Raw genomic sequence first — 522,684 nt, 5'->3', positions numbered from 1 at the left:
CTCTCCTCTTATGTGTCACGGCAACCAGTACTTTCCACTCATCAGTTTCTTAGTTGTGCAATCTAAATGCTAATGATCCCTGCCTAACCTACCCCTTCATCCCCCTCTGTGGATACACTGAACACGCCTCTGTACACACACTGTACAGAGGCAAACAGGTCTACTCTCCCTACTCCCACCCCTTGTCCAGGTTGTGGGCTCAAAACCGTGCCATCTTGGAGACCTCTACTGGTCCAGAAAAGGTGGGGGGAGCCCTTCATCCAGAGTCCCCCAGAGCTTCTTCCCTCCCTGCAGGACCCTATCTACTGAGCTGGCCGATGCCCACGCTGATGTCCTCATTCCCTTTCATGCACTGGTGGTTTTCAGTCTGATATTGAAAGCGCAATATGCTTGCCAGTAATGATGTCTTATTGGAGTGTAAAGATTTTCCCATTTCATTGCTTTATCCTGAATTTAAAGTATTTTGAAATTCACTTACACTGGAGAAGACCAGCAGCCGGACGTCAGCTGTAAATAAACCTGTGCCTTCTAAGGTGTTATCTCTGAAATGTGAGACGGGGTAGGTTACTGCTCTCGTGCAGGCTGGGCAGAACCAGAGCTTTTCCATCACGAGGACCAGGCAGCCTCTTTTCTTCCTAGTGCTTGTCCTGGGCATGAGGGCACTCTGACCTTGTGTTTTGAATCCATTCAATTGAAGTCTGTCCAAGGTGTTGAGATGGAAGATGGCTTAGCTCTCAAGTAGCTGCTTGAAAAATCAGAAAATCTTAAAGCTAATGCAGAGACTGACAATAGAAGGGATACAAGCAGGGCATGGCGGAGGTGACTTATATTATTGTTATTGTTATTAATGTTAGCGACTATTTGTTGAATGGCCACTGTGCATTGGGTGCTCTGCTAAGTGCTTTGCGTGAGTTACGATCTTCATTAAGCCTCTTAACAACCCTGTGAGATTGTCGGGAGGCCGCCCAATCTCGCCAGACAGATCTGATGCTTCTGAGAACCTTCTTACTACCCGGTATCAAAGCCATTGCCACAGGTGTCCATGGAAAATCAACCAGGGAGACTTCTCATGTAGATTGCAGCAGGTGCTTAGGTTTACTCATGGATGACACTGGCCCACTAGTGACCAGAGTGGCAAAGAAGGATGCCTGAGACTCTCTGGACCCAAAGGCAGTGTTCCGGCAGCCACTGTAGCTTAAAGCATACACACTGGAATGAATCCTAGCTCAGCTACTTTCTGCCTGTGTGCCCCAGGGCCTTGTCATTTCCTCTCTCTGGGCCTCGGTTCCCTCATCTGTAAAATGCGGACAATAACGGTACCAGCCTCAAGGGTTGGGAGAGGACCACGTGAGTCAATAGGTGAAGCACTTAGAACAGTGCCTGGCACGTTGTAAAGGCTGTATAAGTATTCCATACCTAAAACCTTCAAAAACCGCCCCAGCTTCTCAGCACAGACGATACTCTGTGCCGTCTCCCACAGGTCTGGGTCGATGGTATGTCCTGGATGACAAGCAGTAGAAAATGGGGGCTCTCAGGCCATTTTTTCCTCTTCTGTTTCTTGTCCCTTCTCAAGGACTGGATGTGGGAAGGTTGTGGTAGGATAGGGTGACCAACTCGTCCCAGCTTGTCCGGGACTTTCCAGGTGTTAGCAAGTCTCAAGTTCTGGGAACCCCCTCAGTCTCAGGCGAACCAACAGGAACAAGACACCCCAATGTTTGGGTTTTGTGGGGATAAGTGCAGGATTGGAGACTACTAGTTTGCTAGGTCTGCCGTAACAAAATACCAGACTAGGTGGCTGAAACAACAGAAATTTATTTCTCTTAGTTCTGGAGGCTGGAAGTCCTACATCAAGTTGCTGGTGCGGTCGGTTTCTCCTGAGGCCTCTCTCCTTGTGTGTTGTAAATAGAAGAGTAAGTCCTTATTGTGGAGTCTTTAAGGATTACTTCAACCCAGGCACAGAAATTACACACAGAGAGGCATATGAAATGAAAGGGTTTATTATATTTACAGGTCCCAGAAGAAGGAGGCAAGCACACCACACAGGCGGCCATGCGGGAGGAAGGCCAGGGAGCAGGCGCACTCCACACCGAAGTGGTGGGGAGCTGAGAGAGAGAGAGACAGAGAATGAGAACCCACAGGAAGTGCCCTTATCGGGTGTCAGGGTGGAACATACAAGTAAAAGGCTCATTGGTTACTGGGTCACAGTCAGGGGAGAGCAAGAAGAGGACTTGTGGCAGGGACCAGCCTTACCACCCTGGGGTACCTCGTATTCTGGGCGGGTGCTCATAGCCTGTTTGCGGGGATGCCGAGCCATCAGGAAAATAAGAAGTTTTAATGACGTACAATACCCTCTGCCTGCAGGTGGTCCATCTTCTTGCCGTCTCCTCACATGGCCTTTTTCTCTGTGTGGGTGCATCCTTGGGGTCTCTTCCCTCTTCTTATAAGGACACCAATCATTAGATTAGGGCTCCACCCTTATGAACTCATTGAATCGTAATTACCTCTTTAAAGTTTCTCTCTCCTAATACAGTCGCACTGGGCGTTAGGCCTTCAACATGTGAAATTAGGGGAAACACAATTCAGCCCGTAACAGACACTAGGGGTTTTAATGCAAAGGGTTTTCAGTGCAGCCTTTCCGCCCCCTGGAACTTAAAGCAACTGAGAGTTCTCTCTGTACATTGTTACTCTGTCACTTCCCTGTTAGTGGCATTTATAGCACACACAGTCATCTTTAATTGGAAGACATAGCTCAGTACTAAACTGAATTTTGGTACTAAATTTTGGCCACACAGAATTTTGATAACAAGTTCAAATTAACTGGCTCTAATGTTCCTAAAGCAGTCTTTGGGCACCAGCCGGGGGTCCTACAATTCAACTCAATTCTGACACTATCTACCAGATATAGAGTCAGATTCCACAGATGAGGGGTTCGGTCCTATGAGACTGACCCCTCCCGCTCAGAGACCAGTTGCAAGCCCAGGTTGTTACCTGTACTTCTGACCGACTGGCTATAAATCAGAGGTTCCCATGACGCCCTCCTTGGGTTCAATTAATTTGCTAGAGCAGCTCACAGAACTCAGAGGAACATTTTACTTACGAGATTGCTAGTTTATTGCAAAGGCTATGACTCAGAAACAGCCAGATGGAAGAGATGCATAGGGCAATGTACGGGGAAAGGGCATGGAGTGTCCGTGCTCTCTCTGAGTACGCTACTCTCCCCAGATCTCTATGTGTACACCTACCCTGAAGCTCTCCAAACCCAGTTCTTTTGGATTTTCATGGAGGCTTCATTACCTAGGCATAATTGATTAAACCATTGGCCATTGGCAATTGATTCAACCTCTAACCCCTCTTCCCTCCCAGGAGGTTGAGGGCCGGGGTGGGAGAGGGGAGGTCTGACAGTTCCAAACCTCTAATCACCTGGTTGGTTCCCCTGGCAACAAGCCTCCAACCTTAGGTGTGGTCCAAAAGTCACCTCATTAATGTACCAAAAGACATGTTTATCACTCTCAACGCTTAGGAACTTTCAAGAGTTTTGGGAGCTGTGAGCCAGGAACCATGGACAAAGACCAAATATATATTTGTTTTACAAGTCACAATATCATACCACCCAAATGCCACCTCCTCTAAGAGGCCTCCCATCAGTATCTTAGCCATATTACTCACCACGTTTAACTTCTTCTGTCTCTTCTAGGCGGTGGGAGAGATTAGGTGGGTCCATTTGTCAGTCAACTATTTACTGGAATCCTCACTAGGTACCAGGCAGTGGGGCTTCAGTGATAAACAAGACAGATCCCATCTTCCCAAAGGAACTTATATTTTGGAGTGAGGAAGCAGATAATAAATATATAAACATCTAAATACAGTAATTTCTGGTTTAGTACAATGCTTTGAAAAAGTAGCCATGTAAAACTATTAGTCCTTCTGGAAAATTGTTGGACTATCCCACATGACCTAAAAGTTCATTTGCAAAATTCCACTTGAGTGCCTGGCTGGAGTATTATTCTTGGGTTGGGTTTCAAACTAGGGTAGCTGGACAGAACGCTTCCTCTCTTTCTGGAGGTCTCAAGTTGCTTTAATTTAGGAGTGGCCTTGAGCTGTCAGGCCATTTCTTGGTCTAATGTTCAAGCACCGTGTTATTGGTGGTGGGGGGAGCGGGAATGACCTATTAAATCTCTCTTTCCTCAGCTTTCTTGGATCCAGGCAAGGAACATACTTAAAATAGCCATCAAAAGAAGATCTGGTCTCAGCGAAGGAGAGAGAGTAAAAGGAACAAGGTATTTTGCAGAGAAACAGTGAAAATCCCAGAACCCAGCAGTAGGGAAGCAGGTTTATACCTATGAAGGCTTGCATCCAAGACTAATATCAACCTCTTCAATCCACATAGAGCTTTTTGTATGCACTCTTGACTCCGGCTCCATATTTGTGTGCTTGTTTCTTTGGATCTTGTATAGTTATATTTTATAACGATCTTGAGAAGAGTCAAGGCAGGAGAGTTTGTGTGTGTACAAGAAAAGAGAGCTCTAGTTTTGATAACAATCTGCTTATCCCATATCCAACATTGAGGATGGATCCCTCTACAGATGAAGAAAATTTTATAATTTTAAAAGACAGAGCCGTCTTTTCCAAAGGCCTCCTGGCTCTCAGATATGAGCTTGCTATAGACTAAAGGCCTCTGTCCACTTCCCCGTCAATTCCTATGTTGAAACCCTAACCCACAATGTGATGGTATTTGGAGGTGGGGCCTTTGGGAGTAATTGGGTTCAGATGAGGGTGGGTTGCTCATGATAGTGTCCTTGCAAAAAGATCCACCAGGGAGCTAGATCTTACTCTCTCTCTCCCTTCACCACGTGAGAAGGCAGCCGTCTGCAAGCCAAGAAGAGAGCTCGCCCCAGAACGCAACCATGCTGGCCCCATGATAGGAGATTTCCAGCCTCCATAACCTTGAGAAAATAAATTTCTGCTGTTTAAACCCCCTGTCTCTGGTATTTTGTCATGACAGCCCGAGCTGACTGATACTGAGTGTCGTCAGGCAATATGCCAAGTCCTGGGGACATGAGAAAAGAAGATTTGGTCTATGCCTTCAAGGAACTCGTAGTTTAGTAGTGGAGACTGAAAACTAGATCACGTTGTCACACAGAAGAGTCTCTCAAGTGACCTCCACTTAACCTTTTCCAGGGATTCCCAACACTGTCCATTCTTTCTGGAAAACAGTGTAGTGGGCTGAACTGTCTTCCCCGGTTCCTATGAACGTGAACTGATTTAGAAATAGGGACTTTGTAGATGTAATTAAGTTAAGGATCTTAAAATGAGATCATGCTAGGGGCCGGCCCAGTGGCATAGCGGTTAAGCACACATGTTCTGCTTCGGTGGCCCAGGGTTCGCCGGTTCGGATCCCGGGTGTGGACATGGCACCGCTTGGCAAGCCATGCTGTGGTAGGGGTCCCACATATAAAGTAGAGGAAGATGGGCACGATGTTAGCTCAGGGCCAGTCTTCCTCAGCAAAAAGAGGAGGATTGGCAGCAGTTAGCTCAGGGCTAATCTTCCTCAAAAAAAAAAAAAAAAAGAGATCATACTAGATTTAGGGTGGAGCCTAAATCCAGAGACTAGCTCCTTAAGAGAGAAAGGAGAGGGAGAATTCAGACACGTACGGAGGGAAAAGCCATGAAAAAATGGAGGTAGAGATCGGAGCGAGGCATCTACAAGCCAAGGAACCAAGGCTATCTGGAGCCACAGAAAGTAAAGAGAGAGGCATGGAACATTCTTCCTCAGAGCCTCCAGAAGGAACCAATCTTGCCAACACCTTGATTTTGAACTTCTGGCCTCCAGAACTGTGAGAGAATAAATTTCTGGCGTTTTAAGCCACCAACTTGGTGCAACTTTGTTCTGGCAACCTTACCAAACTAATTCATATGGTGAGCACTGTTCAGATTCAGTGGCCTCACTGAGCTCTACTGGTCAGTGTGTGACCCCCTGGTACGCTCCATATGCTTCTCTCAACTAGTTGGCTTATGTGTTTAGTAACAGGCATTACATTTATTCTCACACATAATTAGGCCAGTTGTAATAATTTCTTTTGTAATTAACCAATTTCATTAGTATGCAAACCAACAAAATATAAATATAAAAAAGGAAAAGTTACTGAATCTTGAAATCAAATTTAAATGCTCAAATAAAGGTGAATGACTAAAACCAATTTCTTGAATTATGGTGGCCAAACTTTTTAAAAATCCAGTTCTATAAGGTTTTGCTTTTAGATTGTTTTTGAAATGTCTGTAAGTTCCCACTCCACCTTATAGCAACCCAAGCTGGAAATCATTGATGATGCCTTATGGGTGTGGTTTACGTCAGAAGACGAGAGAGTTCCAGTCTGTGGCTCCACACAGAAGGAAAAGGCTTTCTGACCTACATCAAAATATTGGTGATTGAATATACATTTTCTGGTTAAGTGAAAATAAAACATTTAAGGAGAGTGCATTATTTTAGTGATTTTAATGGATTTTTTCAATTAATCTATTATTCATCCCAATTGTGTCAACTGGGAGGACTCGTACTGTAATAATGATTGTAATAATAGTAACAATAATAGGTAAATCATATGGAATGCTCATTACGTGCCAGGCATGGTTCTAAGCATATTTTATGTTTTCACTCATTTAATACTTATAGCAGTCCTGTAAAGTAGGTAGTATAGCGTCCACCATTTTACTACCTAACAGTAGGACACAGGGACCGGGTGGGACCTCCTCCGAGAACATGGGTGGACCCAGTCGGGGTGTGAGGAATCTTAAGTGTGCTACCAGGAAGCCAGTTTCTTGGAGTTTATGGGCTAAGAGTTTCTTTCATGTGACCCTGGAACAAACCTGAGAGTGACCTAAACAGAATGGATACCTTGTGTTCCCAAAAATTTGAGGAAAAGTAAGACATTTACCAATTACCGCCTTGTAGCCTTGCTTTAGTGAAGATTAGAGCCAAGGTGGGGTTAACCAAAGAATCGCTTGTCACCATTTCTACAATTGTGTTAGAGACAAATTCTGCGAACCTTGTTATGGCTGTGTATGTTGCCGAGCTGTGTAAGTTCTTGAGGAGAGGGAAAGAACATTGGCCCCAGAGCCAACCACCTGGGTTTGAGTTCTGAATCCTGACTCTGCCACGTTGTGACCTTGGTCAACTTGCTTCACCTCTTTGCATCTGCGTTTTCTCATTCGCAAAATGGGGAAAGTAATAGCACTTATCTCTTGCTTGTTGGAAGACTAAATGAGTTAATATTTATAAAGATCCTAGGACAGTGCCACGCAAATGGTGAGTGCTACATAAGTACTAACTGTTAGCATTGAATGATTCACTCATTTGACAATTATTTACTGTGCATGACTTTATAACCAGCCCTGTGCATCTACCTGAACTTTACATTGAGAGATTGCAATGGACTGAATGTTTGTGTTCCCCCAAAATTCATATGTTGAAATTCTAACCCCTGATGTGATGGTGGGGCCTTTGGGAGGAAATGAGGTCACGAGAGTGGAGCCCTCATGAATGGGATTAATGCCCATATAAAAAGCACCCCAGAGAGCTCCCTCACTCTCTTTTCACCATGTGAAGATACAACGAGGAGTCTGCAACCCACAGGAGGGTTCTCACCAGAACCCAACCATGCTGGCACCTGATCTCGAACATCCAGCCTCCAGAACTGTGAGGAATAAATTTCTTTTGTGTATAAAACACCCAGTCTATGGGACTTTGTCAGAGCAGCCCGCAGTAAGACACAGGTTTGATGTTAGATGTCTTACTGGATATTACCTTGTGTGTGAACCATGCTGTGAAGCCCTCCAAAGGTGCCTTTTGCTCATATTATTGGAGGTGCATTAAAGGTGCATTTTTTTGCTCATATTATTGGAAAAAATAGAAAATTCCTTAAAAGCAGAAGAGAAAATAAAAAATCATCCATAATTTTATCATCCATGCATAACCACTATTTACATTTTAAAGTCTTTTCTTCAGGGCTTTTTTTATGCATAGTTTTTTTTTGACATAATTATATCCATTCTCTACAGGCAATTTTTATCTTTTTTTTCAGTGACTATTATATCATAAGCATTTTCCACATTATACAGTCTTTGTGAACATTGCATTTTATGACTCCATAATGTTCCAGGCTAGGATTATGGCACAGATTATTTAACCAAACACTTAAATTAAAAATTTTTTATCTCACTATTACTTATGTTGTTGTGATGATGATCTTATTGCATAAAATCACCCCCCCGCCCAACTCCAGCCCACCACCAGAATTTTGGGTTACTTCATTAAGCTATGTAGTCCAATGTGTAATTACTGGATCAAAGGATGTGACCATTATACGGCATTCAATACACGTTTACAAATTACTCTTTTAAAAAGGCTGTGCCAATTTACACTCTGATTGGCAATGTAAGAAAATACCCATTTTTCTACGCTTGTAGTAATATGCCTGTTATCATTTTAAAAGACCAGCTAATTTGAAAGGCATGAAATATTGTCGTTTTTATTTGCATGGGTTTGATTAGTAGTAATACTGAAAAATTTTTCCACGTTTGTTACAGTGACATTTCTTCTTTTGGGAAATGTCTGTTATATCTTTACTCCATTCATCCATTGGCATCTTTGTTTTTCTTAAAGATTTATATTAATTCAAATATATAAATACATGGTTCCTTTCTGATGGATTTGCTTCACATGTGTTTGTCACTTTCCTTTTAAGTTTGATTATGCTTTTTATGTACAGAAGACTTGTATTTTTTGTAATCACATCTGCTCATCTTTTCCTTTGTGATTTTTTAATCTTTTCTAAATCTAGACACTCCTCTCTCTAGAAGCTTGATAAATGTTCATTTCTATTTTCTTGTAGCTTATTTATGCTTTGATTAAAAAAATAACTCTTTGATCTATCTGGAATTTGTTTCAGTGCATAACATTGAAGAGACTTTTCGCATGGCTAACTATTTATCCCCCAAGAATTTATTTAATAATCTCATTTTTTCTTTCTTTATCATGTTAAATTTTCACATGTATTGGAGTATAATCTAAGCTATCTGTTGTGTTTAGTTGGACCAATGTACCACATCGTTTAAATAACTGTATTTTCAAAGTCTGTTTAAATATCTGTTCATGCTAGTCCTTGGGTGGTTCAAGTTTAAGGAGAGACAACTGGAATGAATTACCCTCTTTCCTCTTGCCTTGGAGCAATAAATCAGTTTAAAAGTAAGAAATGGTGACAGTGAGAGACAAGCATAAAGACAAAGAATAATGCCAATCCCAGTGCAATCCCATCCTCCTAAAATGACCTCTGGCTCACTTCATTAATTTATTTCAGCTTTATTGAGGTATAATTAATATAGAAAATTATAAGATATTTAAAGTGTAAATCATGATGATCCGATATACATATTCATTGTGAAATGATCCCCCTCATCTAGTTAATTAACACATCCATCACTTCACGTATTTATCTGTTTTTTGGGGGTTTTTTTTTGGTAAGAACATTTAAGTTCTGGTTTCTTAGCAAATTTCAATTACACAATACAGTGTTATCAATTCTAGTCACCATATTTTATATTAGATCCTCCAACTTTATTCATCTTATACCTAAAGTTACCCTGTTTCCTCCAGCCCCCCAGTCTTTGGAAAACACTTTTCTAATCTCTGTTTCTATGAGTTAGACCTTTTTTGGTTTTAGATTCCACATATAAGTGATACCACTCAGTATTTGTCTTTGTCTGGCTTATTTCACTTAGCATAAGGTCTTCAAAGTCCATCCAAGTTGTTGCAAATGGCAGAATTTCCTACTTTCTCTTGGAGGAATAATATTCCATTGTATATATATATACACACACACATCACATCTTTATCCATTCATCCATTGACAGGCACTTAGGTTGTTTCTATGTCTTGGCTATTATGAATAATACTGCAATGAACATAGGAGTGCAGATATCTCTTCGACAGTGATTTCATTTCCTTTGGATAAATACAAAGCAGTGAAATAGCTGGATCATATGGTAGTTCTATTTTTAATTTTTTGAGGAACCTCCATACTGTTTTCCATAGTGGCTGCCCAATTTACATTCCCACCAACAGTGCACAAGCGTTTCCTTATCTCCACATCCTCTCCCACGTTTCTCTCTTCTTTTTTTGATGACAGCCATTCTAACAGGTGTGAGGTGATACCTTGTGGCTTTGATTTGCATTTCCCTGATGATCAGTGATGTTGAATACCTTTTCCTGTATCTGTTGGCAATTTGTATGTCTGATCTCTGACTCTTGATGAGGATTTTGTGTCTAGTTTTTCTTCCGTAGTTCTGCTCCTATTGCTTGTTACCCAGCTTGGAGTAACAGGAGGACAACCTTCCCAGAGGGGAGTTTTATTCTCACCCTCCCTCTATGCAGTCATTGTGGATCCCTTGGGCAACCAGAGCCTGCCCCTTCACTAGCTTTTCCTCCACTTACCTCCGCCTGAATTTCCTCCTTCCCCTCCAGCCTGACAAACACCTTGCCCTGGGGGTACTCACCGATTTGCTTTCTTTCTCAGAGGATTTCATTTCTTCCTGGTATGAGGCAGATGCCCCTCAAGGTCAAAACCTTATACTTAAATCCTTGGAATATATATACTTTTAATCTACTTCCTTCTAGATTTGATGATTTTCAGATTTTTGTTACTTGTAATTTTTCTTCTATAATCTCAGGTCCTTTGCTACACGCAGTGGGGGATGGGAAGGGCTAAATTAGAGGGATCTAGAATTCATGATAGGAAAGGGGGATCTGGGAGCTGTTCCATAAGAAAAACCCTCAGTGCAGCTCTGCTTGTCCCAGAAGTTAAAGGATCAATGTTCAATACACGCTGCCTTATGTACGGTGATGGATGGCAACTAAGCTTTTGGTGGTGAACACGATGCAGTCTGTATAGAAGTCAAAATATAATGATATACACTTGAAATTTACACAATGTTGTAAACCAGTGTAACCTCAATAAAATAATTTAAAATATATATATACATGCTGCCCACAGCGCTCAGGCAGGAACCTCTTGCCCACGGAGCAAACAGACCACACGAAATTAATCTTCCGCAATATCTGCAGGCCGGCTCAGACATGTCAGCCTCTCATCCGGCTCTGGAAGCTGCTATTCTCCATTTAGCAGTTTGAAAATGAATTCAGATTCTAAAACAGCACGCTTTCCTAATCCATCAGAACAAAGTCCATGAAAGATCTGAGCAGATCACATCACTACAGATCAAGTAGCAAACATGTCCAGAGCAGAATTTGTTCATTCGCTTATTTACTCATTCATTTGTTCATGTGACAGATACTTTAGTTACGACTCTATGAGAGGCATCATTCTCCTTCTAGGAACTTGGGAGCCACTAGTGAAATCAACCTAGTCTGATGGAGAAGGCATTCTAGCCAAATGAAATGGAGATAAGTAATGTCATACTCTTTTTCTCCTTCTATCTTTTATTTTTCAACCATCTGCATTAACGCTTATAAGTGAAACGTGGAAATCAATTCTCCTTGCGGTTTATGGATAATCAGTGGAGAGACCTTCCACACAGGCAACATTGCTGGGAGCTATATGGTGAATATGTATTGCGGTTCTTTTATAAATCTGTTTCTGCTCATCACTGCCTTCAGAAGGAATGGTTTCACACCCACTGGGAATCTGGATCTGAGGTATTTTGCTAATAAAATAACCAAATGACAGATGACTGTCAGTTTTCCCCACGTGGGATCAGAGAAGCTAGAGGCTTCCAAGAGGGTGGCAGAGTCTTTGCCTGTAGATCCACCCAGTATGTCAGCTTGTTTGAAGCAGAGAAAGATTTTTTTCTTTCCTCTAAAGGATTAAAAAAGAGAGGAAAAAGGGAAGCATTTAAACAAAGAAGGCTTGAGATTAGTTACATATACTTTATGGGCTTAACAGACAGTTGGAAAATTCTTAATTATAAGTTAGTCTCTTGACTTTGTTATTTGATTCAACAAATCCATACTTAGCCACAGCCTATTATTGGCCTTGCACACTGTTTAGCATAAAGTGGACCCTAAATGATTTTTTTTTTTTTATTGAGACACTGTGACAGATTTTGGAGATACAAGATACTGCCTTTCGCCTTAAGGAAATCATAATTTAGGATGGAAGACAGTTTTGTGAACAGCTAACTCTGATGCAACAATGACCGACAGTTCTTGAGGTCTTGCTATATTCCAGGCATCAGGCTGAACACTTTATGCATATGACCTCATTTAATTTTCACAGCCATCCTGCAGAGTAAGCACTAGCGTCTTCTCTGGTTAAGGATGAGGACACAGATGCAGAGAGAGGTTCACCAAGCTGTGAGGGAGCTGTGATCTGAACCCAGATCTTTGTGATTCAAATGTCCCCATGCTTGAGTACCCAGCTGTGTGGCCTCTCTGGGTGTCTCTGCTGCCTTGCAGGCAGGAATGATGTATCTAGAAAGCAGGAGAGGGAAGTTAGTTGGTTCTCTTGGAGAAGGGTTTGGAAAATGTTCCCAGGCAAAGTGTTATTTCATTTAGCACTTTGAAGATTTCTGGAGTGGGAGAACTGGGTTTGGCAGCATGCCATTAAATGAGATTAAAAAAAATATGGAAAACTGGACACTCTATCACACCATTTTGCTGCTAATCTAGTTTTGACTTGGTGACCATGCTGGTAACTGTAGGCTCATCCAGCTCATTGGGCCACTTCAATCTCTGGGTTGGGGGGAGAACTTGACCCCACCCCCCCGGCTCCTCTTCCCTGATCAACAGCTCAGGCTGTCTGCATGACTGTCAGACTTTCCTCCCTCTCTGGACACTGGGGTGCCCCTGCCTTGGCCCTCCCTCTCTCCATTTCTCTTATTACTCCACGCTGGACAGTACTGACTTGGGGCTGAGGCACCCCTTCTCGTACTGACACACCCATACTGGGAAACATACCCAGTCAGCTAGGGTCTCTCTTATGGTCCACAGCCAACCCTCCCCCTACAATCCGGCCAGGTGGATGCCAGTTCAGTGGCTCCATCAGGTCCTAGCGATTGGCCTTTTCATTTCCCTTCTGTCATGCAGATTACCCACTTCAGGCACTAGGAAAATGGCTACAGCACTGTTCTGGAACCTGGGCAAGAAGGACCCCTGTGCTTTGGAGGTCCCTTCTGTACACACCCCCCAAACATATTATGAAAAGTTGTAACGCCAAGGGAACACTCATATCTGGAGACAGTGCCCTCCTAGACCTAACTCTGCTCACCAGAATCCTGCAATCCGCTGTTCAAACAGCCCACGCTCACTTTCAGGGCCTGTTCAGAGGTCTTCCTGTGTCTGTCTTTCTGAGAGTAGACTACACTGGTGTGTGCCTTCCTAGGGCCAATCAAGGCACAACTGTTTGAGGGGGAGTGTGGACAGAGCTTGGACCTGCAGGCTAGGGCATCCACGTGCTTGTACACAATGCTGTTGTGGTGTGAAATAGAGCTGAGAGTGGGCCGAGGGCTGAGGGACAGGAATCTCAGTTCTACAACCACAAGGAACTGAATTCTGCCAATAGCAAGAATGACTTGGAAGTGGGTTTTCCCCCAGCGTCTTGTAGACAAGGACTCAGCCTGGCTGAAACGTTGATATCAGATTGGTGATACTTTGAGCAGAGAACCCAAGTAACCTATCCCCAGCCTCCTGGCCCATAGAAAGAGTGAGATAATAAATTTGTGCTGTTTTAAGCTTCTGTGTGTGGTAACTTGTTACTCAGTGTTATAGACTGAATTGTGTTTCCCTTGACCCCTAAATTCACATGTTAAAGCCCTAACCCTCAATGTGACTGTATTTGGAGATAAGGCCAATAAGGAGGCAATTAAGGTTAAACGGAGTCATAAGGGTGGGGCCCTGATCCGGCAGGATTACTGTCCTTATAATAAGATACACCAGAGAGCTCCCTTGCTCTCTCCGTGTACACTCACCAAGAAGGGTCATGTAAGGACACAGGAGAAGGTGGCCATCTGCAAGCCAGGAAGAGAGCTCTCACCAGAAACCAAATTGATCTGGGATTTCTAGGCTCCAGAAGTGTGGAAAAACTAATTTCTGTTGTTTAAGCTACCCACATGTGGTATTTTGTTACGGCAGCTGGAGCTGACTAATACATGCAACAATATAAAACAGAGAGTGACACCCCCGCACTTAGCTGTATTCTGTTGATTAAAGCTAAGTCACTGGATCCAGCCTATACTGAAGGGAGGGACTACACAGGGCATGACACCAGGAGACAGGGATCATTGGGGGCCATCTTAGAAGTCGGCCTGCCCACAGATAGAGTTAACAAGAATACCATTTAGCACGTATGCCAAACATTAAGTAGGTGCACTGCTCATGGATGCTGAGAAGTTTGGGGTAATTCCAGTCTGCAAAACCATTTACTCCTTGTGCCTTTCTATTCCCCAGGTAACATGGGAAACCTTCAGGCAACTTGCTTCTTTGTTCACTTGGGTGGCAATGTGGCACAGTGATGCTTGGCACATGGTAGGTTCAAGTCCCAACTCTGCCCCCTTACTAGGTGTGTGATCTTGAGCAAATTACTCACATCTCGGCGCCTTTGTTTCCTGGCATATAAAATGAGCATAAGAACACTTTACTCACAGCATCAAGAAGAGGATTAAATACGCTCATGCACGCAAGACCAGAGCATAGTGCCTAACATATAGTAAATGCTTCATAAATATTATTCACGTTAAACGATGGAATTCAACGGGATAAATTTTCAAGATCTTTTTGCTTTTATTCAACGATTCATGAATCAGGCAGCATCCAATCTAGTGGCTAGAAAGAAGCCTTGAAGAGCTGTACAAGGCAAGAGGAAGAAGGAAGTTGTACTAGGCAAAAAGCAGATTGATTACTGTACTATTTCTTTCCTTACAGGGGTTTGTCTGGCAGATTACCTAATGATTGCTGATTAGGCGATTCCTGATTGGCTGGTTTAAGATTCCGTTTCTGGCAGAGCTGAAACTGTAGCTAAATCAAGACTCTGGTGATGTGGGGCGTAGCATAAACAACTTCATTTGGGGCCTGTTGTCTTTTCTGTAACATCTATTATTGTTATCATTATCAGGAAGCTCTCCTGGACTACCTAGAATGCCACAGACATGTGACAACGTCTGCATTTCACTGGAGTAAATAGTTCATCTCATTCGTATATTTGATTTTATTTCATTTAATTTTCACAGCCCACCCTATGAGATAGGTATTTATTATCCCCAACTTACAAATAACAAAACTTACTAAAACCCAGGGAGGCTACAGGATTTGTATGTCATACAGCTATTCATCAACGAAGTCAGGATTCAAACTCAGGCTGCTGACTCGGAACCCCATTGCTCTCCACTAAACTAAGATCAGGCACCAGGCTGCCTTCGCCGATGTCCCGGATTTCATGTGGCTAGGACTTCCGCACCCCAGCGTGCCTTCAGTTTATATCAAAAGAACTCATTTTCTTTACATGGAGAATACTTTTGGCCCAAGCAGAGGTTCTTCTTCATCCAGGATTCCCAAGTCACCAGGACAGCTTAAATGATTTTAAATTTTTACTATTCCTCACTTTTCCTTTTTAAATTCCAACACCTCAGACTGAAAAAGCCAGGCCTGCCGTGAGGATTCCAGACAACTCTCTGGGAGTGCGTGTGACAGGTTGGAAGGTGTCTCCCAGCCTCGCCTGTGTTTCATACCTACAGCCCTGGGACTCTGCCTGAGGCCGTGGGAATGGGAGAGGGCCGGGTGTCAATTCCCCGGCCCCGCGTCAGCGCCACCGGCCGCTGGGGGCGCTGTAGAGCTGAGGCCGTTAAGGGATTACCTCCGTGCCAGTGCTTTCTATCAAGAAGAACTAGTCTGCTGGGGCCTCCCCAGGGGTAGCTGAAAGTGTTTCATTTCTATTCGTTCTGTTCTCTGCATCCCTCGATTTAATGAAGTCTTTACTTTTGCCTTTAAAGAGTGCTCTCACCCCTGTGGAGTTTAGCTGTTTTCTGGAATTTGAATACCCAAAGGAGCAGGGAAAAAGCAGGAGGAGAGGGGCCAGAAGGTTAACTGCCCCCCACACTGAGAAGGAGCTGGCTATCTTTGGCTCCCCACCTCTGCCTTTCCTGAAGTTCCAAATTTGGTGTCTCAGAGACCGCCCAACTGCTGGCTGAACCTGCCCCAGTTGCAGAGCAGACTTCCTCAGGGTCTCAGAGGTTATTAACAGTCTCTACCCAAGACCAGTGGGGATTGAAATAAATGCACATTCTCAGAAAACAGAGCCAACACAATAGCTGGGCCTCTGGCTGCCTCCCCCATCCCTCCTCCTTCCCAGGCTCTGTTGCTTGTAATCAGACACCAGCCATTGGACTCAGCGTTCCAGGAGATCCCTGGGTGCCCACACAGTGTTGAAGGTAGTCCTTCTGGAATATGGAACTCCACTCAACGTTTATTCCATTGAAGAGACTGGGTTTCCAGCTTGATCAGCCAGGCAGTGGCCCTCCCAGTAACACTGCTTAATGCTCTGGACCCACGTTCAGCCTCAAGCTCAAACTCAGCAGAACTGTTTACTTCTGCTACTCTTCAGCCGTGATGGGCAGATCTCCCCCTATAATCACAATGTATCAAACTCCTAAGTGTTCCCCTGCTCACTAGATTTACTGCCACCACGGCCTAAGAGATTGTTTGCCCACCCTTTACACACTAGCTTCCGGAAGAACTCAGTGCAAAAAGCCACTGTAGAAAACTGCCTTGACGTAAGTTGCTGATAATGAGACACCAGGCATTGGATTCAGAGTTCCAAGTGATCTTGCCATGCCCACATGGTCTGAAAGGCAGCACTTCTGGCAGGCAGAGCTCCCACCAATGTTTATTTCCTTCAAGAGACTGGGCCTCTGGCTCAATTGGCCCAGTGACCCTACTTAATGCTATAGACTCAGCTTTGGCCTCAAGCTGAACCCCAGCCTAACTGTCTGGAGCCCTCAGACACACTTAGATCCTCAGAAACTGGGTCAGCAGGGAGAAGGAAACTAAGATCAGGCATGATGGAAGACTGAGGCACTACCGTGAAGTCAGGCTAACCCCCTGTCCATCTACAAGAGAGTGACAGACTCAGACTTGGCCTTGCCTATCAGCTAATGCTCTACGTCAGGCAGGTGTTGGCAATGGACTTACTGGAGAACAATTCCTTCCTAATATCACTTGCCATCATCTGAGGCTAAACATGGTCCTCCACTCCGGCTGCACATTGGAGTCACTAAGGAGCTTTTAAATGTTCAGATGTCTGGTCTCCACACCAAGAGATTATGACTTAACTGGTCTTGCATCAGGCCTGGGCAGTAGCACTTTTGAAAAACTCCCTAGGTAATTCTCATGGGCAAGTACTGACAGTAATGAGGACTACTGGCCTAAAAAGAAGAGAATTTAGGGCTTGATGGAGGCAACTAAGTTGAGGGCTCTAGCTCTGGCGTGGAACTGGATTATGAGGTAGGAAAAGAAAACAAACCTAATTGTAGAGACCAGGCCAACCTAGATAAGTTTGGTGATTTCTTCCAGATCCACCAGTTGCAGTCTATTCCAGATCGTTCTCCCTCACCAACTGGTAAAGCTGAGGTTTCTCGTAGACCTCCAGGGGAGGGCCCTGGTGAATTTCAGTTGGGACTGGACTGAACTGAGTTGAGGAGTGAAGGGCCCCACTGACCACACCTGGATGAGTCAGGGGCCACCATTTTGGTAACATCACTCTTCTCAGTAAAATTACCCACATAAAACTCTTCCAGGAGTCTCTTTTAAATTGTTACAATAAGAGGAGGCTATAGACCTGGGATTCAGAGAAGATAAAATGAGCCATTTAAGAGCCTTCCTTTTTGAGTGAAATGGGCCAAGTACATTCTTTTTACAAAGTTAACCAGGAAAGAAAACCATCTGAAAACAAACCCTGTGGACAATGCCGATGTGCAGGGAGGGGTTTGAGCCTGGAACGTGGTGTAGGAGGCAAGCAATGCTAATGGCCAAACATTGATCAATTAGCTTGCGGAGTTGAGCAACTGTTGGGTTGGCTACCAACCGTATCCAAGTGAGAGCTCTTCAGGGACACCCAATGGCTGTCGGTCCTCGGAATAAAGCTGTGAGGCTGCTGACGTTTTTTGGCTGCTTTCATTGAGCAGATGTCGTCTAACGCAGCTCAGCCTCATTTCCATACAAGTAGCCTGTACCCTGCCCCAGGCAACCTCTGAGCAAGGGCCTTTGCTTCCCCAGAATTTACTGTGCCCTCGTTTTAGGTGAGAACGGATGGAGGCTGCAGGGGTTGCTTCCAAAACTGATTTTTGGGTAGAGAATGTGTAAACCACTTAATCTTACACTTTTCTCATTGCGGACATGTTGATCCTCACAGTCTTGCTTTTTGCTGGGAGAGTATAAAGAATCTTATACTCATTCATGTAAAATATTTAGAAAGTGTCTACTTTGGGTAAAGGACTTTTTTTGGCACTGAGGACAGAGCAGTGAGCATGACAGACAACCTTCTGCCTTCAGGGTGCTTGCAATCTAGTGCGAGACAGAAAATAAGCAGGTATTCTAATACATAAATACAATTTCAATAAGCATAAAAGCTATGAGGAAAACAGTACAACGTGGCCTGAGTACCAAGAAGAAGTCAGCAAAAGTAACAATAGGAAAAATAGATAAGTTGGATTTTTTCAAAATTAAAAAATTTTGTGCTGCCGTGGAAGTGGCGCAGTGAAAAAGACAAATAACTCAATTTTGTTTTTAAAGTCCAAGGATCTGAATAGATATTTTCCCAAAGAAAATATACAAGTGACCAATAAGCACATGAAAAAATGTTTAACATTATTAGTCATCAGTCAAGTACCATTCAAAACTACAATAAGATACCACTGTACACCCACTAGGATGGCTATAATAAAACAGACAGATAATAACAAGTGTAGGCAAGGATGTAGAGAAATTGAGCCCTCATATGCTACTGGTGAAAATGTAAAATGATGTGGCTACTTTGGAAAATAATCTAGCAGTTCCCAAAAAGTTTTAAACATAGAGTTACCGTATGACCCAGCAGATCCACTCCTATGGATATTCTCAGGAGAAATGAAAACATATGCCCCTACAAAAGCTTGTATGTGAATGTTCACAGCAGAGTTATTCATAGCAGTAAAAAAGTGGAAACAACCCAGATGTTCGTCAACTGATTGAATGGATAAATAAAGTATGGTATATCCAGGTAATGAGATATTACTTGACAATAAAAAGTAATGAAGTGCTGACACATGCTACAACATGGATGAACCTTAAAAACATTATTTCAAGTGAAAGAAGCAGCTCACAAAGGCCACATGTATGATTTCATTTATATGAAATGCTCAGAAGAGGCAAATCTGCTGAGACAGAAAGTAGAATAGTGGCTGCCTAGGGACAGTGGGAGGAGGCTGGGGGGAGGGGGAGTGATTGCCAATGGGGATGGGCTTTTTGGGAGGGAGTTATAAAAATGTTCTAAAATTGGTGATGGTGATGCTTGCACAATTTTGCAAATATACTAAAAAATATTGAATTGTATACTTTAAGTAGGTGAGTTGTGTGGTGTGTGAATTACAGCTCAATAGAGATTTCATTAAAAGAAGAGGAGGAAGAGGAAGAGGCAAAGGAGGAAAAGGAGAAAGAGAAGAAGAAGAAAGCAGCAGCATCTGCCACCAGCCACAGAAGGATCAAGGATTTGGGGGAAGCATTCTGTGCAGAGAGAACAGGTAATGTAAGTGCTATAGGTTTTCTGTTTGCTATTTTATGGTATCATACAAAGAGCCTAGGTTTTGGGCCAGACACATCAGAGTCTGAATCGCGTCTTCACCATTTATCACAACCAGCTTATCATTAACCAGCTTCCTTTTAAAAACTGTTTAGGCTTCCTTTTTTGAGAACTTACTATGTACTAGATATTGTGCTAATAGATTTACGTGCGTTGATGTAGTGTCATCCTTGTCAACACCTCTGAGGGAGGTGACAGTATCTTCTTTTCACAGGAAGTTGAGATTCAAAGTGCCTTAACGACCACACTACACTGAAGGAATGACCTGGGATAAGCACACCACCTCCTTGGCTCTCGTGTATCTCGTTTATGAAATGGGGATAATATCGCCACATGATGGTCCTGTAGGTTGAGAACCCATGTGTACCTAGCACTGTGCCTAGAATTACTTTAAAAGTTTTTTACTTAAGTTTTTATATGTAAAAATTTTTATATGATTATTGCGTATGTCTTATTTCCACATTAGATCGTGAGCATTTTTTGTTAAGCAGCAATAATTTCCATGCCCTTTTAATTTTAGCCTCACGGCGTACAAAACCATGTTTGGTACTTGTAGCGGGTTGAATGATGGCTCCCCCTAAAAAGATATGTCCAAGTTCCAATATCCAGGCCCTGTGAGTGTTACTTTATCTGGAAAAAGTCTCTTTGCAGATGTAGTTAAGTTAAAGATCTTAAGATGAGATCATTCTGGATTATTCAAGTGGGACCTAAATCCAATGGCATATCTCTATTAAAGACAGAAGAGAAGATACAGACCCTGAGGAGAAGGCCATGTGAAATTAAGGCAGAGGTTGGAGTTATGCATTCACAATTCAAGGAACACCTGGCGCCACTAGAAACTGAAAGTGGCGAGGAAGCATCATTCTCTAGTGCCAACCAACACCTAGACTTCAGACTTCTGGGCTCCAGGACTGTGAGGATGTGTTTGTGTTGTTTTAAGCCCATCCAGCACGTGGTAATTTGTTATGGAAGCCACAGGAAATTAATAGGGTACTTAGATTACGTATAAATAAATATTGATGAATTGAAGATATTAACAACAAAGCCCACCAGAAAACAGAAGGAAGAAAAGAAGGATTGTAATTAGTAATTTTTGAGCTCCTACTCTACACAAGGCACTGTCTTAAGTCCCTTCACAACTATTAACTTCCTGCACTACGAGAGCAAATCAGGGTGGTTAACTGTGTAGACTTTGAAGTTAGAGCCGGATTTAAGTCCTGCTTTTCCTACCTGTTTTATATACGATGTCAGGCCATCAGTGTAATCTGTGTGCATCTCAGTTCCTCCATTTGTAAAATGGGGAAAATCATAGCATCTTAGGTGGTTGTGAAGAGTAATGAGAAATAGAGTTAATATTCGAGATAAGCTATTTCTCTGATAACAGACGGTAGGGTCCTGAAGAGCTAACTCTTAAAGAGAGAGATGAGCTCTAGACAGACATTGCTCTCAGGATTTATAGATTTTTTAGCAGTTGATTATGATATGCCTAGGCATGGCCTTCTTCATATTTGTTTTGTTTGCTAAGCTTCTTGATTCTGTAAACATGTCTTTCACCAAATCTGGGAAGTTTTCAGCCCCTATTTCTTCAAGTCATTTTTCCTACCCCTATGGTCTCTCCTCTTTGCTTTAGCCACTCTAATTATGCATAAATTAAATCTTTTCATTTTCCCACAGAGATCCCTGTATATTTTTTTCCGATATTTTTTCTTTTTCTTGTTCAGCTTGGATAATCTCTATTGATCTCTCTTCAGGTTTACTTTTACTGACTCTTTCCTATGTCATCTCCATTCTTTTTTAACCCCATCTAATAAACTTTAAAGTTCAGAAACAATATTTTTTTAGTTCTAAAATTTCCAGTTGGTCCTTTGTCATATTTTCTATTTCTTTACTGAAATGTCTTATCCTTGCATTCATTATACGCATATCGTCCTTTATCTCATAGAGCATAGTTACACTGTTTTAAATTCTTTGTCGATAATTTTAGCATTTGAGACATCTCAGGGCTGGCCTTTGTTGATTACCTTTTTTCTTAAGAATGAGCCACAGTTTGCTTATTCTTCATCTGTTGAATAGTTTGGAGTTGTATCCTAGGCGTTGTGAATGTTATGTTGTGAATTCTGTTATAATTCTCCCAAGAGTGTTGATACTTATAACCTGTGTTAACTTGATTAGTGGGTGGCAACTCAAATCTCAATTTCAATACTTTATATTTAGATGGGCTGCTTGCTGGCCATGCACATGTGGTCCAGGTATCAGCCAGAGACTTGAGCAGAACTTGTACACAGAATTTAGGATACTCTCTCTCTGATTTTCTCCTTTTTTTTGAGATTTTCTCCTCATTCTTCAGCAGCCATGGTTGCTCCAGACGCCACCCCCTCATTCCTTATACCAGAGAATCAGTGGGTTTTCTATAGTTTTAGATTCCCTAAATTGTGACAGGAATCTGACATCAGGGCAAAGCCTTCCTTAAAGGGGAAACTCATTTCATGATGATAGCTTCTTCCAAGTTTTGTCTCCCCTCCAAAATCTCTTGCCTTTATTCACATTCCAGAGCTCTCAGGTGGTTCTCTTGGGGGTATTTTATCCAGAGTTCATGGCTGTTATCTGTAAGAGTCTCAGTCTACTGAAAGCTTACTCTTCCACCTGGAAGTAGAATCTTGCATTTAGCTATAGGTTCAAAATGTTTGAAGCACTTAGATAATGTCTGGCCCAGTGTAATCCTCAACGATAATCATTGTTGATTATTCTCATCCTAACAGTGTGTGAGATAAGCATTACTATTCCCATTGTACAGATTAAGGATGAGGGCTCAGAGAAGTTTAACTTATCCAGCATCTTATAGCTAGTAATTGGAGCTTTATCAAATGGAGTGAGTTTCAATTTGGAGTTTTGGCTAGATGTTTTCCTTCCTGTTCTCCTTGAAGTTTGAATGACCCTGAATGACCCTAAATATCTAAGCTTCATTGATTTCCGTCCCTAAATGGAGATTCATAATTATGCTGCTGAACCCCTGGTGCTAATTTCTATTGGGAGAAATGGGCTTGAAGAAGTTATTGACGAGTGTCAGGCTCAGGTTCAGCTTGGGGACAGTTACAGCAGTCAACAACAATTACTCTTTAAATGGGAATGAGAAAAGGACCAGTGAAATCCCAAAAGCCTCTATTAGGCTACGACAAAGACACTTAGCTCCACCCCTTTACTAAGTATGTGGCATTGAACAGTTATCTCTCCTTTGACTCTCGATTTCTTCATCTGTAAATTGGGTATCATAATTCTTAATCTCCAAACTGGGAGAGAATTCGGCGAGAAAGCTCACTCTCATATGCCTGACTTTGTACTTCTCAAAAGGCAGGGAATTGATTTAAGTTAGTAGAATTGGAATAATGGGCTGCATATGCAGTCTGAAGAGAGAAGAAACAAAAGTCAGTGGCACAGAGGAAACCAACAGTTTCTCTTTGTTTTTCAGTGATACAGTTTTCCTTTTCAGACGGCTAGGAGTGAGGCTTCCAGTGGCTGGGGAGGCCAGTCCCCAGACAATAGGCCATTGTGCATTCCACCCTCCTTGCTGCCACACACCACTGCTTTCTCCTAGAGGGGCCTCGGGCTTTGGGAAACGATTAGGCAGCTGACAAGACTGCACACAGTTTCTGAGGAAGTAGCTTCTTCTTATTACTTGATGCTTCATTTTTATTTTTAATTTTCTTATCCTTGTCCTGCCCCAGGGAATGGAGAATCCTCATATGCTGTGGTACTAAATTCTTGCAATGGAACAAGCCATAAAAAGTAGAATTTGTAATTCCTTAGTCTCTCTCTATATGGGCTGGAATAAACAGAACTATTTGTTTATAATCCTTTGGACTTACATTTGGAAATATTGCTCATCTAAGGTTTATCACATAGGTTTTATTATTCCCATTTAACACAAAAAGAAACTGAGAGTCAGGGACGTTGCGACTTGGGCCGAGTCCCACAGCTTCTTAGTGCAGAGCTAGTGTTCAATGACATCAAGATCTGTGGGAAGGTGGACTGTAGCTGGATGAACATCATTTCTTTAGACTCTGTCTCTGGCTTTTACCTATAATTTCGTAGCCACAATCCAGATTAGGGACTTAATGTTATATTTTCTCAGAGATTTTGCTTTGGGGTTTTTTGTATGGGAACTCGGAGGGCAAGGACCAGGTGCACGCATCCCTTTCGATTTGGAGATCACATTTTATCTATCTATTTATTTATTTATTTTTAATTGAAAGTTTACTTTTTTGTTGTTTTTTTTTCCGGAAAGATTCACCCTGAGCTAACATCTGTTGCCAGTCTTCCTCTTTTTATTTATTCTTTTCCTCCCCAGGGCCCCAGTACATAGTTGTATATTCTAGTTGTAAGTCCTTCTAGTTTTTCTATGTGAGTGGCCGCCACAGCATGAGTACTGACAGACGAGCTGGGTGGTTCCGTAACCAGGAACCGAACCCAGGCTGCTGAAGCAGAGGGTGCTGAACTTTAACCCCTAGGCCGTCAGGGCTGGCTTTGGAGATCACATTTTAAATGTCTGTGGAACTCTACGAGACTAGACTTATACTACACTGTAAGTTTCGGGTCTGTTTACGCTTACCATTTTATCTCTGGCACCGCGCTCTTTATTCTACAGTATCACGGATGCCTCCTCCCAGCACAACTGATTCCCGTCTCCTATATGCCCAGGAAGCACATAACAAATAAAGACACAGAGCAGCACAAGCAGTCAATACCTTTTGAAAGTTTACGTGAACGCCCCCAAGCTGAAAACCTCAGCTCTCCAAACAGGCCCACCTCCTCCCCTACACGGCTGTGCTGAGAAAGCTTTTGCTGGGAAAGTCTCTCGGTCCGTGTCTGTTTGGTGACAGCTGTCCAAATGTAAGAGGTGTTATGCATTTGGAGAATGAAGTTATTTGGCTGAATTGATGACGTGTGACCATGAGTGGCAGATGTCTACTTTTGTGCTGGGCATTATACCCTCACTTCTCTTGGTTTGCAAAGCAGATATGTTGGAGAGAGATGAATTTGAGGCAAACATCATTTCCTTTTGTAGGAAAGAATAACATTATTCTGAATGTGTTAAGTCCTGCCATGAGGATATCTCCACCTCTAAAGCTAGTTCTCACCTTCTGCCTTTCTGAAGCCTAAACGATTTTTCTCCTTGATCTCTTCATTGGTGGGAAGTCCACGGGGCCAGTGGGCACTAAAGAATTTCCCTTGCAAGCTGCATCTCCTCTGGGTCTTTCATGCTGCATCTGTCCGAAGTAGAAACTTCACTTCAAGGCTGCAGCATCTGCCCCAGCCTGATGCAGGCAGAATGGGTTGTCTGATGAGTTCTTCTGGATGGAGTTATATATACAAGAGACAGATGCCAATGGGAATCGAATGCCCTTTCAATCTTATCATCAGGGTACGTATTCTACACCCGGCACACATCTTTCCAACAAGTTGGGTTCCAGTAGATGGTCAATACTATTGCCTAGAGGGTCTCTCCTTGTCCTATAAAGCCCAAAGCTCACGTCTTACGTTTTCTGACCAATGAGATGAAAATGCCCAAACATGCTGAGGTGAGAAGAGAGAGTGAAGCAAATGCTGCAGAAGGTCAGAGATGCCCAGAGTAAACTTGCTGCCTTGACCTCACAGAAGCATAAAGAAGGCAGAAGGCTGTAAACACATGTATGACCTTCATCATGCATGGCCTCTGCTCATTAGAAAACATGACCCAGTCAGTATCCTTGACTTTGACCATGTGTGATTAGTTGGGGGCAGAAGAGAGTGTTTGCCTTCACTTCCCTACTGAACAAGCATAGAAGCTTCACACTTTGCCCTCTTTTCCCAGGACCTCACTGACATCATCAAAGGAATATAAAAACAAGACAAAAATCTGCAGTAGTGGTAGAACTAGGAGAGAGTAGCATCCATGGTGAGACATTCAAAGAATTTCTCCTGGATAGAGTACAAAAGGAATCCAAGTGAAAGGGCACAGTAAGAGCTAGTCCAACTCTTATTCCTAAATTACAGTAGAAAATAAGTAAAAGGGACCCTTCCAGAACTTGACCATCATCAACTGGTTTGGAAGGGCAATGGCTGGAGGCTGGAAGACATCTGAGAAACACTGGCCTCTGAGTCTCTTTTCATTGCTTTTGCATTTTACAGAGCTGGAAGGCCCCAGAGAGTGGGAAGAGATCCAGCAACGGGAAAGGGGTCAGCTGTTACCATGTTGTGTGTGTGAGATGAAGACAGGCCGAATAGAAGATGTCAAATTCTAAGTGACTGCTAGGAAAGTTGGGAAATTGTAGAGCGTATCAGTATGATGGATGGGTGATTGGACTACATAGCTCTTAGCATGTCTTCCTAACCTGAGAATATTTGATTGCATGAATTAAACCCACGTTAATTCACTCTATATTTAAGTTCTAGACTCTCTTGCTCTGTAGATCTTAATCGACTGCCCCAAGGGAATGACACGGAATATACACCAGCAATATGCTTTCAGAGAAGGTGAAAGATTAATATCAGTTATAATCCAACAAATTACATATATTTGAACACTCACTGTATACTAGGTCACGGGACTCCAAGATAAAGAATAGATCACCATATTTTAGAGGAGCAAAAGGTCAGATAGACAAGAAAGACATTGAATGTAGGATATGGTGTGATTAAATGCTGTAATAGACTACTGCTTAAAGTGCTTAGAAGCACAGATAAAGGGTAATTAATCTGCCTCATGGAAATCTACAGAGAAGGGATGATTTTTTAACTGGGCCTTGAGTATTAACTCATGGTATTAACTCATCAGACATTATGAGAAGAGAGCAAATAACCTAGTATAATTGAAAATTGGGGTGAGCGAAGGGAATGGTCACTCATCAGAGTGGAAAGATTGGATGAAGCCAAGTTTGTTTGTCATGCTAACGAATTTGTACTTCATTCTGCAGGAATTCGGGAGCCATTAAATCCATTTCATAGAAACATCTTTCTAGCAACAGAGTCAAAATGGATTGAAGACTTCTAAGCAAGATAGTATAGTGAACACATCAGAGGTCTCCACCCTCCAGTCCAAACAATGAAATGATTTGAAAATATAAAAATATATATAGATGTACTACAAATAAGCAAAAATAAACAGCAAAAATCCCTCCTCCCGTAATCCCCCTCCAAAATACTTCCATGGACCAAAAAGTACAGGGGAAGCCCACGGTATTAAGCAGAAGCCATACCATACACCTGGGAAGGGACAAGAATACAATTTCAATAGGAAATGGAGACTGAATGGTAGCCATGTGGTGGGAGTGGCGATCCCGTCTCCCTGCACCAAACCAGGAGCTGGAATTATGGACCTGCCCCAGGCAATGCAGCACAACAGAGGGGGTAAGTGCACGGCCCTTGGGTCAGCCTTCCTGGGATTCCTGACTTCGGGGCTTTGGATAAATTACCTATCCTCTCTGTGCTCTCCGTTTCCTTATCTGTAAAATGGGGACAGTGATAGCATCTTCTTTGTAATTCTGTTACAGAGATTAAACCAATTAAGTATATAAGGTATTTACACCTTATTAGAACTTAGTAAGTGTTGGCTATTATTAGGGAAAATGTTGGTAAAGCTCTGCCAGCCTGTCCAGGGCTGTGTCAAGAAATGATTTGCCTTTGGCGGAGGGAGGCAGTAGAGACCAGAGACCCAGGACTACATTGCATGCTGTTGGTGGTGGATCTATTCTGGTTCCTAGTGATCACCATCCAAGATTTCAAAGAGCTCAAAAGATATTCAAAATGAGGAGGAATAGATCTCTAGAACCTATTCATCTTGCATAACTGAAACCGTGTACCCATTGAGTAACATCTCCCCATTTAATGTACAGCAATGTGACTATAGGTAACACTACTGTATTGTTTACTTGAAGTTTGCAAAAAGGGTAGATCTAAAGTGTTCTCACCACAAAAAAAAAGAGAGAGAGAAAATGGTACCTGTTTGAGGTGATGGATATGTTAATTAGCTTGATTGTGATAATTATTGTATATCAAAACATCAAGATGTACATCTTAAATATGTATATACAATTTTTATCTGTCAGTTATACCCCAATAAAGCTGGAAAAGAAACTAATAGTAATAATAATTATTGACCATTCTCTATTCCATGCAGATCTAATGAGGATTAGTGGGTCCTTTCACGTTCGGTGCTTTGAGATTCTTAAGCTCAAATGTTATATGATTCTAAAGCAGAGATTCTTAATCATTTTTTGTGTCATGGGCCCCTTTAGGAGTTTGATGAAACCTGTAGACTTCTTCTCAAAATAATGTTTTTAAGTGCACGAAGTAAAATATATGAAGGAAACTAATTATATTGAAATACTGCTATCAAGATACATAAAAACCCCCAAGTCTGTAATACGGTCGTATATGTGCTTTTAATTAACACATTAAATAAAAAAGATCCAGCAGTGGGTCTACCAACTACTTTAATTTCAAAATGAGGAAAAGCATAAATAATATTTTTATATATCTGCAACAACAGTAAAATGATATGAAAAGATGTGTGATTTTTATTAGTGACAAAGTCATGGATACAAGTAAGGGTCATATTCAGAATTCAGATGTTCACTTTTAGCTTAAGAATCAAGCCCCGCATAAGGCTGCTAAGAAATCATTTCCAGTATTCACCCAGCAGATTCTGTACACCTGGTAGTGTTTGGGGGTGTCCAGTGGGTCTATGAGTACCTGGCACAGAGAAGGTGCCCAATAAATATTTATCAGTGAATGAGTGAATGGAGCTAAGCTACCCAAGAAACAAGCAGAGGAAAGTATTCTTCTCCCCTGCCCGTGCATTCCCTACCTGTCCTCCTCCTTATTCCTTTTCATCCTCCACACATTGAACTAACATTTAACGGGCAGCTACTACCTGAAAGACGCTGTGCTAGGATTGGTGGGTGACACCAAGATAAATGAATAAGACATGAATCTGGCCCTAAAAGAAGACATAGACTGGGAGGATATGATGGGAATCCAGAAAAAAACTCACTTGTGTTCAGCACGTGGCCATTTTATATTGATTGCCTCTTTTTTCTGGAAGAGTTTCTATAAAACCTAGGAAATCATCAAGGCGAATTTCAAAGTTGGCAATAATGAAATAGCAGCCAGGTTGCAGTATCTGAAAAAGAAACTTGTCACACACGGGGTTTGTTTGAACCATGCAATTTGCAAAGCTGAGTTTGGAAGAAGTAGGTCAGTTTGCAGAGCTGGCTGCCATAAGATTCTGCAAACAGCTGTCTTAGCTGGAGCCTAGGTTTACTAGGGAAAAATCACAGATGGGACCTCCTTAAAACATTGCAGAAAGTGGTGCTCGCTATTGAACTTTTTAAAGATTGTTTTATGACAGGTTTCCATACTGACTTATTGAGAAATAGGTCATTTCTCCCACAAAATTTGGTGGCATCTGATTGGATGTGCAAACTTTCTTTCAATGTTACCAGTAGACTTTCAATAAACTCTACTCTGCTATTAGCTGAAGAAGACTGCTACTCAAACACAGATGTGGCGCTGAGTGGTTGTAGGGAAGACCTCTGCTCCTTCCACAGTGTTCAGCTGGCCTGTCAAGGGTAGGTCCACAGCTGAACAGAGAATCCTGCCTATTTTCCATTTTCCTGGTAGAGAAGTCCATGATCTAGAATAGGGATTGGTAAACTATGGTCTGAGGGCCACTGCCTGTTTTTGTCAATAAAGTTTTATTAGAATACAGCCACATTCATTCATTTACAGATTGTCTGTGGCTGTTTTCATGCTACAGCAGCAGGCTTGAGTAGTTGTGAGAGACTCTAAGGCCCACAAAGCCTAAAATATTTACTATCTGACCTTTTATAGAAGAAGCTTGCCAACCCTTGAATTAGAACAGTTCAGATATGTTCTCTTGCTCATGGGATGGCTGGGATTTCCAGGACATGCGTAGGAATGGTGGAAAGTAATACTGTGGGCTGACTGAATTCAAACTTGCCTCTCCTTTTTCAGTCTTCAACCCTATAAAGATGCTAGAGGGTATCAAAGTCTGCTCTCTCTAAAGAGAAAGCATTTTTATCTTGTTGAAGTATAGGTAAAATAAGACAAATCCATAAATAACTATAATATAAAGATCGAAGTAGTAAGAGAAAAACTGAGAAAAGTACTTTGGGAGCTCAGTGTGGGAAAAACTACTTTAGACTTAGAGGAACAGAAAAAGCTTTACAGAAAAAAAAAGGGTGTTTAATCCAGGCTTTGAAGCATGCATAGAATCTGAACAAGAACTTTATAAAAAGGGATTAGAATCACAGATCTGTGAGGACTTGGGAAAATCACCCAATGTCTTGGTCTTCTGCATCCACCTGTCTGTGTATCCAATGGAAGTTTATTGATTTTCTACTAGGTCACAGGCATGGCATTATGGAGATTCAAAAACAATGGTCCAACTCCTCCCTGCCCTCTTCTCTTAATTTCTAAGGTCCTGCCTAAAATGACCCAAGGACTATACAAAGACATCTGTAGGGGAAAGTAAGGAAGATTGCATACATATGCTACAACTTCAAGAAATTTCTCTTAGAGTTAGAGAAACTAGGAGTAGATTAAAGGAAGTGTGATGGTTAATTTATGTGTCAACTTGACTGAGCTAAATGATGCCCAGATAGCTGGTAAAGCATTATTTCTGGGTGTCTCTGGAGGAGGATAACATTTGGATCAGTAGACTGAGTAAAGAAGATCTACCCTCACCAATGTGAGTGGGTATCATCCAATCCATTGAGAGCCTAAAGAGAGAAAAAAGGTGGAGGAAGGGAAAATTCTTTCTTGAGCTAGGACATCCATCTTCTCCTGCCCTTGGCCATTGTAGCTCTTGGCTGTTGGGATTTCAGGCTCTGGGACATACACCAGCAGCCCCCTTTCTCAGGCCTTAGGACTATGACTGAATTACACCACCAGCTTTCCTGATTCTCCAACCTGCAGATGGTATATAATGGAAGTTTTCAACCTTCATAATTGCTTGAGCCAATTCCCATAATAAATCTCCTCATATATCTATGTATATATCCTACTGGTTCTGCTTCTTGGAGAACCCTGGCTAATATCAGAAGGCAGCAAAGGCTACGAAAAGAGAGGTGTAAAGTTAGAAGAGCATTGTGTTGCTCTTCAAACATGGAGAGGTGATATCTAGAGGGAAGTGTATGTCAGGGTACACAGGGGAAGTACCACGTGTGAATTTCATTCATGCGTCAAGAAGCAGCTGCTTCCATGGTTGAAGATGCTAACATCCAACAGGAAGCTGGAAAGCAACAGCTCTTTTTCGTGACATAGTATGTTTTTCTCTGATAGAGTGGATGGTATCACTGGGAAGGTCAGTAGAGTCATAGTGTCTACTTGAAGCTGAGATTAAGAATTCTATGAATTGTATTATGTTGAATTATATTCATGGAATATAAAATAAAAAAAACTGGTGCCTAGCTCAGTAGCTTGACCAAACACAAAGGAAAAACAAGACGGAGACCTCGTATAGCGCCTGGATTCCTGTCCAACCCAATCCAATCCGTACAGTCTGTTAGATCCTGTAACTGATAATGGAAAAATCATGGTAACATAGAAGCATCCAGGTGGACAGTAGCGGACTTAAGGAGATCCCTCATACTGTCTTTCACAAATATTGAGCAAGGACAGAAGCAACTTCAACCAAAGCTAAAAAATAAAAAGAAGGAAACAGAAACAACTTGAGTCCCATGGAAGATATTTCAACATGAAAGAGGCAAGGAAACAAAGAATTCAAAAGAAGATATCTTAGAAAAGAATAGAAGTACATTTTAGATAGCGTGTATTGTCTGTTCTCTATGAAGTGAAAGTAGAAAGATAGGATAATATCACAACAGTCTATGATGAAAAGTTGTGGCCTGAGATAAAGGGAAACGAATAATGGCAGGGGAAGAATGTTAAATTACATTAGAAAATTAAATCAGTGGTATATGACTCGTAAACTTGAAAAGCTCTAGAATGCAGAATACAAGAAAAAGAAAACAAGGAGAGAGAATGTTATAACTTAAGTCTAGAGGCCAGAGAATGGAGATTCATGATATAGAGAATTGGTCATTGGGAGAAAGAGGAATAAATCAAAGACAAAATTGAATATAGCATCCTGAACTGAAGAAAGAACCAAATCTACTGATGTACAGGATTCAGCTAGGTGTGGGCAAATTTAACAGAAGGAAATGAGCTCTGAGCTGTCTTTATATATACAACTTTTAAAATTTAAGGATAAAGAAAGAATTCTGGGAGCATAAAGTTTGTATGAAAATGGTTACCTACAAAAGCAGTTCCTTAGGTTGGCAGCTTTTTAAATATGTTCCTCATGTTCTCTTTCTTGAAAAAGAAGAAATCTTTCCAGGCTCAGGAGTTCATAAAAATACCACATGAAAACTCTTTTTTCTGTTTACTCTTATGGTTTCTAAATCCCATCCAATTATCCATTCATCCATTCATCCATTCATCCCCCTATCCATCCATCTATCCAACCATCCATCCATCTATCCAACCATCCATCCATTCATCCACCCATCCATCCAACAAATACTTATGGAGTTCTTACTCTGTGCCAGATGGTGTTCTAGACTCTGCAGATATATCAATAAACAAAAGAGACCAAGTTCCTACTCATATGGAACTTATATCCTAGTGGGGGAGGAAAACTAACAAATATGACAGATTATGTGTCATAAGTGTTATGGAAGAAGAACAACGCAGACTGAAGGAATAAAGAGTAGAGGAGGGGGCAAAGAACTCTTCTCAAATAAGTCAGCATTTGCAAGAAACCCAAAGGAACTGAGGAAACAACCCTGGCAGCCATCTTGGGGAAGAAGGAATTGTAAGTACTAGTGACTTGAACTGGAAATGTGCTTGTTTAGAGTGTTTGAAGAAGAGCAAGAGGCCTGTCTGGCTCAAGCAGAGTGAGTGAGGCGAGAGTGGTGAAGATAGGAGCTCAGACACATAGGTAGGTAGAGGTTAGACTGAGCCACCATGGCTTTGAGACAATAGTAAGGGGTTTGAATTTTATATCTGAGTGAGATGGGAATCAGCTGGAGCATTTTGAGCAGAACGACAAGATCTGACTTAATGTTCTAAAGGAATCTCTGTGGCTGCTGTGTGAAAAGTAGACTACGGGGAAGCAGGCAATGGGATAAGCAGGGAGACCATTAGGGAGCTATTGCAAAGGTTCAGGAGGGAGATAATGGTGGGTTGGAGCTGACGAGACCTTCTCAAACCTCCAACTAAAGGGCAGTGTGCAGAGCCCCAGCAGATCCTCAGTTTCTATCAGCTCCTTCCTCATGGACCCCTGTCCTCTGAAGTGACATCTTCTTGTCGCCACTGCCGGGTTCCGCACATCCCTGAACTGAAATTCTGCATGTAAAACAGTGATCACCGTCAAGTGTTGCTACCAGATTCTTACTGTCTTCACCCCTGGTGCTTTTCTCATGGAGACGACACCTCCACAAGTTCAATCCACTTCAATTCTCTGCTTGGATTTACCTTCTCTGTCTGAACGTGGACATGTGTCAAGCAGTCCTTGAAGCATGGCTGAGCAGTTCTCTGATTGTTACGGCCCCCACGTCTCTGAACCAAAGGAAACACTGGACTGATGAAAAGTCATTTTACCCTTTGTAATGTTCATATTTTCATGAATCAACAGAAACAGAATCCCAAACAAGTCTTATTTTTTATTAATCCAGATCCATTTACTCTATAGTTGAATTAAATTCTCCCCAGATTTGGGCATAAGAAATTTTGTCAGTTTTCTTTTTTTGCTATAAATCTTCATCTTCAGTATCTTTGCAGCTTTTAGAGAGAAGAAAGGAGAGCCTATACCTGATGCTGTTAGACAGTCATCATGTTAAAACAGATATTACCAAGATGGTACTCAACAGCGCAAAGTAAGCCAGTGGAGGCTATCCCGCTGCATTCAGAGACAAGAATGGCAGCAATTATCACCGTTACAAGCATTTCCACAACAGAATGAGTTTTCAAAACAAGAATTAGATATATATGATTCATTAATAAGGGAACAGACTTTGTACCATGCGGTCCAGTAGAGTTATAGCAGAATCTCAATTTCTTGCAAACTCACAGGGAAAAAAGCTCTTGTGCAGACCAGAGACATGCAATTGCTTGGCTTTAGAGGTTGGTCATGCTTTATATGCCACATTATTTTGTTTATGTTTGGTCGTTACATGTCAATCAAAACTTCAAACCCAAGGGCATGGATGAGAGAGGAGCCCAAGCTGAGCAGAATGGGCAATAAATAAGGAAGTACTTACGTCTGTTTTTCTCAATTTTGATTTGGCATTTTTAGCTTGTAATAACAAAAATACACTCAAATCCTTATTCTTTAAATCTCTGCAGGACAAAAAATGTTATCGTAGATCTAAAACTCTCTAGCTCCATAATTATTTTTCCCAATGGAATTTATGTTTGCAATGTATTTTTGAAATGTACAACGTGTTTAAAACAAAATAATTCAGTTACAGCAAAACATACTGTACATTGTTCTAGAGCTTCTTGCCAACATAATAAAATAAGAAAGGGCAAATTATCAGTATATATATTGGGAAAGCAGAGACCAAATTATTATTTTGAAGTAATAGGAGAGTCTATCTTGAAAACCCATGAAGATCTACTTAATAATTATTAGGATTAATATGAAAGTTCAAGAATGTGGCCAAACACAAGAGAAATATTAAAAACTTAACTACTTTTGTAAATGCTTGAAAAAAAACAGTGGGAAAATTGAATGGATTAAAAACATGCCATTCATATAATGATCTACAAATAAAGTGTCCAGGAATAAACATAACAAATAAGAATGGAATTCTTATGAAGAAAAATATAAACTTGGCAGGAGGACATAAAGGAAGAATTAAAAGTAAACAGAGTCAAACAGTGAAGAGACCTGTCGAGTCCGTGGATAGAAAGATGGAATTTCATAAAGATTTCTGTCTAATTTCCTGAAATTAATCTGAAGTTTAGGGATAGCCCAATACAAATACCAAAATAGTTTTCAGAAGGTAGGAGGATGACAAAATAATTTAAAAGCTCATTTATAAGACATAGGATTATAGCCAAGAATATTTTTAAAAAGAAATATAACGTGATCCATTCTAGGTGTTAAAACATATTATGAAGGCATACACTACTGAAACTGTGTCATGCATATAGTGACCAAAAGATTTTTGGAACAGAACAGGAAGCATAGAAATATATATAAATAAAAATAAGTATTTGCTGCTCAAAGATGTTAACATTTTAAGTAAGTAAAAAGATGGTAGATTATTCAATAAGTGCCCCCGAGGCAAATGGTGAGCTATTTGGGAACAAAGTTTGAATTCCTATTTAAGACTGTGCACCAAAATAAATCCAAGATAGATCAAGGAATCAAATGGGAAAAGTTAAAACATAAAACTCTATGAAGAAAATGTTGGCAAAGATGTAGTATAAAATTTAGCTAGGCTTGGACTTTCTGAGTATAGCACTATATCAGTATACTCCATGCCAGCCGTTAGATATTTTAACTATCCCCTTTAATGGAGATTCACACATATCTGAGGTGGTCAGTGATCTGTTTAGCCTAGGTTTCAGAAAATTATTTATGAAAAACCGAGAAGCTTGCCAGGAAGTGATCCAATCGTTAGAAAGAGAAGTCAAGTATGATAAACTTGACTCAGGATCTAGGCATCGTGACTGTAGTTAAGGATTGCTTGGGGAATCCAGCATGACGGTTACTATCAGATTTTGCTGCTATCTAGCCTTGTGGACTAATTACTAGGGTCTGGGTAGGGACACCTGTACATGAAAGCTGGCAGAAATGTTTCAACGAAACCTACAAAACAATGTGGCACCAGCAGCCCTGCTTTGGTGCCATTTATAACAGAATGAAACCCAAAGTAGATGAGTGTGGAGGAGATGGATGGATATGTTTTCAGTCAGGCTAGACTAGAGGAAGCTACAATATTAAATGACCCCAAATCTCAGTGACTTACGACAACAAATGTTTGTTTCTCACTGGTATTATACGTCCATCATTGCTCAGCTTCAGCTCTGCAATGCTGCAGGAGTCAGGCTAACAGAGCAGCCTTTATTGGGGTCGCTACAGTTCTCATGGCAAAGGGATAAGAACCATGGTAAACCACATACTGTCTCTTGAAGCTTCCATTTGGAAGTGACGCTTCTGCTTGCATTTCACCGGCCAGAGTAAGCCATATGACAAGACCTGTTGTCAATGGAATGAAGACCACTTTCCTAAGACGACCTTGTTGTTCTGGAACCTACAGGCCCCTAGACACTCCTGGTCTTTTTGGGAAATTGTCCTATGACCCCAGACCCAGCCAGACCCAGAGTTTTTCTAGAAGCTGTCTGCTTGCTCTTCTCTTTCTGAGGTGAATGCTCAGCCAGTGGAGCAGATGTTGGCTGCCAAGGTGGTGCCAGATCCCACTGTGATGGACAGCTCCTCTGTTTTGTTTACTCTTCCAGGCAGAGTGATAAATTCTCCTTCTAATCAGGTTCAGTGTTTCTCACTCTCAGATGCACCAACCCTGCTAATGAATGATTCACCGAAGGTAGCGGCTGAGACACAGCATGCTGCACCCTGCTCTGCCTTTGTTATGCAAAGTCATGCCCTCACTATCTCCCAAACACAAAATCGAGTTCCTGAGTATGGCGTGGATAGATGATGGAGTGTACAACAGCCTCGGGTAATTTGTTCACAGTAATTCAGGCCAGTATATTCTGTCAAGTCCGCTACCGAATACATTTGGTTTAACTTGCTGAAGAGAATCATGCTTGGAGGGAGCCCTCTGAGGTTGATCACTGCAAAGTCCTGAGAGTTCCCAAGCTGCCAGTCCAAGAGACCTGAGAGAGCTAGTGCTCCCAGCCTCTCTATTTGGTCCAGAGGAAGCTTCAACTGTAGGGAGCGTCCCAGGAGCCAGCAAGGAACCCTATCGCCTACTTGTCACTGTCACCATGGCTTGGGAGAAATTACACTGAACAAAGAATGGAGATTTTCCTTTCTTTTTCAATCCGGGCCATGTATTTTTTCAGGATTCATTTTAAACCAAAACCAGTCAAAAAAAGATAAAGGAAGAGGATCTCAAACCATAGGACTTTTCACTAGACCGGTACTTGAAGTTACTTCCCAAGCAGTTGGATATTAAAAACGGAGAAGGCTGGGGGCAAGACATTCCAGGACCTTAGTCATAGGGGCAGAAAAATGCATCTAGCTCTGTGGCTGATTTTCTTGTGGGTAACAGAGTAGTCCAATGTTGTGATATCCAAGAGGTGTGAGGATGCTGTTTGGGGAGGCGTTCGTACCACGGAAGATGAGAGGGCTCAGCAGTGAAAGTACTGAGAGAAGGTAGAGCTCAAAGTCAATTGGGTGGAAGAGTTGTGGTCACACAACTGATTCTTTTACAACCTATAACGTGAGAGTTAAATCACAGCCCATCTCACCTGACAGCGGGCTAAGTCAGAGCTCCCATCCCAGCACTCACCTGGAGTCCAGCCATGGCCTTGAACGGCCAGGGGGATAAGTCACTGGGGATAACTGGGACGGGGAAGACGGGGACTCAGTGGACATTGGCTGCCCAGTCTGCACTACATTCAAGATGCGTTCTTGGGAGAAAATTGGCTTACACTTGGTCTTGGTGATGTAAAACACACTGAAGTTAACTAACCTGTACCGTCAAGGAACCTGCCTTTCTATAACTTTGCCATAAGCACCTAATGAGCCAGAGAGATAAGAAGAGAATATTGATATAGGTGTGCTTGGCTATGACTGAGTTACTTTCCATATGGACTATCTTCATCAAGCATGGCTTGTCAGGACCAGAGACCCACTTGAGCCACCTCAAGTAAAGAGAATAGTTATTTTAAGTGCAGTGGGTACAGATACCAGCCTAAAAACTTGAAAATGCAAGAAATATCTTGCTTTGTTTTCCAAAACAATTAATCTCTCATCCTCCAATGGCGTCAGAAAACTTAACTAACTCCAATTCTTCCTGTAATGGCCCCTCTCCTGGGGGATGGTTTTGATGTATACTGCATGAAGGTATCATTGGGATGGCTTTTTGGCTTTCAGTTTCTGGTCTTCAGAGAGTGTTGCTGAGATGTCCATCATGTCTGCCCACATGGCCGTTTGAATTCAGGGCTCTTTACTACTTTGTTTTCACGCTCAGTGTGAGGTTGCCCCTTGTCTCACCTACCTATTCACACCATGAGGCCTGAATCAGTCAGAGTTCTCCAGAGAAACAGAACCAACAGGATATATATAGAAAGATATTTGTAATGAAGGATTGGCTGACGTGGCTATGGAGGCTAAAAAGTAACATGATCTGCCGACTGCAAGCTGGAGGCCCAGGGAAGCCAGCAGTGTAGTTCTAGAAAGCCTGAGGACCAGGGGAGCCAATGGTGCAAAGTCTCAGTCTGAATCCACAGGCCCAAAACCAGGAGCATGGATGTCTGAGGGCAGGGGGAGATGGATGTCTCAGCTCAAGCAGAGAACAAATTCAGTTTTCTTCTCCCTTTTTGCTCTATTCAGGCCCTAAACATATTGGAAGACGCCCACCCACATCAGTGAGGGCAGTTGCTCTTTCCTCAGTTTACTGATTCAAATGCTCATCTCTTCCGGAAACACCCTCACAGACACATCCAGAAATAATGTGTTACCAGCTCTCTGGGCACCCTTAGCCCAGTCAAGTTGACACATAAAATTAACCATCACAGAGCCATTTCCTCCTGGGAGTCTAGCTGCTTTCTTGCAGGTGTGACTGAGAAGGAGAGAAGAGGGTCCCTCTTTTGGGGCCCTAGGCAATGCAGTCTTATTCTCCCCCTCCCCCTGCCCGCAGACCACGGAAGTGTTTTGAGTTAAATATTTGCTCTTCTTTGCTAAACTTGAGAGCCCCTGGGACACTGGTTTCTGAAAAGGAAACTCAGGACAAGAAGAGATATTTGATAACTTTTGGTTTTTCTGCTCAGATGCTTCCCTCCCTTGAGCCAATGAGCATAGAACCAATCTCTATGAATAAAGGGAAGGGAGGAGGAAGATGGAGGAATATGTCTACATACGGTCAGAATATAATAGACCAGGCACGTAGGGAAACAGGACATTTCAGGGATCCCGAAGAACAGATATACAACTGAACATCATGGTGAGCTGGAAAGTGTGGAAGAACCAAGGAAGCTACACTTCGTTTTTCTCTGGTTAGGGTCACATGGTTTTTATCTCCAGGTACTCTGAGGATCATTTGATCTCACGTGTGACTTACAGGTCTCGAGAATATCCTTTACTTGTTTACAAGCCTCTAATGATTTCTTCCTATCTCAAGGATAAAATCAAGACTTCATCACTTTCATACAAATCCCTTCAAATCTGGTCGTTCCATCTTCTTTTCTCTCCTTGCCTTCCTTCCTTCATTCCCTCCCTCCCTTCCTCCTTTCTTCTTCTCTTCCACTCTTCTTTCTAGTTGCAGAGTATCTAATACTTTCTTATCGTAATTACCCACGTGCATGTGTGTATATTTAATGCAGATATATACAAAATATAAAGCAAGACTTCTCCTTCTCATCCTTCTACCCCCAAGCCCACATTCCCATCCCTGAGGTAGACCTTGATATCAGTTTGATGTGCATCCTTCCAATTATTCCCCATATATCATGTATATATCTACCTGTATCTGTATCTCTAGCCATAGCTATACCTGCACCTGTGTTTACATACATCTACATCTAAATTTGCATCTATATATCTACCTAGTGCTTGTGTATTCTTTCAGAGATTATTTGCCTTTGCATTTGTGTGACTTTTTTTCTTTTAACAGAAATAGCATCATACTATATACATTACTGCAACTTAATTTTTCACTTAACAATACGTATTGAAGATATTCCCAGATAAACACAAGTAAATCTACTTCATTTGTTTAGCAGCTGCATGAAATTCTATTGCATGGGTAGTCCATCACTTATTTAACTGTTCTGCTGCTGCTGGATAGTCTGTTTATCTCCATTTGTATGTACCACTTTGTGCCCACATAATTCTCTAAGATGTCTACCTAGGTTTCCTGATAGAGAGTCAGATGCATTTCTTAAAAAAAAAATTAAGATACCTTTGAATTGTTTTCTAAAAAAGTTTTACAAGATTGATTCCAACAATGTATGGAAAGGCTTGTCAACACGCACTTAATATTGCCTAAACTTTACTTTTCTATTGGAAAAAAGCCCCATGAACTATCTTTGTTGTTTTATTTCACATTTTCTTGGTTACTAATAAGATTTACTTTTTGTGTGCTTTGCCTGTTTATATTGTCTACCCAATATTCTATTACGTTTTACTGTTTATACCTTATTGATTTTTGAGAAATCTTGATATATTTGAATATTGATCCTTTGGTTATTTTTTCAGCTTTATTGAGGAATGATTGACATATAACACTGGGTGAGTTTAAGATGTACAACATGTTGATTTGATACACTTGTATACAGATATGTTGCAAAATGATGACCACCATGGTGTTAGCTAACACCTCCATCGCATATTTTCATGTAACTAATTAGCATCCTTTCGTTTCAACTCAAAGAGCTCCTTTCAGAATTACTTGTAAGGCAGCTCTAGTAGCGATGAATTCCCTCAGCTTTTGTTTGTCTGGGAAAATCTTTATCTTGTCTTCATTTCTGGAGGATAGCTTTGCCAGGTACATCTAGCTTTTTTATTCATCTAGAATTTACCTTTTGAGTACGGGGAAAGGTAAGTATCTAATTCTTTTCTTTCCAAATGGCTAAATACTGTTTGTTGAATAACTCATTCCTTCTCCACCATTTTGAAAATGCTGCTTTGATAATATACTAAACCCCACACTTACATGAGCCTTTTCTGGGTTCTCTATTAGACTCCATTGATCTATTTGGCTATTTCAACACCAGAACCACGTTGTGATATGTTGTAGCTTTTAAGAGGGCTTTCCTGGAGCTCTGAGGTAATGGAAAGGAATATAGCTGGGAAAGTGACTTCCATCTCTCACACATGCTCAGGTCTTCCCACGGGAACTCTGATTCAACCCCTTTTCCACTTCCTGAGGAGAGAGGAAGCCTGTGCTCGCCACTGGAAGTACTGCAGGCATTTTCATAGCTCAGTGATTGGCCTAAATGTACCAATAATCACAGAAAGAAGAGTAAAATTCCCCCGTCATCTAATGTTCTCATTCCTATTGTAGGGTTCAGCTCTTCGCAGGACGACTGATGATAGGAGGCACTGTACACTTCTGAGCTGCCTCCACCCTAAGTGTGCGAGTATATGGCCTTCTGGGTGGCCTCGACAGGGCAATCACACAACGGTCCAATATCTGTTACTTTAGAGTGTCTGAGAATCTGGCGTTAAATTATATCATGTGTGATATCACAGCCCAGGGAGATTTAGGATGTGCCCAACCAATCTTGTTACCATTTAATTTCCTATCAAGAGTTGAAAAAAATGAACATGGAGTCCAGGTCTCTCCCAGCACCACACTGCTGTCCACTGATCACTGGACTTTATATTACAGGTTTTTGTTTCTGAGTCTGCCTCTCACTCTAGACTGCGAGCTCCTTTAAGGCAGGGAGGGCATTTTATGTGCCTTTGAATTTCCTTCTCCTACTTTCCAGTGCTTAGCAGAGTCTGGCACGAAGTAAGTATACCATTACAGTAACATTTGTCTCAATGGATTGAATAATTAGCATTGTCACACATTCCCCCCAACATCATCCTAGTTACATAAAGCTTTTTAACCCCCATCACTCATCCAACAATTTCCACTTGCTCCTTCGCCTCCCCAGGATGCCATCGTATAATTGTTCTATCTCAATATTTACTCAGTTGTCTGTGTGACCCTCGTGTCTGTCTCCAATGGTGTCTTTTACATTCAATCAGATAGCTGCACCAGTGCAAGAAGCTCTTTGCAGCTTGATCAGTGAGCAATGGATCAGACAGCTGAATGGTTGATTTAATTGGCATGAAATAACTAAGCCATCTGTTCCATGGAGTTGATCTTGTAAGTATCACTCTCTTGTCTGCTTTGAAATGTCTTGGCCACTTGGGAAGACCATGCATGTCAGATGGCAGGTCACGAAAAATGTTTGCTTTAAGACAAAGAGCAAGGGTTTAAGGGAAGTTGAAGAATTTTATGGGGCTCTCTATCTTTTATCCTGCTTGAACTTTCTTTGTCGCAGTTATTACCTGCTGTATTACATATGCACTTGTTTACCTGTCTCGCCCAGTAGAGGCTAACTGCCAAGAGGGCAGGGACTTTATCCTTTACTCTCCCTGCTAGATGCCAGGGTCTACAGTACATGACCTCCCTTGATTTGGGCACCAGTGAGGTCTGCTCAGCTCCTTCTTGGGTTTAACTCTGCTGTGACTTTGTGTTGCGAAGGTCCATTGGGAATGCCAGGTGGATGGAAAGAGAGTGAAGAGACCGGCAGAGGAAGGAGTCTAAAGTCCAATTTGGCGTGTTCAATCCCTACAGAAAACTTGGTTTTTATGTAGCATGGCCTTGGGGTTCAAAGAATCTAATCTAGAGAAAAGGGGAGGGGTGGCATAGCTGTGGTGGGTTGGGGCAGCTTGGTGAGTTGGACCTGGGGACTCTTGGTCTTTCTGAACCTAGGTATCCTCATTTGTAGAATGGGGACAGTGTACTTTCCACCTTTAAATCATGAGGATTAAATGAGATAATGACATGAAATAATTGCCAGCACTTATAGCACTTTTGCATGGCAGGTAATACTTGAAGGACGTTACGTATACTCTCTCACAGCAAGCCTCTGGGTTAGGAACCAGGAATGTGGGGTTTAGTACGAGATGGGATGGAGGGAGGCAGCTCATAAACAGCCTTGCAGAGCACATTAAGGAGTGGCCAGTGGTTTAGTTCCCATTTTTCCATCTTGACAGTGTGGGTTACTAGCCTCCTCTAGAAAAAGAGTGTAGGGTTGTCCAGTCTCTAAATATTACATTCTAGCAGCTGAAAGTCTTACTTTCCCTTTCCAAACTTGGCTTATCCGGTCCAGCTTTAAATAGTGAAGGACAATGCCTCTCACTTGGTTATAGGCACCAATTTTTCCCAGGAGGACTCTAAGTCTGGAAACCTCCAACAGCTCATCCAAGTTTTCACAGAAACCTCTTTAAACACAGCAATTTAATTACTCTGCTTAGAAATGAGAATGGAGTCTTGTCAAGGCCTTTTTCAAGAAAGAATGCTAAGAAGGCCTCTTGCGTTTGGGCTAGGTTGCTGTAAGCCCCAATAAGTAGGCTGACTACCAGATATTGTGACTGTTGTCATTATGTGGCTAATATTCCAGCCATGGAATAAACTTATAAATGATGGATGTCATCAACCCTGTGGTTTTCACTCTCCAGATGTCTCTCCCCATTAGAACCTACCCATCCTTCAGCCTTCCCAGATCCATCAACACAACCATAGAGAATCAGATTTCTATGGGAACCCAAGTTGTGGTATGTGTTAAGGGAGATGCTGGATCCAATTCCATTATTCTAGTAGACAAATGCATACAAAGAACACACAAATAGAAGTTGCATACAGTTCAACCACTCTAGTATACAAATATGTAGAGAACACACACTAAGGACATCCTAGATTCAATTCAATCATTTTAGTAGACAGATATATATAAAATACATAAAACATTATCTAAATGTAATTTACATTATATTTATATAAGTATTATCTATATCAATATCTATCTGAAAGAGCACACTAAGGATACAACTCAACCATTCTAGTAGACAAATACAGTCATGTGCAGCATCACAACATTTCAGTCAACAATTGACTGCATATGCCACGGTGTTCCCCTAAGATTAGTACCATGTAGCCTGGATGTGTAGTAGCCTATACAATCTAGGTTTATGCAAGTGCACTCTATGATGTTCTTGTAATGATGAAATCACCTAATGATGCATTTCTCAGCACATATCCCCATCATTAAGTGACGCATGGCTATTTAGAGAGAAATCATCATGAGATGATGGGTCCAATACAATCACTCTAGTACACATATGTATATAAAGAGAGCACACTAAGGAGATCTCGGGTCACTTTAACCACTGTAACGTACAAATACAGAGAGCACACCGCCGTGCATTTGCTCTGGAGCCTCTGATCCGTTCTGCACACAGTAGCTGACTATGCCACTGTCAAACCAGGAGCTCAGGTCAACCCAGCAGTGTCACTTGAGCTGTATCTCTTGGGCAGGAAGATCAGAAGGTACACGGGCCCTACAAACATTTGGGATCATATCTAAGAAATCTGAATTTAGCTGCCGGCTAGGGGTGCTGCTGGGAAATGACAGCTTCCATCACCTGGACATCTTGAGAACTCCTGATCTGGTGGGAATTAGAGTTCAGGCAAAACTCCATTTATCAAGGGTGACTGGGACATCACCACAGTCTGACAATCTGAAGAATGTGTCCAGCCTCACTCATCAGGCTGTCCTGATTCCTTAAAGCTTTAAATGGCATCTCCTTCCTCTCGGATCCAAGCCAAAGTCCCTTGCATCACACACTAGGCTTGGCAAGAGCTGGCTCCTTCTCCTTGTTCACTAGGTTCCAGCCGTACCAGCCTCATTTCCATTTCTTGAAAACGTCAGGACCCTTCCTGCCTCCAGGCCTTTGCACACTCTGTGCCCTCTGCCAGGGGCTCAGAACGGCTTTGGCTAACTTAACCCCTCTTTGCCCTTCAGATAGCAACTCAGATGTCACTTCTTCTGGGAAATGTCTCCACACACCTAAAGGAAAAGTTTTCTCGTTAGTACCTATCGCTGGTCTCCACAGCACTGAAGTATCTTTATCGGTGTCGTTCTCTTGCTTGTCTATGATCTGCCTCCACCGCTAGCCTGTAATCTCCAAGAGGGAAGCAGCTGTCCAGGATGCTTCCTCTGCTGTGGTATCCCTAGTGTTACAGTACTCGGAATACAAAAGTACTCAACAAACATTTGCAAAATGTCTGAATGAACCTTCAGAACACACTTGCTCACGTTAAAACTAGTCATCAATGAAACCGGAGCAGCTCAGTCCAACTCCACCCATTGCTGGCCCATAGCCAGGGCTCAATGAATATTTGTTGACCAACTGGCCAATGTGGAAGGAAGTAATGGGAGATGTTGTCCAGACAGGCTTATTGCCCTTGGTATCTCCTTTCCAGTCCACCTCCTCAGCCACAAGCATCCCATAAACGTCTGCATCCACCTGCATCCTATGGTCCTCTGGGATGCTTTCGAAATTCTGCCTCCAGGACGCACCAGCTTTGTTTGGCTTTCTCCATGTTGCTGATTGTCTACTTTAGTTCCCCTTCCTTCTCTTTGTATGCTTGGTGGACCTGACGATTCTATTGCTCTGTTCCTTCGCTCTGCACTCTGCCACTGGAAACAAGTCCACCATCCTCTGGGACTCTGATATCAGTTCTTTTTTCTGTGTCCTGAAGCCCTGGACTAGTCCTGATTTCTTGCTTGACTGGTCTTTAGAGACCACAGTCCAGACCAGAGAGTTCAAACATCGCTCAGGAGGGGAAGTCAGATGGTCATTATCTGCTGTGATTAATAATGCTCTTTTGCACATTTAACTGGACATGAATTAACTTATAATACCAGAAAATAGAGCGACCTGCTTTATAAGTGTGCATCCAGGCAGAGAACTAAAAGCCAGGCCTCTTCGCCTGGCCAGATGGGCTATCTGTGGATCAGTTACTGTGGCCGTTCGCTGCTGCAGGCATTGGCTGGTTATCATCCTCCAAGTGGCCAAGTGTGGTGTTGGCTTCATTTCCCGACAGGGTCTTGGCTGTGGGAAGAATTGTGAAGTGCCAGGGAAACCAATGGTCGTGGCTTCCTGGGACCCGGGAAAGAGTTAGGGCTTCTGCCCCAATCGCCTCTCGGCATTTCCTCCTGGGCACGTGAGCTGCTGTGCAGGCACGGTGGCTTCAGGCATATGCAACCCCCACTCCCAGGTATTAGCTGAAAACACCTCTTTGTTTTCAAAAAGCACATTCCTATTTCTCCAGTTTGGACAAAATACACAGAAGAACCTGACATGAACTTCTAGGGCAACGGGCTTCAACCTTCACTGCATATTAGAGCCGGCCGAGAAGACTGAAAAATTCCGGAGCTCAGCCCCATTTAGGCCAATGAAAAGAAACTCCAGGCCTCAGTGTCTGGACGGCTCCTCAAGTGATTCCAGTGCCCACCAAGGTGGAGCCCCGCTGACCCAGGCAGCGCCTCTCCCAGTCGCTTGTGCATAAGAATCGTCCACGGGATGCATTACAACACAGCTTCTGAAGCCCCAGCCCCAGAATGTGGAGTCAGTGTTTCTAGGGCTGGGCCTGAGAGGAGGCATTGTTAACGAGCCCCAGGTGATGCTGCTGCTGCCTGTCCACGGACCACGCACTGAGCAGCTCTGTTCCAGAGCTTTGCTACTCAGTGGGCAGTCCGTGGAGCAGGAGCCCGGGCATCACCCAGGAACTCATTAGAAATTAAAAATCCTGAGCTGTCCCAGACCTGTTACATCAGCATCCCTGTTTTAAAAAGGGCTCTAGGAAATCTATTTGCACACTAAGAATTGAAAAGCATTAACATGTAGGGTGCAGACGTGCAGCCCCTGGGCCAAAGTTAGCTGGCAGATGTATACCACCTGGCTTGCACGGTATTATTTTAAAATTTGGAATTAATTTACACTTAAAAATTGGAATTTTTTACTTCTCTTGAAAATCTAGAAGATCTAGCAATACTGGGCGTCCGTTCTCACGTGGTGACAACTGGAGACAGAATGGACGTGCTCCAAGCTGCTGCAGAATGACTTTGTTCACTAAGGGTGTCTGCAGGGCCTCTGCTGGCCCTCACATCTGCAGCTCCTGGTTCATGCCCTCCCCTCCCCGGGCCCTCCCCAGCCGGATGACTGTTCCCAAGCATTTTTTCTTGAGCCCACCTACTTTATCTCTTTGTACTTCCCTCTATTCATCTGTAAAATGGATCTATAGCACCTATTCAGGGTTCTGATCTGAAAGAAATAGAGATGGAGGTCACGCTTTAAGGTCCATACCTCTGTTTTACACACGAGTTGTTCCTATACCCAGAGTTTCCCCAAGCACCATCCCTGGACCAGCAACACTAACATCAGTGGGAAACCTGTTAGAAATACAAACTTTCAGGCCCCACTCTAGACCCAAACGCTCGATGAATTACCAGGCATTTCAGGAGAGAGTGGAATTCTGCGTGGATTTCACCAGGATCAAAATCCCACCGTGAGCTCCGTAATTTATGTGGAGAAATTTCAACCAAGACTCACGGGTGACTGATGTTTTGCAGGTGAGAGAGACCAAGGGAAAAGGCTAGCATGTGTGGGATGGAGCCTCCACAGCTTGCTTCCTCCGGCAGCCCGACACCTCCCAGCTGTGGGCTCACCTCTGCACCCATCCTGAGCCAACGAGCTGGGCTGAGACTTGGTGTCTGGATAACCCACCCTGAGCCTGGGCGTTCACAGGCTCATAAGACAGACTGCTGCTACTTTCACCACATCGGCCCAATCCACATAAAGCATCCTCTGCCTCAGTTTCCCTAGCAGGCACTTGAGATCTCAATGGACAGATCCACAGCCAATGCCATTGCCATCTGCCTGTGCTGACTTTGGGTCCTGCCTGCTGCCTGGGCTCCCATGATCTCACCCTCTCCATTGGATTGGGCTCCTCAGGTCACGCTATTTCCTCAGCCGAGCCTGAAACTGCCGCCCCCCCTTGAGACACTGTACATTTGGGACTGGGCCAGCTCTAGAGTGAGGTCAGGTTCCTTGACCCCTGCCTCTCTCCCTGTCTACACTGGCTGAATTCCTGGAGTCCCAAGATGCCTATGACCAGAGCCTGCCCGAGTAATAGCAGAGAATTGGGGACATATGGCCTTTGGGGGGGAAACTATGATGTGACCACACACTATTCTTATGGTAAGAGACGTGGCTGCACAGAAAGGTCACACCAAGATCTTCTTTTTCTTGATCGGGAGCAGAACATGCATAGAAACAGCAGTGAAAGCGAGGCTGGGAGAGAAACTGTTTTCCTAAAGGTGACGATAGATCCGTGTTGGGCTGGATTGCAGAAGGATTCCTCAGGAACTGTTGCTGTGGCAGTTTTTAAAGAGTGAGTCAGCCAGAATGACTCTGCCTTCTGGGATTCATTAGGTTTAATACTGATGAAAACAGGGTTGGACTATGTAATTTTTCAGAATTACTTCTAAGCAGAGGAGTCAGGCAATAATGATATTAATAATAATAGCAGGATCATTTTTTGAGTGACAGACACTCTTCTAGGTTGTTTCTATACATTCTCAGGGCTCAGCAAACTTCTGCCATAAAGGGCCAGAGAGTAAATATTTTAGGTTTTGTGGGCTACATGGGCTCAGTTGCAATGACTCAAGTCTGCCCTCAAGGCACAAAAGCAGCCACAGATAATAAGTAAACAGATGTACGTGCCTGTGTTCCAATAAAACTTTATTAACAAAAACATTTGGCACACGAGCTATATTTGCTAACTCCTGCATTATCTATTGACCCCATGATACTGTGAAGTAGGTACTTTTACTATTCCCCATTTTACACCTGAAGGAACTGAGTCTCAGAGAGATGAGGTAACTCGCATGAGATCCCAGAGCAATAAGTGGTTTCCAACTCAGTATTCCAACTCAGGATTTCCTACACTATCATGGCTGGGTGAACACTTTCATGCCCAGAGGAGTTTCATCATTCTGGCTCCTCATGTCCCAAGTTCAGTTCTTCAATTATTTCACAATTATCGGGCAGCCTCGACACAACTCTCATGGTCTATCATTTCATTTAACTATCAGGATGGCTGCAGGAGGTAGTTCCCGTTTCCCCATTTCGAGCCTGTGGTCCCCAGAGGATAAGGCAGGATTGTCAAGGTCCACCCTAAGAGAGCAGCTGAGCTTGGAGTCAGACTCGGGGCTGTCTGAGCCTAAGTTCAGTGATCTTCCCTCCAGACCTGTTGTCTCCAGATTTTTAAAATCTTTCACAGTTTTTGAATTATCAAATTGTAAATGCCTTTTGTACAGGAATTGGAGTGATCATAAAGTTAATAACAAAAAATCACTCATGATCCACCACCCCAAAAATAACCTCTGCTACTAATCTGATGCTTTTTCCCCATCTTGATCCATGCTCATTCTCCCACACAATGACATACTAAATGAAATATTTCATATAGTTGTTACTTACCACATAAGAGTGGGAGCATTTTCTTGTGTTATGAAATTTTAATAAAAACATCATTTTAATGATTGCATATTTTCCACCATGGGATATAACAATTTTTAATAATTTAGATACTTCCCACTTTTTTAAATCATAAATGTTTTGATTACATTCTTGTACATAAGTCTCCAATTTCTTCCCCAGGATAAACTCCTGGAAGGAGAATTATTGCTCAAAAGGGTATTAATTATTTTTAGAGTTCTTTATACATTATTGCAGATTGGATTTTTTAGAAATTTGTGCTAATTTTCATTCCCCTCAGCAGGTCAGATATACCTAACCCCAAATCAACAATAATTTTTTTATTTAGATAATTTTGTGGATTAAAATGTTACAGTTCTACTTTGATTTTTTTAATAGGTAGTGAGGCTTTGGGGTTTCCTATTGATTTGTCAGAGTTCTTTATATATTAAGGACTTTAGTAGTTCTTTTTCTGGCAAATATTACTCCCAGGTTTTTATTTGCCCTTAAAAGGAAAATAAACTCATCTCTATTAACTTGTCATCTTATTCACTGCAAAGCATATCAGATCATTAGCATTCAACACATTGAGCAGCAAGAGGAGTAGCAACAGCAAAGGCTTCTTCTGTGAGTAGAATTTGCCAGGTGGCTGGGAATCACAAGCAGAGGCTTAGCCGCAACCCTGGTCTCTCTGGTACAGACCGCAGACTTGCTGGGCTGTGCTTCCACACGTGTGACTCCAGGGTAGGAATCAGCCAGGACAGGAGGCAGCTTGGAGACACAGAGAGGACCTTTGAGGCTCATTATAAGCACTGAGCAAGGAGCTGCCTTTGTTCTAAGAACAGCCGCAAGCACTGAGCACCTCACCATTCTTTCAAATAAGGACAAGGAGGAGAAGAACAATGTCATGAAAACCTCTTTTAGAAGACTATGAGATTGAAGGCTGGCAAGAACCTCATTTTCATACTTGTTGGCAAATTTAGAGGAAAGAAAAATGCTTCGAGGCCTGAGCTTTTCTCCCCTCAATCCTCAAGAATATTTTGAGGAAAAATAATCCTTCACATCAGGTAAATCCCTTCTTTGGGAACAATAACATTTCTTTCTCTCTATTAGATTGGGCTAGGGTGGCATTTCTCAGTCACGGCACTAATGACATTTGGGGCCAGGTAATTATTTGTTCTTGGAAACTAATAATGAATGCATAAATGACTGATTCAATAGTTTGAATTTAAATATTTGAAGAATTGTGATATGAGAAATTCACCTTTTGTCCCCCTTGTCGGTCCCTACAGCTGAGTTAATTACAGGGAGAAAGATAGCGGGATCCGTGTGAGGAGTCTCTGCCATAATGACAACTAGGCAACAACGGAATGGTCTCGCTCCAGGATGAATAAGCTCATGCTCACTGGAGGCAGTCAAGGAGAGGCTGGATTGTTCTCAGGCAGCATGCTGTGCAAGACACTCACACAAAAGATGGGGAGTTCAAAGTTTAAGGGCATGTCCTATGCCTGAAAACCTATAAGTCTGTGTTTCCTGCTGTCTTTCTTTTTTAATATTTCATATTCAGGTAGTATTTCCCCCAGAGGAACTTATTTCTTTTAAAACAGAAGATAAGCTTTTCTAGAGTGCTCAAACATCATCATTCATACTGGCTTCTTGGGGGCTCCAAAGAGAAAACACACTTAAAGATGAGTGAGGGATTTTCTGCAAAAAGTGACTCGATTTCCACTAGCTGAGGACGGGAAGATTTTCACGGTCCCTCTCGGATACCGTGGGGTTGACAATGGGCAATGGAGCCCGTTCACTAGGGGGAAGGTCGCAGCAAGTGTGTGTGGGGGGATACTGCCCTCCTAGACAGCGTCCATAATCAGTGCCGCAGATCTTTGTTGACATTCCAGGCCTACCCCGAACTGAGGTCTAGCTTCCTGGAGCCTTGCATCTTCTGAGGGCTGGCTCCTTTTCCTCTTCCCTCCAGAAGCCATGGAGACCAGAAGGCATGGCTTAGCAGGAGCTATGTTTCAGCAAAGGACATGGGTCAGCAGAAGATGTAAGTCAGCAGGACCCATGGATGAGCAGGAGCAAAGGGTCAGAAAGAACCGTAGATCTCTAGAAACCATGAGTCAGCACGAGCCATGAGTCAGCAGAGGCCACAGGTCAAAAGGAGACATGTTTCAGTGAGAGCTTCTGTACATCAGGAGCCATGGGTCTGTAGGAACTATTGTCAGCAGGAACCATACATCAGCCAGAGACAGTCAGCTGTTGGTGGTGGGGCAGAGGATTGAGACAAAGTATAAAGGATTATTTTTTTAAGGTTCTTAATATATATTGCTAAATGGCTTTTCAAGGATTTGTATACATTTGCTCTCTCCCACCTTCTAATTAAAATACTTATAAAAATGTATTCCAAAAGGTATGAAATTTTAAGACAGGCTGAAAGCTGTTAGTATAGCTGTCTATCAGGAGAAATTTCGAGTACAAAAAGTTCAGGTAGATGCTTGACGTAGAGCGAGAGGGCAAAGGAGACTGATATTTGCCATTGTGACTGTGCCTCTCTACCATGTGAGTCAGAACTCTTTGGAGTTTCAAGGGAGAGAAGCCAATTCAATTAAGACTGGCTTAATTCAATAAAATAATTTCTAAGGGCTTGTAGCTTGCACATCTAGACAGTAGTGGGGTAGATTTCAGGTGCAGCTGGATCCAGGAGCTTGAAGATGTCAATCACAACAAACACATCAACTCTTTGTGATCTGCCCCAGCTCTGATGGTTGAAAGCCCTGATTGGCCAGGTCAGGCCCCTGTCATGTGCCCACTCTTGGAGCCAGATATATGTTGAGGGAATTCCTGACCCCCCATCCCACTCCAAGCTACATGACTTGGAAGAGATGGTTTTTAAATTGAGATCAATTAGGCGAATCAAAACAGATGCCCACAGGCCCGTCTTGTGGCCATGGGGTCTTCAGGACACCCTTCAACTGGGGAGAAGCTGCATTTGAAAATGTTTAGAATGGTTTGAACATTCCCATCAGCTATTCCCATTTCATGTACCTTCTAGAATCTAGGCTATCATTTTCAATGTTACAATGTTACAGGCTGGGGAAGGAGGGGATGTACTTGCCTGTTACATCCAAGATGTGGAGTCCACAGAGATAATAGCCTGTGCCTGGAACAGCCATAGGAACAATGCGTGGAAACTTCTTTGAAGCATCATTTTAAGTAACAGCATAATAGTCTGTTACTTTTGTGGGTTGTGAAGGTGGATGGCACGCCTTCTATGGTGCAACATCCAGGATCATTCTGTTGAGAGCACCCTGGGTCCACTTGGGCAGAGCAAGGTCCTCTCCCCACCACTCCCCTGTGGCATACCGGGTGAAGGGGCGCCAGTTTTGATTGAATTCAGGTCCTTCTAATATCTTACATAGCAGAAACAACTGTCCCCGGATGCTCAGGAAATTTGAAGGCACCCTCCTCCTGACTTGTGCTTCTCCTGTATAAAACCATTTCCAGAATATCACATGATCCTAAAAATGTACTTCCTTCTTTGTGAAACCGGCTAACAGTTCCCCCGAGAAGTGTCTGAATGTAACGCGTGCCCAGGCTTCTGGCATCAGAGCCATGGTGGAGAGGATTCTCTCCCCAAGGTGGCATTCTCTCCAAGAACTCCCACCAGGTGGCCCTGGGGAGCAGTTGGCGTTGCCTCCAGGCTGCCATGGTTGGGAAACCACTTTCCATCAAATCTCAGTCCTCCAATTCCTCATGGCCCCACCGCTGGGTCTCAGCATTGGGTCTCCCACGGGCTGCTCTGCATCCCCCTCCCTTCCCCTCCCAGAGGACCTGTCTCTGGGGCATCTGGATCCATCCTCCTGGGCCACACCATTTGGGGGCGGATGCAGAGGTGTAATGAAGCCATGATGACACCGTTCGAAAAGTGCCAATTATAGGAATAATCAAAATGCTAGAGGACCTTTGGAGTGGGAGGAAGGAAATTTGCCCAGGAGACCTAGAAACTTAACAAAAGAGGAGGCATTCAAATTCAGTCTTGAAAAAACAGGAGTTTGCCAAGTGGAGATGGGAATGGATAATAAAAATAGCTAACATTTACTGGGCATTCACTGTGTGCCCATCACTGTTCTAGGAACTTTACATGTATGACGGGTATTACGTGTGTCACTCATACGCTATTTACATGTACTGACTCATTTAGTCCGCACAACAACCATATGAAGTGGGTGTGAACGTCATCCCCACTTTGCAGATAAGGAGACTGAGGCCCGAGAGGTGAAGTTATTTGCCGACGGTCCCACTGAAAGTATGTGGTAGACCTGAGATTCTACCCTGGCGTTTTGACTCTAGAGCCTGTGTTCTTAGCCTCTTCGCCATACTACCTGAACGAGCACAGGATCCATATGATCAAGGCATGGAGGGTTGGGGGTGATTTAACAATGTGTCCAAATTCTTTGATATTTCTTCCTACAAGAGGTGGAGTCTGCTTTCCCTCTCGCTGAGTATGAGCTGGACTTAGTAACTTGCTTCTAATGAATACAGTAGAGTGGAAGGAACAGTCTGTGGCTTTGAAGACTAGGTTATAAAAGCACTGTGGCTTCATCCTTGCTGTCTCTCAGATCACTCGCTGTGGGAATGGCCACCTGACGCGTTGTAGGGACACTCAAGAAGCCCTTTGGAGGGGTTCACATGGTGAGGATCCGAAATATCTGGCTGATAGTCAGCGAGGAACTGGGGCCTCCCGCCAGCAGCCATATAAGTGAGGCTGGGAACAGATTCTCCAGTCCCCATCACGGCTTCAGAGACCTCAGCTGATGTCTTGACTGCGTCCTTCTGAGAGACCCTGAATCAGGACCTCTCAACGAAGCTGCTCTGAACTCCTGACCCACAAACACTGTGAGAAAATCAATGTGTCGTGTAAGCCACTGAGTATTTGCGCTAATTTGTTACACAGCCACAGAGAACTGATACGGTGTGAGAATATTTTGTGTCTTCAATGTACATAGGCACTCAATATTTGGGGACTGAAGCTCAGAGTTTACAGAGAACTAGCAAGGAGGAGTGAGGCTATAATTTAGGATAAATTATGAAACACCACAGCCATTCTGCAAGCTCAGGTTCACATGGCCTACTTACCAAAAGCAACGCTCTACTTCTCCCATCCTGACCCCCCAAACCAGCTGGAAAGTGCTTCCATGTCTGTAACTCCCTGTCCATGTTAATATATTGCATGCATGCTCTTATTGCATGAGTCCTCGTCGCACAGCCATTTGTGGACGTGCCTTTCTTCCCACCTAGAGGGCGCGCTCCTGGAAGGCTGGGATCACCTTCTGTTCATCTTCCTCCTTGTGTACAATCCTGTGGTCACTGCAGGAGCCCCGTGAACATCTAGGGGATGAAGGCTGCCCACTCTGACACCACAGCGCTGATGGATGGACTTTTACTCAATTTGGCCAACATGTTCTTCTCTCATCTTTGGCTTCGAGTGTAATGCCCATGAGCAGGATAGACTGAGACCCCAGGGGCAAATTAGTTTACAGTACCAGTAGGTGTGCTGGACTCTTTCACTACAGTGGTATGAGATGACTCACACCTGTGTGGACTCAGGAATGATGATACGAGGACTTTGGTGGGCCACTGGAGACAAGGCAGTAAGCCAAGAATGGGTCTATGCTTGGGCATCAGTAAGGCTGCCACCAAGGGCGATGCACATCAATACAAACCATAGTTCCAGTGTAACATTTGAAGGAATCCCTCTTTTCTGCCTCGTTCTCCTCTATGTGCTCAATTCCTGCACGTAGAACATGTTGGATGCATATTTCCGCAATGAAAGAATGCTGATGCAGACAATAATTAATATTCACAACACCCAAGTTCTCTAGGCTATCCCTACAGATAACGAGTTGGGGCTCATCTTAGAGGATGTTTTTGGATAAAGACGGACTCCATCCAGTCACAGAAGGCCAAGGACAGGCACATCCTAGGAACATCTCAGCATGAGCAGACAGCAAGAGTTTTCAGAGCCCCAGGACACCGGGGAGGAGTTCAGGGAAATACAGTAGTCTCCCCTTATCCACAGGGCATATGTGCCAAGACCCCCAGTGGATGCCTGAAATCATGGATAGTACCAAACTGTACATATACTCTGTTTCTTCCTATTCATGCATATTTGAGGTGCAACAGCAAAACTAGAATGAATTTCTATTTCCTTATTCATAATTTCAGGCATAGAAGATTCATTCTTATCGTAAATCTTAGCAACTGTACCATATGATTTCTTTTCTTTCCTTAAGTCAAGAACTTTCAACTTTTCACTTAAAAGAAGCACTTTACAGCTTCTTTTTGGCATATCTGAATTGCCAGCATCACTACTGTTGCACTTTGGGGCCATTATTAAGTAAAATAAGGGTTACTTGAACACTAGCACTGTGATACCACACAGTGGATCTGATAACTGAAATGGCTACTGAGTGACTAACAGGTGGGTAGCGTATACAGCACGGATCTGCTAGACAAAGGGGTGGTTCACATCCCGGGCGGGTTGGAGTGTCCAGGTATGAGATTTCATCATGCTACTCAGAATGGCACAATTTCAAACTTATGAATTGTTTATTTCTGGAATTTCGCATTTAATATTTTCAGACCATGGTTGACTGTAGGTAAGTGAAACCATGGAAAGCAAAACCGTGGATAAAGGGGGACCACTGTAAAACACAAATACCAGGAGAATCCCAACCATATCAGTTTATCTAGGAGACATCTGCTGTTATTATTACTACTATTTTTAAGCTGTCTACTAGTTTCTCCTTCTTGGAGGAATAGCTCCCGGAGTTCCACTGGAGAACCACCCTTCTGCTGATTCTTGGTACTCGTGATTTCAATGGAGTTAATGCTCTACTCTTGGATCCTGGGAAGGACACATGGCCTGGACCTGGCCAACAGAAACTCCGTATTCTCCTGGTAACAGTGGTTCAGGGATGGGCATGTGACCCAGCCGGAGCCCGTGTGAGTCAGCAAGACTTTTGCTGCTGCTGCTGGAAGAGAATTTGCCCTCCTTTCCGCTACCCTTCAGCCTAGGAGGAGTCGGCTTCAGAAACGCTGGCCTCCATCTCGCCACCAGGTGGTAGAACCTGAGAATGAAGCCAACAGAGTGGAAGTCAGAGACTGGAAAGAATATGAAACAGGTCTAATGACACAATTTCAGACTCTTGATGAGCCATATCCCAACATGTCTTTGGGCTTTTAGGTGGCATATGTCAACTTCCCTCTTTGTCTTAAGCCAGTTTGAGTTTAGTTTTCCATCACTTGCAACCTTAAGAGTCTTGACAAAAGGGACTGCCTTTGGACAGTATACCAGTAGCCAAAGGCCCACGCAGGGTAAAAAAATATCAGGCTCAAGCAGCAAGACTGAGTCAGTTTCCACTGATTACTAACCCTGCTTTTGTAGCTTACGAACATTTGCTTCCTTTATGTATTCGCCTATGTAAGTCCAATAGTTTTTTCCAAATGGTTAAGCAATTATCTCCAAATTATTCTCCCCACAAATGTGAAATGCCACTTTTATCATATTCTAAATTTCCATGTCATTTTCTTTGATCTAATTCCAGACTCTCCAGTCTGTTCCATTGATCTGTGTATTCCTATGTCACCGGTTTGCTGTTGTATAATACATAGTAGTATCTATTCAAAGCTCCTTCCCCTCCATTCCCCCCTCAAAATTCTACTCTTTGTTTCTGACATAATATTCGTACAGGTGAGAATTAGGAACTTATCATCAAGGTCTAGAAAGTCCTATTGGGATTAAGATCGGAGATGACTGAGACTTTCCATTCAGGATTTTGGTGTATATATATATTGGTGTATATGTATATTTAAAGATTTATTTTTCCTTTTTCTCCCCAAAGCCCCCTGGTACATAGTCATGTATTTTTAGTTGTGGGTCCTTCTAGTTGTGGCATGTGGGATGCTGCCTCAGCATGGCCTGATGAGCGGTGCCATGTCCATGCCCAGGACTCCAATTGGCAAAAGCCTGGACCACCGTAGCAGAGCACGTGAACTGAACCACTTGGCCACGGGGCCAGCCTCTGGTGTATATTTTTTATTTATTCACATTTTTGCACACCTCTCAGGAAAATTTTGTAAGCTCATGTCATTAAAAGACAAACTATTCTTCTGAAGTTCAGGTCATTCAACTCTGACCACCTATTCTTTGCATATCCCTTTCATCGGATGACATTCTAGACTTTGCCTGGTTATTTATTTAATTCTTGGCACACATTTCTCCTCTCCATCCCAGCCCCGTCGTCATCTGGGCTGGTTTCACTGGCCATGCCATGCATCTCAGGCCTGGGACTCCCTCATGTCTAGTAACCTGACCCCCCACTCCATCTCAGCCATCCGCTGACCAGAGCAGCCTCCAGCTGGTCATCACGCTCACACTCTTCCACTCTAAGTTACTAATTCAAGCACACAAACCTCCTAAGCTTCCAATTTACTGCCTCAAATATTTTTATTACTATTTCTCTTTCACTTCTTAGGTACCACCAGTTCAGTGTTTCCTGGAGCCCTCAGGGCCCATTCAAGAGAAAGAAATCAAACAAATTATTTGAACAGAAAGAATTTAATATTAAAAAGTGTTAACTGGTATTGAGAACCGAACAGGCAAAATTCTAACCTTAAGGGAGGGAGCAACCGCAGGAAGCAGCTAGTACCACTAGAAAGGGGAAAACAAAGGGAAGAAGTTGGGCGTGTTGAATCATGGAAGCTTGGAGGAGGGCCCATGGGCCCAGGGCCCAGATCTCAGAGGAGGGGCACTGCTGGCTGCTGCGGCTGCCTTGGAGAGGGTGCCATGAAGCTGGTTCTGAGAGGCTGGAAGAGCTGCAAACTGGACTCAACTGCAGCTTCCAGAAGGAAGCGTCACTGACAACACGGTGAAGCATTGCAAGGGGGATGGTCGCAGCAGCAACGGGCGGACGGGAATGAGCAAGTCCCTTCTCCTACCTTCAGCCTTGCAATCATCCTCTAGTGTTCTCTGTCTCTCTCTCTCCCTCTTTCTCCCTCTCTCTCTCTCTATTGGGAGAATCTAATAGGAAGCCAGCTGGCCATGCAGAAATGTCGTTTACAGAGTATCAATCCCAACTCCACATGAGTTTGAAGCTGGGAGAATAGCTTAATAATTGAACTAACTCTTTGACTTTCTATCCATCATCCCTGCCTGCCTTCACTTTCTTGTCTGTCCAGCCTGGGACCAACCGTCCAGCACTTCAGTTACTCTCTGGCTGGTATCATAAACTCATTTGCTTCCAGCGAGCAGACTGGTATCACCGATCACCAGCCCAACACTGCCCGACATCTTACCACATTTCTCCAGGCAGCTCGTTTCCCCACACTCTGCAGACTGCTTTAAATCTCCGCTCTTCTCAAACTTCCACCTCCCCTTTTCTCTTTTGCTAGTTTCTGTTTCAAAGATGGAAACTTCCTCTCAACTTCCTGCTAACAAGCCAATAACTGCACCCACCCCCACCCACCTTGTCTCCTCTCCCAGTGAGAAAGGTGGTGTTTCTCTGTGTGAGGCCAGCACCTGCTCCTCTTCACTGCATCCCATTCACTTCTTTCTGGAATTTTTTTTTATTGAGTTCATAATAGTTTACAACATTGTGAAGTTTCAGTTGTACATTATTACTTGTCCGTCATCATACAAGCACTCCCCTTCACCCCCTGTGCCCACGCCCCAGCCCCCTTCCCAGAGTAACCCCTGAACTGTTCTCATTGTCTGTGTGTTTGTTTATCTTCCACTCATGAGTGAAATCATACGTGTTTGTCTTTCTCTGTCTGGCTTATTTCACTTAACATAATACCGCCCATGTCCATCCACGCTGCTGCAAATGGGATGATTTTGCTTTTTTATGGCTGAGTAGTATTCCATCATACATATATACTACATCTTCTTTATCCAATCTTCGGTCGATGGGCACTTGGGTTGCTTCCACGTCTTGGCTATTGTGAATAATGCTGCAATGAGCATATGGGTGCATAAGTCACTTGGAATTGTTGATTTCAAGTTCTTTGGATAGATACCCAGTAGTGGGATGGCTGGGTCATATGGTATTTCTAATGTTAGTTTTTTGAGAAATCTCCATAGTGTTTTCCATAGTGGCTGCACCAGTTTGCATTCCCACCAGCAGTGTATGAGGGTTCCCTTTTCTCTACAATCTCTCCAACATTTGTTATTTTTTTGCCTTAGTGATTATAGCCATTTTCATCTGTGTTAGGTGATATCTTAGTGTAGTTCTGATTTGCATTTCCCTGATGATTAGTGATGTTGAACATCTGGTCATGTACCTACTGGCCATCTGTATATCTTCTTTGGAGAAATGTTTGTTCATATCCTCTGCCTATTTATGATCAAGTTGTTTGTATTTTTGTTGCTGAGTCATGTGAGTTCTTTATATATTATGGAGATTAACTTCTTGTCCAATATATGATTTGCAAATATTTTCTCCCAATTGGTGTGTTGTCTTTTTGTTTTGATCCTGGTTTCCTTTGCCTTGCAGGAAAGTTTTGATGAAGTCCCACTTGTTTATTTTATCTTTTGTTTCCCTTGTCTGAGAAGACATGGTATTCAAAAGATCCTTTTATGATCAATGTCAAGGAGTGTACTATCTATATTTTCTTCCAGAAGTTTTATGGTTTCAGGTCTTACCTTCAAGTCTTTGATCCATTTGTATTTTATTTTTGTATATGGCATAAGATATTGGTCTACTTTCATTCTTTTGCATGTGGCTGTCCAGTTTTCCCAACACCATTTATTGAAGAGATTGTCTTTTCTCCGTTGTATGTTCTTAGCCCTTCGTTAAAGGTTAGCTGTCTGTAAACGTGTGGTTTTATTTCTGGGCTTTCAGTTCTGTTCCATTGATCTTTGTGCCTGTGTTTATACCAGTACCATGCTGTTTTGATTACTATGGCTTTGCAGTATGTTTTGAAGTCAGGGATTGTGATCCCTCCAGCTTTGCTGTTTTTTCTCAGGATTACCTTAGCAATTCGGGGTCTTTTGTTGCCCCAAATGAATTTTAAGTTTCTTTGTTCTATTTCTGTGAAGAATGTCATTGGAATTCTGACTGGGATTGCAGTGAATTTGTGGATTGCTTTGGGTGCTATGGACATTTTAACTATCTTTATTCTTCTGATCTATGTGCATGGAATATTTATTTCTTTATGTCATTATCGATTTCTTTCAGTAATATCTTATAGTTTCCATTGTATAAGACTTTCACCTCCTTGATTAAATTTATTCCTAGATATTTTATTCTTTTTGTTGCAATTATAAATGGGGTTGTATTCTTGAGTTATCTTTCTATTAGTTCATTATTAGAGTATAGAAATGCAACTAATTTTCCTAAGTTGATTTTGTACCCTGCAACTTTACTGTAGTTGTTGATTGTTTCTAATAGTTTTCCAATGGATTCTTTAGGGTTTTCTATATATAAAATCATGTCATCTGCAAACAGTGAGAATTTTGCTTTTTCATTTCCTATTTGAATTCCTTTTATTCCTTTTGCTTGCCTGATAGCTCTGGACAAAAACTGCAGTACAATGCTGAATAAGAGTGGTGAGAGTGGGCACCCTTGTCTTGTTCTTGTTCTCAGAAGGATGGCGTTCAGTTTTGGGGTTTGTCATATATGACCCTTATTATGTTGAGGTAATTTCCTTCTATCCCCATTTTGTTAAGAGTTTTTATCATCAGTGGCTGTTGATCTTGTCAAATGCTTTTCTCTGCATCTGTTGAGATGATCATGGGGTTTTTATTCCTCCTTTTGTTAATGTGGTGCATCACATTGATTGACTTGCAGTTGTTGAACCATCCCTGTGTCCCTGGTATAAATGCCGCTTGATCATGGTGTATGATCTTTTTGATATATTGCTGTATTTGGGTTGCCAATATTTTGTTGAGGATTTTTGCATCTATGTTAATCAGCAATATTGGCCTGTAGTTTTCCTTTTTGGTGTTGTCCTTGTCAGGCTTTGGTATCAGGGTGATATTGGCCTCATAGAATGTATTAGGAAGTATTCTGTCTGCCCTAATTTTTTAGCATAGTTTGAGAAGGATATGTATTAAAATCCTCTTTGAATGTTTGGTAGAATTCTCCAGGGAAGCCGTCTGGTCCTGGACTTTTATTTTTTGGGATGTTTTTGATTACTGTTTCAATTTCTTTACCTGTGATTTGTCTATTCAGATTACCTTTTTCTTCCTGATTCAGCTTTGGGAGGTTGTAAGAGTCTAAGAATTTATCCATTTCTTCTAGATTGTCCAATTTGTTGACATATAGCTTTTCCTAGTATTCTCATAATATTTTGTATTTGTCATATCCATTGTAATTTCTCCTCTTTCATTTCTAATGTTATTTATGTGAGCTTTCTCTCTTTTTTTCTTTGTAAGTCTGGCTAGGGGTTTGTCAGTTTTCTTTATCTTCTCAAAGAACCAGCTTTGTTTTGTTGATCCTTTCTATTGTTGTTTTTCTTTTAATTGCATTTATTGCTGCTCTGATTTTTATTATTTACCTCCTTCTTCTGACTTTGGGCTTTGATGTTCTTCTTTTTCTAATTCAGTTAGGTGTAGTTTGAGATTGCTTATTTGGGATTTTTCTTGTTTGTTAAGGTGAGCCTGTATTGCAATGAATTTCCCTCTTAGTACTGCTTTTGCTGCATCCCCTAAGAGTCGGTATGGTATGTTTTCATTTTCATGTGTCTCCAGATATTTTTGGATTTCTCCTTTAATTTCTGCAATGATCCATTTGTTGTTCAGTAGCATGTTGTTTAGTCTCCAGATCTTGGTCCCTTTCTCAGCTTTTTTCTTGTAGTTAATTTCTAGTTTCATAGCATTGTGGTCAGAAAAGATGCTTGTCATTATTTCAATCTTCTTAAATTTATTGAGGCTTGTCTTGTTTCCCAACATGTGGTCTATCCTTGAGACTGTTCCATGCAAACTTGAGAAGAATGTGTATTCTGCTGTTTTTGGATGGAGTGTTCTATATATACCTATTAAATCCATCTCGTCTAGTTTTTCATTTAATTCCCCTGTTTCCTTGCTGACTTTCTGTCTATATGATCTATCCATTGATGTGTCTGGAGTGTTGAGGTCGTCTGCTATTATTGTGTTGTTGCTAATGTCTCCTTTTAGGTTTGTTAATAGCTGCTTTATGTACTTTGGTGCTCCTGTGTTGGGTACATAGATATTTATAAGTGTTATGTCTTCTTGGTGGAGTGTTCCTTTGATCATTATATACTGCCCCTCTTTGTCTCTCTTTACCTGTCTTATCTTGAAGTCTACTTAGTCTGATATAAATATTGCAACACCTGCTTTCTTTTGTTTCCCATTAGCTTGGAGTATCATCTTCCATCCCTTCACTCTGAGCTTTTGTTTGTCACTGCAGCTGAGATGTGTTTCTTGGAGGCAGCATATTGTTGGGTCTTTTCTTTAATCCATCTCACCACTCTGTATCTTTCTATCGGAGACTTCAATCCATTTACATTTAGAGTGGTTATCGATACAAGAAGGATTAATACTGCTTTTTTTTTTTTTTTTTTTTTTGCTCATTTTCCAGTTCTCCGGCATTTCCTTTTTTTCTTATCCTATGTATTTTGGACTACCAATTCAGTTAGATAGTTTTTTTATACTGGTTTTCTTAATTTTCTCCTTATTTATTATTTGTGTCTGTGTTCTACTTTTTTGTTTAGTGGTTACTATGAGGTTTGTATGCAAAATCTCATAGATAAGATACTCCATTTTCTGATGGCCTCTTATTTCCTTAGACTAAGCCAATTCAGTCCCTTTCTACTCCCCCTCCTAAGTTGTTTTTGTCACATCTTATTCCATCTTGTGTTGTGAGTTTGTGGTTAAAGTGACAAGATTATCTTTGCTTTTGGTGTTTTCCTTCCCTTTTTCTTTAATGTTTTACTTGAGTATTCGCTAACCTGTTCTGATGGATAACTACAATTTTCTGATTTTGTCTATCTATTTATCTTCTTATTCAGGGCTTTGTAACTCCTTTCTTCTTGTTTTCCAGGTATGAGGGGCTTCTTGAGGATTTCTTGGGGGGGGGGGCTTGTGGTGATAAACTCCCTTAGCTGTTGTGTATCTGGGAAAATTTTTATTTATCCATCATATCTGAAGGATATTTTCATGGGATAGTGTATTCTTGGCTGAGAGTTTTTGTCTTTCATAAATTTTAATATATCATTCCACTCTTTCCTAGGCTATAAGTTTTCTGCTGAGAAATCCACTGAAAGCCTGATAGAGGTTCCTTTGTAAGTTATTTTCTTCTGCCTTGCTGCCCTTCATATTTTTTCCTTGTCATTGACTTTTACCACCTTCACTACTATATGCCTTGCAGTAGGTCTTTTTACATTGATATAGTTAGGAGATCTGTTGGCTTCTTTCACTTGGATTTTCATCTCCTTCCCAAGGTTTGGAAAATTCTCTGCTATTATTTCTTTAAAAAGCTTTCTTCTCCATTCTCCTTCTCCTCTCCCTCTGGAATACCTATAATCCTTATGTTGTATTTCCTAATTGAGTCAGATATTTCTCGGAGACTTTCTCCATTTCTTTTTAGTCTTTGTTCTCTCTCTTCCTCCATCTGAAGCATTTCTATATTTCTGTCCTCAATGTTGCTGACTCGTTCCTCTATGATATCAGCTCTATTGTTCAGTGAATCCATATTCTGCTTTATCTCACACATTGTGTTTTTCATTCCCAATATTTCTAATTGGTTCTTCCTTATAGTTTTAATCTCTCTTGTGAAGTAGCTCCTGAACTTGTTTAACTGTCTATCTGCATTCCCTTTTAACTCATTGAGTTTTTTAGTGATAGCTATTTTGAATTCTCAGTCATTTAGGTTACAGATTTCTGTGTCTTCAGGATTGACTTCTGGGTACTTGTCATTTTCCTTCTGGTCTGGAGATTTAATATATTTTTTCATACTGATAGATGGCATGGATTTGTGCTTTCACATTGTGGTAGCATTTGATTGCCACTTCCACCCGTTGCAACTGGATGGGGGTCAAGAGCTGCATATTTTTAGCACACTGTGATCCATAGGACAGCTCCCAGGTGCTGGGCTGGGACACTGGATGGGGCGTGCTTTCTTTCTTCTGCGTGATCTCAGGGGCTTCTTGCTCTGCTCACAGCATCTACTCTCCAGGGGTGTTGGCTTGATGCAGACACTCCCATGATAGTTAGTCACCTCTCAGGGGGGGCTTTCCCCAGTGCTGTAAGGGAACTTGATCTATGGTGTTCCCATGGAGGGCTGCTGCTCCCTCCCCTCTTTCTTCTTGGAGGCTGCTGGCTCCTGGGGTGCTGCCCTTGGGGGAGGAAGACAAGCTTTCTTTTACCTCATTCCACTTCCTCTGTTGGGGGGGGTGTCTAGCACCTCCATCTTCTGACATATGGCTACGTGGGTCTCTCAGATGTCTTTTGTGTTGTGTGGGTGTCCTCTGTTGGGGTATGAATGTCCTTTTCATTGTATCTTAGAGGGGAGAGTTTAGAGGGAGAGCTAACTCTGCCATGATGCTGATGTCACTCTCTGGAAATTTTAAGATTCACCTTTCCCCCCTCAATTCTGTATCTTTGACCTCTCCCTCTTTACCAGATCCTTGCCTTTGGCTTTTCATAAATTTTAACTTTATTCACTAACTTTTGAACTAATTACACACAGCAAAATGGTACAGCCACTTTAGAAAATAATTCAGCAGTTTATTGTAAAAATAAACATACAATTATCATATAATTCAGCAATCCCACTCCTGGGTCTTTACCCAAGACAAAGGAGAACATGTAGACACAAAAACCTGCGTGTGAATGTTTATTGCAGCTCTCTCTTCACAATCGTCAAAAGCTAGAAATGATGCAAATGTCCTTTGGTGAACGGATAAAGAAACTGTGGTAGGTCCATACAGAGGGATACTGCTCAGCAATAAAAAGGAATGAATCGTTGAGACACACAACAATGTGGAGGAATCTGAAATGCATTTTGCCAAGGGAAAGAAGAGAGACTCAGAAAGGGATTTACTGTATGATTCCATTTACATGACATTTTCAAAAGGATGACATTATAAGGACAGAAAAAATCAACAATTGCCATCAGGAATTCTTTTGAAATTAGGTACATAAGCTTCTTCCACTAAAAAAATGCTCACAAAAGGTTCTTTGGGATCTTACCCTCCCCTGCACACTACTGCCAATGTGACTCTGACTTTCATAGCAAATTTTATTAAAACAGTTTGTCTACACCCATCCTTTCCACTCCCTCTCTTTTCATTCACTCCTCAAGCAACCTCCCGCTTGCTCCAGCATTGTCAAACTCACTGAGAATTTCTCTGTACTCATCTCTCTCATCCTTGCTCAGTAGCAGCCCCAAAGGGTTGACTATCCCCTCTTCACTCAGTTTAGGGAAGAGTCTTCCTGCCTAGACGGGGCAAAGGCAGACTCTACACTTGAGTCGGCTCTGTCACTGCCCCAGCATCTGCCACAGTTCATGCCACAGGCTAGGAATGAACCAGTAAACATTTCTGGAAAGGAGCTTTGGGACAGATAGCTAGAAAAGGTGGCACTATCCCAAGTTTTCAGAAAAACTCAGCAGCTCACCTACTTTGCACTTTATTATGTTTTCTCATAAAGACCTTTCTACCATGTATCCTCAACCATTGAAGAACAAGACAAAAATGAATTGTAATTGCACAAAAACTAACAAGAACCTCTTATTTATTTAAATTTTGCCCCTCTAAATACATTTCTCAGGAGGATGGATTTCTTTTATTGAACCTTGAAGGAGATGCCTTTTCCACCCTGGAATGGGTTCAGACTCTGGATTTATTGCATGTTCTGTGTATCTTCTTTGATTGATTGGTGCTGAAGAGCTGAGCAGCAACATTACTAATTATCCTCAGGATGTAATGCAGTTGAAGAGTCGTTAAGAACTCTCTCAATTTGGAAAGCAGCCACTGCCAAACAAAGGGATTCTTCTCGCCTCAACCAGAAGATGCACAGTCAGGTCTCTGGGGCCCTCTCTGACTCAACCCGGGCTTCATTTATGTTCAAGCAACTCCACTAACGCAGGGCATACCCCTAATTTCGCCCAGTGACAAAGATGAAGCAGAATTCTGCTGAAATGCCAACAGTTTATTTTTATCTTTTCTTTAGTAAGAACTTGGTAGGCTTTTGTTTCTTGTAGGGCATGGGGCTGCTATAGGGCAAGAAGATGGAATTAGCTTAATCATGAAGCAGTGCCAATGAGACTTGAGCGACTCAAATATTTTCCCCATCAACCTGTCTTTGATGCCTAAAATTCTCGTGTTGAGTATTTAGTAATTACCTTATGACATTAAGGAGTTGTGACCGAATAAAAAACTGAATGGGAGGGAAAACAGCATTGAACCTGATATACTAACTAGATCATACATGCAAAGTGCTCAGTACAGTGTCTGAAGGATAAAAAGGACTCATAAATAGTAGCTGTTATTTCTATTACTAATAATTGCTCAAGCATTTGCTAAGCCAATGTTTCTTGACCATCTACTTCGTGTCAGGATACCATGCTAGATGTTGATAAATTGCCAGAATCTCTGTCTCAAAAGGCTCCTGTGATCAGGGCAAGAAACCCCTCAGATAAACAATTAGACTTCACCCTCATAAGTGCTCTCTCTAATAGGACACTGAGTACCAGGTGGGAGCAGGAAGGAGCAGCCTGTGGGCTTGTGCGGACGGGACACTGTGCAGGAGAGACGGGTCAGGAGGAACATTTAGGGCGCTGCCAGGTGAGAATGAGGGGAAGGGTGTACTGGGCTAAGACTGCATGCAAAAGGCAAGATGACATGAAAAAAAGAAGGCAGGAAAACAGAGGAACAATAATGAGTTCAATGTGTTCAGAGCACAGATTTCATCAAGGGCTAGAGAAGAAAATGGGATTGGAAAAATATCCTAAAGGAGGAAGTGCTATGCCTGGTGAATGGACTTAACCCAGTAAGAAACATGGGTCCAAGTGCAGATTTCAAGCAAGAACACAATAAAATTTACTGTTTGGAAAGACACATTCATTGATATCAAAGGACGAGGGTCAGCAAACTATGGCCTTTGGGCCAAATCCAGTCCCTTGTCTTTTTATTTTATGGCTCAGGAGCTAAGGATGAGTTTTGCATTTTCAGATGGTTAAAAAACAATCAAAATAAGAAGAATATTTTATAGCACATGAAAATTGTAGGAAATTTAAATTTTAGTGTCATAATTAAAGTTTTAGTGGAACACGGCCATGCTCATTTGTTTACGCCTTGTCTCTGGCCACTTTTGTGCTAAACAGCAGAGATCATCAAAAATATTTACTATCTACCCTGCACAGAAGATGTCTGCCAGCCCTGGGTTAAAGGATATAGCTTAGAGCAGAGAGAGAACAGAAGGCAGGGAAGCCAGCGTGAAGGGCAGAGGGAGAAGCTTCAGCCATGTTTCTCCAACCTGAGTCATGTACAAATCCCCCTCCGAAACTGCTCCAGGAGCTCTAGTGTCACTTGAATTACTTTTATTCAAACATAAATTAAATATTTACAAACAGACATCCTGGTAAAACTTCCTTATTCTTTTAGCTCTTACACAACTCTAAAACCAAAACAAACTTAAAAATCAAGTACAAACAAAACTACAAGACCAGTCAATTTCACGTTAACGTCCTTAACTTAAGGTGAGGGACGATGTCTTTCAGCTGCAACCAGATGTCTGTGTCAACGTCCCAGGCCAGCCCCAGATTCATCTGAGTGCGAGTGCAGGTGTCTGCTACCACGTCTGGGTGATGACAACGATCTCACAACCTTCTCTGGGTGCAAGCACTCCAGACACCTTCATTCACGTAGAATGGCGTTGGCAACATTTCTGTAAAGGGTCAGATGATAAACATTTTAGGCTTTGCAGGCCCCTGCTACAACCACTCAATTCCGCCATCCTAGCTCAAAAGCCCTCACAGACAGTCCATAAACGGGCGGGCGTGTGCTCCAGTCAAACTTTACTGACAGAACAAGCAGTGGCCAGAATTAGCTCAGAGGCTCTGGGTCAACCTTTGTTCCAGGGCAAAGTGGAAAACTGGTGGGATTTCTGTTCAGCTGTGGACACACCCTCGACAGGCCAGGAGACCGCTGTGGAAGGAGGAGTCACTGCCACAGCCGCCCATCGGATGTATTCACAGCGACAGGCTGCAGGCTGGACTGGGGCCACAAGCCTGGACAGCAGACAGCGTCACAGCACTATCACCTCTTCACTTCACATCTGTATTCAAACCAGCTCACAGCAACAATGACCATCTTGCCACTTCCCTTGGCCCAGAATGGGGTTTCCACCCTCCGGCCCTCAACCTCAGGAGGCTCAGAGATGCCTGCAGGTCCTCACCACTTGTTCCTGCTGGGACATCCAGAAGGGCTGGGTAATTATGGACTTTGCACATTAGCCACCAGAGTCCAATGCATACTGACAGAGTCTGAGCGCCATGCCGTTATAGTTCTGAATCTCAAAACACAGTAAGAAAGGAAACTTGGCAACAGTCTTTTTAATTTGGTACCTTTTTACCCACACTGCGAGGCATTTGGGATCAGAGTTCTGATTCTCTTTATGAAGCTCTTCTATATACAGAATCACAGACTACCTTTAACTTGGAGCCTGACACTCTAGAGAATTTTATTATTATTATTACGCTTCAATTTTAGACAAAAAGCACATTTTGAAAGGAAAAAGGGCCAAGAAATGCTATAATTTGGATAAGAAACAATGTCTTTTATTAGAGTCTTTCTTGTAGGGGAGAAAACTTTGCCATACATGTCCCCATGCTGGCTAATCTTCTCTTCCCTAGACAGTCAATTCAGGGAAAAAAGAGGGATAACAGCCAATTCGGTGTGTGTGTGAAAACTCATCATCCTGGTGAACGGATGGATGGGTGGCTATTTACCAACCAGACGAGGAGGCTGAGTCCTCCAGTGAGGCTTCGGGTGTGTTCTCCTGGGTGTTCCTGGACAAACTGCACTCCATTGCTCACGACCATCCTTACACGGGCCAGGCTCTATGCCAGGCACTGGTCAACTAGAATGGAAGACAAGAGGGGCCTTGCCCTCAAGGAGATGGCACTGGAGTGGGCACCACCAGAGTCTTAGTTTTAGTTACGTGCTTACTGTGTGCCAAGCACCATGCCAAGCGCTATACACACAATTTCTCTGGGAATACTAATGACACCCCCATTGAAGAGACATGATCATCTTGTCTTTACAGATAAGGAAACTGAGACTCACAGAGGTTAAATGACCTGATGAAGGACAGACAGCCAGTCAGCGGCAGAAGCAGGTTTCGACCCTGTGTGGCCTAATCTCGGAGCTTCTGTACTTCCTCCTGCAGAAGGTGGACGCCTAAACAGACAATTCCACGACATCCATTATCCTACAACAGGGAGAGCCGAAGCAGGGGCTCTGGGAGCAGGGGACTTGTGAGGGTGGTGGGCTATTTAGAGTACTCTAGAACAAATTGATTAGGACACACGACTCATGAGTGGGACCTGAGCAAAGCCCAGCTTCTGAACCCAGTGGAGCACTTTGCTAAACATCCCACTTTAGAGCACTCGGGACTGTCTTGGAGGGAAATAAAACCACCAGCCAGGCTTTCCTCCCAGAGAGCCCCGTGGCTAACTGCCTCACCTCTTTCAAATCTGCTTTCAAACATCATCTTCACAAGGAGCTACTCAACCACCTTATTTAAGCTGCACCCTGCCTCCTCACCATCGCTCTGATTTCTTTCCCTGCCCTCCTATTTCTCTGTTTCACTGTTTTGACCTTCCAACCTATGGTACTATGTAACTTACTTATTCACTATGTTTACCGCTTATTCTTATTGTTTACTACTCGAATCCTTTCTTTAGAACATAACGTCAACGACAGGAGGAACTGGTGTCTGTTTTGTTCACCACCAGATCCCAAGTCCCTAGAAGAGAGCCGTGTATACAGCAGGTGCCAATAATATTTGTTAAATTAATAAACGAGTGAAGGAGTGTTGAAAAACAGACTGCGGATGTAAGACTGGGCTGAATGATTCTGGCAGCCCTTCCCAGCCCTGGCGTTCGGCTCCCACATACAGGAAAAGCATCCTTCCATTTGGGATTCAGGGGCACTGGAAGCAAGTTCTCACCCGTCTACATACACGACTGAGGTCTCACCGGGATTGTGCTTTCAAATGTGGATGAGACCTTCATGTTCAATAAACTCTCAACCTTGGTCTCCCGTGCTCGTCTTCATTCTAGTCCTGTGCTCTCGTGACATGGGCAGTCAAAGAAGTAAATTTAGTGCACACAGCAAATATTCCCCACATCCCAAAGGCAGGCAGAACAAATTCTGTGATCTGAGTTGGAAATATTTTTTATAAAATTCATGGGAGTGTCTTTAAGTTTGAATTAACGTAATTATAAAATTTAGAAGCATCCACTGTGCTTTTTGTAAGTTTTCTATAACAGATGTGTCAAATGTTTGGTTTTGAAAGGACTTCATAATTCAGTCACAATTTCCTCTGGGTTAATTACGGGAGTCTAAGGGTTGGTCGGGGGACAAGAGTAACACAGTTCTTGACATGCCATCTGAATGCAGGATGAATGTGGTCTGTAACAAAGGCTTCCTGTTTTCCTTTTTCTTATTATGTTGAGTAATATTCCCTTATCAGGGTGAGGAACACTCCACTTCTTTAAAGGTTGAAACTGAATTCCAATTCTGTCTGGAGCACGTTTGGGTTTCTACCAGGCCCACTTTCTGTTTCAATCCCAGGGATGGGAGAGATGGAGGGTACCACAATTTATTCCCGTGTGCTCAAATGTGATCAAACCTCGAGCTCTCACTTGACAGCTGATGTCAAAGAAATTTAGTGTCTTTTGTTTGCATATTAATTCTTTTTTTATGCATATCCTTCTAGGTTCCAAAGCCAGAAAATCTGCAGTTCATTCCTGATTATTCCCCCTGCCCTACCTACTTCCCTGGCTATCATTTTGTCCTCAAGTGCTATCAATTTACATCTAAATATTTCTTGAATCCATCCATTTCTGTCCATCCTCACTATGGCTGCCTTGATTATGGCTGCCACATTGTTCTGCTGCTAAGGTCCAAAATCTTGAATGAGACCTGTAAATAGGGTGACCAATTCATCCAGGTTTGCCTGGGACTGTCCCAGTTTTAAATCTGAAAGTCTCACATGCCAGGACCCTCCCCCTAGTCCTGGCCAAACTGACACTGTTGGCACCCTCCCTGCAAGTCTTGGAAACTCTCTGCTTCCTCTGTTCACTGCAGCCCCACTCACCTTCTTCCAGTGACTTGGACTTTCCTACCTCAAGACCTTCACACGGGCTGGTTTTCTCCCTGGATTGCTTCTGCAGTCACTCTTTGCCTAGTTAACTCATCCTCCTCTCCCAGATGCTGGCTGAAACGCCACATCTTCAGATAGCCTTTCACGATCCAGCACCCAGCCCCAAGTTCATTTCTGACCTTGCTACAACCTCTCAGTGTATTCTTTAATTTGCCTTCACAACCCTATCAATTAGTGGGTAATATTTTGTCTGTATAGTTATGTGTTTAAAGAAGCACTTTCTTCATTAAAATTCAGCTCCTCAGAGGCAGACAACGTGTCTGTCTATACAGCTGTTTGTCCCCAACACCTTGCCCAGGACCTGGGAAGTATCGAGTCCTCTATAAATACACTTTCAATACGTTTACTTTGTACGTGTTTTCCTTTTCCCCTGATTAAACTTACAAGACCTCTTTCTATCCTCCCTCCTTCCCTTCTTCCTGCCTTTCCTATCTCTTGCTGTCTCTCCTCTCTTGTTCTTTCTTTCTATTGAAGAAAGAATTATTGGAATTATCTGTTAATGCTGTTTTATGAGTTTTAAACCAGTATTTTCTGCTTTTATCAGCATTATTTCCTTCATCTAATTTTCTTAGGTATATTCTTTATTTTAGTTTGTTAGCTCTCAGGCCCATTTGCCAGCTCTCTCTTCCTCCCACCTGCTTTAGCTAGACTGAGCCTGCACTTTTCCTGAAGAGACAGAGCTGTGTCACTTCATCACTCTTTTGGCACCCGTTGTTTTCTCTGTGGGATATGCCCTTCGTTTACTAATCTAACAAATATTTAATGGCTACCTCCCCACCTTGTCCACTGAACTACTAATTATTTAAGATCCAGCTCAGCTGTTCCTTGACTGTAACGCTTTCCTGCCTCCACCCCACTGAGTTCATCCGCTGCTCTGTGCCACACCCGTACCTGGAGTGGACATCCGTTATAGTACTTACGTTGCATTGTAACACTTTATTCATACTCCATCCTCCCCACTGACCTCTGAGCTCCACGATGACAGTGTCTGACCTCTGTGTCTATTTTGGGGGAGTTTGAGATTCTGGAGGAAAGGGACACACATAATTAGTATGGCTCTCTCTGCAGCCTCATCCTCTTAATAACTAAAGAGACCTTCCAGAAAAAAATAAGTAGATTAAGTCAACAGGAAAATAGGCAAGGAGATGAATAGACAGAAAAAAATACTGGGTCATGGATCACGTACATTTTCAGCTTGATTATAATACCGACGGAAATTTTTTTATTGGAGACAAGAAGAAAAACCAGGGAGGGACAACTACAAATATAAATTTGATGTAGATAAGAGCGATTTTGAGAAAATTCACACTGGAGGGACTTGGTCCTCATAGAATACGATTTTGCCAAGTTTGGCAGTTGGGGTGGAATATGGACCTCGATCAGAGTGGAACAGGTTTGGAGTACTTTAAGCATATGTTGTGGTCAACCAGTGAAGGATTGAGGATGTTAGAACCATCAAAGGGCCAACTAGATAAAGAGCAAATAACTCTTGTGATTTTACTCAGTGTGGCCTGACATGCTAGATATTGAGGCGGGTATTGAGGGGATAATTCAGACACATTTTCCCCTTCCTTACTGCCTATCTCTAGCCTTTCTGGGAGGAAACACACATCTTGGTGTTGCTTTCTTTAAAACAAGAGAAAAGAGTCAAAACAGTTAATCTCACACGCTTCCTGTGAAAGGGAAAAGGCAGCACGAGCTGGTGTAGGAGGAGACCTTGGGAGCAGAGCCAAAGTAGAGGATTTTCCCAGTGGGTCCCCATAATGATGCTCTTGGAGGAGGAGAGACTCAGAGTCACCCAAACGTCCAAGGCAAGGCCAGGCCCATGAAGGACTCAAGTGGATGGAAGTGATGGTCGCATCCCGTGAGGAGCCCAAGGAAGGACAGCCAGAAGATAAGGGGTGGAGGTGGCCCTGAGGTTAATGACAGGAGAAGACATAAGAAGGACAAAGGTACAGGGGCCAACGGTCAAGGTTGGAAACTTCAGCAACTAAGATGGTGGTGTCATAAACAGAAAAGAAAGACGCAGAGAGAAAAGCAAACCTGCACTGGGAATAAGGAATCGGCGGAACTAGTCTGCCTGAGACTATCAGGACACGGCTTCTTCAACTGCGGGTGCGAGAAGCTGGGAAAATCAGAGAGGGGATAGCAACCCTGACCACCTTCAAATTCCAATTTAACAGACACCCAAGCTCCATCTTCTTCCTAAGACAGCACATCAGTGCCTCTGTATCCTTAACTGTGCATCTGGAAAATCAGATTCTAAGGCAGCCATCACGGTGGCCGACGTGGATCGTCTATAGTAATCACTCAACAGCTTTGGTCTTGGGTATTCTCAAATACTTGCCGTTTCTTTCCTCCACCTCTGCACTTCTGTTAGCAACATTAACAGTTGGAAAGATTTTATTTTATTTTATTTTATTTTTTGAGGAAGATTGGCCCTGAGCTAACACCTATGTCCGTCTTCCTCTACTTTATATGTGGGATGCGTGCCTCAGCATGGCTTGATGAGAGCTGGGTAGGTCTGTGCCCAGGGTCCAAACTGGCAAACCCCAGGCCACCGAAGTGGTGTGTGAGAACTTAAACGCTGCATCATTGGGCGGGCCCTGAGATTTAAATCCTTCCCTGTGAGTTACTGCACACGTGCCAAGTAGATGCTCAATGGTCACCTCGTTCACTCACCATCTGCCAACTTTGTAGGATGTGTGAGTTGAGTTCATGCCTCAAGAAAATGTCACAATTGTTGAATCTCAAGAGTCACCTCCAGATAATCTAAATTTTAAGTATTGAATGTGTAAATGACAAGGGACTGGTGTTTAAAAACATTTGCATAGGAACTCAATTCAAAACCATCCTGTGGGGCTCAGGCCATTTAGTCAATGTCTCCAGAGGCTCTGGCTCTTCAAACATGAATTCCTCCTGTTTCATTAGTTTGTGCTATTGCTGTGGCTCCCAAGGGCTTAGATTTGGGAGAAGAGACTTAACCATGGTATTGAGCTTTCAACTGTGTAGGAAATAAACTCAGAAACACCCATCCTTAACCAAATTTGTTTCACTTCAGGGAAAGAACAGATATGGGGTTCTTAAAAATTAACGAGTGGCATTTATATTGAATTTTAGATTAAATGATTTTACTAAAGCCTCTAAAAAATACCCCTTTTTAGCAGGTCAAAGAGCTCTGCTTCAGAAATGACAGCACAGCCTCCCGGTGAACTGCTTGTGTGCAGTGTCTCTTTTTCTTCTTCCCCTTCCACCTCCTAGAGAAGCTCTTCAGGAGCCTCAGACGGGGGGCTGCTGTGTGGCCAGTTCCAGGGGGACTATTCACATCCGAGTCCACTCATGTGACTCTCCATCACTGTTAGAGGTGCAGGGGTCACAGAGAAAACTTGTCCTCGCTGTGTAAATACACAGACAGACCTCTTAAAGAAAGCTTTCTCAGTGTCTTAGGTCAGGCTTCCGAGAAGCAGGGCCTGAGACAGTGATTCTGGTGAAAAGGATTCATTGGAGGAGCGCTCTCTGGAGGGGGTGCAGTGTGAGGGAAGCAGCAGACAGGACAAGAAAACTAAGCAAAGGGGCGGTCTCAGCTGGAGACTAACTTCTCCCTCGTATCCTGGAAAACTGGTCCATCTCAAGGCCAGGCAGTTGGCCTTTTTACCCCAGTCGACTGTTGGCCACTGACTGTCCCCTGTGGCCAGGAGTAACTCTTAGGCAAGGCAGCTCCATTTTAGCAATGAACATTCACAGCAACTGAGGAACAAGTGTGTCACCAGTGAAGGGGACCCGGGTAGGGCACCAGGAGCATGCACTACACTTGGGGAGGGAAAAAAAGATCAGAAAAGCAGAGAAGGCCTCTCCAAGCAAGCAGCTTACAAGCTCATAAGAACAATAAGAAAGAACAAGGATAAATAAGAGACTTAGAGGAGAAGCAGGGAGAATGGTGTCTCAGGCAAAGGGAACAGCATAGGCAATGGCCCTTGGGTAGAGAAGAGAATGTTGGCCTCCTTTTCTCGTCATTCAAGGTGCTCTGGCCTCCTGATTCTGGGTTTGAGGGAAAGAGTGTAGTGGCTTTTCCATAAGGCAAATACAGGGCAGGCAAACAGTTTTGTACTTTGGGCTTCTGCAAAGGACCCAACAGATTTGTGGAAGAAAATATTATGAGTAAGCAGTGGGCCCTGAAGATTGCTAGTCTCACCTTTCATGTGCTCTAATCTCTGTACTAAAGTATATTTATCTGCTTTAGGGAGATGAGTGAAGGTTCTTGTGTCTGGAAACTTTACAAATGCCCAGCAAGGCCAAGCTCTTGGTCTGCAAGGGTATAGGGTCTTCTCATTGGGGTAACATGGTCCATCCTTCCCAGGTATGTCATCCTATGTGTCATATCCTAATGATTTACAGCACCCAAAACTCAATGAAGATAGACAGATGATAGATAGATAGATAAACAGAGAGAGAGATAAAAAGAAGACCAGGGGGTTAAAATACACTTTTTTGGCACATAAATTCTGAGATATCAAAACCTTCCTATGAAATGAAACACGAAGTGTCCAGTGAAATGAAAACATTGGAAAGAATGAACCCTCGTGTCTCCTCAATGTCCCAGCATGAGGTGTTTTGATGTTCTGTACTCAACTCGGCAGGAACTGAGCAAGGCAAATGGCTGCAAAGGGCAACTGGTAGGAGAGAAGGGCCTCAATTTTGCTTGCAGATAAAAGGTCTTCAGTGCATATTTATTGGCTAGTGAATGAAGATCCCATTGAGGGCTCGCCTCTCACCAGCCACTCTAAAGACAAGCTGAAAAGAGAAAAAACAAGGAAAAAGATAGGATAACAAAGGAGGATAGGAGGTTAAGATGAGCTTAGAGCTCCAAATTTAAACATGAGATAAGAGAATTTCAATTAAAGATGGTGAGTTGAGGGGCTGTCCTGGTGGTATAGTGGTTAAGTTCGTGTGCTCTGCTTCGGTGGCATGGGGATCCCCGGTTCAGATCCCCAGTGCAGACCTACACACTGCTCACCAAGCCATGCTGTGGTGGCATCCCGTACAAAATAAAATAGAGGAAGCTTGGCAAAGATGTTAGCTCAGTGACAATCTTCCTCAAACAAAAAGAAGAAGATTGGCAATAGATGTTAGTTCAGGGACAATCTTCTTCACCAAAAATTAAAAAAAAGAAGATGGCGAATTGAGAACTGACATATACTAAGGTCCTTAAAAATGTCAACCCCCATCCACCATATTTTAGAAAGAATTAATCCATAATAATACTCGAAAACTAGAAAGGCAGACAGCTGGAGGACATTTTGAAGAAATTCTAGAAGACAGAAAGCAAATGGATCTGATTGATGAAAACAGATCACAGAAAGATGTAGCCCAAAATGCTGGAGAAAAGAGGGACCCTTCCCACAGGGGTCCTTTGAGAGCTCCAAGCTCCTAGTCCACAAACATACAGGACAGAGATGAGACAGGGTACAAGCATGAAGGTAACTGGTAAATTAATCACAGGCCAAGTCCTCCCCCAAGGTCTGTTTCCTGACTGTACATCTTTCCCCTCTCTCTCTCCTTTGCTCACCAACTCCAGCTTCATTGACCTTCTTTATGTCCTTTTAACACGTGAAGTACGTCCCCAGCTCACTGTCTGTGCACTTGCTGTTTCCTGTCTGGAACAATCTACCTCTAGACTTTCACATGCTTGGCTCTTCCTTGTCATTCAGGTCTTGGCTCAAACTTCAGCTGCTCAAAGCATTCTTCTCTGGTCACAGTATCTAAATTAGATCCCAACCCCAGCCAGTCACATCACCCTGCTTGCTTTCCTTCAGAGCATGTGTGAATCTCTGAAGTTGTCTGACTCATTTATTTCTTTGTTTCTCATCACCTGAGGACAGAGGCCTTATCTACTTTGTTTATCAGAGTATCGACAGTAGCTGGAACATCAATACAATGAGGTGTTTGTATCAGTTAGCTCTCGCTGGGTGATAAAGTACCCCAAAACTTAGTGGTCTCAAACAACAACTCCTTATTTTGTCCATGATTTGGATCAGCTAGGCAGTTCTTTTTATCTGCGTGGACCCAGCACATCTCTCCCGGGTTCTGTATCCCACACATCCATGGTCAGCTGTAGGCTGGCTGCTGGTTGGATAATCTAGGGAAGTCTTTGTCACATGCTGTGTGTCTGGCAGGCTGTTGGTCAGGGCAACAGAAGCAAATGGGCCACATGCCTCTTGTCATCCTCTTGGGCTTCTTCACAGGACTGCTACTTTTGATAGCTCAGAATGCATATGCAAAAAAACGGATTTTTAACTTTCTGGTCTTTTATCTATCTTCTTTACAAGGGCAGCAAGAGACAGCATGTCCAGCCTGCAAGTGATTTTCAAGTCTCTCTCTCAGGTCAATTTTCTAGGATCCCAATGAACAAACTAAGCCACAGGGCCAAGGCCAGATTCAAGGCGATAGAGAAACAGACTCTGCCTCTTGCTGGGAGGAGCTCCAAAGTCACATTGCAGAGGGGCATGGACACAGGATAGACAGAATTTGCAGCCATTTTGGCACTCTTATTGTACTGTTCAATATATATATACACATAAGTTGAATATATCTCATTGAAATAACTGCATCTGGGAAGGCTGGGCTAATTGGACCACATCTCTCTTCCCTGCCCTCCTCCCAAATATATGCAGCAGACAACAGAGGCTTTTGGCCCCCACATAGAAATCCAAGCTGTGCACGCTAAAGAAAGTGAGCTGCTTACATGCAGAGGCCTCCTCATTTGAGTGTAGGACCATGAATGGGAAACAAAGCAGAGTTTGAGGAAACTCTGGAACATCCAGCAGGCACCTTAATGAAAAAGGAGAGGAAACACAGCTTTTCTCAAGAAGGAACATATCAAGATAATTCACTGCTCAAGTCAAGTCCTCCCTTTTTTGACTTGGTCTCCACGGCCGGCCAACCCCCACAACTCTGAAATGTAGTTTTCCAGTTATGACACCAGACCCACCAGTACAGGCTCATCCAGGGAGCAGTTTCTTGGCAAAGAGATCTATGCAAATCCAAATGGAACTCCCACTGCTTAACAGCCTAGATCTTTATTCACAAACAAGAACTAACAGCCAAGGGTCAACAAACACGTGAAGAAAAGAAATCGCATACATGAGTCACATTAAGATTAACAAGTAAAATAATTGTGTTTTTAGGAAATAAAGATCATTCAAGAAACAAAACAATTTTAAAAAATAAATGACTCTAGTGAGATTGGAAAGATGGCACATACAAAAGTAAGAACAGACTGCGGCTGCAAAAAAGGAGCAATCAGAGGACAAAAATGAGTACCTGGGAATTAAAAATATGTTTGGCACTAAAAAAATTCAGTGGACAGACTGAAGAAGAGAATGGGGTTGGTTAAGAACCATGTCAGAATCTTGCAGAACTTAACCAAAGGTGAAATAAGGGAATATATAAGAGAGAAATATGAAGCAGCACAGATGTCTGCCCTTTCTTTTATCGGGGTTCTGGAGGCAGAGAACAGAGGTAATAAAAGGGAGGAAAATTCAGTGATCTCCTAGAAGATAATTTCCCTGAGACAAATGCTAGCTGGGTCTCTGAAGCCCCTTTTATAAGGGCACTAATCCCATTCTGGAGGGCTCTGCCCTCATGACCTAATCACCTCCCAAAGGCCCCACCTCCTAATATCATCACATTGGCCGTTAGGATTTAACATAGGAATTGTGGGGAGACACAACATTCAGACCACAGCAATGGATCCACAGAGAATGGTGTCATGAATTTTGCTTGATCATCTGGGAATACTGCAAAAAGGAGGTGCTATTTCTGTTCCACTGTGAAGGATGAATATGAATTCCCACTGCAAGGCAAGGCATTTCAGGCAGAAGGAAGAGTATATGAGCAGAAGTAGAAAGGTCTGAAATTTCCTGACAGGTTTGGAGAAAGAGATCAACAGTCCAGTGTGGTGAGAGTTTGAGATCTATGGTAGGAAGTGAATACACATGAATCTGAATAGATAGGATGGTGCCAGATTGTAAAGAGCTCACATGCTATTCTGAGAGGCTTTTCTACCTGACACTACATATAGTTGGGCACCCTTGGAGAATTTTATGCAGCAGAGCAACATATTCACAATCTGCTTAGCTCAGGGTCATGAGGATAGAAAGCTTTTGCCTTCTGATGAACCACTCACCTAGATGTGAAAACACGAGAGGAGATGCAGAATTTCAATAGCACTAGGAACCAGGAATATTCCACCATTACCTGCTAGAAAACCGGAAGAACTTCCATGAGTTAAACCTTTAAAGCCTGCAGGTAGAATGGTGGAACCATTCGTGGAAAAATATTTCAAGAAATCTTACAAGCTTAGACTAAAGCGGAGAAATTCAAATCTCCCTCAGTATGGAAACTATTTAGTAGAGGATTCAGAGTCTTTAACACCCTCATCCAGCATCAGTCGTGAGCTGAAATGTGCACGTGGAAGGAAAGGAGCTGTGGGGCGGCTATGGCGAAGTTGTAGCTTTTAGCCATGAATGCAGAAACAGCCCATCCAGAAATAAAGTTTGCAATACTGTAGAAAGACAGTAAGGTAGTGGTATCTCAATATCTCTTCTTAGACACCAGGCTATTATTTTAAAGAATAAGTCACTTTTTAAACTAGAAATTTCAATGATAATTGGCTATTTTAAACTGGAAATCTGGCTCAAGGCTGTGCACATCGAGAGTTCTCCAAATTCAGAGCAGGAAGAAGGAATAGATCACAAAACAATCTGATGGGAACTAAGTAGAAATTACATATAACAATTAGGAAAAGCCTGTATATTTCTTCTTCGTTGATGAATACACCGAAGTGGAAATCAGAGCAACATATATCTCAGGCATGTATCTTAGTCCTATTTTTTTTTCAAGACTGTACAACATGAAGACAGAAATTGTAAGCTTAAGAGTCAGGAGACGAGTCTTTGAAAGAGTTCTATTAGAGGAAAGAGAAGCATACTTTAGAAAGCTTCTGTTGTGTCCATGTTCTCAATAAAATTCAGGAAACTGCCCTATGAAACAAGAAATTAAAACTTATATGATAAGTTGAGAGATTGAGCTGTAAAAGGTGAGGTTGGCAGGATAGAAATAGATAAATAGATAAAGAGGAAATATCTTGAAAAGAATAAAATTTCCCTTGAGATTAAATGTAGCTTAGAAAAAATAAAGATCAGAATTTATACTACGGGGAATTAAACCAATAATGTGGAAGCCATTCTTGAGAAACTCTTTCAGAAAGAAGGGGATAAAGGAAAAGAGATAAAATAATGACTGACTAGATTCCAGATGTGGAAAAAGATTTTCAATATAAGAATGATTGGCATGTCTGATGGAGAGAACAGAGCAGATGGCAAAAACAGTATTTAAAGACGTAAGAAAAAACTTTCCAGAATTCAAGGAAGGCTCCAATCATCAAAAGGAACACATCATATACAAGGCAAAATTAATGAGAAAAAAATGTTACCATAACACATATTGAGAAAGCCTTTGAATTTAAAGAATAAATAAAACTTTCTAGGCATCTAGGAAGAAAAAGAAAAAAAGGTCATATTGGAACTAGACTGCTCATCTGCAATTCTAGAGGACAATGGAGCAATGTGTGTGGACAGAGATGAGGGGCAAAATTGTGTGAGATAAGCATTCGATACCCAGACAATCTCTCATCCATGAGTGAAGACAAAAGAACAAAATATTTACACTAATGTGCAAAGACTCAGAAAATACACTATTCCATTTAGCAACGTTATAAACACAGTTAAAAGATGGGTCGGACTCAGAAAAAATATTAGTAACCCATAAAATAGACAAATGATTAATATCAATAGTAAAGAAGGACTCCATAAACCCAATTAATAAACTGGTAAACAGTATGAATAAACAATTTACTGAGAAATACATACAGATGACCAATATGCAGCCATAACAGAATTCATTCATTAAAAATGAAATTGGCAATGGAATACCATCTTCAACCATCAAATTGAGAAAACAAATAATGCTAATAATATTATATGTTGGAAAGGATCTGAAAACAGATACTTGTAAAAACTCTGGGAGAGCCTTCAGGGTCTGGAAGATAAAGACAGCTCCCTGAATCCAAAACTCTCCACAATCCTGCAATTGACCTCCTACAAATCATGCAGTCAACAAGGAGAACCAAAGAAGCCACATATAAGCAAGCCTGTAGCATCACAAGAAGATGAAGACGACCATAACCTTCAAGTTAGCTGGAGGTTCAGAAAGAAACGCCAACTTCCAGCCTAGCTCCGACTGCTACTGAGAGCCTTTGGCAGAGTGGAGGATTAGAAGGTTTAAGAGACTCCATGGAAAGGACAGGTTCATGGAGGAATCAGATAAAACACATCAAATCACCCTCAAAAGAGGAAGTCCAACACTACCTGTTGAAATATGGAACACAGGCAAAGGACTCAGTAGTCCTTGGCACTGGCCACAAACATGCTGCTGCAAGGGGAAACGCTCTGGATGTGTCAGCCTTGGAGGAGCACTGCTTCCAAGGGAGAATCAGAAATTTGGAAGATGTGGTACTCCTTAAAGATGTGGCAATAAGGAAAAAGGAAGGAAGGAAATAAAGAAATATTAAGGATTTTGCATAAAGGAAGCAGAAACAAAATATATCTCTCACTTCCCAACAACTACTGACAGAAGTAGGCTCTCTCAAACTGGGAACCCTATGCATAAAACATCTAGGAATAGGGGTAAGAAAACAAAGTTACAATAAGAAGAAAAGAGAATAAGTGAATCATAACGTTTCAGCTAATAAAAATTTTCTCTTCTGCTCCTCCAAAAACATGAAGGAGAATAACTATACCATAGCACTCCACATTTAATTATTTCTAACAAGCATTTGAGGATGTTAAAAAAAAAAAAACACCTGGAAATAAAAATCCCAATATTAAGAACAGAATTTGACATAGCACAGAAAGAAATACTTCGAGATTTCATCAAATTTAAGTAAAAAACTAGAAGAAAAAGACAAAACCACTTCAGAAATGAACACTAAAATAGAAGATGCCTCAGTAAGAATGCATTTAAATGTGAAAATTTAACAAAAACATTGAAGAAAGGCATTAAACCACCAAATAGTTGAGATAGAAGATAGGCAAAAGAAGGTCCAACATACATATAATTGGAGATTCTGGGAGTTGGGGTGAGTGGACGATGGAATAGCACTAGTGTTTAAAACTATAACCCAAGAAATAAAAGAAAGCTTAAATCTGAATTTTAAAATATGCATTTGTTTCTGGGGAAAATAGACCTGATAAATTTTAAGCCATATCCTATTAAAATGACTAAAATTCGAAGACAAAAAAAAAAAATCCTCTGGGCTTCCAGGCAGAAAATAAAAATCAAATTTATTTATAAGAATAGGAAAATCAGGCTGGCATTAGACTTTGAAAGCAGAAAACCATTCAAGAGAACAAGGGACCTCAGGGGAAAAAAGTCCTAGCCAAAGATTTTATATTCAGCAAGCTGTCCTTCATGTATCTTGGCTGTAGAACAGTGGTTCTTAACTGAGGCCATCACTCTCCCGCCCCCACAGGACATCTGGCAATGTCTGAAGATGTTTTGTGTTGTCATGATGGGGTGATGGGGTGCTACTGGCATCTAGTGGCTAGTGGTCAGGAAAACGGCTAATCATCCTACTACGTACAGAACAGCCTTACGTAACAAAGACTTACCCAGCCCAGAATGACAGCAGTTTTGTGGTTGAGAAACCCTGCTATGAAAGAAGAGTTTTAAACATGTAACAATTCAGGGAATATTGTACACTGGTGGTCATCCTGAAGAATTTACTTGTGGATAAACTTCAGCCAACCAAGAGATAACTGGGAAAATTTTGGTAAAAGGGTCAATAGTGAGTATTTAATATAGTTAATTGTGGAGGTAAGACTAATACAAGATTGGAGATGTGTGAAAGGATAGTATACAAATGTTGTATGTCCTGATAAAGTAGAAAAATGCAACTAAGAATGCTAATGTCCTACATATTCAAAAACAAAATTTAATCATCATAATGGGAAAAAAAGAAAGCCTAAAGTGAATGCAGACAGAGACAAATGAACCCATGTGTTTTGCAAATTTAAGACAATCAGCTGCAGGGGAAAATACTGGTGAACACAGTACCTGTAGTATATAGCATCAGTCTAGGGAATAACAGAACTACAAATTAATCTTGAACTTTTCTTAGTAGATATGTTTTTCATAGTATATGGGTGTAACAATCCTGACACAATTTTCTGTGTGACACAGGATTGTGCAAACGAGTAAGTGTGTTGATGTTTTGGGAGCCAGGGTTCTCAGTGGGGAGTTGGGGAAGGCAAGGAAGAACCTTGTGGGGTTAGATTGGAATTTAAGGGGGTGTCAGTATAAATTTATGATTTCTGACATACAAATTTAAACATTTCATAGCTCTGTCCACTGAAAGAACCTAGAAGCAATGCTGTCTCAGTGACAATGAACAAACCCAAGGTCCAGATCTTAGTTTCCAATTCCCACCAAAGAGAACCAGGAATCCTTGGACAAAGTACTAATTCCAGGGCTGGGACGGGCAAGGTTCAAGAACTCGGAACATCTTGTGACAAAAGGTAAATAAGTACCAAAAAAAACTTGTGGGGACTTATCCAAAGGACACATAAGCCTGCTTAAAAGAGATTCCACTGGCCAGAACGAGGGAAAACTGAGTATTGAAATAAGTAAGGACAGTAATATAACCCATTGAATCAAATAGTAATCCATTAGTCTGTACTGATAGCAAATAGACAAGTGAATGGATAGATGGACGGATGGGTAGACAGACAGAAAAATAGACAGCAAAGTAGTTAGCTAGTTAGTTACCTAGATAAATAGATGGATGACAAGAAAATGTTCTTTGTTCAAAAAAATGCCAACTGAAATGTAGAGGGAGTGGTAGAATTGCAAACTCACCATTTTGAAACCATTAGAATAAAGATTTGTTCAGATGATAATCGTCAGCGGATAGTATATCTAGTAGATGATATTCTGAGGAGGAATAGGATATTTATATGATCTGAAAGTGTCTCTCTTCAGAGAATTTATTAGTTACAAGTGGATAATAATAATTACGTAGAGAAACTAGATGACAATTTTATCAGATGAGAAAAATTAAAATCACCAGTGAGTGGGCAGATGACCTTCGTGTGCCTCTGGGTGTAAGTTTCTGAGTGCACACATCACTTTTACAGTATTCTAGCCAGGCATATATACCATGAATCTAACCGTGAAGAAACATCAGACCAACCCAAATTGAGGGACATTTTACAAAATAACCTGCCATGTTTTACAAAGTTGCCTAAGTCATGAAAAACAGTGAAAGGCTAAGTACTGTTTCCAGATTAAAGGAGACTAAAGAGCCACAACAATTAAATGCAAAACACGATTCTGGACTGGATCCTGTATTGGAGGGAGAAAGATCCTGTGAAAGACGTTACTGGGACACTTGACAAAATCGGAATCGAAACTGTGGAGTAGATAAAAGTGTTAGATCAATGTTAGGATTCCTGAACTTGATGAGTGGGCTGTGGTGACATAAAGGAATATCCTCGTTTTTACACAATGATATGTTGGAGGATAAATTGGTATTATATAATCAAACAACTCTGAAATCAGAAAGAACGAGAAAAGAGAGAGGAGAGAACGATAAAACAAATGTGGCATGGCAAAAATGTTAGCAATTGGTAAATCTTTTTAAAAAGTATTTGGGAATTCTATGTATTCATCTTGTAACTGCTATGTAATTTTAGTATTTAAAACAATTAAAAATAACTGGTGCAAATATAAATTTCCACAGAATTTTAGTTCTTCCAATTATGAAATACATGTATCAGTTGACACAGCAATTTTACTGCTAAGATATATGTGCATATATACAGGCAATCTGTATTTGTGTGTGTGTATATGCAATAGATATGTTTGTGTGTATGTATATACATACCCATCCACACATATATATATACACATACATACTCTCAAATTGGAAATAGACTAAAGGTCCAGCAGACTTGTTTGTTTAATATCTTACAGTAAGTAAATTTCTATGTAATGCTCTGTGATCGTCAAAAGGAGTGGCGTAGATCTATATGTACTGATAAGAAAAGTCTCCTAAATCTTTGTGACAAAATGAATTTGGTAAATAATACTTTTTTATTGTATAATCCAATTTTTATTTATAACAGAGAAAAAAGGACCAGTGCCTATCAAACTGTTAACAATCGTTACTTAGGGCAGGTGTATACTTTGGGATAGATTAGGTTCTGAAAGGATGTTTGTAAATCCATATGTTTTCAAGTCCAAAGTAACTCAGATTTAAACTTGTGATCCCCATTGCATTTCTGCTTAACGACAATGTGAATCGATTTCTTTGAAGCTTGAAAAACCGGCATATTCTTCTCCCTCTTACGGATATATTTTCTAGCAGATTTCTTTTCCTGAATAGATAAATTTTGTCTTCCTTGGAAATCTGTTAAGGCAGGTATTTGTCTCTTCCTGCATAATTTGCTAGCGTCACACATTATTCTTAAGCAGTTAGAAGTCCACATGTGCTGGTTTGCCACTCACATCAGTGGTGTGCTGATTCAGACACACCCGCAACCCTGGTGGGAATAATCTGTGAGACAAAAGAGTCATCAGCAGCCCCTTATGACCGACCTAATTAGTCCTTCAATTCCCCATATCAAGTCTTGTCAACAATTAACGCCAGGCAGACGGACTTCTGACTTCTTTTCCTCACTCAAACAGCTTTTCTCACTTCCTCATGAACACGGTTGATTTCATAGGCACAATTCTCTTCTCATCTTGCACAATTCGTTCTTACTTCAAAATCACTCACACTCTCACATAATTCATGCAGAGCACGTGTGCCACTTTCTTCCTTTTATTGACTCTCATTTCCAGAAATCTCTTTTTTTCCTTTTTAATCATGTGCCCTTTCTTAGTCACTTTTTCAATATCCTTGCTGCTTTTTCACTTATCAGATATGACGGTTTCAATAATATTTGTAAAATATCTAAACCCTAACCATAGGCCTGGCAGACACACTGTAGACTGAGCAGCAGTGTGAAGACCAGGGTCAACCTGATCACAATGTCTGTCATGGCAGCCTCGGCGCACTTCGAATGCGAAAGGTAGCTTTCACTATGGCTAGAAGAAATTGTCAGTTCGATATTTATTAACAGAGGAGCTTCCAATTACATCTGTATTCTTGGATTGATATTTTGCTAAATTTGCTACTATGTGTTCATATTTTATTTTGTAATTACAAACCCAGAAAACAATAGAAAAGGAAGATACCTTATAATCATGTTATCTACTGGCAGGCGGAATTGTATTTCTGTACATTTTTATCACCTCACAAAAAATGTTTTTTGTTTGTTTGTTTTGATCTCACCATGGTTTGAGAGTCCCTTGTGTGAAGAAAAACAACTGACTCTTGCCTTTTATGTAAAAGCACACTACTTAATTGGGGGCCTTGCCAAGCCCCGGCCCCAGTTGGGAGCTCAAACCCTGTGGAAAGATATATTCCAAAAAACCAAGAGTCAAATCAAAATATCTCGAGTATAAGGATTGTAAAAGCACTGGGATGAAGAATTGAAGGAGTTTAACACCGCATGTATTAAGGATAACTCAGTGTGTAAATATAGGTTGAAAACACATAGAAATATAAAGGAAGATATATAAGTTTAAAATATTGATTCAGCAATGATAAGAAGTCTAAAATTCCAAAGTTGACGCCAGGGGTTAGGTGAGGGAAAGGTTGAGAGGAGCTGAGAGTAGAAGCTGGATCGTGTATTTTACATGGAGGTGTGACAGTTTACTTTATGTTTCAACTTGACTGGGCCACAGGGTGCCCAGACATTTGGTCAAACGTTATTCTGAGTGTGTCCATGAGAGTGTTTCTGGATGACATTTACATTTGAATCGGTAGACTGAGTAAAGCAGACTGCCTTTCTGATTGTGGGCCTCGTCCAATCAGTTGAAGGCCTGAATAGAAAAGAAGGCTGAGCCTCCCTCGAGTGAGGGGAATTTTTCCTGCCTTTGGACTCGAACTGAAACAGTGGCTCTGCTGGTTCTCAGGCCTTTGGACTTGGGCTGGAACTACACTATCATCTCTCCTGACTCTCCCTGCAGACTGTACGTGAGGAAGAAATATTCCTCTGTCCTCTAGGTTGTTCTGGCGGGTCTGAGAACTAAATTGACATGAGACAGAGTAACAGGAGAAAATCAAACAACTTTAGTAACATGCACACATGAGAGAAACCCAGGAACTGAGTAACTTATCCAAATGGCTGAAGCCACCACCTTAAATACCATCTTCACCTAAAGACAAAGGGGGGGGTGGGGGTCATGGTTTGGGACTTCAAAGAGGAGGAAGCCAATTCACAAGGAGACAGAAAATCAAATGTTTGCTGGGCCATCTCTAAGCAAATGAGAGAGAACTTGTGTAAAATGGGCCCGGCTAGGTACCTTCTTCTCTACCACATCTAGAGTTCCCTATGGTGACAGCTCCTTCCTGGGACAGGCCTTCCGTCTTAAATTCTTTTAGGCAGTTAGGGGCGAGGTCAAAGTTTCTTCCTAAATCTTTTGTTCTTAAAAATAATCATGCCAAAGAGACACATTTTGGGGTGGTAAATTCTGATCCCCCACAAGATCTTGAGAATTCTCAGTCTCTGTAATTGAGTGAGCCAATTCCTTATAATAAATCTCTCTGTCTGCATATGCATATACATATGCATATACATTATATATGCATATAATTTTATATATATAAATTTTATGTGTATATATAATTTATAGAAATAAGTAAATGAATTTAAATATATATAATATATTATATATTATTTTATATATTAATATATATTATTATATATAATATATAATATTATATTAATATTAATACATAATAATTATTATGTATTATTATTATTAATTAATATTAATACATAATATATAATATATTTTATATATATATATATATATAATCTCCTTGGTTCTCCAGAGAACCCTGACTAATACATGAGGAGTTAATATTCTTTTATCGATGGCATTTAAATTTAATAATTCAAAATTCTTAGTTATGACATTGTGGGTGGGACTACTGGCTGTTTGTCCACATCCTTGTCCTGGGTGCCCAGGAAGGCAGTCACCCAGCAAGTTGCGGTGAGGTGTGGCGTGTGGCTATGTTTCAGCCAATGCAATGGGAGTGGAAGTGGCGTGTGCCATTTCCAGGCTGGAACTTTTGAAAGCAGCTGTGTCTTCTCCGTGTTCCTTCTTTCTCCTTGTGCAGATTGCTTGCAGACAATGATACGGGCGTCAGGGATGGCGGAGCCAAGAGACGGGAAGTCATGGGTGACTGACACACCCGGTGGAAGAGAACCACCTGCCCAGCACGAAACCCACCTTGGCCTGTAAGGTAATCACACATAAATTTCTACTCTCTGGTTATTCTTTTGCGGGATCTGCTTGTTATTTCCTTAACTATTATGGAAATATTTCAAATATGCAGAAGAGTACATAGTATGACCTCTATCTCCGGCCCCAATATCCAGAAAGAACAGACGTTCAATTCTGCCCTATTTGCTTCCGATGTTGCATTCATTTGCTGGGGCTGCCACGACAAAATACCACACGTAGGGTGGCTTAAACAATAGAAATTTATTTTCTCACAGTTCTGGAGGCTGAAGTTCAAGATCAAGGCGTTGGTAGGTTTAGTCTCTTCTTAGGCCTCTCTCCCTGGCCGCTTCTCCCTGTGTCCTCACACGGTCTTCCCTCTGTGTGTGTCTGAGTTCTAATCTTCTCTTCTTACGTGACTATCAGTCACATTGGATTGGAGCCTACCCATGTGACCTCACTTTACCTTAATTACCTCTTTAGAGGCCCTCTCTCCAAATACAGCCCTATTTTGAGGTCCTGGAGTTAGGACTTCAACATATGAATTTTCAGGACACAACAATATCTTTGTTTTTAGAAGCAAAATGTTGCAGTCACACCTAAAATTCACATTTCCATCCCATTCTCCTCCCTCCCTCATCATAGGTATCAACATCCTAAAATTAATTGCATTATTTATGATTCCAAGAATATACATGTGTATGGCCCCATAAACAAAATATTACATTTTTATGCATTTAAAAATTTACATAAATGGCATCACAGTACACATGTCCTTATTTGACTGGCTTTTATTAATCAACAATAGCTTTTTGAGTTGTGTCCCTGCTAACATGTGTATAATTAGTTGGTTCTCTTTTCCTGCAGTATATTATTCCAGTGCATAAATAAACCACAGTAATCCATTCTCTTACTGATGGAAAGTTGAGCTATTCCTTCTTTTATACTGTGTCAAACAAAACTGTACACATCTCCTGTGTGTATAAACAACCATTTTCTAGTGTACACACCAGGGAGTGGTATTAGGTCATATAATGACACAAATTTACTTTTACCTGACATTATTATTTTGCTCCAATGCAGTTGTACTAATCTGCACTGCTACATGCGATAAAATGATATCCTTCCCCCCGACATCCTTGCTAAAGTTTGGAGCTGCAAGACATTAATTTTTGCCAATCTCACAGGTGTGACGTGGAATTTTACCTGTTTCAATTTTCACTATCCTGATTGCTAGTGAGGTGGAATATAATCTCTTACGATTATTTGCCATACAGATTTTCTCCTCTGTAAATTCCTTATTTGTATCTTTTTCATTTTTTTGTAGTGATTTTCAAATTATTTGTGGGAGTTTCTTTACATATATTCTGAATTTTAAGTCATTTTCCTAGGCTACTTTGTTTTTCATTCTCTTTACGGAATCTTTTTTTTTTTTTTTTTTTTTTGGTGCAGGGGATTCTTCCTCAGCTAACATCTGTGCCAATCTTGCTCTATTTTTTATATGGGATGCCACCTTAATGAGCCGTGTGTAGGTCCACACACAGGATCCAAACCTGAGAACCCCGGGCCACGAAAGAAGAGGGCACAAACTAAACATTACACCAGCAGGCTGGCCCCTATGACACCTTTTGATTAAAAGAAATTTAAAATATAGGCAAATGTCTCAATCTTTTCCTTTATGATGTGTGCCTTTTGCATTTTGTTTATGACATGCTTTCCTACCTAGATGTTGTAGAGACAACCTCCCATGTTTTCTTATAAAATTTAAAAAGTTCTTCTTTTCATACTTAGGTCTTTAATCTGCCTACACTTTGTTTTCTGTATGCTGGTGAGAGGGGTCTAGTTCTTTCTTTTTGCCTATGGATAGCCAATGATTTGTTAAATAGCCCACTCTTTCTCCCACTGATTTGTAATGCCTTCTTTGTTAGAACGCAATTTTCCATACATGTGCTTCTGTTTGCGGGCGTTCTCTTCTCTTCCATCGATTTGTTTACAATCTCTGGGCCGGTAGAATATTGTTCTGATTACTACAGCTTTATAATACTGTTCTTTTGCTATTTGATAGTGTGAATGCTCATTTTTTATTTGTGTTCTTTAAAATTATCTTGGGTACTCTTGGCCCTTTTCCATTACGTAGAAGAATAAACAGTGTGCTCTGTTGTGTTTTAAATTGAGAAACTGTCAGAGGGATTTTAATGTTAATTGTTACGGAAGTGAGACAACAGACTAAGCTGCTATTTAAACACCCCAAATACCGGTAAGGTCTTTGTAATATATGTGGAACAAAGAATTCAGTTGAAGGGATGAAACAAACAGTGAGTTACTTAGAGGTACGGGCCAGCAATTCTGATACCACTTTATATGTATCTAGGATTGAAAAAATAAATAAATAAATTGTGTGTAATGGAGATCAGGCTTTTCACCGTTAGAAAAATAAGTTGCAAATAAGCAAGAAGAGAGGCTAGCGTGAATCCTCTACTGCTGAATTAGAGCTGGAGATGTCAGTTTGAACTCTCGTTTACTTGAACATCTATACAGATAGATACAGAATTAAATTTGTGTTAATATTTCCTAGATCTGTCCACTGAGAGAGCCTCAAAGCAGAGATGCACCAGTAGCAAGGAGCACACTTAGCACCCACTTCTTGGTTTCTAAATATTTTTCTTCAGTGAAAGGAACCAGGACTTTTTGGAGAAATGGCTGGTTTAGGGTGAGGGTAGGGAAAATATAAAATGAGCTTGGAGCATCTCGAAGTGGCCAGAATGAAGTAAGGAAGTACAAAAAAAGGCAGCGAGCAAGTTGAAAGGCTATAGGTGCCAATATGAAAGAACTCCCAATGACCAAAGTTGGAACATTTTCAGCAACAAAATAAATTACAATAGGATAGGATTATACTGATTTATGTGGATCAAAGAATAAAATGAATATCCATGAGTCCATACTCATGTAAATAAGCAACTAACTGGGGCCGGCCCAGTGGCACAGCAGTTAAGTGCGCATGTTCTGCTTCTCAGCGCCCGGGGTTTGCCGATTGGGATCCGGGGTGCAGACATGGCACTGCTTGGCACGCCATGCTGTGGTAGGCATCCCACATATAAAGTAGAGGAAGATGGGCACGGATGTTAGCTCAGAGCTGCCTTCCTCAGCAAAAAGAGGAGGACTGGGAGTAATTAGCTCAGGGCTAATCTTCCTCAAAAAAAAAAAAAAAAAAGCAACTGACTAACCAAACAAATAGGAGAAAGGGATAAATTTTCCTTACATGAAAATTCCAATAAATAAACGCAAAAAAATGAGAGAAATAGAAATTTACCATTAGACTACACAGTAATAGTTGCTGCACTTAAGATCCACTGATGAATGCTAAAATTAGTGGATGAAACTTTAAAGAGAAACAGGATATTTGCATAACCTCAAATATCTTGCTTCAAATACTTATTAGTTATTGTACTAGTTTTAACACATGTTCCCATAATCTCTGATAGTCCTCCCTCCGGGGGATGGAACTTAATTGCCCTTCTTTTGAGTACAACCTGGACTTAGTCACTCACTTCTAAAACATAGAGTATGGAGACAGAAAGAAAATCACTTTAACATGGAGCAACCTGGAAGACACCCCCTTCATCTTGTCTTCAAAGTTAATGTCACCAATAAGTCATGTTGATGTCACATGTCCCTGATAGGAGGTGAAGAGAAGAGCGCTTCTCCTCTGTGATATTCTTCCCCGAAACCTATAACCCCAGTCGAATCGTGAGCATAACATCAGACAAATCCAAATTGGAGGGACATTCTGCACAATACTTGTTCACTGCTCTTCGAAAGTGTCAAGGTTGTGAAAAGCAAGGAAAGATTGAGACATTGCCACAGTGTTGGTTTGGTTAGTCAACTCGAGAGTTCCCTGGGTGAAACTCGAAACTGGCCCCTAGACAGGGAGGGCAAGGAGAGACCGAAGAAAGAGGCAGACCACTCCAGATTGGTGGGAGGCAGGTTTAATCAGCAAGGGAACTTACAGACAAAGCTTGTCCTGGGCAGCTACAAGACAAGTAGATCTCTGCACCCACCTGCCAGAATCTTAAAAGTTTTTATAGACACCTTAATGGGGTTCAGTCACATGTACCATCCAGATGGTCTCAACAGCACCTTACTCTCTCAAGGCTGCGTCCTTGGAACAGCTCCTACTATGGGGAGAGTGGGCAGGACTACATTCCAAGGACAGGGGAGGGAAGTAAGGAGCCTCTGATTGCCTGGGTCCCGCTTAAGGATCAACTGGTGATCACATCCTGTTGATGACCTCCCCCAACACACAGACCAGAAGAGATTAAGAAGACATGACCACAAAGCACAACACGATTGGATACTGGAATAGAAAAAGGATACTAATGGAAAAACCAGTGAAATACGAATAAAGTGTGTAGTTTAGTTGATAGTAGTGTAGCAAGGTTAATTTCTTGGTTTTGACACGTGTACCATGCTTATAGAAGACATTAGCATGAGGGGAAGCTGGATGAAGAGCACAAAGGGACTCTCTGTGCTATCTTGGCAATCATCTATCATTCTAAATTATGTTAAAATAAAAAGGTTTTTAAAAACCCAATGAGCTAATTATAAAGGAGTTCACTGAAATAAATAACAATAATGAACAATCACTCTCTCTTCCTACATTAGTCACGTTTTATGACTTCTCATAATTATGGAAAATATATTTCGCACATTTTAAAATTGATGCACATATAAATATTTACATTTCAGATCAGTAAAGACATACTTTGCTATAAAAATAACTCCACAACAGGAGACTTCTTTTCTTTTTACATGGAAGGGCAGGGAAATACAGTGGGTCAAACCTGTCACTTATGATGGAGATGAGATTACATAGTTACTTTTGTTCCTGCTTGCAATATTCCTACTTGGGAACTTCATTTTAGTTTAATATCAACAAACCTGAGCTCCTGGATTAGTTCATAAGGTTGTCAACCCAGCTTTCTTAACAGAGCATGGAAAGAATTTCCATCATAGGACCTGAATCAACAAAGTAATTTTGGGGCTAAGAAATTTACTTTAATCTTTCCCTTTAATTAAAATCCCTTTCCCTTCTTAAAGGGAGGTGAGTTTTTTCTGATTATACGTTTTCTTTTCCCAAAGAGGGGTTGATATCACTTGGTTTCCACACCTCCATGTGAAGTTCAGAATTAACTTATCAAAATATGCATAATTCATCCCTACACATGACCCTATTGGGATTTTGTTTAAAATTACTCAGAATTCATTAATTAATGGTGAGGATTTTATCCTTACAGTACTGAGTTTAATTTATAAATATGATAAATGTGTAGGTTTTATTTGTTTATTCATATATTTTTATGCCTGTTATGAGTTGAATAGTGTATCCCAAAAAGACATGATGAAGTCCTTAAGTCTGGAACCCATGACTGGGAATTTGTTTGGAAATAGGGACTTGTAGATTTAATCAAACAAAGATGAGGTCATTTGGGTGGGCCCTAAGCCAATGTGACCAGTGTTCTTCTAAGAAGAGGAAAGCGCCACGTGGAGGCAGAGACACACAGGGAGAACGCATATGACAACAGAGGCAGAGACTGGAGGCATGCGGCTGCCCAGTCAAGGAAGACCAAGGATTCCTGCCACCCCCAGAGGCTCAGAAGAGGCAAGCACGGATTCCACCCAGAGTCTCGGACAGAGCATGGCCCTGCTGACACCCTGAGTTCAGACTTCTAGCCTCCAGCACTGTGAGAGAACAAATTTCTGTTGTAAGCCACACAGTTTGTGGTCCTTTGTTATGGCAGTCCTTGGAAACTAATACAATATCCTTCCAAAAAGTTGCATAATTTCATCTACAAAGGACTGACTTAATGGACTTTATTGTAGTTCTAAACAGGATCTTATTTAGAAATTATATTTTCTAGTTGTATCCTGATTGTATATAAGAATGCTATTGTCCTTTGTATTTTTTGAATTTTGTTCAGCAATCTTGCCAAACTCTTTTGTTTTCGTAGATTTTCTTTTGCCAACAAACATATAGTTTGCAAACAATAATCATCTGTTTCTTTCTGCCCAACTTTTATGTCCTTTATTATTCTTTCTTGTCTGATTGCACTAACTGGGAACCCCAGTGTAATGCTGAATAGAAGTTGTGGGAAGGCACATTTGTCTTGTTCCTGTCTTTAAAGCGTTCACTTCTAATATTTCATCATGTTTCACTGTAATGTTTGCTGAGGGTTTTTGGCAGATACCCCTTTTCTCTTGGAGAAGTTACCTTCAATTTAGTTTGCTAAGTGTATTTATAATGAATGAAGTGGATGAGATGTTGCACAGACTAAGTATAATGTTCTTGCTTTACCTGGCTTAATCCAATTTTCCCTTTATATATGGACTTAAATGTCACTTCCTCTGGGAAGCTTCTCTCTTGCCCGTAGGCTAGTTAAGATGCTCCAACAGCATGGTCCGCAGCTCTCTGTATTATCTCTCTTTAAAATGCCTCACTTTATTAAACTTGCTTGTGTGATTGTTTCTGCCTTCACAAGGCAGGGATCTTGCTTTCTGTCTCACTGCTTAATCCTCTATGTCTAATCCATGGCCCAGAATATGCTCAAAATGACAACTGAAAGACTGAATAAATGGATGAAGCAAAAAGAGAGCAAGAAACTTTGTGAAATTGAAAACAAAGCACGATTAGATGTCAAAACACTCATCTAGACAAAGATTTGTGCAGAGTTTATGCCAATAAAATTGCAGAAGTCCAATAAGATATAAAAGAAGATGGAATTAATGGAGACTTGCTTTCTGTATTTCTGGGTGGGAAAACACCAATGTTACGGGTTTATTATATAACACTTGCGTTTCAAACTGCTGAGAAATAACTAGTGCTAGGAAAATGAAGAAAAATATAAAGTTAGATCCTTGTGTAAAACCATATAATGAAATAAATTTTAGATGGTTTAAACATTTAAGTGTAGAAAATTAACCAAAAATAGTCTAGAAGAAAACGTATACTTACATAATTTGGGAACACCATTTTCCACCAAAGGTAAAAACCATAAAGGAAATAATTGACAGATTGAGTATATAAAAATGAAAAACATATGTAATCAAAAATGCTAAAAGCAATTTACTGGTCAAAGCAAACTCTTAACTCAATAATTGGAAGATATATGATAGAGAAAATATCTGATATCCTTAATACATTAGAGGCTCTTGTGGATCAGAAAGAAGTAGCAACTAAGTAATAGGAACCTGATGAAGACAAACGCCTTCACAAGTGTGTGCTCACACTTAGCATGAACATCGTGGGGCTAAAGGAGTGCCCCCACCAGATAGATCTGTTTTTCTGGTGTATCTGGGGAAGTAGGGGTGGGAAGGACGCTGGGATGATCAGGCAATTCTTGCCAAGGGAGGACACTGGTATATGACTATACCTTTTTTCTCTCTTTCCCCTTCATTGAAGCTGGGTACCTGAGGGTTACTGTAAATATTCAATAAGATTACCTTTGACCTTCTGCCCAACACAGACATAGATGCAACGAAGTTAATCTTGTCAATTTGCTGTTTTCTTGTTTGACTTGAGGGGTGACTCAAGGGTCACAAGGATTTATGAGTTTGTTTCACAGAAGAAAAAGAATGCCTTCAAGGAAGTTCCAATCACCAGATAAGCAGCCCCCAGGTGTTGCTGACCCTAGAAGTCAGACTGCCCAGGGGCTTATTGAGAGTGAAAGAAACACAGGTTGTCTCTTTGTTTCTCTGGAACTCCTGCCAAGTCCCCTAGCTCTATAAAACCCTCTGCTTTCTGCTCTTGTTAAGGCAGATTTGAGAGAAACTATCCTCCTGCTTTCTTGTTTTGGCCAATTCGAATAAAACTTTTTTCATCTCCAAGCGCCAGTGTCTCAGTGATTGGCTTACTGCCCGTTGGGCACACGAACTTGAAATAAGAGGTTCAGAATCAACATGATCTCAACTTTTCATTTTTTCCTCCCACTTGATGTGGTGGTCATAGGACCAGGGCTGCAACTACAAGGGCTGGAAACAGGGATGATTCCTAAGCAAGAAACTGTAATTCTGTTGCTTAACCTTTATGTCATGGTTTCCAAGGGCTGGATGGAGCAGGATGTGCTTTCACCCATTTGGCAAAATTGGGGTTAAGAGTGAACGTTACTATATTACCTGGTGCTAACGATAGGCCACTAATTCTGCACCTGTAACTTCACCCTATGTGAACAGGAGTGGACTGAGGGGAGACGCTTACTAAACTAGTGTTGCTTCCTGCAATCTAGACCTGCACAGCAGCTGAACCTCACGTCCCTTCCAAAGCTGGGAACGTTTGGGCTATAAATAGGGAAGGAAAAACAGCAGCTCAGGGTAAGAGAATAAATAAACGGGTTATGCGATGAGGGAAATCCAATATTACATGAACAGCTTGAAAGAAGCTCAGAGTAAGAGCCGATGTCTCTTAGCTGGATTATACCAGACGTCTGAAAGGGTGAACTCATATATTACTGAGATGACTCCCGCTTTCGGAATGTGACAAGATTGAATGGAAGCTGTAAACCCAAAGGGCCTCGCCCTGGGAGACATTTTCATATGATATGATGATGGACTGGATAATCATTAGTGACTGAATGAGATTCTAGTAATGTGCCAGTCTCTTTTGACCTTTATGATTGTTTGGCTATAATGGATCTGAGTTAGAGGACCAGGGGGTGGACTGTGACATTGTGATTTCTAATAAGAAATATATATTTGGTCTTTGACCCTGTTCCTGGCACAAAGCTTTTAAAACCCTTGGAATTTCCTGTGATAAGAGCCATAAAGGTGTCTTTTGTTATATTAATGAAGAGGCTTTTGGAAAGCCCCTAGGTAACCGAAAGATGGGGGCCTGGTTGCCAGGGAAACCAACAAGGTGATTAGAGGGTTGGAACTTTCGATTCCACTCCCTGACCCTCTGGGAGGGGAGAAACGCTGGAGCTTGAATTGATTGCCAATAGTCAATGATTTAATCAACCATGACTGTGTAACGAAGGCTGCATAAAAACCCAAAAGGACAGATTTCCAAGAGCGTCCAGGTTGGTGACCATGTGCAGGTTCTGGGAGAGTGGTTACCTGGAGAGGGCGTGGAAGCTCAGTGCCCTTTCCCCATGTCTTGCCCTATGTGTCTGTTCCATCGAGCTATTCCCGAGTCATATCCTTTTATAATAAACAGGTAATCTAGTAAGTAAGAGGTTTCTCTGAGTTCTGTGAGCCGCTCTAGCAAATTCGTTGAACCGGAGTAGAGAGTCTTGAGAACCTCCTACTGACAGCCAGTTGCTCAGAAGCATAGGCGACAACCTAGACTTGCTCTTGGCACCTGCAGTGGGGGCAGTCTTGTGGGGCTGAACCCTTAGCCTGTGGGATGTGATGCTGTCTCTGGGTACATAGTGTCAGAATCGGGTTGAATTGTAGGACACCCAGCTGGTGTCCCAAGAATTGCTTGTTGGTGTGGGGGACTCCCCCGACCCCCAACCCCACACACATTGAAATTGGTACCAGAACCTAGGAACAAACTGTGAAAGATAAGCGTCTTAGCTTGGGTTCCCATAACAAAATGCCATAGCGTGGGTGACTTAAACAACAGAAATTTATTTTCCCACAATTCTGGGGGCTGGAAGCCTGAGAGCAGGATGCCAGCATGGTCAGGTTCTGGCGAGGGCTCTCTCCTCAGCTTGCATAAGGTCCCCTTCTCACTGAGTCCTCAGATGGCGGGGTGTGTGTATGTGTGTGAAGAAACAGAAAGAGACATCTCTTCCACTTCTGATGAGGCCACAGTCCTATCTGATTTGGGTTCCACCATTATGACTTCATTTTCACCATAATTACTTCCTAAAGACCTTGTGTCTGGACATGGTCACAATGGGGGTCAGGGCTTCCATATATGAGTGGTGGGGAGACACAATTCAGTCCATAGCAATAAATAAAGAGCAAATAAATAGAAACAAAGGTTTGGCATTTATCTTTATCATTTCCTTTCTTTCTAACTTTACTGTCTTGCTCTTTGTCTAGTTTCTTGAACAAGTAGCTCATTTGTTTCTAATTTTTCTTCTTTTCAGATACGTATATGGAAGATATAATCTTTCTTATAAGTATTGCTTAATTCCATCCACCAGATTTTGTCATGTAGTGCTTTCAGCTATAAATATTTCCTGAGTTCCATGTGAGATCCCTTTCAATGCAAGGTTCTATAAGTTCCCGGTCATTATTATTATTTTCTTATCTGTTGCTCCTCTTACAAGTATGTAATGTTCCTCCTTGTCACCATGTTGGTTTTGTCTGGAGCTTTACCTCCAGATTTCTATAGAGATACTTTTTTATTGACAGGTAAAGGACAAAATGAGGAAATATTTTTGCTATATATGAGACAAGGTGTCTGTCTACACTACTGGGACAGTGTAGACTTCTAATCTTTCACTTATCCACTTTTGTGAAAAGCAATTCTAATATGGGTTCACTGAAGTCATTTTGGTCAACAGCAGAGGAAATTGATAATATGTATGTTTTCATCAGTCAGATAGTCCATGTTGTGTTGTACTCACAACAAACTCCCAAGTCTCAGCTAAAAATAACCAGGGTTTATTTCTCGATCATACTCCATGTCATCAGGGGCTGGCCTTGCTCAGTCTGGAGGATTGAGTAGATGGCAGCTAAAAGAGGCTCGATCCAACTTCTTGCACAACTGCCAGGCAGGAAAAACACACTCCCACTGTTTGCCGAAGGTTCTGTCTGGAAGAGACAACCTCATTTTTGCTCAAGTTTCATTCGCCAAAGGCTCACAGAGTCACATCTGACTTTAAGGGGCCAAGAAGATACATCCCTTCTGTGTGCCAGAGAAGAGCCGACAATATTTGGTGAACGGCAGTAATAGTAACTATACACTATGCTATATTGTGACTTCCAAAGCTTATTTTTGCTTTTTGTTTGTTGATTTCTCAAAAATTCCCTTCAGTTATGTGAGTTACCATAAATCCTTCTAGTCAATTTCTTTAATAAGAAAACTGAAGTTAGCCAGAGTTAGCTTCTATTGCTTAAAAAAAAGGATCTAAGGCATTAGACTTGGCGTTATAAATGTTACTGAGTGGCTTAGGAAAGTGAACTTCAGTTTACACCTTGGGTTGGTTTTGAAGAAAGGGTACACACCGATTTTTGAAGGATAAGGTTTTAATAGGAAAAGAAGCAGGGCATGGCATGAGCCAATATTTAGATCCGAATAATTATTGGTGGCTGCAGCATGTCAGGCAGGGAGCCAGCTGTTTTTGCATATGCTCTCTAAGTCAATTTAATTCTTTATAAAAACAATATGAGGTGAGTCTTACTATTCATCACTTACATATGCAGAAACTGAGGGTCAGGGAGGTGAAATGACCTGTCCGAAAGTCGCTTAACTAGCAAATGATGGCTTTGTTTTAACTCTATCATCTGATCAGGCAGAGGTGAAAGAGAAGAATGCAATGTGTGTTTTTGGGTAGTGGGTACTGTTCGGTTTGGCAGGACTGTGGGATACACGAAAGGCGGAGGGACCCTTGAGTGCTAAAGCAGAGAGTTAGAGTCTATCAGGTAGGCAGTGAGAGGAAGGTTTCTGCATCAGAGAGGGCACTGGTGGAGCCATGCCTCAGAGACATTGATCTGCTATTGTCCTCTACGATGAAGATGAAGAGAAATGAGGCACGCTGGAGGCCTGGAGACCAGTTGGAGGAGCATTGTAAAAACGCTCATAGGCCTGAATGGGCATGGGTGTTGGCAATGGAAAAAGAAAAAAGTATTCTACCCAGTCTCCAGACCCCCAGGGAATTGCTGAATGAAGTCTGAGTTCTCCCTATGTAGATAGCTCCTACTTTTCATTATAGGTTTCTCAAGAGCTTGCTCCCAGAAAAAACCTGGATGGAGAACAAAACAGGTAAGTGCCCAAGTGAGAAATCTACAAGGCTCCTCTCCCCCAAAATCACCTCTTCCCCATCAGTTGTGGGGCCTAACATTTCACCAACGGGGTTCCGTTCTTTCAAGAGTCTCTTATTTAAGTAGGACTATTTGTGGACAAGAGGGAGAAGGGACACTGCGAAGTGTCCTCATTAGCAGCATCCAGGCAAGTAACATAAATGTATGAGGGCACTCTGGGGGGGCACCGTGAAGAACAGGGCACATGCTCCATGTCAGGGGGGCCTCTCGGTTCTGGCTGAGGGGCCCAAAGTTGCTGGATCTACTATTTCAGCAGAAACCTCATAGCCAAATATTTTGGGCAAGTCCTCAATTTTGCAACATTGCAACCAGTTTAAACTTCTTAATATCACTGCGCTGGCCACATTTAGCTCTTAATTTGTTACCAGTTTGCCACCTCTAGGTTAAATGTTAGTACCATTTTATCAAAACCTTTCCAAATTTGAAAGCACATCTTTAGTAAAACTAGCTACAGAGCAGGTTTATTTGGATTGCCGAGAGCGGGGATAGAGGAGTCTGGGAGCCAGGCAGGGACTGTAGGGAGGTCCCTGGACCACGTGCTGGGCATCCTGGTGCCTGAGCTTCAAAAGGGAGATGGACCACGGCAGTGACAATATTTGCTGCAACCGGGCCCTCCTGGGCGACCACCCAGAGCTGGGCTTGGAGCCGAAGGAGGGAGGGCAAGCTGTGCTGCTCCCAGCTCCAGTTGGCCCCTTCCCATTAACATTACAGGAGTGCAGTCGCGTGGTGTTTGAAAAAGCATCCCTAGTTCCAAGAAATGATTTACAGGACACCAGACTCTGCATTTCAGAGGTCTCCGGTGTACCATAAAAAATATATTCTAAAGGAATAATCTTTATCTGAGCTGAAGCTGCAGTGAAGGAAGCTCACGTCCAGCTGAGAGCAGCAGTGAGCTTCTGTTCACTCAGGGAAAAGTCTGTGTTCTTCGTCTTATTGGATTAACATTTTTTTTCTCTCTTTGGCACTAGGTATCTAGTTAATATTTAGACATTATATACATTTTCTTTCAACTGTTGTCCGTTATGCGATCAAACAAAACCGGAGATGCCAACCACATCAGCCCTCTAGGCGAAAGGAGACCCTCCAAGCACCCAGCTGTGGCTAGCAGGGTAAACAGGACTCACTGGAGCCAGCCTCTGGGAAAGACTGGCGCCAGGTGCGTGCAGGGCCAGCCCCTGCCCCCAGGAAGCAGAGTTCGCTGGAGTGCCTCAGTTGATCGCTCTGCCTCTTCCTGCTATGCCAGCCTCGCGTTTCCTCTACCTCCCTGAGCAAAAGGAAACAGGAAGCAAAGTCTAGTTTTGAATGTTTCAAAGCCTTCTGATGTTTACCATTCCCCCCAGAAGAGGGAGGTGAGGGACGGAAATCTCTCTGCAAAGAAGATACTTTCTTTTTTTTTAAAATTCAATGAAGCGATGCACACACACACACACAGCTTCTCCAACTTCTCTCTGCTTATAACTTCTCTCTGCTTATTAGGGCGATGATAGTCTCAGTCTATTTTAGTCCAGGGAAATGTGAACTCCTTTAGCGGCAATGGCCCCCAAGGGGCGCATGTGCATCTGTGGTTCAGGGTGTCGAGGAGGAGACAGCCTCTCCTTTTGGAGCAGAAAGCACAGTCAACCGGTGGCGGGACAGAGGCAAAAGCTCCAGGACAAGGAAATCTGTGGGTTTGTGTCGAAGCTCCACCAATCAGGAGCTTCAAGCTAAGATGGGGAGGCTGGAAAGATGGAAGTTGGGATGGGAATCCTGGTACGGACAAGAAATTCCTCCTGTGTCAACGGCAGGAGGATGTCCAGGAAGGGAGAAGGGCGGGTCACGGATGGACCGAGTTTGCTTGGAGTCCCATGAGAAAAGGGGAAGCGAGAGCTCACCATCTTGTGGCCCCCAGTTTCCTGGTGCGCGGCACTGGCGGCGGGCGGCGGGCTCTACATCTCTGAAAGTATCGGCAGAGGGAAGGAGAAACTGGCGTCCCAGGCTCCCAGGGGAGGGGAAGCACCCGGGATTGGGCGGGGAACCCCTCCAGCATGAATGTGGTGCGGGGCGGGGTGCGGGGCGGGGTGCGGGGGGGGGGGAGGGCACGATCTCCGCTTTGCTGGGTGCCCCAGCCCTAGCGCACGCCTCCATTCCGTGTCCCACTCCGCAGGCGCGCGCGAGGCGCACTCCCCCTTCCCTCGGCGGCGCGGGGCGCGCGCCCGGGCCCCTCCGCCTCCCCTCCGCGCCTCTCCTCTCTCCCGGCAGAAAGTTAGCAGCGGGGAAGGAACTCGGGGCTGCAACAGCGCGCGGCGGCGGCGGCAGAGGCTGAAGCAGGAGCCGCGGCGGAGCCGGGGAAACGGGGGCGCTGCAGACGGAGCAGGTGCAGCCGGCGGGTCCGCGCGCCCCCCTCGGTCCCCTTGCCAGAGGCTGAGGGGGGGTGGTGGGGGGCCACCCGGACTCCGCGGGAAGAGTGGGGAGGGGGGCCATGCAGCCGGGCTCTCCCCCGGCGCAGCGGGACAGCGGCCAGGGCCGGGGGTGCAGCGGCGTCGCTTCATGCAGCCGGGGCGGCTGGGCGGCGGCGGTGGCGGCGGCGGCGGTGGCGGCGGCTGAAACCATGTCCGGGCAGCGCCGGGGGCTGCCGCCGCCGCCGCCGCCGCGAGCCGGGAGCCACGATGGCCCCGTGGCCCGCACCTCCTCCGCCTCCGCCTCCGCCTCCACCTCTCGCCGCGCCGCCGCCGCCCGGCGCCTCTGCTAAGGGGCCGCCGGCGCGCAAGCTGCTTTTTATGTGCACCTTGTCCCTGTCCGTCACCTACCTGTGCTACAGCCTCCTGGGCGGCTCGGGCTCCCTGCAATTCCCCCTGGCGCTGCAGGAGCCGCCGGGCGCCGCCGCTGAGCCCCCGCCGAGCCCGCCGCCACCCTCTCTGCTGCCGCCCCCCGTGCGCCTCGGCACCCCCTCGCAGCCACCCGCGCCGCCGCCGGACAACGCGAGCCGCGGGGAGCCCCCGGAGCCCTCCGAGCAGCCCGCTGCCCCCGGGGCCGACGGCTGGGGGCTGGCGAGTGGCGGCGGGGGCGCTCGGGACACCTGGCTCCGGACCCCGCTGGCCCCTGGCGAGATGATCACGGCGCAGAGCGCGCTGCTGGAGAGCGAAGCGCAGGAGTCCAGCACCACAGACGAGGAGCTCGCAGGCCGGAGAGCGGCCAACGGGAGCAGCGAGAGGGGCGGCGCCCTCAGCACCCCCGACTATGGGGAGAAGAAGCTGCCACAGGCGCTCATCATCGGGGTCAAGAAAGGAGGCACCCGCGCGCTGCTGGAGGCGATCCGAGTCCACCCGGACGTGCGGGCCGTGGGCGTAGAGCCACACTTCTTCGACAGGAACTACGAAAAGGGGCTGGAGTGGTACAGGTAGGACCCTGGGCTCGGCGCGGGGGATAGATGCGTGGGGAAGACCCAGAGGGAAAGCTGCGGCTTCCCACGCCCTTCGACATCCAGGCACCTCCCCGAGAGCCCTTCGCCCCACGAGGGCTCTGCGGACCCTGGCAGGGCTGCTCGGGGGAGCGTGGAGAGGGCTGGAGGCTGGCCAGGGATCACTGTATTTTAGGGCGAGGGGAGCTGGTGTCCCACTGCCCTGCCTGCCTCAGGCTCCTCACCCAGGGAGGTGCTTTCTGAAGCTGCCTAGCTCCACGCCTGGGAATCCCCAGCCCAGGTGCCCGCGGGGTGTTTCCCAGCCCAGGCTCTTGTGGGGCTCTACGCTGTTGCGTTGGGGACGCTAAGTCATGAAGCACGACAGCTAGATTGACTGAAGGGCTTTGAGATCTCCTGGAATCTCTCAAAATCGCCCTCAAACGTATTTGCGTGTCTGGAATACTTTAGTATTTTCAGCTTAGAGCAAAATGAACAGGGAACAGTTAAAAAGATGATGTTGGTGAGTTTTGGCTTGCCAGAAAAGACTGAGGATGTTCCCCATCTCCAGGACTTTCTATCCCCAGGTGGCTGCATGAACCCTGGGTTGATTTTGCATCAGGAGCATCAAGGTCTGCACGACAGTCGGTGCCCTAAGAGTTTTTACATCCTGCACCCCTGCCCTTTCTAACTGGCACCTCCTTGGCAACAGATTAGAGCTTATGTCTTGTGAGATGTTCATCTCCCTTCTCTTCCACCGTCTCCCAGCGGTGAGGGAAAGGAGAGGAAAGTAGAAAGTTAAGTGCAGGTAAAATAAATTAGTAATCTGGCTTTCTTGCCAACCATAACATTTAAAAAACACTGGAGCAGAAGCCCAAAAGGCAAAGCTCCTTTGCTTTTTTTTTTTTTTTTCCTTCTCTCTTTCCCCTTTGCTCTCTCCCTGGAAAACAGATCTGGATGGCTGGCCCCATCTCTGTTGCATCTCAGTAATTAATTGCAATTGTCAGACAGAAACAGGGGCTTTGTCAGCTAAAGTGATGTTATCATCTTAACAGAGCCAGTAGGTAAAATAAGGATTGTTTGCTGACAAGTTGCCTTGCTGTTGAAGAGATGTGCTTTCTAAGTTTAAATTACAGCCTGTGAAAGTTTTAGAAATAACCTAACTTCAGAAATATATAATAAATGTGTGTATTGTGATTGATTTCTTCCACTTTTAAAAATATGCCTATGCTTTCAAAGCTTGAGAGAAGTACACTTAGGCATGAACATTCCAGCACATTAAACGGGAAACAGCAAATGTGTCTGTTAATGTCTTGTCTGTTTCAACAGAGAGAACTAATTGCAACATTTTAGGAGGCTGCAAACAGCCCCTTCCTATCAAAACAGAAAACAGCAAATGCCTAATTGAACTGGAAAATCAGTATTTATAACATCGCAAGCCATGGCTTCCAGTTTGCGATTATAATTAAAAAGGTGTTAGGATGATTAATGCAACAACAGCAAACCAGAGAAAGAAGGGGATGTTTGGGAAGGTTTCGGTTGTTTAATTGTTGGTTGTAGGAATGTTCTGATTTCTGCTGTGGGGTAGCTTCAGCCCTATGAGGGTCAGTGTGGTGTTTTCCAGTTCTAATTTTAAAGCTGTGTATCTTGTGAGAAGTGTCAGATGCCCTTTGGGGGAGAGGAAGGCCTGAGGATCAGACCTTTCCAACGTGTGTTGTGTTGCTTTGTGGCAGCTGGATATAGAGATGGGGTGTTTGATTCAGGTGACTTGAAATAACGTTGATGACGTGTGCGTGGTGGAGTGGGTGTCAGGAGGTCCCATCGTAGGGTCTGGAGAATTTTCTGAATGAAAGGATAGAAGATGCCAGATTTTCTCACGTTGTTTTACACTGTGGCTGGGAAAGGAAGGTATGAACTGGCCTCACTGTCATGACATGGCTACTGAAGATGTCATTACAGCTCTGTGGTACTCTCACCATCACTTGTGGTATTTGGGCCTTGTGGTATTGGGTGTCAGTATTTGGTAGCCACCTGTAGAACTGTTCCACTGAAGAGGTGTGGACAGAACTGGATCCTCTTGATCCTCACTTCAGAGGACCATGCGGTGTCTCTGTGTCCTCGATCTGCTACCCCAGTGACTTGCCTGTGGGAGACCCTTAGGCTCAGTGGTGCCGATTGGAAGTGCGGGAGGAGAATCTGTCTAACATAGAGGGAATCATCAGCCACCCAAACCTGGCTGTTGAGAAGACTCCCAGAAACCCCTTGGACCTGCAGGAGCCGAGTGGGCTGGCACTGGCCTTGGACCGCTCTCCAGCCTTATGAAGGACAGCAGTGCTTTGAGGACATTTGTGGGATTTTTACTTGCTGCACCTCTTCAGGCTCCTCTTTCTCCCATGAAGGAAGAGGGGATGACAACCTCACTCTATTGTAGAAAAGGAAACAGTGGCATTGATTCAAACCATTAACAGAAACCCTTCCTCTTGGTTCCTTGGTGCAACTCCATCTTTTCAGTGGTGGCATCGGTACTTAAATGGTTATACCACGTATTCTGCCTGAAATCTTACTCTACTATTTAACTGGTTAGAGATCCACAGGTTAATTAAAGCCTTTGATTTGCCCCCATATATTTATTTTGTTTTTGTTTTTCTTTTCAGTGTGTTTTCCAATAGCCTACTAATTCTGCTAGTGTTTCTGTTCTGGTTGTGTTTTCAGCAAGAGGGAGAGCGAGAAGAAATTGGGGCTGCTCTCAGCACAGCTGGCTTGGGGTTTCCTCATATCCACCTAGGCAGCCCGAACAGATTTATTTCTAGTGTCACTCCAGTTATATCTAAATCTGGGTTTTGCTTTCTCCTGTGCAGTTGATCTAACGTGAGTCAAAGACACATCTGAGATGAGAACATGTGCATTGGATTTTCAGGGCAGGATGGACTGATGGATTAGGATGTGTGTGTTAAAGCTATGGAGAAGCAAGCCTCACTTGGTGGATGGACAGAGGCCAGTGATTAATAAGTGGGAGTAGATTAAACCCTCCACTCCTTCCTCTGTCCACCCCCCAAATAAAAGGGTAAAGCCAGAACACACCTTTCAGTATGAGCCGATACACTCTGGCTGTGCAGAGACCTGAACTCTCCTAAGGGATGGGACCTTGTGGCAGGCCAACTGGCTGCCACAGCAGAACTCATCAAAGTGACAGAGACGACTCGAGCTGTGGCCTCCCTCGTGGCTTACAGACTGAACAGTAACCACGACCACTTTGCTCTGGGAGCCACTCAGCTCCAGGGTGATGAGAAGTGACCTTCCACGGTTTCCAGTTGTCTGCAGTGGTAGCAGTTAGTACGCAGGTCCCATTGGCTGGGGGAAAATAACTCAGGAAAACAGCTTCAGTCATGCTCATGCCACACAGAGGAAAGTGGTCAGCAGCGTTATTCGCATGTGGTATTTGGAGAGAATGAAAGAGGACAATGGAAAGGCGCTAGCATTGATTGAATGCCTGTGATTGTGGTGGTTGGTGCTTCACAGGCATGTTATCACATCGGGGCGTCATGATGAGGCTGTGAGTTAAACAGCAACTTTCCTGGTTGACACTCCAGGTGGCTCCCGGAGGGTGAACCACTTGCTGAAGGTTGCTCAGCTGGTCAGTGGTTGAGTTGACCACATCTGTCCAATTTCAGAGTGCTGGTTTCTTTCCCTGTACCACACTGCCGCACAGAAAGTACTAGAATATCTTTTCCTTCTTTCATTCAACAAACACTTAATAACGTTTACCATGTGCCCAGTACTGTTTTAGGTACTGGGGATAAAGTGGAGAACAAGACAGAGGGAGGACCTGTTCTTGTGGAAATGACATCTTTTAGTAGGGCGGTAGGGGAGACAGCAAACAAATGGTCTTTCTTTTAACCTTTTTAATGTGGCTGTAGAAAACTTAAAATGACACTTGTGACTCCCATTGCATTTCCACTGGGCAGGGCTCCTGTAGAGCAGTGCTTTTTAAACTTGAAATGCACGTGGATCACCTGGGGTGTTGTTAACATGCAGATTCTGATTCAGCAGGTCTGGGGAGGGGCCTCAGACTCTGCATTTCTAACTTCCCAGTTGATGCTGATGCTGCTGATCCCTGAACCTCACTTTGAGAAGCAGGCGTCTAGAGAGTAATTGGGGTGTGTGTGTGTGTGCATGCACAGATATTATTTTAAGTCAAATGGTTAGGGGAAACCTCTCTGTGGAGGAGATGTAAATGAAGTGAAAGAGTAAGATCCTGCCATGTGAAGATCTAGGTGGAGAGGTTTCCAATAGAGGGAACAGCAGGTACAAAGGCCCTGAGGTGGAAACAGGCCTTATGGCCTTACAGAGTGTTCTTTCATTATTTCAAAAGCAAGGTGTTTGTAGCTGGACAAAATTGGGTTTTGCAACTTACTAGTTAGATGATCTTGGTTGGATAACTGATTTAACATCACTCATTTTCAACTTGTTTATCTGAGAATATTTCCTTCCTTGCAGGATTCTTGAGAGGAATAAATTAAATACTAAAAGTGAATGTATTTTCTAAGCAAAAAGTGAGTATCATAGACCAAAAATCCAAATGGACTCAACTACTGGGTTTTTCCATTTCTCAAATCCTTTTGGTCTCATATGCCTTACCTTCTGTCACAGCTGTCTTAATAGTGAGAGAAGAGTCTCTTATTGGGGGTGTTTTTAGGAAAAGTCTAATAATGATTGGCTTTGCAGTCTACATCTGCTTATCCTCTTAAACCAAGGGTCACCAACTCACATGCCTTCTGGGCCCACAGCGATTGTATAAATGAGTTCAATAGACCAGGTGGGGAGAAACTGGGACGCACATGCTCTGTCTAAAGGGGCAGCTACTCTTTTCCACGTGCAAACGTGGCATCAGGGTTATCAGATCTTCCACTTGGTGAGAGAAACTGGAAATCCAGTTTTTGATGTGAAATTATCTGGTTTTGAATGTTGGCAACAGATGGAAATTTCTTCCGAGTGCAGTGTGGGCCAGCACTGCGGACAAACAAAACCCACCTGTGGGCTGGATACAGCCAGCCGGCTACCAGTCTGTGGCTCTGGCTTAAACTCATTTCGGAAAGTAACTGGCACACCCGTACCCTTTGTGGTTGTCAGAATTGTGGCTTCTGTGTGCTATTTTAGGTTAGAGTTTTCCCCCTTTGCAGATGTTGCAAGAGCGTGGGGCAAATACCTGCCAGATACATTGCAACAACAGCAAAAGGAGCTGGGTAGAAAGAGGAACATTGAGGCAGAAAAGGACAATTCCCCCCAAAATTTCCCATTTGTTCCCAATGAACATTTTCCAGAAGTTGAGAAAATTTTCAGCTTTTCACTCATTAACGAGACATTCCCCTATTTGATCTATATAGATAAACTATACTTATATAACAGGTTCTGGTCAGGTGGATTGAGTAAGACCTGAGAGTTAGAAAATTGGGCTCTGGCTCTGCCTTGCCCCATCCTAGTTCTGTTGGGTGTCGGGTTACTTATATTAAACTGTTTCTTTCTCTCTTTTTCTTTTCTTTCTTTCTTTTAGAAATTCCTGTTTCTTTTCTGATGAGGTTATATTGTCTCCGTAGGGCCCATTCGCCCACTAAAATGCTTTGGTTCTGGAGCAGACGTCTGTGTTAGACCCTTCAGAGGAAGCACGAGAGCACTGTAGGAGCAACATTGTTTGGAGCCTGTTTTTGTATCTCTGAGTCAGAATCCACTGCATCCTCCTTGTGTGACCTTAGACAAGTTACTTAATATCACCAAGCCTCCATTTTTTTTGTCTGCAGAATGGGCTCAATGTTGCTTACTTGCAAGTGATTCTGTGAGGATGAAATGATATGGCCCTTAAAAAGTGACCCCACGCAGAGTGTGTGACATGATAAATTTCTTCTTCTCCTTCTCTCTCTCTCTCCTCATTTTCCTTTTCCTTTGCTTTTCTCCTTCATTTTCCTTCAATTCCTTCCTTTTATCCTGCCTATCGGTATGGAAGGCCCTACAGAGAAAGCTGTAATGCATTTTTCATTAGCATATCGTCTTTTATTTCAAGATTATGTCTGAATGAGGGATTTCAAACACTGAAGCGGTTCTTAAGTAGCTCTCCAGAGAATAATCCAAACCAATTCCAGAATTTGGTCTACTGTGACTTGAGCTGAAGGAGGAGAAGAGTCTGATTTCCTGGGGTACCTGCAGCCAGCCTTCTCCACTAAGGGGACGGGGTATGGAAGGGGGCAGGCTCTCGGGGCTTTCCTGCTCACATTTTCTTGAGCCCACAGTAGGAATGGAGGCCGCTTGCAGTGGAGAGGGACTGAGATATTTAGAATGCCGAGGGCATGCTTTGCCTTCCATTCTTCTGCAGAGCTGAAGGCACTGGAGAAGGCAGGACTGTTCTAGAAGACCCTGCCAAACTCCCTACCTTGCGATTTGGCCACTTTCCCTGGTGTTCTCCGGCCATCATAACATGATTTAATTATTTTTACTTTTGTAAATCATACCAGGCATTTTTAGTTTTAAATTGAGTCAGGAGAGGGGCCTTGAGACTTTTAGGTGAACGAGAGATTGCTAGGGTTGTACGTTAGAAAGTTTTAAAGGTTTTGGGTTTGCATAATGGATGCTATTTCTGAAACTGATTGAACCACCGATCTTTCAAGTAATCTCTTGATTCCATTGGTTTCTGCGGTTTGACAAGCTCCTCTATAACTGTCTTGGGAATTTCAGTCTGAAATTATAATTCACTAAGGGAGCTTTTCAGCCCATCTTGCCATTAATTAAAAGCAAGTGGTTGATTTTTTTTTTTTCTTAACACTCACTAGTTAGGGTTGCCTGCCTTTAAGTTTTTATTTTTCCCCCAATCTTTTTTTAAGAATGTGTAAAGCATATTTACAGGGAAACAAAGCAACACATCAATTAGGCAATACAAAAAATTGAGCTTAAATTATTATAAACAAAAAAAGATGCTTTACTGGCTTATGTAATTAGGAAGTCTGTGGGGTAAGTGGCTTCAGGAAAAGCTGAATCCAGGGGCTTGAATGGTTTGACAAGGTCTCTGTCTCTTTCCATTCTTTGTCGGGTTTGTCTCTACCTTGCCTCATTCTCAGGTTATCTCACTACATTTTAGGCAAGATGGTAAGCAGCAACCCCAGACAAACATTATATGTTTATTTAATTCTTTTGGAAATAATATATTTTTTTTAAATTGAGAGGTTTTTACTTTCCCCCAAATTACAGAATTGTTAAACCCCATTATGGAAGTCTCTAGTGTATTGTTTTCCTCTGCATTGTGTTGAATTCTAAATGCTATTGAAAATTCCAGAAATATAAAATTTTCTAAATTTTATAGTCTCTTTTCTTGTCTCTTGAAAATTTTCAGCTAGCTCTATTCACGTAAAAATACCCTCAACCAAAGGCAATAGTAAACCATAGAGAAGGAAATAACTTCTCCATTAAAATACATAAGGCTCCACCACAAAGACCTGTATGAAATAATTGCACATTCAAGCAAAGCTGAGTTCCCGAAGGCCAAGAAGATTCTGTGATGGATTGCCTCCAAATGAGAAGCGTAGACCCATATTTTCATGAGTACAGTTTTGCTGATCTAAAGATGTATGGGCATACTGAACAAAGTACTTTACTTATAAATGTTAAGTTCACATTTGTGACGTCTGATAACTGGGATAATTAATAATGAGGCTACACGAAACTTAGAGTAGATAGTGATTTGGAAATAATTTTTCTTAAGAGCTTCTGCAGGAAATTCCTGGAGATGCCTTTGGTCCAGGTTGGGTCATGTGCTCATTCCTAAAGCTGTCGTTGTGTAGTACCCTGATTGGGCCTGGCTCAAGTAGCCACCCCTTTGGCCTGGAGTGGTGGGGGGAGTAAGCAACCAGGGCTAGTCCCATTGAGACCATAGGGAATAGTTTCTCCATGAAGATGAGGTGTTCAAGGGTTCTATTGCTAGAAGAAGTGGGGACCAGTCTAGCCACATGTTTATTAAACCTATAAGATCCACTATGGGACAGGTGTATGATCTCTCTGAGTATTTTAACCCAGAAAGAGGGACAAAGGGTTAATTTTGGGAGGTTCCACGCACTTGTTATTTTAGTTATTCATTCATTTATTTATTCATTAAACACATATTGACTGTCAACTTTGTGCTGGGGCAGACATGAATCAGTCATGGCCAGTGATCTGAAAGAGCCTGCAGAGTGGAGAAACAGACAAGTGAATGGTTACATCACAAACTAATAAAAGTCCTGACACAGTGGGGTTTATTCCAGGAATGGAAGGATGGTTCAATCTTATGAAATCTAATAATTTGACTTATTCTTAATATGGGTAAATGAGAAAAATTCTATGATTTATTTGATGGACGCTAAAAGGCATGTGATTAAATTAGCATCTATTTCTAATTTTTAGAAAACCTCCTAATAAAATGGGATCTTACCCAAAGCCAGCATCATCTTTAATGGTGTAGTACTAGAAACATTCCCATTAAATCCAGAACAAGACTAGAATGCCCATTATCGTCACTATCATTTACCATTGCTCAGTAATTCGTAGATAATGCAGTTGGATACAAGAAAGAATAAGAAAGGGTGAGGCAGAATTATCACCATTTGCCAGTAATTTCATCTCTTTTGGAAAATCTAAGATAGCCAATCCCCCCATGAATCTATTAGAAACAATAATAGGGTTCATTAAGGGCACTGATGAGGAAATTACTATGCAAAATCTGTAGTTTTCCTACATGCCTACCCCAACCGTTTTGGAAATATAATGAGAGAAAATATCCTATTTATAGAACCAACCAAACAAACAAAATAATTTGAAATATATTTAGCAAAAGTTGCAAGGGACTTGTAAGAACAAAATTTTAATACTTTATGGAGGGGCATCAAAGAAAGAGGAGTAAATGGAAAGTGACCTCTTTCTCTTCGATGGCATGTCTTTTTTTCCACCCCTCCCCCCCCTCCCTCCTTCTCTCCCTCTCATCTTGTCCCTGGCTCTTCCCTCCTCCCTCCCCCCTCCCCCCTCCCTCCTCCTTTTATTAGAGTTCTTTGCTGCTAAGTTGAGGGTGTGTTTGAGAGTGGTCTGAAAGTATTGGTTATATGAACGTGGCGAAAATGTTGTACTTCATGTATGAAATTCCCTTACTTGCTACATGACGGAGAGGATGGTAAGACAGCCGTTACTGTTCAGATTCATAAACAGTGTCATCATTCTTTGGGGGATGGGTGCTGATTGTTTTCTATCCCAAATTCAAGGGTGGTAGGACTGTGCCAAGGTGTGGATTAATAGTTGAATTGGTGTAAATTAGTAAATTTAGATGCACTCCTGTTGCTGCAAAGCAAAAGTCCAGTCAGGGACAAGTGATGGTTATTTTCAGTGGGACAGGGAGATGACGGTGTGGATGGGAAAGAATAATGGTGGCGGTGGTGGTGGTAACAGTAGTGGTGATAGGCACACGTTCTATTCCTGTGCGTGCGCCAGGCTCTGCTCCAAGCAGTGGGGTCATTCAGTCTTCAGAGGACCTGGCGAGAGAGGCACTGTGATTTTACAGGCCAGGGAGCTGAGGCACAGAGAGGTCAAGTAACTTGCTCAAAATGTGGAGTTGGGATTCAGACCCAGGTGTTTGGCCACAAACATGCAGCATTTCCTTTTCTTTGCCTCAAATTTCTTTCCCACTGGAGGTGGTGTCTTACAGCATCATGGGAGTGAATAGTAACTGCTGGCTTTCCCTGCCAGGAGCTTGTGATTTTCCGCATGCAGATGGACTGCCTGCCTACTGGATGGGCTAATTGAGGGAGTCTCGACCCAACAGCAGACTGTGGCAGTGGCTTCCATTCTGGGACCAGGCTCATTCCCACTGTTCCCTTCTCCTGGAGTACTCGGCCCCAGATCCTTAAACTACCCTGTCTCCTTATCTGTCCTTCAGGTGTTGGCTCAAATTTCAGCTCCTCGAAAATACCTCTCCGAGTTACCTAATTTAAAGACCCTTTTCCACGTCTGAGCTTGTGACGCTGTTTTATTTTCTTCAGAGCATGTACTACTCTCCAAAATCGTGCTGATTCCTTCCTTCTTCCTCACCAGAAGGCAGATTACATGAGAGTGGGGGTCTTGTCCATCTCGTTTCTTGCCGGTGCCCAGAACAATGCTTGGCACCCAGCAGGCACGCCGTCATGGTAGTTTATTAATCACTAATTCTGAATCAATGAATTAATGAATGGAAGGAGGGCCTGCTGTGTGCTAACTTTTCTTGCAAAACTCCAGGCTTCTGAAAAGAAATGACACTCACATTTCTTGGGAACTCTGGCTAAGAATTGTTGTCAGCTCTTTCACGTCCTATTTTTGCAAGACTATTTTGGGTACAAGAAAGAGAAACCCACTCAAACAAACCATGTGGGCTCAACAGTCTCCCACAAGCTGCCTACCGCACAGGACGTCACCTTCTTTATTCCTCACAGCAGCCTCGTGAAGTCGAGACTTTCTTATCCCAGTGTAACACAGAAAGTGAATGCGACCTGGAAGGGCGGGCAGGAGTCCCAGGGTCACACAGCAGGCTGGCACAAGCCAGGTGTCTTCACTGTAACACGTGGCTTTTGGTTCCTGGCCTTTGTTGCTGGTGCTGCCGAAGTTTTAGAAGAGTTCGATTACTCCCGATAGACCATTATGCTCTAAGAGTGGATTATGTTTCTCTAAATGCGTTACCGAAATTACATAGTTGGCATTTAACAATCAAAACATTATGCTGAGGCCCGTGTTTGATATGTCACTCACTGTAGGTATAGGGGCACCCTTCCCGGTGCCTCCTGGCTGAGCCTTCTGCAGGGGGCTGGAGGGTTGGGTGTCGCTGGAGCTGAGGAAGTATTTGAGCCTAACTGCCTGAGCGCCTCTGTCACAGGGCAGTTGGACTGTTTGGAGCTATGTTGTGTTTTGAAAGAAAAAGCTGAACCTGAAATCAGAATTAAGGTTTTGAGTCTGAGTTCTGTGTCTACCTTGACTTGTGCACATAGATAAGTATTCAGCCTTTGAGCCTTTGTTTTCTCATCTCTCAAATGGGAGTACCAGCCTCTAATAATTACATGGTACTTTTGCAAGGATAGAATGATGATGCTGTGCTGGGATCTGCTTTGTCTACGTCTGTTAGTTGTTATTAATCCATGCACGTTTTCGTGAATTCCCCCAGATAATTGGTTTTCTGGAATATTGAACTCCAGGGAGTACCTGAAATACAGGACAAGTATTCTTATCATAAAGTTAGATTAAGAAGTTTAATTTACAGAAACTATTATACACCATGGATATCAAACATTGTGAGGGCAGACTGCATAAAGATCCTGGAATTCTGGAGAACCTCTGTCTGCATCACTCTTTCACCCAGCTCAGGACCACTGATGCGTCATTCTTTTGTGCTGAAAACGTACAGAGCGGTGGGGTACACTTGCTTCTTAGGATTGCGCTGCGGCTCATGACCTTTGGGAGTGACCAGGAGATTCTTTCATTTTGCTCTCAAATGACCTATCATTTCTTTTTCCTCTGTACCCTGTCTCTTTTCCAGGTTGGCATATTAACTTCTTACCTTCTGGCTGCCTGAGTAACCTACTTTCTAACCTACAGAAGGCAGAATAATGCCCCTGCCCCCCCATAACCACGTCCTAATTCCCGGAAACTGTGAATATGCTAGATTATGTGGCAAAGGGGAATTAAGGTTGCACATGAAATTATGAGTGCTAAACAGCTAACCTTGAGATTGGAGATAATCCTGGATTATCTGGATGGGCCCTGTGATCACAAGGGTCCTTTTAAGTGGAAGAGGGAGGCAGGGAGCGAGAGTCAGAGGGATGGCAGCATGAGAGGGGCTCAACGTGCTGTTGCTGGCTTTGAAGATAGAGGAAGGGGTCATGAGCCAAGGAATTCAGGAAGCTTCTGGAAGCTAGGGAACAGGGAAGGAAATCCATCCTTGCTTAGAACCTCCAGAGGAACGCAGCCTGTGGACACTTTGATTTTAGCCCATGGAGACCCGTGTCAGAGTTCTGGCGTCCAGGACAGTTAAGCCATCCGTGAATGGTCATTTGTTACAGCAGCAGTACACTCTCCTCAGATAGCTCGAGCGGTCTCCGTCTCATTCCATGTCTTCCCTTTGCTTTGTCTCCCTTTCTGGAAAATACCTCCTCTGGGGCTCTTTAGTTCTCTTGCCAAACAGCAAAAAAGATGTACCCATCCAATATTTGCAGATGGTAACTTTACGAGTTAGGGTGAAAACAGAGACCCCAACACAGTGGCTTCCATAAGACAGACAATGATTTTCTACTACACAACGAAAGTTGATATTCAAGGTTTGTAGCAGTCAGGGCTGCATGGTGACCAGCCACTCCGAGAGACCCAAGCTGACCACAGTGAGTGCAGGCGTGTGTGTTTGAACGGCAGCCGTGCATGAGCACTCCAGCCAGTCCTGCGGGGGCAGCTGTGCTCCAGGAGACCGTTCAGAGACCCAAGTTCTGTTCTTCCCATCTGGTTGCTCTGCCGTCCCCCAGGGAGCTTGTTAGAAAAGCAGAATCTCAGATCCCATCCCAAACTTTCTGAAGCAGAATTTACATTTTAAGATGATACTTGGGTAATTATTATGCATGAAGTTTGAGAAACATGGCCTAATGGCACGGTGGTTCAACTTCGGCATCATTGACACCTTGGGACAGGAAAGTCTTTGTTGTGGGGGGCTGTCCTGTGTATTGTAGGATGTTTAGCAGTCTCTCTGGCCTATATCCCCCCAGATGCTAGTAGTTAGGCCCTCCCCCAGTTTTAATAACCAAAAATGCCTCCGGACATTGCCAAATGTCCCCTGGGGTCCAAAACTGCCTCTGGTTGAGAACCCCTGCCTTAGAGGGTTTCCTCTGCTGCGTGATGGGAGCTGGGACTGCACCCCATCTGCATTCCAGCCACCATGAAGCAGCGAGGGCAGAAGGCCGGGAGCGGGTTCCTCTGAAGCAGGTGAGGCAGTAATGTCGCTCATAACTTCCGCTCTCCTTCTGCTGGGGAGATTTCGTTGCATGGCCACCTCCAGCTGCAGAGGAATCTGGGGAACTTACTGAGTGTCTCTGTGCCCAGGAAGGAGGAAAGAACGAGTCTGGGGACAGTCAGCTGTCTGCTACAGTAACTCACGCAAGGATGTGGTCGTACTATATCTCTATTCTCTTCTATCAGAAGTCACTCCAATGGAAGGGTGAATAAATTGACGAGGCATAATATTTTTTGCAGTTGGAACACAGAACTATTTTAGGAGGTCACAGGATATTTTAGGAGCATACATAAAATTTACCTGAAGCTCTAATAGTGTATTTTGATATCAAGAGTTTGGTATCTTCTAAACTTCAGTCGTGAGTATTATTCCTGCAAGTTTCTTTATTTTTTCTTTTTCCATTTAGATGTATTTGCCTATATTGATTTTTTATGTGAAAAATAATTTTCTTCAATCATTGTAAAGACTATATCATACTACAAGTGTGTTGTTGTGGTGGAGATAGACGTGCGTGTCCATACATGTCTATGTATATGTGTATGTGTCGGTAGCTATCAGTAGACATCTCTTTCTCTGTGTATCTATTTACTTGGCACCACCTGCCTTGGTACCCCCTCACCCCTTGCCCAGGCTGCTGCAGCCGACTTCTGTTCTTGTTCCTGCTGACTTTCTTGCCCTCTGTAATCTGCTCTCCACACAGTGGCTGGGGGAAATGATCCTTTTAGAACATAAAGCAGACTGCATCACTCTCCTAATTTAAATTTTCCAGTGGCTTGTTGTCAACCTAGAGAAAACTTCTAAGTCCTGGCCATGATCTACAAGGCCCTACAGGATCTGACCCTGCCAACCTCTTCAGCCACATTCACTTGTCATCTTCTCTTTGCTCCTCTCCTTGAGCCACATTAGCTTCCTTGCTGTATCTGAGAAGCCAAACATGGCCCTACCTCAGGACCTTTGCACTTGTTGCCCCCTCTGCCTTTAATGCTTTTTCCTTAGATAATTGCTTGGCTTGCATCCCTCCTGCATTCGAGCCTCTGCTTGGCTATTCCTCCTCAGTATGGCTTTTTCTTGTACTGTCTGGACTCCCCTTGTACATTCTTAGTGATAAGAGCTCCACTCATTGGAAAATGCTGGTGAACACAATATTGCCATTAATATTTGCCTACGTTCCCTAGTTACACTACCCCCACCCAACTTTCTGGTGTCTTAATTTCTTGGTTCTTAATCCCCCCGTTCTTGACAGAAGATCTTGCTTTGATCTGGTGGCACAAAATGACCTCGATGTTGCTGTGGTCAATTGAAAATATGCTTAGGTAACTCTTAGCTGTTCCTGTCATTTAAGTAGACTGCCGCTAGGGGGTGGTGATGCGATACAGGCTGAGTCCAGAGTGAGGCGTTTTCCTGAGAGGTGGGATGTGCGTGGCTCCTTGCTCCTTCCAACCTAGGTTAACCCTCCACATTTGCCCCTGAAAATAAGACGCTTTAGGAAAGGCTCACTTTCAGTAAATAATAAACAAACACCAAAGCCAGTGTTTAGAGGTTTAAAGCAAACTCAAATATGGTTGAGTATCTTTTGTTCTCTACCCACTTTCTAGCTAGTTTTTCATTTGTGTTCAGATACAGAGAGAATATTCCTGTTACTGTCTGAATATGGACATACAATAAATGTACTATGTTACCATAAATATATGTTAAGACTTTTAATATTAGAAATTATTATTATAACATATATGCCCAATATTAAATAGGTATACTACCCATTTAGACTCTGAGAATCGCATGACACTTTCAACCAACAAACTGCGTGACCTCACGCAGAACCACTGATTTCCTTATTTAGAGTGAGACAGAGAGTTTGTTCTGTCCATCCGTTCTGATTTTCATTCACTTATGAATTGCTGGGTTGAAAGTCTGGTCTTTTGGTTTACCTTCAACTCTTGGCCTTGATGTTCCTAGATTTTCTTGGCTTGGTGTCTCTTTTCAGTCCCTTTACCTCTCATCCTCCAGGAGGAAGAAATTGCCCCAAATCATGATATGTTAGAGCACTTTTAAAGAAAATCTTTCCCAGTGTTTTCAAACTTAGCTTTAGCTGCAGAAATCTATTGGGTAGGATTCTTCTGGTTATAACACAAGGAAATTCCAGGTGAAATCTGAAATAAGCATGAATCGAAAAAGAATTTAGGGGTCGGCCTGGTGGTGTGGTGGTTAAGCTGGCGTGCTCCACTTCTGTGGCCTGGGGTTTGTAGTTTCGGATCCTAGGCGCGGACCTACACACCGCTCATCAAGCCATACTGTAGCTGCGTCTGCATACAAACAATAGAGGAAGATTGGCATAGATGTTAGCTCAGGGACAGTCTTCCTCCAGTAAAAAGAGGAAGATTGGCAACAGATGTTAACTCAGGGCCAATCTTCCTCACCAAAAAAAACAAAAATAAAAAGAATTTAATGGCTTATGTACCTGAGAAGTCTTGGGAAGGGGTGGCCTCATTAGGGCTTAAACAGTGTCACTGGATCTCCCACTTCTGGATTCTGCTGCCCTCTGAGGTGGTTGGCCGCTTTCTTAAAATCTGTCCCCTTGTGGTCATAAGTGGGTGCCAGCCCAATTTTCTTGCCCCAAATGGAGTAGGAAAAGCGTACCTTCTTTGTCCCAGAAGTCTCTGCTAATGCCTCAGGGTAGCTCATTGCTTTCTTAGGGGTCTCGTGCACATCCAGCAAGCAGTCCTTGGTGCCAGAGGGGGTGTGGGGTTTGAGGCACTGCCTCCCTGGAGCAGAGGTGGGAGGCAGTTCTCCTGGGGTCACAGAGGATGAAATGCAGGCATTTTCCCAAAGCAAAGCCAGCAGACGGTTATCAAAGAAGGGAAATGCACGCTGGTGCCAAAACAACAGATGTCTGTTTCGAGACTCTTCTGTTCAAACGTCATCTTTCACCGAAGTACCAACGAATAAACCAGACATCCTGAGAGTTCTGCTGGCTCGTGTGGAGATGGGGGACCCGGATCCTCTTCTGTGTCTCTCCTGAGGTGGGCACAAGTAGAATGGCTCCAGATCTCCCTCTGCCAGCTCACTGCTTGGAGACTCTGCATCTCTTCTTTAACACAGAAAGAAAGGAAGGAAGGGAAGGGGAGAGAGAGCGAGGGAAAGCAAGAAAGGAAACTTGTCTAGTCTCTGTGCCTAAGAGCTGTTCAATTCTGAGAAAAATATCTAAAGAACCTGCCCCTCAGAAATCACTAATTATTTACTTAGAATATTTTCTATTTCCATCACTTCTTTAGCAACCCCTAGCAGCTGCCTGGGAAAATGTAAAGGGATTGTACATTTTACAAGAGAATTCCTCAAACAGCAAGTGAAATGGTTTTGTACGTTCATCTTCCTGCCCAGATTCACTTCAAGTGGAGAGGGAGAAATGATTTGGTGTTTGATCAGTCTTAATACAACAACTAGATTGCCCGGAATTTCTAGAACATCCTGCTTCTGTGTCATTTTCCTCCTTTCATTTGTGGTAAGGCCTACGATATAGATTTAAGTGTGATTGAATTTTTTATGCTTTTGTAAGAGTTTTTATGGAAATAAATCCACATTTTGGGGGAAAAAATTCCTCTATTAAATCTAGTGTCTTGATGTTTTGTTTAAAAATAGGTTTTGTTTAAAAATACTTTGTGTACTTTTTGGGTTTCTCATTAGCACATAATGACGTTATCTTCCTCTGTGTGTATGTTTGTGTGTGTGCGTGTGTTTGTGTTAAAGGTGTCTCATGAAGGTGCTCTCTGCAGGTTCCTCAGCAGGGAAGCCTTGGGAACTCGTGGACCTTGGGCTTGTGAAGCCCCAGGGTCGGTTGTCAGGCCCAGGCCACTTTCCCGTGTGGTTCTTGAACTTTCTATGGCTCCAGCCTCCAGCGTTCCCTGACACCGTACCCCTGGCCGTAGGGTCCCACCCGTGTCCTGGCTGTGGAGGAGGAGTCTGGCTCTTTCCTCATTCCCCTGAGAGGAAGACCACAGACCTTTCCCTTTAAGGGTTTGCCGGGTGGAGGTGAAGGAGCTGGAGGAACGAGGAGGAGTAACACAATACCATTTATTGCTGGTCCTCCAGTCTCTGTTGGGCCCAGTTATTTGAACGCTGGTTTTCAGAAAGAGAGTGCTCATCCAGATTTCTTGTGACTTATTTGATGAGTCTGAAGACTTCCTCAAAATTCTCTTTTATTTCAGGAAAAGGCAAAATTTAAAAACCAGTAGATTATGCAGGAAGTTAATTTTTGTGATTTTTACTTTCCAGTAATTGTGCTTTTGCATGTTAGGCATTCTTAGGAAAGGTAGCTAACTTCCTTTGACTGCTTATGTGACTAAAACAAAACCCCAGTGTGTCCCTGCCCCTCCTTTGTCTGAGCTAATCCTCAGGGCAAGCCCTATTGAGTAAGAGGTCCTGTATGTTATGTGGAAACTGAGGCACAGAGTGGGGAAGAATGATACCCAAAGATTCACAGGTCATTAGTGACGGGACCTAGATTTGAAGATAAGCATTTAGGGTGTTCTGTTAGCCACAGTGCTGTGCTCTTCTTTGAGAGAGGAGATGCTCAGGTGTAGGTCCATCCACAGTCACCCAGAGTCAGCTGTCCCTTGTGCCTGTCTGCAGACAGAGCTGGGATTCTCTGGAAAGCACTTCTGCAGCCGAATTCCAGATGTCTGCATCTTAGAGGATAGCTCCCGTTGCTGCCTTTCGAGGCTGTTTGGGAAGGAAACCCACATCTTTGAAGGCTGTGAAAGACTCTTGCTAACTTCTGCCTACTGCCGTTTGGGGTAAAGGTCTCAGCACTTCGGATCACTTCAGAGACAGATATTGATTTTCCAAGCCCTGCTGTGAGCCAGCAGCTTCCGAGACCCCGTGACTCAGCCTCCCCTCTCCGCATGGGGCAGCCGAGGCATGAGAATTGCCCTGGGCTGTGTATTTTTTAAAAATAAGGGGAGAAAAAAAAATCCCTTCAACCCAGGCTATTTGAAGGCAGTGTGAGGGATGGAAGGCAACCCTTCTCCATCATCTTGCTTAGGGATGCTTCTGACCCTCTGCCTCGGTTGTGCAGCATCTGTGCAGAGAGGGGCTGCTCATAGAGACAGTGGTTTATTCGGTGACATCACGGCCACCCTTTTGTTCCTAGCGAAGAATGTTTTTTTGCCCCCTGAGGTTAACAACTACCTTTGGAAAAGTGTTTTCGTGAAGAGAACTTTGGCTAAAATTGTAGTGATAACATTACTGCCTTGTTGCAAAGCTCTGACACCAGCACTCCTGGTGCAGAGTTACCTGGCACGGAGTAGAGGAGCATAACAAGCATGCTCATCATGCCCGCCAGGAACTTTTATATGCGTTATCTCCCCAAATAACAGTCCTCGTGACCACCCCGTGAGAGAGAGGATGCTTTTTTAAAGTAGTTTAATTTGTTTCTCTTTTATTGTGTTAAAAAACCCCCATGTTATAAAATGTACCGTCTTAAGCATTTTGAAGTATACAGTTCAGTAAAGTAGATTCACATTGTTGTGAAATGGATCTCCAGAACTTTTTCATCTTCTAGATGTGAAACTCTACACCCATTAAATTTTATTTTACTCAATAAATCATAAACATCTTTCCGTAATAACAAGAGCGAGACCGTTCTTATCCCCATTTTACACAGGAGGAAACTGAGGTAGGGAAAGGTAAGTCACTTGCCCCGGGTCACCCTGATCCTAACACGAGTTGGTCTGGATGCCAGTCTCACTATCAAGTCCTGCATTTTGGTCCCAGTCGGGTCCTAGTCGTCCTAACTGCCCTGCGCTTGGTAGGGCACCTGGGACACAGTAGGAGTTCACTTAAATTGTTATTATTTACGCAATACATACTCAGTGAAGACAATGAGAAAATGCTGACAGCACAAAAAAGTCCTCTCACCCAAAGATAACTCTTACTAATAGTTTAGCGTATGTTCTTCCCTAAATTTGTCAGTACAGTCGTGTGCCGCATAACATCGTTTCGGTCAATGATCCACCGTGTATCTGATGCTGGTGCCGTATAGCTGAGGTGTGCGGCGGGCTATTCCATCTAGGTTTGTGTAAGTGCACTCTATGATGTTTGCACAACGACAAAATCGCCTTACGACACATTTCTCAGAATGTATCCCCGTCGTTACGCGATGCATGACCATACTTACAAAGTATATATAAATCACTTTCTTACAAAAATGTGTACTTTAAAAAATAATACTTAGCTTTTTTTCACCTAAAATTGTATCATGAACATCTTCCTGTGTCTAAAATATACTTCTATAATATAATTTTAACATTTTTATGAGTATAAAGGTAATATACACATGGGCTAGCCCAAAAAGTTAAGGCCTGACCACGCCCAATTGCAGAAATAAATTGCATATAAAGAATGAAACAAAGGGCCGGCCTGGTGGTGCAGCGATTAAGTGCGCATGTTCCGCTTCTGCGCCCCGGGGTTCGCCGGTTCAGATCCCGGGTGCGGACATGGCACCACTTGGCAAGCCATGCTGTGGCAGGCGTCGCACATATAAAGTAGAGGAAGATGGGCATGGATGTTAGCTCAGGGCCAGTCTTCCCTCAGTGAAAAGAGGAGGATTGGCAGCAGTTAGCTCTGGGCTAATCTTCCTCAAAAAAAAAAAAAAAAGAATGAAACAAAAGAGGTACCACAATATAGCAATAGTAACAACAACAAAATGAAGAAGAATATTAGAAGGTGTTATGGATATATCTTAATAATATTGAGATGGCAAAGTCCTTTCAAATCAAGATTAAAGAAACCTGACAACCTAGAATCCATCCATAAAGGGAAAGATGGATGGACTTGCACATAGAAAATATAAAATTCCTGTATGGCAAAAGAATCTGCACCAGACTGTGTTAGTTTGCTGGGGCTGTCATAGCAAAGTACCACACACTGAGGGGCTCAAACGATGAAAATTTATCTTCTCACACTTCCAGAGGCTGAAGTCCCAGATCAAAGTGTTCGCTGGGTTGATTTCTTCTCAGGCCTCTCTCTTTGGCTTGTGGATGGTGCCTTCTCCCTGTGCCTTCACATGGTCTTCCCTCTGTGTGTCTGTGTCATGAAGGACATCAGTCATGTTGGGTGAGGGCTCACCCTAATGACCTCATTTTACCATAATTACCTCTTAAAAGGCCCTATCCGCAAATAGAGTCCCCTTCTGAGGTACTAGGGGTTAAGAATTCAACACAAGAATTTTGCGGGAACACAATTCAGCCCATAACATAGAACAAAACCAAATGAGGAGCCTGGAGGACACATTTACAAATAGGAGCCTAAGGGCCAAAGTTTCCTCTCTCTTGTGAGCTGCATTGACGCCTCCGCCACCTCTGCTGTCACTGTTCTTCCTAAGCTGCTGGGACTCGGTGACATCCCCACCCCCAGCCCTTGGGTGATCACATCCTTTCTTTGGATATGTTACTGCTTCCAGTCAAGTAACCTCAAGTCTCGAGGCTCCGAGGCTCCTTTTGGGGACTCTGCTCCAATCCATTAAGAGATGCAATTAAAGTTTCATTCTTACAGGCCAATCTTGAAAAAAAACACTTTATGATAAAAGTTGCATGAGCTGGTATGAGAAGGAAAAAACACTAACAAATAAATGAGAATGAAATGAAAGACTTGCCTCTCTCCACGCTCACATCCTGCTTCCCACACTGCCCGCTCCGTTCCCAGGAGGAGCCACTGCTTCCAGTGGGCTGTTTCCTTCCCTTTGAGTGATTAACACAGTAGTGTAAGTTGTGGTCATTGCTGTGGTCCAGTGACACTGGCGAGATGTTATTGATGCTGCTAACACCTCCACGATGCTGTAGCTAGTTCACACTCACCCCGTGGCAGCTCACTGTCTGCTGGCTGAGTGCTGTGTCTAATCCTTACAGGACCCCATGAGGTAGTCCTGCTGTTACCCCATTTTTCAGATGAACAAACTCCAGCTTATCGATGTTGAGGAACTTACTCACAGTCGCAGAGCTGGGAAACACGGAAGTCAGAGCTGTTGACTTCAGAGCCTGCATTTGCTCTGGTTACTCGTCATTAGATCGTGAACACTTTGCCGTGACACTGCCTAAGGTCAAGTTCATTATTTTGCCATCTAGACACTGTATTTCCCTGTAGGGCTGGATCATGATGTACTTAACTACTCCCCTCTTGAGGAGCTTCTCTCTGGTTTCCGTCCTTTGCTTTTACAAACAAGGTTGCGGGGTTATCTGTGTGCTCTTGAATGCGTATGTCTGTAGGGAAAATGGAAGGAATATGCACTTTAAAAATTTTGGCCCACTTTGATATATTTTGATCAGTTGTTGGAAGCCAATCTCCTTTCCAAGTTCTTGGGGAAGCCCTCCATGTAGTCCCCAAGTAATGCTATAGATTTAGGGAAATTCAGCTCTTTTTATGCCCCCAGGCACCTGCTGGCCCTTGATAAAAGCTTCTAATGATCAAGCTGGTGATTCTGTGTACAATTACCATGAGATGAGAGAAAATAGCCAGTTTGAGTGTGGTTATCGCTCTTGGATGCTCTTATTTAGAGTTTAGTTTCTATTATCAAAATAATACTCACTGCTCCTTTTTCTTCTGCTTGAAAGGGGGAGAAAAAGTAAATACTTCCTTTCTCTCTTTGAACTGCTGCAGAATCATTTTTCTATAAGACGAGAATTCACAGTGAGGCCAAAGATTCCTTTTTTAACTTTTCCCAAGGGAACTTAAGTGGAGTGACAGGATTGCTATAGCTCTGAAGCAAGATTAGATTTCTGAGGTGTAGTTAGTGACAGAGCGGGGAGCCCTCAGTGTGTCAGGTACAGCCAAGCCGGAGTCCTCCTGCCCGTGATCTTCCCTATGCGGGATTTTGCCCCGGGGCCCCCTGAGAAGTCCAGCCTGGCCTCTGGTAGCATCTTGGCATCATTCAGAGAGCAAATCCCAAGACAGGCACGTGTGAGTGACAGTGGGAAGGACTTCCAAAGGCTTCTGTCCCACCATGACAAGGGAAGAGATGAGGGGGACTCCGGCAAGACCAGAGTTGAACAGTTTCACGGGGGACCTGTGAAGCATGGGCCCATGGGTTGAGAAGCTCACATATGGTATGCTGGCGGTAGTGTTCTTTAAAATTCAACAAATACGTTTTATGTGTCTGATACTGTGACAAGATGAGTTGCTGTGGATGGTACTTCCGCAGTCTCATTAGTGCCCACGGAATCTTTTATGGAGGCACTCCTTGACGTAAAATGCCCAATTTCCACAGAAGAATTTTCCTTTCACTGTCTTGCTGTGGAAGAGGCTGCTGTTGGTCTCTCAATTTTTGTTGGGCTCATGGCAATCTGAAATAAAGACTGCGTTTCTCGGCCTTCCTTCTGCTTGGTGTGGCTGATGAAGTTATGTTTGGGCCAGTGGGATAAGAGAGTAGATGCTGGGTGTGACTTCTGAGAAGTATCCTTACGAGGACACTCTTTTCTTTGCTGTTGAGGAGAGTGCAAATACGATAGTTTAAGCTTGGACAGTAATTTGGTGCTATGTGGAAAAAGTGCCATCTTGAGGGTGGTGGAGCAGCATGGTAGAGGTTGCTTAATGGAAGCCCTCTGGATAAGAGAGAAATTTCTTTATTGCTTATGCCATGTTATTTTGGATTTTCAGTTGCTCTTGGCTAAACTTAATTGTAGTGGGTACATATGCCTTCTGTGTTCCAGGCATGGTGTTCAGTGCTTGAGGTGGATCATCTTAGGAATTTTTATTATTTTCTGTATTTTACAGATGTGGAAACTGAGACTTAAAGAGGGAAATTACAAGTGACTTGTCCAAGGTGACACACCTTGTATTTCAGCTGACCCAAGATTTTAACCTGTTTGACTCCAGAACCTGTAATTTTAATCTCTGTACTTTCCAGAAATTATTCAGACATTTCTTTCTCAATCCATATTGATTGTCTCCCAATGTGCCAGGCAGTGTGCTTGGTGCTGGGGATACAAAGGTGACCCAAAGCAGTTGATTCTTGTGGCACTTGCTTTCCAGTGCAGAAGAAGGATGTGATCACTCAACGTAAATAAAGTTAGAATTAGGAGCATAATGAATACTATGAAGGAACAGTAGCGGTACTGTGAGAGAATATAACAGAGGGTGCAGTTTGATCACACAGCAAGAGATCTACCCTATCAGAGGTTTGGAGCATCTGGGGAGGCTCCTCTAAGTAAGTGACATTTGAGATGAGATCTGAAGGATGAGTAGGAGGTGAAGGGGTGTGTGTGTGTGTGTGTGTGTTGGAGGGGGAACAATCTAATAAGAGGAAATGGCACGTGCAAAGATCTCATGACAGGAAGGCGGATGACATGTTGGAAGAATGAAAAGCCCAGAGTGCTGGAGCTCAGTTAGAGAGGGAGGCATGGCTTAGAGTGAAGCCGGAGAGGATAGCTATGCAGGGACGTGTTGGACCTTTTAAAGATTTGGAGCTTTATCCTCAGAGAGATGGAGGGCTGTTTATGGGCTTTAGCAGAGAGGTGACACGGTCAGGTTCGTACTTTGAAATGGTCTGTCGGGTTGCTATGTGGGGGATGGACTGGAAGGACAAGAATAAGTGCATGTAGCAGGTTCTTACAGCAGTCCAGGAAGAAAGTTTCTGGGAACTTACACTAGGGAGATGGCAGTGAAGATGGCAAGAACTGGATGACGTTGAGGGAGGCAAAAGTAAAAGGATATGGTGTTGGCTTGCCTTTGGGAGATGAGAGAGGGAAGTCAGCAGGAACTTCTAGGTTTCTGGCTTGTGTGACTGGATGGGAGAATGATGACTTTTCACCAAGACAGTGATCACAAGGAGAAGGGCAGGCTTGAGGTAGATAGAAGACATCTGCTCAGTTAGCTTGCCCAGCACACCCTGCGCCCTCTTCCTTTGAAGAACTGTTAATCCACTTATGAGAGTTTTGGTTAGATTTCCCTTCAGAAAAACCCAGCTCCCCTGACCGAGCATGCTATGCTCCAGTGTGGCAGTATGCTTGGGGCAGGCAATGGCTTAGTGACCAAGGCTGGCACAACGAGATTCCTTTTCATGGGACGTTGGAGGTGAAGGTGAAGGGGACGTGTCTTTGGAGTCTCGGAGCAGGAACAATGGAGTGCTGCTCCTGGTTCTGTTTCCCACCTACGGAGAGCGCTGGTGGGAGAGAAAAGACTTGGGTGGAGATAAACAGAGATGAGAAATGGAGAGAGAGACCTTGTCTTGTTGTTTAAATTCCTGAGTCCAGGCATGCTTGAGACCAGCTCTGTCCAAGAGCTTTCTAGTTACTTGAGCCAGTACATTCCCTTCACTGTCTTAAACCAGCTTGAGGTAGGTTTCTGTTACTCCCATCTGGACCCTGGTTAGGGGGGGATGATGAGACTAGTTTCAAAAATGTTGAATTTCACGTAGTTTTGAGACATCTGCATATTAATGTCAAATAGGTAGTTGGACATATGTATTTGAGCTCACGGGAGAGGACAGGGCTAGGCAATCTAAATTTGGGAGTTATCAACATAAAGATGATTATTGAAGCCATGGTCAATGATGGTTTTTCACAGGGAGCGAGTATACGGTGGGAAGAGAAGAAGCTTCGAATTTGGTTTTGAAATTGAATGGACAATATGTAAAGATGAGCTTGTAAAAGAAACAAAGATGTAAGAGAGCAGTAATAAGACACAATGCAATTTTGTGGCACTAAGGGTTTTAAAAAGGAAGGAGTGATCAACCATGTCGAATGTCACCAAAGGATCTTCTAAAGTGAAGTCTGAAAAATGTCCATTTTATTTAGATAAAGCTTGAGAAAGAGTTGACTTTTTAAGATGTGTCATAGCATTCTGAGAGCTGGGAGATGTCAGATCCAACATCAAAGATATCTCTACAGGCTCAGAAAGATAGAAATGGGTCAGGATTGAGTTGTAGTTCTTAGGGACTTGGGGAGGTGGCAGTGAGGGAAGTGAGTCTCTCATTTAACAGATGTTTAAGGCATCCCATTCTTTGCCAGGTGCCGTAGATGCCAGGGAGATGGTAAATAACAAGGCACATTTATCCAGTGGAACTCACAGTCCAGGGCGGAAGACAGACAAGCAAATGCCAATCACAGTTTGGGTTATTAAGTGCAGAATGTGTCAGTTTGGATGCTTTTGGCTGCAAGCAAGAGAAAACCTAATGAACAGTGACTTAGGATATTTAGATTTCACTTAGCAAGAAATCCAGATTGGTGGTCCTGGGGTAGATTAAGCAGTTTACAGGTTTATGAAGGGTTCAGGCTGTTTACATCCTTCCGTTCTGCCTTGTTAGCCTGTTGGATTTTGAGCTATGGCCTGCTGCATCATGATCTGAAGATGGCAGCTACAGCTGTAGGCATCATCTTCTTGCATGAAAGTATGCAAAGAAGGAAGGGAGGAAAAGTGACAGAAACCCTTGTTCTTCAGGCAGCTCTGCCTTTTATTGGGGAGAAAATTCCTTCCAGGAGACCCCAGTATATTTCCTTTGCACCCCACTGGCCACAAATGGGTTCTATTCATTTGTTATATTATCCATTTATTTAAAAAAATCTGTTCAGTAACTACTGTCTGTCAGGCACTGTTGTAGATATAGAGTAAACACAGTGAGTAAAACAAGAGAAGTCCCGAGGGAAGTGACACTTAAACTGAGAAGTAAGGGACCTGTAGGGGTTAGTCATTTAGGCTAAGAGCCGGTGGTGAGGGGAGCGTGTTGGGGCATAAGGAACAGGGCATATGAAGGCTTGGCAGACAGAGAAGTTGCTGTTAGTGCTCTTGAGTTGATTCCAGCTCCTAGCGGCCCTGTGTACAGCAAAGCAGAGTCCTTCTCGGTCTTTTCACGCCATCCTCTCTCCTTCTGGTGCTATATCAGCCAGTGTTTCGCTGCTGTTCATAGGGTTTTCGTGGCTAATTTTGAAAGTGGGTGGCCAGGTCCTTCTTCCTACTCTGTCAGCTCCACTGAAACCTGTCCACCATGGCTGACTCTCCTAGTATTTGAAATAGCAGAGGCATAGCTTTCAGCATCACCGCAACACATAGTTGCCACCCAATAGATGAGTGTTGTGGTTCCCTGATCAGGAAATGAACCTGGACCGTGGTGGTGAGAGTGCCAAATCTTAACCACTAGACAACCAGGGCTGGCTGGAGACAGAAGACATGGTACCTAAACATGCTATGGTGAAATGACGTGATTCTTCCCTTTAAACGTGTCATCAGTGTGGATTATTACTGATAGAAGGTTGGAGGCTGTAACCACAGTCTAACCTTGGGGATCCCTGGGGCACATTCATGTATTCTGGATTGGAGTTCCCTTGAAGAACTGCCTTATATGGGCTGGCCTTAGTCTTTTATGCTTTTCTTTTTCCTGATGGCACACGCCTGCTTGGCAATGAGATACCCTTCTTTCACCCAAAGCAATATTTTTCACAAATCTCATCCAAATGAATTACCATTCCCAGCTCACTTGCTTTCCACGGCAGGAACAACTTCCTATGCCCACATGTGGACCATTGCACAGAAAACCAAAGCCTGTCAGTGTATTTTTGTGCAGGCAACCCTTGAGAGGCTGTTGTCTGGCCATTTTCCCCTCCATTTTCCCGGTGACATCTGTTGAATTATGTCTGACATTCTGTGTATCGTGTACATGCAGGATACTGCCCAGTGTGAGAGTAGAATGGAAGAGGAGGTGAAGGGCTTCATGAGGAGAGGAGAGGGGCAAAGACACTTGATATTTTCTGCCTAGATATTTCTCCTGGAACCTCTTTTCGTTGCTGTCTTTTTCTGAAAAATCCTAGGTGGATTTGTTTTATGATTCAAATGCATGTTTATACTGAAAGTTTCCTTCTCTTGTCAAGAAGCATCAAGCTGGAAAGAAGGCATGGAAGATGTGGGGAAGCTTTTATATGTCCCCTTGTTCATTTACCAGATTTCTTTAATGTACCCAGTTTTATTCAATTCTAAAAGAAGATTCCGACCCTTTGTTGTCAGCATTATGTTGTGGCAGTGTGTGGCCCGTTCAGGAAACTCCAGTTTATTAGATAATGCCTGGGGTATTCTATTGGGAGTAGATAGACAGAATCCGACTTTTTTTGAGAATAAAGCTGCTCAACTAATTCTCCCCTGAAATTAACCTGCTACCTTGTGCACCTCACAATGCAAATTGTTTTCATTAAAACCCGCGGGCCTCTATCAGATCTCAGAGAGTACAAAACCCAGAACCTAGGGCACATCTTTCTTCATGTCTCTGAGACTCCCCGAGGAGGGTTATCTGATCTACCAAAGGTACCAGGTAACTGATATACGTTCTCACTTGCTGTTCCTTTATTAAAACCATTTCGTTTGTTCATGTCCAATGTGCAGAGTGCCCAAAGAACGCCTCATGTTCCTTCTCTTGTGTTTCATTTTGCTTTGCTTTTCAGCTAGTGAGGCATGAAGCTGGCCTTGTGGGAAATTACCTTGGTCTCTCAGTACCCTGCAAGGGCATATGGATATGGGATGACTTGGGGTAGGTCACAGTATTTTAACTAGCTATTTCAAGTGGCTTTTGGGAGAAAGAATAAGGTGCTATCTGCCAAACATTTAGACTGCCTTGGAAATAGGGGGCAATAACATGGGCTCTGGAGCCAGCTGCTTGGCTATGAGTATTGGCAGTATGACCTGCTGCCTTTGTGGCCTTGAATGAGTTACTGAACTCATTCTGTGACTCAGTTTCCTCATCTGTAAAATGGGAGTATCGATAGTACATATTTCATAGAATAATTATAAGTATTAAATGAGGTACACATGCAAAGCTCTGGAAATAAGTACTAATAAAGCAAAGTAGAGGATGTAGACATTTTAAAAATGACAAGTCAGTATCATGAGTATGGATGAGTTGATCCAGGTGCCTTTGGTAGTTTTTTTTTTTTAATCACCACTTGTGTTTTTTAAGGATGTGTGTTTCTTTTCTTAAATCTTCATTGGAGTCTACTAAAAAACCAAGCAACTATATTTATTTAATATTGGATAACTATAACTGTCTCCAGTACTTTGCAAGGTGCTGGGAATACACAAACAAATCACGAGACTCGATAGAGTGGTATAAATTTCACCAGTGTACTCTGGAAATCATATGGGATCAATGAAACCACCTTAGTCTGGCCCCAAAGTTTTACAGTAACATCCAAAATGATGAGTTTGTCCACCTGTCTGACAATTTTGTAGCTCGCGTTCCCAAAATCTAACTGGTGAAGGTTTTCTTCTTCAGCCTGGAAGGGAGTTTCCACATTGGCGCACTCTTTTCCCATTGTTCTTCATAGTTTTCCATTTTTGTCTTGTCTGAGTGGCAATAGAAAGGGTGGTTTTACCTCATCACCAATCATTTCCATCAGCAAGTATTCTCTTCCAATCCAACTCAACCTCTAAGTCACCTATTGAGTAGAAATCCTGCAGCTACCATTTCTCCCCAACAGAATATAAACGTTTTGAGGACAGGGTCACATGTATACTTGAGAAAGATTTGGAAAATAAAGGAATGGAATTCATACAGAAAAGCTGCCATTTCCTTGTGTTAACGCTGAGCAGGTTCATCAGCCACCAGCTACCCTGGGGTACCACTGGGGTGAAGCAGAAGATTAAACAAAGTCACTAATGATCATGCTTCCACACTAAAGCTCCCTCCACACTTTTTTTCCTTTTTAATGTAACTGTGTTTTCCTAACAGTGAAGTCATCACCTGGGCCCGAAGTAGAACTGACTCATAAAATTCCTCATCCAATTTGACAAGAGGTCAGGTCATTGGCCACTTCATTAACTCATTATGAATTAAAACAACGAGTTTATTGAGTTCTTGGGCATTTTAAAATTTAATAACCTCAGAAGGATACTTGGTTTCTGAAACCTTTAGTCATAACATGAAGACTTTGTCAGTTATTTCGCTGCTGTAGTTTGAAGACAAGCTTTATTTTTTTTTCGATATCACATATTTTGGGTACTTTCTTTCCTTTTTACTCTTCCCCTCCTTTTATTTCTTTTTCTTTCTTTCTTCCTTTCTTATTTATAGAAACCACAGTCGCTTGTGTATGTTATTATGCCATGATACCAAATACTTCTAATTCTGAACTACTGCTATGTTACTTTTCATGTGTAGCTTCTTATAGGAGCAAGCTGCTTGCCTCATGTGTTGCTATGCAACATTTCTGAAAGATGATTTTTTGTGGGAATGTATATCATAGGATGGAATGATTGCCTGTTCATCTCATTCATTTATTCTGTCACCATTGACTCACTCTTAGGAGCCGTCTTTGGGTTGTAGTTTACTTAACCACAACCACACTTGAAAAATAGCCTTTGTTTTTTATGTCTGGTTATTAACATAATACCTGTTCATTTTAGGAAATTTAGAAAATACCAAAAGCACATAGGGAAAAATTACATTCTCCCATAACGCTACTAGCCAGAGGATGTTTCTTTTCTGTGCACATACATGCATATATATTTGATTATTGATATTATCTCATATTTTGGATTATACTATATAATTTTTAACCTATTTTTGTCCACTTAAACACAGAACATTGACATATTACCATGCTACTCTTTTATTACCGCAGTGGCTTTCAATTTATTTTCTTTCTATATCCTGCAGTAAAAAAATACATTTTATATAATGACCTAGTATAAATGTACATGCATTTTACAGTTTCATGAAACCATACTTATACTTACTATTTGTAATATACTCTGATATTTTCTCTTCTTCTGTTTAAAAAGCTGGCCATGACCCACTAAAATTGGTGTCATGATTCCTTAATGATTTGTGACCCACAGTTTGAAAACTACTCCTTTACCACATGAATATGATTGGTTGTGGAGTGTTCATTGTATGGTGTGGGTGTGTTATAATGTATTTAACTGATGCCGTGCAGGTGTACATTTACATGACTATCAGTGTTTCCCTAGTCGTAAAAGATTGCAGTGAACAAATGGGTACAGAAAACACACACACACACACACATGCACACACACACATGCACACACTTTTTAGGATAAGTTCCTGGGCATACATTGGCATGTAATTACTGGGTCAAAAGGTGAGCGGTGAGCATGATTTTAAAGCTTTTGGTACACTTTGCTCAATTTCCCTCCAGGAAGCTTATAGAAATATTTACACTTTCGCCAGCTGTGTCTGGGGATGGCTGGTTCTCCCTGCACTCACACATAAAAGACCGCATTCTTTGAGTTCCCTTAGAATCTCAATCACAGGTGAAATTCACGGCCTCACTCAACAGGGAGGGGAGAAATGTCTCGGCAGAGGTTGGTCGGATCTACGACTGGAGATTGCTATTGTGTCTAAATTGTATTATGTTAATGTCCCGTGCAACATGCTGTGCAGGTGAGGTTTAACATTTCTATTTCTCATGTATGCCTCCAAAAAGAAATTCTTATTTTAAACAGTGCACGATGTATTTTAGATCCCATCTATCTTTCCATTGTCTGTGGCCGTGGGTCCTCTGATTCTCTCAGAAGGAGGACGGATGCAGGAACCGTGCATTGCACAATTTTCAGGACAGACTTCATTTCCACTGCTCACGTTCTCTCTAGGTCCACTTAGATTTCTTATTGGTACCTTTACTTTTGAGTTGGAGGGTACCATCTATGTAAGAACACGTACATACCATGGTTAGAACAATCCTACCTTCCGTTCAGTTTGCAGAAATCTCAGTTGTTTAGCAAAAAGGCATATGCAAATTGTGTTTTATTTTTCAATGGCTAAAGATTGGAAACTGCCTCAGTATATATCAGTATGAGACTGGTTAAATAAATTATGGCATGTCCACAGAAGGGCTGCAATGCACTGTTCCAAAGAATGGGACAGCACTGTGCTTATAGGCATGAAGCGATCTCCGGGGTCTATTGTGGATGACAAAACCAGGGCGCAGAGCAGAGAGTGGTGTAAATCCTTTACACCGTGAACTTCTCTTTTTAAAAAATCGTATGAGTGTATTACTTCAATTGAAAATAGGTAATGGAGGGGCCGGCTCCGTGGCCGACTGGTTAAATTCCTGTGCTCTGCTTCAGCAGCCCGGGTTTTCACCAGTGTGGATCCCGGGCGCAGACACGGCACCGTTGATCAAGCCATGCTGAGACGGTGTCGCACGTAGCAGGACTAGAGGGACCTACAGCTAGAGTATACAACTATGTACTGGGGGTCTTTGGGGAGAGGAAGAAGGGAAAAAACAAGATTGGCAAGAGATGTCAGCTCAGGTGCCAATATTTAAAAAAAAAGTAAAAAAAATAAAAAATAGGTAATGGAAAAGAGTGAGGATTTGTAAGCGTCTAAGATTTTTAGCAAAAACGTCCACCAGAAAAACTCAATTGTCTAATGTTGATACTGTGTTGGTTTTGCTTGAGAATTGTGTGCTGAGCTCTCCCAGGGTGGAGGGAATCCTTGGGGATCAAATAGGCACTTGGAAAGAGTTCACCTCTGAGAATGTCCACTTCCGCCCTGTCTACACCTAGGGAGAACCTGCGTCATTCAATCAGACTTAATCCATTTAGAGGCAGCCTCTTCAAAGCTGAGTTATGCCAGTCGGTACATCTCATGACTAGAATTATGATCGGCTTCTAGGGTTGCTGATCATTCAAGTGTTTTATGGAAGACTAAAACTGGGGAAAAACACATGCACGCACACACACACCCATGCACACACTTTAAAACGATAAAGTCAGTATTTATGACTTCAGCATTATGGACCTCGTGGAAGAGCTGGGGTGGGCTTGAAGAGAGAGGGTTTGGCTCAGCGTGGAGACCCTGGAAATGTGTATTAGATGCTTCACACCACTTGTCACCTGTGTTTAATCCTACTCTTCTATTCTGATTGGATTTTGAGTAGGTTTATGTTCAGGTTTTAGCGTCATTCTGACCCAGGCTCAAATCTCAGATCTGCTAAATCCTAACTCTGTGACCTTGGGCTAATTGCTTGGCTTCTCTGAACTTTATTTTTTGATCTTGCAAAGTGGAAAGTGTAATACCTTTGCTATAAGGCTGTTGGTTGGGTTAAGGGAGATAAATTATATAAAGTGCCTAGCCTGATGGCAGCCCCTTGGTAGATACTGATTAATTGATAACTGTGTCTCGTTATGATGATGTTCTGGGAAGAGAGGCCTTCTGTTAGGAAGGTGTTAGTGGGAATTAAAGAAGATCTCTGCAAGGCTGGGAGGGCGAGAGCAACAACACTTTCAGGAACAAAGAATCAGAGACCCAGTGGGGAAAGCAGCTGTACAAACCAAGATTCCAGAAGAATTTCTCACATCTCTTTCTCAGTAATGATAATTAAATTTAAAATCCTTAAAATGTCCTATGGAGTTTGGGGGGGCATCAAGGAAGAATCTGGAGAGATGGGGCCCCACTGAGGAGCCAGGCTGGGAGCAGCAAATCAAGGAATTCAGCGGGGACAATAGGAGTTCATTTCTGGGACCTCCCTGAAAAAGTATCGGGAAACAGTGCTTGGAAAATGACCCCAGACATCTAATGGTTTGAAAATTCTGTGGTTTCTTTTATTGGCCACAACTTCTGTACGTATGCATATCAGCCCTCCCAAATCCCAGGCTTCCTATACACTTCATAGCACTCCTGCCTCATTCTGATCCAGGAGATGCAGAAGGCATGGAACACATTCAGCTTCCCTCGTGGTGCCAGGAGTCCCATCCCATCCTCGTTTGATGAAGTGTAGTTCGGTTTAACAACACTGCCCGGGCAGACAGGGAGGCAATAGAAAGGAAGTTCCTTTCTGGGATTTCAAACCCAGAGACAGATTTCCAAGTACAAATTAGGGATGCCTCGTATTGTAAGAGACTTGAAGCCTCAGATTCTCACTCATTTCCTTTCCCTTCCTGTTGTCATGGGGACTTCTTTTCCCTGAGTTATTACATCTTGCACTTCAGCAGAAATTGTATTGCTTCGGGACCATCGAGTCTCACGTGGGACATTTTTCACCGCTCGTGGTGTAATACACAGAGGTGATTTCTTTCAAATGATTTTTGCTTGAAGTGGTTTTCAATGAATTGAGAAGGGTAAGAGTATGAATGGAGGACCGAGTTTCGAGCCTCGGGTCCAGGCATGGAGCATCTCCCCTCAGCCTTGCCAGAGTGTTAAATGTGGGCTGTTCAGTTGCACTGATGGCACATAAATAGATAGCTATCCATTTTATTCTCTTGTTTGACCATGAAAGAAAAAAAACGAAAACATTATGTAATGCTATAATCTGTTTAAGTCTCTTCCAGATCACTTCTGAAAGTTTTATTTTATTTCTGAAATGGAATGTTGGAATGTTTTCATCAGAAGGGAATAGCTATTATTTCTCAAAGGTGGAGGTTAGTTGTTGCACTGGGGAAACGGTTAGACAAAGCAATCTCGAGGACAGCGTGGTGGAGTCTAAAATTACGCCCTGGGTGTTGCACAGGCAGCCTCTAATAGTTATCTATTTTCAGTGTCTTTCAAGGCTCTTGCATACATGGTGTTTTCTTTCCTCTTGTTACTTTGAGCTCAAACAGTGAGAAATTTGACACTAGAACACTTTCTTGGGTTCTTTGCTTCTTGTTTCATTTTATTCCTGTTCTTTCCTTTCCCTCTCTTCCTCTTTCCTTCTTCCTGTCCCCCCTTCATCCATCCCTCCCTCCCTTTCCCCTCCTCCCTTCCTCTCAGGATGGGGCCTCCAAAACCAGCTTCAGGTTCAATAATTCACTAGAAGGACTCAGAACTCAGAAAGGCTGTTATAGTTGCGGTTTATTACAGTGAAAGGATACACACTAAATTCAGCAAAGGAAAAGGACACGCTGGGCAGAGGCCAGGAGAAACCAGACCCGAGCTTCTGGTTGTGCCATCCCAGTGGAGCGGCACGGACAGTGCTAATTCTCCCAGCAGTGGTGTGTGACAAACGTGCTGAGTGTTGCCGATCAGGGAAGCTCTCTGAGGCTTGGAGTCCAGGAATTGTGTTGAAGGTCACTTGTGTAGGCCTGGAGTGCCCACATGACTGACCTTAGCCACTCGGTCTCCAGGTCCTCCACCCTCCAGAGGTCAAGCTGATATGGGCTGGCCCAGGGTCCCAGGAAAACAGAAACAGCTGCTCATTGTCGATCACATTGTTCGCATAAACTATTTGGTGTGGTCCAGTGTCTCAGTATACAGAGACACTCTCATCAGGCAGCATATTCCAAGGGCTCAGAGGTTATCTTCCAGCACATGGTCAAGGCCCAGTCCTTTCTTTGGAATGTGCACGGTTTGGGCACCCCACGCCTGCGGAGCAGACCCTTTAACGTGCGCTGCCATCCCAACACGACTCGAGGTCAGGCAAGTCCAAGCTGCTGGGAACGTAAAGATGCTTCCTTGTATTATATGCAAATCTGAGAACTTCCTTGGGACTAATAGAAGATTTACACTTCTCTCTTGGCCGTCCCACAGTGAGTAAACAATGTTTTTAGGACCTGCTTTGGAGGGAGAAACCTTTTCATAATGTTTCAAAGGAGCAGGGAGTGTAATCATTTTGCTGCACTTCCAATTGGCCTCTCCTGATCCAAGATTGGGATAGAGAAAGGTCACAGAATCCTTAAGCGATGTGACTAGAGATGGCCTGCCTTCTCTTGGAATCCAGGGAACATTTCAGTCACAGCAACTGGATCAGGCTTTCTGTTTTTCAAACTTATGTCTTTAAAACAAATATTGTAGTTTTGCCCCTCCTTTCGTCTTCCTCTCACTCCTCTCCCTGCCCTCCCAAACCCTAGGGACCAGGTGAGCATCAGGAAAAATTGCCAAGTGGGCCGTGCTTTTTGGAGGCACTTTACTTCGGCTACCTTTTTACATTGTATGAGTTCTTTCGACACACGTCTGCTCAAATCAATTGATATTCTCATCCTCACCGACTCATTTGATGAGCCACCTTGATATGTCATCTCTTAGGCTGACCCTTGTAACTCTGCAACCAAACCGTAGGAAATGCATGATTATTTTCATGCTAAGAAGCCCCGGAGAGCAACAGGTGTTTCCTTTTCTAGCTTTTCACAGTGACACCCATTGACCTTCAGCTGACATTCTGGGTGTCACAAAGGATGGTCAGAACCTGGGTGATCCCATGGAGCTCTTGACACCCTGAAGAAGCCTCAAGAAATGGCTTTGCCAATAGTCTTGTGCAGTCTCGACCGATCTAACAATAACAACAACAAAACCTCAAAGGCACCCCACTGCTTGAGTGGGATCAGTTAGATTTCTGGAGGGAGGCAGTGCAGCTGGGTTATCAGAAGCCGTGTGTTTTAATTGTTGGTCTTGCTCCTGCTCCTTTCTAGCTGTGAGACCTTGGGCCTGTCACCTACCCTCTCAGGCTTTCTGTTTTCTCATCAGTGACACGAGGGTAGCAATAGTAGCTACTTTCTGGCATAGTGATGCTGATTAGGAGGATAGAGCACAGAAGGCTTTTAGCAAGGTGGTTAGCACACGGTAAACAGCCGTACAATGGCAGTGTTATTATTGGCAACATTTGTAGTAATAATAAAAGTAATACATCCTGATGCAGCTGTGGATCACGACACCTACCTTGTAAATTTATGGGTGAAAGGTGCCTTCCCAATAGATGGTCTCTGAGATCCATCCCATGTAGGGAATTTCTAGAACCTTCTACCTAGGCTTCCTCTTCCTCTAGGATATGGGGAAATGGAGACAATGGATGACGTATTTTAGAGTTTATCAAGATGGAAGCACTGCATCTTATTGTTTAAAAAAAAATGGTGATGTGAGATACACTTTAATTATCTTTGGTTATTGTTATTATTAATTTTGAGGAAGATTAGCCCTGAGCAAACATCTGCCACCAATCTTCCTCTTTTTATTTTTGCAGAGGAAAACTGGCCCTGAGCTAACATCCATGTCCACCTTCCTCTACTTTATACATGGGACGCCTGCCACAGCAGGGCCTGGCAAGTGGTGTGTAGGTCTGTGCCTGGGATCCGAACTGGTGAACCCCAGGCCACTGAAGCAGAATGTGCGAACTTAACCACTGCACCACCGGGCTGGCCCCTCTTTGGTTATTATTTAACTGAGTAATCTTGACTCTCTCCATCCTGAACCTGAGTTCGGATAACTGGACTTGTTGGATAGTCTCCTCATCAAGCATCTTGGTGCAGGGTGACAGGGGAGTCACCTGTTTGCCAGTGGATGCTTTGTATGAGCTGACGCTGGACATCCCTCTGTATTTGGGGCTGTTTCCCCGTGTCCCCGAGTATCACGCCTGGTCACGGGCATCGCATGTTACAAAGCAGTGAGTGAAACTCTCTCAAATGGCTCAATTCTCTTGGTGCAGAAAGAAGCTATATGAGATTTTGACTTCATTCTAGGGTCCAGGGTTAAACATCATGGTGTTGAAAAAAGAGCAGTGGGCTGGAAGTCAGTTGGCTTGGATTCTGGTTCCTGTCTTGTCTCAAGTTTTTTGTATGAATTTTGGGAAAAAAATCACTTCCCACCTCTGGGTGTCAGCATCCCCCTCTGAGAAAGGGTGGGGAAGCGGGGGAGACCAGATTAGTGAACAGGTGAGTGCAGCAGTGTGCGTGTGAGTTAGGCTGGGTTCTTTGAGCTCAGAAGCACTGGGCAGTGGTGTGTAATGGGTTCTTGCAGGTTGCCTAAGTTCTAATCCTAGCTTGGCTGCTTACTGTCTGTGTGACCTTGGACAAATTACTTAACCTTTCTGTGCCTCAGTTTCCTCTTTTTTGAAATCTAGATACTCATAGTACCTATCTCATAGGGTTACTCTGAAGATTGAATGGGTTAAACAAATGTACTGTGCTTAGAATGGTAGCTGGCATGTATAATAAGTGCTACATGGATGATAGATTGTATTATTAAGTGTGTGAAGATTAAGTTCACTCCTACAAGGAAATGTGCTCTCTCTCAAAATTTTTTAAACCGTGCCTCTCTTGGTATGTCTTTATAGATGTTTATTTACTAAAAGAAAAGACACAGGGCCATGTAATCATAAATGGCAGCTGATGTATGGTGCTGCTGCAGGACTGCAATGGGACTGTGGCTGCTGGGAGATTTGGGGCCTCACCCAAAGACACAGCCCTGATTCCTTTCTGGCCCGTTGCTGCCCTTTGCACTGTGGGCTCAGTGTTGTCAGAGCTTATGTTTTGCAAGAAAAACCAGAGATATGAATTTTTATAGGAAATCTCCCGGGTCTTTTTTTTTTTTTTTGGTGAGGAAGATTAGCCCTGAGCTACCAGCTGTGCCAGTCTTCCTCTATTTTGTACGTGATTCGCTGCCTCAGCATGGCTGATGATTGGTGTAGGTCTGTGCCCAGGATCTGAACCTGTGAACCTGGGCCACTGAAGTGGAGTGCGTGGAACTTTAATCACTGTGCTGCGGGACTGGTCCCCTCCCCGTTTTTTAGATTGTTACAAATGTATAAAATCAGAGGATAGGCCAAACAAACCCATCTCTGCAGGATTCCCAGCCAGGTCTCAGAGACCTCCCTCCTCGTTTGTTGGAATGTGGACCCAGGCCCTCAGAGGGGCACAGCATGACTGTGAGCGTGTAGGCTTGGGGGAGAGCGAGGACTGGAAACCAGGCCCCTAACTCCCAAGCCCAGGGCTGCTTGCCATACAACCATTTACTCAACACATGTGGATTGTGTGCTTCTGTTCCTGGCACTGTATGAGGTGCCGGGGTACAGCGGGGCCCAGGAAGGGTGCAACTCTGCTCTCTGAAGGAATTTACAGTATGGTGGAGCACTCAGCCACAAGCAAGCGAACAATCCCAGGCCTTTCTGGTTTCCCTAGGAGGCCACAGCGAGTGTCACGAGCAGACCTGCATGATCAGGACAGGTGAGGTAGTGAGTTCAGATGGCCTTTCCCGTGTGACACAGATGTATACCAACAGAAGTCTTTGAGAGAGAGAGAGAGAGAGTGCTAGAAGCTGAAGGGGTCACCTGATGGTGGGGATTTCAGGCTTTGTTAAGGTGAGGTGAGGGGGCCAATGGCTACTTTGGCCCAGTGAAATTTTCTTGTGCGTCTTATGTCATTGCCCCTGGGACACCCATGCCAGGCTATGGAGGGCTGACCCTACCAAGAGCCTGTCTACAATGCAGTGTGCTTTGCGGATTCTGAACGAGCCGTTGGTTTAGAAAACCCCTAGCAGTGTAACTGATTCCCTAAGGTATTGCAATGAGTGCACTCCCGACATGCATGCACTGAAGAACTTGGCCACCAGCCCCTTGAGCTCTTGCAGAAGAAGTCTCATTCCAAGCCTAGGTAAGAAGCCAGCATGCTCCACCTGCCCCAACATTTAGGCCATCAGCACTACAGGACATAGTAGTCTACAGTGTTTGGATAAGTCGGGACTCTGTTGCAAGTGACATCCCCTTTACCCACAAAGGAATTTATTTCCTCAACTAACTGAAAAACCAACATTGTCCAGAGGTTTCAGGCCAAGCTGCACCCAGAGACTCAAAACCATCAGTGTTCTGTCTCTCTCCAGTTCTTTGCTGTGCTCTGTGCTGGCTTCCTTCTCAGGCAGGTGTCCCTTACGTGTGGCTGCCAATAGTTCCAGGCTTACTTGGAAATGGCCTGCTCACGGCAGAGGAAAGGGAATGCTGCTTTCTCAGTAGATTCAGTGGACGTTCCAAGACTGATTCTCATTGGCCCCAGTTGGGCTGCATCCCATAGCCCTGGGTCTCCTGCCACCCCTGGAGCTAGGGTGAAGGCGGCCTGCCCCAAACAACACAGACTAAGAAGAGGGAGGGATGTCCCCAAAGGAAAACTGGGGTACTGATTACTACAACATGGAAGAATAAAAGTTAGGCAGAGAGGCTCTGATGGGTCAAAGTCTTTGCCTAAGATCTTGGACCAGTTTAATTTCCTTAGTCACTAAGTTCAACTTCGCAGTGCTTCTCACAAAGGCCCCTCCGTCTCTCCTAGTCTAGGCTTTCATCCCTTCATGCCTCAGAGCTGTCTCCAAATAGGCCTCCTCATGGTGTCTGAGCAGAAATCAAAAGATATTTTCCAAGGCTGTCATCGTCGCGGTTCTCCGGAGAAACAGAAACAATAGGAGACAGAGAGAGAAAGCTAATGACTGATTATAAAGAATTGGCTCATGTGATTATGGAGGCCAGGAAGTCCCACAGGCTGCCACCTGCAAGCTGGAGAACCAGGAAAGCTGATGGTGTAGTTCATTCTGAGCTTGAAGGCCCAAGAACTGGGAGTGCTGTGGTCCGAGGGCAGGAGAAGATGGATGTCCCAGCTCAAGCAGAGAGAGTAAATTTGCCCTTCCTCCATCTTTTTGTTCTATTCAAGCCTTCAACGGATTGGATGACGCCCACCCACACTGGTGAGGGCAGATCTTCTCTACTCACTCTACTGATTCAAATGCTCCTCTCTTCTGGAAACACCATCACAGACTCACCCAGCACTGTTGTACCAGCTATCTGGGCATCCCTTAGCCCAGTCGAGTTGACCCCTAAAATTAACCATCACAAAGGCATAGTAAGGGAGCTAACTGGAGCGGTGGCCCAGAACAGTGTTAGAAGAGCATGTCATTGAGGATGTGACCACTCTTGGTCATAATGTCCTTACAGAATGACCTTGGCTCTTTAACTGTTGGATATGATTCATTTGAAGGGAGAAAAGAAACTGTGCTATATGAAGTCGCTTATTAACATCTATGAGGTGGAATTCATCATATGAATTTTGAGGATGTTGCTGTGAGATTACGTCCTGTACTGCACAAATGAGATTCCTAGCACTCACTGGATACTCAGTAAGTGTTCTCAGATTACCTCGAATCTAGACAGTGCACTCTTGTTTGTGTGATCACTAGGAATAAAGCATTGCCAATTAAACCATAACAATCCTTTTGCGTTTAGAATTTTCACATTTTGTATTTATTGAAAGAACATGCTTTATGCTTGGACATTATCTTCTATCACTCTTGTGATTCATGTATTGGAAAAAGTAAATGCACTGAGTTGGTTCATGTATTCCTCAAGTTTCCTTTTCGGCGTTCGACTCTAAGTCACCCCCAGGTTGCAGTGTCCTTCCCTGGCATGCTCTTCATAGTACTGTTCATAGTTCCATCAAGGCCATTGCTCTTGCAGCATTTTTTGCAGAGTGCTCATTATGGTCCCTGGAATCTTCTTCCAGGCTGCTACTGGTTTTGGTGCACAGGCCCAGGCAGTAATAATATGTCATGACGACTATGAGACACATTTTTATTTCAGACAGGTTGAAATGTGAATAAAAATATCCATTTGAGATTGATGAAATATGGTATCTTGCTCACTTTTCTCTGCTTCTCCCATCTTTACTAATAGCAGCACCAGGGCAGCAAACCTTATATTGCTCACTGAATTGTATGCCCTTTCCTGATATGTGCAGAAAGTGTGTGGGTAACTGTGCCTTCTGTCCTCTGCTCATTGTGTCTCCTCCAGAAAATCTTCCCTGCTGGCAGCATGCAAAGTCAGTGTACAACAGGTAAGCCTTTATGACTGTCAACTCAACTCTCCCTCTTTCCCCATCACTCATTGTGTGCCAGACACACTGGCTGTCTCTCTCTGTTAATTGAAAAGCCCACGCTCCGCTCTACCTCAGGGTCATTGTCTTTGCTCTCTCCTTCCTCAGTGGTTCTCAACAGGGGCAGTTATGGCCCTTCCTCTTGGGAAATGAGTGGGAACATTTTCAGCTGCCCCAATGACTACAGAGGGGACCTTCCATAGAGATATTAGGTGGGTGGGGTCAAGAGATACTAAGTGTCCTGCGATGCTCAGGACAGACCCACATAAGAAAAAAATCCCACTCCATATGCCAATAGCACCCCCTTCAAGAAAACCTGCACCTCAGTGACTCTTGCTCTTAGCTTTGCCTGGTTGTCTACCCCTTGTCACTCACTCACAGCTGAATGGTCTCCTCTGGAAGTGTTCAGACTACAACCTGCATCCATAGGCTGCACCCCTGCTTCCTCCAGCCCTGGTCACTTTTTATCATGCCACTTTGTTTATTACTGTTGTACATTTGCCACTGCCTGAAGTCACCTTGTTTATCTGCTTACTTCATTATTGTTTGTTTGTGTCCTTCCACTAGTGCATATACTACCAGAGAGCAAGGATCTTGCCTATTTTGTCTACTGCTGTATCCTCAGCATCCAGGAAAGAACCTTGCACTTGATAAATATTTATTGAATAAATGAATGAACAAATGAAGACTTAGAATTGTCTGCTAATTATCTGAAGCTTCTAATTAGACAGCTGCTATTTGTATCTGCCCACTTTCCCTGTCTCCTCTTTAGTGAGTGACATGCTTAAAAAAACACGAAACAAGCAACTCAAAAGACTCACCAATAGTTGGCTGTCATAGTGACTGCGATTCCTGCTCCTGTTTTCTAAGGAACTGTGACATTGCTCATCATTGTCAAAGTGAATTGGCTGGGTGATGTCTTAAGCTGATTGTTTCCTGAAAAGAAGCAAGACTCCCTGGACATGTCTGTCTATTTGGGATGGCAATACATGGGGGAGATTATGATGTTGGTTATTGAGAGATGTCCTTTCCACTTAAGCTTTCTTTGAGAATCCCAGTGCAGGTTCACAGACCTTTAGATTACAGGGGAACAATGTATTCCAGCTTTGGCATCTTCCTGTAGTTGAAGTGATTAAAGTAATGGTATCTCTTCAAGGCTTCCTCCGGAAAGATAGAGATGAGACCCAGGAGAGGCTGTTTAGCCAGTGCTCATGGCTCCTTCTAAGCAAAGGACATGTTTCTGTCTGTTGCCTTAATATAAATATTTGCCTGCTCTGAACAGGTCCAGTCTCTTAGATGGAATGAGCCTCAAAGATGGAATGAGCCTTAGGTTCCAGCTGACTCCTTTGATGGATGGTGAATTAACTTGGTCAGGGTGGGACAAGTAGTTAGAAGCAGAACCACGATTAGCAACCAGGTATTCTGGTTGTGGCTCCTTTCATGTAGAAGAGTCTTGTTGATTTTGTGGTGGCTGATTCAAACCACGCAAAATGAAAGGATAGTTAAAACAATGATCACTCCTTTGTGGTAAGCACTTTCCATGCCGTTTTCTCCCTCCATCCCAGCAACCTATGAGGACACTACTATGTTATCCCTTATATAGATGAGGAAACTGTGGCTCAGAGACGTGGAATGACTTGCCCAAGGTCACACAGTGGCAGAGCCAGGGACTCACATATTCCCTGACCTTCCAAACCTACATTCTTAATTGCTATAGTGGATGGGGTTTCCCCCTCCCACCATTATTTACTTTTTAATCTCTCTGTTTACCAAGATCCATGGGAAGGAAGAATGTATGAGTAAATATGGTTGAAAGATATGGTGAGAGTTTCTTATTACTAGATTTTTAGTTTCTGTCTCGAATCTGTCACTATTACATTTTTGATTATACTATACGGTTTGTGTGTGTGTGTGTGCACTTTACTTTTGCGAAAAGTCTTTAAATTGAAGAGATTTCTATTTTTGAATCATTTGTCTTCTTTTCTTCCCATGCAGGACTTTAGCAAATGTTGCAAAATTCATTATACACAGACATTTTTCCGTTCCATTTTGTGTTTGAACATCAGAGATGGATCATAAATTGTTTTTTTTATTACTTTAAATGATGTTCTCCTCAGTCTTTTTTGTTTTGTTTTGTTTTGTTTTTGTGTTAAGGAAAGCGTTTACCTTGCCAAGATTTGATTTTAAGTACCAGCACTGCATTTCCTTAAAGGATGCATTCGAGAAAGAAGAGGGAAGAAAAAAGCAATGGGTCCAGGTGGTAGGACTCTATGTAGCCAAATAAAGTCCTCAGTCATGAAGAGCTCTTCTCAATGAACTTGAGTGAACTTCAGATTGAATCAAGTTTTAAAAATAAAAGAGGCTATTGTATCATCTTTGTGTGAAATCATAGTAAAATATGCTCTGCAGCTTCTAACGTCCTCTTGCCTGTATTATTTCCTTTAGTTGATTCAGCTTCATTCAGTGAGGTTCGTTTCTACTGTGAATGTGTCTGGCCCTGTACTAGGTATTGCCATGTGGGGCAAGCACGTTTCTTGCTCTCAAGGAATTTGTGTTGTCCTAGAGAGGCGTGGATACATAAAGAAGTGCGTGTTCTGATAAGGTGTCTCTGAAGCATAGTGGTGATATATTGGCCATCACTCTCAGTGGCAAGTGACAGAAACCAACTAAAAGGAGAATTTATTTGCCTACATAACTGGAAAATCGATAGGTTTGTGTAAATATTCAAATAGCTGGGTTTGAGTGTGCAGATGCTCCCCCTGCCCCCCAGTCAGTCCCTTGGCTCTTCTTTCCTTCATGTTGCTTCATTTGTGGACAAGTTCTCTCATAGCGGCAAAGATGTTTCCAGCAGCTCTATGCATTCATCTTACTGGCTTAGGGACCCTGGGTGGTAAAGAGGAAGCATCTTTCCTAATAATTCTACAAAAAGTTTCAGTGTTGATTTGGATTGGACCCAGTTGGGTCTTATGTTCACCCTAAGCCAACCACGGTGATCAGGAGAATAGGCTATGCTTATTGGCCAGGTCTGAAACATGGGTAATCTTGGGTTCTGGGGAATGGGGTCAACCACACCAGGAAAACATGACAGAGAGGGGTGGCTCCCAGAGGAAAGTAGGGTGCTGTTAGAAGAATAAAGGGGAATGGAACCTGGGCAAGTAAAAGCAACAGAGGTCTGTCATGCTTCTCAGTCATTCAGCCTTTTGAAAGGCTCATGTACTATCTTCTGTAGCACTAGGCTGTTTCCATGCTTATCAGCCACTGGGTTCTCTTTCTGCTCTCTGTGTACAGTGTGTGGTTCATGGTTTGAGCCTTAGCATCTGCCTCCCTTTGTCTCTGCTTCCTACCTTCTCAAATGGGAATGCTTCATGGCTTCAGTTGTCACATATGCAAAGGGTGGTTTTGAATTCTTTATCTCTAGCCTTGACCTTTCTGACAAAGATGTGCCTCTGAAATCTAACGCTTCTCTTGCACCACCTTCCAGTTGTGTTACCTTCACATCAAAGTTTACATGTCACAAACCCAGGAGATCAACTGTTCCATAAAACCGGAATCCCAGTGAGCTTCCCCAAAGCCCCAGGTCATTGAAGGTACCAGAGAGGTCCACAGTTCCCAGTTGCCACCTCAACATTCCAGACAGTTAACTCTTAAGATGTGCTCCAGTAACGGGGCAGTCATGGGAACCTTGCATGTTTCAGCGTGAAAGAGACAGTGTAGCTTTCTGGTGGTGAATGCATGGGCTCCGAGGGCTAGAACTCTGTCTTTGAATCTTGGCTTTGCACCCATCCTCTCATCTATGTGACCTCGGGCAAGTTATTTAACCTTTCTGTCTCAATTAGCTCATCCATAAAAATAGGGATAATATTAGTAACTACTTAAGAGTGTTGTGTGAATCAAATGAATTATACATCTAAAGCACTCAGAATAGTGTTGTCACATAATCACTTTAAAAATGTTAGATATTTATTTTGGGAGCAAGATGAGGTGTAAATCAATTAATCAATCAGTGTATCAGGGAAGTTGATATCCTGTAAGACAGCTCACTTTTTGGTTTGATGGGTCTTCCTGTACTACTGACTCCCTCTGACTCTCACATCCTGCTCCACTTTCTTCTTCTGTAGCTATGCAGAATGTCTTATTGTTCTAGAACATGATAGCTTTGCGAATATTTCCCGTCATCTGTATCATCCCATCTCAGTGTTCCCTTCTTCAGGTTAGGTAGTCTAAATTCTTTGGTTGACGTTTTCTAGGCACTTGCCCACTCTCCCTGTTCCATCCTGGATCCCTTCAATTTTGCCAGCATTCTTCTTCAAATGAAGTGTGCAGAAATGAATTCAATATTCTATCTATTGTCTGCAGAGCCTATTAGAAGGCTCATCTTCTCTGTTGTTTATACTCTACCTCCATTAATATAATCTGACTTTGAATTGCCTTCCTTAAGTCAGCTGCATCACACAGTTGACTAATATTGAATTCTGTGGTCAGTTAAGACCCCTAGGAGGCATACTTTTTCATTTGTTGAGATTTTGACCAAATGTCTTTTATGGTTGCATTTTTCAGTGGGTCTAGACATTTGCCTGAAGTTTGGTTCTGCTGCCCAGCACACTGGATAAGCAACCAGCTTGATGTGAAGTGCATGATTGATAAGCTGCAGATGTGAGTTAGGATTAAGTTCAGCTGCTGTATATATAGCAGAAACGTTCCAAATCACAGTGACTTAAAATAGGACAGAAGTTTATTTTTCTTTTCAATAAAAGAAGTCCAGAGTTAGGCTTGGTCTAACGTAGTCCATAATTTCTCCATACCATTAGGGACTCAGGCTCCTTTTAGCAGGTGTTTTTCCATCTTTAATATGTTGCCTCAGGGTTCAAGATGGCTTCTGGTATTCCAGCCATTGCATCCATATTCTAATTGAAGGAATAGAGAAGAGCGAAAGAAAGGCACATTCCTTCCTTTTATTTTTTATTTATTTATTTATTTATTTTTGAGGAAGACAAGCCCTCAGCTAACTACTGCCAGTCCTCCTCTTTTTGCTGAGGAAGCCTGGCTCTGAGCTAACATCCGTGCCCATCTTCCTCTAGTTTATACGTGGGACGCCTACCACAGCATGGCTGCCAAGCAGTGCCATGTCCACACCTGGGATTCGAACCAGTGAACCCTGGGCCGCCGAGAAGCAGAACATGAGAACTTAACCGCTGCGCCACCGGGCCGGCCCCACATTCCTTCCTTTTAAAGGAGTTTTCCTTGAAATCTTGAAAAATGCTTCTCATTGGCCAGGATTTAATCACATGGCCATGTCTAGTTGCAAAAGAGGCTGGGAAATACAGTCTTTCAGCTGAGGAACTAGGTACCCAGATGAAAATAAGGGTTCTGTTACTAAAGACGAAGGAGAGAAGGTGAGTTGGGCATTGTCAGTCTTGGCCACACATGTGTTGGTGATAACATTTTGAACAGGATCAGGCATTGGCTCATGCGTTGCACAGTTAGAGGTCTTCCTGAGAGTGGCTCTGAGTAGATGATCAGTCCATCAGCATTTCTGAAATCTTTGTTCTCAGACCATCTGTATCCGATTTGCTAGAGATGCTTATTGAGGATGCAGAATCCTGGGCCATGTCCTCTATTTTTATACACATTCAATATTTGATTACTCCCTTTAAAATTGATTTTATCGAAGCATAATTTACATTCAATAAAATTTACAAAATTTAAGTGTGACGTTGATGAGTTTTGATGAATGTGTGCAGTCAAGTGCACCATCCAGATGTACAGCACATGTCCATCATCCAAGAAGGTTCTTTTGTGCCCCTTACAGTCCCCTCCACCACTGTGGCCCCAAGAAATACACTTTATGTCAGTTTATTTTTGCTTTGTCTAGAATTTTATATAAAAAGAGTCATATAATATGTAGTCTTTTGTATACCATTAAAACTTGAGATTCACTAATCTACATTTTTTTTGAGGAATATTAGCCCTGAGCTAACATCCACCACCAACGCTCCTCTTTTTGCTGAGAAACGTTGGCCCTGAGCTAACATCTGTGTCCATCTTCCTCTCTTTTTTGTGGGACCCCTGCCACACCATGGCTTGATAAGCAGTGCGTAGGTCCACGCCTGGGATCTGAACCAGCAAACCCTGGGTCACCGGAAGCAGAGCACATGAACTTAACTGCTATGCCACCAGGCCAGCCCTTAATCTACATGCTTTTAATAAAAATAAGCTCTGACTTGTCTTAACCATTGTTTCATTTGGTTTTAATTTCTTCATCTGGTTTCTGTAATATCATGGGACAATTTGTCAGATGTTGTGTTCGGCAAATATTGAAACATAAACTATCCACTGCATACAGCCTTTCCCCTGCATTTTCCTCTGATTAAGTCATTTCTTCATTCTTCTTATCATGCATGAGTTGCTTATTACATATGCTACATTGTTCAATGGACCTACCTTTTGATTCTAAGCTTACTCCATGTCTATTCCATTAGTCTGTGTGCTTCTTAAGGCCAGTGCCTCTTCTTTGCTCCTTATTGAATCCCCAGTGCCTATGACAATATCTGGTTTGGTGAGAGAAAACGTCTTTTCAAGTGACTTGAACACAGAATGTTGCTACAATTGTTATAATATGATGTAAAAGTGCTATAGGGCAGCAAAGGAATGTGGCTGAGGAAATTCAGAGAATGACTTGTGAAGGTTGTCATCTGGACCTTGAAGGAAATTTGCTAGGCAAAGAATGGGATTAGAGCATCGTGAATAAAGCAATTATTGTGCATGAAAACATGGAGATATGAGTGGATAGAAGTTGCTTGAGAAGGAAGGAAGAGTTGCCAGTGATCAGAGCATGTGGCGTGTAGCAAGCAAGGAGGGGATCAAGCTGTCAGTCAAAAGTTCATGTTAACCATCACAATTAATCAGAACACAGTGATAGAAATTGATGGCTGGTGTGGAAAAATACTCTCTGCATTATTCCTTGATACCAGCATTACTCCTCTTTCCATAGATTTCTGGCCAGTAGAGGCTGCGGAAATGACAGTCACGTAGCCGAGAGTGCTATTTCAGAAGGCAGAGACATGGTTCATTTTCAGCACCATGGGTTGTGGACAGCACCTGTTGTATCCCTGAGCTGTTGCTGCCTTCTACAGGCCAAGACTTTTGGTTTGTCTCCATGCGGGACAGGCCTCTCAACCTGTGGTGGCCGAGCACCAATGCTTCAGAACCAAAAAATAACAAGTACCCTTACTCGCACAAGGGCAGGCATAGCCTTTGCGTTTCCTCGTTTAATGCTCACAGCTCTTCTCGGGCAGATGTCATTTTGGCTTTTCTTTTAGAGGAGAGAAATGAGGATAGAGAGATGAGATGAGTGGCAGATCCAGGACTCAAGCCTGGGTCTTCCTGACACCGATATCTGCACTCTTAGCCGCTACACTTGTCTTCCAGTGGGCACTAACAGACTCTTGTGGAAGCCTTCAGCCTCCTTCAGATGCTCAAGCATGGATATGCCCTCAGGGGAGAACCAGCATTGCAGATAATTTATAGTTGTAATCTGGCTAGGGCCAGCTCAGAAATACTGGGAATGATGGGAAGAGAGAGGGTTTTCCTAGCTCGCTCCCTCCTGAGTTTGAAAGGGCACTCTCAGATAAACGTGTCAGCTGGCAAGCAGGTGTGTGCATCTGAAATGTTCTAGCAGTTGCACCTGTGAAAGGGAAGTTAGTAGCATCCAGGAATTGTCTCTCTCTCTCTCACACCAATAAAAGTCTTTGAAGCTCCAGTAGAAAAAAACCCTCAGCTACTTTCTCACTAATTTCATTTATAATTATACTTCCCTAATGGTTGTCTGGGAGTTGGTCGGTGGGAGCTCCATCTCCAAGTCTGTGGGAGAGATGTGTTGAGCTCTCCCCAGAGTCGCTGGTTCCTGGCTGTGCTTGGATGAGCATGCTCACATATGGCATAAGCATTTCTTTCTTAATGGTTGCATGCCACTCCTCCTCACTTTAAAATGAGCCCACACTGTGCCCCATTAGCTGAAATTGACATGATGGTTATTTTCAATGCCATTTCTTTAAAGAACTCAGTCTCACTGTGCATTGCTAGCTTTCTCCCCTTGCTAAGCTGAATGAAGAACCCCTGGGAAAGTGGGGTGGCAGCTTTTTGGAAGCTGCTGAGCCCAGCTCCTGCCTTCCCACCTTCACATCTCCAGCTCAGAGAGCATCACACATTATACAGACATTAAAGCTTCCTCCCTCAATGCAGAATCCTCTGGAAATCTCAGAATCAAAAAGCTCCGTGATAAAAATGCATGAAGCAATGTCCTTATTGGTAAACTTACATATCCAGCTGAGATACTGCACATGATAATGCAATTTTCTATGCAAAAAGGGTTTATCTCCATCTAAATATTATTCCAAATCATTATTCATTCTGGAGAAGTGATTGCTGTCCTAGGTTAACTGATTGAACTTTTGGAACCAAAGCTTATCTTACTGGCTACTGCCTGACTTCTTGTAAATTGCCATTAGATTGGTAGGAATGAATATATGTACACTCCATTAGGAAATATTAAAGTTTTTTTTATACTGGTTTAGAATAAAAACAGGATTAAAAGGGGGCATTTCTGAGATTCAGTACAGCATGAAATTGAAATCTTTTTGGCATATGAAATATACAATATGAATATTCTTCCCATTTTTTGATAGCCGAGGGGGTTAGGAAGAGTGGAAAAACCACTCCCAAGTTCACCTGTAGATGCTGAAACCGGAGAAGTGGGAAAAACCCATTTTGGTATTCCCCAAGTCTACGTCTATTAATTGTCAGATTCTTAAGCAACAACAACAATAAGAAGAATAAAACATTTCTTAAGCTTAAGTATGTGTCAAGCACTGTCTCATAGGCTTGTCTGTTTATAGGCAGATTTTTAGAATTGTTAAAAAGCTGGAGCAAGACTGCGTTGGTTTCAGATTCATATTCTGCCTCTCACATGAGTTTCGGCAAGCTCCTGTTCTCTCTTTGCCTCAATTTCCCACTTTTAAAAGGGATAATAACAACTTTATTACCTCATGAGCCTGTTAACAGAATTAAATTATGTCATAGATGCAAAATGGATCCTGAAATATAAGAAGCTCTAGATAGATGTTGGTTGTTGTTATTATATTATTATTATCGTCATTATATTTTGGTGGCTTTTCAAAGACCTCTGTGAGGTAGATATTATTAATCTTAGTCCCATTTTCCAGATGCTGAAATTAAGGTTAGTAATGTAGAAATTGATCATTTCCTGAAGAAGCAGCAGGAAAAACACATACTTTTCTGGTTTGCCTTTGTGGTGTAACAAACTCAAAAAATTTTGTACCATAAAGCAACCACTGTTTTCTTAGGTTCATGTATTCTGTGGAGAAGGAACAGAATGGTGCACAGCAACATTGGCTTGTCTCTGCTGCACAGCTTCTGGGGCCTCAGGTGGGAGAACCCAAATGGCTGGGTGCTGGAATCCTCCAGCAGCTTCTTATTCCTATTTCTCAGGCCTGGGCTGGTACGATGTGAAGGCTGGGTTCAGCTGGGATGGTTGATTAGAATCCCTCATGTGTCCCCTCCGTATGACTTGGGCTTCCTCACAGCATGGTGATCCCGGGGTAGTCACACTGCGGCTCAGGGCTCCGAGGGTGAGTGTTCTAGTGACAAGGGTAGAAGCCACATGGTCTTTAATGGCCTAGCCTTGGGAGTCACATAGCATCACTTCCTAAACTAGGGGTCAAAAATGGTGAGCCTGCCTAGGTTCACGGTAAGGGGACACAGACTTCCATTTTCCATAGAAGAAGTGTCAGAGACTTGGCAGCTGTGTTTTATGGCCACCACACTACTGTTGAGACTTGCTGCTACCTTTGTGTCTCGGGATGGACCGCCATTACTCACTGCATGCGATACGTTGTAGCTCTTGAAAAGCTCAGAGTATGAACTGCTTGAGGAACTTTCTGAGTATTGATGAGCTCAGCCCTTGGTGGTACTGCCGTCTTGAAAGCTATTTGCATTCACACTTACACAATTCCTCTCCTGTGTATATTCAGGTTCCCACTCACTCGCCCTGCCCCCATGTGGGGGTGTGTGTGCGCGCGCGTGCACGCAAGTACAGTATCAGCCTCTCCTGTTTTCGTTATTCCATCATGTTACTTCGCCCTCCTTTTCCCTTCTACTTCTTTCCAGTGGATTCAGTTAGTTCTCTGTGCTGCCTTAGCAATAAAACAGTTCCCTCCACAGCATTAGAATGAGTCTCTCTCATTATTTCATTTAGATTGTTGTGATGTTTGAAAACTTGAGGGCAGGGCAGGCAGGAGGAAAGGAATGTTAATTTGCAGGGAGTCCCTGTTGTGTGGTGGGAGTGCTGCCGAAGAGGAGCCAAGAAGCTGCCACTTGATGTACTCGTGGATACATAAAGAATTGATGAAGTATGCTTAAAACCGCATAACCCCAGTGTCCGCTCATGCCGGGACTCATGACCTTACAGGAGGGGGCGCTGTGTAGGTCCTAGCCAAGCCCAGTTTGAAATGACCGATTGCCACAACTCCTCTTGTCCATTTCAGAAGAGATATTTCCCCTGAAAGTGTGTGTGCAGATGCGGGTGCATGTCTGTGTGCTCACGTGTATATGTGTGTGGCCTCATTCAGTTTTCCTCCATACTCTCCAATTATGGAAATGCTCTTTCATTGTGGTCATCACTGGGAAAATGCAGTAGGTGGCAGAGGCTGAGCTGAGGATCCTTATAATTTGACTCACAGAATGTCAGAGAATGTTACACAAACCAAGGAATTAAGCTCTGTGAGTGCCAGAGTGACACTGATTATGTAGGAATGACTTACGAATAGTTACAAAGCACTCAGGGTTTTTGTTAGTAATCTGTGTTTAGAGTCCCCTTTCAGGAGTTTGAAATGTCATCAGGTAAGTGAATAGTGCTAACAGACCTGCATTACATTCCTGCTTCACACTGTGCTAAACAGGAATCATGTTTGTTACTAGACTGAAGAGCATCTCGGTGAAAAAAAAAAAAAGGACTGGTGGGGAGTTAGCAGGACTAGATTTAAATCTAATTGTCTTTCCTGTTTTCCTCTGCTGTTTGGCTCACACACAGTGGTAGTATTGGTGGGGAATGAGGATTAGACTGTTTGCTGGAAGGCAGAGTGAGAAAGGGCTGGTTCTGCTGCCCTCGGCAGTGATCTCAGCCGAAGATGGATGGAAGGAAGTCCCAAAGTCATTATGCATTAGATGGTTAAAAAAAAATGGCTTTCCTACTGTGTTTCTATGACTAGAAGTTTTAAATCTACTCCACGGCTTTCATTTTCTTTTCTTTTTTCATCCTAAGATTAAATCTGGGACTGTTTGAAAGCTTCCAAACCAGAGAATGATTCAGACCAGCTTTGGGAAGACAGGTAGAGATTGGATAGGACAAGCCTTCCCAGTTCCATTTACTCTCTGAATAAATATGTCGCAAAAAGAGGAATTTCATGGAAGACTTTTGGGGTCGCAGTCACTAATTCTGCCAACTAATTATCAAATCAAGGTGTCGGGCCCTTCCCCAGCATTGCCCAGCTGACTCTAGATAATCTAGAGTTCACAACTGCCAATGCTGGCTGAGTGGGCCAATGGAAAGCTATTGTTAGTAACCTGGAGACATAAAATGCAGGTGATTTCGGGGGTGCAGACATGCGTGCTCGGACAAGAAAGACTATCCTGCACATGAAAAATGAGATCTTAGAGTTGTGCAAGAATGAGGGGAAAGTTTAGTCGTTAATCACATAGGTCATAATGAGGAGAGGAAATCACCGTGATGAAAGGGTTTGTCTGAATGGATTATAGGCAAATTCAAAAGAAGGAGGAAAAAAAGCAACAAAGGGCATTGCTGGTTTGGGAATTGGGCTCTTTAAAAATCCTCAATCATTCTCACAATCAATTTTGCATTTCCTCAATAGCCACGTGAAACAGGGCTCTCTCTTTATTGTCTTAGATTAACCACTAACTGCAAACCATACATTAAATGAAGTATCGAGTATTTGTCTTCCAGAAATACACTTGAACGTTGTTTATTTCCCCAATAGGTCTGCTATGATGCATTTAGTTGCCATATCGCTAAATACTTACTGTACTTTAATATCTGCACCAGCTACTCTCTAACTGCCTGACTTAGGAAGCAGCTGTGCGGGGGCCCCACAGTTACAGATAGAGTTTTTCTCATAAACTGTTTAATTGTTTGCTTCTGGAAACAATTAGACTGACGGTATTATAGAGTGAGTGTTGTATTGCAGCTGGCAATCCCCTTTATGAGTTTTCTTAGCAAAATACCATGTTGACATATGCTGGGCCCACACAGAAAATTCAGTTATATGGCGGCCTGATCTCCAAGGGAAATGTGCTCAGCAGAAGTTTCCCGGGGAAAATGACACCGCCAAGGGGAAGTCGGTCTGTAAACCAGTGCTCTCCTGGCATGGGTTGCCTCTGATCAGACTGGCACTGGGTGTGGACCAGTGGTTCCTCCCCACTCTGTTGCTGGGGGAAAACCCTGACTCCTTCTTCAGAGCTGAGTGAAAGTGCAGTGTGTGATGCTTCAGTCATGACATCTGTCCAGCCCTGCAGGCTTTCACGGGGCCGCTGGCCTGCAAAGCCCGGATAGGTAAAGTTCTTTAGGAAGGAGGCCGGTGTGCTGATATCTTTGTTTCACAGACCAGGTCTCCTAACACAACTGGCCAATGGGGTGAAATGGCCTCCCACCTCCCCAGTGAGGGTGCATTTCCTTTGGGTGTTTAGTTTGTGGCAGACTTTGTATTTTGTGCTTTTCATGCACGATGATCTTATTTAATCCTCACAAGCACTTTATGAGTTTACATTCTTCTTCTTATTTCTCTTTGACAGATGAGGACACTGTGGTTTAGCAAGTTAAGTGTTTTATCAAAGATCACTTAGTGATGATGCGTGACAAGTCCTAGTCTCGAGCCCAGGTCTGTCTGGCTCTAAACCCCAGGCTTCTAGAGGGAATCTTAATAAGGACAAGAGATTTCTTATGCCCAGTGTTTTTTTTTTTTTTTTAATGCCACAAAGGCCAATAAAAGCACCAAAGAAGTGAGTTCCACTCATTCATTTCATTGATATTTCCTCCTGCAGTAATCAATGTGTTAAATTTTTCCATATTTATCCAGCATCTGCAATGTGCCAGGCACAGTGGTAGGCATGGGTGTATAGCAATGCCTTCATGAAGCTTTCAGGTGGAGGTGAGTGGGATGCATAAAATCGACAGGAAAACAGAAATCTAGACAAAGCAATTTCAGACAGTGAGAATTACTAACAAGCACAGTAATGTGATAATTACTGACTTGATTGTCACTCTTATGATTGAGATGGTTGAGATAGGCTTTTCTAAGGATATTTCACCTGAGTTGAAGCCTGAATCATGAGAAGGAGCTAGTCTTAGAAAGAGCTGCGGAAAGAACAAGTTCAAAATCCCTGGTAAAGGAATGAGCTTGTTGTGTGTAGGAACTTAAGTAACTCCAGGGTGTCTGGACCAATCCTTGGCAACTATACCTAAGGCCCTGGTGAGGAACCTCCAGTCACACAGTCCATCCATCCCTGCTTCTGTCCATCCATATATCCAGTGTCCATAATCCATCCATCATACATCCATTTATGCATCCCAAAACCATCCATCCAACCATCCACCTAGCATTCATATATTCATACGTTCCTATATCCATATAGAAACTGTCCAACCATCCATCCATCCATCCATCCAACAAATATTCATGCAAGGCTGCTCCACAAGTCCCATTGCTTGACATTGGAGCCCCAGAGATGAATAAGACATGATTCTTGCCTTTAAGAATTTCAAATACTATTAAGAGAGACAGAAATTAATACAAATAATGTAAAACGTGGGTTCAAATGTAATGTTGAGAGTACTAAAGTTGCCGAGAGAGGCAGTGATGAGCTCTGTCGGGAGTCAGGGAAGGCTTCACTGAGGAGGTGACATTCGAGGCATGTTTTGGAGAAGGAGCTTTTCCAGGTAGAAAAGGAGGAAGAGGAAATGGCATGCCCAAAGGCCCAGAGGAGGGTAACCCGAAGCATGCATGCGGGGCATCTAAGGGGGAATGGAGTGAGACCGGGCAGTGCTGGGAGGGGAGGATGACCTCTGTATTCTAGGCCAGAGTTCAGGAAATGGAAGCCACAGGTTACATTGGGCTTGCAACTCTGTGTTGTTCAGCCTGGACTGAACAAAGCTTTTAAAAAGTAAATCCATTTCTCGGTTTTTAATTAGGAGATCTCACACACAAAAATCCAGATTTCCAGCTTCTCTTGGAAAAATTTGGCAACACTGGGCCCACCTTCCTGCAGGGTAACAGTGGGCTGGCCGTCCAGTCAAGGCTGCCCTCTTCTGTTGGGGCGTCTGTTCCCCGGGGGCCTAGGCCTGCCCTCCCTGTTTCTCCCCCTGACACTGCAGCTGAGTATCAGTTTTCCTTTGTCATCCCACTTGCATTGTTGTTTGTCTTAGAGTAAAGAGGAAAGTAAAATACTTCTTTTCCTTCTGTCTCTATTAAAAGAAGGCATACAAAAGCTAGACTGAGAGGTCTGTCTGTTTCAAGAAAAGTGAGAGAGAAAACATATTTCTTTGTAGAAGTGAAGACTATTCCTTCATCTTTAATATGCAAACAAAGTATGTCAGTGTGGGAAGGATGCAACCCTAGGTGGCATTATAGAAACACACACACATGCACACACATGCACGTGCCTGCCTCTTTCCTTCATGTGGCCTGTTTGGCCCTGAAAGACATTGGAGCCTATAAGACTTACTGCCGGCCTCAGGGAATCTGGAAGGATTTTAAGCAGAGGCGTGACATAGGTGGTGTTTGATCAGCGATGGAGTAAAACCACTCTGGTGACAGTGGGAACACGGATGATGACGATGGTTTTGCAGTGGGAGGTGAGGGGACTGGGCAAACCCCCAAATAGAAAAGCTGTGACCGTTATGCAGTTGAGGAAAGGTGTCAGTCTGCATGAAAATAGGACAGTGGCAGGAGGAGTCGAGAGCAAGGGCAAGAGTGGAGGTTTAGACAGGACGTGAAAGTGATAACTCGTACGACAGCCATTTGTACCCCTTCCTCGGCTCTCATCTCGCCCCAAATCCGAAGCCAGGTCTTCAGATTCAATATTGACCATAAACCTTCCTGTGGCAGAAGAGCGTCTGCAGCCACTGGAAACCTGCAGCATATCCTCGTGGTGAAACGGCTCTGTTGGTAAAAATGCTCCCGGTGTGAAACAGATGTCACTGGTGCTGGTGCAAAAAGATGAGGAAAGATAACGAATTACAATGGAGTTGAAAACACTGTTAAAAAAAAAAAGAAAAAACCTAACAGCATAGCACGGCAAAGGAGCAAAACTGTTTTGAAGCTGCGTATCTTTCCTGCACCTGATGGTGAAAGCCTGTGAAACTTTCTACTTCGTTGAAAGCATCCAAGCAAAATTTGTTACAGTAGCTCCCTTCAGCTCTCATCCTATGAGTATGTCTTCTATATATAATGAGATCAAGAACACGCTGAGGGCAGGGATCTAGCCATATGTTTCCTATATTATTTTAATAACCTGTTACTTGTGTTTTTAGTTTAATAAAATCGGTCTCCCATAGATTCAAGACTGTTATGTAAGATTGAGCAGGTTGTGCACTGCACAACTCTAGCAGGACACTATTCACATAGATCTCAATATGGATGGTCCTCTCTAGATTTATGCGCTGTTCAACCTGTGCAGCTGTACTTACTGGCCCTATTAGACTGAATTAACTCCAGTTATCACACTATTTTGATTACTGTAGCTTTGCAGTACATCTAAATCGGGGAATGTGAGTTCTCCAGGTTATTCTAGTATGACTTTTTAAAACTTGGGTTCAGATCTCAGCTCTAACACTTACAGGCCATGTGACCTCGGGTGAGTTATTTAACTCCCTTGAGCCTTAGGTTCCTTAGCTTCAAGCCAGGTCCAGTTACATCGTAGGCTCTGGAGCCAGGCCACCAAGGCTTGAGCATCTCTTTCTGCCACCTCCTGGCTGAGTGACTTTGAGAAAATTCTCTTAAACTGTCTCTGCCTTCCTTTATAATCCATAAAATGGGGATAATAATAGCACACACCTCATAGAATTGTTGTGAGGATTAAATGAGTTAACATGTGTAAAGTGCTTAGAACAGAACACTGCATACAGTAGGTGTTCAGTAAATGCCGACTCCCACTATGATGTGCACTTGGTGCAGTGTCTGGTGTACAATAATCCCTCCATAAAGATTATTATTTTAAATCTGCAGGGCCCAGGAACAGTCCTAGGGCCTGAGCACACAGTAGGTCGCCTGTTAGTTGAATGACTGCTACATGAGCCTTGCTGGTTTGGTTTTGAACAGACTAGAATGAGGGAACACCAGGTCAAGCAATTGAAGAGGAGAGTGGAAGGTTTTTCTTTGTTAGGTGGGTCCTACTCTATAAAAATAAATTTATTTTTGTACTTTTAAATTTTGTTTTAATTTGTATTTATCACCTTTTTACACTTTATAGTTTATTACCATTTTTATGCCTCCCTTTTTAATAGACTGTTTTTTTAGAGCAAGTTTAGTTTCACAGCAAAATTGAGCAGAAGGTACAGAGATTTCCTGTATACCCTCTGCCCCGATACGTGCACAGCCTCCCGCATTTTCAACCTCCCCCGCCAGAGCGGTACCTTTGTTACAATCGATGAATCTACATTGACACATCATTATCACCCAAAGTCCATGGTTTATGTTAGGGTTCATTCTTGGACCATCCGTTCTGTGGTTTTGGACAAATTTATAATGACTTGTATCCACCGTTACGGTACCACGCAGAGTAATTTCACTGCTCTAAAAATCCTCTATTCTCTACCCCTTCATCCTCGCCCCACTCCCCATCCCTGGAATCCGTGGATCTTTTTACTGTTTGAATAGTTTTGTCTTTTCAAGAATATGATATAGTTGGAATTAGATAGCATGTAGCCTTTTCAGAATGCCTTCTCTCACTTAGATAATGTGTGTTTAAAGTTCCGCCATGTCTTCTCATGGCTTGATAGCTCATTTCTTTTCAGCCCTGAATGACGTTCCATCATCTGAAATAAACCACACTTCATTTATCCTTCACCTACTGAAGGACATCTTGGTTGCTTCCAAGTTCTGGCAATTGTGAATAAAGCTGCCGTAAACATCTGTCTGCAGGCTTTCATGTGGACGTGAGTTTCAACTCCTTTGGGTAGATACCAAGAAGCATGGTTGCTGGATCAGATAAGAGTATATTTAGTTTCGTAAGAAACTGCCAAACTGCCTTCCAGAGTAGCTGTAGCATTTTGCATTCCCGCCAGCAATGAATGAGAGTTCCTGTTGCTCCACACCATGGCCAACATTTGGTGTTGTCAGTGTTCCAGATTTTGGCCGTTCTAGAAGTTGCATAGTGCTATCTTACTGCTGTTTTACTTTGCATTTTTCTGATGACACATTATGTGGAACATCTTTATAATTTATTTTTATACTCTCTATAAAAATAAAAAATATGTCCACCGATTACATCCTGCTCACATGTTGTGGAATTCCTGTCTCGCTTCCTTTTCTTCTCCTCAGGCGCCAAATGTAAGGGACTCTCAGAGTCCTCAGCCTTTCTTCCTGGACACTACATTAGAGCCTGTCTGGTGCAGGCGTCTGCTCAGCTGGGAGCTGCTAGAGAAGCAAAACCTCTGGAGGTCAAGGACTGAGCCTGTCTTGTTGACTGTTGAGTTCCCAGCCCCTCTGGTGTCTGGAATGTTGAAGGATCCCAATAAATGTTTAACATATATGCCCCTGAGTTGGGTCATTGAATGGAAGATAACTTTTGTCCTGTAGGGCAGTGTTATCTTCCAAGGGGCATGGAGTTCCTGCATACTTTCTCTCCCCTGCCTCTGACCTGAGCCCCTAGAGTAACTTGAAGGCTTTCCAGTATGTTACAAAAAGATTCTTCTGGTGCCCAAGGTGGGATAGTGGAGACGCCTTCCTCCTTGGGTACCCCCTTCACCCATTTCCTCCAGTTCTCCTCAACCTAAATGTGAGGGAGGAAGAGGGAGTTCTGAATAGAGCAGGTACTTCCTGCTTCTTTCTTACTTATTTAAACAATGTCTTTGCTCTAATCACTGTATCATTCCAATCCGATACCAGTATTGATTATATCATTGATCCTCTTTTCAGTTATTTCTAATTGGTTACAGACATTAATCACAGTCTCTGCATAACAGATTGTATCTGCTGTCAATACCTGTGCTCCGATAGCTGTTGCCTTGTAGATTTAACCCATTGTCAGGATTCTTTGAGGGCACCCAAACTCGTTGTCTCTTATGTTGCCATTGGGCCAAGCCTGCTTCTCTTTGAGTCCTTCTTTCCGTGTGGCTGTCACTGCCAGAGTCCTCAGGAGGGTCGAGACCATCCAGGGGCCTGGGCTTTCTCACTTCTCTGAACTTCAGAATGGATAATCCGTTTGCTGATCCCCCGTCCCCTCCAAGGGCATAACGACCACCTCGGCTCTGAGCACTCAGCCACCTGGGCAGCTCCTTCTTTGCCCTGTGAAGGCAGGTGGAAGAATGGCGATTGGGCACTCACAGTTGCCTGCAGGCTCCAGATGGTCATAGCCAGAGAGAAGAGGGGACTTTGGTGTAAAGAAAGGTACCGAGAAGGGTCACCGTGGCTCAGAGACAGCCTGCTTGGGACCAGGAAGTGAGAGGCTAACCGCAGTCACTCAGGTGCCCGGCACATGATCAGAGCACCATTGATTAAGGTGCTTCACTAAAGACCCCAACAGCTGGTGTTCGGCAAGAGCTCCCTCTGCCCTGGGCAGTGTGTTCGTGCTTTGCAGGGACTGTCTGATGGAATCTTCCCTGCAGCCCTTTCCTTTCTTCACTTTGCAGCTTCTGTCGTGTTCCAGGCACAGTGCTAAGCGCTGAGGATGCTGAGATGAACAAAAGAGAGCACAGCCCTGCCCTGTGGAGCTCATACTCCCCTGGTGCAAACCGGTAGCAGTGAAATAACCACATGCAGTGACAGGTGCTGGGAAGAGAGGCTGTGGGGCTGCCTGTGCGGGTAGAGGGGCCGCATGCTTGTAACAGGCCCTTTCTGGAGGCTGGGCAGGCTGGGCAGGTGGAGGTCCGAGGGACGGCGGGCTTTGGTGGCTGGAGAGCGGAGGGAAGGACCTCCTAGTGGAGGAGCCAGCCATGGAGCAAGAGCGGGAGTGGCGAGAATGCGCGTCCGAAGCCCTAGGAGATAGGAAGTAGGTGTTTTCCGTCATTTGTAAATAGGAAAACTGAGGCTAATCCAGATTCAGAAATCTGCCTGAGGCGACACAGTAGATGGCAGACTGTATGTTTGCTCCAGCCGTAACAAGTACCACAGACTAGGGGTGGAAACAGCGGGAACTCCTTGTCTCACAGCTCTGGAGGCCGGAAGCCTGACACCAAGGTGCCGGCAGGGCTGCTTTCTCCCTTGGCTTGCGGCTGGCCATCTTCTTGCTGTGTCCTCACCGTGGCCTTTCCTCTGTGCTTGTGCGTCTCTGGGGTGTGTCTCTCAGTGTCCTAATCTCCTCTTATAAGGACACCAGTCGTATTGGATCAGAACCCACCCTAAGGACCCCATAAGCTGAATTACTTCTCTAAAAACTCTGTGTCCAAAGACAGTCACATTCTGATTACAGGGCGCTAGGGCTCCAGCATACGAGTTTAGGGGACACATTCAGCCCACGGCAGTGACTTTCTCAAAATGAGGGCTTGGTAGAGTCTGAGGAGGCAGGCGGGGGCCGCCCGGGGGTGCTGAGTCGGAGACGAGGGGGAAGAAGTGCAGCGCCGCCCTGAGGCGGGGCTCCGAGCAGGAGTGCGCGAAACGCAGAGGCTGAGCCAGGCCGGGGAGGGTGGCCGTGCCTTGCCAGGGGAGTCAATGCATGCGCGCTGGTCTCCACGTCAGATACCAGAGTCGGAAAGAGCCAGGTCAGAGCCGGGGCCAGCCTGGGGCGAGGCACAGATCCTGGGGAAAGCAGAGTCTGGTCAGAACCCGCTTGGGTGGATTTCCTGCAGCCACATCTTGCTCTTAATTACAAGCAGGTAATCATTGTGCGTCATTCTGTAGCTTCCGTCAACTCAGATGCCCCGTGCCCGCCACTCAATACAACTGTCTGCGATGATGGAGATGTTCTCTGTGCCCTCCAAAATGGCAGCCGCTAGTCACAGGCGACTGTTGAGCGCTTGAAATGTGTCTAGTGCATGTGGCTGAGAGCTTTTACTTTTATTTAATTTTAATAAGTTTGCTTTTAAATTTAAAAAGTCACACGTGGCCACCAGATTGGATAGCCTCGTCCTCGACAGTGCAGCTGCAATCATACTGATTGCTAGATCAGCCAGGAGGGGTTTGGGATCTCCAGGAACAGGGTAGGGGTGTGGGGAGCCCCTCTGAGAGGTGCACGTGTCAGCTAGAGCAGTTTGTCCATGTCTGCTGCACGCGGAGACCCAGCTAGGGGCGGGAGGGAGCCAGCTCTTGTGAGCTGCCCTCCCATTTCTCATTCTAAAGAGAAGGCAGGGCTCACTCCTTCAGCAAATGTTTCTGAAGCGCCTCCTCTGTGCCTCTGACCTCACGTCACTGCGGGGCTCCACTGGCATAATAGTCATTCCCCAAGTATACTGTTTAGTGCGTGGTTGCCATGTGCCAGCTACACACACTTTCTGTTATTAATTTAATCCTCAGAGCCATCCTCTGCGGTAGATACTATCTTTCCCACTTCACAACAGAGGAAAGTGGGATTCAGAGATTTTGAGTGACCGCTTCAGTAATTGGAAGAGGCCGGATTTGAAGCCAGGTCTCTCTGACTCCAGAGTCCACACTGATAGTGTCTCTTCTCTTTTGGAAGATCCCATTGGAGAGGGGTGCAGGTGAGGGGAGTGGGCGGGGGAGCACATCTCGTTGAGTTTTGGAGATGCTGTCACTTGCGAGGTCGGCTTGTGTGAGGAGGACGCTGAGGGCGAGGCATCCACAGGCACCTGAGGGACTTAATTCAAGCAAACGCCAGGGAGAAAGCTGACTGTGAAAAATGCCGAACCAAAGGGGCAGGCCATCCGGACACAGGGAAGGGCTAGTCTGTTGGGTCGTGAAATGCATATTGGGACAGGGACAGGCAGCCGGGTGCCCAGGAGGGAGCGTGGGAGCAGAAGGGCTGATCTCCTCCACCTGCTCTGCCCACTTCCCGCACACCGCCCCTCTGGCCTCTGCATCACGTGCATCTGAGAGCAGCAGCACGCTCGGGGCAGCAGCTGCCTGATAAGAAGGCTGCTCCGACCTCGACCTCTGGCAAGGTCATCTGAGGCCCGGGAGTTATGAGAGGAAACAGCAGGTTTGGAGGAAAAACTGGCCTTTGGGGAAGTTGCAACAACTTGTGATTTCTACGGCTGTTTTGCTTTCTGCTCAGCTGCTTCTCCAGGATGGAAGACAGCCCAGGCAACAGGAAATGCCACCTGATGGCCAGCTCTCCAGTCTCCTCCCAGCACGCTTCAAGCAGGTTGTGAGGATGGTGTTGGCAAGTTTAAACCCAACCAAGGCCCTCGGGGTCCAGAGCAGACATTTTCCTGCCACCTCTGGTCAGACCTTTGAGTGCCAAGTTTCTCATGCATTTACCAAATATTTCTTGAGCGCCGGGCACTGTGGTGGGTGCTGGGGTACGGGCATGGACAGGACAGCACTGTCCGAGGCAAATACCAGAAGGATGCGGAGAAGTTAGCCAGATGAGGGCATGTGGCTGGGGGAGAGACATGGAGTGTGCAGACAGAGGGAAGGAATGTGGGCTCTGAAGGGTGAATTCAGGAGACAGAAAGACATTCATTGTGCCTGGATCTTAAAAGCAAGGAGGAGGAGTAAGAAATGAGGCTGCAGGGGGATGAGGAAGATCAGACGATGAAGGGTTTCCTAAGCCGCAGTACGTAAACAGATGGTCTCTTAGGTTGACGGCAGTAGTGAGCCGCTGAAGATTCTAAGCAGGGGGGTGACTTGCTCAGATGGGAATTTTTAGAAAAATTGCTCTAGCTGTGTGGGGCTGGAGAATGGATTAGTTGGGGGCAAGAAAAGATTTAGGAAGAACAGTTTGAAAACTCGTACAGGTGATGGCCTGGATTGAATTAGAGATGCAGAAGCCGGGATGGAAAGAAGGGGAGGGGTCAAGAAATGAGGAAGCTGATTCTAAGCACTCGGTGAAGGAGAGTGCAGCTTCCAGGCTGACTTCTGGCTCAGGCGACTGGGTAGAAGGAGGTCCCAATTAGTGATGCAGGGGACACAGAAGGATGAGCAGGTGTGTGGGGGAAGATGATGAATTCTGTTGAGGACATGTTGGGACATGAAAGGGAGGTGCCCACTGGCAGCTGGACTCGGCGGCCTGGAGCTCAGCAGTCGACCTGGGCTGGAGGTGATTTGCAGAGCTGCAAGGCAGCGAGGGTGCGAAAGGGCTTATCAGTGCCTGCTGCAGAACGGGAGTGCCTCCACGGACGAGGAGGCAGAGGCGCAGAGAGGCTGAGGACCATTCAGGGCTTCGTATCCAAGCTGAGATTTGAAGCACACCCTTTGTGTGTTTGTGTGTGCATGCGTGTGTGCACACGTGCACATGTGTGTGTTTTCCCCAGTAGGCAGTCCTGTCATCACTCATGCCTGTGCCAGCCAGTGTTTGAAAATATCACAGTTGCCTTTGCCAACTTGGCGTGTATCGTTGGCTTACTTCTATGGGACATCTAGCGTTGACTGCCCCTAGAATAGGGACGGCACATTGATACTGGAGCTGGGGATTCAAATTGGCGTTAGCTTGATGGACAGGCAAATGGAGCATAATGTAACCATGAGTGGTGAATGCTAGATTCAGAGGGTTCCTTTTTAGCACCCTGCCATATGGGCAGCTTCCGTGGCCATGAGCGTAGATCTTGGTGAAATCGCTTCTCTGCTGAAGAACGAGAGATCGGAAGATAGTTCCGCTCAGTGCTGTGTGTGTGCATGAACTCGCCACGGTATTATTTGAGGTAAGAGTAACCTTGTGAGAGGCCACCTTCTCATCCTGTCAGCTGTCTCCTTTACCCGGAAAAAAGCTTAGACATAAAAGAAGAGAAAGAGCTTAAGGGGAAGGATGGAAGAGAGGGGAAGAAATAAATAGCCGAGATGGGCAGCACAGCCATACTTGTGAATACTCTGGGCTGTTGGAGCGTGGCAGAGTGGAGTCCGCGTGAAATGTTTTGTGAAATAGCAGAGAGCAAGGCCACAGCCGCTGGGCTTCGGAGGCCGTAACCTTATTAAAAGTTATGTTTTGATCCGTGGAAGCAGACCCTTTTTGTGTGTGTGTGTGTGTGTGTGTGAAAAGGAAACAAATCCTGGCGTGAAATTCTGTTCCACTGAATTCATTCGGAAAGATGTTCCTGTTTGGTGGGCCAAGACGTTATGAAAAACAATAGACGCTGCTGAGAAGCTGTTCTGAGGGGTCCGGCTTGTCAAGACCCAGTTCTGAGCAGCTGATTGCTGCTTGCCATTGTTCGACCTGGACTGGGGCTGAAAATGCTGATTCCCTGAATGTCCCTAAAATAGGGGCCAGCTCAGACCGGGCTTAGAGCTGGGGTGAGAGCACATGGGCCAGATTCTAAATCAGATTGAAGCAAGAGGGGCTGTCAGTGCTTTGACCAGAGACATTCCCTGGGTGTTAATTCCACCCTGTGCGAGTAGGACTCGGGACTGGAACGCATCCTCAGCTCAAGGTTGTGACCATCTTCTTGTCCCTTTTAGCCCTGCGTGGGCTCTTGTCTTCTCTGCGTCTCTCAGTGAATTTACTTGGACTAGTGCAGAGAGAGCATCCTGTTGGCTTAACTAAGTACCATCGCCCCCTAGTGGGCAGAGCCCTCTGTACGAAGCCTCATGGTAATCGTTGGCCAACCTATGGGGGTATCTTCTTTGAGTCAGATGCTCTGTTCCAGTCCAGTCAGTGAACAACTCAGACAAAGCCATGTTACTTTGCCAAGTGGGCAGTGCTGGGAGGGGGAGTTTGAAATGGCTGGACCATGGCCGACTTGCACACTCCCAGTATCTATTGTCAGGGGCAAGGGCTTGGCTCAAAGCTAAGTTACCAGACTGGTTAACAGCTGGTGTGTTAATCGGCCGCTGTGTTAGAGAGTGGGCCCAGGAAGAGCAGGTGTGTTGAGTAGCAAGTCAAGAATCCCAGAATGATGCAAACACCTTTCCTAGCTCTTCTAGTCTATTCTGTCAGGGATGTGGGAATCTCTCTGGATTTGGGTCAAAGGGCGAGGTTGAAAACCAGGCACCACCACTTAAGAGCTGCGTGGTCTTTGGAAGCTTGATTAACCAATCAGAGCCTCACCTCTCGTGCTGTGAGCTGGACCAACAACAATGCCCCCTCCCAGGGTTGTGAGGATGAGGTGAGGAAGGTACCTCCCCTAGCATCTGGTACCCAGGAGGCACGTAATGCCTTCGTCTCCTTCAGTGAAATACCAGGGACCTTTCAGCATAGAGTCACTTGCGGAAGGAGTGTGTCCACCCAGGGGCAAGTGAGTAGGATATAAGTTACATAAAGATTTTAGTTATTGCAGCCAAAAGAGCTTGGCAGACGGTGGCCAAACTTTCTAGGTCAGTGTCCAGAGAGGAGAGATATAGAGAGTGTTAGTGGTGATAATTTTGTCTGTCTTTCCTGCTCACTCACTCACTCATCTGTCACTTCTCTCTCTCATCTACTTTTTGTTCCATCTATCAGTCATCTATGTACACACACCTCATTTTTTAATTAAGAATTATTTCTTGAATGCCTAATATCTGCCAGGCACGGGGGGTACAGTGATGAGGAAAACAAACCCACGACTTCAGAGAGCCTGCGTTTGAGGCGTGGGTGCAAAAGATGATACATAAAAGCTAACTCATGGCAGATGGTGACAGTCTAATGCACTTCCATGCGCATTGCCTCACCTTATCCTCACGGTACCTCTGTGACAGAAGAGGGTCTCATCATCCCATTTTAAAGACAAAAAAACTTAGATTGGGGGTGGGGGTGCCTCGATTTCACCAGGTGGACACAGCCTGCCTGGGGCAGAGCTGCCTGACTCGGCATCCTGCATTCTTTTGACTTCCCCATAATGTCACTTCCTGGGAAAGGGAAGAAATATGAACTGACAGAAAAAAAGAGAAGGTTTTCAAAATAAGAGTTTGTAAATCAACCTTAAGAAGTTCCATGAGTTGCAAGGGGAAAAAATAGCTCACTCGGTTACCTTTATTTTCCTTTCTGGTTTTAAATTCCCATAGCACACTTTCTCTGAGCGGTGCAGGGGACTTTAGCTTCTCAAATTGCCAGGCAAATATTTATCCTTATGGATAAAGCAATGCCATAGTCATCTTCACAGCCTTATTCTAAAACGTCTTCCCTCCCTCTGGAATTTTACACTAGGCCAGCATTCTTTTTTTTGTTTGTTTTTTTTGGTGAGGAAGATTGGCCCTGAGCTAACATCTGTTGCCAATCTTCCTCTGCTTTAGGTGGGACGCCACAACAGTTTGATGAGCTGTGCTAGGTCTGTGCCTGGGATCTGAACCTGCGAACCCCAGGCTGTGGAAGTGGAGCATGCGCACTTAACCACTTGGCCACCAGGCCAGCCCCCTAGGCTAGCATTCTTGACAATTCCTCTCCTCTCTTTAGGGTTTGTCAGGGGCTGCAAGGCAGATGCCCAGTGGGGCCAGGCAGGTGTGACAGTGAGTGAAGGGGGCCTGGTGGGAATACTGGTGACCTCGAGAGTGAGCCTGCATCCTCTGGGGGCAGCCGTGACTCAGCGCCATCCAGTCCCCACGTGTGTGGAGGGTGCACCATGTTGTCAGCGCTCGTCATTTGAGAGAAACACAAGTCAAGATTTCATGCACGATATCTTCAATTTAAATTTTAGTTCAGTTTCAACAAAACAAAATAAAACGCATAGTGTGGGCCAAACCAAGCACGCCCGCGGGCCAGGGTATTTTGGATCATAGGCTGGGTTCCAACCTGCTGTCACGGGACACTTCTCAGTGGAGGGAAGGGATGTGTTTACATCAGAGATCAGATTTGATTTGTTTGGCCCGGAGAGTTTTAAGACCCATTTTGAGTTAATGGCTAATATTTTAAAATTGGGATATTTCACCTAAAAATCTAGGTTTCTGGCTTCTTCAAAAAAAAAACATCAAAAGATGGAACGACACTGAGTCCAGTGTTACCCGGTCACAGACTCCTGGCGCTGAGTGTGGCACTTCCTTTAGACAGGGGCTGCCTAGTTTGCCACAGTCCCCATCGCTCCCTATTGTTGACTTCTGGCCCACTGCACTTACTGATGTGACCTCCCTGACACCTGTAGGCATTTGAGTTTGTGCTCACAGGTTCAAATCTGTGTTGGGTCAGAACGTGAAAGGGGCATTCCAACTCACCTGACATCAGTGTGGATTGACGGTGAAAATCAGCGTGCTGGTTCTCCCCAAGCAGAAGATCGCTCTCAGGAGCAAAATCAGTCCTGCTGGATCTTCCTAGACCCTTTTACTTTTTATCTGTGCCTGGTGGAAGATCTGTGTGTGTGTGTGTGTGCCTGTGCCTGTGCCTGTGCGTGTGCGCACACCTGCATCCATCCTGTGTGTGCACGTGTGCGTGCAGGGCATGGAAGTTTGATCCTTCTGCCATCTCCCTCCATCTTCCCCTTTACCAAGCAGTTATCTCTGCTGTCTTCGGCTCTGGCTCTCAGGCTTGGGGAGCAACCTCTTGCTCATTGGTGCCGGGAGGACCAGGCATCCTCACTCTCGTGGTGGGGCCCTCTGAGTGGCTGGCGATCTTGGTGTTTTACGTGTTGTTCGCCTCTCACAATCCGTTTCTATCTGCGATGCTCTGAAATCCGTGGCAGTCTCCTTGAGATACGCGTGTTCAGCAGCTGGGACCACTCAAAGCTTTATCCCTCTATTCTGCCACCATTGCTCCTTCATGGAAAGGATTTGAAAAGGAAACCTTGACTTTTAGATTGATTTTTAAATAAGCACCTATTTAGCTGTTGGTGCTTGAAAAGCAGCCTGGATTATATTCTTCCAACAAGCAAACAGTGTTCTAATTGATGCCTCTCCTAGCTGATGAAAGGGGCCTCCGCGGGTAATTCCCCCCAGCCTGGGGACAGACCTGATATTCACAGGTTGTTGACAACAGCAGGGAGTGGGGAGAGGTCAGAGAACGCGGGCACGGGTGAGTGCTTTCTCCTCTCCTCCGTCCTTCCCCCGTGGACTCTTGTCCTGCCGCTTCCTCTCCCTTCTAGTTGATTGCCGTGGTTTTGGTGGTCATGCCAAGGTTTTTTTGCTGCATTTCTAAGAACAAAATGCAGACTAGGAAGTACTGTTGCATTGCTAACCCAGTGGTTTCCAGGAAAGATGATGGACAGAGTGTTTAAAATTGGATTGGAACTTAGAAGTTTCCAGATTCGTAGATGCCTCCCAACCGGTGAATATTTTTCTCTGCTTTTCTAGAGATGTCTAGCATCTAAAGTGCTTTTGCCAAGAGATGAATAAAAGCCTTTGCTCCTCCATCGGGGCTTCCTAGAGTGCGAGAAAGAAAACATATTCTCCTTTCACTCCAGTCATGATGACCTTGAGGAGAAGTGAAGAGCCAGCCTTTATTGACCACTCCTTAGACACCAGGCATTGGGCTGGGTGCGTCACATGATCATCTTGTCCTCACAACCAGCTTAGGAGGCTGCTTTTGTTATCATCTCCAGTTTACAGATCAGGAGACAAAGGCACAGAGAGGTTAGGTAACCTCTCTCAGGCCACTCAGCGGGGGAGGGATGGTACCTGGGTTTGAGCTCAGCCCATTCTTTTAAGTGGAAAACACTCTGCGCTGCAGCCTATGTTGATACATTTCATCCGGCTGCGTGTTTCCTGATACTTTTCTCTCTGCCATTTAAAGCGTCCGTCCGTGGAGGCCGAATGTCGCAGCTCGTGAAGAGTGGTTAGTGTGCAGGACATTACTCATCATAAAAGTGAATAGTCAGTGTTTATGACGTGACAGGGACTGTGCTAAGTGCTTTAAATGCATTTTCACTTGGGGCTCTCACACTGACTCTGAAAGGTGGGTATGGAAGTCACCGACCACGATCCTACCTCCAGGATTTGAACCAGGATTGATACAGTTAGAAGTGAACCCACCATTTAATCTACCATGTTGCAATTTCATCCTCTGCTGTTCTCTCTTCAGTGTCTCGTCTGCTCCAGCCACAGGATGGCTCAGTGCTGTTGGTTTAACATGCTAAATGATTTCCTACCTCAGGACCTTTGCACAACCTCAGCTCTCTGCTTGGCACACCTTTTCTCCTCTTCTCCCTTCAGCAAACCATGCTTTAGCACCCCGTTCAGGTGTCACCCTGGGAAGCTTTCCTCATCTTCCATGGAAAGAGCTAGTTGCTTCTCTCTGTCTCCTCCCCTGGAACCCTGCTGTCTTTAGACTCTCTTACTGCCCTCCTTATACTGTGTTGTCATAATTTGTATACCCCATGGAGTTGTAAATCCTTTGAAGTGGAGATTATGAAGGATGTATCTCACCCGACTGTGTGGTTTGTCACTCTCCCAGAACCTACTCCAGTGGCAGGTGGTAATAGGTGCCCAGGTGCCAAGGGTGAGTCCCTGTCTCGCTGGTGCCTAGCCTGGAGCACAGGAGCAGACATACTGAGCGCATGTGACAGTGCTTGTATTAGTCAGGTCTCTCCGGAGAACCAGGGCCAAGAGGATATATAGAGACATATTTAAGGGGAGATTTGTTATGGGAATTGGCTCACGTGGTCATGGAGGCTGAGAAGTCCCGTGCTCTGCCACCTGCAAGCTGGAGACCCAGAAACCAGCTGGTGCAATTCAGTCTGAGTCTGAAGGCCCAAGAACCAGGAGCTCGGATGTCCGAGGGCAGGGGACGATGGACGTGCCAGCTCTGAGAGACAGAGGGAACTCACCCCCCCCTCCCCTTTTTCCCGTTTGGGCCCTTGAGCGAGTGGAGTTGCCCAGCCGCTGTGCTGACAGCGGAGCTTCTTTACTCCGTTGGCTGCTTTAGTCCCTTCCAGAAACACCTCGCGGACACCCCCAAAATAGTGTTCTCCAGGTATCTGGGCATCCCTTCCCCAGCCCCGTCCAGTGGACAAGATTACCCATCACCGTTCTCAGTATGGTTTTATTGATGGTTTTGTATCATTCTGGCCCCCTCCCCACCTCTTTGTTACCTTCTGGCTTCAAACAGCATTTAGTGGACGATGGAATAATGTTTCTCGCCCAGAGGTTGGCTGACCTTTTCCTGTAAAGGGACAGATGGCAAGTATTTTAGGTTTTGCAAGCTGCGTGGGCTCTGTCAACTACTCACTTCTGCCATTGTGGTGTGAAATAAAACTTTGTTTGCAAACATGGCAGCCAGCAGATGTGGCACACCGGCTGTAGCTTGCTGACCTGTGTTCTAGGAGATTCTTGTCATGACAAATACTGGAAGATGATAATTGGGCTGCTCTTATCACAGTCAAGATTAGCTTAGTTGCCCAAGCCACAGTCTTAAACTGGGCCTTGAAGAAAGGATTGTCTGTTCAGTGTCATGCATAGCATCACTCTGAGTGCCTCTCTATTGGCCCATTTAGGTATCATTAAAGGGGTCTCGTAGGTTGTCATGGAAAGGACCTATGCTTTGGAGTCAACTGTTCTGGTTTGAATTCTGCATTCAAGCTGTGTGATCCTGGGTAAGTTACTGAGCCCCTCTGATCCTCACTTTTCCCGTCTGTGATACTTAGATCACCATCCTTACCTTGCAGCATTTTAAAGGGCTGCAAATATTTAGCCTGTTTCAGGCACATAATAGGGATTGAGCAAATATTAGTTACTTTGTCTTCTTGCAGGCTTTTACCCCAAATCCCAACCTTTCAGCTGCAACATGGAAATGTAAACTGTAAAAGCCAGTAGAGCCCAGGGAGGCCCAGTGTATTTGAAATTCTAGAAAGAGTCTTTGAAAAGTGAGAGACATTTAAGTCTGAGGAATTCGTCCTTTCTAACTGTCTCACCATTCTCTTTGAGATGGAGTGAGAAGAATTTGACATTTTGTTTTCACACCTGTAATGTTACAAGTCTAATGCAAGCTTGGGAATCAGAGGTGGCTGTGACGTCAGGGGACGGGGAACGGAGGTTGCAGACCAAGGGCAGAGATGGCCTGTTCAGCTCTGCAAGGAGGTCGATTGGATGTCTACAAGGTATCGAAGGGACTCTTACGAACATTCTGGGACCAGGAGGAGTAAATATTGGGACGCTCCATTGGGAAAAGGAAGTTGGATCAGACCCCTGTATATATCTGTACGTGCCACACATCATAAGTATGTACGTCCCACAACTCCTTGTGTATGGTGTAGGGCACCAAAATGTCACAGAGAACTGTCTGGTTCTGCGTCTGCCCACACTTCGCAGTTCTGTTCCCAGACAGGATCTCCGCAAGCGTTCAGAAATGCCTCTCCTTGGTCCAGGCTGACTTCCGAGCTCCTTACAGCCAGTGTCTTCATGTTTTTACCATTGAGCTTTGGCGATTTTTCTGTCTTATTGGCTGAAAGTGGGGCCTACCATGACTGGACCCCTCCCCAGGCAGACCAAAACGCTCCTTCCTGTCCAGTCCCAAGGCATTCTGTTCATAAGCCCTCAGACCACTTATAACACGGAATGGACCTTCGTCGTGCCTCTCTCTCTAATAGATTAAAAGCTCCTTGAGGACAGAGGTCACATCTTATTGATCCTTTTAGCTCCAGTACCTGGCATGGTGGCAGGTACTTATTAGAGGCTTGATAAATATTGCTGACTTTGAAAACAGGAAATGATTTTTAAATTTGGAGATATTTTCAAGTTGACAAACTGAAGATGTCTTGAAACACTGGCTGTCCAGAAAAAATGGTGTTGTGCTGACTTTGAAGTTGAGTGGCCCGTCCTTTCAAGCCAGCCCCGCTAAGCCCTCGGCGAGTCTCAGCGCTTCTTGGTGACAGAACGACATCGCCCAGAGGCCTGTGGTGATTGGCTGCATCATGGGGCGCACTGTCGTTCCAGATGTCGGTCCTGCGGGGTTTTCCTGCGGGAGCCGCAGGGAGCGGAGCCACCGCTCGAGAAACACTCCAGGATCTGCAGCTTTGACCCTGAGAACCGTCCACACAGGTGGGTCAGGCGGAGGTTCAGTCCACGGTGACTGGAGGGCAGGGCAAGTGGGTCAAACCAGGCATTTTGTGGGAAGTGGTTAATGTTTAGGAAGTGTGAGCACTTGAATAAGAGTAAGCAGCCACGGCGAGAGCCCTTCGGGTGGCTTCTCAACCTAGGATTTAGCAAACGTCTGCTGGCTGCCCGCCGTGTGCTGGGCGCTCAGTGAGTTCAAGACCTTCTGAGAGAGGCACTAGCAATGTTTCCATTTCGCAGTTGGGAAAGTCAAGATTCAAAAAATTAAGTAACTGTCGCAAAGACTTAGAGCTGGAGAGTTGGAGTGACTATGATTCACACTCAGGTCTCTGTTCTCAAGCAATGCCCTCTTCCTTTGCTGTGGCAATGGTGGTTTAGACCATGAACTCTAAAGCTAGACGGCCAGACTGGGTTTCAACGCCGGCTCTGTTACATATGAGCTGTGTGCCCTTGGGCAACTTACTTAATCTCTCTGTGTCTCAGTTTCCTCATCTGTAAAGTGCGGATAATGATAGCTCCTGCCTCACTGTGATGATCAAATGATGTCCTATGTATAACATGCCCAAAACGGTGTCTGACATACAGCAGGCACTGCACAAGTGTTTGACATTATTACGTAGGACCACCTCTTCCATGCGAGGTACCTACTTGGTCTGTTTGTTGCGTCGTTTTGCATGAATCTTGGTGGGCATAGCGCAGTGTACTCTTCACCTACTGTCCCTTTCTCAGGCAGCACTGAATTTCCAGGGACACGGGGACCTTTGATGCATCTTGCCCCAGCTCGTAGCTTAAAATCTGGTGATGTTATTATTTTTCTTCTGCACAATCATGCATCGCAGGAATTTCTCTTGTAGCACTGACTAAACAGGATGCTATTTCTGCAGGGACCTTGGTGACTGAGCTGCTGTGGAACCCAGCGCGTTTATGTGTAGTTTGTGAACTGGCAGATTGATCCATCAAGGGTTCCAGGAGCAGAAGCGCACCTCATTCTGTTTTTCTGGGAGGTCCCCCGCCACTCTGTCTGTGTGATGTGCCGGAGGTTGGTTTCCTAAGGGCCTCCAGTGAGAGGGACATCAATACTGAGGGTTCTAGAGAATGGATCTGGACAATGAGTGTTGCTGGCATGTGTCTGCAGGATGAGCAACTGTTGCCTGCCTCTTGCCCTCCCATAAAGGAAGGCGGCACATGACTGCAGAATGTTCCATGGCTGAAGGGTCGCGGATTCTGTCATTAGAAAACACCAGGGCTTGTTATATGTTTAGTGGGAAAAGCCTTCCCTATGCTGGTCTGTTCATCTTGCCTGCCGCTTGCAGACCTCCTCTGGCTGTCCGTTAGGTACAGAATCAACTCCAGAGTCCTTAGCATGACACACAGGCCTTACGGTTTCAGGTGCCCCAAGTCCAGCTGGGTGCAAAAAGCCACGCCCTCTCCCCCCACTTGTACCCTGTAATCACTTTCCACTTAATTTCTTGACTGGTCTCCAGATAGTTTGTACTTGCTCATAGCTTTTGCCTTTGTATGTGGTCTTTCTTTTGTATGATATGCCCTGTCTCCTCTTCGCCAATGGCAAACTCCTACTTATCCTTCAAAACCCAGCTCTGATAACGCTACCTTTGGAGAAGGCTTCTGCAAGTCACCTGAGCCAAATTACTTGCCCTCTCTCCTGTCCTCTTCTAGCACTCTCTTCTCTGGTATGATAATGAGTCCATTGACTTTTGTTATCTCTCCACCAGTGCATACTCCTTCATGACAGAGACCATTTATCTCTGACCTCCTTTATTTCTGATAGGAGTGAACCATGAGTTCGAAGTCCTGGCTTGCAGAAGTCTGGTTTCTGCAGGGCCGTGCCTGCTTGGCGAGTTCTTCTGATTCAATGCATTTATTTTTAGCAACGAAATTTAACAAAAATCCCCAAATATGCATGCCGTCACTACAAGGTGCTTTATTCTGTGGGTTTTGCTTAGCCAATGCTCCCTCCTCGTTTTAATCCGCGTCCCCCCTGATCGGTGCCGTCCTGCACCCCTTTCTCTAGTGCTGCTTCTCTGAAAGGCGTTCAGTGTCTCCGATGCCCCCTGATGTGTGGGTTGGGAGTCTCTCTGGACTCAAGCACGTTAGCCTGTTGGCGTTGGCGAGTGAAGTCATCTTGCAACAGATCCAACCTCAGAATTAACATTTCCGGTCCCCACTTTGTCTGTTTTGTTTGTTTCTCTAAAACCTGCTGGTCTCCTTCACACCTCCATAGCTTTGCCGGGATTCAGCAATCGCTCATTTTTTTCAGCACATGGTTATTGTTTACCTTCCATGTGTCAGGTACAGCTCTAGGCATTGGGGATGCAGCAGAAAGCACAAGAATGTAGAGCTTCTACACTGAATATATGACTAAATTAAATATTGTGACAGAAGATGAGAGCACTGTGGAGAAGAATGGAGGTGAAAGAATAAGTCTTGTGGATACTTGGGGGAAGAGCATTCCTGGAAGGGGTAGCAGCAGGTGCAAAGGCCCTGAGGTGGAGGAGTACCTACCGGGTTTGAGGAACATGAAGGAGGCAGATCAGGTAGGAAATGGAAGATCGCTGTAGAAACTCTGACTTTTATCCTGGGTGAGGTGGGAAGACATTGGAGAGCTTTGAGTGGAGAAACGCCACTGACTTCATGTCTTCACAGCATTACTGTGGCTTTTGTGTTGAGATTCGACTGTGTGGGCCAAGGGAGGAAACAGAGAGCAGTCAGAGAGCCCTGCAGTCATCCACGTGAGAGCTGCGGCGCATCGGACAGTGGTGTTCCCAGTCCGCGAGGACACCCTTCTCTCTCCCATCAGGAACAGTCTTTCTCCTGTAAAATCGAGGGCCGGGGCATCCTCCTGCTGTAACTCTCCCGGACTTTCTTCTCCTGCACTCAGCACGTTTTACGTAAACTCCTGCGGTAGTGACCATCACGTGCTGTCATCCTCACTGAGCTTTTCTTCCTGTGCTGCTTTTACTTCACTTGGGAATCCTTGGGAACTTACTCATTTGTGAATTCCCAGGGACCGGCACAGTGCCTGGGACATAGGAGGCAAGTTTGGAGGGCGGGACGCACATTGCAAAGCTACCTGGTGGAAACCCCAACACCCCTGCTCACCGTTTCTTGGCGTTCTAGAAGAGAGCTAGTCCAAGTCTTGCCTCTGCCTTGCTGGCTCGTGTGGCTGAACAATTGTGCATTCTGAGAAGAAGAGCCCTGAGGGGGATGAAAAGAGTGTAAGAAGGAAAGGATTTAGATTTGCTAACACTGAGCTAAGAACTGTGTGCGTGTTTCCTCATTTCATCCTCACTCGATCTCATGAAGCATCATCTCCATTTTACAGATGGGATAACTGAGGTTCCAAGGCTTTGGGTCACCCGGCCAGTAAGCGGCAGACAAGGAGTCCAACCCAGGTCTGTGGGCTTTGAAGGCCAGGCGCTCTCCCCAAAGATAGACTGTTCCACTGAACCATCAGGAGCCAACTCATCCTGCCTGATCGCCTTCATATAATAAAACCTAGCGGGGAAGGCTGCAGCTGTTAGCTCTGGGTCTTACTCCAACTGTCCACCAAGGGATGTAAGAGTTTCTTGAGTAACTTCGCTTCCTTAGAAAATAATGCGCCTTCTTTTCACTTTCTGCATTCTCTTCTCTAAAAATTTCACATAAACAATATAATAGACCATTATAATATTTTATAATACATAATATAAAGTATATTAAATATATAACTATGTAAAATATAAATAGATATTATGTTATATATTTATATATATAAAGTCACCCAGGAGATACATGGAGAAAACTTGAATGTCCCTTGATGGGGGGAGTTAAGAAAGGTGCAGCCCTGAAAAGAAACTGAGTGGCCCTACGACATGCCAGGACGGTGTGATTCCTAGGTGTAGTTTAAGGGGAAATAATTAAGACAAAGCATTCTGTGTATCATGTGTTTTCGTTTGCGTAGAAAGAGGCCTGTGCAGATGCACACCGGCTGAGCTGTGGGCGGTGCTGGCGGGCGGGGAAGACGTTGGCATAGTGTCTGATTGTTCGGTGGGGCCAGGTGGATGGCAGGTCACAGGTGGAGGCAGACTGATTTTTCAATAGATTCTTCTATGCTATTTGAATGTTTAAAGAATCTAAGATGCACACATGTATGTACACATACATATAAAATATGTATTTCGATTGGTATATAAGTATAATATATATATAAATGTTGACATGTATTTTTAAAAATCTAGCTAATTTTAAGCAGGGCTTCCTTAGTGCGTCTGGCATCTCTCATACACCATCGCACAACTCCTTGGCTTCACAGACGGTCTCTGGGGACAGAGGCCCTTTGGTTGGGGACCGCCACTCTGGAGGCTGTCAGCTCCACGTGGGCTGCCTGGCTCGCTGAGGCAGAAACTCCCTGGGGCCTGGCCTCATGCCCTCCCTTTGAGCCTCTCACCTCCCGCCCTCAGTCTTCTCCCTGCGCATCCTTCCAGGCTCAAGTCCTGCAGGATGGAGCAAGCCTGCTTCTCTTACGGCTCCAACAGGAGCTGACGTGGAATCTTACTGGCTGCTGGCCTGCTTAATTTTATGTGTCAGCTTGGCTAGGCTCTGGTGCCCAGTTGTTTGGTCAAACACCAGTCTCGATGTTGCTGTGAAGGTATTTGTTTTAAATGTGATTAATATTTAAATTTGGAGATTTTGAGGAAAGCAGATTATCCTCCACAGTGTGATGGTCCTTATCCAATCAGTTGAATCTGTCTGTCTCTATAGATCGATCTATCTATAAATCTTTATCATACAGACATATGCCTATGTCTACATCTAGATATATCTATACTGTCTGTGTCTATGTCTATATCTGTATCCATTTTCTCTCTCTCTCCCCCCTCTTTTGGTTCTGTTTCTCTGGAGAAGCCTGAGAAATATACAGCTGTGATTGGCCTGACTTGAGCCATGGTCCTGCCCCTGATGCATTACTTTCTCCATAGGAATGCAACACACTGGGCTAAAGTTAGGGGTTGCTCCCCGGGCTGTGGGGGGAGTTAGATCCGCCCTAATGACCATGGTACTGAGGATGGGAGAGAGGTAGGTCAAGAAACCAAAATCAGGCTGTTACAGGAAGTAGAATAAGTGGAGGCTGGAGTGAAACACAACAAAACAGAGAACAGAAGTCCATCGCTGTGGCTGTTATCTCCTCTTGCAAATCAATTAACAGGCTCAGAGTGGTTAAGAGGCATGGTTGAAGTCACACAGGAAGTTGGTAATTGAGCAGGATTCAAGCCTAAGTGTGTATGATCTTGAAGTCTTTATTCGTTCCTCGTCCCCGATCATTTCATTCCTTCCTTCATTTATTCATTTCATCATCCAGCCAGCCAACAGTAAACTAATGTTTACCGGCTGCTCACTATTGACAGACATGGACTGTGCTGGACCCTGAGGAATCTAGATCATCTGATCTTAAAAGTGTCCCTCACATGAGAAAAAAATGTTTCCTGTGCTGCAGACCGCATTTCAGATATTCCAAACAAAATCTACTTTTCTCGAGCTGCTCAGAGCAGGCACATTCAAATCCGGATTGGTCTTCAGAGAAAAGTACAAACTCCTTTTCCGCCGAGCCAACTCATTTTCATTTCACTCCATGAAGTCAGGCAGAGTACCAGGAGGGTAAAAACAATCGTAATGACACCACCGCCCACTGCTGTTTACAAGAAGGAGCATTCCTGGTGGGGCAGAGGAAGATGGCCGGCACCCGTGTGCCAGAGCTGGCATGGCGTCCTGGCAAGTGGCAGATTTATGGCTCTGGCATCGCCAAAGGAGGAGTCCATTTCCACTGATTTCCTTCCGAGCTCCCCGGGTTGGTTATTGCTCCATTTCTTCCTAGCGTGAGTGATGAGAGTGTCCTAGGAGGCAAGTGGGTGCATGCACGCGAGCAGTTCCATGGATTTATTGTTTATTCTCTGCTCGAGTCACTTTCCTGGCTGCTGCCGCTGTGAATGAGTTTCTCTGTGAGAGCATCTCCTGGCCTCGCTGTGCCCACTGCTGCCTCCGGGCCTTTGCCGGACATGCCCTGCCTGTTACTGTAGGTCAGTCCAAGCCCTTCCCCTTCCATGTGGCCAAGCTGTAGTAATAGTAATCGTGGTCCCTTTTGACATTCGTGTGGCACTTTACAGTTTATAAAGTAAGGTACAGTTTATAAAGCAGCGGGTCACACTGGTTCAGAGCACGGTCTTTGGAGCCAAACTGCCCGGGTTCAGATCTCAGTTTAGCCTTCACAGGCCAGATAATCGTGGGCCACCTACTCTCTCTACCTCGGTTTCTGCATCAGTAAAGTGTGGGCAATCAGAGGGGCTCTTGTGGAGAGTAATTTGAGCTTATCCATGTAAATCTGAGGGTAAGCCCTAAACAAATGATTATTATTTTTATTTTATTATGTAAGTCATCCCAAAAGAAGGAGGAGAAGCAAAGAATTGGCATAGTGGCTTGTAATCTCAGCTCTGCCACTAATCTGCGTGAGTTTGGGCAAGTTATCAGTTTTCTGTCATCTGTAAAATGGGGATGATGACAGTGCTCACTGCACAGGGTTGCTGTGAAGGTTAAATGAGACGTTGCCTGGTAAGTGTTGAGCACAGTCTCTGTGATGCAGTGAATGCCCAATGACAATCGTTTTTAACGGTAACTAGGCACCTTAGAAACATTTAACCACTATGTTAAGTGAGCTTGATTTGTGCGATATAATCCTAAAGGAACTTTATTTTTGTCTTCTATTGTTTCTTCAGATTTACTCAGTGGGGCTGATTCTGTTGCTGCCTCTGGATGAAAATTCTGGAAGGCCCTACTGCCTTTTTGGTACCTATTCAGTAACAGAAGGTCCTACAGCCCCTGTAAGTTGCAAAACTCAGTTGCACATCAATAATTAACATATTCAGTCCAGTGCAGTTGCTAAAGCTTTAAACGTGGTTTCTGGGCTTGCCACACACAGGGCAGCTTGCTGTCATGACAGGGAGGTGACCAGCTTCTATCTCCTCCCTCATCTGCTGACCACAGTTTCTGCCTTCTCCAGCGCTGGAGAGGGGACAAGGGAGAGGAGAGGGGACATGAAAGTGTTTACTTGACTGGACTGTCATGCGCTGGTATCAGCACACTTTCTGGAATTGGCAGATGTTTCAAGCAGGCTCTTTCGCTCGTGGTTGCTTTTGGGGTTTCTTTGGAGATTCCCATACACATCGACATCCCTAATTGCTGGAGCTCTCTCACCAGCGATTCTCTTGATGACAGTAATTGCATCGCTGTTTCTGCACTGTCACTTACAACTTCTTCTCAGCCCTTAGGAAAACGCGATTTCACTTCGTCTCTTTCTGTTGAGATTCCATTTTTCCTTCCAAGTTGTCCTCTTGGATAGAACCTTCTCTCTTACACTTGGCTCACGTCTGGTTCACGGAAACATGAGCTTCCCACAAACTCATTTAATCTTCACCTGCCCTTGTGTGATGAGCGCTGTCATTATCGGCATTGATAGGGGCAGAATCTGAGACGTTGAGTGTACACGTAGCATATCCAACATCACACAGCTAGCAAGTGATGAAGTCATGACCTTAATCCAGGTCATCTGACCCCATAGCCGAGATTTTGACCACCCACGTTGTACTTTCAACTTAAAATTGAGCATAATTGTTTTCCTTCACTGTCTGAGAAAAGATGTGTAAAGATTATGTACAATTCTCCTTCTCTTTTGATTTTTGGGGGAGTTATGGGAATGAAAATGTTCTAGTCATGCTTATCTAGTGTTTCCTCCTTTCCTGAAGTCTAACCGTACAGAAAAACAAAAACAAACTCAGCCACCAAATAGAGAGACCTCTGTCTTTTGCTGGTGTTCATTTGCTCAGCATCACAGAACTCAGCGCCTGTGCCCTTCCCACGAGCTGTCTCTCTGCCTCCCACCTTTTCTGTGTGTTTCACACCAATTCTCTCTAGCTCACGCTTAGATTTTCTCCACTGTTGGATCTTAACAATATAGTTTGGAATTCAATTTATAAGAAGAATATATTACACTTTACCAAGTTACACTGCATCCCCTCTGTATCTGTTTACTGACATCTCTGGGGTCTCAGGATTATTTCAGAACAAACTTGATTAAACAGTGTTGGATTAGTTAAAGAGGGGTGCACCTGCAGCTGCCTGGATAGCCCACTGTTCTTTCATAAAAATATTGGATAGGGGCCGGCCCGGTGGCTCAGTGGTTAAGTGTGCACATTCTGCTTCTTGGTGGCCCAGGGTTTGCCAGTTCGGATCCTGGGTGCGGACATGGCACCGCTTGGCAAGCCATGCTGTGGTAGGCATCCCACATATAAAGTAAAGGAAGATGGGCATGGATGTGAACTCAGGGCCAGTCTTCCTCAGCAAAAAGAGGAGAATTGGCAGCAGTTAGCTCAGGGCTAATCTTCCTCAAAAACAAAAAAAATATATTGGATAATCCAATGCAGGCAGATCAGACATCAGCTTGTTTTGTTAATGTTCTGACCTCATTTAAAATTAATGAGATTTTGTTAAATTAGAAGATACAGATAGGTTAAAATAAAATTGATTCATATATTTTTGCAGAGGTGAGCGTACGAAATCAAACTTCCAGTCTTACTGGCATACTAGCTTAAAAATACTTTTCATAGATTTTAGTTCTCTTCGGGTAATAGCTTGTCTGTTTCAATGGTATTGGGTCTCCTGTCAAATGCTTTCGTTGTAATTAGCATTTTCTTTCCCCACTTAACACAAAGAAAACCCAATCCACCCCTCATTTTGCTGCTTTCTTTGAAAAAAAGAGGATTGGGAGCTCTTTAGCCAATCTGCCTTGCTGCAATTTCTCATATCAGAGGAATCTCATTCTTCTTTTTTTCCTTCATATTTTGTAGATTGCAAATATGTTTGAAGATGTCATTGTCAGTGAAAGGATTCTTTTCAATTTTCCACTGTGTTTCTTTTCATCAATCTAATTCTCTCTTTAACTCAATGCTGCTTTTATTTATAGCTTGTGACTCCTCTTCAAACCTTCTTCTACTTTCCAGAATGGTTGCATTTTTAAAGCTATGGCTGATTGGCCATATTTCCAGTTTTTGCAGTTAGAACCATGGGGATTTGGCTTCCCCGCCCTCTGTTTTAACATCAGCTCCATTGATGGCCGTTGTCCCTGAAAATCACGTATCTGCTGTCTACCAGAAAATCAAGCCAATTATTGTTTTTTTCTGCCTATGGCGTAATGACAATTTCCTCCTTTCTAGACACTTGAGTCATTTTGATGCTCCAACTACTTGTGGGGAGAAATTGGTTATATTGAAGGATAGGGCAAGGTGACAGTGAAAAATATAATTAATAAAGAATTCGTGGTAATTCAGATGCTGAGTTTACTTATTTTTTTACACTCAGAAGAAAGATATTTATGAGCATTGTTTTTGTTGTAGTAAAATATGTATAAGAAAAGTTACCATTTTAACTATTTTTAAAGGTCCAATTCAGGGGCATTAAGTACATTCATAGTGTTGGGCAACCATCACCATTGTCCGTTTCCAGAACTTATATATATCTCAGAGATTTTGAAGTACTTGGGTGACCAAATTTGTTAAACATTTTTAATGCACTTTTTATGTCATTGTATCGTTTTATTTGTTCTTTAAGGTACATCTTTTCGTTTATTTGATTTATGTTTATTGAGTGTTTCTGCTAATCTGGGCACAGTTCTGGGCACAGAGGACTATAGTGTTAACCAGAAAGACAGGAAGCTCGTAGCTCAGTGAATTGGCTGGAGTGATTTCCAGGTCTTCTTTAGCTAGTCAACATTTATTCACCCGTATATGGATATGTTGTCCTTTTCAGAGCAGTCAGACCAATGTCCCTTTGCTTCAGTCTTCACTTCAGGCTTCTTCTCAAACCCCATCCCAATATTATATTTGGACTTTCCAAATCCTACAAAGGACTTTCTATTCCTTCTCCTTTATAGATATGTACTTTGCGGTATTCTTTCATGGATGTTTAAATGGTATTATATTGTATGTATTTTGGAGCAATTTGCTTTCTTTTTTCCCAGTTTTATTAAGATATAATTGACACGCAGCACTGTGTAAGTTCAAGGTGTACAGCATACTGATTTGACTTAGATATATTGTGAAATGATTACCATAAGAAAAAACTGTTTTTTTTTTTTTCCCTGTGGTGAGAACTCTTGGGATCTGCTCTCTTAGCTACTTTCAGACCCAGCATCCAGCAGTGTTCGCTGTACTCATCATGCTGTACCTTACACCTGTAGTACTTTTTTATCTTATCCCCAGAAGTTTGTACCTTTTGATCATCTGCAGTTTGCTTTTTTACACAACAACATTGCTTGGAAATCAACGCATATTGTTGTATTTACGAGTCTCCAGCAAATGCTCGTTGGATACTTAGCATGCGGCAGGAGCTGTGAGCTAGATGTCTTCACCTCTCTTCCGCGTGTAACCTTAACAACAGCCCGGGAACGGAATGTGTTGGCACCATCCTCATTTTATATACAAGAAAACTGAGAATCAGGGTCTTCAGGTGTTTTGTTCAGGGTCGCACAGCTGGTTAAGTAGAGTCAGGATTTGAACTCAGCTTCCTTGACCTCGGAGCATGTACAATTACCATTCCACCAAGCTGCCTCTGCCTGGTCGTTAAGTCAGAAATTTCAGTCATTCACAAAGATTTTATTTGTAGTTAGTCCAAATAAATAGCCCATTAATCATGCGGTCACACGTAAATATAACATTGCAAGTGTGGTGAGTGTTTCAAAAGAGAGGTGCATTGCTCTGTGAGAGGGGTTGACCTTCGCTGTCTCAGCTTCCCTGAGGAAACGGTAATGAGCTGAAATTTGAAGGATGAATAGAAGTAACCAGGTGAAGAGGAAAGGAAGAGAATTCTGGGCAGAGGGAACAGCATGCACAGCAGTTGTGATCAGAGGGAGCACAGAGCTTTCAAAAACCTAACGTCCAGTGTGACTGAAGCACAGACAGGAAGAGAAGAAGTGGATGAGACAAGTGGGGAGAGGTGGGGTCCTGGGCAGGCAGGGTTCAGGGCCTGTTTGCCATCTTGTGGATTCTAGTCTTTATTCTTATTCAAATGATTCCAAGCAAGAAGGGTGGTGTTTGCATTTCTAAAATATCACTCAGCCATACTGAGCACAAATTGGACACAGACCAGAGTGAAGGTGGAGGCTGTTCAGTATTTGGCGAGCTGGCAGCTTGGACAAGGCTGGTGGTGATGGAGATGTAGAAATGTGACTTGATACAATTGTATCAGCAGGATACAGCTGGACCAGTACAATTCTACTGCCAGAGGTACAATCAGCAGGTCTTGGAGTTGGGTTGAGTTTGGCCAGGGAGGGAGGGAGGATATGAATCAGTAATGTCTCCTGGATTTCTGGCTTGAGCAGCTAAAATGGAAGGTGGCTATAGTCACTGAGCTGGGGAAGACTGGAAAATGGCCAGATTTGGGGCAAAAGATCAGGAAGTTGGTATTACTATGCAGAATAGAAGGTCAGGTAGCTGATTTCAGAAGGGCCCTCCGACTTTATGGGCAGTGAAGCGGCTAAGAACATAGTCCCTGGCATCAGACATCGACTGGAGTCCATGCTCTGAAATTTTTGGCAGCTTCCACTCACTTTTCTGAGCCTCAGTCTCCTCTTGGGTCACAGGGATATTATCAGTCCCTGCCCTAATGTGTTGAGAGGATTTAGAGAAAACTGTGCATGAAGCACTTAGCCCAATCCTCCGTGCTTAGTAAGTACTCAATCCAGTTACCCAGATCATTATCATTATCACCATTGTTATTATTCTAAAATGATTTGTAACTAAAATATTGGAGGAGTTCTGAGTGACGGAGTAGATAACTCTTTATCTTTTCAGTTTATACCAATTAAACTTTCTTCTTGACTTAACAATGGACTCCCCAAACAATGAGATGTTGTTCCTCGTAGAGGACATTTTATTACAGGTAAATCAGGCAAATGGTCGCCTTTGAATATATGTTGTACAAGAGCCACAATACATCATTGTAAAGGTCACCGGTGTCAGTTTTTAAATTAATTTTTCCCACTCTTAATAGTTCAGATCAAATTCTTGATTATATTGAGTTATCAAAAAAAAAAAATCCCCTGTAATTTCAGAGGCTGGTGTCAGCCTCAAGAGTGACAGCCACGTGACTGTGCTGTGAGGGATGCTCTCAGCAGCATGAATGGGGAAATTACTTTTATGAACACCAGATTCTCATGGGAGGGCCCTGCCTCTGACATGTGTCAAGAAGGAGCTGCCAAATTATTCTCTTCCCAATACTTGCTAAATTAAAAGCAATTCAAACATTGCCGGTTGAGGTTGAAACTTCGAGGCTATTAAAAATGTCACATAAAATGTGAGCGTACCTATTGGAAAAGGGTAATTCTCTTTCTAGAGATTGCATAGGTAAAGCTTTCTGATTTTTGGAATGTATAATGTAGTTTCACTAAATAAATATATGCCAAAGCTTCAATGCCTTATCTCTATTTGAAAGAAATATCTTTTATAAGAAGAAAAATACTGGGTATTTGGAGAACAGATGTTAGCAACAGTCTAAGCATTGCCCGTGGCTTAGATGGAAAACTAGAGGGATGTGTATTCCAAGTCAGAGGTGGGGACATGGTCCTGCCTAGACGTTGTTCATCTTGCAGACGTGGTTGGCCTGCATGGGGATTAAAAAGACATTCCCAGCTAGCCACACTGAGTGGAGCTGAGTAGCAGCTGCCCACCTTGGAGTGGCTTGTGCTCACTCTCTTCTGTACTTTTCTGTCTTACCTGTCTGATCCCTGTAGGAATTTGAGTCTGTAACCTCTTCCCTAAGTCTATTCTTTTAAACCAGGGATATGCTGCCCCTAGAAGTCCATAGCACTGGGTGAGTGGCGTGGGTAACTCAGAATAATACGGCACATCTTCTTGGAATGTTGGTTTTACATGACAATTTGGAGGAAATGTTTTCATATTAAGACAAAATATTATGGAATAGGTTAGAAAATTCACATGACATTCTGTTTTTTAAAAAGTAATAGATGAGATTTGAACATAATCTAGAGTTTGCAGTAGCCCAGCAGTCACTAGCTGGCCATGATCTCAGATGCGAAGGAGAATCTGAAAGTTTGGGGAAAGACAGTTTCTTCCAGGTTACAAGCATACAACAAGCCCTCCTGACCAAAAGGAGGGTCTTCTGCTGTACAAACCCAAAGTAACTAATGATTACAAGGGCCTCTATGCAGTAAAAGCACACCAGAAGAGTGCTTTAATGGAATGAGTGTTTGAAAACTGGAAAAGAGAAAATGAAGCATCTTTCATTGAAGAGGAAAATTAGGAGGATCTAGTTATTGTAAACAAGTTGCTTAGTCTTTAATATATGCTTTTCCCCCACCCCCACATAATGTATTCTTAAAAATCTCCTGGAAAGTAGACAGACATATAATAGAGAATAAATGGACTTCTGTGTACTAAAAATGTTATATATAAGATTTCAAAGGAACATCAAGCTAGATAGTGGAAAGGCTTGACTCCTGAGTGTATTCTTCCTTCTCCTTGGTCCAAGAAGGATGCTTAGTGGGAAAAGTTTGGAATGGGTTGCCTAAGTCATGGACTTAAAGCTAGAAGTGGTCTTGGAAATTTTAACAGCCAGGACTCTTGACTGCAAGTGACAGAAACCCAACTCACTGCCTCAAGCAAAAGAAGGAATTATTGACTTGCAAAATTGAAAAGTCCAAGATTGGATATGACTATATTCAAGTTCTCAAAAATATGTCATCACAAGTCAATCTCTGTGAAGGATCTCTTTATGCCCCCTCTTTCTCTCTTTCTATCCATGTATCATTTATGTATTGTCTGTCTGTAGCTCCATCTATAATCTGTTTTCTCTTTTTTTTATCTATCATCATCATTTCTGCTTTTCTCTGTTTCTTCTTTATTCTCAGGCAGAGACCTACAGTGCAATAATGATGCCAAGGATTGTATTCACGAGTTAGTTATCAATCTCAATGGCAAAGTTTGCTGTTCTTGTCACATCATTCTACCAAAAAGCTGTGCTAAAATCGTTGGTTCTGTTTGGGTTCCATGTTCATTCTTAATCAGTCGATGGTGTGGCCAGGAGATGGAATAATCTGATTGGATGGGCCTGGGTCACGTGGGCTTGGGGGTCAGTTCCACCTGAAATTCCTAGTCATGAGCATTTCTTACCAGAAGAAATTGAAATGACAGCTACAAAAGATCTTATTTAGTTCTGATTTCTCACCTTACTCATAAAAGAACTCAGGTCCAAACAGATTTTTGTTTTTTATGGTTTCATGAAAAGATAATAATGAGTAGAGCTAGATTTTTTAAAGTGATTTTTTTAGTGGAAACATAACGCACACAGGAATGTGCACAAATCCTAACTGTACAGCATGATGAGTTGTCGTAAAGTGAATATACTCATGTAACCACCACCTAGATCAAGAAATAGAATACTACCCAGAAGGCCCTCTCTTGTGTCCCTCACCGTCACTACCATCCAACCACTAGGCCTATCTGGACTTCTATTGCCACAGATTAATTTTGCGCATTTGAACTTTACATATATGGCATCATAAAGTGTATAGTTTTTGTGTCTGGTTTCATTAGCCCCACATTGTTTGTGAGATCCATCCATGTTGTGGTTCATTCTTTTTCATCACTATGGGGTATTCCATTGTCTGAATCTACTGACAATCATGTATCTATTTTACTATTGATGAATGTTTAGAATGATTCTGCATTTTGTTTATTATAAACAGTGCTACCATGAGCATCCTTGAACCTTCCTTTGGTGGGGGCATATATTTCGTGTTGCGTATATTCCATATAGTAGAATTCCTTTGTCATAATGTCAAGTTAACTTACAATTTAGGTTATAATTATAAACAGTTTTCTAAAACTTGCCACTGACAATTTTAATTCCCACAGCAGTGTTTGAGAGTTCAAGATACTCCACATCTTCATCAGCACTTGGTATTGTCAGTCGTTTTAATTTTTAGCTTTTTTGGTGGTTGTGATGTAACTTATTGTGGTTTTGGTTAGCATTTTTCTGATGACTAACAAGACTGAGCACTTTTTCATGTGCTAATTGAACACTTGCCTATACTCTTTTGTGAGGTGCATCTTCAAGTTTTTGGCCCATTGGTTTTAATGGTTTGCTTTTTTTCTTATTGATTTATGGGTGTTCTTTATATTTGCTGGATAAAAGTCCTTTGTTGTATATATGTTGTAAAAATATCTTCAACCCATCTGAGACAGGCCTTTTTGCTCTCTTCATGTTGTCTTTGTGAAGAGGAATTCTTGGTTTTCATAGAGCCTAGTTTATCAGTACCTTTTATTATAGTAAGTGCTTTTTTCACCCTGCTTAAAAATTAAGACTTCGTCTCAGGGTCTTGAAGATATTCTAAGTCTTGTTCTTAAAAGTTTATTATTAAATTTTTCAAACTTAGATCTACAATGTATATAATTGATGTTTTTGGTAAGATGTGCAGTACAGGTAAAGATTCGTTCTTTTTCTTCTCCTTTGTTTCTGATGGGGTATCCAAATGACACAGAGCCATTTGTTAAAAAGTCCACTCCCCTCTGCCCCCACTGCAATGTGGTGTCACTGTTGTCACAAATAAGTGACTGTATCTTTGTGGGTCTATTTCTGTGCTCTCTATTCTGTTTTGCTAGCCTATTTGTCTATCTTTGAGCCAATTTCACACCATTTTAGCTCTTGTAGTTTTATAATAACTCTTGATATCTGAAAGTCTAAACCCTTCAGGCTTCTTCTTTTTCTTCATGATTGTCTTGTCTTGTCTGAGCCCTCTGTGTTTCCATATATATTTTAGAATCATCATGTCAATTTCCGCAAAAATAACTTACTGGAGTTTGGTTGCAATTACATCAAATCTATAGCCTAAGTTGTGGGACAGTTGGCATTTTTATTTAATTGCTCTTTTAACCTATGAATGTGGTATATCCTTCCATTTATTAAGGTGTCAGTTTATCTCAATAATGTTTTCTAGTTTTCTGGTCTTGAACATCTTTTCTTAAATTTAGTCCTTAGTATCTGATGATGTTGCAAATGGTGTGTTTTAAAATTTTTTATTTTCTAATCATCTGTTACTAGTATATAGAAATACAATAGATTTTTTTTTAGATATTGTCCAAATGCACTTTCATTCTTAGTCATTTGACTGTATATTCTTTTGGGTTTTATGTATGTATAAGCCAGTGCGCTGTGAATAATGGCAGTTTTATTTCTTCCTTTCTAATCCTCTTGTTTCATTTTGGTATCTTATGGAAGTTTAGCTCCAATATGTTGTTGGATAACAGTAGAGATAGCTAGCATCTTTGTCTTGTTCCTTATTTCAGAAGGGAGACATTCAACATTTCACATTTATTTATGATAATTGCTCCAGGGTTTTTAAGTTGCTCTTTGTCAGATAAAGGAAATATCGTTTTATCAAAATTTGCTTATAAATGATCATGCATGGGTATTGTGTCTTATGAAATGACTTTTATACATCTATTGATATGACTTTTTCCTCTTTTTTTCTGTTAACATGGGGAGTTATGTTAGTTTTTCAAAAAAAATTGAGATATTATATTAATTGACAAGATATCTTTGGTAATTTTTGTTTGGCATATTCACATCCATGTTTATTAGAGAGATTGTGCTGTAATTTTCCTTTCTTGTATAGTCATCTCAGATTTGGGTTGTTGTTTAAGGTAATGCGGCCTCACCGAACAGGTTGGGAAATATTGCTGTTTTTGTTTTCTCTTTTTATTCTCAGGAAGGTTTTGGGTAAGACTAGTGTTAATTGTAACTCGAATGTTGGAAGAGTTCACTGGTAATGCTATAAGGGCCTGGAGATTTCTGTGTTTGGAAATTTTTATTTGCATTTAATTTTCCTAACTGTTATAGAGTTATTCAGGCTTACCACTTCTTCTACCAATTTTCGAAATTATGTTTTTCTAGGAATTTTTCCATTAATGTGAATTTTCAAATGTGTTGGCCTAAATTTGTTCCTAATTTCTTATACTATTTTTCAAATATTGGTAGGATTTGTAATAATGTTGACCCTTTCACTCTTGATATTGTGATTTATGCTGTTTCTCTTTTTTCTTGCCCATCTTGCTGGGTGTTTATCAATTTTGTATGTGTTTCAAAGAACCAACTTCTACTTCTTTGATTTTCTCTATTTTCATATTAAATTTCTCCTTATGTTTATTGTTTCTTTCCTTCTCCTTTTTTAGTTTATTTGGCTCTTAAGTTTGTGTGTTAGATTAGTAGAAAATTGTTTTCAGCTTTTCTTCTTTTCTAATAATTGCATTTAAGGTTATAAATTTCCCTCTAATTACAACTTTAGCTACATTCTACCAATTGTATTTTTTTTTCCTTGAGGAAGATTGTCCCTGAGCTAACATCTGTGCCAATCTTTCTCTATTTTGTATGTGGGACACCACGTACAGCATGGCTAATGAGCAGCATGTAGGTCTGCATGCAGTATCCAAACTCGTCAACCCTGGGCCACCGAAGTGGAGTGTGTGAACTTAACCACCATGGCACTGGGCCAGCCCCTATCAATTGTTTTTTTTTTTTTGCTTGAGGAAGATTGTCCCTGAGCTAACATCTGTGCCAATCTTTCTGTACTTTGTATGTGGGACACCACATACAGCGTGGCTAATGAGCGGCATGTAGGTCTGCACACAGGATCCAAACTTGTAAACCCTGGGCCACCGAAGTGGAGTGTGTGAACTTAACCACCATGCCACTGGGCTGGCCCCTACCAATTGTATTTTTATTAATATTCAGAGGAAAATATTTTCTAACTTCCATGTTAATATGTTCTTCCACTCATGGTTATTAACAATCATATTGCTTAGCTTCCAAACATTTTTGATTTCCTAGTTTTTCTTTCATTATTGATTTGTTGCTGAATTCTAATGTAGTTGAATAATGTACTATGAATGATATTTGCTGGAACTTACTTTATGATCCAGAATATGATAAATTTTAATAAACATCCAGATACCCTTGAAAACTTTGTGTGTTATGTCATTGCTAAGTGTAGCATTCTGTATATTTCAACTACGTAAATACTGCTACTCATGTTAAGCTTAAAAAAATTCTTTCTGCTATTTCGCTCTCCTTGTTCTACCAGTTACTGGCAGTTACTGGAAGAATTTGTTAAAGTCGTCTATTATGTGTGTGCAATTGCTTATTTATTTATTTTTTTTTAGTTATATCCTTTTTTGCTTTATATATTTGATGTTATGCTATTAGTTGCAGACAAATTTAGAATGTTTATATTTTTCGGGAAGATTGACCATTTCATTAGCATAAAAGGTTCTTTATCTTTAGCTACGTGCCTTGCCTGAAAGTCTGCCTTGCCTTATATCAGTATAGCTGCATCAGCTTTCTCTGATTTAGAGTATGCAGCACGTAACTTTTTCCAGCCCTTTCCTGTCAACCTTTATTTGTTCTTATATTAAAGGCATGTCACTTATAAGATCAGTATATAGTTTTTTATTTTAATTCAGTCTGTTACTTTAAGTTGATGCGATTAGACTATTTATATTTAATTTAATTGCTGATATGTTGCAATTTTATATAACTATTTATTTTTTATCTTCCTCCTGTTTTGTATTTGCTTTCTTTTTGGTTCGTTCAACATTTTTTAAATTGTTCTATTTCCCCCCTCTATTAGTTGGTACATACCCGTTTAGGGGTTCTGTAGGGCTTAAAGCATAAATTAGGGGTTCCGTAGGGCTTAAAGCATAAGTCTTTGAATTGTTACAGCCTAATAGTGACCTGTTCACAACTAATGCTAGGAATAAAGAACATTGTAACTTCTACCCTTTCTAGCCTTTTGTGTTATTGTTATCATGCATTTTAATTCTACAAATATTTTATATACCACAAAATAGTATACTTTTTTGTACAATGTTGCGTTAAATTCATTCTCATATTTAAATGTTCTTTATTCCTTTCTGCTTCTCCTGTTTCTGTTGGGATTGTTTTCCTCCTTCCTGAGTAATTCCTGGTAGCGCTTCCTTGGCACAGGTCTGCTGGCAATTAATTCTCTTATGTTTTGTCTCTTTGGTGGAAATGTTTTTATTTCACCTTCACAAGTGAAGAATGTTTTCTCTGACTGGAGAATTTTAGGTTGGTGGTTATTTTCTTTCTCTGCTTTAAAGACACCATTGCATTGTGTCCTGGCTTCCACTGTTTTATTGAAAAATCAGCTGCTAGTCTAATTTTTGCTCCTTTGAAGAGATGTATCTTTTCCCCCTTAGGATGCTTTGAAAATTTTCTGTTTCTTTCATTTTCAATAGTTTCTATATGAGTTAGTTAGGTGTAATTTTCTTCATCTGTATCCGTCCTGGGAGTTGTATCACACACCTTGATGTCATTCACTAGATTTAGAAAATTCTGAGCTATTACCTATTCAGATATTGATCCAATCCCATTCTCCCTATTTTTCTCTTGTAGGACTCAGAATTCCAATATGATAAACCTTTTCCCAGGGTTTCATACATCTTGTTCATGCTCTTTTCTGAACTTTTGGGATTTTTTAACTTTTTGTGTTTCAGTCTGGGTATTTCCATCCGTCCATCCGTCTTCCCGCTCTCTTCATCTTTGTCCAGTCTGCTGGACTGGATAATCTATCTACTGAGTTCTTAATTTCAGTTATTGTGGTGTTCAGTTCTAGAATGTCTATTTTATTCTTTTTTGTACATTTCAGTTATTTGGTCAAATTCTTGAACATCTCATCTCTTTTATTGAGCATTTTAATCAAAGTTTAAAATTTGAGTCTCATAACCCTAGTAACTGAGTCACTTGTGGGTCTCTTATTTACTGTTTCTTTCTTTTCCCGTTGATAACTACTTTTTGATTTCCCTGGCAATTTTGATTGGATATTGGACATTATGGATGTCAACTTGTGGAGGCTCTGGCTGGTGCTCTTGCTTTCCAGTGAGAATTCACCCTTTTCTATGACAGGCAGCAGGGGAGCGATCATCTCACACCATCATGGATAGAGCTGACTTGAGGTTGTATTGCATTCTTTGTAAGACTCAGTCTCCCTTTTGTTTGCCTCCATTCCTAGCCTCTCACCCTCTGGGTGTCCCAACTTAGAGCCCATGGCATTTCCTAGAACTCTTCCCCTTGGCGGGTCTTCAGCTCTAACTAAGTGTTGTCCCTCCAGCACCCTGAGACTGTCAAAACTCTTCATGTTTTTGAATCCGTTTTGTTTGGCTTCTTAGCCTCCGCCCTGTGATAGATAAATGCCTCAAGAGGAAAACTGATGCTGAGTAACTCTCACTTCTCTGTTCTTTCCTTCTGTCTCTGATCTTTCCTCCTAAAGTTCTGGCTAAGCTGGCAGCCCTGAACCCCCATTTATATTACCCTCAGCCCCATGCAGTGGCCTATATCTCTGCTGGTTTGTGTCCCTTGTATGGACTGCTCCTGTCTCTCCTTTCAGCTTCTTGACCTGTGCCAATAATCGACAAATGTCCTGTGGAAAATATCAGCATGCAGAAAATTGGGCTCACCTCAGTGAGCTTTCCTCTCTAGGGTCTGGATTTTAAATTCTGGCTGCCATGGAAACTCTCTGATGCTTTCAAACAGATGAATTTTGCCGTGCTATTGGCTTTTATCATTGCTCTTGGTGGGAGTGTTGGTCTGCTACAAGCTACTCCACTTTAGAAGAATCTGGAGGCTCAGAGTTTGGTATTCTACTCAGATTTCCTGCCTGGGGTCTAATAGTGCTTGTCAATATCGGTTCATTGTTGCCATTGAGCAACCAATTATGGCATTGCCAAGATGAATGATTATCAAGGACACTTTTTTAGCATTTGAAGTTTATAGTTATTCTTCCCATCTATTACCACCTTCTGTAATCATTGCACCCTATAAAATGGGAATCATGATCCTCGTTCTGTAACTGAGGTAACAGATCTTTCAGGAGTGATGAAGTGGATCGCTCAAGATCACACAGGAAAAGCTGCCATTGTTTGGAGTCAAACAAAAACCATTAGACAATAAGTTTTTCTACTTCATCCATGTTACTTTTCCTGAAAGAAGTTTCTAGATATGGGAGAATTTCCAAGTATTTTAATTTATTTATCCTTTTATTTATTTATTTATTTATCCTTAATCACAAGTAATATGACAGTTAGGTACTTGGACTCTTAGGGTCAGAGACCTGCATTCACATTCAAAATCTTCCATTGAATGCTGATAAGACCCTTTTTAAGTTACCTTTTTAATCTTCTATTTACTCACCTTGAAAGTATGGATAATAAATTGTGCCTTGTTCTCAGGTATGTTAAGAATGGCAAAAGAATGAATGCGCGTGAAGAGCTTAGAACACCACCTGCCGTCCAGCAGGAGTTCATGTTAGCCCTCATATTTAATTATAACATTCTTGTTGCGCTGTTGCTGTCGTTGTGTCTGATGCCTCTTGACCATTGGCAACACTCCCTGTATTTCCATTTCCTTCCAAGGCTTCCCCTGTAATATTCAAGTGATGGGTTTGCAGGGATCCAAAAGTACTGCTCATAAACCATTCAGACAGCAGATGCTTACGTTTTATTGCCAGGGACAACTCTGCTTTGTCGTCAGTCGGTAGAACTATGAGTAACAATCGGAATCCTGGGTTCTTGGAAAACAATGTTACTCGAACTGTAAGTTTCTTTACGCAAGCAAGCCTTGAGAAATCAAGAGCCTTCGAGGATATTGACTGGAGCAAGGGATTTCCTGTTGTGTCATCTTTTGGCTGCTGTCTGAAGGTGCACTTCATTCTCTGCTGGTGAAGCTGTCCATTGCTTCTCATATCCTGTCATCATAGAAGTGGCAGAGGCTGTGTGACATCCCGGAAGAAAGGAGTGTTTTGACATAAGTATGCGGTGAGCTTGGGGTAGAAGGAGGGGGCAAAGAAGTCAGCCTGCTACTCACTCCAGAGAGGGGCAATTCCGAGAAGGAAGATGCACCCAGGCTGGCTTTTCTCTCTCTGGGAATGCAGAGAGCGGTCACAGAGCTGCTAGGAGGCCGTGATTCATAGTGTTAAGTGGGCCTCCGAGTGTGAAAGCCAGGATACAGGCGTGTATCAGTGAGTATACTAAGACGTGCTGCGGGAACACTTAACCCCAAAGTCTCTGGCTTACAACCACAAAGGTCTATTTCTCACATTTCATGTCCATTGTGGGTCAGCTGTAATTATGCTGCACAACTGATTTTCTCTGGGATCCAGGCTAATAGAGCTGCATTAACGTATCTGGTACATGAATGGTTTTATGGCAGAGAGAAAAGAGAACATAGCCGAATACCATAAACATACAGTGACTCTTAAAGCTTTTGATTAGAAATGTTTGCTTGAAACTTTCATGTTTCTTTCATTGGCCAAAAGAAGTCACAAGGACAATCTTGATGTCCGTGTGGGTGGAGAAAAATAATCCTTCTCTAGGGAGAGGCAGTGAACATTTGGAACAATACTGTAATCTACCACAAGGATGAGTTCATCCATAAAGAAAGGGGTTGGATGCCCAAGGATGGGTTGTTGAAGCAATCTGAATATCCAGCGCCGGCAGTTGGGAAGTGCTGAGCTATAGAAGGCTTTACAGCACCCTAACCTTTCAGATGTTTGTCTCCCGTCCTCTCTTGGAGCCTGCAATCCCGTTATGAGATATTCTGACCTGGAGACCTTTCCTCATCAGGAATGCCCACCTGCTTGTTCTGGCAGCACTTCCCTAGACGTTGAGCATAGCACAGATATTACATGTGTGATCCCTCTAAGGAGCAAATAAAGGCTTTCTTGAAGAACCCAGGTATGCAGTCTCTTTGGTGGCGTGTCTGAAGCAAGAAGGTCCTGTGCAATTTGAGTACCCCAAATGTTGGGGTCTCTTCAATGAGGAAAAGCCACATTTTCATTTTTGTGGAGCGGACTGGAACTGTAAGCTACAATTTCCCTGAGCCCTCCTTTTCTTTTGGTCGCTGCCGTCTTGAAGTGGAATGATGGGTGTTGTAAGTGGTTTCCATGCTACCTGCACTCAAATTCTCATTGTTACCTTGAAGTACCATTTCTTTTCAAAGCTCCATGCTTTTCAAACATTCTCTACTGGCTGGATTTTGTAGGGCTTGCCCTCACAGTGAGCTCTTACTCATTCTTTTTTGTTAATAGACAAAAAATATGTCCCCAATGAAATATTTATCATTTATATAGCACAAGTCATAGATCTTTAGAGACAAAAGATAAGCCAATAGAAAACAAAATTTGTTACGTTTAATTCCATGACCCAGAGATAGCTATTGTTTGTGTTTTAGTGTCTGACTTTGCCGACCTTTCTCTATGAACCATCACCAACACTTTGAATGATATCATGTGCATGGTGATTAGCAGTGTGGAGGCTGGAGACAGCCTGGGATCCATCATAAGCTGGCCCCACTGCTCATAACTTGATGGTCTTGGGCGAGTTATTGAAATTCTCCAAATGTGTTTTCTCATCTGTAAAATGGTAATTTTACTTTTTATATGATTGTTAGGATCATGTGAACTATTTCATAAAATGTTCCTAGAATACGGCCTAACACACATACTAAGTGCTTGATGTTGATAGCTATATTTTTCTTGATAATCTATTAATATATTTCTATATCAGTAAATCTACATTCATACCACCCTTTTTAATGAAATAATTATAGTACAATAGCAGTGTGTATAACATAATTCTTTGAATCAGTTTTCTATTGTAGAATATTTAAGATGCTTTTTTCTTTTTTTACTGTTATCGAAAAAAAAAGCTATGTCCTCCAATATTTATCTGGGAGAAATCCCTAGAACTTGGATTACTGAGACAAATAAATGGCCAGTTTTAGACCTTTTGCTATAAATTTCCAGTGCTCTCTCTATAATATTTGCCGGAAGTCTCTGAGTCTGCTACACTTGACTCCATTCAATTCTATTATTTTTCTTAATGCTGTTTATTTGATAAGTGGAAAAAGTTGTCACATTTTAATACAAAGGTCTTTTAATTCTAGTCAAACTGAATGTTTAAAACATACCTTTGTTAGGACTTTTTTGTCCTTTTTATGGAGGTGGCATCACCCCCTTCAATCTTTTGTCCATTTTTCTGTTGGTCCATCACTTTCTCTCCCCCCCTTTTTCCCTCCTTCCTTCCACTCCTCTCCCTCTTTGTCTTTCCCTCTTTCCCTCTCTGATAGAAATAACTTTCCTTTTCTAATTTCAAGTGCAGTACATGTCAGCTGGAATATAGATATATATCAAAGAGAAAATGAAATTTCCCATGAAACTATACCCTGAGACAACTTTATTTACAGTGTCGTGTCTATCTTCCAAGATTTATCAGTGGTTCTCAGACTTCAGTGTGCATTAGAATGTCTTAGAGGGCTTGTTAAAACACAGATTTCTGAGTCCCAAACCTAAAGTTTATGATTCAGTAGGTTTGGTCTGAGGCCTGAGAATTTGCCTTTCAAACAACTTCCCCAGTAATGCTGATGCTGCCAGTCTGGGGACCACAGATTGAGAACCATGCTTATATATACACACGGACAAGATATACATACTGCTCGGTGACTTGCTGTCTTTTGCTAAATTTATGGAAGACATTATTCACATGGTTCTGACCCACACTGGTATGCAGCAGAGTGTGTATTATTCCATTGTGTGGGTGTACCTAATTTATTTGATATCAAAGGCATTTAAATTGTTGCAGCTTTTTTATTATTACGATAACAGTGCATCCTGTTTGTCTGAGTAGTGTATTTCTGCAGGCTTTTCTGTAAGACAATTTCCTAGAAGCCGAATTGTTGGTAAATGGGCATGCACATATAAAATTTGACACATTTCATTGCTCTCCAGAAAGATCCTACTAAAATTTACTTCTGCTTGCTGGTGTAAGAGTCTCGGTTTCCTTACACTCTGGTCAAAGACAGAGTGTGATCTGACTTTGCCAGTCTGAGGAGAGACAAATTCTATTTCACTCCTTTTAATACACTTTCTTTTGTTATTTGTGATGTTACACATTTTAAATATCGACCATTAACATTTCTCGTTAGGACATCATCTTTGCCCATTTTTCATTCTTATTGTTTCATAGAGGCTAGTTATTTAATGATAGATATTCAGCCTTTATAATACAGGTTGCAAATATTTTTCCAATTTATCAAATACTTTTATTTACCTTTTTTGATGTAGAGGAAAAATTAATTCACCTTATATTTTATGTAAGATGTATTATATATTTTCTTTCATGTTACTTTCTTTTTTGATTTTATGTTTAGAAAGACTTTTCCAATCTGATATCATTTGTTTATTCATTTATTCAACAATTATTTTTTGCTTACTACTATGTACTAGAAGCTTTCCAAGGCACTGGGTATAAACAGCTAAAAATCCTGTCCTCATGAATCTTGCATTTTAGTATGAAGAGACAGACAGTAAGCAAAATAATAAAGAATTGATATAGGGGCCGGCCCTGTGGCTGAGTGGTTAAATTCATGCACTCCCCTTTGGTGACTGGGGGTTTGCAGTTCAGATCCTGGGCATGGACCTACACACCTCTCGTCAAGCCATGCTGTGGCAGCATCCCACACAGAAGAACTAGAATGACTTGCAACTAGGATATACAACTATGTACTGGTGCTTTGGGGAGAAAAAAAAAAGAAAGATTGGCAACAAATGTTAGCTCAGGGCCAATCTTCCTCACCAAAAAGAAAAAAAAAAGAATTGATATAATATTTTAGAAGCTGATGATGCTATGGAGAAAAAAGCAGGGGAGGATGATATGAATATTTACTTAGATTTTCTTCAGTTTATTTTTATAATTTCATTTTTCAATTTTTAATTTTACATTTATTTACAAATTATCTTGGGTTAAGGCGTGAGGTGTGGTTTAAACCTGTCTTTTATCTAAATTTATTTATTGAATATATTGTTCTTTTTCTATCTGAAATATCAACTTTAGGGTCCATTCAGTACTTATAGATTTGGGTCTATTTTCTTTCCTTTTTATTCTGTTTCATTGACCCACCTCTGTTATGGTCTCAGGAAGAAGTTTTTTATTGTTCCTTTATGTATATTGTATTCTCTAATACTGCAACTTCTCCCTCCTTTTCACTCTTTTTCAGTCCTCTTTCGGCTATTCTGATCTGCTTATACTTGCTGATGAATTTTACAATCATGTTGTCAAGTTTCAAATAAAATCACTTTGGGATTGCAGTTAATGATATTAAATTTGTAGATTAATTTTAACGTCTTAAAATTGATACAGTATCGTCCCTCTAAGAACTTGGCTTGTATAACAGTGTATTCTGTTATCTTTATATTCTCCATCAAAGGATTAATATTTTTCATTTGGGTGGTGTGCGTTTCTCTGTAAAGCTATTTCAAGATGTTTTACATTTTTGTTGTTATTGTGAATGTGAAAATTGCATAGTATGCTTTTTAACTGGATATTAGTGCCATGTAAGGAAGCTAGTGGATTTTAAATTATATGTGTAATAATTTAATATGTAATATTAATTACATATGTATTACACACACACACACACACACGCACACACAGATATGGCCTGGAGTGCCTACTGAACAATTTTAATAAATTTGCAGTGGAATCTCTTGGACTTCTAAGTAGTATTGTGTGATCCACGAATAATGGATAAATGCCTCTGCCTTTCCAATTTTTATACAGTATTGCTGCATCTTCTATTTTCTCATTGCCAACAATTTCCAGAATGCTGCTGAATAAAAGCTGAGACAGTTTCCATTTCTTGTTCTTGGCTTTAATGAGAATCCCTCCATTGTCTCATCGGTAAATATGATGGAGCCCACATTTCTCGAATGCTTAACGTTTTCCAGGGCGTGCCTTGTGCTAGGCGCTGGAGGTCAGGAGCATTTTATGTGTAGATGTTCTCAGCACTCACTTCTTGTCCTTTTATGACATGCCCTCCCTACAAGCAAGGTTTTTAAAAAATTTGTTAATTCGCTCCTTATTTTACTGAGTGTTCCTACAGACTTTTTTTTTCCATGAAAGGTAAATGAGGACTTCATTTCCTTGGTCCTTTTCTGTCAGAGAATTTCTTTTTTGCTGCTTTCACAAAGGATTTCCAACCTGCCTGAAGAGACAGTGCCTGGTTACAGCTGTTTTTCATCAGAACTGCATACTTTGTTTCATTGTCTCTGGCATCTAATGCTGCGGTGGAGGAGATTGCCAACAATTTAATTTCTGTTTCTTTGCGTTTGACCTGGAACCCCGCCCCTCAGGTGGAACTAAAGTATCAAGATGTATCTAAATGTTGCTGTATATTTTTTCACTTTTTTCCTGTGGTAATACATGAACCCTTCCATTTTGTCTCTTTTAGTATGTTTTCAGTTTCTCTTTCTCTCTCTCTCCCTCTCTTCCCCTCCCTCTCTCTTCCTCTCTTTCTCCCTCCCTCCTCCTCTCTCTCACCCTCCCTTCCCTCTCTCTTTCGTTGTCTTCTTCTCTCTCTCTGTCCCCCTCCGTTTCCCTCTTTCACCCTCTTTCTGTCCTCCAGAGAGGCTCACTAGCCTCTAGGTGTGAATTCCAGCTCTCCTCCACAGGCTTCAGAAGCAAGTTACTAACTTGTCTGGCAAGTTACTGAGCAAGTAACTAGTGTATCTTGGCCTCAGTTTCCTCATCTGTAGAACGCATATAAAATATCTGCCTCATATGTTTGAAGTGAGGACCAAATGTGGTAATCCTGGGGCTGGCTCGGTGGCATAGTGATTAGGTTTGTGTGCTCTGCTTCAGAGGCCTGGGGTTCACCGGTTTGGATCCTGGGTGCACACCTACACACCACTCATCAAGCCATGCTGTGGCGGTGCCCACAGAGAGGAACTAGAAGGACTTACAACTAGGATATACCACTGGAGCTTTGGGGAGGAAGAAGAAGAGGAAGATTGGCAACAGATGTTAGTTCAGGGCCAATCTTCCTCACCCAAAAGCATACCTTAAAAAAAAAAATTGAAAAAAAAGTGATAATCCTAGTTGTGGTCATGTAGTTTATATTTCATTGGTTGTATGTTCTTCAGGGTTTCCAGTTTGTATTGTCCATCACCATCATCAACATAGCTATAGGAGCCATTATAAAAGTAGTTTCTAATTAGCTTTATCTTTTTTTCCTTTTTCTTTTGCATTCAGAAAGAGCTTCTTCAATTTGCTTTGCTCAACAAGGTGTTGAAATTTCCTGTCTTGTCAGTTCAGCTCTTTACCACCTTTAGTGTTTTAATTCTGTAAATCATTCTTTCTTTCTTTGAATTAATCCTTAACTTGGTCAGCTTCCTCTTTTTTCCCTCAGTAAATTGCCTTATTATTTCCTCTTACTTTACAGGGTCTGTATTTCTGTGATTTCCTTGAGAGTGAAAAGCAGATGGTATCTAAAATTTCCCGAGCAGTTTTTCTTGAAATACGATCCTCCGCCCTTGTCTGTTGGGTTCTGTTTAAATCCTCCTTCACGGTTACACATCTTTTTCACAAGCCTCTTGTGGTGGTGGAAGTGGTGTTTGTTCTTTTTAAATTTGTCGTTGAATGTGGACAGCCATATTCCAGCTTATTATTTGCCCCAAAATTGCACAGCATTTTTCTAGGATGTTGCTGTGTTCACCCATGTGCCGTTGGGATCCTTATCTGCGATCTAGTAAGATTGTTGTACGATGAAGTGAGATAATGTGTTTCAGGGGCTGAATCCATTGGCTAATGCTTGGCATTAGCTTTTAATAGTTGTTACCATTATTGTTATTACAATATTTTCTCAAGTTGGAGAGGAGGATGACCAAGGTTGGTCTCAAAAGGTCAAGGAGACCACAGCCTTGGGTGGGATGTGAAGGGGCTTTGGGCACCAAGGCGGTCCTATCAGCAACTTCTCCACGCTTGCTAAAACTCCATGCCCGTGTCTGTCTGGTTGCTTGGTGGCAAAGTGGTGTGACTGAATCAGGCTCCCTTCTTGATGCTACTGGCTACTCATCAGGGCTGCGCTCTCCCTCAGCTTCCTATCTTTGCGTCTCTAAGAGAGTCCTTATGGGATGCTGTTTGATTTCCCTCAGATTACATCTTGCTGTCAATACTCTCCAGAAAGGAAGTTGTCTGGTGATTCATTTCAGTGTCCTTACACCTGCAGCGTACGTCACCTATGTTTCTCAAAGTATTGGCAAGTAGATGGCACCCTTCTGTAGATTCAGTGCTAGGGTGAAGTGCCCGTTTCATTTGTTCTCTGCTTGGTTCCTCTGTGTGTGAGTGCGTGCGTGTGTGTGAGTGCGTGTGTGTGTGTCCCCACATCAGAGATAGAACATTAGTCCAATTCTCACACCTCCATTTTCCCACAAGTCTTCTACTCATATAGTGCCAGCTTGTTGTCAGTGTTCAATCCACTGAATCTCCGTGTCAGTGGCACACATATGTACTGTGAGAGTTATCACAATCAGCTTTAATTATCCCTTTAAATAATTATTCCCGGGGCCGGCCCCGTGGCTGAGTGGTTAAGTTCGTGTGGTCAAGGGTTTTGCTGGTTCGGATCCTGGGCGTGGACATGGCACCGCTCATCAAGCCATGCTGAGGCGGCATCTCACATAGCACAACTAGAGGTACCTGCAACTAAGATATACAGCTGTGTACTGGGGGGGATTTGGGGAGATAAAGCAGAAAAAAAAAATTGCTCTCTTCAGCAGACCATGAGCTTTTATAGAGACTGCCCTTACTCGTTTTTTTAAAGTTGAACTTTTTATTTTGAAATAATGTAAGTTCACAGGCAATAGTAAGAAATAATGCAGAGAGGTCCCACCTGTCCCTTATGCCGTTTGCCCGATGGTAGCATGGTGATATCTCACAGAACTACAGTACAGATCCCAACTAGGATATTGACATTGATGAAATCCACTGACCTTTTTCAGTTTTCCCCACTTTTACTTTACTCATTTGTGTGCATGAATGTGTCTGTAGGTTGTGCGTGTTGTGTGCACATGCGTATTTACTTCTGTGCAATTTTATCACATGCATAGGTGTGTGAGTCCTCTCTCACAGGCAGGATACAGAAGCATTTCCATCACCACAAGGATTCCTCATGTGACCTTTTATAGCCACACCTGTATTCCTCCCAACATTAACCCCCATAATCCCTAGACCCTGGGAACTACTAATCTGCTCTCCATTTTTATAATTCTGTCATTTCGAGAATGTTATATAAATGGAATCATGCTGTATGCTACCTTTTGAGGTTGGCTTTTTGCATTCAGCGTAATTCCCTGAACATTTATCCAAGTTGTTATATGTGTCAGTAGTTTATTCCTTTTTGTTGCTGAGCAGTATTCCATGGTGTGACTATAGCCCAACTTAACTGTTCATCTGTTGAAAGACTTCTGAGCTGTTTCTAGTTTTGCTTATTAGGAAAAAAGCTGCTACGAACATTAGTGTGCAGGTTTTTGTGTGAACATAAGTTTCCATTTCACCAGGATAAATGCCCAAGAGTGCAGTTGCTAGATCATATGACAGTTTCACGTTTAGTTTTATAAGAAACTGTCAAACTGTTTTCCAGAGTGGTGGTACCATTTTACATTCCCACCAGTGATGTGTGAGTGATTCAGGTTCTCTGCATCCTCGCCAGCATTGGAGTTGTCACTGTTTTTAATTTTAGCCTTTCAGACAGGTATATGGTGATACCTCATTGTGGCTTTAATTGGCATTTCACTAATGGCTAATGATGTCGATTATCTTTTCATGTGCTTATTTGCTATTTGTATATCTTCTTCAGTGAAATATCTGTTCATGTCTTGTTTATATTGTCCAGTTGGATTGTTTGATTTTTAACATTGGGTTTTGAGAGTTACTTATTTACTCCAGATATTAGTCCTTTGTGGGCTATGTGATATGCACATATTTTATTCCAGTTTGTAGCTTGTGTTTTTATCTTCTTACTAGGACCTTTTGCAGAGCAAAAGTTTTTAATTTTAATGAGGTAAAGTTTATCAAAATTTCCTTGTATGAATCATGCTGTTAGTGTCAAGTCTAAGGAATTCTTTGTCTAGCCAGGATCTCAAAGATTTTCTCTTGTTTTTATTCTAAAAATGTTATAATTTTACGTTTAAGCTCATGATTTGTTTTATCTTTCCAATAAGGTTTGAGGTTTTGTTCCATGTTCATTTTTCTTCCTGTGCAAATTGTCCAATTGCACCAACATCATTTGTTGAAAAGGCCGCCTTTCCTGCATTGAATTGCTTTTGCACTTTTGTCTGAAATCACTTGGGCATATTTGTGTGGATCTATTTTTGAGTTCTCCATTCTGTTCCATTGATCTGTGTGTCTTTTCCTCCATCAGAGCCACACTGTCTTGATTACTGTAGCTATACAGTAAGCCTTAAAGTGAGCGATTCCTCTCACTTTGTTTTTCTTTTTCAAGATTAGTTTAAATATGCTAGGGCCTGTACCTTGCTGTATAAATTTTGGAATACATTTGTCTACTTCTACAAAAACCTTGTGTGGATTTTGATAGGAATTCGTTAAATCTATAGATCAACTTCGGGAAATTTGACATCTTTACTATGTTGAGTCTTTCACTTCCTGAGCATGCTATGTCTCTCCATTTATTTAGATCTTCTTTGATTACTTTTATTTGCATTTTGTAATTTTCAGCATACAAATATTGTACTTGTCTTGTTAAGTTTATAACTTTTATTTTCTTTGCAGCGGTTGTAAATGATACTGTGTTTTTAATTTTCGTTTATACATATTCATTGTTAGTATGAACATGCTGTTGGTTTTTTTGTGTTGATCTTGTATCCTATCACCTTGATGAGCACACATATTACTTCTAGAAGTTTTGGAGGAATAGATTCCTTGGGATTTTTGTCAACAACCGTGTTATTTGCAAATGGGGTAGTTTCACTTCTTCCTTTCCAGGCTTTGTAGTTTTATTATAGTTTTCCTTGCCTTAATGCAGTGGCTGAAACTTCCAGTATTATGTTGAATAAGAAGGTTGAGAGTGGACCTCCTTGCCTTGTTTCTGATATTAGTGAGAAAATGTATAGTCTTTTACCATCAAGTATCGTGTTAGCTGTGGTTTTTTGTAGATGATCTTTATCAAGTTGATTTAGTTCCCCTCCATTCCTAGCTTGCTGAGAGTTTTTATCATGAATGGTGTTGGATTTTGTCAAATGGTTTTGCTGCATCAGTTTTTTCTTCTTTAGCCTGTCGATACGGTGGATTATATTGATTGATTTTTGAATTGGCCTTGCACACCTGAAATAAATCCCAGTTGGTCATGGTGTATAATTCTTTTCATACATTGTTGAATTTGCTAATATTTTCTTAAGGATTTTTGCATCAAAGTTCATGACAGATATTGATCTGTATTTTCCTTCTTTATATTGTCTTTGTGCTTTTTTTTTAAACAGGATCATACAGGCCTCATAAAATTATTTGAGAAGTGGTTCCTCCTCTTCTGTTTTGGAGAAGAGATTGTATGCAATTGGTGTTTATTCTTCTTAAAATGTTTGGTAAAATTCTGTAGTGAAACCAGAGATTTTCTCTTTTGGGAGTGTTACAATCAGGAATTCAACTTCTTTAATAGTTATAGGGCTGTTCAAACTTTCTATTTCATCTTCCTTGAGTTTTGGTAGTGTGTGATTTTTGAGAAATTGTCCATTTCTTCTAAGTTGTTGAATTTATGAGCATAAAGTTGTTCATGGTAATTTCTTGTTATCTTTTTTCTTTTTTTCTTTTCTTTTTTTTTGTTTTTTTGAGGAAGATCAGCCCTGAGCTAACATCTGCCTCCAATCCTCCTCTTTTTGCGGAGGAAGACTGGCCCTGAGCTAACATCCATGCCCAGCTTCCTCTATTTTATATGTGGGAGGCCTGCCACAGCATGGCTTGACAAGCGGTGCGTAGGTCTGCACCAGGGATCTGAACCAGTGAACCCAGGCCACCGAAGTGGAACGTGTGAACTTAACGCTGTGCCACCAGACCGGCCCCTCTTGTTATCTTTTTAGTGGCGCCAGAATCTGTAGTGATATCTCCTATTTCATTTCTGATATTGATGACTTGTGTCTTCTCTGTTTTATTTTTGTCAGTTTTTCTTGAGTTTTAGCTATTTTACTGATATTTTTCAAAGAACCAGCTTTTTCTTTCATTGATTTCTCTATTGTTTTCCTATTTTCAATTTCATTGATTTCTACCTTTATTATTGCCTTCTTATGCTTACTTTGGGTTTATTTTGTTCTTCTTTTTCTAGTTTCTTGAGGTAGGAATTTAGCTTATTGGTTTGAGATCTTTCTTCTTTTCTAAAGTTATCATTTAATGCTATAAATTTCCCTGTTTGTACTGCTTTAGCTGCGTTACACGTATCTTGATATGTTTTATTTTCATTTTCATTTAGTTCTGTATATTTTTCTTTCTTTTGAGACTTCCTTTTGGACCCATAAATTATTTAGAACTATGTTATTCAATTTCCAAGTGTTTAGAGGTTTTTCCTGTTGTCTGTTAATGCTTTTTAGTTTGGTGTCATTGTGATAAGAGAAAATAGTTTGTTTGATTTCAGTTCTTTTAAGTTTGTTGAGACTTATTTTATGTCCCAAGGTATTATCTATCTTGGTGAATATTCTATGGTGCTTGAAAAAAATGTATATTCTGCTGTTGTTGGGTGGAATGTTATGTATATGTCAACTGAATCCTATTAGCTGATTGTATTTAGACCTTCTGTATCTTTTCTGATTTCCTGCAGTGGTTCTATCATTTGCTGAGAATGAAGTGTAAATGTTCCCAATTCTAACTGCAGATTTGTCTATTTCTCCTTTTATCACTATCAGTTTTTGCTTCATGTTTTGCAGGCTCTGTTGTTTGATAAGTAACACATTTAGAATCATTCTCTTACTCATTTTTATATTTCTGATACAGGGCCCAGCATATAATATGTGCTTTCAGCATATAATATTCCCTGAATTACTTAGCAAGTTGAAATTAAATAAGTACATAGGTGAAAGATAGAAAATATTTCATTTTCTTAAGCTGCATTTTCCTCCCCCGGTTGTATAAATTATGCATCATATAGTTTTCAATTAAATCTTATTATTTCCTCATTTATGTTTATTAGTGTTGATTCAAAAATTAAGTTTGAGAAGGAGCAAACTTAGCAGAAAAAGCACAGACTTTCAAGTGAGATGGATTTGATTTTAGATATGAGCTGTGTGACCAAACAGAAAATTTATCCTTTTTACTTTTTACCTTTTATGTTGGAAAGTGAAAATCATGACAGTCTATCCATTAGGAAACTTTTGGTGACAGAACTTCTGGCTTAAATAACAATAAAAAATTGGTTTATTTAACAGAAAATTTTGGAAGTAACTCATCCTAGGTGTGGCTTTATCCAGTCCCGAGCTTCATTTTGTCATCAGGGAATCTAGCTGTATTTCTTTATGATTCTCTCAATTTGGTCTTGCCTCAATGCCAGTTTTATCCTCATAGTGGCTTCCCTCATAGTGGCCAAAATGACTTTCACTGTTCCAGACCTCACAGCTTCTCACCTTCCCACCACAGCTTGCTTGGAAAGGGTGAGCATCTCTTTGGGCCGTGCCTGCAGGGGCTTGTTCCCCAGAAGTGCCACAGATGTTTTCTTGCTTCTCATTGGCTTTCACTGGATCACATGTGCATCCCTGAACCAATCACCATAACTAGTAAGACAGAGCTAAGAGTGATGTCAGTCCCAGTCATACCACTTGCCTGAGAATAAGGGTCTTTGTGGGAAATGGATGCAGGGGAGTCAGACAACACATATCTGTTATAGTTGCCAATATTTCAAGATTGTTATGAGGATTAGAAATAATTTGCAGAGGGTACCCTTTGTAGAGCCTGGAATGGTTAGTTGCATGTCCAGTAACTCTTGATATTGTAATGATGATGATGATTTGTAGAGTTTAGTAAATGTCTCCAGAAGGTTCTTAGAATATTGTAGGGATGCCTGCAAGATAATTTGAGTTTTGAAAGTGGTTTTCTTGTGTATGTGAGGAAGATTGACCCTGAACTAACATTTGTTGCCAATCTTCCTCTTTTTTGTTTGAGGAAGACTGTCATTGAACCAACATCTGTGCCAATCTTCCTGCACTTTATGTGGGATGCTGCCACAGTGTGGCTTGACAAGCAGTGCTGGGTCCGTGCCAGGATCCGAACCTGTGAACCCCAGGCTGCTGAAGTGTGGTGCACAAACCTAACCACAATGCTACCCCGCTGGCCTCTGAAACTGTTTTTATCAAAAATGACACTAACTTCTGAGGTCCAGGGAGATCTAATGACAATGGACTCTTAGCTGATCTTTCTATCTGTGGTCTAGCGTCCTTCAGACCATTCTCCATGACGCCTCCAGTCTGAAATTCCTAACCTATAAATCTGATCAAATCACTACCTCACTCGCCGCAAACTTCGGATGTCTCTCAATGTTTACAGCAGTGCCTTTCAGACTTTATTTGCATATGAGTCACACAGAGTATTGTTAAAACTCAGATTTTGATTTGGTCATTTCTAACAAGTTCCCGAGTATTGCTGCTCTGGGGGTGCACTTCGAGAAGATAGGCCTATAGAATAAAGAACAGACACTCTTATGTGGCCAAGACCTCAATAATCTGACCTCACCTACATCCATAGCCTCTTCTCCCATCATGCCCCAGCCTGCCCCACGCATTGCAGCCTTGCCTAAATGCTACAGGCATTTGCATCCCATTGACCTTTCACAAGGCCGTCTTTCTGTTTGAAAACTGTGTCCCCTCTGCCATCTTCCTTTCCAAGTCTTACTATTGCCGAATAATCTTCTAGTCTTTTGTTGGAAAGTTTATTTGACATGCCTTCCCGTGATCAGTTAAGAGCTCTTCCTATATAGTCTCATAGCACTGGATTCTTTTTGTCTCTGCCTTCCTATACAAATACTATTTTCTTGGTGATAGAAAGGGCAGCTTTTTTTAATGTTGGTAAAAACAACAGAAACAGTTTGTTATGTGCTGAATCCTGGGTTAAAGACTTCCCATGTATTACCACATTCAGTGTCATGTAGTCCTCACATCTACCCTGGGAGGTAAGTATTTCTTAACGTGTTAATCAGGACTCCCACTTGCAAAGGACAGAGTCTGGACACTGAATTCAGTTGACCCTTTAAAACAGAAGACTTTGTTGGTTCGTATCACTGAACACTCCTGGGAGTAGGTATAGTCACACATATGGTTCAACCACAGACTGGATGAACAATATTCATGGTATAGCTATCTGGCAAAGGACTCATGTCCAGAATGTATAAAGAATGCCTACAAATATATGCCTACAAAGTATAGATACTCAAGAGCATTAAAACAGGCAAAAGGCTTGAACAGACAGTGTGTGAAAGAAGATGTACAAATAGCCAATAAATGGAGAAAAAATTGTTCAATACCATTACTCATCCAGGAATACAAATAAAAACCACAATGAGATACGCTTCCACAACCACTAGAATGGCAAAAACAAGCAAAACAAAACAAAAAACAAAATTGGCAAATCAAGTATTAGGATATTGGAGCAGCTGCTGGTACATTACATTGCTTGCTGTGGGGAATATCAAATGGTACAACCATTTTGGAGAACTGCTTGTTAATTTCTTATAAAGTTAAACATCCGTTTACCTAATGACCCAGAAATTCCACTCCTAGTTATTTACCCAAGAGAAATGTAGCTGTGCATCCACGAAAAGACTTAAATAGCAATGCTCACAGCAGCTATATCACAATAGCCAAAACCTGAAAACAACTCAAATGTCCATCTTTGGGTGAATGGATAGATAAATTGTGGTATATATTGACAGGGTGGAAGGTTATTCAACAACAGTAGGACAAGCAACTGATATATACAACAATATGGCTGTAGTTCAAAAACATTTTGTTGAGCAAATGAAGCCAGACACAAAAGGATATTTTTGTATGATAATCTTTACTCATGATGATAGAAGTGAAAAAATGGTTGTTTCTAAGGGGCAGGGAATTGATCTGAAAGGGGCATAAAGGGACTATCTGGGGTGATAGAGGTGTTGTGTATCTTGTGTCCCGTGGGGGTTGCTTGGAAGTTTGCACTTGCCAAAACTCATTAAACCAAACACTTAAGAACTATGTATTTTATTGTAAGAAAATTATACCTCCATAAAAATAATTATATAATACAGGGGAAACTTGAAATAGAAGATGCTCACTGCTGTTATTGTGTCCATTTTATAGTAGAGATAAGTTTGAACTCAGAGACATCAAATGGCTTGCACAAGTTCACATAGCTGGTATGTGGTTTGCAAAGACTCTCAATAGCTATACACTAACCACTCTATCGTTCCATCTTCCTGGCATCTGCTACAAGATCTGGTGTGTAGTAGGAGTTCAGTAAATGACTGTAGAGTGAAAGAAAGCATTTGTGATGAGTGCTGGTAGAGTTGTGCCTTACCCAGGTAGTGGAGCCACAAATCCAGGAAGGTACGAGAAATGTAGAGGTGTGTCCTCATGCTAGGGTTGGTGCAAGGGCTGGCCCTGATCCCCCCATCCCAGGAATAGTTTATGTTTCTGGGAATGAACTGTACCTGCAGCAAGTAGATTTGCAGGACTCGTTGGAATGAACATGTTGGTAGATGGACCACAATGACCACACAGTGCCATGTCTGGGTCTATATCTGGCTTTTGCAGAAAGTGAGTCTGAACCGCGTCGCCTATTTCCCTGCTATGGAATGGGAAATGAGAAACAAGAAAATTTTTCTCCTCAAGGGAGGAATTCCCACTGATTTTTCTGCACAAGGGGTTGTGTCACTCCTCTGCTTAAACTCACTGGTGTTCCCCATTGTCGAAGTGTGAATCCCACCCAACTAAAGATGTCTAGAGTCTGTGAAGCCCTCTCTATACAATTTTGGGGGCCCTTTTCAAGAAAAAATGGAAATAAAAATATATTTCAAGTAAATAAACATGACCACATGAACCTGCTGTAGGGCTCCTCCCAAGGTCTTGGATTGGCCCCAAGCAAGTAAGGGGCTAACTAAAGCTTCACCTTCGTTAGCTTTGGGATAAAATTGCCCCTGTGCCCAAAGATTTTTGCATAATCTGATTCCTTCCTATCTCACTCAGCTTGTCCCCTTACTGCTCATTTTTCCAACCCTCCACGCAGTTCCTGCCTCATGGAACTTCCGACTACTCCCAGAATTGACTAGGCTAGTGGTTGGTGTTCAACATCCATTCGGCCCAGTGTTCCCTTTCTATTACAGATATTTTGGAGGACCTCCTGAGATGAAATTCATAGACAGTATAACCAATCCACATGCCTAATTAAAAAATCAATATTACCTAATTGTAATGTAAAGGAGAAATAAAAACGAAATAATTTATTATAAAATAATATACATACCAATATGTAAATGCTTGGTTATGACGACACCAAAAAGCTAAACATGTACCCCTGATTTACGAGCTCCCACTTTCCTCCCCTACCCTCACCCCACAGGGCTTGGTGCCTTCAGCATTGGGAAGCATTGTACAAGATCATTTCTGACTCTGGTTTTAGCAGACCCTATACCTTCTCTCCGGGCTGCCTTCCCCCACTGGCCCTATCTTCTAAAATCCTCCAGAACCAAGGCTCAGACAGTGGCCCTCATCTCAGCCCTTCCAGAAGCTTCCATTGACAGCTCACTCCTCCAGAGGCGATCGATCCCTTTGTCATCTGTACCTCCAACATCCGTCCAGACTTGTGGTTTGCCCTAGCTGAACCACATCATTCCTACTGATATCGAATCTGATTAATACTATTAATCATTTATGTCCAAAGTTAGAAAGAGTGGCAGAATTACAGGATGTCAGGCAGAGATAAGGCTAGAAGTGGCTGTATTTATGATGCCAGAGGCTAGAATGAAAGGGAAGGAAGAGAAAAGCAAGAGGATGAGTATTATGTTGATTTCAGAGGCAGTGTGTCACTGCATGGGAAAGCTCAGTTTGAATCCAGCTCCTTCTTTTACCAGCTGTGTGATCTCAGGCAGGTTACTTAATCTCCTTGCACCTCGATTTTTTTTATCTGTAAAGCCAGGTTAATAACGGTACCTGGCCACATAGGGCTGCAGAGAGAATGAAATGAGAGGTGCTTGCAGTGTGCTCGTATGGGGACTGTCACCTCGTGCTTGCTTAAGATGGCTGTGATTTCAGAACATCCATACCCCCGGATTCCTAGACAGACTAGTACAGGGGTTGGCAAACTTTTTCTGTAAAGGAACAGAGAGTAAATATTTTAGGCTTTGCTGTCACGCAGTCTCTGTTGGAACTACTCAACTTTGCTGTTGTAGCATGGAAGGAGCCGTAGATGATGTGTAAAGGAATGGGTGTGACTGTGTCCCAATAAAACTTTATTTACAAAAACAGGCAGCAGGCTGGATTTGGCCCATGGATTGTAGTGTGTCCGTCCACCCCTGTACTAAAGGACGGGCTAAGAGGATGATCTGTATGCAGAAGAGGGGCGGTGTCACATAGCAGTTAGTAGCCTGGGCTATGAGTGTATGTCTTTTATTTTTCCTTTCAATAGAAATAGGATCATATTTTTTTTTTTTTTTAAAGATTTTATTTTTTTCCTTTTTCTCCCCAAAGCCCCTCTGGTACATAGTTGTATATTCTTCGTTGTGGGTCCTTCTAGTTGTGGTATGTGGGACGCTGCCCTCAGCGTGGTTTGATGAGCAGTGCCATGTCCGCGCCCAGGATTCGAACCAACGAAACACTGGGCCGCCTGCAGCGGAGCGCGCGAACTTAACCACTCGGCCATGGGGCCAGCCCCAAAATAGGATCATATTTTACAATCTGTTCTATACTCTGTTTTCTTATTTATCAACATATAGAGGACACATTTTAGGTAAATTAAATGTATTTATGTAAGCTTATTTTTATTGCCTACATTAGTTATTTCTTATATGCAGATGAGCCATCGTTTATTTGGCCATTCCTCTGTGGCTGGAGATAGAGATCCCATTTTGTTTATTGTGGTTTATAATTATTTGTGATGTTATTTACTTAATATTTGTCTCCCATCAGACTGCAGAGTAAATGCACTACCAGTCTGAAGTCTCACTAGGGTCACCCAATTCGCAGCTCTTGGCCAGACAGACCATCATCTTCCCAGAGGATTTGGCTTACAGAACGTAGTAGGGCTGATCCACTGGTGGGGGCCTCAGAGCCTGCAACCCTGCTAGTTTAGAAAGAGCCAGAACAGACCCACACACACATATACAATGTGTTATTGCACCAAGAGTTTTCTTTCATCAACCCACTGCAGTCTCGGCCTTCGATCTCCTATGACCTTGAAGGCAAATTTCCCCAGATGGCGTCTCAAACCACAAAGGGTCATGATTCCACCGCAGTCTTGTGTTTCTGTTGACACGTCTGGTCTGCAGAGAGGCAGCTTTCTGTAGATGAAATGCACGAAGAGATCACAGATTTCCCCCCTGGAAGTCTTGTGTCCATTCTAATTCCAGTGGGATCGTCGGACTTGCTTCTGCTGCAAAAATGCGTGGCCCATCTGTTTTGTGCTGGTGATTCTGTGGTCATTAATCCACAGAATCCAGCAATCACTCATAGAGCTGTGGTCCCAGGTGAAATTCAAACTCCACTAGACACGTGCTCCTGGGGATGCTCTGGGAGGAAGCGATTTATCATTCATAACACAAAGACTCTTACTAATGGGGAGATGCCTTTCATTTATGCCACGGGTTGGCTTTTTGTAGGAAGACAGACAGGCCAGGGGGTTCGACATTCATCAGAGTGTCTGATCCTGGCCTGGAGCCCTGAGGAAATGCCCACTGAGTAAGAAGGATTTACAGTATCTCCCTCCTCCCCCAGAATGTTTAGATCCCTGGAAATGGACCATTCTCGCCTTCCACCAGCTTATGACAATCCTCATGTCATGGGTAGAGAGAGGGATGGTCAAGGACCTGAGTTTGACCACCTGACCATCGCTAACTGACCACCTGTGTCATCTCTCGCCTACAAATTGTTGACACGCCTGCTTCGGACCTCTGGAGAAGGCAGATCTGGGTTCAAAAGCCTAGTCTGCTGCTTAGCAGCTGAAGGGACTTAGGCAAGTTAGGAAACATTTTTTTTTTTCCAACTGATATTTTTTATTCACCTGCCTGATGATTTCCTCAGGACCAATGCAAATAGGTGGAATTGCCGAATGAAGAGTTCACTCATTTTAGGGTTTTGATACATATTGTCTTTTTCCCCTCCAGAAAGCTCTTATCAACGTATAGACTTACTGGCAGAGTTTGAAAGATATTCTAGTGTCATTTTCTTCTACAAAACTAGGGATTAAAATAATTTTTGTACTTTCTTCAAAAGTGATAGGTGAAAAGTGTTTTCTGAACATTAAAATTTGTATCTTTGAATTTTTTAGTGATGCTAAATCTGTCATGATGTATGATTATAATATTTGCATTTTGGGGGAATTGATAGCCCATTTTTTTAAGTGCATTTTCCTCTTATTGATTTATAAGAACTCTTTACATAGTAATACTGTCAGCCCTGCATCTGTCTGGTATGTTACAAATGTTTTTTCCTTGAGAGTCATTTTCTTTTGAAAGCTATGTATTAGTTTAGAGATTTTAAAAACTTTTGTGTGATCAAATCTATTGGTCTTTTCACTATGCTTTCTTTCTTTGTAATTGCCTTTAGAAAGGCTTCCCCTTCTTGACAGACACAACTGAGGAGCTTTGCTTATTGGAGATTTCTTCCGTAATTTGATGAATCTGATGCCTCCTAGACTGGCTTCCTAGATATACTCGTCCTGTTTCTTTCCTCGGCTGCATTCCTGGTACATGATATGTCTGGGTCCAGTCTCTGCCTTGGAGCTTCTGCAAGTCAGAGACGGACTGTCCTTAGGAAGCCCAGGTACTCCCAGACTTTCCCTTTTGGCATGGCCTCATGGTCTTTTGATGATGAAAGGGCTTTCAGCATAGGGTTTCTCACTAGCAGGGCTTGCTTCAGGGATGTGCAGCCCGTGTAGTTTCTCAGGTCCCCATGCTTAGAAAGATCCTGTGCTTGCATTAATGCTCTACTGTCACCATTCTAACATTTTTGAACAATTGGACCTACATTTTTATTGTGCCTTGGGCCCTGAAAGTTTTCTAGCTGCTCCTGCTCAACAGTTCCACCGCTGACATCTTGGTTCAGATCATGCTTTGTTGGGGGCTGTCCTGTGGATTGATGGAGGTTTAGCAGCATCCTTGGCCTCTACCTCCTAGATGCCAGTAGCAACACCTGCCTCCCAGCTGTGACAGCCAAACGTGTCTCCAGACATTGCCAAGTGTCCCCAGGGGGGCAAAGTCACCCCCTGCTAGGAACCAGTGGGTTGAAAGATCCCTCCAGTCTCCCCACAGTGTGCCTGTATCTCCAACACCTTTTCCTCCGTGTAGGGGAATGGGAAGTGGGGCTGGTGGTGTCCCCAAGGATTTTTGCTTTCTATGTAATAACAACAAGCTGCTTGTTGGAAGAGATTTGCAATTGAGGCCCCAATTTTTTTACATTTTGTCCCATGCCTACTATGTTTAGAAAGGATTCCTAGAAATTTGTACAGTCCAAAAATCAGATAACTTGAATAAAGTGGTTTGCAGTCTGCTTGGGAGGGAACAAGAGTGGACTGAGCTGGCAACAGAGGGTGGACAGCTTGGTTTTGCTTTGGCAGCCCTGAGAGAAACAGGGCCGAGTGTAGAGTGCAATTCACCGAGTTTGAGGCTGAGAGGGTCCTGGCTAAGCCACGTGTCCTTGCAGGGCAGACACAGTAACAGAGAGGCCTGGCTCAGACCGACTGAGGACGCTTTCAGGGAGAGCTGAGGCCTGGCCTGGATGCCTTGTGAGCAAATCTAGTTTTTCCGTGGCCCCTGAATAGAGCCGGATGTGGGGCACTGCCAGCACATCACCCTTCCAAGGCACCACATCTAAGAGCCTGGTGTGCAGATCATACTGCCTATGCCCCAGGCCCTAAGGGGCCAGTGGTAGAACACACTGAAGACTCTCACCTGCTCTGGATGGAGCTGACTGCCAGGCCATGCATGGTGCCCAAGTGGCTGTGGGCTCTGCATGTGTGCCTTGTGTTAGACGTCTCACATGTGGATGAGTGTTGAATTATGTTCCCCAAAAAGATATGTAGAAGTGCTAACTCCTGGAACCTGTGAATGTGATCTTATTTGGAAATAAGGTCTTTGCAGATGTAATCAAGTCAAGGTGAGGCCATACTGGATTAGGGTGGGTCCTAATTCAATGACTGGTGCCGTTAGAAATTTGGACTGAGAAACACAGAGAGGGGGATGCCATGTGAAGACACAGAGGCAGAAGAGACACATAGGGAGAATGCCGTGTGAAAATGGAAGCAGAGATTGGAGTAATGTATCTACAAGCCAAGGAATGTCAAGGATTGCTGGCAACCGTGAGAAGCTGGGAAGAGAAACAGAAAGATCTTCACCTAGAGTCTTCGGAGGGAGCAGGGTTCTGCTGACACCTTGACTGTGGACTTCTGGCCTCCAGAAAATACATTTCTGTTGTTTTAAAGCCACCGAGTTTGTGGTACTTTGTTACAGCAGCCCTGGGAAGCTAATACAGTGAGGTTCTTGTAGTTCCACAGACAATGCAATGGTTTGTGATGGTGACGGAGTATACCTTGCTGCTGGACGTCTGCAGGACGTGGAAGAGTTGAGGGTCCAAGTATGTCATATCTTGGTTGTCTGGTAGGAGCTGCTGTACGTGATGCTTTGGGCCGCCACCAGGTCCTGCACCCACTGGTTGAGGCTTCTCACTTCCTTCTTCCGTTCCACATTTGTATTCATGGTGTCCCAGACCTTTTGACTTTTTGGGAGCTCTCAAGAGCATGTTGTGTGCAGATACCGTTGTGAAGAAGGGATTATCATGGGTGTGAACTGTGTTCATCTGCTAGAGGTCCCAGATGATGATGGTATGGTCTACAGAATTGTTCTAGAGTTTGCCTCCTGAATGCAGAGCTCTAGCAGGAGGTTGCCCTTGCCTTCTGGTGTATTCTGTTGCCTGTAGATGGTAAATGAGTCCCATACTTTGATGTTTGAGAGAAGCCACTGAAGAGCAGGTCTCTCATAGAGTAGATGTAGAGGTAAATACCAGGGTGCCACTTTGAGGAGGTCCTTTAATGTTACTGGGGTTTTAGGATCCTAGGATCGCCCTATGTAGGTAGGTGTAGATGGGGGATAGTTCATCATTTAGCTTAGACATGTCCTACCAAACTCCGTGAGGTCTTTGCAGAGCTTGTTTGGGATCTTGTCCAAGATGAGAAACTTCAGATTGAAGTTGTTCTCCAGATGGCTTCTCTTCTCCAAGAGTTTGCCAGTGCGGAGCTCAGGAAGGAGATCTCCTGCTCCTCTGGGCCTATGCCACAAGAACTCTTCTCTTTCAGGGCCTCAAAGCAGCATATCTCCAGGTATGTGTCCAAGTGCCCCTTGTAGATGGCCTGGTTCCTCATTAGCCGGCACCCATACTTGAAGTGGAGACACCTAATGAACTTGTTTACCTTGAGCTGAGCCTCAAAGTACAACTTAAGGAGAGGTGAGCATTTGATATTGTTGTGACAGAGCGTGGACTACAGGTGCTCTTGTGGTCCTTGCAGGCTCTGAGCTTGATGGTGAAGGGGTGTTTCTATGGATTGACCTTCCACGGCCTGGCAGACATGCCTACAAAGGATGAAGAGCTCCTCAATCTGCATGGTCACTGCAATGTTCTGCATCACCACTATCAGCCTGGTGTTGTCCTGAGACATCTCTCTGACTTCAGAGAACATCATCTACAGAACATATGCCTGAAGTGGTGACCACCAGGTCCTTGAGCATACAGCCACACAGTTGGCCACAGAGCTTCCCTGATGGCTGCTTGGCATGCACCAGAGGCTCCTCCTCCTCCTCGGGCATCAAGGCATGCTGGACTCAGAGTGAAGGGAGTAGACTGAGCTGGTCATGCCAGAGCAGTACTGATGGACAATAGAGGGTATGCAGTCCTCATTGTCCAACAGTGAGAAGCTATGGATGGAGGGCATCTGTGGTGACATTTGTGTGAGCTGGAATCCTTGGTTCTTGTGATGATGATGGATGGGGTCTTGAAGGTTATTTCCATGGTGATGATACCTGGACTAGGGGACTGGTGGTTTCCTCCTAGAGCAGTAGTTGTAATGAGGGTCCTTGCTCACATTCACGCTCCAGAGTTCATCCTCCCAGCATGACTGTCCCAGAGCAGCACCTCCCATGTCCCTTCTCCTTGTGCTCCCTCTATGTTGTCTGGAGAAGGACCTATACTTTATTTTAACAGAGGAAGCATTTTCTTTATAGTGTCAACTTCTGCATGTAAATCACTAGAAGCAATGCCAGCAACCTCACCAATTTTGTGCTAAACAACTTGTTCTGGCCTCTTCATGTGACATTGAATGTGTTTTATTCTCTGGGGGGTGGTGGTCTCATCAAATGCAGTCTATATCAGAGTGTCAGAGTTTAGAGATGAAAATTAGTTTTAAACTTCTTTAAGAAGCTGCTGGGGAAAAGAAACGCATTCTGCAAAGTCTATGACATACTCTTTTCATATCTGTCTGTCTATCTAAATGAGTCATTCTGATTGAAATTTAAGTAGGATCATATATGTATGTGGTATTCCAGGCATGTGCTAGACACTTGCAAATAGCACTCAGAACAGCCATTTAAGGTAGCTGTAATTATGTCCATTTTACAGTAGAGGATACTGAAATAACCTGGAAGAGACTTCAGCACTTTTTTAATATGGATAGAAATAAGCTGGTTGAGATAGAATGATTGAAAATAGAAGAGAGAGGATTCTAAGAAGGCAGGGAGTCGGGGAGCGAAATGGGAACCAGAGCATGAATGGAAAGGAGGGAATAATGGAGAGAAGTGTTTGTAGAGTGTAGGTAAGATGGTAGGCGTAGGGGCAGGAAGTTGAGGGAGTTTGCTCCAGATGGCCTTTGTTTGAGTGTGAGGTAGGAGTTAAGATCATCACTGAGTGGGATGGGAAGTGAAGTGGGGGACATTTGGAGCTTTGAAGAAATTGGAAAAGATTAGAAATAGTCACTAAAGAGAGTGGAAATACAAGTTGCCCGGAGAATTGTAGCAGGATTCGTAGGCAGTGCCAAGAGTCTAGTTGGGTTGACAATCATAAATTTATAGTGAAACCGTTTGGCCTGGTTGTGTGGTTTTTCTCCAGCAACTCATGGATACTCAAGTGCATGTATGGTGTATCCCTTTGCTAGGGCTGCCGTAACAATGTGCCATAGACTAGGTGCCCTAAACAACAGAAATTTATTTTCTCATGACCCTGGGGGCTAGAAGTCCAAGGTCAAAGTGTTGGCAGGGTTGGGTTTTTCCTAAGGGCCTCTGTCCTTGGCTTGTAAATGACCATCTTCTCTCTGTGTCCTCACATGGTCTTTCCTTTGTATGTGTCTGTGTCCTAATGTCTCTTCTTATAAGGATACCAGTCATATTGGATTACGGCTCTCTTCAACGACCTCACCTTAATTATCTCTCTAAAGACCCGTCTCCAAATACAGTCATGTTATGAAGTATTGGGGGTTAGAATTTCAACATATGAACTTTGGGGAGGACACAGTTCAGCCCATAATACATAGACAAGAGGAGGATACGGTTCATTCAGGGCTGGGATTTTGTCCTGGTGGGTGTAGGGAAATGAGAAAGGGGTAGAGTGGCTAGGATATTATCAATAAAATTGCAGAAATAAGGACCATGGGCCAAGTGCGCTTAGAGAGAGAAATGAAGGTATGGGAAGGACACTAAAAGAAAAGGAAGATAGTATAGGACCCTGTGACAAAATGTCTTGGGGAGGTCAAAGAGGGTCATAGAGGGAGTAGGTGAAGAGGCGAGTTGGAGGGATCGGAGGCTGGGGTTGCAGAGTGGGGTGATTAGAGCAGTGGTTTCAGAGGTGATTTTAATACCTTCCATGGTATATAATTTTCATGAGCAGTTTATCTACTTATAAAACACAGACATGCTTGACCTTTTCAAGCCTTCCAGAATGTGTGATCTTCAAGACAGTGATGATCCATAGCATTCTCCCCAACCTCAGTGAAAACTGCATGGGTTATGATGCCTTTATTTGCAAGTAACAGGAGATCATTCAAACTAAGCTAAGGAGAAAGGAAAGGGAGATTTATTATAAGGTTTCAGAGATATAAAATGGAACTTAATAAGAAATAGAGCCAGACCTCTCAAGAGGCTAAAATCAGGAATTGGAATCTTAGCAGGAACGAGGGACCAGACCCAAGAATCAGAAAGCCATGGGGATGCAAGGTAGCTGATCTCTCAACCTCTTTCTTGGAGCCACTAGATCTTTATGTTTGTCAGCCACCCAGAAAGCCACAGAGTTCTGCAGACTGGCTTTCTCCTTGTCTAGCAAGTGTGGGATCAGCCCCACAGTAGTCTCTGTTCATGCCCTCTCTTCAAGCAAAAAGCGGAGAGTTCCTATCATTGGTGCCCTGATGGCACACATGGATGTCTGGGATGGACGCAGATATCGTCCCTGTAGAGGAGGGGCAGCCGGAACATTTCCTGACAGGTTGGAATAAACTGCAGTTCCCCAAATCCCTTTGAAGATTTTTCTGTCTTTTAAACTTCCTGTTAATTGTCAATGTGAAAAACATAAAATGTGCTCCTTACAAAAAAAGCAGGCTTTTTGTTTCCATCTTGGTGGAACTCAAACATTTACTGAAGGAATCAATTCAATGTAAAGTACCAAAAAGAAGTTTTTAGAATAAAGAGCCCTGAAGATGCTAAATTTAGCATATTCTGATTTCTCCCGTATATTTGATAATTTTAAATATTTTAAACTAATCTATAGGAATCTCTTTCAAGGGTAAATCTGGCCTACTGTGTGCCAGACTGACTTGTGAATTTTCTCTTATTTAATCTTCACAATACACTTCTCTGAAATTATCATCCTCCAGGTAGCAGGTGAGGAAATTTGTTGCGGCTGCAGAGCTGACCATCAGCAGAGCTGGCATTTAAACCGAGTTGTGGGTTCAGAGAAGACAGAGATTCAGAGAAGCTTGGTCACTGGTTAGCTTTGTGAACTTGGACAAGGAATTAATCTCACCAAACATTAGTTTTCTCATCTTTAAGGTGGATGATAGGAATAAAAAATAAAGTTGATGTGAGGATTTAATGGATGTCAAAGTGCCTGTTGCGGTCTTCAGGGAAGGGTGGGTGGGCAATAAATAGCATCTTCCGTTTTTGCCTGATTCTAGATAAAGACCAACGCGTAGCAGACGGAGGCAGCCGTGGCACCTCTAGGAAAGGGCAAATGGAGAATATGGCTTAGTGAGAGTTAAGTCAGTCCTGGGGCTGAATCCCAGCATTGGAGTGTCACCCACTGTGTCACGGATAACACTTGATTGGGACCAGCCTTTCTTCATGTGGACTTGCCTGGTAAGGCTTTACTGTATGAAGGAGCAAAGGAGAAGTCCTGTATCCCGTGGGCAGCTTGCTTCCTAGAGAAGAAAGGGCATTTTTCCTAAATCTGACAGTCAACAAGATCTCTCCATTTCCCTTAGGACAGAGAAAGCAAAGGAGTGGAGAGAGGCCAGGAGTGTTTCACTAAATGGGCCTCCTCACCTCGGAAGGAAGCCTTAGTTGAGGGAATGAACTGTTAACCCTTTCATGGCCATGAAGACAGTAGATAATAAATGATAGCTAAAAACGGATCCGGAGTGGTCCTAAATCTCAGATCAGCACACATTTCGCTCCACCACAATTTCATTGCTTTTTTTTTCTCACTTCATCCTCTTCAGTCATCTTGGCTTGTGTACATTTTGTCACCTCTGTGAAGACTCCTTGTTTGAGGTAGCATATGCTCTAAGTATCAAAAGCTTCTGTTTTGCCGTGTTTTCTGTTAACAGCTTCTCTCCTCCACGGGCAGAGAAGTTGCCTGTTCTTCTTCATTCCCCAGATTTATATCTCTGGCCCGTCTGACCAATCCTCTGAGCTCAGACTTTGAATATCCAGTGACTAACTTGACCTTCACTCTCAGAGACCTCACAACATCAAAGTGGATGTCTCGTTTCCCCCGTCTTGTTCTTTCTCTCTTGGGAACCGGGGCCCCCATCCTGATCTGCTGATGTCAAAGACCCATGGGTTAGTCCTTGATTGCTTCTTTCCTTTCACCTTCTCCCTTCGATCCATCAGCGAGTTCTGCTTTTCGTTTCGCTTTCAAGTACATCCCAGATTGGTCCACTGGTATGTGGCCCACCGCTAAATCTCTGCAAGCCTGGTCCCGTGCGCCTCCATCTCTCATCCCTCACACAGTGATGGCCTTCCACCTGGGCCTCTCCTTCCTGCTCTTCAATGCATTCTTCACACGGTGATGTTTCAGAATGTTTTGGTGCCCTGTGTAAGCACTCAGTGGCTTCGCATGCGCTCAGGATAAACTCCAAACTCCATACCGTGGCCTCCAGGACTCCACCCACCTTGGCCCTTGCCAATTTCTCCAGCTCTATGTTCTGCCACTCTCCCACTGTCCCTTGTACCACCTCATCAAGAGTGCCTCCCATGATGAGTTCCTCAGTCCTCACTACCTGAAATACTCATGTTCACTTGTGTGCTTGCTTATCTAAGCCTCTAGACTGTAAATTCCATGAGGCCATGGGCCTTTCTGCCACGTTTGTTGCTCCATTTCCAATGATAGAATCTGTCAGATATATCTGACACATAGGAGGTGCTCAGTAACCATTTGTTGAATGAATAAATGCATGGATATGTGAAGGAAGATATGGTTAGGGTCTGTGTTAGTGATTCTCGATAGTCACAGACATCTTTTTCTCTTAGGTCTCGCCTCTGGATCCCTATAAGAACAATCTCTATCAGGACCTATTCCTGTTCCATCTACTCCTCTGTAATCAGGATTGATTTTTACATCTTCCAAAATTGCCTTGGCTAAAGGTCCTCATTATTAATCCATAATAAAGAAAGTTTGTTCTCAAATACAACAGGCAGCAAAGATTAGACCTGATGCCATGAACACAGAGAGACCCTGGGTTGACTGAGCGTCCAGGGGCCCCACTGGCTAAAAGCATCCAGGTGAATGCCGCCAGGGAGGGTGTCAGCTCATTTTGATGTAATTGGAAAGCACACAATGGTGGAGACTTTATATTTCCCTGTAATTTTGCTGACTTTACCATTTTAGCGAAAAATAATTTATTCTAATGTGATTTGCATTGCATAAAATTATAATAAATGTTTTTAAGAACAAGGTGCTGTATATTTATGAAATCGTTGTGTTTATATGAGGAAGAGGTTTAAAATGTATTGGCATGTATTTTCCACAAACACTTATATGCAGAGCTATATACTCTGCAGCCTTGACATTAACATATATTATTTGCATAAACCATAAACAGTAGGCAATTTCTTTGTCAAACAAAAAGTACTGATTACCTTAGAAAGGATATTAATATCTTTCCTTTATCCATATTTTTAAATTTTGCTGACTGTATTTTGATGATCATTCATCTTGTCTGGTAGCACAATCTGCAGCAAAACTCTCTCAATATTTCCCAAAACAAAAAATAAGATAGAGGAAAGGCAACAGCTTCTGAATGTGAATGGTCTGTGGTACAGTAATTTTGACTGGTAGCAAAAAGCCTTTCTTCTGCCGAGTTCACCGCTATTAGACCTGGGCATATGCCAGGTGGACATCTGATTGACAGAGGGGTGTCGGTAAATATATTTTCAAATTGAATTTCGTGTTTATTTTCAGCCCTCTTTAACAGCTTTCCAGTTAGAGTTTTGGTCCACTGAACCTAGCTAGTTTCCTCTGGGAAAAAAACAGATAGGTTGTTGAAATAATCCTCTATTGTTTTCCCTTACTAGCTTGGGATCCTTGGGGCTAATTTCAGCTGAACTGATAGAAACAGTACTGAAATTGCATCCTCTCCAAAGTGGGGATTCCATCTTTTATGTGAAGAAGTGAAGTGACATACTGACTCATTGCAAGAAAGGAAAGAATGTTGATCTTGGCGTCAGCCAGATCTGGATTTGACTGTGATGTGACTTGGATCAAATTATTTAACCTCTCTAAACCATTACTCATTCATTAAATGGCAAGAATGATAGTACTTATACCATGGCTTGCAGTGAAGATTAAATTAATTGATCCATATAAGGAGTTTAAGAGAGTGCCTCATACACAGTAAGCGCTCAATAACTTTAGCTGCTGTTGTTATTATTATTACTATGTGAGTTGGAGATAATGACACCTGCAAATAGACTTCTGTGAAAATTAAATGAGATCCAGTGCCTGACACACAGTGGGAACCCAGTACAAGTGGATTTACTGCCTCTCCCCGACGGCAGAACCCCTGAATGCTTATGTAATATGAACACTGGGGGACAGATGGGACTCGGCCAGCGTGAGCCCCATTTTGCTTATGCACAGAGGATTATTGGACGAAAGGCAGAATCTGAAATCCAAGGAAATTACTAAATAGAGTTACCAAGCATGTCCCTTTCACAGAAGATGTTTTAGTTCTTGCCTCATAGACTGGAATCTTCTCCATCCCCGGGGGCAGGATGCTGTGTGTGAACCTAGAGACCTGGATGAGCATTCACTCATTCATAACCAGCTTTGCAGTGTGCGCTGTTTGCTAGGTCTGATGCAACTAATAAGATAGGAAAAGCTTACTGCTTGTGGGGAAGACGCATTGGCAACTTTGAAAAAAATGATAAAGGTGTTTTTCCAGAGTGGGTGAGGATTTGGATAATGGGAACTCGTGTACATTGTCAATTCACCTGCTTTAGAATATGACTTGGCAATATCTAGCAAAGCTGAATGTGTTTATACTTTATGACCTACTGCTTCCCCTCTTAAATAAAGCTGAGGGCAATGGTTCTCCAAGTGTGGCACCTGGACCAGCAGCGTGAGCCTCATCTGGGAACTTGTTAAAAGTGCAAGTTCTTGAATCAAACCTCAGACTTACTGAATCAGACACTCTGCAGGGAGGGACCCAGCAATCTTTGTATTAAGAAGCCCTCCAGGTGATGTTGGTGGACTCTCAAGATTCAGAACTACTGGCCTAGAGAAACTGTGGTATGGAGGCACAAAGGAGATGGATGAGAGAATGTGGGAATTAGAAGTGATCTAAATGTCCATCACCAGTGAGTCATTATGATATATTCCGACAAAATCATACTCTTCAGCACCAAACAAGACTATGCACAACCACGTTTGGATCTCCAAAACATAATGTTGAGAGAGAGAAGAAAGGCAAGTTGCATAAGAATATTGCAGGATGCCACCATTTACTTTATAGTTTTAAAACTTGAAAAACAAATTATATGTATGTGTGTATAGCTATGTATTGTTTAGGGGTGAATGCCGTTGTAGAGAAATTAGCAGAGAGGGGAAGGAATGTGGTAGGAGAAGCTACACGAGAGATTTCATCACTATTAGCAACGTTTTACTTCTTAGGCTGAGTGATGGCTGTGTTGGTTTTCATGATATTATTCTTTGCATTTCTTTGAGTGTCTAAAATATCTCATCATCAACTAATTTTAAAAAGAGAGGCTTTCTTAAAATACGTCTCTTAGTCTCCAGGGCAGCTTCCCTTCCTTTCCCTTTGTTTGAACACGAAAACTCCCAACTACCTGCTGAACATCCCTCACCAGAGGCATCGCTGGGTGAACATTGCCCTGGTGTATGAGCCAGTTCAGTTCTGTGCATGAGCCAGAGGGCAGCTGATCTATCATTTCTCGTTTCATATTTGTAGACTCTTTATATATTGCAAAGTATTGTCTCACACATTTCAGCCTGAAAATAACTCTGTGAGTGAGTGTGGATATTATTATTTCCTAGTTGGCAGATGAAAAAAATCAAGCCAGCTCACATTTGTTGAGCATGTACCATGTGCCAAATCTGGAGAGAAGTGCTTTACACACGTGTTCTCATGGAGCCATCACATGATCCCGTTTGACAGATGAGGAAACTGAGATGTAGAGAGGCTAAAGGAACTTGCTCACATCCAGTAAGTGCAGAGTCAGAATCAAAATCAGCTCTGCGTGAAGACCAAGACCTTGTTTGAATGCCTATTCTCTGCTATCTCTAAAACAAGTGTGATTCCTTAACTTGCCTAAGGCTGGTTGGGTTTGCAAATAGCTCTGCAGATTCTCTCTTATGCCACAGAGTGATCCATTCTGTTTTTCTTTGTTTTTGTTTTAATCCTCTCTATAAGTCAAGTTTCCTGACTGCAAGTAACAGAAATTGATGCTGGCTCATTTAAGCAGAAGAAAACTTAGTGGGAAAATATCAGGGGAACCAAGGAGTGGAAAGGAAGACTAGAAGAAATGGAAATGGACAGAAGGATGTTCTTGAAGCCTGGATAGCAAAAGCCACAGCCATGTCCAGACCAGGAAGGAAGGAATAGTCTCTTCTTCTTCTCTGCTGGGAGATCGTCATCCTGAATTACTTTCCTCCCAAGCCTACAAAATGGGAGAGAATAATCTCCTTAACCCCACTACCCTAAAAGAGCCAGCATGTTTTTAAGAAGGGCTAGATAGATGCTTGAGATGCAGTCAGTGTGGCAGACATGTAGACAGGAGGTTCACCTGCCTAAGCGGGCAGTGACGTTAAACAAGGAAAGAAAGAAATAAATACAGCTTTGTTGCCTGGCATTCCCCAATGGGTAATTAAAATGATGCCACTGCTGTTTTCACTACATTCAAAAGTGTTTTAATTTGTATTTAGCCAGAGGCTTTCTGGCAACAGGAACATTTTTACAAATTTAACAAATAATTATAAATAAATAAAGTCTCCACTTCTGCTATTTGGGGGAACGTTTCCTTCAGGTAACACATTTATAAATCCACCTGTTTGACAATATGGAGCTAAAATAACAGTAGAGCTTGAACTGGTTGTTTAAGTGACAGTTGAAATGGTGTATTTGTCAGCATAGAAATGAAAAACAATATCATGCAGGGAGGTAATCTAGTCCCAAAGGCACCATGGACTGTAAATGCTAAATTACAATAGACCTAGAATATGACCTTGCATAATTCTTGAATAAAGGATATGAGGAACAGAAAACCCAAGGCAGCAAGAATTCAGATTAAAGGAAGCCTGCACAGCTGATAGTTAAGGTGACTCAAGACTATTGAGATGGTCTCTGGGTGCCCCCCAAAATGTATTTGACAGCCATTCTCTATCATTGACACTGGATAGATATAATAATAATGAGAAAGAACATTTCAGGAGGAGGTGGTGTTACGTGGTTATGTGCTCATGCCCCTTCTTGGGGCCCGCAGAACTTCTCAGGTCAGGATGAGTTGATGCCAATCACAGTTGATTTTCCAATCTTTAGTTTATGGGTGATTTCAGTTGGAGCTTAGGAGATACCAGATTTCCTTCCTGAGCATAAGAGCTGACCTTATTTTCAAAACTAGAACCAGCTAAGATATTTCCACTGCAGAATATTGCTGGGTCAAAGAACTCCCTGGGTGCCACCCAGTGCATTCACCTTCAGATGAGACACATATGGATCCCAGATGTGCAGTAGGTCCGTATCCTGCTTTCCTCTCCTTCTGAATAACCAAGGCCCCAGGTAGGCAAACTGGGGTTCTGCATGACCTCAGGAGGAAATAGTTTTTCAGTAAGAAATATGTGAAAACAAAATTAGGAGGCCCACTTTCCAGACATTTTCTAGGAATTCTTAAGAAAAGATAGAATCTTGTTTTTAAACAGACTGAGGTGGGCACAGCCAAGGTTATAAAAGCACAGATGCCTTTAGGGTAGTGGAGGGCTCAGGGCCTCCCTCCATCTGTGTGAAGGGGCATGTGACTGTTTGACCAGGACAGCCCACGGCATGGCGAATGTGAGGACAGGATTCCTTCTGTGTGACAGCATCATTGAAGAAATCTGTGTAAATCATATTTCCAGTGCAATAATAGAGCTCACTCTCTAAAGAAGTCCTGTTGTAAATGAAATACTTCTTTTGGAACTTAAATCACTGCTTTTATGGGAGAGAGACGGCATAGCTTGATGGTGAAAAGCGGGGATGCTGGACCCAGTTGCCTGGGTTAGAACCCCAACTCTGCAGCTCCCCAGCTGAGTAAGTGTGCTTTGGTGTCCCAGATGCAAAGTGGGAATACCACTAGAGGTATAAGTCTGTGTAGTGTATTGGAAGTATTCAATAGATATCAACAACTATGACTGTTACTTAACTCCGTCAAGTTTGCTATAAGCTGTCTTAACTTTATTGGAAGTATGTTGCAGGCTTCTCATCTTATGCTTTCTTCCCAGAAGTACTCATCTGACCAGATCATTTTCTTTACTGCTCTCTCCCTTTCACTCAGCATTTACTGTGTATCTGCCATTTGTCAGACACATGTTGCTGGTTTTAAGAAAACGAAAAGATAATAGTTTCAGCTCTCAGGGAGCTCACTCTAATGGCAGAAAACCAATGAGTACATGATTGTGACTCATATTTGTAGTTCATCCTTCTGTCTCTCTGTTTACTGGTAACATTTCCTCAGTGTGCCATGTGCTCTGGAGTCTTTCGACAGTGGTCCAGTGTCCTCTCTTGGCTGTTGAGGAGCTTTAGTGCCCTATTTGCTTATGCTGCTTCTTTAGAACGCCAGTGCCTTCTATGTCTTTTCCTAGACTCTTCCTCTCTTGAGCACTGTACTGGGTTGACATCTTTCTAGAGAAGCTGGAATAGGTCCAGCCCACTGAGATGGCCCTTAATCATAAATCACTGGATATCTTCAAAATAAAGCCAGTGCTCAGCCGAGGAAATAAATAAGCCCTTTTGCAGTTACTTTTTTCACTAATCCCAATGAGAACTTGAAGATCCCTTGAGGGGTGGGAGGTACCACCGGAGAATTCTCTTTTGTGATTTGCCTTCCCTACCACTAGGTGTCACTGTTCTACGTAAATAAAATGGAACCAAATTGGCCTTGGCACTGTGAAATTTGGCCTTTGGTTAAAGGGATCTGGCAGGTTTAGGTAGCTCCTCGTTTTGAAGTTGTCAGGTAACCATCACTGCCGCCTAAAGACTGGTTACAGTTCAGGAACCGACCCTGCATAAAAAGCCTTTGAAATTAAAGTATATGACACATGTAAATCCAATACTCTGTAGATATCCTCTTTGGTATTGATCCTTTTAAAACAGATCTTTACAGATTAACTTCTTGGAACAAAGATAGTGTATTTATGGAATGTATTATTTATGTATCTGTTTGGGAAGAATTGTCTGATTGCATCAAGACATCATCTAGAAAACAAAGGAAATCTCCCAAAAGAAGACTTTGCTCTTCTCCTAGTGACCTGCCTCCCTTCAAGAGAGAGAGGGAAACGTGAACTCACATTCAGAGATAAAAGAGGACATTATCCACTAGATCATCCCTTCCCAAGCTCAAGAAGAAATTTTCCAGAATCTTCTACCTTTGGGTCAATGAGTAGTGTTTTCTCAGCTGTTGTGAAGGATTATCAGCAAAATAACACCCCCACCCCCCCACCTCCACATACATGAATGCACGGAATTATTATTGAATCAATGATCTCTTCCACACAAGAGACCCCTCCTTGAGTTATTTGCGTGGTCTTTTTTTTTTTTTTCTGACAAGAGGATATTGTGTTGTATTCCAGTGTTTATTAAAGTACAGGGGCCTCTTCCACAATGGTGGTGGTTAGGGAGCTATCGCTCTTCACTTTGGTCCGTGATAGGTTGGTGGAGTGAGCATCTAGAATGTCAGCCATGAGGCCCCCGACAGGATTTTCTGCCCTTGTCATGTCCTTCTGGGAAGAACATCTAATTTTATTGACAAAGTAATGATCACAAAAGCCAGTCAGCACTTAGAGGTTTATATGGCATTGGGCTTATGGGCTCAACTTTAAGGCAGGTCCAGTCCTTAGTGAGAAAAAAGGCAAACACTGCTGATTAAAAGGAGGAAAGTATAGGCAGAGAAGAAACCAAATTGGAATATTTTCACTATGAAATACTTGTTTTATAAGACATTGCTTAAGTCCAGAATGATGTGGTTAAATTATACCTCCCCCCCCCCCATGGTATATTGATCAATGGAAACCAGAATGTTCTTTTTGGTTGGTCTCTTCTTACAACAGCATGAGGCATCTTGGTCATCTGCACATCCCTTTCATCCTTATAAGTCATGGGAGCATGATGGAGTGTGATGGAGACAGCTCAGATAAGGTTCCTGTCCAGATCTCCTTAAACCCATTTCCTAAATAGATACATTTCCTAAAAAATGTTTCTGGGAAGGCCTGTGTTGGAAATAGCGGGCAGAGTACTTTGGCTATTGAAGTAGACATTTGAGATTGGTTTAGGGTTCTTCAAACCATTTTGAGAAGCAATCTACTACAATCCAAATGTTTCCCCACCTAGTATGCTTCCATGAGGTCGGTATGGTATCTTGACTATTCCACTAGAGAGTGTTTTGATAGGTTATATTAAATAACTTTTGTATTTTATTTTACTTCCAAGATCAAATAAATTGTTGGTCATCATGTAACTTCTAGCCTAGCCAGTGCCTCCATGTAAATAGTTCTTAGATGCTATCACATTATAATGATAAAGATAATGTAATGTCTGCTTCCTAGAAGAGAAGAGTGATTTTTTTCCATAAAGGGCATTTTTAAATGGGTCATTAACTCATTTTATGAGTACTTTAATGCTTTGAGCACTGTGAGGAAATAATGTATCAACCCACTGGGGCCAAAATTGATTCAGAAAAGAATTTCATCACCTACGGAATATCCTCTACGCATGTGTGTAGGTACTACACATCCTAACAGCCTGGATCCGATAAACAATGCAGAGTTTTTATTGCTGCAGGCAGCACCCATGTAATTAGTGTACACGGATGTTCAGCCTGTGGCGCTAAGCCCAGTCGTCCATGGTCAGATAGGCTTTTTGTCTAAGACAGAAGAGTGTCGTAGTTGGCCAAATGAAATCCTGTATTTAATTCTTCTAACATTTTATTCCTTCATATTTAATTCAAAACCAGGGTCAATCCCATGTAGCATCTTGTGTCTTTAGATTCGCCTTCACAAGTGGGTCTAAGTTGTCTTCTGGTCTATGAGTTTCCAGTGAAAGTGGCAAAATACAAATTGGACTTACCTCAGTGGGAGGTACACAGAATATTCATTCAATATGTTTCCCCCTTCTTATAGCTGAAAGTGTAGTCTTAAACCCAGAGCTCTAATGAAGAGGGTAGGATTATCCACAGATGAGAATTATAAACACATTCTGATAGAGGCTTATAATCAGTACAAATTGTAACGGCCGTAGAAGGAGTTGTTCTGCAGATGGCTTTGTTCTTGAGTACTCAGTACCATCTGGCACGTTGGGGCTGAGCCCAGCTCCACCACTATGAGAAACCATATTTGTGATGTCTTGGCACAAATATGGAAGTCAATGGCTCCTTGACATTTTGGACTCTCCGTCATATGGCAAGTCCAGCTGCAGAGCATGCCCTTTCCAGTGGGCAGGGAAGTGGCTCAGATGAGGTTGCTTTTTGTTGAAGAAAAGGTCACCTCAAGGAGTCTTGAAATTTTGGCTTAAGTTTAAGGATTACATATGGCACTTTGAACCACTTCTTTTAGGTTGAGCGAAATACTTGCAGTATTGATGTAGAAATTCAACAATTTCACACTAAAAGACCTGAGTTTATGTTAAAATAATTTTAGATAATTGATATACCGAAACAATGTAGGCTTTTTCCTATCTGCTCTTAAAATACTTCATACAGACTTCGATTATTATATGTATCACACTGTACTCTGGTTTTTCTTTTCCTCTCTCCCTCCACGGGCGATGATGTTTTGAAGGCCGAAATTATGTCCTTCTCCTTTTTTTATCCCCATAATCTAGGACCTGGACTGGCACATTTTAGACACCCACTAGATTAATTGAATTAGCTCCGAAAAATGTATTTGTGCCTGTGCTTGGTTAATCTCATTATTAGGAAGTCATTGAAATATGGTTTTACCTCCAGAATCCAAGAAATCAGGATCTTCAGGGAGCAGCAACTATTTTGAACTCAAGATTGAGTGCCCTTGTATAGACGCCTGATCGTATGTGCACTCTGGCAGTATTGCCTGAGAGAATATGTGACTGTGTCAAATGTGTTGACTCCATTGTTTACTAGGTATGTTATCTTGGACAAGTTATTTTGACTCTCTAAAACCTTAGTTTCTTCATCTATAAAATGGGACAATAATAGTATCTACTTCTGAGGTAGTAGATTTCATGAAATTAAGCATTTAAAGAGATGCACAGGATGAGCAATAAATATAAGCAATTTACTAAGATTTGACAAGAAGCAGGCATGCCTTCCTGCGCTTCCACAGCATAACTTTCATTCACTCCTATAGGACTATTGCCGTCTTGGAAAGTGAATGAATGTTCTGATTATCTATTTCTACATATGAACTACCCCCAAATTTAGTGCATAAGAACAACAATTTATTATTGTTTCTCATAGTTCTGTGGATTAATTTGGCTCAACTGGGCAGTTCTCATTTGTGGTCTCCAAAGCAGTTCCGGTAAATAGTGGCTTCTGAAGGCCTGTCTGGGGTCACTCGCTCCGCTGGCAGTTGATGCTGGCTGTCAGCTGGCAGCTGTCCACTGAAGCTCCTACACATGGCTTCTCCGTATAACTCCAGATTTTCATGGTGGTCTCCAGGAAGCTGCCCTTTCACAGGGCAGCTAATTTCCGAGAGAGAGCAATCCTGAGTGAGCTCCTAGAAGACCTGCGGGAAGCTGCAGGGCTGCTGTGACCTAGCCCGAGGCTTGCTTCACTTCCACAGTATTCTATTGGCCAAAACTAAATCCCAGGGCCAGCCTAGATTTGAGAGGAGGGGGCTATATTAGGGCGTGAATACCAGAAGGCATGGTTCTGGGAACCATGGGAACTGAGGAAAGTAGGGAACAAGGCTGTCTTCAGCGATGAGCCACCAAAGTGAGCTCTGCTCCTCTGGCAAAGAGTCTGGAAATGAACATGGCGGGGATTTGTTTAAGGCTCACCTACATTTAACAACGGTAATCAACTTCAGTCTTTCACTGGTGGCTGTTAATGAGTCCTGTTACATATATGGCAGCAGCCTGCGGCGTTGCATGCAGAATTATCTGATTATCATGCAAGTCTGGGACTGCATTATCACTTGAAGAATCAGGATTGTTTGATGCAAGGCAATCTGCTATGACACTGCTTGAACTTCATTCTAATAGATTTTGAATGGCTTCTCCTCTCAAGTTGGCCCAGCCTCTTGAACTTCGTATCCTGGATTCTTGAAACAGACAGTATTTTGCTCCAGTTTAAGCTCATGTTGGTATTCCTGAGCTCATCTGCAGATGAGTTAAAGTAGTCATTCCCAACTGCTGAACAGACCCCGTCCCCACCCTGGTCCATCATTATTCTTCCTAGGTGTATCCATTTTCAACACCTTGGTGTCCATCCTCCAAGACTGTTTTTTATGCTTTTGCAAAGACATACAGTCATGCATAGCTTAACAATGGGGTATGTACTTAGAAATGCATCACTAGGCGATTTTGTCATTGTGCAAACATCACAGAGTGCACTTACACAAACTTGGATAGTATAGCCTACTACACACCTGGGCTATATGGTACTAATCTATTGGGACCACCATTGTATTTGTGGTTCATTGTTGCCGAAAACGTCATTATGGAGTGAATCACTATATTTATAGTTTTGTTGCTTATTAAACAAAGTTGGGATCATTCATTCAACAGACATTGATGTTTATTCATTTAGAAATTATTTACTGATTGCTAGTATGTCTGAAATTTTATTTTATTTTAAAACAACACATCTTGGCCATTCTTCTACATCAGTACATATAGTTGCCCTCATTCTTTTTAATTGCTGCATGAGATTATTCATTTAACCTTCCTTTAATGATGCTCATGTAGTGTTCCCACTTTTATGATACTACAAACGATCCAACTGTGACCCTCCTTGAATGCGTATCTTTGGGCACACATACAACATTGTTTCCTGTAATACAGAGTCTAAGAAGTAGAAATGCTGAGTCAAAGGAAAGCCCATTTAAAATTTTGATTAAATGATGCTGAAAAATTGGCTTTCAAACTGGCTGTGCCAAGGAATAGCATGAGATGACCACAGTGATTCTCTGTACTCTGACAACATTGGATATTGTATTTTTCTCTCTCTTTGTAATTTTTGCCAATCTGAAGGCTGAAAACTGCTATCTCACTGTTTAATTTGTCCATTCTTACAAGTTTATTCTCGTAAGTTTAATGCACATTTGTTTATTTCTCTTTTCCTCTGAATTACCTGTTCTGACCTTTTCCTATCTTTCGCTTGGGTTTTTTGTCTTTATCTTAGTGACTCCTACTGTGCCCCTCTTATATTATTGATAATATTTGGAAGTGTGCCCTGCAAGGAACAGGGCGCCTGACTAACAATGACTTTACCAAATAAAGATTTACTTCTCTTGCACAACAAGAAGCCTAGAGATACGAGGCTGTTGGCATTTGCTCTGTGGCTCAGTCTTGTCAGCATCGGGGTCTCTGTCAGTCTCTTGGCTTTTTCATCTTGGTCACAAAATACTACTGCTGGTGGCATTTGTCCTTTATATCAGAAAGCTACAGCTTTCCCAGAGTCTACAAGGAAGTTTATAATGTCTAGAACAGAGACAGGAAAAGTCAAAAGAAATTGATGAGGAGTTTTGGGTTAACTAAGCAACAGTACCTGGTGTTAACACTGTGTTATTTGCCATTTAAGTTGTATTTTCCCCCCATTTGTCAAGAATATCTTAATTCAGTTTATAGTATCTTTCAGCTCACTGAAATTTACATTTTCAAGGTAGTAAATTGTGTTGCGACATTTGTTTATGATTTTAGTTGTCCTTTCCATTCTGAAAATATTTTTGTTCTTTTCTAATATACTCATAATTTTGATCTTTATGTTTCTTGTTAAAATCAATCTGGAATTTAATTTTATTCATGGTCTAATGTGGGAAAATACTTTTCATCCATGCTCTGCAAATGGATAGTCATTTTTCTTTTAAACAGATAGGAGTTTATTTTTCTTATGTCAAAAAGGTCTAGATTGTAGTTAGAGGAGGTTTTTCCCCCAGCTTTATTGAGGTATAATTGGCAAATAAAAATTGTATATATTTGAGGTGGATAACTTGATGCTTTGATGTATGTGTCATTGTGAAATAATCACCACAAACTAATTAACATACCCATCACCTCTCAACCTCACGAAGTTATCATTTTCTTTCTAATTTTCTTAGTGGTGAGAAGCCTTCACATCTACCTTCTTAGCAGATTTCAGGCACACCATGCAGTATTGTTAGCTAGTCACATTGCTATACATTAGATCTCCAGAACTTCGTTTCTTACGTGATTGCAACTTTGCCCCCCTTGACTAACATCTCCCGTTTTCTCCTCCCCTAGTGCATGTTAGTGAGATTACACGGTATTTGTCTTTCTGTGTCTGGTTTATTTCAGTCAGCATAATGTCCTCTGGGTTCCTCCATGTTGTTGCAAGTGGCAGAATTTCATTCGTTTTTAAGACTTAATAATATTTATATAATGTTTATATATATATATGATACTTTATCTACTCATCCGTTACTGGACATTTACATTGTTTCCGCATCTTGGCTGTTGTGAAGAACCCCTCAGTGGACATTGGGTGTAGATATCTCTTGGAGATACTGATTTCGTTTCCTGTGGATATATCCCCAGAAGTGAGATTGTTGGATTACCTAGAGGTTCTATTTTTTAATTTTTTGAGGACCCTCCATAATAATTTCCATAATGGCTCTATCAGTTTACTCACCAACAATGCACAGTGTGCTTTTTTCTCCACATCCTCGCCAGCACTTTTTATCTTTTTGATAATAGCCATCCTAGCAGGTGTGAGGTGTTATCTCATTGTGGTTTTGATTTGCATTTCACTGATGGTTAATGATGTTGAGCACCTTTCATATAGCTGTTGGCTATTTGTATGTCTTCTTTTCAGAAACGTTTATTCAGATCCTCTGTCCATATATATTTTCTGGTGGTGAAGAAGATTTGCCCTGGGCTAACATCTGTGCCAGTCTTCCTCTATTTTGTATGTGGGACGCCACCACAGCATGGCCTGATGAGCAGTATGTAGGTCCGTGCCCGGGATCCGAACCTGTGAACCCCAGGCCGCCAAAGCAGAGCATGTGAACTTAACCACTAGGCCACCAGACTGGTCCCCCTTTGTCCATTTTTTAAATAGGTTATTAGTTTTTTTGGCTATTGAGTTGTGTGAATTCCTTATGTATTTTACGTACTAACCTTTTGTCAGATAGAGAGTTTGCAAATATTTTCTCCCCTTCTATAGACTGCCATTTCACTCTATTGGTGGTTTCCTTTGCTGTGCCGAAGCTTTTTAGTTTGATGCCATCTCATTTGTCTATTTTTGCTTTTGTTTCCTGTGCTTTTGGTGTCATATCAAAAAATCATTGCCCCAACCAATGTCAAGGCAATTTTTTCCTATGTTTTCTTCTAGTAGTTTTATAGTTTCAAGTCTTACCCCTGAGTCTTTAATCCATTTTGAGTTGATCTTTGTATATGGTGTGAGATAAGCGTTCAGATTCATTCTTCTGCAATGGATGTCCAGTTCTCCCAAAATCATTTATTGAAGATACTGTCCTTTCCCCATTGTATGTTCTTAGCATCCTTGTCAAAGATCACTTGCCAGTGGATGTGTGGATTTATTTCTGGGGTCTCGATTCTGTTCCGTTGGTCTATATGTCTGTTTTTATGCCAGTACTATACTATTTTGATTGTTGTGGCTTGGTAATATATTTTGAAATCAGGAAGTGTAATACCACCAGCTTTGTTCTTTCTCAAGATTACTTTGGCTGTTCAGGGTCTTTGTGGCTCATTATGACTTTTGGCATTGTTTTCTCTATTTCTGTGATAAATGCCATTGGAATTCTAATAGGAATTGGATTGAATCTATGGATGGGATTAGGTAGTATAGGCATTTTAACTATATTAACCCTTCATTGTGTGAACATGAAATATCTTTCCATTTCTCTGTGTGTCTTCAATTTCTTTTATCAATATCTCATGGTTTTCAGTATATAGATCTTTTATATCCTTGGTTACATTTATTCCTAAGTATTTTATTGTTTTTGATGCTATCATAAGTGGGATTGTTTTCTTTATTTCTTTTTCAGATCATTCACTACTAGTGTATAGAAATGCAACCACTTTTGATTTTATATCCTGAAACTTTACTGAATTTGTTTATTAGTTCTAACAGTTTTTTGGTGGAGTCTTTAGGATTTTCTATATATAAGATCATACCATCGGCAAACAGATAATTTCACTTCTTCCTTTCTGATTTGGATGCCTTTTATTTCTTATTCTTACCTAATTGCTCTGGCTAAGACTTCCAGTACCATGTTGGTTAGGAGTGGTAAGAGTGGACATCCTTGTTTTGTTCCTGATCTTAGAGGGAAAGCTCTCAACCTTTCACTGTTGAGTATAATGTTAGCTGTGGACTTGTCACAGATGGCCTTTATTATGTTGATGTATGTTCCTTCTGTATCCACTTTGTTGAGAGGTTTGTTTTTTTTTTTTTTTTTTTTGGTGAGGAAGATTTGCCCTGAGCTAATATCTGTTGCCAATTCTCCTTTTATTTGCTTGAGGAATATTACCCCTGAGCTAACATCTGTGCCAGTCTTCCTCTACTTTATATGTGGGATGCTTCCACAGCATGGCTGATGAGTGCGGTAAGTCCACACCTGGGATCAGAACCTACAAACTCAGGCCACCAAAGTGGAGCGTGCAGAATTTTAACCACTTGGCCATGGGGCCGGCCCCCCCAATCTTCCTGTTTTTCCTTGAGGAAGATTGTCGCTGAACTAACATCTGTGGCAGTCTTCTTCTATTTCGTATGTGGGACGCCACCACAGCATGGTTCGATGAGTGGTGCATAGGTCTGCACCCAGGATCTGAACCGGCAAACGCCAGGCTGCTGCAGTGGAGAGCACTAACTTAACCACTACGCCGTGGGGCTGGCCCCTTGTTGAGAGTTTTTATCATGGAAGGATGTTGAATTTTATCAAATGCTTTTTCTGCATCCCTTGGACTATCATATACCTTTTTTCTTTCATTTTGTTAATGTGTTGTATCACATTTATTGCTTTGTGGATGTTGAACCATCTTTGTATCTCCCATGGGTAAATCTCACTTGATCATGGTGTATGATCCTTTTAAAGTGTTGTTGAACTTGCTTTGCTAGTATTTGGTTGAGAATTTCTGCATCTGTGTTCTTCAGGGATATTGGCCTGTAGTTTTCTTTTCTTGCGATGTCTTTGGCTTTGAGTTCGCTGTTTTTTCTTGTGCTTTGTCAAGTCTGCTCTTGAAGCTATCTATCACGATTTCAATTCATTGTATTCTTTAACTCCAGAATTTGTTTGGTTCTTTTTGGTGGTTTTTGTCACTTTGTTGAACTGCTTGTATTGTTTTCCTGATTTTGTTGAGTTGTCTGTGTTCTCTTGTAGCTTGCCAAGCATCTTTAAAACAATTATTCTAGGGGGCTGGCCCAGTGGCATAGAGGTTAAGTTCACATGCTCCACTTCGGCTCCTGGAGTTTGCAGGTTCAGATCCTGGGCACGGACCTCACATCACTTGTCAGGCTACATTGTGGGGGCATCTCACATAAAATAGAGGAAGACTGGCAGAGATCTTAGCTCAGTGACAATCTTCCTCAGGCAAAACGAGGAAGATTGGCAACAAAAGTTAGCTCAGGGCCAATCTTCCTCACAAAAAAATAAATAAGTAAAAAATTTAAAAATTAAAAAAACCCCCAATTTTTCTGAATTCTTTGTCAGGCGGATCATAGGTCCCTATTTCTTTGGGGTCGGTTATTGGAAATACATTGTCTTCTTTTGGTGGTGTTATCTTCCTTGAGTTTTCATATGCCCTGTAGCTTTGCCTCGGTGTCTGGATTTGAATGATTAGTCACTTCTTTCAGACTTTAAATGGGGAAAGACCTTCACCTACAGATAGGCGCATGGGTACTGACTGAGCAGGATGTGCTGTTGTGCCGGTTCTGGCGGCACAGCTCCACCTCTGGGGGGTGCAGCAGCAGCAGCTGTGGCTCCAGGAGGGGACAGCAGCACGGACTCCAGACGGCTTCATTAGCTGGGGTCAGCATTGGTGTCCGCCAGGCCTGCAGGGATCCTCAGCAGGGAAGGCTGCAGGCATCTGCAGTGGTGCCAAGGGCTGCCGAAATCCTCAGTGGTGAAGTCTGCTGGAGTCTTCCTGCTCTCCTTTTCTCCCGTGGGGAGGAAGTTGTGGCCAAGGGGATCCTTCTTGGTCTTGAGCTGTGTCAGCTTAGGGGATGAGATGATGCAAGTGAAATGCTTTCTACACTTTTCTATTTGGCCACCTCGGTTTTTGTGCTCCGCTGGGTTGCCGCAGTTTCTTAATTGTACTCCAGCGCTGTCTCAGAGCTATGTTTGTTGATAGGTAGTTGTGATATCATTGTTTTTGGCGGGGGACCTCTTAGTCCACCATCTTACTAATATTACTTTCTGGATAGTGAGTTGTCTCAATATCATAATCAGACTTTCCATCTGTTTCACTATTGTCTATTCTGTCCACTTATTCCTCTCTCTACCAAAACTGTATTCTGTTAATGACTAGAGCTTGTTTGTTTATGTTGAGGTCCAGGGTGGCAGATACTTTTGCCCCATCCTCTCTCCTCCTAACGCCAGATTTTTGTTTTTGCATATTCTCTAATGTTTTCTTCTCTAGATAAATTTTATAGGCAGTTTGTTAAGTTGCATTTAAACATCACGTTGGAATTTTTCATGGAATTGCGTTGAAATAGAGTAATCAATAAAATAAGTAAAAGAAATGAAATAAAAGAGTGATACTTAAATTTTTAAGTATTTAATGTACTTCAGTAAAATTCTGTAATTTTGGTGGGCCGGTCCGGTGGTGCAGTGGTCAAGTGCTCACATTCTGCTTCGGCGGCCCGGGGTTCACCAGTTCGGATCCCAGGTGCGGACACAGCACTCCTTGTCAAGCCATGCTGTGGTAGGCGTCCCACATATAAAGTAGAGGAAGATGGGCACGGATGTTAGCTCAGGGCCAGTCTTCCTCAGCAAAAAGCAGAGGATTGGCAGCGGATGATAGCTCAGGGCTAATCTTCCTCAAAAAAACAAAATTATGTAATTATCTTCACATCTTGTGCATTTTTTGTTATATTTATAAATAGCTGTTTCATACTAACAGCCATCATAAAATTAGAATCTTTTCCCATTCCTATTGGTGTTGAGGAGAGCTACTGACTTTTGTTTGCCATTGACCACCTTCCTAACGTTCTTATTAATTAAAAAAATTATGTCAATTTTAGCAAAGTTGTGTTTCTTAGGTCGGGGATTAAAACACATGCAAGTAATGATAATTGTGGTTTTCTTTATCATTTTAAGTTTCCTCAGTTTGTTCTTTTTGACAGTGCAATGTCTAAGATATCTCAAACGATTTTGAATAATAAAATGATAATACACTTTTTGATTTAATCCTTTATTTTTATTGGCCTATAATGTTTCACTTCTAAGTGTTGATGTTTGCAATAGATTTCTGCTAGATACCCTTCATCAGATGAAATCACATCTCCTACTTCTAACTTACTGTGAGATTTCTTTGGGAATTTAGGTAAGTATTTACCAAAATTATTATTGTGTGTAGTGGGGTTGTCATATGTGATTTCTGCTTTATTTCATGAAGGTAGTTAATTTTGGAAATCCTATTGATGAACCATTATAGCCTTTCTGGGAAAACTCTGCTTGGTCCTGTTGTGTTATTGGTGTAGACACTGCTAGATGAAGACCACTAATATTTGTTCTAAATTTTGGTGTTTGTGTTTATATATTATTGGTTTGTTCTTTTGAGGATCTCTGTTTCTGGTGAAGTACAGTTTGGTTTTGTTTTGTTGTCATTTTATGTTTGTCTTTGAGAATGATCTGGAAAGCTTTCCATCTTTTCCGATGTTCTAAAATAGTCACAATAAAGTACAGGTTATTTGTTGTCAGAATGTTAGTAGAACTCACGCGTAAAACTCTCTGGGTCTGGTGGTTTGGGAGGGTTAGCCATCTTGCGAACTTTTAATTTTTTTAAATTTCTCTTTGCTTTAAAAAAACCCTTAATAATAACCTATTTAATTTAAATGTTCAGATTGATAGAGATAAATTTATATATAGTATAAAGCTCCCTCACATTTGTAGTTCTGCACCCTTTATCATTCATAAAATTATTTGTGTCCTGCTCCTTGTTCAGTCTTGCTAAGAGTTTATTTTATTGCTTTTTTTACAGAGCTAGCTTTTAGCTTTATTGCTACAGTCTTCTATTTTTCTTTTCTTTTCTATGTCATTTGTTCTTGGTTTTATCTCTATTCATTCCTTTTTACTTTCTGCAGCTTTTTTATTGTTGTTTGTTGTTCTTTTCCAGCTTTCTGAGTTGAACATTTAGTTCATTTGTCTTCAATCTTCCTTGTTTTCTAATATAAGCGTTTAAAGTTATACATTTTCCCCAGAGTGGTGCTACATTCCATAATTTAAATATGTAGTGTTCTAGCTGTTCACTTCTAAATGGGTTCTAATTTTAGTTTTGAATTTCTATTTAACCCAAGTGTTATTTAGAAAACAATTTTAAATCTAAAAATTCATAGTCTTGTGATATTCTTATTTATTTCTGTTTTTGCCCATCTGGTTGTTAATAATTTCTAAATTTACCACATTAATTCCTCTAGGCACCTTTTAAAATTTTGGCCGTTTTTGAATTTGAGATTTTGTTTACGGCCTAATGAAAACATTGAGATTTGGGGTGAATTTATATTCAAAGGATTTATATCCTGTTGGTACAAAATATATGTATAACTGCAGACCTGTGTATTTACATATATCTCAGTATATGTATGAACGTTTCCCTATTACTCAGTCTTGTTAATTGTCGTCCCTGATAATCCTTTCTGTAGTTTTGTTTTGCTCTGTGAATATCTGAGCGGGAAATGCGTTGCTCTCTCCTTGGAATTCTGAATAATTTGGGTATATTTATTTTGAAGTTCTGTTGTTTGGTGCATAACCTTTCATAACTTCTATAGCTTCTTAATTGATCAGCTTTTACTAGTAAAATATCCTCCCCTGTCCCTTATAATGTCTTTCACCTTTAATTCTACTTTTTTCTGATATTTAAATTACTAATTCCATTTTCTTTTTTCTCCACATTTGACTGACATTTTGCCCTTTTATTTTGTTTTCAATCTTTTGTGAGTTACCTTTTCCAGGAGCGTGTCTTGTAATGAGCATACAGATAATTTTTTTTTTTTTTTAACTTTCACTTGTGGCGTCAGCAGTTTGACAATTCTCTATGGGCTGAAGCATCCTCACATATTGACTGCCTTGACAAATTCTACTCCGCCTTTGAGATAAAGTTCAAATATCAGCTCCTTTATGAAACCTTCCTAGGAATTCCTAGCCCTGAAAAGAAGTGGATCTCTCCTCTCTCTTTCTAAGTCATTGTATGACATCTAAATTCTAGCTCTTAGCGCTTGATGTTTTAAGTATCTATTCAACTTACTTTCTCTAGGATTCATGAGAAAGAAAACCAGATTCTTATTTCTTTGCTGCTTTAATCTTCCTGCTCCCATGACCCCCCCCAAAAAATTCCTACTGCTCTTCTAGGTTCTGCAGCCCCCTGCAGAGACGCTGGGGTCTCCTGAGCATTCAGAGGTTATGTCAGCTGCATGCAGAAGCATTTCAAAGTGAAGAAAGAGAAGAGTATTTCAGATAAGGTCACAACGGCAGGAAAGCACTGGCCCTGTTTACAACTTTACTAGAAGGTCATTGTGGCTGGAAACTATTCTGCACTGAGGAGGGAGCAGGAGGTGGTGGTAGGCGAGGATGGAAAAGGAATCGATTTTCATGTGGAAATATTATTTTCCTGCAAAGGGAGACACTGAGTCTATCGGTCCATTCCAAAGTCTTTGGGACCCAAGTTGGACCTTATACCTAATAATTTCCCATTTTGCTCCTAGAGTTTAACAGCTGGACTCATAAAGAGTGGAACTTAGCTTGGAGAAATCACTCAAGGAAACATTTGCAAGAGAACTGAGGCAGGGCCAAGGATTGTGGCACTGACAATTAAGGCAGCACGTTCCCATTTTTCTGCCCTTTCCCTACTAACAGTTGATTCTGTTGGGGATTGTATTCTGTGCTTGCTTTTCCCCACAGATATCTGGCAGGTTGGGCACCGTGGCCAGTTTGTTTTATTTTGTGTTATTTGCCCATTGTACCTGATTCTGTGGAGGAGGGCAAATTGCAAATGTCTGTCCTCATGGTTTCCCGTTGTTCCCGTCTCTATGAGCATTGACGCTTATGTGGTATTACAGAGTGGACTGTATGAGTAAAGAGCCTCCCATTTGCCCTCTGCCACAGAGAGCCAGCATCGGTTGTCTCGGTTGCATGCCCACTCCTGCCATCATGTGACCTTCTCTTTCTTCCAGAATTATTCCCATGACTCTTCTCTTCTGTGGCTACTCTTGAGACTGCCCCCTTGCCCCCACATTCTAGTGGCCAGAGGTAGCTAAAACCCAGGTTCCTCTGAAAGAAAGCTTTGGGGCGTAGCTGGCAGTCACAGTTAGAGGACTTGGGTAGATAATCTCTGTTGATTAAACACAGGGGAGTGGATCAAGTGGGAGGACTATGGGGCATGGGTAGGCAGGTCAAGAGCTAGAGTGTTTGAAATACTCATGCTAGACCTAGTAAAGAGCCAAGAATTTATCACATGTTGGCACTACATCCAAAAGGTACCATTTAGTTCGATTTTGATGGTGACCCATGATCTCTTAATAAGAAATACCTATCAACACTTTAGAAAAGTTATTAATGGGTCTGGCCGTGATATAATAACAATGATGGATAGTTAGGGACTGTGTGCCACATGTTCTGGTCTGTGCATTTTATACACTCACTCATTAATCATCACCGACAGTAGTGTCAGGTGGGTTCTATGTTATCTGACTTTATAGATGAGGAAGGCGACATTTTGGGGAGGTTAGGGGACTCATCCGAAGTCAGGTGAGGAGGTGATGGAGCTGGGATTTGAATCAATGTACTCAAGTCAGATGGCTCGAAAGGAGAAGAGCATCAGGACCTCTCATGACATACAGACTCTTACTTTCCCTTAGTCTGACTTGTTTCTCATTGAATCCTCTTTGTCTGTCTTGTTTCTGATTCCTTCCCCTCTGAAAGTCCTTAAGTATTCCTGAAACTCTGGCCTTCACTTCTTATTCTACCAATTCTCTCTGAAGTACTTCTTCTCTGCTCACCTCTCTCTCTATATATTGACTATTCCATATTGATATCCACAGCCTAGACCTTTCCCCCAACCTTAGTGCCACACGTATGCTGGGCACCTGTGTTTACATGACCCACAAAGCCTCAACTCAACATTTTGGTAACTGTCTTTATGAATTAAGTCTCTTAGTTAGAAATGTGAAATTCTTGCTAGATGCCCCCCACATCCTACCACCCCAAGACATACACACATCACAAAGACAGCAAATGCATTCTCTACCTAACACCCCCTTCCAGTCCATTTTCCACAGCAAAGCTGGAATGAATTTTATTTTTAAAACAAAGCAGATGTTGTCACTCCCTATTTAAAGCCCTTTACTAGTCTCCGTCACTTTTAAGATAATATCGATGATTTACATAGAACATATTAATTTGTTGAGCATTGATTCACTGAATCTTCACAACTCTGTGAAGTATGTTATTATTCACGTTATACAGATGAGGAAATGGAGACACAGAGATGGTCAGTTGTTTTCCCAGGGTCATAAAGATAGTCAGTGATGGAGCACAGATTCAAATCCAGAAAGCGTAAGTCCAGAAGCCTATCTTAGCTGTTAGCCTTTGAAGTTGATCTCCTTCTCATGGCACATCCCACAAGGCCCTGTCACTGTACAAAGATGAGGTTCTCTGCCCGATGTGCATAAAAAGCCAATTATTATGGCATCAGCTTTTGAGAAAAGAAAATGCTTTATTGTGAGGTCGACCAGCAAGGAGACAGGAGGCAGAGCTCTCAAATATGTCTCCCCAGTCCAGGTCTTGGGGCAAGGAACGTGGGATAAAAGGGCAGGGTGGTCTGAAATGCAGAGATAGGTGATTGGAGGTGAGGAGAAGTGAGGTAATTGACCATCTGCACAAGCATAGTCAAGCTTCATGGCTCTTCCTAGGACACATGTTCACAAAATGATGGCGTTAGCACCATCTGAGGGTGGAGTCATCGCCTGACATCACCTGACATCAAAAGCTCACCGATTGGGCATTCACGCAGGCCCAGTTGCTGGGTGGGTGGTCTCAACTGGCCTGAACTGGACAAGGAGTCCACTCTCAGTTCCTGAAAAGCGACTCTTACTCTGTTGATAAGATGGGGTCAGTTCAATCTGCTTCTAGTGGGCCCATGGTTAAAATCCCACTTGAGATATTCAGACTTCTCCTGCTTTTTATTGGCCAAGGTGACTGGCAGACTGGATCCTGGAGAGAGGAGACATGGGTCAGAGACCCCAGCCAGTCAGCAAGCCAGCCTGTAGACATAGAGTGGGAGCAAGAAATAAACCCCAGCTCTTCAAGGAGTTGTTGTTGATGATGATGATGATGATGATGATGATGATGATGTCTATGCTAACATACTGGCACATTTTGTGAATGCATGGATTTTGGTGAATAGAAGACTGAGATGGTTCATATTCCACAATGTGAAAACCAAGAATAGGCCTACATATCATCCGTAAAAGTGATATATTGCTTTGGACAGAAATCTCTGCTCATCATCAGGGACAGAATTAAGAAGAAATGCGCATTACCTGTTATGTGCTAGGTATTTTACAGTGCAAGGAGAAGGATAACATGATCATTGGGCAATACCAAAGACAGCAATTCTGATAGGAATGGAAGGGTCAGATCACAACAAACTTTTTCTTAACAACAGATTCCACATCTGAGCTGTATTAATTACATCAAAATAGCTCATTCCCACCATCCCTTTATTTTTAAGAAATTCTGTGTTTTTGTAGGACTGACTATAATCATCATTTTGTGAGGTATATGATGAGTAAACAGTATTGCATTAGAGTTCTCAATAGGGGAAAAACCATCAAATCAAAGGCTATACATGTAGATCTGGGAATATGTCAGAATCATTTAGTTCTGCTTGGGGCTGATTTTATGAGGCAGAACAACACAGGGTGTGATTTTAGTCTAAATATTTGGATGGCCCTCAAAACATCAGCCTTTTGCTCTTTAAGTACAGTTTGAAGGTCCAAAAGCACTCTCATTTGTGGCTTCTTTTAATTTTATTTCTTAAATTATCATACAGTAAAAAAATCACCTTTCTTGGGGCTGGCCCCGTGGCTGACTGGTTAAGTTCATGCGCTCCGCTGCAAGCGGCCCAGTGTTTCGTTGGTTCGAATCCTGGGCGCGGACATGGCACTGCTCATCAAACCACGCTGAGGCAGCGTCCCACATGCCACAACTAGAAGGACCCACAATGAAGAATATACAACTATGTACTGGGGGGCTTTGGGGAGAAAAAGGAAAAAATAAAATCTTAAAAAAAAAAAAATCACCTTTCTCTTAGTATAAAGTTCTATGAATTTTAACACATATCTAGAGTCACGTGGCCACCACGACAATCAGGATTCAGCCAACAGTTCCATCACCCCTGGAAAACTCTCTTGTGCGGCCTCTTTATAATCATAGCCCCTCCCCCACTCCTGCCCCTTGGCAGCTGCTGATCTGTTCTCCATCCTGTAGTTCAGTCTTTTTGAGAATATCATGTAAATGGGATGATACCGTATGTAACCTTCTGAGAGTAGTGTCTTTCACTTAGCATAATGTCTTTGGGACCCATCCGGGTCTTTGTATGTTTGTTATGTGCCAGGTTTGAGGACTATAGCCTGGGGCCTTCCTTCCCCAAAGGAGGATAGGCACCAAAGAAGTGGGGTGTAGAGAGTGGTTATATACCATCTTGGAACAAAGAGCAATCATCGCATACGACAGGAATATCTCTTTCATTACTGTCACGAGATACTTAGCTGGCGCAGCAGGTCAGTGGTCCCTAGTTCAGTGGTCACAAAGTGAGTACAGCAGGTTGGTAATTAATCCTTAGTTCCCAGGAAGAGATGCTTATCCTTAAGGAAATGCAGATACGGGGGGAAGCCACCTCCCTCTCTTTAAGGGCATCATTCTTGTCTTTGGGACATAGTAAATGTCTAAAGCAGGTGTACAATGCATCCTCAACAGGCCACATCAGGCCCTTTTGGAAAAACAAGGTCAGGCTGAATTAATTTTAAGCCAGATAGCTTCCTCATATATTCCAGTGTATCTATTGCTTTTCATTTATTTATCATCAATCTTATCTTCCACTAATAATGACTGTTTCACCTTTCCTTTTCCAATATTTCATCTCCTTTACATGTCTTATTGCATTCATTCAAAGTCTAGAATAACGTTATATAGTAAATGTGATATCAGGAATTTTGTCTTTTCCGACTTCATTGAGAATATGTTTTATGTTGGCATTTATTTTAGATTTTTGGTACATACACTTTCTTGAGTTGGGAAGTAATTTTCCAAGAGTTTCCATAAAAAGAAAACAAAGGCTGAAATTTATGAAATGCTTTTCCAATATCTACTCAAATAATCAAATAAATTTGTTCTTAATCTGTAATGTAGTAAATTATATGACAAGAAATCCTAAAGTTGATCAATTCTTATACTCTTTGCCTCTTAACAGGTCTTGTAATTTTTTGTTGAAAGCTGGTCGTGATGTATCGAGTAATAGCAACTGAAGTAAAGAGACCTTGAGTGTGAAGTATTCTGTGAACCTGGATATGGGCTGGGCTGTGTTGAATATTTGCTGTAGCCGTAGCTGCCAGGGCGTGAAGGAATGCCCTTTCCCCAGGTGGGATAGAGGTCAGATACAGTCTCATCTCCTGGAGAGTAGTCCTCTCTTAGGGAGAATGCTCTGGAAATATTCTATGAGGGTAACTTTTCTGCTGCCCTGTCCCCCAGAGCCATTCCTCCACTCTTCACTGTGAGAACCTGATGGGGTTCCCTGTGGTATAATAAAAAAGAAATATTTGCTCTTTTGTCCCCAGTTCCTGGCACAGAGCTCCTAAAATCCTTGCAATTTTCTATCTTCTATGTACTAATGAGATAACCCCTGGCAGGGGGCCTCTAGATAGCTTCAGGATGGGGGCTGGTCACCAGAAAGAACAAGTCATGATTAGAGGGTTGGAACTTTCAGCCCCACCCCCCCAACCTCCAGGGAGAGAAGAGGAGCTGGAGATTAAGCGTTGAGTTCAGTCCCCAGTGGCCACTGATGCCTATGTAATGAAATCTGCACAAACACCCCTAAACTAAATGGATTCAGAGAGCTTTTGGATTACTGAACACCTTACCTTGATGCACTGAGAGGTGTCACACCCAGAGAGGGCATGGAAAATATGCTGTACCCCCAACCCTGGTACTTTGCCCTATACCGCTCTTCCATTTGGCTGTTCCTGAGTTGTAACTTTATGCTAAACTGGTAAACATATGTAAAGTGTTTTCCTGAGTTCTGTGAATTGCTCTAGCAAATTATTGACCCTAAGGGGGTGGTCATGGGAACTCCCAAATTTGTAATCAACTGGGCAAAAGTGTGGGTAGCTGGGCACCCATTTGTGGCTGGCATCTGGCGTGGGGCACAGTTTTGTTGGACTGAGCCCCTTAACCTGTGGGGCTGTGCTAACTCTGGGTAGTTAGTACCAGAAATGAATTGAATCGTTGGACACCCAGTTGATGTCAGACAATCAGAGATGCCCTAAGATTGGGGCCTCCAGAAGTTTCTCGCTCTCGCATTAGTTCACACCTGGCCTCCAGCAGTTTGTCAAAATGACCATCTAAGTGTTCCTGTAGTCTGTGGCTGTAGGTAAGCAGATCTCAGCTGTAATTCTGTGGCTTCAATTGTTTCTCCATATTACAACAATGTGGAGGTTTGCCCTGTGACTTCAGTTCTCTGATGGATCCAAAAAAAGTCATTGATTTGCCATTTGTTCACTTTTTTCTTGTTGGAAGGATGGGAGTGACAGCTTCCAAGCTCTTTACTGCAGCAACTGAAACCAGAAGTCTCCTTCTGCTGTTTGAGTAAGCTCTACTTGGCCAAGATATGGTATTCTTTTCATATACTTCTTGATAGGATTGGGTCATAGTTTGCTTCTGTGTCTATGGAGGGACTAGGCTGTAGTTTTTCATTGGTGTATGTGTCATGTTCGTACAGCTTTGCCATCAGGATTCACAGAACGAGCTGAGAGACTTTCTGCCTTTTTAGTTTTAGGGCTTTTCATTGTATCTTAAAGGTTTGGCAGAACTATCTGTGAAAAGCTTGGGTTTGTGTCTTCTTCGTTTATTCATATTTTTCTCTTTTTACTTTCACTTTTTGCTCTGATGAATGCACACAAAACAAGCGTACATACATACACATGCATACTCAGACATATATATATATAAAATTCTCTATAAAATGAATCAGCATGAAAACGTTTTGTCATGGAATTTTTAATTTACATGTAATCTTTATTTCTCCTTTTTTGCTAACTTTTTCCTTTACTTTGTCTCCACTTTTCTTTCCAACACATCCCACGACCCTCACTCTATAACCAAAGCTCACAGCCTGTGTAGCTTTCTGCAGCCTTCTCTATGCTCATAAAATTATACAAATGCACGTGCATGCATGCACACACTCACATACACGCATGATCACATGTGCACAGGGAATTATTTTAATTATTGTTTTTCAAAAATCCAAATACCCATAAATATACTTCTCTGCATCCTGCCTTTTTCACTGTCAACAAATTCTGCAGATTGCTCCAAACCAGCTGATAAGAATCTAGCTCATTGTTTTTATGACTACAGAGTTTTCCATGGTAGGGCATTCACTTTGTCACCCGCCTTTTTGCTTCTATACGTGATTCTGCATTAACAACCTTAATGCATATCTTGTGCACGGGTGCTTTTATTTCCATCTGACGGACTCCCAGGAGGGGGATTTCTGAGTTGAAAGGTATGTGTGTTTTTAATTTTAATAGCTATTTCCAAATGGCTTTCACTGGTACCTCGTTTTGAGTAGTTTTTTGACAGCATTTCCAATTTATTCAATGGCTGTTGGTCTACTCGAGTTTTCTACCTCTTCTTGAGTCAGTTTCAGTAAATTATATTTTCTCAAGAAGTCATTCATTTTGCATGGATTTTCAAGATTGGTGGTATAAATTTTACATAGTGCTCTCATATAATTTAAAAAAATTCTTCACATCTGTAGAACTTTGAACATTGTGTCTTCTCTCTTTTTTGTCTAGCAGCTCTCAATGTAATTCCACAGGTTTTTTTTTACTTGAAAATAGCCCAGGGGTTTGCAACTTTTTGTATTTATTTATTTTAGATTTGAACTTGTAACCACCCTTTCCTCTGTAGCCCTCATTTCCTGCAAGATGGGAATTACTCCAACATTCTCCCTCCAGATCTGGCACACTTCCTTGCCTTTTAAACTTATTCTTTAAAAAATGCTTTTTGTCATTTCTTGGAATTTTGGAGGGAGAATGTGGACACTTGTTTTAAAATCACATAGAAATTCAATGTTCTCTATGTGTACTTCTAATGGACCAGCAGTTTTAATGAAAGTATGTTTGGAAAGACAGAAAGTACAGATACAACACAATTCTTGGTAAATCTCTAAAGAGGACAGTTGCAAAAAATCCTAAATGAGGGCATACTCTCTCAAGCTGTTTCACATGGATTATCTTATTTACCTCTCACGGCTGTGCTGTCAGTTAACTATATAATCATGTCTATTTCATAGTTGAGAAAACTGAGGCTCAGAGAGGTAGGGAATTCACGTTGTAAATCAGAGTCAGGATTCAAAACCAGTTTTTCTTTTCTGCTCTGCCCAGTGCTTCATCTAAACAGCCAAGTTGTTTTATTTCTCTAACATTTCATCAACCTGCAAAATAACAAGACTGAACTAGCTGGTTTCTGTTGTGAATATCTCCCTCAGGGCTGCCCATAATTTTTGAGCACTACATTTTGAGAGTACCCCATAGTATAAATCTTGCCTTTTCCAGGTAGAATTACAAAAACAAAACAAAACCAAAAACTTCCACAGACCCACGTCTCCAGCCTACCTTACTGTTAGGATGCAGATGTGATTTCAGTGCTGTTATCAGATGCACCTGTGTGAGACATTGCTTTGAACTGAGCTGGAGCGTCGTTCTCTAGCATAGATGAGAGCAGCAGCAGTGAGGTCCTGGCATCTGTCCCTGCGGTGTGGCTCTTGACCCCAGAGTTCCCTGACAGCAGCAGCTACATCGGTGATCCAGTTCTGTTGGGTGGTTCTGTGAGCTCAACTTAGAGTCTATTTCTTAAGGTGTCCCAGTGATTCTGTGAGCCATGTACCACAGGGATTTCCATGCTACTTACAGAAACCAGAGTAGATCCTGTTATTTACAAATGAAACCCCTGACCAATACATAAAGCCTATTAGTATTGTAATGTTTTACCACTTAAATTGCTGGTGGGCGTGAAAACTTTTTATTTATTTGTCATTAACATTTTCATTATAAAACAAAACATACATGAAAAAGTGCACCAAAAGGTATAATGAATAATAACAACGCAACAGTCACATACCCACCACTGAGATCAGGGAGGGAATGTAGCCAGCATCTCAGAAATCCTCTCGATGCCCTCACAATTAGCCTCATCAAGATCACGTGACCTTCCCTTTCTCTGGGGAAGAAAAAAACTTATGTAAAGTTATAGTAGTTGATTCCTTGCTTTCTTTTTAATTTTACCACCTGTAATTTTACCATCCCTAAACAATAGTGTTTTGCCAGTTTGTGAAATTTACATGAGTGAAATTTACTAGATGTGTTACTTTATGTCTTGCTAATTTCACTCAACATTATGTTTATAAGAGTCAGAAATGTTTGTGTATAGCTGTAGTTTGTTCATTTTCAGCTTTGCGTGTTGTTCCATTGTATAACTACACCGCTTAGTACTGATAGACATTTGTGTTGTTTCCTGTTTATGACAGTTATGAATGAGATAGTTGAAGTGAAAAAAGTCTCCCCCTCTGCTCCTCACACAGAACACCTCTCTGACAAGACATGTGGGGTTCTTCTCATATGAAGCGGTTCTCCAGGTCTCTGTGGACGCCAACTGGGTGTCTATAATTCAATTCAGTTCTGGCACCATCTACCTGGAATTAGTGTCAGATCACACAAGTTAAGGGCTCAGTCCCACAACACTGCCCCTCCTTTAGACACCAATCACAAGTCCCAGGTTGTCACCTGTACTTTGACTGACCTGCTATAAATCAGACTTCCCACACTCCCCTCTTTGGGTTTGATAATTTGCTAGAACAGCTCACAGAACTTAGGGACGTACTTACATTTACCGGTTCATTATATAGTAAAGGATATGGTAAGGGATGAACAATCACATGAAGAGATACCTAGGGCAAGGTCCAGAGGGTTCTAAGCACAGGAGCTTCTGTCTTTGTGGAGTTGGGGTACGCCAGCCTCCTGGCATGTGGATGTGTTTACCATCCCAGAAGCTCTCTAAACCCCGTAGTTCAGGGATTTTATAGAGGCTTCATCACGTGGGTATGGTCAGTTGACTCAATCTACAGCCCGTCTGCCCTCCCTGGAGATGGGAGCTGACTGTCCAAGCATCATGGATGACCAGCCCTATAAGGTTCTGGAACCAATTCCAATGTGTGTGAGGGTTTTTTCCCACACCAACAAGCAATACTTTGACACCAGCTGGGTGTCCTACAATTCAACTCAGTTCTGACACCATCTACCCAGAGATAGCATCAGATTCCACAGGTTAAGGGCTCAGTCCCACAAGACTGCCCTCCACTTCAGATGCCAGTTTCAAGTCCAGGTTGTTACCTGTGCTTCTGACCAGCAGGCTACATTGGAGGTTCCCACCACACCTTCCTTGAGTTCAATTAATTTGCTAGAGTGGCTCACAGAACTCAGGAAACCTGTTTACTCTCCAGATTACTGGTTTATTACAAAGGATATTAAAGGATATGAATCAACAGCCGGATGAAGAGACACACAGAACAAAGCACGGGGAAAGGGCCTGGAGCTTACATGCTGTCTGTGTCACTGTCCGCAAATCTCCACGTGTTCCCAAACCCAGAAGCTCTCAGAATCCTGGCCTTTCAGTTTTTATGGAGGCTTCATTACATAAACATAGTTGATTAAATCATTAGCCATTGGCAATTAATTCAACCTCCAGCCCCTCCTCTGCCTGAAGTGGGGGTGGTTTGGGGGGGGTGGGACTGAAAGTTCTAATGCTCTAATCAATGGTTGGTTTTCCTGGCAACCAGCCCCCATCCTTAGATGGGGTCCAAATGTCACCTCATTAACATAACAAAAGCCGCTGTTATCGCTCTCATCACTTAGGAAATTCCAAGGGTTTTAGGAGCTCTGAGCCAGGAACAGGGTTGAAAACTAAATATGTATTTCTTATTATAAATCACAATATCACAAGCCACCATCCAGGAGCTATCCAGCAGCTCTCTGACAGTCATCTCAGAAAAAGAGATGCTCCTATCACCTAGGAAATTCCAAGGGACTTAGGAGCTCTGGGTCAGGAAATGGGGTCAGAGACCAAATATTAGAACAAAAGATGCTCCTTGTACCTTTATTATCACTGTTAAAATTACAAAGATTTTAGGAGCTCTGGCCAGGAGCCAGGGATGAAGACCAATATATGTGTTTCTTCTTGTATCACAGTAACTATGAATATTCCTCGTACCTGTATTTGGTGCATGTGTGCATGCATTTCTCTTGGGTACCTATCCAGAAATAGACATGCTGGATAATCGGATGTTTGTATCTTAAACTTCAGTGAATAAGGCCAAACTACTTTACAAAGTACAGTGTGTGAGTTCCTGTTACTTCATATTCTTGATTTTTCTTGATATTGTTTGAGTTTTTCGTCTTTGCCAAAGATGTGTAGAGGTAATTTATTGCAGTTTTGATGTGCATTTTCCTAATTCTAATGGAATTAGGCCTCCTTTCATTCTTTTTGGCTCTTTGAATTTCTTCTTTTGTGTCACATAATCTAGTATTTTCCTCATTCTTCTGTTGTGTAGCCTGTTTTCTGATTGATTTATATATCCTGGATATGAAGCCTTTGTTAGTTTTATGTGTTTGAAGTATACTTTCCACTGTGTGGCTTGCATTTCTCTCTTAATGATGTTTTATGATCAATAGAAATTTTTAATTTTAATGTAATCAAACTAATTATTCTTTGCTTTTATGAATCCAGCTTCTTGGTCTTATTTAAGATTTCTCTGTGTACTAAAATGGCCTGGAGATATTCTCCTATATGATTGTCTAAAAGTCTTATAGTTTTGGCCAATTGGATTTGTAAAAAAAGTACTCAATTTTGCTTTAAAAAAATCGAGTCATCCATTGGAATTAAACATTGTTTTGTTTTTTTATGGTATATATTTTCTGGAAAAATATATTTAACCTGGATAGTTAGAGGTTTAGAAATCTGTTGCCTTTAAAGTCACTTAAACTTAGAAACTGTGTGTGTAAAATTTTCCTTATTTTATCCAAGCTGTCCAATGTTTGGACTCATGCATTCGTCTCCTTGAGCTGCCATAACGAGATACCACAGACTGAGTGGCTCAAACGATGGAAATTTGTTTTTCATAATTCTGGAGGCTGGAAGTCCAGATCAAGGTGTCCGCTGGGTTGATTTTATTCCGAGGCCTCACCCCTTGGCTTGCAGATGGCCGCCTTCTTGCCACCTCTCATGTGGTCATTGCTATGTGCAGGATGTCCCTGGTGTGTCTCTGTGGGTCCTAATCTCTTCTTATAAGGACATCAGTCATATTGGATTAGGGCCCATCCTGTTGGCCTCGTTTCAACTTAATCATCACTTTAACGGCCCTATCTCCAAATTTAGTCACATTCTGATGCATTGGGGATTAGGGCTTCAACATATGAATTTTGAGGGAACGCGATTTGGCTGGTGACAGTGGCTAATGATCCCAGACGTCGTGTGTGTCATCCATGGGTGTGAGCTCACCTGTGCTTCTGAGTAATTCGTGGATCTGTTTGAAGGACTGAGACTAGCCTTGTACTTAGAGGGCTTATATTCTCTATTAAAGATAGCATTTATTGCTGAGGAGGCAGTCAGGTTTATTCTTCCATGTAATGGGATCTTGCAGAGGAATTTTAATGGTCATAACAGCCATTTCATTGGCTTCTCTGAGTCTTATATTCACCCTTTATGAGTATTTAGGGAATCTGAGCAGCCAGGAAGGCTCACCGGTCCACGCACATAGAAGAGGACGGGGCTCGGTCTTACCAAACCACAGTCACAGAAAGCGTATCCAACCCAGGTCACCTTTTCTTTGGTAGAGTGAAAACAGACTTTGAAATAAAATCCATCCTGAAAATCCTGCCATCCACCGAGAGTAAAGAAGACATGTCAAACCCGAAACCTTATGTCCACCCTGGATCCCAGGCCCAGTGTACAGAGCAATGGCCTGCTTTAGGAAATTGCCCACAGGCTTAAGGAGGATTCGCAAAGGATAATCTCTGGAGAGGGGCTGGGGGGAGGAGGGTTACCCACCCCTTGATAGGAACAGCAAATGCTGCCGTTTCTCCTGTGTGATGGATTTGGCAGAGCTGGAGGGGGAGAAATTAGGTCAACTCCTAGGTTTGAAACTCTCCTTAAGTGGAGGGTCTGCTGGTCCTATAGCAGCCCCTGCATGGCCTTAGGATCCTGTGCTGCTAAGACTGACAGCCTGTAATCTAACCGAACACATTCTGCTGCAGGGCAGTCCCTCTGCTTTAGATTTCCATTTCGTCTTTCTTCACCTTCAGTAAACACACACACACACACACACACACACACACGCAGTTGCTCAATGCATGCAGGACTGCTAAGGCATTTTCTGTGGGGCTTTTAATCCCAGGGATTCAGCCTGGGATTATGTCTTTCACTAGCCACAGAGCCTGGCACATATTAGGTGTTCCATAAATGTAGGTTGAGTGATGCTGAAGTTGCTTACAGTCAAGATGAAGAATTACTAAGTCAGTGGGATCCCGATGGAGAACGTTGGGAGTGGAGTTGGGAAAGCTGAGTTAATCTCCACTCATCCATATACAGGCAAGTGTTGAACCTCACGGAGTTTGACCTGTGACAGGGGCTTAGTAAGTATTTCTTGGGCCTCAGTTTACTCAGCTGTAAAATACACACAGGAGTAGATAGGTGGGTAGACAAGATAAATGGATAATAGGAAGATAGGTAGATAGATAGACAGGCAGGCAGGTAGGTATGTAGATTTAGGTATACATATATGTATATCCTTTAAAGTGTTCTTTTGAGATATTAGGAAAATAAAGCAAAAAAGATCCTAGGCTAGTTCATATCAGACGCATGCGTACCGACTAAATGAGAATCCTCACCCGCTTCCGTGTCTTGTTGCTCCTGCTGCTTCTACCTCTGCCTGCCTGCCACCTGAATGAAGCTGGGCGCTGCCTAGATGGAAGAAGCCAGGACCCAGCCACTTTCTTTGGAATCCTGTAAAGGGAATGGAACAGACTTAGAACTTTGGCGGCTGTGACGACTTCTATGCCAAAAAGCTGATTTTTTTAAAAATTGAAGATTCATTGTAAGATACTAAATCCGGATGGAACAGCAGGCATCACAACCTGCTTCACTCTTCTCCTCCTTCCCCCTCCCCTCCGTAGGAGTCCGTGGCCCTGACAACAGATGTCCCTTCTGTCAGCCTGCAGCAGATGCCCGGGAGCACCTTGACACAAAGCAACAGCCTGCTAGATTTCAGGGTTGTCTTAAAAGAAAAAGAAATGCAACCACTGTTTAAGTTGGAGAAGAAAACATTTCGTAAACAGAGACCATTTGGTGAGCCCTCCCTTTGAAAAGGTTCAGAATTCAAACAAACCGGAAGAAAGCCTAGCATTCCATCCCGAGGCTAAACTCCTTGTGAGTAATTCCTTTAAGGAGCCAATCGAATTCCGATTGTCAACTTTAAAAACTGGTTAGGAATCAAGAGAAACAGAGATTGCCCTTGTCAACTGTAGTCACTGCCTGCCCCCTGCCATGTACCTTGCAGGGAAATTGGGGGTGAGGTGGTTAATAAACACCACATCTGCCTGTAAGAGAAAACCAGATGGGAGGATCTCTGTGCAGGCTGGTTCACTGTGGGAGAATGCTCCTAGGCTTTCTTTGTGTGGCAGCCTCTAAGAATCCCCGTGGCATCGAAGCGCTTGTGTATGTGTGTCTGTGTGTGCGCATGCCTGCGTGTGTTTACCTTTCCCACTATACTTTCAGAATTCTGATTTGATTAGCTCATTTAATGTGAGAATAATATCAGTAATTACTGAAGGTTCCTGGGGTTCCACAAAGGAGCTCAATGAAAGATGGCTTCAGAGGCTGCCATCTGCTCCTGGAGAGCAGGAGGGGCTTGTCTCCAAGTCACAGCCCAAGGGACCAGGCTGGTGACTTGCTCTCTGTGGAGAAACAGCACTGATGGTGTGAGTTCGCAGATTCCCCTTGCACGAGAGAAAATCTGGACTGTGAAAGAGTGTCAGTCTCTGAACAAGTGGAGGACAGGTTGTGGCAAATTCCCCCAAGCAGCAGGGGTTGGTCCCAGTGGCCTCGGATTTGGGAAGAGAATAGATGTGGAAGGTAGACGCGCCCCCATGGGTTCAATCCTAGTTTTGCCACTTGTAAACTTTGTGGCTTTGGGCAAGTTATTTGACCTCTTTTTGACTTTTTTCCTCAAGTGCAAAATAAGTGAATCTAAACATCTCATAAGTGGTCACAGGGAGGGCTCAGGAGTTCGCTTGCTTGTTCAGGGAAGCTGTGGGACCTTGGGCACACATCTGGTCTGCGGAACCCCTCATCTTCAACAGCAGGAGCAGCAGCACGGCTAACGTCTGTGGAATCGTTGTGTCCTCATATAATTCTCCCAGAAACTCTGGCAGTAGGTGGTGGTGCTAACACCTTCTTCCACGTGGGGAAACTAGGACACAGAATAACTTGTCCCTGGGAGGAACTAGCATTGGTTAAATTCCAGACTCTGTGCTGGGCCCTTTACATGTGTTCTCTTACTTAATTCTTAGGACACTTCTGTTGTTATCTTAGGATAGACATGTTCTTATCTTAGTTTTAGAGATGAAGGAAATAAGGCTCAGAGAGTTTCAGTCACTTGGCCGAGACTGCACAGGACCAAGATTCAGGTCTCTGTCTGTCTTGCTCCGTAGCTTCAGGCCCAGGTCTTCCTGGAGTGTTCATCTCCATCTTTGGGATACTAACAGGTAGAAGTCACAGGCCAGCCAATCTTATGTTGTCCCGCTCAACTTGGGGCCGGAAAGGATGAATTAAATTAAATTAGAGTGGGATGTTTTTAGGGTAAATCCACGGGTTCAATTCCCACGGGCATCAGTTGTGTCCTTGCTGATGAAATTTTCCTTCTCCCTGGGTGAGTCTTATTGCATTTCTGGCACCTGGCCGGCCTTTTCTCATCCCTCTTTCTCTCTTCCCCTTCTTCTCTCCTTTTCTTCTTTTCTCCATCCATGCATCCTTCCATCCATCCATTCATCCCCTCGTCCCTCCCTCCCTCCCTCCCTCTCTCCATCTATGCCTTCATCTTTCCATCCTTCTCTCTCGTCCTCCCTCCCTCCCTCCCTTATGTGCCAGATATTATACTAGGTATTGTGGATACAACAGTGAACAAAAGAGAGGATGGCATCCTGGACCAAGAGGAAAGTAGTGGAAGTAGTCAGGTTCCAGCTGTATTTTAGGGTGGAGGAGATAGTACAGGGTGTGTAGAGCTGATGCCTCTTCCTAGTCCCCTCTCTCCTGGCCCATAGAGAAGGGAGACAGATGCTCTAGGTCTTGGAATCTAGTTGTTTGGGAGGATTTTGCCCATGGCAGCAATAAGCAGAGGAAATGAGAGAACATAGCTAGGACATAGTGTCAAAGAGTGTGTCAGTTTGGGTCCTCCAAGAAACAGAAGCAGATGCCAATACAGGATGTGACATCCCAGAGATTTTTGGGAGAATGTGAAGGAAAAAGGGAAGGAAGATTCAGATTGCAGTGCAAGTCTAACGTCTACAGAGGAGAGGGCCAAGGAGGAGTTGGGTAGGAATTGTTGCAGATGCAATTCCAAAAGAATTTTGTCCAGGCCAGTGGAGAGTCATCGAGCCAGAACTACCCGTCAGTTACACTCCCTGCAGCAGTGGACTCAAGAGGTATATTTTCATATACCTCTGCCCCAAAGGGGGTGCCCAGGCTCTAAATCGGGGAAGGAAAACCCACATGGGTGCAAAAATGTCAGAGCTACGTGTCAGGAGCTGGATAAAGTGAGGAGTGAGAATAAGATGACAGGAACAAGGAAGAAGGATAATAAAAAATAATAACATATTTAGCACTTTCTATGGTGAACCAGGTACTTCTCTGTATAGGTATTATCTTATTTAATCCTTACAACAACCCTACAAAGTAGCAACTGTTATTAGTCCTATTTTTTAAATAAGAAAACTGAAGCACAAAGAGACTAATCAACACAAATAGTAGGTCCTAGATTTAGACTCAGACAGTGCAATTCCAGATTCTGTCCTCTTAACCACTATGTGAAGAGCGAGGACAGCTGTAGTTCCAACTTACTGGGTGCTGTCAAGCAGTATGTGGGTGGATTTTTTTGGCTAAAGGCCCAGGATCAGGCCAGACAGTTGTCATGATGCCACTTCCTGCTCCAAACTCTCCTCCTGTTCCAAACTCCATTCCAGCCCCCTAAACGATGTGGTCACTTAGCCATGTAGGGACACGACCTCTGTCTGTCTTGCCTTCTGCTCTGTTTGCAGGGCTTAACCCATATTGGTGCTCAATCAATATTTGCTGAATAAATTATTCAACAATTAGAAAGTGATTGAATGAATACATGCATGCAAGCTGTCTCTCAAATTCCAGAGAGTGGTCCGCTCATGTGCTGGTACTGATGAGAAGTGTTTTCGCTGAAATGATCCCTCTGTCCCAAGGATTAGCAAACAGACAGGAGTGGCCTCACCCACACTAGCCTGTTGGCTCAGTCTGCTGGAGCGATCATGGCTACTCATGATTCCCTGTTTCTCTGTGAGCTTTCAGAGCGTAAGATACCACCCCAAACTAAGTGGCTTAAAATGGTAACCATTTTATTATTTCTCATGATTTTGTGGCTGGTTGGGTGGTTCTTCTGGTTATGGGCCAAGTCTGCCGATCTCTGCAGTCAGCTGGCAGCTCAGCAGAGGCCACCTGGTAGGATGGTCCCATTCATGTCTGACACTTGGCTCTGTGTCAGCTGGGGCAATAGACATGCTATAGCCATGTGTCTCTCATTATATAGCAGGCTTAGTTAGCCTGGCAGTTCACGTAACAGTGGTCGCAGTGTTCCCAAAGCACCAAGAGAGCAACCTCCGGTGTGCACGTGCTTTTCAGCTTCTGCTTGTATCACATTTGCTAATGTCCCGTTGACCAAAGCAGGTCACACGGGTGAGGTCAGATTCAAAGTGTAACTGAATACCTTCCACCTCTTGATGAAAGGAGCTGTAAAGTCATATTGGAAAGGTGGGAGACGTTTGCGGCCGTTTTTGTAACACACCACACCTGTCCCTCTGGGTCCAGCTATCCCAAGAGTTCTTTTTGTTGGCATCATCTCCTATAGCCAGGCCCTGTTTTCCTCTTCATGTCATCTCAGTCGAAGTTTCTGACTTTATTGCAGCTCTACCCCTGATGCTCTTGTTCCATACAGTTTTCAAATATGTGGATGTTGGCTCAGAGTGCACTGGGTTTTGCCCCTGAACATGACTTTTGTGAAGTCCTGACTGTTCCTATGTGGACGATTGTTTCAGCTGCCTTCCATTCATCTGTCTGTCCATGTATCCATCCATTCATGCATGCATCCATCTCTCCACCCACTCATCCATTCATCCATCCATTTATCCATTTGGTGCAATTGTTTCCGCTTTAAGGTTGTGTGGACATCTTTCTAAGAGCCATGTTTAACAGGGGAGACAAATGTGTACAGACATAGCCAACCCTAGTGAAGCAAATGGGGACATCAAGGAGGCGAGGCTAGTTCTACCCTCATCCAGCACTCACCTCGCATCCCACAATTCCCTTTTCTCAACACTCAACATTTTTTTCCTGTTTTCCCTGCTAAACTAAAATTTCTCTGAATATGAGGACCATATTTGCTTAATTTAGGGTTGTATCCTTATCCCCAACACAATGTCTGCATAAAGGACACGTTTCATAAACATTTGTTAAATTGATCCGAATCGAAAGCTACAGAAAAGAGATAACATTTGAACTGGGCTCCAAATAGTAGCAAATAACATTTAATCCACAGCAATGGTGTGAGGAGCTAGGGTTATTCTCATTTTCTAAGTGAGGAAACAGGTCCAGGGGGGTTAAGTGGTTTGCTCCAGATCACACAGATGGTAAAGGGACGAAGCCAGGCTTCTGGTCCTAGAGCCTGTGTGCATTCCGCTGACAAATTACCATCAAATGCAGGAAAAAACCTGAGAAAGAGAGATGAACAGCCTCTTTTATTGATGACTCACCTGTGATAGTCAGCAGATCCTTTCCACGTTTGTGAACCCCTTGCCTTGTTATTCACCCATCCATCACTTCATCTATCCATCAATTCATCCATCCTTCTATCCCATCCATTCTTACATCCATCCATACATCCATCTATCCATCCATCCAGCAAATGTTTAATGAACTCCTGACTTCTTTTCATTCATTGTTAAATTTCCAGCACCTGGAAACGTCCTTGGTGTATAGGCGATAATCAGTAAGTACTTGTTCACTGAATGTCCCAGGCAGTTGGAAGGCAGTATAAGCATAGTAATAATGAGAACATGGACTCTGGAGCCTATTCATTTTGGGTTCAAATTCTGACTCCACTATATATGAGCTGTGTGACCTTGTGCAAGTTATTCAGCCTCTCTCCCAGCTTACTCCTTTGTACACGGGGTTAATGATAGTGCCTGTCTCATGGGATTATTGAGAGGATCAAACACATTGACACACATACGCACTTAGAATACTGCCTGATCATTGTATTGTTAATGGTTTACCATCATTTAAATAAACATGATACAGTGTTGATCAAAAAAGACAAGGCCAGTGGTGTAGTAGAACCTACGTTTTAGAGAATTAAACAGATAATTATCAGGCAAACAGACACATAATCAAGACAGGTCCAGCTCTGCAAAGTCTCCTATAGCTTCACCTTTATCTGAAATTGTTCCCTTGTCCCTGTTGTTGCTTTTTGGAACCTAGGTATCTGGGTGCCTTGCTACTCTTCTACTTGGCCCCATTTGAGGAGGGAATGCACGTTGTCCCCTCTGTGTGGCATTGGTCATTCATGGCACTGATGGGAATGCCAAGCGGTCTCTTGGTGTCCATGTACCCAGTCTAGTCTGCATGTCCATGCTGACTTCTAACTCTGCAGACCCCGTCTCCTTTCCAGACACAGGCAGATGTTGCTAGATGCCCTGTGGAGTGGGCAGAATGACCTTCTGGGCAATCCCTGGGCAACTTACTCCTCTGCGTCACAGCTGCTAAGCCTGGTACAAGGCCTGAGGACTGTGTGCACATGAAGATGTGACTACAAGCTTCAGCTCTGTTTCCTACTCTTGTGAAAGATCTGGAGTCCGGAAGTGGAAATTTCTGGCATCCTTTAGTATGACTGGATTGCAAGTACCTTGGCCATGGCGGTGCAGCTCCTGCAATCTGTGAGGATTACTGCCAGGTGTTTGATCAGCCGTGGGCTCCAGGAGCCTGGGCAGTAACTCTCCCCCTTGACTCCCTGCTTCCCTGCAGATTGATGGATACAGATAAAATGCCCAACAGCAGGCACATTAGGATCTGAGGCTGTAACTCAGGCGAGACTGTTACTCTTGGGCTAATGTTCCCTTTCTCCTGCAAAGATTTCTGGAACACAGACTCAGAAAATCAAAGAATTTCAGAATTGGAGAATTTCTATGATGAAACCCAAACTAGCTTGATCTACAGTCCCTTCCAATGAAACCTCCACTTGCTCTCTCCTCATTCACCAGCCACACTGAATTTTCAACCATTTCTAGAAAGCGCCCTGCTTTTTTTTTTTTTCCCCTCTGTGACTTCCAATATGTCCTTTTTGCAACCTGAGCTGCTGTTCCAATTAAGAGTCATTTGGTCATAGGTGCCAGGAAGTCCAGTTCACACTGGCTTAAGCAAAATAGAATATATCTATTGACTCACATGTAATGAACAATCCATGCGTAGGTCTGGCTTCAGGTATAGTTGATTCAGGACACAAATCATGCCAACAGGATCCAGCCTTTGGCGGTGCTTCTGGGGAATGGCTCCATTCCCAGGATTTGCTGTTTTTCTTGGCAGCTTCAAGATTCTCCCCTTCAGGTTGCAAGATGGTTCCAGCAGCTGCAAGCCTCACATTTTTACAGCCCCGAATGCAGTAGAATCCATACCTCTCTTTCCTACAACCCCAGCCACTGTCCCCTTGTCTCTTATTGGCTTTAATTAGACAAGGACATGCGATATACTGACCAGCCTGAAACCCCCTACTCAGTGGACAGGGCTGAGAATGGAGAAGAAGTGGTTTCCCAAAGAAATGTTTTGTGTTTTTCCTAGAGAGAGGAAGGATGGAACCTGGGCAGGAGACAACATATTTTTGCCATAGTTTTTCTTCCTGGGGAGCTCCACTCATCATTGACACCCGAAGTGTCAACGTTATTTTTCCTTCACCAAAGGTATTTTTCCCTGTCTTTTCTCTGGGCTGAGTTAAGTACTTTAACCTCTGTGCTTCCATAGCCCTTCAGAGCAAACTCTCTTATACTGTATTTTGGTTGTTCCTTTGCACGTCTCTCTTCCCTACCAGGCTTTGAGATTCATCGAGGGAACCAGCTACTCCTTACACATGTTCTAATATCTCAACCATGTGACTTCATGCTCGGCGTACAGTCAGGATCAGTAAATGTGTGTTGAATGAAAGGATGATATCCTAGATTGACATTTAATTTTATTGCCAGAGTCCTCACTGTTAAATTCGAAAATCCTCTGTCTGGTCCTTCCTAGAGTTCAGCCATGCTCCATCTACCTCCTAACGTGGCTCATCCTATTCAGTGATTGCAGCAGCTTGAATAGTGTCCCCTGAAATTGTTGTCTGCCCACAACCTATGAAAGTGACCTTATTTGGAAGTAGGGTCTTTGCAAATGTAATTGGTTAAGTTGAGATGTGGTCATACTGGAATCGAGTGGGTCTTAATCCAGTGACTGATGTCCTTATAAGAACATCAGAGAAGACACACTCAGAGGGAAGAAGGCCGTGGGAAGACAGCAGAAATTGGAGTAATACAGCTGTAAGCTAAAGGACCTCAAGGATTGCCGGCAGCCTCCAGAAGCCAGGACGAGACGAGGAAGGATTCTTCCCTGACACCTTCAGAGGGAGCATAGCCCTGCTGACACCTTGATTTCACACTTCCAGCCTCGAGAACTGTAAGAGAATAAATTCTTGTTGTTGTAGACCACCCAGTTTGTGGTACTTTGTTAGTAGCCCTTGGAATCAAGTACAGTGATGATTCTGACTATAGAGAGTTGTTCCTTGTGCGTGCCCACAGCTTGTCCTCGTACGTGAATTCACTCATTTCTTCAGCAGATGTGTATAGGATATTTACTGTGTGCTAGGCGCTGGAGATATGATGATGACCAAGACACTGCTCATACTATCAGGAGCTTCCTGACTAGTGCAAGAGCAGACAGGCACACAGGCAGTGCATCCCTTCTATGGTGTGTCTCTGAGGAAGGAGTGTCTTCCATGAAGCTTATCACATCTTGGTTAACGTGCAGACTCTGGAGTCAGACAAACCTAAACGCATATCCTAGATACTCACCAGATGTGTGATCTTGGGCAAATTATCCTTTAACTTCTGTCGGTCTGAGTTTCCTCATCTTCAGTTGTGGATAACATGGAGTTAGGATGAGGACTGAATGAGTTGTTGCATCCTAAGTATTCAGCCCATTGCCTGGCTTAAATCAGTCAGAGTTTTTTATAGCTTCTTAAGAATTTAGAGAGTGTGGTCCTGCTGTGCCGAATCTTTTCCTCTCTGTGTTAATCATCCCCAGTTCTTCAACCACAAAGAGTATGATTTGAAGTCCGTATCACTTCCCTGGTTCCATTTATTCAGTGATGCTCAAGAGTTCTAATTATCTATCAGAACTACACTCAGACCCATAATGAAAGGCAGAGCAGGACAGAAGTGTCACCTCCCTTGCTTTAGAATTCTACTTCAAGTAATGCACCCAAAAATGATCTGACTGGCTTTGAGAACTGCATCACACTGTTGACTGGTATTGAGCTTGTGGGTAATGAAAACCAGCCAGGTGCATTCACACCTGCTTCCCCATTATGGGTTTGTCCAGATGGTGGCTGGGCCCCAAGGGTAGGACCTTGTGTTTATCTCTGTTACATTTCATGTTGTGTAATTCAGCCTTCCCCACCAGCTGGTGGAGATCTTCTGGGAGCCTGATTCCATTGTGTAGCATATTACCTACAAGATAAAGTCCCAACTGTGTATCATACATAAATTTTTATCAACCTTTATTCCAGGCCTCAATAAAAATGTTGAACATTGGGCCGGAGGCTGAGACTGCCCTGCCTCCTGGCTAACGTGCTGAAGACACTGCTCTGGCAGTATCTTAGGGACCCTGACGGCAGGCTGTGGAAAGGGCTACCAGAATCTGCTGTCCTCTGCTTCAGGAAGAAACAGCTCCCGGTGCCTTTCTCCCAGCTCGTACTCTCAGAAAAACCGCAAGCAACTGCAGGAGGATGTGGGGGTGTCCCAAGTGTCTAAGCCGAATTCCCAGGGGTTCACTCCAGGCAAAAGTGCACTTAGCAGACCTTTAGGGGTCCATTCAATTCTGAAGGATTCCAGAACTTCTTATATGTTTAACTGATGTGTCTTTGGATGAGCAGTGGACCCACACTTTAGGAGGCTATTGGAGAATACTGGTCATAGCTATAACCACTCACCTTTATTAAGCACTGACTTTGGGGCAGGCAGAACACACTGACTCACTTAATCCTGTCAACAGAATTTTGATGTGGACACTGTTTGGTAGATGAGGAAACCGAGTCTAAGAAAGGTTAGGGAAAGTGTCTAGGGGCGGGTAGCTAATAATTGGTCGTTCAGTTAGTTCCTCACACCCAGCCCTCTTCCCTGAGACTGCGGGTTACACCAGGCTCCTCCCTTTCTTTATATTACTCAGTGGGATGTTTGTGTGATCAGGCACTGAATGAAATATATTTACTTAATGGCTTATTTCATCCATGAGGCTCTCAGTTTCATTTGGTCAAAGACTATGTCTGCCTGGCTCCTCTTTGTTCTTTCACAGCCTAGAACAGTGCCTGGCATGTGGCTAATGCTCAATACATATTTGTTGAATGAACTAAGGGCTCCAGATGCAACTTTAATTTCAACCACTTCTATATAGTCCAAGGTGAACTTGATGTAGGGGATTTTTATTTTGACATGCAACCATCTCTGGGCAGCGGTTCTCAGAGTCCCAAAGGGGAGTAAGCACTTTCCTCCCAGAGCATTGAGAATTAATTAAGCTTTGTGGCACCCTTTAAAGTTCCTCATAATATATAGCTGCTTTCATCTGGCTAAGTGCACGGCAGCATTATGGGGTCATTACTGGGCCTGGTGCTAATGGGCATTTGTCAGACTCCTCCCTCCTCCACAGTGTGTTAGACCTGTGTGTCTCCCAGTAATTGCTAAATAACTCTTGGAGTACTTGGTCGCTAAATTAATAGGTGAAATAATAGAGTGAAAATAGCAACAGACATGTGGAATGAATAGAGATATCCCAACCCGGAGGTATTTCCTGCTTGTGTGTCTCTTAAATAAAGAGTGTGACTCCAGTTAGGATTGCAAGAATGGATTTTTATAGACTCTGCGATAGTTGAGTGGTTTTGTGGGAGGATGTGGTGGCTGTATTTGATGGGTAGTCTCCTCTAGTTCTGCCTGAAGTCCTGTGGGATGAGGGAAGTTAGTCTTTTTACACACTGGTATAAGTACAGACGCTCACCCATCAAGGAGGTAAGTGAGGAGAACCAGCTGGCTTCCTGAGCAGGAGCAAAACAGTGGCTGGATAATGTCTTTTCTACAACAGCGTACAACAAGTAGGAAATTCACAGAGGGCTAGTCTAGAGGGAAAGATAAATAGGAACAGTGGAAGCCAGGGGACAGAGATGAGGACCAGCTCATCCCACGAAAGCCCTTTGCAGGCAAATTTATCTAAACCATTTCAGTTAATGACCAAGACATTCAACTCCATCTTGAGTGTTTTTGCATCCTTTTGTCTCAGTACAAATTAAAATAAGTTTTGAAGAAAGAAAATTGACCAAAACTTGACTCTTTAGAGATTCAAAGTAAAAAAATAAGAAAGTAAACAGAGGAAGAAGTCCCTAAGGACATAGAGCATTTCTGAAATGTACTCGAGATTTGTTCAGTGTTTATTCGACATGTAAAATTAACATGAAGTTGTCTTTAGACAAATTATTTTTTTTTAAATATTTTTAGATGTCTGGCAATAAAGAACACCTGGACGAATGGACAGACGCTCCAAAGGGAATTTAATTTTGAGGGGCAAACTGGGTCCAGGTGGAGGGATTATTTGAGAGAAGTGGACAGGGAGCTGCTTCTTGGGGTCTAGCATCCAGACAGAAGGCTCCTGGGTCTGTGATCAGCATGGGATGCCTTTCTAAGGGCTTGATATGGTGATGGAGGCTTCTTCATTGTTGGCCTCAGATGGGTGGCCATCTGGCTTCCTAGATGCTCACCCTAGATTGATGAGGGACTGACCAGAGTAGGGAAGCTGAATCAGAGAATGATGACCCCCAGCAGAGGAGCCGTTAGAGCAGAAGGGAAGTCAGGGGCGTTTGGAAGGAGACAGATTTGAGATTGAATCTAAGCTCTGTCTCTTCTAAATAGGGAGATTTGGGATAAAAAATTTTACCTCCTAGTTCCCCAGTTTTCTCATCTGCAAAATGGGGCTAAAATAGCACATACTGAAAAATTCATTTTAAATGAAAATTATACTGGACTGTACATGTTAAAAATTTAAGTCAATACCTGGAACACTGTCAGTAATCAATACGTGATAGCAATGATTGCAATCATTACAATTGGAATTATAAAAACAGTAATATAATAAGAATAGAAATTACAATAACAAAAAGGTAACAAGGTCAGATCCCCATTGAGGACTTAGGGTGTAACCCAAGAAAAGGCAGAAGCCCATTTAGGTGGTGGCCAGGTGGTAAGGATGGGGCAAAAGCAGCCCTTTGGCTTCCCTGAGTGTCCAGGATCAGATTTCAAAGACACCAGTTATCTAATGCAGGAGTACTTCTTAATACTATTGTTCATAGTAACTTTTATTGTTTATCGTAGTTTGTAGTAAAGGAGTCAATCCTGCCCAAGACATCTGGTCTTTGTCTTTGGCTTACTGGGAGGTGATCCAGTGTTCTGCTTGATAGGACATGGTTTTTCTTTTGCTTGGGACCTGGGGTCACACTGGGTGGTGTAACAATACGATTTAGGGTGGGGGATGGCCACACGTTGGGGTAAGGGTGAGCCATGCCAGAAAGGCCAACAATGTGATTTGGGGTGGGGGCTTTGGGACACGGGTGGAAGGGTGGAGACTGAGACTGAGATCAGCCACAAGGGCAATCCCTCATGTTGACATAGTGAAGTCCCCCGAGAACTCTGATCATGGAGGCTCAAGGAGCGTCCTTGGGTGGCACTGTTCTGTGCATATTGTCACACATGGATGCCAGGAAGGTAACGTGTCCTTAACTCCATGGGGAGAAGACAACGGGACCTCCCCTTTTAGCACTTTTCCTGGACTCTACTCCATACATCTCTTCCTTTGGCTCATCTTTTCTGTATCCTTTCTCTGTGTAAGCTATAACTATGAGCATAACAATTTTCAGTGAGTTCTGTGAGGTTTTTTTAGTGAATTATCAAACTTTAGGGTATTTTTGGGAACCCATCAAACTTGCATTTGGTGTCAGAAGTGAGGCAGTCTTGGGGACTGTGCCCTCTAACTTCAAGTTGTCCTAAACCCTCACAGATAGGAAGCTCACAGAAGGTATAAAGAACATTTAAATTCATCCGTAATCACACCGTTCAAAGAGAATCACAGTTTTATTTTGGTGAACCTCTTTATACATGTGAATATTTGCAAATCTTGCACGTACCGACGTGTAAGATAATTTAAAAATGTTATACCCTAAGCATTTTCCCACATTATTAAATATTCCTCAAAACAGAACATTTAAGGACAATGTAATATCCCATGGATCTCCTGTAATTTAATCATTACCCAGTTGTTGTGTATTTAAGTTATTTACAGTTTTCATTATTATAGTTAATTCTTAGATGAACATCCTTGAGTTAAACCTCCACATATGTGCATGATTATTTCTTTAGGATACATTCCTAAAAATGCAATCGTTGAGCTTCCTATATTCTGCCAAACTCTCCTAGAAGGTGGGATTGGCCCAGGGGGTGGGACTTTCGTGTCTACATCCAGACTGGAGCAGCACACGCTCCCTGGAACAGTAGAACCTTGGAGGGCAAACAGAACTCAGACCTGAGCAAATTCAGTGACCCACAGGGCTTGTTCATATCAAGTACAAGTCACATCGACTATGCACTTGACTTTATCAAAAATTTTAGAAATCCTTCAGATTCATAGGCTGGGCTCTCACAGCTCTTTGTAGGGGCAGTCTTGATAGAAAGTTCTTCCTTCTGAGTGGAGTCGGCCAGGTAGCCTTTTGCTTTGCATAACATTTTGCTTTGGTATCTTCAGATGGTTTTGCTTTCAGAATCGTAAAGACTGAGCTCCCTTGGGGAAACTGAGGCAGTTACCTTCCATCCCTGTCTCTCATTGATCTAAATGTAAACAGAGTCATCATATACTCAGTGAAGCTAGTGACCATTAGCTTGTGTTCCATTTGCCACAGAGCTCAGAGGGCAGCCCAGGACTAATGCACAGTTCCTGAAATGAATACACCTTGAGAAGTATCCTCCATCCTTCCTTTGTCAAGTAAGCTGTTGGAGCTCCTGTGAAAGATTTCTGGATGTGGAGTTTGGAAAGTGAAAGGAATGAGCCTGGGCAACACTGGGGCGTAGTGCCCCTGTCTAACTCTATGTCGCAGAAGTTTATGTTCCTGAAATGTCATTTCAGTTCTAGGTGAGAAGGTGAATGGAGAGGGGAAAGCAGAGGGCTATGCCAGCTTCATGTCAGGCAGTTTTCGGCTGCCTTTTCTCTAGACCATTAGTTTATTGATGGTAGGTTGTCTTTCCAGCAAATCTCTTTTGATTGCAAGTGTGTAATGCAGGCGTACTTTAGTGTCCTTCTAGCTCTAGGGAGAACTCAAGCTGGTTCCTTTCATTCCCGCTGAAGTGTCAATGCCAAGGCTGATTCATCTAGATTTTTAGAGCCATCATTCCATCTTGAGGGCTTATGACTACTCTGAGCCATCATAAAGGGGATTTGTCTACGTGGGGTAATTCAGATGGTGCTAAGCAAAGTCTTAGGGCACAGACAGGTTTCTCTTTGTCAAGGATGCTGGCTGCTGTCCTTCCCAGATGCCCAGGAGAAGAGCAATTAACATGATGGTGCACAGTGCTCACCTGAATGGTGGAAAGCAGGCATCAGCTTCAGCCTCCATCCACAAAGCTCCTCCAGGTCCAGGGACCCCAGCCTCTTTCCTTCATCGGCAACGCCAGGCTGTCATTCCCACTCTACTGGGGTGACGCTCGGCAGGGTGCTGGAGAACTCTCGAATCCTGTTCACTTTCCTGGACCTCCCTTGGGAAGTGAGAAGAGGCTCCTGTATACCCTCCTGTCTGTGATTTTATCCTTAACTCTTGTATTCCATAGGACCTGGTCTCACTGGGTGCCCTGACAGGAGTCTAACCCTCATGTTTCTCTTTTGCTGCTTTTCCTGAGCCTGTGAGATTTTTTGCGGTGGGAAAAAACCTCATGCTCACAGATCAATGAGCGTATTCTTCTATGCCTATTGTTCAGTGCAGGATTTTGGTCTTTTGAAACTCAACGGATACGGGCTCTTGAAACTCAAAAACCTTTTTTGCTGAAGACTGTAGTCCTTGCCTTGAGTTTCAAAGGCCTGTTTTGAACCTCAAAGGCCAAGCACTGACTCTCTCTCTCTTTGGATACCTGCTAGAAAAAACCCTACACTGGAGTCAGTGGGTGTAGAATGCTCTAGCTATTGAAGGGGTTGCAGGAAATACCTGGAACCAGAAAAAGAAATTACGTCAGCTTCTCTTTCACAATAACCCATCCCAAGTTCCTTCAAACAAGAAGAGACTCAGAATTCAAATTCAGGTCAGTCTTCCTTCAGCCTATATGAACCTAAGTGTCTTCTGGAGTTTGTCCAAGGAGAGCAGTAAAATTAGAGTGATGAGTAACCATTGTTGATTATTAACCCCAAGAAGTAAGCTGATCGTTTTAGATAAAGCATCGTATTTTCACAACAATCCTGTGAAATAGGCGTTATTGTTCTTGTTACCATTTTCCAGATGCGAAAACTAAGACTCCTAGGGATTAGTGACATGGTTAGTTAGTGATGGAACTAGGAGTCAAACCCAGTCCAGAGCCGCATCTCTAAGCCGTGTGAAAAGAGGTGGAGGTGGTGCGAGCTTGGTGCATCAAGGAGTCAAAAGAAAGATTTCCTGGACTCTCAAGACCTAGCAGTAGTGCTCTTTTATTCACAGAATAGCATGGAGTAGTGGGGGACTGGACCCATGGGCAGTAAAGAGCTGCAACGTGTTGAGGGTTAGAGCTAAATTTATAAGGCATAGGTATTTGAGTTATTTCTTTACAAGACAAAGGAAAGATCACGAAAAACATTGTTAAAATGATATCAGTGCAGGTGGGGTCTGGTTATTAGGTGGTCCTATAACTTTGGATAAGAATCAGATTGGATTAAGTCAGGACATCCTATGCTTCCCAGAGGATGATATAGATCAGTACGTAGGGCAGGACGCCTTGGGCTTCTCTCCCTGGGGCAGCCTTGATCCCCATCAGAGGGAATGTAAGAAGGGTCAATATGAAGAGGGTAAATGAAGAGATAAATCGAAGGAGTCTCATCACTGGCCTATTGTATATTCATCTTCCTTTACCAGGAACACCCTTCCCTCAGATCCTGTGAGGTTGAATCCTTTCGTTATTCAAGTTTTGGATCACAGTATTATAGACATCATCATCGACCACCCCAGCCAACCACCCACCGTGTGCACACACAGGACCTCAGCCACATTTTGACGAATCCTGTTTTATTTTTTAAATAGCATCGCTTCCTCTGGAATGGTCTTCTCATTTATTGATGTTCATCTGTATTTACTATCTGTCTTCCCTTTCTAGAATCTCTGGAGCATAGGCTTTGAGGTGAGGCACTTGGTGGTTTCAGCCTCTTGTTTATCCGCAGCGTTTAGCACAGTGCCTGGCTCCTACAAGCTTGCTCCATAAATCTATTTGAGTGAGTTTGACTGAGTGAGAAGGAGCAATCAGAAAGGTTAGAAAGAGAAAAGCCTCATCTTGCATATCTCTAAGCCACATTTCAGAATAAAAATGACAAGCTTAACCGCTCATTGCTTTTCAACCTTGACGTCAAAAGCTGCTTAGGAAGGTCTGGCTGGTTTGCTTTGGGGCTGCCTCTTTAAGCGAGGATCAGAAAGCACCTTTAATGTTGAACTTCATTTGTTTATCAAAGACAGAGGAGCCTTTGTCCTCCATCACAGCTGGCCTGCAGCAAGATGGGAGCATCCTCTGCCTTGTACTTCAGAGGAGCCAAATGTAGCTAAAACGGTGGTTTTTCAACTCCGAAATAATCCGGGAATGTGCAAATTCAGCTTAGACACCTTAAGAGGAGGGAAGCAGGGAAAGTTCAGATTATAACCTGCTTCTAAAGCCCTTTATGCAGACGGGAAGACCAGCTTGAGTGAGTTTCTGAAGTTCTGCTTCTTCAGAGAATTTGGGGGTTCACCAGCTTTTGGGCTGTGCCCACCAAACATGTCATGGGTACCAGGAAAGAAGGCATCTGAAAGGTAGCCACTGCAGCCCCTTCTAGCTTTTTCCCCTGAACTTGACTCATTTGGGTATCACTTTTACAAATTTTTGTCATATCCAAGCACCACCTGTGGTTAATATATGTAATTATATATATAATATTATAATGTATATACACGTATCGCACCTGTCACACAGCGATGTGTGTATGTGTGTGTTACTATACTTACTGTCCTTTGTTTATTTTGACTCTGCATTTAAATGAAAACTTTACATCATGAATATAAATGGAAAAGAAGGAAAAGTATCAGTGACCTTAGGTGGAAGGGAATTAGAAACATAACACAATGAGAAGAAGACAATATTATTAATTCTCTGCCTTTTAAAAATGAGAGATTAGCAAATGTTAGGTGTTAAAGACATCTGAATAACCAAAATTAGACTTTCTCTTTTTTATCAGAAAGAATGAAAGAAAGTTGAAAAGAGTATCTTTCCTCCTGTGCCTGTTGATCTCATCCACTGCTGTTTACCTGAAGACATCTGGCAGAACGCCTAAAACGGTGGCCGTGTTTTGTCGGCAGCTTCGAGAACCACTTCACTCTCCAAATCTGGAATCCCGTCTGTAACGTCTGGCCAAGTGATCGCCAGGCCTGTCTCCATCATTTGCTCTGAAGGAAGCTCAGTCTTCTGACACAATCCACACCAAGTTCTCTCTCTTTTGAGTGAGAAAGTCCTGGAACCAGGAGTTTGAGTGGGGTGAGAAGGAAGCGAGTTCTTCACAGCCTCTGAGAAGACAAGATATTTCAGGCATATGGAACAGCATTTAAAAAGGCAGAAGGAGACAGCACGGCCTATTTTAGGGGAACTGCAAGCAGTTAATTCAGTGTGGCTGGATCCACATAAAATGCCAAAGGGAAGGCAGAGAGGGGTGAAAGAGGAGGTGGGAAAGAGAGAGGCGGGGCGGGTGCAGACCCTGGGGAGCCAGCGGGCTATGCTTCTGGCTGTGGACTGCAGTTTTGACGCCAGCCGGGTGCTTGCTGCCGTCCTTTGCACTGGTATTTATAGGTGAATCGTATTTGGGTGGCAACAGCATTCCCTTCTGGAAGAAATCTATTTTTGCTGCATGAATATATTGATAAGATTTGGGGGTGGGTGGGAGGGATGTGAGAGCTTCTAGGATTTTGTTTAGCTTTCTGGGATATGCAGGCTGAGGGCAGAGCTGTATTTCTAAGGATCATGAAAGGGGATTTGTAAAAGGCTGGGCATCCTAAGAGATAAAGGCTGTTAGGGGAGGAATTTCCTTTAGGGGAATAATGGAGTGTCTGATGGGAAACTTGAAGAAATTTCTGCTCTCAAGGCAGAAGCAGACACGGAGACGCTGATTGAGCACATTTAGTTTATTTAGGAGGTACAGGGACACACCAGGGAGTGAGGGGGCCATACAGGGAAGGAAGGCAGCTGATTAGTGGGCCAGTAGTAAGCCAGCTATCACAGTGGCTGCCTCAAACTTAATCCTGTGGGGGAAACTCTGGGAAATGGGGTAAAAAACTGCCTCAGAATCATCCTTGCCAAAGGGCAGGTCAGTGGTGAGGGGCCGCCCCCAGGCAGATGTTAATTCCCAGGTGCTGCTGATGTGTCCTGGGCACAGGCAGAGCCGGATTCTGAAACGGGGGCAGCGTTTCCAGGAAGACGAGGCTCTGAGTGTTGAAGTCAGAACGGAGCACATGGAAGCAGTCAGAGCGGCTGTGTGGAGCGTCACCGGCACCTGCTTGTCTGGTTTGGCGTGTTGTACCTGCTTTCCCAGGAATCATGTGAAATCTCCCATAATCTGCCCATATGTTGTTCATGCATTGGAAAGATGAGTCTGATGGGAAGATGTGACTCATTGCTGAGTATGGCCTTAAATGAGGCTCCACAGAGACCTGGCACTGTCCAAGCAGGCCGACCTCATCTGGTGATACAGCTACGTTGGAGTCATCAGATCCTTCCTAGTTGCAGTGACAAGAATGCAACTCTGACTTAAAAACCAAGAAAAATGAAACGTATTGGATCTTAGAACTGAAAAGTCCAGGGGATGGTCTTCAGGTACAGCTTGATTCTAAGAGCTCAAATGATCTAATCAGACTTTGGATTCTCTCTCTTTCCATCTCTTATGTCTGTCTTTCTCTGGACTGATTCCATTCTCTCCTTATTATGATAAGATGGTTTTCAGGAGCTTTAGGCTTGCATCCTGTTTTTCCATCCACCCTAGTAGAAAGATGATTTCTTCTTCTTTTTCTTTTTTTTTTTGGTGAGGAGGATTCACCCTGAGCTAACATCTCTCTGAATCTTCCTCCATTTTGTATATGGGACGCCTCCACAACATGGCTTGATGAGTGATGTATAGGTCCAAGCCTGGGATCCGAAACTTTGAACCCCAGGCTGCCAAAACAGAGCATGCAAACTTAACCAGTATGCCACCAGGCTGGCCCCTAGAAAGATGACTTCTTTTAACAAACAGTTACAATGAATTTCAAGCCTGAGGCTCATTGGCTGTGATTGGCCTTCCTTGGGTCATGTAGACACCCCTGAAACTCTTGCTGGGGCCAGAGTGGCTGCCCAGCACTGATTGGGCAGGCTGAGTTCACATACCTACCTACCTTAGAGCCAGAGGGGTGCTTAATTCAACCCAAATCTCACAGTCTGAGAAGTCGAAGAGGAGCTGTTTCCTGGGATAACATGAGTGCCATTGATAGAAAATGAAGAGTGCATGGATGCTAGGCAAGCAAAAGCAAGAGACATCCACTACAACCAAGAAAAACCAACAAGATGCTCACAGACCTGGGAGCTCAGGCCTATTTTAAGGACCTAGTACAAAACCAGCATCTCAGGTTACCATGACCCCAAATACCCAATCTTGATAACCAGCCCCCTTCCTGAGCCAGACCTACGGCTTCCTTTCAAAGCTGCTGACTCCAGCTGATGGATGAGGGTCCCAGGGTTTCCAAGGCACTGGATTTCCATTGACTGCTGTAACCTTGAGCTACAGACTTTATTGGCAGTATTTAACACAAATCTGTTTTCCATCCTTGTCAGATCCCGCTTCAATATGCGCCACAGGAGGAGAAGTCAAACGCTAAATTGATTTCTTTAATGGGGAGTGCTTTGCAGCTGATAGCAACCCTTCTGGAGATGCATTAGTCAGGTTACAATGGAATCTTTTCTCGCTGGCTTTTATGGACTCTCCTCTTTGCCAGGAGTATAGGACTCTGATATCATCATTTGCCTAACTGGTTTTTCTTTTAACTGGAGACTAAGAAGGTCAGGGCTCCCATCTCCTGCCTCTAGGTCAGAAGCTGGGTCTTTCTAGGGAAGATTTAACTGTAGGAGTTAGCATCTTGAGATTGCCAAGAAGGATTAGTGTCAAGGTGTTTCTTAGCAACTTGAGCGCAATAAGGGGCTGGAATCGTGTGAACGAACACTTACTTGGGAATCTGGGAGCTGGCCTTCTTGCCTCTTTGTGGGATTTTATGGACTGTTTATACTGTAGTTTGAGATAATTTGGTGATTTTTCTAGAATATAGTGAGATCTTGCTTACTTCTGTTCAGTAAGGATTCGTTCCATTTCTGTGTATAATAAAAATAATAATGGTGATTGGGGGCATACCCTTGTTCTGTGCTGGGCTCTCTCCATTGTCTCACTCTGTCTTCACAACAGTTCCATGAAGTGGGTCCTGTTATCCCTGCTATGCTGATGTGAGCCTGGAGGCAACAAAGTTACACAGCTTGCCCCGGGTCGTACAACTCATGTTATTAGTAAGTCTCAGGGCCTGTATTTATACCTTTGTTTGAACTCCAAAGATTGTTCTTTTAGCCACCACTGTATATTTCCATTCATGAGAAGGCATTGTACACTCATCAAAGACGGATTTGGTACCATCTCCTAGGATAAGGACCCAGATTTAGAGCATCACCTTCTGGAGTGTGACACAAAGAGAAATAAAAACTGGAGGGATGTGGCCAATACAGATCTTGTTAGCCACACCCACCATACCAACTCATGAGGAAGGACCATCTTTATTTCCTAGTTGTGTTGATCATAGAAGGTGTATTTTCAAGGTAGAGGCTGTTATCTTGTTAAGATATCAGGTAGATTTTCTGCAGGAGAAAAACCCAATGGTTTTTGCATCTTGGAATCCATCATGTATCTTGTCTTCAACCTTCCGAGATCTGACCTCTCAGGGGACACCGAGGCAGCTTAACACAACTGCATGACCAAAAATGACTTACTGTCTCTGAGCCTCAGGTTTTCCATCTGTATAATGGAATCGATGATGTTATTAATTACACAGGATAACTTGTGAGGGTTGAATTCAGTATTATACATTAGGGCTTCAAGAGATGTCAGTTGCTACTGTTTTGTTTTATGTTGCTGGGCTTCAATTTTTACATCTCTCCAATGAAGAAGCTGGATTAGCTCCATTTCTGGACCATGACTGTCACCTGAAAACGGATGGGGCTGGCTAGGGCAGAATGAGGCAGGAAACTGAGATCTGTGGACAAACTTGAGGGGTCAGAAACAGCGTCAGAAGTGAGAGCAAGTTCAGTCTAGCTGGTAACACTTGGTGTCACGAGGATCTGACTACAGACAAGAAGTGGTAATTGAAGTTGGCTGTTGGCATTCAGCACGTCCAACAAGGGATGATGGGCTGACATATGAGGCCAGCAGAATATGATGAACCTGTCACTGGGTATTAGGGACTGAACCAGATACCATTCAGAGACAGGGCTCTATAGATTGGATATAGACAAGGTTGTAGACAAGGGATGATGTTCCTGTTACTATTTCTGTGTAACAAACCACTGCCTAACCTAGTGGCATCAACTGGCCATTTTATTAGGCTCATGCATTTTCTGGGTAAGGAATTTGGGAGGGCTTGTCTCTACTCCCTGATGTCTGGGGCCTTGTTTGGAAAGACGCAAAGCCTGGGAGTGACTCACTGACTTGAAGCAGGAAACATCTGGAGGCACCTGCACTCACTTAGCTAGTGGTGATGCTGGTTACAGCTGGGACCTCAGCTGGGGTGTCAGGCAGAACACTTCCTATATGTGATCTCTCCATCTGGGCTAGTTTGGGCTCCCAAACTAGCATGGCACTAGGTCTTGAGACTGAGTGTCCCATCAGAGCAAGGCAGAGGTACATAGCATTTTTACTATTAGGCCTCAAAGTCACATAGTGTCACATACTCTAGGTTCAAGAGGAGGGAACACATACTTCGCTCCTCAGTGAGAGGGAGGGCGGAGTGACATTGTAAGAAAAGCCTGTGGGATGGCGATTTTGTTGCATCCATCTTTGCGAAATCCAATCTACCACGGGTGTTTATAGTCTAAGTTATTATTGTGTGAATATTAATAGCACAGACTCTGGAGCCAGACTGCCTGGCCTCATGTCCTGACTCCACCACTTCTTAGCCGTGTGATGTTGGGCAGGACATTTAAACCCTTCGTGCCTCAGCTTCCTCATCTGTGAAATGGGACTGCTAACAGTACCTATCTTTTTGGATCGTTGTAAAGATTAAATGAACTAAGAACATGGAAAGTACTCAGAACAGAGCCTGGCACATGATAAACTAAAGGCAAGTGTTTCCTATCATTATCATCACTAAGAAGGTTTCTGAGGCAGAGACTCAGGCTTCGGGAACCAGCCAGGAACAATTCAGAGACCCAAATGAAGGAACAAGATATAGGTCAACCTATTAGAAAACAAGGCCTGATGCTGATGTAGAATGTGAGACAAGAGCTGATTAATTGCTTCTCTTTTGGATCAGAACGGATCCCAGAGGTGGGACCTCTGTTTTAAAGGCAGACAGGAGCTGGGGGCCAGTGGCCCCTGCAGGGGCGAGGTGGGCTCCAGGCACAGGAAAAACACCGGGCCTGATTCTGTCACATCTGTTAACCGTCTGACCCCACCACACTTCCTTTCGCCTTTCTACACAGAAGCCCCTCCGAGTCTCATCGTGCCTCGTCTTACTTGCTGAGTGACAGGCCTGGAGCTAAGCCGTGTTACATCCTCAGTGAGTGACAGAGGAAGGAGGCGTAAGCCATCATGACAAAGGATTGTCCAGATCTGTTTGGGGAATATTCTAGTTGAAACAGAGGAGGAGAGCAATCACATGGGTGGGCTCCACCACGGGCTTTATGAAGCCCCTTGGTATAAGTCAGAGTTTTTTGGTGGCAGATGACAGAAACCCAGTTCCAACCAGCTTAAGCTAAAAAGGGAATTTATTTGCTGCTTAACCGAAAAGTCCGGGAGGAGACAGTCTCACTTGGGTCTATATGCTCCAATGATGTTGTTAGGAATCCTGTCTTTCAGAACCACTTTCCTTTCTTATTTACTTTTAAATTTTTGCCCCTATTCTCAGTTAGGATAAATCCATTCATTCATTAATTCGTTCATCAAACAGCTCTTATGGGTTTATTATGCACTAGGCATGTTTTAGTGAATAAGACAGCAAGTCCTTGATCTCCTGGAAATTATTTCCCGAGGAGGAAGATAGAATAAACAAGCAGACAGGTGAAAATGTATGCATCATATCATACATTTACATACATACAGCTACTAGTGTAATGGAGACAATAAAACTGGGTACAGGAATACAGAGCGACAGTAGAGGGAATAGTCACAGCAAATCTCTCTGAGCTGGTGACATGGGAAAAGGGACGCCTGTAGTGAAAGGGAGCCTGCTGTGGAGGGAAGAGTATTCCAGCAGAAGGAACAGCCCTGGAAAGACTTTGAGGCAAAGATCGTCTTGCTGTCTTTGAATAACTAAAAGGAGACCAATATGGCTGGGCCTTAGGGACCAAAGAGGAAAGTCATGTGAGAACAAGTGGGAGAGGCAGATGGTACAGGGATTCTGACCATGGTAAGGAGTTTAGATCTTATTTTAAGTGTAATGAGAAGTCATGGGTGACTTTTAAGTGAGGGATCAATATGATCTTATTTGCCTATTTAAAAGATCACTCTTTCAGTTTCGTGGGGAATGTGGTGGCAAAGGAGGAATCAATTCTTGGTTCAAGGCTGACATCATTCCGGATTAACAACCCCTCCAGACAAAGTCCCAGGGAGAGATCTCATTGGTCAGCCTTGAGTCACATGCAAATTCATGGACCAGCCACTGTGGCCATAGTGATGGGATATTTTGAATGGCCCAGTTGAGGTCCCATATCCACTTCTAGATGTCGGAATGGGGCTAGCCCCACCCCATCCACTGAGAACGAAAGAGTGATTCCTTAATTGAAAACTGTGGGTACGCTTAACAAATGAGGTGATGGATGTTGGACAGGCAAAAGGGATAGAAGTCCTCTGTGCTCCTCAGTGACATTCCCAAAGTGAGGACATCCATCTCTGCTTGAGCACGTTCAGTGATATCCAGGGGCTTCCTTCCTCCTTGCCTCTCCTCTCCGTCACTCACCAGAGCAGCCACTAGAGAATGGCTTGAATGGAAAGGCATTTCTTCCTGGTTTTAAACTAGGGCCATTTCCACTATGTGGTCCTTCTTCTACTTTCTGAAGCCTGTCAGGTGAGCCTAAATACTGTTCCATACAGACCTTTGGAAGAGAGTAGCAACATCTCCCTCAAGTATTTATTTGTCTACCCTGAATAACCTCGGTGGATTCCTTTCTCTCCCCAGGTCACAGCCCCTTTGTCATTCTAGTTGCTTTCCTTAGAGTCCTTAGGACTTCATCAGATTTTCAAATGCTCTATTCTGTTAATGGGGCGGGGAGGAGTGACTCTTGGTTTAACGGGAGCAATTTCTTATTTTAAGCCTAACCTAGGCCGAACTAAAACAGTATGGTGTGCAAATGAAGTTGTTCCCAGCTTAGACAAAGAAGTCACTAGTCCATCGATCATTGATGTTGGGGGGAGATATGGGGAGCAAAAAGCAGCTTGGAAAGCAGAATGGGAACTTACCAGGAGGGGGGATGTTCCTGGGGACCTTTGGGTTTTCTGTAGTTTATAGCCCTCTTTTTTATTTACAGGAGGAAAGTTGGTAGGAGTATTCCTCCCATACCATCCGTATTTACCTTCAGTATGGAATTCATTATGTTTTATAGTCATGCATTTATTCAGCAAGCATATATTGAGCACCTACTGCATACCAGGTACTGGGCAATAGGGATGTAAAGAGGAGCAAACACATCTTCTGGACTCAGTCTGTTGTGTGGACAGATCAGCAAATCACTAATGGTAATGAAGTGGGATCAGGGCTATATCAAGAATATATGCTAGTGAGGATCCTTCTAGGAAGTGCCTGACACTGGGGCTGAGGGTGGAGGATGGATGGGTGAGGTGGGGGGTGTGTGTGTGTGTGTATTCTGGGCAGTGGGAACAGTATACAAAGAAAGGCACCAGGGCTTGAGAGAATAGGGTGATGTGAGTTAAAACAAAGACGGGGTGGGGGGGGAGGATAAATGGGATACAGCCGGATATTAAGCTTGATGGCTAGACAAGGTAGGTCTGGTCATGGCATATGCGGGCATTGGGAGTGATTGAGAGTGTCAATCATGGGCAGTGACAAGATCAGAGTTGTGTTTTAAAAAGGTACTTTGATAAATTTGTAGGGGGTGGACAGAGACCGAGGTGGTCAGAGGTGATGACAGGAGCTTGATGAGTGGGCAGTGGACCAGGGCAGCATGAAAACCAGAGCGGAGATAGTGGCTGTCTTAGTCAGTTCAGGCTGCTATAACAGAATGCCATAGACTGGGGGCTTAAACAATAGAAATTTATTTCTCATTGTTCTGGAGGCTGAGAAGTCCAAGATCCACGTCCCAGCGAATTTGTTGTCTGGTGAGAACTCTCTGCCTGGTTTGCAGATGGTTCTTTCTTGCTGTGTCGGCACATGGCAGAGAGAGAGAGATCATCTCTCTTGTGTCCCTTATAAGGGCACTAATCCCATTCATGAGGGCCCTAACCTCAGGACCTCATCACCCACGAGAGGCCCCCCCCCACCTCCAAATACCATCACATTGAGGGTTAGGCTTCACTATATGAATCTGGGGAGGACACAAGGATTATTCAGTCCATAGCAGTGGCCAAGGGGACAGAAGGACAAGGAGGGAAGGAGATGGAGTTGGGGCGATATCAGCAGCCCTGGTGAATGCCTTGTTTTAGGAACCTAGAGGTGGCAGGCCAGGCTCTGCACCCACATCCCTCTGGACCCCACCTCTGACCAACAGAATCTCAGTCTCTTCTCAGAGATTCTCCTGGGAGTGAAACCAGTGTGAGCTGACTCTGGGGCCTGGTTGCTTATCTAACCTACCACACACCTAACTATGAAGATATGAAAGGAGGTTGTGACTGTGTTAGAGGGAAGGGAAGTAATATGTCTTGGATGGTTCAACATGATCAAGTCAAAAATAATACTCTGGAGTTCTATTAGCCTTCCGTTCCTCATTTCACCCAACCTTTAGATTTCCTTAAGTATTGGCCCACAGGTACACTCTGGCCAGAAGGTAGGCTGGTCAAGCGTGGTTCAAATTCCAAGTCACCCTTTGCTAGCTGTGTGACCAATGACAAGTTACCTAAGAGCTTTGGTCTCTTCACAGGACTGTGAGGAGGACTGAATCAGATGGGGAGGCGGGAGGGGCTGGCTGGGGGCATGCCTGACCCAGCAGAACCCACTGAATTGGATTTCTTCCCTTCTCCTACTCCTCCCCTCGGTCCTCCTCCCCCGGTGACATACTAGGGGATGTTCCTGGAGAGGCTGCCTCAGCGAAGGAACTCTGTGGCTGATACATTCTCCAGACCAAGGTTTTGGGTCTTTTTTTAGTTTATGTTCAGCTCTTTTCCTTTTTTTTTCCCCTTTCTCATTTTAACAGATGAGAACTCTCCCTATATTTGACAACTGATATTCTGAAAATGACAAGACACCTCATTTGGGACAGAATGTGCTTGGGGATTTTTATGTGTGTGTGCACAGTGTTATCTGAGTAAGTCTGTGCAGGGGAGCCCCGGCAGGATGTCACAGAGAGCCTGGGACTCAGACAGCATCAGGCCCCAGCAGAGGGAGAAGAGGCGTTCACCCAGGCCTCGGTGGCACTGAGACCTGCAGATTCTTCTTCCTAGATGTCTCCGATCTCTCTCACCATCCCACTGTCCCTAGATTTTGTTTAGCTTATATCAAACTAACAACCTCTTGACTCATCTCATGAATCCAGTCTGCCCCCCTGGAACTCACTTTGCCTCCACGCTGATAATGATATTGGAAGGACTAATAGCACTCCAATAGTTAATATTTATTTTATGTGCCAGGCATGATTCTCAGCTCTTTGCGTGTATTAACTCATGTACTCTTCACAGCAAGTCTTTGTAAAACAGATCTTATCATCCCTTCTGCACAAATATGAGTGGCTCCCTACATAGTGGAATGAGGTTTCCCAGACGTCCCCCACTTTCACACCTCCTTCGTGGTTTTATCACTGTGAATGATCTTCGTGAATTCTGTCATATTGTATACCACCTATACCATTATTTACTCAAGCTTTGACTGTAAATTAACTCATTTTTGAAAAAATTTACATAGATTAAAATAATTCAGATGCACAGTGTCATTCAAACGCACAGTGTCATTCAAACGCACAGTGTCATTTGTCATCAGTAGACGTAATTAGGAGCATAAATATAATGCAAATAAAATAAAACAATGCTATTACAACCTAATTGAGGACTGTTGACAAGCCTCTCTGCCTGAGGCTTGCATTCTTTGTGCTGAAAAGGATAAGAATTAGAGAGATTACAGGTACACCAACCCCAAACCAAGACTGTCTCCTTGATGCAAAACCAAGATGTCAACAAGCGTTTACAAGAGAATATCTTCGTCTTACATCTCAATGCTCTTTAATACTGTGTTCCTCTGTCTTCCAACATCATCTCAGATTCACTAAAAGCAGTCCCTTATTTTGAAAAGTACTGTTTGACAAGCTCAAGTCCAGTGGGACCCTGATCAGTTTGACTGTCTCAGTCTCTTTCCACTCCCTAGCACAGTTTCTGTCTCCGTCTACTCCAGTCTCCCCATTCTCAATTACTTTCTTACTCTTTCCCACCTCTCTGCCTTTGCATTGCTGTTCTCTTTGACTGGAATGCCCTGTCCTTCCGACTCCAGCTGTCACTCTACCACACATTTTTTTTCAGATGTTGCTCCAATATTGCCTTCTCTATCGGGTCCTTCCCAAATCTCAAAGTAGAGTAAGTCAATCCCTCCTCTGTTCCCAATTTAAATGTTCTCCTTCCATCTCAATTGTCATGGCGTGCTGGAAGTTTCTGAGGGAGACATTGTTAGTTGGCTAATCAAATAGGCATTCCCATCCATCTTCCCTGGGTAGAAGCTGAAAAGCTCAAGGTGTGCTTTGTCAGCCTCCCCCCACCTGTGAGGGGAGAGCCTGTACACCAGTTCTGTCCAATGAGATGTTAGGACGAGTCTGTTGTAGAACGTCTAGAAAGGTGTATTGCTTCTTGGTGGTAATGGGAGAAGACCCCACTGGAATCATCCCTTCCTCCTTCTTCCTGCCTTGAAAGCAAACATGGTACCTTCTTCCATGGTACCATGGATGGTCACACAGCAACATGCATAGGAATAAGGAATCAGCATACTAAGGAAGGAGGAGTAGAAAGATACACATATCTCATCTGGAGACCATGGAGCCACCAGACCAACCCTGGGACCATCTACTTTAAAAATTCTTCTTAAATAAATTGTAAATGTCCTCATGGTTTTAGCCACTGTTAAGTAGAAGTTCTATTACATGCAGTTGAAAGTACTTCTGACATATAGTTTCTTTACCCATCTCCATCCCTTGCTGGATTTTGAGCAATCCTAAGGTGAGAGTAGTTTATCTTTATAATCCCCTCACTCACATAGAGCTTGGTGCGTGGTACTATCTGTTGTCACTATCAACAAAAACAGCTGATGTTTATTCAAACTCTGTGTCTGTCTGGTCCAAAGCCTGGATGCTTCACCATTATGGTATAATTCTGGCCATTGATCAAAGTGGAATGAATGAATAAATGAATGAATAACTTATCAGCACGAGCATTTGCAGAAATTGGTTTCTATGCCAATTTGACTTCACAACTCTATTAGAATTTATATTAGGATTTAAAAACTAAGGCTCTGTCATTTGTTCTGTATTTTGTTTTGTTTTTGTTTTCTTTTTTATCCTAACTCATGGAACTCATTCATGGGGGCATTACAGGGAAACAATTAGGGTGGATTCAGTTTCTCTTATATGCCTGGTGAGTTAGGTACGTGGATTCATGTAACATGACAACACTGGGATGTAGCTGTTACCAGAGGAATGATAGAGGTAGAGAGGTCAAATATTAAAATGCAGTCCTTTGAGACTCTGGATCCCATGTTCTTCCTATTCGGTCACCTGAGTAACACCTGCTTGAGGACCACTCTGATACCCTGCCATGGAAAATTGATCTGAGGAGTCAGGACGGGGACCCCATGGTGCGTCCTTGGAGTGAATGGGCTGGGTGTGTGCGTATGTGGTATAAGGGGAGGCTCTCCGGCTCCCCTGAGCTCATCAGCATGGAATCCTCCACAGCTACTACTTACTTTCCCTCCTCCCCTGCAGGTGAAGGTTCCTGGTGAAGGTACATAGGACAAAATTCACCCCTGGCCCTGAGCACACTTCTCTGTTTCTGCCCCAGGATGTTCACTTAGCAGCCGTGCCTCCACGGGTCCCAGGGCCATGTGCAATTGTTGGAGAGCCGTTCTCAGCATCTGTGGAAACTCAGCCAACCCCATGGGAGCTGGCAGCGCAATATCCCACGTCCAGCTCCAGGGAAGAAGAGGAAATATTCAGCAACCATTCTCAAACTGCTCTTCATTTCTTTCCCCTCCCATTCCCTGTCTCACACGGAGAGCTGCTCCGCGCCTCACTCTACGCTGGATGCCTGTGTTCTTCAGCCTGCGCCTCCCTCGTGCCTGTTCCTGTCCTCTGCCCCTGCTCTCATTCTTTCCATTATAAAACTCCCCCTAAAAACTGTCTGGCAAGGCAGGGCCTTCCTTAGAGTTTTGGGAAATGGGAAAAAATGAATTCAGCCTGCAGGGATTAAGGGAAGTTTGGAAACACAATATATTAGCATTGTTTTATCTTACCATATGTATATGTCTAATATCTACTGGGTCTGTCCCTGCGTCTCTTCCTGTATCCACCTCCATTCCACATCTCTATGGTGTTTGGATATAGATCTATGTTTCTTTCTTTCTGCATTTCCCTTTTTCTTTCCCTCTCCATTCTCCTACTCCTGCCCCAACCAGTTGATAATCAGCTCCACACTCATTGCCCAGGAATGTGGCAGAAGAGAACTGAGATTCCTGCCCCCCACTTTCTTCCATGCTTTTGTGTTCAAATGCTGAAGTCCTAGATGGGGCAAGGATTTGGGATATAGTATAACATTATGGGGAGAATGTGGGGCCCCTCCTCCCCATCCTAGAAAGAAAGTCACTCCCTTCAACCCATTCAGCTGGAGGACAAGTGAAGAGGGGTGAGAGGAAGAGACCTCTGGGTGCAGAAGAGAGGTGACGCAGGCTACGCCTCCTGGACACATACAGGGGAGACCAGAAAACTCCACAGGAAAATGTCCACGTGGTACTTCTAGGCAAATGGGGCTCCAGACAGCTTTCAAAATAAATGCCAGGTGCTGAGCATGACGCAGAATCAGAAGAGAGCCTTTGAGGCAGCAGGGCAATGTTCAAACAGCCACACTGGCTGGAGTCATGAGCATCTTATCTCAGACTCCCAGCATCGTGGCATTGAACGTCAGGGTCAGCGAAGACCTCAGGAAGAGCCAGGGATTTTTTCCCCCCACTGTACTCGGCATAATAGAGACTTAGGGTCAGAATTGAAGTTACTTTACAGGAAGGTGAAGATGATTGATAGATAGGCAGACAGACAGACATAGATACAGATATTGTGTGTATGTATGTGTGTGTGTGTATGTATGTATGTATTTGCACTCCCACGTTTGCGTACTGTGATTCATACCTGCTGCCTCATTTCATTGTTAACCTAGAAGGAGGTGTATATAAATATGAATATGGCTATATTAAGTGCCCTCAACTTGGCACAGTCCTTTCTCAGGGCATCCCTTGTACATCCACATAGCTACTGACATCCTTTAATTATTAAAAATGCAGAGGAGGACTGAGCATTCTTGCCCATGTCTTTACCTCACCTTTCTCCCTTATTCCTGTTGCTCTGTACTCTAATTTCTGTCCAGCCAGCCTGAACTTCCTTCAGTGCCTCAAGCATGCTGGGCTTGCTCTCTCACACACAGCTTGCACACATGTTGTTTCTTACGTCTAGAACCACCTCCACCCCCCCTTATCCATTACATAACACAGACTGATCATCATACCTTTCTACCTGAATAATTTTTATATATCCTTCAAGTATCAGTTGAGAGGTAACTTTTTTATTTTTTAGGAACATTCTTTTCACCACTCCATTCAAACTTTGTCATATTTCCAGCACATAAATATTTCCTAGAACATACTAAGGCTTAATAAATATTTAGTGAGTGAAAGAATGAACATAGGGTGAATCAATGAATAGATAAATGAACAAATGAATGGATAGATGAGTGAGTGAAAGAATGGGTGAATGAATGAATGAGTGAAAGATGTTTGGGATTTCTGGCTCTCACACCTTAGCGATATCTACGGGTAAAACATATTCACTGCTATTCAACCTTTTTGAGTCCAGTGTGCCAGTCAAGCATCTTCATGTCCTTCATCTCGGTGTCAAGGAGCTGAAATAATAGGTGGAGGCATTTGCTTTTTAAAATCAAATCTTATTTTGCGCTACCAGAGGTCAGAACAGTAAAGCAGAGGCATAAATCACCCCTTTTGTTTTTATATCTTAGCACCTGACCATCTGAATTAGGGGACTTTCATTGACTTGTGGGAGGAGGTTGCCTGACTTCACAGACCCCCAAGGGCAACAAAAGTCATTCATTCATTCATTCCTGTCTTCATTCATCTCTTCAGTCAATATAGCTTGGCCATTAAGGGAAAGAATTTTGGAATTTTAATAGAATTGAGTTCTGATTTGAATTTTCCACGTACTAGCTGTGCATCTTCGGGACAGTTATGTAGCTTTTCTGAGCCTCAGCTTGCTTGTGTATAAAGTAGGGCTCACCCTATTTATCTCTCAGTGTTTTTCTGAGCACTAAATGAGTTAATAAATGTAAATAAAGCATATTGCACAGTGCCTGGTACAGAGGCAATGCTCAATAAATGTTAGCTTCTATTATAAACTCCCTAATTTATTTATTCCTCCTGTCATCAAACACTTATCGAGCTCCTATTGACTAGCAGACCCTGAGCTGAGTAAAATACGCTTCCTACCTTTTAAGATCTCACAGTCAGTTGAGGTTGACAGATGCATGGGTCAATAACTAGGAACTCTGACAGATTTAATGGCAAAGTGTGGAAAGTGGCAGGACCGAGAAGGGGATGACTCACCCTCTCTGTGGGGAGATAGTAACATGGCTGGGGAAAGCCCAAGAATGCTGGCCTAATTGTGTGGGGAAGGTAATGCTGGGATTCTAAAATGTCTTAAGCTGGAAAGTGGTATGATTGGATTCTTCCCCTAAAACTTCCTTGGCAGCGCAGTGAAGGATGAAATAAAGGCAGATAAGAGTGCAGAAAAGCCCATTGAGGGGGAGGCTTTCAATAGGCCAGGTGTTAGAATGAGGAGTGTCTGCATTGAGGAGGTGCAGGAATGCAGAAGAGGGGAAATATCGGGGGCTCTCTAACATTTTGCTTCTCAAAGAGTGGTCCTCGGAGCAGCAGCAGCAGCAGCATCCGGAAGCTTGTTAGGAATGCAGCCTCTCGGGCACCACCCCGGGCTTCCAGGATCCACAAGTCAGCAAGATCCCCAGGTGATGTGCCAGGGCACTGAGGCTTGAGAATAACTGCAGCTAGACGCAGTGGGATTTGGTGACCCCTGCAAGGGGGGTGAAAAGGAGAATAGGAATTTGGGAGTCCACAGAATCAAGCACGCAAACTGGATTCTGCTCCTTGAGAAATGGGAGAAGGTTATATTCTTCATTCATGATATTTTCGCCTTGATATTGATTTAGAACTAAAGTTATAAAAGAGAGACCCATGGTTTCTCCTTGAGCCCCCTGGGATGACAGCTCCAGAAGGTTCACTTACACATCTCTGCACATCGGGCCAGCTTTCATTTTTTTTTTATCACCAAAGCCAAAGCTAAGTGTTTATGGCTGAGTGATAAATCCCCAGAACATGGATTTCTTACTGGAAGTGCTGAGTCAACCTTAACTTCGGCAGTGCAAATGGTGCCACAATAAAATGTATATATCAGAGATGTAAAGGTCTTTTAAAATCGAGTTGACATTGCAGTATGTTTCCTTGAGATAAGGTGAGGATTTACGTTCATAAATAGAATTGTGAAGGCTGAGAGGCATAATTGCCAATTTGGGGTGTTGAGATTTGGGGATCTTTTGTCCTTGATCCTCACTGAAGACATCCTTCTCTTTTCGTGGCTTTTAATCTGGCTTTGTAATCAGAGACGAAGGAGCAGTTCTGAGGACCCCCTTGATAGGTTTCCCCTGCAAAGTGCTTTTCAAGCCAATTCAATTCAACAAAACATTAGTTTTTTGACCCCTACCCTCTGCCAGGCGCTTAACTACGTATCCAGACTATGAAGTGCAAAAGAATTCTGACTTCAGTAAACTCACAGACTAGCCTAGGGCAGTAGACTTTCATTTATTCATTCATTCAACAATATATTTTGAATGCTTATTATGTGCCAGGCACTAATTCTAGGGTGCTGGGGTTAGGGCAGTAAACATGACAGAGTCACTGTCTTCAAAGAGTTTATATTCCAATGAAGAAGACAAGCTGTAAAACCAGTAAACAGATAAATATGAAATATTATGTAATACTATGGAATAAATGCTGAAATAGAGGGATCCTGTGGGAGCACAAAAAGGAAACATTTTTATCTGCCTAAGAGAATCAGGAAATGAGGAGAGAGAGAAGACACTAGAATTGCCCGTTGATAACTAGTTGTTTACGAAGCAAATGCACAGAGGTGTGAAAATACAAGACGTGTTAAGCGCCAGTGTGACTGGAGTCTGGGAAGTGTGTTTGGGGATAGCTCCCGAGGAAGGTAAAATCGGGTAGATCCCTAATGAACTGCCAAAAATTTTAGATTTCAAGCATTAGAGAAACATAATAAGATGCCTGTCTTAATAAAAGTTAGGCTGGCAGTTGCGTGGAAGATGGGTATGATGGTGGGATTAACCAGGACCGTAGTGGAGGGTGGAGGGAATGAGACTTGGGGCTGATTCTAGCTGCCTTCGGCAGGGGGGCTTGGTGAGTGAAGGGTGATGCGGGCTCGGGGCAGGACAGAGGTGAGTCAGAGATGTCTAGGAGTGGACGTGTTGCCGGTTTTCTCAGATTAGAGGTAACTTCGATCTTGACATTCTGGCCATTTCCTTTGGATCTTATACTTCTCTGACCTGTTTCTGAAAAGTATCCTCAAAGGCAGAAAGCTGAAAAGTTCATCAGTGACCCAAAGTCTTAGCTGCCTGCCCTGGCTAGGCAGCAGAAGGCACGGGAAAAGAAGTCGAAGGGGCAGCGCAGAGAAGGCCCTGGCAGCCCCCTTATCCTAACGGTCAATATTGACACTCCTTTGTGTGTTTGATTAGGATTGTTGCATCGGCCTGCGGGCCTCTTGAAACACACACACAGCGCACATGTTCTTCATTGCAAAGTGCGTATTTTTAATATTGATTTCTCCAAATCCAACAGGCCTCATTGATTTTCACAGGACCTGGAAGAAAGACTGTGATAAACCAAAGATGCTTACAGCTTCATCAGCCCGAAGGACATGACTTATTTTCCTCTTCCTTGAACTTTGCTTGGCTTCCTGAGAATATAACTTATTTTTATTTCTCTCTTTATTTCTTTATTTTGTATCAGCCTGTATTAAAGTCCTATAAATAACCTTGGAGACACACGAAACAGATTCATTTAATTTTCCTTTGGTTATCCTAAGTCGGAACAGATGTGTGTTTGCGATAGAACAGGGGAGGAGGAGGATGAATCATAGGTGTGGGGAGAGATAGGAGGAACCTGCTGGCATCCGTGCTGGAACCTCTGACAGATTTTAGGAGGTTGGCAAGGAATGCAGGCTCAACCTGGCTGGGTCTGCTTGGACCCGATGACATCTGCCACAGCTGAGCGCTTGGAAGTCGAGATACCAAATAACGGGCCAGGGAGGGGCTCAAAGTCATAGAGTGATGTGTTTTCTGGCATCATCTGACTGGTGCCTACCCATTGCTCAGGCCACTAACCGGCGTCCTTGCTTCTTTTCTTACATGCTTAAGAGATGTGGAGGTGAAGGTGGGTGGGAGACCTGAGGTCAGAAATACAGCTGTGGGATTCACAGAGTATGGAGATTGGTTGGTTGATCAAAAAGCCGTGATTAAGCATCTGTTGTATGCCAAGCCCTGTGCTGGAAGCTGAGGCTGTGTGAGGCACATTCCAGATCCTCATGGACAAGGCATTTTACCCTAAGGTGAGGGCAAATGTCCTTTGCATTGCCTGTAAGGAATTAGAGTGTCCCATCTCAGGCATCAGGCTGGCTGGGGCATCAGGAGTATGAGCCAGGGTGAGGACAAACCATCAAGGTCAAGCATGGGAGGGCAGCTTATCTCTGTGTGTCCAGGAGGCATATCTTGTCCTGATGTGTTACAGTAGGATATTCAATGCCAAGAGTGTATTGTCGTTTAAGTGTTAGAAATGAGAAGGTGCAGAGGTAGGAAAAGGTGTAAAGGGGAAAATCCTTAGGAAAGGAGGCCCAGAAGACCAAGGAAGGCATCAGAGTCCAACCATGTGGTCTTGGGAGACAGAATGAGGTGCCCTTTTAGAAAGGATTAATGAGAGGAAACCAGGACAGAAGTCCATTTGGCCAATACATTGAGGTTGTGAAGATGCTCCACTCCACAGCACTGGCTGAGGCTGATGGCATTGCCATCAGGATTTCCATCAGGGTGAGGATTAGAGCAGAGCATCCCAAACACTAATGTGCATGGAGTCACCGGGGAGGTTGTTAGTGTGCAGATCCTGGTTTAGCATGTCTAGGGTTGGCCCGAGATTCTGCATTTCCAGTTGCCTCCCACATATTCTGTAGGCCACACTTTGAGAAACCCTATCAGAGTGGATACAGCTGGGAGGTGTTAGGGGGCACAGCCTGCCATCTACAGATGGACATAGGTCACCTGAGAAATAATCACTGGTGAATTTTTTTTTTTTGAGGAAGATTAGCCCTGATCTAACTACTGCCAGTCTTCCTCTTGTTTTTTGCTGAGGAAGACTGGCCCTAAGCTAACATCCGTGCCCATCTTCCTCTATTTTATATGTGGGACACCTACCACAGCGTGGCTTTTGCCAAGTGGTGCCATGTCCGCACCCAGGATCCAAACCAGCAAACCCCGGCCGCCGAGAAGTAGAACATGCGAACTTAACCACTGAGCCACCTGGCCGGCCCCCCACTAGTGCATGTTTAACTGAGACTCGGTAGGTTTTTATCACCCATACCTCATCTTACTCTCCGAACAGCATGGCCACGGAGGTTTAACATGAGCCCCTTTGAACAAATGAGGCAAAGTGACTTGCCTCATTTAACACAACCCGTTAGCTGGTGAGGGTCAGTGCTTGTTCCGATCTCAAGAGACTTGTGGAGGCGTCCATCAGACACAGCTGTTGCAACGTAGGCTGGAACCCCTACTCTGCTATTTAGCAGCTGTGGGACTCTGGGCCATCACTGCTAAGCCTCGATGGTCTCATCTGTACAAAGGGATCTTATGTGGATTAAAGGACACACGCTGTGTAAAGGATTTTGCACAGGTTTTATACTCTGGGAACATTGGTTGTTATGCAGGGGTTGGCAATCTTTTTCTGTAAAAGGCCTGATAGTAAATATTTTAGGCTTTGAAGATTGTAAAATCTCTGTTATAACAACTCAGTTCTGCTGTTTTATCATGAAAGCGGCATAGACAACAAGTAAATGAATAAGTGTGAGTTCCAGTAAAATTCTATTTACAAAAACAGGTGGTGAGCAAGAATTGCCCCCAGGCCGTAGTTTGCCATATAGAGCATTATTCTAATAATATTCTTACCAGAAGAAGGCACAGCACGAGGTCCGATGAGAAAGGCCAGGAAGGAGAGTAGATAATGCTCCATGCTCTAGATGGAGCTTTGTTTCACTCACACATGAATCACAAACGATGCCCAGGCTCTGCCCAAGTCTGATGGTTTATCTCACCAAAATGGAGAGTAAAACAAAATAATTGTAGGTAACTTAATGCCCGGTAATAATGGACTCTTTGATAATGGAGCTGTTAGGGCTAATGAATAGTGACATCACCGCAGTTTACTGTACTGAGAAATAGGAAGACGTTCCCTCCAAGGGCCCAGGAATTACAGAATGAATCTCTGCGAGGCAGAGTCGACCAGGTAAGTGTTATCAGTCAGAGAAGGCTGCTCCGTCCTGGGCGATTCCCATGCCGATGGCACTTTCAAGAATCACGAAATCAGGCCCCCTAGGGATTGCCTCCCCTGCTTTATTGAGGGGGATGCAGAAATGGGGGTCACCACAGTGGGGACTGGAGGAGATGGTGGGAAGGTCTGAGCACCCTGCCTGTGGCTCTGTGGGCAGGTGGGGCATCCTAGGGCAGGCTCAGGTGTAGACACCAAACCAGCCTTGGGGCTTAACTGGGAGCTCTTCCCATCTTCAGCCCCACCCCAGCAGTCCAGAGAGGGATAGGGTTTGGTTTGGTTTGGTTTTCGTTAGGTCTATTTTATTCACCTCGATGTCCCCAGGCCTTGGCATGTGGAAGGACTCAATAAATAGACTGAATGAGTGAGTGAGTGAGTGCCGCCTGTCTAAATGCAGCAGGAAACAGGTAAAAGTGGGGCATGGGAAAAGCAGAATCTAGCCTTGTTAAGAGCCTAGAAAGGGCATGTAAGAGGGCTGTTGATTCAGAAAGTCTCAATTCCAGGTAGGAAAGAAGCACTAGTCAAGTAAGGAGATAAGGCCCAGCAGAAGGAGGCCAAGGGCCATATTAGGATTCCTGACTATCCGTCCCCCATGTGGAAAACTGACCTCACCACACTCTCTCTCTATCTTTGGATCTTCAACTGCTGTGTTCCCTCATCCTGGAAGACTTTTACCCCATTTCTCCTGGCTAACTCCTCTTCACCCATAACCCCAAAGCTAAAATGTTGCTCCTTCAAGGAAGAAGACTAAGCTAGCAGCACCACCCCACCCCACACATCACACCTGCTCCCACAGTTCGCCAGACTTCCCATCCGACAGCACTCACCACCCTGTAATTGTTCATTTGAGACTCCCTCCCTAGGACATCAGCCCGGCAAGAGTAGGGACCAGATGTGTTTGCTTCATCGTTGCATCCCCACTGCCAGGCGCAGGACTTGGCACACAGTAAGCTTTAGTGGGATTTCACAGGATGGGTCTCGGGTCTTCTTAATTCTGAGCACCACTGGATGGAAGTGCTGAAGATGTTATCATACTCCTGTGGCTTGCCCTGGCCCTACACTGGACTCAGCTGTCTGGAGAAGGACGTACTGTTTCCATCTGGCAGGGGTTGGGGAGCATGGATTGATAAACTGTTCATCTGTTTCACCGTAATATATTGGGTGTCTGATAGGTGTCAGTTCTCTTTCGATGCCAGTGACATAAAGATGAATAAAATATCATTCTTCTCCAGATTAGGGTCACAAAGTGGAGAGAAAGACACACAAACAGACACTTGCTGTACGGTAAATAATCTGTGAGTAGGGGTCTGTTTTGGAAGTTCTGGGAGCGTGGAGGATGCGGCAGGCGGCTCACACTGTTTACAGCAGTGTTCTTTGACTTCAGTCTGCAGATGGAGCATCTGGGATCTTGTTGAAAGGCAGGTTTGATTCCGTAGGTCCAGAGTGAGGGCTTGAGATTCTGCTTTTCTGATAAACTCCCAGGTGGTGCTGATCTGTTGGTCCATGAAGCCTACTTTGAGTGTAGAGTTTTGAGAAAGGTGAAGAAGGTGATGTGATGAAGCCTTGAGGGATGAATAGAGTTTTGCAAGGTGGAGAAGAGAGGAAAAGATTACCAGGCTGGAGAGCAAATGATGTGCAAAGGCACAGGGGTGTGTGGGTTCAAGGCTTGTTTGGGTGATTGTAGCAAGTCTAGCACGATCAGCTCTTCGAGGGCTGGGTGATGAGGAGAAGGTAGCCAGTCCAGGTCACGGAGATCCTTGCGTGCCATGCTGAGGGATTCAGAATACCTTATAAGGGACAGGGGGCCACGGAGGCTCATTCAGGAAATAACCTAAAGGAGTATGTTTTGGAAAGATCATTTCATTGACAGGCTGGATAGCTCGTAATTTGCTTTTCCAAAGATAAATTTAAAAAAAAATCACAAACAGAGATATTCCCTCTAAAGCAGGGTTTCTTGACTTTGGCACTGTTGAGATTATAGCCAGATAATCCTTTTTTGGGAGGCTGTCCTGTGCATCGTAGGATACTTAGTTGCTTCTCCCCACTGGATGCCAGGGGCATCCTCCTTCCCAGATCTGACAACCAAAAATGACTCCAGACATTGTCAGATGTCTGCTGGGGTGCAAAATAGCCCACATCTGAGAACCACTATTCTAAAGCATGAAATGCTTCATTCTTCTTTGTATTCCCTTCATGGAAGCCCAGACCCTTCAAATATTCAGTAGCGCCCAAGATGCCTGGAATAGCTTCTGTTGAAGAGCATCATCTCTGAGCCAGATCGATCTGCTTGCTGGTTCTTTGAAGCAGCGGTGAGGAGAGGAACCTGGTCTGGAGTGAGAAACACAAATGCTCCTGCTTATAAATTCTGCGTTCAAAATAATAAAATCATTTACCCATTCCCTTCATTTCTTGGCTGTTTCCCTCTTCGTGATACACAAGGAGTTGTTGAGGAAAATACAGCTATGTAATGAAAATTCCAAGTCCTTAACATCTGTGGATGTGTTTGGAGTTCTAAGAATACTTTTAAGGTAAAATAATACCACAAATCATCTCCCACAGATGATATTGAACTTCTGGTAATTTCCTGTCCATCGTGATACCAGATCAGGTTAGCTGAGTCTTATATGACCGAGCTAATATCTCCCAACCTTTCTACCTTTACATTTTCCTGGTAACTATCTGTAAGAATGGCAGATTAGGGCATATTATTGTGGAAAAAAGTATGCTTTCTCAATATTTATCGTCTTGGAGCGTAGTGGGGGGGCAGTGTAGTAGAGTGGTTAGACACCTGGGGCTTCAGCTTAAAATAGGCTCGGGTTCGAGTCAAGAGTCCTGGCCCCATTATAAGATTGGATGAGCTATTTGGCCTCGCAAGACTGAGTTCCATATCTGGAAGAAAAAGAGTTTGTGAGAATTAAATGAAAATATGGCATGTTAAGGGCTTAGCTGGGTGCCTGGCACTTAAGGGAAAAAAAGGGAAGTTATTAGTGTGAATTTTTAGGGTAAACATCATAGTGATCTTTACTTGTTTGAGGAACCATGAAACTGTCATTCATTATGCATCTGTTATGGGCCAGACAACCATAGGATGCACGGACACCTGACCAGACCTGCCCTGGCCTCGCATCACTCATCAGTCACAGAGGAAGAATTCCCGTCTAGATCTGACTCCAAAGCTATGTTCCTGCAACAACATGCCACTGTGCTGAGATTTGGCCATGCCGGCTAAAGTGAAAAGTGTTGGGCTGTTTGACGCTCTGGCGTAGCGTAAACTCTGAAATGTCAGCTGTCTAGTTTTCCACCTCCTTGGTGGTGGTTGCGTTGTTCTTTGAATCCATTCTTCAGTGCAGTTGCTGCTGCCTTCCACTATTTGCCAATTTTATGGCCTTGGGCAGGTTAACCTACCAGAACCCTGGTTTCCACATCTCTATAAAAGGGGAACAGTCCTGTGTATGTGGGGGTTAAAGGAGTTGTTGTGAAGATGCCTCACCTAGTTCTGGCACACACTAGGGGCTCAATAAGCATTCCTTCTGTCATCGCTCTTCCTAAACATGCCAGGATGTGACTTAGATGTGGGAACCATCGACAGACTATGTAGACTGAATCCGTATGGGTTACTGTCACAGGTGCATTGGAGGGGCATGAGGTGGTGCTCACAGCCTTTCGGACAAATGTGAGTATCCTTCCACTGCCCACACCCCCAGACCAGCCTTGTGCCTCTCTTCTCCATCATTGTACAGCTTAGCTTCAACCTTTGCTATATATGTGAAGTAGATGTTTGACCTCTTTGCGTGAAGACACACTTTCTGTAATCTGCACCTGTTTTCTTTTGCTGGCCAAACCTTCAAGCAATGAGCATCACCTTTATTAACAAACTTCAGGCACCTTTCAAAAAAGAAAGCAAACAGGTAAGAAACAGAAACTTGTTCAGAGCAAAAAAAAAAAAAAACCCTTTGCTGTAGGCCATAAATTTATTGATTCACCACAAACATGCTTACTTTAAGATCTGCAAACCTTATGATCAGGTTGAAAAATCTTTCTGAGACAGGTGGGTACGAGCATTAACTGTGGACCGGGGAGCTGACATCAACTTTGTTTTTATATTTCTGCAGACAAATAATAATAGCAATTCAATTCCATACACATTTGTTGGCCAGTAACTTTATACCAAGTGCTGATGATAACAAATATGGATAGAAGAGTCTTTCTCTCTTGGAGAATAAAAATGTAATAAAATGGTATGCTACCTCATGGTTTTATTTGGTCTATCAAGCAATACGTGCACAAAGGAGGGAAAATATCATTGTCATCATATTACAGATGAGGAAACTGACCCTCAGCATATTATAAACATTCATTCATTACTCATTTAACTGACAATTATTTTATGCCAGGCACTACATATCCATTGACGAATGCCATAGTTCATGGACTTAAGGAGCCTGTGTGAGGAGAGATGGCCCTAAATAGTTAGGCGCATGTGTGCAGAATTAGAAATTGTAGGGCTATGAAGGAGCATATGACAAGGACAGTTTAGATGGGGGCAGGTGAGGAGGCTAACGGAAGTAGCATTTGACTGCAATCTACAGGATGAGGAGGGGCGGCTTGGTAAAGAATGAGGGCTGTTTTCCTGGCAGAGGGAAGGAGCTGAGGCAGAAAAGAATCTGGCTTACTTCAGGAATGAAAATAAAGCCAGTGTGGATGGATCCTAGAGTGCTCAATGGGGAGAAAAGAGCAAGAGGGGGCTAGTGTAGCGGTTGCCATTCCAAATGCCTACCGGGGTCAGTAGGTGATGTATGAGTGTACAGTGAGCCAGCCAGGGACTTGAAAACTGGACACGTGTGGGCTTCCTAGAGTAGACCTTCACCCTATGGGAATAGGGCCCCCATGTTAACAGATCTTTCCATTTTTTCCCAAGAACTTCCATGATTGTCAAAGGTTGGCAACACATTTGAAAAGTTTATCATTATGAGAACTAAGTAGAGAAGATGGGACATGTTTGGGGGTAGGGGCGAACATCAAGAATTCTGTTTGGACAGGTCAAATCTGAGATGCCTAGCAGATGTGCAAACAGAGTGGATGAGAAAGCAGTTAATGCATCAGTCTGAGGTCAGGGCGGAAGTTAATCTGGGGAGTCACTGGAAATAGCCGGTTTTGCAAGTCGAGGGGTTTGTGACATCACTTAGGGAGGTAATGTGAAGTAAGAAGAGAAGGCCAGGCCTGAGGCTTGGCAAATTCTGACATGGTCGGAGGCATAAATGAACCCCAGTTAGGAGACTGAGAAAGAGTTGCTAGATGATCTGGGGAAAAATTAGGAAAGCTGGTGCCACCAAAGCCAGGAGAAGATAGTGTTCACAAAGACAGCCTAGCCATTTGTGCCTGAACGCTGCTGGGAAGTGTGACAAGATGGGGCCTTAAATGTGCCTTACAGATTTGGCAATCATTTTAAAGGAGTGATGAGGAAAGATTCCATATTTGAGGGGGTTAAAGAATGAAAGGGGGGAGAGGGGTTACATTCAGGTCACAAACAAGTCCTGCAAGAAGCTTGGATATACAGGGGAACAGAGAAAAGGCCCCGTTCCTCCCGACCGCGCTATCAGTGACGCACAGGCTGAGTGTCTGTAAAGCAGAGGGCGTGGATCTAAGTCTTCTGCTTCGTGTATTCTCTGGGATCTCTGCCTCTTTCCACTCTGACGTCTTTGATTTCCCACCACAGCCCGTGTTTTCTAATGTCAGCGTCAGAGATGTGCTTCTTCTCCTCTCTACTGCTCCACCTTAGACTAAGCCTCCATCATATCTTGTCTGATTTCAATAGAGCGTCCAGATCCATCCCGTACGGCTAAGTTATGTCGTGCTACATTTTTCCCCAAAGCTAACTGTGGCTTCCCATTTGGCTCAGTAAAAGCCATGCTCTTTATTATAGTGACCTGTGGGGCCCCACATGATTGGCAAGCCCTCTTTGAAGCCAGATCCTCTTTGCCTTCAACTACTACCACGCTGGCTTCATTCATTCTTCTTCAGACACGCTGGTCTGCTTGCTGTCCCTCAACCCTGCTGGCGCTCTCTGGCCCCGAGGCCTCCTCTCGCGCCTGCAGTTCTCTGCATCTTCATGTGTCCGTGAGACTTGCTCCTTCACTGTCTTCAGGTCTTCGTTTATGCACTCATGCCTTTCCGGGCTGTCATGTCTAAAATTGGACCCCTACCCCTGTTGTCAGTCTATCGCAGACACTAACACTATCCGTTAATACTATGCACGTGGCCTCCATATCATATTCATTCTTCCTCTCCCTCCTTTTAACATAATCTCCATGACAGCAGTGGCCTTCGTTTCTCTTGTTCACTCCTGTGTCCCTCGTATTTAGAACAGTACCTGGTGCGTAGTAGCTGCTTGAACGACAATTACAGAATGAATGAATGAACGAATGTGTTCATTACAACACATTCTCAAAGTTGCCCAAAGTTCAGGAAAGAGATTCAGAATCCGCTCGCATATAGTCAGTTCTTACTCGGTGCCAGTCATTACATCTTGCAGTTTTATGTCTGTTATTCCTGTGAAGGGGCAATCCTATCTCTGTTTCACGGGTGAGTAAACTAAAATTTGGAGGATTTCAATGATTGTTCCTTGCTGGCCATGTCAGAAGACGTCAGTCACAAAGTCAGGTTTTGGGTCCAGGTCTCCTGACCTCATTGGGTTATTGTTAGGCCGTGTCTGGCTGTGGGGAGCAGTTCCCTCATTACTGAGAGGAAACGACGTGAGGACACGTGGAGAAAGAAAGAAGGCAGGAAATGGTATTACCTTCCCTATGAGATTGAAGGATTTTCCAAAAACTAGAGCCTCGTGTAATCTGGTGTTCTTGTCATCTCGTCAGCAGGAGAGATTTTTGGTCTTCCTCCAACCCTCTGGAAATGCAGAAACTCAGTGCATCTTAGCCTTTCCTTCCACTCTCCTGGATCCTCCTGATGAATTTTCCTCTTCTCTCTGAGTCTTGACTCACACTTGGCTGCTGCAAGCTTCTGCCTTTGGTTGCCTTATGGCTTTGCTGCCTTATGGCTTCTTCCCACTGCCTTCTCTATTTGTGTCTTTGGGCTTTCTCTTGTCTACTAACTGGTTGTCTTTAAATATTGCAACTCCTTGAGAGAGGGCTATTTATTCAACAAATATTTATTGAGCAATTACTATGGCTTTGCTCTGTTCTGGGCATGTTGGATACCTGGCTGTCCCTGCTATTGCAGAGGTAACAGCTGTTAAGCAAAATGCTTACACCAGTCCTGGGCACCAGCAGCATTAGCATCACCACAGGGGTTTGCTTGTTGGAAATGAAAATTCATAGGCTGTAGGCTGGTGCACTGAATTCCAATCTCTGAGCATGGGTCTCAGAGAACTACAATTTTTTTTTTTTTGAGGAAGATTACCTCTGAGCTAACATCCGTGCCCATCTTCCTCCACTTTACATGTGGGACGCCTCTCACAGCATGGCTTGCGAAGCGGTGCCATGTCCGCACCCGGGATCCGAACCGGCGAACCCCGGGCCGCTGAAGCGGAATGTGTGCACTTACCCGCTGCATCACCCGGCTGGCCCTCGAGAACTGCATTTTCCGGGTGATCCTGTTGCACGTTAAAATTTAAGAGCCACTGCCATATAGAATAGCTGCCCTTGGGCTGTGGATCTCACCCTGGTCCATTCAGCTATGGCAGAAGGCCAGGGCCATTGGTCAGTTTTCCTCTGAAGGGCTTGTTGGAATGGTGGCATCTAGAACACAATACACACTTTTCCGATAAAAACACAGTTGCTTGATGACCATAGCAGCCACCCTTAAAAATTAGGTTTTCTGACTTCACTCTGTAAAGTTCACCAACCTTGTTTTTATTACTCTTGGTTCTTCCATTTTTTTGCCACTATTGCACAAATCCATACGCTGCAAGAATTTCAAACAAGGCATTCTAGGCTGACTCTCCTCCAATTTTAGTTTTCTGTTCTCTGGAACTTCTGGGGATGGGGGAAGCTTTCTTGAGAGCTTTTTGGTTTGGGAGGAAAAGCTGATGCCAGTTGGAAGATATTTATAATACTCAAGGCTATATTCTGCCTTTGTATTAAACAAAGTTATTAAATGTCTACTCTCAGCCAAGCTTCTCTGATTCTTTTCTATTTCCCTATGTCCAAGCCAGAAAGCTCAGGGCTTGGCTCTTCACGTCTTTCAGGGACTGCCTGGGGAATTCTGTTGCCTGCAACTCAAAGACATCTGTCAAAGAGGAAGATATTTTGGTAGAATAGTAAGGAATAGATTTCTCTAACAGAATTAAGTTTTGGGGTTTTATTTTTTGCAATGAGGCTTCAGATATGTTTTATTTACCTGCAACTTCTGGCTCTCTGTGTATTGTTGAAAATTAAAGAAATATATAAGAGAAAAAAAATAGATGAGTGATAGACAAGAGAGTCTAAAATTCAGGAAATAAAAGCTGGCTCCAGGCTATGGTTCCCTCTCACCCCCTCCACAGAAAGATCTTATATGCTCCTCTGGCTTTCAATCCCATTCATGAATTGATTGATTTGCTTATTCAATAAGTAAATATTTATTGAGTTGGGGCTTGAGGCATTGAGTAGGGGGCCTCTAGGTGGGCTGTAGCATCTATCACGCTTGAGTAGATCCCGTTGATCTTCTCTGGGAATGCGACCCTGGACACTCCCTTTGGAGCATTTCATGCATACCCATGGCTTCCACTTTGCAACAAGGATGACTCGAAATGTTTCACTTTTAGCTTTCTCCTCTGTGCTTCAGGTGTCAATATCCAGATGCTTACCTGACATCTTCACTTAGATATTTCAAATTCACCTCTCATTGAATGTCCATGGAGACAAAACTCAGAACCTTCCCACATAACTTTGTTTTTCTTCTAGTGCTCATTGTGTCAGTTAAATGACAAAACCAGCCATCCAGTTGTTCAATCCAAACTTTAAAAGTCATCCCTGAGCTGCTTGCTTCTTTATTCCACGTGGTCAGTCTATCACCAAGTCCTGTCAGTTTTACCCCTGAAGTCTCTCTCTGACCTCTCAGCTTCTCTCTATATCCACCAACACCACTCTAGTTAAACATACCATCCTCTCTCATTTTGACGATGGCAGCAGCCTTTTGTCTGCCTCCTGTACCCTCGGAGGCTCTTGACCCATCCCTTGTCCACCCCACGTCCAGGGGACCTTTCCAAATCTACAAGTGATGTTACTTCTGCTAAAAATCCTTCAAGTGTCCACTGTTCCCCTCGGGATGAGAGTCACTATCATTTACTAATAGTATCTAGTAGTTGTTTTGTATAAGGTACTGTTCTGTGTTTTACATATTTCAACCCATTTTCCTGTACTAACCCATTTAAGCAAAACCAAAATTGTTGCAGTGGCCGTAAAGTTGTGCAAATAGGACCTCTAGCTGCCTCTCCTGGCTTGTCTTTGGATTTGGGATTTCTGTCTACAAGCTTTTCCCCTTTCATGAAATGCAGTCCTTCTCAGGTTGGACTCGAAGGGAATCTGCTTCTGGGAAGTCAGGTGAATTCTGTGTGGGTGCCCGCACTGATGAGCAGCTGACCTCTGCCATCTTGGGTAATGAACATCAAGACCCCTGGTCTGGCAGGACAGAAGGGTTCTGGTGTTAATTTTGTATTGTGATTTCAGCAAGCCACTCTCTGACTCAATTAGGACACTGTGATTGCAGGTGAAAGGAATCCATTTGCAACTTGTTTTAGAAAAATATAAGAATTTACTAGAAGCATACTGAGCATCTAATAAATCCCAAGGGTATAGTAAAGTGAACCCGTCCTCACAGAAAACTGCACTCAGAAACCAGACAGCAGTCAAGATGGAGTGGGGAGATCAGTTGCATCACTTTCTCCCGACCAGGCGTCAATGCTTCAGGATACACACAGCTCCCAGTCCTACATGGGTGCGAGTCCACTGACCAGCCCAGAAGAATGAACATTCTTCAGCTCAGTTCTGAACTCTTTGGAGAGGTCATCTGAATAGTCCAGCTGGGCCCAGGGATCCAATTGTTGTAGGTCAGGAGGGTGGGGTCAGAGAATATAATCCTGTCTGCTAAGGTGGCAGGTGGGCCAGCTAGAAGGGAAACTGAGGCCTGGCCAGAAACCCTGAAAGGTGCTGCTCTTGGCCTCAGCTTTCTCGTCTTTAAGACCTTTACGGGCACCTTGATTTCTCCCAGCTCGCTCCCTGCTCAGAGAGCTTGAAGCTCACTGTCACAGATTACACCATGGCACTCTTGAAACGTAAACCGAATGCAGCTCAAACTCTAAAGATCTGGGGATTAAGCAGAGAAACCTCTTGTGCGGTTTCCACAAAGAAGCTACAAATCCCCTAAGTACCAGCGAAGGAGAAGCTTCGACTGGGGAAACATCAGAGAAGTCAAACACTTTGCTCTGCTCTCATATCCTGTGAGGGGATTTCTGCTTTCAAACAGTGAGCTCAGATGGTTTTTTTTTGCAAAGCCAAAGCTCACCATTAGCGCAGGAGATGGAATGGGAACAGCAGAGGCCGGGCCGTGCTGAGGGCGGGTTAGTCCAGCTGTGTCTCTGTCCGAGCGAAGCCCCACGCCCTGAGTTTCATGCTGGACGGGACGCCTCAGCCAGCCTCTCCAGCCGTCTCTCCTGCCACCTGCCACGCGGCTGCTTCCTGAGTAGGTAAGTTCTGCTGGCTCTCTGCCTTCACTCCTATGCAAGTGCCCTCTGTCTTTCTGGGGCACTGAATCCTTCTTCCACGTACTAATCCTGCCCATCCTGCAGGCTTAGCATAAATGTGAGCTGACCTCCTCTGTGAACATTTTGTAGTTTTTTACCCTTTATTGAAATGTGATTTACACACACAAACAAGTAAAATTCACTCGTCGTCAGCGTACAACTCAGTGGTTTTTAGCAAATTTACATAGCAGTGCAACGATCACCACAGTCCAGTTTAAAACAGTTCCTTCTCCCCCGAAAGATCTTTCAAGCCCTTTTGTATTCAGCTCAGTTGCCACCCTCAACCCCAGCTTACCACTGGTCTCTCTGCGTCTCTAGATTTGCCTCTGTGTGACCTCTGGACTCCCCCTGGCTGAGTCCTTCTGTCCTCCAGGCTCCTCACGTGCTGTGCATGTACTCTGATGATGATCTGGTCATTGTCGTTTATGCATATGTATCTCCAAGTAGAGTTTAAGCACCAAGACCACTCTCTTACCTGGGGCTTAGCAGAATGCCTGCATATGGCAGCCGGACTAGAACAGTCCATATGCATGACTGCAATCAGGCGTGAATTCAGTTTATTTCCTGATCTGGGGCAAGCTTTAAGAATGGCATGGCTAGCATTTACTGAGCACCTGCTGTGTGCTGTATGCTCTGCTAAGTGTGGATATTAATATTGAAACCCCATAATCCCTATTTAACCTTCACTTCAATGGACGAAGTACTTCTCTTGTTGTTGGCATTTGCAGACATGCAGGCTGAGGCTAAGAGAGACTAAGGACTTTCAGATAGTAAGTGACAGAGCCAGGCCTCAGACCTGGTTCTGTGTAGCTGAGAAATCCATTCTCTTAAGCACAGAACTTCAATGCCTCGCAGCCGCTGACAGTGTGTTCACAAGAACCGTGTCTCCTGGGTTGCCTGGGATCTCAAGAGGTCTGCACCTTTTAGACTTTAGTTTGTGATTTTGTCAGTGAGTGTCCCCCATTGCTTTTACTTTGGGAACCCTCTGAAAGGAATGGGACCATTCAGAATACTTCAAGATCTTTGATTAATTTAGTGTGAAGTCATTTAATTTTCCTGATCAGCTCAATCAGCTGCGTGCTTTCCTTCCCACTTAGTTCCTGGCAGCCAATGGCCCAGTGGAATATGAGGTAGTGATAACAAACTTAGCCTTGTAAAGCATTTGGGGGGGGTGGGGTGGAACTGCCTGAGAGCTTACTAGAAAAACTGAACTGGAGTCTTTTGAATTTTGAAGGTTTCGTGTTCCACATTTTTGAACTGTTGGAAGCAGAGGAAGAGCGAGATGTGGGATGGGTTTGTGATATTTTGTCCTCCTACGGCCCAGAGACACCAGAATAAGTGAGGACTCAGTTCTCTCAGAAGGAATTTTACTGGGGCTAGTAATACGAGTGATAACCTGGGCTCTTTGGCTGCACCCTCTTCAGGAACTAGGGTAGACAACCTGGAAGATTCTCACAGCAGCTTAGGTCAGCAAACATAAATGCTTACATACTGGCAGGTGATGTGCAGAAATGAAGTGGGCCCAGTATGAGGCAATAGAGAGTGATGAGGACTGTGGTAAGATGAAGAGAGTAGCTTCTATCTTCAGGGAACAGCTGCTGCTTAGCCCCAGCTCACTGTTTTCTTAATTCTTCTGTTTCCCTCATTTTCCTGGTTGTTTCAAAAGAAGCTAGAAATCTGGATGTTTATTGTAAAATCACATAATCCCATTTTCTATTCATCCATCAATTCAGTAAGTGTTTACTGAGCACTTACTGTGTGGCAGATCCTGCTCTAGATGCTGAGCCTATAGCTGAGCAGAAAAGACAAAGCCTTTGTCCTGCTTCATCAGTTAGAAATGTGTGGAACAAACAGATCATATTTGCTGGTCAGATTTGGCCCACGGGACACCAGTTGGCAACCTCTGGCTTAGGCCTTTGAGTCCAGTGGGATTACTGGAGCACTAAGTGGCCTTTTCCCCGCCATGTCCCTGAAGGCCATGGATGCTTTCATGCTGTTTCCTGCCCTCCACATGGGGTGTCAGTGTCGATCTACAGCTTCCCCTGCACCCTAAGGCATCTGCTGCACTGTGGCTGCAGCTACGCACTTTGCGAGGGTAGGTGGGCTCTTTCCCCATCAGTATCCAGAGCTTCACCTGGCTCGGTAGCACCCTGTCTCTTGAAAAACTTTGGAGCAGCCCTATTTCCCACCCCATACCGTGCTGCCCACTGAGCACAAACCGCCAGTAATGCATGGGTTCACCTTGCAAAACGTGCCTGTGGCAAACTTCAGCCTGCTCTGTGCAAAAAATTTACCAGCTTAGTAAAGGAATTCTGTTCTAATGCCTGAGAAAGGAACACGCACACTTAATTTTGCAATTTTGTGAACAGGCATCAAAGGACCCAGTTTTCAAATGAAAAGGACTGGTCATACCAGGCCTGGCACAAAACAAACCCCAAATTACAAACAAAATAACAGCAAACAAGAGCCCCTATGATAATGTAGACGCAGAATTCTAAATAGGAGACTTTCAAATATAGCAACCCCGCAAAGGAGTCATGTGGCCTCCTGTACTTTGCCCCAAGATGGAGCCGTGTCACTTTAATGACTTCGGTATTTTCCCTCAGGCTGGTCTCTCTGATCTCCTTTGACGTCTCCTTATGAACTTGGGTGTAGTAATTGTCCTTCTTCCTACTTTTTGAGAGGTTCTTGGTCCAGTGTCCCAGGGCCCAAACATTATTCCCCAAATGCTCTGCTCCAGCTTTCCCACAGGGCCATGAGGAGTGTACCCAGTTGGGGATCCTCATGGCCCACCCTGGGGTGTGAGCATTGCTGAGGTACAAGGGTCCAGGCCTCCTTGACTGGAGCCAGGAAGGAACCTGAGAAGGTCAGGTGCAAAGGTGATGCTGTGGTGGGGGTGGGGATGGTTTGTGTTGTGTCTAAGCGTGGTAAAACTCAGAGAGTTAGTGAAAGAAGGAAATAACTGCAGAAAAACTAGAAAGGGCGCAGATGGTGACAGCAGCCCTGTTTGACAGATGACCTGTGAGGAAACTTTCTCAGGAAGGTTAAAGGTCATCTTCAAGGGCATGCAGAAAGAGCCAGAACTGTCCCCCCAAGCTTCCTGCCTTCTAATCTCAGACCCCAGCCCACCACTGTGGTAGCCCCCCTGCCTGGACCCCTTGCCCCTGTGAGGATCAAAGACTCTCGAGAAGACGTGCCCACAAGGTCTGTCTCTGGGGCCACGAGTCTCAGGTGACTTGGGCTTCATTCCAAGGAAGCCCTGCGAAGCTCAGTGTTCAGCACTACAATCTTGAAGCCTGGGCCAGCGTGACCACCTAGAAGGTTGGCGCCAGGGAGGAAGAGAAAAGAAACAGCTGAGTTCAGCTTGTCTGACAAGGAGAAGGCAAGAACATGGCCCCGTTTGATGACATTTGCCCCGGGGCAGTGGTCTTCCCTAAAGATGTCAGTGTTTCTGGATGAGGCCTGGGTGGACCCGGCACTTCCCATAGACGTCTCTGGGTCAGCCCTGTCAAAACTCCAGCCGCTCCTATCCTGATCCTTTTGCTACAGAAACATTGAAGTGAAATTCAGTTCCCAACCCTGCTATGAGATTTGCTAAGTCCTGGTCTAGGAAATGCTGTCCTCTCTTCACAGAACTTTCTACTTTCTCTTTCTTTGCCTAGTATAGTAGAATTCTTTCATTTGAAAGTGACAGAAACCCATTCAAACTGGCGTTAACAAGAAAGTGGTCAATTAACTAAAAATATCCAAGGTATAACTAATGTCTTCAAGTATGGCTAGATCCAGTATAATTCAGTATGACTTTGGCTAAGAGGATGTCAAGAGAAATCTTTCTTTCTCCATCTCTTGCCTCTCTTTTCCTATCTCCTGGTTTCATCCTCAGCCTGGTCCTCCCTAAATGTTGATAAAATACATTGATCACTCCAGGCTTATATCCTACCAATGTAGGAATCCCAGCAAAATGAGATCATCTCTTTTTCAGTAGCTCCAGCGAACATCCAGGTGCTGGCCCTCAATGGACAATGTGGATCATATTTCCACTCCTGAACCAGTGACTGTAACCAAACTCTTATTGTCCAAGCCTTGATTATAAACCCATCCTTGGAGTCATAGAGTGGAGTCAGCCATGCCAAAGCCATATAGACTGGGCATAGGCAGTAAATAGGGGAGAAGGATGCTGGCACAAATAATAGATTCTACCCTCCATGTGAGAATGGATAATGCCTGGCCTTTCTACCACTGGATTTCCAATGTTGAGCAAAATATCAGACACAGAATAGGTGCTCAATAAATATTTGTTGATAAAGCAATATGCTCCCATCACCCCCTATATATACATCCTTTATTGTAAGTGCCGATCAGAGCATTTTAGACTTTCTCTCCCAGGGGTCTGCCTCCCTTGTTACACTGTGAATCTTTTTTTTTTTTTTTGAATTTTTTTTTTTTTTTTTAAAGATTTTATTTTTTTCCTTTTTCTCCCCAAAGCCCCCCGGTACATAGTTGTATATTCTTCGTTGTGGGTCCTTCTAGTTGTGGCATGTGGGACGCTGCCTCAGCGTGGTTTGATGAGCAGTGCCATGTCCGCGCCCAGGATTCGAACCAACGAAACACTGGGTCGCTGGCAGCGGAGTGCGCGGACTAAACCACTCGGCCACGGGGCCAGCCCCTACACTGTGAATCTTTGAGGGCTGTGTCTGAATTGCCATTTATATTCCGACCACCTAGCACCACGCCTGGCATATTCAAGCACTCAGTAAATATTTAATGAAAATGGCAGAAAAAGGAATGAAAGTTTTTAGAGATCTGGAAGTAATGATAACAGTGTTAAGACAAATGGTTATAGTTTGTGAGGTGGAATGAGCAATGGAGGATGAAGTTTTGGGGAAACTTGGCCCAAGGCCAGAAGCCGTCTGCCCATGCTCCCCCAAGGGGACTTACTGCAAGGGTCCCTCTCCTGCGCTTGTTGAGGTTTAGGGCCAGGCTTGCTGGCATCTCAGCAGTACAGGCTGCTGGGCACAGCGGGAGAGCTAGCAGTAAGCGTGCCCAAAGAAAGTTGGCCCACTTTAGCAGTACTAAAGCATTGCTGGATGGGTGGAGGAGAGTCCTCGTGAGCATACATTGCGTGCTTAATGTGTGCCATGAACTGTGCTAGCTCTTGTACACGTGTCACAATGACCCCATGAGATAGGCGCTGTTCCTATTGGCATCCCCTTTAACAGATGAGGAAATGAAGGTTGAGAAAGGGTAGACGCTTGCTCAAAGTCACCTTTGAATCCAGGCAGGCCAACTCCACAGCCCCTGCCACTGATCACTAGACTGTCTGGTTTCCTGTGAGGTGGGGAACAGGAAGTGGAAGGAGAAGAAGCTGAGAGGGGCTCTGATGCTAAAGGAGATGTCACGAGGCTACTCGCTGGAGCTGTAGCTTCAGACAAGTGACTTCTCCAAAACTTAATTTCCCGTTCTACCAAATGGGGGTAAAAAATGGAGGAACTCCTAATGGAAGAAGGAGAGCCAAAGAAAAGTTGTGAACTTCGATCTGGGTGCCTGAGCCAGTTCTGGCTTTGCTTAGTGGAGCAAAAAGCCCAGCGGTGGAGTTGAGGGTCGGGGTGGGGGCGGCGAGCTTACCCCACTATAGCGCACAGTGCCCAGATCCCAGTGGTGTGAGACAGCAGAGTGTTCTTTCTCGCTTTTGCTCTGTGTCCATCATGGCTCGGCCAGAGCTCCGCTTCATATCTCCTCACTCCAGGACCCAGCTGATGGGGCAGCCGCCATTGTCTGGAATATTGGCTTTGTCACAGCTGAGAGAAAGTCATGAATTGCACTCTGGCTCTCGAAGCTTCTCCTGGAGGTGACACCCTTCTCTTTTGCTCACACTCCACGGTCCAAAATGAGTCACAGATCACACCTAACTGCAAAAGGGCAGGAGAGTGTGACTTTGCCCCGTGTCTAGAAGGACAGAGAACTGAAAGCATGGTTTCCATCTGAGATCCAGAATCCTCAGGTGACCTGGAAAAAGCCCCTTTCCGTTGCTGGTCCTCAGGTTCCCCTTGTGTAAAATGAGGCTAATCACTTGAAACTCTTGGTGGATCGAATGTCACCCATTGAAAAAAAGGCTTGTAAGATGCAAAGGTGGTGTCAGAGTCAGTGATTTTCCTTCTTTTTGTTGCCTGCCTCCCACCCATCCTTGCTGCGTTTTTTCTACCAGCCCTGAAGACCTTGCTCCTTCTGCTGCCCCTGCTCAACAGAAAACAGCTCACGGATGTGCCCCCTCCCTCAGGCCCGTGGCTCTTACGCACTCAGGTAATACATTTTTATTTCCTTGCAGGAACAAGGCCTACAAATAGATAAAGTGGAGGCCACAAACGATAACCATTCGATGTATTGACCCAGTCACAAGTTTATATTGGTGAAATTCAGATTTGTTCTTTACTCCCGAAAGCCAAAGCACCTTCGATGGGCAGTTCCAGAGGCATTACCAGGGCCATTTGGCAATAAAATGTGACTGACTCTATTATGTAGGATGGAGACAAGAAGTGGCTGGTCTTAAATCACGGGGCAGCTGACCAGGGTGCCTTTAGCACAGGCATATGCAGATGGATTCTGCTTGGTGGAGACAGTGCTGCAGAAAGGGAGGCTGTTATTAAAATGCAGAATTATTTTGAGTTCTTTTGTTTAGCTCCATGCCAAAAGGTAATTTATCTGGGACATGGAGCAAGCCATATGGTTCTGTCTGGGGGCTGCCAGCACCCCTGGCTGCTGCCGCTCTGCCTTCAAGGCTTTCCGTCTCTGGGAGATATCATGGCAGAAGGCCACCGCACCGCTTCCAACGGGTGGATGTGGGGAAAAAATTCTGTTGGAAGGGATTTGTTCTCCAAAGGCTATTTCCCTATAGGGGAGGTTTTTGAAAGGAAAGGAGCGAAACCTGTATTGAAAGTTCATTCCCCCGATTATCCTTGCTCCCCGCACCCCCCCCCCGCCCCAAATTGCAGCGTATGCACTCTGTAAAGCAGTTTCCCACCTCATAATTCTTTGCTGAGGTCCCATCTGCAGAGAAAGACTAGGAGCTGTCATTTTTTTGTGGCTGCTTCCTGCTGGGCTTACTTAAGACCTTCATATTCTGCATTTCATGTCGACCTAACAGCATCCTCGTGTGGGATGTTATTACTCTCTTTGCCTGGAGGAGGAACCTGAGACTCTGAGGGATGACAACAGCTGATGACCAGACCCCATACATTAAATGCCCGCTGGGAGCCAGACACTGTGCTTGATGCTTTAAATGCACGATCCCACTTCCTCTTGCAAAATCCTTCTGAGGTATGTACTGTTACAGTCCCATTTTACAGAAGAGGCAGTTGAGGGCTAAGAAGGTGGAGGGACTTGTTGAAGATAGAACAGCTTCTCAGTGGCAGGACTGGCCTTTAAATTCAGCGCAGGCTCATTTCTAAACCTAAGCGCTTTCCATCACTCCGTAAAGGGAGGGTGAGAATTAGAAGCTGAGTTCTCTCCGAAGCTGGGAACAAGGAGATCTCAGACAACGTGGATCTTTTCTCTTTCTCCTTCCCTCCGCTGTCAACTGCGGCAGGCAGTCCTAGCCTTTCTGTTTATTCAGGGGCCTGTTCGCAGAGTTCCTCATTCCACGTTTTGCAGGAGAGGTTCTGGGGACTCAGACCCTGTGGCTCTCCTCACTCGACGCTGCTGTCTGCTCTCCTGCACTCAGACACCCAGCTCTCGGGCAGTCTCATTAAACTGGCTTTAATTACTTCTGTGAAGGCGAAGAGAGACTTCTCAGGTGCCCCTCCACCACAGCCCTTATTGATTGGCTGCCGAGAGGTTTCTGAGACAGCGGATTAGAAAAGGTTAGTTTCCCTAATTCTCTAACACTCTTCCTGGTGATAATTGGTTCCCAGGTGGAGCTTCAGCTCAAGCAAAGGCATCTTGCGTTGCTTCAGCTCAAGCAAAGGCATCTTGCGTTGGTTTTCCGCCTTCAGTTGCATGTCAAGTGAGGTTTAGCACCATTGAAAAATCTGTATTTCTCCTGTGTCTCAGGCCAGAAAACAAATCTTAGATGCTGTGCTGAAGGGTGACCCTGCCTTGTGAACTCTCTGGCTGTTGTCACAAGGTCATGCATTGTCAGCATCTATCTGCTGTTTCTTCTGCCCACCTCAAGGGTGGTAACTCACACCCATTTTCCCAGTGCTCTGAGATCTTTGCATTTGTCCTAGAAAGAGCCAGGTGATTCCTGAGGGTCCTTCCAACCTTGAGACTCCTTGATAATTCCTGGCAGGAGATTCTTGCCTCTTGGGTGGATATCTTTTTGACTTGTTTTTGAGTGTCTGCCCCTGCTCAGCTCTCGATGCTATTCTGCCCTCTGAATACTGCCAGACATTCATGAGTTCAGAGTAGGTGAGCAGCTGATAGGTAGGTTCTAGAAACCATTACCCATTAAAATGATTGAAGGGACTGAGGTTATTTTCATGGGAAAAGGAAAGACTCACTCTCACCCGGAGGGAGCTAGGAGGCAAAGCCCTCAAAACATAGATGCGCCGGCCTGTGGAAGAAGTGGCCATGGTTTACAGCATGGCTCCAAGGGACAGGATCCCATCTAATGGAGAAAGGACGGGGCAGGATTATCTATTCATGAGAAAGAACCTTAATGATCGGCTCTGTTAGAAAAGTCAGAGTCGGCTCTGCGGCACCGCGGGCTCCTGGATGCTGGGCCTGTTCGGGCTGTTTGCTCTCGTACCTGCGCCTTGGTTGAGGTATATGCATGGGAATCTGGACATGGCCATCTCCCAAGCCCCATCTCCCAAGTCAATTTAGTGCGTTAGAGAGATGCCCAAGAGCAGGGTTTGTGAATTCCAGTGCTGATATGGGCCAGGCAGGTAAATGCAGAGGCTGGATGCAGACTGTGGCAAACTGGACGATGTTTTCCCTCAAAACTGAGCGTCAGCCCATTGCTGCCCTTTCGTAGCCTGGGCCTCCTGTTGCCAGGTATTTGGGATGTTTTTTTTTTTAAGATTTGGACCTAAGCTAACATCTGTTGCCAATCTTTTCTTCTTCTTCTTCTTCTCCCCGAAACCCCCGGTATATAGTTGTATATTCTAGTTGTGGTCCTTCTAGTTGTGCTGTGTGGGACGCCACCCCAGCATGGCCTGATGAGCGGTGCCATGTCCACGCCCAGGATCCCAACTGGTGAAACCCTGGGCTGCAGAAGAGGAGCACATGAACTTAACCACTGTGCCACGGGGCTGGCCCCTTGGGCTTTCTTAAAAGCCAGAAGTTGAGATCTTTATGTGAAATCTCCCACATAGAAAAATGTCAACTTGTTAAAAAAATTTTTTTATGGGACCCACAAAGCACATTGGTACAACAGGATCTCTTGACTTCTGCTGAATAACTCAGGGAGCTTCTCCATGATGCCCCTGTTGGTAAGATGGTGATGTTTTCAGTTGACAATCATTACGTGGATTTCCAGCTGGTCACACCCTGCGATGTGACGCACAGTTCTTTGTGCACGAGAGAGAACTTCCCCTCGTGATCCGTAGGTCCACTAATGATCTTCTGTGTTCAGTTCTGTCCTACCAAACATTTTAATTCTGGTAGGTGATCTGGTGAGGACCTAGCAGGCCTACGACTCAGAAATGCAGATCATACAAAGCTGAGGATAACAGTTGTGGAGGCATGATGAAATCAGGACTCAAAACCATCTGCTCAAGTTGGAAAGCTTGAGAGAGACCAGTAAGCTGACATTTAGTATGGGCTAGGCAAAGTCTTGTGTTCAGGTCTAAAATATGAATTGCTGGTTCACCTGGTGAGAAGAAAAACCAACTTGGAATGTATACATGTAAAAGGGGGAAAAAAATAAGATCTGAGAGAATTTGACCACAAGATGAATATTGTCAGCAGTTTGATAAAGGTAATAAAAAAACTGAGGTCAAAAATATATCGGTAGTCATTCATTCATCAACTCTTACTAAGCATTTCTCTGTGCTGGGAAACATGCTACATGCGGGGAGTAAAGAGATGAATAGGGCTGGGTGTCTGCTCTTGAGGCCCTCCCAGCAACAGACTCGGTTACGCTACAGTCCAATGGGATGAATTCTACAGAAGGCATTTCTATAGATCACTATGGGAGTCCAGAATATACAGTGGCTGCTTTTCTAGCCTTATATAATTTCACATAGGAGGAAAAATGAGTTTTTAAAAAAATTGAGGTATAATTGACATATAACGTTATGTTAGTTTCAGGTTTACAACTTAGTGATTTGATATTTGTATACATTCCAAAATGATGGCTACGGTAAGTCTAGTTACTATTCATCACATACATGGTTACAAACATTTTTTTTTTCTTGTGATAAGCACTTTTAACAAAATGAGCTTTTGAAGGAGGAATAGGAGTTTTCCATGAGACAAACGGAGAGTATGGTTGCCAGAGTAGCAGTAGCAGATAGCCGTGCTTTTTGCTGCCGGTATTTGGCATTTGGCATTATGAGACCCTGGGCATCCCTTAGGCCTTGTGCTTTGCATGAAGTTGACTCATCTCCTGAACTCAGGGTGGGATGCATGACTGATGCAGATGGCCAGGGCATCTGTCTTCTGGCCACCCAAGTCAGACCAAGTAGGGAGAAGGCAATACCTTTATGGGGCTGTGTTTGGGTTAACAGGGAATTTGAACATCTGCCTACCTGATTGCCGACGAGAGAGAAAGGAGGTGTAGGAACTGCTGCAACTGGGTGGTGAGTTTCTAGGGAGTTAGAATGGAATCCAGATCAAGGAAATGGAGACAAGAAACAGAGAGAGAGAGATTCTGCCCAGCAATAGCATTTGAACCCTGGGTCAAGTTGTGCTTGAAATGTTACCCATGGATTGTTTAGTTACACAAACCTGTCCATTCACTTTTACTTTTCTTTTCTTATTTCACTTTGAGTTGAACTGTTTCTCAGTTTCAAATAATGGGATCCTATGTGATTTTATTTACCCATGTGGTCATAAAAAAGAGGACATTCTAGGCAGAGAAGCAACATGCGGGAAACACACGGGCATAGGGAAGCACCGTGTGCTCATGAAATCCGAGTGGTGTTTGTCACTGGGTGTGCAGAGGACACTGGTGGGAGGTGCACCTGGAGAGAGGGTAGAGGCTGGAATGTGATGGGTGTTGAGGAACCCTGGCCTACGTTGTCCCACGTTGGCTGGTCGGCACTGAGATGCTAATTGCAGCTTTTAACTGGGCAGGGCTCTGATCTGTTGTGGGAGGATCCTATGGATGTTGTTCAGAATACACAGAATGCTTCTACATTCATTTTCTTGTTCTGTCCTCCCAGTGGCACAGTAAAATTGGTCAGTGTGCTTGTTTTGTAAATACAGAAATAGGACCAGAGAGATTTAGCAATTAAATTAGCTCAAGATTACCCAGTGAAGAATCCCAGCTCCGCAGCATCGAGGGGTCCATTGGGGGGAGCAAGCGAGCAACTTTCTTGCCACAAGGAGGCAGGAGGGGACTAGAAAGGATGGAGGGAGCACATCACTATGGGCTTCCTGGGGCAGCCAGCATTTGGAAGGAGCATTGGCCAAGTTCTCCAGCTTCAGGGGTGCTTCTGAGTTCACATTGCACTAGTGAATGTTGACACTTACCAGGACTGTCCGTTTGGACTTAAACAACAGTATCCTCTCCCCAAAGCCAAGTATGGCGTTGGCGGTAATCATCGATGAGGACAGCTGGGCCCAGCAAGACAAGAAGCTCAGAGCAAACAGAAACTAAAAGCGTAATTCTGGACACACAGGAGGCCCAGAGAAACACTCAGAAACAGCTGGGAGACAGTTGGAGGGCCTCAGGCCATAATAATTTGCGTATGAAAGAAGAACATAATCTCATTTTGTAGTCACAGGCTGATGAGGTTGGGGACTTATGAGTTACATATATTTCATTGTCTTTTTAGGGAAGAAAAGAGAAGTGTGAATCTTCTGCCAGGGATTCGTGTATTTGTGTGTGAAAACAGGCAGCAGCATACGCTACCTCTCTCTTGCTGAACAATTCTGGGTATATTGGAAAGATCGTTGTCATGATAGGGAGCTGGTACCTGTTCTTAAGAAAGAAACAGTAATAAAATTCTCCCAAGGTTTTATCTACAGTATTAAAAAAAAAAGAAAAGAAAAAAGCCATCTTTCAATTCCCAAGATGCGCCAGCCTCCTTCGTGTCTCGAGGCCTGGGCACCTGATATTTCCATGTCCTAGACGTCTCCTTCCTCCGTTTCTACCTCTGTCTCCTTCCCTTTGCCCTTGAGGTCTCAGCTGAAATGTCACCATGTCACAGAAGGCTACCCAGATCTCCTGGAGAAGGCAGATTTTTGTTTGTTTGTTTCTTTTAATGATGCTCTCTGTTTTCTTTCTGGAAATGCTTCTTACCTTTGCAATTAGTGAGTAAGGCAGATAACGGTTTGTTTGTGCCCTTTCTCCCCTGCTAAATGAGAAGTTATGCCAAGGAAGCTTCTGTCTTGTTGCTCATGACTATCCCTAGGGCCTCATATGATATGTCACACCTAGTAAGTGATCAATAATGATTTTTTGGCTTAACAATAAACAATAATAACTTTATTATAAACAATAAAGTTGGCCCTTCTGACTCCAAAGCAGATATGTTTGCCACTGTTAATTGTTTGGCTTGTGAAGCCTGCATGCAGAGATCAGAAACACACAGGACTTGTTGGGCTGGGTGGGGACGTTGGCGAATAAGAGCTCGTGCCTTGACACAAAGGGAGCAGATGCAGCAGCGCATTGGCTGTTTGTGGCCTTACAAGTGACGTGGACCCAATGTGAGCAGGCCTTGCAATTTTGCTAAGAAAATTTTGAAACTTTGATTTTCTATGGATCAGCACAGTCCCACTTGGGAGCTAGACCTGGCCTGTGGGCAATGGCTGGCCTTCTCTGGAGAGAAGATCATCGCACATGCCTCTTTGCACTGCTCCGACTACATGAGGAGGAGAGAATTCCATCCTCAGTACCATTTTAAAAATGCTTATTGAAAACTAGAGGCGAAAATAGGCCAGCCAGGGTGATGAAGGGCCTGGAAACCATGCCATGAAAGGAGCTATTGCCCAAAATGCAAATATTTAACATGACGTTTCAGCTTTGATGCCCAGGCTCTCCCACTTGGTGCCTAATTTACCCGATAAGAATCTGGATCCCAAAGTGCTGCAAGAGTTATGACCACAAACACATGGCTGGTAGGTGGGTAATGAGGCCGGATTGTTAACAAATACGTTGGTTCCTGTGCAGCCACATAGATGTGGTCCTTCTTCCAAGTAGACCCCTGAGGAGGTCATAGCTTTATTCCAATTACATGGCAATTTCCCAGCTATTCTGGGATCTACTCTTTGGAAATTGCCATCAGAGACTGAACATAATTTTTAAATGTCCTCAATTGTGACAAATTTCCAGATTTGATTTTTTGAAACAGCCAAGAGTTATCTGGAGCTAAGTCAGGTGAATTAGTGTGATGATTAAGCTTAACGGTACTATTTTGGGGCCACTGTGCTGTGCAGTTATGCTTTAACAAGAGCTTGGTCTGGACAAGGCATGCTACGATCAGGCTCAGGGCAATGGAGAGGAGAAAGGACACAGGACCAATGGTACTCCACTTAGCAGGGATAAGATATGGGCTTAGAGTGTGCCTGCTTGGTTCCAGATACTCAAGGTGACAAGTCCAAAAGGCAAGGCAGAATTAGACATGGTTCAGAGGCCTAGTATGAACAGGAATTATAGAATGAACCAGAATGTTGGAGTCAGATCCAGCAATGCCATGGACTGGGAAAGCTCTCCTTTTTAGGCAAGTCTGTAAGCCTTGGTCAGGGGCATGGAGAGCAGAGGCAAGCTCCTTGGGAAGAAGATTTGTAATAGCCAAATACAAGTGATATGAACAGGGCTTTAGGAGAAAACTCCAGTTTGGTTGGGAGACTGCACTATAAAGTAGGTTGACCAGATGCACTAAGGTGCTTATCAAGGCAGAAGCTTTGCACTTTAATGAACATTAAACTCCTTACCAAGTCTTTCACGGCTCAAGTGATCTGCTTTCTGGTCTTCTTTCCATCTTCATCTCTTACCGCTCTCCCCTCCGCTCCCTAACCTTCAACCAGAAAAGCCAACCAATGACTTTCTTTCTGTTCTTTGAACACATCTGTTTCGTTCTGCTCTGGAGCCTTTGCTCTTGCTGTCCTTCTGCCTGGGACACACTTTAGGTTTTCCCTTGGCTGGCTCTTTCTCACACGGGTCTTATCTCAGCTCTTAACTTCTCGGAGAGGCCTTCCCTGATCATCCTGACCCAAGTGGTTTCCTCCACCTCCAGTTACTTTCAACCCAGCACCGTTTTGTGTCCTTCACAGCATATCCAGTCTTGGTTTATCGGTGCATTTCTTTATTATCCATCTCCCATCACATGGAATTCTATGAGGGCAGGATCTTTGTTCTCTCATTAATCCTCAGAGCTAGAACTATCTATGACGTATGATAGGTGTGCAGTCAACGTTTACTGAATGAATCAACTGATGAATGACAGCTTGGTCCATAGGATGGAATGAGCCCATTTTGTGTGGGGGTGGAAAGAATTCAGGGGACAAATAGAAGCCCCCTGTGTCACCTGGTCCAAGAATTATTTGGCAGCAAGACTTAGGTGGTGGGGGCTATTCTAATTGGTAGGCTTCAGAATTCACTAGTAGTGTAGATCCCGGGGCCCCGAGCCTGGGGACTGGGGGAAGAGAAACAGGAGTTGATAGAGTATCCATCGCAAAATGGGCAATATAAAAAGTGGATCCTGAAAAATCTGGCCAATAGCAGAATTCCTGGAAGAAGTGAGTCACCAACAAGCGACGCGTTCTGAATGTTTGTGGGGCAATCCGTCTCCCAGGATTATAGTCACATGTCTTGTGTCTGCCTCCTCTTGACAGCCTCAGTGGGGACGGTCATCTGCTGTTCCATATCTTTTCTCAACGAGTGAAAGAGCTTTCCATCACTCCAGGCTGGCTTGTTCTTTGAAACAGTCTGTCTCTCCATAGAATTCTTTCTGTGGAGCCTTTATTTTATATTAAAATTTACTGTAATGTGTGATCTCTGCCTTCATTTTAAAATAAATTCTGTTGTACCTAGAGAGTGTTTTCCTTCTTTATCTTAAAAATTAAGTAAACAAACCAAGCAGTTCAGAAAACAATCCATATCATTAACACAAAATGATCACAATAACCATAACCATCACACTCATAATAAAGTCTGTGAAATGGAGCCCCTGCCAACCACCAGCCATCAACCGTATTCCCAGCCCTGGGACTTCCTTGAGCAGTAGGGGCTAAAGAATGGAAGACTTTGTACAAAGACATACCCTGGAAAGGGACGTGGAGGATGTGAGTGTGATTCCAACATGAAGGATGGATTAACGATCTCAGAGAACATCAAATCTAGGAAAAACCGCACAGTTCTGAAAGCTAGGGAGCCATGCGAGGAACTGTTTATGACATCAGTGAAAAGTGCAGGTTATAAACAGTAAAGCTGCACTGTGCTCACCGTCCTGTAGAACAGGCCAATGAGCAAAGACTGGAAGGGAAGGCAGCAACGGGATGAAAGTGGATTCGTTCTTTCATTCATTCCATCATTCATCTAGCAAACATGGTGTGACATTTTGGAGCTATTGAAAATACAGGTAGTTTTATGTCTGTTCTCCTTCCCTAACTTTTAAAATTTGGATATAGTACTTCTATTTTAAAAAAAGAAAGTAGCGAAAAACAAAAAAAAGGCTGAGGCTGGTTCCTTGTAAAAGCCGAATCATTCTTGTAAACTTCTCAGAGTCAGGATGGATGGCTGAATACAACACCAAACTCCATTATGGATTTCATTTTTAGCTCTGTTATCAAACTCTGACGTAAAACCAACTATGACATAATCACAGTAATAAGCCACTTTTGTGCACCACTTTACAATTTTCCAAGGGCATTCATAGAGCAGTCTCATTTAATCCTCATAACAATTGGTGAGATGTAAGAATTGTGAGACTGGGTCAGACTTATGGTCATTTCTGCTCTGGCGTTTGTTTATCCTTATCTGCTTGGCATTTTCTTGCACCAGGGCTTAAATGTTCTTTGCACATTTAGATATTCAACTGTAAATCCCTTTCAGATGATTCGTAAAAACTCTGAATGAGCCCAGTGTCAGCAGTGGTGCCTGGGAAGTCCGTCTAAGAGATGTGGGGATTTCCCTGTTCCTCGTTGCTTCCTTTTGCCACATCCCACGCTCGAGTTGCTGATCCATAACGAAACAGCCTCCTTTTCCCCATTTGTCAGAAGTTCCTTGATACTCGGAGATAGCAAAGGGCTGAGAATGTCCATAGGGAGACCAGCCATCAATAAAAGCCCTCAGAGCCACATTTAGGCATCCAGAAACCTCGATCTCATTCGGAGTGACTCTGCCTTTCTCCTAGCTGCAATTTGAAGTGCAATTTCACTCAACTCACTTCCTTGGATTCTTTGTTACTCGCTTTTGAACAACTTGGTTTAAGAAAATGTATAATTTCAGTAGTTAAGTCTGACTATATTATTCCTTGTGAAATGAATAGAATATTATAGACAGTGCTGAAGTCTCCACCAGCCTTCCACACCCAGTTCCAGTTCCCACGCTATTTCCAAAGGTGGCTGCCGTTAACAATTTGGGGTGTAACTTATTGGGTCACCCACCTGATATTGGTAGCAGAAAATGCACAATACACAATATTGTTATTTGATATGTGTGCATTTGAGAAAATTATAACATGCTAGCTATGTCATTTGACAGCTTGCTTTTTTTTTCCTCTCCACAATATCTCCTGGAAATATTTACATGTTAAGTAATTTCTCATTGTTGCAGAGTATCTCATAGATGCCTACATCAGAGTTTGTTTCATCAGTCCTCTGCTACTGGAGAGCTGGGTTGTTCCCAGGTTTTGCTCTGAGGAACATATTGTGATGAACTTCTCATCATATGCCTTCCTCTGCACTTGGATGAGTGTATCTCTAGGAATATACTGAGAAGAATTGTGTATCACTCTCTCTCTATATATATGTCTCAGTTTCTAAAAGATAATGCCAAAATGTCTTCCAAGGCAATCAGGCCAATTTCTACTCCCGCCCTGTCCTTACCAACTTGGTTTTTCTGCTCTCCAAAATTTATTCTCTCTTTGGTGCTTGCAATTGATTTTTGAACCTTAGTGAGCTTAGATCATAGTTCCTAATACTCAGCTTGCCTACTGCTGATTTTCCAGTACGCAGTTTCTCCATGTTGCCTTCGTGCCACATTTAACTCATCTCACCTTTATTCCAATACTGGCTTCCGTCTTATGACCGAAATGATCTTAGGCTATTGATTAATTATTTACTGAATACATTTATTTATTTCACAAATACTATGTAAATGATGAGATATCCTTTTCCCCTAGCACAAACACATTCAAAATGATGTCACCATTTGGTGCTACCTGTGGCCTCTTTTCTTGCCAGATTCCCAGTCGCTCCCGAAGGAAATCCAGGCAGTCTTTGCTCAGTACCGTGGACAGTCTTAAATGGCACGTTCTGCTGCCAGCCACTGTTCTGCTGTTGGAGAAACTCTCATTTCTTGTGCATCGATTTTGAAGGGGATGGTATAGACAACCTGTCAAGAGAGTTTGCAACATCCAGATGTTTCGTCCTCCTCCATTTACAGGAGGCTTTCGGATTGTGAAATCACAGTGTGGGTGTTATGGACACAGGGTGAACACCTGTCATATAGATTGACCGTGTTGCACCGTGTTGAGTTCCTATTTCCCGGTTGGTAATAACAGATTGATAATGTGTTCCCACCACACTGTTGCTTCGTGAGAGATCTGTCTTGGCAAAGTCTCAGAGAAAGCAAGCAGGAGTTGAAAGGGCTGATGAAAGGAAGAAAGATGAGTTCTGTTCTTGGGTGCTTTAGGCAACCAAAATAATCCATTGTCCTCACTGCTGTCTAAGGTATCATCCTACAGCATTCTTTCATTGAACAAGTTTTACTGAGCGTCAGCCATGTACCAGTGACTGTGCTAAAGCTGGGAGTGCAAAGATAAGGGGGAAAGTGTCTTTGTAGCTGCTTTCAGAAAGTAGACAGTTTAGTGGCAGAGATGGACACTGATCAAATTTTATGAACAAACATGAAAGTCCAACTATAATAAGTGAAAGGAAAGAGAAATGTATGATGCTGAGAGCACATCTAACAGGGGCAATTGACTTCCCAGAGTGCTCAGGAAAGGCTTCAAGAAGGAAGTGACAATTAAACTGAGAGTTAAGTAGGCAAAAAGTTAGTGAGAAAGCATTTCTGACTGCGAGAAAAGCATATGCAAAGGTCCTGTGCAAAAAGGAGCAGTGCACATTCAGGCCAGTGTGGTTGGGAGCACTGTCAAGGGGGAAGCGTGGTACACAATGTGGTTGGGTCCCTGAGGAGGGTCTGTATAGAGAACTTTGGATTATGTTAAGGATTTAGGTCTTATCCTAAGAACAAAGGAAAGCCACTGATAGGTCTTAAGTGAGTGTATGTGTGATGATGGGGGAAGAAAGTAGTGGCTCAATTTGTGTTTTGAAAAGATGACTGATTGCAGTGTAGGTAATAGAAGTCTTATCATTTCATGCCTCTGTGTAGAAGCATTTGAAGATTCTTAATTGCTATTAGGATAAAATTCAAAATCCTTAACGTTATTTTTAGTATACTCCCCAATATGGCTAATGTCAACTTTAAATCCTTACCTCAGAAAATGCTCCCTTATCCACTCCATGCTCAGCAAATTCAAATGAGTCAGCTATTGCCATGATAATGCCATGTAACAAACAATCCCCAAATCTCAGTGCTTACAACAATAAGCATTTTTTTTTTCTCGTTCATGAGTCTGTGAGCTGGCTGAGGCAGCTCTGTTTTGGGCTCTAGATTGGGTTCAGGTCTGGTCTACTTGTCTCTCATTCTGACATTCATGCAGCTGCCTGAATCGTGCTTTATCCATAATAAATCACAAGCATCTGAGAGATCAAGCCAAACTGCAAAAGCACATTCAGTCTCTGCTCATGTCACTTGCACTAACATTGCATTGGCTAAAGCGAGCCAACAGCAATGCAGTGGGAGCTGCCGTCCTTCATTGAAGGGAAAGGTGTGGAAAGAGAGGAGAAGGAAGGAAGAGAAGGCTTGTGAGTAAACAAGCGCACTTGTTCCTACTTAATTACAGACTTAATTACAGCATATCCAGGTAGTCCAGTGTAGGATTGCAAAAGGCAGGTTTTGTGGCTTTGAAACTTCCTAGCTGTGTGAATCTAGGCAAGTTACTAACCTCCTTGTACGGCAGTTTGCTCCTCTGTGCAAAAAAGATAACAGCAGTACCTACCTACATCAGAAGGATTAATTCAGTTAAGCACTTGGAGAAGTACCCAAATAGAATGAGTGCTTACTAATTGTTAGGTATTATTAATATAGATTCATATCCTCTTACTCAAAACCAGACGTGTTTTGAAATTTAGAATTATTCCTATTTTAGAAAGGCAAGGTGACAAATAGACCATATAATGCATAACATCCCCAGTGGGTTCTGAGATAATAACTGTAACCAAACTCTTGAGCATTCTGCCATGAAACATGATCATTCACACAAAATGGGAAAATAAAAATTCTAAAGGTTTTTATATCACATCAGCTCAGGTTTTGTCACAAAAATTAGTCATAAAAACATTTTGGAGGGCCAGCCCCATTGCCTAGTGGTTAAGTTCGGTGCACTCCACTTCAGCAGCCTGGGTTCCATTCCGTGGTGTGGACCTACACCACTTGGTGGCAGCCATGCTGTTGTAGCATCCCATATACAAAATAGAAGAAGATTGGCACAAATGTTAGCTCAGGGCAAATCTTCCTCAAGCCAAATAAAAGAGGAAAATGAGGAAAATTAGCAACAAATGTTCGCTCAGGGCAAATCTTCCTTAGCTAAAAAAAAAAAAGCACACACGTTTTGGTTTTCAGAGCATTTTGGATTTTAGGTTTGTAGATAAAGAATGGGGCCCTGTGTTAGCTTTGAAACATGGTGTGCCAGTGAGTCTTTGTGCATGCATGCTGCTCTTGAAATGCCCTCTAGACCCCTTTTCATGTATAAATCCTAGTCATGGCATGATCCCAAACATCACCTCCTCCTTTGAAGACCCATTATCCCCAAGCTAGAAATAATTTCTCCTGCCGCTGCGCTTTCACAGCATTGATCACTCTGAACCCGCTTGTTCTAATTATTTGTATTGATTCTTCAGCTTTGGGATTGTGTAAAACTCCAGGCGTTCCATAAATGTTCTTTGACTTCGGTGCTATATGCTGCCATCACCTAGTCCCTTCTGTCACACCTAATACTAATGACTATTACTTTAGTTACCATTGCTAATAGCTGTCGAGTACTGGCGGGGTCCCAACCACTGTGCAGAGCACTTACACTCACTGTCCTGACTCGGTCCTCACATCTCTCTGCAGTGAGGCTGGTGTTAGGCCTATTTTACAGACGAGGAAACTGAAGCAAAGCGAGATTTAATAGCCTGCCAATTAGTAAATTTTGGAGTCTGAGGATGAGAGCATTGAATTAGCAGTCCAAAGACTTCCCATGTCCAGATGGTATTTGTTCTTCCCTCTGACTCAGAACCACAGGGGTACACTGCTTTTCAGAGCAGGTATCATCTAGGGAGTTCTTTTTGAATGAACAAATGAATCTTTTCCACGTGGACCTTCCTTCTCTGGCATCCATATGTTGAAGAAAACCAGAGCCGAGCAGAAATTAAAGCAGGGAAAGCAAATTTTCTTCAGGAACTATTGCAATAGAAGAAGAGACCTCAGTATAGAACTGGGCTCCGTTCCAGATACAACAAGAAAACAGGGGATTTCTAGCCAAGGATCAGGATGGGGGTCAGCGGATGGAAAATTACTAAGATCAAACACCGGGGGAAGGGGGGTCCTGGATAAACTGACGGTGCAGGAATTTTGGTGAAGCCAGGCCAGGGTGAGAGGATATTGAGGGTGTGGGTTGAGGAATGTGATCAGATATCAAGGGTTGAGGATTTTAGCTAAACTGACCCAGCAGGATTCTTGCTAGAACTGGATTAAATGGGCCAAAGACAGAGCCTAACATTGGGCCTTGTCAAAAATGAAGCTCAGAGGAGCCTGACCAAAGTTTGGTCAAGGAGAGAATCCTGTCACATGGAGATGGTCATCAAGATCTCGTTGGAGTCCCCCCAAAGCCCAGTACCTCCTAGTGCATACCCCTTTCAGGACATTTCAAATTAAGAATTCTCTACAACTTCACGAATTTCCTTTGTTTTACCGACTTGCGCTATCTCTTCACTGACCCAGCTTCTGATCTCTTAGGGAACCATAGCTTTGGCATCAGTGAGGGCAGTGGGGTGGAGGGAAAAGTGGTGGAGGTGATCGCGGAACACATATCCATATGTGTCCACGTAGGTGGCCCATCTGACTCCCTGGCCTTGAGTGGCCCTTTCCCAAAGGTCTTCACTTGTCTTTCTTTCCCACAACTTGCTCCCACCGACATACTCAGACACGTGACCTCCCTAAAACGTTAAACCCTGTAAACGGACAGAGGCCAGGTCTTACTCATCTTTGTACTTTCCCTCTCCAAGGCTAGCGCAGGGCCTCACTAGTAGAGGACACGCAGACAATATTGATTATCTGTTTAAATGAATGAATGATTGAATGGATGGATGGATAGGTGTTTGGATGGATGGATGACCAGGTGAATAAATGAATGAATGAATGATGATTGTCAAATTTCTTGTTTGATGCCATATAGATCTGACTGCTCTTCTCCTGAAATGTTGATTTTTAAACCAGTTCTTTTGAGTCATTTGAAACATATCTGGGTCAAAGGCTATTGAGCAATTGCAAGCCAAAGGAGGATAAAGGTCCAGGTTTGACAGCTGCGAGCTGCATTCCTGAGCCCGGTAGGTAGGAGAGTGTGGACTTCGGAGTCCAACGTATTTACTCAGCGTGATGCATTGATCAGCTGGCCTTCAGTTCCTTTATCTGCAAATAAGTGCAGTAGTAAGCACCCCCTCCTGGAGCTGTCCTGAGGATTAAGTAAAATAACGTATGTGATGCCTCTTGACCCAAGCCCAGCATGGGGAAAGGCCCTCCGTGATGCCAGCTTTGATCACTCTTCCCATTATTATTGAAAACGCAGCCCTTGGATCCACTCCTCTGCCCCCACCCTGCTGAGTGCTCCTTGTCCTGAGCAGCACGTGGAGTCCCCGCACAAGCTGTTTCTGTTGGAAGCAGGGATTCTATCCAGGGGCATCCCGCTGAGTCTTCTAATTAATCCCTCCCCCTGTAAAGGTTGACCCCCAACTGCTGCTAGGGCCTAGGCCTCCCAGCATCCTTTGGTGTTGGGTAGAACTGGAAACAGAGAGGGGATTTAGATTAAAGGCTGCAGTCAGCAGTGGGTGTTCCTAGATCAGGCCTGAAGCAATGAATATGCAGCAGACCAGCTTGGAGCCACTGCTGATCTTTCCAAGGGATGCTGACTGTGGTTCCTGTCTCCTCCCATCCAATTTAGTATCTGCGGTGCTGCCTAGAAACTGGATCCTGGATGTGAATTGCTGTTACTAGCTGGGTGATATTGGGCTAATCGCTTAACCTCTCTGAGTTTTGGTTTCCTTACCTATGAAATGGGGATAATAATGCATTCCTAACTGTGTCAGGATGTACATGCAAGGCAATAAATCACTAGCACACTTATCATAGGAGCTGTCATGTGGTACCATGCACCCAAATGGCAGCTTAGAGGAAGTCCAACCTCCCTAGTGAGGCTCATGGGCCTTTACCGTGTGTGCCCTACTTCACATTCTAGTCTTCAGGGTGCAGGCATCAGTACTTCAGCCCTGGAGGTGGCGATGGGCAGCCCAAAACTAAACTCCAGTTGTCGAACCATTTGCCACTCTGTAAAAAAGGCAATGCACTGCCCTATTCTTTAGCACCTTGGTAAGTGGGAAGGAAAACCAGGCCTCCTGATGCCAGTTTTGTCCAGATACTCCTCTAGATCCCAGACCAGGGGTCGGTACTCTATGCACTGTGAGTCAAATCGCTTGCTGCCTGATTCTGTGTAGCCCACGAGCTAAGAATGTTTTTTACATTTCTAAGAGTTTGGAAAAAATCAAAAGAAGAATAATGTTTTGTGATACATGAAATTCCTATGACATTCTCACTTCAGTGTCCATAAATAAAGTTTTCTTAGAGCACCTCCATGCCCATTTGTTCACATATTGTCTGCAAGGTGCTACATTTGGCTACAATGGCAGAGTTGAATGGTTGTGACAGAGATGATTTGGGCAATAAAGCTGAAAATATGTACTCTCTAATCCTGTAGAGAAGAAGATTTCTGAGCTCTGTCCTGGGGAAGTTATTCAGTATAAGAAATGGTCCTTACCTTGGGGAGCTCATGGTCCAGGGTAGCAGAGGAAGAAATTTGCCTCTACCCTTCTAGGTTCTTCTGGGCAGTCTAAGAATTAAATTGACATGAGACAGATTAACAAGAGAAAATCAGATAAAGTTTGATAACATGTATACATGGGAGACACCCAGGAAAAATGAGTAACTCTCCAAAATGGCAGAAGCCACCACCTTAAATACCATCTTCAGCTAAAGACAAAAGACGATGTTGAGAGTAGTGGTTTGGAACTTCAAAGGGGAGAGAAAGGCAATTCACATGGACATGGAAAAGAGAATGTTTGGTAAGGAAATGTTTGTCATGCCATGCAGAGACAATGGGACATGGGGAGGACTCTGATCAAATGGGCCTTGCTGGGTTCCTCCCTGTCTACCACACCTAGTTCATATCATACTATAGTTCTCTATGGGAGAGCTCTTTCCTAGAACAGGCCTTCCATCGTAAATTACAGTTAGGGGAAGGTGAGAGTTTCTTCCTGAGTCTTTTGTTCTTAAAAATAATCAAGCCAAAGAGACACATTTTGAGATGGCAAATTCCACACCCCTGCAAGCTCAAAAACAGTGACTGTTCAGCTGGCTTCTTCCAGGAGAGGAATGGTTGAGTTAGGAGGCTGTGCCTTCTGTGACATTGGGCATTTTTGGATGGTGGCCATCATTCCATAAAGGGGAGTCAAGCGTTTGTTTGGCACTTGGACAAGATGGTCTCCTAAAACTAGTGTCACTCTTTTCTAGCTTTTTAACCTCTCTCAGTCTCAGTTTCTTCATTTTTAAAATGGAAATAATAATTGTGCTTCACTCAAGGGCTGTTATGAGGCTTACACTGCATAAGCATGAAAGGCACTCAGCTTGGTGCCTGGAACATATTAAAAAAGAATTAAAATATGCATTATTATTATTCATATTTTTTTTAATATTACTCTCAGTCTCTTACTGGCTGTATGACTGAGGGCAAGTTATTCTATCTATCAAAGCCTTATTTTCTTCATCTTTAAAATGGCGCCAATAACGAAACGGACCTCATTGAGCCGTTGGGAAGCTTAAATGTCTTCATAGATAGCACATTGCTGCATGCAGCCAGCATTCAGGGGATGCCTTCGTAAACCTCCCGCATTTCCCTGCAACAGTGGTATTCTGTGAGTTTGCAGTGTCCATAGAGCTCCCCACTGTAGCTTTCACCTCTGGACCGCTCACTTGTCATTGGCCACATGTCATCTTACATCCTTTTAATGCATCTGTCATGGCTCTTTATGAATCGCGTAAGCCCTTGGAGGGCTGGGGTCTGGTGTGGCACTTCTTATTTATCTAAAACTCAGATGAAGGAAAAGCCAGCTTGAATGATTTTAATATACAAATTGTATCCTGGCGTGGTTTGATGGAGCTAAGTCTCGGCTTTCCTCCCAGGATTGGAGAGACCAGGCAAGTTATGCTTAGACTGTTGGGGAGCAGGTGTGGAGGCAGGCACCAAGGTGTGATGGCTCAACAGGCTTTCAGGGAGGAGCTTTGTGATTATGGTTTATCAGGAACCCAAACCCCTGCTCGTGGGTCCTTGCCTACCCCACAAGGCTCTGCCTTTCCATCCCCTGGATGCTAACAAGCTGGTTTATTAGAGTTGGGTTCCCTTTCTTCCTTAGTAATAGAATGCTTGATCTTGCAGGGCATATGACCACTCATAATAAGAACTACATCTCCCAGCTTCCTTTGCTACCCAATGAAGCCATGTAAATTCTGGCCAATGGGGTGTAAGCTGAGGTATCCAGTGGAACTCCCAAGAAATATTCTTTAAAGGGAAGAGCCTCACTGTCTTTCACCACTTGCACCTTCCTGGCGGCTGGAATGTGGGTGAGATGGGTGGAGCATGAGTGGCCATCTTAGACCATTTGTTAGATTGGGTTCCCCCAAAAGAACAGACTCTGAGGCAGAGATTTGAGAGCAAGTTGTTTATTTGCCAAGTGATCCCAGGAAGCACTGGTAGGGAGAGCAAGGGAGTGAGATAGGAAGGGAAGGAGGCTGGTATAGGGTGTGCTAATGAGCAAATTATGGTGGATTCACCCTGCTGGGGAACTCTGGGAAATTGTGTAGCACGTGCTCCAGAGATGTTCTCCTCGAAAAGCCAAAGAGCTGAGGTATTTACACACCAACGCCTGTCTGCCGTTGGGTGAGGGCTGCTCCTGTGGGCATTGCTTCCCTGGCACCACCTGGCTTCCATCTGTGGACTGAACACTGTGCCGGTACCGAGAAAGGGGCAGAGAGTCTCAAGTGCTTATGGTCAGGAGCTGTTGGCATGTTTGGGACTGGCCAGTACGTACGGGATGTTGAGGCACCGGCAACTTCTGCAGACCTAGAGTTTGAGCGGGGCAGAGCAAGAGGAAAGAAGGTGCCTCAGTCCCTGCTGACCATAGGGCCATCAGACCAGGCCTGGCGGCTTCCCTTCAGACTCTTTATGTCAAAGAACAAAATCTCTTGTTTAAGCCATTGTTGGGCTTTCTGTTACTCACAACCAAATCTAATCCCAAATGATGCATTGAATAATAATAATAGTAGTAATAATTTTGGTAATAAAGGTAATTAGCACACACTGAACATATGGGACATTTCAGTCAGCCCACTCCTTTATTAATTACCCTCCCCCACACACACGTACACAAAGGTAAGCTTTGTGACCCTTGTGACTTGTTCACTGCCCTGTGCCTAGTAAGGTGTCTGATACATGGCAAGCTCTCAGAAAACATTTATTGAATGAATGAGCAAAAAAATAAATAAAAGCCAAGATTTAAACCCTGATCTATCTGTTCCCAGTTCCCCAGCTCTTAATCACTATGCCTTGGTGAAGAGTTTAGCAATCTTATTTTATAGATGATTGAAGGAATCCAGTATAATGCCAGGGAGCCCAAGTCTTGGCAAAGACAGAAAGCTGGGATGGGATGAAGCAGTGAATGTGCTTGTGAAACAGTCTTCATAAAAAGGTCAACATGAGGGGCCAGCGCAGTGGTGCAGCGGTTAAGTGAGCACGTTCCACTTTTGCAGCCTGGGGTTCGCCGGTTTGGATCCCGGGTGCGGACCTACATGCCACTTGTCAAGCCGTGCTGTGGAAGGCATTTCACATATAAAGTAGAGGAAGATGGGCACAGATGTTAGCTCAGGGCCTGTCTTCATCAGCAAAAAGAGGAGGATTGGCGGCGGATGTTAGCTCGGGCCTAATCGTCCTAAAAAAAACAAAGTCAACTTGAGGAGCTGAGTCAGAGGCTAATTGTAGTAAAGGACAATAGCAGCTCCTCACCTGGAAAGTCTGTAAAACCAAGGCTGAGCCAGAGATAGGTAGTCCCACGTGGTGGGACTCGGAACAAGGCATTTCTGAAAAAGCTACTACATTCCTCCCTTGGCGCTCAAAGCTCCTCTTGCAGATCTGCTGAGCCTGGGACCAGACAACCTTGAGGTACCCTTGGCCCCTAGCACAGCAGCATTTACCCTAAAATTGTTCAAACAGAGGCTAGTTGGCAAACTGGTCAGGGATGCTACAGAAGATTATGGCTCTGGGCTAGAAGACTAGATAAGACAGGCTCTGTACAGTGTCCTAGAGGTGTGGTAAACCCCATCTGTAGCTTTATAACCTTCAGAATGAGTTTCCAGTCCACAATTGGCAAGCATCTTTTCTCTCTTAGTGCAAGTTTTCATTCACTGGTAGTTTGTCTCCAGGAAACCCATACAAGTCTGGAGTTTCAAGCATTTGCCTTTACTGTTAGCACTACAATGCGTTTCCCACTAGGCATCTTTACAATGGCTCTGTAAGTAGATAAGTATGCAGATTATATTTATCTCCTGTGTGGGCGTCACTCTGGTCTCTCTGCTCTATGAGTTTGACTAGGGGTTGCCTAGTGGTACCTCTACCCCTAGGGCACTTCTAGTGAGATAATGTCCTTCATGTATTTATTCAACAAGCATTTATTGGAGTGCTTAGTATGTTTAGGCCTTGGAGAGTGGAAGATGATATCAATCTGAATAGGACATGCTACTGTAGCTTGCAGTGTTTGGGGAAAAATAGACTCAATTATATGACAGTGTGCCATGTGCTTTTTTAAGGTGTTATATGGAGGAAGGAGTGACAAAGGTCACCTGAAGGAGTTAGAGAAGCAACAGCATGTCCTATGTTCTGACAACACTAAACTTCCCAGCACTCTGCAGTACCTCCATGCCTTTGTGCTTCTTGATCCCTCTGCCTAGCCATCTTCTCTTCTTCCCTGTTCTTGGCAGAATCCTGCCCGTATTTTAAGACTGTGGCAGACCCGGGCTAAGGTGAGGCTTTGCTTCCCAAAAGTTGCTCGCCTTTCCTCCATGTTTATAGAATCCTGTTCAAGGAGAAATGGCAGCATTTCAGGGAGGTCAGGCCCTGGTGATAAAGCTTGGTTGATCTAAGACAAGCATGGTATCCGCTTCCCTTTGGCTCATTCATTCATTCTAGAATTCGTTCTGTAAGTGTTTTATTATTAGTAGTAAAGTTTTCATTGCAAAAACATACTACCACTGGGTACCACCAGTGGTAACAGTACCACCAAAGGTATTTAGCCTGTGTCTCCCCCTGCCTTCCCCTGCAGTGTTGGTTTGTTGCCTCATGGCCCTTTGATGGCTGCTTCAAGTCTGAGCATCACATTCGCACACCCCTGTGCTCATGGCATGAGAAAGAGGCAGGTCTCGCCCTGCTTCTCTTTCCTTCATAGAGTAAAACCCTTCCTAGACCCCAACTGTGAAGTCTCTTTGGCCAAAACTAGGAGAGCTGCCCCTCCTCAGCTAGGGAAAGGGAGAGGCGAGGAGGGAATGGAAAGGCTAGAATATGGAATACTCTGATGACCCGTGGACGCCTTCCAGAAGCAAGAGGATGGGGGGATTGAGTTTGTGTTTTAAAAAATGAGGACATCTGGTTTAAGCGTGGGTTTGGTGTTGCATCGGGGTGAAACTGGAGGCAAGGATGCTCTAGCAATATTTCAGTTGAGAGAAGATCAGAGCCCCTTTGGGGTTAGTAATGGTGAGGACGGGAGGAGGTTGGAGAATGTGGACTCCGGAATACTCTGTGGTCAGAGCTGGTCTCTGATTCCTCCTTTGGAGAGAAGCCCTCCTGAGTGTGAGTCACACAGCACATCACCAACTTGAGCGCCTTCCGCTGCATCCTCTCCAGTAAAGGCCAGGAAAGGAAAATGATTGCACTCGATTCGGAGCAGTGGGCACACCACTGCAGGGATCTGTTTAATTAAATTTTATCTTCAGCTCTGTAGCCTATGAAAAATCCCCGAACCTTCCCCTGCTCTCTTAACACAAGCACTTTAAATCAAAAACAACCACATGAAGAAAAGAAGCTTGTCATTTGGCTAAGTTTAGCGTTTTCCGCCAGCCTGGGTGGTCTAAGTGGTTAAGATCCAACACTGTCACTGCCACAGCCCGGTTCGTTTCCTGGTCAGAGAACCACACCACTCATCTGTTGGTTGTTAGACTGTGGTGGCGTGTGTTGCTGGAATGCTGAAAGCTTGGCCACTGGTGTATCAAACACCAGCAGGGTCACCCATGGTGGACAGATTTCAGTGGTGCTTCCAGACTAGACAGACTAGAAAGAATTTCCGAAAACATTGGCCAGGAAAACCCTATGAATAGCAACAGAGCATAGTCTGACAGAGCACCAGAAGGTGAGAGGATGCCGCAAAAAGACCAGGGCAGGGTTCTGCTCTGCAGTCCACAGGGGCGGGAGGAGTCAGAAGCGACTCGACGGCACTGACAACAAAAGTCTTTTCTCGGAGCCTACTGTGAGATCTGCGATACAGGTAGATGTGGAGACAGATGGAGGGACTCCTTAGATCAGGACGTCTCATTGCACGCGCAGCCAGGCAGTGTGACCGCAGGCATGTGGGCTGCAGGGCAGGCAAGTGGAGCCCCCTCACAGTCACTGTGCATCTCTTCCCACAACGAGTCTTTGCAGGCCTCCTGTGTGCCAGGCGCGGTTCTAGACTCTGGGTACTCCACAGGAACCAAGCCCTGGGGAGTCAATTTAGGGAGAGAGACAGATAATAAGACAGTAATAAATGTTCAGAATAATAATTACTCTGATGGGACAAATGCCGTGGGAACTCTGGGCCACCTCTGCTGCATAGCAAACCTCGTTGAAATTTAGTGGCTTGAAGGATAACAATCATATTTTTGTTTATGATTCTGCAATTTGAGCAGAATGCAGTTAGGGAGACTTTCTTTTGATCTGTGCAGCGTCCACAGCGCTGGCTCATCAGGGCTGGAGCATCTTCTTCTAAGATGCTTTCACTCACCGGGCTGGCAAACCCTTGCTGGCTTTCTGCTGGAGCCCAGCAGTGGCAGGGCGGCTCCTGCACGGGGCTTTGTCTCGTGGCTAGTGTTGGCTCCTCCCAGCCCTGCAGTCTCAGGGAAGTCAGACTTCTTGAAGGATGGCTGATTTCCTCCAAAGCACAAAAGCAGAAGCTACCGGGCCTTCTTAATGTCCGAGCTCAGCCGCCCCAGAATGTCATTCTACTATATTTTGTTGGTCGAAGCTGTCACAGGGCCAGCCCTGAGCCAAGGGACAGGTAAATCGACTCCATCTCTTGACGGGGGACTGACAAGATCACCTTGCTGAAGAGCCTCTGGAACAGGAGCTATTGCTGCTGCCACCTCTGGCAATACAATCTACTCCAGGAACCCAGAGAAAGGGTACCTGTCTGGGGAGAGGGAGGCACGACCTAAAAAATAGGCATTATGAAGGACAGCAGAAAATATACACCACCAGGATTCAACCCAACGCCTGATGTGATCCTGTGGGATTCATGGTTACAGTTGTTTCTCAAGTACTACTTTGCTTCTAGATAAAATAAACTGGGGGGGAAGTCATTCTCTGGTGGGTCCATAAGACTATTAGAATAAGCCCCCTGGTCTGCCTTGCCCTGGAGGAACTATGCCTGGAATTGTTTGGGTTTGGAGTCTGAAGGCCGGAGTTGCATGCCCACTTTGGCTACAAACTTGCCCTGTGACTGTGGCCCCATGATGTGAGATATCAGAGCCTGGGCCTCCAGGTCTTATAATGGGGAGCATTCCAGTAATATTAGCAAAATGCCGAGTGGTCAGGAGTTGAAAATGAGATAATAAATGTTAAAAATCAGAGTGAGCTTTTATTAACTTGCCTTGCCCAGCCCAACACTCCTCCCCATGAGCTCCCGAAGGAAATATGAATGGAGAGAAGCCTGTCCAAGGAAACCTGGGAGACACCTGCCGACCAGGCTTAATCCCCAAACTCCTGCTGTGGATGTCGGAGAATCAAGCTGAAGCACTTGGCCTGTTCTCTCCTCACCCCACGATGCCCCTTCCTGCAGTCCAAAAGAGATAAATTTTAACCCATAGAAGGACAAGAGAGAGCACTGGCCTCAGAGCAGCCCCTGGGACAATTTACTGCATCTTCCATCTTCTGCATGGTTGGAAGAAAGAAGAGATCAGGATCCAGTCTCTTGAGCTCATCTGTTAGTATGTGTGCAGCCAGGACCCCCATTGCAAATGTGCCCCATAGGTGTCCTGGAGTCTGTCAAATGCACACTATTCCTTCTGTGTGGGAGCCGGGGGAGTGTTGAGTGGTGGTAAGAAGCAAGGGGAAGGATGAAGGCTTGTGCTCCCCAAGCCAGCCCTGATGTGGGCATGCTTACTATGTCTAGTGTGGTGTGACGTCCGCCTGCTCTGCTTTTCTGATCATATTATTCCTTGTGTCTCTACTCATGTGGTTTCTATCCGTGTGGTTTATTCTTTCATCGCTTTCCAAAGCAGTCACTGAACACGTATTTTACCCCATACTCTTTGAGAGACAGTGAGCCTACAGAGATGAACATGATGTGTTTCCTGCCCTCCGGGAACAATAAAAATCAGAACTAATAATAACTACACAGAATATGTTTCTTACCCAGGGGAAGGGGCAATATGTCTGTGCCCACTGCTTTTTTCACGCCAGCTTACTCCAGTTCAAACCTAGGAATCCGAAGTATTATTTTACTGAATTATCAGAGCAACCTAACAACATAAATTTCTGTTATTAAGAAGGAATAAGGGCCAGCCTGGTGGTGTAGTGATTAAATTTGTGCACTCCACTTCAGCGGCCCGGGGTTCTCAGGTTCAGATCCTGGGCATGGTCCTACACACTGCTCATCAAGCCATACTGTGGCAGGTGTCCCACATATAAAATAGAGGAAGATGGGCACAGATGTTAGCTCAGGTCCAATCTTCCTCAGCAAAAAGAGGAGGATTGGTGGCAGATGTTAGCTCAGGGCTAATCTTCCTCACCAACAAAAAAAAAAAAAGAAGGAGTAAATTGATACACAGAGAGGTTATGTGACTTGTTTCTGGTCACACAGTAAGTAAATGAAAGAGTTGGACAGAAAGATAGTTTTCCCTGACTTAAGTGCATGCCCTTAACTTTTTTGCTGTACCACCTTCTAGCTCCTAATTATATATGTATATTTTCTCTGTAAACTGTGAAGAACAGGTATGCAAGGTATGATGATTTGTTGACATTTAGAAAATAAAACTCATTAGGCTTTTAGACAACTTGCAAGATTGTTGGTTACTAATTCTCTCTGTAGCCAGGTGTGACTGTAGTATGTGATTAGAAAAAGAAGGGAATTGCAGACAAATAGTTCTTGAACACACTCAGTAGCGTCTTCAGTATAATTTCTGATGTGGGCAGCTCTCATATACATCCAGGGAGGACAAAAAGGAGTGAGTTCCCCAGTGGGGCTCACTTCAACTCTTGGAACTGGTTCGAGATGAAATCCATCTTGGAAAATGTGAACAGAGCCACCAAAACTATGAACAAGGTGAGGAAAAAAAGGAAGAACAGATTCCCAAAGACTGATGGATGTGGGCTCAGTCTCAGCCTTGCCACTCACTGGTTTTGTGACCTTTGACATGTTACTTATCCTCTTTTGCCTCAATGTTCTCATCTGTAAGGTGGGTATGACAACAGTCTCCACGTGTTTTTGTCAGGGTAATTAGTTCATGCTAGCTTCCATTAAAAAAACAAAACCAAATATCAGTGCCTAACAGCAATAAAGATTTCTTGCTCATACAAACTGATGGAGGTCTCACATCTTTCCTGGATGTCTCTCCTTGAAGCGATAACTCAGGGATCCAGCCATGTCCATCATTTGGCTCCACTACTCTGGAATCCTTAGTCTTGAAGTCCAGCCTTGAGAACATGGGGGCATCAAGATGGATACTTATCCATCTCAGCCTGGAGTGGCACGCATTGTTCTGCTCCATTCAGAACAAGATACATGGCCAACCAAGCCGAGGCAGGCTGGGAGATGTGGAGGTGTCACTGGTGAACGCTCAGAATCTCTCACACTGTCTCATAGGGTTGTTGTGATTAAATGAGTTAATACATACAGCATCACTTATGTGCTTAGTCCAGCGTCTAGCACTAGTAAGTACTCAAAACCTGCTAAGACTACTGCTATTACTTCTCTCTTCCTCCTCCCATCTGGGATGCAGAGGAAAGCATAGCTATATCAAAACAGAGAGTAAGCCAGGGATAAGTTCCAGGGCAGCAGTAGCAAAAGGAATAAAAATCAAGTCCAGTCTAGAAAGCAACGGTGGGCTTCTGAACCAATGCAAAATCACTTTCTTGGTGTATGTCACTTTGGCATCACCCCTGGACCCCACATTGCAAGCAGGGAGATGCAGCAGCTTGAATCTTGAGTTTCCAGATTTCACTCATGAACCAGGACTGTTCCCCGTGCAAGGCTGAAGGTGTCTGCCGCTTCTCTGCCCAACTCCAGTTCTTCGTGCTCCCGATTGCTGAACATCCATGTCTGCCGCCATGATTTACCTTCTACTCTAGCTTCTAGCCTTTCCACCCCCTCCTTAATTAGTGTCTCAGACCGACTATCTAAAGTCCTGCCCCTGTGTACAGTCTTGGCACATATGGCCCCGCAATATTGGGAATATTCCCACTATAGTCTGAGAAAAAGAAACCTCAGCCAGTTATTGGTACAGCTGGACCTCAAACTTGCCCTCCAACTGCCCATCTCAAGCTGTTTTTGCTGCCTCTGCCTGGCCTGTGAATTTCCCGTTCCTAGATGGACCAGATAGCATCAGTGAGTTTGACACAACAGCGTGTATCCACAGGGATTCCGTCGGCATTTTATTCTTGAAATCATCAAAGAATTTAGTGCTGTAATGCTGGAGGCAAATGTCCTCCTGTTTTAGCTCTACATCCTTGTCCTTTGCAGACCTGAAGGTATTTTGGTTGAGTGAGGACAGCCTTGCTGGAGGTCGGCTAATCTTGCAGTGGGAGAAGAGGAGCTGGCGAGGTGATGTGGTGTTCTTTGTGGGCAGGATTTCATATGAGTGCCCTTGAAAATGGACCATTCAATATAACAAAATTAAAGAACATTAAAAAAAAAATGTCCCCAATCCTCTCATCTTAAAAATGTATGCAGCATTGTGACAGACACTGTTTTAAGTGCCAGACATGTTTCAACTTATAAAACGCTCATGCAGCCCTATGATCTCGCACTTTGCAGAAGAGGAAACTGAGGCATACTTATATACCTGCCCAAAGTCCCACAGCTAGAAATGGTGGAGTAGAGTTTTGATCCCAAGTAAGCTGGCTTTAGAGCTTGGACTTTTAATGCTTATGAGTCCTGCCGCTTAGTAAAGGATAATTGTTCAGTACAACGCTTCTTGTACATTCCTTTTCCAGTTTCAGCCCAGAAGGAAAGATTTCCCCATCAATTCAATCAGAGTACACACATCACCCTGCTTCCTGTAACTTTATGTAACATTAGCTTATAAACATTATTTCATCTTGCCAGTTTTCTTGGTGATATGTTGTAATGATTACATGATGTTCGTATATATCACTTAACCATTTATTCCTTTTATTTCATCTATTCCACAAATAGCTAATAAGTAGCTGCTATGTGCAAGGCAAAAGGCTAAGCGCAAGGTGCGTTATAATGAATCAGGCAGAATCTCTGTTCTGAAGACACTCACAGGTTCACGGGGGACATTGTAACAGATAAAAGAAGGTGGGAGTTCAGCTCTAGAGATGCACATTGTGTTTGGTGTATAAAGGAGCTGGGGAGCTGGAGGTGGAGGATCCCCATCAGCGTGTCTGGGAGGCTGGCCCCTTTTGAAGGAGGTGCAGCAGAGGTAGTGGATGTTGACTTCAGCATCCCGGATCCTTTGCCAGGCAAGTCCACTCACGAAGCCATGAGCAGAGGGGCTTTGCTATCTCCAGGGCCAGAACTCCTTCCACACAGGGACATCCCTACTCAGAACAGGTGAGGCAGTGTGAATTCCCGAGTTGGGATATTTCATGCCCAAGAAGTAAGTTACTGAGTCCACGGGCACATGCATTTCCTTCTGTGAATAGCTCTGACCCTTCCATCCATGAGCTCCGTTGCTGTCTTCCGCAAAACTCTCCCTTGCCGAGTCCTTTCCTTTTATATCATGCCTGTTTCTTCAAATATCTTGTTAACCAAAATTTCCTTCTCACTCTCCATGTCATGCTTACCTACCTGTACTGGCTTGAAGCATTTATTCTTTACTCAAAATAATAATGAACAAGATATTTACTAGTATACTTGATTGCAACACCATGTCTTTTTACATACAGAACTCTTTACAAGTACTTCCCTGTCTATATTATTAAATTTAACAGTGTGCCCCTGTTTTGGAAAATGGTAGCTAACATTTATGAGTGCCTCCCATGTGCCATGGCACTATTTTAAATGTAGTATGTCGGGCAACTCATTGAACCTTCGTAGTAATCCATTAAAATGGCAGGATTATACCTATTTTGCAGATGAAGAAACTGAGGCCCAAGGAGGTTCAGGGCCATCCTCCAGGTCACATGACTAGAACATCATAGAGCTGGGTATGTTGAACTCATTCAGTTCTGACGTCACTGCCTGCATGTTGCACCACCATGCTTATCTGCCTCTCACTGTGCAATAATGTTATAATTCTTCCCCATTAGAGGGCTGGTGAGACCAGCGTATTTCTCTGAAATAAGCCCGTGAGAGCATCCTCTGACTCCTGACAGGGCCCAGTGGAGAGGCTCTACCACCTGGAGCATCAAGACTCCCCCTCCCTTGAAGACTGTGCCTCATGTTCCTACCCACAGGCTTGGACCTGGGGTGCTCCGTGTGTGGCCTGCCCCTGGATTCTTTGTCTCCACAGGTAGCATGAGCTCCTGCAGGTAGGCCAGCAGCTGGACAGGTTGGTTTTTGACTGGGGGGTGACCGGATGATGAGCATCTGAAAGTGGCAGTGAAATTACCCGTTGGCTAGAGGTGAGAATTCCATCACTGCCCTCCATTTCTGTTCTGGGAAGGTGGGTAGTCTGGTGGCAGGGAGACGGTCTTGTAACACATGCCCACCCAGTTCTACCTGAATGTGAGATGTACTGGGTGGCAGTGGAGAGGTGGATATACCTGGAACGTGTTGCGTAGAGCCCCTTAGAACCAGCTCAGTAAAGGCTCCGGTTCTGAGGTGAAGTGTCTGGGCGGACACTGGAGGCTGAAGCTGCCCTTACCTAACTTTGATGAGTATATTCAGAATGTTCCAGAGCAGTGGTCCCGGACCTGCAGCATCACTGTAGCCTGGGAACTTTCTAGAACCACAACTTCTGGGCTCCTCCCCAGCCCTGCAGCTTCAGAAACTCTAGTGTTGGGCTCAGAAACATGAGCTCTAACAAGCTCTCCAGGTGATTCTGGTGCAGGCTCAAGTCTGAGAACCACTGGTCCAGAGCAAGAACTGAATTTTATAGTTCTTGTTTTAAAATCGGAACTTCGAAATATTTTATTATTTCACTTATTACGGACTTATGATAGAAATCCTACAATGTGCTTTTAGGAAAATTAGGAATAGCAAAAGGAAAACTTAGCAAAATTGCCCACAAATCTTCTCTCTTAGCAGGAGATAAGCATGATTAGGGTTTTGGTGTGTTTCTCTTTAGACTGTTTCCTGTGAAAATCCTAATAAAGTTATCACTAGTTTGCCTTAATTTGGATGAGTTAATATGAGAATCACCTCCTGGATTCAGGCGAGAAGAGGGGAAAGATAAGGTTGAGACAGCTGGCTCAGTGGTGGAGTCGGGACCCGCACTGGGGATGGGGGGGTGTGGCTCAGGGCCTCTGTGCCTGCCTTCATGGAGCCCTGGGGCCAGAGGGGCTTGTGGAGCTGCCCCAGAGGCTGCGGCTCTCAGCTACTCTAATCCGCCTGTGAATACGGAACCCGCTTTATCATTCTTGTTAGACGGGATCAGATTTATGTCAGCTCAGAAATCATTCCAATGATCAAAATATGTGGAGGGCTGTCAGAGGGAAGAGGGATTAATCTCTCAGTGATTACAGGAGAAGTGGAGGCCCTTTCAGGGAGGGAAGGAAGCAGGGTGGGTGCGGGATGGGGTACATCTTAACTTGGGGTCAGGAAGAGCCTCGACATCAGAATTAAGTGAGATGGCAGGACTGCCTAATGAAGGGGAGGGCTCATGGCCTGAGACCTGCTCTTTCTGAGGATGAGTTGCACACAGGCAGCCTGCAAGGAAACGAGGCCTGCAGTGTGTCCCGCACGGCCAGCACAGTGCCGACATTTAACATCCAGACATTCGACTGCAGATCGGGGCATCTGGTGTCTCTGGAAAACCAGGCGCTCTGGAAACACAGCAGCCATCTCCCACAAGGCAGCAAGCAGGGGGTGATGAGCAGTGGCTGCCCCCTCAGATGAGGCATGAGCCCTCCAATTTGCCCCTTTCCCCATCACCCCCTCTGCTCCATACACTCTTGTTTCCCTGAGTTTGGGGACAGCTGTCAGTTAGTATTTCATTCGTGTTTTTGTTTTCTGACACACCACCTCCTTGCTGTATTCATGTCAATGATAAGTAGCATAATGTAGTATTTTAGAGTGCAGATTCTAGATCTCACTTGCTTGGGTTCAGGTCCTGCTTCTGTCTCTCACTGGCTGTGTGACTTTGGGCTAGTTATTTAACCCCTCTGTGCGTTGTATTTCCTCAACTTTAAAATTCATAAAACAAGGTTGCTATGAGGAATTAATAGGTTAATCCAGGTGAGATACATAGACTAGTGTCTGGTGGTTAGTCACTATCCAACTAAAGCTCTACTGATTAGTACTAGTGATCATAGTTACTACTGCTAGTCATCACTTACATTATATACCGGCCACATCCACATGTGAGTTACTACTGGTTTAGTGTTCCTTTAGAGCATCTCTCATGCTTCCATACCATGGGCCCAAAGTCTTTGGAACACAGGGCTTGGGGCACTTTTCCGTCTGGAATAGATATCTGAGACAGGGAGGTTCTGGGATCCTGGCCATATGGAGGCTTCTAGCTGAATTCATTCCGAAAGAGTGCTATCCTCCTGGGCTGGTGGGGACCCTGGTGGGAGCCCTGCAGTCTACCTGTGCAGAGCTGGTGGGAGTGGCAGCATGGTCATGTGTGCGTGCGTGTGTGTGTGTATGTGCGCAAAAGTGCTTTGCAGAGCAGTCAGTGGACAGTGCAGCGGTGGGGTGAAGAGTCTGTGCTCTAGAGCTGGGTGGCCTCATTTCATTCCAGCTCCTCTTTTCCTGGCTGTGACCTGGGGCAAGTCCCTTCACCTCTCTGAGCGTCAGCTTCGCCTCCATAAAATGAACGCGGTGGTAACTCAGCAGCTGAGGCTGTTGTTGAAGGAGGCAGCGTGCGTGTACCAGGCTGGCACACTGCAGACACTGCAGTTTCGTGCCCTTTCCCTTCTTTTTTCCTAAGGGAAATGAAGGGCTTGCCATAGCATGAGCTTGAACTTAAGCTTGCCATGTACTGAGAAGGAGCAGATGGTCCCCATTTCAGATCATCTGGGAGCCTGGGAAAACCAGCTGATTACTCAGTGTGAGCGCCAGCACGGTCACACGCTCTGAGTCCAGGCACCTGTGTTGAGCTCCTAGGAGCAGAGCTCCATCCCAGCCCCGACCCCAAGCAAACGTGCTGCCCCCAGAGCGTGGAGCAGCGGCAGTCCTGTGGACTGAATGCATAAGTGGACGGCACTCTCACTGTCGGTGACAGACCAGGGGGCGGAGGGGGGAAGACGATGACAGATGGACGGGGGACTCTCATCCTAAACATGGGCACCCTCCCTTCCCCAACCTGTTCATCTAGCAGGCATGAATGACGGGACCAGCATAGGAATGGCCTTTGGAGTCTGAAATGACAGATTCGGATGTCTGGCACTCTGTGTAACTCCGGGCAGACCCATGAGCAGTCTGAGCCTCAGTTTCCCCTTTGCAAAATGGAAATTGGACAGTCAAACTGTTGTGGCGATTAAACACAATTTGAGGACAAGGCCTGGAACATCGTAATTGCTCAGTTAATATTAGTTTCCTTTTCCCCTTCCTCTAATTGTTTTAAAGTGAAGGAAGTGTTTTGGTCTTTGAAAAAAATCATTTTATACATGAATTAGATATTAAAGAACCTCATGGTTAAATACATCCATGTCGTCGTAAACTCACTTCATTCATCCATCCATTCGTTCATTTTTTTGTTTCATTTATTCACTCAATCATTCCTTTAACAGGGATGCCATTTATATGACACCCTTTCTACCAGCACCCTTTATATAACAAGCCCCTACGAGGCACTAGGGATGTGAAAATTAATAATATGAAATTCTTTGCTTGAGGACTTTACATTCTTTTGAGGGAGACGGAGAATAGTTACCTATGCCCTAACTTCATATGGTGAGATATGCGGCTTGCCACTGTTGCATTATGGCATCTGTCCTTGCCTCATGCAATCTGTTCCCACTCCTTGTTCGCTCCCCTCCCACCCAGGCGTTAGACGTGGACACTCTTGCAGAGGCTACTTGTTGGCAAAATGCTCTGTCTGGGCTGATGGTACAGTTTGATGAGGTTAATAGTGAGATTGCCACTTCCCTTGGCTCATTCAGGGCTGAGCACCAGGCCCCTCCAGCGAGGGAAGGGAGAAAACCAACCAACTGTTCATCCCTCCATTCTTATAGCGTGGGGACCGAGAGTGAAGATTCCGGAGCCAGACTGCCTGGGGTCAAATCCTGGCTCTCCTGCTTATGAGCTGCATGATTTGCATGAAATTGTTGAACTGTTCTGGACCTTGCTTTACTAATCTACAAAATGGGGGAATTAAGTAAGAGTACTTAAGTGGTTGTATTGGCTATCTATTGCTGTGTAACATATTACCCCAAAACTCAGTGGCTTGAAACAACAACATTTACCATCTCACAGTTTTCGTGGGTCAAGAGCTTAGGCATGGCCCATGTGGGTCCTCTGGCTCTGGGCCTCTCTCAAGGCTGCAGTCACGGGCTCAGCTGTGGCTGCATTTACTTGAAGGCTTGAGGTGGGTCAGTTTCCAAGCTCACTCAAGACGGTGTTGTCAGGATACAGTTGCTTTCAGATGGTTGGGTCTGAGTTACAGCTCTCAGTTACTCCCAAGCTGTTGGCCAGGAGCTTCCCATGGTCCCTTGCCACATGGATCTCTGCGTAAGGCAGCTCACGGCGTGTCACTTTGATGATCAGAGAGAGCAAGCGAGAGGACAAGAGAGAGTGCCAGCCAGCCAGAAGTCCTAGTCTTTTGTCACCTAACCTCAGAGGTGGCATCCTATCACTTTTGTGTATTCCGTTCATTAGAAGTAAGTCACCAGGTCCAGCCCACACTCAGGGGAGGGGATTAGACATGGTGTGACTGCCAGGAGGCGCGAGGGATCCTCGGGAGCCTGTCGGAAGCTGCCCCTCACAGTGGTTGTGAGGATTAAATGAGTTATGCGTGTGAAGCATTTTGAGGAGTGTCAGGGACATAGTTCACACTTAATAACTCTCAGCTTATTGTTATTACTAACATTATTATTTATGTCATTTTTTTCAACAAGTATACATTGTTGCCTACTATATCAAAGTCCCCATCTTCATTGCTAGCGGAATTACTAGAGGCGTAACTGGGAGCACATGAATTATAAGTGGATCCTTCCTCAAAGAGCGCCCAGCGCCCTGGGGGATGGATGTTCATTTGAAAAACAAAGACCACAGAGTAGAAAATGATTGTCCTATAGTCAGGGGAGGGCAGGGAGGCGGAGCTGGAAGGCCCTGGATGTGCACAGGGATTAGCCGTGGCTCAGTTTGCCTGGAAAGCAGGACACTTGAAGGTTGGAAAATTAGGTTAGTGCCAGATTGTGACAGGAGTGTGGAGTCCCTCTCCTGTGAAGTGAGAAGCCAGGAAGGACTTTTAAGCTGAGGAATGTCGTAGGATAGCTGTATGGCCTGGAGGGGAGGGGACAAGGTGGAAGGCTCTGGAGCTACCTATTGAAGTTCAGAAAAGAGGTTATCTTTCTTGATCACGACAATCCAGTGGAAAGGAAATCCAGTGCAAGAAGCCCGACTATTTCTCCTTCAATTCCCTTCTCCAAGAGGTGCCCCTAAGAGACCCCATGCTCTCCCGCCCAGTCTGAGTACTGCTTCCTCCTGGAAAACAGTCGTAAGAACTCAGGGCTAATGTTAATGAGTCTGATCCCAGTTCCTTGTTCTGACCTTGGGCACATCATTTAACCCTTTGCACCTCAATTTCCTCATCTGAAGATGGGATGATTTTGCTGACCTTGAATACTTGGACAGTTACACACACACACACACACACACACACACACACACACAAATGCTACTATTTACTGAGTACTTCTTAAGAAGTCAACAGTTTTGTGGGCTTTTATCATCCCCATTGTACAGATGAGGAAACCGAGACTCAGAAAGGTTCATTGAGTGACTTGCTAGTAATTGGCAGAGCATGACCCCAGGCTATTTGGCTTCATAGCCCATGGCCTCAACACTGCTGGAGCGCCAGTGTCTGAATGCTTAATAAGTGGCCCTTCCCTCTCAGCAAGGGAGCTCTCAGAGGCAAGGAAAAGTCTGTCTTCCTGAGGATTACACATAAAAGATGGCTTGCTCGTAGGGCAGGGGCCAGCTCAGACCTGCCTCAGCTCCTTGCCCAGCTCTGACCAGAGACGAGGCTCTTATCCAAACTTGTTCCACAACTGAAGGAATTTGAAATTTATATATTCTCCATTTTTCTCCATAATCTGTCGGCCTCTCTTTTTGAGAAGTCACCTTTAAATCTCTCTGAGCTGTCTTTATCTAAATACCATTTTATCAGTCATCGAGCCATTAGTTGGTACTACTGTATCTGACACTACATCTGGTGAGACATCAGAGGGCCCTGCGTGGTCTCCAGGACCATTTGTGCTCAAGCCGTTTCTAACTGCCCTCTGTGGTATCCCGGGTAGCATCACAGAGCATGGAGGCACGAAGCTGCCTGGCCACTTTCCAGGATGACATCCTGGGAAGGCCTCGGTGACAACATGAAAATGATGTTGAAATCGAGGCTCAGAAACTACATGATGCGAGTTCCTCCAGAGAGGGCCTTCAGTCTGGATTTCAGGATGGAAAATGTGTCCTGACTGAGAAGCCAGCAAAGGAAGGTGATGGATCCTGAAAGCTCAGGTGACAGAGAAACTCTCCCCTCTGAGGGTCCTTCAGTGACTGAGGACCATGTTCCAAGAACACAGCATGGGATTTGTTGTCTGCAGGCGAGATGTAACAGTGGTTATCTGTGAGAGGGGGCATTACAAACAATTTCTATTTTCTTTGTGTATTTTTTTATTTTCCAAATTTTCTATAATGAATGTGTTATTTTATATGCCTTAACAAAAAATTGTGATTAGAAAAATTGTCATTTAAAAAAATTATAGAGGCTGACTTGGTGGTGTAGTGGTTACATTTGCATGCTCTGTTTCGGTGGCCCAGGGTTCACCAGTTTGGATCCTGGACTCAGACCTGCATACCACTCACCAAGCTACGCTGAGGCAGCATCCCACATAGAAGAGCTAGAAGGACCTCCAACTAGGATATACAACTATGTATCGGGGAGCTTTGGGGAGAAAGAAAAAAAAGAGGAAGATTGGCAACAGATGTTAGCTCAGGGCCAATCTTCCTCACCAAAAAGCAGAAAAAAACTTTTTACATTTCTGGTCCTTAAATAACTTGTAATAGGAGATCACTGACATATTCAAAATTATAGAATCACATGAAATTGCCATAATGATAATTTTAGACTTAATGTACCCAAACCAAATGCTTATTTATTTGTTCTTTTCTCTTCCCAAATGTCCTCCAACACTGGCTTCCCCATTTCAGTAAGGAGCTGCTCCCATTCACCCCGTTGCTCAGGTCAGACGCCTGGAATCATCCATGACCTCTTCTCTCACCATGTGTATCCAGTAACACAGCAGTGAATCCTGTCATCTCTGCTTTTGAAAAATATCCAGAAGACTTCTTTCCACCGTAACCACACTGGTCTGAGCCAGCATCATTTCTCCTCCAGAGTATTGCGTAGCCTTCTAACGGGTGATCTGCCCTCCCCCAACTTATTCTTTACATGGCGGGGAGAGAGACTTTCTAATTGTCCCTTCTCTGTCAGATCTCTCTATGGATTCTGATCTCACCCAGAATAAAACTCACACACTAAATAGCTTCAAAAATGTGATTTTAAAAAATGGCTACATGGGCTGAGTAGTACGATATGGGAAGATAATTTATTTACCTATGAGTGGACCCCCTGTATTTATTAATAGCATGCCATGATTCGCATAAACAGTGTCTTTCTCTACATCTCATCTCAGATCATTTATCGAAGATGGATTCTTAGAGGTGGAATTATTAACTAAAGGAAACTAAATAAAAGAAACTTCTCTGGTTTCATTAGGGAAGAAGTTGAACAATGCTGCCAGTTTAATTTCTGGAAAGTTTCTTCCAGTTTATATTTCCACCAAATGTGTATGAGAGTATCTGGAAAACTGTACCCTCAGCAGCAGTCAATTTTACAGGTTTGTCCTGTATCCCAACGTCATCATTTAAAATCTTAACTTCATAATTTAAAATATTATATTTATTTGTTTTAATTGCATTTATTTTATTACAAGTGGCTCATATATCTTTTTTCCAAACCATTAGTGATCGTTTGTGAATTATCTGTTGGAGTGCCCTGCCTGTATTTCCCCGGGAATGTCAGTTTATGTCTCAACTGTCCTCATCACTGAATCTTCAGAAGAGTTTTGGGGCGTCCTGCAAACATACATGGGCGGGGCGGTCGGTGGGAGGCAGTCTGGGGGCTTATTTAGAAGGGGGTGTCTGGGATCCCAGTACTGGTTTCTAACCACCGTTCTATTGCTTACCAGCTCTGAAACACAGCCAGAGAGGGTGCTCCCTAAAATTCTGCTTCCACCAGTAAACTGGGTCTAACAGGAGTGCATACCTGTCTCCTGGGCTAGAGTCAGCAAATTCTGAAGGGACAGGAGATAGTAAATATTTTTGGCTCTGCGGGACATCTGTTCTCTGTTGCAGCCACCCACCTCTGCCGTTCTGGTTCTAAAGCAGCCACAGACAACACGTAAATGGATGAGCGTGGCTGTGTTCCAATGCGCTTTATTCCATGACACTGAAATTCGAATTTCATGTAATTTTCCCGTCACAAAATCTCCTTCTTTTGCTTTTAGGTTGTTTTCCAACTACTTAATAATGTAAAAACCATTCTTAGCTCACAGGTGGGGTTTGGCCCATGGACTGCGGTGTGCATCTAACCCCTCATTCAGGGTCTTGGGCCGATTGAGTGAGCGGATATTTGCAAGTAACTTGGCCTGTTGCTTGACACAGACTAAGTGCTTAGCATATATCATTATCATTATATTATTATTATTATTATACGAACACGATTTTGTAATGTACTATCTGAGTTGTCATTTTTTAAATGAGGGCTAATTCTCACCTCACATACTTGCTGGAGCGTGACTAGGATGATCAATCTAATTTGTGTGGACATCCTCAGTACATCATAGACATTTAATGCGTTTGTTTCTCTTGCCCTGTGTAAATGCGAATAATTTGTCTCCCACCTCATTCGTTGCTGCTCCCTACCTGCATTCTATGCTCCAATTGACTGAAACTTTTTAGTTCTCTGAACACACCATGCTCTCTTTCACCTTTAAATTCTCATCACATTCTGTATCTTAATTCTTTCAACATGGCCCAACCGGTTTCCTGTCAATACTGAGACGATAAATGATACTAACAGAGCCCCAGGACCTAAAAGGTCTTTACACCCAGTTATTTATTATCCAACCCAAAGTCTCTTTCTTTTTACATAGTTTCCCCCAGAGAATCACATCCAAGTTTTCTGAACCTGCCCTTGAATGATTTTGAGAACCCCATGCCCAAATTGTTAACACTGCAGCCAGTTGCTGGCTTCTTCGGAATTTCAATCCCCAGTCGCATGATACTCGGCCTACAAAGGGAAAGTGGAAGGACATTGTTTATTGTTTAATGAAAGCAGGAGCAGTTACAGCTGTTGACAGTCTGATTCAACTCCTCTGTGGAGAGGAAGTGAAACTCCAAGCTCTTCTAGGCGACACCCTGCTGTGTCCACTGGCGTCAGACACAGAGTGCTGCCCCCGGGCCTTGAGCCCTCTTTCTTGGAGGTCAGCAGATTGGAGTGGAAAAAGCAAAGCTTTTGAAGAGTGTCTGACCCAGGTGTGTAATTGGCCTCACCACTTACTAGCTGTGTAACCTCGAGCAAGTACCTTCAAAGTTTTGAGCCTCTATTTCTTCATCTGCAAAATGGTGAGGAAAATGTCTACCATGCGAGAAGGTGGGAGGAGAGTGAGGCTGCCCTTAATGTGTCTGACACGCAGTAGGTGCTCAAGCCTGGTAACTGCTAACTAGTACTGTGTCAGCCAAAGCTAGCTTTGAATTAAAGATGGGAGAGTGGATTGCCATATAATGTGCAGTAAGCTGGGACAATGACAGTTGGTTTTCCCAGTCTCAGGAGTTCCAGTCATTGGAAGAAAGAACAGAGGTATTTTCTAGAGAAAGGGTCAGCAACCTTTTGTGTAAAGGGCTCAATAGTAAATATTTTAGGCTTTTCAGGCAATATAGTCTCTGTTCTAACCATTCAACGCTGCCACTGTAGTACAAAAACACTCATAGGTAATACCCTATGCATGGCTGTGTTACGATAAAACTTTATCACTAGATGGCCACTAGATTTGGCCTGGGGCCGTAGTTCCCCTCAGTGATGGTTAAGTTTACGCGTCAACTTGACTGGATCATGGGGTGCCCAGATATTTGACTAAACATTATTGTGGGTGTGTCTGTGGGGGAGTTTCAGGATGAGATTAACATATCGATTGGTAGACTCAGGAAAGAAGATTGCCCTCCCTAAATGTGGGTGGGCCTCATCCAGTCCATTGAAGGCAGGAATAGAACAAAAGGCAGAGGGAGAGAGAATTTTCCCTCTCTGCCTGTCAGTCTTCCAGCTGGGACGCTGGTCCTGTCTTGCCTTTGGACTTGCATTGAACTTACACTATCAGCTCTCCTGGGTCTCAGGTCTTCAGACTGCAGGTCTTAGGGCTTCTCAGCCTCCGTAGTCATGTGAGCCAATTCCTTATAATAAATAAATATATATACAGATGGTCCCCTGACTTACAATGGTTCAACTTACAATTGATCAACTTTACAATGGTGCAAAAATGACACATATTCAGTTGAAACCATACTTGGAATTTTGAATTTTGATCTTTTCCCAAGCTAGCTCTAGACAGTATGATGCTCTCTTGTGATGCTGGGCTGTGGCATTGAGCCTCAGCTCCCAGTCTGCCACGTGATCCTGAGGGCGAAGACTGAGATACTCACAACAAATTACACAAGATATTCAAGACTTTATTATAAAATAGGGTTTGTGTTAGATGATTTTGCCCAACCGTAGGCTAATGTAAGTGTCCTGAGCACATTTAAGGCAGGCTAGGCTAAGCTATGGTGTTCGGTAGGTTAGATGTATTAAATGCATTTTCAAGTTATGATATTTTCAACTTATGATGGGTTTGTCAAAATGTTAACTCCATTATAAGTCAAAGAAGATCTGTATATTATATACACACACATATATATAGCTCACATCTCATGTCTTTTCTTGGTCCAGTGGGTGGTTCTGACCTGGCCAAACCTCAATTTCCTCATCTGAGCATAAAAGTCACTATTCTCTTTATGAATCTTGTGCCAAAATTCAGATCAACACAGGCAAGTCTCAGCATTCTCATTATGTCTTGCATGACTGACTTCCTCAGGATTAGAAACAGAAAATGTAGAAAAAAGGCAGAAAAAAAAACCACAGCAAGGCTCAGGCAAAGACGGGAAGAAGTTTTGAATGAGATACTTCAGGACCTGGAGACATATGTACCAAATGATAGTGATGGAGAGAGTGTACAACTCTGCCTAAATGAGGTCTCCGACTTGCCATCTTTCTTAAGCTCTGGATCCTGCTTGCAGCTTTCCGTGGGGTATGTCTTTCTGGATGTCCTGTAAGACTCTGAAACTGAACTCGGCACTTCCCCTCTCCTCACCTGCGACTGGCTTCCTCTCTTCTGTGGCTCATTCCTCGGTGGACGGTGGTACCACCTTCCAGAGGTGCAGATCATAACCCCATGTCGTCCTTGGCCCTCGTCCTCTCTCCAGCCACTCTCTTGAATCTGCTTCCTCCATTCCGTTTCCATTGCTGCCACTTCAGGCCCCATTAACTCTCCTTTGGACCATCCCACCTGCCTCCTTCCTGGTCTTCCTCTCTGCTGTCTTGCCCTCCTCTGATCCGTTCTCCACACAGCAGCTGTTTCTAAAACAAAAATCAGACTTGTTGCTCCTTGCCTAAGACTTCAGTGGCTCTAGGTTGTCTCCAGGATGAAGTCTAAACCACAGGTGTGATGTTCCAGGCCCTGTGTCCTCTCCAGCTTCATCCATGTCACTCTGCCTGTGCACTTTGCCCAGTAATTCCTAACACATCATGCTGTCCGCTCTTGTCCTGGGACACACCCGTCCTCACCTTTTCCTGCTTCTCCTGGGTAACTTTTCCGTACCTTTTGGAACTCAATGTGGGTGTCATTTTGTCTGGGAGACTTTCTCTGATGCTCTTTTTCTCCTGTGAGGCAGGATCAAGTCCCCCTCTTTTTGCACTATGAACACCGCATACTTCCTGACTACACCATTTATCACAGTGTATTAAACAGTGGTTCCACGAAGCCAGCTGCTGCTGGATGCTCTTTGTACCCAGCATGATGACCATCTCCTGTGGATCCTGGCAACAGAAGTTCAGTGGAATGGTCAGAACCAACCACCAAGGTTCAGGCATCCCTGAACCATCTGCCCCCCCATGATAGCTCCCCATTTTTTGCGCATACCCACCTGACAGACTCCTGCTGCTTTAAAATGTACCCGGGATTTATTTTAATCAGGTTTGGTAAGACCCACAGACATAGAAATGACTGGCATGAAGGAAGAAGTTTTTATCCTCACAGATCCCTAGAAACAGGAGGCGGGGCACACCGCGGAGGGCCACACAGAGCAACATCAGTGTGGGTCAGGAAGCAGAAGGAGTGAGGGGAAAATGTGGGCAAGAGCCTTTCTTGTGGATTCCACAGGAAGGAAGGAATGAGGCAGGCGGGGTAGGCAAGCTTAGCAGGTTTGGGATTAGCTAGTTTGACTCATTTCGGCAGGACTGTCCCTGGTTGTCTGGTACCTGGCCTTCGAGTCATTAGGGCAGAGGGATAGTGGCTGGGCATGTAAGAGGTAGTGGGGGGCTGGAGGGGTGCATGTTGCTTTGCATATGAAAGACGTGCTCCAGGGTGAGTCACCTGCTAACTCTAGGAATTAGCCAACACCTGGAGGGGCAGTCCCTTCCAGCGTCAGCAAGGCCCCAGGATGTCAGCAGTAGAATAGAAAAACACATCCTCAATTCACTTCCCCATACTTCACACCTGAGCTCAGATCGCTTCCTCAGGCTAGATTATTAATCATACATAGCACGCTATACGTTTTCATCATGCAACTGATGTAATTATGGGGTTATTAGGATAAATGTCTGTGTCCCACATTGGACTATAAGACAAGTGGACAGAGGCTCAAGGTATATTTCTCTCCATTGTGTTCCCAGCCTGGCATGTAGGAACCACTCAATAAATACTTGCTAAATGAATATATGAGATTACTGGCACTATCATTCTTCTATGAAAAGAAAAGTTTATTGAATTTTGCTTCTCTCTTTGCTTCTTTCTTCTGCTTTTATTTAGCCTATTTATATCTATATTCATTCACATGGAAAGAGTTCTGTAATATATTGTTCAATGCAAAAAGCAGGTTACAAAAGAGCATGTATGGCATGATCTTATTTATGTAAAAAAATATATATACACACGTACACATGTAAATCTATACACACATACACGTACACACATATACATGTGTCTATGTGTGTCTGGAATGGTGTCCAACAAAATGTTAACAATGTTTATCACCAGATGGTGAAAATTCAGATGATAAGTAATTTCATATAAACACACACTCATATATATATATATATACAATATCAGGTTTTTTTAATTTGAATTTTCAACATGGAATTTTATCAGAATAGAATTGTTACTTTCACTTTGGGTAAAAGAAATAAAAACTCTCTTAGGACTTTTTAAAGACAGCAAAAAATGGGTGCTCAAAAGTATTGGTTCATTCTTCTCTTCAACCAGCCTTAGGAACTATCCAGTAGATTACAGATTGGCAAATTCATCTGTAAAGGGCCAAATAGTAACTATCTTAGGCTTTGCTGGCCATACAGTCTCATAGCAATTACTCAGCTCTGCTATTGTAGCCTGTAAGCAGCCATGGATGATACAGAAATGAATCAGTGTGGCTGTGTTCCAATAAAACTTTATTGACACAGACAGGAAGTGGCTGGATTTGGCCTGTGGACCGTAGTTTGCCAGCCCCTGTAGTGGAGAGTTAAGGGTGGCACGGTGGTGGCGATTGTTTGGAGATGACAGGGCAGAGAAGCTCTGTTCCATGAGCAGACCCCAGGCCCACAGAGGGAGCCTGGTAAATGTCAGAGCAGGGGCCCATGCAGCAGAGGGCTTTCACCTGTGGTCTGTCCAGAGTTGCTGTATGGAGGGCACAGAGTCCACAGGCTTCCTCTGCCACCTCATCCTACAGGTGACAGTGGGGCTTTTCATTAAAGACTGAAATGAAGGGGCCAAGCCCCCACGGGGAGGCAGTCTATGCAGGACAGCTCAGCTCCCAGTCTTGGTTCTCCATGTAGTAACTGCCCGGTCTTGGAGCCTCAATCCCTTATTAGCAAAATGGGGATAATGATAATGACACCTGTCTCATAAATGGAACGTGCTCAGCCTGGCCGTGGCACACAGTCAGTGCTCAACAAATGACCCTTGGTATCATCACCTCATCAACAGCTGCAGTCGTGTTCCCCTGGGAATTTAGGAGAGTGTACATGAGTGCACACCAGCATGTGTGTGTATATTTGCACACACACATGCCCACACATGCACGGGGTTTCCATCCATGTCCCCAGTGGCCTTCATTTGTGCCTACACACCCCACCTTCTGGAAGGCTTTGCTAGAAGAATAAGGAGCATTCTGCTTGGCCCAGGACACAGCTGAGGCTGGAGGAGGATGTTAGGGGAGATGCACTGAGGGTTCCACTTTCATTGTGTTCTATGCTCTTCACTCACCCAGCTGGGTTCCTGATTTCTTGGTGTTCTTTGACAAATAGCCATCCCTCTGCCTTCCAAAAGCCCCAGGGAAAAAGTCGGACCATGTGTGCTGATAAGGCCTTGATTTGGAGCAAAATCTGGCAGCCTGCGTAGGGTCATCTTGACTCTGTTGCCTCAGCCACTGTTCCCTTGTCACAAACAGGTGCCTGGCTTTACTTCCTGGAGCCAAATGCCTCCCCAGCCACAGCTCTCTTATTAAAATAAAATCGATCATGGCCCTTCTGTTTAAAACCTTCAGTCTCCATTTAGAATCCTGTGTCTACCTGAAAGTGCTAGTCGTTAGTCTGCAACCATCTCTTCTTTATTCTGCAAATATTTATTGAGCACCAGCTGGGTGGCAGGCACTGTTCTAGGCACTGAGGATACAAGAGTGAAGGAAACAGGCAAGAACCCTGCCCTCATGGAGCTCCATTCAAGTGGTGGGAGGTCAATGATACCAATAAATGAGGAAATATGTACTGCATTGTGTGATGGTAAATTCTAGAAGAAAAATGAGCAGAGGAAGGGAGAGGGATGGACAGGACGATGAGGCTGCTGTTGCAGTCCTTTCACCATCAGCCCAGGTTCCTTCTTTAGGCTCCCTTTCCACCATAGCCCCTGTGCTCCAGCCTCACCAACCTTTCCACCCTTCCCTAAGCATGTCCGGGTTTCGGAAAGAGGTGGGACTGCTCTCCCTGCTTTACGTGACCGTTGGCTTCATCTCAGCTGTAGAATGAGGATGCTAACAGGACCTCCATCCCAGGATTTTGTGCACAATGAATGGGATGAAGCATGTCAGACCTGCAGGGCGAGGCTCAACCGGCAGTTTGCACGCCGTGCACGTGTGTTCATAATGCACATCCTGTGCCTTGAATCCCTCTCTCTCCTTTTCTGCCTCCTTCAGCAGCCTCCCTCTGCTCCCTCAGGTAGTCACTCCCTTTTATGAGCTCTCTAAACAACCTTTTACTGTTTTTCTGGCCACAGTCACCTGTGTGTGTTATAATTCGTGGTGGATGCCGGAGTCCCTGGAGAGCAGAGACTCTTAGTCAGCTCTGACTGCCCAGTCTGCAGCAGAGTCTGGTATGTATGTAGTCAGGGCTCCGTCAAAGCGTGTTGACTGAATGAATGAAAGTGGGACGTACATACTATGTAACACACAGGATTCACCAGCCTGTGAGTCAGGTTTCTGGAAATCCGGAGGAACAGACTCACACGGATGGTGCTTTCAGGGCTGGAGGTTCATTAAAGGATGACATGGGGGCCTGGGGGTGGCATGGCTTCTGTTATCTTCAGCCTACAGTGACTCAGGATCCTAGTGAGACACACAGCATGTCTCACAGAGAACTGGAACAGCAGGTCAGCTTTGGGCCAAGGTGGCAAGGTGTACCAGGTAAATTCTGCTAACTGAACTCCCAGCCTCATCAATTGAGGGGGAGACTCTTAATCTCGGGGTAGAGGGTCTTAGCGCCGTGTAGGCTTCATACTGTGGAGGTGGAATGTAGTGGTGAAGAGTGTTGGCTCAAATTAGGCTACTGGGTTTACATTCCTGGGCCACCAACGACCAGTTCTACAAAACTGGGCAGTCACTTGAATGTTCTCTGCTTCAGTCTGCTTGTTTACAAAATGAATATCTCGTGCTTACATGGCAGGGTAGCTGTGGGAATTCGATGAGACGACACACGTGAAAATACCTACTTAAGTGCCCGGCACTTAGGAGTTGCTCAATACAGGTGACCTGAGACAATGTGAAGGAAGAGTCTCAAAGAAGCTAGAGTAGCAGTGGTTGAGGAAGATAAGAAGTTCAAGGAGAATGGGAAATATACCAAGATGATTGGTCGAGTGTTGAGATGGATGCTTGTAGTTCTGCAGAGAGTGATTTCAGGGAAATGGCGGAGTGTGAAAAATGTTCCAGAGACACGAAGCTGTTGGCTTGAGATCGCCAAATTGGTCATGGTGGAGGTGGAGCCTGGGGAGGAAGCGGGTCCTCCTACTTCAAGTTCATTTCTCCCATAGCTTCCATAATAAGATGCAACTCTTCTGTTTCTCCTCATACTCTGGCTATTCTTTATGTGTCCATTTGTTTCTTCCTTTCCTCTTAGAAGCTCCATTTGCTAAGGCATAGTTCTCTGTTTTCATTCCTTCCTGTCTTTTTCATAAATTTTACCTATCATCTTGGTTTTATTCTCTGCTCTGAGAGTGAGCCACAAATCCTAAGCTTAACCCCTCATTTCTTTCTTGAAGCTCCAACTTGACTCACCTTCTGCTGAAAAGCTCTTCTTGGGGAGGCAAAGTGTATAGGGTGAATCACACAGTGTGTCTGTCAGTCAGTGGTTCTCAAACTCCGGCATGCACCAGAATCACCTAGAGAGCTTGTTAAAACACAGATGGCTGGGCCCGTCCTGCTGAGTTTCCGATACAGTGCATGGAATGGGGCCCAAGGACTTGCATTTCTAGCACGTTCCCAGGTAACGCAGGTGTTGCTAGTCCAGTAGCACATTTTGAGAACCACTGTGCTAGAGTGAGATTGACAGAAAACAGGTGAGAGAAGAGAAACCTTTCTCTCCACTGTAGCAGGGGAGAAAGTCTAAATTCACATCGCACTAGACTCCTGGCAGTTATCAGAAATGTTATGTGTTCATGAGGAGGGAGGGTGGGAAACAGGGACGGTAGTGCTACTAAGATTAGGTCTTTTTGTCAGTTTCCAGAAAAGATAGTCTAAAGTCTGGAGAAGTTAACCATTCTGAGTTCACAGAAAAAAGGACCCAGGGGTAAGTAAGCCCAGGGCAAATACATTCTTACACTCTGCGGTTTGGGACATTTCAAGAAACAGGTGTTTAAAGTGAGTCCAGGAAGAGTCCTTTCTGTGGTCTCTGGTTTATCAAGAAAAGGGACGTTTTAGGCCGGAGGCATGCAGTGCTTTTATGTTCAAGGGTTACATAAAGATCCTAACTCTTCCACTGCCTGAGTCCAAATCTGGCTTTGCCATTTATCAGCATTGCGATCTGGAGGAAGTTACTTAACCTCTCTGAGCTTCCTCATTTTTAAAATATGGTTGCTTCATTCATTCAGTACATAGTGAGTGCCTACTTTGTGCAGCCCTATTGAAAGGGCTGGAGAAAAATGGCGCACCAACAAGGCATTTGCAATGTTCAAGGAAGAAGGCACCTATTATAGTTTCCACTCTCATGGAATTCAGGGTCCAGGGAGGGACTTAGAAATTCATCAAAGAATCAACAAATAAAGAAAATCAGCTCTGGGAAAGATGCTGTGAAAAGGTGTATACGACTTGTGAGAGTCTGTCACAGGCCTTTTAATCTGGGGTGGGCAGGCGTCAGCTGAAGCCACGCGGAGCTGAGAGCTGGAGCAGAGAGCTCAGAGGTGGAATTCACGAGACAGGAGGCACAGGGAGGGAGGGGGCAGTGCACACAGGGCAGCAGGTGTAGGGAGCCTGAGGCAGGAGGAAGCAAGGGGCTTTGGAGGAACTCAAAGCCAGCAGCCTGACACAGGGAGAGTGGAAGGATGCCTAGAACGAGTCAGGGATTTCGAGGTACATCGTAAAACAACTGGAAAATCAAGAAAACGTTTTAGCCAACATGGGGGCATCGGAGTGGGAGGTCAGATTTGCATCTTGAAAAGATCAGATGTGAGGTTTAAATACGATAATATAGGTAAAGGGCTTGTTACCCGTAATACACAGAAGCTTCTTCACAGCAGTGATTGTTAAGTAACAACAGTAATGATGATGATGTTGATGATAATGATGCTGTTGATGATGGTAGGGCCAAGGTCTGAATGTTTGTGTCTCCTGAAAATTCATATGTTGAAACCATAAGCCCTAAGGTGATGGTATTAAGAGGTGGGGCCTGTGGGATGTGATGAAGTCATGGGGGTGGAGCCCTCATGAATGGGATTAGTGCCCTTAGGAAGAAGCCTGAGAGAACTCCTCACCCCTCTGCCCCGTGAGGACACAACAAGAAGTCTGCAGTCTGGAAGAGGGCCCTCACTCGAGCATGGTGACATCTTGATCTTGGACTTCGAGCCTCCAGAACTGTGTGAAATAAACTTGTGTTGGCTATGAGCCAGCCAGTCTGTGCTATGTTGTTAGAGCAGCCCAAACAGACTAAGACAGGTGGCATCCAGTACTTCTTGAGCTCTTCCTTGGCACCAGGCATTGTAGTGTTAATGGAAGTGAAACTGGGAGAAGTAGAACTGGTAACAGCATTAGATGTGGCACTGTTCGCCTGGCCATGTCAGGTGGGACGACACTGAAGATTATGAGAAGCATCTATATTAGTTATCTGTTGCTATGTAATAATTATCCTAAAATTTCTTAAAACAGCGTGTATGAATTAGCTCACAGTTTCTCTGGGTCAGAAATCCAGGCACAACTTACCCGAGTCCTCCGTCTCAGAGTCTGCAGGCTGCATTCGGGGTCCACCTGGGGCTGTGGTCATCTCAGGCTCGAGACGGGGAGGCGCCACTTTCAAGCTCACTGCCATGGTTGTTGGTGGGATTCCATTCCACGCAGGCTGTTGGGCCGAGAGCCTCAGTTCTTTGCTGGTTGTTGGCCGGGGGCTTGCCCTCAGTTCCTGGCCACAGGGACACCTCCCCAGGGCAGCTCACAGTGTGGCTTTCCTTAGAGTGAACGAGTGAAAGAGCCAGAGTGCCAGCAAGAGGGAAGTGAGAGTTTCACATCCTCATCTCAGAGGTGACGTCTCATCACGTCTGCCGTGTTCTGCCAGAAATGAGCCAGAGGGTGGAGTCTACACCCAAGGCCAGGGGATTCCACACGGCATGAGGGCATGAGCACCAGGAGGCGTGGATGACTGGGTCTCTTAGAGGCTGCCTGCCATTGCAGCAAGCTACTTCCAAAGGCTCACTGTGGGTGGAAACGAGGCCGCTCAAGAATGACCCAGAAGTCGGGTGGGGCTGGGACTGCAGAGGAAGGACAATGCTGGTGATATGCCCTGGGAGAGCCTGGGAAGACACTGAAGACACTTGGGAAGACTCTGGCTTTCTGGCTCTCTTTCTTTTTAAACCGTGTTCTTATAACCCCCTTGAGTTGCTTCCTCCGAGCTATCGGATCTGGGGATAATATCCGCCTTCATTTCTGAGGTAATGATCCGTGTCATTGTCCTGAGTTAATATTTATTGCACGGCGTGGGTCAGCACTTGGCACTCAATGGACCTCAATACATATTAATAAAGATGAGTCAAGTGTATTATTCACCCCTTGCTGCTACTTGGTTTCATCTGTGGGAGCAACATGGGCAGTGTGCCAACACTGGAGTCGATGGTGGAGAATGCCAGGAAAGATCCTCCCGTCGGAGCTGCCCCCGGGGTTTGCCGAGTGTGCATGAAGCTCCATGTGAACCCCAGCATCCAACTAGAGAGAGTGGGGGAAGCGTCCGTGTGACCTTGAGCCTCAGTTCCCTCATCTATAAAGCAGCCAGGGTGATTCTTACCTCACCGGATGTCTTACTTCGGGTTGTCCCAGTGGCTGACCCTGAGACAACAACTTAAGTGCAAAGAGTATATTCAGAAAGTGTTTCCAGGAGACAGCGATAGGGGCGCGCGGCCAGGGAGGGCATCTAATAATGGGTAGGTTGCCACTGTGGGTTCATCATCCCACTGGGGACTCTGGGAGCCAATGGAGAACTTGATCTTCAAGGTGATCCCACCCAAGAGGCGAGGGAGCTTGGCTATTTCTATACCACCTCCCTTCAGCCACTGGTACGGCTAGTGTGTCCCGGAGTGTGGACAGGGACTGACGGCGTCTGCTACCTGGGGCATCACTCAGGACCCCGAACGGCCTCTCTTGGTGCAGTTGTGTACAGGCTCCTTCCCTAGTCTGAGCTTTCTGGGGCCATTTCTTTAGCCTCCTCCCCCCGGTGAGGCGCATCTAGCCAGGACTCAGTGCATGTCTTTTGAATAAATTGTGATGGTTAGAAACATGTATTAAATGTTTAGTGTGGTTTCCAACACTTAGAACGCACCCCATGAACTTTTCGGCATTTTATGGCACTTTATTGGGCCAGTGAAGAAGAGTGTGTACTTGTGTTCATTTGACCTTTGAGAAGGATCCGTAGCCCCTCGCCGACCTACGGAAAGCTTATCCCCTTTAATTCCCTGATTCTCTGAGGCACATCCATATAGTGATTGGCAGTTTCCAGATGGGTTCCCTAAGCATCATGCCCTGGAACTCTCGCAGGAGCCCTTGTGGGAGGGGGTGATGGTGCTTTTCCTCTTGCGCGACGTGAGCCAGTCCAGCAGGCCTCCACTGTGTTTCCAAGCAGAGCTGACACGTCTGCTGGCCAATTCATTCCCACTCGTTCACTCGCCTGGAACAGTAGGTACATTTGCCTGTGTGGATACAGACAGACTTGGGGACCAAGCAAAAGGGAGGGAGAGGGAGAAACTGCTTGCCTTTCTCAAGAAATGAGTCTGATCACTTCACTTTTATACCCAAAGTCCTGGACATTATTATTGTCTCCAGTTTATATGAGGACACTGAGACTTAGATGGATGAAAGGACTTTGCCAAGGTCACCCAGTCAGTAAAGTGCAGAATCAGTATTAGAACCTGACTTTATATCCCCATCTCTGTGCATAGTGCCATAGGTGCTAAACAGGTTATTCTAATTAACGTGATCAGGCACAAAGTACCCTGAACTCTCTTATAAGTTCTTGGTCCCTTAGAAAAGGAATCTGCTGCTGTCCTTAAGCAGCCTATAAGATCTCTGTGGTAATAGAATACATTCTTTGTAATAGAAAATTACAAAAGGGTGAGTCTGCAGGGCTAAAATGTTGAAGAATGTGTGTGCATTAAGAGTCTTTTAGTTGCAAGTGATAGAAACTCAACTCAAAATGGCTTCAGGAGAAAAGAATACATGTATTGGAACACTTAACTGATTCAGGTATGGCTGGATCAAGGAGTTCAAATAATGCCATTGGGTATATGTCTCCTTTTGTTTTACTCTTGATTCTTATCCAGTCTCTCCTCAGTAAGTGAAAAGATGGGCACAGGCATCTTCAGGGTCTACACCCTACCAGCTTGTCCACCCCAGAATAAAAATTGTGTCTGTTTCTCAACATAGGTTTAACAAACATCCTGAGGTACGGTAGTTGGCCCAGTTTGGGTAGTATCTCATTCTTGAAGCCTGGGGTTGGAGTTGAGCTTCAGATAAATCACCTGGACTGATAATTTGGATGTGCTGGCTCCCTCAAAAGAAAATTGGAGGTTACTTCCAGAAGGAGTGATTAATGACATAGGCAGGCAATAAAACAAAAAACATACTCTCCCTACAGATAGAATATTTGGAGTTTCAGATTAACCCATTTGTCCCGGTGTGATCCCTGTTGGCTTCCTGGAGGAAGTAGGTCTTCCCTTTGGCCTTGATAAACATGGAGGGTATTGTGGTGAGGAGAGAAACAGGAAAGGTATTTCAGGCAGGGAGCCCCTTCTTCGCAAAGACCTAGATGTGGGAAGAGGATCAGTGTGCAGGGGCACTGAGGAGAGGGTTTGCCCTCACAGAAAGGTTAGGGCTAGTGTCTCTTGATTAGGTCCCTGCTGTGTGCCCACAAGTGATCAAGCTCCTCGAAGGGCTGTGGATAGTCGAGAGTCATCGCACAGTCTCTGGAGGCGGATGCTTGAGTTTCATCGTCATTTTCAGGCTGTGTGATGTTGGGCAAAATCTTCACTTTCCAGGGCTCCGTCTCCGGTTCTGAAAAATGGGAATAATAGTACCGCCTCGCTGTAAGAATTAAAGCCAGTGGGGGCCGGCCCGGTGGCACGGTGGTTAAGTGTGCACCTTCTGCTTCTCGGTGGCCCCGTCTTCGCCACTTCGGATGCCGGGTGCGGACATGGCACTGCTTGGCAAAAGCCATGCTGTGGCAGGCATCCCACCTATAAAGTAGAGGAAGCTGGGCATGGATATTAGCTCAGGGCCACTCTTCCTCATCAAAACGAGGAGGATTGGAAGCAGTTAGCTCAGGGCTAATCTTTTTCAAAAAAAAAAAAAAAAGAATTAAAGCCAGTGATGCCCAGAGAGTGCTTAGCATTGTGTCTGTCACATTAATATTCAATAAACATATTGTTTTTATTCCCCTCAGTGACATGAGGTTAGTTTGACTCCCCTCTTTCAGATGAAGGTAAGTAACACGTGTAATGTGCTCTGAATCCAGAGACATGGCCCTCCTGTTATCAGAAAGCTCTTTGTTGGGGGGAAAGACAATTAGCTAAGGCAGGGCTGAATCGTGTGGAGTCCTACCTCGTCCTAACAGAGCTGTGCTCCCACCATCCCAAATCCATGTCAGTGTGGGGTTTTGAGTCAGAAACACCTGCCTTTAGGTCCCACTTCTACCCTGTACTGGTTTTGTGACTCATGAGCTACTCTCACGGTGCACATTTTAGGATAAGTGACATCTTTCAATATCACACAGTTAAGAAGATTCAAAGCCCAGATTTGAATGTTGGTCTTCTGATTCCAGACAGGGGAAATCACAATCTAGGATGTTTAACTCTAGGAATCTCTAGAAAGTCAAGGGCTAAAATGACACGGTAGCATCCTCCTCCATCCATAAAAGCCCTTAGGAATTCAGGTAGCTCTTGGGGAAACCAAGGCCCCTCCTTGTCTCTCCACACCCCTTGGCCTCGTTCAGTCTCTGGGCCAACAGCTGAGCGCCCACCACATGTGGACGCTGTAGGAGGTAGGAGGCCACCTGTTGTTCAACACATGACCAGGACCCTCTGGACTTCCTGGGGTCAAACACAGCTTTTCCTGCCCACGGCGTCCATCTTAGGGTCACTTTTGATTGCAGGATGGGGTATCAGAAGTCTACTCAGTCATTCACACACCTTAACCCACTCATCTGGATTATATAGCTCTGCCGTTTTGAAAGCTCTCTCGTATATGTATTTTCATACCATTCTCCTGGGAACAGCAATACCTACCATCTTTTGGATATTTACTGTGTGAGTCTGGCTCTCTGCTCAAGTCCTGATGCATGTAGACCCACCAGGTTGTTTAAATGTCACCTTCTCGGTATGACCTTCTTAACCACTCTATTTAAAATTGCCTGCATCCTCCACCGCCCATTAGCATCCCCAGTCTCCTTTCAGTTAATTTTTCTCAGTAACAGTTACCTCTCCCTAACGTAGCATCCAATGTAATTATTCATTTCCTAGTGTCTGTCTTCTCCCACTGGGATGTAAGTTCCACACAAGCACTTGTTTCTGTTTTGATTACTTCCATGTGCCCAGAACCAAGCCTGGAAACTGGCATTATGGATGAATGAATAAATGAGCTTAATATTCACAATATCTCTGGGAGGTCAGTTGTATTATTACCCCACTTTACAGACGATGAGGCTGAAGGTTAGGGGGAGTGCTTTGTTTTCATTTTTGTTTTTAGTTAATTTGCCCCCAATGTCACAAAACAGGAGAGACCAGAAGTGAGACCCACGGCCAGGGTCTCTGGTTCCCAGTCCCCTGCTGTCTGAGCAGCCACGCGGAGGGAAACAAGTCAATTCAGCGGCAGTCCTGTTTCAGTCAGCACTGCTGTTTATGCTCACAGTGTCCATAAAAATGTTATTTTAGTCCTGACACTGATGCTTATGAATAAAATTTAGTCTTCATTCAAAAGCACATTAGCTGAAGCCATTTGGCGTCCTGTTACAGCGTTAATTTTTATGGAGAAGAATACACTGGCGAGGAGTACCTCTTCCACCTTCAAACAGAACAAGCGACTCGAAGGCCGGGCCTGGTGACGACGCTCCCTCTGATCATAAGGCATTCCGGCATGTTGCTGCCACTTTACTTATGGGACCCGGGAAGTAATTTTCAGATGGTGGTTTGTTTTGCCGCCGCGTTACATCTCGGGCTTGGCAATTACATTTCATTAACAGGGAAACATAAGCCATAAATCATTAATCAGAAACAGGTTGTTAATCGGTCTAGTTAAAGCGCCTGCCGGCTGGCAGGGCACAGACTACAAATTGATGGATGCCTGGGCTCAGAACTTGCCCAGGTAGCCCATTAAAGCAATACTGCTAATAATTTCCACTAATATTTATTGAGCTAGATTCCTATGTGCCTGTAAGTGCTTTATCCTCACAGCAACCCTAAAAGGACTATTCCCATGTTACAGATGAGGAAATTGAATTCCAAAATGGTTAAATGATTGGTGACAGTTCACACACCTTGCACGTGGCAGGGTTTGGACTCTGAAGCTGGTGCTCTTAGTACATTCCTCCTTCCTGAACTTCACCATTGGAGGGGGAAAGGGGACTGCATTTGAGGCCACTGGCCAAATGTCTGACTTGCACACTGCTCCCCGTGGCGGCTCCTTTCTGGGGACCAGACCTATGGCAACCGCGAGGAGGTTTTGCGAGAAACGTAGAATCTGCAAACTGAATTTTAATCTGTGCCTCCAAACAGCTGAAGTTGACCAGCACGGCCAGGCTGTAGGCTAATTCATCTGACTTCGTCTCCACGCCTGTCGTCCGTGAGCAGAGTGGTGGCAGCTGGGCCCGTTCACATCCTATTAACCTTGTCTGTTGGAATGACACCTGGCTGTGCTGAAGCCTTGGTTCCTGTAATTAGGAATGTAAACAACTCCAGCTTCCTCCCATCAGCGCTGGCTCTGTGCCTGCCTCCAGGTCTCCCAGCCCCAGGCTGTGCCTCCTGAAACAGGTGCCCTCCCCAAGCTGAGGCCCCATGGAACTGTGGGTGCCCTTTATCTTGGGTCTAACAGCGACCTGTTGGTCCCCTTACCCTTTCTAAGGCATGACCTCAGTTAAACTCATAGTGACCTCACCTGGGTTATTTATTCCCATTTTATGGATAAGAACATGACTTTGGGAGAGATCGAATGCATGAGCTAAGGTGACACAGCTACTTTATCTCCGGGACAGGTTTTTGTTTTTAATCATCAAAAGTCCAGAGTACACATTAGTGTTCACTCTTGGTGTCGTACATTTTGTGTACAACATAAATTTGTTTGGACACATTTATAAAGACATATACCCACCATTGTAGTATCATGCAGAATAGTTTCGCTGCTCTAAAAATTCTCTGTGCTCTGCCTGTTTCTCTCCCGGCCCCCCAACCCTGTGAAACACACATCTTATTACTGTTTCCGTAGTGTTCCTTTTCCAGAATGTCATATAGTTGGAATTATACAGTATGTAGCCTTTTCAGATTGGCTTCTTTCACTTAGTAATATGCATTTAAGTTTCCTCCATGTCTTTTCATGACTTAATAGCTCATTTCTTTTCAGCACAGAATAATATTCCATTGTTTGGATGTCCCGCAGCTTATTTATCCATTCACCTGCGGGACGACATCTTGATTGCTTGCAGGTTTTGGCAATTATGAATAAAGCTGCTGTAAACATCCACGTGCAGGTTTTTGTGTGGACGTAAGTTTTCAGCTCCTTTGCGTAAATACCAAGGAGCACAATTGTTGGGTCCTTGGTAAGAGTATGCTTAGTTTTGTGAGCAGCCGCCAAACTGTCTTCCACAGTGGCTGGACCATTTTGCATTCCCACCAGCAATGAACAAGAGTTCCTGCTGCTCCTCATCCTCACTCGCATTTGGTGGTGTCAGTGGTCTGGATTTCGGCCAGTCTAAAAAACTTTTGAACCCAGATGTTTCGGCTCTAAATCCAGTGAACCTTCTAGTGGGATAATAATGTGTATCTAATAGGACCAGTGTGAAGGTGAAATGACATCACACATGTATTAGGAAAAGGAGAATATCTCACCTTTGGCATGTGCCTGGCGCTGTGCTAAGTGACAGGTGGACTTCATCCTCACAATAACCTCAGGACTCAGGTGCTGTTATTGTTTCCATTTTGCAGATAAAGACACAGCAGCTCAGCGAGATTAAGTGCCGTGCCCAAGGATGTGTAGGGAGTGGCAGAGCCAGATTGAAACCCAAAGCTGCCTGACTCTGGGGTCAGTGCCTTTAACCGCTGGGTTCTGCCTTGCCTCGTATATAATATAGATGTTCAATAACAGTGTTGTTCTCCCTCAGGCACACAGCAGGATCAGTTTCCATTCATTTCAGCAAAGGATCCACTGTGATGCCAGGGTCTCCATCAGGTGGCCTGTGGTGGTCCTCCTTGTAGCTTTTGTTATAAGACCCTGCGGTCAGCTCGCCAGCACACCCTGGCAGAGCCCCGAGTCCGTGCCTGCAGAGAACACGGAAGCCCAGAGCATCGCCCTCCTCACAGCCTCAGCATGCGCTCTGAATCCTCGTATCATCAATAACATTGATACCAACTAATTTAAACCCACTGAACTAGTGAACTTGGGCTGCAGATGTGTCTATGAGCAGGATACTAAGTAGCTATTTTAACTAAGTGGAACATTTCTTGCTTCAATTAATGAAAAGGTAGCAAGTCTGAGGAAATATTAGGGGCATTAAGTTTTATATTGGTGCCATTTATTATATATGATTTTTAACACTTTTTATCACTTTATTCCATGTTGACAGCTACTGAGAGAAAAGAGCTTTCCACGGTGAGTGTGGCCCAGGAATTACTGTCAAGCTGAGACAGATGATCATTAACCCCTGAGTTGCCATGGTCTTTTGGGGCAATAGTGAGAATTTTATTAGTTTTATTAATGGCATTCAGGGAGATCAAGTTATTGATTAGCAAAGAATGACTCCTTAACACGCACATTTCTTGGAAAGGGTAAACGAAGTAGAAGGGAGTTAACATTTATTGAGCTCCTACTGTGTGCCAGGCTATCTACATGCTGAATTAAATCTCCAAGCAGTCCTGTGAGGCTGGCTACAGTGATGTCCATTACACAGAGGAGGAAATGGAAAGACAGATACTTGCTCATTCAGTAAAACTTTTGCACCTTGCTAGTTCACCATGGGGGTTAGATCATGAAACTATAGTACACTCCCTGCCCTCAGGAAGCTTCTATTCTGGTGTGGGAACTAGATATTATTTTTGATGATTATAATAGTGAAACAAGTGCTGGGACAAGGAAAGAATGGAGGTACTCTGGGAACCTGAAAAAGGCAAACTTCATTTAGACCTTAGGGTGAGAAGTTAAGGAGGGCTTCCTGGAGGAAGTGATGTCTAAGCTGAGATCTGGATGATGACCAGGGCTCAGCCGGGCAAACAGGGGAGGTGGAAGAGGGGCGGAAGCGTGTGCCAGGTAGAGGCAATATTATGTACCAAGGCACAGCGGTAGGGCAGAACCACTAACTTCCCAAGGCTCGTGTCTCTAGTATGTGACAAAGCTAATGGCTGAATCCAGGTTTATCTGACTCTTTCTATTGAAACCCAACACAAAAGGGAATCCGTGTTCTTCTTAGCCACATAATTAAAATATCTAGTCCTCAAAGCAAGCATCCAAGTAGTCTGAGATATGCCAGCAGCTCCTAGTTCGTGCCTTGGTGGTCTGACAGTGACGTCCGTGGTCCCAGAGAGTCAGCATCTTAGGGCTTTGAAGCTAGGCGTGAGAATTGTTCTTGGCTTCCTTCATGGTTTCTCACAGAACGATGTAAGGCTTCAAGGGGATGTCTCTGTAAATGTTAGGTTGTGGGGAAGGAATCCCCGGGCTCGCCAGCTCAAGCGCTTGTAAGGTGCGGGGAGCATTTTGCCTTCGCGTTGGCGTGACTGAGGGTAAAGCAGTGCCAGCAGAATGGTGGTTCTTTCTCCACTGCCTGGCTCTGTCTTGCACCCTACGTGGCCCATTCCCAGGCAGGTGCTCCCCTTTGTGGGGTGGATGGCTCTCGCTGTTGTGATTCTTCATATAGTCGGTTGAAGTCCCGACCATATACGCAGGATGGGGTGGGATGCGAGCGACAACCTAAGCTCAAATGGAAGCCCTGCCATCTGAGACCCCTGGCTCTGATGGGCCGGCTTCAGCCGTCTGCTCTCCCTGGAACACTCGCTGTTGTGAAGGGAATGCGATAAGCTGATTGGCTGAGGCCGGGCTTGGGCGCTCCACGCCAGCTGCGCAGGGGCTGCGCGTGTCCAAGACACGGTTCCGGAGGGGAAAATGGGGCTGTAACTGAAAGGATGGGGGATGGATCCCGGGCTCTTGCGAGACTACCTCATGCCCTAAGGATATCAGTCCTCTCTTGAAATCCCAGTGACACCCACGACAAACACCAGCCTTGGGGAAACGCTGAGGGGGAACCCCAGCTGTTTCAGGGGCTGCGTGGAAGGAAGCCAGTCTGCTCTAGAAACCCCAGCACCTGCGTGCCCGTCGAAGCTGCACTTCCACGCGCTGTGACACCTCTGGCACATCTTTTAATCACTCCGGGCCTCAGCTTCCCTCTTTGTGAAATAGGAATTTTAATCCTGGGTTTGCAGTGCTATTGGTAGGATACATGGGATATGGGACATAAAACCCCAGCACCTGGCACACACCGTCCACGCGGTAACCGCCAGCAGATCCAGTGAGCTGCCTGGCTTTGAATCCTTCCGCTCCTCTTAGTATGTTATTCAACTCCGTTAGCTGTATGATATCTTCCTCTTTTTCTTATTATTACGTTATCACATTTTTTTATTCTATGTAGTCTTGTTTGGTATTTTTAATCTTTTAAATTTATTTTTTCAATCTTATTATAACTTATTCTATTTACCCATTTTATCTTACGTTATCTACATAGCTTACCATTTCATACGATATTGTAAAGAGAACATAATATACAGTGTTTATTTTCGAGTCACCATTTTTATCTTTCTAAGACTGCCTTTGAGCGAATTTCTTCTATTAGTAAATGCAATTAAGTTGATCCTACTTATTTATTTTTTAACCAATATTCGTTTCTTTAAATATGTTATTTGTTTTTAATGCTGGGTCTAAATACTTGGTGATTATGTGTTGTAATAATGGCACTGGAACTCTAAGCTGTACCCAGATACCCCAGCAACATTTAACAATATTACGTTAGAGCCCTTTGCAATTAAAAAAATAAATAAAAGTACTTTAATAGCCAAGATCTTATTTTCGTCTCACAAAAGCTCTGCCAGGAGGAAGAGAAAAAATTAAAGTTCAGAGAAGTGCACCCTCTTGACTCAAATCGCATAGCTGAATGGTGGAAGCAGAATTCTCTTTCTTTTCTTTTGACTCAGAGCCCATTGTTCTTTCCATGTTGACATGTTCTTTTGCTTCAGCACCTGTTGAATAAAGCCGAATCCCTGGGAACTGGACTTCAGTGTTTTTTTCAGGATAATTGAAATCTCATTTCCATCAAATTTCCCAGAATGTTCTTCACTAATCAAAGACGGTGTAGAGTTCACAGCAGGCTGAGGACATGTCAGGTATCACAGCAGATTCTTGAGTGAATTATACTATTTTCCTCCAGCTAAGAGTGTTTTACCAGGAGACAGGGCCTTGTAGAAAGATCATGGCCTTTGGAGTCAAGAAGAAAGACGTTTATATCTTGGCTTTATCATTTCTTAGCTCTGTGGTGACTCGGTTAATCAAGACACTTTCCATACCGGGGACAGCAGCCCAATGTAACGTGATTTAAGTAAATAGAGGAATTTATCAGTGTATGTATATGCAGAGTTCAAAGGTAGCATTTGCTAGGTCTCGTGCCTATCTCTGAACCAATCTCTGTGTCCAGGGAGGAAAACACAGTGATTGGCTCTGCCTCAGCCGTGTGCCCATCCCTGCATGCACAAGGACTCAGAATGGGGGTGGATAGTTTCTCAAAGAGAAATCAATAGTCCTGAAAGGAGAGAACAGTCAGGAAGCTCCATCAAGAAAGTTATCACAATGACCTTGAGCAAATTATTTCACCTTGCTGAGCCTTAGTCTCCTTATTTATGAGATAGGAAGAATGACATACTTACTCTGCTTGTGGTTTGGATGAGATGTCAACAATATTTTGCATATGGTAGGTGAACAATAAGTGTGAGTTTTCTTACTCTCTTCTGATGCTTCCACCTCCATTTTTCCCAGACTCTCCCAGGAGTATGTATTGGAACAGCGATGGTGTGTCACCTTGGTAAGAAGCGTAGTTGCTTTAGTTGATTTATTCTTCCTCCTTATAAAAAATGGTATATTTGTAGATAAGATGGAGCAGGAGATAATCAGTATAAATAATGATACAGGAAATTCTTTCCTTGCTGAGAACCAAAAAAGAAATGTGATCCGAGACCAGATAAGATTTGGGATGAAAATGCCTTCTAATTGTTGTTTACAGCAATTCTCTGCAGACATTGGTGGTGGTAACATTCTACCCTGATACCTTCCTAGGTTCTCAGGAGAATCCTTAAATTGTTATGTGACTGATTGCTTTATACCCGTCCTCTTCTACCAGAGGGCTGGGATAAGACTGAGGACAAGAGAAAGTGCTAGGAGAGAATTTTAGAGCTGTTTTGTGTGGCTTAAATATCTAGAGAGATGCATATCATTTAAAATTATAACATAAAATTTAACTATATTATTTTTTCTTTACATTTAGATTTTTAATCTATCTAAAATTTAATATACAGTATAAAGTAACAAATTTCATTTTTTCCCAGATAAAAGGCAGTTGTGCCAACACTATTTGTTAAATAAAAGTATGCTTTAGTTACTGACATTTTTCATTATTTACAATTGTCATCTATAATGCAATTTATCTCAAGGGTCATCCCCCCATCTATTTATTTATTTATGTTAATACCACATTGTTTTTATTATGATAATTTCATTATATGTTGTAATAGCTTGCAAGGCACGTCATTCCTCACTATTCTTCTTTATCGTATTTTTGGTTATTTGGGGAAATTAGTTCTCCAAATGAAAATTACCATCATTTTATAAAATTGACAAAAGTTTGGTATCCAAATTGAAATTATATTGAATTAATATGATAATTTTCAAATAGTTGATATTTTAATACGTTGTCATGCCATCCATGGACATTTATCTTCCCACTTACTGTATCTACATTCATATTCTTAAATACAATGTTATAGATTTCTTCATTTAATTCCCATATCTTTGTGTTTAATGCATTTCTAAATATTTCCTAGCTTTTATCATGTTTATGAATATGTTTTTCCCATTTTTATTTCTGAGTGCTTGATTTAGAAATGTATTGATTTTTGTGTATTTATATTACGTCCAGCCACTTTATCAAATTAAAATGTTTTTGTTTTTTTTGAGGAAGATTAGCCCTGAGCTAACTGCTGCTAAAATGGTTTTTGTGTGTAGACTCTTAGACTTTCTATATTTATAATCGTATCAGCAAAGATAAAAAAATTTTCTCTTCTTTTCCAATAGTTCAGCAATCATTTATTTTTCTTGTCTTATTGTATTTTATAAAACCTCCCCCAAAATGAAAAATAATGCTCGTGTGCAGAGCATCTTTACCTTGTTCTTGATGTCAATGAAATGGTTTTTGAGAGTTTAAGGAGAGCAGTCATGATGTCCATGTGCCATTTCAATTTCAAAATTAACAGTTTCTTTACTCGTATCTCATAAGACATGTTTTAAGGTTGAATTAGGTAGAAATCTTATGGTGGCAAATGGCAGAAACTGAACTCAAACTAGTTAAAGAACGTTTGTAAATTCAAATAACTGAAAAGTTCATGTTGGCTTCAGGAATGATTGGACCAAGGTTCTCATTAATGACATCAGGAACCTGTCTCTCTCCATCTGTGATATTTTCTCCACTGGCTTCATGGCCACGCTGTCCTCTAGTAATCCCAGACTTACGTCCCCTCAATGCAGCAAGCCAAACAGAAAGTGCACATTTTCCGAATACTTCCAACTGAAGTCCTGATCTGATTTGGTGATCATGAGCCTCAAAACTAATCAGTCGCTTTTGCCCAGAGGATAAAACTGTGACGGGACATGCCTAGATTATATGCCTACTGCTCTGGCTGATTTTAAGGCCCAGCATGGGCTAAGAATGGGGATGGGAGAGATGATTCCCTAAGGAAAAATGAAGTGTTGTTCCCTAAAGAATGAGACTCGGCAAAACAACAGGTTCCACCGAGTGACTCTTCATTATCCTAGTCTTCCTCTGGATATGTTCTCTCTCTTTTTAAGAAATTAATATTCCTTTAAAACTGAGTACTATATTAAAGTGTACTGACCAGAACACTGTGGAGGGAGACTGTCGTCTTCTTCTTTCTAGACAGTATACTTTCGCAGTATAACCTAAGATTCTTCACATTTTTGCTAACCACATCATATTTCTGAGTCCTTTTGAGTTAGTGTTGAATAACTGACATCACAGATGTGACTACTTTCCCGGTCTTATCTACCAAAGTTTAGTACCATATTTGATATTTTTAGAATCAGCTCCATCACTCCAGATTATTGGAGTATTTTCCATTCCTAGTCCTGACATTTAGTCCTTTTTTCATTCTTTTCAGGCTTGTGTCATTTGATGAATATTTATTTCCTCCATGTATTCATCCCTCCAAGCCTTTGCCCTCCAGATTCCCATTGCCTGGGATGAACGTCCCTCTCCCATCCATTTGATGAATCCATAGTTTAATTTTGAGAACTAGCAAAATGCTCCTGCTGAAGTGCCCTGATAAGTTTTTAATATTTCTCTGTGAGCATTTATCACATTATGCTTTAAAAGAATGTTCTATAACAGATTAAATGACATAAGACTTTTCTATTTCTTGAAGATTTGACAGAATTCACTTCTGAAGCTTTCTAGGCGTGTATTTTTTCTTGCAAAGTTGGATTGCCTCTGTGTCTGAGACTCTTTCTCCATTCTTTGATATTGTGAATTTGAATTTTGTTCTTCTTCTCTTTATTAAGTGAACAGATTTTTTTTCCCCAGAAAACCATGTTTGGAGTTGTATTCATCATTTCAACTTTTTTTTTTCTATTTCATAATCTGGTAATTTCTGCTTTTATCTTTGGAAAGTGCTGCCATCTGTTTTCCTTGAGTTAAGTATAATTTATTTTCATTTGTATAATTTAAAATTCATAACATTTAGAACTATGAATTTTCCTCTGAGACCTCCTTTGATGCATCCTAGGGGTTCTCAGGAATTCATATTGAACTTTCTGTTTAAAGTATAATTTTAAATAATTATGTACTTACGTCTTCTGCCTGACTACTCATGAGCAAAGTTGAACAGTGTTTACAGAAATATGTGAACGCAGAATCTAAGAAATGTTGATCTGTTCTGTAGATAAATGTGCACAACGTTGAAGAGTTAGTGTGTGTATTATCATCTGAGTCTGTTACCATGCTTGGACTTCAGCAACACAGGCCAGTATAAAAAAAGAGCATCAAGTCAGATTCTTGCAGTTGACAAGTTAGCTTAATCCACACAGGAATTTACCCACTCATGCAACTGAAAAGTGCTGGGTAATGAAGGATTCAGGCATGACGCAATCAGCTGCCTAAATGATGTCATCACATATCTCGTCCTCTCTTTTTCTCTTTCACACACACTTCAAGTTATGGCTATGTTTTCCCTTATTCTCCTCTCTCTCTGTATTGTAATAAGCTGCCCTTCCTCTACAGATCCACACATGCACTCCTTATAATTCACAAGTCTTGAGGAAAAGAGGTACATCCTGAGAAGTCCAGAGAAAGCCCAGGACAGCTCAACTTGGGATATGTGCCCATCCTTGCATTTCTGTGGCTAAGGAGAGGAAGGACCTTGATTGGCCATTCCTGGTCCCAGATGATATCTCTAGAAACACAGAAGTGGGATCTACCCCATGGAAAAAATGAAGATTGAGCAGCATTAGTAAGGACTTCAGGGTTGGGGGGGCGTTCCCCAAAGGAATGGATGTTGGACAGGCAAACAGATTCCACAATGGCTGATCCCTAGGTGTTCAGTCAGACAGGGTTCATGGGTAATATCAAAAGGAGGAATCTGTGGACTCTAGGAAGAGTCAAAATTTAGAGACCTTGAATGCCACATTGAAAATATTTGGGCTTCCTAGACATGTCACCCTAAGGAGGACAGGGTTTTACTTATGTGGCATCCAGTCGGGGAATGGTTCATTTAAATCTCATCATGAGGAAACATCAGACAAACCCAAATGAGGAAAGTTCCATTTAAAAGAAAAAAATGGACTCTACAAAAATAATGTCAATGTCATCAAAGTTAAAGAAAGATTGTGGGAATGTTCCAGATTAAAGGAAACCAAAGAGACACAGCAACTCAGTGCAATCTGTGATATACTACGTCCTGTACTAGAAGGAAGAAAACTGCAATAAGGGACTTTATTGGATCAATTGATGATATTGGAATTCAGACAGTAGATTAGATAAAAGGATTGAATCAGTGTTAAATTTAGTGAAGAGGATAACTGGACAGTGGTGACATGAAAACACCTCTTATTCTCAGAAATACACACTGAACTATTAAAGGTAAAAGGCCGTGATATATACGACATACTCTAAAGTGGTTCTGGAAAATAATTGTGTGGTGTGTCTGAATATTTACATTGAGCAAATGATAAAGTAAAATGTTAGCAATAGGTAAATCTGAGTAAAGCGTATACAGGTATTCTTCGTAATATTTTTATTCTTTCAACTTTTCTGTAACTTTTAAATTATTTCCAAATAGAACGTTTAAAAATATATTGGGATTTGTCTTTCTTTAGGCAATAGCAAAGTAATTGAAGTTTTTCAACAAGCTTGTGATATAAGATACGTTTTTAAATCTATTTCAAAAGACACTGCAATTAATGTCAACTCAGCCCTGATTCAGAACGTGATTGATTTCATCTTGTTTGCAGAGATATCGCACCATGCTCTTATTGGTTGTTTGAGGGCATTTTAAAGGGAATTCAGGAAAGGGTTTCCTCACTGCTTGTATCTGCTGTGCCCTTTTCTCTGAAAATTGAAAACCTCTTTTAAAGAGAGATTGTGCTGTTTACGATGGCGAGGGCACATTAGAATGGAGATGACCTGGAGGTGGGAGGGTATTTAGTGGGCTCTTGGCAATAGTTCTGCCAAGAAACAATGAGGGGAAGAGAAGAGAGAATATCTCTGGGAGATATTTAAGGGAGTGTTGTCAGGACTTGGTGACTAATTGAACATGGAAGCCGGGGCAAGGATGATGAAAAAGCCAAGTCGTCTGCTGTCGAATCCTGAGTGAATGATAATGCCGTTAGCGGAACTGAAATAGAGGTAGAGAAGTGGGTGGATGGAGCTTCTGGAGCAACGTGGAAGAGAATGAGGTTGTTTTGGCGTTGCCTCTAAGGGATTTCCAGTTGCACGTATTGAGTAGGAGATTGGAATGAGAGGTATGGTGTTGAGAAGAAGAGTCAAGACGCCCTGTGAAGTTTGCGGGTTCTCAGGGCATAGGTGGTCATAAAGCCTTGGGGACAGCTGGAATTCCTCAGGAAAAGTGGAGGCATGAAAAAGGAGAGGACTCTGGGATCATTGTTTTTTATGGATCACTCCAGAGCTCCTGGGACAATAAAAATTCACCACGCTTGAAATATATCTCATGAAGCCAAGTGGGACAAGTTGGGCAAAGTCCTAGTTTGTTTATTATTGAGGAAATAACTCAGAAATAGTGGAAGAGGTTAAGACTTAAGTTCCTTGCTGACCAGATATCTGAGTAGCTGGCAAATCCAGGCGAATGGTGGAAAGGTGGGCCTAGGTGTTGGGGGCTATCCAGAAATAAGAGCTGTTGAACATATGCCTTTAGAAAGAACACAAGAATTGGATTATTCTGTGTTTCCAGAGAAAGGACTTTAGCTGCCCAAATGCATCGCTAGAGTTCCTTACTTGAAAACGAGTCACGGAAGTTTTATAAAGGCATTTTACACAAATAGTCTTTCTCTGCTTGGCAGGTTCCCATCAGTAAAGATTTCTGGGTAGATGAGATAGTTGACTGGTTAAGTCTCTCTCTGACAGAAGGGACAGAAATCCACCTCCAACTGACTTAAACGAGTGTGTTGACTCACAGAACTAGCCACCAGGGATTATACAGTATAATGTTTAAACTTTTAGGCTCTGGAACCTGCCATCCTGAGTTAGAATCTTTGCTCCACTACTTACTTATCCAAACAGTTTTCTCATCAGGAAAACAGAGACAATTATAGTACCTACGTCATAAAGCTGCATGAGGATTAATTGATTTAATATCAGTAAATCTCTTAGAAACAGGGTCGGACACAGAGTAACTGCTAGTAAGGTTTGGCTAATTTTATCCCGGAGTAACTAGTTTCAGGCATGGTTGGATCCTGGTGTTCCAACAATGCCCTGCATGAATCTGCCTCTCCCAGTTTTTGGACTGGCTCTCCTGTTGACATTGATCTCAGGCAAGCTCTCCCCTGCGCAAAGATGACCAGCAGAAGCTGCAGGCTCGACGCTACCGGGTTAGCAATCCCAGCAGAAGGAATGTGTCTTTTGCTTAATATTTCCAGCAAAAGTTCCGAGGGTGACTTTCACTGGAACGAGGTAAAATGGCCATCTCTGAACTGGTCACTATGGGCAGTGGAATGAACTACACTAATGTTCCCTCTGGAGCCACACACTGTGTTTGCTTCTCTTTCATGTTGAAGGTATGTTCATCGTGACACTTGAGAGGGTAGGTTGGAAGCGGGTGAAGGGATGGCCTGGCAGTGCAGGATGAGAAAAGTAGACTTTTAACCAATCCTGCTATATTTAGCTTTATGCCACGCACTCACCTCTTGCATGTGCCTGGTACCCCCAAGTCCCAGGCCTTCCACGTTCCTTTGGAACAAATTTGCTTGCTCCTTTTTCGTGTCTGCCAGTGTGGGTGCTTAATTCCAGCTTTTTCCATCCTGCCAAGTCAGTTTTGTCACCCACTCTTGTGCCCTCTCAAGTTCACTTTATCCGTGTATATTTACGCTACTTAATGTGTATTTACAGTCATGTTAGTGGACTTTCTGGAGAGAAAGGAGAAGAATGCACGTGTTCATTCCACCTTGTAATCCTGATGCCCTACAGAAAGTTTTCTTAAGGCGGTGATTCCTGCCGTGCTGACAAATACTGTTCTCGAGTTTAACGGTTTCCCTCAATAAGATGTGTTGGATAAATAAGAGAGACTATGGATTCTGCCTGCTTCCCTGAGCAGTGAGTATGCTTCTTTCTCTACCATTGATGGGAGGCACAGCAGAACTATGCTTTAAGAGCAGCTGGTGAAGAAACTGGTTAGTAAGTACCCTTAAAGATGCTGTGGTAAGGACAGCATTTGGTAGAGAGATGTACAATGGTTAAGATGATGTGTCCAGTCTTATTAATCATAAATAAGGGTAAAAGAGTCCTTAAATGAGATCTGTGGGGAAACTCAACACAAGAAGCAGATGCCTAACTTCTCTGGGCACTTCTGGAAGCATCCATTTCATGAGACATCTCATGGCCAATGTCTCTGCGTTACATATGCAACAGTGTTTCTAGGTGCCAATGCCTTGGGCCAGCATATGGGACATGAAGGTGAATAAAACAGAGCATCCACTGGGGCTTTGTTTCCCATTAGAAGGACTAAAATATTTTGGCAAAATGTGATGGCTTCCAAAATAGTAAAATGCCCACTGTGGGATGTGACATATAGCATCTTATACAGAATAAATTAAAGTACCTGGTCAAAGTGATTTCCTGATTATGTTTTTTCAGACTCTTCAGTCAGTGGTTTCCACCTGAACTGGGAAGATATTTCTGTTTTTTTGCCCATAAGCATCAGATCAGTGCCTATGGTTAATGTTCAGAGTTAACCCATTTTTATTATAATGCCTGTGGTTTTTGTATTTGTTGTTGTTATTTAATATCTGAGCTCATCTTCCCATTTAATGTCTTTTCTTTCAAGCATAAAACTTCCTCGCCTATGCTGAAATAGCATTTTAAAGAAAAAGGGTTCCCATATGAGTGTGTATTTGGCTAAAAGCAAAGATCGTGTTAAGGTGAATGCAAAAACTCCACTCTCTAAGTTAGCCTTGGGGCTGGTTAAGACCCAGAAGGTGGCAGGTAGAAGGAAGTGCTCAGGCCGGTTTGGGAAATCAATGGGAAAGTATAAAAGTGGAATTCCTTAATAATACCTCATCCTGAAAACTAAGGTGACTTTGTTTTTACTCAATAATATAATGAGTTTTATTTTGAGTGATGCTGGATTTAATGGCTAAATCAATATGTGTATTTAGCGTTGGGCTTTATTTCCACAGTAAGTGACAGGAGATAAGCAGCCTTAGAGTGTGTTAATTGGTTTGTGTTTAGCATTTAGGCTAATCAGCAGTAGCAGAGGTGCCCCCGGCCACTTCCGGCCTGGTAATGGGCTTTATCTAAACCAGGCTTTGCTTACGTTATTGACCGGAGTTGAATTGCTCGTGTTTCTTATACACTTGAATGTTAAGCTGGATTTGCAAGTGTAACTCAAGAATTAGCCCAGGTCTGGAGCAAGGCAAACCAAATGAAAAGCAAGTATCATGCCATCCCTGGCATAGGACAGCTGTGAGGGGTAATAAGAGCTGGAGAAGACTTAGCTGGGTGAAGAAAACTTTAAACCAGGCATCAGAGCTCGAGGGACCACATGTGAAACCAGGATGTCTCAAATTCAGTGCTATTGCCGCTTGGGGCTGGATAATTCTTTGGTGGGGGTTATCCTGTGCATGGGGGGACGTTTAGAAGCATCCCTGGCCTCCTTCCACCAGAGGAGAATAGCACTCCTGCACCAAGTTTTGACAAACAAGTGTCTCCAGACATTGCCAACTATCTCCTGGGAGCCAGCATCACACCGGATGAGAACCACTGGGTTAAATGAGGCTCAGATATAGCTTTGGTCCCTGCAGAGGTAGGCATGTATGTATTTGTGTATGTATTTCTATTAGATGCTAGCATTTTAACAGTTTGGAGATTTCACATAATTATCTGCATTTTGGGGTTCTCCTGAAATATGGGGAGATCTGTCCTCAGTGCCATGTGGTAATTACCAACAGGAGGTGGTTAGTAGCTGTCCCCTTTCAAAAAGACACATGCTGTCCAGGCCCCCCCTGCTGTGTCCCTCCCAGGCTGCTTCTCTCATTTGCCTGCACTGGCTCCTGGAGGCATTTGCTTTTCTAACTCCTGCTTTAACTTTTGCACCGTCGGAAGCTTATCCCTTCACGCCAGGAGGATTTGGGATCAGATGGAACTGAACTTGGGTCTTGGCTTGACCGTTACCAGTTTCGAGATTTCTCTGTGTGTCAGTTTCCTTATCTGTTGTGTGGTTTAGCCTCGGAAGCATCTGCAAAATGGGAATGTTAACATATACAATTTGGAGAAGTTAGGGACTTAAAAGGGACCATATCTGAAAACCCTAGAACTTAATAAATGTTGCTGCCCTGTCTCATTTTTTCAAATGCCCCTGGGCTTCTGTTCCGAAGGTGCGCAGACTCATAAGATTAGGCCATTTCCTCCCTTTCTCATTTGAGCTTTTCAGGCCGTGGAGACCGGAGCCTCTATCCATCAGCTGACAATGGCCGTCAGGGCCACCGCGCTTTGTTTTCATGAACTATGAGGGGAAATGGGGGTTTATGAGGCAATATCAAGGGAAGCTGCTTCAACACTACTTTTCTCTCTTTCCCCTCAAGGACAAACTTCTGGGGACCAAGGCAGTTAGATACAGTGCCCCCGTTACACACACACACACACACACACACACACACACATACACACACACACACTTCAAGCAGGAAGTCAGGAATTCAGTACACGCAGCCATGGATTCAGACTCAGCTGGCGTCTGTGAATTAGCTACTAGGACCTTGAGGTCCTGAGTAATTTCTCCTGTACTGTCTCACTTGGCAGCTTCCGTCCTGCTGATGGTCAGAGAAAGTGGGACGTTCTGAGTTAGTTTCGCTGGTGCTTCACTGGCCTTTACGCAGCTCCTTAAACCGTGGAGTCTTGTCCTGGAGTCTTTGCACATGCTGTTCCCTCTGTCTCACGTGTGTTTCTCCTCTCCCCCAAACCCTTTATCTAGTTACTTGTTCCCTTCCTTCAGCTCTCTGCTCAATCGTGAATTCCTCCGGGAAGTGTCTTCTGATCACCTGATTCTGTTAGTTTGTTTCATGGCCTCATGTTCCTCCTCTCAAAGCATCTGTCACTGTCATGCTGTAGTCTCTTTAATAACTATTTGTCTTCCCCGATAGACTTGCACTTCTCTCAGGTCAAAGGCCATATCTGATTTTGCACACCTTTATATCCTTAGCTCCCAGCATAGTGCCTAGAACATATTAGGTGCTCAATAAATATTTGTCACGTGAATGAGAGGATAGGTTTTCCTGGAGTAGCAATCTCCGGATTCCAGTGGCTTAACATAGCAAAGGGGTTTTTCCCCTTCAGGCACGCTTCTTGTCCACAGCAGTAGGCTCCAGCCTCTACCACATGTCTTCTTTGTTCAGATCTGTAGGCAGAGGCAGCCTCTGCCATCTGGACTGTTGCATGGTCAGTGTGGCCAAATGTGCACCAGCTCTTAAATAGCCTTCCACCCAGAAGTGACATATTTCACTTCTACTCACATTGTATGGGCTAAAGCAGGTCACATGTTCTTGCCTAACCTCAGTGAGGTGGGAAGTGCAATGCTCCTGTGTAAAAACCAGTTTAACTGTCTCGGCTATAAGACCGGTGTGAACTACAGCCACTGACCTTGGGGAATCAACTCTGCAAAGTCAGCCTTTCATTTTTAGCTTAATTTATCCTGGCAGCGTGGGCCACATCTCCCTTGTTCTTAGGAAGCCCACATTAGCATCCATTCTTCCATTCCTTCAACTAACATTTTCAGAAACTGCATTCTGGGCCAGGCCCAAGGTGAGCAATGAGGCCAAAGATGAGTAAGACGTGGTCTCTGCCTTCAAGAGGTCTATAGTATGGGTGGGAGTTTTTAATGTGTTTATAGTCTAAGTGGCTTTACAGTGTGGAAAGTGTAATTTTCAAATATAATTTTGTTTGTTAAGGTAGGGCTTTTAAATTGAGGTTCAAGGAAACCTGGCAATCTCTGGATATATTCTTGGATGTCTGTCACTTTCAAGTCTAAGAAATATTCGTCTAGGAGGATATTTACATGGAATCAAATAAATGCAACAAAGTCTGATGACTTCACAAAGACACGTTATGTATAGTGCTGAGGGAATACTCAAGAGGGAATGACTAATTCTGCCTGTGGGAAGTGAAAGAAGCCTTCACAGAGGAGAGATTGTCTGAACTGGGTATTGAAGAGAAGGCAGAATGACTAGATAACTTGTTGGAAGAGAGAGTATGTTTTGGAGCTGATAGGTGATTCCTAGTCTGGGATTTGCCATTGATCAGCTACATGATATTAAACAATTCTCTTAATCTCTCTAAGCCCGGGTTTCTCTTCTGTAAGAATGGATGTGACAGCACTCCCTGTCATGAGAACGGTTAGCACACATACCACATTCGCAGCTATCATTACCAGCTTGGGAAGGAAAAAGAGTCCAAGTATGGAGGTACGTGTGCAGTGGCAGAAAGCTAAGACACAGCTTGGCATGGTTAGGAAAGTGGAAGTAGTTCAACGTGACTAGAGATATGGATTGCTAACTCAAATTCCTCCAGGGGCCAGGCAGGTAAGATCAATAAGTGAAACCAGAGAATAAAGATGGGTAGAGACTATGGCAAACTGGAGATCCCGCCTGTTACCTGAAAGCATTGAAATTTAGCTGTTTAAAATACATAAGCAGGTATAATAAATCATGACTTCAGGCTGGGTTTGGCTGGTGGACTGCCAATAACAGCCTGATAACAGGTATGTGTGTGGTCATGAGTGTGTGTGCTTGTGTGCGTGTGCATGCAGAAAACGGGCTTGGAATGGAGAAAATGTGAGGGATTATAATAGAAAGGGAGGCAAAATCCATGGTTTGCCAATCTATTAAAAATATTACAAGGTCTATATGAGGTTGAGATCTGAGTTACGGAAGTGAGGATATGAAATCTATAGATTCCAGGCTTCCCTTCCCATGTGTTATTCAAACCAAAATTAATGAAAGCCAGGCCAGGGTCAAAGAGCCTTTGGAGTTTCTGGAAGAGATTGAGAGGGCTGTAAAGTTGGAGAACAGAGTAGATTCTACACCTGAATAATCAATTAATGCCTTTTTAATGATTGTGAAGGAGATATGTACAAGTTCCAAGTCAATCTCAAGGATTAATTAACCAAGGCAACAGGGCCTGTGTCTCAGCAGATAAGCCAGCAGAGAGTGGCTTGCAGACAAGCCCATTTTACCGTCAAATAGGAAGACACAGATTCACATCGTACCTCCTCTCACGTGGCATCTGCGGAAAGGACTCAGCATTTTCCTGTCAAAGTGTATGAGTTTGAGGAGCAGGGAGAGGAGAAATGATATGCAAGAACACTAAAAAGAGAGGAAGGTTTGTTCCTCATCCAGTGAGCCAAATCTAATAAAGAAAGATCCAGGGAGATAAAAATCAAGATTCAGGCAGCTGAGAAAACCTGGTTAGTGGAATCTTTTCTAAGCACTATTGAAGATTTCCTGAAATTTGTAATTCCACTACCATAGTTTTTTGTTTCTCAGAAGCCACTAATATTTTTTCCATTGTTTATGAAAACGTCCAGGTACCCTAGCAATAAATTTTGTACATCACAGCCTCGGCTGACATGTCCCTGTTGGGAAGACAAGCTGAAGAGCATGAGACAGTTAAATGGCATTTCGAGGCTTGAAATAGTACATTATAATTTTGCCCTTGTCTCTACCCCTGCGCTCTAGGAGGTATAGAGGCTGGGCCACATTCTTTATATTCCCCCTGCCTGTTCAAGGGCCGGGAACCTGGCAGGTGTTTGATCAATGCTTGTTGAATAAATAAGTTTATTAAATAAGAAATTCACGGTAAAAGCCCAAGTGTGTTTGGAGAGGTCACAGCAAAGAGACCAGATCTTAGATTGGAGCTGTTGTTAAAACGTGCAGTTCAGCAGAGTGGTCGGGGGCAAGGTCATCGAAAGCCAACTGCCCAGTTCCTATTCCTAGTTTTACCACTTAAAAGCTGTGTGAATTTGGGCAATTCACTTAAGACTCTTGCCTCAGTTTCCTCATCTATCAAAATGGTGAAGAGAACGTTATCTCCCTCAGGAGGTTGTTGTGAGCATCACATACATTAGTTGATATTAAATCTATGGGAGCACACAATAGAATTCAATCAGTATTATTCCTGGGGTGTTTTCTGGTGACATTCAACACACATTTATGCAGATTCACCTAAAAGATCCTTGAATTTTCATTTAAGTGCCAGATACTGAGTTCATTAATTTTGTAGGCTTCATTTCCTTTAATCCTTGATGACTGTGTTTTTCTGCACTTCAAATATGCCAAACTTGTTCCTACCTCAGGACCTTTGCACAAATGATTCTCCTCAGGTGTTCTCAAAGGACTCTGTTGAAAAGAACACCCACTCCTACTGTCCCTTTCTCTTCCTTACCTGCTTCATTTCCTTGGTGGCACTTTTCATCATCTGAAGTTGTTCATTTGTGGTCCATCTCTCCTACTGGAATGTGAACTCCCTGAGGGCAGGGACCTTGTGTTGTTCGCTGCTGTACCCTGGGGGCCAATTCAGTGCCTGGCACATGGTGGGCACTCCCTGAATACTTAGTGAATGGACGAATGAAAGTTGTATTCGTCACCATTTTACACATGAGGACAGCAAGTCTCAAAAAGGTGAAGTCACTTGCCCACTATATATAAGCAAAGGGACAGAATTAGGATTTATAGTCATGATTCCGAGGTCCGAGCTATTTCCACCACACCTATGTGACTTAATGTGTTGGAAACTACTCCTGGCTGTTACAGTGAGCTAAAGCTCTTGAACACAGCCCTTCCCCCAAAGGAGCTATGCTGAGCCACCAGAGAAAAGATTTTTAGGACAAAATTAATAAAATCAATGGTTAAAAATAGATGACCCTATTACACCTGTACTTGGAGTTAGCCAAACGGGAGGTTAAGGATATAGTCTCCTAGATGCCCAGTCTGCCCAAGATTTCTGACTCCAGCCACAAGTTCAGGGATCTTCAGGGCCGCTCTCACTTCAGACCAGCTGGTTACAAATTTTGGGGTTCCCACAACTACCCTCGGGTGCAATATTTCACTAGAATGACTCTCAGAGCTCAGGAAAGTGCTATACTTATGATTGTGCTTTATTATAGCAAAAAGATACACATCAGAACCAATCAAAGGAAGAGGCGTATAGGACAGAATCAGGCAGGCAGTTCCAAATGCAGAGCTTCTGTCCTCCTCAGAGATGCCTCATCCTCCGGACATCAAGTGTGGCCATTCGCATGTGGTATTGCCAAGGCAGGACGTTCCTCCAAGCTTTGTTGTCCAGAGTTTTCATTGAGGCTCCATGACTTCGGCATGACTGACTGAATGATGGCCCATGTGGTTGAGCTCCATCTCCAGCCCTCCACCCCTCCTCCCCTCCACCCACGTCAGGCTGCTGCTGCGAAGCTCAAAGCCTCTGAGCACAGGGTTGGTCTTTGTGGTGGGGGCACGGCCAGCCCCCTCTCAGTCAGTTGGGTAACAGTTTATAAACTATCTCTGGGCCCCCTTTGAGGAACTTCATTAGCATAAACTATTCGGGTGTGGCCCCTCATGAATAACAGAGACATTCCAGTCACTCAGGAATTTCTCCCAAGAGCAAGGACAAAGGTCAGACCTCTCTCTAGAGGCCAAATTCCTTACTCCTCAAGCTGTCTCTCCAATTTTTTGGATTTAAGTCAAACCAACATTTCTCAGCTAAGAGTTCTTGGAATCCCACCCAGGGACATTGTCAGGTAGGAGAGACATTTTTGGTTGTCACAACTGTGGTGGGAGGTGGTGCAACTGTTACCAAAATACGAGCAGACCGATTTTACCCTCGCACACGCTGTCTTGCTCCTGCAAACACAGCAACTCTGATGAGGCTATCCTTATAGGTAAGGATGTAGGAATCTGCCTACAAATGTGGCGGTCAGACCAGGCCCCAAATATCTGATTCTGTTCACCCAGACATGCTCTAGGTCAGAGTAGCTCACAGCTGTGAGTACCGCTGGTATATACTATATCATTCTAGAAGCTACGTGGACAGGGCGTTAAACAACACCAAGTCACATAATTAGGACGTTACTCACATTTCACTTCTCTTTCTGTCTGATTTTGCCAAGGAGAGTGTCTGAGTTTGGGGCTTGTGTATCTTTAACACCTCTCTATCGTTAGCTTACCTCCTTGTTTTTTATAAAGAAAGAGTGGTTTTCGACTTGGACCCTTTATCGACAATATCTACGTAAAATTTTAAAGTGTCCTTCGTTCCTGTTTCTGATACATTTGTGCTTACCATCTATTTTTGGCAAATGATACCAGTTATGTCAAGTTTCCTTATACATATAATTTCTCTCAAGGAGTACAAGTTCTAATTTAAATGAGAGCTTTTTATGTAAAAGTCATTCAATTGAAAGACAATATTAAGTAAATGTGGTAGAAACTTCCGGTGCTCACTCATATCTGGTCCTCCCTTTGGGCATCCAAGGGGACTCTGTCCCATTTTCCTGCAGGTAGACAGGGCCGGGACGTTAGTCCTGGCTCAGAGGCAGGCTGAGGCAGGGAGTAGCCTGCGTGATCTCCCCACTGTCACTCAGCCACCATCCACCCAGAAGCCATGTGCTGAGAGGACCGTAAGCACTTTCTGGTGGAGCCTCCCTGAGGTGGGGGCAGAGCACAATTCCTGCCAGCCAACACTGGGCACGTGGCATGAGCAAAAAGTAGGCATTGTCTGCATTAGACAATTGACACCTCAGGATTCATTTGCTATTACAACATAGCCTAGCCCTCTTTGCAACACAGAAGTTAGTATCAGGAGTGGGGTGATTTTATAACAACAACTGAAAATATGCAGCATTAGCTTAGCAGTTGGAAGATGAGGCGCCTGGAAACTGCTGTCAGAGGCCACTAGCATGGTTCTCCCTGGTGGGCAGCAGCAAACATTTGGTCACACTGTCCCTTGTGATAACTTGGGAGGCAGACCATGCACCTGATTGACTGATGGCTCTAGGAAAGAGTTGGAAAATAAGATACTAGGAGTGTGTGTTGGCTGCATGTGGCAATATATTGTGTGAAAGCAATGAACTAGGAAAAAATTGGTCAGTTTGTAGTCAGAAATAAAAAGTAAATGAATAAAGAGATTCCAGCAATTGTTTGCATAATCATAGTCATAGAACAGGAGGTATGTAGTTCTGGCAAAAACAGAAAACCTTTACGGCAGTGCTGTCCCTAGCTGACTCTTTCTGTTGAGGAGTTACTGTTTAAATGAAGTCCCCTGTGTCAGGAGGGCACGTCTCCAGCATCAGCCATCAGCAGAATCATGGAGTTCATGTGAAATCAGAACTAGGGTTCTTCAAGTTGGAAAGAGTCTTCAAGGAACTCCCTTGATGAATAAGGCTAAGATATAGGTTTAGGATATTTAATGCTGAAGGGCTGAGGGGGGCAAGAGCCTTGAGAAGAAAACACAATTTGGAAGGAAAGGCAGGCTCCATGGATGGTACCCGAGGGAGATTGGGACAGCCAGGATTATGCTGAGAAGGACTGTCAGGAGGGAGCAGAGAGGGACTCCTGACATGAATTTTCAGAAGTCAGGGAGCAGCACCAGGATTCTAGAATGTGTTTTCTAAGGTAGGATTATGGGTAAGTTAGACAGCTGAGTCAAAACGATATGCCAAAATGGTTCCTTGCGCACATCTCCACTAGAGAGTTGATCACATGGCATTCCTCTTCCAGGCTCACTTGTTATTCGACCTCTCTAGTTTGGGTGCTGCTTGAGAGCAGAGCTAAGGTTGTTGTCTCTATGCCCAGTGCCCAGCACGGGACCTAACCTAGGAGAGTGGGACTACGTTAAGATTTCCTAGATGAATGACTAAATGAGTGAAAGTGGATAAAGGGAAATATAAATTGAGCCAGCAGCAGAGTTGGGGACCAGGGTTTATGTCTTGATCAACAGGACGAGGAGTTGCAGAGAGAAGACTGGTCAGAACTGACGGTAAGGAACCAGAAGACTGGATGTTAGGACTCTCATTCATTCTTTCATTTATTCAGTCATTCGACAAACATTTTCTGTGCACTAGCTATGCTCCCGGCATGTTGCTGTGCTCTGGGGGGATCATGGTGAGCAAAAGAGACATAATAATTGCCCTCAAAGTGCTTACAGCCTAGAAGACTCTATTTTACAAATGAGGAAACTGAGTCCTAGAGAGGGAAGGGTAATACAGCCAGCTGTTGACAAGGTCAGGAAAGGACACAATATCCTGACCTCTGCTTTTAAGTATTAGAAACTACACCAAAGACCACAACTAGTGCCCCAGGAGCCATATCTGGTCCTCAAAAACATTGTATTTGGCTCACATAGTGTTTGGGAAATTCAGACAAACATCAAGTTTTCGACTTTCTCTTGAAAATCAGAAGATGTGGCAACGCTGGGCCCATGCTTCCTTGTGGCAAAAAACTGACAGGAGCTGAATAGCAAGCAGGTGTTTACTTTCAACACAGTCACTCCGTCTCCATTCCCTTTGTGGCGCCACCTGGCTCCTGTAGTCATGTGACTTTGCAACCCATGTCCACACTATCTTTAATTTCCACATCTTGATGCTAAGGATTCTTCCAGCCGTCTAACAAAGGGTGGCAAACATCACATTCTTATCCTGCAAGTGGAAGCTGCCAGCTACTCAACGTTTCTTTCTCATCCGCTCTCCCCTCCATCTTGCCTCTCCATCCTGACTTCTAAACAGTGATAGGGATGTCCAGGGGTCCTGTGGTCTTCATACATCCCTCCATCCCCAGATCCCGAGGCACGGCGTTGGTGTGTGAGGAAGGGCACCATCATCTGTCCCGTCATAGGGCACCATCATTTTTATATCCTAATCCTTCTGGTCTCTAAGTTCATTCATTATGTATGCAAAAATGGTAATATGCTGGTACTTTAATGCTCTTAAGCATAAATATTATTAAAACAAGTGCCTTTTTTTCATCCCTAATTGAATGGTTTGCTTTATTATTGCTTTATAGTAGTGACTTTCCATTTCCATTTTCTATAGAGTGCCTGTTTTTACCAGGAGGGCACCCAGAATCAGGAGGGCTGGCTGTACTAATTGCCTTCATTATAAGAGCAGCTAGCATTCAGGCACCAGAGCGATAATGTTCCTGGGACCAGAGTGAAAACACACAAGGAGGGAGGTGGATCCCTCTGGCTCCTGGGGATCCAGTATGCCATTGCTTATCAAAACAGATCCTGGGTCTGCAAAATGTAACCTCTTTTCCTCAGTGGTGACAGTTTGAACATTAACATGGATTGAGGGTTATTTATATCAGTTTGTACATTTAATCAGTTTTTTTTGCAGTTTTCAGCGAGATGTGAACTCTATCTCTGTCCAAGGCGTTTGGTTCAAATCAGCTGAGACAGAGAATAATCAAGATTTATGATTCTCATTCTGACTCCCATCACACAGTCACTGCAATTGCTACTTGCCAGCTGCACCCTCCCCCCGCCATCCCCAGTTTGACTGACATCCACTTCAGTTTCTCTCCAGCAAGTGATTTAATGTCCATCTTGAAAATTGTCAAAACACTTCTGGTGCTCCAGATAACAGCTGTGTGGTTTCTGTGGTCCCCCGACACCCCGCCTCCAATTACACCAAGCTCCCACCAATCTTCCCTTCCAAAGGCTATGGACATCTGAAGCCAGGGCGTGGGGGCTTCTGAGAGGGGGTGTCAAGCCCAGAGCACATGGTGGCAGTCACCTTTGACAGGTGGTAGTGGAATCAAACAGGTGACTTGAGTCAAACAAGGATAATTTCCTCTCGCTTGATCTTGGCCTGAGTGGAGGGTAAATGTGCAAAACAGAGACATTCTAAGGCCACAGCCCCTGCTTCTATTTAAAGAAGTGCTGCTCTTCATGAGGCATCAGGAATTATAGATACACTAAGAGCCATTGGCACCCTCAGCTGTGTCTGCGCTACGCAGGCGAGAGTCAAGGTCCTAAGAGAGGGAGATCTGACACGGGTTACTTCCACAGGCAAGCTGGGCTCATCTGAAAGGGTGGGGCTGTGGGAGCCCTACGACTGAGGCTTTGCATTTCTAAGCACTCCAGCTTGCATCAGAACCATCTGGAGGGCATGGCAAACAGATTGCTGGGCCCCACCCCAAAACTTCAGGTCTGGGGTGGGACCTGATGAATTGCATTTCTAAGGGGCTCCCAGGGGACGTTGTTGCTGCTGTCTGGGCATCACCTTTGAGAACACCAGGTGTGGTGGTTAGGGGCTTTGCGACGCTAAGTGTGGTTCATGGACTGGCAGCATCAGCATTGCCTGGGAACTTGTTAGAAATGACACGCAAGCCCCACCCCAGACCTCCTGAAGCGGAATCTGCGCTTAACTAGATCTTCAAATGATCCATATCCACATTAAACGGGGAGAGTTTCGGCTAAGAACACAAAGTCCGGACCCACGTTGCCTGGGTTCACACCCTATCTCTGCACTTATGGATTTTGTTATCTTTGGTGAATTACTTAACCTGTCTATGCGTCAGTTTCCATGTCTGTACAATGGTGTTGGTGAAGATGGCCCTTGCCTCATAAAGGAATAGATGTGTTCACATATGTAAAGCTCTCACAGCAGTGCCCAGCATGTGACAAGCGCTCATTAAATGTAGTTGTTAATATTTATCTGAGTGTCTGGAGCTTTAATACTTGGAAGTAGACCTTGTGTAAGGACGTGAATATCCATCAGGTATTCAAATCTGTGTCTGTCAGGTATACGTCTGAGATCGTTGCGATCTCACACATTTGTGAATTTAATTTTAGCAGACTTGGACAACTTTTCAGCCTATGGACCAAACTGGTCTGGCAAATTTCTGTTGTTCCATGTGGTGATTTAAAAAAATAGTTGCCAACCTTTGAATATGGGGAGATTTTATGTCTCCTAATATCTGGATTTTCAGCTTCCTTAGAAACATTAAAAGATCTGGCCACTCTGGCTCTTCATTCCCACCGAGCAGTGACCAGCCGGGGGTGGGCAGCAGCCTCCGTCATTAGACGGATGGGATGGGCATTTTTTCCCATTCACCTCTGTGTCTATCACTGCCTGTTGTCTTACAAGCAGCCCACTTTCCTCATTTGCATGATGTGTCTAGCGCCTATAGACATTTGAGTTAGCAATGCCTGCACTTTATTATATGAGTTTCACTGACAGTGATATAAAGTGGCCATTCCTGAGTCTGCAGCAGAAACCCACAGAGCTGCAAGGCAGTGCTCGAGGCCTCTGAACACAACCCATGGAGGTTCTCATCTCAGCAAAACTGGGAATACACACCTCATGGGTGAATCTCGGTTGTTCAAGAAAGCCAAATCTAAACGTGTTAGTGGGAGGTGATTTCTAACGGTACTGATTTCTACTTTTTATCTACTGTTCCCACAGGACTAATACTGAGCAATGGGGAAGGGGACGTGTTTATAATTGCAGCCCTCTAAGTCTGGGTCAGCACACATTTTCTGGAAAGCACAGATAGTAAAGATTTTTAGGCTTTGGGGGCTAAGAGGCCTCCTGCTCTAAACGTTTGTAGCATGAAAGCAGTCACAGAGTATATGTAAAGGAAGGCGTGTGGCTGCATTCGCACGCTCTACAAAACAGGCAGCAGGTCAGACCTGGCCTGTGGATCTCAGTTTGTTCATCCGCTCTAAGTCGATAAGAAGGCCCTGTTTGCAGAGTCCTTTCTAGTCTATGAAAATGCTTTCTAAATCACTGTGGTCATTTCAGTGTACATACCTCTTGGTATTTTTTCTTTTTCGTTATCTCACTTTATTTCTCAAGCATTTTCCCATGTTTTTAAAACATCTTAATGATTTTCATGGTTAATGGCTACAGATTTTATCATATTGATGTAAGATTTGTGCCACGTTCCTTATAAAGATGATGTATATCCATGGGTCATATGTATGGGGACCAGATATATATATATATGTTTGTTTTTCCCTGCCTCAAACATTGGCACAGGTATTTTGATAAGAGGTAAGGTATGTAAATGGACAGAAGGACAGAATTTTAAAAAACAATTTTGAGTGCATTGAAAGTCCAATATGTGTAATAAAGGAGCCATTGGATCCCACAACTAGAAGGACCCGCAACTAAGATACACAACTATGCACTGGGGGGTTTGGGAAATAAAGCAGAAAAAAAAAAAAAGGAGCCATCGGACTTCCTAGTTGATATAGCTCAATAGAGCAGAATGAACATGCGGTTTGCAGCCGGACATGTAAAAGTCCGCACGCTGGCTTTGTCACTTACAAGTCGTGTGATCTCAGCCAGTTGTTCAATCTGAGTCTCCATGTCCTCTTCTGAAAATGCTTTTCCTGCAAGGTTGTTCTCGGTGTTTTAAAGGCAGTGTATAGAAAACACTTGGCTCAGTGTGTGGTATCCAGAAGGTGTCTATAAATGAGATCTCTGAATATTATCATAGGTCACTCGTTGGTGTTATATCATGACCCAATTTAATAGCCCATCTTCCCTTTAGAACTATGACACAGTCACATGTAAGAAGACACCCTAGAACTATTTTGTCTGTTTTTGTTTTTTTTAAAATAAGTCGTTTCACATAGAGCTTCATGGTTTACAAAACACTCTCAATACCTCTTTAATTGATCTTCGTATAATCCTAGCCTTAGCCAATTGACAGAATATAATCTAGCACAGGCCGCGAGTCAAGTGCAGCATCCCCATTTTTGTGGGTAAACTAAAGGCCAGGTTGTCTTAGTGACCTGCTTAGAGTTGTGTGGCCAGCTAGGAGCTTATCTGTAGGATACGACTTATCTTGATTTTATGGACCCCCCCCTTTCCCCTTCCATTAGTAGTAAAGTTAATAATGGGCAAGATTCTAATTTTATTTTTTTACTTAATTCCATCCTATCCATTCCAGACCATGGGGTTCATGTTACTCTTTTATAGATTTGCAGAGAATAAAAATTACACTCCTAAGCCACCTTTGATACAAGAAGCTATGTATAGTGTTGCTTTTTAACAAAAAGGTCAAATTTTTCCAACAGGAAGGTACTACCCCATCACCTGGTGTTCACATCGACCCCAGTTGTGGGTGTGGTTGGTCACCAGATTTCTCTGATTGTCTCACTACCTGTTACTATTTCATTCTCACCCCGAGTTCCACATCTAATATCCAAAATGCTCCCCAGGACTCAAAGTGGTCTTTGGTCACCTGGCGATGTGCCATTGGGTCTTCAACTGTTAGCTAGCAAAGAGAGGGTGGTGAAGTCAGCTCTTTAGCAAGAGTTTAAGGCTAGGATTGACTACTCCTGCCTCTGTAGTATGGATGGATGTCACATGCAGGATGGGCAATCACAGGGAATCAAGTTTCCTAAGTAATGAAAGGCTTAGAAACAACAGTTTTTGTTGATAAACTTCCTTATCTCTCCTTACGTTTATAGCCAGGACTGTCTTTGATTTCAAAAGCCACTATATTAGAGCTTCCTCAGAAAGCATGCTTTTAGCCACACATAACAAAGGGCTTTGATTCTTTTAGCTTACACAATAAGAACAGTTCATTACTGCACATAAGGAGAAGTTTGGAAGGTAGGGTGGCTCCAAGGTTGCATAATTCAGCAGCTCCACGATGTCACGGGTGATCTGGTTGTTCTTGGCTTTCTCCTCTCCTGTTGTGATAGGTCAGTTTTCTGTACAAGCTAGCTTTTCTTCATGGTCATGAAGTAGATGCAGCAATATTAGGCATCACACCCAGAATCAACACCATCCAAAAGAACAAGAATGTGAAAAACAAGATACGACACCACATTTCTGGTGCCTTTTTTTTTTTTTTTAATCAGAGAGGAAACCTTTCTCAGAAGCCACCCAGCTGATTTCTGCTCAAGTCTGTTCTCCAGAATTGGGTCACATAGCTCCCCTGCATGAATCACTGGCAAGAGAAATAGGATCATCATAATTGTTTTGGATTAATCAGATGTGTCCTCTAAGGCAGATGGGGAAATGGACACTGGTGCTCAAGCCATCGAAGAAGGAGCCACGAGAACCTGCTGCCACAGGGCAAAGGGGAGAGTAGATGTCGTTCTGGGTCACTTAAATGATAAATGATGAACCTTTTTATGTGCATACATCTGTGGGCTAAGCATTTAGAAAATCTCCTGCGACACATGATAGAATCCTTACTCCTAAGTTATTGTCTTCCCTCCTCATTCAAAGGGCCCCTGCTTATAAATTTCTACTGCCTAAGTCCCAACTATAGAACTTTGGAATATGAAAACATACCTATTTTAATTTCAGAAGTAAAATCTGTTTTACCTTTTCAAAAGTGAAAGTCAAACTCTGAGCTGGAGAATATCTGCACGCAGCCATGCCGTCGGGGAACTATAGAGAGGTCCAGTCTTAAGAGGTAGTGTGGCTTTCGTTGCCGGTAATTGAAACACTACCTACTGAGTGCTTACTGTTCAGTCTAACAGCCCAGCTTAATATTTCCTCTTTCAGGAAGACTTCCTTAGTTCACCCAGTCTGAGGTCCTGTTTCCAGTTCTCTGTGAACATTGTCTTCTCTGTAGTCTAGTTATTTAGGTCCACGTTTACCTCCTCCTTGCTGACTAGTCTGTGAGCTCCTCTGGATCTGGGCCTCAATCTCATTCTGTTTCTCCAAACTGTGGTGCAGAGCTGGGCATAGGAAGTATGCAGCAATATTTCTATATGTTGATAAATGAATGAATACGTGACTGAACCAGCAGAGGAGTTAGCTGAGAACAACTTAATAACACTACTGCCAGTCACGCCGCTACTAATTGTTAACACCCATGAAGCACGTTACCAATATGCTGGGCGCTTAAGAGTCGCAACCTTATGAACTGGGCATTCCTTTATTACATGATGAAGAAACTGACGCTTAGGAGAGGTTTGATACTCACTCGAGTTGACACATCTGGTAACACGAGGGGCTGGGCCTAAACTCAGTTACACCCGACTCCATGGTCTTAAGCACTTTGCACATCTAAGGATGTGGTTGGATTATGTTCCATCACATGGGAAAGAAATGACCTGGATAACAGAGTCTTCTTAATTTTGGTCTAAATGGACTAAATAGGGTAAAAGAGTGAGTGGGTGTGAACTTGGGGTTATGGTTTTAAACCCCCTTAAAAATTGTGATAATTGAATAGAAAACTCTGTTGCCTTGAATGGATGTGTTTGGTCATCAAGGAGAGAAGCTTCTCGATCTGCTTGTTGAGTGCAACGTGGAGGCCCGGTCCCTGGGATACCCCAGGGATGAGGTGGCCTCGGCAGCAACAACGGTTGGTTAAGAAGTTCAGGCTACCCGGCGTCTCCACTTGGGTTTCCTCTCTAGGCTTTGGGAAGATGTTCATGGCACTGGACGGTTGTTGACATGTGTTGATTCCATCTCTTGGTAAAGCCTAACTGGTCCAGGACCCTTTTACAATCCAGGCTCAAAACCATCTGAAGTTGGGATTAGACACAGAAGCCCTGAGCCGTGGGCAGGAGGCACAGTAGCAGACTGTGTAAGAACACGGGCTTTGGCGTCAGAGGATCTCAGCTTTGAGCCCCGGGACTCCACAAATGTTACTCGTTAGTTGTCATTTCATTATTATTCTGATCTTGACATGGTTACTAATTCCGAGAACTTGATCAAGTCATTCTTGGCCTTACAGATTTAGTTTCCTCAGCTGGAACTTGGGCATGACAATACTCAGTTCCCAGAATTGTCATGAGGAAAAAATGAGATAAGGGAGGTGACGTTGTAGCTCAGGGAGACCAGGGGCAGGCCTGGCTTTGTGGGCATGTGGCCTGTGCAGTTGCACAGGGCCCTGTGCTTAGGAGAGCTCCACACTTGGTTTAATGATCTACTGTCGCCATCTTGAAATTCTTAATTTCTGAACAGGGGTCCCCACATTTTCATTTTGCACTGGGCCCCACAAAGTATGTAGCTGCTCTGCCTGGAGAGCCCCTGGACATATTACAGCACCAGTCCCAGGAGGAAAAAGATGCTCCCCGGAAGGAGCTGGCCAGGGAGGGGCTCTTCCTGGTTGGGAGAGCACCATTTCCACATCTGGTGTCAAAAGGAGTGATCATCTGGCCTATTTTTTGGGGAACCAGGATATGCTCTTCCTTACCCCTGGACCTTTGCACACCCTGTCCTCTTTGCAAGTAACACTTTTCCCCTGCATGCCTGTCAAGACTGAATTCCTAGTCCTCCACATCTTTTGCTCTTTATGAGAATAAGACCTGTCGAACTTGCGAGCAAGTGACATGGTAGTATAGCCCTGGGGACGTTTGGGAATCTAGGCTTCCTTTAATGCGAGATCAATTTGTATCTCATCTTTAAGGAGTGAGTGGACCTAGCGGTGAGGAATTAGACCTGGCACCAGCCAGCCTGGGTTCACATCCCAGCTCTGCCCCTTCCTAGCTCCATGACTTTGGGAGAGTTTCATAAATACTCAATCCCTTAGTCTCCTCATCTGTAAAAAGGAAATAATACTAAAATTACCTACATTCATACGTCAGCTAGGAGGAGCAGATGAACCCATGCAGACACAGCAGCTGGAGCCATGCCTTTGCAGAGTGGGTACTCTTGTCCGTAAGCTAGAATTATGATGCTTTCCCACGCTCTGTGACCTGATTAACGGAAAGACCTTTAGAATCAGTAAGAACCAGTTTGCAACTGCCCCTGGGAACTTGCTAGCTGTGCAAACCCAGGCACAAGCTGTTATATCTTGATCTTACCCCTTCAATCGTAGGAATTCTGGGAGTAAGACCTGCGATCAGCTGCAAGAGGTAGGATGTGAGGGAAGGAGCATAGGTTCGGGTCTTAGAAGCCAGCGCTTACATTTCCTCTCTTCTCTTTATCAGCTGTGTGAAATTCCAAGTTATGAAAACTCCCAGAACCTTATTTTTCTCTTTAAAAATGGGGGTAGCAGTACCATTTAGAGAGGTGTTCCTCCACAAAAGAACACGAGTTCCACAAGGAGAGGGGTTTGCTTGCCTTGTTCTTTGCTGCATCCCTCAGACAGTGCCTAGCACTCAGGAAATGCAAAATAAATATTTGAAGGAAGGGATTGTTGAGAGAATTAAATAGCATGATTTATGTAAAGTACCTAGCATGGAGACAGGCCCCTACACAGCAGACACTCAGGAAAGCAATGGCTGTGGATATTTTCAAGTCAGGTGGGTGGGAACACGGTGGGTCTAGCCAAGGGCTCCATTCGGAGCAGGACTGCCTGTCCCCGCCCCTGCCCAGGCGTGCTGCTGGGATTGAGAAGAGGGATCTGCCACAGCAAGGATGAGCAGAGTTGCTGAAGTGAAAACCAGGTGCGTGGATCTCTCCAGCAGAACGAGGGGAAGGAGATGGCTGTAGGTCACGTGGCAGTTTCCACTTACGCAGCAGCAGGAAGAATGCTCCCCAACTCCCTCAGGCAGAGATGAGGCTCTCATCTCACTCTTTTCTATCAGAGTAAGCTTAGAATAGTGGTAGAGCTTAGCTTGCCTGAGGAAGGTGTTTGTATTCCAGCCAGGGAGGGGCTGGGGAAGGCTGGTACCCACTGCAACACGCTGCACAAAACCAAGCTCTGATTATCACTCCATTTGTTTTGACTAGGCAAGTGTTAGATCCTAATCAAGCAGAGAGGAGCAAATTGGTTCCAAATTTAAAAAACGAAAGAGAAGAATGATCGTTTAGAAAGTGTGTCAACAAGGGGTGCTGGCCTGATTCACCGGCATCATGGCCCAGCGGAGAGTAAGGTGTGGTTTGAGTTCTGATTTCGACTCTAAGCCAGAGTATCCTCATAATACATTAGGAGAAAGTGGCTCTAGCTCAGGTGTTCTCTTTACACTCACTGGAGAGTGTATATGAGGTGAGACCCCTCATCAAGATCTTGAAGAGAGGCTGCAAAGTTGAGTGGAATGAACACAGGCTGTGAAATTGGGCTGGTCTGGATTTGATGCATGCTCCACTGCTTGCAGGCTGGACAATCTCAGCCTCTCTGAGCCTTAGTTCCCTCATCTCTAAGCAAAAGTAATAAGAGTGCCAGTGTGCCGTGAGAATTAAGTGGACATTACATATAGTCTTGCTTAATAAATGTTCCCTGGGTCCATACCCCCGCAATCCAGAATCCCAGGTTCCACAATCAGATTTCGGCTCTGGCTGCTCCCAGAAAAGACAATGAGAGCTGCAATAAATGATTGAGAGAGTCTCACCCCGATCGCCTCTTCTCTAGGACCTTCTGGAGTCTCTGGTGTCTGACTCAATTCCACAGGTTCTTGGGAGGAGGGTAGGGTGAGGGAGGGACGGCGGGAGGCAGGCCCATGGATATCTTGATGTCAGGGGCAAGACTCTGCTGGGTTCTAAGTGCAGATGCCCAACCACGAGGCAACACTTAAGGGTAATATATGCCAGGATATCTGAGTGACATCTTTAACATCCTCAGCCAAGCCTCATCACTGCTCCGTATATTCATCATCTGTAGAGTTATTAACATACATTTATTGAAGCCCGCTTTGTAACAGGCCTGTCCTGGCCCGAGAACACAAGAGGTGTAAGTCATGGATCCTGCCCTTATTCTTGGGACCACATGGAATAAGTCAGATAATATCCCCAAGTTACCTTGCTCCCCATCCTGCATGGCTTCCAGGCTGCTCTCTGTGCTGGACCCTTGTCCACAGGACATAAACTAGTTCATCCATTCCTGTCCTAATGTGTAATCTCCCAAACTGGAGATGCTTCATGAAGTATGGAATAGGAGGTCTGGACGCATAGAGTACAGGGTTTCAGATTCCAGATGCCTGGTGTCTCCATTTCAAAAACCAATAAAAGACAAAATAGAATTAGCCTCATCGTCTGCCCAGATCTCTTTTGCCATCTCTATGCAAGGCATTGCTATGATTCTGCCATGAAAAATATTTAACAAAGTCAAAATACCATCTGCAGAAATTAGCAGGGGGGTAAGATTGGGTTTAAGTAGGAACAAGTCATGGGTGCGTGCATTTTGAGAGGGAGAAAAACCAAGAGCATAAATGTAAGATGGAAAGAGAGAGTTGTTGGAGGGAACACAGAGGAGGCAGTTATGAGGTTGGTCTCTGGCTCTCTCTTCTCCTCTCACTGATAGAATGCACGTCTTTGGCTTTCTACGTGGACTGGCAAGTTAATATCTCCAACTCAGACACATCCTCAGTGTTCCATATTTGTATATCCAATTGCCTCTTAACACTTTCTCTGAGGTGTTTCAAAATGCTCCAAACTGAAGCCATGCTCTTCATGACTCCCTTGCTTGAGTCTGCTTGTCTTTCTGATTTCCCTCTATCGGTGAAGTCACCATGATCCATTCACTTGCACAAAGCGCAAACTTAGGAATCATTTGTGACATCTCTTTCTCCCTCCATCCCCCATATCCAATTCATCACCAGCCTGTTGACTGTAATTCCCAAAAGTCACTTGAGTCGATCTACTTCTCTTCCACCTCCTGCCAATATGCTAGTCCAAACTGCCATTTCTTTCCTCAAAACTCCCCACAGTCTTCCAGCTGGTCTTCTTGCATGCAGTTTCTTCCTCACCCTGCACCCAGAGGGATTCTCCCCAGATGCATCTCTGATCACATCATCCTGCCATTGACTCTGTCCTCATAGGGACATACTAAAACTCTTCAGTGGCTGCTCCTTGCTCATATGATAAAGATAGGATCTAGAGCTGGAGACAAAGTGAGCTCCCCCCAGCTGAGCACGGAAGTGGGAGTGGAGGAAGGGTCCTTTATCAAGGCCAGATACGAAGCTGTTACAGCACAAGGGGAAGTGGATGCTGGTCATGGAGAGACAGCAGACATCCACCACAAGGGCAGTCTCTCAAGGGAGAGTTTTCTCAAGGAAGAACTTTGCAAGGGATTAACAGGATTTCAAGACCCTGTACAGGTGGGCTGAGATAATGGTTTCAGCAAGAGACTAAGAGACCTTATAGGCTTAGGGAAAAGCTGACTGAGTGGAATCAGGGCATGTCTATCAAGTTTAGGGCAGCGTTAGTAAGACCACACTAGTGGTGAGGCCAAGGCACCTAATATGCATCTGACTGCTGAAGACTTCCAGTTCATGGAGCTACACAGGAGCAGGCTGGGGCTGACAGGAGTCTGGCATGACTTGCTCATACTGAACCTCCGTTGGCTTCTCCCTGCTCAGAAACCACCTGTTCTATAATGTCTTCTAGAATTGAACTGGGATTTGATGTTGTACTGCCTGATCTCTAACTCCTGGGAGTCAGCCTTGAATCTTTGTTCTTGCCTGAAAATGAGCTCAATTGCTCATCGCCAGTCTCCTGGTGTCTCTCTCACCTACCTACCCTGAAGATTTCTTCTTTCTTTCTTGAAGTTGAACTTATATTTCATAATAGGTGCCTCTGTTTAATCCACCGTTTGAAGTGCTGGAGGAGCAAGGAAGGCCAGACAGAGTTTCTTCCCTTTCAGTCCATCTTCCGCGTCTCTCTAGAGACATTAAAAAAAAAAGAGTTCTCTGTTTAAAAGCCTCCAATTTTCTGCAGACTAAAGTTCAACCGCTCTAATGTGGCACATGGAATTCTTTGTAACACGGCCTGTATCGTGTAGGATTTCTTGGTTACAGGCACAGTAACTATCTCTGAATGGTGCAAGCCTTAGAAAGCTCATGGAATGGAAGGCATAGCTGATCAAAGAAGCCTAAGAAAGGACTGGAACCAGGAGAGCTCCAATAATCCAGAGAATAGGACTTAAGCGACAATCTCTTCAAGACGCTGTGGCTGGTACAAACCAGCTCCAAGACATTTCCCTCAGCCCCTCCATTCATGATTTAAATTCCTAAGAACCACCTCCCACCAACATTGTGTGGCTTCTTAGAGGAAATACCAACCAAGGTGTCCCACGTCCGTTGGGTAAGGAGCAGTGACCTAAGCTCAGCCGGCTTGATTGAGGAGGGCAGCGCCATTCTTAAGCCCATGCAGAAAACATCCCTGCACTGAGTCATCCGCCCTAGAAGTCTCCACTCTAGTCCTTCTCCCATCACGTCTTCCCAGGGGATAAGGAGGCCACAGGCCAAGGGCACTTGCCCACCTCAACCTGCACCCTCCCTTCTGGACCATTCTCTTGGTCGCGGAGACCCTGGACTTCCCTGCCCAAGTTGGCTCTTCCCTGGATCTGTCCTCCCGAGGGCACATGGCACATGAAAGCCAGAGGGGATGTAAAGACTGCTGTCCACCCATTTTCACTGTGCAGGTTATGATGTACTCACACACGTACAAAAAGCCACTACAGTGATGGGCAGAGCTGGGAGTAGGAAGAGAAGTGGGGAACAGGCTGAGGGTAGGGATCCGGGAGCCATAAGCCAGGAGCCAGCTCTCCCCATGCTGCGATATTTTGGCAAGAAAATCTGATAAGTCAGAGGATTCCAAATGGCCTTCCAGGTCATTATGAAGATAGGAGGATAGTACATATTTTAAATGACACTTTAATAGATTGCTTTATCACTTTCAAATCCCTGGGCATGTGGTATATGGCCCTTCATTTGTACTCTTCCTCTGGGTCCTGCAAGGGTATAGGCAGGTCGCTCAAAGAGCATCAGGATGCTGCTACCCGAGGAGGAGGCCAGTGATGTCCACGTGCTGTTGAGATTCCGTGTTCCCACCCCTGTATGTGGTGACCCAGCGCCCCGTGACTCAGCTGCCCAGGCCCTGAGCAGACCCTGCAAATGCCGGAGGCTCCCAACTGTCTCCCTGCCTCCACGCTCGCCCCCTGGAGTCTTCTCAGCCGAGCATCCAGAGGTATCTTTGAAACATATAACGAATCAAGCCACTTCCCAGTTTAAAAGCCTACGGTGACCACTCCCCATCCCCACCTACCCCGCCCAGAGGAAAAGTCAAAATCCTTTCCACATTTCACAGAGCTTTGCATGACACCTCCCAGCCTCCATCCGCCGTCTCTCTGTCCTCTTGCTGACCCACTCCAGCCATGCTGTCCTTCTGGTGGTCGCTGGGACACGTCAAGCTCAGCCCTGCATGGGGTCCTCTGCACCTGCTGTCCTTGTGGCTGGAACATTCTTCCCTTGGTTGTCGCCATGGCTAGCTCTTTCAGCTCCTTCAGCTCTCTGTTTATGCTACTTCCTAGCACAATCTTCTCTGGTGACCCCAACTAAACTAGGGGACCCCGTTCCCACCGCAGCATCTCCCCCCTCCTTTCCCTGCATTATTCTCCGCACAGCACTCCCCGCCACACTATGCGTCTTGATTGTTTCTTGCATGTTATCTATCTAGACAGACTAGAAGAGAAGCAACGTGCGGGCAGGGACCTTTGTCTGCTGTTCCCTGCTGTCTCTCCAGCACCTGGAACACTCCTGAGCTCAGAGGTGACACTCCACAAATGTTTGTTGAGTGAATAATGGGATGAATGAATGAAAGCATACATGCCATGCCCCTGAGCCCCTGCATATGTCCCCTCTCTGTCTGGGATGCCACCATCATCTTCTCCTTCAAGGCCTAGCTCAGCATTACCCTATCTCTGCGGCACCCCCTCCTCTCCATCCCACCCCAGCAGCATTGTTTTTGGTACCCCCATCATACTTTACACATACTTCTCTAATAATACTCACTACATTCAATTATTGTCCGGTGGTTTTTTTCTTTTTGAAGATGTACATAAGCAGTACATGAATACATTCACTTTATTAAATATTCAGAGAATCTATTAAGTGAAAGATCTCCTCTATGCTACTCTAAAAATCTACCTTTCCTTTCCAGAAGTAATCTTGTTTGGGAATTTACATACACATACAGGGATAAAAAGGTGAAGTTTTGTTCTGAGTGTGCACATGTGTGCTTTATTATATCTGTGTTCTGGCATTTTCTATGATTTGCATCTTTGACACAGAGTACTTTGGGTGATTGTCCATTTTTGTACCTTTATGCATTTCTCACTTAAAAAAATACTTTAGCATTGAATTAGATAGAATGGAGGCATGAAGATTTAGTTGGCCATTCCCCATCTTATGGGTATTTAGATGGTTCACATTGCTGCAGCCATGCCACAGTGAAAGTTCCTACACAGGTCTGTCAGAGCATATGTGTTTCTCCAGACTACATACCTACAAGGGAAATAGAGGATTTGAAAAGTGTGCAGATTTTAACCTGCCAATTGACCCTTTAAAAAGCCTGTAAAAATTACGCTTCTGTGAAAGTGGGATATTTTCAATATTTGCATATTTGCTGGGAGAAAATGTCTCATTCGAGTTTTGTTTTTCATTTCCCTGATTATTACTGAAGTTTACATGTTTGTGTATATTTATTAGAATTTAGTTTCTTTTCTTTTGTGACTCATTTTTCCATCTTCTTGGCCCATTTTTCTTTTCTCTTGCTGTCACTATCTTACGTGCCTGTTCGTTTTACTTGACTGTGAGCTCCTTCAGGTGGTCATCACATCTTATTTATCAAGGTTTCCCCTTCCAGAGCACACAGACAGTGCTTAATGAATGTATATCCAATTGCATTATTGAAGCCATAGGCATTACCCTCTGTCATGGTTATCATCATTATCATCCTCCTCATCACCGCCAGTACCATTTATTTAATCTCACAGGATGCCAAGCCCTGTCTCGGGAGGTATGCGTACATTGTCTCTCATCTTCCTAATACCTCGCCCAACAAAGTGACTATTGGTAGCTCTATTTTACAGATAAGGCACTTGAGACTCACGCAAGTTACACGGGCTGCCCAAGGACACTCAGCCGTGGGGAGGTGGGATTATGAAGTAGAGTCTTTTCAGCCTGGTTCCAAAATATGTGCGGTCTCCCTTAGAGCCATTGGCCTCTTCCTGGCCACACATTAGAATCACCTGAACAGCCTTTTAAATGATAGCTATATCCAGTCCTACCCCAGGCCAATTGATTCAGAAACTCTGGGAATAGGTCTGGGGAAGCGGTGTTATAAAAATCCCTAGATGATTCTGATGTGCAGAAATGGTTGAAAACCTTTGGTGTACATTGGGAGTGAACCAGCTTTTTTTGTAAAGTGCCAGATAGTAAATATTTGAGACTTTGCCTGCCATACAGTCTCTGTGGCAACTATCCACCTTTGCTGTTGTAGGGTCAAAACAGCCAAAGACAAAAATGAACGAACATGACTGTGTTCCACTTAAAACCCATTTACAAAAACAAATGGCAGCCAAATTCGGTCCATGGGCTGTAGTTTGCAGACCCCTAGTCTATATCATAATACTTCAAAGATCTTGGAATTTCGGATTGTCCCAGTCAAAGCACAACATCTGGTCACATTAATTACCATGCTAAGTCTCAAGGACAGTGGCAGGAGAATCCTTGCCCCACCTCAAGAGATTCTGCTTCAGTAGGTTGGGGCCTGGGCCTGGGCGTCTGCATTTCAACAAAGCAACGCAGCTGATTCTGATGTAAACAGACTTCATGGGTCCTTGCTGCAAGAATCACTGGGCTACCGAAGCATAATGTTCTTGGCAAGTAGCAAAAGCTTGGCTGGAGAAGCAGAACTGGTTCTTATCCAAAAATTCTTTAAGCTCACGGATAGACATTTTGTGTGTCCCTGCCTGCCTTATGTTCCAGCATCCTGCCTCCAAGGTTCTGGAACCTTCGGTGCCCCAGCACCAAATCTTCCCAGTCTGCACGTTGGCAGAGAAGGAAGCCGTCCTGCCTCTTCAACTCTGAAATTAGAAGAAGACCAAAGTCCTGGTATATTTCAAAATATTGAAGAAGAAAGTGACTGTTTAACCACCTACGTGATAAAACTGATACTGGCATTTATCAGTCTGTGTGTTTGTGTGCGTGTGTGTGTGTTTTAATAGTTCAGTAGTTAGAAAATGGAGCCTCCATTTTCCCGTCATCAGCTTTGAAGCTATGTAGTGGGTGAATGCCTTCATTTCTGTTTCCGACCTCTTTAGCATCCATTATTTCTCTGTTGTCCACATCTAATAGTCTGGATCCTTTTAGTTGTTGATGGCGCGGCGATTACTGGGGCTGCTGCTTTAGGATGACATCCAAATGCATCTGAACAGTTGAATTTACTTACTGCTCCCCTCCTGAAAGCTTTTTAGCATGATCCAGCTGGGGTGGTTTCATCGGGAAAACCATTATTTGCGGCTCTCTTTTTTTGAGGGGTAGAAATAAATTTCCCAAAAGACGAAAGTGGACGCTGTTCATTGTGGATCTGCAATCTTACTTTTTCTTCTCTCTCCTTCTTACATTCCATTTGCACAGTTTTTCTCAGGACTGACTTCTTTCTGGGGAAATGGAATGTTCTAAATGGCACGATTGAGTCAAATCAATGTTTAGAGTGGTTTGGACTTTTAAGCCTTTTGCTGGATTTTGGCAGTATCATTTTATACTGTAAAACCCCTTTTTCCCAGGTAACCTATAATATTCATATTGAACATTATTCACGGCTTTCTAACACCCCCTCATTTCACTTAGCTATCAGCTAAGCAAATAGTGCTCAAGAGTTAAAAATATGCCATTCTTCCTCTACAGCACATGCACTTTTATGTGAAAGGGGAACCGCTCTGTGTTCCTAATCTCTATATACATATCTATCTGTGCATGTAGTAGCTTTCAACACTGTAATTAGACACAGAAACCACACCGTGCCAACACAATGCACATATGCAGGTTTATAGAGCAGCTGTGACAAATATATAATATGGTAAAACACCTTTTCACTAGCTGGGACAAATTCTAGAGAATACAAGGAGGATTTCAAATTTAGAAGAATCTGAACTATTTCATGCAGGAGGACTGCACAGATGAAAATATCTAGGATGACTCTCTGGAGGAGTGTATTTGAGAAGAAGTGTGCAATACTGGAATGCTGATAGCTCAAGGAGTCCAATCCACTTGGATTAAATCCCTGCCAAGGTGCTCTGTGATCTTGGGCAAGTTGCTTTACCTCTCTGAGACTCAAGTACCCTGTTACGTCACAGAGATAATAGCAGCACATTTACCTCATGGGGCTCGTGTGAGGATTAAGTGAGGTAACAAATGTCAGGCTGCAGACACACTTTCGTCATCTGAGGATTGGAACCACAGTGTGGTGATGAAAATGAAAGGAGATATGTCATCATTACAACAGAACTCTCTGGAATATGCCCCTCCCTGCCACACACACAGCAAATATGAGTCTCTTTTGTGAACTGTCAATGTTAATAGCATCCACATTTACTCAGCTACCTTCATAAAAAAATTAGGAGCTACACTTAAATGGTTTCTCTCTCCTCCTACCTGTCCCCTTCTTCTCATCCCTGATCCCCCATGGTCACTTGGTACCAAATTGTGCCATTCAGCCTCCGAAATAACTTTCTAATTCGGTCTCCTCAGCTTCATCCTCCCTGTCACTGCCTCAGTTCAGACCCTTATTGTCTTTTGTCTGGATTAACGCAAGAACCTCTTAACCAATTTCAGTATCTTCGGCTTGGATCCTCCATGATCCATTAGTAGCCCCATTTTACAGATTAGAAAATTGAGACAGAGAGAGGTTCAATCAAGAGCCCCAAATCACACAGCTAGTAAGTGGTGTTATAGGGATTCCAACCTCAGCAGCCTGGCTCCAGGATCTCTGCCCTTTCCTACCTTGGAGCTTGGTGCAGTGCATTATTTGGTTGTGGAAATCGGCAGTGCCTCCTACATCTGGTAATTGCCTCGAGTGAGTCCTGTTTCCCCCTCACCAGATGTTTCCTTAGAGCTGCTCTAACTGATACATCGATCCTGCAGGAGCTCCAAGGAGCAGCCAAGCCATTCTGCAGGAAGAGAGCAGGTGAAGGAGGAACAGGCAGAAATGTACAAGTGAGTTCAGGTGGGAGACCATCAGTGCATCGTGGTTGCTGTCCAGAGGCTGACGTGGGCCATGTATAAAAAGAGAAGGCTGAACTAGGGATGGAGAAAGTAGGGATTCAGGTCCATTTCAGCATTTCAGGAGTCTGGTCCAGGGGGTGGGGCCTGGCATGAAGAACTGCCAGGGGGGATGATGCTGGGATTCTGGCAGTAACAGAGGCTGCTGGTTTAGAGCAGGGTCGCGGGCAGACGTGATGCTGTGGTACCACAGGGACAGATCATCCATGTTCCCGTGAAGCCACAGCCACTCTGAAGCCGGGGCCCAGGGCTTTCCCACGCCCTGCGGTCATAGGCACTAGAGTGGCAGGAAAAGTAAACTGAGGCACTTCAGGTCCAGGACAGCATTGCTTGCTGACCAATCTGTGGAGCTCGACGTCGCTGAAAGGTTGACTGTGGTCTCCCCAGCCATGACTTGGCAAAAGACACTGCCAGCCTGTGTGAGTGTGTAATTTGTATATCAAGCCGCTGTAAAGGCCGTGGGTGTAGCTCTGAGGGCGCATCTGTGAGAGCCTGACAGATTATGATGCTGGCATTTGCTTGCTCACTGTCTACCTTGGCATTTCTCAACCGTGTCTGAGAGATGTCAGTAGCTCTTACAAGGGATGAAAAAGACAGGAGGCTGGCATCGTGGTCAAAAATACCAGGAAAAAAATAACCTCTACTCTTTCCGAATTTGAAAATACAGCATAATACATCACGGTCTTCAAAATTCATAATGCATCTTAGCATTAAATTTCTGTAGTAAAAAATCCATTTTTAGTTTAGTTTAACATGTTCTTGCCCAAACTTATTTGACCAGAGAACTGTTTTTATGCAGCGGAGTCGGTAGCATGGCAAAGAGTGTCCCTCAGGATTCAGTTGGGAAACAGTGATTCGGTCGAACGCAGCACTCGAACTTGGAGAACATAAGAAGATGGGGAGTGAGCAGGCTCACCAGTGTAGACTGCCCTCATTGGCGAATTGTACCTGATTGCCAGGTACCCCACTAGACGGTGAGCTCCTATGAGCTCTGCAGATGCAGGCATCGTGTCTAACTTACGCAGCATGGCATCTTTCCCAGTCTTTGAATGCTGATTTTTTGTGTTCTGGCCTTTTCCTCAGGACAACTGCCATTCATTCATTTTCATCTCTCAACATTTTCATCTTTTGCTGCCGTTTCTCGGCACTTTTATACCATCCCAGTTTTTCTTGCATTAATGATTATATTTTTATGCATTGAAGATTACCTTTTCCTTTACCACACCTAAAGCATATTTTAATCCTCTTATTTTATTTTTGTTTTCCATATAGTCTAGCTTATTTCAAACAACACTTTTCATTTCAGTTCATTGTTTTATCATTTCAGCTTTATTTCTTCTTTCGTTTGAGTTTTTGTTTTTGAAACTTTATAGAGACCATAAAATGTATGCTTTCAAGACTGTGCTTCTGTTCCCTGTCGTGTCTTCTTCCCGGCCGTGTTCCACCTGTGCTGTGTGAGTGCTGCGTCCTTCTTTCTTGCTGGGCAAGCTCTGGCTGCACTCAGAAGACATTTCCTTGTGTAAAGACAAGAAAGTCCTCCTTCAATCCTGCTGCATGGGACTTCTGCTTCTTGTTAGACCTTTTCTTCTCTCTCTGATGCTCACCACGCTGAACCAAATTTCTGGCATCGTCAAACACTTAGCCAGTATGTTTCTTTAAGACTCGGGGAATCTGCTGTCTCTGCTTCATGCAGAGAAATCTATGTGTTTGTGTGTGTATATATGTGTATGTTTATATATGTGTGTGTGTAATATTGTTAAAAACAAGAAAACAGGCCCAAAATGGAGTCGCTTATGCTCAGCCCCACGTCACCAAACCGAGACTTAACTTAATTACAGTTTCCACTCTCCCAGACGTGGAATCTTAAACCAGCCAATCAGGAATCACCTGGTCAGCACTAGTTAGTCGTCAGCACAGCCTGACAGACCCCTGCTGTCCCCTCGGGGAAGGAACTGTGCAGTAACTGACCTGCTTGATTGCCTAGTACAACTTCTTCCCACTCCCTCCTGCTTAGAAAAGTCCTTCATTTGCTACAGCTCCCCAGCACTCCTTTCTTTCTGCTAGCTTGGATGCTGCCCCATTCAGGTTGATTTTTGCTCAAAGTCTTAAAATTTTTAATATGCCTCAGTTTATCTCTTAACTATATATATATTATATATATATATTGGTTTTGTTGTTTCCCTTTCTTGCCAGAAAATAAGTATGGAAAACCGCAGCTGCTCTGATTTTTCTGTCCCTTTCCTTTCCTACTTAAGGGAAGTGACATGATGGTTGTGTTCCTCAACTGGGCATTGTAGTCCTGCATGAGTACAGACGGTCATGAACTTATTAGAGGAAGGGAGGAGGAAGTATCCGTAGGCACCTCCTGAAAGAGTTCCCACGGCTGGCAGAGCCCCCTGCCTCTGGTTGGCACAGGGCCCTGGCCTCTAAGCTCCTGTGGCAGAGAAGTTGTAACAGAAGGGCCTGGTCTTATCTTTCTGCATCAGGGACCCCTCCCTTCTTTGATTAGCGGAAATTCCTCAAGGACCCCAGAAGATTTTGATCCGTATTTCTTGTTCCCAGGGCTGCAGCAACTTTGCATTTATGGGTGTGTGTAATTTCATGCATATTTCAGTAGAAAGTTGGTAGAAAGTGAATCCAGTCATTTGCCAGCTGGTAGCTTGCCCTGGAAGTCCCTATTATCTACTTTAATCCTTCAAACAGTGTCGCAGGGTGCTGTTATTAACCCTGCATTACAGGTAAGAAATGAAAGCTCAGGGTGCTTCACAAGTCATTGAGGGTCACACAGCTAGCAAACAACAGAGGCAGACAGAATCTGAGTGGGGATCTCCTCTCCAAGGCCCCTGTTTTCTCAGCCTTTACTCACATCCTTCAGTCTCTAGGAGGCTCATTTTATTTCATTTACTTAATTCCATCTTATTGAAGATGGATTTACTAAGCTCCTCTTGTAGAACAGAGACTCTCATGCTCCAGAAGCTCGTGATGAGAAGAGAAAGATGGAAAGCGGTGAGTCCATGGTGGACAACAAACAGCATGAACAGAGGCTGCGGGGTTTGGGCAAAAGCAGAGATTACACTGGTGTGGATGATTGGAAAGTATCTCATGAAGAAGGAGGCATTGGCAGTGGTGCTTGGAGAGGGGCATGGCTCCTGATTCAACTGGACGTGACACAGGCACTGTGTCAGGAGAACACGCCAAGTTTGGGAAGCCCTGCAGCTTCTGCCTTGACTGCGTATGAGTTTGCTAGGTTTGCAATGACAAAGTGCTACAGACTGGGTGGCTTAAACCAAATAAGCGTATTTCTCACAGTTCTGGGGTCTAGAAATCTGAGATGCGGTGTCTGCAGGGTTGGTTTCTCGAGGCCTCTTTCCTTCGTTTGTAGATGGCCGCCCTCTCCCTGTGTCCTCGCGTGGTCTTCCCTTGTGGGTGTCTGTGTCCTAATCCCTCTTCTTATAAGGCCATCGGTCATATGGGATGAGGGCCCACCTTCATGACCTCATTTTAACTTAATTTACCTCTTTAAAGACCCTGTCTCCAGAATACACAAAAGTAAAAAAATACATATATCAGAGTAAAACCAAGAGCTAAAATAATATTCTTTTTGAGAATTCTCTAGTTTTAAAAAATAATTAACTTTATTTTGGATGTTAAAATTATAAACATAAAAAGCGTACAGTGAGATGGGATAAATGTATCAGCCCTGGTCACTCTCAGCCAGACAAATGGATAGAACATTTCCACCAACACGGGCAGGTTCCCATCAAGATATCTCAAAGAGGAAACCACTCTTCTGCTCTGAGACTTCATGGAAATAGAGTCACACAGGAGTATTACAAAGGTACATTAAAATGGATATGTTTCCAGTGTTTAAAAATAGTTTTTGGGATGCCGGCCCTGTGGCATAGCACTTAAGTTCTTGTGCTCCACTTTGGCGGCCCGGGCTTCACAGGTTCTGATCCTGGCAGAGACCTACACACTGCTCATCACGCCATGCTGTGGCAGCGTCCCACACATAAAGTAGAGGAAGATGGGCACAGATGTTAGCTCAGGGCCAATCTTCATCACCAAAAAATATATATATATATTTTTTGACAAGAATCTTTTGCTGACCCTACTGTTTGGAGGGATTATCCATGATATAGCCTTATCTATAGTTTGGTTGTTTTTATTGCAGAGTATTCATTCATTATATGAATATACAATGGTTTGTCTACCACTTCTCCTGTTGATGGACATTTGAGTTTTATCCAGTTTTTGCCTACATTGCTACCAACATTTTTGTAGGAAAAATAAAGAAAGACCCTGTCTCCAAATACAGTTTGTTTCTGAGGTACTGGGGGTTAGGACTCCAATATATGAATTTTGGACGGACACAATTCAGCCCCTAATGGGCTAGAATCAATGGTATGTCTAAGTGGCACCATGAAAAAGGTTGTGGATAAAGACTAGATCACATGGCATAACACTTGGAATGCCACGTGGAGGAGTTGGGACTTAATCCTCCTCTAGGTCACCATTCCATGTATGGAACACATACCACTGATTGTGTGTGAACATGAACACACGTCATTGTGTGGCACAAGGTTTTAAGTGGTACCAGGATGCAACATTACATAACACTGAATTCCACAGCAAGGAAGTCGTTCCCTTTTCATTTTTCTTTCAGTTTTTCAAGGAGAGGATCTCGGTGCTAATATGTCTTTCACACCTCTCTGACTTTGGCTAATGTCCCCTATCAAGCAAAGAGGAAGCCTAGGAGCCTTGGAAGATAATAGTATCTAGCTTGCATTTGAGAACAGTCTGTTGTTCTAATCTTATTTAATTTCATGCTTGCCTTTCATTTATGACAGGTGATTCTGTGCTTCCACTTGCAATAATAATATAAAACTTGCCTTTATTACTTGGATGTAACCAAGTCTTTTTAAAAAGTGAATTAATTTAAAGAAAATCTTGGAAAAATAGGAAAATAACTCTTATAAGCCATGGCAAAAATTCTGAAGGTGGAAAGCAAAAGCCTGAAGCCTGGGAATACTGTTATGGGCTAAGGCAACGAAAGGGAGGGAGGAAATGGGGACAACTATTGGGAAAATGATCTGACAATTGATGTCATTGTGCGTGTGTGTGTGTGTGTGTGTGTGTGTGTTTTCTCATACCCTGGAATTGTCCCATCAACCGAGATGAGTTAGCAAGATTGGCTGTGGCTTCGTTTCTCTCTCCAGGCAGAATTGAATACATCCACACACTCACAAGTACATCATGGTATGAATTCTGCTTGTTTCTCTGGAAACAAATAGTTATCAACAAAGAGTTATTGAACACTTTCCATGTGCCAAGCTCTGTGCAAGGTGCCGTAGCTACAACAGGGATTAAGGCAGACAGGGCCCTGGCTAAGAGGTCGGAGACTTGCCCATGACTCCCAGTAGCACCTCTTACTGGCCAGATGCCCTCGGCCAAGTTCTCTGAACTCTTTGAGCCTCCGCTTCCTCACGTGTCAAGTGGGCTGAGACATACCCCGCTTATCAGCCCTGGTGATAAATGAGCTGAGGTGTATGAACACGTTCTGCCAACTGTGCGAAGGCATGTGTTCAGCATTATTACCCTGAACCTTACATTCCGTGTTTCAAAAGTGCCATTCAGAGAATCCTTGCCTTTACAGCCTTCCAAGCATGCAAAAGACAGAGCTGCTATTCAGAAGACCTCATTGCATAACTTGGGCGGTTTCGCTGGTAACATTACAAAGGCTCCGCACCAGGGGCCACCGGGATGGAGGAGACCAGGTGGTGTGAAGGGCAGGGCTCTCCTTTTGGGAAGAGAGAGTTTTAAGGAGCCCGGCATCCACTGTGTGTTCACTTGGGAGAGGTATTGTGGATTAAAACTGTGCAGCCCCTGAATTTTAATAACGAGCCCAACAAATGTGCAGGGCTCCAGGGAGAATAATTGAAAGGAAGCTAAGGCAGACCTACTTCATCCGAGCCCACTTGCCGTCTCTCTTCCAGTGGAGGTGGGGGTGGGGAGAAAGCTTCAGGTTAACAAGTTAATGACACCTGCCGACTGTGCCTTTAATTACCCCGCAAACCTCCAGCAGAGACTGACAACTGCGGGAGCCATACGCAGATTTCCTAGGCTCTCTCTCCCCAGAACACAGCTGTCTTCCCGCAAGCTTTCTGACAAGGATGAGCTTTATTCCAGGAAACCCACCTTCGCAGGGCAAGTGAGGCTAATCGTATGTTCTCATGGGGTGTCTCTTTTAATCTCAGAACAAACCCTGGGAGGTCAGCGTTCTTGTGTTTATTGACCAGGAGGACACTGAGGCTTAAAGAGGTGAAATGACAAGTCTAGGATCTCCTGGGTTGGAACAGGACAGATGTGAATAGAACTCAGTTTGGTGCAACCAAAACCGATACTCCCTCCAGGATTCCATGTGGCTGTGCCATGCCCCACCCGATCTCCACTGCCTCCTTCAGTGCTTTTTTCTCTAGTCTCTTCTTTTACTACCCTGCTTTCTGCTTTCTCTCCCTCCCTCTCTTCCTCCCTTTTTCTCTCTCTCTTTCTTTTCTTCCTCCCTTCCTCTCCAATTCCCTCCCTCCCATGCTTCCTCCCTTCCTTCTTTCCATCCTTTCTTTGTTTCTTCTCTTCCTCTTTCTTTCAACAGATATAGTGAGATTCCTGTCTATGCTCATCTAAGCGCTGCGGGTACAGAAATGAAAAAGATGCGCCACCTGCTTCCACAAGTTTACATTGTAACTGGGGCAGACAGATGAGAAATAAACAAAAATAGCATCACATAAACGAGCAGGCAAATTAAGTTCAGGGAGGGGAAGGGTGATGGGAGTGATGACAAGCAGGCAGTTTTGAAGTGGAAGCCCGTAGAAGGCCTGCCTGCCCGGGTGACAGTTGGTCTGAGATCTGAATGGAGTAACGAAGCAGCTATGTGAAGCCTGTACTGTGAGGTGGAGGTGGAGGAAGCAGCAGGTGCAGAGGTGCCTGTAATAGTCAGTTTAGCTGCTGTAACAAAAATCCACAGACAGGGCAGCTTAAACAACAGACATTTGGTTCTCACAGTGCTGGTGGCTGGAAGTCCAAAATCAAGATGTTGGCCAGTTTGGTTCCTGGTGAGGATTACAGGCAGCTGCCTTCTCACCAGAGAGAGAAAGCTCTGGTGTCTCTTCCTCTTCTCCTAAGATCCACTAATCCCATCATGGGGACTCCACCCTCATTACTTTATCTAAACCTAATCACCTCCCAAAGACCTCAGTTCCAAATACCATCACATGAGGGGTTAGGGCATCAACATACAAATCTGGGAGAACACAAACCTTGAGTCCACAGTAGTACTGTGTGGGAATGAGTTTGGTGTGTTTGAGGAGTGGCAAGAAGGTCCATGTGGCTGAGCCTGAGTGAACGATGGGGAGACTGGGAGGAGATGAGTTCAGAGAGGAGGCAGCTGGGAACAGATCCATTCTAGCTTCCTGGCCCAAGGCAGAGACCTTGCATGTGTTGGCAAGGGGCTGTTAGCAGACAGGACCTGACGCTTGGATCCCCTACTCTCTGTTCCTCCCCCTTCCCTTTGCCTTGAACTGGCCCACCCAGCCTTCTGCTTTTCAGTTGGTGAAAAGTTTTCTGTTTGTCTTACACAATGCTTTTTTAGGGGGGAGAGGGGAGTGGCAGCATTTAAAAGTCAGGAGACTGCATTTTTTTTAACAAAACCCAGAACATCCAGAATTCTGACTTATTCTGAAAAACTCAAAAGATCTGGCAATGCCAGCGCTGTATGACTCCACGGTGACAGCTGGAGCATGGAGCTTCAGACCGTTTCACAGGGGACAGGTATCTTGCCGTGGTCCCCACCCTCCCGGTGCTTCCCGGACCCTGAAGCCAGAACGCGTGTTTATGTTCTTCCTGGCACTCCCTGCTGCTTTGCCTCTGGGTAGAGACCTTTGTCTCTGTAGAGAGTTTCTGGTTTGCGATAGGGACTTCTGATTTCCTAAAAGCACGCTTTGTCTAGCTCCTCTAACTCTTTCATCTTATGTAACGTGTGTCACTTGCCTTCAGATGATTCCATGAAGTTTGCTGGAAAAAGTGAAGCAGACTGCACGACTGGACGCCTGGGCTCAAGTTCTAGGCCACTAGTTTGTGGTGTTACCTTGGGCAGACTCTTCCCCTCTCTGGGCTTCAGTTTCCCCATCTGTAGAAGATTCTCTCTAGGCACCCCGCCAGCTCCACCATCTACATGGATATCCTGACAACATCAAGCACATCCCTCAGAAATACACATCCCCGCATAAATCCCCGACAGCATGTTGTTTTTCTATAAAGAGCTGTGCGAGCAGGTGGAAGTCTGAGGTCTCTCATTTACAAAGATGAAGTGAGATAAGTCATTTTAAATGCATATCGCAGAACTTAGAATAACTAATTAATGTTAGCACTTGTTTCTATTCTTATCCAACATGAAACTCCAAAGTCATAGAAATATTGTAGAGAGAAACATAAATATACCTGACTCCAGAACATGCAAAGGGAACGTGGATCATTCTTTCCCAGAAAGAACAAAACTGAGACTTTAGGAAGTGTGATTCTCATCAACCTGGGACAAGGAGATCGTGATTGTAGGTTGGGGACCACCATGGACGTCCCTGTGCATGATCCAGGTCAAGTACTTACGTCTCTGGACCCAGTTTACTTGCCTGAAGACCCAAAACCCAAAATCTAACGTGTATATTTTATTCTTTTAAGCAACATAGTCATCTATCTGTCTGTCTTTCTATGTCTTTCTCTTTATTTCCATATTCATTATTATTATCATCATTTACTGTAGATGCTTAGGCAAGTATAACAGTATAGGTTAGGTTACATTGCAGTAACAATGACAACAAAATCTCAATAATTTAAATGTTTATTCCTCATTCAGAAAACATCTATTGTGTGTCAGCAGGGTTGCACTGCCCAGCATAGGGGTTCACGGATTGGGGCTGATGGAGTCTCCCTTGTAACACAGACTTCTGCTACCACAGAAGCAAAGAAAGGAGAGGGTGGCAGGAAATGCTCTGGCTCTTAAAGTTGACACATCACTTCTTACCACATTGCATTGGTCGAAGCAAGTCATATGGCCATGCCTGAGTTTCAGTAGGTAGAGACACACAATCCTACCATGTGCCCAGGGCAAGAGAAGAAAATATTTGTGAAAGCCCCTATCTTTAACCACAGGAAGACCTCTGCTCCCCCATTCAGCAGAGAATCCTGACACCCCAGTTTCTCATAGCTGGCCCCTGAAGTCACACACGTTTCCAACCCCTGGACTAGATGTTCTCCGAGGACCTGACAAAGATTAGATCTGATCGTTCTATTTTGTTCCTATGAGACTGAATTCAGAGTTACTCAGCCCTGCCACATCCCCATTATCCTTTCCTAAATCTGATGAGTTGGTCGTTTTGGATCATCCACAATTGCTCCGTAATGTGAATCCTTAATGAGAGGGGCTGGGCTCCCAGCAGGGAGGCAGCCTGCTGAGGTTAAAGAGGAAGGCACGGGCTTTGAAGCTGGACCAGCCAAGAATCTCAGCTCTGGTGTTGAGAAGCTGTCTGGCTTTCTTTGGCTGAGTGAGTTGGCCTCTCCGAGGCTCAGTTCTCAGTCATGATGGTAAGGGAGGCGATGTTGCAAAGCGCTGTCCCTTGCCTAGTTCATGGCAGGCATTCAAGCGATGCTGGTGATTTAGGGGAAACTCAGGCACAGTGTTTGGTCATCATGAAGGGGGCTGGGGAACACGATGATCTGGTGAGTACAGGGGCTATCAGGGAGGGAAGCCTCAGGTGTGACTGCTTTGGGACCAGTGGCAGCAGCCCTGTTCTAGGTGTTACCCACTGACTGAGCTAAGGCTGCAAAATATGTGCCCAAGTCATAGATCTGGAGAAAAATTTTCCATATGAGAATCCCCAAACTTCTCACTTCAAAATCCTCTGAACCTAGTCACTTTCCCTTCGCTAAATGTCTTCCACTCTAGAGAGCCGTTATGTGAGGATGCACATGGCAGCTCTGTTTCTTCCATCTCAGATGTTCTTGGGGTGAATAACATCCTAGTGAACTGTAACTCCCAACAGTTGAATATATGTAGACCAGAAGGAAGTGACGTGCTAACCATCGGATTGATTTGATTCATGTAGACAGTGAAGCTTTACGGTTTCGCCAGGAGTTTTAAATGACCTGGCTTGTCTATCTACATGGTTCAGGCTCACTGGACATTTGATAAAGATCCCCCCAGAGTATAAACACAATAGCATACCTGACAGGTTGGATTTACATCTTAATGAATCCTCACCTCCAAGAGACAGAGAGAAAGAGAGAATCAAGATCCCTGATTTTTCAGAAGGATGCTATCTCTTGTCATTTCACATTGACTTCCCCTCTGAATTGACTTAGTTTACCTACCAGTGCAAGGGCTAAATGCCTCTGCCCCATGAATCCTTGTCAGTTTCTAGCAGGGGGTCAGGAAAACTGGGTAGCCGAATAATCAGAACTGTGGCCAATGGGCCAAGGTGGAAATTTTTGAGAGCTAATGGTCAAGAAAGGGTCACACAAGAAGAATGGCTATCTTCACTGAAATAACATAGAATGCTGAGAACGGGAAGCTGGAGTGGGTCTGCACCAGGTCATTATTTTAGGGCAGAGATCCCATCAGAGTCCAAAGGCTCAAGAGAATGCCTGAGCTGAGGGCAGGGAATGTGGCCATGGGTTCCATGAATGCATAGTGAGGAAGTGAGGGCTCGGAGTTGCTCCTCAGGCCAGCTCAAGGGAGCAAAGCAGGGTGCTCGGGCAGGATTCTCTGGGACCAGGCTCTTTATCCAGCTGTGCTCACCATTTGAAGCGCTCAGCCTCCTCTCTTATTCACTAAATGGAGCTTCTGCCACTGCCCTCCACCCAGCCTCTTAAAAATATCGCAAAGGGCATCATGTGTTTCCCCCAATAATGAGCCATGACACACAGATATTTATTTATTTTTTTTTCTTGATGATCATGGTAACACAGATCAACCTATCAACTTGGCATTCTCAGTCATGCAAATACCTAGAGATAACAAGTTCAATACACGGATCATTGTTAGTATTATAAGATGTATTCATGTTTATAATTAGCACAAGGTATACTTTATTGAGTTATTCACATCATGTTGTCATATTTAATCTTTACGATGACCTTGTGAAGTTGGTATTATCCCCATTTGATAGGTGGGAAAACCAAGATCCATGGAGATTAAGTAATTTATCCAGTGTCACACAGGCAGAGTGATCTGAACCCACATCTGGCTGAGTGAGGAGGACGCAGAGGCCTGGGACCAGGTGAGGTCTCCATCTCATTGTGGAGCCTGTTTGAGTTGGAGGGCACATCTCACTGCGGGTCCAAAATAGAAGAGCACGGTCCTGCCCAGAAAGTATGAGAGAGAATTAGGATGTAGTTTGATGGCAATCTGAGACGTCCTCCCGGAGACAGGGGCATTTAAGCAGGTCCTGATGGAGGAGGAGGAATTTAACTGTGAAAAGTGGGAGGCACCACAAGTCATTGCCAGAAAATGGCCCTCTTAGAGCTTTGAATTACAGATGTTCTCTGAGCTATGTAATTGTGGCTGTGTGATCTCTAGCAAGTCACCAAACCTTTCTGAAGCCCGATTTCCCCATCTGTGGAGGAAGGGGCCGATCGAGGGGTTGTCCTAGTTATTTGGGCATCAGCTGGGCATCAGCTCAGAGCAACCCCTGGGGATTTTCCATTTGTCAAAAGAAGAAAAAGAAATCAGGTTTCAAGTGATGGTAATATTTTTAGATTGCGTTGCTTCATGCAGGCCTTTTGGTTGGCTTAAATGTGGGCTTTGGGGCAGGGCAGCAACATAAGCAAGCTAAAGGGGCCAGCATGAGAGGGCTCCTTGGCCTTGAAAACCGGGAAGTGACATGGCTCACAGTGCAGCAGGAGGTGGACAGCTCCGCAGCAGCTTTGGCTAAAAGGTCTTAATGGATTGTGCTCTCTCCTGCTTTGTGATTACAGGATCCTTTCCTGTCCATCATGTCTTGGGCTTCTAGCAGCGCTGAAGAATCGCTGCATTCCTGCTCTGCCCTCTCACTCCCTAAGGCAGAATCGAGCCTGCTCAGGGGGCCTGGAAATCACTTCTCTTACATTGTTTGCCTCTGCTTTCTTCCACATGAAAGCACATAATTCCAGAATCTTGGTTTTGCAGGCATCCTCAGAGAACATCTCACCAGGCCCTTTCTGTACAGACGGGGAAACTGAGGCCCAAAGAGGGAGGGGAATTGAATGAGATGGTAGAACCAGAGCTGCAGATCTGGGCCCTGGTGTCCTGACAATGGGCTCAAATGAACAAGTGTTGGGGGAGCATCATTTTCTCGGCCCCATTCATGCTCCAAGTTCAAAGCTGCAGGGTGGGGGGATTCTGGCTGTGAAGGCAGGGGCTGAGGTGGGAGGCCTTGTGGGCCAGACCTTTCTGAAGCCGGTTGAAAGAGTGTGATCCAAAGGATGAGTTCAAGTCAGCATCAAACAGGGAAGCAGAGAAGCAATCCTAGCCTCCAGTTCAAAGGACGAGGCAAAGCTAGACACCTGGAACCTGTAAAGAGACAGTGGCAGAAGATGTGGAAGCAGTGAGAGGCCTGGTCCAAGCCACAGGGTCAGGATGATGAATACTGGGCTATTTGGGCTGTTCCTTTTCTCTCTCTCTTTCTTTTTCTTGAATACTGGCCATAAGATGTGAGATCTGGTTTTCTTACAGAAAACTACCAGGCCAGGAGAGGCAGAACTGTTTTCACAAAATCCTTCTTTTATTCTTAACAAGGAACAGAATAGGGAGGGAAGGATCCTTTCAATCCTTATTGAAAAAATAGGCAAGGTACTAAACTTGGGTCGGAAGAGCTGACTTAATTAACCAAGTCACTCATTAATTCATTGATTCACAAACATGCCTAATATTTGCTAGGTTGCCAGCTCCATTCTTCACCATGTGAAGCAGGCAGAACACATAAATACTCTCAGCATGAGCTGTGAAGATGGTGACAGTGATCACACTTTCCTGGGATTTTGATAGGATTAAAAGAGTTACTCTAGGAAGGTGAATGCATTGCATTCTGAAATCTATAAAATTCCTCTTCTTCTTATTATTATTATGTTCCTTGTGATTGTGTTGATTGTTGTCAGAGCCCTGAGTTTGTGCATTAGGGGTTTTCCTTACAGCCAATTCAGAGAAACCCAGCCTTGCCCCCCCCCCCAAAAGACAGATCGGATGACTACTCAAGCTCCCTAAGAGGTCCAAGGAACCAGAGGCCCTGGGAAGTAGGTGCAGCAATTTGAACTTGACCTATGCCCCCCTTTCATTGGAGTCTTTAAGGGTGTCTGTGGCTGATCACGTGGGATAAACACCAGTGACACGTTAGTTGGAACCTTTTCCACCGAAGTATACCCCCTTCAGCTCTGCAATAGCTGATGTCTTCCTCCCTCACTCTGAGAATTTCCTGGTGGCCATTAAGTCGCTGAAGTACAATCCTGCTTGAGTATCTTGCTTCCTGCTTTCAAATGGCTCACAGTCGGGACAATCTTTAGATGCTCAACATATTTGCACTGCCCTCTGCTTCTTTCTTTCCATAGCAGACATTGCTAATCAATCATAACACTGACACTTCACCGTGACAGGGGCTGGGGCCCTTTCTCGACAGTTTTCTATTTAGCCACCAGATGGGAGATAGCCAAGGTATGGCATATTTGTCATCTGAAATCTGGTATAACAACTAACACATATTGATGGAGCACCCAGCATGTGTTCAGCATGCTACCAGATACTCTATTGAGGAATAAAGCCACAGTTTCTAGTTCCCTTTAGTCTAGAAATACCCACGACAGCAGAGTAGTTTCAAACATCACTCTGCAATTGATCAGCTTGGATTTGTAATTAACTGATCAGTCATTGATTACTGAGTGGCTGGGGTTTCTAGTTGGCATCCCTTTCTCTTCCCTTTGGCTTCTCACTAACTGGAAGAATTCACCGTTAGCCACGTGTTGGGGTTTTCTACTCTACAATGAATCCTCAATCTTTTATAAAGATGTTCTGTAAGACAAGTGCTATCTTGGAGCCTTGAGGAACACCATTTATTACATGTCCCCATCCTTTAAAGGACCTGTTTACTCCTCTGTTCTTGGTTTCTGAGCAAATTCTTTATTGGCAAAATGCACATTTGTTCCCAACCCCATGGTAATGCAGTGTTTTGGACAATTTTTGATGTGAAAATTTGTCAAAAGTTTTCCTACCTTTTTTCTTCTTTTTTTTGTCTAATTAAATTATTCCTAAGACTCCTTTAGCCAGATGCCTGTGCCGGCTCAAAAAGCTCTAATAAATTAGTTGAGCATAATTACGGAAACTGTGTTGCCTCTCTCTAACAGGAGATTGTTTATTACACAGCGTGCACTTGCTGCTGAATGGTATGGTACTGGCGTAAAGTGCACTGTTAGGTCCTGGTAGAGAACATCCGCTCTTACCTAATTCCAAGTCTCCACACCTCTCTTCTTTCTTCAAGCTCACCTCGACCTCTACCCACCATCTTGGCTGCTCACCAGCATCTTGGAACATTTATGACCAGAAGGAGAGTGGATTTAGGACATCCTGGCCAGATCATTTGGAACTTGGCATACTTTTAACTTTACCTCTTGCCCAGAACTCGGGTAGGACTCTTCCATTGTAAGTGACAGAAAACCTGCCCACACTGGGCTAAGCCGCTAGAGGCTTATTGGCTCGGGAATATGAAGAATTGAGTCATTCCAGCTTCAAATGCAGTTTGACTCAGGCTCAAATGATATCATCAAGACCCTGTTTCTGTTTCTCTTTCTCCTTCCATCTCAGGGCTCACCTCTCTGTGTTGACTTCATTCTCTGATCAATTCTGATCTATGGTGACAAGATGGAACGAGGAGCTTTAGCCTCAAATTTTCCCAGGTTCAGACAGCATGGGAAAAAGGAGCTCTTTTTCCCTCCCAGTAGCTCCTACAAAATTCCTGAGATTCATCCTGATTGGATTGGCTCAGGTCTCATGCTTATCCTTGAACAAATCATCATGGGGCTAAAGAGGGGAAATATCCTACTCTACTAAGTCGGGTCATGTGTTCCTCCTTTTGGAATTGATGATGGCATTCTACCTGAAGTATGTGGGCAGAAAATGGGAGAAAGAGGTTACTGAACGTTGAGTGATTAAAGGAACATGTACCCACTATCCAATCGTTAAATTTCTGTCACAGAGCAAGGTTCCCCAAATCCAAATCCAACCAAACCACTCAGATCCAATTCAGAGAAGTTAGGGAAGGAACACTGGAATAAGACAGATCTGGTTCAACTCCTGGATCCAGTGCTAATTTGCAGCTTCCTGCCTCTGGGCCTTAGTCTTCTCATCTGTGCAATGGGAGTAGTAATAACTTTCTCACTGTGCTTAGCACAGTAACTAGTGCACAATAAACTTTAATAAATGGGAGTCTGGCTCATTGTTCCCATCTAGATTTCTGCCATGATAACCTCCTCGGTGCTGTCAGTCAAATGAAGACCTGCTTTCTTACCTATCTCTTTTTGCCCCAGCAATGAGATAGTTATACAGGAACTTTGGCTAGGTGCCTGCAGCCCTGCCAGCTGACTTGGTACATACCTAGCTACCTGCCTCATCTCTGAAGCATCTTCATTGCCATGCTTCGCACACTGTTGAGACTCCTACACCGTATGCTGACCCTATTCCATGAATATGTCCCTACTTTACAGAGCTCCTGGTTACTCTGACTTTCTCTTGTAACTTAGAGCTGGATCTAACTGTCTCCATCATTCCCAACATCTTCTCCAAACCTTTCAGTTCATTGACTAGCTCCTGACTATTCCCTGTCTTTCCCATCAATTTTCAGCTAACAAAACCATGCTCCACCTTTCATGAGATGTGATAGGGAGAAAGTGAGTGGCTGAGATGCTCAGAGAACCATATTGAGTTGAGTTGGAAAAGATGTTAGAGGTCATCTAATATGACTCCACTCCTGTGGGAAAACTCCTAGCTGTATGAATGGGGCTGGAGATAGAGGGAGTTGGTTGGAAGCCAATTGTGAACCCCTAGGATTCCAACAAAACTGTGGGTACCTAGTAAATTAGAACATTCTTATCCTTATTGACAATTAACATCCCATACTTCTTCAAAGAAACAACTAAACACAAGTAAGATATGCCTTAAGGAGAAAGTGTTCTTAAATTAGGTCTTAGGGCTTCAATTAGATTCACTACTGGAATGTATAAAAAGCTAGGTGGGTAACATACACGAGTGAGTGGCACTGGTGATTACACGTGTGTTGTCTGAGTGGTGGGGACTATGATAAATCAGATAATGCATTTCTCTTCTAAAGAACCAGCTTGGAAGGAGCTGGTTCTTTGAGAAGATAAGCAAAATTGACAAACCCTTAGCTAGACTCACTAAGAAAAAAAGAAAGAAGGCTCAAATAAATAAAATCAGAAATGAAAGAGGAAAATTTACAACAAATACCACAGAAATATAAAATATTATAAGAGAATATTATGAAAACTATATGCCAACAAACTGGACAATCTAGAATAAACGGATAAATTTTTAGACTCTTACAACCTCCCAAAGCTGAACCAAGAAGAAATATAGAACCTGAATAGACCAATCACAAGTAAAGAGATTGAGACTGTTATCAAAAACCACACTGAAAATAAAAGTCCAGAACAAGACAGCTTCTCAGGAGAATTCTACCAAACATTTAAAGAAGATTTATTACCTCTTCTTCTCAAACTATTATAAAAAATTGAGGAAGATGGAAATATTCCTAACACATTCTATGAGGCCAACATCACCCTGATACCAAAGCCAGATAAGGACAACACAAAGAAGGAAAATTACAGGTCAGTATCGCTGATGAACATAGATGCAAAAATCCTCAACAAAATATTGGCAAACCGATATGTAAGTGCCTAACACAAGACAGAATAAAATACTTACGGACTTCTGAATCAAGAGGGAATGGGAGGTGAAGGGAAGGACATTCATTCTGCAAGAGACGTAAACGTTTTAGTGGATGGTCCTCGTTATTGACTGAATGGTTGTGTCTCTTCAAAATTCATTATGTTGAAACTCGAATCCCAATATGATGTATTAGGAGGTGGGGCCTCTGGGAGGTGATTGGGTCATGAGGGTGGAGCCCTCGTGAATGGGATTGGTGCCCTTATAAGAAGACGTGGGAGAGCTCGCTTGCTCTCCTTCTGCCATGTGGAGATACAATGAGACGTTGGTGGTCTGTGACCAGAAAGAGGGCCCTCACCAGAACCCGGTGAGATGCTGGCGGGCTGGCACCCAGATCTTGTACTTCCAGTCTCCAAAACTGTGGAAAGGAAATGTCTGTTATTTATAAGGCACCCAGTCTGTAGTACTTTGTTAGAGCAGGCCGGACTGACTAAGACAGTCCCTTGAGAGAAAGAATACCATCCCTGTGTCATTTTGTATTATCTTTGTTAATTGAGGAAATGAAATGTTCTACATCAAAAATGAACAAAGGTGGAAAGTTTTCCTCTCTTCCTCATTTGGTCCATTTCGTCTTCTTTTCTTCTCTCCCTTGGTCTCTCTGTCCTTTCCTTCCTCTTGCCATCTGCTCAATCACTGAGCATCTGCAAGAAACCTGGATGACTCCCAACAGGAACCCATCCCTCAGGCAAGTGGAAATCTAGCTGAGATGAGACTCACCACGAGCAGCTGCAGTGTCGAGACACGTGAAAGGTTAATTACAGAAAAACAGCATGCACCTGCAGAAGTGCAGTGGGAATACACTGCTGAGTTCCTCTTGCCGAGTTGGCTCTGCAGAGTTCCAAATGATTTCCTGCTCCTCACACTGGAATGAGAGTCTCACTCTAGATTCTCTCTGTGACCAAAGGAAGGAGATCCCTTTGCAGTATGTGAAGTTCAGGGACGTCTGTTCCTTAGACATTAGGTCTGTAGATGGAATGAATTCCTGTGGGATTGTTGAGGCATCAGCAAATTTTATGTGGCAAATAAATCAGCAGGGACACAGACATGGATAAAGACATATGGGGACTCCAAGGAGTTTGATTGGGCAGGAAGGTCCTCGTAAGCACATGAATCTGAGAGGCAGAGGGGATTCAGTAGCATTTTACAGGCTGCAATGATTGCCCTGAGGGGTGGCTTGGCCCTCATAATCTCTATTGACAACACTTCCAAACCACCCCCAAACAAACATGCAATCTGTGCTTCCTGTACAAACATTGTTTCCAGACTGTCTTAGTCCCTTCGGGTTGCTATAACAAAATGTCGTAGACTGGGTGGCTTATAAACAAGAGAAATTTCTTTCTCACGCTTCTGGAGACTGGGGAGTCCAAGATCAAGGTGCCAGCACACTCAGTTTCTGGCGAGGGACGGCTTCCTAGATTGCTGTCTTTTTGCTGGATGTTCACATAGTGGAAGGGGACAAGAGATGTTTCTCAGGCTTCTTTCATAAGGACACTAGTCCCACTCATGAGGGCTCCACGCTTATGATCTGATCACCTCCCGATGTCCTCGCCTCCTATAGGATTTCAACTGATGAATTTTGGGGAGATGCAAGTGTTCATTCCATAGTACAGAGCAAGTCCCCAGTCCCACTTCCAACCAGATTACTGCCTCTGAGCAGCTTCTAGAGAAAAATTCTGAATCAGCATTGACTGACTGTCCACCCTCCTTGATATTTAACACAATACTTCTGAGCACCGAAATAACAGACTCCTTCGCGCCGCCCTCTCTGCTTGTTCCTGTGCCAGGGGAGATGAATGAAGACAATTTGGAGTCAGAGATGCCTGGGTTCAATTTCTCTCTGCCACTAACTGACTTTGTGACCCTAACCACTTCTTCCCCCCGCGTCACAGATTCTCAGTTTCTTCTTCAGTAAAATGGGCAGATGATAGTGTCTTCCCAGGGTTGATGTGAAAATTATGTGCAATCAGGAAAAATTGCTGCTGGCACTAGTCGGTAGTCAAGGAGATTCAGTTTCTTCACTTCTCCCGAAAAGACACCTTGCAGGAGCAGAGGCAGGCTGTCCTTCTCTTTCAGATATTCAAACTGTGCACAACTCAAATGCACAGACATTGTATGTCTGCTTTCCTAAACCTCCCACAAATATGCCAAATATGAATTTTCCTCCTCTCTCTCCTCATCATAACTCACATTTATTGAGAACTCTTACAGGGGACAGACACTGTTCTAATCAGTCAGCATAGATTAACTCAACCCTCTGAGGAAGGCCCTGCCATAGTCACTGAATCTCATTGAATCTAAGATGCCATCAGTTGGATGCACAACACTTTTATGTCTGACTTTCACATGGCATCGATTGTATGGTGCACCCCAGTTTCAGACACATTAAGAAATGAAAAGTATATCTTAGGATCAATAAAATAGGTCAATAAAATATTCCACCCTTATTTTACAGATGAGGGTACTGGGAATCATAAAGGTCAACATCTTACCCAAGTTCAGGTAACCAGTCAGAATTTGGAAGTTTGAACCCAGACAATCTGACTGCAAAGCCCACACTTTCAATCACTTCAGCAAACTGCCTCTCTCCATCAGCTGATGCATGAGCATTTCAGGCAATCTCGTATCCAGCCTCAATTATATGCCCTTTGGGGCTCAAGTGGTCACTTGACTCTGTTCCGTTTTGAAGGAAGGAAATGAAATTAAAGAATAAGTACAAAATCCTGAAAATACATTGTCAAAAATCGTGTCTAATACATGAGCTATAATTTGGCATTTTGTGATATTGTTTTGCTCTCTGGGAGCCAAACGCCTTTTAATGTGTAGGTAGATCATTTGACCTCTGCATGTTCAACTTTTGCGTGTGATTTCGAGGGAATGTTGTATGTTAAAGTTGGCGTCTTTGTATACTGTTTGTAAAAATGACTCCAATTCTTCACTCCTGCCTCTACCCTCATCCTTTGCAATGGGACGTTGCAGTCTCTCCCATTAAGAAATGGAGTCTATTTCCACACCTTTTGAATCTGGGCTGGATTTGTGCTTTGCTTTTGCCAATAGAATGTGGCAGAAGTGATAGCCTGCCAGTTCTGATTCAAGGCCTCAAGAGGTCTGCTGAGATTTGGCTTTTTGTTGGATCCCTGCACTACCATGAGAGCAAATCTGCAGTAGCCCACTAGAGGGTGGAATACTAAGAGGAGCAAATCTGAGTCATCTGAGCTGATGCCTTCCTACCCTAGCCAGCCCCCAGCTGACCTGCTGGCAGATGGCAGAATCTTGAACAAGCCCAGCTGAAATCAGATGAGCCTGGCACAGATAACCCGAGCCTTGGCCAGGTAAGCAGAGCTTCCCAGCCAACCCAAAGACTCACGAGAAAAAATAAATGGTTGTTGTTTAAAGTCGCTAGGTTTTTCAGATTATTTGTTATACAGCAATAGCTAACTGATACAGCTTCTCTCTTAAAGCCTTGCCAACCCAACAAAATGATGGGATAACCCTTGACCAATGTAAAAAAATTCCTGGGTGACCATTCACCCTGGAAGAATGCTTTACATTTTCTTTGGTGCTGAAAACTTCCCTATTGAAACAACTCCATTTTCTGTATATTCAGTTGCTATGGCAACCTGATACTTTTGTTCTCTGCTCTGGTCTTCCTGATCGTATCACTTCGCAGTTAGTCAACATGATGTTGGAACCTTGGTTGTTATGGTAACCTGGGACCATTTTTTAAAAAATGTATTCCATTGACATTGTTTTTGAGGAGACCTGCGATTTAGTCTTGTACTCATCTGGAGAAACTTGTGGTACAGAGCGAAAAGCATTTCAGGAAATGCTCCTCTGGGGAGAAATTCTTCATTAAAGCCTCCTTCCAGAAACCTCAGACATTCTGTGCTCTTATGGATTTTTCCTGTTTAAATGCCTCTCAGAATTTTGGTGAATTGCAAAGTGTGTTTTAAAAAGTCCTAAAAGAGCCTGAATTGCTCATAGAAAACATGTGTAGCTGAATTGTCAGTAATTATGCATGAGGCCCCATAGGTGCCCTACCCAGGGCTCACAAACCCTGGAGATGAAGTTCTTTGTGATCTGAGGAGGAGGCACGTGAAACCTGCGGGGAAGGTCCATGGGAGGAGATGAGGGGTGAGGGGAAACGGGGTCAGGCTCGGAAGGCCACGGGGAAGGGGCTGCGGCAGAGAGAAGTGGAGGGGGCTTGAGGCCGTAGTGTGGCTCTAGGGGTGAGGAGGGCGGGCAGGGCGGGAGGGACTGAGGCATGAGTCCAAAGCAGGCTCCAGAGCGAAGAGAAGGTGCTTCTCTGCTTGGAGAATCTCCAGTGCTGAAAAGCCCAGGGCACTGGCATTATTGGAGGCTTTTGCTGTATTAAAAAATCGTGAAATGCCAAAACGGTTATAAAATGGTGGCATTTACCAAATGTTTACATTTAATGCTTTTACTAATAAAAATATGACGCAAGATAGTCGTGCTCTTCATGAGGTAATTAGAGGGTTTATTTACAAACACATTCATTCAAAGTACACCAAAGGCCAGTCGGAGGACTCAGGTTTAAATCGTGGGGTGCACCAGGGTTGGGCCTAGGGTGGAGCATGTGAGGCACCCAAGGGTCAAAGTTCAGGAAGCACACACTCTCAGGATCAAGCCCCCTTCAGTTTTGTGCCCCCCGCACTTCACTTTCCTCCCTCTAGTCCTTGCCCTTCTGGAAGGCACCTTTCTTTTTCAGTCATGTTAACCTATCACTGTTACTGAACATATCACCTCATTCACAACAGTCATCAGAGGTCTCAAATGAGGCCAATGGCAATGTGTGACCTGGGCCAAGTGCCTCTCCCACCTTCTCCTCTGATGGGCCCCACCTTTGCTATCTCTGATTTTTTTAATAAGATGTGCTAATATAAGGGTTTAATAAAGGTGAAGTGGGTAGTGCAGCAGGATACAGAAAGCATGGGCAGACGTCAGAGTGCTTTGAGACCTCCAGAAGCAGTTTCCTTAGTCTTTTCACAGTTGCTCTGTGCACCTGGGGACCCTGCCTCAGTCCCTGTGTTCTCCCGTCTTCAGATTACAAACCTTACAGGATACTTCTGTCTCAAGGCACAGGTTCACTCTTCCTCGCTGGTCACATAGCAAATCCAGGTTGTGGAACTGCTCAAACCAGGTGCCAACTATCAGTCTATATAATTTTAATAAACATGGTAAACAAGATGCCACAGAATGCCTCCAGGGCAGTCTTGAGCTTTACACAGCACATCATGCATCACTATGTAGGACACTGCATTCCTGTTTGGGCCAAGGGGCAGTGCCAGACTTCTATCATACCTGGAGGTAAGCATAAGGCTACCACAGACCAGTTGCAAATTAACCTAGCTTTACATAATATGTTTTTAATTATTTTATTTGATTACTTTTGCATCTATCTATAAGTTCTATTATATATTATCAGTTACTTATAGGGCTTGGGACCACAAAACAAATAAAGATCCCAGGGCTATCTTTGGGTTTTGATGTAACTGAAGGAAGGACAATCGAACATGGAGGAAAGGATTGTGTGAGAAAGTCAGCACAGAGTAGTGTAGAAACCTCAGCACCAGAAGGCTTGGGTTCTCAGCCCAGGTGGGCCACTCGCTTCCCACATGCCCTTGAGCAAGTGTCTTTCCTTTCTGGGCCTCTGTGTCCTGGGCTCTCAGAAAATATTTGGATGAACTATTTCTTAGGGCCACTCTGACTCAGACTACCTAGGATTGTAGATGAGGGGTTATTACCTCTCAGGAGAATAAGGTAATCCAGAAGAGGGAACTTCCATCTTCTACCTGCCATCTGGAATCTTGCCCTCTGGCTGATGAGCTGGTGGTTATATCTTTAGTACAGAATATGGGGCATCAATTCCGATACTTGACATCAGACTGGGGGTCTCTAGAGCCTCTGACATAGTTAGAAGAAATATCTGTGTGATGATGTCCTTAGTCTTTGAACTTTAAGATGGCACCCAAGAGACGATAACTTCTCTTCTTGTACGCGAGAGGCAGTATAGTATACTGGTTAAGAACATGTTTATAGGGCCGGCTCCGTGGCCGAGTGGTTAAGTTCGCGCGCTCCACTGCCGCGGCCCAGGGTTCAGATCCTGGGCGCGGACATGGCACCGCTCGTCAGGCCACGTTGAGGCAGCATCCCACATCCCACAACTAGAAGGACATGCAACTAAGATATACAACTGTGTACAGGGGGGGTTTGGGGAGATAAAGCAGAAACAAAAAAAAAAGATTGGCAACAGTTGTTATCCCAGGTGCCAATCTTAAAAAAAAGAACATGTTTATGAAATGGAACAAAACTCTACCACTTATCTCATAGACTTAACTGAGTTAATACATGCAGTGACTTAGAATAGTGTCCAGCACGTAGTAAACATTATAAGTTCTTACGATTTTGTCCATTTATTTATTCCACACACAGTTATTGAGCACTCATTCTATGCTAGACGTTGTGCTGACCACTTTCCGTGCACTATTTTATTTCACCTTCACAGCAGCCTTTACAAAGAGTGCAATCTTGTCCTACACGGAGATTGGGTTCTAATGCCAATGCAGAGGGTGAAATTTATGTACAGTCAAATTACTCTCGAAAACTCTTTAGGATTATGCAAATTTGGAGACCTACCATGCTCTCTGGCTCCAGAACCTGTACTCCTCACATCTAAATCTTTACAGCATCACACGTGCTCCTGATATCATTACATTTCCTTGATATTCTATCAGAGAGAGAACGTGGTGTGGGGAGATAGAGCCGGAAGTCCCGGGTCTGGGTTGGACTTCAGCCACTTGTTGCTGTGTCACCCTTGGTGGGTTCTTTATTGCTTCCAGTTTTTGATTCCTTTCTTCTCCCCTCTAGGGCGGTCACAAGACTGAACAAGACAAAGCAGAACTATTTGTGTTGTAAGCTGTGATGTACTACGTAGATATTATTATGAAAATTATAGAAATTGGTAGAAAAGCTCATGTTTGTACCATGAATAACTTGCATCATTTTTCCAATTTTGATTATTTTTACTGAATATTTCATAATCCCTTCTCAGTCTTCCAGTTTCCAAACTAAAAGTCCTTCACTTATGTGAAATAACATTTCCATGCTGCCCCCCATCATTTTTCAGCACCCTCTAAAGGCAGGAAACTTGGGGCTTCCCCACTCCTTACAGAAGTGCTTTTTTCCCCCCAAAGTGAAAATTTTGCTTTAAAATCTCACATCGGGCATACTTGTTTGACCATTCTCAAATGACTCCTTTTCTATTTTCATGGCTGGAAAAGCTTCATACATTTCCAGCCTTCTTTGCAACTTGGTAGGGAGCCCATGGCATGTTCTGGACAATGAGACATAAATAGACATTTGCTGGGGGCAGTTCTGGGAATGCTTTTGATTTCTTGATCACGGACACTGGTGCCACCTCCTTCCCCTCTTCCTATTGTGAATGTTGATATGATGGCTGGAGCTGGGGTAGACTTCTGGCCATGATAAGCAGCAAAGACAACAGGCTGAGAATGATGGAGGGAAAATAGAAAGAGGCTAGGTCCCTGGAAGACCTGGTTTAACAGCTGAATATCCTTTTATCATTCTTAACATACAAATTCTTGAACTTTGACATCAGAAGAAAACTTGAATTGCCAGACTTGGCACACAACACAATTTGTGACCTGACCATTCTTACTTTCTAATTCTCTCTCTTGCCCACTGTCCCTCAACAACCATGTTCCCCATATATGTTGTGCTCGTGTCCAGTCTGAGCTTCAGGCAAGCTGTTCGTTTTGGGGGGAATTCCTGTCCCTGTTTTCTTTGTCTGACTAACTCTTACTTTAAGTCTCAGAGTCTCCCGAAGTCCAAGAAGCTTCTCCAGACCATCTTTTCCCCCAACTCTCTCCCTTGCAGTGTGGGCTCAGAGACCTCCTGGGTGATTGCACAGCACCTGTTCCATTCGTATGTGCTCCAGTGCTTACGATATGCTGTTTCAATCCGTAGCATATTGACCCCCTATTCTTAGATACCTGGGACAGCGTCATATTTCTAGCACTCGGCGTCATGCCTGATTAATATTAGATGCTCACCAAAGGTTTGCAAAAAGAATGAATAACTGAATATTTTCTATTGGAATTTATTATTTGTTATTACCATTTATGACTCTAACTGGAGACCTGTACACCTCATCCTAGGATGTGGGCTCGTGCAGTTTTGTACAGATATTCTGTAGACCTTTGGGAACATGCTGGTAAACTGAACTGAAGCTCTCAGGAAACAGTAGAGTATGAGCCTTACATCCTTTTCTCAACTGGTTGAGATATAAATATGGTTGGAATTCATTTTTCTTAAATATGTTGCCTAATCCATTCCCAAAGGGCATCTCCGTGCTGTCTCACACACCCCAATTATTCATCCATGCCAGCTTGGTTTTTCACTACTAAAAAGAATGTATTATCTTCTGCAATGCTGGACAATTTCTTTGTTTGAAATAGTTGTCAATATCTTAACTTGGTTAGTCCCAACGCTCCTCCCTGGGATGTCTATGATACTTACGTATTATCATTTAGAAATTTAGTAGTTTATCCCCAGCCTTCTTTCTGAGTATAATCCATTTCTCCATCAGTGACAAAAAACTTCCCTTCAGCCTTGACTACCAGCAGTTCCAGAGCAGCCCGTTTAATGGATCACCTTTGAATTATAGTGCCTTCTTAGAAACTTTGGTTGTATTGGGGGCTGTGGCTTGAGCCCACAAGCTTGGTTGAAGTCCAGAAGCGCCCGGAGGTACAGACCAAGGGCAGGGCCCAGAGAGAAGCACGTGTGCTTGTAGCTGTGCACATTCGATGGGCAGGAAGATGAGCATCCCAGGAGTTCAGTAGGAACGTGATATTTGAGTTTGCATGGTTAAAACAGTGACTCTGAGTGGCATTGAGCTGGGCCAGCTATGCCTTATACCTGAAAGATCATATTTGAATAGGCTGAAGATGTTGGCATCAGCTGAAGTGTGGGTTGGCAAGGAGCATCTCGGGCTGCTCGGCTGGCCTGTGAGATGGCGGCAGTGAAGGCGGTGGGTTTGGAAGAAGTTACCCCAGCGTTTGAACTTGGGAGGGAATTAAGGGCTGGGAGCCAGGGAAGCATAGTGATTAAAACATGGGCTTTGAGGGGCTGGCCTCGTGGCGTAGTGGTTAAGTTCGTGCACTCTGCTTTGGTGGCCCAGGGTTTGTAGGTTCAGATTCCGGGCATGGACCTAGCACCGCTCATCAGGCCACACTGTGGTGGCATCCCACATACAAAGTAGAAGAAGACTGGCACAGATGTTAGCTCAGTGGCAATGTTCCTCAATCAAGAAGAGGAAGATTGGCAATGGATGTTAGCTCAGGGCCAATCTTCCTCACCAAAAAGAGGGCTTTGGAGTTAGAACAAATTTAGGTCCTTCTGCTCACTAGCTGGGTATAAAACTTCTCCTCTCTAAGCAGCTTCCACATCTCTAAACTGGGACTACTGTTATGTTCCACCTAGGATGCTGTGGGGATAAACGAGGTGACAGGGAATTGTCTCAATCAATAGCAGCTATTATTAGCAGAATAATGAGGATGACAGGGGACAAGGGTAGCTACTGCTTTTATAGGCTCATGGAATTGAAACTCTGTATTCCTTGGAAATTATTCAGAGTGGGTAAGTGGTACACATTTTATTCCAGCCCTAGCTGCCAACTTGTAGTTCTCTGAACCAGCCCCCTCCCACCACTCAGAGTTTGCCTCAGGGATCTGGCATGGCTAGGCTCTCTTCTAGGGATGCTCTCTCCCCAGTGTGGCAGCTAGCTATTGCTGCATAACAAAGCACTCCGAAACTCAAGGCCTCACAACAACCCTGACTGATGATGTCTGCTCTTCTGCTCCTCTCACTTGGGATCATTCGTGCAGCTGCAGGCCTCTTCACTCACTTGTGTGGCCACTGTGCTGGCTGTCCACTGGGGCACTCAGCCTCCAGGAGGCCAGGCTGGGCTTCTTTGCATCATGGTGGCTCAGGGTTCCAAGAGGGTGCATGAGGGACGGGCTGCAAGTAGGACTTGCTTTGACCAATGGCAAGCCCCGATTCAAGGAGGTGGGAAAGTAGGTTCTGCCCCTTGGTGGGAGGAGCAGGGACATCAATGTTGTGAAAGGATGTGGTCACAGTGAGGTCTGCTTGATCGGGGCCATGCTGATGGCCACCTGTGACATCAGGGTATCTGCCTAGCTCTCTGCCCATGTCACTCAGCTCCTGGAGGAAGCTGACTACCTTTGTACAATAGACTGCCTTGCTGCCGCATCCCACCCACCACTGTCGCTCTGGCCGTTTATTCTGCTGTACTTATGTTCTGAGCACTTGTCACCGCCTGACACCTTACACATTTATTTGTGTTTGTGTGCTTGTCTGCCTCCTCCATGGGAAAGTCAGCTCCAGGAAAGCAGGGCCTTCCTTGGTTTTGTGGTTTTGTTCACTGCTGTCTGCCTAGCACCCAGGCCGCTGCCTGGCACATATCAGGAACTCAGCGAATATTGGTGGCATGCATGAGTTGAGTTCATTCAAGTGACATTTGTGTAAATGTGGTTGAAGGAATGTTTAGCCAAAGTCCTGTCGATAACCTTCAATAATGAACTGTGTTTGCATCATTTGGCGGGGGCGGGAGGGTGGGGGGCATGACACAGGAATAACAAGTGGCTACATTTCCCGTGCAAAAGTTGTTTGTGCTTCACGTTTTTTTTAAAACAGACCCTTGTGCATGGCTCGCATCTGAGAACTGTGTGTTTATCCATTGGCAGCAGCAGGTTTTGTGTGTCTTATTAGAAAGGATTGGCTGCTCTGGCTTAGTGATGTGCAAAAGGATTGGGCTTTACAGGGATTAAAATTATTTTCAGCATTAAATGTGAGATATCTGAGCCGATGCATCTAGTCTTGAATATAGATTCCCAGACCAGAAAGATTATAAGACATTAAATCTATGTAAATTCAACTATTAATTTATGTTTGAACAAATTCAACAAGAGATTTGACTTGGGGGCTTACAGACAAATAGATTTGGTTGGGAAAATGCATATTGTGGTCTTTAACCACCATGTATTCCCTTGGAAAATTCCACAGCTGAGTGAGTCTCTAACAGGTCAGAGTTGAGAGCCCGGGCAGTTATGCCGGAATGCGTTAATGATAAAACAGGGAAACAACTATGTTGCTCTTGTAGAAGGATGAAAGCAGCTGTTGGTGCCCATTCGGAAAAACGACAGCAAAGCAGGCGGCTCTCGTTGTCGTGGTGCCAGCAGGACGGGAAGAAGGGGCCCTTCGCAGGAGCTCCTCGGCCCTGACATTTCTCAGGCCCCTTTGCGGGTGCCCAGGACTGTGGGTGCCACTGTCAACATTTCACTCAGGGGCGGTGGCTGGCAGAAGTATTTTCTAAAGGCCGCCCTGAGCAGGTGCCTGGGAAGCCCCAGACATAGTAAACGAGCTGCCTGCACACGATAAACGGCAGCTGCGACTGAAGCAATAAACAGAATAATCTGGACTTACAGAAGCCACAGGGGGCTTTTGGCAGCATGCAAATTCACAAACTTATCAGTGTATCCTTTGAAAATGAAGTGTGCTTTTGAAGCTGGCAGGCAAGGGAAACTAATCAAGCCTGCCCTCCTGGATACATATAGGGGCCAACGCTGGCAGAACTGAATGCCCTGTGGCTTCCATAGGTCTGGTATTAATAACAGGAATGATAATAATGACAAAAGCAAGCAGTTATCAAGCTCTTACTATTTATCAGGTCCTTTATATGTGAGATATCTATATATCTATATATCTATATCTATATCTATATATATTTATATATATGATTACCAAGTAAACATCACAGCCACCTTGGTATTGTGAGGGGAGTGCTATTGTTATGCCCGTTATACAGATGAGGAAACTGAGGCTCAGAGAGGTTATGTAATTGCTCAAAGTCCGGCAGAGCTGGAATTTGACCCACACCTGCTTATCTGATTCCAGAACCTCCACTGCGACAGCCAGAACAGTGCACATTCAAGTGGAGGGAAGGGAGCATCCTCTTGGGGGTCATGTATCTGGCTCTGCCACCCGCCTCTGTTCAAGACTCTATTTCAGACAACAGTCAGAAAGGCTTTAGCGCAGGAACAGGCTTATCTGAGGAAGCCAGTGACAATGACGACAGGCATGGGGTCTACTACTTTCCGAGCACGTTGTGTCAACCATGTTTTGGGGAGTTGCTTCCATTCATTATCTCATTCAATCTTCCTAATAATTGTACCCCCCAAACTAGGTCCTATTGACAGCCTGTTGTGAAAGATGAGGCCACTGAGGCTCAGAGAGTTCAAGCACCTTGTGAGAAATCGGCGGAAGGGAAATTTGAACTCGTCCGCCTGACGGCTCCACTCCCAGCTGCTCTTCAGAAATGCTCCTGAGCCCTGGCCCCACTGCTACTTGGAGAGTGCCACTCGCCAAGGCCACGGCTGCATTCAGGAATTCAGGGCAGAGTAGCTCTTTTCTTTCTTCCTTCTCTCAGTAACCAACGTTTTCTGGAGATATGTTTTTGTCTCCTTTTAATGAGCCCTTACATTCAAATATTGATTGATCTTTCACTACATGGCCACTTGGGGCATAAATGAATGAGTGAATACCTAAGGGCAGGCAGAGCAAATAGCTCAAGGCTTAGGGACCTGGCTTGAGTTGGCTTTCCCTGAAAGCAGCCCCGGGGACAATGATGGGGATTGCAAGTGGTTCATTCAGGTATTCATCCCAGGGAACACTAGTGGAGGAGTGGAGGGGAGACAGAAGAAAAGAAAGCAGACAGCACATGCAGTATCAGGCAGGTCCCCAATGTGGACAATGGAAGCACAGTCCCACGGAGAAACTGGGAGATGCTAAGAAGAACGTCTGGGGGTTCCTCTAACCAAGGGGTGAGGGAGCTGGGGTACTTATTCACCAACACTCATCCGTCCCTGGTTGATGGCTGCTCCTGAGGGTGTTAAGTCAAAGCCACTTCCAAGCTGCCCCCTGCATGGGCCAAGTTGGCTCCAGCAGCCAGAGAAAGACCTCAAGCAAAGAGTCACAGGTGCTGGCAGCTGCCATCTGTCAAGCTGGTGTTCATGGGAACAGTGAGATGAAAGGATGTGGGTGGAGCATCAGTAGCATCTGTGACGGCCTTGCTAATCAAAGTGTGTCCACAGACCAGCATCTGTTAGTATCACCTAAAAGCTTATTGGAATATACAATCTCAGGCACCCCCCAGCCCTATTAATTCAAAATTTGATTTTAAAATGTCCCTAGGTAATATAAATGTACACATCAAAGTTTGAGAGGCACTGGCTCACTGGATTTTTTCCAAATAAAGTCATTTGTTGAACACATGGTTCAATAAGCTTTAGAGAATTTTTAGGGTTTAGAGAATTCAGCATCTCCTGAGAACCTCAAAGATGCCAGGCCCTCTGCTAAGTGCTGAGGAGTCAGGATGGAGAAGTCCCAGGCTGGGCCCTGGAGGAGTTGATGAGGCGTTTCAAATACTGTACGATAGGTCTGTTGACAAGGTAAGGGTACAATGTCCTGGCAGGTCCAGTCTGGGGCACACAACTCTGCTCAGCTTACGTGAGAGGAGATGTCTAAGCTGAGTCCTTAAGGATCGGGAGGACCTGTCCAAGTGAAGAAATCAGAAGGAGGTCTGAGGGAGAGGAAGTAGGGTGTGCCAAGAGTTGGAGGCCAGGAACAGAGCGCCAGGCCACTCAGGAACTGCCAGTAGAGGCAGACACCGTTTAGTTCAGGGGACGTACTGTTTGAAATGGGAGGGAGGGGGAAACTAACTGAATTGGTATTCAGTAGGGTCTTTATAGCATAGTTTTTATGGAGATGTGTTCTGGGTATCCTATTCTGTCAGTCACTTTTATATTCCCTTAAAATTCTCTAAACCTTGACGTGACTACAGCTGTTCCTCATCTCGGCGCACTTTCCAGGCTGCAGTGATGAGCACGTGGTCTTCCGTCAAGCCTTAATGGCTTGCTGATCTTTACCCTCTGTTTCTTTAACCATTTACTCAAAGGCACCTTAACTTTTCCCTTCTCTCCTTGAAAAGCTCTTGACCGACCTTTAGGATCATTTTAATGATTTCAGTTAAGGGCACAAGTGGTAGGATCAGATAGACTGGGTTTTGAATCCAGACTCTCTTACTAGTGGTGTGACCTTGGGGGAGTTACCTAACCTTTCTGTACTGCAGTTTCATCATTTGTAAATAACACTATGATAGACATTACTAACGCTCAACCATTATTTCCTGTTTCTCCTTCTGGGACACTTCAAGCCCCCTTGAAGTTAGGCATAGTCATGTGACTTGTTTGGACCAGTGGCGCATGCCAATTCTGCCCAGAAGATTTTAAGAGCTGGTACATGATTCTCCATCCTCTCCCACCCTTCAGTGACTAACCTGGAGCTTCATGTTAAAATTGTGGCTTCATTAGATGCTGGAGTGTCTGTCACTCTGGGGTCCTACGTGCTGACTTCATAGAGCAGCCTACCCCCTTCCCCTCACTTGTTGCAAATTGTATTGCACATGTTACATGAACAATGAATAAGCCTTGGTGGTTTTAAGATACTGAAATATGAGGATTGGTTGTCACTGCAGTGTAACCTCACTTAGTCTAATTCAAGCATCCACCTTGGGGTTTACTGTAAGGATTGACTGTGATAAGCCTTTATCCAGTGCCTGGCACAAAGAAAATGCTCAATAAATGGAAGCCACTCTTAATGATCTTCAAGGCCAAGGTGCAACGGCCTAGATTCAGTGATGCTCTCCCTCATCTGTTTCTGTTCCCTTGTCTGATATAATTAGCTGCTCTTCCTCTGCCCTCTGACAGCACATTCTACATACCTCTGCAGCACATGGAATTATAGCACTTTATTTGTTAGTCTCTCTTCCATATCAGCTCTTAAAATCTCCAACACTGGAATGATGTCTATTATTTCTTTCATTTCTTCCCCAGCTGCAGGCACAATGCATGGCACTAGAGTGGGTGTTTGGAAAAACATAATATTAAACCGAGTGAACTGCATTAATTTGAATATTTCTGTAGCCATTGCAGCTAGCCTGAGCATTGTAGATTTTTTTCCCTTGAAATTTTTATTTTGTTTTCTCCATTACTTTTAACAAATATATCTCAAGCCACTGAGTATTCTGTGCTGTCTAGAGCAGGGGTTAGCAAACTTTTACTACAAAGGGCCAGGGATAAATATTAGACTTTGCAGACCATAAGGTCTCTGTCGCACTACTCCGCTCTGCTTTGATAAAGTGAGACTGGCCATAGATAATAGGTCAGTGGACGGCTGTTGCTGTGTTCCAATCAGGCTATATTTGCAAGAACAAGTGATGGCCAGATTTGGTCCATAATCTTGGCTGATTTCTGATCTACACAAACAGGGGCTTACACTGTTGTATTCTAGTGCAGGGAAGATAAAGAACAAACCAGTAAACAGTTACAGAAAGGCAACAATTTCACATGTGACAAGTGCCCTGAATAAGAAAAAGCAGAGTAATTTGATAGTTGGCGGGGGGAAGTTATAGGGCTACTTTGTTTGGACTGTGAAGTTGCGATGGCCTCTCTGAGAGTGATAACATATGAAATAAGCTTGAAGCGGCCTTGTAAGATCTGGGGGAGGAGAATTACAGAAGTACAGAGGAGTGGGCTGTGCAAAGGTCCTGTGACAGGAATTGGCATAGTATGTTGAGGAACAGAAAGAGGGCCAGTAGCTCCTGATGAGACGGCTTCCCTTTCAAATTTGGACTTTGCCCTCATGGTCTAATTTCCCTTGGCTTAGCTTGATTTCCTTTGTTCCTGGCCGGATCTCCACAGGCTAACTTCTATAATGCCTGCCTCTCCTGAGCTTTTCCTCCCTTCAGATGTCCGTGAGTAGTTATTACTTCTCCCCTTGGGCCCTGCTTATCCAAGCTAAGCAGACTTAATTTGTGTAGTTCCTCCCCGATATTTCAGTGCCTCCAGCCGTGGGCTTTGTATGGAGACTCTAGGGGATTTGTCTTCCTCACATCACCAGGGCCTTTAGAAATGCTCTCTCCACTGGAGCTCGCTTTCCTTAGCCCTCTTCCTTTTTCTTATCTTTCTGAAGTCAAGTCTCAGAGCTCACACCCCAGCTAATCTCTCGTTTCTTTTTCCTGCAAGATTGTCGGGACTCAAGTGTTAAATGCTCCCTAGTCAAAACACTGATCATGCTTCCATCACTGTCTTTGTCTCCTCAGATCCCTACTCTGCTAACCAGGGGTTAGAGTTTGGTCTAGTTTCCTTTGTTCTTTATGAATCTCCTGAGTCCCTCGCTGCTCATGGCTGTGCGATGCTCCCTGCAGTGGGTTAGAGTTTGGTCTAGTTTCCTTTGTTCTTTATGAATCTCCTGAGTCCCTCGCTGCTCATGGCTGTGCGATGCTCCCTGCAGGTCCTCCTCCTGCAGGCTGCTCTCATCCTTTCAGTGGCTCGCCCAGTGGGACACAGCACATGGCCTCCCAGACATGACTCTCTGATGGAAGGTCGTGTCTCTACTGGCTCCTCTCTCATCTGGCATCCTGGAGACTTTCTGGAGAGAGTTCGATGAGGTGAGATGAGGCTGGGGTTTAGATCCAGAAAAATTACACTCACCTCCTGACTCTTCCCTAGGAATTCTGTAATTTGGGGCAAGTTTGTTCACCCCTTTCTGGAAACCTCCACCATCTCATGTCTAACACGGGAAGCATGTCGATAATAGCCATCACACAGGATTGTGTGGAGACTAAGTAAAACAGCACGTGTGAAAGTGAGTTCATTCATTCATTCACTCAACAAGTATTTATTGAGTGTCTATTATATACCAGGCCCTGTGCAGGGATCCATAGATCCAGCAGGATCCTAGATTATCGGTGAATAATGCAGGCACAGCCACTAACTTTATGAGGCCTACACTCTTGCCAGAAAGATTAATGATATCCTGCCATTTCTTGAATATTATTTTAACCACACACCGTGCTAGTACATGAATGATCTCAATCAGTCCTTATGAAAAATGTATGTATGAGCCCTGGTTTATACATCAGAAAACTGCGGTTCACAGAGCTTATGGAACTTGCCCAAGGTCAGCAGAGAACAGGAGCACACTTAGGATTTGAGTCTAGGTCGAGGTCTCTCTCTCTCTCAAACCAGTGCCCTTGACCAATAAGATTTGCCGTTTAGTCAGAGTAGAAAGAAGGATGGATTCCTGGATGCTGTAATTGATGGCTGTGTACAGGTCGGGAAGATAATTGGTCCCCATTAAAACCTTGGAAGACACAGTCTGAGTATTCAGCACTATGTTTTTGTTTTACTGGGTCTTTTCTGGGGTAGGAACAGAAGCTTTTTGAGGGATTCTTGTAATGATTGTTTAGAGTTTTTAGTTCATGTCCCAGATACTTCTTTTTTTGGAAATTTATGTATACCATATACTGAAGGATCCTTAGGGCATCTTAGGTTATATATCATATATTAACCCTAAAGGAGTTTATTAAAATTCCACATGGTATCACAGATGCCTTTAAAGCCGCATAAAAATCCTTAATCTCATCCTCCGAAAAGCACACTTTATGGATCTCTTTAAAGACAAATAAACACTTTAATAGTGATTTGTAAAACGAGAAGAGGAGAGATTAATTCTGGTCGGCGGGATCCTGAAAATCTCACTAAGGGGGTGACATTTGGCTTGGGGCTCAAAGAACAAGTCACAGACTTCCAGCCATTGTCACAGCTGTCATTTATTTGATGCGGAGTTTACAGCTCTGATCTCCTGCATGTTCTTCCTGACCTTAGGAGGCAGGCGCATTTTGCAGCAGAGAGAACTGAATCTCCCAGAGGGTGCGTGTGTGAATCAAGGTAGCAATGGGGACCCCGCTCCTCTCCTCGGGGGCCTATGTCTTGTCCATTTTCATTCTCTTCCATTTTCCCTCTCAGTTGAGACCCGGTTCTTTAAGCAAGCCTTGCCCGTGTTTACTTATTTGAGGAGCTGAACTCCTGCATTGACTGATGGAAACCTAAATAAACTGTAACAGCAGACAGGTAGTTGAGAGCTGATTTGAAAGTCAGGCCAGTCCAGGTTCAAACCTCAGCTTTGCCAATCCCAAGCTTTACAACCCCAGGCATATCAACTCATCCCCCTGGCCTTCAATGTTCTCATCTGTAAAATGGGTTCATAAAACGTGCTGGTGGTGAGCAGTAAATGGAGTTTATCAGGGATGTGCCTGGAATGCTCAACTCCCAGTTAATCCCAACGCCTATTTCCTTGCATCCCTCAGGGCCTCTGCTCACACGGCAGCTCCTCATTGCTCTGTTTATGATAGCACACTCCTCTATCCTCTGTTTCATATTTCTTTATAGACCTTATAATGACGTGCGAGTGTATCGCATATTTATGTGCTTATCTTCCATCATTGGGTGCTTATCTCTACATCCCACTAGACAGTCAGCATCACGAGGGTAAGGATTGCATCTGTTTTCCAAACACCTGGAACAATGCCCAGCACTTAGTAGGTGTACAAGAAATACCTGCTGAGTGAATGAAGTGCAGAAAGCCCTTTGACCTTAATAAATATTAATTTCTTCCTCCTTTCTCTCAGCACCAGCTAATCCCCAATTGCATCTTTCGTAAGTGCACGTTTAGGTCTTTTTTCTGTATTTCTGATAACCCGACTGTGGTGTAGCTGGGTCTCCAGCATCTGCACGTATGGCCCAGAAGGAGAGTAGGCACTGCCTGGGGGCCGCCTTCCTCCCCATGCCTTCCCCCGACTGTCATTGTTAAGCGAACAGTTTCTTCCCCCGGAGCACCTCGGTTGCAAAAGGAATTTTCTCCAAGCCTGTAATGTGGAACGTGCTGATTAATTATTCTTTAAACACTTTGGGGTTCCAGTTTCCGCATCTGTTTATTTTGTGACACCTGGAAGAGCCAGGTAATTAAGAGTGTGCTGACGTCTCTTTCCCGAGCTCCTGATGGGTCTTGAGTTTATGTGATGTGACCATTCAAGTAAGCGGCAGGCGCGTCGTGGCCATGCGGAGTGGGCACCTCTGAGCGGCTCAGATGTCCTTACTTACAATGGATAGGATTTCGATCTGCTTGACTTGGTTAGAGCCAGTGCCAAGCTGCTCTGGAGAGTAAATAATGGGTTTGCCGGGGCCTTTTCCTTCCCATTAAGGGACAATCTGGGACTGGGACTGAGACTCAAGGCTTCCTAACAGAACCAGGGAACTCTTGTCATTCTGCTGAGCCAACCCCGAACCCAGGACCTGCCTTAACACCTCTGGCTTCCTCGCCCCCCTAACATCAAAGCCATCACCAGGCCCCCGATTTAAACCCTTAAATAACTCTCAGATCTCTCAGCTTGTCACCATCTCCGCCACCCTAGGCCAAGCTGAAGACATCCCTTGCTTGGACTATTGCAATAGCTTTGACCACATCCATCCTCACTTCAATCCATTCCGCTCTGGCTACTCTGCCCAAACCATGCTCCCCATGGTAGCCAGAGTGATGATTTAAAAACACAAAATAATTTTGATTACACCCCTCACATCCCCATTGCTTAAAATCCTGCAATGCATCCCAGTTCTCTCCAGATGGGGATAAAATCCTTCATGAACTTGGCCTCCTCTGAGGTCCTGGAAAATTCAGCCCCGGCCTCCCCATTTGTCTCTTTGGTCTGGCCACACTGGCCCTCTCTAGCCATTCAGTCCATCCTGCTCGCTCTGGCCACACAATCCACGGGACACGTGTTCCTCTAGTCAACACCTTCATCCTTCAGATCTCAGCCCAGCTGCAGTTTTTCCTCATGGAAGCATTTCCCCTCCCCCAGCTGGGTCACATCCCTAAATTACAGGCGCTTACAATTCACTGAGCTTCCTCTCTGCAGCACTTGTAACTATTATAATTTAACATTTATTTAGTTATTGGATTTTATGTCTGTCTCTCTCATTAGACTTTAAGCTCCCTGAGGGCAGGACAGGACCATACGGAGGAGAGCACAGAGTAACCCTGAGAGTACACAGGGAGACTTCACAGTCAGAGTGGGACAGCTTCTTACTCACAGCACAGCAAACAGTGGGAGCATCAACATCGTTACGTGGGTTTCCCTTGCTCCCAAGTCCCACGGATGATGCGATGGCCCAGGTAGAGTCCGCTCGTGCTCTTCCGCCACCGAGGAACCTGAGGCCAAGGGCCCAGCACCTTCAGAGGGAAGCATCAATGAGGCCCCTTCCTCTGGGTACAAGCAGGTACACAGTAGCCACACCATGGTTGCCTTGACCTCCTAAGTTGCCTGGGTGACCAGCTATAAAAATGGCTCAGTATCCAAGCAGTGTCACATAAGTCTTGTGGTCTGGCACACTCAGCAAGAACATGCAGGGTTACTTGGGCCTCACCCAATACCTACCATAGGGGGCTGCCTCTCCCAGTACCTACCGTGGAGGCTGCCTTATTGCTCTTTTAAACAGAACATTCTGTGCGGCCTTAAGCAAGTGATCCCCTATTTTTCCACCTTAAAAAATTAGATCATAGTATTTCCTTTTAGGAATGACAAGGAGTTAAGTGAGACAATGCATAGGAAGTACTTAGCACAGAACCTAGCAATGAGTAGGTGCTCAGTACATGATACCTATCATTCGGAGTATTTTTGTTTAATGGATACATGTTTGGCCTCAAGCCAGAGTGCCTGGGTTCAATTTCCAAATCTGCCATTTGTGGTGTTGTCTGGTTGGTTCTCATGGCTGGACAGTTGAGAAGGTGGGCTGTGGTGATGGTTGGTTTTGTATGATGATGTTTGGTTGGTCGTTGTGATTGATTGGCTGTAATGGTGTGTGGTTAGTTGTGGTGGTGGCTGATTCTTGGGTTGGTTCTTCGTTTGCATTGATTCTTTGGTTGTGGGAGTGGCTGGCTGTGTTGGTTAGCTGGTTGTGGTAGTGGCTGGTTGTTTGTGTTGGTTAGTTGGTAGTGGTAGTGGCTGGCTGTTTGTGTTGGTTAGCTGGTTGTGATAGTGGCTGGTTGTTTGTGTTGGTTAGTTGGTGTGGTAGTGGCTGTTTATGTTGGTTAGTTGGTTGCGGTAGTGGCTGGGTGTTTGTGTTAGTTAGTTGGTTGTGGTAGTGGCTGGTTGTTTGTGTTGGTTAGTTGGTGTGGTAGTGGCTGTTTATGTTGGTTAGTTGGTTGTGGTAGTGGCTGGGTGTTTGTGTTAGTTAGTTGGTTGTGGTAGTGGCTGGTTGTTTGTGTTGGTTAGTTGGTTGTGGTAGTGGCTGGTTGTTTGTGTTGGTTAGTTGGTTGTGGTAGTGGCTGGTTGTTTGTGTTGGTTAGTTGGTTGCGGTAGTGGCTGGTTGTGTTGGTTAGTTGGTTGTGGTAGTGGCTGGTTGTTTGTGTTGGTTAGTTGGTTGTGGTAGTGACTGGTTGTTTGTGTTGGTTAGTTGGTTGTGGTAGTGGCTGGTTGTTTGTGTTGGTTAGTTGGTTGTGGTAGTGGCTGGTTGTGGAGTGAATGGGATGCTGATGAGCCCTATACAACTCTGACTGAGGGTACAAATTCCCCAAACCTGTCCATGTCAGTCATGCTGCATGGCTGAACAGGGGAGGAGCTGGGGCACGTGACTGTGCGTGTGAGGGGCTGCACGTTGAAACCCACACCACTGACTGGGAGCTGTGGCTCCTATGTTCAGTCGGCGTGTTTTATCTGCCCCAGCATTGAAGCAAGTGTGCCTTGTCACCTCCTTAGCAGTCACTCCCTGCCTTTCTATTTGGAGTTTCCACAAGGATCCCCAATATTAGTTTTTCCTTGAGCTATGTAGGCTATATTTTAAGTCAGACCATCCAAAATATAGCCTATAAATTCTGCAAGATTCATCAAGCCATTTTCTTCTGGCTTGTTGTTTCTTCTTGAAACAGCAGCAGAAGCTTCTTGGTCCCTGAATGAAAGTCTGCCCAGAGGACGCGTCTCCTATTGTTTGTTGTCTGCCTGTAGAGTTGCTCCAGGGTTCCTTCAGGGGCTTCATGTCTGTGTGTGTGTGGGGTGTGTGTGTGCATGCATACACACACATGCACACACGTGCCAAGCAGGAGGAGATTTCTGAGCAGGTGTAACGTGGTGGTCCCAGCCCCACTGTGCTCCTAGAAGACCTATAGCCGGCACCCCTGAGCCCCTCCCAGAGAATGCGTGTCTGAGGAAGCAACCTGAGGACCCCTAGAAATCAGAATGGGACCATCTGCATCTCCAGATTGTGCAGGTTGACTTCTTCAAGCTGGGAGGTCAAAGAGCTGCCCCCAGCCTGTGGCGGCAGAGAGCAGAGCAGGTATGGCCTGCCAGTACCGAGACGGGGTGTGTCCAGCCTGACTCCCGCAGTCTGTCCTCAAGCTGGTGGAGCAGGAGGGTCTGCCGCAGGAGCCGGAAAGGTCAGGGTGGGTTTGCAAAAACAGACACCATGCAAAGTGCCGCTGCAGAGAGTGTCTGGAGAGCAGATAGAAAGACGAGGACGCTTGAAGGAAAGAAGAAAGGATTCTCACGTGTGCTGAGTGCTGCTTTCAGGCCAGGCATTGTTCTGCTGGATTGACCGCTTGGTTGTATTTACTCGCAGAGGCAGTGTGCTGCAGGAGCAGGCAGACCCCAGATCTGCCGTTTACAAGCTGTGTCATCTGAGGCCAGTTGTTTTGTCTCTGTTAGCTTTAATTTCCACATCCACAAAATGGGAACAATGGTACTATGAGATAGCTTATCATACATAGGTTTTTGAGCCAGTGCATTGTTAGTTTGAGTCCTGGCTCCCAAAGTTTGGACTGTGCAACTTTGAGCAAGTTACTTAACCTCTCTGTGCTTCAGTCTTCTCCTGTAAATAGATAGCACTACCTACCTCATAGAGCCCTGTGAACCATTTAAGAAAATGCATAGAAAACAGTTGGCCTGATACCAGGCTCATAGTAAACAATACATTTTTCATTCTCATCATTATTTTTATTAATTTTTACTTTATAATATTGTTAATAGGCCTCACATGAAATTACATATATAAAATATTAGGCATATTGTAGGTACTTAATGTTAGTACCTTCTTTTCCTTTCCCCTGATTTTCACAACTCTGCTGTAGGCAACTTTATAGAAATGAAATTGCGACTCAGATTAGTAGAGAAACTTTCCCGAGACCTGACAGCTGGAATGAGCAGGACTGGAATGGAATCCACTTGTAGGGCCAGTGTTTTCCTTGAGAGGAAGAGCTGAGTAAATCACATGAAACCTCCTGGCATTGGGATGTTTATGATCCTTCCATCCACCCTGAAAAAGTCAGTAATTGCTGAGCTGTGCCACATTGTCCAGAATGCCCCGAGGTACGTGGGCCAACAGACATTGGGGATGATTGTATACAGGGCATGCAGAGCCCTTCCTGGAGAACTGGCCATTCCTTCCTTCTGCAGAGGAGCATGGGAGGGGTGTCCCTGATTTCCCCTGGGAATGGGATCGTCCTCAAGGTCCTTCTAGTTGTGGCACATGGGACACCACGTCAGCATAGCCTGATGAGCGGCGCCATGTCTGCGCCCAGGATCCGAACTAGTGAAACCCTGGGCCACCTAAGCAGAGCGTGTGAACTTAACCACTCGACCGTGGGGCCGGCCCCGCACCTAGCTTCTTAAAAGTGACCTGAGAATCCTCCACTGCCACTTGCAGCCCTCCCCGTGGAGACCCCAGGGGGCCTTGTGGAAGATTTGTACCATCATCCAAAGGGCACACAATCGTAAATAGTCATAAGAGATGTGAAGTTGGAGATGCTAAGCCTACAAGCCATAACAAAGAAAATCAGTAACACTGAGGTATAGGAAGGGATGGCATGATGCCAGAAAGGGCTGGGAGATCCTTCACCACTCTGGTCCCCCCTCACCCTGGCCCTGAAAATGTGTCATGGGACTTGTGAGGAGCCCACAGTGGGAAGAGGAAGTGATAGCATGGAGCCTCAAGGTCAACAGGCTAGGTCCTGAAGGGAGGACGTCAGGCTCGCTCAGCATGTAGAGTCAACGTTACCCTTGAGAATTCCTTAAATCACCCATAAAGTACAGTCTATGAGGCTTTATTTATACAACCCTGTAAAGGTTTCTTAGGCACACTAAAGTTTGAGAACCACCAAGCTAGACTAAAGAGAGAAGCAACAGCAATGTCTACATGCAGGTGTCTAGACATTTAAACCGTTCTCCTTCCAGATAATTAACCAGTCCCTAATAAAGAAGAGGAACGGATGGGGATTGATGAAGCGTTTCTCCTTACTTGCAATGTTTATCTTGATCTATGGTAATACTAAGCCTCCATAACTTTAGTACATGTTATCAGGTGCGTTGTTGAGTGGATTAATCAATGGATATATTGAAAACATCTAGCATAGGATCTGGCACATAATAGATGTTCAATGAATGCTTATTGGATATAAATCTTGCCTGACCAGATCCATATACACACTGTTTTTTTCAAGTAGCAGAGAAGAACCTGGCCAGCTGCTTCCTGCCTTTTCAAGGCCCATTGTAGCCCACCTTTCATGTCCTTGGGCATTGGTTTCCTGACACCTTAGATACACCGTGTTGCCCAGCCCTCCTTCCACCTCTGCTGCTGGGGACCGCTGTGCAAAGGGCGAACTGAAGTAGAGAGCTACTGACCCCCAGATACAGACACAGAGGGGAGGTGCCATACCCTGAAGAGATGCCAAAACGAAGTTAGTAATGGAACATTCAGGTCGCCATTCCAAAAGACTAGGAATCGCAGACGCTAATCCTGCGATACCATGAACATGTAAGGAGAAAGAGGAGCAGAAATTGGTATTTATTGTGTCCACTGTGTGCCAAGAACTTTACCTCTAGAGAATTCAAACCAAGGACTCCAAAGAAAAGTGGGATCAAGAAAGCAAAAATTTCAAGAATGTATTTTTTTCAAGAAATATTCATTGAACTCCTGCCATGTGGCAAGCACTGCTTTAGGTGTGGGGACACAGCCATGAACAGAGAGATGAAAACCCTGCCCTTCTGGGGCTTAAATTCTACTGGAGGATCACATCATAGAATTAGAAGGGATAGAGCAGCAGGAGGTAGGAGGTTTGCAATGACATCTGGGAATGCCGAGCTGAGGTCCTTGGCGATTATTAACATGCTCTGAGCAACACTGCATGGGGCAACCTGGGTCTGCTCAAAGGAGCCAGATTTTGGGGTGCGGGGGGCACAGGAAATGATATTCTGTGACTTCTAGTGCTCTCCTCCTGAGGTCTTGTTCTAGGACCTGTCTTTGTCATGTCCCTGACCCCATTCATGGCTGCGTTTCTCCTGGCGGAAAAATCCTGGCAGAGAATTGGCCATAACAGGTTTCTCCACAGGACAGTCCCCAGCTCTGTTTGGTTTCCAGTGAGAGAGAGGCAATGTCAATTTGATCATCCAGGAATCATGAGAATGTGACTAAGAGACCTGCCACAGCTAAGCAAAGTGGCTGCCATTGCTCCATGTCCAGTCACTACTGTCCCAGACGTGGCTGGGTAGAGGCTCCAGGTCCTGGCTTTAGACCCTGCGATGGAAACATTGTCTTATTGTATTAGTCTGGGTTCTCCAGAGAAACAGAACCAAACCACTAGGAGATTATCTGTCTACCTGTGTATCTATGTATCTATCTAACTACCTGTCATCTATCTTTCTGTGTACTGAGAGAGAGAGAAATAGAGGAAGAGAGAGAGAGAGGGAGAGAGAGAGAGAGATTTCTGATAAGGAATTGGTTCATGCCATTACAGAGGCTGAGAAGTCCCAAAATCCGTAGGTAGCAAGCTGGAGACCCAGGAGAGCTGATGATGTAAGTTCCAGCCTGAGTCTGGAGCTCTGAGAACCAGGTGAATGAATGGTGTAAGTTTCAGTCTGAATCCAAGTCCAAAGGCAGAAGGAGACCACGTTCCAGCTTGAGGACAGTCAGGCAGAGAGACAGAGGGAGTACTTTCTCACTCAGCCTTTTTGTTCTATTCAGGCCTTCAGCTACATTGGGGCAGACAATATGCTTCACTCAGCCTACCAATTCGAATTTAATTTCATCCAGAAACATCCTAACAGACACACCCAGAAGTAGTGTTCAACCAAATACCTGGGCATCCTGTGGCCCAGTCAAGTTGACACATGAAATTAAGCATCACACTTACGTACTCAGCTTCTCTAGAATATGACATGGGATTTGGCACATAGTAAGTGCTTGGTAAATGTTTATTGAATGAATGAATGGATGGATGAATTCTCAGGATAGACATATGGAAGTTTGGATGTGTGGATGATGATGGATGGATATCCAGATGCACAGATGGATGGATTGGTTGATGGGTAAAGGAAAGAAGTGAGAGTGTTGATACAGAGTAGTTAAATAACTTGTTCCAAGTCAAACATCTGGTATGAGGCAGAGCTAGGATTTGAACCCAGGCAGTCAGACTCCATTCTTATACTCAAACCTTGAGATGAAGGACAGATCTGGGAGGAACTGGAGCAAACATTGCTCTGACAGTGGAGGAATAAAAAAGACAAAGCCAACATGGACTCAACGTCTGTCATCGTCAGATGCCACGAGAAGTTTATTCACTTTCGTTTGTTCTTCATTCATCAAATGTTTACTGAGGGCCAGTTATGAGCCAGACACTGGGAAGAGAGCAGTGAGCAGGAGATAAAAAATCCCTGCCCTTATGGAACTTAGATTCTAGCGGGGGAGGCAGACAGTAAATAAATAAGCATGTTCATGAGTCAATGGTGGTAAGTGTTAGAAAGATGAGAGAGAGTGAAAGATGTGGGGATAGACCTATTTCAGTGAAGAGAGGGGATTCCCTGTGAAGGAGAAAGTGCAGAAACTGTGGAGGGGCCTGGTGGTATCTGGGGGAAGGCTCTTGGCATCTATTCCGTCATCTCATTCTCACAACAGTGGTGCCTGGAAGGCATCATTATTCCCGGTGTTATGCACGAAAAGGTGTGAGTATTAAATGTTGGGTACTTGCTTCAAGGTCACAGAGTGGCAGTGTCTTTCAAACAAGCCCGTATACCCTCTGCCACAAATGCTATGGGGGCCTCTCAGATCCTCCAAATCCATGCTCCTGAGCAGGTGTCTTCTCAGTTCCCTGAGGCTTCTAAAGATGACTGACTCAGTCGCCCCAGATTTTGAGGACTGCAGGGCTCCTCAGGGTGTGGCTGAGTCTCTCATTTGCACCCTCGCTTACGCCTGCTCCCGATCCGTGGTGCAAGTGTACAATGATGAGACAACTTTTCCACTCTGATTCATGAAAATTAGTCCCATTGCATTGTCCTCCTGCCTCATAAATCTCCCCCAACCGAACTGGAATCATTAGTACAGGCCTGAAAGAAATTTACTTGAACCGCCATCTGGCATCATAGAGAGCCTTGTTCTTCCCATAACTCCCTTATTAGCGTTTTCATTATTATCACATTAGCTCATGTGATCCTCTTAATAGTCTTAATGGTCTTGTGAGGTGGTTAAGGAAGGTATTATCATGCCCATTTTGCAGATGGGGCAATGGCAGCTCCCTAGCTCAGCTGGGGCTCAAGTTGGGCGATGAGGGCCGGTTTTAGCAGTCTTCCCGTTCTGTACAACGGCACCACCGTCTGCTCAGTTACCCATGTCCGAAGCCTGGGGGTCCTCCTTGCCGTCACCATGTCCGTCACTGCTCATATCCAGCCTGTCAGCAGACCCCGCTTACTCCAATATGTGTCTCCAGCCCTCTCACTCCTCCTCATCTCCTCTCCCACCCCCAGGCCAAGCTGCTCTCTTTCTCCTTAAGTAGTCTCCTCACCTCCATTCTCACCCTCCCATCTCCAGGCCCCCCACAGAGCTTGGGTGGACTCTTAAAAACGGACTCAGTTCAAGTCATTGCTTTACTTAGAGGGCTTTCTAACGAAGTACAGACTCCTGGGCCCCACCTGGACCCAGCCCTCCTCTCCAGCCTCATGTTGTAACTCTCACCCTTGCCGGAAATGCTGTGGCCAGCTGGCTACTCCATTTCCTTGACTCGGGGCCCAAACACATGCTGTTCCTTATACCTGGAACACTATTGCCTTTGACTTTTCCTGAGGTCAGCTTCCTCTTCCTTCAGATCTCAGCCTAAATGTCTGTCACCCCAGCAGGCAGGTTTCCTGACCACCTCCCTCGTTAAAATTTATAACTTACTAGTCCTCTGTTTCTCAGTGTGTTTACATGTGTTCATGGTCTGTACCACCACACCCCCTGTCACCACTGGAATGTAGGTTTCATGGGGGCAGAGAACGTGTCCATCATCCAAGTGCCCAGGACCCAGCCAGTGCTCAGTAATCATTTGTGGAATAAATGAATGAACTTAAACAAATGGGTGAAATGAGACATTACATTGATTACATATTTGAATAATCAGTATGTCCCTCTCTTTCTTTTCCACATGATTCCTGATTAATTTTCCTGATTTTTTTGCATTTATTTTCATAGTCCCTAGGTATAGAAGGTCCTCAATCAGTAGTTATTGAATGGATGCATGGATGCATGGAAGGATGCTGGATGGATGGATGGATGGATAGATGGATGGATGGATATATGCTTTTTACTTTGTGATCACACAGATATTTTTCTTTCTTATTTTTTTCATAACCAAGTAAACAACCTTATATTCCTTTTGTGATTGCCCTCCACCCTTTCCCTTTTGCAATATCCTCTCTATCTCCTTTCAAAATCTGTTTCAGGGTTGTATTCTCTTAACAGACAAGAAGTTCTTATGTGACCCCAACAGAAGAGCCCAACTGCAGTAATGTGGGCTGTTTTCTGAGCGTATTACATCTCTTTTGGTATTAGTTCCCTTCTTCCAAGGATATAAGGGGAAAAAAAGTTGTGTGATACAAAAGCACATCCCACCTGCAAGCACTTTTAATTTACGGATCTAGAAAGTGGTTAAATTGAGGGTGAGTGGGTCAATATAGCAATTCTAAAACTGGCCCATGACACTAGAAATCCTGAAGTCATGCAAAAATCCAGTCTCTGTAAGGTCCTTTGGTTCAGTCACAGCGAGGATTTTTCTTATCAAGAAGGCCTCCAAGGTATTTGGCGTCATCATCAACCAGGATCGCTAGTTCTGATATTTCCTTCCTGCCGGAGCATTTCTCATTAATCCCCCAGGCTTGCAAAAGATGGTGCTCTGAATTCTCCCTGTTGCTTCAGGGACAAGCCTCTGGGTTTCTTGTCAGTACCACCTCCATTTCTCTTTCTTTCTCCCCTGGTGTTGCCATTTTCTTCCTATCCACTTCCTCACATGGTAACAAATCAAACAAAGTAAAATGCCGTTCCTTGAAGCAGCTGTCCCTTGGGCAGCATGAGGCTCATTATCCCATTCAGGATCTGGTACACACAATACAAATACATTCCACCTCCATCCAACAGTCGCCGTGCATTATGTCTACCTGCCACCTCCCTTGTAGAATGTTAGGTGATTTATTCTCTCTGGGTTTTAGCTCATTTGCTCATGTTCTTTCTTGAGGATAAGGGTGAAAGAAAATAAACATTTATTTAGCACATACTAGGTATCAGATTCTGTCTATATCAGTTGCTGCAGGCTAACATAGGAGGAGTTTATTTTTTACTCACATAAATAGTCAAGGGGATTGGAGGTTATGGGGCAAGGGAGGAAAGGTTAGTGATTCAGAAGCCCACCGTGATGGAGGCTCTGCCATTTTGAACTTCCAGCTTCCAAGACTGCTCTGGCTGTAAACATCCACCATATAGAAGAGGAAAGAACATGGAGGATCATGAGTGGGAAATGCTTATGGGGCAGACCTGAGAGTGAACGCGTCCCTTTAGCTCATATTTTGTTGGCTAGAACTCGGTCACGTGACCACATCCAACTGCAAGGCAGGCTGGGAAATGTAGTCTAGTCATCTGCCCAGGAGAAGGAGCAAATGGGTTTTGGAGAGTAGCTAGCCTAACTCAGCCACCCAGAGTTGGGTGTTTTTATATAATTGCCTTATTTAACTTCCACAACAGTAGGGTAAAATAGGCATTATTATCACCATCATCAATGAGGAAACTGAGGCCCAAGACATGAAGTAAAATGCAAGAGAACACATTGTAGGGTCTAGATTCAAATTTAAGATTTTATTTTTTCCTTTTTCTCCCCAAAGGCCCCCAGTACATAGTTGTATATTTCTCGTTGTGGGTTCTTCTAGTTGTGGTATGTGGGATGCTGCCTCAGCGTGGTTTGATGAGCAGTGCCATGTCCGCGCCCAGGATTCGAACCAACAAAACACTGGGACGCCTGCAGTGGAGCGTGTGAACTTAACCACTCGGCCACGGGGCCAGCCCCTAGATTCAAATTTAGATCCATGTGACTCCAACTCAGTTTTCTTCTCAGGGGATCACAATTCTTCACTAAGGAAGGAAAAGGTCTGACTCTGGAGCCCACAAAATAGCCATGAAAACTGTTGATGGCTGTGTGTATAGAGTAAACTCCCCACTGGCCTCACAGAATGGACAGGGTTACTCTGGCCGTCTTGGTTAGGAGGCACTTCTCTACCCAGTCCCCCTCCTACATCCCCAGGCATCTTCTCTATAAGTACATTGACTTTATTCCTTCAAATGAATCTGTCTGGCTACTTAATTTGATCCCCATGAATGAGACTTCTGGTACATGGTTAATCAAAACCTCCCCAGCTTAATTATTCTAACACCATTTTGCCCAGCAATAAATTCACTTAATGACCATATCATTTACAATTCAATACCCTGAGTGTTTCACATCCATTTGTATGTCCTATTCTTTTTATCCATGAAAACCAAATTTTAAAGAAGAGATTTTTATCAGTGTCACTAAAAACTACTTGAAGTGTTTAAAAGTAGCTAAAATATAAGAAAACACCCACACCAATACAGAGAAAACCCATCTTTCATAAAATGTGCAAATTTGATAAATATGCGTGTGTGCGCGCACACACACACAAACTAGAAATGCAAAGTTAAATTGTAATGATTTTAAACATATTGTTTAGATTCTTAAAATGCCATAAAAGTGGTTTGAAGGAAAAAAAAAAAAGAACAATACGTTTAATTAGATTTAGAACTCCTCAAAGGCAGTGTGAGTTTCCTGGCCTGACCACTCCGTGGGCTGCTCATTAATGGAAGGCAGTGTAGATAAACGGGCTCAGTTAAGTCATTTGTAGAGCTCAGTATTATCTTGTTTGAAGGTGTCCCTTCCTCTGGTACTACTAACCAGTCACCCTATCGCAGTCTGTCAGGGACCAGACTGCCTTAATGGAGGCTTGAGAACCCAGCCCCTCTCCCACCATCCATCCCCGTCTCCACTGTGTCTCCAGGCTTGATGCACACCGCCTGTGGTGGCCCTGCCTGCTGCTTGTGATTGACATGGCTCATAAAGGGCAGGAGGCCAAGTAAGTTGGAGTCAAATTGGACTCAGTCTTCTGCTTTTAGTAAGTAACCGAAATATGACCATTCCGTGCCGCTTCTACTTGTTGAAGGATCAGCAGATCCCTTTTTGGGGAGTTTTGTAGCCGAGGCTCCCAGCGATCCCCAGGACTCAGTCCTCAGACGTTTTCTCTATTTTCACCTGCTCCCTTTATGAGCTCAGCCAGTTTCAAAGCTTTAAATACCTCCTCTATGCTGATTTCCAAGTTATAGCTCTCAGGCCAGCCCTGTTAACTCTAGATTTGTGAATCCAACTGCCTGCTCAACATTCCCACTGGGATGTCTAAGAAGCACCTCAAAATTAACATGTCCAGAAGCAAAGTCTTCATTTCTCACCAGCCCCCCCAAACTCTGCTCCTCTGTTTGTCTTCCTCTTATCAGAAAATGTTGGCTCTACTCTTCCTTTTATTTAAGGCAGGACCCTTAAAGCCATCCCAGGTTCGTTCTTTCTCTCATGCCTTGAATCCATCTACAAGCAAATTCTGTTGCAGCCTCCATATCTCATCACACCCCCATCACATTTAACCTTTGGCCAAGCCCCCACCGCCTCTCACTTTGATGATTTCAGTAGCCTCCTAATTGGTCTTCTTTCTTTAACACTTACCCCTAGAGCTGCTTCTCCACTTGGCAATCAGAATGATCTTTCAGATGTGAAGGTCTGGCCGTGTCCTTCCCCTCCTCAAAACCATCTAATGGTTCCCACTTCGTCAAGAGAAAATCCACACTTCTTCCAGTGGCCTGCAAGGCTCCGTGTTGTCTGGCCACCGCTACTGTCCTGCTCTCATCCCCTCCCACTCTCCCAATCACACTTCTTTCTAGTCACACTGCCCCCTCTCTCCCTCATCCTTGGACACGCCAGACACACTTGCACTGAAGAATTTTGCACCTGCTCTTTCTTCAGCCTTCCTGCATGCGGTTTGCTTTCACACTTCTTCTGTTTCCCTGCTCAGATATCTCCTCGAACCTTGTCTTCTGGTTAAAAGTGCCCCAGTTTGCACACGGGGAATCGCCTCTATCCCACTGTTTGTAGTTCAAGACTGTCACTCACTTGGATGATAAACTAGAACAATCGGAGGTTTCCTACCAGGAATTTGGACCTTTAGAGGAGTGCTACAGAAAAAGAGAAGAGGGAGAGAAAGACGAGGAAGAATAAGAGATAAAGAAGGAAAGAAAGAAGGAGATAATGAAGGAGAAAGGAGACAGTTGAGTCAGACCCCTCCATATGGTGGTGCCTAACGAGACTATTGGATCAGGTCCTGCAGCCTCTGTTCCCAGAATTCTCCCACTTCCTGTCTCTTCCAGGCCTGTTCCCAAGCTATTCCTGATGAGTCACCTCACACATCCTTTGAGTAAATTCCCCTTTACAATGGTTAGCTGGAAACATTTCTGCTCATTTGTTGAAAACCAGTGTTCGAAAAGATGGACCAAAAAGCACGTGTATAAGTTGAAGGAAAAGCCAAGAGCTGAACATTGATGGAAATGCCGTGTGAAGTTTAAATAGCTGAGAGGGGCCTCATTCACAGTCACGTAGCTCAGACCAACCCTCTGCTTAGACTAGGGACGTGGAATCACGCGTTCAGCCCTTCCCTGCCTTTGAGCAGCTTTGGGAATATTTAACAATGAGGGCAAATAAAGGCCCAACCGTTGACCTGCTTGGAAACTCACAGAAAATAAGAGAGCAGGAGGAAAGTGAAACCAGATACCTCTCTTCAGGGCCTGATATCCTGGCACAGGTGGGGAGGGAAGGGAAGACGTCACGGGAACTATCCCCACGCCCTCTCCCCTCAGCCTTGCTGCGTCACCTTCCTACTTAATCTCCCCGCCTCTGCTGTGTGCAGAAGGACTGGCCATGCCCTGTGTGGGAGAACTTAGGAAAGCAGAAACCTCCACGACTGCTATTTCACATGAGCACGTGCTGTTCTGCTGCCTTTTTTGCCATTACAGTCCTTGACCAGCTAAAATGTTCTTTTTTGTTTCACAGTGTAGACCAGGTGCCCCCTTTCACCCTCTCAGGGTTAGTTATTCTGTCTTCTGACCTCACAGTGCCTGGAACAGACTTTGGTCTACATCAACTCTCATCACCCTGAAGCAAGGAAAGAGTATGGCATAGAGAGTCAGGAAATGCTGGATTCATATCTCAGCCTGGTGGCGTATTATTTGGGTATCCTGGGGTGGGGGGTCACTCTCAGAGCCTAATTTTTCTTGGTAAAATCCTAGAGCTTATTTTCTAGAAGTAGAAATGAAAGGATTAGTTGTCATAGAAATCACCTAACACAGATCTACATGATAAAGCATCATAGATCTAAATTTAAATCTACATCATAAAGCATATGTAATAGATGTTTAATCATAATTAACCATCTTCCCCTTGGTTTTTTTGCATATCAAAAGGTAGCATTGAATAGTGGTTAAGGGAGCTGCCTTATTGGAATTCTGCGAGCTGTGTGACCTTGGACAAGTCGTTTAACTGCCCTGTGCCTCAGTTTCCTCACCCGTAAAATAGGGATAAAAGTAATTTTCACCCCAGAGGATTGTTGTAAGGGTTAAATGAGTTTAATCCTGTAAATCACTTGGAACAGTGCCTGCCTTACAGTAAGATTTCAGTAAACATTGAGTGAACATATGTTGATATGAGTAAGTTTTAGATATTACCAGAGGTGTCCCAATTAGGCAGTGAACTCCTTGATGACAGGGACAGTCAATATTGCTCCTCATTTTCTAGGACTTAGCAGAGTATCTGGTAAGTGATGAGTCAGAAATTGCTTAGTAAATAAATGCGTCAATTGCTGGGAGATGACTATTGGTGCCCAATGGGTCCTAATCCTGGAGCACTAAGAGGGATCCTGCCCCCTTCCCGCCACCCCACCGCTCCAGCCCACCCAGGAGACATAGAATAATTTAGACTACAAAGACATAAACATGTTGAGGACTAAATTAAATGCCATATGAAACCAGGAAGATGACATCACAAATAACCTAGAAGAAAAAGAAACTCGCACTCTCCAGTGCACTCTCTCACAAAAGGCGCTGTGATTTACTCCAGCAAATTACCAACTGTAAAATATTTACAACAAATTCTTTCTACCTTCCAGGGTGGTGGTGGCAAAGGAGGCAGGTTGTTTCGGTAGTAAATGCAGGATGCAATTTCCATTTCCATGGCCCTGTTTCCTGCAGCAACCTCAGGCAACAGCATCATTTATATCTTCCACATGCACAATCTTTTCTGCATGTGCCTGAGTCTCGATTACAGGCAGTTGGGGTTTGTGTGGTAGGCATTATGCATTTATGAGCCCGAGCAAATATTTACTAGTGCTAGTAACTCGTCTAGGGGTGGAAGAAGAGATGGGTGGGAGCAACCAAGCACAGCACTGGCTCCCTGACAGTGTATCACAGACCTGGGATGCAGAATTGGCACAGAGCTGGGCAAGAAATGTCCTGTCCATCTGGAGGCACCTGCTCTCCCAGGCTCATCTCCTGGCATTTCCATCTCCCCACACCTCCCGCCCACAAGGTCAATGTAGAAGGGTCCCAGGACTCAGTCCTTGGGCCTTTTCTTATCTCTATATACCCTCTAGTGTATAACATTTGTATGTTGTCAACACCCAAATATTTCTCCACCCAGATCTCTTCCAGACTCATATACCCCCTGCTCATCTGACATTTCCATCTGGATGTCCACGCAGCATCTCAGGCATAACATGTCTGAAGCAGAGCTCCTGACCTTCTCCCCACTCCACACCCAAGTCTATTCTCACGTCTTCCTCCAACTCAGTCAAGAGTTACTTCACTCTTCCACTTGTTTGGGCCTATTCCCTTGGAGTCACCTCTCTTCTTCTTATACTCTACATATAAGCCATCAGCAAATTCTCTTAGCTCTTTCTTCCAAATATGTCCAGAATCTGCCCACTTCCCCACCCTCACTGTGATCTCTCACCCGCACTGCTGCGATTGCTTCCTCACACGTTTCCCAGCTTCTGCATCCGGGTGCGGTCAGTTCCAATCCATCAGGTCAAGTGGTCCTTGAAAATTGTAATTTAGATCATGATACTTAGTCTTCTGCTCAAAAAACTCCAAGGACTTCCCATCACACTCAGAATAAATTTCATCATCAGGCTGCCCACTGCCTCTCTGATCTCATCTCCTGCCACGGTCTCCCTCTCTCATTATCGCCAGCCATACTGGCCTCCATCTTGTCTGTGTGCACACTGAGAACACTCCTACCTCAGGATCTTTGCACTAACTGTTTCCTCTGCTTGCTTAGATCAGGCTTCCACCAGAGAGCCGCATAACTTTTTCCTTCACTTCCTATATATATATATATGTTCTTAGGTAGAGAAGGATTTTGTAAACAAGAAACAAAAGTGTTAGCCACAAAATAAAGATTGATACATTAAAATACTTTAACATTGAAACTTCTGACCATCAAAAGACATAAAGAGGGTAGTTTAAGTCATAAACTGGGAGAAGATATTTGCAATGTATATAATGGAGAAAGGAGTAGCACCTGAAATGTACACAGAACTTCTAAAAATCAAAAGGAAAAAAAGACAAATATCTAATAGAAAAATAGGCAAAAGATATAGATGTTTCAGCCAGGAGGAAACACAAGTCACCAATAAAGAAAAACGATCTCTCTTTTCATTTGATTTCTTCATTTCAGAGAAATTCAAATTAGCACAGTAGCACAAGCTAAGTCTCATGAGGAAGAGGAATGTGAACTCTTATGCACAGGTCGAGGGGTGTAACTTGCTCCAAGCACTTCGTAAAACAAAGGGTCATCATCTTCTAAGGGTGAGTGTCACAGAGCACGTGACTCAGCATTTCTGTTACTTGGAAAATACCCTCGAGAGATTCTTGCCCTTTTCTATCAGGAGGCATGCACAAGAATTTACACAGCAGCATTGCTTATAAATCAGAAGTCTAGAAACAATCCCAGTGCCCATCATCAAAAGAACGGATAAATAATGCCATATTCACACAATGGAATATAATACAGCAGTAAAAATGAGTTGATTAACACTAAATGCAATAGTGTGAATACACTTTTACAAAGATATCGCTTATTTTTTTTAAATTAACATAATAGAACATTATGACATTTTTCAAAAAACAGCAAAACAGCATATTATTTAGAAATTAAACATATGATATATATACCCATGGGAGAATGATAAACACGGCATTCAGTAGAGTAGTGTCTTACTCTCTTACTCTTTAGGGCAGTTCTCTAGCAGCTCTCAGCCTGCTTGTTCCCTTGTGGGCAGGTGGGTGGGGATCATAGGACGAGTTTTGGTCAATTGGCAGAAATGATGAAAATCATTTCCAGGATGATCATTTCATTGGCAATGTGATATGTTCTAGAAAGCTCACATACTTGCTCTTCCTCCCCTTATCCTTTCCCTCTTTCTCTCTCATCCATCCTTCTGGCACAACACCAGGCAATGTTTGAGATGGTGGGGGGCTTCACACAGATAGATGCAGTGACATCAGTAATTTATGGATTCATATGTATTTATTCATATATATTATATATGCATTCCAGGGAAGCTGTATAGGAGAAGGCCTTTGGATCAGACATGCCATGAACAAGAGTTGGCCCAGACAGTGGGCAGGAAAGGAAGGGCATCTTAGGAAGTTGGAACATGATATGCAAAATCCAAGACACCACCAAATTTAGCGTACCCAGAAAATGGCAAGAAGTTCTAAGAGGCTCAAATGCAGATTGTGGGAGGCATGTGGCAGGACTGTGGCCAGAATACAGCACCCCTCACTCAGGAGCTGAAATGCAGGGCCTGGATAATATTTCTTCTTGCCAGCAGACCCTTCCTTTGAGTTTTGTCTCTCCTATTTCTGCTCATTTACACTGAACCACATTAATTTCCATGCATAATTATTTTCACATAAATATTTCTCGATGCCGAAAGTTCATGTGAAACTCCACCTGTTCCTGGTGCTGCCAGGGGCACAAGAACTCCTGGCAAAGACGTGTTGTAGCATCTGGAAAAAGCAGGGGGTTAATCTGGTCCAACTAAGCAAACTTTTCCTGGGAGTCTGTTTTGGCCTTTTTCCCAAGGACTTCAAAGGCTAGTGGAGAAGACAAGGAAACACATGCGTGCCATATGGCGTGATGGGTCAATCGGAAATAGAGCAGAGACCAGAGCAGGGAGGCATCCTGTCACCCTGGGGAAAACAGGACACTTGGGCTGAGTCCTGAATGATGGTTATTGGCACCAGATTGGTGGACATTAAGAGGTTCAGTACCATTAAGAGCTGGTGAGGGGACATGGGTACTCCCATGCATGGTGAGTGAGAGCAGAATTTGACACGACCACCATGGAGAGTGACTTGCCAGTCTCCATTAAAGCCTTTAGACACAGACTCCCAGGACCCAACAATCCGACTTCTCTAGGGGCATATTCGGAAGTACTCAAATATGTGCAGACAGAGGCACATGCCAGGGGGCTCACTTCAGCCTTATTTGTCATAATAGAAAATTAGTTCAAACTAAAGGACCCTCTACAGGGGAATGACTAAATAAACAGTGGTTTGCAAATACAATAGAGTGTAACATGCATTTGTGTGTGTGTGTGTGTGTGAGGAATATTGGCCCTGAGCTAACATCTGTTTGCCAATCTTCCTCTTTTTGCTTAGGAAGATTGTCCTTGAGCTAACACCTGTGCCAGTCTTCCTCTGTTTTGTATGTGGGGTGCCACCACAGTGTGGCTTGATGAGTGGTGTGCAGGTCCGCTCCCGGGATCTGAACCCACAAACCCTGGGCCACCAAAACAGAGTGTGCAAATTTAACCACTACAGCACCAGGCCAGTCCCTCAACATGCATTTTTAAATGAAATTTGCACTGATATGGAAAGATCTCAAGAAGTATTATTGAGTAGAAAACCCAAATTTTAGCATGCTACATAGGGTATGATACTATTTGTGTTAACACACTCCCACACATGCACATGCACTCACCCAAAAGAAGACTTTAGCTCAGACACAGGGCTCTGTGCAGCAGTGGGAAGCCAGGAGACGAATGAGGAAGGAGGGCCAGGGGTGACTGAAAGCAGGTGGGCAGCCGTGGGAATTGGGGAAACGTCTATCCAGAGAGGAGGCAATGGTAGTTATTTTTCTCTGCACAAGGCCATTTCATTTTGACCCCAAAAGGGAAACATTTTATTCCCCTAGAATCAGAGTAGTGTATCTATCCCAACTCAAGGGGCACAGCTTTGAGTCTTATTCAGAACGTATCCATGGAGGTTGGCAGGGAATGAGGAAGTCTGTCCCCCCAGGCAGCATATCAAATGTGTGTTGAGCTCTGTAAGGGGACATCTCTCTCTCCCTATATACATATACACATACATATACATATAAATATATCTATATAAATATAGAGATAATATAGAGATATAAATATAGATATAGGTATTAATATACAGATGTAGATATAGAGAGAAAGACAGAGAGATGGACAGAGAAGCAGAGAGAAAGATGTATTATAGGAATTGGTGATGGGGTTATGGAGGCAGAGAAGTCTCATGATCTGCCCATCTGCAAGCTGGAGAACCAGGAATGTTGGTGGTATAATTCAGTCCAAGTTCAAAGGACTAAGAACCAGGGGAGCCGATAGTGTAAATGCTAGTCTGAGTCCAAGGGGCCGAGAACCAGGAGCATTGATGTCTGAGGACAGAAGATGGATGTCCCAGCTCGGACCAAAGGAGCGATTTACTCTTGCTCCACCTTTTTGTTCTTCTCAGGCCTTCAATGGATTGGATGATGCCCACCCACCTCGGTGAGGGCGATCTTTGCTCAGTCTACTGCTTTAAATGCTAATCTTGGCCAGAAATGCCATCACACACGCATCCAGAAATAATGTTTTACCAGCTATCTGGGCATTCCTTAGCTCAGTCAAGTTGACACATAAAGTTAACCATCTCACCTGTCCTCCGGTCTGTCTGTCCATCTATTCATGGAACAACATGGGTCTAGTTCTAGCCCTGCCCTGTCCTCTGCGGTTACAGGGATGGAAAAGAGGTGCTCTTGTCTTTCAAGCAATTTGGTTTAGTGATGTGTTTCTAAATCCTGGCTGCACATTAGAATCCCCTGAAGAGCTTTCAGATAATACCACTGACCAGGCACCATCACAGACCAATTGAATCAGAATCCCCAGTTGTGGGGCCCAAGGAATTCTAATGCACCTCCAGAGTTGCGATCACTGGTGTGGGGACTTCAGGGCCTCAATCTATTTGCAGCAGAACTGCAGATGGAAAAATTGTTGGCGATACAGGCCTCCAGCCCCACAACCACAAACAAAGCAGCAAGTTCAACTTGTTTCTTCTCCAGAGAATGGAGCCTCCTGGGAGGTGGTTGGCTCTGAAGAAGGAACAGTCTGAGCCCTGCAGTGAGCTGCTGTCCCTGTTCTTAATCCTTAAGTTTGTTCCTGACCTGCCATGTGACCTCAGGCATGAACTCTAGCATTGAGCTTCGGTTCAAACTCCAGCCCCAACTCTTCCTCTGCTTTGCCTTTCCAAAGACTGGACATACGTGATTCCATGTTACATGTGCATTTCGTGGTTGAGGTCTCACCAGCTCTAACTAGTTCTACTTTGCCTGCTGCCCTGGCCAGAGACAAGAGTAAGCATCAGCAGCATCAGCAGGACAGCCTCAGCCTTCCTACCTTCTCACCACCTGCAGACAAAGAGATGGAGGCTTACCTACCACCAGATTAGAACCGACCTCACCTCCCTTGTTCTTCTTCTGGCCTCTTTGGGTGTATGAAATGAGCATCTATGTGTGTGAAAATGTGAATGTGCATATCCAGAGGGGTTATTCATTTATTCATTGTTCATTATTAAGCACCTATTATGTATCACGCTCTATTATAGATAGACATAATACCTAGTGAATAAGAGAATGTTCTGCCATTGTGGAGCTTAATTCTAGGTAGAGAGGCATCAGAAATCATGTGTACCAATAAGTACATTAGAAAATTCCAGATCTTGACCAATGCCACGAAATGCGAAGAGAAAGCAGAACAGTGGGATAGAGAGTGACTTGCAACAGGCATTATTTTTGGTGGAATGACTAGGGAAAGCCTCTCTGAGACATGACTTTTAAGTGGTATGTAGAGGTCACAAACAGTACAGCAAATGGTTTATTCAGGAGATGGTTTCCCAGAGCAGCATTATCCAGTGGAACGTCGTGTGATGGTGGAACATGCTGCATCTGCATCTCTCACACAGTAGCCGTGAGCCGTTCGCAGCTATTGAGCACTGGAAGTGTGGCTGCTGTCGTTGAGGGACTGCGTCTTTAACTTTATCTAATTTTAATTCATGTAAATTTAAATAGAAACATGCGGCTAGTGGCTTCCATATTGGACAGCACAGAGCCAGACACCTGATATAAGACTTGAATGATGAGAATAAGCCTGCCATGCAAAGATCTGGGGGAGACTATTCCAGGATAAGGAAAGAGCAAATGCAGAGGGAAGGAGTTTGGAGTGTTGAGGGACAGAGAGAAGGCAAGTGTTGCTGGGACTTTGAGGAAATGAGATTGAGTTTAGAGGACATTTCATATAGAGCCTTATAGACCATGAAAGGAAGGCTAGATTTTTTTTTAAATATAATGAGAGATTATTGAAAGGATTTAAGCAGGGGAATGATGTAATCATAATGATAATCATAATAATTATAGCTAAAGTTTAGGTAGATTTAATAAGTGGCCTTCATGTATAATTCACTCCTCACTCCTCAATCGTCAATAGAACCAATGAAATATTTCTGTTATCACTGAAATCTCCATTTTTAGATAGGGAAACTCAGCGCACAGAGGTTAAATAATATGCCTTACAGTCTGCAAGTGGCAGAATTAGTGTATGAACCAAGGCAATTGGCTCAGAGTCCACCCTCTTAACCGCCATGCTGCATCCCCTCCCTCTCAGCTAATACAAGCTTTTGAAAACTCACTCTTGCTCAGGGTGGATAATGGTATATAAGGGAACAGGACAGAGAAGAGGCAAGAGATGGCAGTGCTGTGGACTTGGGAAGTGCCAGAGGAATGATGGAATGAGGGCGAGAAGGGGTTAAATTTAAAATATGTTTTAGAAATAGAGGCAGCAGACAGGGCTTCCTAAGTAATTGGATTGCTATGGGTGGTGAGGCCAAGAAGAGTCAGTGATGGCTCCTAGGTTTTGAGCTGAGTGACAGGGTGGATGGTGGTGCCTTTTCCTGAGGTTGGGAAGACTGGGAGTGGATAACAGCTGGGCTGATGGGGAAGGGCGGAGGCTGCGGTGTGGTGTGCAGAGGAAAGCGATTGGGTGTAATTCTGTGCCTCAATTTGGGCTCATTTTCCTTCCTTTTTTCCTTCCTTTATTCTTTCCAACTATTCTCCCTCTTTTCCTTCTTTCCTTTACTTCTTCCATCATTCAGCAAATATTTATTGAGACCCATTTGATTCTTGGCACTGTGTGAGGTGCTGGGGATATGGCAGCAGACCAAAGAGTCAGATTGCCTTCCTTCTTTGGAGCGTGCTTTTTTAGGAGGACACACAGACTGTGCATGAGAAAATGCACATATAAGATAATTCCAGATAACAGTAAGCTCTATGAAGAGAACAAAAGAGGATGGTGTGAAGGAGTGTGATGTTCAGATGGCGCCCGGGGAAGGGGATTGAGTTCTGAGTGCCTCATGTCTGAGCCAACACCTGAATCGTGAGAAGGGATCAATTATGGGAAGAGCAGAGGGAAGTGTGTGTGTGTGTATGTGTGTGAGTGTGTGTATGTGAGACAGAGACAGAGGGAGACACTCTGTAGGGGATTGGTGTGCATGAATATCAGATAACATAGGAATCTTCAATCTTCATAGCATAGTGTGTGTGTGTGTGTGTGTGTGTGGGTGTGTATCTCTCTAGGTGTGCGCTGATCTTCTTTCCTATCTATCTGTCATTTCTCCATCTGTTAGATGATCAGATTGATTGGTTTGAAAATCTGTTTAGTGTTTCATGCGCCCCAAGCTATGAAAGTCAGGTCTAAATACAGGCACGGTTGGCTTCACTAATTAATTTATGATTGTAGTTTAACATCATTGAAGCTAGAGATCTTGGTTTGGGGATGCAACTTTATGAAGGAAATATCTCAAGGACAACACGGAAGGCTCTTACCTCATGGAAGAGGCTGTCCTGGCATCCTGGCCAAACGTCGGGAAGTAGGGGCTCCCAGGCTGCATTCTCTCAGCTGACAGTTCAAGTTTTCTTTGACACCATATTTCAGTTGCAACCAAACAGTGGAGCTGGTGCATGGCAGTGTGACAAAACATTGTTCTTCATAGCGCCCTTCGTACCTCTCCTTCATATGGATGGATGCTTCCATCTTGATCGATTTATTTTACAAGTTTCTGTGGCCAGGCATGAGTCGAACCGGGTAACCCTTTCACCAATAAAACATCAAGTGCTTTGACTGAGCATTATCTGTCTAGCTGACCAGCTTCCTCGACTCACAAGGAAGAAATACGTACAAATGATTTACAAAGCAAAGTTTGTTTTAAGGAAGCACATGAGGTAACAAACGACCTCACTGTCAGCACAGGTCCTGAGATGGCGTTCTCTGAGAATGCACAGTGAAGAAACGGGCCTCACTGGGACAGCAGCAATAATGAACACTTGTGCTAAGCAGTTGTTCCTTTCAGGCACTGCACTAAGTGTGTCTGTCTTAGTCTCTTCAGGCTGCTGTAACAAAAATACCGTTAACTGGGTGGCTTAAACAACAAACATTTATTTCTTACAGTTCTGGAACCTAAGAATTCCAAGATCAACGTGCTCGCAGATTCAGTGTCTGGTGGGGACCCGCTTGCTGGTTCAGAGAGCGCTGTCTTCTCATTTTCTGACTGTGTCCTCACAGGGCAGAAGCAAGCAAGAAGCTCTCTGGGGTCCCTTTTATAAGGACATTAATTCTATTCATGAGAGCTCCACCCTCATGACCTAATCCCCTCCCAAAGGCCCTGCCCCCTACTCCCATCACACATAAATTAGGATTTAGTGTAGGAATTTTGGGGGGACAGAAATGTTCAGTCTATAGCAGCATCATAAGCACCAGCCCTTTCAGTCTTGAGGAAACACACTCTGATATTGGTGTTGCCTGTGATCTCCACTGTAGACAATGAGGAAACGGAGGTTGGAGGTGGTTAAATGGGTTTCCCAAAGTCCTTTAGAGTGAGGATGACAGAGCCAGGCTCCCGGGGGCAGACGGCGTGTGTCAGCTGCAGCGGCTTGAGGGACATTGCCTAGTGGGCAGGAGGCGGGGCCACAAATGGTCTACCAGTGATGCGCTAGGCAAGCAGATGGTGATGGGCCTCCACCACAAGGACATGCGAGTGTCCTGAGAGGCAGGTGGAGCAAAGCACAGGGTAATCCAAGAAAACGCAAGGCTTGAGTGAGAACCTGGCGTCTTGGCAGTCACCTTCATGAAGAGCAGCACCTTCATCACTTCGAGGCTGAGCGTTATGGTGACCCACACAGAGGTGGTAGGGCTTAGACATGTACAGGGTTGCCAGAGGCAGAGGCAGACTGGGCAAGAGCCAGCAGGGCTTGGATCAGCAGCAGGATGCAGGTGAGAAGGAAGCGGGGCTGGCAGCATCCCTAAGGCGGTGACAGGCTGGCACACAGCTGAGAGTGAAGCATGAGGTAGAGCGACCTGGAGCGCAGGCTTCCTGGGAGGAGCCCTCTCCTGTCATTGTCTGTTAAATCGTCAGCGCAAGGTGCCTGTGCAGACATGCTGACATCTCCGTAATCATCATTTAATTGTGGCATCTGCCCTTTGAAACACTGAGCCCGAGGAGAGAAAATACAATAACCCCGCTAATCGAAGTTGGTGTTCTGCGGTGGGGCACTCTTTGAATGAATGTGAATAAAGGATCAGAGAAGCACACTCTGGGTGAAACCCCCAGTCAGGGGCAGGCGAAGCGTATGCTCTGTAATCTCGTTAATTCAAAACCAGGGAGCATCTTGTCTTAGAACCTCTGGGGTGAGATGGTCCAGTAACAAAAGAGAAAGGGTTGGAGGAAGAGCTGTTGGTAAGAAGGCGCTGATGGAAGCTGAGGTTGCAGGCAGGCAACACTGTAGATTTTAGAACCGTGCTTCCCAAGCTATGGGCTTGAGAATTATTGCAAGGGACTTGCACATCCCTATAGATACCAAACATTGGGTATAATAAACTAAATCAATAAAAATCTCTAATAAATACACACACACACACACAAACCTTTCAAAAATGTAGATTCAATGGTGATGACTCAATCACGAGTTCATTTACAGGATTGTTGACTTCAGAGTTGCTTTCTGTCCATATGTGTTTTCTAAATCAAACCATATGAACAAGTTAGCTTCTGTCACATGGTGATCTACTGATGCTGAGACGGATGATCGTGCCAGGAACAGTCAGGGATGACAGGGAGAAATGAAAGCAATGCCTACAATTTGTGCAACGTGAGGCAAAGGCCCCATGACGTGGCCACGGTCTGCTCAGCAGTGAGGCTTCCCCAATGCTTGGGCAACTGGGGGTAGCAAGGAGAAAGAGATTTCTAGTAATTCATTGGACTCTATGCCAAACTGAAGCTGTTTGGTGCTCTAAGAGTGGGTTTTATCAATGCCGTCTGAGAGTTGGGTTGTGAGACCCAGAGTCGTCATTTACAGAGCGGTGCATATATGAGGCAGCCTGTGATAGGCATATAGATTCAGATTTGAGCAGGGCTGTTCTCCGGCACTCAACGAATAGATTTGTTTGTACCTACTGTGTGCTACATGACTCTAGCAGTAATAAGAAGAGGGTACATGTACTAATTAGTATTACCAATACTAGCTCTGCGCCAGGATGCCTGAAACCTTTTCTTGTGAATGAATAGATATTATTGTCCCCATTTGACGGATGACAGAATTGAGGGTCAAAGACATTGAGTTGCTCAAAGCGAGTACAGTCCAGAGACGGAACCCCAAAGTCCAACGCTTAGCCACATACCTTGGTCAGGATGAACATGCGCTTACAAGCTTCCAAAGGAGGTGATTGTGGACCCTGGAATTAAGTTGACCCTCAGCCAGTGATTCCCAGCCTAAAACTCATGGACCTCTGTGAATCCTAAGAGATGAGGGTAGACCTTTCCAATTACTTTTACTATTTCAAAAAATGCAAACTTCTTCATGGCGAGATCTTCTTCATTTTCTCTCCCGATACTAACACAGTGCCTGGCACACTATAGTTGACAAATTAATGAACAAATGAATATTTTTCTCTTTTTGTTTTTGGCTAAAATTTGTTTCAGTGTAGTGATCTTGATTTTCTCCTGTGAAGAAACCCTAATAAGCAATTGTACATAGTTCTGGTATATGCAATATTAAATAATAAATATATAATTATTTGGATAAGTGAAGTTGGTTCCAAAACTTAGATCCCATGAAGGGAAACATGTATAATATGAGAGATCAATATGGAAATCACTTGAGGACGTGGAAGTGAAGGCATTCAGCCCTCCGCGGTAGACTGGCATTTCCCCGCCCTCCATGGGTAGTTGGACACACCCAGGACACCTAAACCTCCTCTGAGCTCCAGAGAAGTGCTGCGAGCCTGAATCCACCAGACCAATTTCTCTTGGGGTCCTGAGGCAAGAACATGGATATGAGAACCTTAATATTCTGTGGGACCAGCTCCTGACTACTCAGGGAGTGAAAACACCACGAGATTGACAAAAAACAATGAAGTCCTTATTGTACTCATTTGGGAAAATAAGAGATACCTTTGAAAAGCTGTGAGCCAATCTGCTGTGGAGCTGGAAGTGGCCTGAAAGGGGTCTTCCTTTCTTCCCATTTTTATTTGTCTTGTATTGTGTCTCTGGCCACAAAAGAGGACCTAGGATAGGCAGTGTTGTTACCTTCTGATTCTTTGAGATCAGTTCCGTCCCAAGTGGTTCAGGACACTCGAGGTCCTCAGAAGAGAGTAACAGGCATCATTTTTCCTAGTAAATTCCCCTCCCAGAGTGGACTATATTCTCATATTCCTCTCTCCCCCTTTCTGATTGCTGTCATCTACTCACGCCCTGCACGCTCACCTTATTCATTTGTGATAATATCTTCAGAAATCCATCTGTATTGTTTTTGCCTTAGTAGGATCATCAGGAAAAATATGAGAATTCAGTGCTTTCTTCACATTTCACCCAGAAAAGTAGTCAACTCTTCATTTCCAACATCTACATAAAGACCTCTAGTGCTTTCTGCTGCCCATTGTCTTCTTGTCCCTCAGCTCCCACCGAGCTTCTCCAGTCATCACTTAGTTGAGACATGAATATGGCCTAAGGCTCAAATGCTCACAGGCATCCTCAATTTCCTTGTTTCTGGTCATTCTGCCACACCTGCCTGGCACAATCCCTGAATGTACACCTGGCCCCTGAGCACTGAGTAGATAATTGTCAGCTCAAATTATGGTTTCCAGCTTCAGCTGGGCACTCAATGCCCGTTGATAATTCTCTTGTGTCAAACAGATGAAATTACTCCTTGACCCTTGGGTTTCAAGAAAATTTTTTGTTCTAATACAAATTAAACCCGGCTTGAAACCCATATGGCTAGTTTGAACAGAAGTCCTTTATTGATCACTATTCAGAACTACCTGTGACACCTCTTGTGGAGCAGCCCAGGGACATAGGAAATGGCCCCAATCTTGGGTATATGGGATTTGACTGTTGGTGGCCCCACCCTCTCTGTGCCAAGCTTGGCTAGAAGGTCTTCAAAGACTCAGCACATAGCACCCATCCACACAAACATCTACACAGTTTTCCCAAATCCAGTGTATTCAGTAATTTCGGATGTTCTCCATTCCAGGAGTTGGGACCCAGCCTCCAGACTACTGCAGATTCATTGTCTCAGTGGAGTAACACCCACAACAGTGATAGCAGACACTTAGATGGTGCTTATCATGTGTCAGGCAATAAAGGCGGCACATACAGGAACTCATTTAATTTCTAAAACAAACTTCTGAGATATGCACTACTGCTACACAATTATTATCATCCTCACCCATAAAATGGCACAGAAAGGTTAGGTAATTTGTCCAAAGCGTTACATATGATAAGTGCCCAAATTTACACCCGGGCAGTTTGGTTAGAGGAGTAGCTTTCAGCTGGGGGTGATTTTGACCCCCAAGGCCATTTGGCAATGTCCGTGGACATTTGTGGTTGGCATGACTGGGGGCTGCTGCTGAATGCAGGGGGTCGAGGTCAGGGATGCTACTCGTCATCCTCCAGTGCCCAGGACAGCCCCCCCCACAACAAAGAACCCTCCGTCCCGCAGTGCTGACAGCGCTGAGACAGAAACCCCGGGGTAGGCCTAGGTCTTTGAAACGTAACGGATTCTCAGTCAATGGGTTTGTCCAGGGCACTCGGATATTTTTTCAGTCTATGCATAAACTGCTCCCCTCCCCAGGGGATCCAAATTAGCCCAGCCTTGGGAATAAAGGACTGGCTACCCTCTGTGGAGACAGGGATGTCTGATGGTGGTGGAGTGAGAGTCGTGATGAGTGGCCTGCCTTTTCTTCCAGGTGAGTCTCCAGAGGCAAAAACACAGGAAAGTTCCTCAACAGGTCACCATAATCCGTAAATCATTAATATTTCATCCAGCTCCATTCTCTTCTCTCTGAGTCCTCTAACCCCACTCCCGAGGCCTCAAGCTTAGCAGATGACCTTACTCCTCTGTCATTGGGAATGTCAAAGCCATTAGGCAGGAAATTCCCAAATACGGATCTCTCTGATCTCTCCCACATCCCAGCTCCCAAATCTCAAGACCGTTTCAACGTCCACGCCTGCAGATACCAGGGCTTCTCTCCCGCAGTACGAATGCCTGCTGCACCCTCCTCTGTCCACCGGAGGTCGCTGTCCTATCCCGTCCTCCATGCTCTAGCTCCACTCTGGACCTTCCAGTCTTTTATCATATTGAATGGTGGTGAGGAGCCCAGGATCTGCTGGATTTCAAATCCCAACGCTGCCACATATGTGCTGTGTGATCTTAGACAAGGCACTTAACTTCTCTGAGTCTCAGTTTACTCCTTGGTAATATGAGGAACAATGAGTGTCTCCCTTCTCAGCCTACTTTAGTAGGGCTAGTGCTCTTACCACCTCAGCAAAGTGTCTCTCACAAAGACCATCACAAACCTTCTAGTCGTGACATACCTGTACCTGCCTGGCCCAAACTTTAAAACAGCAAACACGCCTGAGAGCTGCTGGTCATGTGTCATTTAAAACTGGAACGCTTTCCTCATTCTTTTCCGGTCATTTAGATTCTTTGCGTATCTTCAGAGCCCAGGTTCATCTTCCCTGTCTCCTCCTGCTCCTCCTCAGCCTCACTTCTTTCCTCCCTCTGGTCTGCATTTCTCCTCTCCCTTCTCATCTCCTTCAGCCTTTGCTTCTCCTCTTCCTCCTCTCCTCTCCCCTGCCCCCGCTTCTGTCTCTTCCTCCTCCCTCTTGTGGGCACACAGGAATGCGGCTGAGACTCAGCGGATAGGATTTCTTTGAAAGATGTCTGCCCACCACGGAGATGCCCCATTTGAACCACAGACCACTCTGCAAGCTGGGATATTCAGGCCTATCCTTCAAAGAACTTCCAGTCTACTGAAGGGCAGGTACCATGCGTGCTTTATCTCACTCTATACCCAACACCTGCTGCATAGTAAGCACCAATAAATACTCGACAGAATTAATGAGGGAATTCATGTTAACACAGCCCTTTGCTTGTACAGGTCCAGGAGGGAAAGTTCCTCCTAAATTCACTCAGTGAGTTAGTTGTTAGGTCAGCGCATCGGTTCAACATCCCTTCTCCCTCGGCTTCAGTCTGGCTGAGAGCCATGCGGCCCCAGGCATGCTGCTCTTCTGGTGTCTTTATAGAAGAAACGTAGTTTGCAAATGGTTTGGCTTTTTGCCTTCAGGGATTCCAGGATTCATGAATTTGGGTTTGAAAAGCACAATGAACTTTCCAACAGAACTGGGCAGGGCCAGGTCCCGGCTGTGTGTCCTTGGACACGGTTCAGTGTCTCTCTGACTCAGTTTCCACATCTCTACAATGGGTTCAGTGAACCATCAGTACTTGCAAGGTTCAGCCGGGACAACACGTGACACTGCCTTGCTCAGCTGGCAGCTGAGCAGGTGCTCTGTTGAATTTCTGAGTGAGTTTCTTTCTTCAGTGCAGAGGAGATGGCCCTGCCTCCTGCCCTTGTTCTAACCGCCACTCTCTTGGGTTACAGTGCATCAGGAAGACTCAGAAAATATTGCTAATTTATGCACCATTTGTTCCCCTGGATAATGCATTTGGGAAAATGTGAGGTGCCCACGTACCTCTAATTCAGGCAAGCCAAAGGCAAGCCGTGCCGCTGACCCTTCCGGAGAGAATGAGCACTTAACATCTAACACGGGTGACTGCTTTCTCCCTCGGCATTCGTGATGGTATCCATTTGCTTCAGTGGAGGAGGCCCCGGAGAGAGATATCACAAATTGAACGATGTAGCTTGATCTGGCAAGAATTTCTGGGGATTCTGGCCTGGGTTTCTGTAACTCCCAATAATAAGTCGGTGACAGCCCACGTTTACAACACACATAATGAGTCTCATTTTAAGATTCAGCTTTACCACCTACCAGCAGAGTGACCTTGGGCCAGCTGTGTAATCTTGCTGAGCCTCTCTAGTCTGGTTAAGCATTGTTGGGCAGTAACTAGGAGCCTGGGTTGTGGTGTGAGGCAGAGCTGGCACTGAATTTCAACTCCACCTCTTGTGACTTTGGGCAAATTAATAATTTCACTGGGCCTCAGTTTGCTGATCTCTAAAGTGGGGGTAACAGTAGCACCTTCTTAAGGAAGTTGTTTTAAAAATTAACAGCTAGGGGCTGGCCTGGTTGCATAGTGGTTGGGTTTGCACACTCCACTTCGGTAGCCTGGGGTTCAAGGGTTAGGATCTTGGGCACAGACCTACACACCACTCATCAGCCATGCTGTGGCAGCATCCCACATACAAAATTGAAGAAGACTGGCACAGATGTTAGCTCAGGGCCAATCTTCCACACGCACACAAAAATTAACAGCTAATGTGTTGAGAACCTGCTGTACGTGAGGCCCTTTTTCAGATATTAACTCATTTAATGTTCATAAAATCCCTATGAAATGTGTATGATTAACATCATGCCTGTTTTCCAGATAATGAAACTGAGACACAAATTACATGGGTTAAGTGATTTGCCCGGGGCCACACAGCTAATACGTGGATCCAAATTCAGTAAGTCTGGAGTCTATGTTCTCAAGCGCTAGACTGTGGAGTCCAGTGTCTGAAACTGCTTGCAGAAGTTGGTCTGGCATCAGAATTTGAACTCTCAACCACAAAACACAGCACGGAGTGAGCAGTCAGTTAATGGTGTATGATAAATATTGTCATGATTACTACCGTTATTGTGGTTTCCTGTGAGGCCGCCAGATGCTGACCCACATCTGGACCGGGCTTGTGCTGAGCAAAGCGCCCCGCTCCGTGGAGCGGGGTGGGGGCAGGGCGAGCGAATTGGAGAGAGTGTCTCGTAAACACTCGGGGCTGTGAGAGCAGCTGTGTGATCCTGCGGAAGGAGTCTCGCTTCAGGACTGTGTGTTGACGCTGATGTCACGGCTGCTCTGAGCACCCCAGATACTGTTAACGAGCTGTTCCAAGCCCAGATGTCGTGTTTTGTCACCATATGGTGCACGCTGAAGTGCATGGTCTTCAGACGGGGATGGCGTGGAACTCAAACGCCGAACCCCCATGTGCAGAACCTCCTTAGAGGGGCCATGCCCTGCAAAGTGCTGCGGCTCTCCCGGCTGCCAGGGACCACGTCTCGATTGGAATGCCGTTCATTTTTTCAGCCAATAACGCAGAGCGTTATGGGGCAGCTACCATGGGGCGGGTACTGTTGGCCCTGGGGACATAAAGGTGAATAAAACATTGCCCATGCCTTCGAAGAACTGAGACTAGTCATGAAGAACATGGGAACAAATCATGTTATGACGTTATTCTAAGCTCTGTGTAGAGGTAGTTACCAAGGACTCTGGGAATGAAAAACAATTAGTGAAAATCTTTGTGATTGGATTTTTTAAAATTTCTCTGCACGCCCAGCATCTAAATACCTTTCCTCCCAAAATAGGCAACGGTCAGGTCCCCTCTTCTACTGGCGAAGGTAAAGAGTCAGACATTCCTTCTCCCTAGTCCCTGGCAGGTGGACAGTGAACACATGACGTAAATGTCCATCTCCAACTTGGGTCTCCCTTGGACTTCAGACTCCTGTATCAGGATGATTACTCAATACCTCCTCTTGGGTATGGAACAGATATCTCATATCACAAGTCCAAAGTCAGACTTGGTACCTTCCCCCGAAACCTGCCTCTTTCCCAGTGTTCTCCACATCAATACACTGCACTACTGTTTAAACGTTAGCTCAGCCAAACAACCTTGGAGTCATCTATATGACACTCTCTCTCTTGCACATACATCCCACCCATCATGAAGGACCGCTGGCCCTACTTCGAAAATGCATCCCAATTCTGAACACCTCTTACCACGTTGCCCTCTATCCCTGCATCCGGGCCACTACCATCTCTAACCTGCTCTCCTGAAAGGGCCTCTTAGCAGATGGCTTTCCTTCCACTCTTGGCCCACTTCTGTCCATTCTCAGCAAAGCAGCCAGAAACAAATCTCTTAAAATGTAAATCATATCACAGTGTCCATTTCTATATTCTTCAGTGGCTTCTCATCACATATAGAATAAAACCCAGTGTCTTTTCCATGGCCGCCCTCCACCATCTGTTACCTGCCCTGGTCTCATCCAGTAGGAGAGCTGCGTCCTTTAGTTTTTGGGGAAGAGGCAGACTGGGAGAGGTGTAGAAATAGAAATAGAAGCTGGATGGAGGGACCAGGTGAGAAGACTGGCCAGGGGATAAGGGCTGAGAAAAGGCAGATTAAGACAACAAAACCAATCTCAACAAAAGCCTCGCCTTAGGACAGGAGATGAATGGCTTGTCATCATTCATTCGTTCATTCATTCAACAGATATTTACTGAGCACCTGCTGTTTACCAGGAATAAGTGCTAGGCACTGACGCTGGTATTGAGTTACTTTTGCTAAACCACTGAGCTTAGAAACCAAAGACATACGCACTCAGTGAGACCTTGAAAAATATCTTTAGGTTCTGAGCCTGGTTCCTGCTCTATAAAACTGGAATAATAATGATGCCTGCTCTGTTGATTCAAATAGTTATTTATGTGATGCTATAAAGAGCTCTACGTTTCTCTGATGTGGTACTTAGACTGGAAGGTCCGTGGAGGAAAGGACGATGTCTGTTTTGTTCACTATTATATTGCCATTTATGGAAGTGAGCATTTATGGAACCAATGGGTGAATGAATGTAACTGATTCAGAATCAGTTTTGGGAAGGGATACTGCTACTTCACAGATTTTGAGAAGCTTAAGGGTATCTTCTTACTGGCAAAAATCCTGGGTAATTTATGCCACAGCAGTTGTATCTTGGCTCAATGTGATGGTCTTACCATGTGTGCCCCAAATGGAGGAGCTCTCCTAAATTGCATGGTTTAATTCATCTGTAACATGATGATCAAAGTTAGTTCAGCTCCTCTCATTCCCTTTTGCACTGGGCACTGGGCTAGGCACGCACTTACTCTCCTACACACACTGGCTTATAGGCTGGCTACCAATTCATCCTAGCTGCTTCAGATAAAAGTCCCAAGATACGCAAAGATCTTGAGAGACTGTGGCAATTAGCTGAAGTGAAGGAGATAAATTCAAACAGGGCACAGGGTAAAGACAAACACTGAGGTCTAAGAGATGAATAGCAGAGAAACGAACGGGAAGAAAAACCGAGCAGCTGTTCCTGCGCTAAACAAAAATGCAAAAAAAAAATAAACAAGCTAAAATACATCTGAGGGACTAAAATCTGGAAAGGGCCGTGCAAAAATAACTATCTTCAGGTATTTTTTGCATCAACATTTATTTAATATTTTCATAATATGACATGAGTTCCATAGTACGAGAATACATCGCTTCCATTGAAATAAAAGTAGGACATCAGTGTATTCCTTCAGTCCCAGCTGAGCTAACAGGAGGTCCCTCGTTGGTCACCAGCCTCCAGATCGGAAAGTGTGGTTGATGATATTAGCTTGAGTCAGAATATACTTTTTCGCTAGATCAGTTCCTTAGTTCCGATTGTTCAGCTTGTCCATTTGGTCAAATGTAAATATTTTTTCCTTGCTCTTCTCTAAGAATTTTTGTGCCAATGATCTGGTGCACCTGGCTTAAGTTAAAAAAATTCTGACATTAATTGGGCGTTATGCTAAGTGATCTACCTGCATTATCACAGTTAATCTTCATTACAATCCTGTAAGGGAGGGACTCTTATTAGCCCTGTTTAGTAGATGAGAAAATTGAGATTCAAAGTGGGTTGAGTACCTTCATCGAGGTGACATGGGTAGTCAGAGCACATGTGGCTCTCCAAGGCCATGTTCCTTGGCCCTGTCCCTCCAAATGAGACAGTTAAATCTGGTGAGAGCAAAACAGGCTCACAAACGCAAAGACACGCAAAATACTTTGGAGAATATGTTCGTCCAGGACGAGCATGATTCCGGCCGGTGCTGTTGCTTTGATCTGAAAGCTTCATGCTGCCCAGCTGTTATACACTAACGACTTCCAGCTCTGTGTGAATTTCTCTACCAGGCAAATTCCTCTTGCCTCATAAAAGTGCTTGCTGAGAAAGCTCAAAACCCAGTAGCAATTAATTATTGACAGAGCATGTGAATTAGAGATAAAAGAAAAGTCATTCTTTCTCCACACACGCAATAGTAAATAAATTTAATTATGGTAGAGGAAGCTGAGGGATGTGCGTCGGCATTAAGTTTTATTAGCTGAGACATTTAAAAGCATGTCGTCGTAACAAAGAGGGCTTGTGTAATCCTAAACGTAGCACTTTGGTGCAAGGCTTGCAAATGAATAGGCTTAATGGAGCGCATGGGGGCAGATGGCCTGCTGCCCTGACAGGTATTGAACAGGTTTATCGTCAATTAACGTTGGTCTGCACGTGCCTATAGCAGATTGACTGTGTAATAGACCTGAGCCTCGCTGTGTCGGTGACAGGCCTGCCACATCGGGATTGGGGGACGAAGAGCATCAAACTCCCTCAATATCTTGAACCTTCCAGATAAGACAAGGCCACTCTGAAGGTGAACAAGGATGGAGGGGCGGGTTTAGAAATGCAACTGGGCAAGGAAACCAAGAGGCGTGGGCCCCAGTGTGGGGTCTGCCACTGGCTCACTGGGGAACTTTGGGAGCAAAGAAAGAAGAAATCCCAAAAAAGAACCAAACCTATGTTAGATGCTTTCATATTATATGTTATTTTATTCTCACCTGAACTTGAGGTAAGTTTGAGGATTTTACAAATGAAGATAATAAGGCTCGAGGATGTAATTCAATTTCCTGAGGTCATGAAGCCCGTGTGATTCTCTATATCTGGGCTTCGGTTTCCTTATTTGCACAATGATGCCTTTGGACTAGGTCAGGGGTCAGCAAACATTTTCTTCCAGAACCACATAGTAAATATGTTTGGCTTTGTGTGTCATATGGTCTCTCTTGCAACTACTCCCCTCTGCTGTTGCCTTGCAAAGGTAGCCACAGACAGCGCATAAAGGAATCAGTGTAGGTATGTCCCAATGAAAGTTTATTTATGAGCATTGAAATTTGAATTTCGTATAATTTTCACGCATCCCAAAATGTTATTATTATTATTTGGGGGTTTTTCCCAACCATTTAAAGATTAAAAGTCCTGGGGGCCGGCTCCCTGGCCGAGTGGTTAAGTTCCTGCGCTCCGCTGCCACGGCCCAGGGTTCGGATCCTGGGCGCAGACATGGCACCACTTGTAAGGCCACGTTGAGGCAGCGTCCCACATCCCACAACTAGAAGGACCTGCAACTAAGATATACAACTGTGTACAGGGGGAGTTTGGGGAGATAAAGCCAGAAAAAAAAAAAAAAGATTGGCAACAGTTGCTAGCCCAGGTGCCAATCTTTAAAAGAAAAAGATTAAAAGTCCTTCTTAGCTGCGAGCCCTACAAAAACAGAAGGCGGGCTGTAGTCTGCCAATCCCTAGACTAGATAATCTTTGAGGTCTTGTTGAGCTCAAACATTTTCGGAAAGCCACTACAGCAATAATAATATCCTTGATTTATTAAGCTCTTACACATGCCAGATTCTGTGCTAAACACTTTACAAGCATGATCTCCCTTAATCCTTACACTGCCATGTGAAGTAGGTGTTATTATCTCCATTTCAGAGATTATAAAACTAATACATAGAGAAATTAAGAGTATATCTGGGTTAAACATAACTGGTCAGAGGAGGAGCGGCAATTTAAGCCAGGTGAATAAGGTTCCCGAGAATGAACGCGTAAGCCTTTTGCTGCCTTTTCTGATAATACTATAGTCAGAACTATACTGAGACATATAGTTAAAAAGAACTGCCAAGTGTTTATCAATGACTTTTATCTAGTAGCTCCCCACTAGGCTATTTATCTCACACATTTCATACCAAAGTTAAGATATTTCTGGATAGGAATAACCAGGGTCTTTCCTTTTCTTCCCTCTTCCAGAAATGTGATGCCTAAGACTTTGGATGGACAGATAACCATGGAGAAGACGCCAAGTTACTTTGTGACCAGTGAGGCTCCCAAGCGCATCCACTCCATGGCCAAGGACATCAAACTCATCGTGGTGGTGAGAGACCCCGTGACCAGGGCCATCTCTGACTACACCCAGACACTGTCAAAGAAACCAGAGATCCCCACCTTCGAGGTGCTGGCCTTCAAAAACCGGACCCTGGGGCTGATCGATGCCTCCTGGAGCGCCATTCGAATCGGGATCTACGCTCTGCACCTGGAAAACTGGCTCCAGTACTTCCCCCTTTCTCAGATCCTCTTCGTCAGTGGCGAGCGGCTCATAGTGGACCCTGCTGGGGAAATGGCCAAAGTACAGGATTTTCTAGGCCTCAAGCATGTTGTGACTGAGAAACATTTCTATTTCAACAAGACCAAGGGGTTCCCTTGCCTAAAGAAGCCGGAAGACAGCAGTGCCCCGAGGTGCTTAGGCAAGAGCAAAGGTCGGACTCATCCCCGCATCGACCCAGATGTGATCCACAGACTGCGGAAATTCTACAAACCCTTCAACATGATGTTTTACCAAATGACTGGCCAAGATTTCCAGTGGGAACAGGAAGAGGGTGACAAATGAGGCTAGAGATGTGGAGGGAAGGCAAGTGAATAGTTAAGGAGGCTCCTTACCTGAGTCCTGAACCTCCCAGGGTCTGCAACCTCAGCCTTGCTAGAGTGCCAAGTAGATCTCCTCCTTTATCCAGTCAGGAATACTTCCAATGCTGTTGGCTTAGGCAAAGGGATGGATCCCATGGCATCCTCATAGAGGAACCAGCAGCATCTGGTTGACCAGATGGCCACCAGAATCCACTGCTAATTCTCGTCTTCTGCTAGTTAATAGAGTCTGAAGACGGAACAAATAGCTGTCAAGGTCAGAGACAGTGCCATGAATGTTTAAGTGATAAAAAAGAAAGGAAGGTCTCCCTTTGGGGGCTCTCACTTTGTTTTGGGAAGCCTGAGTTCTAGCCCTGTGTCTGGCAGAGGCCCCTGCTGTATAAACGTCCGCTTTGGCGTCTCCCCAGAATGTTAATTGTGGCTGAGTGCTCCAGGACTCTGAAGGAGCAAGGTCCTCCCTCTAAGGTGTCTCTAGCCTTCTCTTTAAAGGTCTCATCCCACAACCCTTCGACTTCCTCTCTCTTCATCTTATGAAGGCAGAGGCATGCACGTTCCTCACCAAAAAAAGCCAATACCCCTGGAAGCCTTCTTTCTAAGAGCCCTCTAAGGAGGGTTGAGTCTCTCTCTTCATGAGCAGCCCAGGTTGTGGAGAAGCCCAGCATATGCCCTGGTGTTACACTAAGGCCCGCAGGGCTGCTCTCAGAGCAGTGTACTTGCAGCTGACCTCAGAGCCCTGAAGTTGGGAAAGACGAGTGCCACATCTGGGAGGGAAAAAAGAAAGCCAGTCCTCTTGGTGGGAGGTTTCTGCACCTGAAGACCCTCTCTCAGCACCATGGTTCTGAGTCATGCTTTTGGGGTGGGCTCTGTCCTTTAGGGTCCCCAGAGGGGCAAGGACCCGAAAGTTGGCATATCTTTTGTTATGAAGAACCCTTAGCAGCACAAGGAGGAGGGGACCAGTCACCTGTCTTCTATTTGCCCCACCATTCCCCCCTCACAGTCGTCTCACACTTCCTTTGCTGTTTTCAGAGCTGGCACATATTGGGGCAGTGACAAAAGGGCTGACTCCATTTGTCAGATGCAGTTCATGGGGGTGGGGGAGCGCAAGGGCTGTCTGCAGACACCCCATCAAGGGCTGCTGAATAAAGTGTCCCTTCCATTCATTCGATTCCATCAAAACACAGCATTCGACATGAAGCACTGTTCACAGATCTCCAAAACCGGGAACTGTTCTAGTAAAATTGGAAATATGTATGAGTGGGGGAGGTAATCTGTTCAGCTGTTATTAAACTGTCATTTCTCCTGCTAAATGAAAACCGTGTTGTTATAAAGCTTAATGCAACCTGATTAACGGGTTTTGATGGCGTGTTTGTGTTGTCACTTCCATCCCCACACCTACCCCCATCCCTCGAATTCTGGGAGTATCCCGTCTCTGATATGGCCAGAAAGACGCAGATTTGAGAATCTTCCAGGGAATCCCGTCTGCAGGGCAGGAGGATTCTTGAAACAGCGCAAAGGAAGTGGTCCCTGTAAGGGGTACAGCTTTCCTTATCTTAACCAGTCCCGGCAAGGAATGGACTGACAGGCCCGAGTCAGGAACAACCTTACACATAATTTTTTTCCAGATAAGAAAGTGGATATTGAACTGAAAGTAACATGTCTTCCTTCACTACCAAAGTAAAAGAAGATATAGATAAAAATACACACACACACACACATACCCCTGTTTGAAGGAAGAAAATTCCTTCTTGTTCAGAAGAGTGTCCTGTGGGCTGGCTCATTTGGGGCCTTGTTTTATGAGCAGAGAAAGGAGTGGGTCTAGTTACACACCAGAGTCAGCTGTGCAGCTTTTCAAGCGACAGCTTCCTGAGCTCCATTTCAGACTTCTTGAGGAATCAGAATCTCTAGGTGGGGCCCAGGCATCCATCCTTTCAAAAACATGCTTATGGAAGCTGGGATTGAGAACAACTGGAAGAAAGTCTTACCTGTTTCTTTCTTTATCCTCTCATCCTCCCTCCCATCCTTTTATGCTTTTGTGGGGATTACTTCCAAGAAAAGTGGCCCTCAGGGTTTCTGGCTTCCTTGGATGAACATGGGCTCTTTTGGAGTTCAGCGGCAGCTAGGTAAGGAGTGAGATTATCCCTTAGGGGGTCAAAGGAGCATCTCTTGTAGGAAAGCTTTACAGATGTTTTTATGCCAGCTAAGAATGACCATTACTCTAGGCTGCCTTCATCTCTTCTATCCTGAACAGACACACATTGATCAGCCCCTCAGTCACACCTACTCTCCATTTTCCACCTCCCTGGCTGTCTACCTGTCCCCGTAAACCCAGAACATCAAGACCTTAAGTGCTGCTTATAAAGAAACCTAGTAAGTATGTGTCCTCACATAAATATGACAAGCAAATCCATTTTTAATATGGTTGGCTGATGGTTAATAAGCCATTCTGACCTGGGAAATAAAAGTGGGGGATCCCTCTTAAAGTATTCATACACTCTTGCATGTAACCGTAGGCTAAAATTCTCTGGAGAAATCGAGCAGAAGCCTAAGTCTTGAGATCTTGAGGATTTTTATTTTAAAGGTCTGTTTGGCGATATGGTTGAAAGCTCATGGTTCTGAAAAGAAATGCAAACTTGACATGTTTAAGTTCTATTTTCCACAATGTCTGCTCTAGCTTGATCCCTGTGACTCAGAGTGAGCCACTAAGCCGTGTCCCCTTCTTCAGTAGGGAAATTCAACAAAAGAATTATTTCCTATCCAGAAAAGCTAAGTCAACCTGCTAAAATAGAGTCAGGTTAATAATACTTCCACCCTACTTAAACATGAGCATTGCAACTCATAGGAGATTGAATTTTGTATTTGATTTCAATTAGTAAAGCATAATTATGTTTAATTTTCTGTTCTCCTCCCTTCCCTTGAATGGATGATTCACAGCTCTGGAAAGCTTGCTGCATGTGGTTCAGAGACAAGGAAGGGAGAATTCAACCTTCCAAATGGTGCAGCTGTCATTGTTCCTGTATGAATCTCTTTATGCCAGTATCGTTCTATACCTCAAAGGTATGGAAGCCTTGACCTTGTATTTAGGCCTACCAGCTCAAAAAATAGCAACGATAATAACAAATACATTCAGCAGCCCCATTTATCTTTAGACTATATGAAAACCACAGCTTCAAAGTAGTAAAGATGTGGCTGTTCACTGAGAATTCCCTGCAACCTTCAGGGGCCTCTCAGATCAAATTTTAAGTTCAGGAGAGTGGCCTGCTCAGTACCCTGGACCAGGAGTCCTAGTCTGAGCCTCACTTCTTTACAATCTCGACACCTTGCTTCTTCCATCTTCTTGTCTTTCCTTCCCTTTCTCATTTTCCATCCTCAACCTCCTTGTTCCCAAAGAAAACTGTGTGACTACTGTCAGGAGGAAGGTAGCTGGGTTTATTGTTGCCACTATCTGTGTCTTGGACAAGTAGCATTATCTATCTGATCCTTAATTTTCATATCTCTAAAATAGGCATATTTAATCCTTACTGGCTTACTATACAGAGTTTCTGTAATGACCAAAATGAATTAATAGATGATTAGACATGTGAAAAGAATAAAACACTTCCTCGACTCAATAGATAGTGATGAAGTGATGACGATGATGGTGATGCTGATGATGGTCATGAAGAAGATAAAGAAGGAGGAGGAAGAGGAGGAGATGGTGATGAAGATGGTGATCATAATCATGATCATGAAGGAGATGAAGAAGGAGGAAGAGAGAAGGGAGGAGATTAGATACCCCTTCCAGAACAATATGTCTTTATAGCGTTCCAAGGGTATGTCTTTACTCAAACTGGACAATTATGAAAATGCTAAGAGAAAGTGAAGCACCGTTGATTTTTCTCAAAGCTAGGGCCAGAAGAAAAGTTGTGTATACATAGCACTGACCCGGCTGGATTTCAGGCATTCAAATACACAACCTTCTTCCTACCCGGGTCAGGACCCTCCTCCCACCCCACACACAGACAGGTTCTCACTCTGGCCTTGCCCTCGCTCCACACTCAAGGTTCTCTTAGATACAACGAGGCACCAAGGCTCATTCACACAGGGCCAAGCAGATCCTGTTGAGACGGCAATGGGGTGAAGTTTTCAGGCTTCCAGGCTGTGAATTCTGTACCTGGAGCTCTGACTCCTAAAAGTTTAGATGGAAGACAAAGAAGAGTGAGAACCAGGGCAGGTGCTTGGGAGCAGGTCTCACACGTTTCTGAAAATAAAGTGGGGTTGGGGAATCTCCTCAGGTTCTTTGTGTAACAAATCGGGGCGGGGAGAGATGAGTTCATACGATTTCCAGCTTCTCAGGGGGGTAAGGATGTGTCATTTTCACATATAAGATGTACATGAAACCCCTTTTTTAATAGTGAAATATCTTATAATAGTACATCATCTGTCATGAAGGTGGGAAATAAAGGCCGAGAAAATGTATGAAATGTGTGTCCACTGATAGAAAATAGGCAAGAATCTCCAGTGTCCCTGGTACAGGAAAACAGCACTGCTGTGGAGTCAATCATGCTTCATTCAGGCTTTTATTCCACAAATATGTACAGAGTGACCAAGTGGCAATTGAAAGAGATGTGGAGAGAGCAAAGCTGACTTGCTTCAACAGGGCTCCCAGCCAAGTAGGGAAGATGGACGTGAAAGAAATTGGTATGGTAAGGTTTACAGAGTTACCAGAGGGGATGCCCAGGGTGCTGTGGAAACATGAAACTGGGGGGGGGGGGGGGGGGGCGGTGATAACTAACAAAGGCAAAGGAGACACCACCAAGTCCTTGCAGCATTAAAGACCATCCTCAGCAGCATTTTGCCTCAATCATAGGACTATTCTCACGCTCCAGAGTTAGACTAAAGCACAAGAGGTAGACACTAGCAAAATGAAAGATGTAAAAAGTACAAGATTGGGTGATTAAGAAGGCTATACGGCAGCGATTTGGGGAAAGAAAAAGAAAAGTGTGCATGAGGGCCATTGCTATCACGGATAATCTTTTCTCGGAAGAGAAGCTGCTGTGGTCTTTTCTTTAAATGACTATAACCAAGTCATTAATAGGGAACATAAATCCTTCCAGAGACCACCCATAGCTTCCTTGGCATTGTCTAAGGCCAAAGTCAGATGAAAACCCTCTTCACTTAGCTGTCAGCTACTTGTAGACTCATATAGCGAGAAGGAAACAAAACCAACAGAAACCTAACTTCTTTGAAAATGTGCTGAAATCAATAATAGCTCAGATGAAAACATGCTTACACACTCACACATCTTAAGTTGGATTAGAAGATGATATAGACTTGTCCTTTAGGTTAGGGTCTGTATTTTACAGATGGGGACTGCGATGGTTTGAGAATTTAAGGGAATTTCCTAAAGTTCCACAGCAGTGTAATGACCAAAGGAAAGCCAAAAAACAGGTTGCTGCCCTGGGGCTAGTGGGAGAGAGAAGTGCCAGGACAGCCTGCCCTGAATAATAGCAGTAAACACGATTTCAAAGGATATTTTCAGAATCTTTTCTCAAAGCCCAGAAAAGGTCAGTTTGAATAGCTCTGATTCCATCTAATCATTCTGGACCACTTGGAAAAGGATGATTTTGAAATAGAATAATGACCAGTGAGGAGCTCACCCCTGAGGCCATGAGCGGACTAGAGCTAGAACAGTTTACTGTCTTTGGAGTACAGAAGGATCTTCATAACAACTTCTTTCTGGCTCTGAGGAGGCTCATAATACCCTGCTGTAATAACTGTGGGGCATAAGTAGGAGTGAATGTGAGTCATGGAGCTTATTTGGGTTAACACTTTTCACTGGCAAGTGTCAAGCATCATGAACCCATTCCCTGGCCTTTTGTCCAAAATTAAATAAAGATCTACATTCACACTGAGACCCAGAGCAGTAGACACCTCTCTCATTAGCCACTGGCTCCAGGAAGTACTTCCTTATAGGTTTCCTCCATGGATCCTTCCTAGACAGCTTATTTCCCTAATTAATTTTTTGCTCTTTGCTCGTATTCCAATGCCCACATATCTCATTGTCTCTACTGAGACAAGCCTCCCCTTACAGGGAGCCACATTATCTATTCCATCTGCCTCAGGAACCTGGGTCCTGTAGCATTTCTCCGGGGTAGGCCATACAGAGAAAAAAGGCAATGGAAAATCAGGGGGAACATTTAGGGGTGCTCTGAGAACTAGAAAAAGTTGATGTAGGAGTCCAGAGTGGGGCTGAGAAATTTGGTGTGAAGAACCCTCAGAGTTCGTGTCTTCTGTCTTCATTTGATAGACACAAAATTTGGCAGCATCCTGTTTCACTTAATGTAACGCTGAAGAGCCGGGTTTCCAACCTGGGTCAATTGACTTCTAACCCAGTGTACTTTCTACTATCCTCACCTCAGAGATTAAGAAGACAAATCAAGGGTATTCAAAAGTAGCCTTGCCTAACAGGTGGATCTCAGAAATGGGATGCTTCTACCAATGCTAACAGGGAGAATTTTCAGGAAGCAAGTGTTGAGTTGATGCTTGATTCTGAATGTGCCCCAGACTCACCTCCTCTGAGTGCAGTTCAGCCTTTCCTAGTGGTGTACCCAAAATCAGAGGCCCCACCTTATGAGATGGTAACCATGCTGGGCTGAGAGTGTTCCAGAGTTCTGGAAGGAGCACATCTTTGGGAGGACCTAGGCCAGTGTGTGTGTTTGACCGGTACACATAGCTTTCCATTGCTCTTTGCCAAGTCTACATTTAGTCTGTCAACCAGGAGAGGGACCTTTGGATAAGGGGCAAGATGAAGTCCCAAGGAGGTCATTGGGAATCACTTCTATCCAGAATCAACTAAATTAGACCCAAGAAGGAAATTTTAGGCAGCAGTGATCATTAAAGCAAACCAAGTGGGCTGTGAAATTCCCACCACTTATTCCATTCCATCATTTATTTGGCAAGCACTTATGTATCATAGCTGTGCTAGGTGTTAGGGAAAGGTTGTAAACCAGAAGTCCCATTATTTGTTCTCATGAAGATTTAACAGGAGGAAGATGCCCATCTGTCTGGAAAGGTACAGAAGCAATCCAGCCAGTAAGCAAGAAGGGATAGGATGGTTTCCCAGGACACATTAAGTTCTGGAATTTGATTATTAAAGGGATCTTGGGCTGTAGAAGATACTGGATATCTCCTTCCTTTAGGTCTGAATTTGAGACAAGAGTTGATATTAAGCTTTTTGAGAATTTCTAACTAACTTCTTAACTTTCAGCTAAGTTTTTTTGTTTCTTTTTTAACGTCGCCCTAACTGGAAGAAACACAAAATGTCCTATAAAAAAGGGAATGACATAAGCTGGAATTGCAGGATTAGGCTGGAACCAGGCTGGGGAAATGACAAATTGTGGTTCTTGGAAGGTCGAGAGCACATCGCTTCATATCCTGCTTGTCCTGTCGGTGGGCCCGCAGAGGCCAGGCTGGGACAGGACACAGCACTTTGCACAGCTTCGTCTTGGATGGGAGGATTTAGTCGTCTTCCCTAAAAAATTTCAGCCAGCCCCAGTCCCCTTGGCAGATCCATCTCTGCCACATCTTCACTTGCAACTCGATTATACCAGTGTCTCTGTAACAAAGGATATTTCCTCCTTAAATGTACATGTCTTTAGGGGCTGAGCTTTTGTCATCAGTTTGTTCCTAAGATCACGGGAACAGCCCTAGGATGATAAAAAAAAAATCTACAATAAATGGTATAAAGGAAAAAAAAGTAGTGTGTGTTCCTTCTGATAACTCATGGAAAAAGCAATATTTAGCAATCAGTTTGCTTCCTTCCATCTCGAGAGGAAAGAGCATGTAGCATTCAAGATGATGGCTGCAGATTCCACTGTGGCTTTGACGATCAAAGGCGAGACTTTCTGATGGAGCAGAAGATGGCTTCTTTTCCATCATTTAAGGAAGAAAAGCTTCCTTAGTTTTTATCCCAGTAGAAATGCCTATAAAGGGTGCCAGGGGAGAGGATGTGCTTCCGGGAATGCTTAGGGGAAGGGCCTTGGAAATAGGGCTTTCATTACACTGGCCATCCTGCTGAGAGGAAAGAAAAAGCAGAAAAATAAAATGGGGACTGTTCATGCCATAGGCAGCACATCCGAGGACTGAGTCTAAATCATGGACTCACAGACCAGTCCCCAAGCCAGGATGAATCCCGTCGTGCATTTATTCTGCTCTGGTGCTCTTGGCAGAGAATGCAGATTGGGATCTCTGTAAATTTCTAGTTTCTAACCTCAACTAGGCCTTCAGTTCTGCTAGTCATTCCTTTTATTTTCCCCTGGGCAGCTCTTTTGGCCAGGTCCCTTGTATTTGTTTCAGAGATTTCCACCTTTTTTTAAGTTTTCTATTTCTACCCATATCGCCTCCCCTTGTTCCCTTGGTCAAGGGCGTTGGCTTCATGGAGAAAGTTGAGGTAGTCTCTCCCTGCGTCTCATTGCACTTGAGTTCCCTCATCCTTCAGATGGAGACAGTGATGGCACCCACCTGTCAGGACAGTCTGAGGGCTAAATGAGAAGATATGTGCAGGAAGTTTAAAAGAGGAACTGGCAAAAAGAAACAGCCCAATTTTTGTTGTTAGTGCCATCGAGTGAATTTCGACTCCTCCCGCCCCTGTGCACAGCAGAGGGAACCCTGCCCCTCCTTCTGTGCCATCCTCTCCCTTTCTCCCGCTCTATCAGACAATACTCCGCTGCTATTCATGGCCAATGTTTTTGAAAGTTGGTGGGCACGTCCTTCTCTCTAGTCTGTCTTAGTCTGGAAGCTCTACAGAAACCTGTCTACCATGGGTGCCCCTGCGGGTATTTGAAATACCAGTGGCAGAGCTTTAAGCATCACCGCAAAACACAGCCATTGCAGTATGACAATCAACAGATGGGTGGTGTGGTTCCCTGACCACCAATAGGCTTGCTATTGTTATTGTTATTATTGTAAATTTAAAATACTAGCTGTGGTATGATCCTTAATTCCTCCACCTACGTCTCATCATTTCCTACTTTGCCTTGAATCCCTAACTCTTAACCTCTACTTTAATCTGTCACTTTAACTGGAAGTGACAGACAGTGCAACTCAAACAGCATAGAGGACTAAAGGGAATATACTGGCTCATGTAACTGAGATTTCCAAAAGGTGACTGGCTTAAGGTATGGCTGCATCCAGGAGCCTACTAATAACAGTAAGTTTGCTCTTTTCCAATCCCCTCTCCCGCACCCTCTCTGTCTTCCAATATTTCACCTCCACTCATCTCCTTTCACGTGACAAGAGTGTTATCATTCTCGGATTCTTTTCACATGATATTTGTATGACCGCTTGCAGTCTAGCCTACACCACTCTCAACAATTCCATAGAAAACGTTTTCCTAAAAGCTCCATCAAAAATGGGTCACATGGCCACTCAGGAACCAATCACTGTGGCCAAAGATCTAAAGCACTCTCATAGTCTGGGCTTAAATTACGCCTGAGGATGGGGCAGAGCCAGTCCTTGCCCTTATGATTTGGGAAACATAATTATTAAATGGGAGAGAATGATCCAAAAAGAGATGCTGGGAAAACCAATACAATGTTTTTTCCTGGTTCCCTATAGGCTACAGTCTAGATTCCAAATTCCTCAGCTTAGCAAGTAAAGGTTTTACAATCTGTCTCCAAGCCACCCCTCCAGCCTCCTCCCTGGCAACTACTGCATACTTAATGCTCCTATCACACTGGTTTGTCATCATCCCCAACACAGTTTTTATGTACCCTGTACTTGAAACACCTTCCCTACACTGATCCTTCCTTCTGCAAAATAGTACTCATGCTTAAAGACCTGATGCCAATGTTCCTTCATGATTCCCTCGCTGCATTGGTTGTCACATCCTCTGCTCTTTAAACACTCTACAATGCCACTTAAGACCCTGCGATTCAGTTATCTGAGCCATTGTGTTCTACCAGACTGTGAGCTCCTTGGGGGTAGGAATGTCTCATTCATCTCTGTTCCACTGATGCCCAGTCTTAGGAGTGATACAGTAAACAGGGAACAAAGGGATGAATGAAGGGTTTAGCAAATGAGTAAATATACTATTTAAATGAGGAGAGCCCCAGGCAAAGAGTCTACAGTCTTCATTTGAGCCCACTCCCCACAACGCACGTATCTATTCTTCAACCTCCAATAAGCCCTTTACCTTCTCTTAATCTGACTTCCCACTTCTTGCCTCCTTACCCTCTAAGTGTACTGATCTCCTGTGAGAGCTAACTTGATGAATAAATGAAGGAGAAGAGCTGTTCACATTTCCACTGTATGTTTTGCCAGGCTGTGACGGGCATCTAACTTTTCACTGGAAAATGTCATTAAGGACTTCAAGAGGCAAGGTAAACAGCCCAGGAAAGACAGTTTTTCTCTCTTCCTGAAGTGCCTTAGAGACTCCAGACTTCAATGCTCCTTTAGCATTTTATCATCATGAATGGGAATTCTGCCTTTATATCTGACTAAATGCCATCCATTTGTAGAGCTTTCTCATTATTGTGAGCTGGTGTTTATTGAGCACTTACTAAGTGTCAAGTGTGTTCCCTATATCTGGAGTGTTCTGCCAGATATCTGTGTGACTCGTTGCCTCACTCCGCTGAGTCTCTGCTCAAATGTCTCCAGCTCAGAAAGGCCTTCCCTGACCACCCCATTTAAAATCGTAACCCCTCCACCCTGCAACTCTGTCCCTTTAGCCTGTAACATTTTTGTTCGTTGCACTTCTCAGTGCCTGTTGTTATAATACAGTATACATCACCTTTGTGTGTTCAATTGCTCGCTGTCTGTCTGCTCCACTAGAACATAATCCCTGGAGGGCAGACACCCTCTGGCTTTTGTATGCCACTCTGTCCTCAGCTTCTACAAAAGGGCTTCACATCCAGTAAGCACTCAGTGAATATTTCCATGTTATTGAAGAACTAACCAGCACCCGTCAAAGATTATTTAACTCAATTTTACCCAACAACCCTATGAGGAAGGCACTAACATCATCCCATTTTATAGATGAGGAAACTGAAGCTCAGAGGGGTTAAGAGGTCACCTTAAGGTCACATAACTAATAAGTAGCAGAGCCAGGACTCCAACCCAGGGTCCAGTTGAGCATTTCTCTCTTTGGGGCATCTCTGGGCTTCACCAGGAAAGCAGAGACGGGATCTTATATTCTTGAGTACAGAGTGGGCCATTTCCCAGTGGGGTAGCCAGCCCTTCTCAGCCGCTGTGGGGACCCTAGAGGAAAGAGATTTACTATTTCTGGACCAACACAAATGAGCTACAGAACTGACTCCTCTGCTTTGCAGGCTGCAGGTTGTAAATCGTTTTCCCCTCCGTGATGTCAGTTGCCTCTGAGTTAGTTACGATTCCCATTCTGTGGGAAAAGAAACAAAAGATAGAGAGGGTAAGTGACCTGTCCCACAGGAAGTTTTTCAGCTCAGTTCAGTCCCCTTTTCCCTACTTGTCTCCACAGGCAGTGAACAGCTTATAGACACATGGAGAGCATACAGGAAGAACAGGGACTTACATCAAGGACTTCTGACACCCAGACTACACAAAGCTATTACTCCTTTTTTCTTTTGGTGATGAAGATTGGCCCTGAGCTAACATCTGTGCCAATCTTCCCCTACGTTGTACTTCGGGAGTCAACACAACATGGCCTGATGAGCAGTGTGTAGGTCCACAACAGGGATCCAGAACCGCAAACCCCCGGCCACTGAAGTGGAGAGCATAACCCTAACCACCACACCACTGGGCTGGCCCCTGTTGGTCCTTTTTGCTAGAATGAAAATTCTTTTTTTTTTTTAAAGGTTTTTTTTTTTTCCTTTTTCTCCCCAAACCCCCCCGGTACATAGTTGTATATTCTTCGTTGTGGATCCTTCTAGTTGTGGCATGTGGGATGCTGCCTCAGCGTGGTTTGATGACCAGTGCCATGTCCGCACCCAGGATTCGAACCAATGAAACACTGGGCCGCCTGCAGTGGAGCGCGCGAACTTAACCACTCGGCCACGGGGCCAGCTCCTAGAATGAAACTTCTTGAAAGGATAGTGCGACCCCTTCCATTCACAGAGTTCCTCTTTTAAAATAGTCATTATATCATTATATTCCTCTTGGAGAGGCTACTCCTCATGGATAGCCAGTATTGCTAAGGTTGACCTTGGCAAGAGGCCCCCAGATGACATTTTTCTAGCTAACCCCTCTCTAGATTCTTGATCCACTTATGGAGTGCTTTGTGGCCAGAGAGAGTGCACAGAGCCTTCTTACCCAGAGGGAAATGATAACATCTGCGCAGAGATGACTTTATTAGACCATGGGGAAATGGCCCAAATAATCTGTTACTCAGGGAAATTACTGGAATTCACTAGACTCTTAAATGCTTAGGTCCTATAATGTCAAAAAACAAAGTAAAGTAATAAAAGGGATACTGGGGACACATTTTTGTGGAGCAGTCCAAACATTCGTATGGTGCATAATATTAGTCCTCAGACCAAATTCAGCTTGCAGAATTATTTTATCTGGCCTGCACAATTCTATTGATTTTGAACGGAGTTGGAATGCTTGCAAGCAGCGTGTGGATCACTACTTCGCCCCAGCCTCCAGGAGTCCTTAGAGTCTCACATCAGCCTGCTTTATGATATGCATCTGCCTCTGAAAGTTTCAAGATTTCAAACACAGAGAGTTTTGATGATGTTACAGGATGAGTTTTCTAGGCCTATACCTCATAATATTTTTGTGACATTTACACTTAATAATATGAAGGGAGACAATAGTACCCAGAATCTCTATAGCATCTTCCAAGTTTTTCCCAGAGCATCTTCTCACTTGTGGTTTCATTTGCTGCTCACAGTATCGCTGTAAGGCATTGGTTCTTGAACTCAAGCGTGTGTAAGAGGGACCTGAAAACTTATTAAAACACAAATATCCGGTCCACACCCTAGAGATTCTCTTTCATAGTTTTGGGGAAGGCCTGAGAGTCTGCCTTGCTAATAAGCTTCTGAGGATGCTGACGCTGCTGGTTTATGGCCCGTGCTTTCTAGGAGCAATCAAGGGGAAGATTATCTCACCCATTTCTCAAAGGTGGAAACTGGTTATCATCTACAGAAGGTTGTAAAGGACCCCAAAAGCCTCTACCTGTACTGAAAACAACTGCAACGCATTTCCCTATTGGTCATGAGCGGAAGCCTCCAGAGAGAGACATCCGAGCAAATTCTTTAGGAAATCTTCAGTAAATTCATTTTTATCACTCCATTTCTCCTTGTAGCTTTGGGCTAGCTGGGTGGAGAGAGGGAGAGATGAGCCAATGTGTTGTAATGAATATTTCTACAAGCTCATTAAGGAAAGAAATATCTGGACTAATGAGAAAACAATTTTCTTCTCTACTCCCACTGCTGAGGTTAAGAACTCCCAAGGTCAAAGCTAAGCCATCCCCAAGCTGCCTTCCTACAACTTTCCCTTGATGTTGATTAAGGATAATTTATTGCAGATTCAAATGGGAGATGGGCGGGGGGCGGGTGGTGGAGGGAAAGATAGACCTGCATTCCAGTTGATGAAAATAGCTAATCAAACAATTTTTTAAATGTGTTCATCTCTTTAGGAGACCCATGTCTACCTCCATTTTGGGAAAGTGATCCCACAGCACGTTGTATTGTGGTGCCTCATGACACCATTAAAAAAATTTTTATCCACAAAATGAGGAAGTAGTGAACTATAAAATTGCTAATTATTTTCTAGTAAATTTACTTTTAAATAACTTTAGACATCAATTACAGGCACCATTAGGCACCATTAAGCACAGGGTGTGTTTACCAAACAAGGGCAGCATATTGCAGATTCTTGTCCCATCTGTGTGGCCTCGTCGTTCAATTTCACCTTCCCCTCCACCCTTCCCTCTGCCAGCCCTCCTCCAAGGCTCCACATTAGTATCAAGAGCTGAAATTAAACTCCATAAATAATGGCAGATTGTTTCCAATTCAAGGGTCATGGCCCAGTCAAGCCCCGGGCGCCTTAGAGGAAGGTTAGTTTAGGGGAAGATTTCAATTCTAATTGTCAGTTTGGGGTGCATTTCCCTGCCGGTGTTTCTCTGCCATTGCTACATGTTAGAATCACCTGGGAAACTTAAAAAAGCACACACAAAAAAAACAAAAAACAGCCTTTAGGTCAGGGCTTTACTTCAGACCAATTACATTGGAACATTTAAAAAAAATTTTTTTAATTTATCCTAAGTGGTTCTAAAATGCAACCAATGATGACGACCACAGCCTCAGCCACTCACAGCTGCAGGCTCAGGCCTTCCAAACTAGAGACAGAGGCAGCACATTAACCTCCGCCTTCCTGTTGTCTCGCGTGCCTCTCTTTGGCCTCTCATTGGCCGGAGTTTAGCATTAAATAGCAAGCCAGAGCCATGATGCATTGTCTCAACTGTAATCTGGGGTCTTCTTGAGTGAGTCTCTACCTGCCCACCAGATTCATGGCTTGTGGGTCTTTATAAACACTTATTCGCAGCACCTCTTTCATGGTGTAATTGAACATACCGTGGTTCAGGCAGGCCTGTTTTCTAGACCCAACTTTCTTTGGAATCGTGGGCAAACTTCAAGCTCCTCACCTGACAAACAGGAATAAAGGGCTGGTGCAGGGTTGCACACACCAGTTCTGGCTCAGAGGTTCAGAGTGGAGGCGCTGGTATGATGTTCTCAGCCTGACTCAGCCACTTACCAGCTGTATCATTTGGCTTCACTGTGCCTCATCTCATCTTAGTCACCTCCTAAGATTGTTCTGAGGATTAAATGAGTGAATATATGAAAAGATGCCTGGAGCCCTGGAAAAGACTCAATCTAGCATAGCACTCGTGTCAAGCACAGAGGACAGTGTCTAATCCACAGTAGGTATATTCCTGCTCATTTTTGTGTTTCCACAGAAAAGGTAACTTTGGTCAATGCTTCTAACCTTTCAAGAAAGCATATAAGGAAAGATTCCACCCAATTTTATTGTCCTTCCACAAGGGAGGTAGGGTAGCCAATATAACTGCTGAGAACATGACCTGTATTGGGCAGCATTTGCCTGTAGGTTTAGTCACCGCTCATGTATCCCCTGGACCTTGCTCTCTTGCTCTATTGGACCTGCCTGTGCTGAGAGAGAAGGACTGGAGGAGGAGATGGCTCTGTTCTCCAGCTTCCTTCCATTCAATTGTGGGTCAACTCTGGGTCTGCTATACAGAACGACATCACCCCAAAGGCATGGGGAGTAGAATTGGGAACCTCTACCGTAATGTTCTCCAGATGGTCTCCCTCTGCAGAGAGAAGGAGTCAAGGTGGCGTTGGGGTATTAGTAAAGCTGATGGCTGAGTTCTCACTTGGCTGTCAGTTTATTTTGTTTAGTCAGACCCTGGAGTAGGGTTGACGTGGGTCTTAAGTACCAGAAGCCATCGGAGCAAGTTGGTTCCATTTTCCTCTCCGAGCTGTTGGCTCAATCCATAGGAGAGAGATTCTTCGTAGGTGCTTCCTGTTAGGACTGATCACTTCCCCTGCTTAAGATACCAGTGCTGTGTTCTTCATCGGAGCCCACAAGGACCCCCATTCATAGGGCAGGTCCCTACTGCTACAGGCACCATTTACAAATACCAAATCACATCGTTTCCCAGTGGATGAGAGTGGGTGAAGTGGTAGATTCAGGAAGAAGTGGATGGAAGTTTACTATGCATCTGGTCCCCAGTGTTTGACTCTCTCTTGGCTTCCATTGTGCCCCTCGGCTGCTGGATTGAGTTTCCACACCACTCTGGAGTTAGAACTTGAATCTTTCCTTCTAGACATGGTGCCTGGACCACCCACTATGATCTGTGAGGCCAGCATGTCACCTGTTTTGTCCCTTCACCCAGACCCTGCCTTCTCTCTCTGTTTATCTTCACTGCAGAAGCCTCACCATTTCTTAAATATAACCTTTTTCAGAATAAGCCTAGAAATTTTGGTGGGAATTATCTGGGCTGGGCTGGATTGGCTCTTTGGTGTAGGGAAGATATCAGGTCTTAACAATACAAAGAGGTCATGTGAATTCCCATATGAAACTACAACATCAAATTTTAAATGCTTTGGTTGCGAGCTCAGTGGAGGTAGTAAGTGCTTGGGGCCAGGAGTGGGATGATGTAGTGAATTCTCCCCAGCAAGATCTGTATCCCAGGGTGAGCAGCTATGAAAGGAGAGGCCTAGAAGACTAATTGATTTTTTTATTGTAATCTTTTTCTCCCATTAACAATTATAAAATCAATATAATAACAGAATGAGGAGTTTGGGAAACCAAAGAAAATAACTTCCTTAAATACCAACCTCTAACACAACGCAAATTTTATTTTTGTGTCTTTCCCTTTCATCCTCCGTAGACGTGCAAGCTATTTTTATACATTCACCATTATTGCTTTATTCAGTAAATAATTACTGGATTCCTATTATGTGCGTATCTTCTTCTTGGGGGTCAGAGCCAAGGGAGACTTGGTCCCTGGCCTCAACCAGGTCACAGTTTAGTAAGGGAAACAGACATACACAGATCACTGCAATGCCAAGAAGTAACTACGCTGGGAGAAGTTGAAGCTCGTGTCTGGGTACAGGTGATGAAGATAATGGCCTGATTCTTCCTAACGCCTCAGAACCTGTCGGGCAAGCCTGGTGATGTTAGGATCACATGGCAACATGGTGTAATGCAAAGGCCTCAAACTTGGTCAATTTGTCACAATTCTATAATTGGAGGCTTTGGGCCAAGGGAGACATATTGCTTTGATAAAATGGAATTCATTGCTAATATTAAATAAATCGGAGGCTTCATGTAAAAGTCCAGATTTCTGGCTTCTGTTGAAAAGCAGAAGATCAGGCTTGCCTTCTCCTCCAGGGACACTTGCAATGAAAGTGGGTGGGGGCTGCCCCATTCAGATGAGGCAGGCACAGCTGTTTGCCACAGTCCCGCCTGAGCCACGCTGCTCATGACATTACCTGCCTAGCTGATATGGGCCACTGAGTCTTTGACTGTGGGCAATCCTGTCTTTCTCATATTAGAAAGCCAAGTCTTATAGAAAGCCCACCCTTATGAGGGTTTCTAATGGTTTCTATGACCTGTTTCCCTCTCTGTCTTCATCTCCTATGACTCCCTTTGTTCTCTTACTTTACTCATAGGGACCTCCTTGCTCTGCCCAAGCATGCTAGTGTGCTGTGCCCAAGTGCATCAGAGCGCTCTATCAAGGCACGTTAGTGTGCTCTGCCCAGGCACGCCAGTGTGCTGTGCCCAAGCGTGTCCGTGTGCTGTGCCCAAGCGTGCCAGTGTGCTGTGCCCATGGGTGCCAGTGTGCTGTGCCCAAGCATGCCAGTGTGCTCTGCCTCCGGGTTCACACTCTCTCTTCCCTGTCTCTGAGATGCTCTTCTCCCAGATAGCCACAAGTCTCATTCCTTCAAGTCTGTGCTCAGAGGTCACATTCTCACTCATTTAAAATTGCAACCATTTTAACATACCTTTTCACTTTTGCCACCTTTAACATGTTATCCAGATAAGTTCTTATTATGTTTATTCTTAACCATCCATTTCCCCCCACTGGAAAGGCAGGGATGGCACTGAATTCTCGGTGCCTAGAAGGCTGCCAGGTGCATAGTAGATGGACAACCCATTTGTTTTCCAATTTTTTTGGTGGTAAAATACATACAACATAAAATGCACCATCTTAACCATTTTGTAGCGTACAGTTCTGGGGTGTTAATGCACTCATAATGCTGTGCAATCATCTCCACCGTCCATCTCCATAACTCTTTTCATCTTGTAAACTGAAACTCTGTGCCTGTTAGAAAACTTCCCCCTGTCTCCTCTCCCTGCAGGCCCTGGTGACCGCCATTCTATTTTCTGTGTCTATGAATTTGACTACGCTAGGGACCTCATACAAGTGGAATCATAAGTATTTGTCCTTTTGCGACTGGTTTATTTCACTTGCTTAATGTCCTCAAAGTTCATCCACGTTGCAGCATACGTCAGAATTTGCTTCCCTTTTAAGGCTGAATAATATTTCATTGTGTGCATATACCACATTTTGCTCATCCATTCATCCACTGATGGACACTTGGGTTGCTTCCATGTTTCAGCTCAATTCATTTATGTGGAATAAATGCATGACCCTTGAGTGGACTCTTGGACTTAGGAGAACTAGTTTCTGATCTCAGCTCCGTCTTGGAAGCTAACTGACCTTGGCAAGTCGCCAAACCACTCCAGGTCTCACTTTCCTTATTGGTAAAATTAGTCGGAGGCTTAAGAACCATATATAGTAAAATATAAATGTATATATATTCTGGAAAGATGAAGGCAGCCTGGCCTGGGTTTGTCCCTTAAGTGACTGAGTGAACTTGGCAAGTTGCTGAACGTTTTTTGTGCCTTAGTTTGCGCATCTGTGAAATCGGGGCCTCCCAGACTGCCTGCTCATAGACTAGGTAGGAGCCACAGGGGATACGGTGTGTGGAGGGTCCAGCCTCAGCCTAATAACTATTAGATATTTCTCCTCTTCCCCTCAATCTTGAAGATTCCTCAGGGGATGTGGGGCAGGTCTCTGGAGTGCAGCTGCACGCCTGACCTTTCAAGCCAAGAATCTTTGGCCAATGAAAATTTGAAGGAGCGTTTCAGGTGGGATAAAGAGTGAGGACTTGTGTTCTTTGGATGAGAAGAGGCTTAAGTGACTTATCATTTCCGGCAGCTCCATAGGCAGCCTGGGATGGAGGGGTGCGGTGTGTGAAGGGGTGCGGGGGGGACCACGGCCAAGGTTGGTGGTTAGCCTTGTTCAGATGAGCCCATGCGAGTAAGCTAATAAACCTTGGGCTTTTGCAATTTCATCGGGGCCTCGCACAGCTTTGGGGGCAGCAGGACCACCTATCACGACAGCGAAGATAACAATGCTGCTTCCTTCCCAGGGCTGCTGATGGGTGTGAGAACATCCCCAGTCTCGTTTCCCGGTGTTTGCTGAGGTGCCTAGAAGTAGATGGGAACATCACCAATTTGATAGCCTCTTTTTCTTGCACTTAAAGTTTTCAAGGCTTAAAAATAATCATCATGATGAGAAAAGCCATCAGTGCTTAGAACCTCTGCCAGGTCTGAGCACTTTGCTAAGCGCTCTGCGTGGTTACCTCATGCCACAACAAGCCTAAGAGCTCGGTCCCATTACTACCCCAATTTTGACTGGCCAATTCTGCAAAATGTGTTCTGGTTGGGAGCTGTTAATGCTTAGGAAAGAGGCTGGTTAGGTGGCCCAGGGCTAAATTATGAAGAAATTCACACCCACAGGCCCTTCCCTTCCCACCTGGGAGAGTGAGCGGATGTTTACTCTCCAGGCCTCTGCTGGCTCACCTTTAAAAGGGAGACCATATGGTTTACCTCCCAGCACTTCCGAATGTACCTGGGATGATGTTTAGCCCAAAGTACATTATCCAGAGAAGCCAGTGCTCTTCTCTCCCTCCTTCTCTTTCTTAAGGTCTCAGTTATGAGCTGAATTGTGCCCCCTGCCCCAAATTCATATGGTGGAGTCCTAACCCCAAGAATGTGACCTCAGGATGTGACCTGAGAATGGGACTATATTTGGAGATACAATCTTTAAAGAGGTGATTAAGTTAAAATGAGGCCGTTAGAGTGGACCTAATCCAGTGTGACTGGTGTCCTTATAAGAAGACAGGGTTAGGACACAGACACACAGAGGACCAACAGCCTGTGGTATTTCATTATGGCAGCCCCAGCAGACTAATGCAGGCTGCCGCACACCAGCACCGCAGACAGGGTGGCTTCAACAAACACTGCTGCTTTCCTTCGAGGCTTCTCTCCTCGGCTTGCACGTGGCCTCCCTTTGCTGCCCCTTGACACAATTGTTCTCTGTGGGCATGCATCCCTGGGGTATTTTTCTCTTCTTGTAACGACACCAGTCCTATTGGATTTTAACTTAAGCACCTCTTGAAAGGCCCTTTCTCCAAATGCAGTCACATTCTGAGGTTCACGGGGGTTAGGACTTCAAGGTATGAATTTTGGGGGAACACCATTCAGCCCATAACACAGCCCTAGCAAACCATTACAGTCTCTGAGCATCATGGATTGTTAGATCAAGCCTGGCTGGGCTCAGGAACAACGTCAGCTTAGGGGTAGAGCCAATAGAGGGCTCGGCGGTCATCCCCTGACGGTGAGCATCCTGGTGCTTCAACACGACCTCCCACAGGTTCACCAGTCATGCCTGGAGTTCCACCCTCTGTGGCTCAGTCAGTCTGCAGCGAAGGCTGGAGGATGTGGGAGAGACTGAACAATACACCCCCAGGATAATCAGCTCTAGGACCTGGGTCCCAGCCGCACAATCATCTGAACAGTGCTATAGATATAATCCATTTAGGCAAAGGAAATGCCTGACCATAGAAAGGCTTCTTGAAAATTCCATGAAATGCCTATTAAAAATAGAGATGCCCAGTTCCACTCTCTCATTTTCGTTTTCTGGGTCTGCAGTAAGACCCAGGGATCTCTCTCTATCTCTTTTTTTTAACAAGCATGTCAGATGACTCTGCTATGCAGCCTAGGTTTGAGAGGAAACCAATGGTTTTTAGACTCTAAAACCTACAATAGGGGATGCAGGGCCACCCCATACGGCTGCACAGGTTGTGCACTGAACAACAAGCTGTGCACAGGGGCCCAGAGCAGAAGCCTTGAGTATTTCACATCGTCCATAGGATTGCGCTCATGTATTCAACACTCGACTGTTTGTTTTGCAGTAGCCTCTCTAGTTTCACAGCACAGGAACAGTGTGGGTGCGGGGGAGTAAGGCAAGGCCTGAGTGGGATGAGGTTGGGGGGAGGGGCAGATTCAATTTCAGAGGCTAGCATCGTGGGGATAGAGGTTGTATGGATCAGGAAACAGTTCTGCCTGGATGGAGCTCTACACACCAAGAAGTATCCAGAATCAGACATTATGAGATAGGAAGGAAGAGAGGGAAAAAAATAAGGAAATCAAAATGTGATTTCCCGGGGAAAGGCAGGAAAAATTCTGAAACCGGGAGATCTAGCTTCATATCTCAGTCCTGATGCTTCACAAGTTCATGACACTAAATGAGCTCAAGCCATGCTGAGCCCCAGTTTTCTCACAGTCATACCTACCTCACCCATTTGTGGAGAGGATTCAACGGGATTCTGTCTACGATGCTCTTATCACAGAGCCTGGTATAGAACAAGTGCTCAATAAATGTCCGTTATTAGAGAAATAGTCACTGTTAAGTAGACTAGAAGAGCTTTGGGCATTGGGCTAATCAACTAGAGATGGAGAGAATGGCCTAGAAGTCAAGTTACGTACAGTGGCCCATATCCTTCACAGAGCTCCATCGGAGACAGAGTGGAATTGGATCACACAGCACCTGCCACAGGAAAGAGGCAGGGAGATGCTGTGCCTTGAAGGCCATCTCTATGCTCTGGTCCATAATTACGAGTCCAGATCTCAGCTGCCAACGGTAAATTCCCAAACTGGTCAGGTTGCCTGAGAAGAGATTAGACTCAGTTAGGAGGGACTTTGGAAATCAGGGTCTCAGAAATTGTCTAGTGAGCTTCTTTCAAGGGTCCCAGGAAGGAAGCAGAGTTGAGCCCTTGAACTCTGTCTTTGTGGCTTGGGGCTGTGAAATCTGTATGCTACTGCAGCAAAGACAACTTTGGGTTTTAGGGGCATGATTCTGCCACAGGGGCTTTGCTGTTCTCACTGCTTGGAAATCACCTCCCTTGGATGTTGGGGTGACTCACTCGTACTTCATTCAGGTCTCTGCACAAATGTCATCTCAAGATCTGCCAACCTCCCTATATGAAATAGCACTCCCTCCTTTATTTTTTATTCCCTATATTTATTATAAGTCTACTGCATAGACTTATCACTTATCACGGCTCTGTGTCATGGGTTGGTTGATTGATTGTCTCTCCTGCTAAAATGTAAGACTCCTGAGGACGGGGACCTCATTTTGTCCACTCTGTCCACACTGGTTTGTTAAATGGAAAGGGAGGCTTGTTAAATGAATGAGTGAGTGCCTGGCTGTCCAAGTCCTGCCCATTTTGTCCACTCTGTCCACACTGGCTTGTTAAACGGAAAGGGAGGCTTGTTAAATGAATGAGTGCCTGGCTGTCCAAGTCCTGCTATCTTCCAGCCACCCACAGATTTATAACAAGTCTCCCCAAAAGGGATAATGAAGAAAGTTTTGTGTAGTCTTTCAGTATGTTTCCATTCATATGGATTTATTTAATTTATAAAAGTAGTGTCATATTGCATATACAATATGTATACATATTGTGTATACATATTGCGTATACTTACTATTTGTCATAAACTTTTTCCTGTTGCGATAAATAACATTTTAAAATATAGTCACAGTATTTCCATTATCTGGGTCCTTCATTTACTTGATCTCTTCTTAATGAACATTTTTATTGTTTCCATTGTTATAAATAAAGCTGTGTATTAGTTATCTGTTGCCGTGTAACAATCTACTGCAACACTTAGCGCCTTAAAACAGCATTTATTATCTCACAGTTTCTGTGGGAAGGAGTCTGGGCGTGGTTTAGCTGTGTCCTCTGGCTCTCGGTCTCTCCCAGGCTACAGTCAAGGTGTTGGCTGGGGCTGTGGTCTCATCTCAAGGTTCTACTGGGATGAATCCACTTCCTAGATCACGCATGTGGTTGTTGGCCGGATTCAGTTCTTTGTGGGTTGGTGGTTGGAGTGTTGACTATTGATTGGCTGGAGGCCTCCCTTCATCCCCTTCCACATGGACCTCTGCATATGACAGCTCACAGCCTGGCAGCTTACTTCACCAGAGCAAGCCAGAGGGCAAGAGAGAGAGAGAGTGCCAGCAAGACCAAAGTCAGTCTTTGGAACCTAATCACAGAAGAAACCTCCCATTGTTTTGCCATATTCTATTTGTTTTCAAGACAAGTCACTAAGTACAGCCCACATACAGTGGAGTAACCCAAGTGTGTGAAAACCAGAAGACAGAAGTCAGGTTAGAAGCTGCCTACCATGGGCTGATATGAATATCTGTATCTTTAGCCGAGATAGCTACATCCACATACATATTTGAGTACATCTCTGATGGCTTATTTGGAATCCATTTTCTAGAAGGAGAATCATTGGGTTGGATTGTGCATATGTTTATCGCTGTGTTAAGTGTTACACATGTTTCATAAGATTTGTGATATCTAAAGGTATAATACCTTCAAAACTAAAAGATGTGGTAACGGTTTATCCCTCTCGCCCTCCCAGTATTGTGTGAGCATGTCTTTACCCGACACACTCATCAACAATGGTTCTTTTATTCACTCCCAAGTTAATGTGTGAAACAAATTTCACAATAGTTTGTTGTTTTTTTTAATTTCTATGGATCCAACACATTTCATATGTTTCTTGAGTATTTGGGTTTTTTTCCTTCTGTGAACTAGTTCATACCCTTTGCCCATTTTCCCATCAGGCTTATATAATTTTTTATTGATTTGTAAGAGTCCTGCATATTTTAAATATTCTATTTCTGTTGCATAAATGGCAATAGAATGACTATAAACATTAAAAATTTAAGTATCTTATTTCTTGTACATAGTTTACAAAAACTTTTCCACAGTTTGTAATTGGCCTTTCAGTTTTGTTTATGATGTTTCTGATATTCCTTTATTCTTTTCCTCTGAGTTACGCTAAAAAAGTCTTTGTGTCCATACCAAGTTTGGTTACCTAGAGTATCTTTCATTATTTTTACCTTCTTCCTTCCTTCTCATCCCCACCGTCATGCCTCCATCCCTCTCTCCCTCCCTCCCTCCCTTCCTTCCTTTGCTTATAACATTACAATGTTTTAATCTACCATCTCTCATTTATTTTGCTTCATATATTCAAGTAACCATGCAACATATCCTCCTTTCTGCCTCTCTTTTTCCTTCTTCCTCTTCCTATTATTATTTTTCTAAATGAATACTGAATTCACCACATATTGAATGATTCTTCCATCTTCTACTCATGGGAAATGCCATATTTATCATATTGTACATCTTTATATATGTTGATCTCTTCCTGGGTTATCTATATTTTTCCTTGATCAAACTATCCATTCTTGAACAGTTCTCACAATATTTTAAACAAGTATATTAATTTTATTAATATTATTTATTTGCATATTATCTAATAGCAAACATTACATTATTATACCAGTAAATTAATCTATGAGTACACTAACATACATTCTTCTCACTTTTCTAGTTATTCTGGGATGTTTACTTTTAAAATTGAAAAATCACTTTGTTAAGATGCAAAAATTATTAGAATTTTGATTGAAGTTGTTTACACATATACGTTAGGAGAGTTAATGTTTAAAAAATGTTATTCTTCCAAACAAAAACATACGAAGTCTCTGTTTTTTCAAGTCTACTTTTATGAATGCTCAGTAAATATTTGTAGCAATTTTTTATTAATCTTGAACTTTTTGTGTCCTCCTTTGCAACAGCTATAACTACTGTTTATATTCCATAGCATTGTAATCTTGGGGAAAGTACTTCACCTCTCTGAACTTTTGATGCTCATCTTTAAACTGGACATGTTCACTCCTGCCTCTCACCGATGCTGTGAGGGTTAAATGAGGTGGTAACTTTCAAGCTCCCTGAGCAGTGCACAGCACAGCAGGTGTTCAACACGTGGTGGTAAGAGCTGTTGTTAATTTAAAAGAAATCGTAGAACAGCATTAGATAATCGGGACCATACTAGACCATGATGAAAATTCCTCTTCTACAAGACAACTCTTTAATCACCTGGTACGGTTAGTCTATAAATCTTTTAAAGTGTGGCAATAAGGCAATGGGATAGCAAACGACCCAAGTTGGAATATTGTGGCTTTAACTCTTTTTTGCTCAGTCCTGCTTTACACTTCCTAGCAGATCCATTCAACTACTTATCAGATGAAAGCTATTTGATTCCTGGTTGAAGTGGAAAGTGCTATCATGTTCTGCCATTAAGTATGATTTGGCGGTTAAAAGAGTGATTCCTGAATATGTAAATCAAGGGTAAACAGATGTTGACTACCTCCTCCACTATCTTAATCCTAGTCATTCTAACTCTGAGATTCTATGTGATGGCTTTGTAGGGTAGCTCTCTATGATAGTTCTACATGACAGTTCTGTGTGTTGGTTCTAGAGGGTGATTCTATACGATGGTTCTAAATGATGGCCTATAAGCACTCTCCCCACAGTACCATTTTAAAAACCAGTGTGGAATTTCCACTGGGAGCTCCTCCAGCTTGTTGTAGAAGATGAACCTTTGGCGGATGGAAAAATGAGAGAGAAGAAACAGGATTGACAAAAGGGTTTGGAGGAAGAAAGAGGAGAATAAGTGTGAATGATAGACGGAAGGGAGGTTGGTGGGAAGAAATAGGAATTGCCAGAGGGGTAGGGGTGAAGGGAGAAGAGTTGAAGGACCAGCAGAAGAGAAAGGAGGTAGTTAGAGGGAAAGAGAATAGAATGGGAAGTCTTAGATTATTCAATTTCTGCAAAAATCATAATGGAAATGTCCCCAAATGTTGCCAACAATACATTCTGTGACTAAGTCATTATGCAGAGAGATGAGCTGGGGGCTGAAGGACAAAATTAATATAGTAAGTAATTCTATCCCTTTGGCAATGTCTTTCTGCATGAAATAATGATTTTATGTCTCACTTCTCTGCAGCTCGCACATTCCTCATAACAAACAGTTCCACAGTGAGTGACTATTTATGTTTCAAGGCAACAGCATCGGCATAATGGACTATCCTCTGAATCTTTTTCTGCACAGGGATGCCAGGGCCGCCTGGGAAACCTAAGAGAGCTTTCCAGTTGGGAGTAATGCTGCCGCTGCTGGCTATGGGAGTTAGAGTTTGGGATTTGGAATCAGACAGATCTTGGTTCAAGCCCTTCCAGTGGCACTAACTGACTTGCCTTCTCTGCATCTCGATTTTCTTGTTTGAACACGGAGATGCTCACGCCTAGCTCACACATGAAAGCATACAGCACAGCGCCTGGAACATAGACGGGGTTCAATACTGGTTGACAAGGAAAATGTCAAATCTCCTTCCAGCCTCTGTGCTTAGAAGAGCACAAAGCTGGATGATAAAATTTCAGGCTGTGAGTACAGATAGAAGAAATGAGTATATCTCCTAGTCCCCAGACCTCCCTATGAAAGCTTACTTCATTCATTCAACAATATTTAATACTTCCTTTGTTGTAAGCACTGACTTGTAGGGATGACAAGATAAATGGACATGAAACCTATCTTTGATCATTATTTTTATTGGATTATCTTTGTACATTTACCAGGTGTTATTTGCTAAACCGAGCAATGGAATTGCTAAGCATTCTACACTACATCCACATGATAAGAAGAACACAGGTTGGTCGCTATTGTGCCTTTTTCCAGTGAAAAAGATCTCAAGTGCAGAGACTTAAATAAATTCTCCGGGGTCATGCTACAGTGTAAGCTAGATTTAAACTTAGAACTGTGTGACTGTGTCATAGCCTGAATTCTCAACCTCTGGGCTCTGTTGCCCTGAACCTCCTTTAAATTTCCCACCATCCAACAGGGAAGGCAGACATGCAGATAAATACAACAGAATGTGTTGAACTCTGAGATTATTGCATAAGGTGCCATAGGATCACAGACAATGGATTATTATCTGAATATCAGTTGAACATAACTAAATTATCCTAGGGTTTGGGGGATGGCTTGACAAAGGGGATAAACATATGATTTGAGTCCTGAAAAATTAGCAGGACTTTGCCACACAGACCTGGCTTTCTAGGTGGAGGAAACGGCCTCTTCAGAGGTGTGGTTTCTTGACTATTCATAAGGTATACAATCGGGAGCTACCAGGGACTTCATGGCTAGAGCAACAGTGCTCCTTCAGAGAAACGGCAGGAGATGGAGTGGGAGGGATCCGAAGGAACTCGATTGTGGGGGGACTTTATTGCTTGTCTACAGAGTTTGCACTCTATCCTAAGGGCAATGGAGAGCCACTGAAGCGTTTTATAAGAGGAGTGACATGATCAGATTGGTGTTTTAGAAAGATCACGCCTGCTGAGCAAAAGGTTGGCTATAGCCTGGTGGCAGATGACACCAATGGCAGGTTGAGCAGAAAGCCTAGGTAAGAAATAATGAGATCCTGAACTAAGGCAATGGGACTGAAGAGAGGAGGATGAATTTGCAAGAGATTTATGAGGAAGAATCCATAATTGTGAGCTTGTGCGTATCTGTAGAGGGAGGCAGAGGGAGAGGAAGGAGGGAGAATTTTAGGATGGTTAAGGAGCTAACTTGGGCACCCTGATAATTGTGCCCCACCCGCCGTCCCCCTACCCAAGTAGAGACAAGTAAGGCTGACTTGACATCTGTATATAGCCTGCCAAATATACTAAAGGTCCTTCAGTTTAAAAACCACAGCAGAAAACTCTAATGATTCCAGTTCAAGGTTCTTTTGATCTGAAGGCAAATTTCATCAGCCGGGAGACCACAGCAGGGGGTTTAAAGTTGGACCAGCCATTTGGCCTCATTAATTCACCGAGACAGATCCTTAGGCCTAAGTGCCTGGGCCTTCCCTCCCCTCTTCCCTTCCCAGACTGTCTTTTTCCTAGGGAATTGCATCCTGCAGATCCCAGCATTTTAGGGTGTCCAGGATGAGCTGGTTGGGATGGAGCTTCACCCCCATTCCTGTGACCCTAGTGAGATGCTCCCACAGCCTGTTAATTCAACAAATGCTTACTGAGCACTAATATGTTCCAAGGATTGTGTTATGTCCTGGGGATACAACAATGAGCAAAAGAAGGATACGCAGTTCCTGACTTCAGTGGGGTGGGGAGGGTAGTGTTACTCATACCGAGATAAAATGAAAACTGTTAAGGGCCGAAGAGGAGCGAAACCCAGAGCTATGAGATTCCACACTAAAAAAGGAAAATCGCCTACTCAGTGAGGTCAGGGGAGGTGCTCCTGAGAAAGTGACAATTACACTGAAATCTGAGAGGTGAAATAGTATATTTCAGTAAAGGTGAAAAGAAGAAGGAAAGCCCCCCAACGTAAGTCCACCCTTCCCAGTTATCTGAGAAACCGTAAACTATTGCCTTTCTAGGAGCAAGCTCTCACTCAAGGATCTAAAGCAGCCCCTGGCTGCTCCCAGTTCAGGTTGATGCTTTGGGGTATGGTATCTCAGATGGCTCCCGTGCCCTGGAACCTAGCTGAGGCATGGCAAGGAGGAGCCCTGGGCTTGGGGCCAGGGAGACCCAAGATGAATCCAGGCCCCACCCCTTGCAAGCTGTATGACCTTAGGCAAGTTACATACCCTCCCTGGGCCTCAGGCTCCTGGGTGGTAAATTGAGACTAAAACCATTCTATTTCCTAGTGATTTGTGAGGACTTAATGAGATAACGGAGTGCCTGGCAGGATGCCTGACATATAGTAAGTACTCAGTAGTTGATGGTTTTCATTGACATGGACTTCTGAATTTGGCTCTAGGTCAATTTATTGAAAATCAATTTCCCTAAAGCCAGTTCACCTAAAAGCAAATTGTTAAAAAAAAAAAAAAAATCAATTCGCTGAATGATCCATTTGCCACTGTTACTTGATGCAGAAAGGCATCCTAACAGGCACAAAATGGAAACATAAAAGAAAAAATGCCCTGAACCCACAGCTCTCTAGCAAAAGGGTTTCTCTTGCTTCCTCTTCACAGCAAACTCAAAGGAGGAGCCTTAGCAAATTCACCAACCCGCCTCCTCCGGCCTGGCTCCTGCCTTCAACAATCCCCGTGGTTTCTCTCTGAGGTCACTAATCACTCCGTTTGGCCAGGTCCAAGGACCTCTCTCCATTCCTGGCTTTACTTACCGCTTACACCTTAACTGACCTGGAATATTGACCACTTTCTCTTGCTGGAAACATTTTCTTTCTTTGGCTTAATTCTCACCACACTTCTCTTACTTCTCTGACTCTCCTCCTCAGGTTCTTTAATTGTAATTACTTACTACGGCTCCAGTTGCTTTTTCTTGGCCTGCCTCCCTGCCCCCAGGCGATAGCATTCACATTCACAGCTTTAATTGTCAGCTATTTGCTGATACCTTGGAAATTTATCATTCTACTCAGATCTTTCTTCTGAGGTCCCTTCGAATACATCTAACTGACAGGTGGAGGTCACCACTTAGATATCTCACCAGACCTGCAAGATTGCCCTCATGGTTCCAGTTCCCCCGCCACACCTCCTTTTCCCAAACCACACCCCCGCCCGCCCTGTTCTGAATCTCAGTATAGAACCTCCCACCTCTCCAGATATTCCTCTCTAAACCTAGTACTCACCTCTGACCTTACCCTCTCTCTCACCACCTACATCCAAAGACTGAAGAAGCTTGCAGATTCTCCTTCCAATTTCTTTCGCAGACATTTCCCTTCTCTACAGAGAGCTTTTAAAAATGCAGATCCGATCATGTCACTTCCCTGCTTAGAATCCTTAATTCTCTCAGGATAAAGACGCAGATCCTTGACATGGCTTGCAAGGCCCTGTGTAATCACGTCACAGCTTTTCTCCCGGCCATATTTCATGCCATTTCTTTTTTGCGTCCTGATCGCTCGCCACACTGCCTTCTTTCACTTCTCTGACAGTACCGGTCTCTGCTGCTGCCTTGGTGGAAGGTTCTCTCTGAGCGTGGAGGCCTCCTCCGAATCTTACACCAAACATCACAGGCGAATTCCCTTTCATCCTTTAGTTATCAGGGTAAATGTCACTTTCTCAGACTGTATGAATTTCCTAATTACGAGCTCACATTCTACTTTCCCGACAGTAATTAAACAAGGAAATGAATGAAGAGTAAGTGAAATCTGTACATTCCACGAGCACAAGGACCCTGTCTGTCTTGTTCACCACTGCATCTTCAGTGTGTTAGGTAGTGCCTGGCACAGCGTAGGCACTCGGGGAATGTTCTTTGAATACATAGGCAAAGGAATAAGTAAGTCTACATTTCTTACAATGTGGTTAATGAAAATGAAATAAGATAAGGAAGTGGAAATACCGTGCAAACTGTGAAGTATTGCGTAAACCCCACTCATTTTCATTACGAAAGTCTTGGGTAGACAGCTGCAATGCCAGAGCAACCAGCTGTGAAGACTGAGCTGACGGGAGCAGGGCTCTCAAAGTGATCAAAGATGACAAACTGAATCTGACACGTATTTAACGATGTGCAGAACCTGGATTTCACTGTGTGGGAATCAAGTGCCACTGCCTAATTTCATAAGGTTCCTCGATGATAGCCCGAGCTCCTTAGTCCCTTCCTTCCACTTCCCCGCTCCATCCACCCTGCTGGGTTCTAAAGAGATGGTGAAGGAAGTTTCTCTGACTGCCCCTTTCTAATCTGGAAGTCAGAGCCTTCCTTTGTGCTCTGGTAACAGTCTATACGTCCCTCCAGGAAAGCATGTGTCCAACTGTATCTCCATTGTGTATTTACCTCTCAGCCTCCTCCCACTGATAATAATAGCTCCATTACGGGAACATAAATATGTCCCACGCTCTGAATGCTTGACTCCATTGTCAACTCATCTTTACAACAATCCTGTAGAGGTAGGCATGCCTGTTTGCAGATGAAGAAAGTGAGGCTTAGTGAAGTTACCTACCTTGCTCAAGGGTTTGCTGTATTAACAGATAGAGGAAAGCTAGAACTGGAACACAGATAGGTGTGTCTGATCCGCAGCACGTTGTTGAAGGTTGGCAAGAGCTCTTTGGGACATAGGAACAGTCCTCATTTGCAGAGTTCGCCAATTTCTCCGATGCAAATATTCACATCATAGCTGATTCCAAGCTCCCTGTTGGCTCTTGTAAGCCAGGAGAAGCTGTCTCCAGCACACCACTGATCTAACAAGAAATCATGTGCTCTTAATCCTTACCTTAAAGCAGTGGTTTTTAAAGTGCAGTTTCCAGACTAGTAGTAGCAGCATCAGCATCACCTAGGAACACGTTAGAACTGCAGATTCCTGGGCCGCCCCAGAGCTCCTAGGTTAGCAAGTCTGAAGTGGGGCCTAGTAATCTGAGTTTCAACCTGCCCTCCACATAACCCTGTTTGCTCACCTCTGTTTGCAGGGCCCTAGCATGACACTGGCACAATGAAATATTTGTTGAACTGAACTGAATGGACAATTTTAAAGAGAGCATCAGCTCTGGAGCCAATCTTAACCCCAGGAGTCTTTGTTCTACCTTCAGGGAACAAGATGGAAGTGGTAAGGACCTTTGGGTAGGGCTGATGTTTTCTTTAAAGCTCTCTGAAGACCCCTCCCTTTATATCGCAGCCTCACCGCTTCCTCAGCTTTCTGGAAACCCCAAGTGGAAAGTGCTTTCTTTGAATGGTTGAGACTTGAGCAGTCCCTTCAAATCACTGCTACTAGAGATAGGATGGTGAGTCCCTGTGCTCTATCTAGACATCTTTGTCTAACCCAAGATCACAAAGATGTTTCTTCCTATTTTGTTCTAGAAGTTTTATAGTTTTAGCTTTTGCAATTTGCTTTACGATTCATCTTGTTATTTTTGTGAATGATATTAGATAAGGATCATTTTTCTCCATCCAGATATCCAGTTGGTTCCTCACTGTTTCTTGAAAAACCAATCATTTCCTGATTGAATTGCATTGGCACCTTTGTCAAAAATTGTTTTTCTATTTCTAGATTTTCTTTCTAGTTCCGTTGATCTATACGGGTATTATTTTGCCAGTACCACACTTTTTTTGTGTGTGTGTGCGAGGAAGATTAGCCCTGAGCTAACATCTGTGCCAGTCTTCCTGTACTTTGTATGCGGGACGCCTCCACAGCTTGGCTGATGAGTGGAGTAGGTTCAAACCTGGGATCTGAACCAGTGAACCCAGGCTGCTGAAGTGGAGCGTGTGGAACTTGAACCACTCAGCCATAGGCCTAGCTCCTGCACTCTCTTACTTATTGTAGTTTTATAGTAAGTCTTTAAATAGGGTAGTATAACTCTTCTAATTTTGATGTTTTTTAATTTTAGGGTTTGTTTTTTGCAAAATTGGATTGACTATTCTAGTTCCTTCACTTTTCCATATAAACGTTAGAATCAGCTTGACACTTTCTACAAAATGGCTACTGGGATTCTGATTGGGATTCCATTAATTCTGTAAATATATTTGGGGAGAACTGAAATTTTAGCAATATTGAGTCTTTGCATCTATGAACATGGTATATCTCTTCATTTATTTAGATTGCCTTTAATTTCTCTCAGAAATAGTCTATAGTTTTCAAAGAAGAGCCTTGCATGTCTTTTGCTAAATTTATTTCTGAGTATTTAAAGTTTTTTGTACTAATGTAAGTGGAACTGTTGTTCTAATTTTATTGTCTAATTATTTCTGCCAGTACCAAAAATATTTTTGATTTTTGTATATTTTATTTTCAACCTTGCTAAATTTAATTTTTAGTTCCAGTAATTGCTTTGTAGATTCCTTAGGATTTTCTACAGCTGACGCACGAGATAGTTTTACTTCTTGTTTCCAATATGGTTGCCTCATGTCTATTTTTCTTGCCTTATTACACTGGTTCCAGTAGTTTTGAATAAAAGTGGTTTATCCTTGTCTTATTCCTTACCTCAGGAGAAAAACACTCAATATTTAAAAATTAAATATGATGTCAGCTGTAGATTTTTCATAGATTTCACTTGTTAGGTTGAGGAAGTTCCCGTCTATTCATAGCTTGCTGTGTATTTGTTTTTTTTCTTAATCCCAAATGAGTGTTGGATTTTATCAAATTATTTTTTCTTAATATATTAAAGTTATTACATCTTTTTCCTCCTTTTTTCTGTTAATATGATGAACTATGTTCATTGATTTTAGAATGTTAAGCCAATCTTGTGTTCCTGGAATAAACCCTACTTAGTTATAATGCATTATCCTTTTGTTTTGTTTTGTTTTGTTTTTTGGTGAGGAAGATTGGCCCTGAGCTAACATGTGTTGCCAATCTTCCTCTTTTAGTTTTCTCCCCAAAGGCTCAGTATATAGTTGCAAATCCTAGTTGTTAAGTTTTTCTAGTTCTTCTAGGTGGGACACCACCATAGCACGGCTCGAAGAATGGCACGCGGGTCCTTGCCCAGGATCTGAACTGGCAAACCCTGCGCTGCTGAAGTGGAATGCACACACCCAACCACTATGCCACTGGGATGGCCTCTGCATTATCCTTTTTATATAGTGTTGGATTTAATCTGTCAATATTTTCTTATAGATTGTTGTGCCTTTACTCATGAGGAACGTTGCTCTGTAAGTTCGTTTATTGTAGTGTCTTTATCAGGTTTTAGTATCAGAGTAATTTTGGCTTCAAATAATGCATTGGGAAGTGTTCACTCCTCTATTTTCTGAAAGAATCTGTGAAGATGGTTGTTAATTGTTTTAACCCATATTTTAAGATAGATAATGCTGCCCTGTGATCAGAATAGACTAGAGATCGATGATATAAGCAGGGAGAGCTGTTAAGAATCTACTACAGTAATCTAGAAAAGACATGATGGTTGTTTATTGTAGAATGGTAGGGAGATTCTAGATGTATACAGAAGGTAAAGCCAATAGGATGTCCTGGCAGATGTCCTGGGGATATAAATAAAAAGGACAGCTTCAAGATTTTTGGCCTTTGCAGCTGCAGGGTGGGGTCACCTTCACATGACATGGGGAAGGCTGCGTTTGGAGCAGAATTTGGGTGAGTTAAGAGTGTAGCTTTGGACATGGTAAGTTTCAGATGTCTTTAAGACATCCTGGCAGAAGTGCTGATTAAACAGCCTGACTGATGAGTCTGAAGATTAGGAGTGAATTCTGAGTTAGAGATACAAAATTGGGAGTCACCAGGAATAGTCATGAGATTTCAATGAAACGCCAAGGGAGTGTGTATAAACAGAGAAGAGGAGAGGCCCGAGGACCAAGTGCTTCACACTCCAGCATTAAGGGATTAGGGAAAGATTAGGATCTACAAAAGAAACTGTCAAGGAGTAACCAATGAGGTGAGAGAAACACCAGGAAAGTGGAGTAAGAAAGGATGTCCGGGGAGGGAATGAACAATGGTGTGCCCGTGGTTCAGGGATAAGAAGACCAACAAGTTACTACAGGATCTGGCAACTTGAAGGTCACTACTGATCTGAGATAGAGCAGTTCTTGTGAAGCAAGTTTAAGAGAGAAAGCGAAGAGAGGAACTGGAGATGGGAAATGAGGAAAACTATATATTTTACTGCCAAACCAAAGAAATAGGAGAGGAGCTGTCAGGAGAAGGGGCGTCAAAACATTTTTTCTAATGGGAGAAATAAGAACATACTGCAGCAGTAAACACCATTTCCCTACCCTTCTCTTTGAATGCTATTTATGATGTGTCTCATACCATTTCCCATAACAGTCTCTTCCTCTTCCAACAGTTTTTGATTGGGACATTTTTCGGATTTGCTATTCATGGTATACGGCTGCTGAATCTCTCTCTGGCTTGAACTCAGAAAACATCTGACTCGAGGTTCCTTTTCTCTGTCCTGAGACTTTAAGTAAATTGCAATAAAAGCAGAATGTTAAACCTAAACTATAAAAGCAGAATGTTAAGCCTAAACTAGTGACCATCCCATTGTTCTCTTCTTTGTTTTTTGCTGAGGAAGATTTGCCCTGAGCTAACATCTGTGCCAATCTTCCTCTGTTTTGTATGTGGGTTGCTGCCACAGCATGGCCACCAATGAGTGGTGTAGGTCCATGCCCAGGAACTGAACCTGGGCCACCATAGTGAAGCACGCCAAACTTAACTGCTAGGCCATGGGTCTGGCCTTTCCTTTGTTCTGTTCTTGCAAGCGAGTCCCTTCTGTTCATTTTGGCTCTTTAATACCTGCTTTCAGCATAAGCATTGTTTCCTTAAGAAAGACTCTCTCTGATCTGACTTCCCTGACCATCCCTACCATTCCCACTAAGCTAACTCAAGTCGTTTATTCTACTGTTTCCTAGCACCCTATATCTGTTACTCAGAGCACTGTTGTCAGTTTGTTGTTACATACTCATTAGTATGATGATTTAATTAACTTCGAAATGTAAGTTTCATGTCAATTTTACTTTCTTTCCACAACCCCAGTACTCTGGAATTCAATTCCAAACAATCTCTTTCTGTATGCTTACTGTGTGCTGGATCCTTTAGGGCTACTGAAATAACTAAGATATAGTAGCTGCCCAAGAGGCACTCACAGTTTGAAGAAAGAATTACACGTAAAAACATAATTATAAACAATGTGTTACAGTATCTGAAGATGTAGGAATGACTATCCAGGGACATGAGAGAAATGATTTAATTTAATTTGTTATATCAGAACAATACATGAATATGATAAAAAAGTATAAAACAATAGGAAAGCCCATAATAAAAACCCAATAATTATTTCTTCAATCTTTCCCCCCATTTTTGCTTCTACTTTCAACCAGTATCATTCTTAACTCTCTTGGTGGTTACCTCCATATTTTAAAATAATACTCTCATTCTATTATTTCTTGATTTATCAATTTTACACATTGTTATTGGCATCCAACTGAACAGATGGTGAGTTAACTTTCTGTGTCACCCCCAACACCAACTTTCCCTCCGCTTCCTCTTTTCTCTGTGTAGGTCTATCATTACTCTTGTTAATTCTACTAGTCTCTCCTGCTTATCAAATGGTATATTTAATACACCTTTCCAAGTTTGACAAAGCATGGGTGGATTGTTAGCTGTTTGAGCTTGGATTTGAAGCCAGGGTAGGAATCTTTGCAGAGGACGGGGTTGAGTAGAGTGGCAGTAAGGATGGACATTCCAGATGGATGATAGGTTGTGTAAAATGCTGCCAAGGAGAGGAGTATATTAGACTTACAGTACATATGGTACCCACACTACATAGAACCCAAAGTATAATTGCATGTTGTGTGGTGAATTATCCAGGACACTCTGTGAACAGAATAGGATCAAGAAATAAAAAGGAGTAGGTTAGGACAAGTCAACCCTGGACTTGTCACAAAATCAATTCCTATCACCCATATAGTCTCATTAGTAAAAACAAGACACCCAAACCATATTGCATTAAAAAATATTTTCCCAGTCATATGTGAAATATTTAAAAATATCTCAGCCTTTTTAGCTACTTTCATATTTTGGAAAACAAATAGAAAGAGGTATTTTTCAATTAAGTCCTGTCTGGTGTAAATTTGAAAATGGAAAGTCTGCATGAAAAAAATTATATTTTGCCAATCTTTGGTCTGAGAATTTAATTAAAAGAACGTCATATTGCTAAAACCTAAACTTCCCTCTTGTATAAGTTGCTACATATCAGATTAAATTTTAACCATGTCAGAGCGTTCCTTAGAACAAGTCAGTATGCTAGAGACTTACCCATGCCATAGTGCAATGAAGCCTCAACATGACCCTTTGAGATAAGTATAATTATCGGTCAGTGTAATAGATGTAGAGAGTGAGGCTGGGAGAGCTTAAGCGACTTGCTTCATGTCATTTATACAACAACAGCAACCATTTATGTATTTAGCACTTACCATGTGCCTTGTTCTTTGCCAATTGTTTCCCCAGTATTATCTCATTTAATCCTTACAACATTCCTCATAGACAGGTTTTGTTTCCCCATTTTGTATATGAGGAAATTAAGGTTCACTGAGTTGGAGTATCATAAATTTCCCACATCTCTTGGGTAGCTAAGCTAGGAGCCTCATCTTAACTCTGCCCTGTATCTTAACCAGCAGATGTGGAAGCTGTAGGACTATCAACTTTGCCAGCCACTGGTCCAACTCCCCTTTCTGTGTACCACCCTGATTCCTAGGGTGAAAGATTGTTAGTGGTTGGATCCCTCCTTGATGTTGAAAGGCATGTAATCATGCCTTCTAAAGTTGGAAAAAGTAAATTGCCACAAGTGAATTCTTCTTGAGTATGCTTGTTAACTCCTCCTAACTAATGACAACCATGACGGGAAAATCCGCATCTAAAATCATCATACTTTCCAGGAAATCTTAGTGAAAATTCTGAAAGAAAAGGAAAGTTAGAAATCCACCCATATGCTGGGCTCTGAGATATGCTAGAAATGTCTCTGCCCAAGCATGTTTTATAGAATACCAGAATTATGGCTTCTCAGAATAGGAAGAAATCTCAGAGGTCATCTGGTCCATTCCTTTCCTTCCCCACCAAGCAAAGTTCCTCTCTGTGGCGTTGCTGGCCAGAGGTCAATACCTGCTTGAGTACCTTCCCACGTTCCTTGTTGTATGAAGAGAATCCTGCCACTCGCCTGTAATTGCTACTCCTGCATCCATATTTCTGTCCTCTGAACCCACATAGAAATCTGCTTCCTTTTTTCATACTTTTTATTCATTTAGCCAACTATATCTGTTGTGCTCCTACTATGTACCTGGTAGAAAAATGGGAGGAAAAATTCTGTAGAGAGCTGGACAAACATGCCCAAAAGCCCTAAAACAGAAGGAAGATCTCATACTACTTAAAGAATGGGAAAACGTCCAGTACGACTGGATAAGAGATTGTCTTAGAGAGAAGCATAAGATTGGCCATGTTGCAGCTGGACATTTTATGCCTTGTAGCAATAACTTGCTTAGAATGATAGGGACATATTAAAAGGACAAGGAGCCAGCTTGCAGGGTCAACCCCTAGCCAAATCAGGGATAATTTGGTCATCAAAATAAATAATGATTAGAAATGGATTCTAATCCATAAAAATAAGTGAATCGATTATGTCTTAAACTGAAGAATGAATACATACTGAGCATTGCAGAAATGGGCAGCTCGTTCTTCCAGAAGAAAGTCAGTAATAAATATTAAAGGAATGGCGGAGTTAGAAAATTGTCCATGGATTATAAAATTAGTGGGTAAATGTTTTATGGGGAATGAGATATTTATATATTTCCTCACAGGATGCTTATTAATAACAAAAGGGAAAATAAAAACTTTCTAGTGGAGAAACTTGAATCAGTTGATCAAAGTCAGCATCACAGACATTGGGGCAACATGACGTCATGGGCCTTGATGGTGTGGTGCACTGGGAAGAACACAGCATCATTTCTGTGGAGGTCCTGCCAAAATTCTTACCGCAAATCCAGTCACAGGGAAATGTTAGGCAAAGCCAAATTCAGGGACACTCTACAAAGTAACTGGTCTGTTCTCTTCAAAAATATCAAAGTTTGCACTGGCCCAGTGGTGTAGTGGTTCGGTTCAGGCACTCTGCTTCAGTGGCACAGGGTTTGCTTGTTCAGATCCTGGGCTCAGACCTACACATTGCTCATCAAGCCAGGCTGTGGTGACATCCCACATACAAAATAGAGGAAGATTGGCACAGATGTTAGCTCAGGGACAATCTTTTATCACCAGAAAAAAAAATGTCAAGGTCAAAAAAGACCAAGAAAGACATGGAACTGTTCTTAATTAAAGGAGACTAAAAGATGCATGACAAATAAATTCCATGAAAGATTCTGGATTGGATCCTGGACTGGAAAATAAAAGTAGCTTGAAGGGATATTATGAGGACACCTGAAAAATTTTGAATATGGACTCTGGATTAGATAATAGTATTGAATCAATGTTAAAATTTCTGATTTTGATAATTGGCTATGTAAGAGAATGGTCTTGTTCTTAGAAATACACATGAAAAAAATCTCAGAAAAAATCTATCTATCTATAGAAAATGATAAATCAATTGAGACAAAATGGAAATAATAGATTAATCTGAGTGAGGAGAATATGAGAGCTCCATGTATTATTCTTACAATCCTTCTATAAATTTGAAACTATACCAAAATACTCAAATAAAAAGTTACACGATCAAGGTTAGCTGGAGAGGTAGGAAGAGTTGAATGCAGACACCTTGCAGGTCCTTGTACATTAGCTTACAGATTTGGGGAAGAACAATCAAACCTTTTGAAAGGTATTAATTTCGAGTGCATCAAGAGAAGAAGTGGGAGAC

At 43.8% G+C, this 522,684-nt stretch overlaps 1 protein-coding gene, 2 long non-coding RNA genes and 3 other non-coding genes across 7 annotated transcripts; 5 read left to right on the top strand and 1 right to left on the bottom strand.

The window, feature by feature from the left end:
• Positions 1–67,683: 67,683 nt before the first annotated feature.
• Positions 67,684–69,582, bottom strand: LOC102150216 (uncharacterized). 2 transcript variants are annotated; one of them, XR_011424698.1, is made up of 3 exons: positions 69,448–69,553; positions 69,115–69,241; positions 67,936–68,047 (listed from the first exon to the last, which is right to left on the bottom strand). It is a non-coding gene; the product is annotated as an uncharacterized lncRNA (long non-coding RNA). The 2 variants fall into 2 exon arrangements; XR_288204.4 differs by lacking the exon at positions 69,115–69,241 and having other exon boundaries at positions 67,684–68,047; positions 69,448–69,582.
• Positions 69,583–103,239: 33,657 nt separating this feature from the next.
• On the top strand, positions 103,240–485,066 carry HS3ST4 (heparan sulfate-glucosamine 3-sulfotransferase 4). The gene is made up of 2 exons (XM_070232057.1): positions 103,240–104,369; positions 483,051–485,066. The coding sequence occupies exons 1-2, from the start codon at positions 103,639–103,641 to the stop codon at positions 483,685–483,687; spliced, it is 1,368 nt and encodes a 455-aa protein (XP_070088158.1). The 5' UTR covers positions 103,240–103,638; the 3' UTR covers positions 483,688–485,066.
• Positions 138,311–138,455, top strand: MIR8936 (microRNA mir-8936). Its single transcript, NR_127926.2, has one exon. It is a non-coding gene; the product is annotated as a microRNA mir-8936 (primary transcript).
• Positions 260,186–267,650, top strand: LOC138917148 (uncharacterized). The gene is made up of 4 exons (XR_011424699.1): positions 260,186–260,313; positions 267,097–267,215; positions 267,344–267,441; positions 267,541–267,650. It is a non-coding gene; the product is annotated as an uncharacterized lncRNA (long non-coding RNA).
• MIR8945 (microRNA mir-8945) lies at positions 274,556–274,677 on the top strand. Its single transcript, NR_127941.2, is given in 1 exon segment — positions 274,556–274,677. It is a non-coding gene; the product is annotated as a microRNA mir-8945 (primary transcript).
• On the top strand, positions 281,588–281,712 carry MIR8930 (microRNA mir-8930). Its single transcript, NR_127917.1, is given in 1 exon segment — positions 281,588–281,712. It is a non-coding gene; the product is annotated as a microRNA mir-8930 (primary transcript).
• Positions 485,067–522,684: the final 37,618 nt, after the last annotated feature.

Source organism: Equus caballus, chromosome 13 (genome assembly GCF_041296265.1).
Source record: "Equus caballus isolate H_3958 breed thoroughbred chromosome 13, TB-T2T, whole genome shotgun sequence".
NCBI lineage: Eukaryota > Metazoa > Chordata > Mammalia > Perissodactyla > Equidae > Equus > Equus caballus.
Note: the sequence above shows the minus strand (reverse complement) of the source record. Positions and strands in the feature narration are given on the sequence as shown.

Excerpts from the sequence above, each read along its gene's own strand:
- HS3ST4 (XM_070232057.1), top strand. The coding sequence starts at position 103,639 with ATGGCCCCGTGGCCCGCACCTCCTCCGCCTCCGCCTCCGCCTCCACCT. Across the intron at positions 104,370-483,050 it reads AAGGGGCTGGAGTGGTACAG|AAATGTGATGCCTAAGACTT; the intron begins GTAGGACCCTGG and ends TCCCTCTTCCAG.